Genomic DNA, 576,716 nt, shown 5'->3' with positions numbered 1-576,716 from the left:
TGCAACAGTTCAAGGTGTTTCTGTGTGTGTCACACAGTCTGCAACAGTTCAAGGTGTTTCTGTGTGTGCCACACAGTCTGCAACAGTTCAAGATGTTCCTGTGTGTGCCACACAGTGTGTAAGAGTTCAAGGTGTTTCTGTGTGTGCCACACAGTCTGCAACAGTTCAAGGTGTTTCTGTCAGTGTCACACTATCTGTAACAGTTCAAGGTGTTTCTGCGTGTGTCACACTGTCTGTAGCAGTTCAAAGTGTTTCTGTGTGTGTCACACAGTCTGCGACAGTTCAAGGTGTTTCTGAGTATGCCACACAGTCTGTAACAGTTCAAGGTGTTTCTGTGAGTGCTACAGAGACTAACAGTTCAAGGTGTTTCTGCATGTGCCACACAGTCTGCAATAGTTCAAGGTGTTTCTGTGTGTTCCCCACAGTGTGTAACAGTTCAAGGTGTTTTTATGTGTGGTACACAGTGTATAACAGTCGAAGGTGTTTCTGTGTGTGCCACACAGTCTGTAACAGTTCAAGGTGTTTCTGTGAGTGCGACAGAGACTGTAACAGTTCAAGGTGTTTCTGAGTGTGCCACACAGTCTGTAACAGTTCAAGGTGTTTCTGTGTGTGCCACACAGTGTTTAACAGTTCAAGGTGTTTCTGTGTGTGCTACACAGTGTATAACATTTCAAGGTGTTTCTGTGTGTGACACACAGTCTGTAACAGTTCAAGGTGTTTCTGTGTGTGCCACACAGTGTATAACAGTCGAAGGTGTTTCTGTGTGTGTCACACTGTCTGTAACAGTTCAAGGTGTTTTTTATATGTGCCACACAGTCTGTAACAGTTCAAGGTGTTTCTGTGTGTGCCACACTGTCTGAAACAGTTGAAGGTGTTTCTGTGTGTGCTACAAAGTCTGCAGCATTTCAAGATGTTTCTGTGTGTGTCACACCATCTGAAACAGTTCAAGGGGTTTCTGCGTGTGCCACAAAGTCTGTGACATTTCAAGGTGTTTCTGTGTGTGACACACAATCTGTAACAGTTCAAGAACTTCAAGGTGTTTCTGTGTGTGCCACACAGTTTGTAACAGTTCACTGTGTTTCTGTGTGTGTGTCACACAGTCTGTAACAGTTCAAGGTGTTTATCTGTGCGTCGCACTGTCTGCATCCGTTCAAGGTGTTCCTGTGTATGACACAAAGTCTGTAACAGTTCAAGGTGTTTCCGTGCATGTCACGCAGTCTGTAACAGTTCCAAGGGGTTCTGAGTGTGCCACACAGTCTGCAGCATTTAAAGGTGTTTCTGTGTGTGCCACACATTGTGTAATAGTTCAAAGTGTTTCTGTGTGTATCACACAGTCTGCAACAGTTCAAGGTGTTGATATGTGTGACACACAGTCTGCAACAGTTCAAAGTGTTTGTATGTGTGACACAAAGTCTGTAACAGTTCAAGGTGTTTCTGTGTATGTCACACAGTGTGCAACAGTTCAAGGGTGTTTATATGTGTGTCACACAGTCTGTAACAATTCAAGGTGTTTCTTTGTGTGCCACACCGTGTGTAACAGTTCAAGGTGTTTCTGTGTGTGTCACACAGTTCTGTAACAGTTCAAGGTGTGTCTGTGTGTGAGCCACACAGTGTGTAACAGTTCAAGGTGTTTCTGTGTGTGTCACACAGTCTGTAACAGATCAAGGTGTTTTTATGTATGCCACACAGTGTATAACAGTTGAAGGTGTTTCTGTGTGTGTTACACAGTCTGTAACAGTTCAAGGTGTTTTTTATATGTGTCACACAGTCTGTAACAGATCAAGGTGTTTTTTATATGTGCCACATAGTCTCTAACAGTTCAAGGTGTTTCTGTGTGAGCCACACAGTCTGTAACAGTTCAAGGTGTTTCTGTCTGTGCCACACAGTGTGTAACAGTTCAAGGTGTTTCTATGTGAGCCCACAGTCTGTAACAGTTCAAGGTGTTTCTGTGTGTGTTACACAGTGTGTAACAGATCAAGGTGTTTCTGTGAGTGAGCCACACAGTGTGTAACAGTACAAGGTGTTACTGTGTGTGAGCCACACAGTCTGAAACAGTTCAAGGTGTGTCTGTGTGTGCTACACCATGTGTAACATTTCAAGGTGTTTCTGTGTGTGCCACACTGTCTGTAACAGTTGAAGGTGTTTCTCTGTGTTCCCCACAGTGTGTATCATTTCTAGGCATTTCTGTGTGTGCCACACCATCTGCAGCGGGTCAAGATGTTTCTGTGTGTGCCACACAGTCTGCATCTTTTCAAGATGTTCCTCTGTTTGTCACACAGTCTGCAACAGATCAAGGTGTTTTTATGTTTGCCACACAGTGTGTAACAGTTGAAGGTGTTTCTGTGTGTGTCACACAGTCTGCAACATTTCAAGGTGTTTATATGTGTGTCACATAGTCTGTAACTGTTCAAAGTGTTTCTGTGTGTCACACAGTCTGTAACAGTTCAAGGTGTTTCTGTGAGTGAGCCACACAGTGTGTAATAGTTCAAGTGGTTTCTGTGTGTGCCACAAAGTGTGCAACAGATCAAGGTGTTTCTGTGTGTGTCACACAGTCTGTAACAGTTCAAGGTGTTTTTTATATGTGCCACATAGTCGCTAACAGTTCAAGGTGTTTCTGTGTGAGCCACACAGTCTGTAACAGTTCAAGGTGTTTCTGTCTGTGCCACACAGTGTGTAACAGTTCAAGGTGTTTCTATGTGAGCCCACAGTGTGTAACAGTTGAAGGTGTTTCTGTGTGTGTCACACAGTCTGTAACAGTTCAAGGTGTTTTTTATATGTGCCACATAGTCGCTAACAGTTCAAGGTGTTTCTGTGTGAGCCACACAGTCTGTAACAGTTCAAGGTGTTTCTGTCTGTGCCACACAGTGTGTAACAGTTCAAGGTGTTTCTGTGTGAGCCCTCAGTGTGTAACAGTTGAAGGTGTTTCTGTGTGTGTCACCCAGTCTGTAACAGTTCAAGGTGTTTTTTATATGTGCCACACAGTCGCTAACAGTTCAAGGTGTTTCTGTGTGAGCCACACAGTCTGTAACAGTTCAAGGTGTTTCTGTCTGTGCCACACAGTGTGTAACAGTTCAAGGTGTTTCTATGTGAGCCCACAGTCTGTAACAGTTCAAGGTGTTTCTGTGTGTGTCACACAGTCTGCAACATTTCAAGGTGTTTATATGTGTGTCACACAGTCTGTAACAGTTCAAGGTGTTTCTGTGAGTGAGCCACACAGTGTGTAACAGTTCAAGGTGTTTCTGTGTGTGAGCCACACAGTCTGAAACAGTTCAAGGTGTGTCTGTGTGTGTCACACAGTCTGTAACAGTTCAAGGTGTTTCTGTGTGTGTCACACAGTCTGTAACAGTTCAAGGTGTTTCTGCGTATGAGCCACACAGTGTGTAACAGTTCAAGCTTTTTCTGTGTGTGCCACACAGTCTTCAAGAGTTCAAGATGTTTACATGTGTGCCACACAGTGTGCAACAATTCAACATGTTTCTGTGTGTTCCCCACAGTGTGTAACAGTTCAAGGCGTTCCTGTGTATGACACACAGTTTGCAACAGTTCAAGGTGTTTCTGTGTGTGCCAAACAGTCTGTAAAGGTTCAAAGGGGTTCTGAGTGTGCCACACAGTCTGCAGCAGTTCAAGGTGTTTCTTTGTGTGTCACACAGTCTGTAACAGTTCAAGATGTTTCTGTGTGTGACACACAGTCTGCAACAGTTCAACGTATTTATGTGTGTGCCACTCAGTGTGTAACAGTCTAAGGTCTTTCTGTGTTTGCCACACAGTGTGTATCAGTTCAAAGTATTTCTGTGTGTGTGTCACACAATCTGTAACAGATCAAGGTGTTTCTGTGTGTGTCACACAATCTGTAACAGATCAAGGTGTTTCTGTGTGTGAGCCACACAGTGTGTAACAGTTCAAGGTGTTTCTGTGTGTGTCACACAGTCTGTAATAGATCAAGGTGTTTTTATGTGTGCCACACAGTGTACAACGGTTGAAGGTGTTTCTGTGTGTGAGTCACACAGTGTGTAACAGTTCAAGGTGTTTCTGTGTGTGTCACACAGTCTGTAACAGATCAAGGTGTTTTTACGTGAGCCACACAGTCTGTAACAGTTCAAGGTGTTTCTGTGTGAGCCACACAGTGTGTAACAGTTCAAGGTGTTTCTGTGTGTGTTACACAGTGTGTAACAGTTCAAGGTGTTTCTGTGTGTGTTGGACAGTGTGTAACAGATCAAGGTATTTCTGTGAGTGAGCCACACAGTGTGTAACAGTTCAAGGTGTTACTGTGTGTGAGCCACACAGTCTGAAACAGTTCAAGGTGTGTCTGTGTGTGCTACACCATGTGTAACATTTCAAGGTGTTTCTGTGTGTGCCACACTGTCTGTAACAGTTGAAGGTGTTTCTCTGTGTTCCCCACAGTGTGTATCATTTCTAGGCGTTTCTGTGTGTGCCACACCATCTGCAGCGGGTCAAGATGTTTCTGTGTGTGCCACACAGTCTGCATCTTTTCAAGGTGTTCCTCTGTTTGTCACACAGTCTGCAACAGATCAAGGTGTTTTTATGTGTGCCACACAGTGTGTAACAGTTGAAGGTGTTTCTGTGTGTGTCACACAGTCTGCAACATTTCAAGGTGTTTTTATGTGTGCCACACAGTCTGTAACTGTTCAAAGTGTTTCTGTGTGTGTCACACAGTGTGTAACAGTTGAAGGTGTTTCTGTGAGTGAGCCACACAGTGTGTAACAGTTGAAGGTGTTTCTGTGTGTGAGCCACACAGTCGGTAACAGTTGAAGGTGTTTCTGCGTGTGAGCCACACAGTGTGTAATAGTTCTAGGTGTTTCTGTGTGTGCCACAAAGTATGCAACAGATCAAGGTGTTTCTGTGTGTGAGCCACACAGTGTGTAACAGTTCAAGCTTTTTCTGTGTGTGTCACACAGTCTTCAAGAGTTCAACGTGTTTGCATGTGTGCCACACAGTGTGCAACAATTCAACATGTTTCTGTGTGTTCCCCACAGTGTGTAACAGTTCAAGGCGTTCCTGTGTATGACACACAGTGTGTAACAGTTGAAGTTGTTTCTGTGTGTGCCACACAGTCTGTAACATTTCAAAGTGGTTCTGAGTGTGCCACACAGTTTGTAACAGTTCAAGATGTTTCTGTGTGTGTCACACAGTCTGTAACAGTTCAAGGTGTTTCTGTGTGTGCCAAACAGTCTGTAAAGGTTCAAAGGGGTTCTGAGTGTGCCACACAATCTGCAGCATTTCAAGGTGTTTCTGTGTGTGCCACACAGTCTGAAAGAATTCAACGCGTTCCTATGTGATATACACAGTCTGTAACAGTACAAGGTGTTTCTGTGTATGACACACAGTGTGTAACAGTTGAAGTTGTTTCTGTGTGTGCCACACAGTCTGTAACATTTCAAAGTGGTTCTGAGTGTGCCACACAGTCTGTAACAGTTCAAAATGGTTCTGAGTGTGCCACACAGTCTCTAACAGTTCAAGGTGTTTCTGTGTGTGCCACACAGTGTATAACAGTTCAAGGTGTACCCGTGTGAGCCATACAGTGTGTAACAGTTCAAGATGTTTCTGTTGTGTCACACAGTCTGTATAAGTTCAAGGTGTTTCTGTGCGTGAGCCACACAATGTGTAACAGTTGAAGGTGTTTCTGTGTGTGTCACACAGTGTGTAACAGTTCAAGGTGTTTCTGTGCTTGAGCCACACAGTGTGTAACAGTTGAAGGTGTTTCTGTGTGTGTCACACAGTGTGTAACAGTTCAAGTTGTTTGTGTGTGTGTCACACAGTCTGCAACAGTTCAAGGTGTTCCTGTGTATGACACAAAGTCTGTAACAGTTCAAGGTGTTTCTGTGTGTGTCACACAGTCTGTTCCAGTTCAAGGTGTTCCTGTGTTTGCCACACAGTCTGAAACAGTTCAAGGTGTTTCTGTGTGTGTCACACAGTCTGTAACAGTTGAAGGTGTTTCTATGTGTTCCCCACAGTGTGTATCAGTTCAAGGCGTTCCTGTGTGCGCCACACCATCTGCAGCGGGTCAAGGTGTTTCTGTGTGTGCTACACTGTCTGTAGCATTTCAAGGTGTTTTTGTGTGTGTCACACAGTCCGAAACAGTTCAAGGTATTTATATGTGTGTCACACAGTTTGTAACTGTTCAAGGTTTTTCTGTGTGTGTCACACAGTCTGCAACAGTTCAAGGTGTTTCTGTGGGGGTCACACAGTGTGTAACAGTTCAAGGTGTTTCTGTGTGTGCCACACTGTCTGTAACAGTTCAAGATGTTCAAGATGTTTCTGTGTGTGCCACACCATCTGCAGCTTCACAGGGTGTTTCTGTATGTGCCACACATTCTGTAACATTTCAAGGTGTTTCTGTGTGTGACACACAGTTTGTAACAGTTCAAGGTGTTCAAGGTGTTTCTGTGTGTGTCACACAGTCTGCATCATTTCAAGATGTTTCTGTGCGTACCACACAGTCTGCAACATTTCAAGGTGTTTCTGTGTGTGTCACACAGTCCGAAACAGATCAAGGTGTTTTTATGTGTGCCACAGAGTGTGTAACAGTTGAAGCTGTTTCTGTGTGTGTCACACAGTCTCTAAGAATTCAAGGTGTTTTTGTGTGTGCCACACAATGTGTAACATTTCAAGGTGTTTCTGTGTGTGACACACAGTCTGTAACATTTCAAGGTGTTTCTGTGTGTGAGACACAGTCTGTAACAGTTCAAGGTGTTTCTGTGTGTGCCACACTGTCTGCAGCATTTCAAGGTGTTTCTGTGTGTGCCACACAGTCTGAAACAGGTCAAGTTGTTTCTGTGTGTGCCACACTGTCTGTAACATTTTAAGGTGTTTCTGTGTGTGCCACACAGTGTGTAGCAGGTCAAGTTGTTTCTGTGTGTGCCACACCATGTGGAACAGTTCAAGGTGTTTCTGTGTGTGCCACACTGTCTGTAACATTTCAAGGTGTTTCTGTGTGTGACACACCGTCTGTAACAGTTCAAGGTGTTCAAGGTATTTCTGTGTGTGCCACACTGTCTGTAACATTTCAAGGCGTTTCTGTGTGTGACACACAGTCTGTAACAGTTCAATGTGTTCAAGGTGTTTCTGTGTGTGCCACACCATCTGCAGCTGGTCAAGGTGTTTGTGTATGTGCCACAGAGTCTGTAACATTTCAAGGTGTTTCTGTGTGTGACACACAGTCTGTAACAGTTGAAGGTGTTTCTATGTGTTCCCCACAGTGTGTGTCAGTTCAAGGCATTTCTGTGTGCGCCACACCATCTGCAGCGGGTCAAGATGTTTCTGTGTGTGCCACACAGTCTGCAACATTTCAAGGTGTTTCTGTGTGTGTCACACAGTCTGAAACAGATCAAGGTGTTTTTATGTGGGCCACACAGTGTGTAACATTTGAAGGTGTTTCTGTGTGTGTCACACAGTCTTCAACAGTTCAAGGTTTTTCTGTGTGTGTCACACAGTCTGCAACAGTTCAAGGTGTTTCTGTGTGTGTCACACAGTCTGCAGTAGGTCAAGGTGTTTCTGTATGTGTGTCATACAGTGTGTAACAGTTCAAGGTGTTTCTGTGTGTGTCACACAGTGTGTAACAGTTCAAGGTGTTTCTGTGTGTGCCACACAATCTGCAGCATTTCAAGGTGTTTCTGTGTGTGCCACACAGTCTGAAAGAATTCAACGCGTTCCTATGTGATATACACAGTCTGTAACAGTACAAGGTGTTTCTGTGTATGACACACAGTGTGTAACAGTTGAAGTTGTTTCTGTGTGTGCCACACAGTCTGTAACATTTCAAAGTGGTTCTGAGTGTGCCACACAATCTGTAACAGTTCAAAATGGTTCTGAGTGTGCCACACAGTCTCTAACAGTTCAAGGTGTTTCTGTGTGTGCCACACAGTGTATAACAGTTCAAGGTGTACCCGTGTGAGCCATACAGTGTGTAACAGTTCAAGATGTTTCTGTTGTGTCACACAGTCTGTATAAGTTCAAGGTGTTTCTGTGCGTGAGCCACACAATGTGTAACAGTTGAAGGTGTTTCTGTGTGTGTCACACAGTGTGTAACAGTTCAAGGTGTTTCTGTGCTTGAGCCACACAGTGTGTAACAGTTGAAGGTGTTTCTGTGTGTGTCACACAGTGTGTAACAGTTCAAGTTGTTTGTGTGTGTGTCACACAGTCTGCAACAGTTCAAGGTGTTCCTGTGTATGACACAAAGTCTGTAACAGTTCAAGGTGTTTCTGTGTGTGTCACACAGTCTGTTCCAGTTCAAGGTGTTCCTGTGTTTGCCACACAGTCTGAAACAGTTCAAGGTGTTTCTGTGTGTGTCACACAGCCTGAAACAGTTCAAGGTGTTTCTGTGTGTGCCACACAGTCTGTAACAGTTGAAGGTGTTTCTATGTGTTCCCCACAGTGTGTATCAGTTCAAGGCGTTCCTGTGTGCGCCACACCATCTGCAGCGGGTCAAGGTGTTTCTGTGTGTGCTACACTGTCTGTAGCATTTCAAGGTGTTTTTGTGTGTGTCACACAGTCCGAAACAGTTCAAGGTATTTATATGTGTGTCACACAGTTTGTAACTGTTCAAGGTTTTTCTGTGTGTGTCACACAGTCTGCAACAGTTCAAGGTGTTTCTGTGGGGGTCACACAGTGTGTAACAGTTCAAGGTGTTTCTGTGTGTGCCACACCATCTGCAGCTTCACAGGGTGTTTCTGTATGTGCCACACATTCTGTAACATTTCAAGGTGTTTCTGTGTGTGACACACAGTTTGTAACAGTTCAAGGTGTTCAAGGTGTTTCTGTGTGTGTCACACAGTCTGCAACATTTCAAGGTGTTTCTGTGTGTGTCACACAGTCCGAAACAGATCAAGGTGTTTTTATGTGTGCCACAGAGTGTGTAACAGTTGAAGCTGTTTCTGTGTGTGTCACACAGTCTCTAAGAATTCAAGGTGTTTTTGTGTGTGCCACACAATGTGTAACATTTCAAGGTGTTTCTGTGTGTGACACACAGTCTGTAACATTTCAAGGTGTTTCTGTGTGTGAGACACAGTCTGTAACAGTTTAAGGTGTTTCTGTGTGTGACACACTGTCTGCAGCATTTCAAGGTGTTTCTGTGTGTGCCACACAGTCTGAAACAGGTCAAGTTGTTTCTGTGTGTGCCACACTGTCTGTAACATTTTAAGGTGTTTCTGTGTGTGCCACACAGTGTGTAGCAGGTCAAGTTGTTTCTGTGTGTGCCACACCATGTGGAACAGTTCAAGGTGTTTCTGTGTGTGCCACACTGTCTGTAACATTTCAAGGTGTTTCTGTGTGTGACACACCGTCTGTAACAGTTCAAGGTGTTCAAGGTATTTCTGTGTGTGCCACACTGTCTGTAACATTTCAAGGCGTTTCTGTGTGTGACACACAGTCTGTAACAGTTCAATGTGTTCAAGGTGTTTCTGTGTGTGCCACACCATCTGCAGCTGGTCAAGGTGTTTGTGTATGTGCCACAGAGTCTGTAACATTTCAAGGTGTTTCTGTGTGTGACACACAGTCTGTAACAGTTGAAGGTGTTTCTATGTGTTCCCCACAGTGTGTGTCAGTTCAAGGCATTTCTGTGTGCGCCACACCATCTGCAGCGGGTCAAGATGTTTCTGTGTGTGCCACACAGTCTGCAACATTTCAAGGTGTTTCTGTGTGTGTCACACAGTCTGAAACAGATCAAGGTGTTTTTATGTGGGCCACACAGTGTGTAACATTTGAAGGTGTTTCTGTGTGTGTCACACAGTCTTCAACAGTTCAAGGTTTTTCTGTGTGTGTCACACAGTCTGCAACAGTTCAAGGTGTTTCTGTGTGTGTCACACAGTCTGCAGTAGGTCAAGGTGTTTCTGTATGTGTGTCATACAGTGTGTAACAGTTCAAGGTGTTTCTGTGTGTGTCACACAGTGTGTAACAGTTCAAGGTGTTTCTGTGTGTGCCACACTGTGTGTAACAGTTCAAGGTGTTTCTGTGTCTGTCACACAGTCCGAAACAGTTCAAGATGTTTCTGTGTGTGCCACACTGTCTGTAACATTTCAAGGTGTTTCTGTGTGTGTCACACAGTGTGTAACAGTTCAAGGTGTTTCTGTGTGTGTCACACAGTGTGTAACAGTTCAAGGTGTTTCTGTGTGCGCCACACCATCTGCAGCGGGTCACGGTGTTTCTGAGTGTGCCACACAATCTGCAACATTTCAACGTGTTTCTGTGTGTGTCACACAGTCCGAAACAGTTCAAGGTGTTTTTATGTGTGCCACAGAGTGTGTAACAGTTGAAGGGGTTTGTGTGTGTGTCACACAGTCTGCAACATTTCAAGGTGTTTCTGTGTGTGTCACACAGTGTGTAACAGTTCAAGGTGTTTCTGTGTGTGCCACACTGTCTGCAACAGTTCAAGGTGTTTCTGTGTGTGTCACACAGTGTGTAACAGTTGAAGGTATTTGTGTGTGTCACACAGTCCGAAACAGTTCAAGGTGTTTCTGTGTGTGCCACACTGTGTGTAACAGTTCAAGGTGTTTCTGTGTGTGCCACACTGTCTGCAACAGTTCAAGCTGTTTCTGTGTGTGCCACACAGTCTGCAACAGTTCAAAGTGTTTCTGTGTGTGCCACACAGTGTGTAACAGTTCAAGGTGTTTCTGTGTGTGCCACACTGTCTGCAACAGTTCAAGGTGTTTCTGTGTGTGCCACACTGTCTGCAACAGTTCAAGGTGTTTCTGTGTATGTCACACAGTCTGCAACAGATCAAGGTGTGTCTGTGTGTGTCACACAGTGTGGAACAGTTCAAGGTGTTTCTGTGTGTGACACACAGTGTGTAACAGTTGAAAGTGTTTCTGTCTGTGAGCCACACAGTGTGTAACAGTTCAAGATGTTTCTGTGTGTGACACACAGTCTGTAACAGTTCAAGGTGTTTCTGTGTGTGCCACACAGTCTGTAACAGTTCTAGGTGATTCTGTGAGTGAGCCACACTTTCTGCAGCATTTTAAGGTGTTTCTGTGTGTGCCACAGTCTGCAACAGTTCAAAGTGTTTCTGTGTGTGTCACACAGTGTGTAACAATTCAAGGTGTTTATATGTGTGTCACACAGTCTCTAACAGTTCATGGTGTTTCAGTGTGTGACACACAGTCTGTAAGAGTTCAATGTGTTTCTGTGTGTGCCACACAGTCTGTAACATTTCAAGGTGTTTCTGTGAGTGAGCCACACTTTCTGCAGCATTTCAAGGTGTTTCTGTGTGTGCCACAGTCTGCAAAAGTTCAAAGTGTTTCTGTGTGTGTCACACAGTGTGTAACAATTCAAGGTGTTTATATGTGTGTCACACAGTCTCTAACAGTTCATGGTGTTTCTGTGTGTGCCACACAGTCTGTAACAGTTCAAGGTGTTTCTGTATGTGACACACAGTCTGTAACAGCTGAGGTTGTTTCTGTGTGTGCCACACAGTCCCTAACAGTTCAAGGGGTTTCTGTGTGAGACACACAGTTTCAAGGTGTTTCTTTGTGTGCCACACAGTGCGTAACAGTTCAAGTTATTTCTGTTTGTGCCACACAGTCTGTAATATTTCAAGGTGTTTCTGTGTGTGACACACTGTCTGTAACTGTTCAAGGTGTTCAAGGTGTTTCTGTGTGTGACACACAGTCTGTAACAGTTCAAGGTATTTCTGTGAGTGCCAGACAGTGTGTAACAGTTCAAGGTGTTTCTGTGTGTGCCACACAGTTTTTAACAGTTCAAGGTGTTTTTGTGAGTGCCACACAATGTGTAATAGTTCAATGTGGTTCTGTGTGTGCCACACAGTGTGTAACAGTTCAAGGTATTTCTGTGTGTGTCACACTGTCTGAATCAGTTCAAGGTGTTTCTGTGTGTGCCACACAGTGTGTAACAGGTCAAGGTGTTTCTGTGTGTGCCACACCATGTGGAACATTTCAAGGTGTTTCTGTGCCACACAGTCTGTAACAGATCGAGGTGTTTTTGTGTGTGCCACACTTTCTGCAGCATTTCAAGGTGTTTCTGTGTGTGCTACACTTTCTGCAGCATTTCAAGGTGTTTCTGTGTGTGTCACACAGTGTGTAACAGTTCAAGGTGTTTATATGTGTGTCACACAGTCTCTAAAATTCATGGTGTTTTTGTGTGTGCCACACAGTCTGTAACAGTTCAAGGTGTTTCTGTGTGTGTCACACAGTCTATAACAGTTCAATGTGTTTCTGTGTGTGCAATACAATCTGTAATCATTAAAGGTGTTCCTGTGTGTACCACACAGTCTCTAACTGTTCAAAGTGGTTCTGAGTTTGCCACACAGTCTGCAGCAGTTTATGGTGGTTTCTGTGTGTGCCACACAGTGTGTAACAGTTCAAGGTGTTTCTCTGTGTGTCACACAGTCTGCAACAGTTCAAGGTGTTTCTGTGCGCGCCACACAGTCTGCAACAGTTCAAGGTGTTTCTGTGTGTGTCACACAGTCTATAACAGTTCAATGTGTTTCTGTGTGTGCAATACAATCTGTAATCATTAAAGGTGTTCCTGTGTGTACCACACAGTCTCTAACTGTTCAAAGTGGTTCTGAGTTTGCCACACAGTCTGCAGCAGTTTATGGTGGTTTCTGTGTGTGCCACACAGTGTGTAACAGTTCAAGGTGTTTCTCTGTGTGTCACACAGTCTGCAACAGTTCAAGGTGTTTCTGTGTATGCCACACAGTGTGTAACAGTTCAAGGTGTTTCTCTGTGTGTCACACAGTCTGCAACAGTTCAAGGTGTTTCTGTGTATGCCACACAGTGTGTAACAGTTCAGGTTGTTTCTGTGTGCGTCGCACAGTCTGTAACAGTTCAATGTGTTTCCGTGTGTGTCACACAGTCTGTAAAACTTCAAGGTGTTTCTGTGTGTGTCACACAGTCTGTAACTGTTCAAGGTGTTTCTGTGTGTGAGCCATACTGTGTGTAACAATTCAAAGTGTTTCTCTGTGTGTTACACAGTCTGCAGCGGGTCAAGGTGTTTCTGTGTGTGCCACACAGTCTGTAACAGTTTAAGGTGTTTCTGTGTGAGCCACATAATGTGTAACATTTCAAGGTGTTTCTGTGTGTGCCACACAATGTGTAACATTTCAAGGTATGTGTGTCGCACACTCTGTAACAGATGAAGTTGTTTTTATGTGTGCCGAACAGTGTCGAACAGTTCAAGGCGTTTCTGTGTCTGCCACACTGTATGTAACTGTTCAAGTTGTTTCTGTGTGTGCCACACAGTCTGTTATATTTCAAGGTGTTTCTGTGTGTGACACACTGTCTGTAACAGTTCAAGGTGTTCAAGGTGTTTCTGTATGTGACACACAGTCTGTAACAGTTCAATGTGTTTCTGTGTGAGCCACACACTCTGCAACAGTTCAAGGTGTTTCTGTGTGTGTCTCACTGCCTGTAACAGTTCAAGTGTTTCTGTGTGTGTCACACAGTCTGCAACAGTTCAAGGTGTTTCTGTGTGAGCCACACAGTCTATAACAGTTCAAGGTGTTTCTGCGTGTGCCACACTGTCTGCAGCAGTTCAAGGTGTTTAGATTAGATTAGATTAGATTACTTACAGTTTGGAAACAGGCCCTTCGGCCCAACCAGTCCACACCGCCCCGCCGAATCGCAACCCACCCATACCCCTACATTTACCCCTTACCTAACACTACAGGCAATTTAGCGTGGCCAATTCACCTGACCCTGCACATCTTTGTGACTGTGGGAGGAAACCGGAGCACCCGGAGGAAACCCACGCAGACACGGGGAGAATGTGCAAACTCCACACAGTCAGTCGCCTGAGGCGGGAATTGAACCCGGGTCTCTTGCACTGTGAGGCAGTAGTGCTAACCACTGTGCCACCGTGCCACCGTGTTTATATGTGTGCCACACAGTCTGCAACAGTTCAAGGTGTTTCTGTGTGTGACACACAGTAACAGTTCAATGTGTTTCTGTGTGTGCCACACCGTCTGTAACAGCTAAATGTGTTTCTGTGTGTGCCCTACAGTCTGCAGCAGTTCAAGGTGTCCCTGTGTGTGACACACAGCATGTAACAGTTCAAGGTGTTTCTGTGTGTGTGATACAGTCTGTAACAGATCAAGGTGTTTTTATGTGTGCCACACAGTGTCTAATAATTCAAGGTGTTTCTGTGTCTGCCACAGTTTGTAACAGTTCAAGGTGTTTATGTGTGTGACACACAGTCAGTAACAGTTCAATGTGTTTCTGTGTGTGCCACACAGTCTGCAACAGTTCAAGGTGTTTCGGTGTGTGCCACACTGTCTGCAACAGTTCAAGGTATTTCTGTGTGTGTGATACAGTCTGTAACAGATCAAGGTGTTTTTATGTGTGCCACACAGTGTCTAATAATTCAAGGTGTTTCTGTGTCTGCCACAGTTTGTAACAGTTCAAGGCGTTTCTGTGTGTGTCACACAATCTGAAGCGGTTCAAGATTGTTCTGTGTGAGCCATACAGTGTGTAACAGTTCAAGGTGTTTATATGTGTGCCACAGTGAGCAGCAGTTCAAGGTGTTTATATGTGTGCCACACAGCCTGTAACCATTCAAGGTGTTTCTGTGTGTGTCACACAGTGTGTAACAGTTCGAGGTGTTGCTGTATGTGCCACACAGTATGTAACAGATCATGTTGTTTCTGCGTGTGCCACACAGTCTCTAACAGTTCAAGGTGTTTATGTGTGTGACACACAGTGTGTAACAGTTCAAGGTGTTGCTGTATGTGCCACACAGTATGTAACAGATCATGTTGTTTCTGTGTGTGCCACACAGTGTGTAACAGGTCAAGGTGTTTCTGTGTGTGCCACACCATGTGGAACATTTCAAGGTGTTTCTGTGCCACACAGTCTGTAACAGATCGAGGTGTTTTTGTGTGTGCCACACTTTCTGCAGCATTTCAAGGTGTTTCTGTGTGTGCTACACTTTCTGCAGCATTTCAAGGTGTTTCTGTGTGTGTCACACAGTGTGTAACAGTTCAAGGTGTTTATATGTGTGTCACACAGTCTCTAAAATTCATGGTGTTTTTGTGTGTGCCACACAGTCTGTAACAGTTCAAGGTGTTTCTGTGTGTGTCACACAGTCTATAACAGTTCAATGTGTTTCTGTGTGTGCAATACAATCTGTAATCATTAAAGGTGTTCCTGTGTGTACCACACAGTCTCTAACTGTTCAAAGTGGTTCTGAGTTTGCCACACAGTCTGCAGCAGTTTATGGTGGTTTCTGTGTGTGCCACACAGTGTGTAACAGTTCAAGGTGTTTCTCTGTGTGTCACACAGTCTGCAACAGTTCAAGGTGTTTCTGTGCGCGCCACACAGTCTGCAACAGTTCAAGGTGTTTCTGTGTGTGTCACACAGTCTATAACAGTTCAATGTGTTTCTGTGTGTGCAATACAATCTGTAATCATTAAAGGTGTTCCTGTGTGTACCACACAGTCTCTAACTGTTCAAAGTGGTTCTGAGTTTGCCACACAGTCTGCAGCAGTTTATGGTGGTTTCTGTGTGTGCCACACAGTGTGTAACAGTTCAAGGTGTTTCTCTGTGTGTCACACAGTCTGCAACAGTTCAAGGTGTTTCTGTGCGCGCCACACAGTCTGCAACAGTTCAAGGTGTTTCTGTGTATGCCACACAGTGTGTAACAGTTCAGGTTGTTTCTGTGTGCGTCGCACAGTCTGTAACAGTTCAATGTGTTTCTGTGTGTGTCACACAGTCTGTAAAACTTCAAGGTGTTTCTGTGTGTGTCACACAGTCTGTAACTGTTCAAGGTGTTTCTGTGTGTGAGCCATACTGTGTGTAACAATTCAAAGTGTTTCTCTGTGTGTTACACAGTCTGCAGCGGGTCAAGGTGTTTCTGTGTGTGCCACACAGTCTGTAACAGTTTAAGGTGTTTCTGTGTGAGCCACATAATGTGTAACATTTCAAGGTGTTTCTGTGTGTGCCACACAATGTGTAACATTTCAAGGTATGTGTGTCGCACACTCTGTAACAGATGAAGTTGTTTTTATGTGTGCCGAACAGTGTCGAACAGTTCAAGGCGTTTCTGTGTCTGCCACACTGTATGTAACTGTTCAAGTTGTTTCTGTGTGTGCCACACAGTCTGTTATATTTCAAGGTGTTTCTGTGTGTGACACACTGTCTGTAACAGTTCAAGGTGTTCAAGGTGTTTCTGTATGTGACACACAGTCTGTAACAGTTCAATGTGTTTCTGTGTGAGCCACACACTCTGCAACAGTTCAAGGTGTTTCTGTGTGTGTCTCACTGCCTGTAACAGTTCAAGGTGTTTCTGTGTGTGTCTCACTGCCTGTAACAGTTCAAGTGTTTCTGTGTGTGTCACACAGTCTGCAACAGTTCAAGGTGTTTCTGTGTGAGCCACACAGTCTATAACAGTTCAAGGTGTTTCTGCGTGTGCCACACTGTCTGCAGCAGTTCAAGGTGTTTAGATTAGATTAGATTAGATTACTTACAGTTTGGAAACAGGCCCTTCGGCCCAACCAGTCCACACCGCCCCGCCGAATCGCAACCCACCCATACCCCTACATTTACCCCTTACCTAACACTACAGGCAATTTAGCGTGGCCAATTCACCTGACCCTGCACATCTTTGTGACTGTGGGAGGAAACCGGAGCACCCGGAGGAAACCCACGCAGACACGGGGAGAATGTGCAAACTCCACACAGTCAGTCGCCTGAGGCGGGAATTGAACCCGGGTCTCTTGCACTGTGAGGCAGTAGTGCTAACCACTGTGCCACCGTGCCACCGTGTTTATATGTGTGCCACACAGTCTGCAACAGTTCAAGGTGTTTCTGTGTGTGACACACAGTCAGTAACAGTTCAATGTGTTTCTGTGTGTGCCACACCGTCTGTAACAGCTAAATGTGTTTCTGTGTGTGCCCTACAGTCTGCAGCAGTTCAAGGTGTCCCTGTGTGTGACACACAGCATGTAACAGTTCAAGGTGTTTCTGTGTGTGTGATACAGTCTGTAACAGATCAAGGTGTTTTTATGTGTGCCACACAGTGTCTAATAATTCAAGGTGTTTCTGTGTCTGCCACAGTTTGTAACAGTTCAAGGTGTTTATGTGTGTGACACACAGTCAGTAACAGTTCAATGTGTTTCTGTGTGTGCCACACAGTCTGCAACAGTTCAAGGTGTTTCGGTGTGTGTGATACAGTCTGTAACAGATCAAGGTGTTTTTATGTGTGCCACACAGTGTCTAATAATTCAAGGTGTTTCTGTGTCTGCCACAGTTTGTAACAGTTCAAGGCGTTTCTGTGTGTGTCACACAATCTGAAGCGGTTCAAGATTGTTCTGTGTGAGCCATACAGTGTGTAACAGTTCAAGGTGTTTATATGTGTGCCACAGTGAGCAGCCGTTCAAGGTGTTTATATGTGTGCCACACAGCCTGTAACCATTCAAGGTGTTTCTGTGTGTGACACACAGTGTGTAACAGTTCAAGGTGTTCTAAGTTTTTCTGTGTGTGTCACACAGTGTGTAACAGTTCAAGGTGTTTCTGCATGTGCCACACAGTCTGCAGCGGTTCAAGGTGTTTAGATTAGATTAGATTAGATTACTTACAGTGTGGAAACAGGCCCTTCTGCCCAACAAGTCCACACCGACCCGCCGAAGCGAAACCCACCCATACCCCTACATTTACCCCTTACCTAACACTACGGGCAATTTAGCATGGCCAATTCACCTGAACCTGCACATCTTTGGACTGTGGGAGGAAACCGGAGCACCCGGAGGAAACCCACGCAGACACGGGGAGAATGTGCAAACTCCACACAGTCAGTCGCCTGAGGCGGGAATTGAACCCGGGTCTCTGGCGCTGTGAGGCAGCAGTGCTAACCACTGTGCCACCGTGCCACCATGTTTATGTGTGTGCCACACAGTCTGCAACAGTTCAAGGAGTTTCTGTGTGTGTCACACAGTGTGTAACAGTTCAAGGTGTTTATATGTATGCCACACAGTCTGTAACAGTTCAAGGTGTTTATATGTATGCCACACAGTCTGTAACAGTTCAAGGTGTTTATATGTATGCCACACAGTCTGTAACAGTTCAAGGTGTTTATATGTATGCCACACAGTCTGTAACAGTTCAATGTGTTTCTGTGTGTGCCACACAGTCTGTAACAGTTAAATGTGTTTCTGTGTGTGCCCTACAGTCTGCAGCAGTTCAAGGTGTCCCTGTGTGTGACACACAGCATGTAACAGTTCAAGGTGTTTCTGTGTGTGTGATACAGTCTGAAACAGGTGAAGTTGTTTACATGTGTGCCAGACAGTGTCTAACAGTTCAAGGTGTTTCTGTGTGTGCCACACTGTGTATAACAGTTCAAGGTGTTTCTGTGTGTGCCACACTGTCTGCAACAGTTCAAGGTGTTTCTGTGTGTGTGATACAGTCTGTAACAGATCAAGGTGTTTTTATGTGTGCCACACAGTGTCTAATAATTCAAGGTGTTTCTGTGTCTGCAACAGTTTGTAACAGTTCAAGGCGTTTCTGTGTGTGTCACACAATCTGAAGCGGTTCAAGATGTTTCTGTGTGAGCCATACAGTGTGTGGACCAGTTCAAGGTGTTTCTGTGTGTGACACACAGTGTGTAACAGTTCAAGGTGTTGCTGTATGTGCCACACAGTATGTAACAGATCATGTTGTTTCTGCGTGTGCCACACAGTCTCTAACAGTTCAAGGTGTTTCTGTGTGTGACACACAGTGTGTAACAGTTCAAGGTGTTGCTGTATGTGCCACACAGTATGTAACAGATCATGTTGTTTCTGCGTGTGCCACACAGTCTCTTACAGTTCAAGGTGGTTCTGTGTGTGACACACAGTCTGTAACAGTTCAAGGTGTTCTAGGTTTTTCTGTGTGTGCCACACAGTGTGTAATAGTTCTCGGTGTTTCTGTGTGAGCCACACAGTCTGCAGCAGTTCAAGGTGTTTAGATTAGATTAGATTAGATTACTTACAGTGTGGAAACACGCCCTTCGGCCCAACACGTCCACACCACCCCGCCGAATCGCAACCCACCCATACCCCTACATTTACCCCTTACCTAACTCTACGGGCAATTTAGCATGGCCAATTCACCGGACCTGCACATTTTTGGACTGTGGGAGTAAACCGGAGCACCCGGAGGAAACCCACGCAGACACGGGGAGAATGTGCAAACTCCAAACAGTCAGTCGCCTGAGGCGGGAATTGAACCCGGGTCTCTGGCGCTGTGAGGCAGCAGTGCTAACCACTGTGCCACCGTGCCACCATGTTTATGTGTGTGCCACACAGTCTGCAACAGTTCAAGGTGTTTCTGTGTGTGCCACTCAGTGTGTAACAGTTCAAGGTGTTTATATGTATGCCACACAGTCTGTAACAGTTCAAGGTGTTTATGTGTGTGACACACAGTCAGTAACAGTTCAATGTGTTTCTGTGTGTGCCACACTGTCTGTAACAGTTAAATGTGTTTCTGTGTGTGGCCTACAGTCTGCAGCAGTTCAAGGTGTCCCTGTGTGTGACACACAGCATGTAACAATTCATGGTGTTTCTGTGTGTGTGATACAGTCTGTAACAGATCAAGGTGTTTTTATGTGTGCCACAGAGTGTGTAACAGTTGAATGGGTTTGTGTGTGTGTCACACAGTCTGCAACATTTCAAGGTGTTTCTGTGTGTGTCACACAGTGTGTAACAGTTCAAGGTGTTTCTGTGTGTGCCACACTGTGTGTAACAGTTCAAGGTGTTTCTGTGTGTGTCACACAGTCCGAAACTGTTCAAGGTGTTTATATGTGTTTCACACAGTTTGTAAAAGTTCAAGGTGTTTCTGTGTGTGTCACACAGTCTGCAACAGTTCAAGGTGTTTCTGTGTGTGTCTCACTGTCTGTAACAGTTCAAGTGTTTCTGTGTGTGTCACACAGTCTGCAACAGTTCAACGGTGTTTCTGTCTGTGAGCCACACAGTGTGTAACAGTTCAAGGTGTTTCTGTGTGTGTCACACAGTGTGTAACAGTTGAAGGTGTTTCTGTGTGTGTCACACAGTCTGCAACAGTTCAAGGTGTTTCTGTGAGTGAGCCACACAGTGTGTAACAGTTTAAGGTGTTTCTGTGTGTGTCACACAGTCTCTAACAGTTCATGGTGTTTCTGTGTGTGCCACACAGTCTGTAACAGTTCAATGTGTTTCTGTATGTGACACACAGTCTGTAACAGTTGAGGTTGTTTCTGTGTGTGCCACACAGTCCCTAACAGTTCAAGGGGTTTCTGTGTGAGACACACAGTTTCAAGGTGTTTCTTTGTGTGCCACACAGTGCGTAACAGTTCAAGGTGTTTCTGTGTGTACCACACAGTGTGTAACAGTTCAAGTTATTTCTGTGTGTGCCACACAGTCTGTAATATTTCAAGGTGTTTCTGTGTGTGACACACTGTCTGTAACAGTTCAAGGTGTTTAAGGTGTTCAAGGTGTTTCTGTGTGTGCCACACAGTTTTTAACAGTTCAAGGTATTTCTGTGAGTGCCAGACAGTGTGTAACAGGTCAAGGTGTTTCTGTGTGTGCCACACCATGTGGAACATTTCAAGGTGTTTATGTGCCACACAGTCTGTAACAGATCAAGTTATTTTTGTGTGCGCCACACTTTCTGCAGCATTTCAAGGTGTTTCTGTGTGTGCCACACTTTCTGCAGCATTTCAAGGTGTTTATATGTGTGTCACACAGTCTGCAGCAGGTCAAGGTGTTTCTGTATGTGACACACAGTCTGTAACAGTTCAACGTGTTTCTGTGTGAGCCACACAGTCTATAACAGTTCAATGTGTTTCTGTGTGTGCAATACAGTCTGTAACCATTCAAGGTGATTCTGTGTGAGCCACACAGTCTATAACAGTTCAATGTGTTTCTGTGTGTGCAATACAGTCTGTAATCTTTAAAGGTGTTCCTGTGTGTACCACACAGTCTCTAACTGTTCAAAGTGGTTCTGAGTTTGCCACACAGTCTGCAGCAGTTTATGGTGGTTTCTGTGTGTGCCACACAGTGTGTAACAGTTCAAGGTGTTTCTCTGTGTGTCACACAGTCTGCAACAGTTCAAGGTGTTTCTGTGTGTGCCACACAGTGGGTAACAGTTCAAGGTGTTTCTGTGTGTGCCACACTGTCTGCAACAGTTCAAGGTGTTTCTGTGTGTGCCACATTGTCTGCAACAGTTCAAGGTGTTTCTGTGTGTGTGATACAGTCTGTAACAGTTTAAGGTGTTTCTGTGTGAGCCACATAATGTGTAGCAGTTCAAGGTGTTTCTGTGTGTGCCACACACTCTGCAGCGGTTCAAGGTGTTTAGATTAGATTAGATTAGATTACTTACAGTGTGGAAACAGGCCCTTCGGCCCAACAAGTCCACACTGCCCCGCCGAATCGCAACCCACCCATACCCCTACATTTACCCCTTACCTAACACTACGGGCAATTTAGCATGGCCAATTCACTGGACCTGCACACTTTTGGACTGTGGGAGGACACCGGAGCACCCGGAGGAAACCCACGCAGACACGGGGAGAATGTGCAAACTCCACACAGTCAGTCGCCAGAGGTGGGAATTGAACCCGGGTCTCTGGCACTGTGAGGCAGCAGTGCTAACCACTGTGCCACCGTGTTTATGTGTGTGACACACAGTCTGCAACAGTTCAAGGAGTTTCTGTGTGTGTCACACAGTGTTTAACAGTTCAAGGTGTTTATATGTATGCCACACAGTCTGTAACAGTTCAAGGTGTTTATGTGTGTGACACACAGTCTGTAACAGTTAAATGTGTTTCTGTGTGTGCCCTACAGTCTGCAGCAGTTCAAGGTGTCCCTGTGTGTGACACACAGCATGTAACAGTTCAAGGTGTTTCTGTGTGTGTGATACAGTCTGTAACAGATCAAGGTGTTTTTATGTGTGCCACACAGTGTCTAATAATTCAAGGTGTTTCTGTGTCTGCCACAGTTTGTAACAGTTCAAGGCGTTTCTGTGTGTGTCACACAATCTGAAGCGGTTCAAGATGTTTCTGTGTGAACCATACAGTGTGTGACAGTTCAGGGTGTTTATATGTGTGACACACAGCCTGTAACCATTCAAGGTGTTTCTGTGTGTGACACACAGTGTGAAACAGTTCAAGGTGTTGCTGTATGTGCCACACAGTATGTAACAGATCGTGTTGTTTCTGCGTATGCCACACAGTCTCTAACAGTTCAAGGTGTTTCTGTGTGTGTGATACAGTCTGTAACAGATCAAGGTGTTTTTATGTGTGCCACACAGTGTCTAATAATTCAAGGTGTTTCTGTGTCTGCCACAGTTTGTAACAGTTCAAGGCGTTTCTGTGTGTGTCACACAATCTGAAGCGGTTCAAGATGTTTCTGTGTGAACCATACAGTGTGTGACAGTTCAGGGTGTTTATATGTGTGACACACAGCCTGTAACCATTCAAGGTGTTTCTGTGTGTGACACACAGTGTGTAACAGTTCAAGGTGTTCTAGGTTTTTCTGTGTGTGTCACACAGTGTGTAACAGTTCAAGGTGTTTCTGTGTGTGCCACATAGTCCGTAACAGGTAAAGTTGTTTCTGTGTGTGCCACACAGTGTGTAATAGTTCTCGGTGTTTCTGTGTGAGCCACAGAGTCTGTAGCAGTTCAAGGTGTTTCTGCGTGTGCCACAGTCTGCAGCGGTTCAAGGTGTTTAGATTAGATTAGATTAGATTACTTACAGTTTGGAAACAGGCCCTTCGGACCAACAAGTCCACACCACCCCGCCGAATCGCAACCCACCCATACCCCTACATTTACCCCTTACCTAACACTATGGGCAATTTAGCATGGCCAATTCACCGGACCTGCACATTTTTGGACTGTGGGAGGACACCGGAGCACCCGGAGGAAACCCACGCAGACACGGGGAGAACGTGCAAACTCCACACAGTCAGTCGCCTGAGGCGGGAATTGAACCTGGGTCTCTGGCACTGTGAGGCAGCAGTGCTAACCACTGTGCCACCGTGCCACCGTGTTTATGTGTGTGCCACACAGTCTGCAACAGTTCAAGGTGTTTCTGTGTGTGTCACACAGTGTTTAACAGTTCAAGGTGTTTCTGTGTGTGCGACACAGTGTGTAACAGTTCAAGGTGTTTCTGTGTGTGTCACACAGTGTTTAACAGTTCAAGGTGTTCATATGTATGCCACACAGTCTGTTACAGTTCAAGGTGTTTATGTGTGTGACACACAGTCAGTAACAGTTCAATGTGTTTCTGTGTGTGCCACACAGTCTGTAACAGTTAAATGTGTTTCTGTGTGTGCCCTACAGTCTGCAGCAGTTCAAGGTGTCCCTGTGTGTGACACACAGCATGTAACAGTTCAAGGTGTTTCTGTGTGTGCGATACAGTCTGTAACAGATCAAGGTGTTTTTATGTGTGCCACACAGTGTCTAATAATTCAAGGTGTTTCTGTGTCTGCCACAGTTTGTAACATTTCAAGGCATTTCTGTGTGTGTCACACAATCTGAAGTGGTTGAAGATGTTTCTGTGTGAGCCATACAGTGTGTAACAGTTCAAGGTGTTTGTATGTGTGCCACACAGTGAGCAGAGTTCAAGGTGTTTATATGTGTGCCACACAGTCTGTAACTGTTCAAGGTGTTCTAGGTTTTTCTGTGTGTGTCACACAGTCTGCAGCGGGTCAAGGTGTTTATGTGTGTGCCACACAATGTGTAACATTTCAAGGTGTTTCTGTGTGTGTCGCACAGTCTGTAACAGATGAAGTTGTTTTTATGTGTGCCAGACAGTGTCTAACAGTTCAAGGTGTTTCTGTGTGTGCCTCACAGTGTGTAACAGTTCAAGGTGTTTCTGTGTGTGCCACACTGTGTGTAACAGTTCAAGGTGTTTCTGTGTGTGCCACACTGTCTGCAACAGTTCAAGGTGTTTCTGTGTGTGCCACACAGTCTGCAACAGTTCAAGGTGTTTCTGTGTGTGCCACGCAGTCTCTAACAGTTCAAGGTGTTTCTGTGTGTGCCACACAGTGTGTAACAGTTCAAGGTGTTTCTGTGTTTGCCACACAGTGTGTAACATTTCAAGGTGTTTCTGTGTGTGCCACCCAGTGTGTAACAGTTCAAGGTGTTTCTGTGTGTGACACACAGTGTGTAACAGTACAAGGTGTTTCTGTGTGTGCCACGCAGTCTGTAACAGTTCAAGTTGTTTCTGTGTGTGACACACAGTGTGTAACAGTACAAGGTGTTTCTGTGTGTGCCACACTGTCTGCAACAGTTCAAGGTGTTTCTGTGTGTGCCACACAGTCTCGAACAGTTCAAGGTGTTTCTGTGTGTGACACACAGTGTGTAACAGTTGAAGGTGTTTCTGTGTGTGCCACACAGTGTGCAACAGTTCAAGTTATTTCTGTTTGTGCACACAGTCTGTAATATTTCCAGGTGTTTCTGTGTGTGACACACTGTCTGTAACAGTTCAAGGTGTTCAAGGTGTTTCTGTGTGTGACACACAGTCTGTAACAGTTCAAGGTGTTTCTGTGTGTGACACACAGTCTGCAACAGTTCAAGGTGTTTGTGTTTGTGCCACACAGTGTGTAACAGTTCAAGGTGTTTCTGTGTGTGCCACACTGTTTGCAACAGTTCAAGGTGTTTCTGTGTGTGCCACACTGTCTGCAACAGTTCAAGGTGTTTCTGTGTGTGTCACACAGTCTGCAACAGTTCAAGGTGTTTCTGTGTGTGTCACACAGTGTGTAACAGTTCAAGGTGTTTCTGTGTGTGACACACAGTGTGTAACAGTTGAAGGTGTTTCTGTGAGTGAGCCACACAGTGTGTAACAGTTCAAGGTGTTTATACGTGTGTCACACAGTTTGTAACAGTTCAACGGTGTTTCTGTCTGTGAGCCACACAGTGTATAACAGTTCAAGGTGTTTCTGTGTGTGCCACAGTCTGCAACAGTTCAAGGTGTTTCTGTGTGTGACACACAGTGTGTAACAGTTGAAGGTGTTTCTGTGAGTGAGCCACACAGTGTGTAACAGTTCAAGGTGTTTATACGTGTGTCACACAGTTTGTAACAGTTCAACGGTGTTTCTGTCTGTGAGCCACACAGTGTATAACAGTTCAAGGTGTTTCTGTGTGTGCCACAGTCTGCAACAGTTCAAGGTGTTTCTGTGTGTGACACACAGTGTGTAACAGTTGAAGGTGTTTCTGTGAGTGAGCCACACAGTCTGTAACATTTCAAGGTGTTTCTGTGAGTGAGCCACACTTTCTGCTGCATTTCAAGGTGTTTCTGTGTGTGCCACAGTCTGCAACAGTTCAAAGTGTTTCTGTGTGTGTCACACAGTGTGTAACAATTCAAGGTGTTTATATGTGTGTCACACAGTCTCTAACAGTTCATGGTGTTTCTGTGTGTGCCACACAGTCTGTAACAGTTCAAGGTGTTTCTGTGTGTGACACACAGTCTGTAACAGTTGAGGTTGTTTCTGTGTGTGCCACACACTCCCTAACAGTTCAAGGGGTTTCTGTGTGAGACACACAGTTTCAAGGTGTTTCTTTGTGTGACACACAGTGCGTAACAGTTCAAGGTGTTTCTGTGTGTGCCACACCGTCTGTAACAGTTCAAGGTGTTCAAGGTGTTTCTGTGTGTGACACACAGTCTGTAACAGTTCAAGGTGTTTGTGTGTGTGACACACAGTTTTTAACAGTTCAAGGTATTTCTGTGAGTGCCAGGCAGTGTGTAACAGTTCAAGGTGTTTCTGTGTGTGTCACACTGTCTGCATCAGTTCAAGGTGTTTCGGTGTGTGCCACACAGTCTCTAACAGTTCAAGGTGTTTCTGTGTGTGCCACACAGTGTGTAACAGGTCAAGGTGTTTCTGTGTGTGTCACACTGTCTGCATCAGTTCAAGGTGTTTCGGTGTGTGCCACACAGTCTCTAACAGTTCAAGGTGTTTCTGTGTGTGCCACACAGTGTGTAACAGGTCAAGGTGTTTCTGTGTGTGCCACACTTTCTGCAGCATTTCAAGGTGTTTCTGTGTGTGTCACACAGTGTGTAACAGTTCAAGGTGTTTATATGTGTGTCACACAGTCTCTAACAGTTCATGGTGTTTTTGTGTGTGCCACACAGTCTGTAACAGTTCAAGGTGTTTCTGTGTGTGTCACACAGTCTGCAGCAGGTCAAAGTGTTTCTGTATGTGACACACAGTCTGTAACAGTTCAACGTGTTTCTGTGTGAGCCACACAGTCTATAACAGTTCAATGTGTTTCTGTGTGTGCAATACAATTTATAATCATTAAAGGTGTTCCTGTGTGTACCACAGTTTCTAACTGTTCAAAGTGGTTCTGAGTTTGCCACACAGTCTGCAGCAGTTTATGGTGGTTTCTGTGTGTGCCACACAGTGTGTAACAGTTCAAGGTGTTTCTCTGTGTGTCACACAGTCTGCAACAGTTCAAGGTGTTTCTGTGTCTGCCACACAGTCTGCAACAGTTCAAGGTGTTTCTGTGTGTGCCACACAGTCTGTAACAGTTCAATGTGTTTCTGTGTGTGTCACACAGTCTGTAAAACTTCAAGGTGTTTCTGTGTGTGTCACACAGTCTGTAACAGTTCAATGTGTTTCCGTGTGTGTCACACAGTGTGTAACAGTTCAAGGTGTTTCTGTGTGTGTCACACAGTCTGTAACTGTTCAAGGTGTTTCTGTGTGTGTCACACAGTCTGTAACTGTTCAAGGTGTTTCTGTGTGTGAGCCACACAGTGTGGAACAATTCAAAGTGTTTCTCTGTGTGTTACACAGTCTGCAGCGGGTCAAGGTGTTTCTGTGTGTGCCACACAGTCTGTAACAGTTTAAGGTGTTTCTGTGTGAGCCACATAATGTGTAACATTTCAAGGTGTTTCTGTGTGTGCCACACAATGTGTAACATTTCAAGGTGTGTGTGTCGCACACTCTGTAACAGATGAAGTTGTTTTTATGTGTGCCGACCAGTGTCTAACAGTTCAAGGTGTTTCTGTGTCTGCCACACTGTCTGTAACAGTTCAAGTTGTTTCTGTGTGTGCCACACAGTCTGTTATATTTCAAGGTGTTTCTGTGTGTGACACACTGGAACAGTTCAAGGTGTTCAAGGTGTTTCTGTATGTGCCACACAGTCTGTAACAGTTCAAGGTGTTTCTATGTGTGTCACACAGTCTGCAGCAGGTCAAAGTGTTTCTGTATGTGACACACAGTCTGTAACAGTTCAACGTGTTTCTGTATGAGCCACACAGTCTATAACAGTTCAATGTGTTTCTGTGTGTGCAATACAGTCTGTAACCATTCAAGGTGTTCCTGTGTGTACCACAGTTTCTAACTGTTCAAAGTAGTTCTGAGTTTGCCACACAGTCTGCAGCAGTTTATGGTGGTTTCTGTGTGTGCCACACAGTGTGTAACAGTTCAAGGTGTTTCTGTGTGTGTCACACAGTCTGTAACAGTTCAATGTGTTTCCGTGTGTGTCACACAGTCTGTAAAACTTCAAGGTGTTTCTGTGTGTGTCACACAGTCTGTAACTGTTCAAGGTGTTTCTGTGTGTGTCACACAGTCTGTAACTGTTCAAGGTGTTTCTGTGTATGAGACACACAGTGTGGAACAGTACAAGGTGTTTCTGTGTGTGTCACACAGTCTGTAAAACTTCAAGGTGTTTCTCTGTGTGTTACACAGTCTGCAGCGGGTCAAGGTGTTTCTGTGTGTGCCACACAGTCTGTAACAGTTTAAGGTGTTTCTGTGTGAGCCACATAATGTGTAACATTTCAAGGTGTTTCTGTGTGTGCCACACAATGTGTAACATTTCAAGGTGTGTGTGTCGCACACTCTGTAACAGATGAAGTTGTTTTTATGTGTGCCGACCAGTGTCTAACAGTTCAAGGTGTTTCTGTGTCTGCCACACTGTCTGTAACAGTTCAAGTTGTTTCTGTGTGTGCCACACAGTCTGTTATATTTCAAGGTGTTTCTGTGTGTGACACACTGTCTGTAACAGTTCAAGGTGTTCAAGGTGTTTCTGTATGTGACACACAGTGTGTAACAGTTCAAGGTGTTCTAGGTTTTTCTGTGTGAGCCACACAGTCTATAACAGTTCAATGTGTTTCTGTGTGAGCCACATAGTCTGTAACAGGTAAAGTTGTTTCCGTGTGTGCCACACAGTGTGTAATAGTTCTCGGTGTTTCTGTGTGAGCCACAGAGTCTGTAGCAGTTCAAGGTGTTTCTGCGTGTGCCACACAGTGTGTAATAATTCTCGGTGTTTCTGTGTGAGCCACAGAGTCTGCAGCGGTTCAAGGTGTTTAGATTAGATTAGATTAGATTACTTACAGTTTGGAAACAGGCCCTTCGGCCCAACAAGTCCACACCGCCCCGCCGAATCGCAACCCACCCATACCCCTACATTTACCCCTTACCTAACACTACTGGCAATTTAGTATGGCCAATTCACTGGACCTGCACATTTTTGGACTGTGGGAGGACACCGGAGCACCCGGAGGAAACCCACGCAGACACGGGGAGAATGTGCAAACTCCACACAGTCAGTCGCCTGAGGCGGGAATTGTACCCGGGTCTCTGGCGCTGTGAGGCAGCAGTGCTAACTACTGTGCCACCGTGCCGCCCACCGTGTTTATGTGTGTGCCACACAGTCTGCAACAGTTCAAGGTGTTTCTGTGTGTGTCACACAGGGTTTAACAGTTCAAGGTGTTTATATGTATGCCACACAGTCTGTAACAGTTCAAGGTGTTTATGTGTGTGCCACACAGTCTGTAACAGTTAAATGTGTTTCTGTGTGTGCCCTACAGTCTGCAGCAGTTCAAGGTGTCCCTGTGTGTGACACACAGCATGTAACAGATCAAGGTGTTTTTATGTGTGTGATACAGTCTGTAACAGATCAAGGTGTTTTTATGTGTGCCACACAGTGTCTAATAATTCAAGGTGTTTCTGTGTCTGCCACACAGTTTGGAACATTTCAAGGCGTTTCTGTGTGTGTCACACAATCTGAAGTGGTTGAAGATGTTTCTGTGTGAGCCATACAGTGTGTAACAGTTCAAGGTGTTTGTATGTGTGCCACACAGTGAGCAGAGTTCAAGGTGTTTATATGTGTGCCACACAGTCTGTAACTGTTCAAGGTGTTCTAGGTTTTTCTGTGTGTGTCACACAGTCTGCAGCGGGTCAAGGTGTTTATGTGTGTGCCACACAATGTGTAACATTTCAAGGTGTTTCTGTGTGTGCAACGCAGTATGTAACACATCAAGTTGTTTCTGTGTATGCCACACAGTCTCTAACTGTTCAAGGTGTTGAAGGTGTTTCTGTGTGTGCCACACAATGTGTAACATTTCAAGGTGTTTCTGTGTGTGTCGCACAGTCTGTAACAGATGAAGTTGTTTTTATGTGTGCCAGACAGTGTCTAACAGTTCAAGGTGTTTCTGTGTGTGCCACACAGTGTGTAACAGTTCAAGGTGTTTCGGTGTGTGCCACACAGTGTGTAACAGTTCAAGGTGTTTCTGTGTGTGCCACACTGTCTGCAACAGTTCAAGGTGTTTCTGTGTGTGCCACACAGTCTCTAACAGTTCAAGGTGTTTCTGTGTGTGCCACAAAGTCTGTAACAGTTCAAGGTGTTTCTGTGTTTGCCACACCATGTGTAACATTTCAAGGTGTTTCGGTGTGTGCCACACAGTGTGTAACAGTCCAAGGTGTTTCTGTGTGTGCCACACAGTGTGTAACAGTTCAAGGTGTTTCTGTGTGTGCCACACTGTCTGCAACAGTTCAAGGTGTTTCTGTGTGTGCCACACAGTCTGTAACGGTTCAAGTTGTTTCTGTGTGTGACACACAGTGTGTAACAGTACAAGGTGTTTCTGTGTGTGCCACGCAGTCTGTAACAGTTCAAGGTGTTTCTGTGTGTGCCACACTGTCTGCAACAGTTCAAGGTGTTTCTGTGTGTGCCACACTGTCTGCAACAGTTCAAGGTGTTTCTGTGTGTGCCACACAGTCTCTAACAGTTCAAGGTGTTTCTGTGTTTGCCACACCATGTGTAACATTTCAAGGTGTTTCTGTGTGTGCCATGCAGTCTGTAACAGTTGAATGTGTGTCTGTGTGTGCCACACAGTCTGTAACAGTTCAAGTTGTTTCTGTATGTGCCACACAGTGTGTAACAGTTCAAGGTGTTTTTGTGTGTGCCACACAATGTGTAACATTTCAAGGTGTTGCTGTATGTGCCACACAGTATGTAACAGATCATGTTGTTTCTGCGTGTGCCACACAGTCTCTAACAGTTCAAGGTGTTTCTGTGTGTGCCACACAGTCTGTAACAGTTCAAGGTGTTTCTGTGTGTGACACACAGTCAGTAACAGTTCAATGTGTTTCTGTGTGTGCCACACCGTCTGTAACAGTTAAATGTGTTTCTGTGTGTGCCACACAGTGTGTAACAGTTCAAGGTGTTTCTGTGTGTGCCACACTGTTTGTAACAGTTCAAGGTGTTTCTGTGTGTGCCACACAGTGTGTAACAGATCAAGTTGTTTTTATGTGTGGCACACAGTGTCTAACAGTTCAAGGTGTTTCTGTGTCTGCCACACAGTGTGTAACAGTTCAGGGTGTTTCTGTGTGTGCCACACTGTCTGTAACAGTTCAAGGTGTTTCTGTGTGTGCCACACTGTCTGCAACAGTTCAAGGTGTTTCTGTGTGTGCCACACAGTCTGCAACAGTTCAAGGTGTTTCTGTGTGTGCCACACAGTGTGTAACAGTTCAAGGTGTTTCTGTGTGTGTCACACAGTCTGTAACAGTTCAAGGTGTTTCTGTGTGTGTCACACTATCTGCAACAGTTCAAGGTGTTTCTGTGTGTGCCACACAGCCTCTAACAGTTCAAGGTGTTTCTGTGTGTGCCACAAAGTCTGTAACAGTTCAAGGTGTTTCTGTGTTTGCCACACCATGTGTAACATTTCAAGGTGTTTCGGTGTGTGCCACACAGTGTGTAACAGTTCAAGGTGTTTCTGTGTGTGCCACACTGTCTGCAACAGTTCAAGGTGTTTCTGTGTGTGCCACACAGTCTGTAACAGTTCAAGTTGTTTCTGTGTGTGACACACAGTGTGTAACAGTACAAGGTGTTTCTGTGTGTGCCACGCAGTCTGTAACAGTTCAAGGTGTTTCTGTGTGTGACACACAGTGTGTAACAGTACAAGGTGTTTCTGTGTGTGCCACACTGTCTGCAACAGTTCAAGGTGTTTCTGTGTGTGCCACACAGTCTGCAACAGTTCAAGGTGTTTCTGTGTGTGCCACACAGTCTGCAACAGTTCAAGGTGTTTCTGTGTGTGCCACACTGTCTGCAACAGTTCAAGGTGTTTCTGTGTGTGACACACAGTCTGTAACAGTTCAAGGTGTTTCTGTGTGTGCCACACAGTCTGTAACATTTCAAGGTGTTTCTGTGAGTGAGCCACACTTTCTGCAGCATTTCAAGGTGTTTCTGTGTGTGCCACAGTCTGCAACAGTTCAAAGTGTTTCTGTGTGTGTCACACAGTGTGTAACAATTCAAGGTGTTTATATGTGTGTCACACAGTCTCTAACAGTTCATGGTGTTTCTGTGTGTGACACACAGTGTGTAACAGTTGAAGGTGTTTCTGTGAGTGAGCCACACAGTGTGTAACAGTTCAAGGTGTTTCTGTCTGTGAGCCACACAGTGTATAACAGTTCAAGATGTTTCTGTGTGTGACACACAGTCTGTAACAGTTCAAGGTGTTTCTGTGTGTGCCACACAGTCTGTAACATTTCAAGGTGTTTCTGTGAGTGAGCCACACTTTCTGCAGCATTTCAAGGTGTTTCTGTGTGTGCCACAGTCTGCAACAGTTCAAAGTGTTTCTGTGTGTGTCACACAGTGTGTAACAATTCAAGGTGTTTATATGTGTGTCACACAGTCTCTAACAGTTCATGGTGTTTCTGTGTGTGCCACACAGTCTGTAACAGTTCAAGGTGTTTCTGTATGTGACACACAGTCTGTAACAGTTGAGGTTGTTTCTGTGTGTGCCACACACTCCCTAACAGTTCAAGGGGTTTCTGTGTGAGACACACAGTTTCAAGGTGTTTCTTTGTGTGACACACAGTGCGTAACAGTTCAAGGTGTTTCTGTGTGTGCCACACCGTCTGTAACAGTTCAAGGTGTTCAAGGTGTTTCTGTGTGTGACACACAGTCTGTAACAGTTCAAGGTGTTTGTGTGTGTGACACACAGTTTTTAACAGTTCAAGGTATTTCTGTGAGTGCCAGGCAGTGTGTAACAGTTCAAGGTGTTTCTGTGTGTGTCACACTGTCTGCATCAGTTCAAGGTGTTTCGGTGTGTGCCACACAGTCTCTAACAGTTCAAGGTGTTTCTGTGTGTGCCACACAGTGTGTAACAGGTCAAGGTGTTTCTGTGTGTGCCACACCATGTGGAACATTTCAAGGTGTTTCTGTGCCACACAGTCTATAACAGATCAAGGTGTTTTTGTGTGTGCCACACTTTCTGCAGCATTTCAAGGTGTTTCTGTGTGTGCCACACTTTCTGCAGCATTTCAAGGTGTTTCTGTGTGTGTCACACAGTGTGTAACAGTTCAAGGTGTTTTTGTGTGTGTCACACAGTCTGCAGCAGGTCAAAGTGTTTCTGTATGTGACACACAGTCTGTAACAGTTCAACGTGTTTCTGTGTGAGCCACACAGTCTATAACAGTTCAATGTGTTTCTGTGTGTGCAATACAGTTTATAATCATTAAAGGTGTTCCTGTGTGTACCACAGTTTCTAACTGTTCAAAGTGGTTCTGAGTTTGCCACACAGTCTGCAGCAGTTTATGGTGGTTTCTGTGTGTGCCACACAGTGTGTAACAGTTCAAGGTGTTTCTCTGTGTGTCACACAGTCTGCAACAGTTCAAGGTGTTTCTGTGTGTGCCACACAGTCTGCAACAGTTCAAGGTGTTTCTGTGTGTGCCACACAGTGGGTAACAGTTCAAGATGTTTCTGTGTGTGTCACACAGTCTGTAACAGTTCAATGTGTTTCCGTGTGTGTCACACAGTCTGTAAAACTTCAAGGTGTTTCTGTGTGTGTCACACAGTCTGTAACTGTTCAAGGTGTTTCTGTGTGTGTCACACAGTCTGTAACTGTTCAAGGTGTTTCTGTGTATGAGCCACACAGTGTGGAACAATTCAAAGTGTTTCTCTGTGTGTTACACAGTCTGCAGCGGGTCAAGGTGTTTCTGTGTGTGCCACACAGTCTGTAACAGTTTAAGGTGTTTCTGTGTGAGCCACATAATGTGTAACATTTCAAGGTGTTTCTGTGTGTGCCACACAATGTGTAACATTTCAAGGTGTGTGTGTCGCACACTCTGTAACAGATGAAGTTGTTTTTATGTGTGCCGACCAGTGTCTAACAGTTCAAGGTGTTTCTGTGTCTGCCACACTGTCTGTAACAGTTCAAGTTGTTTCTGTGTGTGCCACACAGTCTGTTATATTTCAAGGTGTTTCTGTGTGTGACACACTGGAACAGTTCAAGGTGTTCAAGGTGTTTCTGTATGTGCCACACAGTCTGTAACAGTTCAAGGTGTTTCTATGTGTGTCACACAGTCTGCAGCAGGTCAAAGTGTTTCTGTATGTGACACACAGTCTGTAACAGTTCAACGTGTTTCTGTATGAGCCACACAGTCTATAACAGTTCAATGTGTTTCTGTGTGTGCAATACAGTCTGTAACCATTCAAGGTGTTCCTGTGTGTACCACAGTTTCTAACTGTTCAAAGTAGTTCTGAGTTTGCCACACAGTCTGCAGCAGTTTATGGTGGTTTCTGTGTGTGCCACACAGTGTGTAACAGTTCAAGGTGTTTCTGTGTGTGTCACACAGTCTGTAACAGTTCAATGTGTTTCCGTGTGTGTCACACAGTCTGTAAAACTTCAAGGTGTTTCTGTGTGTGTCACACAGTCTGTAACTGTTCAAGGTGTTTCTGTGTGTGTCACACAGTCTGTAACTGTTCAAGGTGTTTCTGTGTGTGAGACACACAGTGTGGAACAATTCAAAGTGTTTCTCTGTGTGTTACACAGTCTGCAGCGGGTCAAGGTGTTTCTGTGTGTGCCACACAGTCTGTAACAGTTTAAGGTGTTTCTGTGTGAGCCACATAATGTGTAACATTTCAAGGTGTTTCTGTGTGTGCCACACAATGTGTAACATTTCAAGGTGTGTGTGTCGCACACTCTGTAACAGATGAAGTTGTTTTTATGTGTGCCGAACAGTGTCTAACAGTTCAAGGTGTTTCTGTGTCTGCCACACTGTCTGTAACTGTTCATGTTGTTTCTGTGTGTGCCACACAGTCTGTTATATTTCAAGGTGTTTCTGTGTGTGACACACTGTCTGTAACAGTTCAAGGTGTTCAAGGTGTTTCTGTATGTGACACACAGTGTGTAACAGTTCAAGGTGTTCTAGGTTTTTCTGTGTGAGCCACACAGTCTATAACAGTTCAATGTGTTTCTGAGTGAGCCACATAGTCTGTAACAGGTAAAGTTGTTTCCGTGTGTGCCACACAGTGTGTAATAGTTCTCGGTGTTTCTGTGTGAGCCACAGAGTCTGCAGCGGTTCAAGGTGTTTAGATTAGATTAGATTAGATTACTTACAGTTTGGAAACAGGCCCTTCGGCCCAACAAGTCCACACCGCCCCGCCGAATCGCAACCCACCCATACCCCTACATTTACCCCTTACCTAACACTATGGGCAATTTAGTATGGCCAATTCACTGGACCTGCACATTTTTGGACTGTGGGAGGACACCGGAGCACCCGGAGGAAACCCACGCAGACACGGGGAGAATGTGCAAACTCCACACAGTCAGTCGCCTGAGGCGGGAATTGTACCCGGGTCTCTGGCGCTGTGAGGCAGCACTGTGCCACCGTGCCGCCCACCGTGTTTATGTGTGTGCCACACAGTCTGCAACAGTTCAAGGTGTTTCTGTGTGTGTCACACAGGGTTTAACAGTTCAAGGTGTTTATATGTATGCCACACAGTCTGTAACAGTTCAAGGTGTTTATGTGTGTGACACACAGTCAGTAACAGTTCAATGTGTTTCTGTGTGTGCCACACAGTCTGTAACAGTTAAATGTGTTTCTGTGTGTGCCCTACAGTCTGCAGCAGTTCAAGGTGTCCCTGTGTGTGACACACAGCATGTAACAGATCAAGGTGTTTTTATGTGTGTGATACAGTCTGTAACAGATCAAGGTGTTTTTATGTGTGCCACACAGTGTCTAATAATTCAAGGTGTTTCTGTGTCTGCCACACAGTTTGGAACATTTCAAGGCGTTTCTGTGTGTGTCACACAATCTGAAGTGGTTGAAGATGTTTCTGTGTGAGCCATACAGTGTGTAACAGTTCAAGGTGTTTGTATGTGTGCCACACAGTGAGCAGAGTTCAAGGTGTTTATATGTGTGCCACACAGTCTGTAACTGTTCAAGGTGTTCTAGGTTTTTCTGTGTGTGTCACACAGTCTGCAGCGGGTCAAGGTGTTTATGTGTGTGCCACACAATGTGTAACATTTCAAGGTGTTTCTGTGTGTGCAACGCAGTATGTAACACATCAAGTTGTTTCTGTGTATGCCACACAGTCTCTAACTGTTCAAGGTGTTGAAGGTGTTTCTGTGTGTGCCACACAATGTGTAACATTTCAAGGTGTTTCTGTGTGTGTCGCACAGTCTGTAACAGATGAAGTTGTTTTTATGTGTGCCAGACAGTGTCTAACAGTTCAAGGTGTTTCTGTGTGTGCCACACAGTGTGTAACAGTTCAAGGTGTTTCTGTGTGTGCCACACTGTCTGCAACAGTTCAAGGTGTTTCTGTGTGTGCCACACAGTCTGCAACAGTTCAAGGTGTTTCTGTGTGTGCCACACAGTGTGTAACAGTTCAAGGTGTTTCTGTGTGTGCCCTGCAGTCTGCAACAGTTCAAGGTGTTTCTGTGTGTGCCACACTGTCTGCAACAGTTCAAGGTGTTTCTGTGTGTGCCACACTGTCTGCAACAGTTCAAGGTGTTTCTGTGTGTGCCACACAGTCTCTAACAGTTCAAGGTGTTTCTGTGTTTGCCACACCATGTGTAACATTTCAATGTGTTTCTGTGTGTGCCATGCAGTCTGTAACTGTTGAATGTGTGTCTGTGTGTGCCACACAGTATGTAACAGTTCAAGTTGTTTCTGTATGTGCCACACAGTCTCTAAAAGTTCAAGTTGTTTCTGTGTGTGGCACACAGTGTGTAACAGTTCAAGGTGTTTCTGTGTGTGCCACACAATGTGTAACATTTCAAGGTGTTGCTGTATGTGCCACACAGTATGTAACAGATCATGTTGTTTCTGCGTGTGCCACACAGTCTCTAACAGTTCAAGGTGTTTCTGTGTGTGTCACACAGTGTGTAACAGTTCAAGGTGTTTATATGTATGCCACACAGTGTGTAACAGTTCAAGGTGTTTCTGTGTGTGACACACAGTCAGTAACAGTTCAATGTGTTTCTGTGTGTGCCACACAGTGTGTAACAGTTCAAGGTGTTTCTGTGTGTGTCACACAGTGTGTAACAGTTCAAGGTGTTTATATGTATGCCACACTGTGTGTAACAGTTCAATGTGTTTCTGTGTGTGCCACACAGTCTGTAACAGTTCAAGGTGTTTCTGTGTGTGACACACAGTCAGTAACAGTTCAATGTGTTTCTGTGTGTGCCACACCGTCTGTAACAGTTAAATGTGTTTCTGTGTGTGCCCTACAGTCTGCAGCAGTTCAAGGTGTCCCTGTGTGTGACACACAGCATGTAACAGTTCAAGGTGTTTCTGTGTGTGCGATACAGTCTGTAACAGGTCAAGGTGTTTTTATGTGTGCCACACAGTGTCTAATAATTCAAGGTGTTTCTGTGTCTGCCACAGTTTGTAACAGTTCAAGGCGTTTCTGTGTGAGCCATACAGTGTGTAACAGTTCAAGGTGTTTCTGTGTGTGCCACACATTCTGTAACCATTCAAGGTGTTTCTGTGTGTGAGCCACACAGTGTGTAACAGTTCAAGGTGTTTCTGTATGTGCCACACAGTCTGTAACAGTTCAAGGTGTTTCTGTGTGTGCCACACAGACAGAAACAGATCAAGTTGTTTGTGTGTGTGGCACACAGTCTGAAACAGTTCAAGGTGTTGCTGTGAGTGACTCAGAGACTGTAATAGATCAAGTTGTTTTTATGTGTGCCACACAGTGTCTAACAGTTCAAGGTGTTTCTGTGTGTGACACACAGTCTGTAACTGTTCAAAGTGTTTCTGTGTGTGCCACACAGTGTGTAACAGTTCAAGGTGGTTCTTTGTGTGCCACACATTCTGTAACAGTTCAAGGTGTTTCTGTGTGTGCCACACTGTTTGTAACAGTTCAAGGTGTTTCTGTGTGTGCCACACAGTGTGTAACAGATCAAGTTGTTTTTATGTGTGGCACACAGTGTCTAACAGTTCAAGGTGTTTCTGTGTGTGCCACACAGTGTGTAACAGCTCAAGGTGTTTTTGTGTGTGCCACACTGTCTGCAACAGTTCAAGATGTTTCTGGTGTGACACACAGCATGTAACAGTTCAAGGTGTTTCTCTGTGTGTGATACAGTGTGTAACAGTTCAAGGTGTTTCTGAGTGTGCCCTGCAGTCTGTAACAGTTCAAGGTGTTTCTGTGTGTGCCACACAGTCTCTAACAGTTCAAGGTGTTTCTGTGTGTGCCACACTGTCTGCAACAGTTCAGAGTGTTTCTGGTGTGCCACCCAGTGTGTAACAGTTCAAGGTGTTTCTGTGTGTGCCACACAGTCTGTAACAGTTCAAGGTGTTTCTGTGTGTGCCACACAGTATGTAACATGCAAAGGTGTTTCTGTGTGTGCCACACAGTTTGTAGCGTTTCAAGGTGTTGCTGTGTGTGAGCCACACAGTGTGTAACAGCTCAAGGTGTTTCTGTGTGTGCCACACAGTCTGTAACAGTTCAAGATGTTTCTCTGTGTGCCACACAGTCTGCAGCTGTTCAATATGTTTCTATGTGTGCCATGCATTTTGTAACAGTTCAAGGTGTTTCTTTGGTTCTACCAAGGTCAGTTAGGGATGAGCAACAAATGTTGGAGTAGTCAGTGATGCTCACATTCCCAAAAGAACAAGGAATAAGAGATAGATAGAACATGCATTCCTTTTATTTCAATGGACGCTTTTTCACCAACTGTATCCAGGGACTGTCCTATGGTCCAGATGACCATTTCATTTCTCTGTCTGTCTTTGCCAGGGTGTTAAATGTTGCCTCTGTTTGGAGACTCCTCCGTAGCTGTATCACCCCTGGCAGCATATTCCCTGTCACCACATTGATGGAATCAGCTCTCACACGTATTTCCTTTTCCACATTTAGCCACATCGCTCTGCATGAGAAGAAATAGGTAACGCCAGCCTTATTAGAGGACATGTTTTTCAGATTTTCAGATTTTTCAGATTTTCCTCTTGCAAGATGTACTGTGAGTCTTTTACAAACACATTAATGAGCTCAGCTCACTAACATTTCATATCCAGCAGTGAGTCATTGTGTAAAGTCAGTTTCCTCTGATTCACAAATGGAGTATATCAACATGGTCAATGGATAGCACTTATTTTTATCATCTGTGCATAAAAATATGCCAAATCTTTGCTTTCACTGTAACCAAATTTAGTTATTCTTCTTCCTCGCTGAAATTAAATTTACTGCTTCATTAATGTAAGATAAAGATGTTTTGTGTCATTTTCAAACCACAGTCTTACTGATTTCGAGGCATCTTGCTGCCTGTCATGAAGCCATGCTCTATGAAAATGAATTTATGAACTTATTGGCTGGAAACAACTGATTGTAAAGTCTAAAGCCACATTCCAATGATTGGGATCACAATCAAAGCTGGCCAAACAATTGCAATACTGTATCTTCCACATTCCATTGCAGAGCTCCTCACTAATGAGCTGGTACTCAACTGGATGGAGGCAAAGAACTAGACACAATTATTTGAACCAAGTTACTCAGACTGTGAAAGGGACTTGTCTGGATATCATCGAATTAGATAAATGAAGACTCTTATAGCACAGTAGTAATGTCCCCACTCCTGCCACAGGAGGTCTGTGTTCAAATCCCACTTACTCCTGACATGTAAATTAACATCTCCTTGTGTAAGCAATGTACCTAGACCTTTCTTTGTCACAGACGTACTTGGGATATCTCAGTAGTTTGACAGAAAGGATCAGATAACAGACCAGCTAACCCTTTATCACTGAAAGCTCAGCGAACATTTTGAACTCAGTCTAGCAGATGTTGTCACCAGAAAAACGGATAAATCATCTGCCTAGACCTTTAAACTCAATGCTGACCCAGCTAGGTCACCAAATCCATCCTGATAGCAGGGAAATCATCAACTTTTAAGAGCCAATCACCTTCTAACTTTGGAGAGGAACCAGAGTTAATGTTTTGGGACCCTTCCTCAGAACTGTCACTCAGAAGGGTCACTGGACCCAAAACATTAACTCTGATTTCTCTCCACAGATGCTGCCAAACCTGCTGAGCTTTTCTAGCAAGTTCTGGTTTTGCCTCTGATTTCCAGTATCCGCAGTTATTTTGGTTTTCACCTTCTAACTTTATTGGACTTAAAGCTAGTTGATCCATCCTGCACTGTGTAACCTATTTCCGTCTGTGTGTGAACATTATGTATGTGGATGTATGAAAGTTGGAGCATTTTACTCAGACTGGATAAAGCACAATAAATGCTATTTTATCCTTTTCACACTCAGGAAACCTGTCGGGGTGTGTTTTTTATCAACAAACCATTGTAAACTGTTAGACACTTACTGAATTGGCAAACAAATGTCTTTTTAAAAAAGTCTGTTCTGTTGAAATAGAAATGGGAGAAGAGGGAATGATCCGAGCCCTCCTTGGAACATGGTCACTATTTTTATCTTCCATCAACAAAGGTATTATTTCTCAATCTCTATGATTCTTCTCCAGGGGAATTGTCAATATGGCACCTGCTACTATGGACACACACATGGAATACCGATAGCAAAGAGATTTACTTTTGGCTTTCCAGGCTGCTTCTCCTGTGGAAACACAAATTCCTTCACCCTCTCTTCCTTTCTTTCTAACCAGTGGAGGCTACTTACTGAACAGTTTCTTTAAACTCAGCATTTTGATACACTGCATACAATAATTTATAACCATGCATTATATCTGGACACTATAGCCAGAAGAACTATTGCAGAATGTACTGTAACAACTCAACAACATGGAGAAAGTGAGGACTGCAGATGCTGGAGATCAGAGCTGAAAATGTGTTGCTGGAAAAGCGCATCAGGTCAGGCAGCATCCAGGGAACAGGAGAATCGACGTTTCGGGCATGAGCCCTTCTTCAGGAATCTTGAAGAAGGGCTCATGCCCGAAACGTCCATTCTCCTGCTCCTTGGATGCTGCCTGACCTGATGCGCTTTTCCAGCAACACATTTTCAACTCAACAACATGTCCAATGTTAGCAATAGAAACTTATATTTTTGGATTACACAGAGAATAGGAAGATTTTGAACTGTTTGGATTTTCTCTGGATTGAGAAAAGATTTTCTTTTTCAACCAAGAGTTTGGAAGGAAATAAGGTCACCAGTTTAATGTGGGCTATAATCCACATGATGATTACAGACAGTCAAATAACTTTGGAAAGTAGTCAAACAAAACTTTTAGGGAGATAAGGGATGGGGTTTTATGGCCCTTAGTTTCTGGGAAATCAGGTTTTAGAAGAGACATTGGGCATCCCTATAACGATGGTTGCCTAGCACCACTCTCTGGACTTGGTTTCTGGTCTTAGAAACCAAAGACGCCAAAGAAGAAGGAAGGAAAACTCCAAAATCAGTAGAACTGAGATCAACCGAATCAATAGGATGTTAAGCTGAGATTGCACAGGACATTGGTGAGGCCCTTATTGGAGTATCGTGTCCAGTTCTGGTCGCCCTGTATTAGGAAGGAGAGGGTTAAGCTGGAGAGGGTTCAGAAGAGGCTTACCAGAATATTGCCGGGAATGGAGTTATTAGGAGAAGCTGGATAGGCTGGGACAATTTCCACTATAGGATAGTAGGCTGAGGAGTGACCTTATAGAGGTTTATAAAATTATGAGGATTATAGATATGGTGAATGGCAGGTGTCTTTCCCCTACGGTGAGGGATTTCAAGCCTGGGGGCGGATTTTTAAGGCACAAGGAGAAAGATTTAAAAAAGGACATGAGTGGCAATTTTATACACAAAGAGTGGTTTGTCTGTGAAATGAACCTGCAGAGGAAGTGGTAGCTGTGGATAGAGTTACAATGTTTAAAAGGCATTTAGATAAATATATGAACAAGAAATTTAGGGTGTAGTATTGCTCACTGAGCTGTAGGTTTGATATCCAGACGTTTCATTACCTGGCTAGGTAACATCATCAGTGGCGACCTCCAAGTGAAACAAAGCTATTGTCTCCTGCTTTCTATTTATATGTTTGTCCTGGATGGGGTTCCTGGGGTTTGTGGTGATGTCATTTCCTGTTCATTTTCTGAGGGGTTGATAGATGGTATCTAGATCTATGTGTTTGTTTATGGCATTGTGGTTGGAGTGCCAGGCCTCTAGGAATTCTCTGGCATGTCTTTGCTTAGACTGTCTCGGGATAGATGTGTTGTCCCAGTTGAAATGGTGATTTTATTCCTCCGTGTGTGGGGCTACAAGGGAGAGAGGGTCGTGGCTTTTTGTGGCTAGCTGGTGTTCGTGTATCCTGGTGGCTAACTTTCTTCCTGTTTGTCCTACGTAGTGTTTGTGGCAGTCCTTGCATGGAATTTTGTAGATGACGTTGGTTTTGTCCATGCAAAAAACTCAATCAAGTTTGTGAGACATGATTTACCATGTACAAAGCCATGTTGACTATCCCGAATCAGACCTTGCCTTTCCAAATACATGTACATGTACATAAACCGGCCACTGCAGTGGACAGCTGGAACTGACAACTGGAAGCAGCAAGTACAAACCACTACAAATGCCGGAGGAAACATCACGGAAGCGCTTCACAAGAGGCTCCCAAGCACTGAGGATGTCACCTAGACAGAGGACGAAACGTCTGCAACACAAATTCCCAGCTCGGCGAACAGAACCACAACAACGAGCACCCGAGCTACAAATCTTCTCCCAAACTTTGAACATGTACATCCTGTCCCTCAGGATTCCCTCCAACAACTTGCCCACCACCGAGGTCAGGCTCACCGGTCTATAGTTCCCTGGCTTGTCCTTACCGCCCTTTTTAAACAGTGGCACCACTTTTGCCAACCTCCAGTCTTCCGGCACCTCACCTGTGACTATCGATGATACAAATATCTCAGCAAGAGGCCCAGCAATCACTTCTCCAGCTTCCCACAGAGTTTTCAGATACACCTGATCAGGTCCTGGGGATTGATCCACCCTTAACCATTTCAAGACATCCAGCACTTCCTCCTCTGTAATATGGACATTTTGCAAGATGTCACCATCTATTTCCCTACAGACTATATCTTCCATATCCTTTTCCACAGTAAATACTGATGCAAAATGCTCATTTAGTGTCTCCCCCATTTTCTGTGGCTCCACACAAAGGCCACCTTGCTGATCTTTGAGGGGCTCTATTCTCTCCCTAGTTACCCTTTTGTTCTCAATGTATTTGTAAAAATCCTTTGGATTCTCCTTAATTCTATTTGACAAAGCTATCTCCTGATTTCCCTCCTGATTTCCCTCTTAAGTATACTCCTACTGCCTTTATACTCTTCTAAGATTCACTCAGTCTACCCTGTCTATACCTTACATATGCTTCCTTCTTTTTCTTAACCAAGCCCTCAATTTCTTTCGTCATCCAGCATTCCCTATACTTACCAGCCTTCCCTTTCACCTTGGCAGGAATATATTTTCTCTGGATTCTCTTTATCTCATTTCTGAAGGTTTCCCATTTTCCAGCCATTCCTTTACCTGTGAACATCTGCCCCCAGTCAGCTTTCGAAAGTGCTTGCCTAATACCATCAAAATTGGCCTTTCTCCAATTTAGAACTTCAACTTTTAGATCTGGTTTATCCTCTTCCATGACTATTTTAAAATGAATAGAATTATGGTCGCTGGCCCCAAAGTGCTCCCCCACTGACACCTCAGTCACCTGCCCTGCCTTATTTCCCAAGAGTGGGTCAAGTTTTGCACCTTCTCTAGTAGGTACATCCACATACTGAATCAGAAAATTGTCTTGTACACACTTAACAAATTCCTCTCCATCTAAACCTTTAACACTATGGCAGTCCCAGTCGATGTTTTGAAAGTTAAAATCCCCTACCATAACCACCCTATTATTCTTACAGATATTACCTGTCATCCCTTTCAGCGATTAAATAAGACATTTACACCATTAGTCTGTTTTGCAGTGTGTGGGGGTATTTCCAACATGTACCTTCTGTCAGAGAACTGAAAAATAGTGGCCATGAGATGTCTTACTATTTATTAATCCTTATCTTTATACCGGAGATTGATATATTTTTGTTAAACAAAGGCATTAAGGAATATGGACCAAAGGCAGGTCAAGAGAGTTAAGCCATGAATCAGCCATGATTTCATAAAATGGTGGAACAGAACCTGATGGACCAAATGGCCTACTCCTGTTCTTATGTTCACTTTGATTTCTCTGAATGGAACAGGTAGTACAATGAATCTGATTTTACTAAAGAGAGAGCACCCACATGGACACAGTCTTCTGAGGGTGGTGGCTGTCTCAGCATCCAGCTGCCCAGGATGACTGTTCAAAGGAAGGTTTGCTCTATCACCTGGCCTTCAGACAGTGGAAAGAGCATGGACAGGGCACTGTGTTATGATCCAGATCAAACCCCCTCAAGATATATGGAGAATATCACCTAGACCCTAACTTCCTCTTATTTTTAAAGGCAAGTGCCAGGTCTTGCGTTCTGGATGCAATTTGATTGGTCAAACCATCAGTCTTGCAACAAAACACACTTTATTAATTCACTATGGTAAAGATTTGTATTTACAAATGAGAGGGACCGTCTTGTTGAAGTGGAGAGTATAAAACAGACTGGTAAGCTAGAGGAGATACTTGTTAGGAAGGAAGATGTGTTGGGCATTTTGAAAAACTTGAGGATAGACAAGTCCCCCGGGCCTGACAGGATATATCCTAGGATTATGTGGGAAGTCAGAGAGGAAATTGCAGAGCCGTTAGCAATGATCTTTTCGTCTTCACTGTCAATGGGGGTGGTACCAGGGGACTGGAGAGTGGCGAATGTTGTGCCCCTGTTCAAAAAAGGGAATAGGGATAATCCCGGGAATTACAGGCCAGTTAGTCTTACTTCAGTGGTAGGCAAAGTAATGGAAAGGGTACTGAGGGATAGGATTTATGAGTATCTGGAAAGACACTGCTTGATTAGGGACAGCCAGCATGGATTTGTGAGGGGTAGGTCTTGCCTTACAAGTCTTATTGAATTCTTTGAGGAGGTGACCAAGCATGTGGATGAGGGTAGAGCAGTGGATGTAGTGTACATGGATTTTAGTAAGGCATTTGATAAGGTTCCCCATGGTAGGCTTATTCGGAAAGTCAGGAGGCATGGGATAGTGGGAAATTTGGCCAGTTGGATAGAGAACTGGCTAACCGGTCGAAGTCAGAGAGTGGTGGTAGATGGTAAATATTCAGCCTGGAGCCCAGTTACAAGTGGAGTTCCGCAGGGATCAGTTCTGGGTCCTTTGCTGTTTGTAATGTTTATTAATGACTTGGAAGAGGGAGTCGAAGGGTGGGTCAGTAAATTTGCAGACGATACGAAGATTGGTGAAGTTGTGGATAGTGAGGAGGGCTGTTGTCGGCTGCAAAGGGACTTAGATATGATGCAGAGCTGGGCTGAGGAGTGGCAGATGGAGTTCAACCCTGTCAAGTGTGAGGTTGTCCATTTTGGAAGGACAAATAAGAATGTGGAATACAGGGTTAACGGTAGGGTTCTTAGTAAGGTGGAGGAGCAGAGGGATCTTGCGGTCTATGTTCATAGCTCTTTGAAAGTTGCCACTCAGGTGGATAGAGCTTGTAAGAAGGCCTATGGTGTATTAGCGTTCATTAGCAGAGGGATTGAATTCAAGAGTCGTGAGGTGATGTTGCAGCTGTACAGGACCTTGGTAAGGCCACATTTGGAGTACTGTGTGCAGTTCTGGTCACCTCATTTTAGGAAAGATGTGGAAGCTTTGGAGAGGGTGCAGAAGAGATTTACTAGGATGTTGCCTGGAATGGAGAATAGGTCGAGCATGCTAGGCCTTTTCTCATTGGAACGGCGAAGGATGAGGGGTGACTTGATAGAGGTTTATAAGATGATCAGAGGAATAGATAGAGTAGACAGTCAGAGACTTTTTCCCCGGGTACAACAGAGTGTTACAAGGGGACATAAATTTAAGGTGAAGGGTGGAAGGTATCGGGGGATGTCAGGGGTAGGTTCTTTACCCAGAGAGTGGTGGGGGCATGGAATGCGCTGCCTGTGGGAGTGGCAGAGTCAGAAACATTGGTGACCTTTAAGTGACAATTGGATAGGTACATGGATGGGTGCTTAAGCTAGGACAAATGTTCGGCACAACATCGTGGGCCGAAGGGCCTGTTCTGTGCTGTATTGTTCTATGTTCTGTGTTCTATGTTACATATAACAAAAGAAAGAATTTGAGTAACTTAACAGATTAATCGATTATTTAATGACCAAACAGTAACTGCTCCAATATAGTGACAGCCCATAAACACACCTTTGACAAAGGCAACTTCAGTAAATTAGATTGTCTCACATGTAATTCTGGCAGCAGGAACAGGACTCCCAGCCATTAGTTTTAACAGAGAGAGGAAAAGTTACTTCCACATCCAGCTGCAAGACCTCAGCAACAACTGCTACTGAAAACTCAAACTAAAAATCCTGGCTCTGTGGGACCTCACCTCTTCATGCTGCTTCTATTTAAAAAAAAACCCATGGCCTCACAAGCTGTTTACTTTATTGACTCTGAGTATACTGCTTGGCACCTCTCCTCACAAAAAAATGAACAAGACACACCTCTTAAAGCCGTTCTATCATCACACTGTCCTGAAGCTGGTTCCTGGAGCAAGGTGACGTGTTTGGGAATGGAAATGGATTCCCGGGTGAGGGCAGGGAAATGGCAGGAAACAGGGGCCAGAACCAGGGGCAGGGGTGCACCTCACTGTAGCCATCCTCCTAGTCTATGGACATGGCCACCATCAGACGCTGTCTGCAGTTTATTGAGTCCAATCACCACCCCATGCTCAAACCAGCAAGCAGCTTGTACTCATTACCCCTCCAAGGGGCTACGTATTGACTGGTCCACTTGAAACTAGGATAATTCCAGAGGGCAGTGGGCTACGCTCCTTAAGCAGCAGTTCATTAAAACACAATCGACAATCACTACCATTAGATACGTAATTCCAGATTTTTAACTGAACTCCAATTCTATCAGCAGCCATCATATAGAAGGACAAGGGCAGCAGATACCTGGGAACACTGCTCCCTGCAAGTTCTCCTCCGAGCCACTCACTATCCTGACTTGAAATTATATCCCTGTTTCTTCACTGTCACCAGGTCAAAATCCTGGAATTCCCTCCCTAAGGGCATTGTGGGTTAACTTACTGCACCTGGACTGCAGCGTTTCAAGAAGGCAGCTCATCCCCATCTTCTCAAGAGGCAACTGGGGACGGGCAATAAATAATGGTGTAGTCAGTGACACCTATGTCCCGTGAATGAATAAGAATCAACAGTGAGCTTTGATCATAGAGTCTTGTAGAATCCCTACAGTGCAGAAAGACCATTTAACAAGAGCATCCTTTCCCCAGACCCCCATCCCTGTATTAACCACTGCTAATCTACCTAACCTACACACCTTTCCAATATGAGAGGAAAGCAAAGCACCTGGCAGAAACCCACACAGACATGGGGATAATGTGCCAACTTCACAAAGTCACCCAAAGCTGGATTCAAACGTGGGTCCCTGGCGATGTGAGGTAGCAGGGCTAACCACTGAGCCACTGTGCCACTCACAGTGTAAGGCACAGGAGGGCAGTGCTGTATGAAACTGAAGTAAACCTCCCACAGAAATGCCCAACCTCATGAATTTGAAAACATGTTGCAGGCAGGATGAAAGTAATCTTCAGACCTGGTAAATTTGGAGCGATGTGATTGAAATGCTCAATGTAACGAACACTCACTCGGCATTGTTATGATTGGCCTCACTTTGCCTTAACCAGGCTGTAATTAACGGGGGGTGACTTGATGCCTGAAGTTGTTCCATAATTCAACACTAACATCTCTCTCTTTAATGAGTATAAAATACACATTTTTAATTTAAAGTGAGCAGTTTTATGATGCTGGTCCCAATAATTCCAGCAATAATTAAATGCATATAAATAATGTCATTGCTAAAATGGAAGTAAAGTGAATTCAATTTGCTTTGTGTGTGATTACTTTTGTCACACAGCTGTAATTTTCACAATTACTTTGTAAGTTTCATTGCCATTAAAGTAATATATAAGAGACTGTCAAGTACACATGCTTCCCTTTCAGTGCTTTTCATGCTGGTGTGCATTTGGTTAAGTTGTCTAATGTCTGTGAAAGGGTGGACTTGGAAAATCACATTGGTAGCGCATCCCAAGAAAAGGAATTTGTGGAATGCCGATGACATTTTTTTTGAACAGGTGGCAATATAGCCCAATAGGCAACAGGCAGTTCTGGATTTGATGATGTGTAATGAGGCAGACTTGATTCGGAAGCTGAAGGTGAAGGAACCCCTAGGGGGCAGTGATCACAGTATGATAGCATTCAGCCTGCAGTTTGAGAGGGAGAAGCTGGAATCAGATGTAATGGGATTACAATTGTGTAAAGGGAATTATAGAGACATGAGAGGGAGGAGCTGGCCAGGGTTGATTGGAAGGGGAGAGAAGCAGGGAAGATGGTGGAGCAGCAATGGCAGGAGATTCTGTGGGTAATTCAAGAGGCACAACAGAAATTCATCCCGAGGAAGAAAAAACATACCAAGGGGAGGATGAGGCAAAGGTGGCTGACAAAGGGAGTCAGGGACAGCAGAAAAGCGAAAGGAAAAGCATTTAATGTGGTGAAGATTAGTGGGAAGTGAGAGGATTGGGAAGCCTTTAAAGAGCAATGGAGGAAAACTAAAATAAAAGGGGAGGAGATGGAATTGAGGGAAAACTACAAGAACAAAAAAAGTCAGATTTGATACCCAATAATCAGATATAAAGGTCCAGAGGTTCCATTTGAAACTCTATTGTCTGTCTGCCTTACTACTGCATTGGGTGGTACCTTTACAATCATAGCTGGGAGTAAATATCTCACATTGCTTTAGTCACTTGGCTGACCACTTTTAATTAAGGCAGTGTCTAAAATTACTCATTGTAAACTCATTAGGATTGTTAGGCTCACTGAGTGTTATTTGGAGAGGCTGCGAAAACAGGCAAAGAGTAAATGCTATAATAATATACTCCTCTTTGAAGTTTGGAATTGAGCCTGTAATTTAGGAGATGCTAAATGAGAACCCTATGTATTAATGCTCAATCCCCGTTTGGAAATAATTGATGTTGTAGATTGAGCTGACTGACACAGAATGAAATGTTTCAGGATGGAATGGGGACCAGTAGAGAGGGCACAAAGGTTCTCAGACTGGTAGAGGGAGACCATGGATGGTCCTGTGCTTGGTGGTGGGAGTGGGATGAGTCGGGGGAGTGGGGGAATGGGGGGTGGGGTGAGAAACGGTTTGCTGGGAAGTTGATGCAGTCCATCTCACACTCCTGGTCCTCATTCCTGTAATGAATAATGAGGTAATGCAGAATGTACAATGGTGGTGGTGTCCAACAGTGAAAAGAAGATGTAGTAATGAATATGTAGGAAGATCTGCAAGGAGGCACAAGATATACCAGAGATGAAGAGAATGGGTGTACTGATACTGCTGTAAATAGCAAGTTTTAAGGAAAGCATATTGGATTCAAAAGCTGCAGTTGAAAATCTAAAGGTAGTTCGATCCAAGAAATGTGGTAAAATGGCAAAAAAAAGGCATCAAAGGGCATGGGGAAAACATGGGACTGTGGCATCGAGATAGAGGATCAGCCATGGTCATATTGAATGGTGGCACAGGCTTGAAGGGTTGAATGGCCTATGCCTGCTCCTAGTTTCGGTGTTTCTTTTACAAATGTTGAATGCACCCATTGAACTTGTGGTCAAGAGGGAAAAAAGAAACTTTTCATTGCTAACTAAGATATTGTGGGAGCATAAGAAGGCTGAGAAAAACGCAACCCAGAGACCAGAGAGCAGGGGGAACGCAGGCAGAACTGTAGGGAGCAGCTGGAAATGAAGGACCAGTTCTTGGGGAGAAGTGAGGCATAGAGGCTAGTTCTTGCTTCATTTTTTGGAGAAAAAGATTTGTGAAGTTTGGAACAGTTTCAGGCTTGGACAAGAAAGGGCAAGAGAGCCAGGTCAGTCCATTATCGTATATGGTGGGAATCATTATGAATGATATAGTTGCAGGATGGGGACTCACTGTAAATTATTTATTATATGAAAAGTGTTGAGGGACTTGATATTCAAAACATACTTCAATGTGGTGCAAATAATTAATATTGGCCATGCAACAGTTGAAGAAAGCAGAGACCTGAGCAGCAGAAAATTCAGTTCTGGGAGAAATCAATGGTTCCGGGAATGAATTTCGGAGAGTGAACCAGAGAGTGTATGGGATCACCATGGAGATAGAACTACACACTGGAGCAAATGTCTCAGTGTTTACCAGACCAGAGAATATGGCTTAAAAAGATTCAGTTACAACCATCCTCAATGGAATTGTAGGGACCTGGAGGAAAATCAGTGCAATTTCCATCAAAAGACAGGTACAAGGGATGAGAAGTTGCAAATTCTCCATCCAGAATCAAGAGTTTTCTGGATGAAGAAGGAATGCATGTTTAAATCTGATTTACAAGGCTGATGAGATTGCAGATGCTGACTAAGAAATTAATTTTGAAGTGAGGTTGTTTGCAGATTTTGGAAAATGTGATGCTATTCCTCCAGCACATGTTGAACTTCATCAGAACATTGCAGCAGGACCTAGGGCAGAATGTTAACTTGAGAAATAGCTTAAACATTGCCCAGGATTTCAGTTCAAATTGAGGTGAATGAGGTATGACTCAAAAACAGCATCGATGTAGGGGAATTGCCAGATGACAGCAGACACTCTATCAAAAACGTCAGTGAGTCCAGCAGAGAGAACAGATTTCAACTTCATTGAAGAGATTGAAGCTGAACATGTCAGATGAAGCAAAGTTTTTAATGGTGACAGAGAGAGAACTGCAAAAGGTCCAGTAGGCACAACAGTGGGATGCAGAATATAGTCAGATAAGTAAATAATGGTCAGACTGTACACTAAATAATGCCAAGGTACATCGAAGTGAGAGTAGCATAGACAGCTCTCTGTTATTGATGATTCATGAGTTTTCAGTCAGAGATAAGTACTACCAAGAGCACTTAGACCTAAGGTTCTTCTGAGACTTCATCAAGGTTAATTAGACATGACAAAGTGACTTGTGAGGATGCAACAATCAGTGTGATGGCCAGGGATTACAAACTCCATACAAGAAGTGATCAATAATTGCACTTATGAGTGGTGAACACCTAAAAAAAGAGACCATCATAGAACAAATATTGAACTACAGAAGCAATCACCCCAACACCCACAAACGAAGCTGCGTCAGAACATTATTCCAATAAGCTACCCCACACTGCAGCACAGAGGAACTACGCAGGGCAGAGGAAAATCACCTATACTGTGTATTCAAAAAGAACGGGTTCCCAATGAACACAGTCCACTGATATCTCAGCAACAAACCCAAAAAAGCAGACAAAATGCATTCAGAAACCCGAGCCACTCTCCTCTACATCAAAGACATCTCGGAAATGACTACTCAGACCCCTTGGCATCATGGTAGGCACAAACCCACCAACACACTAAAACAGCAGCTAATGAACTTGAAAGACCCTATACAGACAACAAGCAAACCTAATGTCATTTACAAAATACCGTGCAAGGGCTGTAACAAACACTACATTGGACAAACAGGCAGAAAACTAATCACCAGGATACATGAACACCAACTAGCCACAAAAAGACATGACCCACTCTCACTAGTATCCTCACATATGGATGAGGAAGGACACCACTTCGATTGGACAATACACCCATCCTGGGACAAGCCAAACAGAGATACACATGAGAATTCCTAGAAGCATGGCATTCCAACTAGAACTCTATCAACAAACACATTGACTTGGATCCAATTTACCACTCCCTGAGAAAAAGAACAGGAAATGACATCACCAACCCAAAGAAACCCAAACATATGAATAAAAAGCAGGAATCATCAGCATGGAAACAGACCCTTCGGTCCAACTCACCCATGCCAATCAGATATTCTAAATTTATCTAGTCCCATTTGCCAATATTAGGCCATATTCTTCTGAACTCATCCTATTCATATATCCATTCAGATGCCTTTTAAATGTTGTAATTGTATCAGCCTCCACCACTTCCTCTGGCAGTTCATTCCATACCCGTACCACCCTCTGAGTGAAAATGTTGCACTTAGGCCCCATTTAAATCTTTCTCCTCTCACCTTAAACCTATGCCTCCTAGTTTTGGACTCCCCCACCCCATGGAAAAGACCTTGTCTACTTACCCTATGCATGCCCCTCATAACTTTTTAAACCTCATCCTCTGATGCTCCAGGTAAAATAGCTCCAGCCTATTCAGTCTCTCCCTATAGCTCAAATCCTCCAACCCTGACAACATCCTTGTAAATATTTTCTGAATCCTTTCAAGTTTCACAATATCCTTCCTATAGAAGGGAGACCAGAATTGAACACAGTATTCCAAAAGTGGACTAAACAATAGTACAGCTACAACATGACCTCCCAACTTCTATATCCAATGCATCACTTGAATGGATTTATTCAAGTGCAAATGCAAGATCTTCATTATTATCATTGATTACTCCATTTGTAGATGGAGGTAAACTGTTTATAAAGATATCCAGCAGAAACAGTGCTAGAATCAATGAGCATAGTCTCCTCAGCTCACAGTATTCTGGCTGTTGTAATAATGGTCTGTGGTTGACAGTGAACACTGGAAGGGATTCACAGGTGAACATGATTTTACTCATATCACAGGTTGAGTGCAATATCCCCAAGCCAATGGAAAGCTGAGCAAGGAATTAGCACAGACAAGATCTTATTGAAAAGGGACAAAGTTTGAACTGTTCTGCTATGAAGCTACAATCATCACCATTACATGGTGGATTGTCATTGAGTTATTGATGATGAGATTGAAAACACAACTTCCATCTCTGACTCCGAAACAGTCCTTAATCATCACTGACAGAGACCTTAGCAGAATGAGAAAGTGTGAAGAAATTTGAGTACACAACAAGGTTATAAATGTTAAGGAAATGTATGGAACTGGAGAATTACCAGAGACACAGCCCAGAGAGAGAGTGTGAAGAATTGATCAATAGAGAGGAAAGATGAACATGAAGAAAACACAGTAACTGAGGTCCCCTAGATATTTATATTATTAGAGTACACTTCAACTCCTTCACCAAAATGATACTGTGTTTTAAACTATTGGTTTAGCTTAACACCATTTGTTTGTTATCTTAGGGGGTGTTTAATGTCTAAAATATTTGGAGAAAATTGCCCCGATGAAGTGATTATTTTTAGAGGAATTACTGCTTTGCATGCAGGTGATTTCGGGATAGGGTTGCAGATGTAGGGGATGGGTCAAAAAGCTGTTAAGGGAGGCACTCCAAGATTCAGAAGAGTAGAATTTTCTGCCAAATGTACCATCTGATGTACTTGAATAAGGAATGGCGCAGTGGCATTAGATGTTCTTTGATGGGTGTGAGGTTGGCATGACCATTGACTGTGTGTTGGGTCTGACTGCTGCTCTGAGAGACTGAAACCAGATGCAGTTGCTGCTGTTATCGTCCCCCCAGCTGTGTGGCGGAGTTTTTTAATCTGTCCCCTCCCCGTTTAGCAGCTCAGCTCCAGTGCATGGCTGATAGCCCACGCTTAGTAAACAAGCTGGAAACATTCATTGGGGTGAATGTCGGGTCAGGCCTGGAAGCGGATGTCCCCTTTCTGCCACAATCCAGCTGCAGTAATTATAGAGAATCTCACAACCTCTTCCTGTGTGGTGCTACTTGAAGCTTAACAAAAACAGAACAAAGCAGGTTACAAATACGTTGTAGAAGGTGATTGTAGTTGGATGTTCTATTAAGCTCAATGCCTCATATTTTTCTTTTCCAAGGCCCCTATGAAATTGAATTTGCTCTTCAAGATGCATTCCTGTCATCTGTGAACTGCTGGGACTTGGCCACTCAGATAAAGAATCCTTTGTGTGGCTCTCGAGCAGTCAGCCTGCTAGAGTTCAACGTGATTCTGTCACAGGCACTGACACTGAAATCAATTCCATTGAGAACAAATTCAGTCTGCAAACCTACCACATGCTGAGAAGGCAAAAGATCTAAAATTTCCCATTAGTTCAGGGATGAATGTTCCTGTGAAAGAAGGCAGTCAGAGTCTGTAGGCCAACTCTTTACAAGTCTGAGATCTGACTGATTCCACTATTCTTTACGTCAATGTTTGTTTTCTCCAGACTTCCCCTCATGCAGAGCATCAATCTGTTAATAGCACAGCATCCATCTCGTCCATACAAGGCTTTTAATCCTATTTGCCAAGATTTATTATCTTATAGTAAACCTTGGTTAGATTGAGCATGTCCTTTACCTGTATAGAACTGAAACTGTGCTCCCTATTAAAATACTGAAGGTTTGAATTGGACGTGGCAAAAGAGTTTGTTTTGTTGAGAGCAACCTCAGCATTAACTCCTTTAGAAATGTTTTTAACAACTATTGGAGTTCTGATTCCAACTGAGCACATTACATTTATTGGTCTTCAAAAGACAGACAGTATTTATTGTACAGTTTAAAAATAAATCCCAATTACACAATGGGACACAATAATGTCCCTGTAGTTGTCAATTGATTTCTCTAGTGACGTGGAGAGATATAAATATGGGCCTTTAGTTGCATATCCTGAGGAAGCTTTAGTCTTGTCAATTCATCAGGACCAGATCTATTGCCTTGTGAACTGTCTGCAACTGCTCCAGCATTGTTTAAGAGAGTGAGTGTAAACGTCATTGCTAATTGTTGCCTTTCTTCTTGCACTGCTCTCCAGTTATAGTTTAATTTACATGTTACCCCTCCAAGATGTAGTGTTATGCAGGGGGTTAATGGTATTTGCCACCACTGTGAGTATTTGGTACTGGGCTCGGAGTGATTCAGATATTGATTGACAGTTCTGAGGAAGAGTCTTGACCCAAAATGTTAACTTTGATTTCTCTTCACAGATGTTACCAGACCTGCTGAGCTTTTACAGCAATTTCTGTTTTAGAACATAAAACATAGAACAGTCCAGCACAGTACAGGCCCTTCAGTCCACGATGTTGTGCCGAGCATTCATCTTAATCTAAGATCAACCTAACCTACACGCCACTCAATTTACTGCCATCCATGTGCTGGTCCAGCAGTCGCTTAAATGTCCCTAATGTCTCTGACTCTACTACCACCACTGGCAGTGCATTCCACACACCCATCACTCTCTGTGTAAAGAACCTACCTCTGACATCTCCCCTATATCTTCCTCCAATCATCTTAAAATGATTACCGTTCATGACAGCCATTTCTGCCCTGGGGAAAGGTCTCTGGCTATCTACTCTATCTATACCTCTCATGACCTTGTCCACCTCTATCAAGTCACCTCTCTTCCTTCTCTCCAGTGTGAAAAGCCCTAGTTCACTCAACCTCTCTTCATAAGACAAGCCCTCCAATCCAGGCAGCATCCTGATAAATCTCCTCTTTAAAGCTTCCAGACCCTCCCTATTATGAGGCGACCAGAGCTGGACACAATATTCCAAGGGTGGTCTAACCCAGGTTTTATGGAGCTGCAGCAAAACCTTGTGGCTCTTACACTCAAACCCCCTGCTAATGAAAGCCAACACACGATACGTCTTCTTAACAACCCTATTAACTTGGATGGCAACTTTGAGGAATGTATATATGTGGACCCCAAGATCGCACTGTTCCTCCACACTGCCAAGAATCCTGTCTTTAATCCTGTATTTAGCATTCAAATTCAAACTTTCAAAATGAATCACTTCGCATTTATCCAGGTTAAACTCCATCTGCCACTTCTCAGCCCAGCTCTGCATCCTGTCAATGTCTTGTTGTAGCCTGCAACAGCCCTCGACACTGTCTACAACACCACCAACCTCTGTGTCATCGCCAAATATACTAACCCACCCAAGTCATTTATAAAAACTACAAAGAGCACAGGCCCAAGAGCAGATCCCCACGGGACACCATGGTCACCAACCTCCAGGCAGAATGCTTTCCATCCACTACTATTCACTGTCTTCTTTCAGCCAGCCAATTCTGTAATCAGACAGCCAAATTTCCCAGTATCATCGCCACAGGCACAACAATCTCATTCCTCGCTTCCTATAGTAACCTTGAATATATCTGATATGACCCTGGGGACTTATCTATCTTGATGCTTCCCAGAATTTCCAGCACATCCACTTCCTTAATATCAATCTGTTCAAGCCTATTAACCTGGTCCATGGTGTTCTCACTATCACCAAGGTCCCTCTCTCTCGTGAATACTGAAGCAAAAACTTATCTGGGGCCTCCCCTACATCTTCAGACTCCAGGGACAGGTTCTCTCCACTATGCCTGATCACCCCTACTCTCTCTCTGATCATTCTCTTATCCCTCACATATGTATAGAACTCCTTTGGATTTTCCCAATCTTTCCCGCCAAGGCTTTTTCCTGCCCCCTCCTAGGTCTCCTCAGTCCATTTTTGAGTTATTTCCTAGCTACCCTGTAATCTTTTAAAGCTGTGCCGGATCCTTGTTTCCTCAACCTTAAGTAAGCTTCCTTCTTCCTTTTGATGAGAAGCTCCTCTTCTCTTGTCATCCAAGGCTCCTTCACCTGACCATTCCTTGCCTGTCTCAGTGAGACAAAGTTATCCAACACTCGCAACAAGTGCTCCTTAAACATTCCCACATTTCTGTTTTGCATTTCCCATAGAACAATTGTTCCCAATTTATACTTCCTGTCTAATAGCAGTATAATTTCCCTCCCATAATTAAATACCTCTCATACTGTCTGTTCCTATGGTAAAGGTGAGGCAGCTGTGGTCACTGTCACCGAAATGCTCTCCCACCAAGAGATCTGACACTTGGCCTGTCTCGTTGTCTCTCATCAAATCCAATGTGGCCTCCTCACAGTTGACCTATCTACATATCAAGTCAGGAATCCTTCCTGGACACATCTGACAATATCAACTCCATCCAGACCATCTGCACTAAGGAGGTTCCGATCAATATTGGGGACATTGAAGTTACCCATAACAACAGCTCTGTTACATCTGTACCTTTCTAAGATCTGTTGTCCAATCTGTTCTTCCATCTCTCTGCTGCTACTGGGTAATCTATAGAAAACACCCAATAAAGTGTTCCTGTTACTGACTTCCTCAAATACTGACTCAGTAGACAAATTCTCCTCAACAACTTTCTTTTTTGAAGCTGTGATGCACTCTCTAATTAACAATGCTACTCCCTCTCCTCTTTTACCCCCTCCCTGTTCTTTTTAAATATTCTAAACCCTGGAACATCCAGCCACCATTCCTGCCCCTGTGAAATCCATGTCTCTGTATAGCCAGAACATTGTAGTTCTAAGTACTGATCCATGCTCTAAGTTCATCACTCTTATTCTTGACACTCCTTGCATTGTAACAGAAACACTTTAACTCATCCCTATCAACTGTCTATCTTTCCTGACAGACTCTCTGCATTCTATTTCTGCCCGTTCAACAGCCACCCTCTCCTCTGATCTGTAGCTCTGGTTCCCATCCCCCTGCCAGACTAGTTTAAACCTCCCTAAGTGCTCTAGCATCCTGCCCAGGACATTGGTGCCCCTTCAGTTTAAGATTTTGTTTGTGACTGATTGAGGTAGTTCACTGTGACCAATCCTCCCTTGTCTACACTGTGACTAGTGCCTGTTTATCAGCTGTAGTAGATGGATCACTGGTGAGTCTTATCAGAGATGACATGTATCTGTGATTGCAAGATGGCCAATGACATGATAGCAGGAAGTGCACTTTACATTAGTAGTCAAGCACAATTACTGCGGATTCTTATGAGCTGTACAAAATACATTTCAGTTAGTGGGGCAGAACCACCCAAAGACTGTGTAATAGAACATAGAACATAGAACATAGAAGAATACAGCGCAGTACAGGCCCTTTGGCCCTTGATGTTGCGCCGATCCAAGCCCACCTAACCTACACTAGCCCACTATCCTCCATATGCCTATCCAATGCACGTTTAAATGCCCATAATGAAGGAGAGTCCACCACTGCTATTGGCAGGGCATTCCATGAACTCACGACTCGCTGAGTAAAGAATCTACCCCTAACATCTGTCCTATACCTACCACCCCTTAATTTAAAGCTATGCCCCCTTGTAATAGCTGACTCCATACGTGGAAAAGGATTCTCACTGTCGACCCTATCTAAACCCCTAATCATCTTGTACACCTCTATCAAGTCACCCCTAAACCTTCTTTTCTCCAATGAAAACAGCCCCAAGTGCCTCAGCCTTTCCTCATACGATCTTCCTACCATACCAGGCAACATCCTGGTAAACCTCCTCTGCACCCGTTCCAGTGCCTCCACATCCTTCCTATAGTATGGGGACCAAAACTGCACACAATACTCCAGATGCAGCCGCACCAGAGTCTTATACAACTGCAACATTACCTCAGTACTCCGGAACTCAATTCCTCTACCAATAAAAGCCAGTACGCCATATGCCTTCTTCACCGCACTATTTACCTGGGTGGCAACTTTCAAAGATTTGTGTACATGGACACCAAGATCTTTCTGCTCATCCACACTACCAAGTATCTGACCGTTAGCCCAGTACCCCATCTTTTTATTACTCTTACCAAAATGAATCACCTCACACTTAGCTACATTGAACTCCATTTGCCACCTTTCTGCCCAGTTCTGCAGCTTATCAATATCCCGCTGTAACCTGCCACATCCTTCCTCACTGTCTACCACTCCTCCGACTTTCGTATCATCCGCAAACTTGCTCACCCAACCTTCTAACCCCTCCTCCAGGTCATTTATAAAAATGACAAACAGCAATGGTCCCAAAACAGATCCTTGCGGAACACCGCTAGTGACAGCACTCCAAGATGAACCTTTGCCATCAACTACTACCCTCTGTCTTCTTCCAGCCAGCCAACTCCTAATCCAAACCTCCAACTCACCCTCAATGCCATACCTCTGTATTTTTTGCAGTAGTCTACCATGGGGAACCTTATCAAACGCCTTACTAAAATCCATATACACCACATCTACTGCTTTCCCCTCGTCCACCTCCTTAGTCACCTTCTCAAAGAATTCAATAAGGTTTGTGAGGCACGACCTGCCCTTCACAAAACCATGCTGACTATCCTTGATCACATTATTCCTATCCAGATGTTCATAAATCCTATCCCTTACAATTCTCTCTAAGATTTTACCCACAACAGAAGTGAGACTCACCGGCCTATAGTTACTAGGGTTATCCCTACTCCCCTTCTTAAACAAGGGAACCACATTTGCTAGCCTCCAATCTTCTGGCACTACTCCTGTAGACAACGAGGACATAAAAATCAAGGCCAATGGCTCTGCAATCTCCTCCCTTGCTTCCCAGAGAATCCTAGGATAAATGCCATCAGGCCCAGGGGACTTATCTATTTTCACCCTTTCCAGGATTTCCAACACCTCTTCTCTACATACCTCAAAGCCATCCATTCTACTTAATTGTGACTCGGTACTCACATCGACAACAATGTCCTGTTCCTGAGTGAATACTGACGAAAAGTATTCATTCAGTGTCTCCCCAATCTCTTCAGCCTCCACACGCAACTTCCCACTACTATCCTTGACTGGACCTATTCCTACCCTAGTCATTCTTTTATTCCTGACATACCTATAGAAAGCCTTAGGGTTTTCCCTAATCCTACCAACTAAGGACCTTTCATGTCCCCTCCTTGCTGCTCTTAGCTCTCTCTTCAGGTCCTTCCTGGCTACCTTATAACTCTCAATCGCCCCAATTGAACCTTCACGTCTCATCTTGAGATAGGCCGCCCTCTTCCATTTAACAAGGGATTCCAATTCCTTATTAAACCACGGCTCCCTCACACGACCCTTTCCTCCCTGCCTGACGGGTACATACTTATCAAGGACACTCAATAGTTGCTCCTTGAACAAGCTCCACATATCAATTACACCCTTGCCTTGAAGCTTACTTTTCCAGGCCACACATCCTAAGTCATGCCTCACCGCATCATAATTTTCCTGCCCCCAGCTATAACTCTTGCCCTGTAGTGCACACTTATCCCTCTCCATCGCTAGAGTAAAAGTCACCGAATTGTGGTCACTGTCCCCAAAGTGCTCACCTACCTCTAATTCTAACACCTGGCCTGGTTCATTACCCAGAACCAAATCCAGTATGGCCTCACCTCTTGTTGGCCTATCTACATATTGTGTCAGGAAACCCTCCTGCACACATTGGACAAACACTGACCCATCTAACGAACTTGAGCTATAGCTTTCCCAATCAATATCAGGAAAGTTAAAGTCCCCCATAACAACCACCCTATTACTTTCACTCTTCTCTTGAATCATCCTCGCAATCCTTTCTTCTACATTTCTAGGACTATTAGGGGGCCTGTAAAAAACTCCTAACAGGGTGCCCTCACCTTTCCTATTCCTAACCTCAGCCCAAACTACCTCTGATGGCGAGTCTTCATCCATCGTCCTTTCCACAGCTGTAATACTATCTTTGACAAGCAATGCCACACCTCCCCCTCTTTTGCCCCCACCTCTGACCCTACTAAAACATTTAAACCCTGGAACTTGCAACAGCCAATCCTGTCCCTGTTCTACCCATGTCTCCGTAATAGCCACAACATCGAAGTCCCAGGTACCAACCCACGCTGCAAGTTCACCTACCTTATTTCGTATACTTCTTGCATTGAAGTATACACACTTCAAGCCACTTCCCTGTTTACAGGCACCCTGCTTTGAAAATGATGCCATGTTCCTAACCTTCCTACACTCCTGTAATATTACAGGATTGTGTAACGCTTAATGCAAAATCAATATTAATTCATTCAGGACCATTACCCGGTAGAGTGGGGTGGGGGAGGGGTCAGTAGATATGCTAATGCTACCAATTATGATCTCATTATTATCCCTCTTGAAGTCAAAATGATCCTATTTCCTAAGTTAAAATGCCACTTTTATCAGTCCTTTTATCTTAAGCATTTTTGAGTATTTCTTGCTGAATGCAGATTTTAAACCTTATTCTACAGCAGTATTTCCAGAAAAATGGAACAAATCTTTCTAGAAACTAATAGTGAGTTCACATTAGAATCATAGTAAAAATGAGGAATTAGGAATTAAGAATTCAACATCTGATTGTTAAATGCTAGATCTTTCATGGGCTGAACCATGGTTTTAAAAAGGACCGAAAATAGCTGTTGTGAACTCTGACTGCAAATTGAAGCAAGCTCAGGAATCATATTTGGAAACTGATTACATTGAGATGACATGTTATCTAAAGACTAAACCCTGCCACCTGAGTCAGTGTTAGTAATGTCGTTATCTCTTGTTTAATTTCCATTTGCCTGATAAATTCTTGTATTGGGGAATGAAAGGTTGCCTGTGGAGTATTCAGCTTAGAAAGACAATGGAACAGACTCAGGAATGTATAAATGGACCAATATGTGCAGTTGCTTTGAGCAGGAAAGCAGAAAGAGAAAAGAGAATCTCCTGGTAAAAGCCAAGAGACTGAAGTTTCTCTTCCCCTGCCTCATCCAACTTGAAGTCAGTTCCTGGTGAAAAAGCAACAAAACCACTCTCTGAAGATTTAAAATCTACAAACTTTGCCACTGCTGCAGAATATGTGCCAAGAATGAAATGACAGGCCTTAAGTTTAAAGATTCGAAGAACATTTTGTTTTAAAAACAGGGAGCCTGTTTTTTTCTGCCAATACCAGATGCTTCCTCCTTTTTGAACTTATGAACTATGCTTGTGTCCATGTGTTTGATGTTGCATTTTAGTTTTTTGAGGGGTTCAGTGAATAATTAAATATTTCCTTACCGCATTCAAGAAATCCTTGTAATTTGCCTCCTTCACTTTGATGTAGTTAATTATGTTTTAAAATGAAGTGTGATAGCTGTGTGCTAAAAACAAAATTACACCATTTGTTGTGACTGACCAAGATGGGGTTAACTAAAGAGGGGGAGCAGTTTCCCTCTCCCCATCTAGTTGTAACAATCCTTTATTAATGAACAACTCACCAGTAACACCACTCAAAGGAAACATCCACCTAACCTGCACATCTTTGGGTTGTGGGAGGAAACCGGAGCACCCGGAGGAAACCCACACAGACACGGGGAGAATGTGCAAATTCCACACAGACAGTCGCCTGAGGCTGGAATAGAACCAGGGTCCAGTGCTAACCACTGAGACACTGTGCCACTGAAATTGAACGCAAAGCAGGAAAGTACAGTTTGTATGTAACAGTGTATGTACATGATTCCCTTAAATAAAAACAGAAAGTGCTGGAGGAGCTCAGCAATTTTTCATTTTCTGTGACAGAAGCAACACAGATAATTTTTTGAGTCCAGTAACACTTCTTTGAAACTCTTTTCTGAAAAGTTGGCTGTGGGAATTCACAACTCCTGTGCCTGAAGTTGTTAGTCATTTGTTCACGAATTACTTTGTTCATAGTTGTTACAACAAGGTAAGGAGAGGGGAATCTATCCCCTTTTAAATTAACCCCCTCAGTACCATGGAAGAGTTATTGGATATGAAGCATTAACTGTGTTTCCCTCCCCACAGATCGGCTGGGAAATTCACCTGAGGCATGAACGGATATTACAATATTTACACATCTTACTGGGAAATCGGTTTCAGGTGTACAAGACAAAGTATTGTTCAAGATCGATGCACAATTGCCATGTGAGAGCAAAGCAAAATGACTGGGAAGCATTAAAAAGCAGTAGCAGAGAGTGCCAGAGTTGAGAGAGGTGAAGGAAGATGTAGAGGTTAGAATGGATGGGTATTTTTAGAAAATAAATTGGCAATGTCAAAGAGAAGCCAGTAAATGTTTGGTGAATAATTTTCCTGCTCTTTCTCTAAATTCAAAGATGAAAAATTTAAAAATTCAGGTGGATAACAAAAAGCAGCAAGTATATGAATAAAAGAAGAGGCAAGCAAGTCGAGAGTGACCATTTTACTGGGCAGTAGGTTTATCTGGAAGGGGGAGGATATACATATTGTATTAATTTGATTGTTTAACTAAGGTGCTTAATATAACTGCAAATAATTGTTCAGTGATCATCCAAAACTTGAAAACTAACTAAATAAAACACAATGAAAATGCCAGGGGAGGTGTAACATGTGGAAGCTGCTGACTACCGCTGGGATCGAAACCAACCACATCCACAGTCAGTGCCTGCAATATGAAGGATTTTGGCTCTGAATTGATGAGTCACGTTTCTGAAACTCCAATGTATCACTCAAGAGAGATTTACCTGGGTACTTTGCTCCCAGTGACAGTCACATCTCTAAGTGCAACTAGAAATAAATGAGTACAATTTAACAACCATTTCAAAGACACAGAGTCATCGGAGTCACCGAGTCATCGAGTCATCAAGCCATAGAGTTATTGAGTCATAGTTTCATTGAGTCACAGAGTCAGTCACAGAGTCATCAAGTCATCAAGTCACAGAGTCATAGAGTCATAGAATCATCGAGTCATCAAGTCACAGAGTCATAGAGTCATAGAGTCATCAAGTCACAGAGTCACAGAGTCATAGAGTCATCGAGTCATCAAGTCACACTCATAGAGTCATAGTCATCGAGTCATCGAGTCATCAAGTCACAGAGTCACACAGTCATAGTCATAGAGTCATCAAGTCACAGAGTCATAGAGTCATCGAGTCATCAAGTCACAGAGTCATAGAGTCATCAAGTCATAGAATCATGGAGTCATAGAGTCATAGAGTCACAGAGTCATAGAGTCATACAGAATGGAAACAGATCCTTTGGTCCAACCAGTCCAAGCCGAACATAATCCCAAACTAAACCTGTACCACCTGCCTGCTCCTGGCCTATATCTCTCCAAACTTCTCCTATACATGATTTATCCAAATGTCTTTTAAGCATTGTAACTGTACCCGCATCTGCCACTTCCTCAGCAAGTTCATTTCACATGCGATACACCCTTTGTATAAAAACATTGTCCTTCATGTCTTTTTAAAATCTCTCCCCTCTAGCCTTAAAACTGTGCCTCCTAGTCTTGAAATCCCCCATCCTAGGGAAAAGACAACTACCATTAACTCTATCCATACCCCTCATTATTTTATAAACTTCCTTAAGGTTACCTCTCAATCTCCTCTGCTCCAGTGAAAAAATCCCAGCCTATCCAGCCTTTCTTTATAACTCAATCCTTCTGTACCCGGCAACATCCTGGTAAATCTCTTCTGAACCCTCTTCAGCCTGATAGTATCCTTCCGATAACAGGATGACCAGAACAAGATGCATTATTCCAGAAGAGACCTCACCAATGTCCTGTACAAAACTTGTAAAGTGAGTGAGGTTTGAACTTGGATATTTCAGAACAGGAAGAAAGGAAAAGGAGGTTGAAAAGCTCTGTTAGTAAAGGATGAGATCAACAGAGCAGTGAGTATGTATCTTAGTTCTGCAATTCCAGATGTGGAATCAGTTTGGATGACAATAACAAGTAGTAAAAGAAGGGAGTCACTGGTAGGACTGTTCATCAGCCCTGACAGTAACTGTAATCTAACACTGACTGTCAATCAAGAATTAACTGGGCTTGTAAGAAAGATAATGCAATTATTGTGGGTGATTTTAAACTTTTTATAGTTAGGACAAATAAATTGCCAAAAGTAGTTTTGAAGAGGGTAAGTTCATAGAGTATATTTCAGACTATTTATTTAAACAACACATTCAGGAATCAGATAACAAACAGGCTATATTAAAGGTCATAATTTGTAATGCAAGAAGATTAATTAATTATCTCATGGTAAAGGATCCTCTGCAAAGATTGATCATAGGAGGAAAGAATTTCATATTCAGTTTGAGAGCGAGAAATGGGCATTTGAAACAAATGTCTTAATCTTAAATAAAGACAATTTCACGAATACAAAAATGGATTTGGCTAAAATGGACCAGGAGGATATGTTAAAAACTAAGATGATAGAGAAAGAGTGGTAGACGTTTAAGGAAACAATGCATAACTCTCAACAACAATTTATTCCATTGAAAAGAAAACAATCTTTAAGAGGGCTGCATCATCTGTGACTTTCTAAGGAAGTTAAAGATGTTATCAAATTGTAAGAAAAAATGCACAATGCTACATCGATTATAGTAGGCCAGAAGATAAGAACATTTTTTAGAAATCAGTAAAGGATGATGAGGAAAAAACAAAGAGGACAAAGTTAAGATATTATAGAAAAATAGCAAGAAGTATATAACAGACAATCAAGCCTTCTGCAATGATTGAAAAAGAAAGAGTAATGGAAGTGATTATTGGTCCTTTAGAAGTTGAGACTTGAGAATTAATAAAATGAGAAAAAGGAAAATGAGAGAGATTTGGAATTATTTTGTAACTGTCTTCACAATTGAGGTTAACTCACTAGACTTGTAATCCAGAGGCCACTGGATTCCAAAACACTGGAAACAGATACAAATCCTACCATGGAAGCTGTTAGAATTTAAATTGAATTAATACATTTGGAATTGAAGTTTGTTCCAGTAAAGGTGACCACGAAACTATCAGCAATTGGTGTAAAAATGTATCATGAAGACTAATGTTCTTTAGGGAAGGAAATCTGTTGTCTAGATCTGGTCTGATCTATAGGTGGCTCCAGACTTGCTATAATGTGGATGACCCTTAAGTCTCTGCAGTGGTTTCTGAGAAATTCTGTTCAAGGGCAGCTAGGAATGGACAACAAATCCCCAGCTGTAATGTATTTGAATAATAATTTCTAACATCCTCTCTATGAATACTGGCCTGTATTTACTTGAATTCCATCTCCTTATTTGAATAGAGGAGTTACATTCACTAGTTGAGTAGGTTGAGTAGGTTAGGATTGCTTTCATTAGAAAAAGGAGATTGAGGGGAAACCTGATTGAGGTCCACAAAACCATGAAGGGTATTGACAGGGTCCAGAGACAAGCTTTTTCCCAGGGTGAAGGATTCAATAACGAGAGGTCACATTTTCAAGGTGAGAGATGAAAAGTTTAAGGGGGTAACACGCGGCAAGGACTTCACACAGAGGGTGGTGGGTGTCTGGAACGTGTTGCCAGCAGAGGTGGTAGAGGCAGGCACGGTAGATTCATTTAAGATGCGTCTGGACAGATGTATGAGTAGGTGGGGAGCAGAGGGATACAGATATTTAGGAATTGGGCAACAGGTTTAGACAGTACATTTGGATCGGCTCAGGCTTGGAGGGCCGAAGGGCCTGTTCCTGGGCTGTACATTTTCTTTGTTCTTTGTAGTTTCCATTCTTATGGAAATTTATCTGAATCTAGGGAATTTTGGGAAATTGAAACAGATCCATCAACCGTCTTCATGATCCTGTTGATTTACAGACCAGGTTGAAAGGGCCAGATTTCTTCCTCCTGCTCCTATTTCTTCTGCTTGCGAATCCAGTGCAAACTTATTGTGAAAGCAAAGGGAATCATTTATAGGGGAGGTGATGGTCTCGTGGTATTATCGCTAGACTATTAATCCAGAAGTTGAGAGTGTGGTGCTGGAAAGCACAGCTGGTCAGACAGCATCTGAGGAGCAAGAGAGTCAACATTTTAAGCATAAGCTTTTCATCAGGAATAATGCACTTAATCCACAAACTCATATAATGTTCTGGGTCCTTGGGTTTGAATCCTGCCACAGGAGATGGTGGAATTTGAATTCAATAAAAAAGTACCTGGACTGAAGAACCTACTGATGACCCTGAAACTATTGTCGAAAGTTGGAAAAGCCTATTTGATTCACTAATGCCCTTTAGGGAAGGCAGATGTCTTCCTTACCTGGTCTGGCCTACATGTGACTCCAGACTTATTGGAATTCTATGAAGACATTACGAACATGGTGGACAACGGTGACCCAGTAGATGTGGTATATCTAGATTTCCAAAAGGCATTTGACAAGGTGCTGCACAAAAGGCTGCTGCATCAGATAACGTTGCATGGTGTTATGGGTAAAGTATTAGCAAGGGTACAGGATTGGTTAACCAACAGGAAGCAAACAGTGGGAAAAATGAGTGCTATTCTGGTGGGAATGAGTGACTAGTGGTGTGCCTCAGGGGTCAGTGTTGGGACCGCAGTTATTTACAATTTATATGGATGATTTGGAGTTGGGTACATGTGTAGTGTGTCATAGTTTGCGGATAACACTAAGATGTGTGGCAGAGCAAAGTGTGCAGAGAATTGTGAAATTTTGCAGAGGAACATAGATAATTTAAGTGAGTCGGCAAAGGTCTGGCAAATGGAGTATAATGTGAATAAATGTGAAGTCATCCATTTCGGTAGGAAGAGCAGTAAAAAGGACTATTACTTGAACAGTAAGAAATTGCAGCATGCTGCTGTGCAGAGGGACCTGGGTGTCCTTGTGCATGAATCACAGAGGGTTGGTCTGCAGGTGCAACAGGTAATTAAGTAGGCAAATGGAATTTTGTCCTTCATTGCTAAAGGGAATGAGTTTAAAAGCAGAGAGGTAATGCTGCAGCTTATAGAGTGTGGGAGAAAGTGAGGACTGCAGATGCTGGAGATCAGAGTGGAGTGTGATGCTGGAAAAGCACAGCAGGTCAGGTAGCATCCGAGGAACAGGGGAGTCGATGTTTGAGGCAAAAGCCCTTCATCAGATATAGGGTGCTGCTGAGGCCAACCTGAAGTACTGTGTGCAGTTTTGGTGTCCTTACTTGAGAAAGGATATACTGGCACTGGAGGGGGTGTGGAGGAGGTTCACTCAGTTAATTCTGGAGTTAAGGGAGTTGGCTTATGAGGAGAGACTGAGTAGACTGGGATTATATTCATTGGAATTTAGAAGAATGAAGGGGGATTACGAAGGGAATAGATAGGATAGAAGTAGAGAGGATGTTTCCACTGGTATGTCAAACTAGGACAAGAGGGAATAGCTTCAGAAATAGAGGGACAGATTTAGGACTGAGGGCTGTGAATCTGTGGAATTCCCTGTCCAGAGAAATGGTTGAGGCTTCCTTAGTAAATGTTTTTAAAGCTAAGATAGATAATGTTTTGAACAGGAAAGGAGTTAAGGGTTATGGTGAGAGGGCGGGTAAGTGGAGCTGAGTCCACAAAAAGATCAGCCATGATCATATTGAATGGTGGAGCGTGCTCGAAGGGCCAGACGGCCTACTCCTGCACCTAGTTATTCTTGTGCAGTCAACTCTCAGCTGCCCTCTGAAATGCCCTGGCAAGCCACTCAGTTCATGGGCAGCTAGGGATGGGCAGCTAGGGATGGGCAGTAAATGCTGGCCAGCCAGAGACACCCTCATCCCATGAGTGAAGAAAACAACATTAAAGCAGGTAAAGGAGCACACTGCCTACATTGGTATAAATATGCTTTATTCAATGCATCGGTATGGTTTTGCAGAGTTAGACGGGTTAGTGGATTCAGAACATTAACTCTGTTTTCTGTTCTCAGATGCTGCCAGACTTGCCGAGTTTCTCCAGCAATTTCAGTTTCTATTTCAGATTCCCAGCAGCTGTGTTATTTTTAATAATAGTTTTACAGTATAGTTGTAGCTTAGGTTTCAAGAATATGTTTGCACTACTATTGTACACACATAGTCCCAAACCATTCTGACCTGCTCTATGCTTAAAAATGTGTTGCTGGAAAAGCGCAGCAGGTCAGGCAGCATCAAAGGAGAAGGAGAATTGACGTTTCGGGCATGAGCCCTTCTTCAGGAATGAGGAAGGTGTGCCAGTTGGTGGGGGGTGTGGACCTGACGAGGGAGTGGTCTTTTCGGAACGCTGATAGGGGAGGGGAGGGAAATAGATCCCTGGTGGTGGGGTCCGTTTGGAGGTGGAAGAAATGACGACAGATGATACGATGTATATGGAGTTTGGGGGGGTGGTAGGTGAGGACCAGTGGGGTTCTGTCCTGGTGACGATAGGAGGGGCGCGGTTCAAGGGCGGAGGAGCGGGAAGTGGAGGAGATGCGGTGGAGAGCATCGTCAATCACGTCTGGGGAGAAATTGCGGTCTTTGAAGAAGGAGGCCATCTGGGTTGTACAGTATTGGAATTGGTCCTCCTGGGAGCAGATGCGGCGGAGACGAAGGAATTAGGAATATGGGATGGCGTTTTTACAGGGGGCAGGGTGGGAGGTGGTGTAGTCTAGGGAGCTGTGGGAGTCGGTCGGTTTATAGTAAATGTCCGTGTTGATTCGGTCGCCCGAGATAGAAATGGAGAAGTCTAGGAAGGGGAGGGAGGAGTCTGAGACGGTCCAGGTGAATTTGAGGTCAGGGTGGAAGGTGTTGGTAAAGTGGATGAACTGTTCAACCTCCTCTTGGGAGCACGAGGCAGCACCAATACAGTCATCGATGTAGCGGAGGAAAAGGTGGGGGGTGGTGCCAGTGTAGCTGCGGAAGATGGACTGTTCCACATATCCTATGAAGAGGCAGGCATAGCTGGGGCCCATGCGGGTGCCCATGGCTACTCCTTTGGTTTGGAGGAAGTGGGAGGATTGGAAAGAGGAGTTGTTCAGAGTGAGGACCAGTTCAGTCAGTCGAAGGAGGGTGTCAGTGGAAGGGTACTGGTCGGTACGGCGGGAAACGAAGAAGCGGAGGGCTTTGAGTCCTTCATGATGGGGGATGGAGGTGTACAGGGACTGGATGTCCACGGTGAAGATAAGGTGTTGGGGACCGGGGAAGCGAAAATCATGGAGGAGGTGGAGGGCATGGGTGGTGTCCCGAACATAGGTGAGGAGTTCTTGGACTAAGGGGGACAGGACCGTGTCGAGGTATGCAGAGATGAGTTCGGTGGGGCAGGAGCAGGCTGAGACTCCTTCATCGCCAGACCATACCAACATGACGGCTGGAGGAAGAGCGCCTCATCTTCCGCCTAGGAACCCTCCAACCACAAGGGATGAACTCAGATTTCTCCAGTTTCCTCATTTCCCCTCCCCCCACCTTGTCTCATTCCCAACCCTCGAACTCAGCACCACCTTCCTAACCTGCAATCTTCTTCCTGACCTCTCCGCCCCCACCCCTATTCCGGCCTATCACCTTCACCTTTGCCTCCTTCCACCTATCGCATTTCCAACGCCTCTCCCACAAGTCCCTCCTCCCTACCTTTTATCTTAGCCTGCTGGGCACTCTTTCCTCATTCCTGAAGAAGGGCTCATGCCCGAAATGTCGATTCTCCTGCTCCTTGGATGCTGCCTGACCTGCTGCGCTTTTCCAGCAACACATTTTCAGCTCTGATCTCCAGCATCTGCAGTCCTCTCTTTCTCCTACCATCAGCTCTCACTAGCTGACAGAGGGCACGCCTACCCCTTCCCCCCCCCACTCTGTCCAGTCTGAGCATTCAAGTTTGCCAGAAGAGACTTTGCACTTCCCTTATTGTCAACATCTTTCTTTGAAAAGCGCATTGCCATGGTTACCAATAGGCAGGGTTATTTCCAGGAGCAACTTGATGCTGGAATTGACTTGAGTACACTAGTCTTCCTGCCACTCATCACTGGCTGCAATTCCTTTTAGTTTTGCTTTTAAAACAGTTGGCAATTATGTCACTTGATAGAGTGTAAAATTTAGCAACTGACCTTATGTATATAAGCTGGTCCGGTTTTATATACAGGGTCATACAGACACGCAGCACAGAAACAGGCCCCTTAGTCCAAGCACTCCATGCTGACCATAACCCCAAACTAAACTAGTCCCACCTGCCTGCTCCTAGCCTATATCCCTCCAATAATGTTTTATTCATGAACTTATCCAAGTGTCTTTTAAATGTTGTAACTATACCCTCAACTACTCCTTCCTCTTGAAGTTCATTGCACACGTGAACCACTCTCTGTACAAAATAAATCATGACTTTTAAAATCTTCCTCCTCTCACCTTAAAAATGTGCCCAGTAGCCTTGAAATCTCCTAACCTGGGGAAAAGACACTTACCATTCACCTTATCTATCTCCCTCATGATTTTACAAACCTCTATAAGATCACCCCTCAATCTCCTACGCTGCAGGGAAATAAAAGTCAGCCTATCCAGCCCCTCCACATAACTCAAACCCTCCATTCCTGGCAATATCCTGGTAAATCTCTTCTGAACCCTCTTCTGCTTAATAATATCCTTCCTATAACAGGTCAGGCATCCTCGGAGAGAGAGAGAGGACAGAAAGTGAAAGAGACAAAGGGATTGCTGATGATAAGCTGGGAGAGAATGCTGAATGGATGCTAATCAGAAGGATATCAACAGCAATTCCTCTGTCTGCTTTTGCTTTTTTGTATCTCTCTTTGGCACTCCTTCATTATCCCATCCATAATCCCATGCCCCTTTATTAACATAAAGACCACCCTTTTCCCAACTGCTTTTAGCTCTGAGAAAGAGTCACTGGAATCAAAACATAAACTGTTTCTCTCTCTGTGGATGCTGCCAGAGCTGCTGAGTTTCTCCAGCAATTTCTGTTTTTGCTTCAAATCTCCATTATCTGCAGCTCTTTGTTTTATTTTATATTGAAGGTTTGTACAATTGGAGGGGATTACAGACAGAGGGGAGGAAGAGACCATGGCAAGATTTGAAAAAAATCCATTTTGTGAACTTTGATACTGAGGCATTGCTTACTCAGTGAGCTTAGTGGGGACAGATGAATGGGACTTGCGCTGAGTTAGGATATGGACAGAAACATTTGGATGAACTGCGGTTTAGGAGAGGAGAGTGCAGTGCTGACTGTGAATGTTTTAGAGTAGTCTTGGCTACAGGTAACAAGGAATGGATGTGATGCCAAACCAGAGAATGCTGGAGAAACTCAGGAAGACTTCCAGCATCTGTGGAGAGAGAAACTGAGTTTATGTTTTGAGTCTGAAATGACTCTTCTTGACCAAATGTCAACTCTCTTAAACTCTGCAGACGCTGCCAGAGCTGCTGTGTTTTTCCAGCATTCTGTGTGCTTATTTCAGATTTCCAGCATGCACAATATTTTCATTTGATTTGATTTGACTTATTATTGTCACATGTAACTACATACAGTGAAAAGTTTTGTTTTCTGTTGTGATGAAGTTGAAGGCTTTTATTGTACCTTTAAGAGAGAATGAATGCTGTTCTGAACTGAGAGATTAAAAGTTTCTGTGTGTTATGACTAGATGGCAGTCTCAGAGTGTACTGGAAAATTGAAAATATGTAACATTTGGCTGTGAAATGGATACCTGAGTTGGTTGTTGTTTTGACAACAATTCAAATGTATCCAATCAATTGAAATTATGCCCCAGGATACAAAAACCCAACTGAGTTTGAATTTATTGTTTTGCTAACATTGAACCAATGAGACGATCTGATGTTGGGGATATGAAAAAGGCAGGCATTTTGAAATTCAGAGAGAGTAACTACCATCAAGAGAGATAGAGAGAGAGAGAAAGATAGAGAGAGAGAGCGCAAGAGATAGAGATATATATAGAGAGAGAGATAGAGAGACAGCGATATTATGAGAGAAAGAGAGAGAGATATACAGAGAGAGAGGGAGAGAGGAATCTTTAATAGTAGAATTTGGGAGTTCTCTGTCACTTATATCGTAAGAGTTGGGGCCTCCATTTGCCGAGAGGTGTGAAGGAGGAATTAGGTTGGAAACTGAAGAGCAGGACTAGTAGAGTAGTGATCTCAGGTTTGCTGCCAGTGCCACGAGATAGTGAGGTGAGAAACAGTCAGTGAATGCAGCTTAACACGTGGCTGTGAGGCTGAAGCAGGAGGGAGGGCTTCAGATACCTAGACCATTGGGATACCTTCTGGGGAAGGTGGGACCTGTACATGAAGGACGGGTTGCACCTGAACTGGGGGGGCACAAATGTCCTGGGTGGGAGATTTGCTCATGTGATTCGGGAGGGTTTAAACTAGTTTGGCAGGGGTTGGGAATCAGAGCCACATGTCTGAGAGGGGAATAGTTGCAGACGGGGCAGTGACAGGATGTAGTGAATCTATTGGGAAGGTTTCTCACGCGATGAAACAAAGGGATCAGTTAAAGTGTTTCTGCTTTAACGCAAGAAGTGACAGAAGTAAGAATAATGAACTTACAGCATGGATCAGTACTTGGGACTACGATGTTGTGGCCATAACAGAGACATGAGTTTCACAGGGGCAGGGATGGTTGCTTGATGTTCTAGGGTTTAGAACATTCTAAAAGAACAGGGAGGGTGGAAAAAGAGGAGGGGGTGTAGCATTGCTAATAAGAGAGTGCATCACGGCTACAGAAACAAAGGTTATTGAGGAAGGTTTGTCTATTGAGTCAGTATGGGTGGGAGTTAGGAACAGCAAGGGAACAGCCACCGCATTGGGGGTTTTCTACAGACCCCCTAATAGCAGTAGAGAGATTGAAGAACTCATGCAGCCGTTTTTGTCAGCTGTGTTCAAGAGGGTTTCCTTACTTACTATTGATGAAGTTGTTGTGCTGGAAACTTTGGCAAACATTAAGATTGATAAGTCCCCAGGGCCAGACCAGATTTATTCTAGGCTGCTCTGGGAAGTGAGAAAGGAGGTTGCTAAGCCACTGGCGAGGATCTTTGCCTCCTCACTCTCCACGGGAGTCATACCGGAGGATTGGAAGGAGGCGAATGTTGTTCTCTTTTCAAGAAGGGTAACAGGGACATCCCTGGCAATTACAGACCAGTCAGTCTTATGGCTGTGGTCAGCAAAGTTTTGGAAAGAATTATGAGGGATACGATTTATGACTATTTGGAAAAGCATAGAGTGATTAAAGGCAATCAGCATGGCTTTGTGAGGGGCAGGTCATGCCTCACAAATCTTATTGAGTTCTTTGAGGAGGTGTCAAGACAGGTCGACGACGGTCAAGCAGTGGATGTGGTGTATATGGACTTCAGCAAGTCACTTGATAGGGTTCCCCATGATAGACTCATTCAGGACCTATGGGATACAGGGAGATTTGGCTATCTGGATTCAGAATTGGCTGGCTGACAGAAGGCAGAGAGTGGTTGTAGATGGAAAGTATTCTGCCTGGAGGTCAGTGTTGAGTGGGGTCCCACAGAGCTCTGTTCTTGGGCCTCTGCTCTTTGTAATTTTTATAACTGACTTGGATGAGGAGGTTGAGGGGTGGGTTAGTAAATTCGCAGAGGACACAAAAGTTGGAGGTGCCTTTGATACTATCGAGGGCTTTTGCAGGCTGCAGCGTGACATAGACAGGGTGCAGAGCTGGGCTGAGAAATGGCAGATGGAGTTCAACCTGGATAAATGTGAAGTGATGTGTTTTGGAAGGTCGAACTTGAATGCTGACTATGGGGTTAAAGTCAGGATTCTTGGCATTGTGGAGGAACAGAGGGATCTGGGTGTACAAGTACATAGATCCCTCAAAGTTGCCACTCAAGTGGATAGGGTTGTTAAGAAAACATGTGGTGTTTTGGCTTTCATTAAGGGGGATTGAGTTTAAGAGCTGCGAGGTTTTGCTGCAGCTCTACAAGTCCCTGGTGAGACCACACTTGGAATATTGTGTCCAGTTCTGGTCGCCCTACTATAGGAAAGATACACAGGCTTTGGAGAGGGTACAAAGAAGGTTTACCAGGATGCTGCCTGGACTGGAGGGTTTGCCTCATGAAGAAAGGTTGAATAAGCTCGGACTTTTCTCTCTGGAGAGAAGGAGGAAGAGAGGAGACCTGATCGAGATGTACAAAATAATGAGAGGAATAGATAGAGACAATAACCAGAGACTTTTCCCCAGGGCAGGGTTGACTGGTACGTGATGTCATAGTTTTAAGATATTAGGAGGAAGAATGACTAGGGTAGGAATAGGTCCAGTCAAGGATAGTAGGGGGAAGTTGTGTGTGGAGGCGGAAGAGATTGGGGAGACACTGAATGAATACTTTTCTTCAGTATTTACTCAGGAACAGGGCATTGTTGTCGATGAGAATACTGAGTCTCAAATAAGTAGAATGGATGGCTTTGAGGTATGTAGAGAAGAGGTGTTGGAAATCCTGGAAAAGGTGAAAATAGATAAGTCCCCTGGGCCTGATGGCATTTATCCTAGGATTCTCTGGGAAGCAAGGGAGGAGATTGCAGAGCCATTGGCCTTGATTTTTATGTCCTCTTTGTCTACAGGAGTAGTCCCAGAAGACTGGAGGATAGCAAATGTGGTTCCCTTGTTCAAAAAGGGGAGTAGGGATAGCCCTAGTAACTATAGGCCGGTGAGTCTCACTTCTGTTGTGGGCAAAGTCTTAGAGAGAATTGTAAGGGATAGGATTTATGCACATCTGGATAGGAATAATGTGATCAAGGATAGTCAGCATGGTTTTGTGAAGGGCAAGTCGTGCCTCACAAACCTTATTGAATTCTTTGAAAAGGTGACGAAGGAGGTTGATGAGGGGAAAGCGGTAGATGTGGTATATATGGATTTTAGTAAGGCGTTTGATAAGGTTCCCCATGGTAGGCTACTGCAGAAAATACGGAGATATGGCATTGAGGGTGAGTTGGAGGTTTGGATTAGGAATTGGCTGGATGGAAGAAGACAGAGGGTAGTAGTTGATGGCAAAGTTTCTTCATGGAGTGCCGTCACTAGCGGTGTTCCGCAAGGATCTGTTTTGGGACCATTGCTGTTTGTCATTTTTATAAATGACCTGGAAGAGGGGTTAGAAGGTTGGGTGAGCAAGTTTGCGGATGATACGAAAGTCGGAGGAGTTGTTGACAGTGAGGAAGCATGTGGCAGGTTACAGCAGGATATAGAGAAGCTGCAGAGCTGGGCAGAAAGGTGGCAGATGGAATTCAATGTAGCTAAGTGCGAGGTGATTCACTTTGGGAAGAATAACAAAAAGATGGGGTACTGGGCTAATGGTCGGATACTTGGTAGTGTGGATGAGCAGAGGGATCTTGGTGTCCATGTACACAGATCTCTGAAAGTTGCCACCCAGGTAAATAGTGCGGTGAGGAAGGCATATGGCGTACTGGCTTTTATTGGTAGAGGAATTGAGTTCCGGAGTCCTGAGGTCATGATGCAGTTGTATAAGACTCTGGTACGGCCGCATCTGGAATATTGTGTGCAGTTTTGGTCGCCATACTATAGGAAGGATGTGGAGGCATTGGAACGGGTCCAGAGGAGGTTTACCAGGATGTTGCCTGGTATGGAAGGAAAATCGTATGAGGAAAGACTGAGGCACTTGGGGCTGTTTTCACTAGAGAAAAGAAGGTTTAGGGGTGACTTGATTGAGGTGTACAAGATGATTAGGGGGTTAGATAGGGTCGACAGTATGAACCTTTTCCCGCGTATTGAGTCGGGTATTACAAGGGGGCATAGCTTTAAATTAAGGGGGGGTAGATATAGGACTGATGTTAGGGGTAGGTTCTTCACTCAGCGAGTCGTTAGTTCATGGAATGCCCTGCCAGTAACAGTGGTGGACTCTCCCTCTTTATGGGCATTTAAGAGGGCATTGGATAGGTATATGGAGGATAGTGGGTTAGTGTAGTTTAGGTGGGCTTGGATCGGCGCAACATCGAGGGCCCAAGGGCCTGTACTGCGCTGTATTCTTCTATGTTCTATGTTCTATGTATAACGGAGATGTCAGAGGTAGGTTCTTTACGCAGAGAGTTGTGAATTCATGGAATGTGTTGCCAGCGGTGGTGGTGGAAGCAGAGTCATTGGGGACATTTAAGCGACTGCTGGACAGGCACATGGAGAGCAGTGAGTTGAGGGGTGCGTAGGTTAGGTTACTATATTTTACATTAGGATTAAATCTCGGCACAACATCATGGGCCTAAAGGCCTGTTCTGTGCTGTACTTTTCTATGTTCTATGTTCTAATAGATGACGGGGCGAGGTGAGCTTTTCTGGGTGTTTAGTTTAATTGGCAGGGGGGTTCACTGCCGTGTTGTAACAGCGTGCAGTACAAGCAGATCATAACGTACAAAGATCATGGGCTGATTGAACAGGGCGAGGAATACAGAGTTACAGCAGCAAACAAGGTGCACAAAAAGCAAGATCAACATTAGATTTGAAATTTGAGAGGTCCATTCAGAAGTCTAACAACAGTGGGAAAGACACTGATCCTTGAACCTGTTGGTACATGTGCTTTGTACCTTCTGCTCGATGGAAGAGGGTGGAAGAGAGTATATCTGGGTGGGAGGAGTCATTGATGATGTTGGCTGCCTTCCTGTGGGTGCAAGAAGGGCAGACGGAGTCAGTGGATGGAAGGCTAGCTTCTGTGATGGGCTGGGATGTGTTCACAACTCTCTTTAGGCTCTTACCATCCCTGGGCAGAGCAGTTGCCGTACCAAGCTGATAGAATCCTTTCTATGTATTTGCTTTCACATGACTGAGTACTGCTCTTGGCTACGAGCTTTCCGATTTGCTGAGATCTCTGCAGCACCATATCCGAAACACCTCATAAGACAACTTTCTTATGACATTGCCACTGGAAAATCAGAATACTCATCAATTTAACTGACAGAATTGTCATCAATACTGCCTTTGCCAGATCATCTATACCTTTGTTCACGTGGCTATGATTCAGATTAACATCTAAACTTTAGGCGAAAAAAATCAACATCATAGCTAAAGCTTTTTGAATAATTAGTACTGTGTCATTCAATGTACTGTCGTGGCAAAGTTCAGAAAGTTGGAGTACAAAGAATAGAAATTGAACTAAAATCAAAGTTTTGAATTTTCAGTTGTGGTGAATTGTTGTCAAAGGTGATTAAAAGTACAAAAATTTACTTCAGTCTTGAGGGAAAAAAATGCTTTTTCCAAAGTTAAATGTGAGCCCCAGTATCTAGACCAGCAATTACTGTCCATCCCTAATTGCCCAGGGGGCAGTTAAGAGTCAACCACGTGAGTGTGGGTCTGGAGTCGCATGTCAGTCAGACCAGGTAAGGATGACAGTTTCCTTCCCGAAAGGACATTAATCAATCAGATGGAAGAGGGAGGGGGGAGAGTCCTGACAAATTAAGAGTAGTTTCATAGTCATCATTCAACTCCTAATTGCAGATTTTTATTGAATTCAAATTCAACATCTGATTCAGCAGGATTTGAGACCAGGTCTCTGGAGCATTACCTGGGTCTCTGCACTGACAGTCTGGTGATGATAACGCAAGGCGATTGTCTCCCCTCTCATTGGCTACTTCTTAAAATTAACTTCAGATTTGCTGCCTGAAACCTTACTAATTAATTTTTCACTCAGATTGGGTCCTGTGAAGAGGGAGGAGACATTTGTAACTCAGAACAGGTAGTATTTGTTTCAGCTCGGATTTCAAAGCAGCCTGAGAGCTCATACAGTTCAGTGGCCGAAGTTGTAAAAATAGCGACATTTTTACTTGTTATTCCTGGATACTCAACAGCCAGAGAGTCTTCATTCAAGCTTCAAATAGAAATCGGAATTATTAGCTTCACTACGCATTCCTTATTCTTCGGAAACTTCTGAGATCCTCCTTGATTGACAGCTCTGGCTCTCTGATCTCTGCAATCTGTTCATTATGGTTAGTTACACAAGTTTAAATTATTTCAAGTGCCTGCAGTTTCAGCTATTGAAACTTCAACGGGCCTGAATGATTGACATTTATTGACATGCAGTGAAAAGGAGTTATCTTAATAACAATGACTGAGTGTTTCTTCTAAAATATTTATCGTTTTTCACACACATTTGTCACTTTAGGGTTCATTGCTTTTATGCAATATACATGGGTGAATAAGAACATAGGAACAGGAGCAGGCCATTCAGCCCCTCTAGCTTGTTCCACCATTCAAAGGAATCGTGCTGATCTATGCCTTTGGCCCTTATCCCTTAATGCCTTTGCCTTGCAAAGAAGTTATCTATCTCAGATGTAAAATTAACAATTAAGTCAAAGAGATGTAGAGCATGGAAATAGACCCTTCGGTCCAACCCATCCATGCTGACCAGATATCCCAACCCAATATAGTCCCACCTGCCAGCATCCGGCCCATATCCCTCCAAACCCTTCCTGTTCATGTACCCATCCAAATGCCTCTTAAATGTTGTAATTGTACCAACCTCCACCACTTCCTCTGACAGCTCATTCCATACACGTACCACCCTCTGTGTGAAAAAGTTGCCCCTTAGGTCCCTTTTGTATCTTTCCCCTCTCAACCTAAACCTATGCCCTCTAGTTCTGGACTCCCCGACCCCAGGAAAAAAAATTTGTCTATTTACCCTATCCATGCCCTTCATAATTTTGTAAACCTCTATAAGGTCACCCCTCAGCCTCTGACGCTCCAGGGAAAACAGCCCCAGCCTGTTCAGCCTCTCCCTATAGCTCAATTCCTCCAACCCTGGCAACATCCTTGTAATTTTTTTCTGAACCCTTTCAAGTTTCACAACATCCTCCGGTAAGAAGGAGACCAGAATTGCACGCAATATTCCAACAGTGGCCTAACCAATGTCCTGTACAGCCGCAACATGACCTCCCAACTCCTGTACTCAATACTCTGACCAATAAAAGAAAGCATACCAAATGCCTTCTTCACTATCCTATCTACCTGCGACTCCACTTTCAAGGGGCTATGAACCTGCACTCCAAGGTCTCTTTGTTCAGCAACACTCCCTAGGACCTTATCATTCAGTGTATACGTACGACTAAGATTTGCTTTCCCAAAATGCAGCACCTCGCCTTTATCTGAATTAAACTCCATCTGTCACTTCTCAGACCATTGGCCCATCTGGTCCAGATCCTGTTGTAATCTGAGGTAACCCTCTTCGCTATCCACTACACCTCCAATTTTGGTGTCATCTGCAAACTTACCAACTGTACCTCTTATGCTCGCATCCAAATCATTTATGTAAATGACAAAAAGTAGAGGACCCAGCATCGATCCTTGTGGCACTCCACTGGTCACAGGCCTCCAGTCTGAAAAATAACCCTCCATCACCACCCTCTGTCTTCTACCTTTGAGCCAGTTCTGTATCCAAATGGCTAGTTCTCCCTGTATTCCATGAGATCTAACCTTGCTAATCAGTCTCCCATGGGAAACCTTGTTGAATGCCTTACTGAAGTCCATATAGATCACATCTACTGGTCTGCCCTCATCAATCCTCTTTGTTACTTCCTCAAAAAACTCAATCAAGTTTGTGAGACATGATTTCCCACGCACAAAGCCATGTTGACTATCACTAATCAGTCCTTGCCTTTCCAAATACATGTATATCCTGTCCCTCAGGATTCCCTCCAACAACTTGCCCACCACCGAGGTCAGGCTCACTGGTCCATAGTTCCCTGGCTTGTCCTTACCACCCTTCTTAAACAGTGACACCATGTTAGCCAACCTCCAATCTTCTGGCACCTCACCTGTGACTATCGATGATACAAATATCTAAGCAAGGAGCCCAGCAATCACTTCTCTAGCTTCCCACAGTGTTCCAAGGTACACCTGATCAGGTTCTGGGGATTTATTCACCTTTGTTCATCTCAAGCCATCCAACACTTCCTCCTCTGTAATATGGACATTTTGCAAGATGTCACCATCTATTTCCCTACAGTCTATATCTTCCATATTGCTTTCCACAGTAAATACTGATGCAAAATACTCATTTAGTAGCTCCCCCATTTTCTGCGGCTCCACACAATGGCTGTCTTGCTGATCTTTGAGGGGTTCTGGATTAGTGGTGCTGGAAGAGCACAGCAATTCAGGCAGCATCCGAGGAGCTTCGAAATCGACGTTTCGGGCAAAAGCCCTTCATCAGGAATCATCAGGTTTCCTGATGAAGGGCTTTTGCCCAAAACGTCGATTTCGAAGCTCCTCGGATGCTGCCTGAATTGCTGTGCTCTTCCAGCACCACTAATCCAGAATCTGGTTTCCAGCATCTGCAGTCATTGTTTTTACCTCGTTGATCTTTGAGGGGCCCTATTCTCTTCCGAGTTACCGTATGACGGGTTGGACCGAAGGGCCTGTTTCCATGCTGTACATCTCTAAGACTCTATGACTCTATCTGGTATCCACTTCCGTTTCCCAACCTCTCCCACCATGTGTGTAGAGGTACTTCCTAACACCTCTCCTGGATGCTCTGGCCCTAATTCTCAGACTGTGCCCATGTTCTAGAATCCTCAGCCAGTGGGAATAGTTCATCTATATCTACCCTAATCTTTCCTGTTAATATCTTGAAGATTTTAATCAGATCATTCTTCAACCTTTTAAGTTCTAGAGAGAGCAAGCCAAATTAATATTAACTGTCCTCATAACCCCTGAAGTTGAGTTCTTATACTCACAGAAACCTCATGGCTGGCATTGGGAGTATGACGAGGCCATAGGGGTTGTTATGGGAGGGCGGGCAATTGGATAGCCTGGAATAGGATCCAGAAGATTCTTGCAGGTGTTTGGGGTAGGGTGGGGTTTTGCACATTTTGTACATTGGCATGGGAGCATGAGGGACCATTGGTGATGTGAGAGATTGTGATGAAGTGTTTTGGGGAGTATGTGGGGTGGTTCTGTTGAAGTGGTTTGGGGAGTATGTGGGGTGATTGTGATGAGGTGGTTTGGGGAGTATGTGGGGTGGCTGTGATGAGGTGGTTTGGGGAGTATGTGGGGTAATTGTAATGAGGTGGTTTGGGGAGTATGTGGGGTGATTGTAATGAGATGGTTTGGGGAGTATGTGGGGTGATTGTAATTAAGTGATTTGGGGAGTATGTGGGGTGAGTGTGATGAGGTGGTTTGGGGAGTATGTGGGGTGGTTGTGATGAGATGGTTTGGGGAGTATGTAAGGTGATTGTGATGGAGTGGTTTGGGGAGTACGTGGGGTGGTTGAGATGAGGTAGTTTGGGGAGTATGTGGGGTTGTGATGAGGTGGTTTGGGGAGTATGTGGGGTAGTTGTCATGAGGTGGTTTGAGGAGTATGTGGAGTTGTAACAAAGTGGTTTGGGTAGTATGTGGGGTGGTTGAGATGAGGTGGTTTGTAGAGTATGTGGGGAGTATGTGGGATGGTTGTCATGAGGTGGTTTTAGGAGTATGTGGGCTGGCTGTAATGAGGTGGTTTGAGTAGTATGTGGGGTGGTTGTGATGAGGTGGTTTGGGGAGTATGTGGGGTGGTTTTGATGAGGTGGTTTGGGGAGTATGTGGGGTGATTGTGATGAGGTGGTTTGGCGAGTGTGTGGGGTGGTTGTCATGAGGTGGTTTGGGGAGTATGTGATGTGATTGTAATGAGGTGGTTTGGGGAGTATGTGCGGAGTATGTGGGGTGGTTGTGATGAGCTGGTTTGGGGAGTATGTGGGGTGATTGTAATGAGGTGGTTTGGGGAGTATGTGGGGTGATTGTGATGAGTTGGATTTGGGAGTGTGTGGAGTGATTATGATGAGGTGGTTTGGGGAGAATGTGGGGTGATTGCGATGAGGTGGTTTGGGGAGTATGTGGGGTGACTGTGATGAGGTGATTTGGGGAGTATGTGAGGAGTATTTGGGGTGATTGTGATGAGGTGGTTTGGGGAGTATGTGGGGAGTATGTGGGGTGAATGTAATAGGTGGTTTGGGGAGTATGTGGTGTGATTGTAATGAGGTGGTTTGCGGAATATGTGGGGTGATTGTGATGAAGTGGTTTGGGGAGTATGTGGAGTGATTGTGATGAGGTGGTTTGGGGAGTATGTGGGTTGATTGTGATGAGGTGGTTTGGAGAGTACGTGGGGAGTATGTGGGGTGATTCTGATGAGGTGGTTTGGGGAGTATGTGGGGTAGTTGTCATGAGGTGGTTTGAGGAGTATGTGGGGTTGTAACAAAGTGGTTTGGGTAGTATGTGGGGTGGTTGAGATGAGGTGGTTTGTAGAGTATGTGGGAGTATGTGGGATGGTTGTCATGAGGTGGCTTTAGGAGTATGTGGGGTGGTTTTGATGAGGTGGTTTGGGTAGTATGTGGGGTGGTTGTGATGAGGTGGTTTGGGGAGTATGTGGGGTGGTTTTGATGAGGTGGTTTGGGGAGTGTGTGGGGTGGTTGTCATGAGGTGGTTTGGGGAGTATGTGGGGTGATTGTGATGAGGTGGTTTGGCGAGTGTGTGGGGTGGTTGTCATAAGGTGGTTTGGGGAGTGTGTGGGGTGATTGTAATGACGTGGTTTGGGGAGTATGTGGGGTGATGGTGATTAGGTGGTTTGGAGATTATGTGGGGAGTATGTGGGGTGATTGTAATGAGTTGGTTTGCGGAATATGTGGGGTGATTGTGATGAAGTGGTTTGGGGAGTATGTGGAGTGATTGTGATGAGGTGGTTTGAGGAGTATGTGGGGAGTATGTGGGGTGGTTGTGATGAGCTGGTTTGGGGAGTATGTGATGTGATTGTAATGAGGTGGTTTGGGGAGTATGTGGGGAGTATGTGGGGTGGTTGTGATGAGCTGGTTTGGGGAGTATGTGGGATGATTGTAATGAGGTGGTTTGGGGAGTATGTGGGGTGATTGTGATGAGTTGGTTTTGGGAGTGTGTGGAGTGATTATGATGAGGTGGTTTGGGGAGTATGTGGGGTGATTGTGATGAGGTGGTTTGGGGAGTATGTGGGGTGGTTGTGATGTGGTGGTTTGGGGAGTATGTGGGGTGACTGTGATGAGGTGATTTGGGGAGTATGTGAGGAGTATTTGGGGTGAATGTAATAGGTGGTTTGGGGAGTATGTGGTGTGATTGCAATGAGGTGGTTTGCGGAATATGTGGGGTGATTGTGATGAAGTGGTTTGGGGAGTATGTGGAGTGATTGTGATGAGGTGGTTTGAGGAGTATGTGGGATGATTGTGATGAGGTGGTTTGGGGAGTATGTGGGTTGATTGTGATGAGGTGGTTTGGAGAGTATGTGGGGAGTATGTGGGGTGATTGTGATGAGGTGGTTTGGGGAGTATGTGGGGTGATTGTAATGTGATGGTTTGAGGAGTATGTGGGGTGATTGTGATGAGTTGGTTTTGGGAGTGTATGGAGTGATTATGATGAGGTGGTTTGGGGAGTATGTGGCGAGTATGTAGGGTGATTGTGATGAGGTGGTTTGGGGAGTATGTGAGGTGATTGTGATGGAGTGGTTTGGGGAGGACGTGGGGTGGTAGAGATGAGGTAGTTTGGGGAGTATGTGGGGTTGTGATGAGGTGGTTTGGGGAGTATGTGGGGTAGTTGTCATGAGGTGGTTTGAGGAGTATGTGGGGTTGTAACAAAGTGGTTTGGGTAGTATGTGGGGTGGTTGAGATGAGGTGGTTTGTAGAGTATGTGGGAGTATGTGGGATGGTTGTCATGAGGTGGCTTTAGGAGTATGTGGGGTGGTTTTGATGAGGTGGTTTGGGTAGTATGTGGGGTGGTTGTGATGAGGTGGTTTGGGGAGTATGTGGGGTGGTTTTGATGAGGTGGTTTGGGGAGTGTGTGGGGTGGTTGTCATGAGGTGGTTTGGGGAGTATGTGGGGTGATTGTGATGAGGTGGTTTGGCGAGTGTGTGGGGTGGTTGTCATGAGGTGGTTTGGGGAGTGTGTGGGGTGATTGTAATGAGGTGGTTTGGGGAGTATGTGGGGTGATGGTGATTAGGTGGTTTGGAGATTATGTGGGGAGTATGTGGGGTGATTGTAATGAGTTGGTTTGGGGAGTATGTGGGGTCATTGTGATGAGATGGTTTGGGGAGTATGTGGGGAGTATGTGGGGTGAATGTAATGAGGTGGTTTGGGGAGTATGTGATGTGATTGTAATGAGGTGGTTTGGGGAGTATGTGGGGAGTATGTGGGGTGGTTGTGATGAGCTGGATTGGGGAGTATGTGGGGTGATTGTAATGAGGTGGTTTGGGGAGTATGTGGGGTGATTGTGATGAGTTGGTTTTGGGAGTGTGTGGAGTGATTATGATGAGGTGGTTTGGGGAGTATGTGGGGTGATTGTGATGAGGTGGTTTGGGGAGTATGTGGGGTGGTTGTGATGTGGTGGTTTGGGGAGTATGTGGGGTGACTGTGATGAGGTGATTTGGGGAGTATGTGAGGAGTATTTGGGGTGAATGTAATAGGTGGTTTGGGGAGTATGTGGTGTGATTGTAATGAGGTTGTTTGCGGAATATGTGGGGTGATTGTGATGAAGTGGTTTGGGGAGTATGTGGAGTGATTGTGATGAGGTGGTTTGAGGAGTATGTGGGATGATTGTGATGAGGTGGTTTGGGGAGTTTGTGGGTTGATTGTGATGAGGTGGTTTGGAGAGTATGTGGTGTGATTGTAATGAGGTGGTTTGCGGAATATGTGGGGTGATTGTGATGAAGTGGTTTGGGGAGTATGTGGAGTGATTGTGATGAGGTGGTTTGGAGAGTATGTGGGGAGTATGTGGGGTGATTGTGATGAGGTGGTTTGGGGAGTATGTGGGGTGATTGTAATGTGATGGTTTGAGGAGTATGTGGGGTGATTGTGATGTGTTGGTTTTGGGAGTGTGTGGAGTGATTATGATGAGGTGGTTTGGGGAGTATGTGGCGAGTATGTAGGGTGATTGTGATGAGGTGGTTTGGGGAGTATGTGGGGTGATTGTGATGAGGTGGTTTGGGGAGTATGTGGGGTGGTTTTGATGAGGTGGTTTGTGGAGTATGTGGGGTGATTGTGATGAGGTGGTTTGGTGAGTGTGTGGGGTGGTTGTCATGAGGTGGTTTGGGGAGTGTGTGGGGTGATTGTAATGAGGTGGTTTGGCGAGTGTGTGGGGTGGTTGTCATGAGGTGGTTTGGGGAGTGTGTGGGGTGATTGTAATGATGTGGTTTGGGGAGTATGTGGGGTGATGGTGATTAGGTGGTTTGGGGAGTATGTGGGGAGTATGTGGGGTGATTGTGATGAGGTGGTTTGGTGAGTGTGTGGGGTGGTTGTCATGAGGTGGTTTGGGGAGTGTGTGGCGTGATTGTAATGAGGTGGTTGGGGAGTATGTGGGGAGTATGTGGGGTGATTGTAATGAGTTGGTTTGGGGAGTATGTGGGGTAATTGTAATGTGATGGTTTGAGGAGTATGTGGGGTGATTGTGATGAGTTGGTTTTGGAGTGTGTGGAGTGATTATGATGACGTGGTTTGGGGAGTTATGTGGCGAGTATGTAGGGTGATTGTGATGAGGTGGTTTGGGGAGTATGTGGGGTGATTGTGATGAGGTGGTTTGGGGAGTATGTGGGGTGGTTTTGATGAGGTGGTTTGGGGAGTATGTGGGGTGATTGTGATGAGGTGGTTTGGCGAGTGTGTGGGGTGGTTGTCATGAGGTGGTTTGGGGAGTGTGTGGGGTGATTGTAATGAGGTGGTTTGGGGAGTATGTGGGGTGATGGTGATTAGGTGGTTTGGGGAGTATGTGGGGAGTATGTGGGGTGATTGTGATGAGGTGGTTTGGCGAGTGTGTGGGGTGGTTGTCATGAGGTGGTTTGGGGAGTGTGTGGCGTGATTGTAATGAGGTGGTTGGGGAGTATGTGGGGAGTATGTGGGGTGATTGTAATGAGTTGGTTTGGGGAGTATTTGGGGTAATTGTGATTAGATGGTTTTGGGAGTATGTGGGGAGTATGTGGGGTGAATGTAATGAGGTGGTTTGGGGAGTATGTGATGTGATTGTAATGAGGTGGTTTGCGGAATATGTGGGGTGATTGTGATGAAGTGGTTTGGGGAATATGTGGAGTAATTGTGATGAGGTGGTTTGAGGAGTATGTGGGGTGATTGTGATGAGGTGGTTTGGCGAGTATGTGGGGTGATTGTAATGAGGTGGTTTGGGGAGTATGTGGGGTGATTGTGATGAGTTGGTTTTGGGAGTGTGTGGAGTGATTATGATGAGGTGGTTTGGCGAGTATGTGGGGTGATTGTGATGTGGTGGTTTGGGGAGTATGAGGGGTGACTGTGATGAGGTGATTTGGGGAGTATGTGGCGAGTATGTAGGGTGATTGCGATGAGGTGGTTTGGGGAGTATGTGGGGAGTATGTGGGGTGAATGTAATAGGTGGTTTTGGGAATAAGTGGTGTGATTGTAACGAGGCAGTTTGCGGAATATGTGGGGTGATTGTGATGAAGTGGTTTGGGGAGTATGTGGAGTGATTGTGATGAGGTGGTTTGAGGAGTATGTGGGGTGATTGTGATGAGGTGCTTTGGGGAGTATGTGGGGTGGTTGTAATGAGGTGGTTTGGGGAGTATGAGGGGTGGTTGTAATGAGGTGGTTTGGGGAGTATGTGGGGTGATTGTGATGTGGTGGTTTGGGGAGTATGTGGCGAGTATGTAGGGTGATTGTAATGAGTTGGTTTGGCGAGTATGTGGGGTGATTGTGATGTGGTGGTTTGGGGAGTATGAGGGGTGACTGTGATGAGGTGATTTGGGGAGTATGTGGCGAGTATGTAGGGTGATTGCGATGAGGTGGTTTGGGGAGTATGTGGGGAGTATGTGGGGTGAATGTAATAGGTGGTTTTGGGAATAAGTGGTGTGATTGTAACGAGGCAGTTTGCGGAATATGTGGGGTGATTGTGATGAAGTGGTTTGGGGAGTATGTGGAGTGATTGTGATGAGGTGGTTTGATGAGTATGTGGGGTGATTGTGATGAGGTGCTTTGGGGAGTATGTGGTGTGGTTGTAATGAGGTGGTTTGGGGAGTATGAGGGGTGGTTGTAATGAGGTGGTTTGGGGAGTATGTGGGGTGATTGTGATGTGGTGGTTTGGGGAGTATGTGGCGAGTATGTAGGGTGATTGTAATGAGTTGGTTTTGGGAGTGTGTGGGGTGGTTGTGATGTGGTGGTTTGGGGAGTATGTGGCGATTGTGTAGGGTGATTGTGATGAGGTGGTTTGGGGAGTATGTGGGGTGATTGTGATTAGGTGGTTTGGGGAGTATGTGGGGATTATTTGGGGTGATTGTGATGAGGTGGTTTGGGGAGTATGTGGGGTGATTGTAATGAGGTGGTTTGAGGAGTATGTGGGGTGAATGTTTTGAGGTGATTTGGGGAGTATGTGGGGTGATTCTAATGAGGTGGTTTGGGGAGTATGTGGGGTGGTTGTGATGAGTTGGTTTTGGGAGTGTGTGGATTGATTATGATGAGGTGGTTTGGAGAGTATGTGGGAAGTATGTGGGGTGATTGTGATTAGGTGGTTTGGGGAGTATGTGGGGATTATTTGGGGTGATTGTAATGAGGTGGTTTGGCGAGTGTGTTGGGTGGTTGTCATGAGGTGGTTTGGGGAGTGTGTGGGGTGATTGTAATGATGTGATTTGGGGAGTATGTGGGGTGATGGTGATTAGGTGGTTTGGGGAGTATGTGGGGAGTATGTGGGGTGATTGTGATGAGGTGGTTTGGTGAGTGTGTGGGGTGGTTGTCATGAGGTGGTTTGGGGAGTGTGTGGCGTGATTGTAATGAGGTGGTTGGGGAGTATGTGGGGAGTATGTGGGGTGATTGTAATGAGTTGGTTTGGGGAGTATGTGGGGTAATTGTAATGTGATGGTTTGAGGAGTATGTGGGGTGATTGTGATGAGTTGGTTTTGGGAGTGTGTGGAGTGATTATGATGACGTGGTTTGGGGAGTTATGTGGCGAGTATGTAGGGTGATTGTGATGAGGTGGTTTGGGGAGTATGTGGGGTGATTGTGATGAGGTGGTTTGGGGAGTATGTGGGGTGGTTTTGATGAGGTGGTTTGGGGAGTATGTGGGGTGATTGTGATGAGGTGGTTTGGCGAGTGTGTGGGGTGGTTGTCATGAGGTGGTTTGGGGAGTGTGTGGGGTGATTGTAATGAGGTGGTTTGGGGAGTATGTGGGGTGATGGTGATTAGGTGGTTTGGGGAGTATGTGGGGAGTATGTGGGGTGATTGTGATGAGGTGGTTTGGCGAGTGTGTGGGGTGGTTGTCATGAGGTGGTTTGGGGAGTGTGTGGCGTGATAGTAATGAGGTGGTTGGGGAGTATGTGGGGAGTATGTGGGGTGATTGTAATGAGTTGGTTTGGGGAGTATTTGGGGTAATTGTGATTAGATGGTTTTGGGAGTATGTGGGGTGAATGTAATGAGGTGGTTTGGGGAGTATGTGATGTGATTGTAATGAGGTGGTTTGCGGAATATGTGGGGTGATTGTGATGAAGTGGTTTGGGGAATATGTGGAGTAATTGTGATGAGGTGGTTTGAGGAGTATGTGGGGTGATTGTGATGAGGTGGTTTGGCGAGTATGTGGGGTGATTGTAATGAGGTGGTTTGGGGAGTATGTGGGGTGATTGTGATGAGTTGGTTTTGGGAGTGTGTGGAGTGATTATGATGAGGTGGTTTGGCGAGTATGTGGGGTGATTGTGATGTGGTGGTTTGGGGAGTATGAGGGGTGACTGTGATGAGGTGATTTGGGGAGTATGTGGCGAGTATGTAGGGTGATTGCGATGAGGTGGTTTGGGGAGTATGTGGGGAGTATGTGGGGTGAATGTAATAGGTGGTTTTGGGAATAAGTGGTGTGATTGTAACGAGGCAGTTTGCGGAATATGTGGGGTGATTGTGATGAAGTGGTTTGGGGAGTATGTGGAGTGATTGTGATGAGGTGGTTTGAGGAGTATGTGGGGTGATTGTGATGAGGTGCTTTGGGGAGTATGTGGGGTGGTTGTAATGAGGTGGTTTGGGGAGTATGAGGGGTGGTTGTAATGAGGTGGTTTGGGGAGTATGTGGGGTGATTGTGATGTGGTGGTTTGGGGAGTATGTGGCGAGTATGTAGGGTGATTGTAATGAGTTGGTTTGGCGAGTATGTGGTGGTTTGGGGAGTATGAGGGGTGACTGTGATGAGGTGATTTGGGGAGTATGTGGCGAGTATGTAGGGTGAGTGCGATGAGGTGGTTTGGGGAGTATGTGGGGAGTATGTGGGGTGAATGTAATAGGTGGTTTTGGGAATAAGTGGTGTGATTGTAACGAGACAGTTTGCGGAATATGTGGGGTGATTGTGATGAAGTGGTTTGGGGAGTATGTGGAGTGATTGTGATGAGGTGGTTTGATGAGTATGTGGGGTGATTGTGATGAGGTGCTTTGGGGAGTATGTGGTGTGGTTGTAATGAGGTGGTTTGGGGAGTATGAGGGGTGGTTGTAATGAGGTGGTTTGGGGAGTATGTGGGGTGATTGTGATGTGGTGGTTTGGGGAGTATGTGGCGAGTATGTAGGGTGATTGTAATGAGTTGGTTTTGGGAGTGTGTGGGGTGGTTGTGATGTGGTGGTTTGGGGAGTATGTGGCGATTGTGTAGGGTGATTGTGATGAGGTGGTTTGGGGAGTATGTGGGGTGATTGTGATTAGGTGGTTTGGGGAGTATGTGGGGATTATTTGGGGTGATTGTGATGAGGTGGTTTGGGGAGTATGTGGGGTGATTGTAATGAGGTGGTTTGAGGAGTATGTGGGGTGAATGTGTTGAGGTGATTTGGGGAGTATGTGGGGTGATTCTAATGAGGTGGTTTGGGGAGTATGTGGGGTGGTTGTGATGAGTTGGTTTTGGGAGTGTGTGGAGTGATTATGATGAGGTGGTTTGGAGAGTATGTGGGAAGTATGTGGGGTGATTGTAATGAGGTGGTTTGCGGAGTATGTGGGGTGATTGTAATGTGATGGTTTGAGGAGTATGTGGGGTGATTGTGATGAGTTGGTTTTGGGAGTGTGTGGAGTGATTATGATGAGGTGGTTTGGAGAGTATGTGGCGAGTATGTAGGGTGATTGTGATGAGGTGGTTTGGGGAGTATGTGGGGTGATTGTGATGAGTTGGTTTGGGGAATATGTGGGGTGGTTTTGATGAGGTGGTTTGGGGAGTGTGTGGGGTGGTTGTCATGAGGTGGTTTGGGGAGTGTGTGGGGTGATTGTAATGATGTGGTTTGGGGAGTATGTGGGGTGATGGTGATTAGGTGGTTTGGGGAGTATGTGGGGAGTATGTGGGGTGATTGTGATGAGGTGGTTTGGCGAGTGTGTGGGGTGGTTGTCATGAGGTGGTTTGGGGAGTGTGTGGCGTGATTGTAATGAGGTGGTTGGGGAGTATGTGGGGAGTATGTGGGGTGATTGTAATGAGTTGGTTTGGGGAGTATGTGGGGTAATTGTAATGTGATGGTTTGAGGAGTATGTGGGGTGATTGTGATGAGTTGGTTTTGGGAGTGTGTGGAGTGATTATGATGAGGTGGTTTGGGGAGTATGTAGGGTGATTGTGATGAGGTGGTTTGGGGAGTATGTGGGGTGATTGTGATGAGGTGGTTTGGCGAGTATGTGGGGTGGTTGTGATGAGTTGGTTTTGGGAGTGTGTGGAGTGATTATGATGAGGTGGTTTGGACAGTATGTGGGGAGTATGTGGGGTGATTGTGATTAGGTGGTTTGGGGAGTATGTGGGGAGTATGTGGGGTGATTGTGATGAGGTGGTTTGGTGAGTGTGTGGGGTGGTTGTCATGAGGTGGTTTGGGGAGTGTGTGGCGTGATTGTAATGAGGTGGTTGGGGAGTATGTGGGGAGTATGTGGGGTGATTGTAATGAGTTGGTTTGGGGAGTATGTGGGGTAATTGTAATGTGATGGTTTGAGGAGTATGTGGGGTGATTGTGATGAGTTGGTTTTGGGAGTGTGTGGAGTGATTATGATGAGGTGGTTTGGGGAGTATGTAGGGTGATTGTGATGAGGTGGTTTGGGGAATATGTGGGGTGATTGTGATGAGGTGGTTTGGGGAGTATGTGGGGTGGTTTTGATGAGGTGGTTTGGGGAATATGTGGGGTGATTGTGATGAGGTGGTTTGGCGAGTGTGTGGGGTGGTTGTCATGAGGTGGTTTGGGGAGTGTGTGGCGTGATTGTAATGAGGTGGTTGGGGAGTATGTGGGGAGTATGTGGGGTGATTGTAATGAGTTGGTTTGGGGAGTATGTGGGGTAATTGTAATGTGATGGTTTGAGGAGTATGTGGGGTGATTGTGATGAGTTGGTTTTGGGAATGTGTGGAGTGATTATGATGAGGTGGTTTGGGGAGTATGTAGGGTGATTGTGATGAGGTGGTTTGGGGAGTATGTGGAGTGATTGTGATGAGGTGGTTTGGGGAGTATGTGGGGTGGTTGTGATGAGTTGGTTTTGGGAGTGTGTGGAGTGATTATGATGAGGTGTTTTGGACAGTATGTGGGGAGTATGTGGGGTGATTGTGATGAGGTGGTTTGGGGAGTATGTGGGGTGATTGTAATGTGATGGTTTGAGGAGTATGTGGGATGATTGTGATGAGTTGGTTTTGGGAGTGTGTGGAGTGATTATTGTGAGGTGGTTTGGGGAGTATGTGGCGAGTGTGTAGGGTGATTGTGATGAGGTGGTTTGGGGAGTATGTGGGGTGATTGTGATGAGGTGGTTTGGGGAGTATGTGGGGTGATTGTGATGAGGTGGTTTGGGGAGTATGTGGGGTGATTGTGATGAGGTGGTTTGGCGAGTGTGTGGGGTGGTTGTCATGAGGTGGTTTGGGGAGTGTGTGGGGTGATTGTAATGATGTGGTTTGGGGAGTATGTGGGGTGATGGTGATTAGGTGGTTTGGGGAGTATGTGGGGAGTATGTGGGGTGATTGTGATGAGGTGGTTTGGTGAGTGTGTGGGGTGGTTGTCATGAGGTGGTTTGGGGAGTGTGTGGCGTGATTGTAATGAGGTGGTTGGGGAGTATGTGGGGAGTATGTGGGGTGATTGTAATGAGTTGGTTTGGGGAGTATGTGGGGTAATTGTAATGTGATGGTTTGAGGAGTATGTGGGGTGATTGTGATGAGTTGGTTTTGGGAGTGTGTGGAGTGATTATGATGAGGTGTTTTGGGGAGTATGTAGGGTGATTGTGATGAGGTGGTTTGGGGAGTATGTGGGGTGGTTGTCATGAGGTGGTTTGGGGAGTGTGTGGCGTGATTGTAATGAGGTGGTTGGGGAGTATGTGGGGAGTATGTGGGGTGAATGTAATGAGGTGGTTTGGGGAGTATGTGATGTGATTGTAATGAGGTGGTTTGCGGAATATGTGGGGTGATTGTGATGAAGTGGTTTGCGGAATATGTGGGGTGATTGTGATGAGGTGGTTTGAGGAGTATGTGGGGTGATTGTGATGAGGTGGTTTGGCGAGTATGTGGGGTGATTGTAATGAGGTGGTTTGGGGAGTATGTGGGGTGATTGTGATGAGTTGGTTTTGGGAGTGTGTGGGGTGGTTGTAATGAGGTGGTTTGGGGAGTATGTGGGTTGATTGTGATGTGGTGGTTTGGAGAGTATGTGGGGTGGTTGTAATGAGGTGGTTTGGGGAGAATGAGGGGTGGTTGTAATGAGGTGGTTTGGGGAGTATGTGGGTTGATTGCGATGTGGTGGTTTGGAGAGTATGTGGGGTGGTTGTAATGAGGTGGTTTGGGGAGTATGAGGGGTGGTTGTAATGAGGTGGTTTGGGGAGTATGTGGGGTGATTGTGATGTGGGTGGTTTGGGGAGTATGTGGCGAGTATGTAGGGTGATTGTAATGAGTTGGTTTTGGGAGTGTGTGGGGTGGTTGTGATGTGGTGGTTTGGGGAGTATGTGGCGAGTATGTAGTGTGATTGTGATGAGGTGGTTTGGGGAGTATGTGGGGTGATTGTGATTAGGTGGTTTGGGGAGTATGTGGTGAGTATTTGGGGTGATTGTGATGAGGTTGTTTGGGGAGTATGTGGGGTGATTGTAATGAGGTGGTTTGAGGAGTATGTGGGGTGATTGTGTTGAGGTGATTTGGGAAGTATGTGGGGTGATTCTAATGAGGTGGTTTGGGGAGTATGTGGGGTGGTTGTGATGAGATGGTTTGGGGAGTATGTGGGGTGGTTGTGATGAGGTGGTTTGGGGAGTATGTGGGGTTGTGATGAAGTGGTTTGGGGAGTATGTGGAGTAGTTGTCATGAGGTGGTTTGAGGTGTATGTGGGGTTGATGTAATGAAGTGGTTTGGGTAATATGTGGGGTATTTGAGATGAGGTGGTTTGGTGAGTATGTGGGTTGGTTGCAATGTGGTGGTCTGGGGAGCGTGTGGGGTGATTGTGATGAAGTGGTTTGGGGAGTATGTGGGTGTATGTCGGGTGGTTGTCATGAGGTGGTTTTAGGAGTATGTGGGCTGGTTGTAATGAGGTGGTTTGGGGAGTATGTGGGGTGATTGTGATGTGGTGGTTTGGAGAGTATGTGGGGTGGTTGTAATGAGGTGGTTTGGGGAGTATGAGGGGTGGTTGTAATGAGGTGGTTTGGGGAGTATGTGGGGTGATTGTGATGTGGTGGTTTGGAGAGTATGTGGGGTGGTTGTAATGAGGTGGTTTGGGGAGTATGTGGGGTGATTGTGATGTGGTGGTTTGGGGAGTATGTGGCGAGTATGTAGGGTGATTGTAATGAGTTGGTTTTGGGAGTGTGTGGGGTGGTTGTGATGTGGTGGTTTGGGGAGTATGTGGCGAGTATGTAGGGTGATTGTGATGAGGTGGTTTGGGGAGTATGTGGGGTGATTGTGATTAGGTGGTTTGGGGAGTATGTGGGGAGTATTTGGGGTGATTGTGATGAGGTTGTTTGGGGAGTATGTGGGGTGTATGTAATGAGGTGGTTTGAGGAGTATGTGGGGTGATTGTGTTGAGGTGATTTGGGGAGTATGTGGGGTGATTCTAATGAGGTGGTTTTAGGAGTATGTGGGGTGGTTGTGATGAGATGGTTTGGGGAGTATGTGGGGTGGTTGTGATGAGGTGGTTTGGGGAGTATGTGGCGTTGTGATGAAGTGGTTTGGGGAGTATGTGGAGTAGTTGTCATGAGGTGGTTTGAGGAGTATGTGGGGTTGATGTAATGAAGTGGTTTGGGTAATATGTGGGGTATTTGAGATGAGGTGGTTTGGTGAGTATGTGGGTTGGTTGCAATGTGGTGGTCTGGGGAGCGTGTGGGGTGATTGTGATGAAGTGGTTTGGGGAGTATGTGGGTGTATGTCGGGTGGTTGTCATGAGGTGGTTTTAGGAGTATGTGGGCTGGTTGTAATGAGGTGGTTTGGGTAGTATGTGGGGTGGTTGTGATGAGGTGGTTTGGGGAGTATGTGGGGTTGTTCTAATTAGGTGGTTTGGGGAGTGTGTGAGGTGGTTGTAATGAGGTGGTTTGGGGAGTATGTGAGGTAGTTGTAATGAGGTGGTTTGGGAAGTATGTGGGGTGGTTGTAATGAGGTGGTTTGTGGCATATGTGGGGTGGTTGTAATGAGGTGGTTTGGGGAGTATGTGAGGTAATTGTAATGTGGTGGTTTGGGGAGTATGTGGGGCGGTTGTGATGAGGTGGTTTGGGGAGTGTATGGATGTTTGTAATGAGGTGGTTTGGGGAGTATGTGGGGTGGTTGTAATGAGGTGGTTTGGGGAATATGTGGGGTGGTTGTAATGAGGTGGTTTGGGGAGTATGTGAGGTGGTTCTAATGAGGTGGTTTGGGGAGTGTGTGAGGTAGTTGTAATGAGGTGGTTTGGGGAGTATGTGGGGTGGTTGTGATGAGGTGGTTTGGGGAGTGTGTGGGTGGTTGTGATGTGGTGGTCTAGGGAGCATGTGGGGTGGTTGTAATGAAGTGGGTTGGGGAGTGTGCGGGTGGTTGTTATGAGGTGGTATGGGGAGTATGTGGGGTGGTTGTAATGAGGTGGTTTGGGCAGTATATTGGGTGATTGTGATGAGGTGGTTTGGGGAGTGTGTGGGTGGTTGTAATGGTGGAGGGCTGGAGGATCTGTTTGCATGGGACAAAGTCCCGTAATGCAGGGATGGAAATTTTAGACAGCCCACTGTGGCTGTCTCTGAAACGTACAGGGATTGGCTTTTCTGAAACTTTCTGGTAGCTGCTCCCACCATCCCAACCGTGATAATCCCATCCCATTGGGGGCCTTTGCCAGAGGTCCGGATGCCAGGCCAGGCAATCATAGAATCCCTACAGTGTGGAAGCAGACCATTTGGCCCATCAAGTCTACAAAGATCCTTCGAAGAGCATCCCACCCAGAGCCACCCCCTACCCCTGCATTCCCCATGACTAACCCACCTGTGCTCAATTTAGCATGGCCAATCAACCTAACATACACATCTTTGAAAGCCCCCAACTCCGACTCGCCATATTGAGGACATAAAAATTCAATGCATGTTCCCTCCTCCAAAAACAACATGAACAGAGGAAGGCAGGAAGGAACTACTGTGATCAGTTGTAATTCTAAAGGATCCATAGGTAAAGTCAGATCCAGAGTTTCAATTTTCCAGTTCATTCTGCTGAATTTTAAATAATCTGAAGTTGTTGATGTTTGGCTTTGAGTCTGAATTGTGAGCTCAACTTACACAACAAACAAAAGCTTTCTTTCAGGTTTGAGCTCATACTGGGAAACTCTCAGCTAATTAGCCAGAAGGTTCCGGAACGATATCTGTCTGAACTAAGCTGGCAGTGAGTAAGAATGATTTCTTGCAGCTCTAAATGTGAAAGAAAACTCAGTTTGAGAGTTTTATCACATTGCTTTTGGCAAAAATGATAAAATAAGTGTAAAGTCATCTTAAAAATATGAAGCCCCTGGTTGGAGTGAGAATTTGCGAGCAGGATATTAAAATTGAAAGAAAATAACCCTAGGATCTGTTAAGAGAGGACAAAGCTAACCTGAAAGATTTTCTCACTGTGCCCAGCTAACAGATAGCCCAGAAATCATGTGAGACTCCCAAGTAATCACCTCCCCTATACCATTGATCCTCTGTGCTGAGCTGGTGACACACAGATGTTTAACTTGCCTGTAAATATCATTTAAAGAGGAAAAGAAATTAGTTATTATATTATGAGGTATGAAAATTCACAGAGATTTGTTTCTGCTTTTTAGAAGCTCTATATCTTGTGTACCTGTGATAATGTGATTACACTGCTTGTCCTTTGAATCTTATTTTATCTTATTCATGTTATGAGCACACTCATCACACAATAATATCATATGAAAAAAACTAATGAACTGCCACTTTGGTTACTGCTTTACTTTACAATGTCCTCGAATGTATCAGATTATGGTGATGAAAATAGGATTGAAGTACAAAGATAGTTATATGTAACTTTAGTAGAGACTGTGAAGAATAAAACAATACACTTCACAGTGAGGTGGCTACTGGGAGAGTGAGGGTTTTGGTGAATTCATTGAGGCTTGACCTTCAAAGTGTCTCCTCAGTGAATGGAATGCCATCAACTGTTTTGGAGTCGAGAAGTGTGGTGCTGGAGAAGCACAGCAGGTCAGGCAGCATCCGAGGAGCAGGAGAATCGATATTTCGGGCAAAAGCCCTTCATCAGGAATGTGTGGGGGTTAGGTGGGCATGAGGGGGCTGAGAGATAAATAGGAAGAGGGGCTAGGGCTGGGGGAAAGTAACTGAGAGTGCAATTGGTAGATGGAGGTCGGAGGGTGATAGTGACAGATCAGAGTGGAGGGTGGAGCAGATAGTGGGAAGGAAATGGACAGGTTGGCCAGTTCAAGAGGGCGGTGCCGAGTTGGAGGGTTAGATCTGGGATGAGATGGGGGCAGGGGGGATGAGGAAACTGGCGAAATCGATGTTGATGCCGTGTGGTCGGAGGGTCCAAGATGGAAGATGAGGTGTTCTTCCTCCAGTGGTCAGGTGGCTAGGATTTGGCAGTGGAGGAGGCCCAGAACTTGCATGTACTTGGCGGAGTGGGAGGGGGAGTTGAAGTGACTGGCTACTGGCAGTGAGGTTGTTTGGTGAGGGTGTCCCGGAGACACACTCTGAAATGTTCTGCAAGTTGGCGTCCTGTCTCCCCAGTGTAGAGGAGACCACATCAGGTGCAACAGAAACAGTAGATGAGGTGTTTGAATATGCAGGAAAATCTCTGCTAGATGTAGAAAGATCCTTTGGGGCCTTGGATGGAGGTGAGGAGGGAGGTATGGGCAATGGTTTTGCACCTCTTATGGTGGCTGGGGAAGGTGCCGGGAGTGGAGGTGCGTTGGTGGGAGGCATGTACCTAACAAGGGAGTCGCAGAGGGAATGATCTTTGTGGAATGCTGATAGGGGTGGGGAGGGGAATACATCTCTGATGATGGGGTCTGTTTGTAGGTGGTGGAAATGGTGAAGGATGATGTGTTGTATCTGGAGATTGGTGGGGTGGAAGGTGAGTACCGGGGGGTTCTGTCTTTGTTGAGGTTGGAGGGGTGAGGTGCGGGAAGTGGATCCGATGAGCTGGAGGCATTGTTGACCACGTGGGAGGTGAAATGGTGGTCTTTGACAAAGGAGGCCATCTGGAATGTTTTGGAGTAGAATTGTTCCTCTTGGGAGCAGATGTGGCGGAGGTGGAGGAATTGGGAGTAAAGGAAGGGTACATGAGGGAGGGTGGGAGGAAGTGTAGTCCAGGTAGGGAGGAGATGTCTAACAAGCTGGAACATTGGGGAATATAGACAAAGGGGGCAGAGGTAGTGACAGGAGGGGTGTTGGAGTTGGGGGCGGGAGGGATACAAGAATCTTCATTTTGGGAATGGCAAGCTACCTCTTTTGTGACTGTTCCTGTAAGGCCATTGAGGAAACTGATAGGTGCACACAATCTCAACTTTAATGCAACAAATGGGTCAGATCTTTGTTCAATGGACTTTGTTGGCATGGACTAATTTGGGCCAAACAACCTGTCTCCATGCTGTAGGAGATATAGATCTCAATCTTTGAGTGTCCACTGCGGGGTCTGCTAGTTTCACACTAGGCTCTAGGTTTTCATTTCAATCATGTATTTGCAGACAGGACGAAGATAACTCACCAAATCTTTTCTCATAAGGAGAGTGCCCTTTAAGTTTAGCACTGTTGACTCTCTGCACCGTTCTCTATTCTGCTGCTGTCCTTTCACATCGCCATCGCTGACAGATAACCTTAGCCATGAAACTGACATTTGAGAGAGCTGCCATTTTTCAAAACATGTCCTGGTGGGATGTGAATACTTGTCAAAAATTGCCATTTCTAGAATCTTCTCTTCTGGCAAATCTTAGCTACAATGATTGATAAACAATAGCTCACCTTGGTTACAGCTCGGAATGCTAATTTATAAATTTATATGTCTATAAAGCATGCTTTATTGAGAGGCTTGAGGATGTGTTTACCTCGGTATAAAACTAAATCAAAAACATTTTTACCAGATTATCAAATTCAATGTCAGTGATTTTTTTTAAACCTACGCATAGCAGGAAGTATATGAATGAAGTCTCTTTCACAGATCTAAGCTTGATGAATATTTGCTTTGTTTGTAAAATCCAACAGTGAAACCATTGGTCTGAACAGATAACTGAGATAGCCCTCTCCAAATAAATGTAAGTCATAGAGTCATAGAGATGTACAGCACGGAAACAGACTCTTCGGTCCATCCCGTCCATGCCGACCAGATATCCCAACCCAATCTAGTCCCACCTGCCAGCACCCGGCCCATATCCCTCCAAACCCTTCCTATTCATATACCCATCCAAACCCGGGTTCAATTCCCGCCTCAGGCGACTGACTGTGTGGAGTTTGCACGTTCTCCCCGTGTCTGCGTGGGTTTCCTCCGGGTGCTCCGGTTTCCTCCCACAGTCCAAAGATGTGCAGGTCAGGTGAATTGGCCATGCTAAATTGCCCGTAGTGTTAGGTAGGGGGTAAATGTAGGGGTATGGGTGGGTTGCGCTTCGGCGGGTCGGTGTGGACTTGTTGGGCCGAAGGGCCTGTTTCCACACTGGAAGTAATCTAAGTAAATCTAAATCTAATCTAAGTAAAATGTTGCAATTGTACCAGCCTTTGTCCACCACTTCCTCTGGCAACTGATTCCATACACGTACCACCCTCGGTGTGAAAACGTTGCCCCTTGGGTCTCTTTTATATCTTTCCCCTCTCACCCGAAGCCTATGCCCTCTAGTTCTGGACTCCCCCACCCCAGGGAAAAGACTTTGTCTATTTACCCTATCCATGCCCCTCATAATTTTGTAAACCTCTATAAGGTCACCCCTCAGCCTCCGATGCTCCAGGGAAAACAGCCCCAGCCTGTTCAGCCTCTCCCTATAGCTCAATTCCTCCAACCCTGGCAACATCCTTGTAAATCTTTTCTGAACCCTTTCAAGTTTCACAACATCTTTCTGATAGGAAGGAGACCAGAATTGCACATAATATTCCAAAGTGGCCTAACCAATGTCCTGTACAGCCGCAACATGACCTCCCAACTCCTGTACTCAATACTCTGAAATCATACCAAGCGCCTTCTTCACTATCCTATCTACCTGCGACTCCACTTTCAAGGAGCTATAAACCTGCACTCCAAGGTCTCTTTGTTCAGCAACACTCCCTAGGACCTTACCATTAAATGCATAAGTCCGGCTAAGATTTGCTTTCCCAAAATGCAGCACCTCATATTTATCTGAATAAAACTCCATCTGCCACTTCTCAGCCCATTGGCCCATTTGGTCCAGATCCTGTTGTAATCTGAGGTAACCCTCTTCGCTGTCCACTACACCTCCAATTTTGGTGTCATCTGCAAACTTACTAACTGTCCCTCTTATGCTCGCATCCAAATCATTTATGTAAATTACAAAAGTAGAGGACCCAGCACTGATCCTTGTGGCACTCCACTGGTCACAAGCCTCCAGTCTGAAAAACAACCCTCCATCACCACCCTCTGTCTTCTACCTTTGAGCCAGTTCTGTATCCAAATGGCTAGTTCTCCCTGTATTCCATGAGATCTAACCTTGCTAATCAGTCTCCCATGGGGAACCTTGTCAAATGTCTTACTGAAGTCCATATAGATCACATCTATTGCTCTGCCCTCATCAATCCTCTTTGTTACTTCCTCAAAAAACTCAGTCAAGTTTGTGCCCAAACATAATTCATAAGGTGACAGTGAGGTGGACTGGGAGGAAGCAGCCAGTGCAGGGACCCCCTGTGGCCGTTCCCCTCAAGAACAAGTATACCATTTTGGATACTTGTGGGGGGGATGACTTACCAGGGGTAAGTAACGGGGCTCAGGTCTCTGGCACGGAGCCTGTCCCCGTTACTCAGAAGGGAAGGGTGAAGAAGAGCAGAGCAGTAGTAATTGGGGACTCGATAGTTCGGGGCACAGATAGGCGGTTTTGTGGGAACGAGAGAGACTCACGTTTGGTATGTTGCCTCCCAGGTGCAAGGGTACGTGATGTCTCTGATCGTGTTTTCCGGGTCCTGGAGGGGGAGGGGGAGCAGCCCGAAGTCGTGGTCCATATTGGCACCAACGATATAGGTAGGAGGAGTGCCGAGGATGTTAGACAGGCTTTCAGGGAGCTAGGTTGGAAGCTCAGAGTTAGAACGAACAGAGTTGTTGTCTCTGGTTTGTTACCCGTGCCACGTGATAGAGATTCGAGGAATAGGGAAAGAGAACACTTAAATGCGTGGCTACAGGGATGGTGCAGGAGGGAGGGATTCCGATTTTTGGATAACTGGGGTTCTTTCTGGGGACGGTGGGACCTCTATAAACAGGATGGCCTACACCTGAACCTGAGGGGCACCAGTATCCTTGAGGGGAGGTTTGCTAGTGCTCTTGGGGGGGGTTTAAACTAACTCTGCAGGGGCATGGGAACCCAGATTGTAGCTTCAGGGTGCAGGGCCTGGAGTGTAGGGAGGTTAGGAACATGGCCTCAATTTCAAAGGAGGGTGCCTGTAAACAGGAAAGTGGCTTGAAGTGTGTATACTTCAATGCAAGAAGTATACGAAATAAGGTAGGTGAACTTGCAGCGTGGGTTGGTACCTGGGACTTCGATGTTGTGGCTATTACGGAGACATGGCTAGAACAGGGACAGGATTGGCTGTTGCAGGTTCCAGGATTTAAATGTTTTAGTAGGGTCAGAGGTGGGGGTAAAAGAGTGGGAGGTGTGGCATTGCTTGTCAAAGATAGTATTACAATGGTGGAAAGGACGATGGACGAGGACTTGCCATCTGAGGTAGTTTGGGCTGAGGTTAGGAATAGGAAAGGTGAGGTCACCCTGTTAGGAGTCTTTTACAGGCCTCCTAATAGTCCTAGAATCATTGAAGAAAGGATAGGGAAGGTGATTCAGGAGATGAGTGACAGTAATAGGGTGGTTGTTATGGGGGACTTTAACTTTCCTGATATTGATTGGGAAAGCTATAGCTCAAGTTCGTTAGATGGGTCAGTGTTTGTTCAATGTGTGCAGGAGAGTTTCCTGACACAATATGTAGACAGGCCAACAAGAGGTGAGGCCATACTGGATTTGGTTCTGGGTAACGAACCAGGCCAGGTGTTAGAATTAGAGGTAGGTGAGCACTTTGGGGATAGTGACCATAATTCGGTGATTTTTACTCTCGTGATGGAGAGGGATAAGTGTGTACTACAGGGCAAGAGTTATAGCTGGGGTCAGGGAAATTATGATGCGGTGAGGCATGACCTAGGATGTGTGGCTTGGAAAAGTAGACTCCAAGGCAAGAGTGTAAATGATATGTGGAGCTTGTTCAAGGAGCAACTATTGAGTGTCCTTGATAATTATGTACCTGTCAGGCAGGGAGGAAAGGGTCGTGCGAGGGAGCCGTGGTTTAATAAGGAATTGGAATCCCTTGTTAAATGGAAGAGGGCGGCCTATCTCAAGATGAGACGTGAAGGTTCAATTGGGGCGATTGAGAGTTATAGGGTAGCCAGGAAGGACCTGAAGAGAGAGCTAAGAGCAGCAAGGAGGGGACATGAAAGGTCCTTAGTCGGTAGGATTAGGGAAAACCCTAAGGCTTTCTATAGGTATGTTAGGAATAAAAGAATGACTAGGGTAGGAATAGGTCCAGTCAAGGATAGTAGTGGGAAGTTGCGTGTGGAGGCGGAAGAGATTGGGGAGACACTGAATGAATACTTTTCTTCAGTATTTACTCAGGAACAGGGCATTGTCGTCGATGTGAATACTGAGTCACAAATAAGTAGAATGGATGGCTTTGAGGTATGTAGAGAAGAGGTGTTGGAAATCCTGGAAAAGGTGAAAATAGATAAGTCCCCTGGGCCTGATGGCATTTATCCTAGGATTCTCTGGGAAGCAAGGGAGGAGATTGCAGAGCCATTGGCCTTGATTTTTATGTCCTCTTTGTCTACAGGAGTAGTGCCAGAAGACTGGAGGATAGCAAATGTGGTTCCCTTGTTCAAGAAGGGGAGTAGGGATAACCCTAGTAACTATAGGCCGGTGAGTCTCACTTCTGTTGTGGGCAAAGTCTTAGAGAGAATTGTAAGGGATAGGATTTATGCACATCTGGATAGGAATAATGTGATCAAGGATAGTCAGCATGGTTTTGTGAAGGGCAGGTCGTGCCTCACAAACCTTATTGAATTCTTTGAAAAGGTGACGAAGGAGGTTGATGAGGGGAAAGCGGTAGATGTGGTATATATGGATTTTAGTAAGGCGTTTGATAAGGTTCCCCATGGTAGGCTACTGCAGAAAATACGGAGATATGGCATTGAGGGTGAGTTGGAGGTTTGGATTAGGAATTGGCTGGATGGAAGAAGACAGAGGGTAGTAGTTGATGGCAAAGTTTCTTCATGGAGTGCCGTCACTAGCGGTGTTCCGCAAGGATCTGTTTTGGGACCATTGCTGCTTGTCATTTTTATAAATGACCTGGAAGAGGGGTTAGAAGGTTGGGTGAGCAAGTTTGCGGATGATACGAAAGTCGGAGGAGTTGTTGACAGTGAGGAAGGATGTGGCAGGTTACAGCAGGATATAGAGAAGCTGCAGAGCTGGGCAGAAAGGTGGCAAATGGAATTCAATGTAGCTAAGTGTGAGGTGATTCACTTTGGGAAGAATAACAAAAAGATGGGGTGCTGGGCTAATGGTCAGATACTTGGTAGTGTGGATGAGCAGAGGGATCTTGGTGTCCATGTACACAGATCTCTGAAAGTTGCCACCCAGGTAAATAGTGCGGTGAGGAAGGCATATGGCGTACTGGCTTTTATTGGTAGAGGAATTGAGTTCCGGAGTCCTGAGGTCATGATGCAGTTGTATAAGACTCTGGTGCGGCCGCATCTGGAATATTGTGTGCAGTTTTGGTCGCCATACTATAGGAAGGATGTGGAGGCACTGGAACGGGTGCAGAGGAGGTTTACCAGGATGTTGCCTGGTATGGAAGGAAGATCGTATGAGGAAAGACTGAGACACTTGGGGCTGTTTTCATTGGAGAAAAGAAGGTTTAGGGGTGACTTGATTGAGGTATACAAGATGATTAGGGGGTTAGATAGGGTTGACAGTGTGAACCTTTTCCCGCGTATGGAGTCGGGTATTACAAGGGGGCATAGCTTTAAATTAAGGGGGGGTAGATATAGGACTGAAGTTAGGGGTAGGTTCTTCACTCAGCGAGTCGTAAGTTCATGGAATGCCCTGCCAGTAGCAGTGGTGGACTCTCCCTCTTTATGGGCATTTAAGCGGGCATTGGATAGGTATATGGAGGATAGTGGGTTAGTATAGGTTAGGTGGGCTTGGATCAGCGCAACATCGAGGACCGAAGGGCCTGTACTGCGCTGTATGTTCTATGTTCTATGTTCTATGTTCTATGAACAAAAAGGAGAACATTTCACTACTTCACGCTGGTCACGCCAATTCCATTTCCACTTTTTCGATTTTCACACCTCCCCTCTGGGTGTAGAGAAAGAAATTTGGGGAAAAGGAGAAGGCATCAGACTGGTTGACACTGCTTTAGAGTGAGATTAGCATGGACTCAATAGGCCAAGTAATCACTACTCTGCAAGCATTCCAGGGTGCTCTGAGTTTGCCAGTGTCCTCTGACACCATGTGTGATGTTAGTTGGTGAGTCTGAGCAAGTTATTGATCTGTGCATACATTGCAGCAGAATTTGGAACTATCTTCGACTGAGATCCGTGTATAGGCAAAAGTAAGGACTGCAGATGCTGGAACTCAGAGTCTAGATTAGAGTGGTGCTGGAAAAGCGCAGCAGGTCAGGCAGCATCTGAGGAGCAGGAAAATCGACGTTTTGGGCAAAAACCCTTCAGTCCTGATGAAGGGCTTTTGCCCGAAACACCGATTTTCCTGCTCGTCGGATGCTGCCTGACTGGCTCTGCTTTTACAGCATCATTCTAACTGAGATACATATATGTCCACCTTATGCAACAGGTACTGCTGAATATTGAACAAGTCTGTGAATGCTGACTGATGTCCACCCCTCCTCTCCGTGCAAGAGAGCTGACAGCCTAATGCCACCCTGCCTAAGAACAGCTAACTCAGCTGCAGATAAGAAAGGAAACTTGTATTTATAAATCACCTTATCGCATCTCTGTGAAAGGTCTCAATACATTTCCTACAGAATGAATTACTTGTATATGCAAGAGTAACTGATCTTGAAGTTTTCCTGCCATGTGTGGCTGTTTCTGAGCAAAGACAGACAGGGGACGAAACGTCTGCAACACAAATTCCCAGCTCGGCGAACAGAACCACAATAACGAGCACCCGAGCTACAAATCTTCTCCCAAACTTTGAAAAGATGTTACCAGTTAAAGCATTGGGAAGCGTTCTGATTGTAATTTTGCATCACAGATAGGAAATAACTGAAGAGGCATTGTCTTATAAAGTTAAACTTCAAACCTAATTGTACAACTGGAGGTAAGCAGAGGTGGTGGGCAATGGAGAACTTTGCTACAGTCACCTTAGAATTAAACTCGAACTATGATTTGTTTGTGGTGTTGGGTTTGATTGACAAATACTACATATGCATCATTTGCATTGTAAACCAGGAGCAGAGCTTGTACTCCGCTGCACTGGCTTTCCGTACCCAGTTTATTGAAAATCAACTAAACAGCAGGAAAGAAAGAGACAAGAGATTTCCAGCCCAAATCATGTTTCTGCTTCATTAACAAAGTCACATTGGAAATCAATGTAACGGAAACTATTGGCCACATCCCAGGATCAGGTTGAAAAATTGTGTCAAGTCTCCAGTAATTACATCCTGTAGTCAGGGAGGTTCTTAAAATTACAGGATTGTTTTAGGTGTGTGGAAATAATAGGCAACTGTTAGGACATTATAAATATTTTTAAAAATATTTAATTTACAAAAGGACTGAATTCTGTGAATTGATGAAGTAAGCAGCTCATGTTAACACAATTTTAGCATCATTTGGTCAGTTGACACTGTGATATCAATGCTTTTTTTGTGATGAACTCATTCATAATTGTATCAACAAACTGCAGCAAGTCATCACCTTGAATATTTTGAACAAAGAACATTAAATTACTTCCTGTTACACTGTCCAACTGTGCTGGATCTTGGAAGATTTGATAATCTTCAGTTTACGTTTGGATCTAATTGAAAATGGAGCAAAATCTTCAATTCAGGAAATGTGAGCATGAATTGTTCCTCGATTACAATTTATATCCAAAGTGGCGACCCAACCCCAGAGACTGAACCAGATATTTGGCTCAATGGAATCTCTGTTGATTTAATCTTATTAAATGCTATTCTGCAAACTAAATCCCACCTCTGGGAATCAATTTCACACCATGTTTTCATCTATTATCTGCAACTTGGCACATCCATAACATTCAGCCCATCTGTTCTATTTGCCATAAATTAATGAAGATAATTAATTTTTTTGTGGATTAACATGCTGACATCTGCAGACACTACACACATGCAGATGTCCTGCTAAACCAGTATTGTAAACAGCTATCTATTGCAATTTGATTCTCTTACAATGTCATGAAAGGTGGCTTTTCAGATCCACTCAACTGAGAAAACAAACTGCTGCTGATTCCAGACTTTGGAAGAAAGAAGGCAAGGTCCTGGGAATGTTCAGCAAAACCTGGGCAACACCTGGAGCAAGAGAAAGGCAGGGTCATGTTTTCAGCTCAATTCGGTTCTGCTGAAACTGGGAGATGTTAGCCACAGAGTCACAGAGTCACAGAGTCATACAGCATGGAAACAGATCCTTCAGTCCAACTGTTCATAAAGGTGGTCAGAGCCAGAAAAAGGGAGAGAAAAACAAATTCAAAGACAGACAAGACGATGAAGTAAGATAAGTGGAAGCGTACCTTCCTGTGTCTCCGTGACATCTTTTCCCTGAACTCTATCCAACATCAGGTCAAATCATGTATCTTGGGGAACTATTAGGTGCAAATAGCATCTACCTGCAAATAATATGTTAGCTGGATATAAAATAAATAGGATAATTTTTCTCAATTTGACCATAGCCCAGAAATTTGGGATAATTCCATGGGGAGAAGGCTCAGTTAAGGGACATCTGAGAGAGTTCTGCACTGTCAACATTCCTGTCTTTTGCATGTGATGTTAAAAATGGACCCCTTCTACTCCACCTATGGCTACTGTTACATAGAAGAGCAGGACAGTTATTCCTGGTGTAGTGTCAATTCTCCTGCTCCTCGGATGCTGCCTGACCTGCTGTGCTTTTCCAGCACCACAATTTCGACAGTTTTTCCTGGTGTCCTGGTCAGTGCATGAGACAGTGACTACACATCAAAAATATTTCATGATCAGTCACATGTCTTTGTGCCATTGGTGTTCATGAAAGGTGATACATAAACATAAATCTTTCCTTTTTCCAATACAGGGAGATTCAAGAAGTGTGTGGGTGTTAGATTTTCGCTCCCACTCTGATAACTTGGTACAGTCTTGTTCTTGCAGTAATTGGACTTGCACCATTAGAAGATGAGATCTAGTATTTTCCTGTCATAATGAGGTGACAGTGTTTACCAGCTTTCTGCCTCATTCCTCCTTTCAGTGTCTTTGTTGAGTGTCTAACATAGAACATAGAACGTTACAGTGCAGTACAGGCCATTCAGCCCTCGATGTTGCATCAACCTGTGAAATTAATCTAATGCCCATCTAACCTGCACTATTCCATTATTATCCATAAGTATGTCCAATACCCAATTAAATGCCCTTAACGCCAGTGAGTCTACTACTATTGCAGGCAGGCTGTTCCATGTCCTTACTACTCTCTGAGTGAAGAAACTACCCCTGACATCTGTCCTAAATCTATCATCCCTCAGTTTAAAGCTATGTCCCCTCGTGTTAGCCATCAACATCCTCAGAAAAAGGCTCTCATTGTCCACCCTATCTGACCCTCTGACTATCTTATATGTCTCGATTAAGCCACCTCTCAACCTTCTTCTCTCCAATGAAAAGTTCACTTCCCTCAGCCTTTCCTTGTAAGTCCTTCCCTCCATACCAGGCAACATCCTAGTAAATCTCCTCTGAACCCTTTCCAAAGCTTCCACATCCTTCTTATAATGCGGTGACCGGAACTGTACACAATACTCCAGGTGTGGCCGTACCAGTGTTTTATACAGCTGAAGCATGACCTCGTGGCTCTGAAACTCAATCCCCCTCCCAATAAACACCAACACACCATATGTCTTTTTAACAACCCTATCAACCTGGTGGCAACTTTCATTATTTATGCACTTGGACACCGAGATCTCTCTGTTCATCTACACTGCCAAGAATTTTACCATTAGCCCAGTACTCTGTATTCATGTTACTTCTTCTGAAGTGAACTACCTCACACTTTCCTGCATTAAACTCCATTTGCCACTTCTCAGCGCAATCCTGTATCTTATCTATGCCCCTCTGTAACCCACAACATTCTTCGGCACGTGTCATCTGCAAATTTACTAACCCATCCTTCTACGCACGCCTCCAGATCATTTATAAAACTGACAAACAGCAGTGGCCCCAAAACAGATCCTTGCTGCACACTACTGGTAACTGAGCTCCAAGATGAACATTTCCCATCAACCACCACCCTCTGTTTTCCTTCAGCTAGCCAATTTCTGATCCAAACCGTTAAATCACCTTCAATCCTGAAACTCCGTATTTTGTGCAATAGCCTACCATGGGGAACCTTATCAAATGCCTTACTGAAATCCATACACACCACATCAACTGCTTTACCTTCATCCACCTGTTTGATCACCTTCTCAAAGAACTCAATAAGGTTTGTGAGGCACGACCTACCCTTCACAAAACCGTGATGACTATCCCTAATCAAATTATACCTATCGAGATGATTATAAATCCTATCTCTTATAACCTTTTCCAACACCTGACCCACAACCGAAGTAAGGCTCACTGGCTTATAATTACCAGGGTTGTCCTGACTCCCCTTCGTAAACAAGGGAGCAACATTTGCTATCCTCCAGTCTTCTGGCATTACTCCTGTTGACAATAATGACATAAAGATCAATGCCAAAGTCTCTGCAATCTCCTCCCTGGCTTCCCATGGAATCCGAGGATAAATCCTATCCGGCCAGGGGTCTTATTTGTTTTCAGGTCTTCCAAAATTGCTAAAAACCTCCTCTTTGTCAACCTCAATCCCATCTAATCTTGTAGCTTGTAACTCCATATTCTCTTTAATGTTGCCCTTTTCCAATGTGAATACTGACAAAAAGTATTCATTAGGTGCTTCCCCTATATCCTCAGATTCCACACACAACTTTCCACTACCATCTTTGATTGGCCCTAATCTTACTCGAGTCGTTCTTTTATTCCTGATATGCCTGTAGAAGGCCTTAGGTTTTCCTTGATCTTATCCACCAACAACGTCTCATGTCCCTTCTTGGCTCTTCTTAGCCCTCTCTTTAGATCTTTTCTGGCTAACGTATAGCTCTCAAGCCTCCTAACTGAGCCTTCATGACTCATCCTCACATAAGCCTTCTTCTTCCTCTTGACAAGAGCTTTAACTTATTTTGAAAACCATGGCTCCCTCTCTTGACAACTACGTCCCTGCCTGATAGACATATACTTCTCAAGGGCCCGCAGTAGCTGTTCCTTGAATAAGCTCCACATTTCAAGTGTGTCCATGCCCCCCAGTTTCCTTCCCCATCCTATGCATCCTAAATCTTGCCTAATTTCATCATAATTACCTTTCCCCCAGTTATACCTCTCTCCCTGTGATGTATACCTATCCCTGTGCATTGTTATTGTAAACTTAATTATGGTAATTCTGGTCACTATTACCAAAGTGCTCACCTACCTCCAAATCTAACACCTTTCAAGGATTACCTGCACTTACTTCGTCTGGAGGATAGCAAATGTTGCTCCCTTGTTTACGAAGGGGAGTCAGGACAACCCTGGTAATTATAAGCCAGTGAGCCTTACTTCGGTTGTGGGATCATTCCTGAATACCAAATCCAATATGGCATCGCACTTTGTTGGCCTCTCTACATACTGGGTCTCAGCTCGGGCCAGCTCAAAAAATTATAAACAAGAGCCTAAACCTGAGGTCTTTTGCACAGAACCATAAAATGTACACAGCTAAGTTTTAAATTTAATTTAGGAACCCTACCCTCGGATGTTTTAAAATACTTGGGAACTTCTGGCTATTTGACATTCACCTCATTACCATCTACTTCTTCCACAACATTTCTGGTGTGGATTGAGTATGTCAGCAGTTCAGAAGTTGGAAACTGGTTGATGTCTGCTATATGACAAATTGGTTCACACTTGGATGAGACTCGGTCAAAACATGGCATTGATTTAAACATGAAATGAGGAGGAATTTCTTCTCTCTGAGGGATGTGAGTCTCTGGAACTCCCTGCCCCAGAGAGCTGTGGGGGCAGAGTCCTTGTGTATATTTCAGGTTGAGACTGATAGGTTCTTGATCAGTCGGGGAAACACGGAATACAGGGAAAGGGCAGAAAAGTGGACATGAGGAATGTTAGGTAACCCATGATCGGATTGAATAGCAGATCAGGCTCGAGGGGCTGAGTGGTCTGCCCTTATTCCTACTTATAATCTCGTGGTCACTGGCTGGCAGTGGGTCTGCACCCTCACTGCTGGCTCACTCTTTCCAAAGTCACTACTTCATGCCACTCACATGATGTTTCTATCTCCACAACGCTTTTGATTTCATTTGGGCTCATGCCACTATCACTCCAGTTATTCAATCATCACCGATGGTGCCCTGGAGCACTGTTTCAGTCATTCTCTCATTTGACAACATATGTGTTTTACCTGCTTTTGGTTGGTTTCATTTATTCATTTATAATATGTATTCATTCTGATGAACCTTTCTCTTGTTCTCACTGATCTGCTATATATTACCAGAAGCCTTTTAGTCTCAGGTTACCAGCATTTGCAATTCTGTTTGCTTTGTTTTATTTAAAGTACAGTTTAGTTCTGGTGAGTTGTATTTATATTATGCCCTGAATTATTCACACCACTCTCTGCAGTTAGCACCAAGAGATGAAATTTCTGCTGCATTTATTGCAAAAGAGGCATTGTCATGGATTAAACTCAAAACGAATGCCTTCTCTTCACCTGCATGTCAATGAAAACTTTGTACTAAACAAACATTTCCCTTGAAATCACATTACCATCATTAAACAGAAGACCAATATCAATCAATTAAAATGTTCTCTGTAGTCATAACCATGACAACTAGACAGAATCAATATTTTTGTTGCTGCTTTGAGTACACATCAAAAGATAGATTTTTGTCATGGCTGCTCACTGTATGTTCAATAGACACGGTGTACCTCAGGAAAAGCTGCAGCCCATGTATATCAACCCCTGGCTCCATGGGTTGGTGTAAATCTAACTCTTGACTGGGCCCTGTACCAGAACAAGAATCTGGGAGGACACATGAATTTGGCAGGTCCTTAGCTGACAATGCAACTAAAACAAAGTTAGTAAAATTACTTGCTCCTTTCTTCATGAATGGGAGCATCAGCATTTGTTGCTTATTCCTAACCCCCCTGACCTGAGTGACCCATTTCAGAGGGGCAGTGTTTTGGTCCTCGAGTCACATGCTGGTCAGACGAAGTAAGTGCAGGTAATCCTTGAAAGGAAAGCAGATGAGATTGCAGCAACAGTCAGTGGGATTGATCATGGCTATCATTGAGACTAGTTTAATAACTCCAAACTTTCTTATTTGTGTTTAAGCTCCCTAAGCTACCATAGTAGGATTTGAACTCAAATGATTGATCGAGCATTACCTGAGGCCTCTGGATTATTAATATGGTGATATTACCACCACGTGACCCTATGCTAAGCTGCTGAAGAGACACCTGACAAGAGCACATGGTATAGAGACATAGAGTCATACAGCATGGCAACAGACCCTTCGGTCCAGCCAGTCCAAACTAAACTAGCCCCACCTGCCTGCTCCTGGCCCATATCCCTCCAAACCTTTCCTATTCATGTATCCATCCGAATGTCTTTTAAACATTGTAGCTGTACCCACATCCACCACTCCCTCAGGAAGTTCATTCCACACGTGAACCAGCCTCTGCATAAAAATGTGCCCCTTCATGACTTTTTAAAATCTCTCTCCTCTCACCTTAAGAATGTGCCCCCTAGTCTGGATATCCCCTAACCACAGGAAAAGACACTTCCCAATTCACCCAATTTATACCCGTTGTTATTTTATAAATCTCTATAAGGTTATTTTTCAACCTTTTATGCTCCAGTGAAAAAGTCCCAGCCTTTTCAGCCTTTCTTTATAACTCAAACATTCCATACCTGGCAACATCTTGGTCAGTCTCCTCTGAACCCTCTCCTTCCAATAACTGGGCGACCAGAACTGCACACAGAAGAGGCCACACCAACGTCCCATACAACCTCAACATGATTTCCCAACTCCAATAATTAAAGGACTGAGCAATAAAGGCAAGCATGCTAAACGCCTATTTTACTGCCCTGTGACACAAACTTAAAGAATTATGCTCCTCCACCCCAAGGTCCCTCTGTCCAACAACACTACCCAAGAGGGTGATATATTCGTACAGAAAGGGTTGGTTAGTTTACACAAAACAGAGAGTGGATTTTCTTCAGGTAGATAAGCTGTAACTTCAAAGTTTGTGAGAAGATTTGTAGCTCGGGTGCTCGTTGCTGTGGTTCTGTTCGCTGAGCTGGAAGTTTTTGTTGCAAACGTTTCGTCCCCTGTCTAGGTGACATCCTCAGTGCTTGGGAGCCTCCTGTGAAGCGCTTCTGTGGTGTTTCCTCCGGCATTTATAGTGGCCTGTTCCTGCCGCTTCCGGTTGTCAGTTTCAGCTGTCCGCTGTAGTGGCCGGTATATTGGGTCCAGGTCGATGTGTTTGTTGATGGAGTTTGTGGATGAGTGCCATGCTTCTAGGAATTCCCTGGCTGTTCTTTGTTTGGCTTGCCCTATAATGGTAGTGTTGTCCAGTCGAATTCATGTTGCTTGTTGTCTGCGTGTGTGGCTACTAAGGATAGCTGGTCGTGGCGTTTCGTGGCTAGTTGACGTTCGTGGATGCGGATCGTTAGCTGTCTTCCTGTTTGTCCTATATAGTGTTTTGTGCAGTCCTTGCATGGGATTTTGTACACTACATTAGTTTTGCTCATGCTGGGTATCGGGTCCTTCGTTCTGGTGAGTTGTTGTCTGAGGAAGAGGAACAGCTATACAAGGTATTCGCCAAAAACGGATATCCTCGCAATTTCATCAACAGATGCCTAAGGGAAATACAATGGAACGAGGACATGCCGCAACCCAAAGGACTAGCCACACTACCATACATCAAGAACATCTCTGAACTGACAGCCAGACTACTGCGACCACTAGGACTTATGACAGCACACAAACCAACAGCCACACTCAGAAGCAGCACGGACAGGCCACTATAAATGCCGGAGGAAACACCACAGAAGCGCTTCACAGGAGGCTCCCAAGCACTGAGGATGTCACCTAGACAGGGGACGAAATGTTTGCAACAAAAACTTCCAGCTCGGCGAACAGAACCACAGCAATAAGCTGTAACTGGTGGAGTGTCAAAGAGATCAGATCAATTAATTGCAAACACTACCAATGTCTTGCATAAAGGGAGTAAATGTGTGTTTGCTAAATCTGCTGTTGACGGGTAGGTGAGAATATTAGTTTTCAAGAGAAGATAGAGTGCAAAGGGATGGAGACAGGCTAAGCAATTGAACAAAGCTTTGTCAGGTGGAATATAAAATGGGCAAAAGTGAACTTGTCCACTTTGATGGGAAGAATATAAAAACAACAGATTATTTAAATGGAGAGAACTGCAGCCCTCAGTGACACAGAGGGATCTGCGTATCCTGATCCTTGAATAACAAATAGTATGCGGGCACCAAGTGAATGGAAGGGTGAATGGAATTTTGGTGTTGGTTAGAAGCAGAATCAAATATAAGAGTGTGGAAATGTCACTGCAGCTGTACAGTGCCTTGGTGAGACCACATTTGGTACTTTGTGTACAATTTGGTCTCCTGATTTGGAAGAGGAAATAATTATACACAAAGCAGTTAAGAGAAGTTTCAGTCTTGACTTATTCCTGAAATGAAAGCTTTCTCTTATGAAGCAGACTGGACCTTGTTCACTGGAGCTTGGAAGAATGAATGGGATCTCAGTGAAGAATGAATGGGGATCTGAGTGAAGATGAATGGAGATCTCAGTGAAGAATGAATAGAGATCTCAGTGAAGAATCAATGGGGATCTGAGTGAAGATGAATGGAGATCTCAGTGAAGAATGAATAGAGATCTCAGTGAAGATGAATGGAGATCTCAGTGAAGAATGAATGGGGATCTGAGTGAAGATGAATGGGGATCTCAGTGAAGAATGAATGGGGATCTGAGTGAAGATGAATGGGGATCTCAGTGAAGAATGAATGGGGATCTGAGTGAAGATGAATGGAGATCTCAGTGAAGAATGAATAGAGATCTCAGTGAAGATGAATGGGGATCTCAGTGAAGATGAATGGGGATCTGAGTGAAGATGAATGGGGATCTCAGTGAAGAATGAATGGAGATCTCAGTAAAGAATGAATAGAGATCTCAGTGAAGAATGAATAGAGATCTCAGTGAAGATGAATGGGGATCTGAGTGAAGATGAATGGGGATTTCAGTGAAGAATGAATGGGGATCTGAGTGAAGATGAATGGGGATCTCAGTGAAGAATGAATAGAGATCTCAGTGAAGAATGAATAGAGATCTCAGTGAAGAATGAATGGGGATCTCAGTGAAGATGAATGGGGATCTCAGTGAAGAATGAATGGGGATCTGAGTGAAGATGAATGGGGACCTCAGTGAAGAATGAATAGAGATCTCAGTGAAGAATGAATAGAGATCTCAGTGAAGAATGAATGGAGATCTCAGTGAAGATGAATGGGGATCTCAGTGAAGAATGAATGGAGATCTCAGTGAAGATGAATGGGGATCTCAGTGAAGAATGAATGGAGATCTCAGTGAAGAATGAATGGGGATCTCAGTGAAGAATGAATAGAGATCTCAGTGAAGATGAATGGGGATCTCAGTGAAGAATGAATAGAGATCTCAGTGAAGAATGAATGGAGATCTCAATGAAGAATGAACAGAGATCTCAGTGAAGAATGAATGGGGATCTCAGTGAAGAGTGAATGGAGATCTCAGTGAAGAATGAATAGAGATCTCAGTGAAGAATGAATGGAGATCTCAGTGAAGATGAATGGGGATCTCAGTGAAGAATGAATGGAGATCTCAGTGAAGAATGAATGGAGATCTCAGTGAAGATGAATGGGGATCTCAGTGAAGAATGAATAGAGATCTCATTGAAGAATGAATGGGGATCTGAGTGAAGATGAATGGGGATCTCAGTGAAGAATGAATGGGGATCTCAGTGAAGAATCAATGGGGATCTGAGTGAAGAATAAATGGAGATCCCAATGAAGAATAAATGGGGATCTGAGTGAAGATGAATGGGGATCTCAGTGAAGAATGAATGAGGATCTCAGTGAAGAATCAATGGGGATATGAGTGAAGAATAAATGGAGATCTCAGTGAAGAATAAATGAGGATCTTAGTGAAGAATGAATGGGGATCTCAGTGAAGAATAAATGGGGATCCCATTGAAGAATGAATAGGGATCCGAGTGAAGAATGAATGGAGATCTCAGTGAAGAATAAATAGGGATCTGAGTGAAGATGAATGGGGATCTGAGTGAACAATGAATAGAGATCTCAGTGAAGAATGAATGAGGATCTCAGTGAAGAATGAATGGGGATCTCAGTGAAGAATGAATGGGGATCCGAGTGAAGAATGAATAGGGATCCGAGTGAAACATATCAGATAATGAGAAGACTGGGCATGCTGGATACTGGGAGGATGGGGGGGTGGGGGTGGTCATTCAAACTGGGGTATGCAGTTTAAAAAGATGAGATCACATTTTTCAGACAAGATACAGAGAATCTTTTTCTCTCAAGTGTTCATTCTATGTGGAATTTTCTTACCAGAAAACAGTGATTGCTGGGTCATTGCATTTATTCAAGACTGAGATTGATACGTTTTTGCAAGACAATAAATGAAAGGTTAAAGGGTGCAGACAACCACATGAACCATAATTGTCTTGAAGGGTAGCATTGACTTGATGGGCTGAGTAGTCTCCTCCTGTGCTGAAGTCCAATGTCCCAATGTAAAGTCTTCAACAGATTGAGAGAAATCTTCAGCCTGTTAGACCTGCTCTGTCCAGATTCCATCTGTTATTATGCTGTAACATCTGAGCAAAAGTAAGCCATTCAGCCCATCAAGTCTGCTTCTCCATTCAATGAGATCAAAGTTGACCGGATAATCCTTAATTCTCTTCTTGATCAGAAATCTGTCTCATCCTTGAATATACATAATGACCTAGCCTTGACTGGGTAAGGGAAACCACAGATTCACTGCCCTACTCTATCATCATCTCTCCTTCCATATCATTCATTAATTCCTGACTTTAATGAGCCCTTCGCTATCAACTAATTGAGGATAAACCCTGTGTTGGTATTGAGCCATAGAGTCATAGAGATGTACAGCACGGAAACAGACCCTTCAGCCCAACTTGTCCATGCTGACAAGATATCCGAAACTAATCTAGTCCGATTTGCCAGCACTTGGCCCATATCCCTCCAAATGCTTCCTATTCATATTCCCATCCAGATGCCTTTTAAATGCTGTAATTGTACCAGCCTCCACCACTTCCTCTGGCAGCTCATTCCATACACATGCCACCCTCTGTGTGAAAACGTTGCCCCTTAGGTCTCTTTTATATCTTTCCTCTCTCACCCTAAACCAATGCCCTCTAGTTCTGAACACTCCCACCCCAGGGAAAAGACCTTGTCTATTTATCCTATCCATGCCCCTCATAATTTTGTAAACTTCTATATGGTCACCCTTCAGCCCCTGATGCTTCAGGGAAAACAGCCTCAGCCTGTTCAGCCTCTCCTTATAGCTCAAATTCTCTAACTCTGGCGATATCCTTGTACATCTTATCTGAACCCTTTCAAGTTTCACAACATCCTTCCGATAGGAAGGAGACCAGAATTGTATGCAATATTCTAACAGTGGCTGAACTAACACTCTGTACAGCTGCACCATGACCTCCCAACTCCTGTACTCAGTACTCTGACCAAAAAAGGAAAGCATACCAAACGAGTTCTTCACTATCCTATCTACCTGCAACTCTACTTTTAAGGAGCTATGAACCTGCACTCCAAGGTCTCTTTGTTAGCAACACTCCCTAGGACCTTACCATTAAGTGTCTCAGTCCTGCTAAGATTTGCTTTCCCAAAATGCAGTACCTCACATTTATCTAAATTAAACTCCTTCTGCCACTTCTCAGCCCATTGGTCCATCTGATAAAAATCCCATTGTAATCTGAAGTAATCTTCTTTGCTGTCCACTACACCTCCAATTTTGGTGTCATCTGCAAACTACCAACTCTTCTGCTCACATCCAAATCATTTGTATAAATGACGAAAAGTAGTGAACTCAGCACCGATCCTTGTGGTACTCCACTGATCACAGATCTCCAGTCTGAAAAACAACCCTCCACCACCACCCCCTGTCTTCTACCTTCTAGCCAGTTCTGTATCCAAATGGCTAGTCCTCCCTGTATTCCATGAGATCTAACCTCGTTAACCAGTCTCCCATGGGGAACCTTACTGAAGTCCATATAGATCACATCTACCGCTCTGTCCACATCAATCTTCTTTGTAACTTCTTCAAAAAACTCAATCACATTCATGAGACATGATTTCCCACGCACCAAGCCATGTTGACTATCCCTAATCAATCCTTGTCTTTCCAAATACATGTACATCCCTTCCCTCAGGATTCCCTCCAACAACCTTCCCACCACTGACGTCAGGCTCACTGGTCTATAGTTCCCTGGCTTGTCCTTGCTACCTTTCTTAAAGAGTGGCACCACGTTAGCCAACCTCCAGTCTTCTGGCACCTCACCTGTGACTATCAATGATACAAATATCTCAGCAAGAGGCCCAGCAATCACTTCTCTAGCTTCCCACAGAGTTCTATGGTATACCTGATCAGATCCTGGGCATTTATCCACTTTTATGCATTTCAAGACATCCAACACTTTCTCCACTGTATTATGGGCATTTTTCAAGATGTTGCCATCTATTTCCCCACATTCTATATCTTCCATGTACTTCTCCACATAAACACTGATGCAAAGTATTTATTTAGTATCTCCCCCATCTCCTGCGGCTCCACACAAAGGCTGCCTTGCTGATCTTTGAGGGGTCCTATTTGCTTCCCAGTTACCCTTTTGTCCTTAATGTATTTGTAAAAACCCTTTGGATTCTCCTTAACTCTATTTGCCAAAGCTATCTCATGTCCCCTTTTTGCCCTCCTGATTTCCCTCTTAAGTATACTCCTACTGCCTTTATACTCTTCTGAGAATTCACTCGATCTCTCCTGCCCATACCTGACATATGCTTCCTTCTTTTTCTTCACCAAACACTCAATTTCTCTCATCATCCAGCATTCCCCACACCTACCAGCCTTTCCTTTCACCCTAACTGGACTCAGGTTCTCTCATCTCTGATTGCTTCCCATTTTCCAGCCGTCCCTTTACCTGCAAACATCTGCCCCAATCAGCTTTTGAAAGTTCTTGCCTAATACTGTCAAAATTAGCCTTTCTCCAATTTAGAATTTTAACTTTTAGATCTTGTCTATCCTTTTCCATCACTATTTTGAAACTAATAGAATTACGGTCACTGGCCCCAAAGTGCTCCCCCACTGACATCTCAGTCACCTGCCCTGCCTTATTTCCCAAGGGTAGGTCAGGTTTTGCACCTTCTCTAGTACACCCACATACTGAATCAGAACATTTTCTTGTACACACTTAACAAATTCCCCTCCATCTAAACCCTGAACACAATGGCGGTCCCAGTCTATGTTTGGAAATTTAAAATTCCATACCATAACCACCGTATTATTCTTACAGACAACTGAAATCTCCTTACAAATTTTTTTCTCAATTTCCCTCTGACTATTAGGGGGTCTATAATACAATCCCAATAAGGTGATTATCCCTTTCTTATTTCTCAGTTCCACCCAAAAAACATCCCTGGATGTATTTCCTGGAATATCTTCCCTAAGTACAGCTATAATGCTATCCCTTAGCAAAAATGCATTTCCCCCTCCTCTCTTCCCTCCCTTTCTGTCCTTCCTATCGCATTTGCATCCTGGAGTATAACATTTGAATCCTGGAACATTAAGCTGCTGGTCCTGCCCATCCTTGAGCGATGTTTCCGCAATTGCTATGGTCTCCCAGTTCCATGTTCCTAACCATGCCCTGAGATCATCTGCCTTCCCTGATAGGCCTCTTGCATTGAAGTAAATGTAGTTTAATTTATCAGTCCTACCTTGTTCTCTGCTTTGTTCCTGCCTCCTCTGATTGTTTGACTTGCTTCTTTTCTCAACTATACCAGTCTCAGATTGATCTCTTTCCTCAGTACCTTCCCCTTACTAATTTAAATCCTGCCGAGCAGCTCTCGCAAATCTCTCTGCCAGTATATTAGTCCCTTCCAATTCAGATACACTCCATTCTTCTTGTACAGGTCACCTCTACCCCAGAAGAGATTCCAATGATCCAAAAATGTGAATCCTTCTCCCCCACACCAGCTCCTCAGCCATGCATTCATCTGCTCTGTCCTCCTATCCCTGCCCTCAATTGCTCATAGCACCAGGAGTAATCTAGATATTACTACTCTCGAGGATCTCCTTTTAAATTCCTGCTTAACTCTCTGTAATCTCCCTTCAGAATCTCATCCTTTTCCCTTCCTATGTTGTTGGTTCCAATGTGGACAATGACCTTCTGCTTGTCCTTCTCCCCTTTGAGAACATTCTGCACCCTCTCTGAGACATTCTTGTTCCTGGCATCAGGGAGGCGACACATTCTGATTTTTCGCTGCTGGCCACAGAAACTAGAGAGTCTCCTAACACAATTGATCACTTGGAACCCGACGTACCTGTCATTGCATTAGAGCCACTCTCAATACCAGAAACTTGGCTGTTCGTGCTACATTCCCCTGAGAGTCCATCATCCCCTACATTTTCCAAAACAGCATACTTGTTTGAAATGGGGATAGCAGCAGAAGACACCTGTACCACCCACCTAACTCTCCTACCTTTCCTGGAGTTAACTCATCTGTATCTGTGGCTTTTCTCCCATCCATCACACCCCCTTGCTCTTGTAAATTCCTCATTGCCTTTAACTGTCACTCCAATCGATCCATTTGATCTGATTGGATTTGCAACCAACAACTTTTATTGCAGATATAATCCTCAGTAACCCTTAAACTCTCCCGAAACTCCCACATCCGACAAAAAGAGCATATCACTCTATTAGAGGCCATTTGCTCCTTCCAATCTACAGGCCTAGAAAATAACACCGTCTTATTGCTCTACAAAATACTGCTCCAGACTAACTTAATACTTATGGCTTATATGTTTTTAAAAATATATTTTTATTGAAAAAATAGATTTTTAAATATTACAACAAATACAAAACAATACAATTCAAAACAGTTCCAAAAAAACACAAGTTAAAAAACCCCAACCCAATCCCATGTTCAAATGTATGAACATATATGGAAAAATATAGAGAAAGAAAACAAACTAGCAATTTAACTAAACAAATAATAACCAAAATAATAAATAGTAATAACTCAACTCAGCCAAACAAGACACTCATGCATTCACAGTTCCTCCTTCCTGGATATAGGACCACAAAACATACTCATTACGGCTATATAAAAGCCTTTGTTAGTGTGCAAGATAAATCTGTGTCCAGGTATTCCATAAAGGGCTGCCATGTCTTATAAGAATTCTCAGTTTTGTGGTGTACCATACTTGTGAGAAAATCCAATGGAACATGCTCCATAACAATCCTCCACTAACCCGACAGGCCAGTCGGACACCCAACCTAGCAAAATATTCTTCTTTGCGCAGAAAGTGAAGATATTGAAAAGTTTCTTCTTATACGTGTCTGCAGGGAATACACTGGGCAGACCCAGAAGAAGAGAGACAAGGTCCTTCTCCACCCTTACACCCAAAAACCTCTTCATTGCACCTGCCACAGCACTCCAGTATGTTTGAAGCCTACCACAGACCAGAGACAATGGGTAAGAGTGCCCATACACTTGGGACATGTTGAATATACCCTTGGTTTAAACTTTGACCAACAATCCAAAGCCAAGTGGACTCTGTGGAGAATCTTCAACTGTAAAGCATGGGTCCTATTGCAAATTGATATCTTCCTTACATTTTCCCAAATATCGTCCCATGCCTCTGAAGAAACTTCAACACCCAGCTCTCTCTCTTTCCCACATCTTGCAGAGTTGATCAAACTCATCTGTGGGGGCATCCCCCAATTGATGATATAGAGTACTGTTGTGGTTCTGTTCGCCGAGCTGGAAATTTTTGTTGCAAACGTTTCGTCCCCTGTCTAGGTGACATCCTCAGTGCTTGGGAGCCTCCTGTGAAGCGCTTCTGTGGTGTTTCCTCCGGCATTTATAGTGGCCTGTCCCTGCCGCTTCCGGTTGTCAGTTTCAGCTGTCCGCTGTAGTGGCTGGTATATTGGGTCCAGGTCTATGTGTTTGTTGATGGAGTTTGTGGATGAGTGCCATGCTTCTAGGAATTCCCTGGCTGTTCTTTGTTTGGCTTGCCCTATAATGGTAGTGTTGTCCCAGTCGAATTCATGTTGCTTGTTGTCTGCGTGTGTGGCTACTAAGGATAGCTGGTCGTGGTGTTTCGTGGCTAGTTGATGTTCATGGATACGGATCGTTAGCTGTCTTCCTGTTTGTCCTATATAGTGTTTTGTGCAGTCCTTGCATGGGATTTTGTACACTACATTTGTTTTGCTCATGTTGGGTATCAGGTCCTTCATTCTGGTGAGTTGTTGTCTGAGAGTGGCTGTTGGTTTGTGTGCTGTTATAAGTCCTAGTGGTCGCAGTAGTCTGGCTGTCAGTTCTGAGATGCTCCTGATGTATGGTAGTGTGGCTAGTCCTTTGAGTTGCGGCATGTCCTCGTTCCGTTGTCTTTCTCTTAGGCATCTGTTGATGAAATTGCGCGGGTATCCGTTTTTGGCGAATACCTTGTACAGGTGTTCCTCTTCCTCTTTTTGCAGTTTTGGTGTGCTGCAGTGTGTTGTGGCTCTTTTGAACACCACAGAAGCGCTTCACAGGAGGCTCCCAAGCACTGAGGATGTCACCTAGACAGGGGACGAAACGTTTGCAATAAAAATTTCCAGCTCGGCGAACAGAACCACAACAACGAGCACCCAAGCTACAAATCTTCTCACAAACTTTGATATAGAGTACTGACAGAAAGTGTAGTCTTAACACTGAGCACCCCTCTCTCTATGTCAGATTTGCAGCGATCAGTCAAAAGTGTGGTCTTTTTTAAAATAAAATCCCTAACTTGAAAAAAGCAAAAGAGGCCCTGATAGATAGCTCTTATTTCTGTACTAACTGATCGAAGGTCATCATTACGTCTCCCTCAAATCAATCGCCCATGCAAGACACACCCCTCGCTGCCCAACATTTGAATCCTGAATCCCCAGTTGAAAACCTGGCATACCCACTAAAGGTGTAAACAAAGGTGTTTTGCCAATCTTGCCTTCCTTCTGCCGAATTTCCCTCCATGCTTTAACAGTATTGATGACTATTGGGTTATGGCAATATTCCCTAACTGTCCTCATTTTGTCCAAGAACAACAAGCTCGTAAGGGGGCACCCTGCCTGGGAGGCTTCGGTATCTAACCATATGGAAAGAGGGTCCCCATAAGCCCAATCACTCATGTAGGTCAAAAGCGAGCTTAGTTGGTAGTTTTTAATGTCTGGAAAGTCCACTCCCCCCAGTCTGTGAGGCAATTGCAGTTTAGCTAATTTAATGAGAGGCCGATTACAATGCCAAATAAAAGAGCTGAACCAGCCATTCAGCCTCCTGAGTATTTGCTTATTGAAAATCAGGAGCATCTGTATAGGGTGTAGCAAATGGAGGAGCATATTCATCTTAATAAGTGTTATCCAACCCAACCACGAGACCGGACATGCCTCCCGTCTTTGAAGGTCTTGCTTGATTTTGTCAAATAATTTAATAAAATTGGCTTTGAACAACTGATCCAGAGCTGTAGTAATGAATAAGCCCAAATACACAAAACTCCCCTATGGGAATCTATAGCCTTCAAGACCCAGCACCTTCGTAAGACCACCCATAGGCATAAGCTCTGATTTTGCAAAATTAATCTTGAACCCCAAAAAGGCACCAAACGTACTGATGCATTGTATCAGGCAAGTCACCGGAACTGCTGGATTTGACAAAAAAACGGACATCGTCCGCGTCAATGAAATCTCATGCAATTTTGACTCCTCTTCAGGAGCTAATATGCTAGGATCCCCACGAATAGCCTCTGCCAATGGTTCAATCACCAATGTAAAAAGCAGTGGTGAAAGGGCACAGGCCCTGCCTGTTGCCCCTAAAAATATTAAAATTGTTTGATCATACCCCACTGGTGATGACCACCGCAAGAGAGCCTCTGTAGAGAACCTTTACCCATCTTATGAATGCTTCGCCCAAACCAAATCGCTCTAGAGTAGAGAAAAAGTACGGACACTCAACTTGGTCAAATGCCTTCTCTGCATCTAGAGAAATCCCCAATCCCTGTATTGGCTGTTGTTGACATGCTTAAATTACATTAAGCAGCCTCCTAACATTATTGGAGGATCTGCGACCTATTATAAAGCCCATCTGATTCTCTTTAATAATAATAGGTAACACAGTCTCCAGCTTTAATGCGAGAGTCTTAGAGAGGATTTTAAAGTCCACATTTAAGAGTGAGATGGGCCTGTATGAAGCACAGTCCTCCGGGATCTTTCCTTTTTTAAGAATAAGTGAAATATTGGCCTCTCTCAGAGATGGTGGGAGACAGTCATGGCTGTATGAATCATTAAACATATTGTGCATCAGGCCTGACAGTATACTTATAAATTCCTTATAGAATTCACTAGAAAGTCCATCAAGACCGGGTGCCTTTCCACTCTGAAGCTGTCTCACAGCTTCCTGCACTTCTTGCTCTGATCAGGGGCATTAAGAAAAGACTCTTGTTCGGGGATCATGCCCAGGAGATTCAGATCCTTAAAAAAAGATTCAATTTTGGCCCATCCCTCCTCACAACCCTCAGATTGGTATAACTTAGAGTAAAATCTCTGGAATGCCACATTAATCTTTTTAGAATCACGTGTTAGGTTCCCACACCCTGCCCTAATCGCCGTAATGGCTTGTGGGGCATACCTTTTCCGAGCGAGATAGGTTAAGTATTTGCCTGGCTTGTCACCATGCTCATATAACCTTTGCTTTGCAAAAGCCAGCTCCTTCTTTGCTGTCTGTGTGAGCACGAAAGTCAATGCAGACCGCAGCACCGTAATCCTCTGAGGTTTGACCAATGAGGGACCATCTCGGCTGCCTTTAACTATGCCTCCAGGAGATGTTGCTGCTCACCCTTCTGCTGCTTCCGACTGGCAGAATAGGAAATAACTAACCACATGGCATAGGCTTTGGCAGTTTCCCAAAGGACAGATGGACTACTAACTGAGCCTGTTAACGTCAAGGAATGTCCGAAATTCCCGAGAAAAGTACCCACAAACTTAATATCCTTGAGGATAAAGGGATCCATTTGCCAATGCATTGAACCCACTGTAACATCCTTAACCTCAACCAACAGGGATACTGGAGCATGATTGGAGATGGTAATATTACTAATTGTACAAGATGCCACCAAGTCCAGGGTTGCCGCAGGGGTCAGAAAAAGAATCAATCCTGGTGTGACGATTGGAGAAAAATGTAAAATCCCTGCCTGTAGGGTGGAGACGCCTCCAGATGTCCACCAACCCTAACTCCACACACAGATCCACTAATTGTTTACTTTGTACAGAGGGTATTGGGGGGGCTTTGGGCAACCTGTCTACTGTGGGATCCATGACACAGTTAAAATCTCCCTCTATATGATGTGCCAGGACTTGAGACTAACCAGTTTAGAAAGTGCATCTACCAAAAATTTGAGGGGTTGAGCTGGAGGGTAATAAACATTTAAAACACCATATTTTTCCTCATTTATCAAAGCTTTAAGAATTACAAACCTCCCATGTATGTCTTTAACACAATCTAGTAACTTAAATGGGAGATTCTTCCTAACCAATATAGCCACTCCCCTACTTCTGGTATTAAATGATGAAAAATAAACTCAATCAAAGCCATTCTGCTGTAATTTAAAATGTTCCCTATTATCCAAGTGTGTCTCCTGTAACAAAGCAATATCCACCTTCTCCTTTCTAAGACTCAAAAGTGCCTTCTTTCTCTTAATTGGTGAGTGACTTCCCTTGATATTCCAGGTACACCATTTAATCAAATCATTAGCCACAACCTTCTGCAGTAACATTTAGATTCCAGAAAGGAGTAACTCTAACCACAAATCACTTAGCCTAGTGTCACATGATCCATCAAACATTAAAAGTTACATAAACTAAAACCACTACATTTAACAAACCTACAAAGCTACCAAAAATTAAAAACAACAAAAATCAAGAAACAAACCAGCATATAAAGCGCCAATGGCACTGAATAGGGGTACTCTCCCTGTAACTACCCTCCCAAACTGCCCATAAGTAGGCATTTAGCTGTCCCACCCATTTTCCCTTCTCCCAGCTAGAGCCACATCGCAAACACAAAAAGAAAAGAAAGTAAACACACCATAGAATACCAAGATGAATAAAGAAAGCATTTTAAAAGAAAATAGAAGGGGTGAATACCCCACCCATCCTTTGATATATCTTAACTTAGAAAATGAAAATACACATCTCAACCACTGCCAAAAATAGTTTAAACCCTGTCCTTGGGGATGTTTCTGCTAACGCTGTTGGGGAGGGTTTAATCTAATGTGGCAATGGCATAGGAACCAAATGAGGAGGTTAGTGGCCAGTAAGGAGGGAATAGTTAAAGCCTGTAAGGAACTAAATAACAAAAACAGTGTGATTAGGGGGAAGAGTAAGCAGGGAGCAGATGATGAAGGCACAGGGAATGGTGGACTGAGGTGCATTTGTTTTAATGCAGGAAGTGGGTGGCACAGTGGCACAGTGGTTAGCACTGCTGCCTCGCAGCGCCAGAGACCCGGGTTCAGTTCCCGCCTCAAGCGACTGACTGTGTGGAGTTTGCACGTTCTCCCCGTGTCTGCGTGGGTTTCCTCCGGATGCTCCGGTTTCCTCCCACACTCCAAAAATGTGCAGATTAGGTGAATTGGCCATGCTAAATTGCCTGTAGTGTTAGGTGCAAGGGTAAATGTAGGGGAATGGGTCTGGGTGGGTGCGCTTCGGCAGGTCGGTGTGGATTTGTTGGGCCAAAGGGCCTGTTTCCACACTGTAAACTAATCTAATCTAAAAAAAGTGTAGTAGGTAAGGCAGATGAACTGAGAGCTTGGATTAGTATCTCGGAGTATGCTGTTATTGCTATTACTAAAGCTTGGTTGAGGGAAGAGTAGATTGGCAACTAATTATCCGAGGAATTTGATGCTTCAGGAGGGATAGCGAGGGAGGTAGAAGTGTTGGAGGTGTTGAATTACTGGTCAAAGAAGATATCACACCAGTACTGAAGGAGGCAACTATGGAAGACTCGAGCAATGAGGCAATATGGGCAGAGGTCACAAATAAGAAGGGTACAAAAACAATGTTGGGGCTGTTCTACAGGCCTCCCAACAGTGAGTGTGAAATAGAGTCAGAAATATGTAAAGAGATGTGGAAAGGTGAAGGAGCAACAGGGTTATGGTGATGAGAGAATATAATTTTCCCGATATTGACTGTGGTTCACTTAGTGTTAGAGGTTTAGATGGAGCAGAATTTGTAAGGAGCATTCAGGAGGGCTTTCTAAATCAGTACGTACATAGCTGAACTCAAGAAGACACCATGCTGGATCTTGTGTTGGGGAATGAGCCTGGCCAGTTGGTTGAATTTTAAGTAGGGGATAATGTTAGGAATATTGATCACAATTCTAAAAGTTTTAGAATAATCATGGACAGAGACAAGAGTGGTTCTAATGGAAGAGTGTAAATCTGGGAGAAAGCTAACTAAACCAAAATTCAGAAGGAGAGGGGAATGTAGATTTGAAGCAGCTATTTGAAGGTAAATCCACGTTTGATATGTGCAAGGCTTTTAATGAGAATTTGATTAGAGTTGATGAGAGATGTGTTCATACGAAAATGAGGGACAGAAATGTCAAGATCAGGGAACCATGGATGACAGGTGAAATTGTGAGACCAGCTGAGAGGCAAAAGGATGCGCTTGTAAGGTGTAGGTGACTGAAGGCAGATGGAGCTTTGTAAGATTATTGTGAATGTAGGACCACTTTGAAAAAAAAATGAATTAAGATGTCTAAAGGAGTCATCAGGTATCGTTAGCGAGTAGGATTAACGAAAATCTCAAAGCCTTTTATTCATGTATAAGGAGCAAGAGGATAACAAGAGAAAAGGTTGGTCCACTCAAGGAGAAAGGAGGAAAGTTATGCGTCTAGTCAGAGAAAATGGGTGAGATTCTTAATGAGTACTTTGCATCAGTATTCACCAAAGAGAGGGACATGACTGGTGTTGAGATTAGGGATAGATCTTTGATTACTCTACATCAAGTCGCCATAAGGAGGAAGGAAGTTTTGGGTATTCTAAATGGCATTAAGGCATATAAGTTTCACAGGTGCAGATGGGATCTATCCCAGGTTACTGATGGAAGCAAGAGAGGAAATGGCTGGGTCTTTAATAAATATCTTTACAGAATCTTTGAACACAGGTAGATTAGATTAGATTAGATTACTTACAGTGTGGAAACTGGCCCTTCAGCCCAACAAGTCCACACTGCCCCGCCGAAGCACAACCCACCCATACCCCTACATTTACCCCTTACCTAACACTACGGGCAATTTAGCATGGCCAATTCACCTGACCTGCACATCTTTGGACTGTGGGAGGAAACCGGAGCACCCGGAGGAAACCCACGCAGACACGGGGAGAACGTGCAAACTCCACACAGTCAGTCGCCTGAGGCGGGAACTGAACCCGGGTCTCTGGCGCTGCGAGGCAGCAGTGCTAACCACTGTGCCACCGTGCCGCCCACACGGCACGGCACAGTAGAGTCCCAATGGATTGGTAAATTGCTTGTGTTGTCACCTTGTTTAAGAAGTGTAACAGTGTTAAATCCAGGTAATTATACACAGGTGAGCATGATATCACTTGTAGGGATGCTGCTGGAGAAGGTACGGAGGGATAAGATCTCTTCCCATTTGGAAGAAAAGGGGCTTATAGGCTTATAGGTTTTACCAACTTCATAGAATTCTTTGCGGAAATTACAAAGTTGATTGATGAGTGGGACGCTGTAGATGTCATATACATGGACTTTGGTCAGGTGTTTGATAAGTTTCACCACAGTAGGTGGATAGGGAAATTGAAGTCACATGGGATGCAAAGTGTACTAGCGAGATGGATAGAGAACTGGCTGGGCAACAGGAGACAGAGATTCGTAGTGGACATGAGCTTCTCAAAGTCGAGATGTGTGAACATTGATGTTCCACAGGGATCGGTGCTGGGACAACTGTGGTTTGTGATATACATAAATGATTTGGAGGAAGGTGTAAGTGGTCTGATTACCAAGTTGGCAGAAAACACTAGAATTGGTGGAGGAGCAGAGACTGAAGAGGACTGCCAGAGAAGAGAGCAGAATACAGGTAGATTGGAGAGTTTGGTAGAGAAAAGACAGATGGAGATCAATTGGGGCAAATGCGTGGTGATGCATTTTAAAAGATCCATTTCAAGAGCGAACTATACAGTAAGTGGAAAATTCCTGGAGAATATTGATGCACAGAGAGATTTGTGTGTTCAGGTCCGAGTTGGCAAAGCAGGTCAATAGAGTAGTCAAAAAGGCATATGGCATGCTTTCCTTCATCGGACGGGCATTGAGTATAAACGTTGGCAGGTCATGTTACAGTTGTATAAAATGTTGGTTTGGCCATATTTGAAATGCTGTGTGCAGTTCTGTTCGCCGCATTACTAACAAGCTGTGGATGCATTGGAAAAAGTGCAAAGGAGGTTTACTCAGATGTTGCCTGTTATGGAAGGCTTTAGCTATCAAGACAGTTTAACTACATTAGGATTATTTTCATTAAAAAGGTGGAGGTTGCGGGGATTCCTGAATGAGGTCTGCAGAATCAGGAGAGATATAGACAGGGTGCATAGCAAGAACCTTCTTTTCCCGGAGTGGGGGCTCAATTACAAGCTGTCATGAATTCAAAGTGAGATGGGAGAAGTAAAGAGGAGATATGCATGTATGTTCTTTATGGAGTGGGTGGTGGGTGCCTGGAATGCATTGCCAGTAGAGGTGGTAGAGACAGGCAGGATAGCATCATTTGAGGTGCATCTAGACAGATGTATGAATGGGCAGTTAGCAAATGATACAAACCCTTAGAAAATAAATGGCTCAACACTTCAACTCCCCCTCCCACTCCACCAAGGACATGCAGGTCCTTGGCCTCCTCCATCGCCAGACCATAGCAACATGACGGCTGGAGGAAGAGCGCCTCATCTTCCGTCTAGGAGCCCTCCAACCACAAGGGATGAACTCAGATTTCTTCAGTTTCCTCATTTCCCCTCCCCCCACCTTGTCTCAGTCCCAACCCTCGAACTCAGCACCACCTTCCTAACCTGCAATCTTCTTCCTGACCTCTCCGCCCCCACCCCCTCTCCGGCCTATCACCCTCACCTTAACCTCCTTCCACCTCTCGCATTCCCAATGCCCCTCCCCCAAGTCCCTCCTCCCTACCTTTTATCTTAGCCTGCTTGGCACACTCTCCTCATTCCTGAAGAAGGGCTCATTCCCGAAACGTCGATTCTCCTGCTCCTTGGATGCTGCCTGACCTGCTGCGCTTTTCCAGCAACACATTTTCAGCTTAGAAAATAAGTGACAGGTTTCGATAGAAGATCTGCTTGTACGAGGGGGCATAACTACAAATTGAGGGGTGATAGATTTAAGACAAATGTCAGAGGCAGGTTCGTTACTCAGAGAGTGGTAAGGTCGTGGAATGCCCTGCCTGTCAACATAGTTAACTCAGCCACATTAGGGAGATTTAAACAATCCATGGATGAGCACATGGATGGTGATGGGATAGTGTAAGGCTACACGCTGAGAACAGTTCATTGGTCGGCGCACATTGAAGGCGAAGAGCCTGTTCTGCGCTGTATTGTTCTATGTTCTATCATCAATAGAAAAAAATAGAAAATAAATGCTCCAAACAGACTTCCTCTGTTTCTTTTCCAAAATGACAAAGACATACCCAAACAACACTACTGTTTATGCATACTAAATTGTTCAGATTAGGTTAATTTGTCCACAAATTCTCCTGCCTCCTCTGACCTGTCAAAGAGATGTACGGATCCATCTAAGCTGAATTGGAGCACTGCCGGATACCTCAGAGAATATTAAATCCCAAGCTCCCTCAATCTTCTCTTGACACCGTCATAGGATTTTCTTTTCCGGATCACCAACACTGAGAAGTCCTGGAAGAACATGATCTTAGAGCCCTCATAAATTAGGGCCTTTGGATCCTTCCCCTGGATTCTGAAAGCTTCCATGATTCTCTCCTTATCTCTATAATGATTAAACTGCACTGGGAAAAGACGAGAACTTTGACCAAAGCCTGATCTCTGCGTTAAGACCCAGTGAACCCTCTCGGTCTTAAAGCCTCTCATACCAAGTTAAGGAATTTCGGCAACCAGTCCTCAATAAATTCCGCCGGCTGCTCACCTTCCTTACCGTCCGGCAGACCGATGATCTGAATATTTTTTCTCCTGCCCGTGTTCTCAAGATCATCCACTTGGTCGCGCAAATTATGAACCTGCATCACCAGGGCTTGGATCTCTTCCTTGAATGAACTGGCATCAGCTTCCACCACTGTGACCCTGTGCTCCACCTCATCTGTCCTCTTCTCCAGGTCTCTCAGCTACTGTTCATGCTTCTGCAGCATGAGAGAGATTGGACCCAGCTTCACTTCTATCTGTTTCCCCAACATTGCATGAGATTTTGTGAGCTTGTTCACCAGGGCCTGGAAGGTAATCGAGTCCAAGGACCCTGCACGCTGGGCCGTGGGCCCGGCCTCAAACGCTCCTCCTCCTTTTTTCGGCATCTCTGGACAGCAGGAAACACAGGTAAGTTAACTTTTAGAAGTTCCTTGGGACTTCATGATCTTTCTGGAGTCCCAGGATATCGCGATGGTCCAGGTTGGGCTGGTTGAAGGTTCATCCACTTGTGCTGTGTTGCGGAACTCTGCAATGCGATCCACCTAGATCACCGCCATCTTGGAGCCCCAAGGCTTATATTTTTAAAATTTAATCAAGAGACAGATCCCAATAAGAACACATAAACAAACAAGAATCCAGTCTACTCACTAACACAGATTTACAGCAAAGCTATACTTAACAATATTTACTTATCTGTTTCTGTGCTGTCACCTCTCTCCAAGGTCAGTTGTGAATTTTGCTGCTTGTTAAGTTTTCCTAGACACACTCTGATGTTGAGAGATACATGAATTCAAACAGTAAAGGCAGTAACTGGGCAGGTCCCCTGCTGTGTCCGTTAGCAGTGTGGGTTTCTTTCTTTCTCTCCCTTACAGACCAAGTGCTTGCTGCCTTTGTCAGTCTCCTTTTTTTTTAACTCAGAGCTATCTCTACCCATGTGAAAGAAGGTAAAAGATCTTGAAATATTTAAAAAACATTAACTGAACTGTAGGGTGAATTTGTACAATTACGTGCAAGGAACCGTGTGGTGTAAAGGGTTAATTATTTGACTTATTAATATCACATGTACAAAAATACAGTAGAAAAGTGTTGTTTTATATGCTAAACATTTTAATCATATCTGACATGAGTACATCAGGATAATAGAACAGAATGCAGAACATAGTGTTACAGCAACAGAGAAGGTGCAGAGAAAGATCGACTCGAAGATATGAGAGGTCTATTCATAAATCTGATAACAGCAGGGAAGAAGCTGTTCTTTAGTTGTTTGCTACGTGTCTTCAAAATTTTCTATCTTCTGCCCAATGGAAGAGGGTGGGAGGGATCTTTAATTATGTTGGTTGCTTTCCCAAGACAGCCGGAAGTGTTGGTGGAGGCAATGGCTGGAAGGCTGTTCTTGTGATGGACTGGGCTGTGTTCATGACTCTCTGTAATTTCTTGTGGTCTTTGGCAGAGCAGTTGCTATACCAAACTGTGATGCATCCAGATAGGATGCTTTCTATGGTACATCTATACAAATTGCTAAGAGTTAGTGTGGACATGTCGAATTTCCTTAGCCTTCTGAGGAAGTCGAGGCGTTGGTGTGTTTTCTGGACCATAGCATCGACGTGAGTAAATTAGGACAAATTCTTAGTGATATTTACTCCTCGGAACTGAATGCTCTCGACCAATTCCACCTCAGCACCATTGATACAAACGCAGGCATTCCAACACTCTGCTTCCTGAAGTCGAAGATCAACTCCTTCATTTGGCTGACTTTGAGGGAGAGATTGTTGTCTTCACACCATGTCACAAAGCTGTCCAACACTTTCCTGTATTCTGTCTTGCATTTTTTGAGATCCAATCCACTACGGTGGTGTCATCAGCAAATTTGTAAATGGAATTAGAGCTGACTTTGACTACACAGTGGTGAGTGTAAAAGCAGTACAGTCATGGGCTGAGCACACAGCCTTGCTGGTCACCAGTGTTGAGGAGGAGGGACCAGAGTCCCAGGTCTCAGAGTTTGGAGATGAGTTTTATTGGAATTATGATGTTGAAGGCAGAGCTAAAGTCAATAAATAGGAGTCTGGAATAGATGTTCTTGTTATCCAGATGTTGAAATCATAAGTGTAGGTCCAGCGAGATGGTGTCTGCGTTGGACCTATAGTGATGGTAGGTGAATTGTAGCAGAACAAGGCTATCTGGGAGGCTCGAGGTGATGTGTGCCATTACTAACCTGTTCAATCATTTCATACTAATGGGTGTCAGCGTAACTAGGTAGTAGTCATTAAGGCACATTGCATAATTTTCTTTGGCACTGGGATGACAGGGCCTTTTTCAAGCAGATGGGAACCTCACATTGTAATAAGGAGAGGTTAAAGTAGTCAGTGATTACTCCCACCAGCTGGTCTGTGCAGAATCTGAGTGCACGGCCGGAAACTCCATCAGGGCCAGTCGCTTTCTGTGGGTTCACCCTCAAGAAAGCTGATCTAACCCCTGTGGTGGTGACTGTGGGTACAGGCTGCTGGGGCAGGTGACATAATTTCACTGACCTTCTGTTCAAGATGACAGGGAATGCACTGAACTCATCAGGGAGGGCTGCATTGTTGTCAGTGATTCTATTAGACTTTGCTTTGTAGCCCGTTATGTAGAGTAATAGTCAACGTGTATTCATGAGGTTAGTCTGAGACTCTAGTTCAGTCCAGTATTGTCTCTTGCTGTCCCTGATGGCTTTGTGAAGATCATACCTGGATTTCCGGTATAGGTCAGGATTACCTGACCTGAACACCTCAGACCCAGACTTCAGTGGGGAGTAGATCCCCTGGTTCATCCATGGTTATGGTCTACAAAACATTCAGATTATTTTCTTTGTCACAGTTTAATGTTATCATTAAACTTCCTCTTTAACAAGGGATGTTGGGTACATCTTTTGGAATTTCTCATAAATGAAAATATTTAGTTAAAACATTATCTTATGTATGTCATCACAGTAAATGTTGGTAACTAAGATGTTAAAGTTACAAGTAGGACATGTAGCCTTTCACTGTCAGGAATCCATAAACAATTACACATGTGAAACTATTCCAATGGGTCTTATTATTGCCTAGAACATACAAACGAACAAGATGACACCAGAGATATCTTAGCGCAAAAATTTCTTCCCAAAGTTATACAGCTGTGCACTGCTTCTTTTTATTAATCTGAGTTCTGAAGTTGAAAAGACTGATATAATCTGTAATGTCATTGACTTTCCAAATTAGCATTTCCTGTATGACAGGGTAAGAGCTTGCAAATGTTTTGAGCAATGTTTCTTTCAGTTACAATAAAGTCTGTGTAACCTCTGAACTTGTGGAAGAAAAATAATCATTTATTACATTGAGCATATTCAAATTCTTCATTGTCATGAGGGAAGAAAATTTTGTTATCTCTTAGTTTGAAAAGGTTTATCTAATTTTATAAATATACCTTAGCTCCATGTCCAACTTTATTATAACATTTGACTGTACATTAGCCACGTCTGGTAGTGGACTGTGTAACCAGTCTGGCAGTGTGTGCTGATTGTATTCATATGTTCAAAATGGGATTGGTTCTTGGCCAGGGTAGAGATCACATCATTGAGAAGGGAAGTGGATTAACAATTTACAAATAGTTGATGTGTGTTTAAAAATTCTGAAATAAATCAGGCTAATCTGTGTTCAATCCTGTTTCAACAGCAAAATCCTACAGAAATTGCCATTAATTCACCTTATTTTGCCACTATTTTAATGAAAGTGAATGTCAGAATATAAGGGGAGAAATATTTAAGATGCAATCCTAGGACAAGTGTATCTATTATAAGGACTATGGTGTAGTGACTTTATTACTAGTTAAAGACCACCAAAGCGGTGAATTCAAATCTCGCCACAAGAGCTTGTGAATTAAAATGTAATAAATCTGGTGAATTATTGCCACAAACAAAAACAGAAATTGCTGGAGAAGCTCAGTAGGAAAGGCCACCAGACCTGATACAATAACTCTGATTTCTCTCTGCAGATGCTGCCAGACTTGCTGAGAGAAATCAGAGTTTTTCAGTGATTTCTGTTTTTGTTTCTGATTTCCAACATCCACAGTTCTTTAGTTTTTTTTGTTTAAGATCATAGTGACTGGATTAGAGTCTTATTGCCAACTTGGTCAGGTTAATGTTTCATTGACAACACAATGACTATGTTGGCTTGAGGTAACTAATTGAACCCACCTCATAAGAAAATAGATTTTCTGTCTGGGAGTCTGTATATTTTGGAAATTAGGAATGTGCTATTTATTGACTTTGAGCAATTTGCGATGGTAATGTGCTCGGTCTTGCCACTGAACAGTGGGAAGGGAACAAGAGAGCATCACCGGTAACGTCTGAAGGGGTCATCTTGTGATGGGACAGAGGAAACACTCACCTTAACACCACCCCCCTGACCCCCTAAAGATATTCAGCTGGTTGTGAACTCTCCCAGATACCACAAGTCCAGGAACCCTTTCCATCACACCTCTCTACTTTGGCAGGAATGCAGATACACCTGCGCCTGCCACATTAAAGCATGATGGATGGCCTTGCACCCACTTCTCTGATGCCAACTTGGAGTATCCCAGGTCCCCAGTGAATCTGGGACAAATTCCTGAACTCTGCCTCTTCTTTTCCTATCACTGTGCATGTGAAATGTCAAACATTCAGAAAATGTAACCCTCTCATTAAACATTGTTTTCAGCACGGGCTGAATTCTTCACCAGAAAGACTCAATAATTGCCACTCACATGTAAACAGAAAATCTATATATAGCCCCATTAAGTAGATAGTGCATGGCTTCTTAAAGCACAGGGCCTTGAATATATAAATCTAATGAGCCCATTCATTACAATTCAGTGTTTTGCACGTGGTTTCTGTTGTTAGTGAAATAATTTGGGGGAGACTGATATTGTTCCAGACCGTTAAGTTTATAAACCATTCAGACACTTGGCTTTTCACAACTGCTAATTCTTTTAACTAGCAACTTCTTAGTGTAGTGCAATTTTTTTGCTGATTACAAATCCTAACTTAGTTTGGAACATAGCTTTGTGATGTGTGATGATCTTGTCTTTTAGAAAACAGAAGACAATTTATCCTGAAATAGTAATTCAATAATCACGGCGGCTCGAGGTACAATTTTATAATGTGTTTTTTTTCAGATTTTTAAAGATTTTAGACAGAATTCCTGTGACTTTGTTATGAATTGAATTACATTGTTCGCCACTTTTGAGGTGCAAAAGACAACTACAAATGCTGATGAAATCAGAATGTTGGAACTACACAATGAGAATATCAGCATCTGAAGAGAATGAAGCCAGATTAATTTTGAGTTGTCAACTTTTTTGACAGATCTGGGAACTAAAGAATAAACAAGTACATTTGACATGACTAATAATGAGAAACAATGAGGAGACAGGACAGAGGAGGACATAGATTAAGTAAAGAGGGAAACTCTGAAATTGTGCAAATGTACTTATGATAATCAAGAGGTTCCCAGCTAAGATACGTGAGTGCACAGATTAGCATCCCTAATGCACTAAACTCTTGATTTCCTCCCTGTGAGATTTTATTGCAAGAATTTGGAGTATTATTGATAGGTGCTTATTTCTTGCTCAGTTCACCAGTCAATATTTGAAGAGAATTACGTGATTTTGGTTCAGTGTTTTAATGGCTACTACATAAACTGGTCAATTTCATTAAGAGCCAGTGACTTGGTGAGAAAGTGCCAGGTGATAAGTGGGAGTGGACAGCCATTAACTTACGAGTTCTTCTCTTTGGGATCTCTTGTGGTGCAGTGGTATCATCCCTCCCTCTGAGCTAGGAGAGCAAGGTTTGAAGTTGGACCTGCTCCAGAGGTGTGTAGTAACATCTCTGAACAGGCTGATTAGAAATATATTCATTACTTTCCTGAATTAAGATGCTCACCACTTATTTTTAATTGTTCTGTAAATATTGATGTTATAGTTTACTTGCTTATTATCAATATGGCATTCTCAATTATAATGGACTGCAGTGGTTCAAGAAGACAGCTCACCATCGCCTTCTCAAAGGGCAATTAGGGACGGGCGATAAATGCTGGGCCCAGCCAGTGATACCGTGTCCCACAAATGAATAAAACAAAATTATGCAAGGCTGGTGAAGTAGTTGACAGTTGGCTGAATTAAATGATGCTTTGGTCCCATAGATTCACAGAGTAGGATGTAATGGTAATGCCAAGTAACTAAAAAAGTACTATGGTGACATGGGTTCAGACTGCACTTGGCAGTTGGTGAAATTTACATTTAATTCATAAATCTGGAATATGAAAGTAGTCTTAATAATGGTGATCATGAAACGGTCATCATTTACAGTAAAATCCCATCTAATTCACTCATGCCCTTTAGGGAAGGACATCTGCCATCCTTACCTAGTCTGGGCTCCATGTGATGCCAGGTAGATGCCCTCTCAAGTGATTGAGCAGTCCATTCAGTTCAAAGGCAGTTACACATGTGTTGAAAATATGTTGCTGGAAAAGCACAGCAGGTCAGGCAGCATCCAAGGAACAGGAGAATCGACATTTCGGGCATAAGCCCTTCTTCAGGCTTCTTATGCCCGAAACGTCGATTCTCCTGCTCTTTGGATGCTGCCTGACCTGCTGCGCTTTTCCAGCAACACATTTTCAACTCTGATCTCCAGCATCTGCAGACATCACTTTCTCCTCGAAGAGTTACACATGTGTACCAACTGCTCAGTGACACCCACAGTCCATTCATAGAATTAAAATAACTGGAATTGGAGGACCACCAGAAATTCATCCTCATTCTTTCTCTATTCACTCATGGGATGTGGGCATCACTGGCTGGCTAACATTTATTGCCCAACTCTGGTTGCCCTTGAACTGAGTGCCTTGCTACGCCGAGGGCAGTTGAGAGTCAACCACATTGCTGTGTGTGTCTGGGGTCATGGGAACGCCAGACCAGGTGAGGAAGACAGATTTCCTTCCTTGAAGGATATAGTGAGCCAGATGGGTTTTTCTGATGATTGGTGATGGTTCATGGTCCTCAGTAGGTTCTTATTTCCAGACATTTATTCCGTATTGAATTCCAATGCCACCACCTACCTTGGTAGGGTTCAATCCGAGCTCCCCAGAACATGAGCTGAGATTCTGGCTTAATAACCTGGAGACAATACCATGAGGTCATCACTTCCCCTGTCTATTTTGGCAGTGCACTGCAATGGAGCAGAAATGAAAGTGGCCGAGAGACAGAGATATCAAAAAAGATGCCTGAAAGCTGTTTGGTCATTCACGTAGTAGAAACAAGAGTCAATCTATCATAAATACTATCTGAGCCTGGAGAGAGCTGCTAGAAATACTTTGAATATAAATTTAACATATACATCTCATATACATATAATCAAATTACTTTTTACAAAAGTTGATAATGTTTCAAACTTGTCATAGTGCTGTTTTCGAATTTGACTGCTGTAGTGTTAGTAACAGCGGGGGGTCAGTGAGCTGCAGGACAGTGAGCTCAAAACCCCATAACCTTTCTGCATCCAATCAGCAGCGAGAAGTGCATGGTTCCTGCTTTGGTGTTCAAATGGAATAGATTGAATGCCATGAAATCTAATAAGAAATACCTCTGTGAGTGCGGTGAAGAATGAATTGGCAGATCTAAATATTTAATGAAACAGGAAATCCCAACTGATGCATAGAATTAACACTTGTTTGTGCTGAGGAAATGTTGCCCATTTATAATTGTCAGGTTATGAGACACTAACTACTCTGTGTCAGATTAAACTAATTACAAAGTTTGCAGGGTGGCTGAGTAGATCACACTAAACCTTTCTTTTGTAGATTACTCACATCAATCTCCTATGTTATATGCTGTATGTGACCATCTAATTGCTCTGCACTCTCAGACTCTGCCCAGTTCATCCTGATTCCTCACAAAGTGGCTTCATGATTGGATTGTGAGTGACAACCTTACACATCCTTTTCTAAGAAGTTGCTCATGCACTACCTGTGGTGATGATATGTGTATTTTTATTGCCAATGGCTGCTCATTTAAATCATATTTTTATCATTTAAATCATGGTCAGGTAGAACAGAAATTGCCTGAGTTCCTGCTAAATCTGTTTGCATGACCTGAACAATCCCCAATTCAAGAAGCAACCTTCTTTCAGCTGTACACACAATCATCAATAAATGTTCAGGATTGAGATGGACTTGTTACAGATTTAACTCTGTGCTAATTGCCAAAGGTTCACTTCGCTCCATTGTGACTAGAAGAATGGTGGAGAGCCAGTTACTCACTAAAAGTTGAATTGTGATAGAATCAATGAACAATTACAGTTCAAAAGGAGGCCATTCGATCCAATGAGTTTGTGCCAGCTCTCTGCAAGAACAATTCAACTGATTCTATTTCCCTCACTTTTACTCTGATCTAATTTCCCTTTGAAAGCTACAATTGAATCTGACTCCACCACCTCTCAGGCAGCGTATCTGAGTTCTGACTCACTCAGTGTGTAAAGAGCAGGTTTCTCATTTGGAGTTTGATTCTTTTGGTAATCACTGTAAGTAGTTGTTCTCTGGTTCTTGATGCTTCTGTAAAAGGGACCGACTGTCCAGACCCTTCATCCTCTTTGTTTGAAAATGTCTACTGAAGTCTGTTCTCAAAATTCTCAACAAAGCGAACAATCACAGCTTCACCAATTTATCGTCATAACTGAAGTCCCACTCTGCAACCATTCACTTGTAGCTTTCTTACATACTCTCTAATTCGTTTGTATCCTTACTAAAGTGCAATCATGGAATCCTTACACTGTGGAAGCAGGCCATTCAGTACACATCAACTCTCCAGACTCTATCCATGTAACCCTGTGTTTCCCATGGCTAATCCACCCAACCTGCACATCTTTGGACTGTGGGAGGAATCACACACAGACACGGAGAGAATGTGCAAACTCCACACAGTTGCCCGACGGTGGAATTGAACACAGGTCCCTGCTGTTTGAGGCAGCAGCATTAACCACTGAGCCACAACATGTGACATTGGACACCATACTCTGAGTGAGGTTAAACTAGCGTTTTGCAAAGGTGCCCTATAACTTTCTTTGTATGAGCCTTTATATTTGATTCTTCTATTAAGCCTAGGATCCTGTTTGTTTTTCTGACTACTTTGTTGACTGTGATCAAAATTATTGTTGCTCCGACTGCTATAGTTACTATTTTCTTCTGAGGCATGAAATTAATGCCTTGATTTGTTACAAAGTGACATCTATTTGGAGTATTTACTTCTTAATATAGCATCAAGTCATAGAAAAAGTACACTTCAAACCCGCAGGGAGCTAATTTTACAGTAAAGCAAACAGTTAGCCATCTTACACATAGCTCGCTGGAGAATCAAAACTACTTTCCAGAAGAGGAGACAGCCTATACTGTGGATCGTTCTGAATAAAGGTGTACTTTTGTATAATTTGTAATTACTATTCAGACAAGAACAGTAAATGGTACAATGTATTAAAACCAATATTCTGCTGTTTGCTACAGTTACGTTGACATTCTTAATAGCTCTGGGCAGTTTTCAGATGAAATCCTGAGATTTACTCTGCAATAGCCTTGAGATTTAAGGCTGAAATGTACAAAATCTTAGGTGTCCCTTTTCCAGGAATAAATTTGAAGCAAGATGTCAGTAAGGGAATGGCTTTGCATCTTCCACGTGTGAATATGGGCTAAGTTTGGCTTTTCCCAGGTCGGGTAATGCCACAACAATGTGATTCTCCTCAGTGGGATAGGCAAGACCCGATAAATATTCCTGGTTACCCATGCTGGAAAAATGCATTTTACTCAACTCCCCAAAAATGTTTCTTTGCCCCAATTTTCATTGATTATAATAATAGTCATTTATAGGGTGTGGCCATTGCTGCTTCAGTCGGCATTTATTGCCCATCCCTAACCCCAGTAAAAAGTCAACAAGTTTGTTGTGGTTCTGGAGTCACAAGTCCAGGGCAGATAAGGGTGGCACTTTCCTTCCTGAAAAGGCATTAGTGAACTAGATGGGCTTTTCCCTAAAAGTGAACTCACTTGACTTGAAATTCCAGATTTTTATTGAATAGAAATCCCACCATCTACCACGACAGGATTTGAACTCAGTCCCCAGAGTTTTACCTGGGTCTCTGGATTGATAGTCTAGTGGTAATACCACTAGGCCATTGCCACCAAAACCAGCTACAGACTCAATAAGGGGACATTGCTGTCACACATTATACAGCATGGAAACAGACCTATCAGTTCAGTTCATCCATGCCGACCAGACATCCCAATCTGACCTAGTCCTATTTTCCAGCATTTGGCCCATATCCCTTTAAAATCTTCCTATTCATATGCACATCCAGATTCATTTTGTGATGATACTGTCACTTTAGAAGGTCATTTTTTCCTTTTTTCTCTGGAGAGAGGTTGTAAGGCAAAGATATGGAACTGGCTACTGAAGATGACTTGAGTAAGCTTGAGTGTTTTTTTTAACAGCCTGAATGGTCAGCGCTCACAGATCCAAATTTCTGGGTTTGTTTTTTTCAGGATCATCAGAAGCTCTTGGGGTCTCAACAGAGTTGGAAGTCTCAGTGAATGTCTCCTGACTGTTTCACTCTCTGAATCTTTTCTTGATGTTTTTTCTCCTGGATTGGAGAACTGCATGTGAGAATGTGTGTCTGAATTTGCCTTTTTGCCAAGGGATGTGTTTATGGGATATTATTGTACTAGAGCAGCTAATTAATAATAGGTACTGTATCTATTATTTGGTTAAGTTTTACAGAGATGTTGTTCTAAGTTCCTCTTTTGTTCAAATTTTAACTATAGTGTTTAAACAAATCGTGTGTTGCTTAACACTGAATAGTTTGACAAGTTGCATCACATTTGGAATGTGATGCACTTCATATCTGCCTCTAAAATAAGAAAACTTTAGGGTCTAGGTTACCTTCTTAAGATATTTTGAAGGGTCTGGTCTGCTCCATAACACTTTGAAATAAGACCATAAGACATAGGAGTGGAAGTAAGGCCATTCGGCCCATCGAGTCCACTCCGCCATTCAGTCATGGTTGATGGGCATTTCAACTCTACTTACCCGCACTGTCCCCATATCCCTTAATTCCTTGCGAGATCAAGAATTTATCAATCTATGCCTTGAAGACATTTAATGTCCCGGCCTCCACTGCGATCCATGGCAATGAATTCCGCAGGTCCACCACTCTCTGGCTGAAGAAATGTCTCCTCATTTCCATTCTAAATTGACCCTCTCTAATTATAAGGCTGTGCCTATGAGTCCTAGTCTCCCCACTTAATGGAAACAATTTCCCAGCGTCCACCCTTTCTAAGCTATGCATTATCTTGTAAGTTTCTATTAGATCTCCCCTCAAACTTCTAAACTCTAATGAATACAATCCCAGGATCCTCAGCTGTTCCTCGTATGTTAGGCCTACAATTCCAGGCATCATCCGTGTGAATCTCCGCTGGACACGCTCCAGTGCCAGTATGTCCTTCCTGAGGTGTGGCACCCAAAACTGGACACAGTATTCTAAATGGGACCTAACTAGAGCTTTTTAAAGTCTCAGAAGCACATCGCTGCTTTTATATTCCAACCTTTTTGAGATAAATGACAACATTATTTGTGCTTTCTTAATCACAGACTCAACCTGCAAGTCAACCTTTAGAGAATCCTGCACTAGCACTCCCAGATCCCTTTGTACTTTGGCTTTATGAATTTTCTCACCATTTAGAAAATAGTCCATGCCTGCATTCTTTTTTCTAAAGTGTAATACCTCGCATTCGCTCACGTTGAATTTCTTCAGCCATTTCCTGTACCACTCTCCTAAACTGTCCAAATCTTTCTGCAGCCTCCCCATCTCCTCAGTACTACCTGCCTGTCCATCTAACTTTGTATCATTGGCAAACTTCGCTGGAATGCCTCCAGTCTTTTCATCCAGATCATTTATATATAAAGTGAACAGCTTTGGCCCCTACACTGACCCCTGTGGGACCCCACTTGTCACCAGCTGCCATTCCAAAAAAGAACCATTTATCCCAACTCTCTGCTTTCTGTCAGACAGCCAATCCTCAATCCATGCCAGTAGCTCACCTCGAACACCATGGGCCCTCACTTTACTTAGCAGCCTCCCATGAGGCAACTTATCAAAGCCCTTTGGGAATTTAGAAATCTCATCCTTAACGATGGATTCTAGAATTTTACAAACAACTGAGTTTAGGCTAATCGACCTATAATTTTCCATCTTTTGTTTTGATCCTTGAACAATGGGGTTACAACAGCGATTTTCCAATCATTTGGGACTTTCCCTGACTCCAGTGATTTTTGAAAGATCACACCCAATGCCTTCACTATTTCCTCAGCCACCTCCCTCAGAACTCTAGGATGTGGTCCATTGGGACCAAGAGATTTATCAATTTTTAGACCTTTTAGCTTTTCTCGCACTTTCTCTTTTCTAATGGCTACCATACTCAACTCTGCCCCCTGACTCTCCTTAATTGTTGGGATATTGCTCATGCCTTCCACTATGAAGACTGATGCAAAGTACTAATTAAGTTCTTCAGCTATTTCCTTATCTCCCATCATTAGCCTTCCTGCATCTATACAATATTGTAATTGTACCAGGCTTCACCATTTCTTCTGTAGTCTGTTCCATCCATGCATTACCCTCTGCGTGATCAAGTCACCTTATACCTATGCCCTCTAGTTGTGGACTCCCCCCACACTAGGAAAAAGACCTTGACTATTTACCCTTTCCATGGCCCTCATGATTTTATAAACTTCTATAAGGTCGCCCCTCAGCCTCCGAAGCTCTGGGGAAATAGTCAATTGACCTTTGCATTCTTGGCTCAAAACATTGAAAATTGAAAGTGTTAAAGAAAAAGATTTAATTCAATGTGCTGACATATATTCCTACATGTACCCTTTAAACAAAGATGCATAGTGACTTCCTAAAATGTGTAATTGGCATAGGAACAGGAGCAAGTCATTCCACGTCTTGAACTTATTTGTATATTTAACGAAATTATTGATGATCAGAACTATTAGCTATAAATTCTCATAAATAATTCAATGAAACTGGAAACAGTTTTTGCCAGTTTTCCTGTTATTCTGTTTTTCCTTTCTTCTTTAGTTAGTTATCTCTCAGTGATTTCATTTTTAATGTGTTTGAGAGAACTTACACTTGGCCATCAAATCTACAATTTATTTTCTGGAATGGGCGCTAGTCAAGGTAGTGAAAAATGGCAAAGTTCACAGCAGACTTGGTGAACACCAGTACGAAGATGATGAGATGTTTAAGAATTCCAGTGGAATTGAAGAAAGCACTGATGATGTTGTAAAGGCAAAATACTGTGGATACTGGAAATCTAAAATACACGAGAAAATTTGTGAAAAAGCTGGCAGTACCTGCAGAGAAGGGGAAATGGTTGATGTATCAGGTCATGACCTTTCACCAGAACTGTCTGTTCATTACACAATGCGATGGCGTGCTGTGAATTGAGAAATGGCAACTGTCTCAGTTGTTTGTATTACTCCTGGAGTTTCAAACCTGTGGATTCTGACCATTATGAAGCCTGGGAGTTGGACATCTGACTATCTGGTGTACAATCTTGAAGCTGCTACACTTAGCTAGACTGCTCCTAGAATGAGTCTGCTGATATCTGTCATTACCTTATCTTGGAACAACTGCTGTCTGACCCATCCGAGTTCAATTAAACTCTTTATTTACATTTAAGGGTACAGATACTGATTCCATTTGAGCTCTCCCACCCTTCTTTTCTCAGAGTCTCAATAGTAATTGGCTATCATTGTCAGAGTTACAATCTCATTAGCAAATTCACTTCCATTAGACTTTTGTGGAAAGGCTTTTAGTTCTACACACCAGCTCCTTCTAACAAGTCAGCAGGCGTAACACATGAAAGCTTCTACAATACATTTGATAAAGACACCAAAGTAGAAAAATAATCCCTTTATTGGCTTCAATGGTCTTTGTGAGGACCTGAGCATTCACAGGGAACTGATAATCTGCATCAAACATACAGTAACAATAAAAATTGTGTCTATTGAAGTTAGTGCCTGGGATTCAATTCAAGGTGTGTCTATTTACAGCAATAAGGCATGTATTCTTAAAGGCACACACTAGTTAGAACAGCAGCTCAGCAACAAAATACGATACTTTGTATTATATATAAAAGAGACCAATGAAACAGCAGATCAGTTTGTTAATTTAATCTAACAAGAAGGGGATAACCACAGATAATATGATTCTCCAGAGCTGTAACATATAATCAAGCAAAACGGTAGACTGTTATAATCTACATCATTCAACACTCAGCAGTTGCATGTTTGGTGAAAGAGATAAAGTATATAATATAGTTGTTGGAATTTGGATTGGATGAAAAAGAGATACAGATGGATATGAGTTACTGCTGTGAAGACATGTTATCAAAAGATCAGCAAGTCGTTATAAAACAATGTCATAAATCCAGCATTGTTCAGAAAGCATGTGACAGTGTTGTTATTGAGAGGATGTTGCGTTTATCACAGGTAGAATTAGAATTAGTTTGACTGTCACATGTATTCAGGCACAGGAGTACAGTGAAAAATGTACGAAGTTGTCATTCCCAGTGCCATTGTAGGTACAAAGGTACCGAGGACAAAATCTTAAAATTTCACCATTACAGCTGTTCTGTAGCCATGGGCTGCAGTTACTCCAAGGTAGGCTCAATCCTGCACTGGGCCCACACTCCCCATGACGGCTTGCTCTCCTCCACATTTAAAGCCATTAGCTTTATGTTCAGTTCAGAGGAATTAGAACTGAGTTCAGAAACAAGTTTTTTAGTTCAGTTTAGACAACATCAGCGTTAAGGTGAGAAGGGAATTTTAACTTCCCTCTTAGTAAGAGCTTTTCAGTTCAGTTGAAGGGAAGCTGATCAGCCCCAGCACAAGTATCTAGTTTGTGTAGTTTCCAGACCAGGAGAGGTTATCGAAACTGAGAAAGTATAGGTTGTCAGATGTGTGAAGAGTTTATGGCAGCAGACTTGGAAGGCAATGGTCAACTTGTCCTCACAGTCCATGGAAAAGAATCTGGAAGGAGTCAGTTAAAGAGAACCTAAAGAGTTGAGATAGAGTATAACTTCTGTGGTCTTGAGTCTTTGTAGTGGAAAGAGTTGAGAAACATACTGAACCTTTGATTTGATGATTGTGTAAGATCTTTCCAACTGTTATGTCAGCTGTTTTGTTTTTCCCTTTTGTGTCATGAGATTATGCTTTGTTGTTAAAGAACATCAATAATGTGATATGAAAGTGTTTCAGTGATAAGCCACCATAGTAATTGACAAAGCAAATGAATTTTGTGATCTGTTCAGCCAGCTTTCATTCTGGGGTCTGACTTGTCATGTGGTACCAGCTGCTGTGAGCACAACACATGTTACAGTTACATCTCCATTGAGTATTTCCTGTTACTGAAGCAATGTTAGGATAGAGGAAAGTGGAAGTGATGCAGGAGGTCCAAATCTGCCTTATTAAATGCAGAGTGCTCCAGAGAGATTGTACAGGTTACTGTTGTTCCTATTTTGCATGTTTACAACCAGAACTTTAAGAGGAGTTAAATACTAATCGCAGACACTGAACTATGGCATAGGAGAGTAGAGCAGGAGAATGATTTTTGACAATTATGGAGAAAAATAACCAATCTATTGTCAAATGTCATGCAATTGTCAAAGTACACCTTTGCCTTTCTATGTTCAATGTTCAGTTCTCTGTCTGAAGGCAGGACTGACCACAGCACATGGATTTTCAATATGGATAGGGCAAATTCAACAAGTCAACAAGTCAACAACCTCTACTGGAAATGGGGTCAAAGCGATTGGCACCATTATGATCCACATCAGCTGTCTAAGCAACTGAATCAATCAGCCACCAGGGAGACCAGATTGCCATGGCAACACACACTTTTAAAATTCATGTTATAGCTCAGGCCTGTGGATAATAATGGTAGAGAATCAATTTTCTTCCTATCATTTGGTTGACTGGGATTTCCTCCCACTCTCACAATCTGCTAATAAGATGTTAATCCATGCCAATGATGGCCCAACTAATCAGCACCCTCTTCCCATTCTGTACAAAATGATATCTCTTTTCTCAAGACAGTTTCTTGCTTCTCATTCTGATGAGTGCAAGACAGAAAACATCAACTTCTTGTCTCCTTTTAGCTATATTTAAATAATTGTTTGATGCTTTGGTAGACTTTTTGTTTGTTTAAAAAAAAATCTTTTTTGATGTTTCAGACGAGAACATTTCAAAGCGAAACGTATCTGCTTCTTAAATAATCTCTAATATCAGGTGGGTGAACCAAATCTGCATAACCCTGTAAATATTATATTCTTATGAGTATGAATAGTCATTTCCTACTAGACATGAGGTGGAGAGAGAGTATGCAAGGCCAGAAGAGAAGGTGCATGTGTGAGGAGAGGAGAGATAATGAGTGGGTGTGTGAGATGGAGATCACTGTGTGTGACTAAAGGTGAATGGGTAGATTTTGTGGAAAGACAGATGAGATGAAAAAATTACAATCTTGACAGACTCATGTCAGCTGTTTTTTCGCTCTTTATCAAAATCTCTTTCTTGATGGTACAACCATGGAATTATAAACGTCTTTAAAAGAAGTGGACTATTTTGTTACATTTGCCCCAATATTCCTGGTGAAATGTGTATTAAAGTCTAATTGCTTTTCTGTTAAATTGTTAATATTTGTGCTTCAATGATAGTAACTGAAACATCAGTGATCTAGGTACTTAGTCTCTATTCTGTAGGGACAGTAATGATATAACACATCAAATGATCCTTCACAAATACAGTGAGTGTTATTGTCTTGGCAAGAATTTTACTGCCTATCTCTAACTACCCAGAGGCCAGTTATGTATCAACAACTTGGCTGTGGGTCTAGAGTCACAAGTAAATTAGACCAGGAATTCCCTCCCTAATTGCATTATCTACTGTGTGTGGATTACAGTTGTTCAAGAAGGCAGCTCATCGGCAACTAGGGATGAGCAATAAATGCTGGGCCCAGCCCATGATGTCCACATCCTGCCAGTGAAAACAAGGTAAAGATGGCAGATTTCATTCCCTGAAAGACATTAGTGAACCTGATAGATTTTTAGGACAACTGATGTAGGGTACACAGTTGTTATTTGATTAGCTTTATTTTTCTAAACATTTTAAAATTGAATTCAAATTTCGCCATCTGCTATGGCGGGTTTCAAGCCCATGGATCTAGAATATTAGCCTTGGGCTCGGGATTGCGTCAGCCTGGGGTTTGGGATTGCACGCTCTGTGATGTAGTGGATAAAGTGTGGAGCTGAAAAAATGCAGCAGGTTAGGCAGAGGAGCAGGGGAGTCGACATTTTTGGTCAGAACCTTTCATGAGGACTTGCCCAGTGACATTACAACTATGTCACCACTCTTCATGAATGTTGTGGGACAGTATGTGGCTGACAAATAGGAGGGGCAAAGCTAGATCCTTTAGGGAGCACAGAGAAATGCTGCAGGGACAAGAGGAGATGCCTATTGTTTGTGAGTTTTTGGCTATGTTTATGTAGAGCTGAAAATGTGTTGCTGGAACAGCACAGCAGGTCAGGCAGCATCCAGGGAACAGGAGAATTGACGTTTCGGGCATAAGTCCTTCTTCAGGAATCCTATGTTTATGTAGAGCCAGATGAGTGTAGTCCCATCCAGCTGGATGCAAGTGAAGAAGTGTTGGAGGAGGATGGACTGTGTGGCTGTACAATGACAAAGGCTGCAGAGAGGTTGGAAAGGACAAAGAGGAGATATTTACCTTCAACACAGACATAAGAGCTGTTCTGATACTGTGGTGGAGATGGAACTGTGACTGGCAGGATTCAGACATGAAGTTCCAGAAAGATGGAGACGTGGACTTTCAAAACACTTTCATGTTCAGGGACTTTGAAGAGGAAAGAGAATTTGGGAGTGGATTTTACATTTGCACAAATAAAAGGTGAACATTTTGGGTGGCCAAGTTTGGAGATGACAAGCATGGAAGAGGGTGGGAGAGAAATCTGCTCACAGTCTCAGCTGGTAGGGAAGCTGTAGTACAAAGATGGACAATGGGGCAGGAGCTGCTCATAGTGAGGACGGGGAATGGGAGAAAATAGGTTAGCTCTGAGCTTGGGCAGAGTGGCACTGTGGAAGTGAGGAAAATGGCAGCTGACTGGTTGATCTCAACCCCAATGAGAAAAGCCACTATGATCTCCTCATATTTACACAAAGAAAAGTGGAGGTGGCAGTGGTCAGGACGCAGTTGAGAAGAGAGACCAGGAAGTAATCTTTGCATTTCAGGTTATCTATGAGTATAGAACCATTTCAGTGGAAAAGAACAGGACCTGATGCTTTGTGGTCCAGTCAAGTCGAGCAATTGTCTGCCATAACTATTCAGACCCTTTTCCTCTTGGAATTATGGGGTCAGAGACAAGGGCTGTACCAGGACAATGGTCAGGAAGGGGCTTTCATGGGAACAATAAAATCAAATATGAAGGTGAGAGTGTGTTAGAGCTAATTAACAGCAACAGAATTGTTCGGGTGAATGAAGGGACAAACACTGAATAGTTGGTCAGTTAAAAGTGCAGTTTTATGTGAATTGGGGTAGATTTCTTCAGGGATGGATAGAGAAAGTAGCAAGGGTGGAAGAGGAGGTATGTATAGAGTCATAGAGATGTACAGCACGGAAGTGCTAACCAGATATCCTAACCTTGTCTAGTCCCATTTGCCAACACTTGGCCCATATCCCTCTAAATCTTCCTATTCATTTTCCCATCTAGATGCCTTTTAATTGTTGTAATTGTACCAGCCTCCACCACTTTCTCTGGCAGCTCATTCCATGCACACACCATCTTCTACATGAAAATGTTGCCCTTTAGGTCCCTTTAAATCTTTCCCCTCTGACCCTAAACCTATGCTCTCTAGTTCTGGACTCTCCAACTCCAGGGAAAAGACCTGTCTATTTATCCTATCCATGCCCCTCATGATTTTATAAACCTCTATTAGGTCATCCCTCAGCCTCTGATGCTCCAGGAAAAACAATCCCAGCCTGTTTAGCTTCTCCCTGTAGCTCAAATCCTCCAACCCTGGCAACATCCTTGTACACCTTTTCTGAATCCTTTCAAGTTTCACGATATCCTTCCGATAGAAAGGAGACCAGAATTGCACGCAATATTCCAAAAGTGGCCTAACCAACATCCTGTTCAGCAGCAACATGACCTCCCAACCCCTATACCCAATACTCTGACCAATAAAGGAAAGCATACCAAACACCTTCTTCACTATCCTATCCACCTGTAACTCTACTTTCAAGGAACTATGAACCTGCAGTTCAAGGCCACTTTGTTCAGCAAAACTCCCCAGAACCTTACCATTAAGTGCATAAGTCCTGCTCTGATTTGCCTTTCCAAAATACAGCATCACACATTTATCTAAATTAAACTCCATTTGCCACTCCTCAGCCCATTGGCCCATCGGATCAGGATCCCATTGTAATCTGAGGTAACCTTCTTTGCTGTCCACTACTCCTCTAATTTTGGTGTCATTTGCAAAATTACTAACTATACCTCCTACGTTCACATCCAAATCATTTATATAAATGATGAAAAGTAGTGGACCCAGCACCAATCCTTGTGGCATTCCACTGGTCACAGGCCTCCAGTCTGAAAAGCAACCCTCCATCAACACCCTCTGTCTTCTACCTTTGAGCCAGTTCTATATCCAAATGGTTAGTGTTATCTGTATTTCCTGAAATCTAACCTTGCTAACCAGTCTACCATGAGGAACCTTGTTGAATGCCTTACTGAAGTCCATATAGATCATGTTCACCGCTCTGCCTCATCAATCCTCTTCATTATTTATTCAAAAGACTCGATCAAGTTTGATTTCCCATGCACAAAGCCATGTTGACTATCCCTGAGTATCCCGATAGGTGGGGTATACAATAAGAAGTGATCAAACAATGCCTTATCGGTGATATGTGTAAGAATCTTGTTTCCTTTCCCATGGAGATTACATAGCCATGTCAAAAAATTATCATTATTATAAAGTTGGACATGTTTATTTTGTGTCTAAAGTCAAACATTCTGGTTCCTCCTGGTAGGGTAACCAATATGACTCCAATATTGCATATTATTATTGACTAGTACTGAGCAGATGTTTGCTTTGTACATTGAATAAAAAGGACAATAACAATGTGGATGCAAATTTGGCTGAGTGATAGGAAATGGAGTATATTGGTCAATGGATATAGTTCAGGCTGGAGAAAGGTTTGTCGTAGAGTTCCCCAGGGGTCAGTCTTGGGACCTTTGCTTTTCCCGATGTATATTAATGACCTACATCACAATGTGCAGGTGATAATCTCAAAGTTTGTGGATGACAAAACTTAGAAGCTTTATAAACTGTGTGGAAGACAGTGTGGAACTCCATAAGAACATAGACATGTTGGTTGAGTGTACAGATAGGTGGCTGATGAAGAACAAAACAGATCATGCACAAGAAGTGAATTGCAAACGTAACACATTTGATTTGAGAGAAAATGTTTTCACACAGCAAGTGGCAAGTAACATTCACACCACACAAATGCCAGGCATTAGCCATCTCCAATAAGAGATGACCTAACCATTGCCCCCTTGATATTCAATGGTGTTATCATCACTGAATCTCACACTATCAACATCCTGGGGGTTACCTTTGACCAGAACCTCACCTGGACCTATCATTCAAATACAATGACTACAAGAACTGGTCAGGGGCTTGGAATGAGCAGAGAGTAATCCACCTCCTGACTCCCCAGAGTCTGTCTCCCCAATGTCTACAAGACACAAGTCAGGAATTTGATGGAATACTCCCCACTTGCCTGGATGGGTGCAGCCCCAACAACACTCAAGAAGCTTGATACCATCCAGAATGAAGCAGGCCATTTGATTGGCACCACATCGATTAGCATCCATCCATCCTAATGCTCAGTTACAGCAGTGTGCACCGTCTACAAAGGTACACTGCAGAAATTCATCAAAGATCCTTGGACAGCAACTTCTAAACCTACGACCACTTCCATCTAGAAGGTCAAAGCAAACCACATACGGGAGTAGCATTTCCTGAAATTTCCTCTCCAAGCCTCACACCATCCTGACTTGGAAATGTATCTCTGTTCCTTCAGTGTTGATGGGTCAAAATCCTTGAAATCCCTCCCTAACACTATTGTGGATCTACCTACAGCACAAGGACTGCAGTGTTTCAGAAAAGCTGCTTACCACCATCTCCATCTTAATGGCAGTTAGCGATGGGCAATAAATACTGGCCAGCCAGTGACATGCAGGTCTCATGAATGAATTTTAAAAAAGTGGTTTGGATGTGGAATACACTCCTCTGAAATGTGATGGTGGTACATTCAATTCAGACCTTCAAGAGGGAACTAGATGATTATTTAAATAGAAATAAGTTGCTAGAGTAGGGGGAAGTGCAAGAGAATGTATGAAACGAGGACACTTGTTGGAGATCTGCTGCAGGCATGTTGGGCTGAATGGCCTTCACCTGTGCCATAACACTTCTGTCACTCTGTGAGATGCTCCTATATTGTTTAATAATGACCATGATCCAAGTTTACCTATTCTTTTGTACTATTAATAGTGGACAAGGCCAGAAGTCACATGACACCAGGTATAGTCCAGGTGACAAAGGAGCAGCTCTCCGAAAGCTTGTACTTCCAAATAAACCTGTTGGACTGTAACCTGGTGTTGAGTGACCTCTGACTTTGCCCATCCTGGTCGGCCATCAGCACCTCCACATTAATAGTGTGGGAAAGTGTTTTTTTTACTGCAGTCATTGAACTGCGGACAATATTTGAACAGTGATATATTGTATGATCACAGGGTTTCATAGTTTGACAGAATCCTGATGAAGGGCTTTTTCCTGAAACGTCGATTTTACTGCTCCTCGGATGCTGCCTGAACTACTGTGATCTTCCAGCACCACTAATCCAGAATCCTTTAGATGCTGTTTTATCTGAATTCCTCATCCATCTTTCCAGATCCTAGCAGCTTTTTCATCAGAAGCAGACCAGAGTGACCACACCATTAAAAGACAGCAATTATGGCATCTTAAATTATTGATGAATGCTGTTGTGAAGTGCTGCAGGACATTCAGACAGTCCATCTGTCACAATGACCATGTTGAAAGTAAAATCAGCTTTTATCACAACCCAGCCACAGTTAACCACTGCTTTCAGAAGCCAGCAACAGAGAGATATGAAACATATGCAAAATATTACATCTCCAGATGAAGAGAAAATTTGGATAATCAAAATAATAGTTTTCAAAAGAGATCTCAGGCAATGTTTTTGGGTTGCTGCAAATCAAACAGCTGAGGACTACTTTGAAGCCATGGAAATTTAACAAACAGGCACCGTCCTTTGGGCACCTTATAATAATCCTATTCCATATTTTGGTAGCATTTGACAGATCAAAGTGTGGTTGGGAGAGCATTAGTTTAAGGAGGATTGGTGATGTTCTAAAGGTCAAGGTTTGTGGATCATGAAACTATTGGAAACATTTTAACATTTTTGTACAATGCACGTGAATCCAAAGTACAGGATTCACATCGACACCAACAGTGTTCAAAGTAAAAAGTAAAGAACTTGAAGTGGTGGCAGCATCCCTTGAACTTTTAAATATAAAAGGACTGTATGTGAGGATTAATTGCTTCAGGTTTACCATTTAAGAGTGGAATATTCCAAAAGTAAAATATAGGAGCTCCACAGAAGTTAGATTTAAATTTGAGTCAGTTACACTTGCATTTATTTGACCAAGTCCTCTCATGAATGTTTGGTTTGGAATATAAAGTTTAAGATAGAGGCTGGCTCAATATGAAAAAGCAGCAATCTCTGTCATTTGTTAGGATTGGAGAAAGCACATTTACTGAGAGGTAATTGCTTTGCAATGTGCAGGCCATTGTGAGAAATTGAAAGATGAAGTTTGGAAGCTGCAGCTAGTGGTTCAGCTCTGTTAGCTGCAGTAGGGTGCGAGTCTGTGGTCCAATGGAGATGGAGAAAGGTGCAAAACAGGAGACTGGCAGATTATTTTGAACTCAGTCTGCTGCTTCTGCAGTAGATCATGAAAATTCAGGGAATATGTCTGTAGAATTGTGGGGTGTTGGTCCCATAAAAATCCATAAGCCAGGAGCACCCCTCAGACCCATAGTCTCACTACCCAGAACACCAACTTACAGACTGGCCAAAGAACTACATGCAAGACTGAAATACCTAGTAGAAGTGTCACAGCACTCCATCCACTCCACCCAGGAATTCCTAAAAATCATCAATAACACCAAAATAGAGGAAGACGAAGCAATGATCTCATTCAACATAACAGCACTATTCACCTTCATCAACATCGACCTGGCAAAGGAAACACTTACCACACTTTTAGAAGAGACCATCACACACACACACACCAACCATCATGAATCACATTACCAATGAAAATATCACGAAGCTAGTGGACCTGTGCCTCACCACCCACTTCACATTCAACAACATAATCTACAAACAAACCAACGGCACACCCATGGGATCTCCGCTATCAGGATTCATAGCAGAAGCGGTAATGCAAAGACTAGAACAAACAGCCCTACCAACCATCAAACCAAAAATCTGGGTCCGCTATGTAGATGACACCTTTGTCATCACAAAACGAAACAAGATAGAAGAGACATTTAACATCATCAACAACACCCTCACAGGCATAAAGTTCACCAAGGAGGAAGAAACCGACAACAAACTCGCATTTCTGGACGTCACAGTCGAAAGAAAGGACAACGGTGAACTACAAACCTGCGTATACAGAAAACCGACAAACACTGACCAAATACTTAACTACACCAGCAACCATCCCAACACACACAAACAAAGCTGTATCAGAACACTATTCCAACGAGCCACCACACACTGCAGCACAGACGAACTTCAGAAAACAGAGGAGAACCACCTATACAACGTAATCAAGAAGAACGGATACTCAAAAAATACAGTCCGCAGATTCCTCAAGAACAAACCACGACAAGCAGACCAAACACAGCCAGAAACCCTAACCACCTTACCATACATCAAAGAAGTTTCAGAAATGACAGCCAGACTACTAAGACCCCTCAGAATCCTAGTAGCACACAAACCCACCAACACTCTCAAACAAAAACTAACAAAGTTAAAAGACCCAGTACAACCCGTGGACAAAACCAACGTCATCTACAAAATTCCATGCAAGCACTGCCACAAACACTACGTAGGTCAAACAGGAAGAAAGTTAGCCATCAGGATACACGAACACCAGCTAGCCACAAAAAGACACGACCCTCTCTCCCTTGTAGCCCTACACACGGATGAAAAAAACCACCATTTCGACTGGGACAACACATCTATCCTGGGACAGGCTAAGCAAAGACATGCCAGAGAATTCCTAGAGGCCTGGCACTCCAACCACAACGCCATAAACAAACACATAGATCTAGATGCCACCTATCAACCCCTCAGAAAACGAACAGGAAATGACATCACCACAAACCCCAGGAACCCCATCCAGGAGAAAGATATAAATAGAAAGCAGGAGACAACAGCTTCGCTTCACTTGGAGGTCGCCATTGATGATGTTACCTAGCCAGGTAATGAAACGTCTGGATATCAAACCTACAGCTCAGCGAGCAAACCTACACCCTAAATGACTTGTTATTGCTGGCCTTAGTTAGGGGGTTTCAACATTGGAGGCTCTAAGCATAAAATGATTATTAACCTAATAAAGAATCTTCGAGAAACTTGGGGCTGGTGAGAATGTGAAACTCACTATCATAAGCCCATAATACACAACAGCAGAAATGGGCTATTTCACCCAAAAGGTCTGCTCTCCTATTTAATGAGATCATGGCAGGTCTGGCAATCCTCAACTCTGCCCTTCCTGCCTTAATACCCTTGATTCCCTTACTGATTCGAAATGCATTTTAAAAACTCACCTAAGCTTCTTAGACAGCATTTTCCAAACCCAAGACCACTTCCACTCAGAAGGACAAGGGCAGCGGATACATAGGAACACCACACCCTGCAATCCCTGCCAAGCCCCTCACCATCCTCACTTGGAAATGTTTTGCCATTCCTTCACCGTCGCTGGGTCAAAATCCTGGAACTCCCTCTCTAAGGGTGTTGTTGGTTTACCTACAACACGTGGACTGCAGCAGTTCAAGGAGGCAGCTCACCCCCACCTTCTCAAGGGCAACCAGGAATAGACAATAATTACTGGAACAGCAGGTGACATCCACATCCCCTGAGTGAATCACAAGAAAGTCTCTCTATCTCAGCCCTGAATATACGTAATGACCCAACCCCAGCAGCACTATGCAGTAAAGAACTCTACGTATTCAAAACTCTGAATGTATAAATTCCTCTAATTTCTGTCCTAAATGGGTGATCTCTTATTCTGTGATAGTTCCCTCTTGTTCCTAGACTGTCTCACAAGGGGAAACAACTTCTCATGCATTCTGTCGAGCTCACTAAGAGTTAATGCATTTCAATTAGGTCGCCTCTCATTCTTCTAAACTTCAAAAACTACAGGCCGAATTGACTCAACCTCCCCTCATGGGAAAATCCCTCCATACCCGGGATCAGCCGAGTGAACCTCCTCTGCACTGCCTCTAATGCCAGTCTATCTTTCCTTCGATGAGAGACCCCAAGTGTTTCAGCTCTGAACTGACCAGTGCTTTGTATCATTCTAGTGTGACCAAACTATTTTTATACTCCATTCCCTTTGAAATAAAGGTCAACATTCCATTTGCTTTCCCTATTACTCCTGAAACTTGGATGCTAATCTTTTATGGCTCATGCATAAGGACTCTACATCCCTCTTCTGTAGATTTCTGAAATATTTCTCCATTTCTCCATTTGTGGGCGGCACGGTGGCCCAGTGGTTAGCACTGCTGCCTCACAGCGCCTGTAGACCCGGGTTCAATTCCCGACTCAGGCGACTGACTGTGTGGAGTTTGCACATTCTCCCCGTGTCTGCGTGGGTTTCCTCCGGGTGCTCCGGTTTCCTCCCACAGTCCAAAGATGTGCGGGTCAGGTGAATTGGCCATGCTAAATTGCCCGTAGTGTTAGGTTAAAGGGGTAAAGGTAGGGGTATGGGTGGGTTGCGCTTCGGCGGGTCGGTGTGGACTTGTTGGGCCGAAGGGCCTGTTTCCACACTGTAAGTAATCTTAACTAACATTCAACTCCTCTACTCTTCCTGCCAAATTGCATAATCTCACAATTTCCCACATTACATTCTATTTGCCAAGGTTTTACCCTCTCACTTAATATGTCCACATCCCACTGCAGACTGTCATCCTCAGCCCTTGTCTTCCCGCCTATTTTTGTGTCATCTCCAAACTTGGTGACAGTATACTCACTTTGCTCATCTGAACCATTTATATCTTGGCAATAACTGTGACCCCACTAGGTACAAGTTGCCATTCTGAAAATGCCCCCTACGTCCTCTCTGTCTTCTATTGGTTAGCCAATCCTCTATCATTCTAATATATTACACTAACACCATGGCCTTGTATATTAGTAGATATATTTATTTGCAGTAGTCTGGTTTTGTTTTTATTAACTTGAAGCTTTTGAAAAACCCTGGTACATTTTGCAATGCTGAAGTTGTATATAAATTCAAATTGCTGCTGTTATTCCTGGAGGGATGTATTATTGACTGTCTCTATCACTTGAGTATTCGAGACTGGTGAAATTTTCAAACACCTGCCATTCATTTCATTAGTTGAAGGCAGATTCTGTCTGTACCAGATGCGCTGAAGGGCTTGTTACTGCTGTCTGAGTGAATGAAATGTCTTTGCTCTGCTTAATAAGATTCCATTGTAATCTCGAAAGACACTGCAAACTTTTCATTCCCATAAATCTCAAGGTAATTCATGGACATTATTGAGATTATTAAAAGAGAATATTTTTAACCCACTGCAGTCATAAGGACAGTAATTTGCATGCCATTGAAAGTGGCATAGCCAAGGATCAATACCAATCCAAACTAGAGACCCAGACAGACACCCGGCGACTATGCCAAGGACTGAATGTCATCACAGGTTCTAAAAAGAGACAGTGCAAGATAGCAGATGATGACTTATCATTCCCAGATCGTCTCAATACCTTCTATGCTCATTTTGAGCAGAACTTCAGCAGAGAGGTAACACCTATGGTGACAAGGCCTGACGAACCTATCCCAACCGTCACTGCATCAGAGGTCAGATCAGTTTTTCTTTGTGTGAATCCAAGGAAAGCGATGGGACCAGACGGAGTACCAGACCGTGCACTCAGAGCATGTGCAGATCAACTGCCGGAGGTCTTCTCAGACAACTTCAACCTCTCCCTGCAGCAGGTCACTGTCCCTGCCTGTTTCAAGAGGCCAACATCATCCCTGTACCTAAGAAGGCTCATGCAGCATGTCTCAATGATTACCGCCCAATGGCCCTAACTTCGGTGGGCATGCAGTGCTTTGAAAGGCTGGTCATGGCATTAATCAACTCCAGCCTCCCCGCTACTCTTCACCCACTCCAATTTGCCTATCGGACCAACACATCCACATCAGATGCCATATCACTTGCCCTTCAGTCCTTCCCAGAACATCTTGACACCAAGAACAGCTACATAAGAATCTTACTCATTGACTACAGTTCAGCCTTCAACACTATTAACCCCTCGAGACTGATTACTAAACTTAGTGGTCTCGGATTAAGCCCCACTCTCTGCAACTGGATCCTCAGTTTCCCGATCCATAGGCCACAATCAGTGAAGATTGGGGACAATATTTCATCCTCACTAACACTCAACACTGGAGTCCCCCAGGGGTGCATACTCAGCCCCACACTGTACTCACTGTATACCCATGACTGAGTCACCAAATACCAGACTAATACCATTTACAAGTTCACTGATGACACCACCATAGTTGGTCAAATCTCAGATGGTGAAGAAACAGACTACAGACAGGAGGTGGAAGACCTGGAAAAATGATGCACTGGGAACAACCTAGCTCTCAATGACGGCAAAACCAAGGAGCTCATTATTGACCCTCAGTGGGATGTTACTCAGGCCCCCCCCCTACACATTAACAGCACAGAGGTGGAACAAGTGGAGAGTGTCAAGCTCCTGTGAATGGCCATCCACAACAAGCTTTCTTGGACTCTTCATGTGGACGCACTGGTTACAAAGGCCCAACAACGTCTCTTCTTCCTCAGGCAGCTGAGAAAATTTGGCATGACAGTGAATAAGGGCTTCCTGAAGAAGGGCTTATGCCCAAAACATCAATTCTCCTGTTCCCTGGATGCTGCCTGACCTGCTGCGCTTTTCCAGCAACACATTTCCAGCTCTGATCTCCAGCATCTGCAGACCTCACTTTCTCTTCCATGACTGTGAATATCCTTGCCAACTTTTATAGGTGCACCATCGAGAGCATTCTGTCTGGATGTATCACTACCTGGTATGGCAACTGTACCATTCAAGATCGGAGACGGTTACAGCGAGTGGTGAACTCAGCCCAGATAATCACAAAGGCCAACCTCCCACCTATGGAATCCATCTACCAGGCCCGCTGTCAAGGAAGGCCACCAGCATTCTCAAAGATCCATCCCATCCTGGCAATGTTTTTCTACAACCTCTACCATCGGGGAGAAGGTACAGAAGCCTGAACACACACACCAGCCGGTTTCGTAACAGTTTCTACCCTCCTGTTGTTAGAATACTGAATGGACTTGCAAGCTCTTAACATTCGCCTGTACCTGTGTTTTTGTTTTTGCTGCTGTTTACCTATTATTTACTTATCTACGCTATTTAACTCTGTGATCTGTCTGTATTGCTCGCAAGACAAAGCTTTTCACTGTGCCTCGGTACATGTGACAATAAATTCAATTCAATTCCTTGTGCATTTTGTCCACCTGAACCTACTATATGCATGTGTACAAGCAGAGAATATCTGCTCGACAGAAAAAATGATGGATCCATGTTTAACAACTCATTCAGTTTTAATTCTCACTCTCTTGTTGAATGTATTGCTGCTTCTATCCCACAGGCTTAGATTAAGTGACTATATAGACAGGCTTAAAAAACTAGATGACCAGTCTGGAAGGAGGAATGACTAAAAGTGGGCTCACAGAAGTGGGTTTGAGAAGTTTTCAATGGTGAACATGCAGAAAGAGAGATGGAGTGGCTGAGGAAGTGAATGCCAGTGAGTGGTACTGCATTACACGAAAGGGATGGTAAATAAACAGAGGTTTCTTGGTGCAATCACAAGCACCCCGAGCCAGGAGGAATCCAATTTTCAGGACATCATCACCATAGAAGGTGCATTCACAATGTGGCCAAACTAATTGATTGTTAATCTCCCAGTAAGTGGCAGGCAGCAGGAGCACCATGTCTTCTGGTCAGATGTGTTTGACGTGTACAGCTACATCACACGCTCACAATCTGGTTCAGGATGACGTAGCTATGAGAATAGATATAGGCTTGTGCTTTGTCAGCATTATGTGTCTCTAACAGCGGAGATGAGAATTACAAAAACAAATACATTGAAAATCCAATTCAGAGGATTGATACATTCCTCTGTTTTAGGTTGGAGCAATGTAGGGTTAGAAGAAGCTTCAAGGACTTTGGAACCAAACCGATATGTTGCAAAGTAAAATTAATCTAAAAACATATTGACCTTACTCATAACTGCATCCCCACAGATTAATGTCCAGGGACATGTGAATGAATGAATGAATGAGTGATATCATGTGCATTTTACAGTGGGAATATAATAGAATACAGTGAAAAGTTTTCATTTGATGACCCAATTCAGTGCCATTTTAAATAAATTAAGAATAAAGAAAGAAAAAGTCAGAATTAACTCAGAGAGTCCAACAGTCCTGAGCCAGCGCATCATCATCAACAACGTCTACACTGCCATCGCTCCCTTACCGCTTTCACTGGCATCTACACAGGACTCAAACAACATTGAAGATGCCAATCCTCAGGCACCCTCTTTCCCTGCTGGGCCAATACTCCTCTGCCACCACCTGTGCCAAACTAACCAATGTTGGAATCATGAATCTTGTCGCTTGTCCCAGCTTGGTGCCCCTCTGGCAGCAGCAGACCAACTAACAACAAAGTCATTGATCATCAGGTGCCATCTTTCATCCCTGGGCCTACCTCACCAACTGACAAAGAGTCCCAGCCTGAAACGTCACCTTTCCTGCTCCCCCCGATGCTGCCTGACCCGCTGTGCCTCTCCAGCTCCCCTGATGCTGCCTGACCTGTTGTGCTTTTTCCAGCTCCACATTTGATCAACCCTGACTTTCCAGCATCTGCAGTCCTCAATTTCTCCAAGTTACCTCCGCTGACGCAGCAGCCACTGATTCCAATGCCAGGTCCCACGGTCATCCTAGGAAAGTGAGTAAGACGTGATGGAAGTAGAAGATTTTAATGTAGTTTATTTTAGATTTTGAATTTTGAAGTAGTGGTATTTGGTTTTTTTGAGTGTGTATGAGGGATGTTTAGTGATTAATTTGTCAGATTTTCAGAAAACCATGACATTTTTGCAAAACTGTATGAGAGAGAGTGTTCCTAGAGTAATATTGGGAGTTTGGTGTCATTAGGAGAGTTTATTAGTAGATGCAGTAAATATGGAAGAGTATTTATTTCCTTTCAAGATAGAAGGATCAGGAGAAAGTTTGCTTCAGAGAAAGACCCGTATTTATAAAAGCTCTTGGTTTCAGGTCACAGATAGTGCTGCTTGAAGTTAGAGACAGGAAACCGTTTTTTCATAGAGCATGTAGTCAGTTCAGAAAAGTTTGGAAATAGGTCAGCTCAGTGCAAGGATTTTAGTTTGAAAGCTCCAGACTTGAAGTGTTTGGTTAGATATCTGAAGGAGAAAGTGAGGTCTGCAGATGCTGGAGATCAGAGATGGAAATGTGTTGCTGGAAAAGCGCAGCAGGTCAGGCAGCATCTAGGGAACAGGAGAATCGACGTTTTGGGCATTCTTTCCTGAAGAAGGGCTAATGCCCGAAACGTAGAAAGTTTAAGTTCAATTGTGTGAATGCTCAAGAAAGAGGCTAAAGATTCTCAAGACTAGGAACAGAAAGCAATAGTTAAGTCAAACTGGTATGTGTGGTAGAGAAGGGAATTCTGTCTGGTGTTTGATTTCTGTAAAGGGATGCTTTTGGGAGAGAAAATATTGCATTTTCACTGTTTCAAATCCTTGTACATTGTGTTATATGTGTAAATAGCTGGGTTTATTCTATTTTAATATCTTTCCTTTTGCATAATCAACTTTGGTTGTGGGTAAAGTGTTGGAAAGGGTTGTAAGAGATAGGATTTATAATCATCTAGAAAGGAAGAAGTTGAATAGGGATAGTCAACATTGTTTTGTGAAGGGTAGGTCATGTCTCACAAACCTTATTGAGTTCCTTGAGAAGGTGACCAAACAGGTGGATGAGGGTAAAGCGGTGGATGTGGTGTATATGGATTTCAGTAAGGAGTTTGATAAGGTTCCCCACGGTAGGCTATTGCATAAAATACTGAGGCATTGGATTGAGGGTGATTTAACAGTTTAGATCAGAAATTATCTAGCTGAAAGAAGACAAAGGGTGATGGTTGATGGGAAATATTTACTCTGGAGTTCAGTTATTAGTGGGGTATCACAAGGATCTGTGTTTGGGGCCACTGCTGTTTGCCATTTTTATAATTGACCGAGAACATAGAACATAGAAAAGTACAGCGCAGAACAGACCCTTTGGCCCACGACGTTGTGCTGAGGATTAATCCTAATGTAAAATTAAATAATCTAACCTACGCACCCCTCAACTCACTGCTCTCCATGTGCATGTCCAGCAGTCACTTAAATGTCCCTAATGACTCTGCTTCCACCACCACCGCTGGCAACACATTCTATGCATTCACAACTCTCTGCGTAAAGAACCTACCACTGACGTCTCCTCTATCCCTTCCTCCTAATATCTTAAAACTATGACTTCTCGTGCCAGTCAATCCTGCCCTGGGGAAAGGTCTCTGACCATTGATTCTATCTATTCCTCTCATTATTTTGTACACCTCGATCAGGTCTCCTCTCTTCCTTCACTCCAGAGAGAAAAGTCTGAGCTTAGTTAACCTTTCTTCATAAGGCAAGCCCTCCAATCCAGGCAGCATCCTGGTACACCTGCTTTGCACCCTCTCCAAAGCCTCTGTATCTTTCCTATAGTAGGGTGACCAGAACTGGGCACAATATTCCAAGTGTGGTTTCACCAGGGACTTGTAGAGCTGCAGCAAAACCTCGCGGCTCTTAAACTCGATCCCCCTGTTAATGAAAGCCAAAACGCCATATGCTTTCTTAACAACCCTAGCTACTTGGGTGGCAACTTTGAGGGATCTGTATTCTTGTATACCCAGATCCCTCTGTTCCTCCACACTGCCAAGAATCCTGTCTTTAATCCTATATTCAGCATTCAGCATTTATCCAGGTTGAATTCCATCTGCCATTTCTCAGCCCAGCTCTGCATCCTGTCTATGTCGTGCTGCAGCCTGCAATAGCCTTCGATACTATCAATGGCACCTCCAAATATACTAACCCACCCCTCAACCTTCTCATCCAAGTCATTTATAAAAACTACAAAGAGCAGAGGCCCAAGAACAGAGCTCTGTGGGATGCCACTCACCACTGACCTCCAGGCAGAATACTTTCCATCTATAATCACATCTCTGCCTTCTGTCAGCCAACCAATTCTGAATCCAGATAGCCAAATCTCCCTGTATCCTATACTTCCTGACTTTATGAATGAGCTGAAAATGTGTTGCTGGAAAAGCGAAGCAGGTCAGGCAGCAACCAAGGAGCAGGAGAATCGACGTTTCGGGCACAAGCCCTTCTTCACGGCCTGAAGAAGGGCTTGTGCCAGAAACGTCGATTCTCCTGTGCCTTGGATGCTGCCTGACCTGCTGCGCTTTTCCAGCAACACATTTTCAGCTCTGATCTCCAGCATCTGCAGTCCTCACTTTCTCCTCGACTTTATGAATGAGCCTACCATGTGGAACCCTATCAAATGCCTTGCTGAAGTCGATATACACCACATTCACTGCTCGATCTTTGTCACCTCCTCAAAGATCTCAATAAGATTTGAGGCATGACCTGCCCCTCACAAAGCCATGCTGACTGCCTTTAACCACACTATGCTTTTCCAAATAGTCATAAGTGGGCGGCACGGTGGCACAGTGGTTAGCACTACTGCCTCGCAGCGCCAGAGACCCGGGTTCAATTCCCGACTCAGGCGACTGACTGTGTGGAGTTTGCACGTTCTCCCCGTGTCTGTGTGGGTTTCCTCCGGGTGCTCCGGTTTCCTCCCACAGTCCAAAGATGTGCAGGGCCAGGTGAATTGGCCATACTAAATTGCCCGTAGTGTTAGGTAAGGGGTAAATGTAGGGGTATGGGTGGGTTTTGCTTCGGCGGGTCGGTGTGGACTTGTTGGGCCGAAGGGCCTGTTTCCACACTGTAATCTAATCTAATCTAAAAAATCCTATCCCTCAGAATTCTTTCCAAAACTTTGTTGACCACAGTTGTAAGACTGACTGGTCTGTAATTGCTAGGGATTTCCCTATTAACCTTCTTGAAAAGAGGAACACCTTTTGCTTCCTTCCAATCCTCCGGTACGACTCCCATGGAGAGTGAGGAGGCAAATATCCTCGCCAGTGGCTTAGCAACCTCCTTTCTCGCTTCCCAGAGCAGCCTAGGATAAATCAGGTCTGGCCCTGGGGACTTATCACCTAAATGTTTGCCAAAATTTCTAGCACCTCAACTTCATTAATCTTGATCTGTTCAAGCCTGTATCCCAGCTCCTCAAAGTTCTCATTCACAATGAGGTCCCTTTCCTTGGTGAAAACTGAAGCAAAAAACTCATTTAGGGCTTCCCATCTGCTCAGACTCCACGCACAAGTTCCCTCCGCTATCCCTGATCAGCCCAACCTTCTCCCTGATCATTCTCTTATTCCTCTCATATGAGTAAAATGCCTTGGGGTTCTCTCTAATCCTTCCTGCCAAGCCTTTCTCGTGCCCCCTCCTGGCTCTCCTCAGTCCATTTCTGAGCTCCTTTCTAGCAAGCCTGTAATCCGCTAAAGCTGTGCTAGATCCTCGCTTCCTCCACCTTACGTAAGCTACCTTCTTCTTTTTGATGAAAAGCTCCTCTGTTCTCATCATCCAAGGTTCCTTAATCTTACCCCTTCTTACCTGTCTCAGAGGAACAAATTTGTGCATCACTTGCAACAACTGCTCCTTAAATAGTCTCCACATGTCTGCTGTGTCCTTTCTGTGGAACAATTGCTCCCAGTCTGTACTTCCCAACTCCTGTCTGATAGCGTCATAATTTCCTTTCCCCCAATTAAATATCTTCCCTTGGTAACTGCTCCTTTCCCTCTCCAATGCTGTGGTAAATGTGAGGCAGTTATGATCACTGTCACCAAAGTGCTCTCCCACTGTGAGATCTGACACCTATCCTGGCTCATTGCCAAGCACCAAATCCAAAATGGCCTCTCCCCGAGTCGGCCTGGCTACGTACTGAGTAAGCAAACCCTCCTGAACACACCTGACAAAAACGGCTCCATCCAAACCATCTGCACTGAGGAGGTTCCAGTTGATATTGGGAAAGTTGAAATCACTCATAACAACAACCCTGTTACATCTGCATTTTTCCAAAATCCAGGCCTATGACCTGGATGAGGGCATAGAAGGATGGATTAGTAAATATGCGGATGACACTAAGGTTGGTAGAGCTTTGGATAGTGCCAAAGGATGTTACAGGTGTTGGGGAGATTTCACTGGGGTGTTTAATGTAGGGCTAGGGAGGGTGACATTAGTTCTGCAACAGACACTTCTAGTTCCAGCCCTGAAATGGTTAACAACAGCCAAGCGAGCTGCTGCTGGCGACTGCATGACTACCTGGCTGGAGCTTGTAAGGGATATGCATAATGTTAATTAAATCTTGGAGCCTGTAAATACCAGCCAGTATCAATTGCCCCATCGAAACTCGGGATTAATAAAGAAACCGATCGGAATCTGTAACTGTTAGACAAGTGTGAATTGCTCTATCGGAACCTGTAACTATTGAGTGTGAATGGCTCTATTTAAGTCTAAAGTTGATAAGTGTAATTGTCAATTTAGTTAAACTGAAACTATTGAAAATGGCTAGCCTGTCAGACGCATAGTAATTCCTTGAAACAATGAACTATTGAATACGGGATCGGAACCGCTCCCGGGGATGGCTGAGCCATTGTCAAGCACAGCAGGAGCTGGACAGGCACTTCGATGCGGCCAATTTAGAGGAAGGATCCCCAGCGCGCGCAGATGAATGGACCAATGGGGAAGGCGAACTGACCGGGGACTCCAGGCAGCGCGAAGTATAATTGTGTCAACTTTGAACGGGAAGGCAGAACGCCTTCTCCAACGAATGCATGCCTGTTGATTCGTTGTATCAGTTAGGATTCTGTGAATAAACGGCTGTCTGCGTCTAACCATAGTTGCCAGTGTGAGTCTCTCCTTCCGAAAGAACACGCAAAGACGGGACCCCGCGGGTCCGTCTTAACATTTGGTGACCCCGACATGGGAAGGAAAAGAGACAACGGCAAGTTGGCAATGTTGGCGGATCAGGGAGCAGACAACCTTCGGCCGAAGTTTTCTAAAGGTGAGGAAGCGCCTGTTAAATCTAAGGCTTCCAGTAGTTAGATTTTCTCTCAGTTAGTTTCTTGTCTGCTCTCCGACCCTCACCAACCCAAAAAACCTCATCAATTTGACAGCAGCATCGCAGAGTCCTGACTGGTAAGCTTTTACTAACCTTTTAACTTACCTAGAGTGTTTATTTCACTAATGCCTAACTGTTTTTGCCTGAGTCCCTTGCGCAGCTTTCGGAGCCGGAGCGCATATCTGTTTTTGCCTGAGTCCCTTGCGCAGCTTTCGGAGCCGGAGCGCATATCAGTTTTGCCCGATTTTGCAGATTGTTCTGCCTGACGATTACCTGACGTTACCTACCTGAGCGCTGACCATATTCGACTTCCTGGATCCATGTTACTGAGCACTTAAAACTGACGAATGTTTTGTTTGCATATTCGTTGTGACCACCGAACATACCCGGGGTGACAGAGGTCGGAGCTCTTCTCCTAAAGAGGGTGTAACCGTACAGACGTCTGCCTTAGACAGGTTGTTAAGAGCAGAGATCTGCCACGCGAAGGTCAGGCTTTGAAAGACGTACTGTTCTTGAAGCGGTTCCCTTCAGGGGAGATCCGACATGGGGGACCTGAATTTTGGACCACCTAAAGTTGACTCACCTCAGGACAGCACGTCCCGGAGTGCCCTGGTGGCACTGCAGGGACGGTGGGGACATGCCTATTCACAGTCAGTTACTGCTGGATAGCGTAGCCCTGCATAAGGAAAAGTTGGACCTGGTGATTGCCCAAGCACCAGAACAAAAGGGAATTATCCTGACAAGATTGAGGGAAACATTTAAAAATCCCACATTAATGATCAAGATTCTGGACGGTACACCCACAGGACACTGGCCAACTGGACGGGGCAGTCCACCTGCAGCTGAAACCTTCCGTTGAACGCTGCAACTGGGTGACACAATATCCTCTCACCTTAGAACAGAGGGAAGGGATTCGCCCAACAATCAGGGGACTGCTAGAAATGGGGGTCCTCAGGAAAATGAAGGGGGGACACTGGAATACGCCAATCCTTCCTGTCTCCAAGGGGATGGGCAAGGGGTGGCGCATGGTCCATGACCTCCGAAGGATAAATGAAGCCACGGAGACTTTAAACCTGAAGGTCCCTGACCCCTACGTTGCACTGCAGGCGCTCACGCCTGCCAGCCGCTTTTTCTCTGTCATAGACCTGGCTAACGCTTTCTTCTGCCTTCCACTGCACCCAGAGTGTCAGGAGTGGTTTGCCTTCACCTTCGAGGGAGAGCGTACACATACAATCGCCTCCCACAGGGGTACAAAGACTCCCCAGGCCTGTTTAGTGCGGCTTTGACCCCTATACTTAAACAGATATCGCTTCCCACCAGCACCACAATCGTACAGTATGTTGATGATTTGTTGATTGCCAGTGAAACTGACACCCAAAATTTGGAGGCGGTCCGCACCTTGCTGGACACCCTTGTGGCAGCTGGTTTTAACGTAAAACGGGAAAAGTGCCAGATAGCCCAAAAATCAGTATCCTTTATGGGACGGATAGTAGGAAAAGGGGGCACCACACTTTCAAGAGCACACAGGGAAGTGATCCTCTCCTATGGCACCCCTATAACAGTACAGGACATGATGGCCTTCCTGGGGTTATGTGGGTATTCTCGCACCTACGTCCCTGACTTTGTGACTATGACATCCCCACTCAGGGAAATGATCACGGAGGTTGGGGCAAAGAGGCTCAAGAGTCAGTTGCGATGGAACGCGGAGAGAGAGAAATCATTCAAGGAGGTGAAGCAAGCTTTGGGAGCAGCGGCCACGCTAGCACACCCAGACTATAAGAAAGGTTTCCACCTGGACGTGGCAGAGACTGAGGGGATAGTAAACGCCGTCCTGTACCAAAAGGACCGAGGCTGCAGGAGAGTGCTGGGGTATTACAGCTGCTGTTTAGAGCCCATTGAGAAAGGGCAGCCAGGCTGTGCCAGATTTGTGGCAGCAGTAACGAAAGCGGTCAACAACACTGACCATCTAGTACTCTGACATCCCTTGACTATTCACACAGATCACAGCATAGGAGCCTTTCTGGCCTCCAACTCATTCAGCTTTTCAGCTGGGCGGCAGGTTAGAATTGAGAATGCCCTTCTGTCACCGCACATTACGTTTGCATCCGATAGGGGGAGTACTAGGAATATGATGGTGGGAGTGAATGGGGGATCCTTGAAGCCCCACGACTGTGTGGCCAGAGTGGCTGAGGAGAGGAGGATACGTAAGGGGTTGCACACAGAACCCCTGGCCGAGGTAGACTGGGACCTGTACACCGATGGCAGCAGCCGTCGGGAAGCAGGCGGCGTACGAGCCTCGTATGCCGTGGTCAGAGATTCAAGGGGGGGTATACAACACCATCGAGTCTGGGGAAATCCCACAGCCTGCATCTGCACAGCTAGCAGAGATTACAGCCCTGACAAGGGCATTAGAACTGAGTGAGGGACACCGAGTTAACATCTTCACTGACTCCAATTATGCATGGACCGCAGTCCACGTAGAGGGCACAGCATGGGTTAGACGTGGTTTTAAAACCAGCACGGGGAGGCCGGTAAAACACGACCAGAGTTTGCGACGGTTGCTCCAGGCAGTGCATCGTCCAAGGGAAGTGGCAGTAGTGAAAGTGCAAGGACACTCTGCCTTACGTACCAGGGAAGCGCTGGGAAATGATGCAGCTGACAGGGCAGCCAAGCTCGCAGTGCAGATGGTCACCCTGAGGTCAGGGACAGACACCCAACAGAGTCCGGGGCCGGGGGAGGGTGGCAGTGATTCCCCGGAGGGGGCGGCTGGGGTTGATGCCGTTAGGCATCTGTGTGAGCTGCAGGGACGGGCGAGCAGTGCTGAGGTCAGGGAATGGGAGAATAAAGGCGCAGTCCGACAGTATGTGGAGGTCGAAGGGTCTCAACAGCCCCTTTGGCGATCCCCGGGAGGAGAGGTAGTGGCCCCGAGGGCTCTCCTGCCAACACTTTTCTCTGAAATACATGGGCCAACACACGTGGGAGTTGCCCAAGTTGTAAGAACCGTCCAGAACCACTGGTGGGCACCCCGGCTGCGGGAACATATAGAGAACCTGAGGGCTGAGTGCAGGGTGTGTAATGAGTACAACACCAGGAGAGTTCTCCCACACCCGATGTTAAAGTTCCCAACCCCGACAGGCCCGTGGCAGGAAATCTGCATGGACTTTACGGACATGGGAGTCAAATGGAGGACCCCAGATAAATACAGATACCTGCTAGTCGTAGTGGACAGATTCTCCCGGTGGGTGGAGGCAACTCCTACAAAGACGGAGGATGGGGAAGTTGTTGTGAAGTGGCTCACAAAGGAACTGATTCCCCGCTATGGCGTCCCCCGAAAAATCTGCACAGACAATGGGACACATTTTAAAAATGAACATCTTGCCCGGGTGGAGGCTACTCTCGGGATACTTCACCGCTACGGCAGTGTCTACCACCCTGAGAGTCAGGGGTTAGTAGAGAGGGCCAATCGCACGCTTAAAGACAAGATTGCCAAGGTCATGGCAGGGACTGCATTGACGTGGGTGCAGGCACTCCCCCTAGCCTTGCTGTCAATGAGGCAGGAAAGGAGTGGCGATACCTTCCTGACACCCCATGAAATCCTGACAGGTCGCTCCATGCCTGGCCCCCGAACATCACCCCTGTGGGAAACAGATTGGGATACTATGAATCAGGACATGACACAGTACATGCAAGTACTGGGGGAAATGGTCCGGCTAATATCCAACCAGGTTACGGCTGCACGGCCGGACACCCCCGACAGGTCCCGACCCCTTCGAGAGGGGGACAAGGTCTACCTCCGGCAGATGGGCCGTACGACCTGGGACGAGGGGCGGTGGCATGGCCCCTACCCAGTGACGGGGGTCGCTGCCAACGCCTTGAGGGTGAACCGGGAGGGGGACAATAACTGGCACCATTTCTCTCATTGCTCCAGGTCAGGAAAGCCTAACACTACTCTGACTCCGGTTGTGGAGGTTGCGCCCGACAAGGAGCTGGAAAATGAGGGAAAGTAACAGACTCCTGAACTGGCTGGGTTTCTGCCTAGTGATACAGATGCTGCAGTTTGCGTGTATGTCCGTTCCCGGTAGACGGGGGACTGTCATTAATGTACGGCAATTCACACTGCTCACGGTGACAGGTCTATTTCAGGTTCGTCTATTTCCGGAGGGTACGGGGTTCCAATAGGTGTGTGCTTATGCTTCTTTTTTCCCCTACTGCTACCCAATACTATCCCTTCTCCCTCAGTGTAACATCTGCTGTTCAAAAAAAATAAACCCCTTCCATGTTAGTTTTGCCCACCTACATTGGCAGCACTTTGACTTATACTGTACGCTGCAGTCAGGGGCCGAGAAGTACTGTATGCCCCGGGATTCAACTGCTGATCACACCAGTGACTACTACCCTGCAATCGGAGGTTCTACGTGGGTTTTGATCGGATTGCCACTGCCCGGCTCTGTCCTCAGCGGCAACTAGATGGAGGTTGCTGTCCGTTACTGACTGGAGGTTATCCAGTGGCAGAAGAGTCTCCTCGGGCACGGGTCAGCCTGGCACAGGTGCAATTGCGCTGTGCACTCGGAGGAGATTGCCTCCGACCACGTGGCCTGCAGTACATACATCAGACGCCTGGATGGGCCTGCAGGTCTGTGAACCATTCTGGCCGGCGGGAAGGCCGAGGCACAGTACACTGTTCCAATGGTTTTCCGATCGCTGGTGTGTACCTGACTGCGGGCAGTATGCCCTTACATTTTCTCATTTGTTTTTAAAAAAAACACAAGACAAACCACACACCACCGTAGCGACTGGGCATTTACACTTGGGACTTTTTTTGGACAGCAGACGTGGCACCCGATGTAGTTTACTTTCCCCCCTTCCGGACCTCTTACGTTCATTAATGTTTACATGGGTTGGTGTGGCCTCAGTAGAGGCCAAGGGAGGGAATGTTGGGGAGATTTCACTGGGGTGTTTAATGTAGGGCTAGGGAGGATGACACTAGTTCTGCAACAGACACTTCTAGTTCCAGCCCTGAAATGGTTAACAGCAGCCAGGTGAGCTGCTGCAGGCGACTGCATGACTGCTGGAGCTTGTAAGGGATATGCATAATGTTAATTAAATCTTGGAGCCTGTAAATACCAGCCAGTATCAGTTGCCCCATCGAAACTCGGGATTAATAAAGAAACTGATCGGAATCTGTAACTGTTAGACAAGTGTGAATTGCTCTATCGGAACCTGTAACTATTGAGTGTGAATGGCTCTATTTAAGTCTAAAGTTGATAAGTGTAATTGTCAATTTAGTTAAACTGAAACTATTGAAAATGGCTAGCCTGCCAGACGCATAGTAATTCCTTGAAACAATGAACTATTGAATACGGGATCGGAACCGCTCCCGGGGATGGCTGAGCCATTGTCAAGCACAGCAGGAGCTGGACAGGCACTTCGATGCGGCCAATAGGAGGACGGATCCCCAGCGCGCGCAGATGAATGGACCAATGGGGAAGGCGAACTGACCGGGGACTCCAGGCAGCGCGAAGTATAATTGTGTCAAGTTTGAACGGGAAGGGAGAACGCCTTCTCCAACGAATGCATGCTTGTAGATTTGTTGTACCAGTTAAGATTCTGTGAATAAACGGCTGTCTGTGTCTAACCATAGTTGCCAGTGTGAGTCTCTCCTTCCGAAAGAACACGCAAAGACGGGACCCCGCGGGTCCGTCTTAACACAGGTTACAGAGGGGCAGAACTGCAGAGCTGGGCTGAGAGGTGGCAAATGGAGTTTAATGTGGAAAAGTGTGAGGTGATTCACTTTGCAAGGAGTAACAGGAATGCAGAGTACTGGGGTAATGGTAAGGTTCTTGGTGGTGTAGATAAGCAGAGAGATCTTGGTGTCCAGGTACATTGATCCTTGAAAGTTGCCACCAGGTTGATAGGGTTGTTAAGAAGGCACACAGTGTGTTAGCTTTTAGTGGTAGAGGGATTGAATTTTGGAGCCATGAGGTCATGCTGCAGCTGTACAAAACTCTGGTGTGCCCACATTTGGAGTATTGTGTACAGTTCTGGTCACTGCATTATAGGAAGGATGTGGAAGGTTTGGAAAGGGTTCAGAGGAGATTTACTAGGATGTTGCCTGGTATGGAGGAAAGGTCTTATGAGGAAAGGCTGAAGGACTTGAACCTATTTTCATTAGGTTGAGCAGCGACTTAACAGAGATATAAAAGATCATCAGAGGATTCGATAGGGTGGACAGTGAGAGCCTTTTTCCTCAGATGGAGATGGCTAGCCTGAGGGGACATAGTTTTAAATTGAGGGGTGATAGATTTATGATAGATGTTAGAGGTGGGTTCTTTACTCTGAGAGTAGTAGGGGTGTGGAATGCACTGTCTGCAACAGTAGTAGACTCGCCAGGTTTAGGGGCATTTAAATGATCATTGGGTAGGCATATGGACAAGAATGGAATAGTGTAGGTTAGCTAGGCTTCAGACTGGTTCCACAGCTCGGCACAACATTGAGGGCTGAAGGGCCTGTACTGCACTGTAATGTTTTAGGTTCTATTGTTAAAACCAAACTTGCAGCACTGCAAGCTTGTGTTTCAGTGAAAGACCACCTTGTTATTTTGAAATAAAATCAAAATATGATCTATCAAGCCAGATTCAAGTCTGGAATTTGTCTCATCCAGTAATAACATCAGCTGGGAACATACTACAGGCAAGGCAAGTAGAGAAACCCTTAACGTTCCAATAACATATCCCCGTTTCATTGTCCCCAGCAACTCAGGCCTTGTCTGACGTTCTAACTAAACGCATACAGAGATTTATTGCAGGATTGAGGTGATCATAAATATGGTATTTTTCGAACTTAGTTGCCATATTCTTCGGTGTAATAGTTAACGTTGGATTCTATATCTAACATAACTGCAAAGCATGAGAGATAAGGTCAGTTGAATGCTTGAACATAGAACAATACAGCTCAGAACAGGCCCTTGATGTTGCGCTGATCTGGGAACTAATCTTAGCCCATCACCCTGCACTATCCCATCATCATCCGTATGCTTATCCAAGGACTGTTTAAATGCCCCTTATGTGGCTGAGCTAACTACATTGGCAGGCAGGGCATTCCATGCCTTTACCACTGTCTGAGTAACGAACCTGCCTCTGAGATTTGTCTTAAATCTATCACCCCTCAATTTGCAGCTATGCCCCCTCATACGAGCAGATGTCATCATCCTAGGAAAAATATTCTCACTGTCCACCCTATCTAATCCTCTGATCACCTTGTATGTCTCTGTTAAATCCCCTCTTCGCCTTCTTCTCTCCAATGAGAACAGACCCAAGTCCCTCAGCCTTTCCTGATAAGACCTTCCCTCCAGACCAGGCAACATCCTGGTAAATCTCCTCTGCACCTTTTCCAATGCTTACACATCCTTCCTGTAATGGGGCGACCAGAACTGTACACAATATTCCAAAGGTGGCCGCACTAATGTTTTGTATAGTTGCAGCATGACATTCTCAGTCGGGAACTCAATCCCTCTACCAATAAAACCCAACACACCGTATGCATTCTTAACAGCACTATCAACCTGGGTGGCAATTTACAGGGATCTATGTACATGGACTCCAAGATCCCTCTGCATATCCATATGACCAAGAATCTTTCCATTGACCCAGTACTCTGCCTTCCTGGTATTCTTCCCAAAGTGCATCACCTCACATTTAGCTGCATTGAACTCCATTTGCCACCTCTCAGCCTAATTCTGCAGTTTATCCAAGTCCCTCTGCAACATGTAACGTTCTTCCAAACTGTCCACTACTCCATCTGCCAATTTACTAAGCCATCCACCTATGCCTGCGTCTAAGTCATTTATAAAAATGACAAACAGCAGTGGTCCTGAAACAGATCCTTGTGGCACACCACTAGTAACCGGACTCCAGACTGAATATTTTTCATCAACCATCATTCGCTGCCTTCTTTCAGAAAACCAGTTTCTAATCCAAACTGCTAAATCACCCTCAATCCCATGCATTCGCATTTTCTCCAGTAGCCTACCATGCGGAACCTTATCAAAGTCTTTACTGAAGTCCATGTATACCACATCAACTGCCCTACCCTCATCTACATGCTTCGTCATCTTCTCAAAAAACTCAGAGGTTTGAGAGACATGACCTGCCCTTGACGAAACCAGGTTGACTATTTCCAATCAAATTGTTGCTTGCGAGATGATTATAAATCCAAGTTAAAGTTAGCTAAAGTTCTGTACAAATCGTGCCATGTCAGGGAGTGAAGGAAAGGGATGAAAATCTTAAGATATGAGGAATGTTTGAGGATGCTGGGTTTATAGTCGATAAGGGAGGATCTAATTAAAACTTACAGAATACTGAATGGCCTGGGGATGTTGGGAAGGTGTTTCCATTGGTTGGAGAGACTAGGACCCGAGGGCACAGTCTCAGAGTAAAGGGAAAGCCTTTTTGAATGGAGATAAAGAGAAACTTCTTTAGGCAGAGTGCGGTGAATCTATGGAAGTCATTGCCACAGAAGGCTGTGGAGACCAGGTCAATGAGTACATTTAAGACAGAGATAGATAGGTTCGAGAAAGTAGGAGAATGGGGTTGAGAAACCTATGATTGAATGGCAGAGCAGCTTGGTGGGCTGAATGGCCTAATTTCTGCCCCTATGTCTTAAGGTCTTATAGTCTTATGAAGTCAATGTAAAGAGATTCTGTATTATAGTTGTGAGACTGTGGATATTTCCAGGGAGGCTGCTAGCCTTTTAAACAGTAAAAACTGTAAGCATGCTTTTGTAGTAGCAGTGAAATAAGAACTTTAAATGCCACCAAGTGACCATAACAAATAAGATGAGGAGCAGGCTATACAGCCTCTTGAGCCTGCTCCACCATCGAATAGGATCATGGCTGACATTCATCATGTCCATCTTTCTGCTTTTTCCCCATAATGCTTGATTCTCCTAATAATTAAGAATCTATCTCAGCTTTCAGCATACACAAGGACTCATAGAATGACTACAGTGTGGATGCAGGCCATTTGATCCATTGAGTCAACACTGACCCTTCAAAAAGCATACCTCCCAGACCCAAGATTTATCCTATCCCTGTAACCCTGCATTTCCCATGGTTAACCCACCAAGCCTGCACATCCCTGGATCTGCAGGACAATTTAGCATGGCCAATCCACCCTAATCTGGAAAACAGAGCACCCGGAAAATTGCGCAGACACCGGGAGAATGTACGCACTTCACACGGACAGTTGCCTGAGGGTGGAATCAAACCTGGGTCTCTGGCGCTGTGAGGTGACAGTGCTAACCACTGAGCCACCATACCACGCCAACTCAGCCCAAACTCTCTGAGGAAAGGAGTTCCAAAGGCACTCAACCCTCAAAAAGAGGAAATTCCTCCTCATCTCAGTCTTAAATTGGTTCCCCTTTTTTCTGAGACTATACCTTCTGGTTCTAGACTCTCTCATGAGGGGAAATATCGTCACAGCATTGGCCCTGTCAAGCCCCTTAAATGGTCATTGTTGGCAAACGAATTGATGCATCAATAGCAGGGCAGCACCACATCACCTTCCGTCTTCGGTTTTGTGTGAAGGTTTACAGGGTTAGGAATCCGTGGACCTCCAGCAGAATGACAATGACCTTGGCCAAATTGACCATATCACAATGAAGGAGGAGAAAGTGAGGTCTGCAGATGCTGGAGATCAGAGCTGAAGATGTGTTGCTGGAAAAGCGCAGCAGGTCAGGCAGCATCCAAGGAACAGGAGAATCGACGTTTCGGGCATAAGCCCTTCTTCAGGAATGAAGAAGGGCTTATGCCCGAAACGTCGATTCTCCTGTTCCTTGGATGCTACCTGATCTGCTGCGATTTTCCAGCAACAAATTTTCAGCATATCACAATGAAAACACATTTGGATAATTAAAAACCAATCAACTAATCCAAAATGTGGTTTAACGAAAATTGACACTGAGTCACAGTGGAAAGATGTGTAAAACAAGGATGCAAGACATTAAGTGTATATCTTCATTGAGAAGAAGATGAGACAGAGGATCAAGTCATGAAGTGCGGCAGTTAACCAGATACGGGGCAGCAGTGTTCCACGATGAGGGTGGACAGTTGACCGCTGATGTTTAGTCAGTTTCATGGTTTTGTGTTCGTGATTTTTCAATAAAGTCTGTGAAACTTGTAGCAAGACCGAGCTTAGAACATAGAACGTGGAACATAGATCATAGAACATAGATCATAGAACAGTACAGCACAGTACAGGCCCTTCAGCCCACGATGTTATGCTCAGCATTTACCTTCATCTAAGATCAACCTAACCTACACACCCCTCAATTTACTGCCATCCATATGCTTGTCCAGCAGACACTTAAGTGCCCCCATTGTCTCTTACGGATAAACTCACAACTTAGTCTTACAATTCAGTTAAAATAAATACCAAATCTGAGATGGTGATGTCATGGTCAACAAATTTTAAGCGTGGACATATGTGCTGTCTGTTTTCCAACTGCATCAACAGCTCACAGGGATACATGTCCTCTCTCACGAAAGGTAAGGGTTCTGAAAGGGCTACTGTATTATGCTGCATCCAATCTCAAAATGCTGTAAGATTTGAGATGACCTTAGAACCTTGTGGAGTGCAGACCATGTATCCATTAGCTTTCTGATTTTCTGAGGAGGGGTGGTCACAGGCTGATTGTCATTCTACCCTGGGTTGTGATGTTGTACTGAACTCTGTATTTCCGGTCTGTAACTCTGATCCCGGCTCCTTCAGAAATGCAGGCTGTGGCTGAAATAAACATAGTTACCTCCTGGTGCAGGAGAGTCAGCAGCAGGTTGAAGGGAGGGAGGGTGGGGTGGCTGGAGGGGGGGGCAGGAGAGAAGGGGTGTCAAACCATATCCCCTTTTGCAGGAATTGGGTGTCGTGTTCAGTCGGTTAAATCTCCAGTAACACGCTGGCACTTTGTATGGGATCACAGTGGCAGTATGGTGAAGGTTTATGGTGGCACAATGCCAAGTAGGTGGAGTGCTTTGGGTTAGTGAGGCAGGTGTAGCAGGGTCAATAGTGGCAGGAGGCACAATGTAAAGGCTGAATGTCAAGATTGGCAGGTAGGGGAATGGGGATGTGATGTCAGGTCGCAGGAAGGGGTATAGAATCATGTTGAGTTTGGAGTCTGCTTGTCAGAGGGTGTGCTTTTAAGACAAAGAGTCTCTTCTTGCTAAGATACTAATGATAGTTCATCTACCCCTGTAAACCCAACAGGCTTTTAGCCACTGAAACAGGAATGGGGGTGGCATCCCATACTCACAAAACCCACTCTGATGAGGCACAGTGGGAGTTAGGAAACTGTCTTTGATTTCTTGTGGGTCACAAAGAACAGAAATTCTTCCCCTCCCTCCTGGACCAATTCAAGCCACTTTGTTCCCTGAATCGCTGGGGAGAACATCACAGGAAGTCGCAGCCTGATGGATCCATTACAAAGCCAAAGTTGACTTTCCACCCAGTAACTCCTGGAAACTTCCTTCACCAGTCCCTGCCTGTGGTCTCCTCCAACGCTATAATCCATTGACTTGCAATCCTATCTGAGAAAGCAAATAGCAATCATAATCAGCCCCTGTTCAAGTCTGCACAGGGTTTGCCAACTGCTGCATTCCCGCTCACCCTCACCTCCCATCCTGGTAAGATTGAGCCCATTCGCTGCCCTGGTGTGGTTTCACATAGCAGGAATATACTTCAGGTTCATGCTTTATGGTTTTTTCTGATCATTAAAATTAACAGGCAGAAATTTGTGCATTTCTGCTGACCTCGATGCCTGTGAAGCTCCTCCTGGGACAGCTAATTTGTAAAGTCAACCCTGGACACGGTAGCAGAACAACAATCCATTTGGGTTGTCTGTGCGCATTTCAGAATCCTGCTGCTCCGACAGCAGGAACATTGCAGTTAGTTTCAGCCCACCTGGGGTCAGGGGAAAGTGGAACTGCTGAATGCTCCCAGTGCTAATTACTGGCAACTGAGCCCTGCCAGAAAATGCCAGTGTGTGAAGATTAGGTCGTTTACTTTCAGCTCATCGAACAATTCTTAAAGCATCCATGTAAATTCCTTGGTGCGTTATTATAATGAGGTTGTTAACCTATTTATTTTAAATGGGTTAATGATTCTGGTAAAGGAGCACCCTAAGGAATTTCATGTGATCACACTGAGCAGTGTGGCCATTGAAATAATGGATAGAGGCATCTCTCACATTATGTTTTATATATTAGTTCGCTAATATTCATACAACATTAATCAAGGCCAAAATAATTTTTATTGCCTCACCTTTGATCTCTCGGCTAAATGGTGGGAAATTCTGTCAGCTCTCTAAAATGCAAAGATGATTTTGTAATTGTTGTCTTGGTAATATGAAGGCTGCTGTCCTGGTTAAGGACTCTGAAAGCCGGAGCAAGACGTCCAAGTATATTTTCTAAACTGACATATATCTAAAACCAGAAAGAAAAAAAACTCAATGAATTTCTGCTAAATTTTTAAGTATCGATATTAAGGTTAATATCAAGGGAGTGAGGTCAATTACATTTCGCAAGCAAAATGCTTTAAAAATTGGAATCGGCTCTTAAGTCCTAGAGGGTATTTTATGGAAAAGATTTTCATTACATTTATTCTACAGTGGTTTGGAAATTTACAAATGATTCAGTACATTAATCGTGCTAAAATGAATTTAGAATCTTCTCATATCTATTCTGTTGAGTATCTGTCTTAGTGTGATAGTTAATGCGATTATTTAAAATTCATCCATGCACTATTTTAAGAAATCATTAACCCTAGTTAACCAGGGAGCTAAAAATAGGGTTCAGCAGAATTTCAGTCCATTACTATTTAAATAATACTATATTATTTGAGGCTGCAGTAAGGTTTAGTCCAGTCAGATGTGGCTTCAATGGGGGAGAGGGGTTGTTGTGTGAATGACTGATGGCTGAGCTTTTGGGGCAGGACTCTATTTTGCTGGAACTCTGCCAATTTGTACATGGGTTTTAAATTGCAGTCAGACAGCTATCTGTGAATCTTGCCCTTTATGAAGATGTGGGTGTGGGAGTTGTTGAGACTGTACTTTTTAATTCTTCTATAGGTTTGATTGTGAGCTGAAATGGGAAATTGGACTGTTTTAAAAACCAAGAATTGTGGAAGGAATTGTTGCACTTTTTGAAAGGAAGTTACCACTACTCATTGTAAATGCTGTTTACACAGTTTTTTTTTCAAGCAGTGAGGGAAGTTTAGTTGTAGACAAATTAGATTGTAGACAAATTGAGTCTGAGTTGCTGATTCGTCTGTGAAATGATGACCAGTTGTTGGTGGCAAAGGCCTTCTGCCTGTAAAGAACTATGTGATTGGCTCTTAGTAAGCTCAACAGCTTGTGGATGTGAGTAATATAGTCAGAAGCCTTCAGATATCATGAAAGAAAAGTGTTGTCTGAGCTTCTGCAGTAAAGCAAAACACCTGAGGCCTGAAGAAAGTCCACTCACCTGTTACTGTTAATGATTGCTTTTAACCAATAAGTCAAAGTCTTTATACGTTGTGAACCAATCCCTCTCTCCTTCTGCAAAGAAGTGAAAATAATGGGAGAAAAGACAGAGATTGTTGAGCAGTGAGCCCTGGCAAATCAAAAGAATCATCTTTGTGAACCATGTGGTAAGGAACCATTCAACTGTATTCCCTATTCATCCTCCAGCTATACGTTTTTGTGTCTGTCTGTATGTGCAGGGGCTAGCTGAAAAGTCTGTGAAAGTTTCAGGAATAGCAAGATTTAATTACTAGTGCATTATCTCAGTAATATATAACAGTGATCCAGGATTTTCTTGGGACTTGCTGTCCAATCCATTTTCTACTCCACTGCAACAGCATCTATACTTACTGAGAATTGGCTATTCAGTGGGTAATTGGGAAGGCAGATGGTATATCAGTCTCTGTTTAAATAGGAATAGAATATAAAAAATAAGGAGGTATTGATCAAATTAGACAAGGCACTAGTCATACCACAACTAGAATGCTGCAAACAGCTCTGGGCCTATTACCTAAGCAGAGATGTAGAGACAGTCCAGAGAAGGTTCACCTGATTGATTCCAGGTATGGAGGGACTCTATTATGAGGAAACGTTGAGTAGGTGCAATCTATGCTCCATTGGAGTTTAGAAAAATGAGAGTTGAACCAATATTCTGACGGAATTGGATAGGGTAGATGTGGAAAGGTTGTCTTCCCCTTGTAGAAACTCCAGGATGAAGGGGCGTAATCTCAGACTAAGGGGTTGCAAACTTAAAACCAAGATGAGGAAGAATTTCTTGAGGATTGTGAATATGTGGAATTCTTTACCACAGAAAGCTCTTGTAGCTGGGTGCTTAAGTAGATGCAAGGCTGAGATAGAGATTTTTTTTTATCAGTAAGAGGATCACGGGATAAGGCAGGAAAGTGGAGTTGAGGATGATCAGATCAGTGATCTTATTGAATGGTACAGCAGACTTGATGGGCTGAATGGCCTACTTCTGCTCCTACTTGTAGCTTCTTGTCCTGGGTGTGAGTTATTTTTATGGGTAAGCAATTAATGGTCCTAATGAGTGGTGTAGCAATGAGGTGAACATTGTTGTGGATGGAGAAGTTTCCCATCATTCTGTCTGTCTTTGCTGTGACTGCACCTTTGAAGGTGTTGACACTCTAAGAATGGTCAGCTTGGAGTTTGCCAAACCTTTTACTTCGAGCTTTGTGGTCATGAGTTCAAATGAAGATTGAAACCTGGAAGTATGCTGAGTCAGAATGACTTGGGAGACCTATAAAAATGGCAAGTCCTGATGCAATGATTCCTAACTCCAGTGCTGAGCTTTTTGGTTTCTCCCCCACTGGCACTCCCCATCAGAGCAAATCCATTGTGGAGAGAGACATGTTCCTAAAGTTCTGATCCCAAATGATAGTGATATCTGACAGGTCAGTTTCCACAGTGAACTAAGTTTGACGTATCATTAGTTGTCTCTCTTTCAGTCTGGTTACCATGGTTATCAGTCACTGAATAAGGATATGAGGGCACAAATTTTAAAGCAATTTGCAAAAGAAGCAAATGCATGGTGAGAGTAAGATCTTTCTCACCCAGCGAAGAGTGAGGGTCTAGAATTCACTGCCTGAAAATGTGGTGAAGGCAGATTCAATTAAGACATTCAAGTGGGGACTGGATGGTTGTTTAGATAGAAATAAGTTGCACCAGTAAAGTGATAAAGCCAGATTTGTTTGAGCTAATGCAGACAACATAGGCTGGCTGAATGGCCTCCTGTTTTTATTTATTCACAGGTTGTGGGTATCACTGTATTTATTGCCCATACGATAGTTAAGGGTCAACTGTATTGATGTGCACCTGGACCAGACCAGGTAAGGTTGGCAGATTTCCTTCCCTAAAGGCCACTAGCAAACCCCATCAGCTTTGGTTAGTGATCAGCAGTCATTTCAGTCATCACCAGACTCTTAATTCTAGATTTTTATTGAATTTAATTTCCACCTTCTGCTATGGTGGGATTTGAACCCAAGACATTGAGGGTCTCTGGGTTAATAGGCTAGTGATATTACCACCAGTCTAACACTTCCCCTGCCCTTCTGCTGTGATTCTGAGAACATATTCACATGAGGCTGCTAATGCTTTATTAACAAAAGGACACAAGCCATTACATAAAGGAGAAAGAAAAACTATACAAATGTGTGACAATTTAAAAACATCTTGACAAAAACAGCAAGCAGAACTTTGAACCATTTTTTTGACAGTCACACAATCCCAGTGAAAGATCCCTGCTAACTTCACTTTAATATTTTTAGTCAAGTAGCTCTTTCCACAGCTCTTCACATTAGATTGCTGAAACAGATGAAAATGTCTTTTCAGCTCCGATGGCCTGAAGATTTCTTCCCAGCTCTGTTAGTTTGAATTCCTCTTTCTAATTCTGACAATCTGGAGATTGCTACCAACTTTCACTGCCTGCTGACCTTTTATAAACTATAAAACTAGCCTTCTGCTTGAATGGTTTCTTCTTAACTCAACTATCCCATTTTGAAAAGCATTCAGTAATTATCTTTCTGGTAACTTTGGTCACAAGTTTTTTGAAAAAGGTGTCTTTAGTTGACTATTTAAAAGCACACTCTGACAATAATTTTAAAACATTAAAAGCCATTTTCACAGAACTGGAAAACAAAATCTATCTTTTCTCCCTTTTGTGTATGTTTCCAAATTATAACAAGATACTACAAACTTCTATCACTCTACTCCTCCACAATTCTCATGGAGTTGAACCAGCTTTGTAAAGACTTGTTGCTCAAGCACTTCATGAACCATAGTATGTTTCAGGGGGTTGTGTGAATGTTAAGTTCAAATGGTTCTCTAAATATCAACGCTCCTCGTGTCAGGCTATGCCACTTAATTCAGTCCTGGGGCCTCCTGTGTCAGTGTCAATTTATTGTACTTGCATCAAACTACTACACTATGCAAAAAAAAACAATGAACACCATAATCAACAAAATGTGTAGAAAAAGCTGGAAAATGTTCATAATTTGTTTCTATGTTTTTAAAAAAAGTCCTTGTACTACAGGGAAATTAAACTGTCAATCATCTATACACTTTGAAATAGCAATGGCAGAGACTGCAAACACCTGAAATATTTTGCATGAATAAACATTGCAAAATTGGCAGCAGCATTCATAAATCCAGAGTAAACCTTACCCTCACCCTCCCACCTTTTTGGGACTCGAGTGTTTCAACAGTCGAATAGATTTACAAGCCGTCAGATAAAAATATATAATTAAAGTGTATGGTGCCTTTAAATCTTCTGCATGACTGGGTGTGCATGGTGACTTAAGGGAGTGGAGTTGAGTTGTACAATAGATCCATTAGTGTTACTATGGGATCACGTGGATTCATGGTTTCATAGACCATGGTGCATTATTCTATGCTCAGTGAATTTTGAGTGGTGTCTGCCTTGATAGGAATATTCACATAACAACATGATCTCCATGTTTAATATCAGGTCTTATCGGATTTCTCCTGCAGAGATTCTGCAGGTTTTAGTGATATTCTGAGCTGAGGTAATTAAGATCCTGGTAGAGGTGTTCTAATTAACCTTCGCCAACTGGTTGACTATTGGCCAGATCCCTGTTAGTGCTTGGTTTGTGCAGATTTGACACCCAGAGAGGGGACACAGCTGGACTGCTCATATTTAAGGTCAAGTAGCCTATTGTAACAGGAGCATTTTAATGTTCTGATCAGTTACATCTCTTGGTTCAAGGTCTTGAATGAATGTTCAGGGCTTTACAAGGATTTGAATTAAATCAGTGTCTCACGAGAAGGAATCCTTCATATCTGGGAAACTCTCTGCTTGACCTCCAGATGTTTCCCTGGGTGATTCTTTCACTTCTTCCTGTAACTCACTTTTACTTAAAAAGGAATCTGAACCAAATTAGGCTCCTTGTTGAATTCCGTTCCTCTGGTTTTATCCACTCTTCACCCTTGGCTCTTATCAGAGTTGATGGTAACCTTTTGAATGGCTACCCATATAATGCTGCCTGAGGAGAAACATCACATCTCTCAGAATCTCAGTCTGTTCACATCAATATTGAAGAAAGGCGGAATCATTAAACCCACCAGCTGTATGAGGATACACCCTTGTGATCATCTCTATTTCAGAGAATAGAACAATAACATCTTTATCAATCTGTATTTTGGGCTTTAACTCCAGTTCCAAGATTGCAGTGCAAGAAGGGAGCTGACCCCCACCTTCTTAAGGGCAATTAGGGACGGGCAATAAGTGCTGGACCCAGATGTATCTCATGTTCTGAATTTTAAAAAATGAACTGCTTAGAAATGAGGACTTTAAAAAAGAACACAAGGAGGATCTATTTTGACAACACTGACATCAGATACATGATAGATGGTGCAGACACCAACATTTGGCTGAATCTCTCCTAGGAGAAAGTGAGGACTGCAGATGCTGGAGATCAGAGCTGAAAATATGTGTTGCTGAAAAAGCACAGCAGGTCAGGCAGCATCCAAGGAGCAGGAGAATCGACGTTTCGGGTATGAGCCCTTCTTCAGGAATGAGCTCATTCCTGAAGAAGGGCTCATGCCCAAAACGTCGATTCTCCTGCTCCTTGGATGCTGCCTGACCTGCTGTGCTTTTCCAGCAACACATATTTTCAGCTCTGAATCTCTCCTAACCTACATGAAAGTAAAGGAGTTTGGAAAATTTCCAAACTCCTTTTATCTGTCATGTTCTGCCCCAGAGTAAGTCAAAAATCAAGATTTGATGAGGAAACGCATCAGCTCCCTACAGGAGCAAAGCTATTTCCTTCTGCCTTCATTGTGGTTTTGCGTTTTGGAGCAATAGTGTTAGTTCTGCTGAAGTTAACACAAAGTATCTGAGCAGCTGGATATTTACAGCTAGGTTAATTGTCTTCTACCAGGGTTACATCTGCCTGAGTGAGAGGGTGTAGGCCACTGTCACAGATATGCAAAGACAAGGAGAAAAAAACTATATTAATTTCACAGCTGGCTGATCACATGGAGAGTAAACACATTTATTTCACACTAAATATCATATCAACTATTCACACACCATTATTTTGGGTATGTATTCGATTTAGAAATACCTCTATAGAGCTATTAACCATAAACACTTGAACAGGAAACAAAACTTGGGTTTTAGCGTGATTATAACAAGGGAGTCCTGCTTGACAGATAAGGAGTGTCAGCTATCCTGTTCACTCTGACAGCTGGCTCTGAGGGTGCTGGATCAGTGTCCAGGACTCTCCTCATGTAAATAAAGGATGACTTGATGACAGCTCTGTCGTATATTTCAATGGCGATTATAGAATCCCTACAGTGTGGAAACAGGCTCTTCAGCCCAACAAAGTCCACACCCACCCTCAGAGTATCCCACCCAAACCCATTCCCCTACCTTATTACTCTACATTTACCCCTACCTAATGCACCTAACCTATACAGCCTGAACACTATGGGCAGCTTAGCATAGCCAATTCACCTAACCTGCACATCTTTGGACTGTGGGAGCAAGCCGGAGCACCCAGAGGGATCCCACGCAGACACTGGGAGAATGTGCAAACTCCACGGGGACAGTTCCCCGAGGCTGGAATTGAACATGGGTCCCTGGCACTGAGACAGCTATGCTAACCACTGAGCCTCCGTGCCACCCCAATGACAGCAAAACAGGCCCCTAAAGAAATTTGTTTGCAAACGTTGTCTTTGAATTGGCATTCCTGACATGCTGTTATTTGGGAAGCTTAACTCATTCGATCCTGCCATTGAAGACTGGGCCCAGTATGTAGAGAGAATGTTTTTTTTTTCTGGGCAAATGACATTGGGGCAGAAGAAAAGCAACGAGTAATTCTCCTGATAGCCTGTGAACTCACAGCTTATTTTGGTTACTAACAGCCCCTGAGGCACCAGATACTGAAACCTTTCAAGAGTCGATGGATTTAGTTAAGGAATATTACGACCCCAAGCCACCGCTAATGCTGAGTCACTATTGTTTTTAATAAGCAATTTGAGAACCAGGGAAATTCAAAATGGGGTTTTTGGCTAGGTTAAGGTGACTGGCAGAGGCATGTGCATTTGGTTTAACCCTTACTGAGAAACCCTTTGATAAGTGGGATTGATGCTGTGGCCCAGCAAAAGTGCCCACTAGCTGGTCCACTTTTCCATCTGCTCCTGATAATCCTTGAATCCCTGTCAACCAAAAATCTGTTGATCTGCATTTAAAGCATTCATTGACTCTGTAGTGATTGCAACAAGGTCAGCTAGGTTCACTACCTAGAATGAGCTCCCTGATTGGGGCTGCTCATCTTGGCATTAACAAAACCAGTTGTTAATCGAACTTTTCTGTTTCAAAGCCATTTCATCTGTGAGTGCAGGCAACTGCAGTCTGTGGCCATCCATTGTGATGGCATTGGTCTGTTTGTTGTTGTTATGGATGAGTTTGAAAATGAATCTCTCTCACTCACTCTCACTCTCACTCTCACTCTCACTCTCACTCTCACTCTCACTCTCACTCTCACTCTCACTCTCACTCTCACTCTCACTCTCACTCTCTCTCACTCTCTCTCACCCTCTCTCACCCTCTCTCACCCTCTCTCACCCTCTCTCACCCTCTCTCACCCTCTCTCACTCTCACTCTCTCACTCTCTCTCACCCTCTCTCTCTCTCTCTCTCTCTCACTCCCTCTCTCACTCCCTCTCTCACTCCCTCTCTCACTCCCTCTCTCACTCCCTCTCTCACTCCCTCTCTCACACCCTCTCTCACACCCTCTCTCTCACCCTCTCTCTCACCCTCTCTCTCACCCTCTCTCTCACCCTCTCTCTCTCACCCTCTCTCTCTCACCCTCTCTCTCTCACCCTCTCTCTCTCACCCTCTCTCTCTCACCCTCTCTCTCTCACCCTCTCTCTCTCACCCTCTCTCTCTCACCCTCTCTCTCTCACCCTCTCTCTCTCACCCTCTCTCTCTCACCCTCTCTCTCTCACCCTCTCTCTCTCTCACTCTCTCTCTCTCACTCTCTCTCTCTCACTCTCTCTCTCTCACTCTCTCTCTCTCACTCTCTCTCTCTCACTCTCACCTCTCTCTCACCTGGAATGATTTTATGTACTTTTTCGTCTTCTGTAAATAGTGATGCCATATTTCCCCATGCCCATTATTTGTGAATTCTGACTGTAAGGACCACAATAACACACAACATGGGGAGGTGATGGTCTGGTGGTCTTATCACTGCACTGTTAATTTGGAGATCTCGGTTGTGTCCTGGGGACCCAGGTTAGAATCCTGCTTTGAAGGATGCTAGAATCTGAAGTTAGTTTTTTAAAAACAAGATTGGAATTAACAGTCTGATGTCTATGAACCAATTATCAGGAAAAATCCACGTGGTTCAGTCATGACCTTTTTAGGGGAAGAAACTACCATCCTCAACTGGTCTGTCCTACATGTGACTCCAGACCGATAGCAATGAACAACTGACTCTTAACCACCATCAGGGATGGGCAATAAATGCTGGCCTAGCCAGCGATGCACTCATTGCGTGAATGAATTTAAAAAAAAAAACACCTACTACAAGTTTAGTGAATTTAAACTTATTACAGGGATTATTTTGCACATTGTTAGAATGGGCAGGGGGAGAGAGGGGATTACTTTGTAACATAGGAATGCTTGCAAAGGTAGGAGAGACTGAGTCAAAAGAGGATAAAGAGATTATTCAATTAGCAGCAGCTTGAGTAGAAAACAACCAAGGATACCAGATTATCCTTGCCCTTGCTTCAAATATGGAGTCCAGAAGTTCAAAGCTGAAGGTAGCAGTCAGGAATTCCTTTTGTGAGAGTGGTTAGTTGGCTCGTCAGCAACTAAGAGGTCAAAGTTTCTTTAAAGCTTTTTTCAAAGATCTTCGGAGGAAAATTGCTGAGATATGGTTTCTGCATTGCTATTTTGATGAAAGAAGATTGATTACTTGCAGAGAGTATAAATCCAGGTAGTTGGCTGTTTTTTTTACAGGCCAGAGACGTTTCCTTTGTAATCCAAAGTTACTGGTTTTGATATTGTCAGGAGATGCGATTGTAAAGTAATGTTAATCTCGCTACTGACTGCTAGTTCAAAACCACATGGTCAAGGACAGTTGGACTCAGCACTGTGGGACTTGTGTGACTGAGGTTCCTTTGGTGATTGAACAGTTACCATTGAGACAAAAGCTTGCATTAAAACAAGAACTAAGATCAAAACAGCAAAGAAACAGAACCTTCGGCCCTCCAAGCCTGTGCCAACACATTTTGCCCTTCCATACTGAAACTGTCTTCCCTTACAGGATCCATATTCCTCTATTCCCTTCCTATTCCTGTATTTGTCCAGATGCTTCTTGAATGCTGTTATTGTATCTGCTTCCACCACCTCCTCTGGCAGCATGTTCCAGGCACTCCCCACCCTTTGTGCGAAAAACATGCCTGGACATCTCTTTTAAACTCCCCCCTTGCACCATGAACCTGTCTACCCTAGTAACTGCTGAAAATGTGTTGCTGGAAAAGCGCAGCAGGTCAGGCAGCATCCAAGGAACAGGTGAATCGATGTTTCGGGCATAAGCCCTTCTTTAGGAAGCCCTTCCTGAAGAAGGGCTTATGCCCAAAACGTCGATTCTCCTGTTCCTTGGATGCTGCCTGACCTGCTGCGCTTTTCCAGCAACACATTTTCAGCTCTGATCTCCAGCATCTGCAGTCCTCACTTTCTCCTCGAAGATTTTTACCCTAGTAACTGACCCCTTCACCCTGGGGGAAAAAGCCTCATACTTTCCACTCTATATATCTTACTATCCATGCCATTCACAATCTTTTAAACTTCTAACAGATCGCCCCTCACCCTCCTGCATTCCAGTGAAAAGAAACCTAGTCTATCCAACCTTTCTTCACAGCCAGTATCCCCCACACCAGGGAGTAATCTGGCTTGCATTACAAATAACCCATTGTCCATGGCCTACCTCCGAGGTTAAGTGGGCATTTGTTATGTTAGTTCTTACAGGAGAAGGTGGTAGAACTTGCAGTTCTGTTGTGTAAGGGCTTTTCTAGATGACCAAAGGTGTCTCTGTGGCAGATTATAACATAGTTAGCATTCCAGTCCCATTAGGATGTCTAAGTATTAATCCTCCGGCTGGCTTTGACTTCTGAGAAACTTCTGGAAGTTTACTATGAATCCCTGTTATGTGATTGTCAAAGCCCTCTGTTAGTTATTTTAATCCATGTGCAACACTTGTGATTTTAAACTGTTGTCTGATTGAGGTTATGTCATTATACTTCAGACCATGATCTTTCCCCACATTTTGACCTGACCATATTTGAAACTTGTGGCTTCACCCCCAGAGCAATCCAGGCACCAGAATTATTTCCTGGGAATCACAGTAATGAGCAGCTGCTGAATGGAGTTCTTGGTAGCAGGCACTTTCCGTTGTTCTCTGGGTTGTATGAGAGAGTAATTAATAATCCACAATGATGGATGGCAGCATAAACATTTTGCAATCAGCTCCATACTCTCTTATCATATTTTAAATGCTGCACTGTGGGGTAGTTGACTGAAGGTGAAGGAGATGATATTATCTAATCCCAGAAGTTTAGTATTGACACGCAAATTCCTGCATTGTGCATGATAGGTCACCCTGCATATTGATGGGATAGAAGTCTCTGTGCTTGGTACAAGTCATGGAAAATGTATCAGATACATCTTGAATGCAGGTGAACGTGATTCAGCAACTAATGCTGGAAAAATCTCCATTCGTGAGATTCAAATAATGCAGTGGCAAAAACATTTAGAGGCACAGTGGCCTTCAGAGCTGTTTGATAATGTTTGTGCCATAGATCAGTAATTGCTTCCCTGGAGAGACTCCAACTTGTCTGATCTTGCTCTTTCATCAGCACCAGGTATGACATTCTGACATTCCACATCCTCAGATCTTTTCCCTAGCCTGTTTGCTCTACATCCCTTTCATCCCACTATCCATCTGTCAGGATGGTGGCAGCCAGATTGTGAGAGGGAAAAAAAAATCATCCTGTTCTCCTCTTTTTGTGTAAATGATTATTTCAACTCATTAGCAAACGTTCAGCTGAACCTATTGGCAGTGAGAGTATAGGCTCCATAAACCTATTGAACTTTGTAATTCTGGGTCTGCCCACAAAAGAAGCCTGACCTGGATTTTGCTTAATGCTTTACTTTTTTTAAAAAAAAAAGGATCTATTTTCCTAATCCACCTATTCAGAGTTGTTATGACACAAATCTGGAGCAGGTGGACTTGTACCAGGATGTTGCCTGGAATGGAGAATAGGTCGTACGAGGATAGGTTGAGAGTTCTCGGCCTTTTCTCGTTGGAACGGCGAAGGATGAGGGGTGACTTGATAGAGGTTTATAAGATGATCAGAGGAATAGATAGAGTAGACAGTCAGAGACTTTTTCTCCAGGTACAACAGAGTGTTACAAGGGGACATAAATTTAAGGTGAAGGGTGGAAGGTATAGGGGAGATGTCAGGGGTGGGTTCTTTACCCAGAGAGTGGTGGGGGCATGGAATGCGCTGCCCGTGGGAGTGGTAGAGTCGGAATCATTGGCGACCTTTAAGCGGCATTTGGATAGGTACATGGATGGGTACTTAATCTAGGTTAGAAGTTCGGCACAACATCGTGGGCCGAAGGGCCTGTTCTGTGCTGTATTGTTCTATGTTCTATGTACCTAAATCACCTGGCTTAGAGGTAGGCACGCTACCACTGCATCACAAGAGCCCTTTTTTTCCGAACTCTTCCCTTTTTATATCCAGGGGTGCTCTTATACACAATTAAATTTTTTTTTAACCCCACTACCAAATCACCTGTGGTTTTTTTTTACATTTATTAACCACCTAATGCTTTCCTATTGTGTTTCTTCCATTGCGACCAGCTGCCTAAATCTGCTAACCTCTGCTCCCAACAATCCCATTGATTCAAGTGACACTGACTCTATCCATCTGCTATTTTTTCCGATACCCAGAAATCCAGCCCCATTTTGTGTGTTTGTATTCACATGGAGTGTGGGTTGGAGGCAGGGAAATCAATTGAAAATGATGTTTTCAGACAGAGCCTGCCCATTTAGCCACACAGATAGCAGCTATCTGTTGTTTCCTCTGACAATCTGAGCCTGTAGCTGATGGTAATTTGTTGTTCTCTGGGAATTCTTTCTTTATAAACAGTGGCCAATTTCCTCCAGTTTAAAATGACCAGAGGCCACAGCCATGACAGGCAGGCATGGCTGTGGGAAAGAGCAGCAGTCGTGATTATCCAGAGTCCGTACACTCCTGAACAGTGTGAGCAGTTGTCCAAAGACTGCAGCTGCTGACAGGCTCTCGGGATTCTGGGTTTTGCCAGGAACCTTTTATGTGAGAAGATTGTTTATGACGGGATGTTGACCCTTGAGTTCTATAGGAGTTACTGTTTGTGTTGAAATACAGTTCTTCCAAGGGTCATCAATGTTTCATGGCATAAGGACAGTAACTGAAATATTGTTAAAATGTTTCAGTTTGTTCATCAGACTTGATCACGTTTTGGCTCCTGGCTAAAAGTCTCTTACTAATATCCAGTTTTATGCAATCTGTTGACAAATAGTGTAGGATATGTATAGGCTGTTTACAGACTAAAGCCTGAGAAAGATTTTATCTTTGGTTTTGCTATTTTGTATGTTACATGCCAATTTCCTCTAGGTACAGGATTCAGTGCTAACATAACTTCACAGACCTGAGTGGAATTAACAAAGGACACCAAATCAGTCAGATGTGGAGATAAAGAGTTGATTTAATATCGTGCACTCAAAGATCTGCACCTCATGCGAACAACTTCAGACAAAAAGCTTGCGTTGTGTTCTTCATTTTGCCAAACCAAGCTATTAAAGACAGAGAGGGCAGCAAAGACTGGTCAATGGAAATCATTCACAGATTAAGTATAATCTCCAAAGTGGGGTGCGATGGGCTGAAAGACCAGAAGTGGGCAAAGTGAGGACTGCAGATGCTGGAAACCAGAGTTTAGATCAGAGTGTGCTGGAAAAGCACAGCAGGTCAGGCAGCATCCGAGGAGCAGGAAAACCGACGTTTCGGGCAAAAGCCCTCAATTCCTGATGAAGGGCTTTTGTCTGAAACGTGATTTTCCTGCTCCTCTGATGTTGCCTGACCTGCTGTACTTTTCCTGAAAGACAGAACTGACCTGATCTTATCCCCTTGATTCAAGCAAGTGGCATTGTGGGTAGAAATCTGAAAGTGATGACTTCCCCTTGGGAATGTGGGTGACCATTTGACACATCAGCTCATCTGACACCAGCAAACTCAACTCCAAACAAGCTTATGTGCATTTACCCAGATTATTGAATTGTGATTAATTAAACAAGTCTCGGGGCTCTATGCTGCCAAGTTTGGGTTTACAAGTCAGTAGATTGCAGAGAGAACAAATGTGAACAAGATCTGGAGTTCCAAAGATTTGAGGTCTTGACATTATAAAAGAAATTGATTGAAACATGTTGTAATGAATTGGTTGAGATGCTCCTTGATTATTTTTGGAGCCCACAATTATTAGGAGACTTGGTGCTTTATTGGGTTTTCTTTGACCTGAAAGCTAAGATTCCAGTATGGAGTATCGGGGTCATGGGTGTCTGCACGTCCCTGAGGCAGCTTGCTCCTTTTTGCTTGTTACTGTATTTCAACTCCTCATTAACAGAAACATTTATTTCTATCTGTACACAGCTTCTCACAGACAGCTCTCTCGTGCAGTGTCACAGACCTCCCTCTTCACATACTCATTCTAATTTGGTGTCCAAAGTTAAAAATCACCAGGTTACAGTCCAACAGGTTTAATTGAAAGCACACTAGCTTTAGGAGCGTCGATCCTTCATCAGGTGGTAGTGGAGGGCTCAATCCTAACACACAGAATTTACAGCAAAAATTTACAGTGTGATGTAACTGAAATTATACATTGAAAAATTGATTGTCTGTTAAGCCTTTCATCTGTTAGAATACCATGATAGTTTCACTTCTTTCATGTGTAAAGCACAAAACCTTTTTTAAAAGTTGCATTCTCAGGTTAGTTGTTAATGGTGATAGCTAGACAATATGTCTGAAGTTACCACCAGGATCAGTGCAGTCCCTGCTGTCTGGAGGAATGCCCAGCACTGTAGGAAGGAGGTTAATAACCTCTACTCTGCTAGGATCAGTGCCACCATCTGTTCCCCAACATCTCACCCTTACTCTCTCTCTACAACTGTACCCACCTCCCACCAAGACTCATGGTCCACCTCCCTCATTATTATCTGCAACACCTTCCACTGCGCTCGCTCACTCACTCATCCTAACCCCCATATCACTAACTGTATTTGCCTGCTGCATTGCCCACTCAGTCAGGAGAGCTCACAACTTGTGCCAACAGTAACAGCTGTGCCAGCTACTTCCATCTCACTAAAGACCTGCCTCTCACTCCTCACTCGAGGAGGAAAACAGCCCACCAAGCATTAAAATAGTGGAGAAGGGTACTCCAACTGGGTCAGAGATGTGTTGTGGTGGTCTTAGAGACACATGTTAGATGTCAATGTCCATGGATGTGGATTGCATATAGCCTGTGCTCATTGGGCTAGGTCCTGGCGTCTATCATGGAGATTGTTCAGAGGGAGTGAATTCTCTTTTCTGTCACATTTCCCTGACATTTGATTTGTTTGGTGATTTTGGTAAGATAGGAGGCTGAATATTAATGAGCAAGTTGTGCTGTTCACCAGGTGCTGAACATGCACTAATCCCCATGAGTTGGCATCACCCTGATGTCCAGTGAGAATCTCACCATGCGGCTTGAAAGAAGCGTGGAAAATGGAGTGAGATGGCCCTGACGTTGAGGTGGCCTTGCTGACCTTCTTACCTAATTCTGTCAGAGTCTCATCATCGCCCGCACCACTCAAAACCTTGTATGCTGCTGCCCGTATCATTGCAAAATTGATGGAAAAATAGAAATGGTATGGAATGCCCAGCTGGCCCCTGAGTAGTAGGAAGCAGAAGATTGAAACAATCAGCGTAACCCTTCAGGGGCAGCACGTTGTCTCAGTGGTTAGCACTGCTGCCTCACAGTGCCAGGGACCCACATTCGATTCCACACTTGGGTGACTGTGCAAACTCCACACAGACATTCTCCCCATGTCTGTGTGGGTTCCCTCCGGGTGCTCCGGTTTCCTCCCACAGTCCAAAGGTGTGCAGGTTAGGTGAATTAGCCATGCTAAGTTGCCCTTTTGTTAGGTGCATTAGTCAGGGAAATGAGTCTGGGTGGGTTACTCATCACAGGTTTGGTGTGGACATATTGGGCCAAAGAGGCTGTTTCAACACTGTAGGAAGAGTAGTCTAATCATTGCTGCTAAGGTGAGCAAGGGTCTAATGTAAATGTGTTTTTATTTCTCTTGATCATTGCTGCCCATTGACCTATTATTGCAATACTTAGTCAGAGATATATGGCACAGAAACAGACCCTTCAGCCCAACTTGGCAGTTTTCCTTGTCTCAGCAAAATTGACAACCTATTCAGTAAGAATTTAAGGCATGTCCTGACATTTCAAACTAATCATAAAAACTGCAGAGTAGCTCATTTTAAAATTAGTAAAGACTATATTTCATTGAAAAATTATTTCTAAGACATTATAATTTCTTTGTTGCCTGGGGCTCTATCAATACAGATAGCATTGCGTCATAGGCACATCAAGCTATGTATATCAAGGTGATCCATTATCACTTTCAATATTTTTATTTGCATTATTCTCTGTGTGCTCAGCTCTCCACCACAAACAGAGAAGCCTAGATGGCTGTCAGGTGAATCACACGAGGCAAAGCAGACAAAAGGTTTTCTAACAAAGAGCCTGTAAGATAAAGATTGAACAGACAGATCAAAGGAAGTGTCAATGAATGAGGGGAACAACAATCCAAAGTCTCTCACTGGGCAGTGCACAGATCATTTGCCACTGCCTGCACCCCATCAGTTTCTGCATATCATAAAGCGTAACATGGAAAGTGTTTTAAAATGAAGAATTCTTTAGAAGATTGTCTCAGTGGGTTTATGTGTAACTATGGTAAAGCTGTAGATATTCACTCCTTTCTTAAATACCTCTTTGTTATCATCAGTGAGGAATTGATAGTCTGAAATTTATATCGCATAGACGTATCTAGAGCACGTATTGAGGGTAAAGTGAAGGGCAGCAGGAAGAGGGGTCAGCACGATTGTAGTTGGATGGTGGGTGTTACAGAAAAGTAGAGATGAGCTGCAGTGGAGAGAGACAGACAACTGTGACACTGAGACAACTGATCTCTTGTAGGAGTAGCTACAAGCAGCAGTAGCAACACCACTTTTCACATTGCGTGTTGTGAGCTAGGAGAGTTGCATTGTCTATGGATTAAAAGTATTTATGAAAAAGAAAATTCATCCTTCAATTTGAAATGACTTTTTGTCAGTAGTTGTTACAAATGCAAGTACATGTCCCAATGAGCTGTAATTCCCAGGATCCAAACTCCCACTGGAAGGAAAAATAGAGCAGTTGGATGTTTAAAGTTTGGATTTTGTTGTGATTATTATATGGTAACCTTGCATTATCAGCCAGGTTTTATCTTCCAGTCCTGAGGAAGGGTCACTTGACCTGAAATGTTAACTCTGATTTCTCTCCACAGATACTGCTAGACCTGCTGAGCTTTTCCAGCAACTTATTTTGTTTCTGATTTACAACATCTGCAGTTCTTCGGGTTGTATCTATAATCGATTCTCTATTAAATGAAGACTTGTGTTTGCCGTTGTCTTTTCTTTTGTAGATTTTTTTCATTCATGGTGAGCCTTACGCTGATTTCCTTCTGGATCCTTCTGATTGTTCACATGATGAGTGTCCCTGACGTGGCCCGGCATTTATCATCACTTACAGATGGAAGTGTGTGAGTTGGAGGGGAGCCTGTAATTACTGGCTCTCCAGTGGGTTTTCTGCCCTTGCCCTTTGCTTGATGTTGCATGTTTGGACGGTGCAGTTAATATTGTCATGCACCATTTCTGTCACTGATTCTGAAGTTCTACTGTTGAAGCTACAGTTATTCAGTCCAATAACCTTAGAGGAGAAACCTTCAAAGGCCTTTTTTTTTCTGTAAGGAGACTCCCATAAAATAAAGTTATGGCTGTTGTGTTTGTTTTAAATGGTGTACTTGACAGCTAAGTTTCTAATGGAAACTGGGCTAATAATACAAGTGGTCTGTCTGATGTGACTGTTTTCTTATATCCTGTTCAGTCATGCTGGTGTCAGCACATGTAGCTTTACTCTGACACCAAGCTGTCTTATTACTATTAAAGTTTGGAAAATAGGAACAAGACAAAGCGATTGCCAGATGCACCATTTAATGAGAGTGTGGCAGATCTGTGACTGAGGTCTACGTGACTCTCTTGCCCCAGATCTCTCCAATCATTTGTTATGCAAAGTTATTATCCATCTCCAGATTTAAAATGAATTGTGCTTGGAAAAAAGAAGCACATGATCCAAGCATTTATTTTTCATTCTTTCATGAATTGTTGTTGCCCATCCTTACTTGCCCTTGAACTGTGTCTTGCTGGGTCATTTCAGAGGGCAGTTAAGATTCAATCACATTGTTGTGGTTCTGGAATCAGACGGAGGTCAGTTTAAAGCTGGATGGTAGATTTCTCTCCCGAAAAGACATGAGTGAACAATGTGCTTCTGACAAAAATCAATGATAGTTTTTTTTCACCTCCTTGCCTGTGAGATCTTATTAACTGAATTTAATTTCACCAACTGGGCTTTAAACCTGTGGCCATGGCATTGACCAGAGCCTCTGGGCTTATGGCCCAGGGTCATTATGTGGGATAGATGGTGAAGTGGTAGCAATGGCAGATACATGGCATTTATGCCCCAACTGTTATGGACCAGACCAAACTCCCTCCAAACATACCAGGGAGATTAGCCTAGATTTTATTTTATTTAAAGGTCAGTGTAAGGTGCTGAATTCCAGATGGGATTTAGCTGGTCAAACTACCAGACTTTAAGCAAAACACACTTTATTCTTACACCACAATTATATTACAAACACAAAAAGCCTAATTTTAACTCTATCAAAATAACATTTTATTTAACTATACTCAACAGTTGTTCCAGTATAGCAACATCCCATAAACACACCCTTGGCAAAGGCAAATTCAGCAAACCAGATTTCCCTCGCTTGCTATCTCCAACAGTCCTGGAGAAGGGACACTAACAGAATGAGTATAGCAGTGGAGAGACAACTCCAGCTTTTTGCAGCATGAGAGGGAGAGCTATATCTAACATCTTCAACTCCAAAGCCCTAACTTCAACAACAGAAAGCAAAGCAAAAACCCTGGGTCTGTGTAGGCCTGACTCCACCCACTCATAATACTTTTGTCAACTTTAAAATTTCCTCTGCTTTCCATGGAGCAGATACCTCAGCATCAGGTTGACAACACCTATCATCAAGAGAAACCGAACAGAATAACTCCCTCTTCAAGGCACATCTCATCACACAGCCACTGAAAGACCACATCAAACAGAATATACATTTTTCACATTTACAAGAGGCAGACTACTGACTGTACAGAGCCAGCCCGTGTTTGTAAAATTCCAAGCATAAGATCACATCCAAGTATAGATATTATAATTTCACAGCAATCCCATGTATGCTCAGATTTGCATCAACAAACCAATTCAAAGTTATTATTTAGGATTGCAATGTGTCTCATTCATGTTTAGTAAAAACAGTGTCTGTATATGCAGGGGTCTGTCCTCTGCAGGATCAAACAGCAAACTTGGGCACTGTGCCTTTTTTTGAATTTGACAATCATGGAAAGGCAGTAGTTCCCCAATGCATTCTCCATGGCAATACTTGGACCAATCAGAGTTCACTGCCTTTCTCTCCTGCAGTGTATTGTTGCTCCATTTGAAAATTGGATTCTTGCATTAGTCCTGATGAGGATAAAATCTAAAGATTCAGCAGACTGTGTCTCTCTTATCAACAATAACAACATGGACAATTGTTTTATTATGAATTTCCATTTACAGAATAGAATTTGAAAATGTATTGTACTTTGTGTGGAGTAGTGTTCCCTAGTTTCTCTTTGGAAGAGTCTGACTCCAAAGCCAGGAGCAATGCTTCCTCCCAGCCTACCCTCTGTTTCTTTTTTAATAGTTTGGAAATTTCCAAATCAAATCACTCTGTCAGCCTTTCAATTTAGTGGAAATGCAATCTTAGTTTGTGTAACTCTTATAGGTTAGTTCTTGGAATAAATGGAACATTTGGTAAATCTAATTTACACTTTCTCTAAGGCCAGTGCATCCTTCCTAATGCAAGGCAGAGAACAGCTTGCAGTGCTCCAGTTATGGTCTATACTGATTGTATGGTGATGCATTCCTGTTGTAAGCAACTAAACCAGAAATTCTACTTAATGAATAATTGGATCCATGCTAATGAGCACAGATAACTTTTGAATTCATAAATTTTTCAGCCAATTAATTGTGTAAGTGGTATTAATTGTGTTGAAAAATATTTATCATTGACATTGACATTCAGAATTGAATATCTTATAATAACAGGAACTTGAACTTGTGGTTTTGATATTGATGAGTAATTGTTATGTGCCTATTGCAATTCTGTAATGCCCTCTCATAGTCTATTGAACTTGTCCTAAAACACAAACAAAAACAGAAGTTGTTGGAAAAGCTCAGCAGGTCTAGCAGCATCTGTGAAGAGAAATCAAAGTTAACGTTTTAACCCTTCCTCAGAAAAAGACATGTTCTCTTGTTAAAGGGGCATGTTTAGATTTTATTGGCAAAGCGCATCTGCTTTTATCCCCTTATGACAGATATGTCACCATCCTGACATGGAAATATATTGCCGTTCCTTCAGTGTCACTGGGTCAAAATCCTGGAATTCCCTCCCTAAGGTCATTATGGGTCAACCCTCAGCACATGGACTGCAGCGGTTCAAGAAGGCAGCTCACCCCCACCTTCTCAAGGGGCAACTAGGGACAAACATTAAATGCTGGGCCCAGCCAGCAACACCCATGTCCCATGAATGAATGAAACAAAAATGATCTGGGATACTTAGGGTAGGTTAGTGACCACCAATTTTTCTTGTTACATATTCCTTCATGACTATTTACATGACATCTCTGATACAATGTCTCGTGTGAGGCATCAGGTTCAAATAAAAAAAAGTTTACATTACAGCTGCTAAAACATTATCACTTGGCTGTGGGAAAAAGTACAGAACTAGAACATAGTTGCTTAAGATTCAAATGTGCCCTTAGTTAGTTCCTCCCAGGAACAATTGTTTTTATACTCACGGATGAAACTTATCTTGTAATGTTCAGGTGCTAAGTCTCATACAATATTTTTTAAATAGACTTTTTATAAGAGGAAAAGTGATAACACAAGGTTTGGAGTAACAAATAAGGGATTGTATATTTGCATCTAAAACATTCTGTTAAAATCATCCCCGATGTATAATGAAACTAGAATCATGGAAGGTGATCATCCAATGTGCTGATATGTACGTTTTGTGGGAGCTGCCCATCTTCAAGCTGATGTCATGGTGAAATACATGTTCAAATGTCTGAAGTATTTCTTACTGCTCCTGATGTGATTGCATTACGATTTCACAGCAATGTAAATCCCAGCTGAAAGAAAAATTAGCGAGCAACAGTTCAACGAGTTTGTGTCTGGAGTCAGCAATTTGTTTTCAGAGCAAGCTTGAGTGAAATCTGTTGATTTTCAGTCTCGTCTTTTTGTTTTTGCACAGTACCTTGCTGCTGTTAAGAGTAAAATCTTTCAAAGTGAACAGAACGTGACAGGATGCCCTCTCTGACTGCTCGTCTTGTCTGTAGTGATAGAGACACCGACTGAGGGCCATATGAGTCAACTCAAATCGCTGGGGTATAGGTCCTGGTAAACTGAAGCATAAAATCTAATTACACACTCCTGTTATTTTCTGCTATGTATGCATTCTGACCTCTCCTTTTTTTTTTATTATTATAAAATAACATTTGTACATTCGGTCTGTATAACATGTAGTATAGCTTACTGTGTTACCTGACAATGCTCCAAATAAAACATATACACATACACCTATGTTATCAATTCTTGTTTCCTGTATCAACCTATTTTGACTGTTTGCATCCATGCTGCTAACTGAGAATGCTAGGAAAGCTTTTCAAAGAGTGGGGACATCCCAGGATTCAATTCCTACTCTGAGCTAATGTTACACAGGATCAAACTGGGGGAAGATTGAACAAAAGGCTGTGTTAATTGTGAGTGCCACCACCAGGTGGTGCAAAGAGTGCACATGGGATCTGTCATGACCCACCATTACTGAAGTGAAGGACAGAATTGGTGCTGCTGGATGCTGAAGGGATGGTGAACATTTTGGGGAGAGTAGGGGAGGAAGGGGCTCTGAATAGGCTGTCCCTGGGGAGGGCGGTTTTCAAGGGGATAGATGAATTGAGGTGGGTATCACAGACGTGGCTGTGAGGGGATCAGGGCTGGGAACAAAATATCCAAGCAATCACTTCCTAGCAGAAGGACAGGCAGAGAGGGCGGGATTGTCTTGATTATTGAAATTAAACCAATATCAGGAAGAGATATAACAACATTGGAAGGTGTAGAATCTCTGTGGGTAGAGTTGAGGAATCGTAAAGGAAGCAAGGTCCTGATGGCAGCAGTCAGGATGTAGTAAGTAAATAAGATCTAAAAACTAGAAAAGGCAATGTGAGAAAGGCACTATTACAATAATCATGGCAGACTTCAAAATGCAAGTGGACTGGGCAAGTCAGGTTGGTCATGATCTCAAGAAAAGGAATTCCTAAAATGTTTGGAGCAGCTTGTGGCACAGCTCACCAGGTAACATGCAATTCTAGATTTGGTGATGTGTAAGGAGGCCGATTTGTCTAGGTAGCTGGAAGGTGAAGGAACCTCTCGGACAGTGATCATGATATGATTGGTCTTTAAAAGTGAGCTAGCTGGAGTTAAGGGCCTGTATGTTCCTTTTAAGGTGAAGGGCAAGGATGGCAGGAATAGGGAACCCTGGATGACGAGATATTGAGATTTTGACCAGAAAAAAGGTGTGGTTCAGGTACAGGCAGCTGGGATCAAGGAATCCCTGGAGGTATATGGGGATACAGGAGTTTATTGAAGAAGGAAATCAGGACGGTGAAAAGGGGGCGTAAGATAGCCTTGGCTGAGAAGATTAGGGTGATTCCAAAGAGGTACTTTAAGTATATTAAAGGAAAAAGAATAACTATGGAGAGAATAGTGCCCCTCAAGGACCAAAGTGGACATGGATGTGAAGAACAGCAGGAGATGAGTGAGGTCCTCAATGATAGAGGAGAAACAATGTTTACTGGGAGAAAGACATGAAGACTTGGGGAAGTTTTTGGTGATACTTTGGGGACAGTCCATCACAGGAGAGGAGGTGTTGGATGTATTAAAATGTAGGAAGATTAATAAATCTCCTGGTCCTGACCAAGAACACTACAAGAGACTAGAGAAGAAATTGCGGAGCCCCTGGTTGATATTTTTGCATCATTGGTAACCACAGGCGAGATCCCAGAAGACTGGAGGATAGTGAATGTTTGCCCTTCTTCAAAAAGGATTGCAAAGAAAATCCTGGGAACTATCGACTATCAGCCAATGTGCTGGCTGAGTTACTTCAGAAGTTTCTGAGGGATAGTATATACATGTATTTGGAAAGATAGGGTTTAATTAGGAGTAGTCAGCATGATTTTGAGTGGGAGAGCACTCCTCACAAATTTGTTAGAGTTGTTTGAAGTGACCAGGTAGGTTTATGAAGGCAGGGCAGTAGGTGTAGTTTATATGGATTTCAGTCAGACCTTTGATAAGGATCCACATGGCAGGCTTCTCTGGAAGGTTAGATTATATGAAGTCAGGGGCGAGCTGGCAAATTGTACATAATTTGTGAAGAAGACTTTTGGCACTCTGGCCTTCAGACAGGGCATTGAATATAGAAGTTGGGAAGTTGTGTTGCAGTTGTACAGGACGTTGGTGAGGCCGCACTTGGAGTACTGTGTTCAGTTTTGGTCACCTTGTTAAAGGAAAGATGTTATTAAATTGGAAAGAGTGCAGAAGAAATTTGCAAGGCTGTTGTCAGGAATCAGCAGTCTGTGTTATAGGGAGAGGTTGGACAAGCTAGGACTTTTTTCTTTAGAGTGTAGCAGATTGAAGGGGGGATACCCTATAGAGGTGTATAAGATCATGAGAGGCATGGATAGGGTGAATGCACTCAATCCTTTCCCTAGGGTTGGGGAATTGAAGACTAGAGAGCATCAGTTTATGGTTAGAGGGGAAAGAATGAAAGGGAACTGGAAGGGGCAACCCTTTACACACAAGGTGAGGGGAGGGGAATGCATATGGAATGAGCTGCAGCAGAAGTGGTTGAGGTGGGTACATTAGCAACATTTAAAAGGAATTTGGACAGATACATGGATATGGAAGGATTAGAAGGAAATGGGCCAAGTGCAGGGAAATGGGGTTAGTGTGGATGGACATTTTGGTCGGCATGGACCAGTTTGGGCCAAAGGGCCTATCTCCGTGCTGTAGGACTCTATGACTCTAATTTATCCTGCACTTTTTGTGAGGGAGAAGCTGGAATCAGATATAATGGTATTATAATTGAGATAGCTACAAAGACATGAGGGAGGAACTGTCCAGAGCTGATTGGAAGGGGAGCCTAGCAGGGAAGATAGTGGAGCAGCAATGGCAAGAGTTTCTGGGGGTAATTCGGGAGGCACAGCAGAAATATATCCCAAGGAAGAAACATACTAAGGGAAGGATGAGACAACCATGGCTGGCAATGGAAGTCAGGGTCAGTACAAAGGCAAAAGTGGAAGTATGCAATGTGGTGAAGATTAGTGGGAAGCCTTTAAAAACTAGCAAAGAATAATGAGAAAAGCGATAAGTCTGAAGGTAATCCAACTAGTAATATAAAAGAAGATTGTAGGAGGTTTTTTTTTTTAGATCTATAAAAGTTGAGAGAGACAAGAGTGGACATGGACAGATGGGAAATCAGGCTGGCGAAGTAAAAATGTGGAATAGGGACATCGCAGAGGGGAATAGCAAAGGCTTTTTCCCCACGGTCAGTGAGTTAAGAACTAGAGGGCATATTTTTAAGATGCGAAGAGAAAGTTTTAAAAGGGACCCGAGGGTCAACTTTTTTACATAGAGGATGGCTTGTATGTGGAATGAACTGCCAGAGGAAGTGATGCAGGTACAGTTACATAATTTTAAAGAACCATTTAGAGGGATACAGGCCAAATGCAGGCATGTGGAGCTAGTTTAGTTTGGGAAACTTGGACGGTTTGAATGAGTTGGACCACAGGGTCTGTTTCCGTGCTGAATGACTCTATAATTGAATATGTACTTTGCAAGAGTTTTCACAGTGATAACCATCAGGAGCATTATAGAATGTCAAGACAGTCGAGGATTAGAGGTAAGTGTAGTGGCCATCATTAAAGAGAAGATGCTGGGGAAGTGGAATAGTCTGGTGGATAAATCACCCAGACCAGATGGACTACACCTCAGGGTCTGAAGAAGACAGCTGAGGAGATTGTAGAGGCACTGATGGTGATCTTTCAGAAATCTCTGGAGTCTGGGTGGGTACTAGAGGACTGAAAAATGGATAAAATAACACATCTGTTTAAGAAGGGAGGGAGGGAGGCAGAAGGCAGGACACTATAGTCCAGTTAGTCTGACCTCAGCAGTTGTAAGATTTTAGAGTCTGTTATTAAGGATGAGATTGCAGAATACAGTACTTGGAAGTGCATGGTAACATAGGACGGTGTCAGCACAACTTCGTCAAGGGTAGATCATGCCTGACAAATCTGTTAGAATTCTTGGAGGTAATGAACAGGTTCAACAAAAGAGAGTCAGTGGATGTTATAAAGTCATAGAGTCATAGAGATGTACAGCACAGAAACAATCCCATCAGCCCAACCCGTCCATGCCGACCAGATATTCCTACCTAATCTAGTCCCATTTACCAGCACTTGGCCCATGTCTCTTTAAACCCTTCCTATTCTAATACCCATCCAGATGCATTTGAAATGTTGCAATTGTACCAGCCTCCACCACTTCCTCTGGCAGCTCATTCCATACAAGTACCACACTCTGTGTGAAAACATTGCCCCTTAGATCTTTTTTATATTTTCCCCTCTCACCCTGAACCTATACCCTCTAGTTCTAGACTTACCCACCCCAGGGAATCTACCTTGCCTATTTATCCTATCCATGCCCCTCATGATTTCATAAATCTCTAGAAGGTCACCCCTCAGCCTCCGATGCTCCAGGGAAAACAGCCCCAGCCTATTCAGCCTCTCCCTGTAGCTCAAATCCTCCAACCTTTACAATATCCTTGTAAATCTTTTCTGAACCCTTTCAAGTTTCACAACATGCTTCCGATAGGAAGGAGACCAGAATTGCATGCAATATTCCAACAATGGCCTAACCAATGTCCTGTACAGCCGCAACATGACCTCCCAACTCCTATACTCAATGCTCTGACCAATAAAGGAAAGCATACCAAACACCTTCTTCACTATCCTATCTATCTGCGACTCTACTTTCAAGGAGCTATGAACCTGCACTCCAAGGTCTCTTTGTTCAGCAACTCTCCCTAGGACCTTACTATTAAGTGTATAAGTCCTGCTCTGATTTGCTTTTCCAAAATACAGCACCTCACATTTATCTGAATTAAACTCCATCTGCCACTTCTCAGCCCATTGGCCCATCTGATCAAGATCCTGTTGTAATCTGAGGCAACCCTCTTCGCTGTCCACTACACCTCCAATTTTGGTGTAATCTGCAAACTTACTAAATATACCTCGTATGTTCACATCCAAATTATTTATATAAATGATGAAAAGCAGTGGACTCAGCACCAATCCTTGTGGCACACCACTGGTCACAGGCCTCCAGTCTGAAAAACAACCTTCCACTACCACCCTCTGTCTTCTACCTTTGAGCCAGTTCTGTATCCAAATGGCTAGTTCTCCCTGTATTCCATGAGTTCTAATCTTGCTAATCAGTCTCCCATGGGGAACCTTGTCAAACGCCTTACTGAAGTCCATATAGATCACATCTGCTGCTCTGCCCTCATCAACCCTCTTTGTTACTTCTTTAAAAAGCTCAATCAAGTTTGTGAGACATGATTTCGCACACACAAAGCCCTGCTGACAATCCCTATTCAGTCCTTGACTTTTCAAATACATGTATACCCTGTCCCTCAGGATTCTATCCAACAACTTGCTCACCACCGAGGTCAGGCTCACTGGTCTATAGTTCCCTGGCTTGTCCTTACCACCCTTCTTAAACAGTGGCACCACGTTTGCCAACCTCCAGTCTTCCGGCACCTCACCTGTGACTATTGATGATACAAATATCTCAGCAAGAGGCCCAGCAATCACTTTCATAGCTTCCCATAGAATCCTCAGGTACACTGGATCAGATCCCAGGGATTTATCCAATTTTGTATTTTCAGGACATCCAGCACTTCCTCCTCTGTAACATGGACATTTTTCAAGATGTCACCATCTATTTCACCACATTCTATATCTTCCATGTTCTTCTCCACCATAAACACTGGTGCAAAATGTAGTCCACCTGGATTTCCAGAAAGCCTTTGACAAGATGCCACATAGGAGGCTGATAAATATGATAAGAACCCATGGTGTTATGCACAAGGTACAGGCATGCATAGAGGGTTGGCTGACTGGCAGAAGGCAGAGTGATGTAAAGGGGTCTTTTTCAGGATGGCAGCTGGTGACTAGTGGAGTTGTGGAAATGGGGAGGTTACAGAAGGATTTGCCAATGCTAAGAGAGTGGGCAAAGAAGTGGCAGATGGAATACAATGTAAGAAAGTGTGAGGTCATGTATTTTGGAAAGTAGAATAGAGATTTGGAATGGAAAACTAGAAATTTGTGAAAATTGAAATGTTCAAAACAGAGATTTATAGCTTTTTGTTCTACAAGTGTGGTAATGGAAATGGAAGCAATTTTGTTAAAATGCAATTAAGATACAGATAATGATCAAATCAAGCGGTGGACCAATAGGCTAAAGGTGTCAAGTAAATCATTTTATCCCTCAGTTCCAATCTGCTGGCGTGTTTTAGTGATGTGAATTTAGGAAACATTAGGAAACAAGCTCATAACTAGAACGGAATGGAAGGCATTTCATTCAGGGTACTTTCACATCAGGAAAACTCCTACAAGTAAACTCTTTGCTTGGACACTAACAAACAATACAGTATCACTTTAATAGCATTTCCTTTCAATCATCCACAAGAATGTGGGTATCTCCCTTCAGATTCGTATTTATTATTTATCCCTAACTGCCCTTGATAGGTGATGTTGAAGAAAGTGAGTCAACATCACCAGGGGGCTTGGTTATTCCAGGGGGCAGTTCAGATTCAACCACATTGCTGTGGGTCTGGAGTCACATGTAGACCAGACCAGGTAAGGATGGCAGTTTCCTTCCCTAAAGGTCATCAATGAATCTGATGGATCTTTTGTAGTAATCTAATGGTTACCATGACTAGCTTTTACTCCAGATCTATTTACTTTCAGAATTTAAGTTCTCCAGATGCTGTGGGGATTGAAACTCTTGTCCTCTGGATATTGATCTCGTTGTCTGGATCACGATGTCAGTCCTATAGTCACTAAAACACCCTACCTCCCATTAAGACCATAAGTTGTAGGATCAGAAGTAGATCATACAACCCATCAATTCAATTCTACCATTCAATGAGATCACCGCTGATCCAAAAATCCAAAACTGCACTTTTCTATCCTTTCCCTAGCACCCTTCATTCTTTTCCTGATTAAATATCTATCTCAGCCGTGAATATACTTAATGGCAAAGCCTCAGCATACCTCTGTGTGGTAAACAATTCCACAGATTCAGAATCATCTGAGAAAGGAAATTCCTCCTCATCTCTATCTTAAAATGATGATGCGGTCAATGTGCTGCATATTTGATCTGCTTCATTGCATAAATTTCAGAGAAAGCAGCTTCTTGTGGATGGTGAAGTGATAGGTAAAAGCAATGACTGCAGATGCTGGAAACCAGAGTCTATATTAGTGTGGTGCTGGAAAAGCACAGCAGTTCCGACAGCATCCGAGGAGCAGTAAAATCCTGATGAAGGGCTTTTGCCGGAAACTTCGATTTTACTGCTCCGCCGATGGTGGAGTGATGGTGAACTCACCAAAGATACTCAGATAGCACCTTCCAAACCCACGACCACTTCCATCTAGAAGGACAAGGACAACAGATACAAGTCATGATTTGGAGATGCCTGTGTTGGATTGAGGTGTACAAAGTTAAAAATCACACAACACCAGGTTATGGTCCACCAGGTTTAATTGGAAGCACACTAGTTTTGCACAACCACCTGATGAAGGAGCAGCGCTCCGAAAGCTAGTGCTTCCAATTAAACCTGTTGGACTATAACCTGGTGTTGTGTGATTTTTCAATTTAAACAGATACATGTGAACACCACCTGCTTCAAGATCTCTGTCAAACCACTCACCATCCTGACTTAGAAATATATCGCTGTTCTTCCAGTGTCTCTGTGTCAGAATCCTGGAATTCCCTCCCTCACGGCATTTTGGGTCAACCCACAGCACATGGACAGCAGCGGTTCAAGAAGGCAGCTCACTCCCACCTTCTCAAGGGCAATAAACCCTGCCCCAGCCATCGACATCCACATTCTACAAATGAATAAATTCTTTAAAAAAAGATGAATTTACTCTGAATATATAAGTGGAGGCAGAGAGTCCATTCTTTTTATGATTGTTAAAGGAGCCGGGAAAGCTGCCTGATCCATTGTGGTAGCTCCACATGTACCTTAACAGCTTAAAACATCTGCAGGCTTATTGCTGATGAGGTGATCACAACAATATTTAAAGTTTCAGTGGGGTGAGACAGTGAAAACCGAAACTTTTTTAAATAGCCTGCTGTTCTTTATAGGTTCGATTTATTTTTGACCCTTTTGCTTCATGTTCTGATTATTAATTTACTCATTTGTAATAATGGTTCAAAAAGACAAGTGGGATTTGTGACAAAGTTAAAAATCATACAACACCAGGTTATAGTCCAACAGATTTAATTGGAAGCACTAGCTTTTGCAGCACTGCTCCTTCATCAGGTGGTTGTGGAGTACACGATTGTAAAACATAGAATTCATAGCAAAAGTTTACAGTGTGATGTAACTGAAATTATACATTGAAAAATACCTTAATTGTTTGTTAAGTCTCTCATCTGTTAGAATGACTATGATAGTTTCACTTCTTTCATATGTAAATCGCACAACATTTTTTAAAAGTTACATTCTCAAGTAAACTTTAATGATTTGTGACGTAATTAAGAAGCTCCTTCCTCTTTGTGCAAAGTCACAGAATCCTTCAGCACGGAGATAGGCCCTTTGGCTCTAACTGGCCCATGCTGACCAAAATTCTGGATTAGTGGTGCTGGAAGAGCACAGCAGTTCCGGCAGCATCTGAGGATGTTGCCTGAACTGCTGTGCTCTTCCAGCACCACTAATCCAGAATCTGGTTTCCAGCATCAGCAGTCATTGTTTTTACCATGCTGACCAAAATGTCCATCCATTCTCGCCTCATTTCCCTGCACTTGGCCCATATCCTTCTAAACCTTTCCTATCCATGTATATGAAGTTCTATTCATTAACGGTTCTACCTGGACTTTTCAGTGTGTTCAGGAAAACATGGAGCCAAAGAGATTGCAGCCAAGCAGCACCTGAAAAGTAAAAAGCTAAAAAAATTAAAATCCTGAAAGTGGAGACAAGAGAGATCTGATTGATATGAATCCACTCTCCACCTACACTGGGCTACTATTTGATGGTTCCCTTGGCCACAGAAAAGAACCAAGTGACTGATCTCTAGCATTAGACGATTAAATTATGAAGAAAAAGAGTTTTTCAATCTTAAAGCAAAATCCACATTCAGTGAAGCCTCTGGGTTCCTTTCTGTGCTGTTTTGTCTGTTTGCTGTCTAAGCTAGATGCCAGGCTGGATGCTGAGTCCTGTACACGTCCAGTAAGACATCCTCTGACCCAAACCCTGCTGATTTTGACATTCTGTTTGCTGTATTGATTGGAGCTTCACATTGACTGGACATGTTAAGTGCTAAATCTAATAGCATTGCTGGATTTGTTTTAACATTACATCAAGAGTGACAGAATTCATTGAATGTGAATATTGCTCTTTTTCTTGCGATATTCAGCAGCTAATTTTATTCTCCATCTGCCACTGTTCTGATCGTGTGCTTTTCATTTGCCTCATTAACTGTTTCATTGCAACCAATACACTGTGTTAATAGATGAAATTTTCATTCTTCTTTCATCATCTTGTTTTGAAGCCCAAGTCTCATTGAGGATGATCACAAATGAATCCTTTGCATTTTTGTGAAATATCTGGCAACTGCATTCTGGAGAATCGTTCCTTTCAGATTGGATTATGGATCAAAATACTTCCAGTTAACGCTGACCAATCATTCTCCAGTAGACTTCTGTGTTGTGTGTGTGAGGTTATTGAGAGTTGCAGGATGATAGAGTTACTACACAGATCGACCATGAGCTAATTGAATGGAGCAGCAGGCTCGAGGGATTGCACTGCTTCTTCTGTTGGCTTGTCCCATAGAAGTGGCACATTGAAACTGACCACATTCATCAGCTGGACTTGGCTGATGTTCATTCATCAGTTGATACAGAGCAACAGAATATTGTCCTTTTGTGTAACAGAGTCAAAGAGTGTGGTGCTGGAAAAGCATAGTCAGGTAGCATCTGAGGGGCAAGAGAATCGACATTTCAGGCAATAGCCGTACATTAGAAATCGTTTCCTGCTCCTCGGATGCCGCCTGAACTGCTGTGCTTTTCCAGCATCTCATACTCTACTCTGATCTCCAGCATCTGCAGTCCTCACTTTCGCCTCATTTTGTGGAACAGAGAAGTAGATGTATTGCGATTGAAAACGATTGCGAGAAAAGACCTTGCAAAATATGTCATACGCAGGGTATGAGGGACCAAAGAGAAATAGAAATAGCAATTGCTAGGATGAGTAATAGAGGTGAGGGTGAACTTCTTCACTCAGAGTGTTGTGAGCTGTGGATTTTCTTTTACTTTAGAGGGCTGTTGAGGTTGGGTCATTAAGAATATTCACAGCTGAGACAAAGATTTTTAAACAGGAAGGGAATCAAGGGTCAGAAAGTGGAGTCAAAGATGATCAGATCAGCAATGGTTTTATTGATTGGCAGGGCAGTTTTGATGGGCTGAATGGCCTCCTTCTGCTCCCATGTCTTATGGTAACCAGCCCAAAATTTTTGAAACATGCAGACATTTGAAAAGAATATTGAAGTGAATGAACCAAATTTAAACAACTAAACATAATTTTTCTGTCATGAACTGTGAATTTAAAAAGGGCTTGAAGGTTTGGTAGTGTGCCTAGTCACCAGTCGGGGGGGGGGGCACACTGCTTCATAATCTTTTATGGAAAGTACCACCTGTGGCAAAATTGGACATTTAAATTGAATATCAAGGAAATTGAGAGACACTTGATTGTTGCAAGTCCTGACGAAAGGATTGATTTTATTTTCTATTCACGTCAGCTTGATCCTTCCTCACAGGAGCTTAGTTCAGACTTTTGCAGTTACAGCATCCTCTCATGGGCCATTTTAACCCGTACTGTGTCAAAGGACAGAGTTACTATTGAAACCTATCACAAGAACCACCTTTAACTCCTGATTTGGAGGTGCCGCTGTTGGACTGGGGTGGACAAAGTTAAAAATCACACAGCACCAGGTTATAGTCCAACAAGTTTATTTGGAAGTGCTAGCTTTCGGAGCACTGCTCCTTCATCAGGTGGTTGTCAACTACTTGATGAAGGAGCAGTGCTCCAAAAGCTAGTGCTTCCAAATAAATCTATTGGACTATAACATGGTATTGTGAGATATTTAACTTTATCTTTAACTTACATGTCACACAGAGCAAGTGGTAAAAATGGATAAATCAGATAAATTTATGTCTCACTTATGGATTTTGCAGTACCCTTTTTTCTGCCAAAACATTATAGGTATCAACACAAACAAAAATAGAAATTACTGGAAAAGCTCAGCAGGTCTGGTACCATCTGTCAAGAGAAATCAGAGTTAATATTTCGGGTCACATTACCCTTCCTCAAAATTGATGGTAGCTTGGAAAATGTCAGTTAAATGGCAGAAGGTAGGTGGGGGGAGGGGGGGGGAAGGGGTTAAGGAGGTAATGAGAGGTGGGGATAGAACCCAAAGATAGGGAAGAAGAGTCGGACAGACAGAGGAGTGGGTAATGATCTGGCTAGAGGGTGACTGGCTGTTAATGGGGACTCATGGTGGCTAACAATGGGTTTTGTGTAATTACAGACTGTGATTAAAAAGATGTGGTGTGGGTTGGAATCCATGTGTGATGACTCTGAGTTGGGGGCAGTCACTGAAGAATGTGATGTTTTTTGATGTTTGTATTTAAGCATGTGCGTGTGTCAGTGCACATATCTGTATTTAAGTGAGAGTGTTTGTGTGTGGGTGGAGAGTAGAAAGTGAGGACTGCAGATACTGGAGATCAGAGTCGAGAGTGTGGTGCTGGAAAAGCACAGCTGGTCAGGTAGCATCCGAGGAGCAGGAGAATCCAGGAATATTCCTGATGAAGGGTTTATGCCCAAAATGTCGATTCTTCTGTTCCTCGGATGCTGCCTGACTTGCTGTGCTTTTCCAGCACCACACTCTCCATTGTGGGTGGGTGAGTCTGGCTGTTATTGTGTGTGTCTCTGTGTGTGTATTTGATGAGTCTGGGTGTTATTGTGTGTGTTGCTGTGTGTGTATTTGAGCATGTATGTGTGGCTATTATACGATACCAATCTGGCAGCTGAAAGGCAAAACTTTACTGAATACATATCAAAATAATTGTTAAATGTTTTTAACAATTTTCAGCAATAAATGAACATGAATATATGGATCAGAGGTTCGTACCCACTGCATTACCCATTGAGTGCCATCCAACAATATGTCAGTGCTGCTTCAGACACACTCCAGTAGAAAGCAATCAAAAGCAATGTTGTGAAAGTCATTGACAGAATCAGCTTTTGAAAGGACAAGAGGACTACACAGATCTAAGAGCTGTAGAGAAATTGTTTCCTAAGATGGAGTCCAACTGGTCAAAGGCTTCACCACCAATGGATGAATGGAGGAAAGAAGAGATTAAAGAAATGTTAATTCAGAAGATCCAAGAAGCTAGTGCTTACATGGATGTATTTGAGACATACGTGTATTTGAGAATATATGTGTGTGTCTGTGCATGTGAATGCATGTATGTGTGTGTGTGTGTGTGTATGAGTGAATTTCTGTTTGTATGTGTGTGTGTGTATGTGAATTTCTATTTGTGTGTGTCCGTGTGTGTCCATGTGTGTGTGAGTGAATTTGTATGTGTGTGTGTGCACGCACATATGTGTGTGTATGTGTGTGTGTGCACGCACATATGTGTGTGTATGTGCGTGTGTATATGTGCATGTGTGGGTGTGTCTGCATGTATGTGTGCTTGTGTGCCTGCGTGTGTGTGGGTGTGCGTGTTCATGTATGCATGTTTGTGGGGTGGGTGTGTGAGGGTGCGTGTGTGCATGTGTGTCTCTGTGTATGCGTGTGTGTGTGTATGCGTGTGTGTGTGTGTATGTGTGTGTGATTTTCTCAAGGTTTGTAAATCATTGATTGGTTCTTTCTTTTTACTGGGAAACATTGTAGATTGGCTCCTTAAATATGAATTAACTACATTTTAATTGGAGAAAAATATAGTCTCACATTAAAAAGAGCTTGAACCTTCTTTGTAACAGACTAAGAAGGATGAAAAGCAATTTATCCCATCACACAGGTCGGAATAACACTTGCTGCATCTATTGACCTTGGCACATCATGATTGGATGGGTTATCCAGCTCCTCCTGCATTGAGGACACAAGGAATAAATACGAATCAAATTCTTGGAGGAAGAGGTTTGTAAACTGGTAGATTATATTCCTTTCAGTATGGAAACAGGCCCTTTGGCCCAACAAGTCCACACCGACCCTCTGAAGAGTCACCTAAACCAGACCCATTCCCTTACCCTATGTTTATTGCAGACTAATTCACCTAACACTGCGGGCAGTTTAGCATGGCCAATTCACCTGACTTGTACATCTTTTGGATTGCAGGAGGAAACCGGAGCACCCGGAGGAAACCCACGCAGACCCAGGGAGAATGTGCAAACTCCCCACAGATAGTCATCTGAGGCTGGAATTAAACCTGGGTCCCTGACGCTGTGAGGCAGCAGTGCTAACCACTGAGCCACCGTGATGCCCATGCTATGTCGCACTTGTCAAGGTGCTGTTAGCTTTGTTCCTGGAGGTGAAGGTAAGCAGCTAAAATTCACATCTCCTTTGCAGTAATGAGCATTCTCATGGTCACTATTTCACATTACAGCCTCCAGGCCCAGTAGCTCGCATGTGAAAATATCTTCTGTATGTCTGCCCCATCCAACTTCTCATATTAATGATGAGCTCTGTATTCCTCAGTCTTCTCTTTTCAAGAAAAGAAACAAGGATTTCAGTATCTGAAAGGCTGCTAGGATAAGAACACTCTGGATTTGCCTGTTTGACTCTTTGATCATTCGCTGTATGCTGTTTCCTCAACCTGGTATTGGCAGTGTTCTGATGGAATGTATCGTTGGTATGTTAGCAGGGAGAGAGACTGAGAACAGAAACCAGAGGATGACGCTGGTCTCAGGATTAAGATAGTCTGCTATAATGTAATGCAGTAGGAATCCGAATGGAGCTATTATCTTATTACCATTGTCCATTATTTTGTTAGTGCCAGTGGACGCATCCTGCATTACACAATTTTGACAGGTTGGACGCTTGGTTGACTCGGTATCTGCATTGCAAATCCCTACTGATGAATGTACGCTTCCCCCTTGCAGTAAGACCACTACAACCAATCAGCAAGGCAGCACTGCATAGGGACAAGTCCCTTCAACTCTTCTAGAGGTTGTAGAGGGAGTAGAGACTGGGCCTGAGGACCCTCCACCAGTAGAGCGAGTACCATCGTAGCCTTATCTGCTGCTGACCTTCACCTTCATTTCTCCCCTGGGATAGTCTACTCTGAAGCAACAAAATAATGACTGTGACCTCGAGATTCCACACGGGTCCACGTTACCCTTATTACAGATTGGGAAGCATGCTTTGGGAACTCTGTGCTCCATATTCCTGGAAACTAGGTTGCAGTCACCCTCCTGCACATACATTGGCCACAACAGGGAACTGCCTCTTAGGAGAAATCTCGCCCCTTTTGCTTTCAGAAACGATAAAACACAGGTAGAAGTTCCACCTTTCACAAACAGTACAGAAACCAGCAGAAATGGTGAACATTTCAGGTGGGGAGAAAAGGAGGACTGCAGATGCTGGAGATCAGAGTCGAGAGTGCGGCGCTGGGAAAGCACAGCAGGTCAGGCAGCATCCAAGGAGCAGGGGAATTGCCATTTTGGGCATCAACCCTTCATCAAGAATTTCCCAATGAAGGGTTTATGCCCAAAATGTCGATTCCCCTGCTCCTCGGATGCTGCCTGACCTGCTGTGCTTTTCCAGCGCCACACTCTCGACCCCCAACATTTCAGGTAAGCCTAGTTTCAATCATTTCTTGTGGATCCTGTGAGTGGTGGGAGATTGATTGCTCCCTCATAATGGGAGGGAATCTGGTCTCTTGGATCTTGTGAGAGCAGGTTTCTCAATGATCCTGAGCTGGGATCTCAGTTCCTTTGGTATTGCTTTACCCCAGCCTTTTGTTGATGGCCACCAACTAGCAGGCACAGTGTTCAGGTTAGGATTAGGGTTAGTGAGAGGGTTAGGAATAGGTTTAGGGTCAGAGTTAGAGTTGGCTTTTGGATTAGGGTTAAGGTTAAGGTTAGATTTAGAGTTGGGCTGGGGTTCAGTTTAGGGTCAGGGATAATGTTAGGGTTAGGATTAGCAGTAGGTTTAAGGTTCAAGTTAGAGTTAGGTTTAGGATTAGAGTTTGAGTTAGGGTTAGAGAATTAGGGTTAGTGTCAAGGTTAGGTGTAATGTGTTGGAAGATGTGTATTTTCTTAATATATTCTAAAAATTCTTGCGAGAACAGGCGTTTCTGAATTAAGAAGGCAGAATCATAGACAAGAACTTTGATGAAACATTTGTCAGGTCTTATGTCAGCCATGTGCCTCTAGTGTGTGCCTGTAGATTCACAGTCGTTACTGTGTGGTGGGACTGATGGTTTTAAGGGTTCCCTTCTTAACATGAAACCAATGTTCCTCATGAAGAAAAATATGATCCCAATTGTCACTGGTTTACTTATAGAGTCAAAGCTGTGCATTTCTCTATGTCATTGCAATTTACTCATCATTATTAAATACACTGAAGATATTTGGCTGCGAGGTTTGTCACTAAGATTCTTCAGGTACTGAGATTTAAGATTAGTATAAATTAGGCTCTCACTCAGAAACATGGTGCCAAATTGTAATGAATTAATTCAGTGCTTTTCCTGATCACACACTAATACCTGTAGGAAGGCAGATTAGCATTCATGTTTATGGATGAAGTAATAAAAACGTCCTTAAACAGGAATAAACAGATGGATGCTATTCAGACCCTCCAGTCTGCATTGGCACTTCTGCAAATCCCTATAACCATCCCAGACCCCTGTGCTGTGGTTTCCTCAAATTCTAGAAGCTTCTGATGAAGGTAAGCTCCTTCAATCTCTGTGAAAGTGGAATCATAAGGGATGAGGATGATGTGCGAGAATGCAATTTTAATTCAGGTGCAAAGTGTAAGTCGACCATATTAATCTCCACTTGATAATGAAAGGGCAGCTCTTGTCGAATAGATCATACAAATGCCATTTAAATATTTTCCATGCACTAATTTTTTTAACCTTGGATTTTTTTTGTTTCTTTACAATTCCTGGCAGTGGAGTTTTGTCCATGAATAATTTCAGTTCCCTCCCTGTAAGGAGCAATCCAGGCCAAGATTCCTTCTCAAATACAGGGAAAGGAGCTTACTGTTATCTGTGTCCCTGGTAATAGGTTAAGGATTTTCCTATTCTTAAGTTTTAACCCATTCTGCAAATCGTTGGTAAACTTAATATAAATATATTTAAAAAACTTAAGTAACTAACATAATGAATTAAAATTCATTAAAGATGGTAGGACAGGTGATGTGTCAAGGCTGCAGCATATGGAGGCTTCTGGATCCCATTGTAATCCTGGAAGAACGTGTCTGCTGTAAGTGTTTGAAGTTTTAGCAGCTTTGGTTCAGACTTAATGATGTGATGACTGAACAATAGATATTATGATGCATCAGGGACAGATAATGTTCCTTGGATTCTTTGTACCAGCATGTAGTGACAGGATAGAGTCTTCTGATTTGGTCAGTAGTTACATATGTGACTTTGAATGAGACAGCTAAGGGGACTCACAAGGCAGGAACACAGTCTTTGCAAATGTCTAATAGGGTTGGAGTTCTCTTGGCCTCTTGATGGGAGTGGTGGCTGCAGAGTGGATGAGAAAACTGACCATCATCCTGTGGTACATGAATCCGTTAAAGTGGGGATAGCAACAATCAATATCATTCCAGTTAGGAAGAGTAAGGGGGATTAACACCACTGTCTGCAGCAAAGATTGAGGATCCTGGCACCAGTGGTACCTGCCAGAGCTCAGGACATCTACTCAAGGCTGGAGGGGTACTAACAAGGAGGGAGAGGATCACGTGGTTGTGCTCCAAGTGACAGCAGTAAGATAGGAAAGAGGATCTCCACAGAGAGTTTGAAAAGCTAGGCACTCAATTAGAAAGCAGAAACTCAATGTTTTTAATCTTGAGATTCTTTCCTAAAGCCCTGTGTGTATTGATATAGAACACGTAAAATGAGAAAGAAGTGGATTCCAGTTTGTGGGGCTCTGGCGTCAGTATTGGGGGGGGTGGTGTTGTACTGTTGGGGTGGTCTACTCCTGAACTGAACTGGAACCAGTGCTCATGCGAACCGCATGACAACAGGGAAGTAGAGAGAGTTTTAAACTAAAATGTGGGAGAAGAGATCAAATGTGGAAAGATGTGACAAAGTGAAGATGCAAGGTAAGAGGGAATGTGGGAAATGAGGGTCAGAGTCTGGCAGGAAGAGACCGAGGGATGAACATCCAGGAATGCACCAACAGTCAAAACTAGATCTTACAAAATAAGCAAGAAGGCATGGACTACTGAAGGCTCTGTATCTGAATGCATGTAGCATTCATAACAATATAAACACATTGACATTGCATATTGAAGTAAATCACTCATTCATTCATTGGTGGTCTCTTGCAGATGAGGATGACTATCTTGCACTCTCAGGGTGAGTCCATAGATGGCTGTACAGACTGATACGCTACCACACGCTCTGTTACACTTGGGGCAGAACATGGGCCATGGGAAGGGGGTGAGTGGGGCAGTGGTGTGGCAGCGTACCCCTTCCACTGTTTTCATCTGGATTCTGCTTTACCCGACGGCAAGTCTCGAGGTGCTTGATGCCTTCCCGGATGCTCCTCCTCCACTTTGGACCTTCTTGGGCCAGTGATTCCCAAGTGTCTGTGGGAATGCCGCACTTTGCCAATGAGGCTGTCAGGGTATCCCTGAAGCACTTCCTCTTGTCCACCTGAGAGTAGAACACCTGCTTGGGGAGTCTCGTGTCAGTCATACGGACAACGTGCCCTGGCCATCGCAGCTGGTCACTCATTATTGAGATGTGGCTGCAGGATGACAAAGATTGAGTTGTGAATATTGAGGGGTTTTGATAATCAAGAAAAATAGGAAGCTAGGTAACGGTGGAGGAGTAGCAGTATAACGTCTGTGCAGATCCTAACTTCTACACTATATCAAGTGCTAGTATCAGACTCAGTGATGATAGTGGGTTTTCTGCTGATGTTACAGCCCCTGAACAGCACAGGGAGCTCAGACTACACACAGCTGTCGTGGGAATGAGTAGGCAGCACCAAGTTACTCCTCTGCCAACAGCACAATCAATGCACACGCGTTCGTAACACAATGGGGACACTGAGCTTGATTTTCCAGGCTACCCAACAACTTTTAATAATTTCTTGGTATAGCAAAGTTTGAAATTAGTTTGATGTTCATCTTAAAGAGAAGTGTTTCAAGAAGAAAGGAGTCACCGCTCTCTTAAATTTCTCATTAAAAAATGTGACAAAATGAATTGAAAAAAATCTGCAGCCATTTTATACCAATGTCCTGGGGCTTGTTTCTCGCACCTTTGCAAAAGGCAGCTGCTAGTTGTCAATGTAAAAACAGACACGTTACAGGGAATAATCAATTGACTTCAAATAGACAGTAATGCAATTGTACTTTGGTGTCGCTTATATTAAACCATTGCCTGTGGCGAAAAGGTTTGAAAACACTCACCATGCCGATCAATTCTTGCAGTGTGATTGCAGTTTAACTTGTCACACTTAGATTTCTGGCCCAAGGTGAATGATGTCATAGAACAGGACTTCATTCACTTCAGCTTCCACCCCATAATATTGCTTTAAATGGAGAAAGTAAATTATTGCAGTTTTGTGAAACAACTTGTTTAATAGTACCTTGCCTATGATTAAGAGCTATTTTTGAATTTCTTTTCAATGACACTAGAAGTTTAACAGAAGGAAGATTTAATTAACTTGACGGAAGAGAAGCATGCCCCCTTGGTCAATTAGAAACAGGAACTTTCTAACCAGTCAGCAGTGTTTCCTTTGACTGTGGAATTAATCTATACACAAAGTAACTGCAGCTCCGTCCCAGTAATCAATGATTGACTTTGAAGAGCCTGTTTTAATGACAAACCTCCCGAAGAGAACAAAAAATGTCGTTTTCCTATCTTTTTAATAGCCCAGCTTGTAGAATGTAACTGTTTTTAGGTAATAGGCTTAATTTTATTCCTCAGAGTAATTTTTGACATCATGGCAAAAGCTTCTACAGATATTTAAGAAGTGTAAAGAGTAACTAAAGTTATTGCTGATCCTCGAGAGAGACAATGGAGAGTTAATGGCAGATAATGAGGAAATAACAGAAGAAATGAACAAATTAAAACAGAAAGGATGGAGAAATATAACAGGCAGTTTGGAAGGAAAGTCTAATTGGGCTTGAAACATTAACTGTGCTTTCTCTCTCCACTGGTGCTGCTAGACTGACTGAGTTTCTCCAGCAGTTTCTGTTTTGATGATAGAAGTAAGGACGTTATGCTTCAGTTATACCGGGGATTTGTTGAGGCCACATTTTGAATATTGTGTACAGTTTTTTGTCTCCTTGTTTAAGGAAGGTTGTAAATGTGATGCAGGGGGTTCAGAGGAGGTTTACTGGATTAATACTGGGAGTCTGTAGCCTGTCTGATCAGAATAGGTCACCGTTTTGAGACAAGCATAAGGAAAGTTTAGTTTTTCTGTTAGTCAGTGGAGATGGAGTCGGAAATAACTCTACAGAGACTGGAATCCCATCACTGACTCACCCTTTATCTACACGGGGAGAGTCCTGGACACTGACCCAGCTCCCTCAGAGGCAGCTGTCAGAGTGAACAGAACCTCTGGCAGTCCTGTTTATATCTGTCAACCAGGGCTCCCTGATTAGACCAGATTAACATCCCCTATCAGGGAACTCATATTCTATAAGGTCCACCAGGGTGACCTCATTACAATCACTACAGAGTCAATGAATGTTTTAAGATGGAGATCAACAAGTGTTTGGCTGACAAGGATTCAAGGATTATTGGCTCAGATGTCAAATTGGAATTTGAAACACAGTCGAATCCGAATGGCTGCCTTCAGCTCCAATCTATGTGTTTGCAGCCCTCAATATCAATATAGGGGACCCCTTAACTGGGGTCCCCATGCAGGAAACTAGAATGGTGAACTCCCTCAGAACTGCTTGAAGGAAGAGCTCTCATTTAATATCTGAGTGTGGGAGCTGGTATCATGAAAGAGATACCCACTGACAACTACCGCCATGCTGTTGCTGCCAATCTCCCTTCCTCACTTCCCTTTGACCTTTCTCCACTCCATGATCCTCCTCCCTCAATCATTCACCACGGTCACAATCACCTTGGTGACCCTGAGCTGAAGGTAGGTGCATTATCATCGACATTGGGGTGTCATGGTGGCTCAGTGGTCAGCACTGCTGCCTCACAGCACCAGGGATACAGGTTCAATTCCAGCCTCGGGAGACTGTCTGCGTGGAGTGGCACATTCTCCCTCTGTCTGCGTGGGTTTCCTCCAGGTGCTCCAGTTTCTTCCCATAGTCCAAAGATGTGCAGGTTGATGGAATTGGCCATGGGAAATTGTCCCATAGTGTTCAGGGATGTGTAGGGTGGCCAGATTGGCCACAACAAATGCAGGGTTACAGGGTTAGGGTAGAGAGAATGGTTCTGGGTAATACTCACATCAGAGGGTTGGTGTGGACTCAATGGTCAAATGGCCTGCTTCCACATTGTAGGGATTCTATGATTCTACGACACTGCTGAGTAATAAAAGGCTACCTGTCACTGCTTGGCAGCTGCTATTGGGTAGAACTTGAGTCTCCAGGGTCCCCGGTCCCAGCACAACTCTCAGCTAGTAACTCACATTCCTGAGAGGAGCTTCTCCATGCAGACGAATTCTCCTCCAGCTGATAGGCCTGTCACCTTGATAAGATGCTACCCTCATAGTTTGTAGCTGAGATTACATTGACTGACGAAGGATGAAAGACTTTCTTTTCATGACCAAGGATGTTATGAAGCACTGTAAAACTAACACAGTCCTTTTGAAATGTAGCGACTGTTATAATATACAAAACAGCAGTTTGTGCCCAGTGAACTCCCACAATACTACACTGAGATAATGAGCAGATAATCGATGTTTTGTGATTTAGATTGAGGAATTACTAATGGTACCAGGACATGGGGTTAACACATCTCTGTTCTTTCATGCACCCACCTGAATTCACAAAATGGAATCTTGGTATCACATCACACGTAAAAGGCCGCACTCCCGACAGTGCTGCACTCCCTCGGTACTCCCGCACTCCCTCAGTACGGCACTCCCTCAGTATGGCACTGCCTCAATACAGCACTCCCTCAGTACTCCACAGTCCCTCAGTACTCCGCACTCCCCCAATACTCTGCACTCCCTCAATACTCCACACTGCCTCAGTGCTGCACTCCCTTAGTACTCCGCTCTCCCCCAGTACTCCTGCACGCGCTCAGTGCTCCACACTCTCTCAGTACTCGTACTCCCTAAGTACTCCGTGTCAGTGCAACACTCCCTCAGTACTCCACACTCCCTCAATGTGGCACTCCCTCAGTACTCCGAACTCCCACAATACTCTGCAGTCCCTCAGTACTCCGCACTGCCTCAGTACTCTGCACTGGCTCACTACTTCGCATTGCCTCAGTGCAGCACTCCCTCAGTATTCCGCACTCCCTCTGTACTCCACACTCCCTCAGTATTCCGCACTCCCTCCGTACTCCGCACTCCCTCAGTACTCCGCACTCCCTCTGTACTCCACACTCCCTCAGTATTCCGCACTCCCTCCGTACTCCGCACTCCCTCAGTACTCCGCACTCCCTCTGTACTCCACACTCCCTCAGTATTCCGCACTCCCTCTGTACTCCACACTCCCTCAGTATTCCGCACTCCCTCCGTACTCCGCACTCCCTCAGTACTCCGCACTCCCTCCGTACTCCGCACTCCCTCCGTACTCCGCAGTCCCTCAGTATTCCGCACTCCCTCAGTACTCCGCACTCCCTCAGTATTCTGCACTCCCTCAGTACTCCGCACTCCCTCAGTACTCCGCACTCCCTCTGTACTCCGCACTCCCTCAGTATTCCGCACTCCCTCAGTACTCCGCACTCCCTCAGTACTCCACACTCCCTCAGTACTCCGCACTCCCTCAGTACTCCACACTCCCTCAGCGCGGCACTCCCTCAGTACTCCACACTCCCTCAGCGCGGCACTCCCTCAGTACTCCACACTGCCTCAGTGCTGTGCTGGATTATCAGCCATGGTTATGTATTTTGGATGTGACTCAGAGATGGGCTAGTGCTATCAATTGACCCTCGGCTGATATGACACACTAAAATGTTCAGCACATGACCACTCCATGCTCTGTCCATAATTATGTTGTTCCTTATATATTGACTGGTATTTGCTTCAATCAATATCAATGTGTGGCTCTACTTGAATTAATGTAACAGATTGGGATGTTTCCCTCAGCACGCTTCTGAAGAACATTTCTAATTTATTCCTCTGGGATAACCTTAAAGTAAGATACAACAAATGATAAAAGTCATCATAAATTCCGCACGCAATGATTATTTCTGATCCAAATGGAATTGTATGTCCTTTTAAAAAGCACAAGCTTTTAAAATGTTGGATTAGACTCTATAACAGCGATACGTAGAGGGACAGGTAGTGTTGAGGAAGTGGGAAGATTGCAGAAGGACTTGGACAGGTGAGGGGAGTGGACAATGAAGTGGCAGGCAGAACACAATGTGGGAAAGTGTGAAATTATGTGCTTTGTCCAGAAGAATAGAGGCATAGACTATTTTCTAAATAGAGGAAAGTTTTGGAAATCTGAAGCACAAAGGGACTTGCAATTCCTAATTCAGGATTCTCTTAAGGTTAATATTCAGGTTCAGTTGACAATCCAGAAGATAAATGCAAGGTTAGCATTCATTTCAAGAAAGCTAGAATACAAGAGCTGCGGTGTACCCCTTAGTAAGACTCGGGTCAGACCCGCATTTGGAATATATTGAGCAGTTTTGAGCTCCATTTTCAGAAGGCTTTGTAGGGTATTCCGGGATTGGAGGGGGTCCCGAGGACGTTTACAAGAATAATCCCAGGGATGGAGGGTTTGTCATATAAGGAGAGGTTGAGGACTCTGGGTCTGTACTTGATTGAGTTTAGAAGTATGAAGGGGGGATCTGATTGAAACTTATTGACTACTGAGAGACCTGGGCACAGTGGGTGTGGGAAAGGTGTTTTGACGATAAGAGAGACAAGGATCCGAGGGCAGGGATGAAGGGTGAAGGAAGACCCTAGGGAACAGAGATGGGGAGGAATTTCTTCATTTCTTCAGCCAGAGGGTGGTGAATCTATGGAACTCATTGCTGCAGAGAGCTGTGGAGGCCGAGTCATTGAGTGGATTTAAGACAGAGATAGATTGATTATTCAGGGGATCATGAATTATGGGGAGAAGGAAAGTGGGATTGAGAAACATATCAGCCATGATCAAATGGCAGAGCGGACTCGATAGGCCAAAGGCCTGATTCTGTTCCTGTATCTTATTGACTTATAAGGTTAGAAATATACAGCTTGCCAGACCTGCCGAGTTTCTCCAGCAATTTCTGATTCTCTTTCAGCTTTTATTCAGATGTATTGCAATTTTTGCCTTTTTGTTTAAACTTGCAATGATTTGTAACATAATTCATGATAGCAGCGATTGGTGACCAGTGCTGGCTCTTCCAGTTGAATGGAGACATTTTTAGGGAAAACAAAACCGCAACAAAACATTTCACTGGGTTAGTAAACATTATTAAAAAACATTCACGTTCATCTTTCTTTATTCATTCATGGGATGGATCAGCATTTATTGTCCATCCCTAGTTGCCCGTTGAGAGGGGGGGATCTGCCTTTTTGAACCCACTGCTATCCATTTATATTGGAGAGAGTTCCAGGTTTTGGCTTAGTGACATTGAAGGAACAGAGATATAGTTCAAAGTCAGGATGGAGGGGAACTTGGAGGTGGTAGCGTTTCTAAATATCTGCTGCTCTTGCTCTTCTAGATGGAAGTGGTCATGCATTTGGAAGATGCTGTCGAAGGATCTTTGGTGAATTTCTACAGTGCATCTTGCAAATAGTACACACTGCTGCTACTGATCGTCATTGGTGGAGGCTGTGGGTGTTTGTGGATATGGTGCCAATCAGAGTGGGCTGCTTTGTCCTGGATGGTGTTGAGCTTATTGATTGTTGTTGGAGCTACACCCATTCAGGCAAGTGAGGAGTATTCCACCACACTCCTGACGTGTACCTTGTAGATGGAGGACAGACCTTGGGGAGTCAGGAGGTGAGTTACTCACTGCAGTATTCAATGCTTCTGCTATGCCAAGGGATGGTCTCCACCAAACAGATGGCTCCAGAGAAATCCGTTGTGACAACGGAAAGCTTTGACTGTTATTCATCGTATCGTCATAATTACTATCTGCTTAGAACATCAGTTGGGTTCAAAGCAACTGTTTGTTTTGGAGGTGAAGCTCAGTCACGTTATTGCTCTTTCTCTGGGTGCTGTGCTGAAATTTATTGTAGCTATCACAGTCAGGTCTGTGTCCTCTGGGTCTAACGGTGACCACTATTAGTGCTACTGGCCAGAGATGTCACCGGACAGTCTCTCTTCTGCATCTTGAGCTTTTCCTCCTCTGCTGAGATACATTTTGACTCTGTTCTGGTCTACTGGGAGAAAGTGAGGATTGCAGATGCTGGACATTAGAGTCGAGAGAGTGGTGCTGGAAAAGCACAGTAGGTCAGGCAGCATTCGAGGAGCAGGGGAATCAATGTTTCGGGCTCATTCCTGATGAAGGGCTTATGGCAAAAACATAGACTCTCCTGATCCTCGGATGCTGCCTGACCTGCTGTGCTTTTCCAGCATCACACCCTCAACTCTGTACCGATCTACCTCTGGTTTGCTCTTAGCATTTGTATCGAGTCCCAGATCATTGTTACTGTTTGCATCGATCCCGCAGGATCGTTGTTACTGTTTGTATCATGTCCTGGACCATTGGTACTGTTTGTATTGATCCCTGGATCATTGTCACTGGTTGTACCTCGGGATTATTGTTACTGTTTATGTTGAGCCTCTGATCATAGTTACTGTTTGTATCGATTCCCGCAGGGTTTTTAAAGTCTGTATGGTGCCAGGGATCATTGTTACTGTTTGTATTGATGCCCGAATCCCTGTTACTGTTTGTGTCAATCCCCGGATCATTGTTACTGTTTATATTGAGCCCTGAATCATTGTTACTGTTTGTAACGAACGTGGGATCTTTGTTACTGATTGTATCGAACGTGGGAGCATTATTACTGTTTGTCTCAATCCCGGGATCTTTGTTGCTGTTTTTATCGAGACCCAGATAATTGTTACTGTTTGTATCGATCCTGGGATCATTATGCTCTTTGTATCGATCCCTCAGGATCATTGTTACTGTTTGTATCGAACGTGGGATCTTTGTTACCAATTGTATTGAGCCCCCAATCATTGTTACTATTTTTCTTGATCCCCGGATTGTTGTTACTCTTTGTACTGATCCTGTGGGATCATTGATACTGTTTGAATCGATTCCAGGATCATTGTTACTGTTTGTATTGAACGCAGGAGCATTGTTACTGTTTGTATTGAATGCAGGAGCATTGTTACTGTTTGCCTCAATCCTGGGATCTTTGTTGCTGTTTTTATCGAGCCCGGGGATCATTGTTACTGTTTGTATCAATCTCTGAATTGTTGTTACTCTTTGTATCGATTCTTCGGGATCATTGTTACTGTTTGTATTGATCCTCGGATCATTGTTACTGTTTGCATCAATCCCTGGATCTTTGTTACTGTTTGTGTCGAGCCCTAGGATCATTGGCACAATTTGTATCAATCCCCACATTGTTGTTACTCTTTGTATTGATACCTCGGGATTATTGTTACTGTTTATATTGAGCCTCTGATCATAGTTACTGTTTGTATCGATTCCCGCAGGGTTTTTAAAGTCTGTATGGTGCCAGGGATCATTGTTACTGTTTGTATAAATCCCCGGATCATTGTTACTGTTCGTGTCAATCCCCGGATCATTGTTACTGTTTGTGTCAATCCCCGGATCATTGTTACTGTTCGTGTCAATCCCCGGATCATTGTTACTGTTTGTATTGATGCCCGAATCACTGTTACTGTTCGTGTCAATCCCCGGATCATTGTTACTGTTTGTGTCAATCCCCGGATCATTGTTACTGTTCGTGTCAATCCCCGGATCATTGTTACTGTTTATATTGAGCCCTGAATCATTGTTCCTGTTTGTATCAAGCCCGGGATCATTGTTACTGTTTGTATTGAGCCCCGGATCATTATTACCATGTGTATCGATTCCAGAATAATTGTTACTGAAGTATCGATCCCCAGGTCATTGTTACTGTGTGTATCGATTCAAGGATCATTTGTACTACTTGTATTGAGCCCGGGATCATTGTTACTGTTTGTATTGATCCCCGGGATCATTGTTACTGTTTGTATCAATCCCAGGATCATTGCTCCTGTTTATTTTGAGCCCCGGATGATTGTTACTGTGTGTATCAATTCCAGTGTCATTGTTACTGTTTATATCAAACGCAGGATCTTTGTTACTGTTTATATCGATCCTTCTGGATCATTGTTACAGTTTGCATCGAGCCCTGGATCATTGTTACTGTGTGTATCGATTCCAGGATCATTGTTACTGTTTGTATCGAACGCGGGCGCATTGTTACTATTTGCCACAATCCCGGGATCTTTGCTGTTTTTATCGAGCCCCGGATCATTGTTACTGTTTGTATTGATCCCGGGATCAGTATTAATGTTTGTATCGAACGTGAGATCTTTGTTAGCATTTGTATCGAGCTCCGGATCATTATTACTGCTTTTATCGATCCCTGGATTGTTGTTACTCTTTGTATCGATCCCTGGGGATCATTGTTACTGTTTATATCGATCCCCGGATCATTGTTACTGTTTATATCGATCCCCGGATCATTGTTACTGTTTATATCGATCCCCGGATCATTGTTATTGTTTGAATCGAGCCCCGGATCATTGTTTCTGTTTATATCAATCCCTGGATTATTGTCATTGTTTGTATCGATTCCTGGATCATTGTTACTGTTCGTATCATACCATGGATCCTTGTTACCGTGTGTATCGATTCCAGGATCGTTGTTACTGTTTGTATCGAATGCGGGAGCATTGTTACTGTTTGCCACAATCCCGGGATCTTTGCTGTTTTTATCAAGCCCCGGATCATTGTTACTGTTTGTATCGATCCCGGGATCATTATTAATGTTTGTATTGATCCCCGATCATTGTTACAGTTTGCATCGAGCCCTGGATCATTGTTTCTATTTATATCAGTCCCTGGATTATTGTTACTGTTTGTATCGATCCTGGGATCATTGTTACTGTTTGTATCGAGCCCCAGGATCATTGTTACTTTTGTATTGAATGCGCAATCTTTGTTACTGTTTATTTCAAGCCACGGATTGTTATTACTGTTTGTATCGAAAGCGGGATCATTGTTACTTTTGTATCAGCCCCGGGATCATTGTTACTGTGTGTATTGCTCCCTGGATCATTGTTACTTTGTGTATCGATTCCAGGATTATTGGTACTGCTTGTATCAAGCCCAGGACCATTGTTACCGTTTGTATCGAATGCGGGATCATTGTTACCGTTTGTATCGAACGCGGGATCATTGTTATCATTTGTATCGATACCCGGATTGTTGTTACTCTTTGTATCGAGTGTGGGATCGTTGTTAATGTTTGTATCAATTCCAAGGATCTTTGTTGCTGTTTGTATCATTCCCCGTATCATTGTTACTGTTTGTATCGAGCCCCGGATCATTATTACTGTTTTTATTGATCCCTGGATTGTTGTTAGTCTTTGTATCGATCCCTGGGGATAATTGTTACTGTTTATATCGAGCTCAGGATCATTGTTATTCTTTGTATCATTCCCTTGGGATCATTGTTACTGTTTGTATCAAGCCCAGGCTCATTGTTACTGTTTGTATCATGCCCCTGATCATTGTTACTGTTTGCCTCAATCCCAGGATCTTTGTTGCTGTTTTTATCGAGCCCTGGATCATTATTACTATTAGTATCAATCCCAGGATCATTGTTATTGTTTGTATCGAACTTGGGATCTTTGTTACTGTTTGCATCGATATCCGGGTTATTGTTACTCTTTGTATCAAGCCCAAGGATCATTGTTACTGTTTGTATCAAGCCCAGGATCATTGTTACTGTTTGTATTGAATGCGGGCTCCTAGCTGTTTGTATCGATCCTGGAATTATTGTTACTATTTGTATCGTACCCCGGATCCTCGTTACCATGTGCATCGATTCCAGGATCGTTGTAACTGTTTGTATCGAGTCCCAGTATCATTGTTACTGTTTGTATCGATACCCGGATTGTTGTTACTCTTTGTATCGAGCATGGAATCATTGTTAATGTTTGTATCGATTCTGGGATCGTTGTTACTGTTTGTATTGAATGCAGGATCATTGCTGTTTGTATCGAGCCCAGGGTCATTGTTACTGTTTGTACTGTACCCCGGATCCTTGTTACCATGTGCATCGATTCCAGGATCTTTGTTACTGTTTGTATCAAATGTGGGAGCATTGTTACTGTTTGCCACAATCCCGGGATCTTTGCTGTTTTTATCGAGCCCCGGATCATTGTTACTGTTTGTATTGATCCCGGGATCTTTATTAATGTTTGTATCGAACGCGGGATCTTTGTTGCCATTTGTATCGAGCCCCGGATCATTGTTACTGCTTTTATCAATCCGCGGATTGTTGTTACTTGTTGTATCGATCCCTGGGGATCATTGTTACAGTTTGTATCGAGCCCTGAGATCATTGTTACTGTTTATATCGATCCCTGGATCATTGTTACAGTTTGTATCGAGCCCTGAGATCATTGTTACTGTTTATATCGATCCCTGGATCATTGTTACTGTTTGTATCGAGCTCAGGATCATTGTTACTGTTTATATCGATCCCTGGATCATTGTTATTGTTTGTATCGATCCCTGGATCATTGTTATTGTTTGTATCAATTCCCAGAGGGTTTTTAATGTCTGTATGGTGCCAGGGATCGTTGTTACTATTTGTATTAATCCCCGGATCATTGTTACTGTTTATATTGAGCCCGGGATCATTGTTACTGTTTATATTGAGCCCGGGATCATTGTTACTGTTTGTTTCAATCCCCGGATTATTGTTACTGTTTGAATTGAACCCCAGATCATTGTTACTGTTTGTATCGATACCCGAATTATTGTTACTGTTTGTATCGATCCTGGGATCAGTGTTAGTGTTTGTATTGAGCCCCAGATCACTGTGCATATCAATTCCAGCATCATTATTACTGTTTGTATCGATCCCCGGTTCATTGTTATTGTTTGTGTTGAATGTGAGATCATTGTTACTCTTTGTATCAATCCAGGGATCTTTGTTGCTGTTTGTATCGATCCCCAGATCATTGTTACTCTTTGTATCAATCCAGGGATCTTTGTTGCTGTTTGTATCGATCCCGAGGTCATTGTTCCTATTTGTATCGAGCCCGGGATCATTGTTACTGTGGGTAGCAAGCCACAAATCATTGTCAGTGTTTATATCGATCTCCAGACAGTTGTTAACGTTTGTATCACACCCGGGAGCACTGTTGCCAAATGTATCAATCCCCGGATCATTGTTACTGTTTGTACTGAGCCCCGGGATCATGTTACTGTTTGTGTACAGCCCGGGATCATTGTTACAGTTTGTATTAATCCCCGAATCATTGTTACTGTTTGTATCAAGTCCCAGGATCATTGTTAATGTTTGTACAAATCTCGGGATCGTTGTTATTGTTTGTATCAATTCCTGGATCATTGTTACTGTTTGCATTGATCCCTGGATAATTGTTACTGTTTGTATCGATCCCTCGGGATCATTGTTACTGTTAGTATCAAGCCCGGGATCATTGTTACTGTTTGCATTGATCCCTGGATAATTGTTACTGTTTGTATCGATCCCTCGGGATCATTGTTACTGTTAGTATCAAGCCCGGGATCATTGTTACTGTTAGTATCGACCCCAGGATCATTGTTACATTTTGTATCGAGCCCAGGATCATTGTTACTGTTTGTATCGAGCCCTGGATCATTATTACTGTGTGTATCAAACTCTGGATCATTGTTACTGTTTGTATCGAGGCACAGATCATTGTTACTATTGGTATCACGCCCCAGGATCATTGTTAGTGTTTGTACAAATCCCGGGATCATTGTTAATATTTATATCAATTGCCGGATCATTATTACTGACTGTATTGAACCCTGGGATCATTGTTACTGTTTGTATTGAGCCCAGGATTGTTGTTAATGTTTGCATCGATCCCCGGATCATTGTTACTCTTTGTATAGATCCCTCGGGATCATTGTTACTGTTTGCATCAATTCTCAGATCATTGTTACTGTTTGTATCGAGCCTGCGATCATTGTTAATGTTTGTATCAATCCCCAGGATAATTGTTACTGTTTATCGATCCCCGGATCATTGTTACAGTTTGTATCGATCCCTTGGGATAATTATTACTGTTTGTATCGATGCCTCGGGATCATTATCACTGTTAGTATCAAACACAGGGTCTTTGTTTCCATATGTATCAAGCCCCAGGATCATTGTTACTATTTGTACAAATTCCGGGATCATTGTCACTATTTGCATCGATCCCGCGACCACTGTTGCTGTTTGTATCAATTCAAAGATCATGGTTACTGTTTGTATCAAGCCCTAGGATAATTGTTACTGTTGTGTCGATCCCCAGATCATTCTTACAGTTTGTATCAATTCCAGGCTCTTTGTTACTGTTTGTATTGATCCCTGGATAATTGTTACTGTTTGTATCGAACGCGGAATCTTTGTTTCCATATGTATCAAGCCCCGTATCATTGTTACTGTTTGTATCAAGACCCAGATCATTGTTACTTTTTGTATCAAGCCCCAGGATCATGGTTACTGTTTGTACAAATCCTGGGACCATTGTTACTGTTTGTATCGAGCCCAGGATCATTGTTACTGTTTGTATTAATTCCCGGATCATTGTTACTGTTTGTATCGATTCCTCAGGATCATTGTTACTGTTTGAATCAAGCCCGGGATCATTGTTACTGTTTTTATCAAGCCTGGGATCATTGTTACTGGTTGTATCAATCCCTAGATCATTGCTACTATTTTTATACAGCCCCATGATCATTGTTCCTGTTTGTATTGAGCCCCGGATCATTATTACTGCTTATATTGAACATCAGATCGTTGTTATTGATTGTATTGACTCCTGGATCATTATTACTGTTTGTATTTATCCTTGGATCATTGTTAATATTTGTATCAAACCCGGGATCATTGTTACTGTTTGTTTCAATCCCCGGATCATTGTTAGTGTTTGTATCGATCCCGAATAATTGTTAATGTTGCTACTTATATCGATCTCCAGATCATTGTTATGGTTTGTGTCAATTCCAGGATCTTTGTTACTGTTTGTATCGATCCCTCGGGATCATTGTTACTGTTGGCATCAATTCCTAGATCATTGTTACTGTTTGTATCAAGCCCGCGATCATTGTTAATGTTCTTATCAATTCCAGGATCTATGTTAATGTTTGTATTGATCCCTGGGTAATTGTTACTGTTTGTATCGATCCCTCGGGATCATTGTTACTGTTTGTATTGAGCCCGGGATGGTTGTTACTGTTTATATCAATCCCGGGATCATTGTTATTGTTTGTATTGAATGCGGGATCATAGTTACTGTTAGTATCAATTCTGGGATCGTTGTTACTGTTTATATCAATTCTGGGATCATTGTTCCTGTTTGTATCAAGCCCCGGGATTGTTGTTCCTGTTTGTATCGAGCCTGGGATCGTTGTTACTGTTTGTATCAATCCCCGGATCATTACTACTGTTTGTGTTGAGTCCTGGGATCATTGTTACTGTTTATATAAATCCCCAGACCATTGTTACTGCATATATCGAGCCCCGGATCATTGTTACCGTTTGTGTTGACCCCAGATCATTGTTACTGTTTGTATCAATCCCTGGATAATTATTATGTTTGTATCAAATGCAGGATCTTTGTTACCATATGCATCGATCCCCGGATCATTGTTACTGTTTATATCGATCCTTGGATTGTTGTTAGTCTTTGTATCGATCCCTCAGGATCAACATTACTGTGTGTATCGAGCCTGGGATCATTGTTACTGTTTATATCGAGCCTGGGATCATTGTTACTATGTTTAGCGATTCCAGGATCATTGTTACTGTTCATATTGATCCCCTGATCGTTGTTACTGCTTATATCGAACCCTGAATCTTTGTTACTTTTTATATCGATCCCCCGATCATTATTATTGTTTATATCGAACGAGGGATCTTTGTTACCATATGTATCAGGCCCGGATCATTGTTACTGTTTTCATTGATGCCCGGATTGTTGTTAGTCTTTGTATCGACCCCTCGGGATCATTGTTACTGTTTATTTCGAGCCTGGTATCATTGTTACTGTGTGTAGCGATTCCAGGATCATTGGTACTGTTTGTATTGTGCCCAGGATCATTGTTACTATTTGTATCGAGCCCGGGATCATAGTTACTGTTTGTACAATTCCCGGATCGTTGTTACTGTTTGTATCGATCCCGTGATCATTGTTACTGTTTGTATCAATTCCCGGATCATTACTACTGTTTCTATCAAGCACCAGGATAATTGTTACTGTTTGTATCGATCCCCAGATCATTATTATTATTTGTATCCAGCTCTGGGATGATTGTTACTGTTTGTATCGAGCCCCAGATCATTATTACTGCTTATATCGAACACCGGATCATTGTTACTGTTTGTATTGACTCTTGGATCATTATTACTTTTTGTATCGATCCCCAGATCATTGTTACTGTATATATCGAATGCGGGATCATTGTTACTGTTTGTATCAAGCCCCAGGATAATTGTTATGGTTTGTATCGATCCCTGGATCGTTGTTGCTGCTTATATCGATCCCCGGATCATTGTTACGGTGTGTATCAATTCCAGGATCCTTGTTACTGTTTGTATTGATCCCTGGGTAATTGTTACTGTTTGTATCGGTCCTTCGGGATCATTGTTACTATTTGTATTGATTCTGGGATTGTCGTTACTGTTTATTTCGAGCCTAGGACCATTGTTACTGTGTGTAGTGATTTCAGGATCATTGTTACTGTTTGTATCGAGCCCTGGATTATTGTTACTGCATATATCGAACCCTGGATCGTTGTTACTGTTTGTATTGAGCCCCGGATCATTGATACTATTTGTATCAAGCCCAGGATCATTGTTACTATTTGTATCAAGTCCCAGGATCATTGTTACTGTTTTTATCAATTCCAGGATCTATGTTAATGTTTATATTGATCCCTGGGTAATTGTTACTGTTTGTATCGATCCCTCGGGATCATTGTTACTGTTTGTATCGATCACTCGGGATCATTGTTACTGTTTGTATCGATCCCTCGGGATCATTGTTACTGTTTGTATCGAGCCCTCGGGATCATTGTTACTGTTTGTATCGAGCCCGGGATCATTGTTACTGTTTATATCAATCCCGGGATCATTGTTACTGTTTGTATTGAATGCGGGATCATAGTTACTGTTAGTATGAATTCTGGGATCGTTGTTACTGTTTATATCAATTCCGGGATCATTGTTACTGTTTGCATCGACTTTGGGATCATTGTTCCTGTTTGTATCAAGCCCGGGATCGTTGTTATTGTTTGCAACAATCCCGGGATCGTTGTTGCTGTTTGTGTTGAGCCCCAGATCATTGTTACTGCATATATCGAGCCCCGGATAATTATTACTGTTTGTATCAAATGCAGGATCTTTGTTACCATATGCATCAAGCCCCAGATCATTGTTACTGTTTGTATCGATCCTTGGATTGTTGTTAGTCTTTGTATCGATCCCTCAGGATCAACATTACTGTGTGTATCGAGCCTGGGATCATTGTTACTGTTTATATCAATCCCCAGATCGTTGTTACTTTTTTGTATTGATCCACAGATCATTATTATTGTTTGTATTGAATGAGGGATCTTTGTTACCATATGTATCAGGCCCGGATCATTGTTACTGGTTTATCGATCCCCGGATTGTTGTTAGTCTGTGTATCAATCCCTCGGGATCATTGTTACTGTTTATATCGAGCCTGGTATCATTGTTACTGTGTGTAGCGATTCCAGGATCATTTGTACTATTTGTATCGAGCCCAGGATCATTGTTACTGTTTGTACAATTCCCGGGGTCATTGTTACTGTTTGTATCGATCCTGTGATCATTGTTACTGTTTATTTTGAGCCTGGGATCATTGTTACTGTGTGTAGCGATTCCAAGACCATTGTCACTGTTTGTATCGAGCCCTGGATTATTGTTACTGTGTATGTCAATCCCCGGTTCATTGTTACCATTTGTAGCACTGTGTCCAGTTTTGGGCCCCACACCTCAGGAGGGACATACTGGCACTGGAGCATGTCCAGCGGAGATTCACACGGATGATCCCTGGGATGGTAGGTCTAACATACGAGGAACGGCTGAGGATCCTGGGATTGTACTCATTGGAGTTTAGAAGATTAAGGGGAGATCTAATAGAAACTTACAAGATAATACATGGTTTGGAAAGGATGGACGCTAGGAAATTGTATCCGTTAGGCGAGGAGACTAGGACCCTTGGACACAGCCTTAGAATTAGAGGAGGTCAATTCAGAACAGAAATGCGGAGATCTTTCTTCAGCCAGAGAGTGGTGGGCCTGTGGAATTCATTGCCGCAGAGTGCAGTGGAGGCCAGGATGCTAAATGTTTTCAAGGCAGAGATTGATAAATTGTTTATGCCACAAGGAATTAAGGGCTACGGGGAGGATGCGGGTAAGTGGAGTTGAAATACCCATCAGCCATGACTGAATGGTGGAGTGGACTTGATGGGCCGAATGGCCTTACTTCCACTCCTATGTCTTATGGTCTTATGGTCTTATAGAGCCAGGGATCATCGATACTATTTGTATCAAGCCCAGGGTCATTGTTACTATTTGTATCAAGCCCCAGGATCATTGTTACTGTTTTTATCAATTCCAGGATCTATGCTGTGGTTCTGTTCGCCGAGCTGGAAGTTTTTGTTTCGTCCCCTGTCTAGGTGACATCCTCAGTGCTTGGGAGCCTCCTGTGAAGCGGTTCTGTGGTGTTTCCTCCGGCATTTATAGTGGCCTGTCCCTGCCGCTTCCGGTTGTCAGTTTCAGCTGTCCGCTGTAGTGGCCGGTATATTGGGTCCAGGTCGATGTGTTTGTTGATGGAGTTTGTGGATGAATGCCATGCTTCTAGGAATTCCCTGGCTGTTCTTTGTTTGGCTTGCCCTATAATGGTAGTGTTGTCCCAGTCAAATTCATGTTGCTTGTCCTCTGCGTGTGGACAGGCCACTATGAATGCCGGAGGAAACACCACAGAAGCGCTTCACAGGAGGCTCCCAAGCACTGAGGATGTCACCGAGACAGGGGACGAAACGTTTGCAACAAAAACTTCCAGCTCGGCGAACAGAACCACAGCAACAAGCACCCGAGCTACAAATCTTCTCACAAACTTTGAACATCCAGGATCTATATTAATGTTTGTATTGACCCCTGGGTAATTGTTACTGTTTGTATCTATCCCTCGGGATCATTGTTACTGTTTGTATCTAGCCCAGGATCATTGTTACTGTTTGTATAGAGCCTGGGATCATTGTTACTATTTGTATCGAGCCCAGGATCATTGTTACTGTTTGTACAATTCCTGGGATCGTTGTTACTGTTTGTATCAATTCCCGGATCATTGCTACTGTTTCTATTAAGCACAAGGATAATTGTTACTGTTTGTATCAATCCCTGGATCATTGTTACTATTTGTATCCAGCTCTGGGATCATTGTCACTGTTTGTATCGAGCCCCGGATCATTATTACTGCTTATATCGAACACCAGATCATTGTTTACTGTTTGTATTGACTCCTGGATCATTATTACTGTTTGTATCGATCCCCAGATCATTGTTAATATTTGTAACGTGCCTGGGATCATTGTTACTGTTTGTATCGATCCCCAGATCATTGTTACTGTATGTATCGAATGTGGGATCATTGTTACTGTTTGTATCAAACCCCAGGATAATTGTTACTGTCTGTATCAAACCCCAGGATAATTGTTACTGTCTGTATCAATCCCCAGGATAATTGTTACTGTTTATATCAATCCCCGGATCGTTGTTGCTGCTTATATCAATCCCCGGATCATTGTTACGGTGTGTATCAATTCCAGGATCTTTGTTACTGTTTGTATTGATCGTTGGGTAATTGTAACTGTTTGTACCGATCCTTCGGGATCATTGTTACTGTTTGTATCAAGCCCCGGATCATTGTTCCTGTTAGTATTGATCCTGGGATCATTGTTACTGTTTATTTCGAGTCTGGGATCATTGTTACTGTGTGTAGCAATTCCAGGATCGTTGTTACTGTTTGTACAAATCCCGGGATCGTTGTTACTGTTTGTATCAAGCCCCAGGATCGTTGTTACTGTTTGTATCAATTCCCGGATCATGGCTACTGTTTGTATCAAATGTGGGATCTTTGTTACCATATGTACCATGCCCCAGATCATTGTTACTGTTTTTAAAGGTCCCCAGATTATTGTTACTGTTTGTATCAAGCCCCGGATCATTATTACTGTTTTTATCGATCCCTGGATTGTTGTTAGTCTTTGTATCAATCCTTCTGGATCATTGTTACTGTTTGTATCAAGCCCAGGATCATTGTTACTGTGTGTAGCGATTCCAGATCACTGTTACTGTTTGTATTGAGCCCCAGGATCATTATTACTATTTCTATCAAGCCCCAGTATCATTGTTACTGTTTATACAAATCCCAGGATTGTTGTTACTGTTTGTATCAAGCCCCGGGATAAATGTTACTGTTTGTATCAAGCCTCAGGATAATTTTGACTACTTATATTGATCCCGGGATCATTATTACTATTTGTATCGACCCCGGGATCATTGTTATTGTTTGTTTCAAGCCCCAGGATCATTGTTACTGTTTGTATCGATCCCCAGATCATTGTTACTGATTTTATCGATCCCCAGATTGTTGTTAGTCTTTGTATCATTGTTGTTGTTTGTATCGATCCCCGGATCATTATTACTGTTTGTATCGATCCCCGGATCATTGTTACTGTTTGTATCGAGCCCCAGATTGTTGTTACTGTTTGTATCCAGTTCCGGGATCATTGTTACTGTTTGTATCGAGCCCTGGATCATTGTTAAAGTTGCAATAGTGTACAAGGACTCTAACAAATGTTACATTGGACAAACAGGCAGAAAACTAGCCACCAGGATACATGAACACCAACTAGCCACAAAATGACATGACCCTCTCTCACTGGTATCCTCACATACAGATAAGGAAGGACACCACTTCGACTGGGACAATACAAACATCTTAAGACAAGCCAATCAGCGACACGCATGAGAATTCCTAGAAGCATGGCATTCCAACTGGAACTCTGTCAACAAACACATTGAGTTAGACCCCATCTTCCACCCCCTGACTGAAAGCATGGGAAATGACATCACCACCGGAAAAGATATCATCAACCCAAAGGAACCCAAAGATATAAATAGAAAGCAAGAATCATGTACAGTGCTTCGTCTGAGGCCCACTGAAGATGTTCCCCAGTATGGTGACGAAATGTCTGGAAATGAACCTTCCAGCTCAGTGAGCAAACCTACATCCAGAACCTCAACCTGAGCTACAATTCTTCTCAAAACTTTTAAATTTCTTTTTAAATGGAAGATTCAATGACACAAAGAAAAAGTTGCATTTTTGTGGTGCCTTTCACATTCTCAGAATTTTTCATCGTGCTTTGCAGACATGAACCATTTTTCAAATGCAATCATTGTTTTAATTTCAGAAAAGTGGCAGCCAACTGCACACAGAAAGATCTCAGAAATTGATCATGAGCTGATACTCTGTTTTTGTGATATTGCCTGAAGGATAAACATTCTCCAGGATACTGGACAGATCTTCTCCTTGTTTTTGTTCAATAACATAACGGATCTTTCATGTCTATCTGAGAGGGCAGATGGGGTTTTGGATTACACAGCTGGCTTACCTGATATGCCAGCACTTGCTCAGTACTGCACCCAATACGTCTTTGATCTCATATGTCTGGAGTTGGACTTGAATTCACATCCTCCTAACTTAGAGGAAAGTGCACTGCATTTAATCACGGGTGATGGTCAATTGTTTAGAAGTGAATTGCTTTTGGAAATACAGAATTGCTCTGCCATTCTCTGTACCATTGGCTCAACTATGAGGTGTTTCAATGGTCCTCTTCCATTACAGACGAATGCCCAAAATTGGACATTCCAGATTGACCGACATCAGGAGAAATCAAGCCCGACAGAAAGTTGGCCGAACTAAATTAAACAGCAGCCAGAGCTTTCAGCTTCAGAGAACAGGGAAACCAAGGTCATAGAGGTTACAAACGTTCAAGGCAAACCAGGTACAACCAGCCGGGGGTTGTGAATTGGAGAAGTGTTGTTCAGACACTCTGACACCTTGACTGCCTGAAGAGGCCACTGAATTTTCTGGAATGTCTGGTGCGAGAGGAGATAGAAACATATACCTGGAAGCCAGCCTGTCAGTGAAGACACAGTGGAGACTCCCAGGGAGATTTGTAGCAAGCCTCATGGCAGAAGATCCTCTACATTGGGGAGACTGGGCGCCTCCTAGCAGAGCGCTTTAGGGAACATCTCCGGGACACCCGCACCAATCAACCACACCGTCCCGTGGCCCAGCATTTCAACTCCCCCTCCCACTCTGCCGAGGATATGGAGGTGCTGGGCCTCCTCCACCGCCGCTCCCACACCACCAGACGCATGGAAGAAGAGCGCCTCATCTTCCGCCTCGGAACACTTCAACCCCAGGGCATCAATGTGGATTTCAACAGTTTCCTCATTTCCCCTTCCCCCACCTCATCCTAGTTTCTCCGGACTTGTCCGACCTGCCCAGCTCCTTTTCCACCTATCCACTCCACCCTCTCCTCCCTGACCTATCCCCTTCATCTCCTCCCCCACTGACCTATTGTACTCTATGCTACTCTATCCCTACCCCCACCCTCCTCTAGCTTATCTCTCCACGCTTCAGGCTCTCTGCCTTTATTCCTGATGAAGGGCTTTTGCCCAAAACGTCGATTTTGCTTGTCCTCGGATGCTGCCTGAATTGCTGTGCTCCTCCAGCACCACTGATCCAGAAGATCATATGGCAATTGAAGAAGATCCTTTCTGACCTGCAGGACTCATCTTTGTTTCCCTACATTATAGAGGAGGAATATTCCACTGGCCCAGATCAAAGATATGGAATTGTTGTGCTTAACACCCTTAGACTGATAGAGCTAGGTAGAGGATAAATATTGTGGAATTTTGGAAATGCTCACATGGTGTTTTTAATAAGAAATATTTTGTCAATAAAATTGAATTGAACTACAAACTAAATTTTTATCTCTTTGTCCGCCTCACTGACCATAGTATTTGGGTAAAATATTTTTAATACATAAACTGGTCAAAGTGTCCAACACATGGACAACACATTGCACAATGTATTGGTGAGGCAGCACTTGGAATATTGTGTTCAGTTTTGGTCACCTTGCTGTAAGAAGGATGTTACGAAACTGGAAAGAGTGCAGAAGATATTTACAAGGATGTTGCCAGGACTCAACAGTTTGAGTTATAGGAAGAGGTTGGACAAACTAGGACATTTATCTTTAGAGCGTACGAGACTGGGGTGGGGGGTGGTACCCTATAGAGGTGTACAAGATCCTGAGAGGCATGGATAGGGTGAATGCTCTCAATCTTTTTCCCTGGGTTGGAGAATCGAGGACTAGAGGGCATCAGTTTAAGGTTAGAGGGGAAAGAATAAAAGGGAACCTGAGGGGCAACATTTTTACACAGAGGGTGGTACACATATGGAATGAGCTGCCAGCAGAAGTGATTGAGATGGGTACATTAGCAACATTTAAAAGGCATTTAGACAAAAAAATATGGATAGGAAAATTTTAGAAGGATATGGCAGAGGTGGGTATTGCAGATGCTGAAGATTAGAGTCAAGATTAGAGTGGTGCTGGAAAAGCACAGCAGGTCAGGCAGCATCCGAGGAGCAGGAAAATCAATGTTTTGGGCAAAGTCCCTTCATCAGGAATCAATACAACTCGATACAACCTTTCCTGATGAAGGGCTTTTGCCCGAAACGTCGATTTTCCTGCTCCTCGGATGCTGCCTGACCTGCTGTGCTTTTCCAGCACCACTCTAATCTTAGAAGGATATGGGCTAAGTGCAGGGAAATGGGGTGAGAGTGGATGGACATTTTGGTCGGCATGGATCAGTTTGGGCCAAAGGGCCTGTCTCTGTGCTGTAGGATTCTATGACTCTATGACAAAAATGATAGATGTGAGAATGATCCCAGTTATTGATTTTCTTTGGTTTATAATGATAGTTACAGTTTAGCTATAGCATCCAGCTGAGTTAGGTTATTAACTGGCTTAAATTTAGAAGCACCTCAATTTTTGAAATATTATCAAATGTTTTCAAGAGTATCTCGTAAATCTTTTCAGATTTTCAATTGATCCACCAGGTGTAAAACTGGCAATGGAAATGGCACTGTGCAAATATTAGCGACATGTATTTGCTTACTGTGCCATTGTAATGGCAACGTGAACCCTGGGTCAAACAGATTAATGCATCTATTGAAATATCAGGGGAATTTAACTCTGGCATGTTAAACACTCGTACTGCAATGTGTGCAGATTGTAATTTCAAGGCTGAAATACTCCGACACCCTATTTGCTCTGGTTAGCTGAAGCTGTTTATGTTGAGTTTGATTTTTTTTCCCCCAATGATGCATATTTGAGATAAAGAGAAAAATAAGTTCTACCACACCACTGTCGAATTCTTGATATTTCTGTGACACAAATACCTCCGTCAAATGAGACTGACACAGGGGCAATGTTTAGCCAACTGTGAGAAAGATATTCGCTTCATGACACATTGTCCGTGATTTAATCAGCATTTGCTCCGCTTAAATTCACCCTTCTACGTATTTTACATAATCAGTGAAAGGTAGTTTCCAGTCAGATTTTTTGTTTACTAAATTTGCTACATTTCCAATAGTAGATTGATATAAAATTTTAACATCCACAATGCTTGTTTCATTGCATTGAGCATATGCTTTCCCTGACACTGGAAGGGGTAAGGAAGTGAGGATGACGTCCTCTAGGTGGCAACATTTGCAGCACAGCCTAATGGAAGCAATCTGTGGAAGCTGCAGGAGGCTGGGGGCAAGAAAATGGAAATGTTATTGAGAAAAAAAAGGAATAGTTAATTAACACAATTTCCATCCTTGGGCTTGCAAATCAGTAACTGAAGAATGAGCTTGTACCAGTACAGCTGATTTACTGCCCCAGAACTCCTTCCTGCAGGGTGAACTTTCCAACTTTGTGATGGTAGCTTTGATAAATTGGGAATTCCAACTTGCACTGCACATATCAGGTCCTGAAGCAAAGCATCAGCCTCAGCTGGGTGCTGGAGTTGGCTGAACAGTGAACAGAGCTTCAGGGAGGTGAACTGCTTCTGTGAGCTTTATAAATGGGAGGAAATGTGCCTCTGAATGGCTGTTCAGGCAGTTATTGGAAACGGATGGTCACAGTTACCATAGTCCTACAAGTCATGGGCTGCTCTCTTATTAACGAGAGATGATGGATGGTGTTCTAACCTGAGGGTCAGCACTCTTCGCATGATGAGAGAATTCTTCCTGGTGATCTCAGAGGGTGTGGGAATTGAACCAATACAGTTGGTATCATTCTATATTAGAAACCAGCCGTCCAGCCAGTTAAGTTAATCAATCCCCAAATTTGAGGATGTCAACTACTGAGAATGTGTCTTACTATCAGGATGGAGAAAATCCTGGCTCCCTGACTAACTCACAGCTTTTCATTTAAAATCAAGGTGCCACTAATTAAAGATTGAATTATGAAGACAGGAACTGTGCAATTTGAATTTCCTGAATCTAAAGCCAGTAAAGACATGATATGTTCAGGTCCCTCACTTCAAATTGCAGTTACTTCCCATTTTCGTAGACATTTTGGGGAATAAGTTTAGATTGCTATCCTCAAATACACCTATTCCTATTTTCATTTCATTGAATCCCTACAGTGTGGAAGCAAGCCATGGAGTCCACACCAATCCTCCAAAGAGTGTCCCACCCAGACCCACTGAATCCCTGTAGCCCTGCTTTTCCTGTGGTTAATCCACCTAGCCTGCACATCCTTGGATACTATGGGAGCAATTTAGCATGGCCAATCCACCTAACCTACACATCTTTGGACTGTGGGAGGAAACCTAAGCACCCAGAGTAAACCATGCAGACATGGGGAGAATTTGCAAACGTCACACAGACAGTTGCCTGAGAGTGGTATTGAACACATCTCCCTCACACTGTGAGGTAGCAGTGCTAACCACTGTGCCATGGTGCTACCCAACAGGGAAAAATGGTCCTTTGAATAATTATACATTTTAAGTCTCATCTAACATTGAGCTTATTAATTACAAGCTTTCATATTTATTAATTGACTGTTCTGCACTATAGGTTTATTTATAATTCATATTTCACTTAAAGTCTTGCTTGTGCTTTATGTAATTCCCAGGTAATGCATTGCAGAGAAACCATCTTTGCACTAGACTGTCACGTTATAATTGTCTCAGATCTCTTACATTTGTTTCTCAATGTGCCTCAGGCATTGCTGAACAACATGCAGCTATTTTAAGTGTGGGACACTAGGTCAATTCTATTTTACCTAATTACTTCAGCCTAGAGGCATGTGCTGCATAATTTAATTTGACTGGTCCATTAGGACTATAAGTCATTTTTGAAGAGACTGTCAAAATCTTTAATAAGTGAACTAAGGTCAAAAGTCAACAAAGGTTATTACTAATAATATTATATTATGCATCTGATTGTGATTGTTAACAGATTCACTCTTTCACTGTGAAAATAAATAGATTTAGAGACCATTATTTTATATTCCAGTATGAAGGGATGGACATATTATAAAAAATATATATTTTCCAATCAATATGCACAATATTCTGCTGTATTTCTTAATTTGGACTTGGATAGAGAATACCTTCTGCCAAGTTTAGTTGTCAGACTGAAAGGAATCTCTCCAGGTTACTCTGTGGGTGTTTTTGATAACACATGTCACACAAAACCCCATTGAAACGATCACTAAAATGGTATGTTAATACTCTGGCCTGATGCCACCATAATTTAAAACTCAAGAGGAATTAATCATTCTTGGGTTTTACATTCCATTTATAAGGAACTAGATTGGGAAGGAGTTTGAAAGTATATTTCACAGAAAATCTTTATCCCTTCATTCCGTCGGTTTAGAGTTAGCAATTTCAATTTACACTCTGAATAATGATCAAATAAAATGGACATTTTTAATTTCCAAAGGTGAGAAGAAATGGACTGGAATGAAATTCAACTGTTTGGGCTAACAGCCATTACCGACAGCCCAAGTGCAGTTGGTCTGCTCTCTTCACAAGCTTTTGTTTACAACAAAAACTATTTTGCAATTGTTAATGGATCATGACAACCCACATTCATTCACTGTCTCCTTCTATCCTCGTTCTGTTCACACTTATTGCTCACTTCATTCGCCCAGCTATTTCTATTGATGGACTCTGCATTTGTGAGTCTAACGCCAATACTATTCAATACCTCTGTCTCAATGGTGAAAACAACCTTCTGACCTCAATGTCAGATTTGCTTCTGCTACTTCGGAAGATAGAAACAGGAGGAGGCTATTCAGCCCCTACAACCTGTTCCACCATTCAATGGGATCATGGCTGATCTGTGGCCTAACTCCATACGCCTGCCTTTGGCCCATATCCCTTAATATCTTTGCTTAACAAAAAGTTATCCATCTTAGATTTAAACTTAACAACTGATCCAGCATCCACTGCTGTTTGTGGAAGTGTTACACACCCCTCCTATCCTTTGTGTGTTAAAGTGCTTCCTAACATCTCTCCTGAACGGTCTGGCCCTAATTCTCAGACTGTGATCCTAGTTCTAGAATCCTGAACCAATGAAAATAATTTATCTTTATCGACCCTGTCTTTTCCTGTTACTATCTTGAAGACTTCAATGAAGTCATTCCTTAACCTTCTATGTTCTAGAGAAAAAGATCTGATATGTATAATCTCGCCTAATAATTTAACTTTTGAAGTCCAGATATCATTCTTGTAAACCAATATTGTACTCCCCCCAAGGCTAATCTATCCTTCCTAAGGTTTGGTGCCCAGATCTGCTCATAGTTCTCCAAGTGGGGCCAAACCAGGGTTCTGTATAACTGCAGCATAACTTCTACAACCTTGTAATCCGGTTCTCTGGATACAAAGACCAGTATTCCATTAGTTTTCTTGATTTGTTTTTGCACCTGTTTGTGACATTTTAAAGGTCTATGCACCAGAACTGCCAAGTCTCTTTGGATACTCAGTGTTTTTAACTTCATACCAACCAGAACCTGATCTATCCTTTCTCAGTATTAAATGTGTCCTGTTAACTATGCCCATGTACAGAAGTAGATTTGGCTATGCTGGGCCCTCCCTGGTCTAAATTTTCAGGACTATGGGGAAAAATCTATGGAGTGCAACATTGCTCTTTCAAATAGCTGGACAGACACAGTTCCATTGGGGCATTCAAGAGGGTATTGCCTAATTATTTGGATTGGATTAGTGTGCGAGGATATAGTGAAAAGGCAGGAGGTTGACATTGGGTAATGTTGCTTGAATGAAAAACCAGTACTGCCATGATGGGCTGAACGGCCTCCTGTGCCATTAACAATTTTAAGATTCTGTGAAAACAGGTCAAATGTCTTCTTCCTGTGTTTTCAGATTTTCCAACTTGTGTTGGGGGACAGAATCCTTTTTGCATTGAGAGGGAATGGGAATGAATCCCGGTTGATTGATGACTTTGGAGCAATGATTCCAAAGATACAGTAGCTGTTCATGCTGACAGTCTGATAGTGTAGACATCCGTTTCACAGTATTCTTTATGATGTTCATGTCAAAATTTGTTCTGCTGTTTACAATTGTTGATCCTAACCTAACACGTGTCTCTTTTATAACATTGTTAATGGATCACATTCTGGCAGTTTTTTTAATGCTGGTGGAAATGTTCAATTTATTTTGAAGTGCTGCAGAGAAGTTTACATGGAACAATCTGTGTTGAGGAGCAGAGAACCTAGTGTGTATGACAGCAATGAATTGCAGTATGATAGTGTCCAGGTCTGTCTGTGATGGTCCTGTCTCCAGCACTTAATAAATAGTTCAACTGTCATTACAATGTTCAGTGGGAGGTAATTGTACTCTGGAAATTGGAAGCATTCACCCAATGAAAACACTTGGAGGAAAAATGAGCTGAAACATTTCAAGCGGGTGCAAATTCACTTGCATTTCTTTCTCATGTTTGCAGAGATCTCAATAGATCATGTAGAATTCAAGGTTTTAAACTGTTGAGCATATTAGAATAAATGTCTCAAGTGTGTGACACTAACAAGGCCCATAAACCTTTCCCTTGGGAAGCACTTTTTTCGAAGTTAATGAGCCATTGATCTCACAATAATGGGAAATGCTTGTTCAATTTGAAATGATGCCTTTATAACCTGTCTTACGCATCAGACTCCAAATCACAGCAATGAACCCTCACTGCATAACTTTCTATTAATGATAATCTTCTTGTTACTGATTGTTTGGAGCACGTTTACCATGATGTACTGTGGAAGGTACTTACCTCTAAACTTGAACAATTACTGTTAAAAATTGAAATGCTTGAATATTGTATTTTACAATGCAAGCAATTTGAACGTTAATTGTTTTGAATTCAGTAAAATTTGTGTTCATGTTCAGAGATTGCTTCCCTTTCTAATGTTTAAGGAAGTCCATTTGACTCAGCTCACTGACGCAGGGAATTACTCTGCAGAGCAAGAAAGTACAAGACACAACATAGGTTAGACATTATGGTTTGGTATTTTAAAATGTTAAAATGTTCCTCTTCTTAAAACTTGAAATGAAATAAGTTGATTTAATCTTAGAGGAATTGCAGTTTAGGCTATAAGACATAGGAGCAGAAATTAGGCCATTCAGCCCATCGAGTCTGCTCTCCTATTCAATCGTGGCTGATAAGGTTCTCAACCCCATTCTCCCACTTTCTCCCCATAACCCTTGACCCCCTTGACAATCACGAACCTATTTATCTCCGTCTTAAATATACTCAATGACCTGGCCTCCACAGCCTTCTGTGGCAGTGAATTCCACAGATTCACACCACTCACAGGCTGAAGACATTTCTCCTTCTCTCTGTTTAATTCTTGGTGTTACTGAAAGTATCAGTACATTGGAAAATTTGAATAACAGACATGTTGGTTCTCAGTTGCTGAAGTCAGTGAGAATCAGAGTAGCAATTATCCACTTGTTGGAATTATACCTAGTACAGAAGATGATGGTTATCATTGTTTGATGTCAACCAACTCTGTCCCAAGAAATTACAGCAGCAGTTCCTTAGGCTATTATTTTCTAAACACGTCGATCAGAGATGTTATTGCACACCTCTGTCATAGGTGGGATTTGAACCGTGGTCTCCTGGCCCAGTGGTACGGATGCTACCATTGTGTTGCAAGAGTTCTTAGTTCCTCAGGGGAGTATCTTAGGCCCAACCATCTTCAGCTGCTTCATCAATGTCCTTCCCTCCATCATCAGGTCAGAAGTGGGACAGTTTGCTGATGATTCCACAATGTCTAGCATTACTCACATTTCCTCAGATATTATCTGTGTCCAAATGCTGTAAGACCTGTGCAACATTCAGATTTAGGTGAAAAATGCAATGCAACATTTGGACGGCACAGTGGCTCAGTGTTAGCCCTGCTGCCTCACAGCACCAGGGACCTGGGTTCGATTCCAGCCTCAGCCAATTGTCTGTGTGGAGTTTGCACATTCTCCCTGTGTCTGCGTGGGTTTCCAAAGATGTGCAGGTCAGGTGTATTGACCTTGCTAAATTACCCATTGTGTCAGGGGTGAATATATGGTAGGGGAGTGGGTCTGGGCGGGTTACTCTTCGGAGAGTCGGTGTGGACCTGTTAGGGCAGAGGGAGTCCAATTTAAACACAACTGTCAGGCAATGACATTCTTAACAAGAGAGACAATCTAATTGTCATTCCTTGACATCCAATGGCATCACTATCTTTGCATCTCCTACCATCAACATTGTAGGTGATTCTCATTGGGCAGAAACTGAAATGACTAACCTTAGACAAACTGTGCTACAGCAGCAGGGCAGAGGCTAGGAATTCTGTGGGAATAATTCATCTAATTCCCCAAATCCTGCCCCTCCACCATCAGTACACAGTGACTGCAGCATAGTATCATGCGCAAGATGCAATGCAGCTATTTGCTGAGGTGTGTTTGTCAACATCTTTCAAATTTGCAACTGATCACTCCCAGAAGGACAAGGGCAGCAGATGCATGGGTAAAACATGGCCAGCAAGCTGCCTCCCAAGCTACACACCATCCTGACTTGGAACTATATCACTGTTCATTCATTGTTGCCTGGTCAAAATCCTGGAACACACTGAGGACTACAATGGTTCAAAAAGACAACTCATTACCCACCTCCTCCAGGACAATTAGGGATGAGGAATAAATATTACCCTTGAAAGCAACACTCTTATCCTATGAATGAATAAAAACAATGAATAATAAAACTAAACTGTAAAGTTATGTTTGTGGCATGTACCAGGATATTGATGCCCCTTTAACAGATTGTCTATGAGCATTTATTTTCTGACAAGAGAAAGATTTTACCAACCAATGATGTGCAACTGTGACAGTTCAGAGAAAAGCAACTGTGATGTCTGTATCAAGTGAAATGCAAAACCTCCTTCTCATCAAATATATTTCCCTTGCACCAGGGGGTTTCAGGTCAGGGATCATACAATGGATATTTCTTGAAGAGCACTCCTTATGTTTCTGCTTCCTTTATTCAATCAATATTAAATAGAGGCAATATGTCAGTGGCAGTAACAGAAAGCATTGTATCACTGTCAGATTGCTCTGCTTAAAATGACAAGAAGCAGATGGGACTTGCTGCTTTCTTGCCAAAACTCCCGCTGACTCCAGAACAGCTGGTTTTCCCAACTGTATGAATGTGGACCGTAAAACTGTTTAAAACCCTTCAAGATACTCAAGTGCATAAAATATCTCATGATTTGATTTCACACTTATGGCACTTAAATTTCATCATCAGCGATTTACTTGATTTGTTGTCTTGTGGATAAGACAACCCATTGTTCTCCTGCTTTACCAGACAGCAGTGTGCACGCTGTAAGAATGAACTGAAATGAGTTAAAGAAGCAACCTGACTATCACACGCCTAACCTCTGGACTGGAGTGCTGGTATTTGAATGTCTTTGCTTAAAGAAAAATAGAAAATAGGAGCAGCAGTAGACCATTCAGCCCATCAAACCTGCTCAGCCATTCAATATGACCATGGCTGATCATACAATTCAGTCCCCACTTTATTACTAAAGAACGTTTTTACGTTTTATGCCTTAAGTTAGAACTAATGTTGACCCAATGCCTGTCATTAAAATTGACACTCATTTGCCATATTGTACAGTGTAATGTAAAATCCTATGATAAACATGATGTATGATCTGAAGCTTCTGAACTGGGGTTGACTGTGGTCTGCTGAGGGATGGTTTCTCCATGGCAGTGAGAATGGTGTTACGATTGCACAGATATCCAATAAAATGAGCAAACATCAACAGGTGAGAAATATGCTGACTGCTTATGGGATTAATGTGACAGTCACATTGTGCCCAGGAAAGCCTCCTGAAAAGCGAACGTTCTGGAAGCACTACCTTTACGTGTACCTATTGTGTGTATGATGAGGTGTTTTGAAATTAAGGCACAGTTTTCAGCCTTTTTCAAAAAAAACTTAATCTATTTTTCTAATTAACCTGTTTAGAAATGTTATTACACATGTCTGGAGCAGGTGGGACTTGAATTCAGGCCTCCTGGACTGGGGGTAGGGACACTGCCACTGCACCACTTCAGGGCCCCTTTGAAGGTAACCATTAAAGCCTTAATGAAGTACAGTTGACAAAAATAAATATGCACTTCAGTTTATATTATTACCCATTTCAATGTGTGAACAAAGCCAAGTGACAGAAACGTGGTTGGGTTTTCTGTGCAATTCTCAGTTATTCATGAATCAAAAGTAAAGCATGCGAACCGAATGTAATAGCATATCTCCAGCAGCTCTTAGAAACACAGAAACATGGAGAATAGGAGCAGGAGTAGGCCATTCAGCCCTTTGAGCCTGCATCACCATTCAATCTGATCATGGCTGACCAAGTAATCTCAGTATCGCATTCCCACCCTCTCCCCATACTCCTTGATCTCTTTAGCCACAAAAGCCATGACCAGCCCCGTCTTGAATATATCTAATGAACTGGCTCCAACAGCTTCCTGTGGGAGAGAATTCCACAGGTTCACAACTCTCTGAGGGAAGAAATTCTTCCTCAGCTCAGTCCTGAATGGCTAACCCACATTTTTTCAGACTGCTCCTGTCCAGAAGGTTTAAGTAATAGGGAAACACATGAGTCAGGAGTAGCCTTATTTGTCATTTCTATTGTATACAGCTGATACAGTAAAAAACGAGACAGCGTTCCTCCAGGACCAAGGTGCTACATGGACAGCACAGACTACACGAGAGTACTGTCATACACAGGGCAGCGTAAAGTGCACAAGAAAAGTGCAAAACACGCAAGACAGTACAGTAATTCCTGACCAGACAAGACAATAGGCCCAGTGGTGGACAAATTACAGTCTGACAATGAATGATCATTAATTAAACATTGTTCTAACAGCAATTTTAAAAACTGTACAAAGAATTGCAGATGGGAAAGAGCCCGCTAATACAGTGTTATAGAGCCTGATGGCTTGGGGGAAGAAACTGTTGCACAGTCTGGTCATTAGAGATCGACTGCTCCGGTATCTTCTGCTAGATAGCAGGAGGGAGAAGAGTTTGAGTGAGGGGTGTGTGGGGTCTCCCACAATTCTCTTAAACTTTTGGATGCAGTGTGTGGTGTAAATGTCAGTAATGGAGGGGAAAGAGACCCCGATGATCTTCTCAGCTGTCCTCACTATCCGTTGGAGGGTCTTACAATCCAAGATGGTGCAATTCCTGAACCATGCAGTGATGCAGCAGCTCAGGGTACTCTCACTGAACCCTCTGTAGAATGTGGTGAGGATTGGAGTTGGGAGGTGGGAGGTGTGCTTTCCTCAGTCTACACACAAAGTAGAGATGCTGCTGGGCTTTCTTGGCTATGAAGCTGGTGTTGAGGGTCCAGGTGAGATTCTTTATCAGGTGGAGGCCAAGAAATTTGGTGCTCTTCACGATCTCCACTGGGGAACCATCAATGTCCAGCAGACAGTGATCGCTCCGCGCCCTCCTGAAGTCAACAACCATCTCTTTCGCCATGTTCAGAGACAGATTGTTGGCTATGCACCAGTCCGTTAGCCACTGCACCTCCTCCCTGTATGCTGACTTGTTGTTCATGCTGATGAGACCCATGACAGTTGTATCATCGATGAACTTGGTGATGTGATTCGAGCTGTGCCCCACTGCACAATCGTGTGTCAGCAGGGTGAACAGCAGTGGACTGAGCACACAGCCCTGGGGGGGGGGGGGGCGTGCTCTCGGTGTGAAGGTGCTGGAGATGCTGTTCCCAATCCGTACTGACTGAGGTCTCCCAGTCAGTCTGAGTGGGAATTGTGTGTAAGCTGTTGGATTCTCAATTTTAAAAAAATATATGTTCCAGGGATGTGGCATCTCTGCCCAGGCCCAGCATTTACTGTCCATCCCTAATTGTCCAGGGTGCATTTAAGAGCTGCTCACATTGCTATGGGTCTGGAAGCACATGTAGATCAGGCTGAATAAGGATGACAGTTTCCTTCCCTAAAGAACATTAGTGAATCAAATGAATTTTTACAACAATCAGCAGTGATTACATGGTTGCCATGAGTCTAGTTTTTCAGGCATTGTGCCAATTATTTTTATTTAATCCAAATTTCACTGCCTGCCATGGTAGGATTTGAATATCTGAGGGAGGGATGCTCCCTAGAATATTAGCCCGAGGTTCTGGATTATACTGATGACTCCATTGCCTCTCTATTGAGCAATGTTTCTTAAATGACTTTAACACTTAACATGGCACAGTTTCCACATTTTAAGTTAAAGGGAGCTGTTTTTGTTACATTATTACATTAGTGATGAAGAATGTTTTAGGTACATCTATCTTCTGACAATACCTGAAATACCCGTGGGTTTCACCAGGTTCCTCTCACCCTAATACCATGGACTAACCCACTGACAATCAGAGATTGATACAGAAGAACTAACTGTCCAAATGTTGACATAACTTGTCAATGCATTTCTCTCACAATCTGCAGCACTAAGCACTTTGCATCATTTGATGCACAAGGTGTCATAAAAATGTGAAACACATGAATATGACATGAACATATTCCAGCTATAAATGTAAGAAAGTTCTGACAGAGCAAAACATATTTTTATTTGCTTTGTTCATGGGATGAGGATGTCACTTCAGGTTGGCATTTATTGCCCATTTCTAGTTGCCCTTTGGGAAGGTGTGCGTGTGGGGGGGGGGGGGGTGAGCTGCAGTCCATATGCTGTAAGTAGACATGCAATGTCATTAGAGAGATTTCCAGGATTTTGACCCAGTGACAGTGAAGGAATGGCAATATATTTCCAAGTCAGGATGGTAAGTGGCTCAGAGGGGATCCTGAAGTTTGTGGTGTTCCCATGTATCTGTTGCCCTTGTCCTTGTCGGTGCTGGCGGGTGTAGATTTTGAAGATGCTGTTGAAGAAGTCTCAGTGAATTACTGTAGATGGTTCTGTGATGCAACTGTGCATTGGTCGTGAAGGAAGTGAAGTTTGATTGTGTGGGTGGGGTGCATATTAAACAGGCTGCTTTGGCTTGAATGATAATGAGTTCCTTGAGTTACAGCTGCACCCATCCAAGCATTTCAAGCTTGACTTGGACCTTTGAGATCATGGATGGGCACTGGGGAGACATAAGGTGGGTTGTTTGTCATAAAAATGCTACTGTCTGGCCTTCTGTTGTAGCTGCTGTATTTATGTGACTGGCTCAGTTCAGTTTCCAGTCAATGATAACTCCCAGGATGTTGATAGTGGGAGATTCAGCAATGCTACGTGAACATCAAGAAGCGATGGTTAGAATCTGTCTTAATGGAGGTGGTCCTTGCCTGGCAGTTAAGTGGTGTGAATGTAACTTGTCACTTTTTACCCCCAAACCTGGATATTGTCCAAAGTTTTGCTGCATATGGACATGGACTGCTTCAGAGTCTGTGGATTGTGGATGGTGTTGAACATTATGCAATCAGCATTGAACATCCTTCTTTTCTGATTTGATAATGGACTCAGGGTTACCAAAGAAGCAGCTGAAGACTGGGCCTAGGACACACATTGAGGAATGCGAGCTGAGATGTCCTGAGGCAAGGATAATTTCCCTGAACAGCCAGGTGTCTGGCATGAACCAGTGGAGAATTTTCCTCCTGATCCCCAAAGACTCTGACTTTGCTGGGGCTCTGTGATGCCACACCGGTCAAATTTGACCTTGATGTCAAGGCTGTCACTCTCCCCTCCCCTCTGGAATTCAGCTCTTTTGTCCATGTTTGAACCAAGGCTGTAATGAGGTCAGGAGCTGAGTGACCCTGGCAGAACCCAAACTGGGCGTCACTGAGCAGGTTATTGCTGAACAGGTGCCGAGCACTGTAGCTGACATCTTCCATCATTTTACTGATGGGTAGACTAATGGGGCAGTAATTGGTTGGGAGGGATTTGTCCTGCTTTTTGTGAACTGGATATACCTGTACAATCTTCCACATCGTTGGGTCAATGCCAGCTTTGTAGCTGTACTGGAATACCTTGGCTAAAGGTATGCTTGGTTTTGGAATACAAGTCTTTAGGAATATTGCCAGAATGTTGAAATGATCCATAGTCTTTTCAGCATCCAGTCTTTTCTTGATATCACGAGGAGTGAATTTAGTTGATCTAAAATGGGCATCTGTGATGATGGGTTCCTCTGGAGGACTCGGTACTTTTGACTGGAGATGGTTACAAATGCTTCATATTTGCGTTTTAAATTTCTCCATTTTCTTCCAGAGTCCTCAAACGTTTTTCTGGCAGTATATTGGTTATTTGTTCGATCAATTGATAACAGGTTCTCTGAGTTTAAATTGTCTTTGAGCACTTTCACACACTGAGGTTATACAGGTACAGTGGAAATACCTCTGCATTGCCTGTGATTTGTGTCCATTGGCAATTGTGAACTCCTGTGCTCAGATCTTCCATTATATTCTTTCAACTGATGAGGTTCCTCAGTAATGGAGCAAAGCCACACAATTAACCCTATACAGGTGGTTCAGCTACTATGTTCTTGCGTGCCCTGTGCCATATAAAAATCGTGCAATAAAAATAGCCCTTAGTGTTGGTGATGCAATCGTGTTATAGCCAACACATATTTTCAAAGTTTGTGCTTTAGAAACAGCATGCCCTATTGGTCAGTCACATTTCAACCAATTTGTGTTGGTGAAATGGGTATTATAGCATTGCCTGTGGTTCCTTCATTTCATCAGTGAACAACTATCTTGCTCCTTACGAACTTGTAACTCTTTGCATTTCAGCTTTTAACCTCAATAAATAATTTAGCCTTGTTTTGACAATTCTGTCATGAGCTGAGAAACTTCAATTATATCTCTGCAATGTTGGCTCATTTCAAAAGAAAATGAGGTCAACGTCCTTAATCTATTTTCACAATTTAAATTCCTGATGCCCAGAATCGTCTGTGTTCCTCCTTCTCAAGGACATTTATATCTTCTCATGATCTGCTCACTATACTGTAAACCAGATAGGGTCCTGATCAGTAGCTTATCATTCAGCTACATTATCTTTTTGATTTATGCACAAACTTTCCGATAATGTGAGGAGCTATGAGAAAGAAAACAGATCAAGGAATGGAAAAGAAAATAGTTAAGAGTGAAGGGTAATGGTGAGCTGTTTAGTGTGACATGTCTGAAAGCCACCAGCATTTCTCACTTCAGTTGTTTGAAAGCTTGGCCCAGCAGAGAGTTGGTCCTGCAGACCAGATGCTGCTCAAGTCTGGCCACAGTGATTACGTTGTGGAAATGGGCCTGAAAGAGTCCAAAATGATTCACACTTAGGGTGATCTCAGCCTCACCCACTCTGATGATGCCATATGGACCTGTGGGTTGGTTCTCTGCTGCTGCTGTTTCTGCAAACAAGCCATAGTCATCTGGGCTGGAGCCAATCAGAACATTGTTATCCAGCTATTTTAGAACCCAATGGCTCTGTGATATCTGCTTTTGTTCTCCATCCAGGAAAATGCAATATTTTACAAAACTCAGGATATACTCCAGTAAACATGATTTAAAATAAATAGCACAGCCATTTATTTGAATGATCTCCTTGGATTAAAGCAGCATTTTCTTTTTCCAGTCCACGCCGAAGAATTCTGAAGAAGAGTCATTGAACTTTTCCCACAGATGCTGCCACAGCTGCTGAGTTTTTCCAGCATTTGTTGTCATTTCAGTTTGTAGCATCTGCGGTATTTTGCTTTTACACTTCTTACACTTACTATCTGGGAGTGCCGCACTGTCAGAGGGTCAGTGCTGAGGGAGTGCCGCACTGTCGGAGGATCAGTGCTGAGGGAGTGCCACAATATCGGAGGGTCAGTGCTGAGGGAGTGCCGCATTGTTGGAGGGTCAGTGCTGAGGGAGTGCCGCACTGTCGGAGGGTCAGTGCTGAGGGAGTGCCACACTGTTGGAGGGTCAGTGCTGAGGAAGTCCTGCACTGTTGGAGGATCAGTGTTTAGGGAGTGCCGCACTGTCGGAGGGTCAGTGCTGAGGGAGTGCCACATTTTCACCCCAAGGAGAAGCCCCAGAGGGTTCGGAGCATATCTTTCTACCCTCTGTTCTTTTTCCCATATTTTATATCCAGAGAGATGGATTTGGTTAGTCCTGTATTTGCTGGAGTTTCAAACAATGAGAGAGGATCTGATTGAACCATGTAAAATTCTAATAGTGTTAACATTCTAGATGCCAGGAGAATGGTTCCCCTGAGTGGGGAGTGTAAAACCAGGATTCAGTGGATGATAAAAGAAAAGACTTTTACAGGAACTGACATGAATTCTTAATTGATCCTTTTCCTAGAATTAACATGACCATTGGTCAGGAAGTGAGGTGCACCCAACTGCTCATCAAATGGATTGGGAGACTGCTGATGGTCTTCTTTGCACTTTGATTTCATTTCTCTGTGCCTCACCTGGATGATGAATTCAAACTGAATCCCAATCTTTCTGACTCAAGGCAAAGATGCTACTTTGTGACTCAGGCAAACAAATATGTTAACTTTGTGGTACATTCCAATGTGAAAAAATTAGGGCTTCCATAAAGCTTATAAAGATAAGCCACTTGTGGACAAACTGTGTGGGTAAGAATGATCATGATTTGCATTGAATTCAATGCAAAGTCAGTCTCCACCTGCTGAGTTAAATGGTTTTAGACTTCCCTCTCCCACCGAGCCATCAGCAGCAGCTAAATTGGAATGCAATCAATTGTGTTAGAAAGTAATTTATGACATCACAATGTCATTTATCACAGAACGCTGCTGCAAGAGGCCATTGAGGTTCTTCAATATAGTCTACATGTGTTCTATGAATGGCTAGTTATTATAATCTAATTCCCTGACTGAAGATAAGAAGTCATTTATTTGCAAGTATAAGAAATAACAAGTCTGTTCCAGTGATAAGGCTGATGCTTGAGCAGCAGATGTACGAAGAAACTCTTGAGAATGATGAACAAGTGACATTCAGGTCAGTAATGATGGTACCCCAGGCTCTTAAATAACAGTGAATGCTCAGATTCTGGCTTAACAACAAATTTTATGGGTTGCGAAGCTGCCTGTTTGAGATAGTCTCGCATCTTGTTAGCTCCAACATTGGCTGCAGTAATAATGCTACCAGTGTGAAATCAAGTTATCCATTTATCAGATATCCTATAGTGGAACTGAAAATGTTTTAGATGTTACTTTTCATTTTTTTAAGTTAGCAGAGGCATTAAGTTAACTGCCATTCAAAGGTGCAGAGTTAGCTCTGTATAAATTTAGTTTTGATAAGTTTAAAAAACTTCATTTTTGACCAGGAGCCAGGATTATAATTTGGGTCGACCAAATAGATATGAGTTTATGCAGGTCCATGTTTGTAAGTGTTTAAACACGAGTAGGTGAGTTTTGCAAATTCAGAGTGATTAAGAATATGTTTGCATTCTAATTAAAAAATGAATTGCACCATGAAAGCTTTTATAAACTCCAGTCAATAAACTGTATTAAAATCTAGAAATTCAATTCACTAACAAGCAGTCATAGACTTCAATAATATACTTGAAGCAACTTTATAACTGCAATGTAACTGTCTCTTAATAAAATTAACAAAGTGCTGCATATATTAAAATGCAGCCACTTCTTCACTCATTAATCTCGGCACTCATGACTTCTCCTCCATAGAAGGTACCCTTGTTTTTGGTAAAACTCTATTTTCTGTCTCTGCTCCCTCTTTTCTCTTTCATCTCTTCCTTCTCCTTCTTTTGTATGTCTTCCATTTTCACTATCTCGCGCTAAAACGTGCTGCTGACATCTATCTTGTGATGACTGGTACTGGCATCCACCAACAAATCAGGATGGATCCCAAAGTCTGTCCACCACCTCCTTTTAAACCGGCTCCTCAGTCAGCTTGGCTTTACGTTCTCCACTCTCGACCATATCTTTCAAATGCCCTTCTCTTCCCCATCACCTTCAAGAGCTAAGACAGACCTTTTGTGTTGCTAAGACTGACAGTCTTCAATCTTTGCTGCTTTCCCATTCCCTCACCCAAATAATCCAACCAATCCCTGTGTTGCTCATAAGGAATGCCCTGGTTTGGTTCAAATATTAATTGGAGTTTTTCCAGAAATGACTACACTTCCTGATCCTGCGATTGTTCCTCTGGAATGACCCTGGACTCTTCATTTCTTTCATCGATAAGTCACGTCTTGACAATAGAACAGATAAGGCTAGTTTCCATGGTCTGGTCCACTTGTCCATCAGCACCTGTCATTGACTCAGAGCGGTCAGGGTGGTTTGTTTGACATCCAGTTTTCACTCTGGTAAACTTGTTCCATTCATACATTGGCCAGACAGAAACTATCTCCTGTGGACTCTTCAAAAACATTGCATCTTTCATTCCACAGACCCAAACTCCCATTCCTCAACTAAGTTAAAAATCACACACCAGGTTATAGTCCAATAGGTTTAATTGGAAGCACTAGCTTTCGGAGCGACGCTCCTTCGTAAGGTCATCATCTGCACTCCACAACCACCTGATGAAGGAGCGTCGCTCCGAAAGCTAGTGCTTCCAATTAAACTTGTTGGACTATAACCTGGTGTTGTGTGATTTTTAACTTTGTACACCCCAGTGCAACACTGGCATTTCCAAATCATTCCTCAGCTACTGTTTCAGCCAAATTAGTTCCTGTAATCTCAACATCTCATTTAACATGTAGCTGAGTTTCTATCTGAAATACTCAATGTGAAAGTTGCTTAGTTCCATCTCCATAATCATTGCCCAAACCTTAGCTCATCTGCTGCTGGACTCTCATCAGTGTGTCTGTCAAACCCCGACTCAAATATTCCATTGCTTTTGACACTGTGTCCACTATCCTCTGTAAATTTCAACTTGTCCAAAATCTGATGCCTCTATCCTTTCCTGTATCAAATCCTGCTGACCTTTGACTCCTGACCCTTCACTCCTGACTTTCCACTCTTGACTCTCCACTCCTGACCCTTTGCTCCTGATTTTATGCTTTAAGTCCAATACTGACCAGCAACTTCTCCAAGTAACAATTCCATTTGTGTGAAAGTTGTCTGGTTATTTCTGCTTGAATGGCATAATAATTAAGCTCAATCACGTCTTAAAGAGATGTCCATCCCACGTGAACTTCCTATCCGAAACATCCATGAGAATTGTGGCTGGGGCTCCTGTTGATAACTCTTTCCCTGAGCTTGGAGCTGCTGAGCTGATTGCAGTGTGGTGTGGGTTTGCTGCCTCAGCTTTGACACCCCTAACTCTGCTGCGTCTCTGTGCCATCTACTCCCTCATTTGGGCATCATCTTCCCCTCCCCCCCAGCTGTCACCAGCGCTAACAGCTGAACCAGCCAATTTCACCTCACTCAATCCCTGCCCCCCTCTCTCAAGTAACAGGAGGAAACAGCCCACAATAGGGCAGAAATATCCAAGACCAGTGATGGGCTGTCTGACATTCCTTGTAAGGATAGGATCCTGACACTGATTGCTCCAAGCACCTGGAATGCCAGTGTCCAAGCCTCTGGGCTAGTATTGGAGGTCACCTGTGCTGGCACCCTCTCACTGAAGATTGGTGCACTGAGGGCTGCTGACAAGCTTCCTGGTTTTGTGTCTGCACCAGACATGATGGCAAGACTGAAATTATGGACCCTGGCATCTCTAGCTGAGGGAGCAAGGGAATGCAAGGCAGGGATAGTGTGAGTACTGGGATAGGCTCAGAGTGAGTGACTGCTATGGCAGTAAGTGAGGAGACTGGAAATGCAGCCTGGGGCAGTCCCGGAGCTGGGGTGGGGGGTGTCCCTGAGCACACAGTGTTCTTGCCGCACCATGATAATGAGAGTTACTGGGTAAACCTGAGGGGCAGCAGTGAAGGGCAGTGCATCCTGGAAGTGGATTGGAGATGTGCCATGATGACGCAGAGAGACTGGCAAGTGTCCATTGCCATGGCCCATGGATTGTTAAAATTCATTCACAGGGCAAGGGCATTGCTGGCTGGGCCAGCATTTATTGCCCCAGCGGGCAGTTAAGAGTCAGCCACGTTGCTGTGTGTTTGGAGTCATTTGTAGGCCAGACAAGGTGAGAACAACAGATTTCCAGCCTTAAAGGAAATTTGTGAACCAGATAGGTTTTTTTCTAACAATTGGCAATGGATTCATGGTCATCATTAGGCTCTTAATTCCAGATTTTTTAATGAATTCAAATTCCACCATCTGCTGTGGTAGAATTTGAATTCAGGTCCCCGAAACATTAAGTGGGTCCCTGGGTTAATAATCCAATGATAATATCACGAGGCCATCATCTCTCCAATGTGGGATGCGTGAGGTCACTATCCATGGAGTTTCCTTGGAGAAGTTACTGCAGGTACGCAAGATGGAGGTCATTAGGAGCAACCTTTCATGTTGAGATTTCTTGGAGTCTAGCTTCTGTGTGGTGGATCTGGCACTCTTGTAATGAGGTAAGACTTGCAATTTATGAGACTGACAACAAATATTCACATCCCCTCCATTCGTACCGAGTGACAATCTGACTTTAATGCTTGGAACGCTGTTTGAAAGCGCGATGAGTTGCTCCCATTGTCGCGATAGGCCTCACTGGACCTCTAATGGGAGGTTGTTTCTACTGGCGCATGAAACTAGAACTAGGGGAATAGCCTCTAAATAAGGGAGCAAGCAGGAGGCTGGAAGAACACAGCAAGCCAGGCATCAGCAAGAGGTGGAGAAGTCAACGTTTCAGGTGTAACCCTTCTTCAGGATTGGACAAAATAAGGAGGACCAGGTTTCGGAACGAGTTGGGGAGAAACTTCTTCACCTAAAGGGTTGTGAATCTGTGGAATTCCCTACCCAGTGAAGCAGTTAACACTAATTTGTTTAATTTTTTAAGGCAACAATAAACTTTTAAACTTTTAAACAGTGAAGAAATTAAGGGTTATGGTGAGCAGGCAGGTAAATGGAGCTGAGTCCACAAAATGATCAGCCATGATGGTATTGAATGGGGGAGCAGGCTTGAGGGGCCAAACGGCCTACTTCTGCTCCTGGTTCTTATGGTCTTATTTTTCAAGACTTTTCACTAATGCCCACAATGTTTAGGCACCCATACAATTTCATCCACAATATCTGAAACCCCTTATCTCTGGATTGATTCTGGGGACTCGTTTTTTGCACCCCAATGGGACCCTCACATCCTTCGAAAATATGGTGGACACATTTCTGATGTTATAGTTTAAAAAGAGCTTCATATGACATATTTTGTGTGATTCCAAAATTGGAGTAATAGTCTTTTTCGGGTGAGATTTACAACGTTATGCATTTTGCAATATTAGACCTCCTCAGTGCTCACTTGAGAATCTATTTGTGATTTTTAAAACAGCTATTTATGTCTCTTGAAGCAATGATCCAGGCTTTGCGAGTACATTTATCAGACAATTCTGCTTCACTGGTGAGCCGATGACATTGTGAAAAGGCTGACATTTTTAACAAGCTCTTGTGGATTATTGACTGAATCTTCACCTAACTCAATTTTGCAAACTTTGAACTGAGGTTTTCCATTCCCTCTGGCTAGTCTTAACCTTTCTGTCACTTAAATAGCTTCAGTGTTGTTGCTGTTTGGACGAAGTACAAAATTCTAATTAGACCCATTCATTAAATGAATGTTGAGGTCAAGCCTTTTAAGACACCCGAAAGCATTTTACAGCCGATTAAGTCCTATTGGAGTGTAGCCATGGTTGTAATGTAGAAACATGGCAGCCAATTTGTGCACAGCAGGATCCCACAGACAATAATAGGAAAATTACCAGATACACTCTCTTCATGATGTGGGAAAGATCGGGCAAAAATGCAGTTTCTCCATAGATGCTGAAAGAAATAGACATTTAAAAAAAAGTGCGCTTAAAAAGCTGGATAGTACAATAGGGACCCAGGCTGAACACTGAAGGTTCAGAGAGGATCTTAACTGTGAATATGACTGGCAAAGAGAGCATATGAGAAGAAAATGATAGACAATGATGTTGGAAAGGAATCCAAACATCAAATTATAGGCACAACAATAACCAAAGGTTCCCAAGAGGAAGACCAATTGGAGGCCGAAATATGGGATTTACACATGGAAGCAGAATGGATACCTGAGGACTGAAATGATTACAGGAAGTGTCCAGGTTACAAACAAGTTCCGTTTTTCCTGCTGTTTGTAAGCTGAATGTGTGTGTAAGTCGGAATAGATATCGGAATTTAGGACGAAACATTGTGCGTAACTCAGATTTTAAAATAACTTTTTTAAATGAGAAGTCGAAGGTGGTTTGTACGTCCGGGAAGTTTGTAAGTTGGGGGTTCGTAACCCGGGGACTTCCTGCACTTTACATTAATGTTCACTGAGGAAGACTGGGCTGCAAAGGCCTTCGGTGACAAAAATTGGAGTGCAGACACTTGAGACATTTAAAATTGAAAAGAAGCTGTTAGAGACTGTCTGGATTGAAAGTTGATAAGCTGACCCTCAGGTTAAATTCATCACCAATCCTGTCTCTCTCTCTATCTCCCCCCTTGCAAGGGTTTGTAAGACTATGGTAACTTCACCTTAACATGTATTATGGATTGCATTATTGTCCTAATGTTGGATAGCAAATGTTGCTGGGGTAGCACAAAGGAAATCAGGTCCCATTATTCCTCAATTGTCACTAAAGTTAAAGATTGATTAAAAAATGCAAAATTCTCCCAGTTGACTTGATTTTCAGAGCAGTCTGAAAGACCATGAGAGCTTGGACCTTGAGAGGTTGGGATTGCTTTACCTGGAGAAGGGCAGGTTGACAGGAGATTTCCCAAATCATAAGGAGTCTCGACTGACTAGATGGAGTGATACCGTTACCATTGGTGAAAGGATGGAGAACCAGAGCACACACAGATTAAAGGAAAATGGCAAAATAAACAAAAGTGACATAAGAAAGATTTTCATGCTGCAAGTGGTTAGGATCCAGAATGCAGTGCCTGAGAGTGTGGTGGAGAATTCAGTCATTATCTGAAGGGGATCAGAATGGTAAGGCTCCAGGGAACAGGTAGGGAGTGAGTGACTCTCAGTGAATTGATATTGCACAGGGCCAGCACATGCATGGTAGACTGTAACCGTGGTGATCTGTTGAGAATGGGATCAACCTATCTCTTGTATCAAATTTGTAGAGCTCCTGGGAATTGAGTAAAATAAGTGACAAGAATAAGAGAGGGAAATGAGTGCTGCTGGTTATGTGAGTAGCCTTCTGTTACAGAGATTGACTCTAGTCTTAATTGTGATTGTGTGCATGTATGTGTATCTGAATATATGTGTGTATGTGTGTGCGTGTGAGTGAGGGTGTGTTTGTGTATGTGCATGAATGTGCGCACTTGTGCAAAAATGTGTGTGTGACTATATGCATTAGTCTGTGTGCAAATGTGTGAGCATGAGTGAATGTGTGCATATGTTAGTATATTTTGTGTGCATGGGGGTGATTGTGTGAGTGTGTGTGCATGTATGTGTGTGTGTGTGTATGTATTTGGGGTTGCTAAAACGGTGTAGTTTAAGTCACGTAGTGAGTCACATAATAATTAAGTGATCATTCTTTCTTTTCTTTCCCATTTGTTCAAGTTAAGTGTTACAAAAACTGCTGTGAATTGCTTTTGTTCTGAGTGATAGTCAGCCAGGCAAGCTGGTGATCCTGGGATTCCAGCTGAGATTGTATGCATTGAGGGATGGCTTGGGGAACACTGGAGCATGATGATTGAACCAATCTTCCCAGTTATAAACTGTGACAAACAGCTGGAACATCTGATACACAGCCACCTTGGGGAGGGAGTGGTGGGACTGAGGGAGGGGGGAGGAATGGGAGTATAGAAATGATGAGTTTTTCCTCTGGAAGTCATTTCAATCCCCTGTGTGAGCGGCCTCAATGCTGGTGTTTTTTTGTTTGAAAAATACTTTGGCTGATTTTTGCATGTCCTGACCTCATCCCTGCGACCTATCTGATCCAGGAGACTGGGACATGTCATCATCTGACTGGATTATTATTTAGATAAATGTGAGGTGCTGCATTTTGGAAAGACAAATCAGGGTGGGACTTAATGATAAGGTCCTGGGGAGTGCTACTGAACAAAGAGACCTTGGAGTGCAGGTTCCTAGTTGCTTGAAAGTGGAACTACAGGTAGATGGGATAGTGAAGAAGGCGTTTCGTACACTTTCCTTTCTTGGTCAGCGCATTGAGTATTGGAGTTGGGAGGTCATGTTGTGGCTGTACAGGACAATGGTTAGGCAACTTTTGGAGTACTGCATTTGATTCTGGTCTCCCTGCTATAGGAAGAATGTTGTTGAATGTGAAAGGGTTCAGAGAAGATTTACAGGGTTGGAGGGTTTTAGCTATAGAGAGAGGCTCAATAGGCTGGGGCTTTTCTCCTTGGAGAGTCGGAAAATGAAGGGTGGGGTTGGGGAGAAGGTAGCTGCAGTAGGTGGATGGAGGTGGGGGTAAGGGTGATAGGTCAGACAGGAGAGTGGAACGGAGAGGTGGGAAGGAAGATTGACAGGTGGGACAGGTCATGAGGTTGGTGCTGAGCTGGAAGGTTGGAACTGGGGTACCCCCCCGTTGGGGGTAGGGAAAATGAGGAAACTGGTGAAGTCCACATTGATGCCCTGGGGTTGAAGTGTTCCGAGGCGGAAGGTGAGACGTTCTCCCTCCAGGCGTCAGGTGGTGAGGGAGCGGCGGTGAAGGAGGCCCAGGACCTGCATGTCCTCGGCAGAGTGGGAGGGGGAGTTGAAATATTGAGCCACAGGGCAGTGTGGTTGATTGGTGCGGGTGTCCCAGAGATACTCCCTAAAGCGCTCTGCTAGGAGGCGTCCAGTCTCCCCAATGTAGAGGAGACCGCATCGGGAGCAACGGATACAATAAATGATATTGGTGGATGTGCAGGTAATACTTTGATGGATGTGGAAGGCTCCTTTAGGGCCTTGGATGGAGGTGAGGGAGGAGGTGTGGGCGCAGGTTTTGCAATTCCTGCAGTGACAGGGGAAGGTGCCAGGAGGGGAGGGTGGGTTTTTGGAGGGCGTGCACCTGACCAGGTAGTCACGGAGGGGACGGTCTTTATGGAAAGCAGGAAGGGGTGGGGATGGAAATATATATCTCTCAGCTACCTTCTCCCCAGCCTCACCCCCTCCCATTTATCTCTCCATCCCTGAGGCTCCCAGCCTCATTCCTGATGAAGGGCTTTTGCCTGAAACGTCGATTCCCTTGCTCCTCGGATGCTGCCTGATCTGCTGTGTTTTTCCAGCACCACTCTAAGCTTGACTCTAATTTCCAGCATCTGGAGTATCCACTTACACCTTGAAAATAAAGGAACATTGGTGGCAACAAGTTATATCAAACTACCCTTACCTCAGTATCACATTGGGCATGAGTCACCTCTTATGGCAGGGGCTGAGGCTGTTAGATGGACTGGTATAGACTCATCTAGACATTTTGGTTGGGGACTTAGAGTTTTCCCATTTGCCAATAGTTGCTGGAGGACTCCTGTTGTCCTGTGTCATGGTTACGTGCATGTTGTTAAAATCTGGAATTTTGTTACAGAGTGTAGTATGAGGTGATCTTTTATTGCCTTGGCCTAGTGTTATTATCACTAAACAATTAAAGACTCAGGACTGCCCTGGGGTCCCAGGTTCGAGTCTCACCATGGTAGATGGTGGATTGTAAATTCAATAAAAATGTGGAATTAGGAATTGATTATCATGAATTGGCCATCAGAAAAAAAACCACCTGACTCATAATGTCTTTTCAAGTTTGTCTTTACCTGGTTTGCCCTACACATGAATCATAGAAGCCCTACAGTGTGGAAGCAGGCCATTCGACCCATCGTGTCTACTGTGACCCTTTGAAGAGCATTCCACCAATCCTGCATTTCCCACAACTAACCCACCTAGCCTGCATCTTCTTGGATACTAGGAGCAATTTAGCTTGGCCAGTCCACCCTAACCTGCACATCATTGGATGGTGGGAGGAAACCCACGCAGACACGGGGAGAATGTGTGAACTCCACACAGATAGTACCCCGAGGCTGGGATTGAACCTGGGTTCCTGGTGCTGTGAGGCAGCAGTGCTAACCTCTGAGCCACCCTTCCTCTAGGCTACTGTGACTCTAAACCACAGCAGTTGGTTGACTTTTAACTGCCCTCTGGCAATTTGGGATGGGCAATAAATGCTGGCCTAGCCACTGGCACCCTCATCCTGTGAATGAATAGAAAAACAATTCCTAATTACACCAGGAGCTCAGGTCAGAGTAAGCTGCCAGTTACACTTTGATACAACCAAAACCAATTTTCAGTGACACAATATAACTACGCCTGATGTGACTGGATAATTGTTTACATGACAAATTTCATATAAAATTATGTGCTAAAGTTAACTGCAGTTAGAAATTCTGGATGGGACATTTTTGAATTGAAAATGTTTAATAAGATGTGGCAGTTTCATCATTTAGATACAATTTGTTTTAATTACTCAAAACATGTTACACTAAATAGTTGTGAAATTTATTGCAAAATGCAATCACCACTAATAAAGGAAGCATTAGCATTGTGAGTGCATAGTCTGCAATCACCAAGAAGCTGCATTTTTCATTGTAAGAAGATTGGGAATTAACTGAAATTATACAAGCTGAAAGAACTGTAGATGCTGTAAATCAGAGACAAAAATAGAAATTTGCTGGAAAAGCTCAGCAGGTTTCACACCATCAGTCGAGAGAAATCAGCGTTAATGTTTTATGCTCCATTGTCAGGAAGGATCACTCAACTCAAAGCTAGGAGAAAGTGAGGCCTGCAGATACGGGAGATCATCCTGATGAAGAGCTTATGCTCAAAACGTCGACTCTCCTGCTCCTCGGATGCTGCCTGACTGGCTGTGCTTTTCCAGCATCACATTCTTGACTTGACTGGAAACGTTGACTTTGATTTCTCTCCACAGGTACTGCCTGACCTGCAGAGATGTGATACTGCTGGCTTTGAACCCATTTTCAATCATAAAACAATGAGCAGCTGTGTGTACCTTTAGGTATGATATAGTTTCTGTATAAATACTCAGATAGTGTAAATTTGATCAGTGATGATCAATAGTAAGTGTTTATGGACAATGGCCACTACCAAGGTGCAGAGACAATTCTTTGGTTTTATGCCTGGCTTGTTTGAAGCTGGAGGAAGAAGTGGAAGGATAAATTGTAGGAAACCAAAGACCATTAGACCATAAGACATAGGAACAGAAATCAGGCCATTCAGCCTATCAAGTCTGCTCCACCATTCAATCATGGCTGATAAGTTTCTCAACCCTACTCTTTGACTTCCTCCCCATAACCCTTGATCCCCTTGATACTCAAGAACCTATCTATCTCCGTCTTAAATATTCTCAATGACCCGGCCTCCACAGCCTTCTGTGGGAATGGATTCCATAGATTCCCCATTCTCTGGTCGAATAGGTTTCTCCTTATCTCTGTTCTGAAAGGTCTTCCCTTTACTCTAAGGCTGTGTCCTCAGCTCCTAGTCTCTCCTACCAATGGAAACATCTTCCCAACATCTACTCTGTCCAGACCATTCAGTATTCTGTAAGTTTCAGTTGGATCCCCCCCTCATCCTCTTTGGTGTCATCAAGTAAATTGTACTGGTCAGTAGTGGTTCAAGAAGGGGCTCACCACCTCAAGGATAATTCAAAATGATAATGAGCAATGTATGCCCACATCCCACAACACAATAATAGAACCTGTGGCAAGAAACAGGAACAAGGCCCATACTGTTATCATTGTTGGCATTGTTAGACAATGGAGTTATAAGCAGCAGAGCTACCTTTCAAAAGAACTCATTTGTATCATACCCTTTCCAACCTCAGGAAGTGGGAAGCTGTTTTAGTGAAATAGCCACTATTGTAATGCAGGAAATAAGCTGTTGCAATGTAACCATATGTGCTGAGCAAACTCGCAGAAAGATCCATGTGATAGCAAGCAGATTTTTTAAACCTGATATTGATTGTGGGATAAATTTTGGCTTGCACTTTGGGGATACCTCTGTTATTCTTTCTTTAACTAGAGCCTCGGGACCTTTCTCATCTACGTGAGAGAAGTGCCAGCCCTCAGGTTAACATTTCATTTGGAAGAATGTATCCCTGACAGAATAGCACGCCCTCTGGACTGCACTGAAACTAAAACTTTGTGCAGGTTTATCCAGGAATATCCACAGTCTTTTCCAGGTTGCTGTAGGACACTTGAATGCAGGTCACTTTCTCATTAAAATATTTTCATTCCCTATTAATTATCTTGTACAAACAACAGCATTAAACACAAGGAAGAGAAGGGCAGGTCCACATGCGAAAACTCATTTTGAATTTCATCCACCAAAATAAAACAAAAACTGGATGATGAAGTTCTCAAACAAAACCAGAAATTGCTGGAGAAACCCAGTAGGCCTGGCAACGTCAATGGAGAGAGAAAACAGAGTTAAGGTTTCAGATCTAGCAGTTATCACCTTTTGTAGTTTCCATTTATCATCTTACCTCGTTTAATGGCTTCGGCAAAAGGTGTTTTCTCCTGGCTCAGGCCCAGTGTCAAGGAGGCTTCCTACCCGGGGGGAGGTCTTGGCCCAGAGGACTGGTCTCAGCTCAGCTCAGCATGGTGGTCTCCAGGTTAGGCAGTCTTGTCCTGGCATGGAGCTCTTCTTCAGTGTAGAGGTCTCATCGCATAGTGGAGGTCACTTCCAAAGTATTCCCACAGCTCGACACACGGTCTCATCCCGATCTGGTAGATCTGTCAGCCTGACGTGGTGATCACCTTGTCACAGAGAGTGGTCTCAGTTTGGAGGTCTTGTCCTATCATGGAGGTCTTCTTTGATGGTGGCTCCCAGGTCATTCTGCTATAAAGCGCACCAACGCGAATTCACTGTAATGCAACTGAAGAATTGGGGACATTGTTTCTAAAGTGTGAACTTTTAAAGCATGTGTTCGCTATAATGCGATTACATCACCAACAGTTTAACACATGTTTCTAAAGCGCAATTTTTCAATAATACGGGGTTGCACAAGAACACAACCATCGTGTTATAGAAGAACTGACTGTATTCCAGTGTTCGATGTTTTAATCAGCTTTCCCCAAACTGAAATTGATCTGAGATGAACTTTGACTTAATTTTTACATTTTTTTCTTATCTATGACTTAGGTCATTTATTTAAGCACCTTGGTATGGCAGCTTATAAAACTTTTCACTTTTGTTTTTGTAAAAATACACATGACAATAAATTGCTTTTCTACATTATGTACGTCAAGCCTCACTTAGCGAAAAAGAAAGGTGTCACAATTTCTCTGAGTTACAATGGACTTTGTATCATTTTCGTTGTCCGTGTGTGGAATGATTTAAAGGATTAATTTAACTGTATGAGATTGTTCACTAAAAGTGATGCCAAAAACATCAAAATAATATTAATAACATCATTTTAATATTAATAACATCATTTTCAAATGAAAAGTACACTTGGGATAGATTGTGGTTAATACAACCTCAACAAATGCTATTCCGCACAGGTTTTATATAAAGGTCTTATATGAACAATTTTAACCACAGAATTGAATTGTCTTCTAATTGTAATGATGGAAATAATGAGTTTTTAATTGAGTTTATGAGAGCTGGACGTTTTTGGTGCCAATTTCAGATCTGAATGTCTAAGCGCATTATTTTCTATCTTGAGCATTATCTTAAAAATGTGCTAAACCTCCTGAGCAAATGTGACAAATCAAACCATGTGCAGAATCTTCAAAATAATCTCAACTTTAAAGAAGTTGCAACAATTCCATGGTAAATAGCTCTTGGACCCTCTTAATGATAAGTAGGTAAGGAAATTCAAGTGATTGAGTAAAGAAGAGAATGTCAATGTTTTTATCCTGGGTGGCTAAAGTAAGTCTCAAAAAGTGTGGTGCTGGGAAAGCACAACAGGTCAGGCAGCATCTGAGGAGCAATAGAGTTAATGTTTCAGGCATAAGACCTTCACCTGGCTAAAGTAAGCCTGCCAATCATGGAAGGAAAGAAGAGAGGATTGTGTAAGAGTACAGAATGTGAGGGTCTGTGATTTCTAGGGGATTGCTGTAGGGGGAGGTTGTGTATTGTTTATAGAACAGGAGGATGAGATGCATCAGAACATGTACAATCCTGGATTCTTCTGAAATGAAATCAATGCTAATGAAATGTTTGCCCGACATGTCATAAACTCAACAGTACAAACATCTTTCTTTTAATGTCAAAAGGGTCTGCTTTCTGACTAATGCTGGATTTAGGTCACTGGTTTGGACGGACTTGCTCAGTTTTTTTAAAAAAGGAAACCCTTCCTAGAGATAACCAACATTCATCATTCTGAATTCCAACATCCAAACTTAAAAATAGTATATACTGTGTTACCTCTTCTGTTACACATGCCAATGTGATGAAATTTTACCACTTTACATTCATGTCTCCAATAATATTAAATTTTAAAACTCATGTTCCCACTGTTTACTGTAACAATAATTTCTAATTCTGAGGGAATTAATCTTATTCATTTCATAACTGCTCATGTTTTTATCACCCCAAGTAAAAAGAAAATGGAGCAATAGTAACGTAAGGTGACTCTGTTGTTTTACCTTTGAGCTATTTTTCACATTAGTCAATATACTGACCAATAAATAAATTGTTGAGGATTATGATAATCACTCATTATAGCCAGCAGTAAATCATACACTAAGTCAAACCTCTATGTATTACAACTTCCTTCAACAAGAAAACTCTGTGGGAACATAGTGTGGCAAGAGGAAATTGACACCTTTATGAAATTTGAAGGACATCTATTCACAGTGTATAGACAGGATGATGAAATGCCTCAAGGCATAAACAGTGGGAACATTGCACTGCTCCAGCTCATTGGTGTTTACATGAGGCAGAACTGTAGACAGTGGAAGCAAATGCAGTTATTCTGTTGTCACCAATTCAATCAAGTAGACAGGTTTGTATTGCTGTGGAGTCAGGGTTAATTTACGTTCCATTTAGAATCAAAAATAATAAAAAAAAGTCCATTTTATCAGAAATTGGTAGAAAACTGTACACACAACATTAGTAAGTCCAGTGATATTAAGAAGCTCTGGCTGAAACCTATTTCAAGGATCCATTCTCCTGTTGCACCAACTGAAGGGCTTGCTCTTTTCCCCTGTATTAAAACAATGGCAGGTAGCAGGGATAGTATAGCTGCAGTGAAATATGCGATGGAAATTCTGACCTACCATAACCATATTGCCTTAAATTTCTCTACTTTTATATTGACTTTGTTCATTACACTGCTTGGCACATTCTAAACTGCTGCATTGCACATGACCGTGCAGTACAGAAGGGGCATGGCTGTGGAAACCTTCCCATGGACTGCCAGGTTGAAGAAAGTAGCTTGCCACAACCTTCTTGAGGGCAATGAGGGATGAGTCACATTTCCCAACAAATCATTTAAAAAGGAATGTTTCCACTGGAATTGACATGCCTGAAAACATGTATTTTTATCAAATACCTCTGGAGCAGGTGGAACTTGAACCCAAGTTTCCCAGTCCAGCGTTACAGATACTATCACTGCACCACGCTCAACGTTGGAACATTGGGTTAAGCAATGACTGTGGCAAGTTCTTGAATGTTGTATTTATAAAACGCTGTAATGTCAGTACTGATACAATGCGATAGTTCCATTCCCATGCGATTCCGCGTTATAAGAAAATCGCACATTTAAATAATAGGACTGGAATCACGTTATCGCCAATACAAATAAGGAAAGTTAATGTTCTATAAATAACGGTTTAAATTCTTCAATTGTGTTAAAGCCAGTTCATGTTGAAGAAACATATGTTCTAGCAGAACTGACAGTACCTGGCACCCTTAGATGATCTTTGATGAAAATGATCAGATTATTTGGAGAAATGCAGAACCACTCTTCCATTCCAAGTTGGAAGAATGTATTTTATGAATTGATGTTAACATTTTTCACTTAAATGTTGCTGTGTTCAGGATTTCAGACAGCTCCCAATCACAAATCTTGACAACCAGAAGCAAGTTTGTATGATGCAGTTATATATATTCTGTCTGGATTTGTTACCATCAAGTTGAATCACTGTGATAGACAAGCACAATGGAGATATTTCACCATCTCAGCCACTGACACTGACAAATCCAATAAATGTCACTGTTCAACATTTTGAGACTGGACATTTCCCTTTAGTAACTGTTTCTGAATCACATTAATTCGATATCAGTTGATCTAAATTGACAACATAATCACTAAAATGATAAAATTTCACTGTGTCCTTAATTTTTGATTAAAATGAGGCTATTCTGAATTCTGTCCGGCATGGGAGCTGCTGAGCAAGGTGTGAAGTTCTTGCACAAAGTGCAGGGCAGATGCATTACAGGTCGTTATTCTATAATGTGATTGTTGTGTTCTTGTAGAACCCCATGATATAGGAAAATTGCACTTTATAAATAGTGCTCAAAGTGTTGATGATGTAATCATGTTACAGCCAACTCATGTTTTAAAAGTTCGTGCTGTAGAAAGTGTCACAAATTTGTCAATCGCATTACAGCGAATTTACATTGACAAAACATGTGTTATAGCAGAACCAGCTGTTCATAAACTTACTGGATCCAAATGTTTTGGCAGAAAGTTCAGGACAAGAACTCGAGAACGTTTTGGTGAAGCCTAATTCACCAAACATATAATTTGAAAACTATTCATGTGTGGAAAAGAATATTTTACAGCAGCTGCTTTGTTCAGTGCGTATAAGCAGAACACTGAGTGCATTGATACCCATAGACTTAGACATTATATTGTTACTGAACAATTCATTCTGTGTTCAATATTGATATAGTATTATTGTTAATGTGACACAGAATTGAGTTTAGTTTTCTTATACATAATGAAAATACCTCCTAGAAGTACATTTTCATTCTTGTTTTAGGAGATGATGTCATGTAAGTGAAATAACTCCACAGAAGCCGGTATCCCGTCACTGAGTTACCCTTTGTTGACCCATGGAGAGTCCTTGACACTGATTCAGCTCCCTCAGAGCCAGCTTTCAGAGTGAACAGAACCACTGACACTCCACGCCTCGACTACTCTGAGTAAATAACCTACCTCTGACTTCTGTCCTACATCTATCACCCCTCAATTTAAAGCTATGTCCCCTCGTGCTAGTCATAACCATCCAAAGAAAAAGACTCTCACTGTCCACCCTATCTAATCCTCTGATCATCTTGTATGTTTCTATTAAGTCACCTCTTAACTTTCTTTTCTCCAACGCAAAACAGCCTCAGTTCCCTCAGCCTTTCCTCATAAGACCTTCCTTCCGCACCAGGCAACATCCCAGTAAATCTCCTCTGATCCCTTTCCAATGCTTCCACATCCTTCCTATAATGTGGTGACAAGAACTGCATGGAATACTCCAGCTACGGCCTTACCAGTGTCTTACACAGCTGAAGCATGACCTCGTGGCTCCGAAACTAAATCCCCCGACTAATGAAACCTAACACACTGTATGCCTTTTTAACAACCCTAACAACCTGAGTGGCAACTTTCAGGGGTCTATGCACATGGACACTGAGATCTCTCTGCTCATCTACACTATGAAGAATCTTACCATTCACCCAGTACTCTGCATCCCTGTTGCTCCTTACAAAGTGAATCACCTCACACTTTTCTGCATTAAACTCCATTTGCCACTTCTCAGCCCAGCTCTGCAGTTTATATATGCCCCTCTGTAACATGTAACATCCTTCTGCACTATCCACAACTCCACTGACTTTAGTGTCATCCGCAAATTTACTGACACATCCTTCTACGCCCTCATCCTAGTCATTTATAAAAAATGACAAACAATAGTTGACCAAAAACAGATCCTTGCAGTACACCACTAGTAATTGAACTCCAGGACGAACATTTCCCATCAACCACCACCCTCTGTCTTCACACAGCTAGCCAATTCCTGATCCAAACTGCTGAATCGACCTCAATCCCATGCCTCTGTATTTTCTGCAATAGCCTACTGTGGGGAACCTTATCAAACACTTTACTGAAATCCATACACACCACATCAACCGCTTTACCCTCATCCACCTGTCTGGTCACTAGAGTCATAGTCATAGAGATGTACAGCATGGAAACAGACCCTTCAGTCCAACCCATCCATGCCGACCAGATATCCCAACCCAATCTAGTCCCACCTGCCAGCACCCGGCTCATATCCTTCCAAACCTTTCCTATTCATATACCCATCCAGATGCATTTTAAATGTTGCAATTGTACCAGCCTCCACCACTTCCTTTGGCAGCTCATTCCATACATGTACCACCCTCTATGTGAAAAAGTTGCCCCTTAGGTCTCTTTTATATCTTTCCCCTCTCACCCTAAACCTATGCCTCCTAGTTCTGGACTCCCGACCCCAGAGAAAAGACTTTGTCTATTTATCCTATCCGTATCCGTCATAATTTTGTAAACCTCTATAAGGTCACCCCTCAGCCTTCGATGCTCCAGGGAAAACAGACCCAGCCTGTTCAGCCTCTTCCTATAGCTCAAATCCTCCGACCCTGGCAACATCCTTGTAGATCTTTTCTGAACCATTTAAAGTTTCACAACATTTTTCCGATAGGAAGGAGAACAGAATTGCACGCAATATTCCAACAGTGGCCTAACTAATGTCCTGTACAGCCACAACATGACCTCCCAATTCCTGTACTCAATACTCTGACCAATAAAGGAAAGTATACCAAATGCTTTCTTCACTATCTTATCTACCTATGACTCCACTTTCAAGGAGCTATGAAGCTGCACTCCAAGGTCTCTTTGTTCAGCAATACTCCCTAGGACCTTACCATTAAGTGTATAAGTCCCGCTAAGATTTGCTTTCCCAAAATGCAGCACTTCGCATTAATCTGAATTAAACTCCATCTGCCACTTCTCAGCCTATTGGCCCATCTGGTCCAGATCCTGTTGTAATCTGAGGTAACCCTCTTCGCTGTCCACTATACCTTAAATTTTGGTGTCATCTGCAAACTTACTAACTGTACCTCTTATGTTCGCGTCCAATCATTTATGTAAATGATGAAAAGTAGAGGGCCCAGCACCGATCCTTGTGGCACTCCACTGGTCACAGGCCTCCAGTCTGAAAAACAACCCTCTACCGCCACCCTCTGTCTTCGACCTTTGAGCCAGTTCTGTATCCAAATGGCTAGTTCTCCCTGTATTCCATGAGATCTAACCTTGCTAATTAGTCTCCCATGGGGAACCTTGTCGAACGTCTTACTGAAGTGCATATAGATCACATCTACTGCTCTGCCCTCATCAATCCTCTTTGTTACTTCTTCAAAAAACTCAATCAAGTTTGTGAGACATGATTTCCCACGCATAAAACCATGTTGATTATCCCTAATCAGTCCTTGCCTTTCCAAATACATGTACATCCTGTCCCTCAGGATTCCCTCCAACAACTTGCCCACCACCGAGGTCAGGCTCACTGGTCTATAGTTCCCTGGCTTGTCTTACCACCTTTCCTAAACAGTGGCAGCACGTTTGCCAACCTTCAGTCTTTCTGGCACCTCACCTGTCACTATCGATGATACAAATATCTCAGCAAGAGGCCCAGCAATCACTTCTCTAGCTTCCCATAGAGTTCTAGGGCACACCTGATCAGCTCCTGGGGATTTATCCACCTTTACCTGTTTCAAGACATCCTTAAATTTTGGTGTCATCTGCCTCCTTTGTAATATGGACATTTTTCAAGATGCCACCATCTATTTCCCTACAGTCTATGTCTTCCAAAATCCTTTTCCACAGTAAATACTGAAGCAAAATACTCATTTAGTATCTCCCCCATTTTTTGTGGCTCCACACAAAGGCCGCCTTGCTGATCTTTGAGGGGCCCTATTCTCTCCCTAGTTACCCTTTTGTCCTTAATGTATTTGTAAAAAATCTTTGGATTCTCCTTAATTCTTTTTGCCAAAGCTATCCCATGTCCCCTTTTTGCCCTCCTGATTTCCCTCTTAAGTATAATCCTACTTCCTTTATACTCTTCTAAGGATTCACTTGATCTATCCTGTCTATACCTTATAAATGCTTCCTTCTTTTCTTAACCAAACCCTCCATTTCTTTAGTCATCCAGCATTCCCTATACTTACCAGCCTTTCCTTTCACCCTGACAGGAATATACTTTCTCTGGATTCTTGTTATCTCATTTCTGAAGGCTTCCCATTTTCCAGCTGTCCCTTTACCTGCGAACATCTGCCCCCAATCAGCTTTCGAACGTTTTTGCCTAATACCATCAAAATTAGCCTTTCTCCAATTTGGAACTTCAACTTTTAGATCTGGTCTATCCTTTTCCATCACTATTTTAAATCTAATAGAATTATGTTCGCTCAAAGTGCTCCCCCACTGATACCTCAGTCACTTGCCCTGCCTTATTTCCCAAGAGAAAGTCAGGTTTTGCACCTTCTCTAGTAGGTACATCGACATACTGAATCAGAAAATTGTCTTGTACACACTTAACAAATTCCAATCCATCTTAACCCTTAATACTATGGCAGTCCCAGTCTATGTTTGGAAAGTTAAAATCCCCTACCATAACCACTCTATTATTCTTACAGATAGCTGAGATCTCCTTACAAGTTTGTTTCTCAATCTCTGTCTGACTATTGGGAGGGTCTATAATACAATCCCAATAAGGTGATCATCCCTTTCTTATTTCTCAGTTCCACCCAAATAACTTCCCTGGATGTATTTCCGGGAATATCCTCCCTCAGCACAGCTGTAATGCTATCCCTTATCAAAAATGCCACTCCCCCTCCTCTCTTGCCTCTCTTTCTATCCTCCCTGTAGCATTTGTATCCTGGAACATTAAGCTGCCAGTCCTGCCCATCCCTGATCCATGTTTCTGTAATTGCTATGATATCCCAGTCCCATGTTCCTAACCATGCCCTGAGTTCATCTGCCTTCTCTGTTAGGCCCCTTGCATTGAAGTAAATGTAGTTTAATTTATTAGTCCTACCCTGTCCCTGCCCACCCTGACTGTTTGACTCACTTCTGTTCTGAATTGTACCAGTCTCAGATTGATCTCTTTCCTCACTATCTCCCTGGGTCCCACCCCCCCACCTTACTAGTTTAAATCGTCCCAAGCAGCTTGAGCAAATCTCCCTGCCAGTATATTAGTCCCCTTCCAATTTAGGTGCAATCCATCCTTCTTGTACAGGTCACTTCTACCCCAAAAGAGATTCCAATGATCAAAAATGTGAATCCTTCTCCCATACACCAGCTCCTCAACCATGCATTCATCTGCTCTATCCTCCTATTCCTGCCCTCACTAGCTCGTAGCATCGGGAGTAATCCAGATATTACTACTCTCGAGGACCTTGTTTTAAATTTCTGCCTCACTCTTTGTAATCTCCGTTCAGAATCTCAGCCGTTTCTCTTCCTATATTGTTGACCTCTTGCTGGCCCCTCCCCCCGTGAGAACATTCTGCACCCTCTCTGAGACATCCTTGATCCTGGCACCAGGGAAGCAACACACCATTCTGCTTTTTTGCTGTTGGCCACAGAAACGTCTGTCTGTACCTAAAACTAGAGAATGATTAGATTACTTACAGTGTGGAAACAGGCTCTTCAGTCCAACAAGTCCACACCGACCCTCCGAACAGCAACCCACCCAGACCTTTACATTTACCCCTTCACCTAACACTAGGGGCAATTTAGCGTGGCCAATTCACCTGACCTGCACATCTTTGGACTGTGGGAGGAAACCGGAGCACCCGGAGGAAACCCACACAGACATGGGGAGCATGCGCAAACTCCACACAAACAGTTGCCTGAGGCGGGAATTGAACCCGGGTCTCTGGCGCTGTGAGGCAGCAGTGCTAACCACTGTGCCACCCAAAACAAATGGGTTTTTAACCACAACTAACTGTGTTAACCAGCTTCCATTTTCAGGTTTCCATTGACACCCTGGTGAGATTTGAAATTAGAGTATTAGTCTGGGGTGTCAGAGCACAATTCAGTGACATTGCCACTGTGCTATTAACTCCCTATCACAATTGATCTCTTGGAACCCGACGTTGCCCTCATTGCATTAGAACCAGTCTCAATATGAGAAACTTGGCTGTTCGTGCTATGTTCCCCTGAGAATCCATCACCCACTACATTTTCCAAAACAGCATACCTGTTTGAAATGGGTATATCCACAAAAGACTCCTGCACTAGGTGCCTACCTCTCTTACCTTTCCTGGAGTTAACCCATCTATGTGACTGTCTCTGAGACTTCCCCCCTTCCTTCAACTGCCATCATCACATACTGTTGCTGTTGCAAATTCCTCATTGCTTCTACCTCAAAGAACTCAATAAGGTTTGTGAGGCATGACCTACCCTTCACAAAACCATGTTGACTATCTGTAATCAATTTATTCCTTTCTAGATTATTATAAATCCTATCTCTTATAATCCTTTTCAACACTTTACCCACAACTGATTCATGTTTATGCATGTGATTGAATATCAGAAAATACCCCCTAGGAGGATATAACGGTTAAAGTTGTAGGTGTGCACAACTATGCACTCTATGTTGTTACAATTTAATATAACATCTCTTGTTGTCACCTTAAAGGACTTAAAGACTATTATGGCAGTTGGCGTAATTTGTGCTGAATGTACTAAGACAGAAAATAATTTTAAACTTAACAATAAACTTCTTTATGCATTTAGTAAGTTGAAAAGTGAACTTGTAATGCTGTGTTCTGACCAATCCCCTGGTGAGGTTTATGGTTCCAGATGGGATATCTCAAATTGCTGAAATCCCGGCTGAGGGGAGATGGACTGAATACTTGCTTTCTTCATCTGCCTCTTGCTTGGTTGCAACAAGGTTTATTTATGAAAGAAATCATCCCTTGTGATTCATTTCCTCTCAAATCAAATTAATTAATGTTTTGAAAGGAGCCAATTTAATTAGTCATTCTGAATTAACAAAAGATTGTTTATTAGTTACCAAATATGAAAAGAGGTAATAACAAAGCATATACAATCATAGAATAGGAATGAGAAGTGAATTAAAAAGAAAATAAACATTAAAAAAGGATCAATCTTTGAGTTACTCATAAAGAGTCAATAGAATGTTGAAACTTTTTTTTGGATATTGCATTAACTATGGTTGTTGAGCAGTTCAGTTTTAGATTCTAGCTTTTGTCGGACAATTAAAATTATTTTGTGCTAGTTCCTTTTAACAGTAGCTGAGTGACAGCACTCAGAGTAAGAGACTGTTTTTCCCTTTGCCACCTGTAGTGCAGGGATGTTTAACAGCTGTTTTGAAGCTGTGGCCTGCTCGCATGTGAGCATTTCTTGTCAGGCCAGCATTTATAAACCATTCCTAATTACCCAGAGTGTAGCTAAGGTATGTGTCTGGAGTCACATGTTGGCCAGATCAGGTAAGGATGGCAGATTTCCTTCCGTAAATGATTGAGTAAACCAGAGGGGTTTGTAATGACAATGGTCACCATTAGGGTTGTTTTTTTTTAAAAATGAAATTGAAATTTCACCATCTAACATGGGGATGATGGCCTAGGATTGTCAATTCCTAACTTAGAGACATGATCATTATTCATCACCTTCCTTATTCATCAATAATTAAGGAGGAGCAAGTGCATACGAATACAGCTGTTGGAAAGGAAATTTGGAATGGAGAGAATCACTCAGTGTTTATTCATTTGTCACATTTAGAGTTAACTTGTGGAAAACACTCAGTGAAGTTACTGTCCTTGCTCTCTTGCAGAAGGTTATCAGACTTCAGTTGTTTACTTTCAGCAGAAATTGTGTGAGAAAATGCCAGACTGTTTGTTCACTGGCACTGAGAAGGTTGCTGGGGGGCTCTCTGATTGAGCAACACTGAAATCTAAAGCTGTCTTTAGCCATTCCTGTTCTGGGGTGACAGATTTTCTACATGTTCAGTTGATAGCCGCTAGGGACCATGTTAGCTATGACGGTCTGTATAAACCTCATTCAGGGTGACTGCATCTCTCCATCTGCACGTGCTCTCATTTTAATTCCAATGGGATTGCTCTGGATGCTCTAGGATGTATCGACATTCAGTTAGCCTCCTGTGCCAGACTACAATGCTGTCTATGTGCCATAGATACCTCTCAAAAGGACACAGTATAGTTTGGTTTTGCTAATGGGTAGTTTATGTGATTTTGCATTAAAATAAGGAACGACAGACAAGCTGGTCCTTTATGGAAAATCTTTTTATCACAGAGAACATAATACTATTTATAAGAAAAAAACAGAAAAGTGTTACTGAAGCTTTTCATCATCAGGACAAATGCAGGAATGCCAATTTATAAATAATCTCAGCATTTTATACTATGGAAGTGAAGGAGAGGTGATTGGATGTCAAATTGACTCTTATTGGCTAAAGTGTTTCCAAAACGCCCCTCACTCAAATTCTTCTCCCTCCTGCCATCTGGCGAAAGATACCGGAGCATTCAGTCTCTCACCACCAGACTGTGCAACAGTTTCTTCCCCCAAGCTATCAGGCTCCATAACACGGTATGATCGGACTCTTTCCCATGTGAAATTCTTTGCACGACTTTGAATTGCAACTAGGAAAATGTCTATTAATTATCACTCCCCTATTCCAGTGTAACGTGCGTGTTTTGCACTTCTTATGCACTTTATGCTGTGTATGATTGTGGAGTCTGTGCTGTCCATGTGGCACCCTCGGTCCTGGAGGAGCACTGTCTTGATTTTACTGTATCAGTTGTATGTGGGAGAAATGACAAATAAAAAGCTACTCTGCTCTACATTACTCGCAAGATCTGTAGGCTCTCTAAGGTCCTCAATTCAAAAAATGAGCTTATTTTGTTTGATTGCACAAGGACAGGTCGCTGGGTGTTTGCAGCTTTTTGCAAATGGAAATGCAGTACCTTTGGACGTCCACAGTTAATCTTACATTGGTTTGTTGTTTACTGTCCGGTTTATTCAATCCCATAACAAAATTGTGTTTATATCACATCAGTCACTCGGTGTATTGGTCAGTAAGACTCACGCAGTCAGGAAGGAGAGATCACAACTGGAGTGAGGCACAACCCGAGTGAATATCCAGTTTAGGGACTTTGGAGGCAGTGTGGAAGTTTGGTGCAGAAGGGAAGAGGCGCTTTTACTTGTCTTTTGGCTCATAAGTTGTATAGTGTTTTTCCCCAGGATATGTTGAAACTCAGGATCAGCGGCCCAACATAACAGAAAGAATGACATCACAGGAAAATCACAAGAAAATTGGTTGGAAATAGTTGCTAATCTGACTGTCTATTATAGGTTACTTTCAGACTGTAATGTTGTATCTGCATGACGTTGGAGCTGGTGAGCCCCATCGTGATTCAGAGTGATCACATCTGCAGCAAGTGTTGGTTGCTCGAGGAACTCCAGCCCAGAGTTGATGAGCTGGAGTCTGACCGTCGAACCCTGTGACACATCAGGGAGGGGGAGAGTTACCTGGACATTGTGTTTCAGGAGGCAGTCATACCTCTTAACTGCCTTGATTTCAGTCAGTGATCAGGGACGGGAGGTTGTGACTAAGATGGCTAGAGGGATCCAGGAGGTAGTGCTGAATGGCCCACAGCCCTTGAACGTATCCAATAGTTTGGTGATTCTTGCTCCCAGTGTGCATGAGAGTGGAGGGGCTGTAGGTGAGCAAACTGACCATAGTACCATGATACAGGGAGCCAGTCAGGGGGGAGGAGAAAAGAGAAACATAGTTGTCATCAGGATAGTACAGTCAGGGGAATAGACTCTGTTCTCCATGGCCAGGATTGAGCGTGCCGAAGGCTGTGTCTCTCTCAGAATCTCTCATCTGGCTCAGAGGAACATGAAATGGGATTGGGGAGTGGGGGGAGGGGAGATCCAGTTGTTGTGGTCCATGTAGGGATCAATGATATAGGTAAAAGGAGGATTACAACATGAGCCACAAGCTAATTGGCACAGAGTCAACAAGATTAAAGAGGTGGCTCAAAGATTGGTGTGGGAGATCCAAGTTTGAAATTCATGGGACGTTGGCAGCGGTCCTGGGGAGGGAGGGAGCTGTTCCAATGGGACAGGCTCCACCTGAATCAGGCTGGCACCAGCATCATGGCGAATGAGATAACTAAGGCTGGAGATAGAGCTCTTAACTAAATAGTCAGTGAGTTCAGTTGCAGGGAAAATTATGGAAAGAGTTAAAAGGGGGAGGGCTCAGGAGAGTTTATTTAAGTTTCCAGAACAAGTAATAGGACAGAGAATATGGAAAGGGTCAGGAATCGAACTTCAGGCATAGCAGGTAAGGAGACAACTATGAGAAGAGGGTAGTCAATGCAGGAGGGTGATGTGTGAGTGGAATAAGCTGCCAGAGGAAGTGGGGAGGCTGATACATTGCAACATTTAAAAGGCATCTGGATGGGAATATGAATAGGAAGCATTTAGAGGGATATGGGCCAAGTGCTAACAAATAGGACTAGGTTAGGTTGCGATTTCTGGTCGGCATGGGCGAGTTAGACTGAAGGGTCTGTTTCTGTGCTGTACATCTTTATGACTCTATGACTATGACTGAGGGTGTTGTACTTAAAATACACGCAGGATCAGGTGAATAAGCTTGTGATGCAGATTGAAATTGGCAGGTATGATGCTGTGGGTATCACAGAGATGTGACTGCAAGGGATTAGTGTTGGGAACTAAATATCCAAGAATACCCATCCTATCGAAATGTCAGGCAGATGGACAGAGGGGGCAGGGTTCCCTTACTAGTAAAGAATAAAATTTAACTGATAGCACAAAGCAATATAGGGTCAGAAGGTGGAGAGAGGTGAGGAACCACCAAAGACAAAAGACCCTGATAGGAGTTATGTTCAGGTCTCCGAGCTGTGGTCAGGATGTGAAGCAGAAAATAAATCAGGAGATAGAAAAGGCCAACAGGAAAGACACTGTCATAAGCATGGGGTCTTCAATGTGCAGGTGGCATTGGTAAACCAGTTTGGTAGGGATCCCAAGAAAAGGAATCATATGATCCCTATACTGTGCAAGCAGGTCATTTGGGCCTATCGAATCCTCAGTGACCCTCCAAAGAGCTCCCATCCAGACCCAGCCTCCCTATAACCCTGCATGCCCTGTGGCTAGTCCACATTTCTGGACACTATGGTGCAATTGAGCATGGCTGTCCCACTCTATCCTACATATGTTTGGAGTGTGAGAGGAAACTAGAGCACCTGGAGGAAACCCACACAGACACCGGGGGATTGTGCAAACTCCACACAGGTAGTCACCCAAGGCTAGAATTGAAACCGGGTCCCTGGCACTGTGAGGCAGCAGTGCTAACCACTGAGCCACTGTGCAATCCCATGAATTTATGGAATTTCTATGGGGTGTTTTTTGGAGTGAATTGTAGCATATAGCCCACTAGGACCAGGCAATTTTGGATTTGGTGATGTGTAATGAGGCAAACTTGATTACGGACCTCAAGGTGAAGGAACATCAAAGGAGCAATGACCATAATATGCCGTTTAGCCGGTTAGCCTGACGTCAGTGGCGGGTAAGATTTTTCAGTCCATTATTAAGGATGAGATAGCAGAGTAATTGGAAATGCGTGGTAAAATAACACTGAGTCAGCGTGGCTTTGTCAAGGGAAGATCATACCTGACAAATCTGTTAGACTTCTTTGAGGAGAAAACAAGCAATTTAACCAAACGGAAGCTAATAGATGTGGCCTATTTGGATTTCAGAAGGCCTTTAACAAGGTGGCAGAGAGGAGACTGCTAAATAAGATAAGAGCCCATGGTGTTGGGGCAAGGTAATGGCATAGAAAGAAGATTGATAAAGGACTGGCAGAAGGCAGCGAATGGGTATAAAGACGACTTCTTCAGGATTGCAGCCGGTGACTAGTGAAGTTCTGTAGGGTTTAGTTTTGGGACCACAACTATTCACGTTATGTGTGAACCAAGGGCATTATTGCAAATCTTGCAGACAACACAAAGATAGGTGGAGGGACAGGTCGTATTGAGGAGTGGGGAGCTGTAGAATACTTGGACAGGCTAGGAGAGTAGGCAAAGAGGTGGCAGATGGAGTACAATGTGGGAAACCGTGTGATTAGGCACTTTGGTAGGAAGAATGTTTTTTAAACAGGGAAAAGATTTCAGAAACCTGAAGCACTTTGGAATCCTCATTCAGGATTCTCTTAGGGTTAACATGCAGGTTAGGCAAGCAAAAGGAATATTGGCATTCATTTTGAGAAGGCTACAAAAGCAGAGATGTACTTCTGGAGCTCTAGAAGGCTCTGATCATACTATATTTGGAATATTGTGAGCAGTTTTGGGCCTCGTATCTAAGGAAGGATATGCTGGTGTTGGAGGGGATCCAGAGGAGGTTTATAAGAATGATCCCGGGGATGGAGGACTTGTCTTATGAGGAGCAGTTGAGGACTCTGAGTCTGTATTTGATGAAGGTTAGAAGGATGAGGAGGCATCTGATTAAAACTTACAGGGTACTGAGAGGCCTCGATAATGTGGACGTGGAGAAGATGTTTCCACCAGTAGGAGAGACCAGGACCTGAGCGCAGAGCCTCAGAATGAAGGGATGACCCTTTAGAACTGAGATGGGGAAGAATTTCTTCAGCCAGAAGGTGGGGAATCTGTGGAACTCATTGCCGCAGAGAGCTGTGGATACCAAGGCACTGAACATATTTAAATTAGATAGATAAGTTCTTGATTAGTGAGGGGATGAAGAGTTACAGAGAACAGGTAGGAAAATGGAATTGAGAACAGCCATGATCGAATGGTGGAATGAAGGAGCCAAATGGCCTAATTCTGCTCCTATTTCACATGATCTTATGGTTTACCCTAAAGTGCAATCTTAAATCAGTCACAAACATCATTTTGGAATTGCTGAAGTGCCATATTACAAAACCTGTCTGTAAAAGTGACCCAGCATTTCCAGTTGCCTGCCACTGCAATCCATCAGCGTGTTCCCATACCTGAGGCCTCCTGCAATGTTTGAACCAACGGCATCACACGCTCGAAGAACAGCAGCTCACTTTCTGCACCCTGCAGCCTCTAGACTTAGCTTTGAGTTCAATAACTTTACACCCTGATTCCATCCTTTTACACATGATGTACCACCCACCCCATACCCAGTCCTGTAATGATATGGGCTACTTTTAGCACAGCCAACCCATTTTCTACCTCTCTCAGGCGTATCATCACATTATATGAATAAAAGCAAATTGCTACAGATGCTGGAATCTGAAACCAAAAGAGAAAATGCTGGAAAATCTCAGCAGGTCTGGCAGCATCTGTAAGGAGAGAAAAGAGCTGACGTTTCGAGTCGAACTGACCCTTTGTGAAAGCTTTGACAAAGGGTTAGTTAGACTCGAAAAGTCAGCTCTTTTCTCTCCTTACAAATGCTGCCAGACCTGCTGAGATTTTCCAGCATTTTCTCTTTTGGTATCACATTATATGGGTCGCCTTCAGCACGGATTACCCAATTTCTGCTATCTTCAGCTCTCATCATAATTGATTTAGCTTTCCTTTTGTCATGGCCAGCCATTCATAGTCTCCTCAGATACTGCCCCTTTCATCTCTCTCTCTCTCTCTCTGGATTCCATCTCCACCTATCTGTTCATGTCTGCTTTCCTCTCCATCTCCCCCAATCTCGACTTTAGCATCAATATCACTCTCTTTGGTGGCTCGGTGGTTAGCTCTGCTACCTCACAGCACCAGGGTTGCAGGGTTGATTCCAGCCTTGGTCTGTGTGGAGTTTGCACATTCTCCCAGTGTCTGCATGGGTTTCCTCCCACAGTCCAAAGATGTGCAGGCCAGGTGAATTGGCCATGCTAAATTGTCCACAGTGTTAGGTGCATTAGTCAGAGGGAAATGGGTCTGGGTGGGTTACTCTTCGGAGGGTTGGTGTGGACTGGTTGGGCCTGTTTTCGCACTGTAGGGAATCTAATCTAATCACTTTTTTCTTGCTGCTGTTGGTTCTGATGAAGAGTCACTGGACTCGATTCATTAGCTTTGCCTTCTTTCCACAGATGCTGCCAGACCTGAGTTTCACCAGCAATTTCTGGTTTTGTTTCATAAAATCTGACAGCGAACAGTTCTATGAGCTGCTGAGTGATTAAAGCAATAAACTTTCATAATACTTGGTGCATTCTATAATAGCAGGCAGACAAATACATTGTCTCAGTGAGGATGGTTTTCAAAGGATATAGCGGGATGCAGATAGATTGTAGATTTGGGCAGAGAAATAGCAGACTGAGTTTAATCAGGACAAATGTGAGGTGGTTTATTTTGGAAGATCAAATTCAAGTGCAAATTATACAATAAATAACAGAATCCTTTGGAGGATCGATAAACAGAGGGATCTGAGGTGCAGGTCCACAGATCCCCAAAAGTAGCGACACAGGAGGATAAGGCAGTCAAGATGGCATACAGCATGCTCACCTTCATTGTCTGGGGCATCACATCTCAAAGTTGGTAAGTTATGTTACAGCTGTACAAAACTTTAGTTAGGAGACAGTGAGGACTGCAAGATCCTGGAGAGTCAGAGTTAAAAAGTGTGGCGCTGGAAAAGCACAGCCATTCAGGCAGCATCTGAGGAGCAGGAGAGTCAATATTTCAGGCATAAGCCCTCAAAATACCCAAAACTTTAATGAGGTCACATTTGGAATATTACATGCAGCTATGGCCCCCACACTATCAGAAAGATGTGGATACTTTGGAGAGGGTACAGAGAGGGTTTACCAGGACATTGCCTGATGTAGAGGGTTTTAGTTATGAGGAAAGTTTGGATAAACTAGGATTGTTTTCATTGGAAATACAGGGACTGAAGGGTGATCTGACAGTGATTTACAAAATTATGAGAAGCATAGATGAGGTAGATAGTCCCAGGGTGAAAAAGTCAACTGCAGAGGGCACAGGTTCATGGTAAGAGGGGGAATGTTTAGGGAGAAGTATGGGGAATATATTTCATCCAGAGGGTGGTGGTGCCTGGAACACACTGCCAGTGGAGGTGGTGGAAGCAGACACATTAACAACATTTCAGATGTATCCTGATTGGCACATGAATGGGAAGTGAACAGTGATAGAAACCAAGTATGGGCAATAAATAGTGGGCTTAAATAAGGACTAGGAATTGGGACAGGCTATTTGGGCTGAAGGGCCTGTTCCTGTGCTGTCTTGTATTGTATTGTATAATTTCAGGACATTAATAAGATTGAACCAATTGTCAGTCTGTGAGATTATGAGAGTGCCTAAGTTAACTGCTTGTATCTGAGTGTGATGAACAAAGGCTGTACTATATGACCTGGGCTTGAATGTTGATGGTCTACGCAGGCTTGCTTCCTTTATTTTTACGAAGAAATATAATTGATGCTTAAAGTTTTAATTTCAGGCATTAACCCACCATGAACATCATTGTACTGCATTTTTCTAATAATCCTCTATCAATATAGTCATTCTTAAATTTCTCTCCTGTAAATGAGTAAATTGAATCTGTTAGAAATAAAAAGTGAATGTTTATCACATATTGCATAAAATAGTTACAAAAAATTGTTTTCAATATTTAATGTTACTTTAGTATTTTGGTGTAACTTCTAATTTCAATCATTCACTGTGTTTTTTATCATGTTCTTTTACATGAATTAATAGAATCCAAGTTAAAGTTTAAAACATAGAACATAGAAGAATACAGCGCAGTACAGGCCCTTCGGCCCTCGATGTTGCGCCGATCCAAGCCCACCTAACCTACACTAACCCACTATCCTCCATATGCCTATCCAATGCCCGCTTAAATGCCCATAATGAGGGAGAGTCCACCACTGCTACTGGCAGGGCATTCCATGAACTCACGACTCGCTGAGTAAAGAACCTACCCCTAACATCTGTCCTACACCTACCCCCCCTTAATTTAAAGCTATGCCCCCTTGTAATAGCTGACTCCACACGTGGAAAAAGATTCTCTCTGTCGACCCTATCTAAACCCCTAATCATCTTGTACACCTCTATCAAGTCACCCCTAAACCTTCTTTTCTCCAATGAAAACAGCCTCAAGTGCCTCAGCCTTTCCTCATACGATCTTTCTACCATACCAGGCAACATCCTGGTAAACCTCCTCTGCACCCGTTCCAGTGCCTCCACATCCTTCCTATAGTATGGCGACCAAAACTGCACACAATACTCCAGATGCGGCCGCACCAGAGTCTTATACAACTGCAACATGACCTCAGTACTCCGGAACTCAATTCCTCTACCAATAAAAGCCAGTACGCCATATGCCTTCTTCACCGCACTATTTACCTGGGTGGCAACTTTCAAAGATCTATGTACATGGACACCAAGATCCCTCTGCTCATCCACACTACCAAGTATCTGACCATTAGCCCAGTACCCCATCTTTTTATTACTCATACCAAAGTGAATTACCTCACACTTAGCTACATTGAACTCCATTTGCCACCTTTCTGCCCAGTTCTGCAGCTTATCTATATCCCGCTGTAACCTGCCACATTCTTCCTCACTGTCTACAACTCCTCCGACCTTCGTATCATCCGCAAACTTGCTCAGCCAACCTTCTAACCCCTCCTCCAGGTCATTTATAAAAATGACAAACAGCAATGGTCCCAAAACAGATCCTTGCGGAACACCGCTAGTGTCGGCACTCCAAGATTAAACTTTGCCATCAACTACTACCCTCTGTCTTCTTCCAGCCAGCCAACTCCTAATCCAAACCTCCAACTCACCCTCAATGCTATACCTCCGTATTTTTTGCAGTAGTCTACCATGGGGAACCTTATCAAACGCCTTACTAAAATCCATATACACCACATCTACCGCTTTCCCCTCGTCCACCTCCTTAGTCACCTTCTCAAAGAATTCAATAAGGTTTGTGAGGCACGACCTGCTCTTCACAAAACCATGCTGACTATCCTTGATCACATTATTCCTATCCAGATGTTCATAAATCCTATCCCTTACAATTCTCTCTAAGATTTTGCCCACAACAGAAGTGAGACTCACCGGCCTATAGTTACTAGGGTTATCCCTACTCCCCTTCTTGAACAAGGGAACCACATTTGCTAGCCTCCAATCTTCTGGCACTACTCCTGTAGACAACGAGGACATAAAAATCAAGGCCAATGGCTCTGCAATCTCCTGCCTTGCTTCCCAGAGAATCCTAGGATAAATGCCATCAGGCCCAGGGGACTTATGTATTTTCACCCTTTTCAGAATTTCCAACACTTCTTCTCTACATACCTCAAAGCCATCCATTCTACGTAATTGTGACTCAGTATTCACATTGACAATAATGTCCTGTTCCTGATTGAATACTGACGAAAAGTATTCATTCAGTGTCTCCCCAATCTCTTCAGCCTCCACACGCTCAGACTCACCGTGAAGCTCTAATGTGATACAGTGGATTCCTCTCTGTGTTGGAAGAATATTGACCTTTTGCCATGAATTGTTAAACAGCAAAGCATAAGTCAACTTAAAACACAACTGACTCTTGTTTCAGGCTGGACTCTAAATGGTTAGTTTAGAGTCATAGAGTCAGATGTACAGCATGGAAACAGACCCTTCGGTCCAACCCGTCCATGCCGCCCAGAGACCCCAACCCAATCTAGTCCGACCAGCTAGCACTCGACCCATATCCCTCCAAACCCTTCCTATTCATATACCCATCTAAATGCCTCTTAAATGTTGTAACTGTATCAGCCTCCACCACATCCTCTGGCAGTTCATTCCATACATGTACCACCCTCTGTGTGAATAAGTTGCCCCTTAGGTCTCTTTTATATCTTTCCCCTCTCACCTTAAACCTATGCCCTCTAGTTCTGGTCTCCCCGACCCCAGGGAAAAGACTTTGTCTATTTATCCTATCCATGCCCCTCATAATGTTGTAAACTTCTATAAGGTCACCCCTCAGCCTCCGACGCTCCAGGGAAAACAGCCCCAGCCTGTTCAGCTTCTCCCCATAACTCAAATCCTCCAACCCTGGAAATATCCTTACAAATCTTTTCTGAACCCTTTCAAGTTTCACAACATCTTTCCGATAGGAAGGAGAACAGAATTGTATACAATATTTCTACAGTGGCCTAACCAATATCCTGTACAGCTGCAACATGACCTCCCAACTCCTGTACTCAATACGCTGACCATTAAAGGAAAGCATATCAAATGCCTTCTTCACTATCCTATCTACCTACGACTCCACTTTCAAGGAGCTATGAACCTGCACTCCAAGGTCTCTTTGTTCAGCAACACACCCTAGGACCTTACTATTAAGTGTATAAGCCCTGTTAAGATTTGCTTTCCCAAAATGCAGCACCACACATTTATCTAAGTTAAACTCCATCTGCCACTTCTCAGCCCATTGGCCTATCTGGTCAAGATCCTGTTGTAATCTGAGGTAACCCTCTTCACCTCCAATTTTGCTGTCATCTGCAAACGTACTAACTATACCTCTTATACTCATGTCCAATTCATTTATCGGACCCAGCTCCGATCCTTGTGGCACTCCATTGGTCACAGGCCTCCAGTCTGAAAAACAACCCTCCATCACCACCTTCTGTCTTCTACCTTTGAGCCAGTTCTGTATCCAAATGGCTAGTTCTCCCTGTATTCCATGAGATTTTACCTTGTTAACCAGTCTCCCTTGGGGAGACTTGTCGAATGCCTTATTGAAGTCCATATAGATCACATCTACTGCTCTGCCCTCATCAATCCTCTTTGTTACTTCTTCAAAAAACTCAATCAAGTATGTGAGCCATAATTTCCCACGCAAAAAGCCATGTCGACTACCCCTAATCAGTCCTTGCCTTTCCAAATACATGTACATCCTGTCCCTCAGGATTCTCTCCAACAACCTGCCCACCACCAATGTCAGGCTCACTGGTCTATAGTTCCCTGGCTTGTCCTTACCGCCCTTCTTAAATAGTGGCACCACGTTAGCCAACCTCCAGTCATCCAGCGCCTCACCTGTCACTATCAATGATACAAATATCTCAGCAAGGCGCCCAGTGATCACGTCCCTAGATTCCTACAGAGTTCTAGGGCACACCTGATCAGGTCCTGGGGATTTATCCACTTTTATGAATTTCAAGACATCCAGCACTTCCTCCTCTGTAATATGGACATTTTGCTAGATGTCACCATCTATTTCCCTACATTCTACACTTTCCATATCCTTTTCCACAGTAAATACTCATGCAAATTACTCGTTTAGTATCTCCCCCATTTTCTGCAGCTCCACACAAAGGCCGCCTTGCTGATCTTTGAGGGGGTCTCTCCCTAGTTACCCTTTTGCCCTTACTGTATTTGTAAAACCCCTTTGACGCTCCTTAACTCTATTTGCAAAAGCTATCTCATGTCCCCTTTTTGCCCTCCTGATTTCCCTCTTAAGTATACTCCGACTGTCTTTATACTCTTCTGAGAATTCACTCGATCTCTCCTACCCATACCTGACATATGCTTCCTTCTTTTTCATAAACAAACCCTCAATTTCTTTAGTCATCCAGCATTCCTTATAACTACCAGCCTTCCCTTTCACCCTGACAGGAATATACTTTCTCTGGATTCTTGTTATCTCATTTCTGAAGGCCTTCCATTTTCCAGCTGTCCCTTTACCTGCAAACATCTGCCCCAATCAGCTTTTGTAAGTTCTTGCCTAAAACTGTCAAAATTAGCCTTCCTCTAATTTAGAACTTCAACTTTTAGATCTGGTCTATCCTTTTCCATCACTATTTTAAATCTAATAGAATTATGGTCGCTGGCCCCAAAGTGCTCCCCCACTGACACCTCAGTCACCTGCCCTGCCTTATTTCCCAAGAGTAGGTCAAGTTTTGCACCTTCTCTAGTAGCTACATCCACATACTGAATCAGAAAATTGTCTTGTACACACTTAACAAATTCCTCTCCATCTAAACCTTTAACACTATGGCAGTCCCAGTCTATGTTTGGAAAGTTAAAATCCTTTATCATAACCACCCTACTATTCTTACAGATAACTGAGAGGTCCTTACAAAACTGTTTCTCAATTACCCTCTGATTATTGGGGGGTCTATAATACAATCCCAATAAGGTGATCATCCCTTTCTTACTTCTCAGTTCCACCCAAATAACTTCCCTGGATGTATTTCCGGGAATATCATCCCTCAGCACAGCTGTAAAGCTATCCCTTATCAAAAATGCCACTCTCCCTCATCTCTTTCCTCCATTTCTATCCTTCCTGTAGCTTTTGTATCCTGGAACATTAAGCTGCCAGTCCTGCCCATCCCTGAGCCATGTTTCTGTAATTGCTATGATATCCCAGTCCCATGTTCCTAATCATGCCCTGAGTTCATCTGCCTTCCCTCTTAGGCCCCTTGCATTGAAATAAATGCAGTTTAATTTATCAGTCCTAACTTGTTCTCTGCTTTGTCCCTGCCTGGCCTGACTGTTTGACTCACTTCGTTTCTCAACTGTACCAGATTGATCTCTTTCCTCACTATCTCCCTGGGTCTCTCACTCTCTCCCTGGGTCCGCCCCCCCCTGCCCCCATCTTACTAGTTTAAGTCCTCCTGAGCAGCTCTAGCAAATTTCCCTGCCAGCATATTAGTCCCCTTCCAATTTAGGTGCAATCCATCCTTCTTGTACAGGTCACTTCTACCCCAAAAGAGATTCCAATGATCCAAAAATGTGAATCCTTCTCCCCCACACCAGCTCCTCAGCCTTGCATTCATCTGCTCTATCCTCCTATTCCTGCCCTCACTCGCTTGTAGCACCAGGAGTAATCCAGTACTCTCGAGGACCTCCTTTTTAAATTTCTGCCTATCTCTCTATATTCTCCCCTCAGAATCTCATCCCTTTCCCTTCCATGTCATTTGTTCCAATTTGTACAATGACCTCCTGCTGGTCCCTCTACCCCTTAAGAACATTCTGCATCCTCTCTGAGACATCCTTAATCCTGGCACCAGGGAGACAACACACCATTCTGATTTTTCGGTGCTGGCCACCGAAACAACTGTCTGTGCCTTGGACTAGAGAGTCCCCTAACACAATTGATCTTTTGGAACCCGTTGTACCCCTGATTACATTAGAGCCTGCCTCGACACCAGAAACTTGGTACAGTAATTGAATATGTGGTTATTGCATACTCATTCCAAAGTTTCAGAGAAGCTTAAACATTTAATAAAATTGTGCAAAAACAGTTAATTCAATGGATGCCACAAGGATCGGTGCTGGGCCCTCTACTTTTTGTCATTTACATAAATGATTTGGATGCGAGCATAAGAGGTACAGTTAGTAAGTTTGCAGATGACAGCAAAATTGGAGGTGTAGTGGAAAGCGAAGAGGGTTACCTTAGATTACAACAGGATCTGGACCAGATGGGCCAATGGGCTGAGAAGTGGCAGATGGAGTTTAATTCAGATTAATGCGAAGTGCTGCATTTTGGGAAAGCAAATCTTAGCGGGACCGATACACTTAATGGGAAGGTCCTAGGGAGTGTTGCTGAACAAAGAGACCTTGGAGTGCAGGTTCATAGCTCCTTGAAAGTGGAGTCGTAGGTAGATAAGATAGTGAAGAAGGCATTTGGTATAGAACATAGAACATAGAAGAATACAGCGCAGTACAGGCCCTTCGGCCCTCGATGTTGCGCCGATCCAAGCCCACCTAACCTACACTAGCCCACTATCCTCCATATGCCTATCCAATGCCCGCTTAAATGCCCATAATGAGGGAGAGTCCACCACTGCTACTGGCAGGGCATTCCATGAACTCACGACTCGCTGAGTAAAGAACCTACCCCTAACATCTGTCCTATACCTACCCCCCCTTAATTTAAAGCTATGCCCCCCTTGTAATAGCTGACTCCATACGAGGAAAAAGATTCTCACTGTCGACCCTATCTAAACCCCTAATCATCTTGTACACCTCTATCAAGTCACCCCTAAACCTTCTTTTCTCCAATGAAAACAACCCCAAGTGCCTCAGCCTTTCCTCATACGATCTTTCTACCATACCAGGCAACATCCTGGTAAACCTCCTCTGCACCCGTTCCAGTGCCTCCACATCCTTCCTATAGTATGGCAACCAAAACTGCACACAATACTCCAGATGTGGCCGCACCAGAGTCTTATACAATTGCAACATGACCTCAGGACTCCGGAACTCAATTCCTCTACCAATAAAAGCCAGTACGCCATATGCCTTCTTCACTGCACTATTTACCTGGGTGGCAACTTTCAAAGATTTGTGTACATGGACACCAAGATCCCTCTGCTCATCCACACTACCAAGTATCCGACCGTTAGCCCAGTACCCCATCTTTTTATTACTCATACCAAAGTGAATCACCTCACACTTAGCTACATTGAACTCCATTTGCCACCTTTCTGCCCAGTTCTGCAGCTTATCTATATCCCGCTGTAACCTGCCACATTCTTCCTCACTGTCTACAACTCCTCCGACTTTCGTATCATCCGCAAACTTACTCACCCAACCTTCTAACCCCTCCTCCAGGTCATTTATAAAAATGACAAACAGCAATGGTCCCAAAACAGATCCTTGCGGAACACCGCTAGTGTCGGCACTCCAAGATGAACCTTTGCCATCAACTACTACCCTCTGTCTTCTTCCAGCCAGCCAACTCCTAATCAAAACCTCCAACTCACCCTCAATGCTATACCTCCGTATTTTTTGCAGTAGTTTACCATGGGGAACCTTATCAAACACCTTACTAAAATCCATATACACCACATCTACTGCTTTCCTCTCGTCCACCTCCTTAGTCACCTTCTCAAAGAATTCAATAAGGTTTGTGAGGCACGACCTGCTCTTCACAAAACCATGCTGACTTTCCTTGATCACATTATTCCTATCCAGATGTTCATAAATCCTATCCCTTACAATTCTCTCTAAGACTTTGCCCACAACAGAAGTGAGACTCACCGGCCTATAGTTACTAGGGTTATCCCTACTCCCCTTCTTGAACAAGGGAACCACATTTGCTAGCCTCCAATCTTCTGGCACTACTCCTGTAGACAACGAGGACATAAAAATCAAGGCCAATGGCTCTGCAATCTCCTCCCTTGCTTCCCAGAGAATCCTAGGATAAATGCCATCAGGCCCAGGGGACCTATCTATTTTCACCCTTTCCAGAATTTCCAACACCTCTTCTCTACATACCTCAAAGCCATCCATTCTACTTAATTGTGACTCAGTACTCACATTGACAACAATGTCCTGTTCCTGATTGAATACTGACGAAAAGTATTCATTCAGTGTCTCCCCAATCTCTTCAGCCTCCACACGCAACTTCCCACTACTATCCTTGACTGGACCTATTGCTACCCTAGTCATTCTTTTATTCCTGACATACCTATAGAAAGCCTTAGGGTTTTCCCTAATCCTACCAACTAAGGACCTTTCATGACCCTCCTTGCTGCTCTTAGCTCTCTCTTCAGGTCCTTCCTGGCTACCTTATAACTCTCAATCGCCCCAATTGAACCTTCACGCCTCATCTTTACATAGGCCGCCCTCTTCCATTTAACAAGGGATTCCAATTCCTTATTAAACCACGGCTCCCTCACACGACCCTTTCCTCCCTGCCTGACGGGTACATACTTATCAAGGACACTCAATAGTTGCTCCTTGAACAAGCTCCACATATCAATTACACCCTTGCCTTGAAGCTTACTTTTCCAGGCCACACATCCTAAGTCATGTCTCACAGCATCATAATTTCCCTGCCCCCATCTATAACTCTTGCCCTGTAGTACACACTTATCCCCCTCCATCACTAGAGTAAAGGTCACCGAATTGTGGTCACTGTCCCCAAAGTGCTCACCTACCTCTAATTCTAACACCTGGCCTAGTTCATTACCCAGAACCAAATCCAGTATGGCCTCACCTCTTGTTGGCCTATCTACATATTGTGTCAGGAAACCCTCCTGCACACATTGGACAAACACTGACCCATCTAACGAACTTGAGCTATAGCTTTCCCAATTAATATCAGGAAAGTTAAAGTCCCCCATAACAACCACCCTATTACTTTCACTCTTCTCTTGAATCATCCTCGCAATCCTTTCTTCTACGTTTCTAGGACTATTAGGAGGCGTGTAAAAAACTCCTAACAGGGTGAGCTCACCTTTCCTATTCCTAACCTCAGCCCAAACTACCTCAGATGGCGAGTCTTCATCCATCGTTCTTTCCACAGCTGTAATACTATCTTTGACAAGCAATGCCACACCTCCCCCTCTTTTACCCCCACCTCTGACCCTACTAAAATATTTAAACCCTGGAACCTGCAACAGCCAATCCTGTCCCTGTTCTACCCATGTCTCCGTAATAGCCACAACATCGAAGTCCCAGGTACCAACCCACGCTGCAAGTTCACCTACCTTATTTCGTATACTTCTGGCATTGAAGTATACACACTTCAAACCACTTCCCTGTTTACAGGAACCCTCCTTTGAAATTGATGCCATGTTCCTAACCTCCCTACACTCCAGGTCCTGCACCCTAAAGCTACAGTCTGGGTTCCCATGCCCCTGCAGAGTTAGTTTAAACCCTCCCCCAAGAGCACTAGCAAACCTCCCACCAAGGATACTGGTGCCCCTCAGGTTCAGGTGTAGACCTTTCCTTTCCTGTATGCTTTCCTTTATTGGTCAGAGTATTGAGTACAGGAATTGGGAGGTCATGTTGTGGCTATACAAGACATTGGTTAGGCCACTGTTGGAATATTGTGTGCAATTCTGTTCTCCTTCCTATCGGAAAGATGTTGTGAAACTTTAAATGGTTCAGAAAAGATCTACAAGGATGTTGCCAGGGTTGGAGGATTTGAGCTACAGGGAGAGGCTGAACAGGCTGGGTCTGTTTTCCCTGGAGCATCGGAGGCTGAGGGGTGACCTTATAGAGTTTACAAAATTATGAGGGGCATGGATTGGATAAATAGTCTTTTCCCTGGTGTCAGGGAGACCAGAACTAGAGGACGTAGGTTTTGGGTGAGAGGGGAAAGATATAAAAGAGACCTAAAGGACAACTTTCTCACGCAGAGGGTGGTATGTGTATGGTATGAGCTGCCAGAGGAAGTGGTGGAGACTGGTACAATTGCAACATTTAAGAGGCATTTGGATGGGTATATGAATAGGAAGGGTTTGGAGGGATATGCGCCGGGTGCTGGCAGGTGGGACTAGATTGGGTTGGGATATCTGGTCGGCATGGACGGGTTGGACCGAAGGGTCTGTTTCCATGCTGTACATCTCTATGACTCTATGACTGTATGGATGAAAATATCGAGGAATACATTAGCTTTAGAATTATTGCCAATTTCATAAATGTATTTACTTTGTTGATAAGAAATAGGTCAAACTCCAGCACATGGACTGCAGCGAATCAAGATTCAGTGGGTGGCACGGTGGCACAGTGGTTAGCACTGCTGCCTCACAGCGCCAGAGACCGGGTTCAATTCCTGCCTCAGGCGACTCTCTGTGTGGAGTTTGCACATTCTCCCCGTGTCTGCGTGGGTTTCCTCTGGGTGCTCCAGTTTTCTTTCACAATCAAAAAATGTACAGGTTAGTTGAATTGGTCATGCTAAATTGCCCATAGTGTTCGGTGAAGGGGTAAATGTAGGGGAATGGGTCTGGGTGGGCTCCACTTCGGTGGGTCGGTGTGGACTTGTTGGGCTGAAGGGCCTGTTTCCACACTGTAAGTAATCTAATCTAAGAAGGCAGCTCATTCCCCACCTTCTCAAGGGCAACTACAGGCAGGCAATAAACACTGGGTCCAGCCAGCCATATTTATATCTCATGAGGGAATAAAAATAATGATATGGAACAAAAGTGAAATTATCAATAAAACCAACTTGAGGGGGCTTGGCAGCCAAATGGAAAAGAGATTATTAAGTGAGGAGACTAAAATTACTGGTTAAGTATTTGTCGAATGTACCTATAAATGTAAGCATAGTCCGAGAGGAGCTGCTCTCTTGTCACAGGGGGATGACGGGTGGGGGTTTAACCTGAGGGTCATTATAGCCTCAGGTGACAGGAGAGGCTGAGAAGGTGGGGCCTTCACAGTGATCTCAGCTGGTGCAGGGGATTAGCCCTATAGAGTTGCGATCATTCTGCATCGCAAACCAGCCATCCAGCCAACTGAGCTAACTGACCCTCATTAGTAAACCCTTTTCACATAAAAACTTCAATGTTCAAACTTCTTATTGTTTTAAGGAGAAAATTATATCTGACATTGTACTTCTCTCAGTATGATGAGCTCTAAGTTTTGCCTAATCTTTCCGTTAGTAGTTAGGAAAATTGTGTCAGGAATAACAAACTGCTAAAGATGACATACTTGGTGGAAAACTGCAGGATTTTCTTTCAAATCTCCACTGAACTAACATCTTGGGGTTACCAATGAAAGTTCGGAAACTGAACTGGACCAGCCATATAAATATAAAGATAGTTACAGAGCAGGTCAAAGACCGGGAAAGCTGTGAGGAATAACTCACCTCCTGACTCCCCAAAGCATGTCCATCAGGGCACAAGTCAGGAGTGTGTGATGGAATATTCCCCACTTACCTGGAGGGGTGCAGCTCCAACAACACTCAAGAAGCTCAACACCATACAGACAATGTTGTCTCCTGGAATGGCACCCTATCTCAGAAAATTAAAGTTTAGTTAGGGTCACACAAGGTCTGGCAATACATGGTACTTTCAGGCACAGACTGGACCTTTATGACTTTAGTAAGTGACACTGTGCAGAGAAGCATTTTGTCCCACAGGTGATCATAAAACAATCTCGTGAACAATTTGCATGTATCTAACTGGAGAAGACATTGAAAATTTTAGTTCAAGGAGCTACAATTAACAAGAACCCCACAATCCTCAGAGAATGAAGAGTTTACAATTTCAAATTGCTGTTCCTCATCGATCTCCATTGTGTAGGGAGAGGACAGCACAAGGATCTGAAAGTTAAAAATGTGAAGTGTGAGTGCACATTGTTATCACTTCATGTTTACATCATGAAAAACCATTGCATTTCTGGTACACCTCAAAACTCTTGATAACTGGTCTGGTTTGATTATATTTTCAAACTATTCATGACAATCGTCACTGACAAATAGTACTTTGTAGCATTTGCAGATTGTAAGTATTCTAGTAACAGTTAACAACTTCCAGAGGGACTGCATCATTTGAAATAATCACTATTGGGATCAACTATTAGAAAATAACCAGTCACATCCATTTTGCGATTCTAAAGTGAATGTAAACACATACGAACAGTGAGATTGAATCTCTGTGATATATGAGAGATATTTTTAGAGCTCTCAACCTTGTAGTGACAATAAGGAATACAGTCTTCGCTGGAAGAAACAATATTGAGGATTGGCAGATAATCACTGGAACTGATCTCTAACAAATGGATTAGCTAAAGCTGTTGTATTCCAGGTGCAAGCAGCATCTGAAATGGATCATTCTGAGTTAACAGGCTACCTCCTGCAGACAGAGGGAAGTTCATGGTGAGTGAAATGGGACTGGAAGTAAATGCTGGCATCTGGACTGTCCTTGTGTTAATTAGACCTCACTGTTTGGTACAACAATGCATCTGGGCCTGATTAGAAACAAGTGCAACATTAAAATGCCTTTGTTTATAAAGATAGTCATAGTTATAGAACGACATGCTAAACTGTTTAATCCAGTTCTCCAGATTTCCAAAAGGAAACCAATTTGCATTCAAAACTTTCGCTCTGCTTTTCTCTCCCTACATAAGTTGTCAGACCTGTTGAGTGTCTCCATCACTTTCTGCTTTTATTTCAGATTTCCAGCATTCACAATACAGTGAGCAGCGACTACCATATAAAAACCGAAAGAACTGCAGATGCCATAAATCAGAAACAAAAACAGAAATAATATTCTGAGGAAGGGTCACCTGACTCGAAACGTTAACTCTGGTTTCTCTCCACAGATGCTGCCAGATCTACTGAGCTTTTCCAACATTTCTGTTTTTGTTAGACCATAGACATGGGAGCAGAAATTAGGCTGTTCGGCCCATGGAGTCTGCTCTGCCATTCAATCGTGGCTGATAAGTTTTTCAACCCATTTTCCTGCTTTCTCCCCATAATCTCTGATAAAGAACCTATCTATCTCAATCTTAAATATACTCAATGACCTGGCCTCCACAGCCTTCTGTGGCAATGAATTCCATAGACTCACCATTCTCCGCTAAAGACGTTTCTCCTTAACTCCATTCTAAAATGTCTTCCCTTTACTCTAAGACTGTGTCCCCGGGTCATAGTCTCTCCGACCAATGGAAACATCTTCCCAACGTCCACTCTGTCTCAGCTGTTCAGTATTCTGTGTCTCTTCCATGTCCCTTACCCACCCTGTCACCCCAGATCCTGTCATTATATGGGTTACTTTTAGTACAGCCACCCTTTTCACCCATTCATAGCCCCCATTATCACCCATCTAGCTTCTCTTCTGAAGAAGAGTCACTGAACCGGAAGAGATAACTCTGCTTTCCCTCCATGGATACTGCCAGACCTGTTGAGTTTCTCCAGCTATTTTCATTTTCCTTTTCTTTGTACCTGGCTAACTATCAACAATCCCTTTATCTCCTTTTTTTCAATCTCTCTTTCTCTCTCTCTAGGCTCCCTCTCTACCCAACTGCTCACTCTTACTCCCACCCCTCATCATCAGCAGATCACCTTTTCTCAACTACAGTCAGATCTGAAGAAGGGTCACTGGACTCGAAACAATAACTCTACTTTCTCTCTCCAAGATGCTGGCAGACCTGCTGAGTTTCTCCAGCAATTTCTGTTTGTTCCACAATACTTTGCCTTCCTATCATGGTATACATCCAACCAGTAACATAGTTTTAAATCATGGCAAAATCACAATCAGTCCTTTGCCAACTGTTGTTTGGTGCTGACACATTTTGCTTCAGTAAGTTTCTGCACACTTCATGAAAGTGTAATAATTTCATAAATGTATTTTTAATTACTATATTCAAGTGCTTTCCTGTAAGTAACTAGTTATCAGTTTGCTAATTCTGTTCCTTATTATTTATAAGATTAGTCATGCTTGTGTTGATTGGTGAAGCAGGTTTGAAACACCACATGGACTATTTCTGCCCTGGTTCCATGTTTATATTTTGTATAGTGCATTGCAATTCTGTAAATAAGATCAATTAATATTAGAATTCCTTGTGTTTAGAAATTGCTACATAATGTTTTGAAGAAAGGTCACTGGACTTGAAACATTAACTCTGTTTATCTATCTGTAGATACTGCCAGACTTGGTGAGTTTCTCCAGCTATTTCTGTTTTGTCTCAGAGCTTCTGTATTTGAGATTCTTTGTTTTATTTTACATAATGTTCCTTCTGATGGTCAAATATCTCCTGTTTTGAGATCATAAGTGCCCTGTTGTTCTGAATTACCAAGGTAATTACCTGAAAAGATCATCATCAAGACGATATGTCCTCAGCACAATGCTTACTCAGAAAATTGAGTATAAATGGGGAAGTGTGGGGTGCAGGTTGGAAGTTTGGAGCCAGAGGTTATATTATTACATACATTGCACCCCTTAGTATATCAGACATTCTAATCAGCATCATGGAAGACCATGAGACAAAGAACAAATGTCCTGATCCCAACTCTACACATGCTGAGCTTGGGAAACATGAGGTTGTGCTAATCCCTGCAAATCCATAAAGACATTTACTGCACATTATAGACTCTTTTCAAAAGGATGAGGTGGTGCTATCAATTGGAAACCCTCCTCTAGTGCTTCATGATAAAAAAATACTCCTACATTTACGGACCAAGCATTGAGTTCAGAAATATTTGATAGCCCTCACCGAGGCCACTGACCTCCAGACAGCACATTGCTCCCAACACAAGCAATGGGCTGAAGGTTGCACCTTCTTGGATAATCTAGCACTAATCCAAGTAGTTAGTATCTTTCACAGGACTCGAAAACCATTTCCTATCTTATCATTAAAATAACTCATTGTCACAAAGGACTGTGAAAATTTAGTCATTGAGTGTAATTAAGACAGAGATGAATAGGTTGATTAGTCAGGGTGATCAAGGGTTACGGGGAGAAGCAGGAGAATGGTGTTGAGAAACATATCAGCCATGATCGAATGCTGGAGCAGATTCGATGGGCTGAATGGCTTAGTTTTGTTCCTATATTGTATAGTCTTCTGGACCTATAAAGTACTTAAGTTAGAATATGCTTTTATGTATTTTTAAAGTGTATTAGAACATAAGCATTAAAGACCTAGGGGCAGGAGTAGGCAATTCAGCCTGTCAAATCCACTCCACCTTGTGATTCAATGGCTCAACTATAGCTAAGTGTTGGAAGGAATCTTCACAGTGTCCTTTTGTGGTAAGGTGTATTACATGCTGAAAACGAAGATGAGCTAATCTTGAATCATTGTCACAAAAAAATAGGTGAGGCCAAAATATCGAATATATTCAAGAAGGAGTTATAGTTCTTAGCACTTAAAGGGATCAAAGGATACAGGGAGAAAATGGAAACTGGGCTCTGAGTTGGATGATTGATCATGACTGTACTGAATGGCAGAGCAAGCTCGAAGGGCTGCAATGGCCTAGTCCTGCTTCTCTGTTTCTTTATTTCCTCGGTCCGATAGTTTGACTGGAGGCTTCCGGCTCTGTGAATGTTAATGGCATCAACGTGGTCCTCACGGAAAAGTCAAATTTTCACTTTGATAAAATTTTAGATTATACTTTCTGAGGTTTACCTCATTAGTAGACAAAAATAGTTTAAATTTCTGAAAAACAACATGACTTTCTGTGTCTTGGACATGATGTTATATTTTCATGGCATGCAGTCAGAAGGCTATGGACTCTCCACCCATTCTCAAGACTTGACTGCACACTGTGGGCTAACACTTCAGTGCAGCAGGTTTCAATGAGGTCTTTCAGAGGGTTGCAGAATTCCTTTGTTTTACTTTTATGAAGAGAGGGGGTGTTTCCTCATCAGCGTTAATCCATTTGAGCATCCTTCCATCGATGAGGGATGATGGACTCACAGAAAACATCCATTCCAGACCGGGGAGGGGTCTTCAGACACTGCACTAAATTTGCTGAAGGCTTCAAGTAGCCAATCTTGAGACTGGCCAATCGAATGAGAGGCAGGTTCTGCCATCGGTGCTACATATGGAAGTTGTTGTGAGGTTGCTGTTAATTCCTACTGCCAAGCTGCTGTGTCCCCTGATGATGGTGCACAAGAGTTGTAGCTGTTTTCCTACATCATCAGCCAGTGACTCCCAAGTGTTGTCACGGGCCTTTATGTCGTACTTGCTAGTATCCTTGAAGTTAGCTTTGGACATCCTATTTATCCCTAAACCAACACAATTTTACATAACCATACATTCTGTGGTCATGCATCTTGATGGCACATTTTGCTATGTCACAACCATAGTAACACTACAATGTTCTTAATTGTTTGCAAAGCACTTTAGGATGTCCTGAGTTCTTGAAAGGGGCAATGCAAATGCAAATTACTTTGTTACTGTGTATACCTACATACCTGAATGCATATATATTGTATATATTATGTATAATTTACAATTAGTATAATTAATGATCTAATTTATTTTCTTGCTGGAGAGGATAGGAAGATTATTTCCTATGGCTGAAGTGGGTTGAATTCGATGTTATGAACAAAATTGAGCTTCCTCACTTTCTGCTCATTTAACAGAATTGTGACTAAGGCGGAGGATCTAATTCTTTACTGACAAACGTCATAATTGGATGAAAAGGGAATTGAACCTTACATGAAAATACTCAAAGCCCCTCCAGTAGACGAAAGGATATTTTCATCCCAAAAGCAATTCCTGTCTCTGTTTCTGGATTTAGTCTGGATTAATTCTAGATTTTGATAAAGTACAGTGAAAAATATAGTTTATATCAAAAAAACAGCCAAATTCTAGTTAGATATTACAATGCAATCTTTTTCTCTTATTTCCAGTTACAAATGAAACCAGATAAACTTGTGGATGTTATAATTTTTTCTTTAAAATGTCAGATGTATAAATGTCTCAACTTATAAATACTTTCTCGCCCTCAATAATTTGCAACTAATTTGGTGACAATTCCAAAAAATCCACTGTTTGAAAGGTGTTCTTGTTTTTAAGAGCTGTTGATGAGAATGAGTTAGAATTGTAAACAATAATGGCTGCATTTCTCACAAGAAAACCTTGACAGCAGCCTAAGGATCTTTCAAAAAAATGTATTCATTTTGTGGAGAGTAGGCATCGCTGGCTGGGTCAGTATTTATTGCCCGTCCCTAACTGCCCCTTGAGAAGGTGGGGGTGCACTGCCTTCTTGAACCGCTGCAGCCTATCTAGAACAAAGAACAACAAAGAACAAAGAAATTTATAGCCCAGGAACAGGCCCTTCGGCCCTCCAAGCCTGATCCGATCCAAATGTACTGTCTAAATCTGTCAGTGAATTCCCAAGCATCTGTATCCCTCTGCTCCCCACCTACTCATGCATCTGTCCAGACGCATCTTAAATGAATCTACCGTGACTGTCTCTACCACCTCTGCTGGCAACGCGTTCCAGACACCCACCACCCTCTGTATGAAGTAATTGCCGCATGTATCCCCCTTAAACTTTCCACCTCTCACCTTGAAAGCATGACCTCACATTATTGAATCACTCACCCTGGGAAAAAGCTTGTCTCTATCCACCCTGTCTGTACTCTTCATGATTTTGTAAATCTCAATCAGGTCCTCCCTCAATCTCCTTTTTCATACCATGTCACTCTGGGCTACGCCAGCCCATACCATGTCACTCTGGGCTACACTAGCCCACACCATCTCACTCTGGGCTACACTATCCCATACCATGTCACTCTGCACTACACTAGCCCATACCATGTCACTCTGGGCTACACCAGCCCAAACCATGTCACTCTGGGTTACACCAGCCCATGCCATATCACTCTGGGCTACACCAGCCCATGCCATGTCACTCCGGGTTACACCAGCCCACACCATGTCACTCTGGGCTACACCAGCCCATGCCATGTCACTCTGGGTTACACCAGCCCAAACCATGTCACTCTGGGCTACACCAGCCCATTCCATATCACTCTGGGCTACACCAGCCCATGCCATCTCACTCTGGGTTACACCAGCCCACACCATGTCACTCTGGGCTACACCAGCCCATGCCATGTCACTCTGGGTTACACCAGCCCATATCATGTCACTCTGGGCTACACCAGCCCACACCATGTCACTCTGGGCTACACCAGCCCGTACCATGTCACTCTGGGCTACACCAGCCCGTACCATGTCACTCTGGGCTACACCATGTCACTCTGGGTTACACCAGCCCACACCATCTCACTCTGGGTTACATCAGCCCACACCATGTCACTCTGGGCTACACCAGCCCATGCCATATCACTCTGGGCTACACCAGCCCACACCATCTCACTCTGGGTTACACCAGCCCACACCATCTCACTCTGGGTTACACCAGCCCATGCCAGGTCACCACCAGGGACCGGCTCCATGCGGAAGCGAGAGTCCCACTCCAGGCTTCACAGACTGACTGGCTGACTCTGTAATGATGCTGCTTCTGAAAATACCACAGATCTGGAGCCCATTGGAGCTGCCTTATTGCCAAAGACCTCTGTTTATCAGGCACATTTGAGCAAGAGGAAAGGAAGGGACTGTTTATGGGAGAGTGACTTGTTTACTATCTAATGTCTCGCACCTTTTTTAGATGTTGATGCTTTGTTAACTATCCTCAGCTTTCCGATGTAATCAGTATATTTCGATATTAACGATAAATATTAATCTAAGTCTGAAACACATTTAGATATACTGGTATGAAATTTGTAAATGTAATGAGAAGGTAACTGTTGAACACTTCAGCTGATAGAAGCAGCACAAATTGGAAACTTGGGAATGTTTTACATTTGGTTTTAGGAATTAATTGATGTGGAAATCCTGAGCCACAGTTTGTTAAATGTTCTGCAATCCTTTGGAAATTCAAGCATCTAGCTGAAAGTACCAGATTGGAAAACAGTTTGAATTTTCTCCTCATAGATTGTCAATTATACAGCATGTGCGACTCGAGCTTAGCTGTGGTCATTATTTATGTAAGTTTGATTTAATATAATAGCAACTTTTGACTCATCCAATAATATTTTTGTTCAGCTCAATATTGTCACTTAGCAGACATTCTACTTGCATGCATCTTATATCACCAACAATATTTCCTAAAAGCCCAGAAGATGCACATTTTCGTTATCCCCTGTTGATCATTATCATGTACTCACTATGTGACCACATTTTACCTTGCTGTGAAACACATTATTCTGCTGTCCCCAACAATTATCCACTGTTTCATTTTCCAGTCACTGATGTGCTCGTTTTCTTTAACTGGGCACAATTCTAGATAATTTTTTTAAAAAGTGTTTATAACAAAGAAAGTTTTGAGATTTTACTCCTAGTTCAATCTAAGATGAATCTAAATGTGATCTTCCCTTAAACATTTCTGCTAATTTTGATTGTGTTTTGTTGTATGAGCTGTATTTGTTGCAGAAAACCTGTGAATCCAGGAGAATGTCATTAGTCACAGATGGTCTGAATGGTTTCAGCTGCAGCTTACTTGATTGCCTCTGGGACAGAATCTTATCAAGGTAATTTCAAGCCCAAGACCGGAACACAGAAAGCTGCCATTGCAGTGTCGTACTGGGCAAGAACTGGACCAGGCGCAGAGTCAAACTGTGAGTCCTGTCTGTCCTCTCATGTGGGTAGAATGATCCCACGGCATCATTTAAAAGAAGACCAGGGATGTCATTTCTGGTGCAAAAACAGAAATTGTTGGAAAAGCTCAGCAGGTCTGGCAACATCTGTGGAGAGAAATCAGAGTGAACATTTCGGGTCCAGTGACCCTTCCTCAGAATGGTTCTTTCAGCTGTTATTCCTGATGAAGGGCTTTTGCCCGAAACATCGATTTTTCTGCTCCTCGGATGCTGCCTGACCTGCTGTGCTTTTCCAGCACCACTCTGATGTAAAACCTGTTATTTCTGATGTCTGGCCAATATTCAATCAACAACACAAAACAAAAGTTGTTTGCTCATTAGCAGATGGCTGCTTTTGGGGAGTAAGCTACATTTTCGAGAGAAAAAAGTGACTATATTTCAAAAGTGTTTCATTGCAAAGTCCTATAATTGGACAATATTCTCTCTTTAATAAGTGTCATGGTGTCTTGTAATGAAACAATGAAGGTGCCCTCTTTGTTTTAAGAGACTGCATTGACTCTGGGTAACAGGGACATGGAGCTTTATAAGCATTTCCATTCCGAATATTTAATTTTGCTGTGGTCTTTGTAGACTTGGAATTGGTAATGTAAAACAGGCCCACGTGTTCACACAATTCTCAGTTATTGATGAATTCTTCTCAATCTATCTCCACTAAAAATAGTTTCTGTTCAAGTGGCAGAAATATACGAAACAGCGGACCTCTTCCTGAGTCAGTGTGGTTGCTGCAAACAGCTTCCTCCCAGCTTTCAGAAATCTTCAGCCTGGAGAGGCCTGAAGTGGAGAAGCTGTGATTTTCCCAGCTCACTTAACGTATGTGAATTACAGAAGGATCCACAACCACAAGAAGAAACTTAAGCTTCTGCGGTGAAAAGATGTCAGCGTGACCAACCACGTGATGAATGTTCCTGGACACTATTGTAAGGAGCTGGGTTCATTTCAAACAGTTTGTTTTTATTTGACCCACAGCTCCAAGGTCAGAATCCTCAGTACATGGCTGTGTGGTAATGGAGCCTGGATAGATTACACTTGCCAAGAGATAAAGCTCAATAATCACCATCTCCAGCATCTATGAAATCCTCAGCATCACCAGGGAAACATGGGAATCAGTCCCATCCAGAACAAATACTGACGGTGAAAGCTGAGAGCAGCAGAAGGAGCTGAGCTATGTCGTAGAGATTAAACTGAGGCCCTTTGTTTTCAGGTGTACGTTAAAGATCTGTTTGTGCCAGAATTATCCCTACTGCATGAGATTAGGAATATAAGTCAAGATGGTGGCCGAGTAGGACTCTCCAACTGGAGCGCTTCCACTCCTTCCATTTATTTCTCGTTCCCTTTCCTTTATTCCCCTTCTTCCTCTTTTACTCCTCCCCCTCCATTTTGGTTTATTCTCCTTTTTTGGTGTTCACCTCCCCCCGATAGGTCTCAGCCTGGACTCTTGGTGACTCATGATGGGGTCCTAGTCTGGTCTCTCACGGCTCTCAGTCTGATCTCTGGGTGGCATGTTGGCCGGTCTCTCAGGAGCTCATGGTCGTGTCTCCTGCCTGGCCCTGGGTGTGTTCCTGAGATACTGGGGGGGGTGATCGGAGAGGCAGCAGTTCCAGCAGCAGGGATTGGTATCTGCAACAGCAGTGTCTAGAACAGACAGCTGAGGTCTCCTGGAGAGTGAGATAAATAGATTCCTGATGAAGGGCGCTTGCCCGAAATATCGATTCTCCTGCTCCTCGGATACTGCCTGACCTGTTGTGCTTTTCCAGCACCAGTCTTTCAACTCTAATCTCCTACATCTGCAGTACCCACTTTCACTGAGATGAACAGAGGATTCATTAAAACATGTTGACCTTTTAACTAATTCCTTTATTTTCCTTGTTTAAAGTATGAAAGACTTTAATAATAACTATTAACTTATTTCTTTATTTTACTACTGTTCTGTGAAATAATGCTTAAGTTTGTAACTCTTGTTTCTCTTACTACTTTGTACTAAGTGTTTTTTGTACCCTGGTATTTAAGTTGGCAGTATGTGTGATGACATTGTACACTTTTCATTGTATTCCTGTGTTTCTGTACTTGAATACACGTAACAATAAAAAAAACTTAAGTCTAAAATCAAATAAACAGGAGTAGGCCACTCAGTTCATCGAGCCTGCCCTGCCATTCAGTATGAGCACGGTTGAGTGAACACTTCAGAGCCTTGTACTCTCTCCATTTCCATAACCCTGCATTACACGCTCATTTGCACCCTGCTGGTTTTGGGAGCTTCACTTGTGCAAATTGGCTGCCTGGATTTTGTTTACAATGAACCATTGGTCACCCTTCCATAATGTTTCGCTGGTTGAACAATGCATAAGGAAAATTGTGTCGTTTTTGGGTGGAGCAGTGTGAATGGGTGCAGTACCCAGGAAATTGCCATTTTATCTTTCAAAACTTTGTGAACTAAGAATCAAAATCAGTGTTTTGGTTTTGTTTTTGATGTGTCATATGGATTGTTGAATTTTAAACAGCAGTTTGAGATGATTTCATTAACAATTCCATTTGCCTTTTACTGGGGAATAATTCATTGATAAAGTGAAATTCACTTAGTGGAGACTCTGCCCAGCAGAACTGTGAAATTTTGGCAGAATGAACAAAGACAACAGTTTATCACCAATTATTGGATTGGGATATATTCAGCACATTATTAGAAAGCATCTTTTCTTGCAGGAACTTAAGGTTTATTTCCAATGTCTAGTTTATATATAGTGAATAGCAGAATTCTTAGAAGTATTGATGTGCAGAGGGATCTGAGTGTTCAGGTCCACAGATCACTGAAGGTGGCAGCGCAGGTAGGTGAGGGAGTAAAAAAAAGGCCTATGGCATACTTGCCTTCATTGGAAGGGGCAATGAGTATAAGGATAGACAAGTTATGCTCCAACTTTATAGAATTTTAATTATGCTATGAACTCTATACTGTACCTTTAAGAGAGAATGAATGCTGTTCTGAACTGAGAGATTACAAGTACCTGTGCGATATATCTAGATGGCAGACCCAGAATGCACTGGAAAATTGAAAATATGTAATATTTGATTGTGAAATGGATACCTGAGTTTTGGTTGCTGTTTTGACAACAATTTGAATTTAACCAATCAGTTTAAATTATGCGAGAAAGTGAGGGCTGCAGATGTTGAAGATCAGAGCTGAAAATATGTTGCTGGAAAAGCGCAGCAGGTCAGGCAGCATCCAAGGAACAGGAGAATCTATGTTTCGGGCATAAGCCCTCCTGAAGAAGGGCTCATGCCCGAAACGTCGATTCTCCTGTTCCTTGGATGCTGCCTGACCTGCTGCGCTTTTCCAGCAACACATTTTCAGTTTAAATTATGCCCCAGGATACTAAAACTCAATCGAGTTTTAATTTATTGTTTTGCCAACATCGAACTGAATAGATGATCCGATGTTGGGGTATGAAAAAGGCAGGCATTTTGAAATTGGACAGAGCAACTGCCATCGAAAGAGACCCAATAACTTAGGAAACCCTCTTTATCAAAGGTACCTTTTCATATGAAAATTATTCACAGTAAAAGGAAAGAAGACAATCCAGGCAGATCCTCAGCCAGAAGAAGATAGACACTGAAGATGACAGCTGCTGTGTGTTTTTTTAAATTACGTTGATGTAATTTTAATAAGTGTTTAAGTGGAACAGTGTACTATTATAGAGTTGGATGCAGGTAATAAGCAGTTAAGAGAAAGGGGGCTTAGAGTTGTGAATAATTGTTGTTCAATGTTCACTTTTCGAATTAAGGAATAAATTGATATTATTTTCCTTTAAATAGTTGAATTTGGGAGTTCTCTGTCACTCATATTTTAACAGATTACAAGGTGAGGTGAGTCTTTTCTGGTTGTTTGGTTTAATTAAGAGAGGGGTTCACCGCTGTGTCGTAATAATGAGGCCACACTTGAAATATTGCGCACAGTTCTAGTCACCAGGAGGGTGTGTATGCTTTGGAGAAGGTACAGAAAAGGTTTACCAGGGTGTTGTGTGGTATGGGAGATTTTAGTGATGAAGAAATTTTGGATAGACTGGGTTTGTTTTCACTGGAAAGCAGGAGGTTGAAGGGGCGACCTGATAGAAGGTTATAAGATTGTGAATGGCATGTGTAAAGTGGAAAGTATGAGTTTTTTTTTTCCCAGGGTGGAGGGGTCATTTACCAGGCAACACAGGTTCAAGGTGCAAGGAGGGAAGTTTAAAAGAGATGTGTGAGGCAAGTTTTTCACACAAACGTGCTGGAACGTGCTGCCAGAGGAGGCGGTGGAAGCAGACACGATAGCAGCATTCAAGAAGCACCCGGATGAATACAGGAATAGGAAGGGAATAAAGAGATATGGGTCCTGTCAGGGAAGGCAGTTTTAATATGGAAAGACAGAATGTGTCAGCACAGGCTTGGAGGGCTGAAGGGCCTGTTCCTGTGCTGTATTGTTCTTTGTTGTTTATCCTTTACACTGAAGAAGAATGGGCTTTGGAGTAGCGTTTATCTGCACAAGGTGACTTTAAAGCTTAAATACACAATAGAAGTATTTAAACATAATAACATCCCATGGAATCCTGAAATGAATAATGTTCGTATTGCATCCATGGTGACAAACGTAATAATAGTTTTGAATATTTGTAACCTCCAGGACACAAGAAATTCATGTTAAATGAACAGCATTTAAAAATCCTTTAAATTTAGAAGGAATAGGTTTCTTATCTGCTCAGAGTAGCGAGCATTTTACATGTTAATTTATTGAAAAATAATTTTCTGAAGTACAACCCACTTAACATTTGCGATGTAGATTGTTGAAATAAATTGAAGAGCTCAGTAATCTGGGCAGGATCAGGAGGTGGAGAAGTCTGTGTTTTGGGTGCAACCCTTCTCCAGGGCTGGGGGTGGGTGTGGGAGGAGCTGCAGATGATGGGGGTGGCAGGGGCAGGGTGGTGAGGTGGGGACAGGTGAAAACAGGGAGAGGGTACAATCTGGTTGGTTGATGGGAGGAATGAATCCGGTTGGTGGCTGGAAGGAAGGGTCGACGAGAGTAATGGAAGTGAGGGGGATGGGTTGGGAAGGGAGTCGGGGGATGGGAAGGGAGGTTATTTGAAATTGGAGAATTCAATGCTGAGTCCTCCAGGCTGCAGGCTGCCCAAGCGGAAGATGAGGTGTTGTTCCTCCAATTTGCAGTTTAGTTCAGAGTGGTAATGGAGGAAGCCAAGGATGGTCATGTCGGAAAGGGAGTGGGAGGGAGAATTGAAATGGGCAGTGACTGGGAGGTCCGGTTGGCCCCTGTAGTCCCAGCTGTGATGCTCGGTGAACCATTCCCTAAGTACGTTTGGTCTCACTGATGTAGAGAAGACCACATTGGGAGCACCTGATGCAGTAAACCAGGTTGGAGGACAGTCAGGTGAACCTCTGTGTCATATAGAAGGGATTGTTTGAGGCCATAAATGGAGGTGAGGGAGGTGGTATACTGGCAGGTTTTGTGTCTTTTCCGGTTACAGAGGAAGGTTCCTTGGGGGTCTGTGGGGGTTCGTGGGGATTGGTGAACCAGGGGTTGGAGAAGGAATGGTCCTTGCAGAACGAAGAGAGGGGTAGGGAGGGGAAGATGTTCTTGGTGATGGGGTCTAGTTGGAGTTGGCGGAAGTGTTTAAGGACGATGCGTTGGATGTGGAGACTGGTGGGGTGATAGATGAGGACCAGGGGAGGCCCTGTCTTTATTGTGTTTTATGAGGGGGTGTTTATAGCTGTGGAGCAGGGAATGGAGGTGGTGCAATGGAGGGCTATCTGGATGACAGAGGGAGGAAAAACATGTTGTTCAAAATAGGTGCACATCTGGGTTGCTTGGAAGTGGACTGTCTCCTCGTCCAAGCAGATGCAACTGAGGCGGAGGAATTGGGAGAATGGGATGGAGTTCTTGCAGGATACTGGGTGGGAGGAGCTATAGGTCCAGGTAGTTATGGGAGTCTGTGGGTTTATAGCAAACATCTGTCTAGAGACTGTCGCCATAGATGGAAATGGTGAGGTCAAGAAAAGGGAGGGAGATGTCCGAGATAGACCAAGTGAATTTGAGGGTGGAGTGGAAATTGTGGACAAATTTGATGAACTGTTTTCCACTCCCAAGCAACCCAGCTGTGCACCTATTTTGAACAATGTGTTTTTCCTCCCTCTGTCATCACCTCCTCCAATCCTAGTTCCACTGCTGTAAACTACCCCACCGAAATATAATAAAGGCAGGGTCCCCCTTGTCCTCACCTACCACCCCACCAGTCTCCGCATCCAACGCATCATCCTTAAACACTTCCACCGACTCCAACTAGACCCCCCCCAAAAAGACCAATCTTCCCCTCCCCTCCCGTCTCTCCCTTCCGCAAGGACTGCACTCTTTCACAGTGCTTGGTTTGTACCACTCTCCCCACTTAACCCCCCACCACCCTTCCTCCACTAACCCTCCCCACCCCAACCCCCCACACCCCCAGACTCCCAGGTACCTTTCTCTGCAACTGGAAAAGATACAAAACTTGCTGGCACATCACCTCTCTCACCTCCATCCAGGGACCCAGTCTTTTCAGGTGAGACAGAGGTTCACCTGCCTCTCCTCCAACCTAGTTTACTGTATCCAGTGCTCCCGATGTGGTCTTCTCGATATCAGGGAGATCAAACGTAAACTTAGGGAACGGTTCACTGAGCATCTCAGCCGGACACACAGGAGCTGGCCAACCCCTCAGTCACCACCTATTTCAATTCCCCCAACCACTCCCTTTCTGAAGTGACCATCCTTGGCCTCCTCCATTGCCACAAAGAACCAAACCGCAAATTGGAGGAACAACACCTCATCTTCCTATAGCCCGGAGCATTCAACATTGAGTTCTCCAATTCAAATAACCGCCCTTCCCATCCCCTGACTCCGTTCCCAGCAACACCCTCCCACCACATTCCATTCCTCTGATCAACCCTTCCTTCCAGCTACCAACCGGATTCATTCCTCACATTGACCAAACGGGTTGTACCCTCTACCTGTCTTCACCTATCCCACTTCACTCTGCCCCTGCCATCCACTTTATCTGCAGCTCCCCCCACACCCACTCCTAGCCCTGAAGAAGGGTTAAACCTGAAACGTTGACTTCTCCACCTCCTGATGCTGCCTGGCTTGCTGTGTTCTTCCATGAGAAAGTGAGGACTGCAGATGCTGGAGATCAGAGCTTAAAAATGTGTTGCTGGAAAAGTGCAGCAGGTCAGGCAGCATCAAAGGAACAGGAGAATCAACATTTCGGGCATAAGCCCTTCTTCATGAATGAGGAGGTTGTGCCAAGCAGGCTAAGATAAAAGGTAGGGAGGAGGGACTTGGGGGAGGGGCGTTGGGAATGCGATAAGTGGAAGGAAGTTAGGGTGAGGGTGATAGGCCGGAGAGGGGGTGGGGGCGGAGAGGTCGGGAAGAAGATTGCAAGTCAAGAAGGCGGTGCTGAGTCTGAGGGTTGGGACTGAGAAAAGGTGGGGGGAGGGGAAATGAGAAAGCTGGAGAAATCTGCATTCATCCCTTGTGGTTGCAGGTCCTTGGTGGAGTGGGAGGGGGAGTTAAAGTGTTCAGCCACGGGGCAGTTGGGTTGGTTGGTGCGGGTGTCCCAGAGGTGTTCTCTGAAACGTTCCGCAAGTAGGCGGCCCGTCTCCCCAATGTAGAGGAGGCCACATCGGGTGCAGCGGATTCAATAAATGATGTGTGTGGAGGTGCAGGTGAATTTCTGATGGATATGGAAGGATCCATTGTGGCCTTGGAGGGAAGTGTGAGTGCAAGTTTTGCATTTCTTGCGGTTGCAGGGGAAGGTGCCGAGAGTGGAGGTTGGGTTGGTGGGGGGTGTGGATCTGACGAGGGAGTTGCGGAGGGAGTGGTCTTTCCGGAACGCTGATAGGGGAGGGGAGAGAAATATATTTTTGGTGGTGGGGTCTGTTTGGAGGTGGCGAAAACGACGAAGGATGATACGATGTATCTGGAGGTTGGTGGGGTGGTTGGTGAGGACCTGTGGGGTTCTGTCCTGGTGGCGATTGGAGGGGCGGGGTTCAAGGGCGGAGGAGCGGGAAGTGGAGGAGATGTGGTGGAGAGCATTGTCAATCACGTCTGAGGGGAAATTGCGGTCTTGGAAGAAGGAGGCCATCTGGGTTGTTCGGTATTGGAATTGGTCCTCCTGGGAGCAGATGCGGTGAAGGCAAAAGAATTGGGAATATGGAATGGCATTTTTACAGGGGGCAGGGTGGGAGGAGGTGTAGTCTAGGTAGCTGTGGGAGTCAGTCAGTTTATAGTAAACGTCCGTGTTGAGTCGGTCGCCCGAGATAGAAATGGAGAGGTCTAGGAAGGGGAGGGAGGAGTCTGAGACGGTCCAGGTAAATTTAAGGTTGGGGTGGAAGGTGTTAGTAAAGTGGATGAACTGTTCAACCTCCTCGTGGGAGCACAAGATAGCGCTGATACTGTCATCGATGTAGCGGAGGAAAAGGTGGGGGGTGGTGCCAGTATAGCTGCGGAAGATGCACTGTTCCACATATCCGACAAAGAGGCAGGCATAGCTGGGGCCCATGAGGGTGCCCATGTTCTTCCAGCCTCCTGCTTATCGACCTTGGAATCCAGCATCTAAAGATATTGTGTCTTGAAAATAATTGAATGTCGATGAAAAGGATATTGCAATTGCACAGTTAAAATAGAACATATACCTGAGGGGAAAATACAATTGTTTCAATTTTCTTGTATTGAGAAAGTGAGTTAAAGGATGAAGGCTATGGGTTTGATCCTGCTTTGGCACTTGTTTCTGCCCATTGTAGCTGACACTCCTGCACTCCTGTGCAACACTGAGTGAGTGTTGTCAGACTTGCCAGTTGTTGGGTGAGTTGAAACTTTATTGCTGGAACAGCACAGCAGGTCAGGCTGCATCCAGGGAACAGGAGATTCGACGTTTCGGGCACAGGCCCTTCTTCAGGAATGAGCAGAGAGTGTTCAGCAGGAGAAGATAAAAGGTAGGGAGGAGGGATTTGGAGGAGGGGCGTTGGAAATGTGATAGGTGGAAAGAGGTCAAGGTGAGGGTGATAGGTCGGAGTAGGATGGAGGCGGAGAGGTCAAGAAGAAGACTGCAGGTCAGGAAGGCGGTGCCGGGCTGGAGGGATCCGGCTGAGACAAGGTGGGGGGAGGGGGGATGAAGAAACTGGTGAAGTCCAAGTTCATCCCCTGCGGTTGGAGGGTTCCCAGTCGGAAGATAAGACGCTCCTCCTCCGACCATCGCGTTGTTGTGGTTTGGCGGTGGATGAGTCCAATGACCTGCATATCCTCGGTGGAGTGGGAGGGGGAGTTGAAAATGCTGTGCTACAGGTTGGTTGGGTTGGTTCGTCCGGGTGGCCCAGAGGTGCTCTCTGAATCGCTCCGCAAGTAGGCGGCCTGTCTCCCCAATATAGAGGAGGCCACACCGGCTGCAGCGGATGCAGTAGATGATGTGGGTGGAGGTGCAGGTGAATCTGTGGCGGATATGGAAGTTTCCTTTGGAGCCTTCGAGAGAAGTGAGGGGGGAGGTGTGGGCGCAAGTGTTGCACCTCCTGCGGTTGCAAGGGAAGGTGCCGGGAGTGGAGGTTGGGTCGGTGGGGGGTGTGGATCTGACAAGGGAGTCGTGGAGGGAGTGGTCTCTACGGAAAGCTGATAGGGGAGGGGAGGGAAATATATCCTTGGTGCTGGGGTCTGTTTGGAGGTGGCGGAAGTGACGGCGGATGATGCGCTGTACATGGAGATTGGTGGGGTGGTAGGTGAGGACCAGTGGGGTTCTGTCCTGGTGGCGGTTGGAGGGGCGGGGCTCAAGGGCGGAGGAGCGGGAAGTGGAGGAGATGCGGTGGAGGGCACCGACGACCACGTCGGGGGGGAAATTGCGGTCCTTGACGAAGGAGGCCATCTGTGTTGTACGTATTTTGAACTGGTCCTCCTGGGAGCAGATGCGGCGGAGACGAAGGAATTGGGAGAATGGGATGGCGTTTTTACAGGGGGCAGGATGGGAGGAGGTGTAGTCCAGGTAGCTGTGGGAGTCGGTTGGTTTGTAGTAGATGTCCGTGTTGATTCGGTCGCCTGAGATAGAAACAGAAAGGTCTAGGAAGGGGAGGGAGGAGTCCGAGACTGTCTAGGAAGGGGAGGGAAGGTGAGGTATTAAACTGAGGTTCTGCTTGTTCTTTATGGTCATTATAAAAGATTACAGGTCTCTATTTTAAAATAGAGCATGGGGGTTATCTCTGAAATCCTACCCTATATATATATTAAGAAAAAAAGGGTAGATGGGCTGGTCATCATCACATTGCTGTTTATCAGAGCTTACTGTGCACAAATTGGTTGCCTCATTTCTTATCTTCGACACGATTGGCTGTGAAGGCACTTTGGAATGTTGTGTGGTCATGAAAGGCTTGAAGTAAATGCAAATCTCACTTTTCCTTTTCTGGTTTAGAACAGCATTCAGATTAAACAGAGCAAAAGAAAAGACCAGATAACTTTGGGACGTCTAATCCTGGCAGGTTTTGATTATGGAAGATATTAATCCAGCTTAGGTTTCAGAACAGTAGGTTGTCAGAGGTAGGGAAAATTGGGAAAAGTGAGATGTGTCTGTAATGCAGCAGATAACAGAACATGGCAGATGGCTGAGCTCCTTGGCTAGCCCCAGTACTGGGAATACCTGTGGAATCACATTGAACATCCTTTTCCCATTCTCCTCTGCCTTCGGAACCATCTCCAAACCTTTGAAAAAAATCCCACTCCATGCATTCTATAATGATGGGGAAGTAATGTTGTTGGCCTATTAATCCTGACATCCAGGTAATGTTCTGGGCACCCAGGTTCGAATCTCGCCATGGCAGATACTGGAATTTGAATTCAATAAAAATCTGGAAAGAAGAATCCAATGATAACCATGAGACTGCTGCTGATTGTCATAAAAACTTATCTGGTTCACTAATGCCCTTTAGGGAATGAGATCTGCTGTCCTTCCACATGACTCCAGACCCAAAGCAATGTGGTTGACTCTTAACTGCCCTCTGAGTAATTAGGGATGGGCAATACAGCCAACCTGAAGAAATGAAAAAGAAATGAAACGGGGCTGTGGATTCTACACTTACCGGATACATGTTGGCAAATGTGATAATATTTGGTGATCAACATAAAGATTCATCAGTTTTTAAGAATCAATATGGTTCAAATAAAACATTCATAATTATGATGAGAGTATAGAGTAACTGGTAACTACATTATCCCATTAACTGGACAGCAATAATCAACACAAAGACATTCAGAGGCCCACAATCTTGCTGTTTGCCTCTCACTATGCTTTACTTTCCAACCTCAGTTTTATGAGTCAGATAGTAAAAGAAAACTCTGCTTGATGTAATATGGAAGGTCAGAATGTCAGAGCTGAAACAATTTCTGTTACACTTGCTGTGAACTTACCAAACTCAGAAAAGCTGTAAAAATCCATTTAAAGATAACATGTTCCCTTTGTTGGCCTAAGGCGGAATTTATGAAGCATGAGAAATTAAAGCCATACAATACTTTATAAAACATACTCAGAGATCTCATAAGGTTAATGTACTGAATAATCCTCTGGAGTCGTGTGCTCAACACTACATTTCAAATTAGTTCCAACTGTTGCTTTCAAATACTTAGCGAGTTGCAATTTCATTTACAGCATTAAAAAATACATTGACTGAGTGTTTGTGTAAGTTTGTATAGGTGACCATAATAAAACAGTAATACAAAGACCATTTTGAGGTGTAAATTGCTTTAGACTTATTTTGAAACTGGAAGTGGTGCCATAATGGGAGCTTGTCAGAGCTGCTAAGACCATTGGGCCTCAGGCCTCATTAACTTTATTGACTTGGCCATTCCCTGAGAGGCTGCTCATTTATTTGAAAGGGACTGATTTAGGTTTGTGTACACCGCTCTGTCACAGGGTGCTGAGGATATTTTCATAGAGGACTACAGTGCTGAGGAGGTGATTCAGGACCCAGAATATTAAAGGAGCATGTTCCTCGTCCACCAGGCACCATGAGAAGGGTTTAAAATCATTTTTCACAAAATGAGCAAATGTTTGAGGGGAAATTGTTTAAAAAAAAACTTCAAGTGGAACAGTTCTGACTTCTGCTCAATGCTATGAGCCCAGTTTGCTAGAAAGGGAAAAAAAAAACAGATGTTGAGCCCCCATGGGCAAATGGGCAAATACCCACTTTAACACTACACAACAAGTGGTGATCGCCGAGTGTCCCTACATGGCAATCAGGATGCCCAGGTTCAAGTCCCACCTGCTTTAGGGGTGTGTGTGTGTGAATACATTTCTGAACAGATGGGTTGGGAAATATCTCTAAAACCCAGAGAAGGAAGCATTCCTGAAACCTTGAAATTGTAAGTAACTAGCCATCAGATTTGACCTTTGTTACATTTATTGAACTGTTCACAAAGATGGATAGGGAAGGGAGAAGCAGAAACTAACAGGGGCAAAAGATTTGTTTGTACTTTCGGAACCTGCATACAGAGATTCACAGGGTGAGAGCACACATCAGGGACTGAGCATAGAAATTGAAATCATACAACATTTTCCAGCAGCTATTTTTTCTTTGAAATTTGCTCTTCGCTGACGTATTAATGAAGCCCAGTGTCTTATTAAATTCACTGTCTTGTGTTGAATATTCTGATTAGATCAGAGGCCACTCTGGTCACGTGTTCCAGTGATACCCACAATTAATCCGACATTAACTTTCTTCAGTGTTGGGGTCATCATTAGCATCATCCCCAGTGATGCCCAGGATTCTCCCTGTAGCCTGGCACAGTTATCAGTGATGCTCTTGAGTAAAGAACTATCAGTTGGTGAAGATCTTGAGAAGTCCAGTTCTTGCTAAATACAGCCAAGGTGACCAGAGCTCGGAATTTTTACATATTTGGTTTATTCTAATCAGTGGAATGGAAAATTAAAACATCAACTAATCTGAAGTCAACACATGCTACACAAATGGACTGAATACCTGGAAAAATATTTTAGTCATTCAGTGTTATACTCTGCAGCAGTATAAGATTAAAAGACCATAAGAGATGGAGCAGCCCCTTGAACTTACTCCACTATTCAACAGGATTGTGGCTGATCTGACATTTCTCACATCTACTTACCTGCCCTTTCCCCATAACCTTGATTCCCCGACTGATCCAGAATCAATCCCAGCCTTAAATATACACCAGGATTCTGCCCTCATAGCTGTCTGGGGCAGGGAGCTCCAAAGACTCTCAACCCTCAGTGAGAAGAAATTCCTCCTCCTTTTAGTCTTAAATTGGCCCCCCTTCACTCTGATCCTAGACTCTCCCATGAGGGGAAACATCTTCTCAGCATTGACCTTGTCAAGCCCCTTAGACATCCCTTATGTTTCAATGAAATCACCTCCCGTGACTGTTTAGCCTTTGCTCATAAGATCCTTCGCTACAAGGGACCATTCTTGTGAACTTTCTCTGAGCTGCCTCCAATGAAATGATATCTTTCCCTTAAATAAGGTGACCAAAACTGCTCACAGTACTCCAGACATGGTTTCCCCATTGTACAGCACCTATACAGTTGCAGTAAGACTTCCCTACTCTTACACTCCAATCCCTTTGAAATAAGGGCTAACATTCCATTAGCTCTTCCTGATTACCTGCTATCCCTGGGTGCTAGCTTTCTGAGTTTCATATGCAGCTACCTCCAAGTCCCTTTGTATTGCAGATTCGTGCATTTTCTCTCCATTTAAATATTACTCTGTTCCTTTGTTCTCCCTTTCAAAATGAACAATGCCACACTTTTACACATGATACTTGATTTGCAAACGTTCGCCCTCTTAATTAACCTATCGATATCTCACTGTAAACTAAGACAGGATTTTCTGGGAACAAAGCCTGGTATGTAAGGTGGGGGAAGGACATAGGAAAAGTGCTTAGGCCCTTAAATTATTGAATTGGATATAGAGTCCTGTAGGCTTCCCAAGCAGAAAATGAGGTGCTGTTCTTCCAGCTTGCGCTGAGCTTCCCTGGAGCACTGCAGCGAGCCTGAGACTGAGATATTGGCCAGGGAACAGGGTGGGATATTAAAGTGGCAGGCAACTGGAAGCTCAGGGTCACTTTCACAGTCAGAACGTAGTCAAAGTGACTACTCAGTCTATGTTTCATCCTCCTAATACAGAGGAGACCACATTGTGAGCAGTGAATACAGGCGACTAGATTGATTGAAGTGCAGGTAAGTGACTCCATCCCACCTTAAGAAAAATATACAAACTTTTCCCATCTACAATCAGTTCTCAGGAAGGGTCACTTGATCTGAAACGTTAACTCTGATTTCTCTCCAGCCGGACCCACTGAGCTTTTCCAAGCAATTTCTGTTTTTGTTTTGCTTCTGCAGTTCTTTGGATTTTTTTTCTGTCTATAAACTGTTTGTATCCCCCTGCAACTTACATTTCCATAGATTTGAAGTCATCTGCAAATTTGCTGACAGCACACCATTTCCTTTGCATGATTTTCTCATGTGTAGAATTCCTCTTCGTCTGGGGTCTCAGACATAGAATCCCAGTGAACAATTGCACTCAGTAGGTGTTGGGAAACCCTTTCATTATTTGAATGAAACCCAACAGTTACACCAGATTGAATGAGCTTAAACCTGAAACCAAACACTCTGACAATTAGTGTGCATGTATTTTTCAGAGGTATGTGAATGTGTGCACACCTGCACGTGTGTGTGTGTGCACGCACATGCATGGTGTGTTTGTGTGCATGTGTATGTGTGCGCATGTATGTGTGTGCACGCTTGGTGTGTTTGTGTGTACTTGTGTGTGCGTGCATGGTGCTAGTGTGCATGTGTGTGTGTACGTGCATGAATGCGTGTGTGCACGCATGGTGTGTTTGTGTGCACGTGTGTGTACATGCGTGTGTGCATGTGTGCACATGTGAAGATCAATATTACAATGGAATGTGAAGTATGTCAGCGCTGAGTCAAGGGTGAAGGCGACGACTGGCCTGGGCTGGACTGCACTGGAATAGACTGGGCTGGGCTGGGCTGGGCTGGGCAGGGCTGGGCTGGGCTGAGCTGGACTGGACTCGACTGGGCTGGGCTGGACTAGGTTGGGCTAGGCTGGAAAGGGCTGGGCTGGTCTTTATAGGGCTGGACTGGACTGGACTGGACTGGGCTGGCCTGGGGTGGGCATGGTATACAGTGCCAATTGGCCAGTACTGGAGTAATACCATCTGCTGTCAAAGAGACAGTATTCAGTTTTTGACACTCACAGAATTGAGAATAGAGGAACTGATCAGATAGAGTTGAAACCCAAGGCAATTGGAATGAAATTGTCAATAAATCACTGTTATCACTTCAAGTAGAACCTTCAACATTCTCCTTGCACTGGATTTGAGCTTCATTATTCTGAAGGTCATCCACCTTGTGGGCTTTGTAGCATTTAGTTCACATAAGATACAAAATCATAACAATGTGTTTGTGAATTATCCTTTGACAAATGCATGTGAGAATATTACATTGATCCTTTTATATCCCTTTGGTGCAAAGGGACAGTGACAAGTTAGAAAATAGAGTAAAGCATTTATATTGAATGAAGACAGCAAATTTATATCAAACAAAGACAGAGAATGCTGGCGGATCTCAGCAGGTCTGGCAGTATCTGTGGAATGAGAAACAGCGTTCAGGTTTTGAGTCCAGATTGACTCTTCTTCAGAACAAAGAATCAAGTTCTGCAGTAGAGTCAAACCAGACTTGAAATGTTGTTTCTTTTCTCTCTCCACAGATGCTGCCAGACCTGCTGAACCTCTCCAGCAACTCCTGTTTTCATTTCATGTCTTCAGCAGCAGGATTTGTTTGCTGTTATTGGGACACATTTATAACCTGGGGGGTAAGCAGAGTTTAAGAGTGTACAGAAACTAAGGGGCAGTTAAGGGGGCAGTTTTAAACCCCGCCCCTGCAACAAATAGCACTAAATTCTGTTTGAATTTCTGAAGTTGAAAAAAATTGGTATTCTTCTACATTTTGTGATGATTGATGCAGCTTGCCCAGGAGAGACATTTTAACACAAGTTGCACTTTAGTAATTTGTAAACCAGGAGAGTAGGGTAGCATGGCATTGGACAATCTCTTTGATATCTATCTCAGTGGATCGGTATTTTATTTTCCTGAGTGCCACCTGCACTATGAGGTAGGTCTGGAGTGTCTGGCGATGCAGCATCTTCTATTGAGCCAAAAGTTGTTGAAAGTTCAGTAAGACTGATGGCAAGGATTGAAGCAGCTGATGAGAAAGAGGATGTGTGATAACGGTGAAGCAGCACTCAACGTGCTTACTGCATGCAATCACCTGCAATATTTTTTGAGAAAAAGAGAATTTATTGTTCGAAACCAACAATGTTCCTCCAACAGCTGGAACACCAGTCTTTGAGTTCTTTTTATACACTTGTAAGATGTGGGTGTCACTGACTGGGCAAGCATTTATTGCCTGTTCCTAGGTGCCCCTTGAGAAGGTGGGCATGAGCTGCTTTCTTGAAGTCCATGTGCTGCAGATAGACCCACAATGTCCTTAAGAGGGGGTTCTAGGATTTTGACCCAGTGACAGTGAAGGGACCATGATATATTTCCAAGTCAGGATGGGGAGTGACTCGGAAGGAAACTTGCAGGGGGTGGTGTTCTCATGTATATGCTACCCTTGTCCTTCTAGATGGAAGTGGCTGTCTAAGGAGCTTTGGTAAATATCTGTACTGCATCTTGGTACTCACTGTGGCTACTAAATATCCATAAGACCAAAAGACTATAAGACAGAGGAGCAGAATAAGGCCATTCAGCCCATCAAGTCTGCTCTACCAGTTGATCATGACAGAAATGTTCCTGCCTTCGCCCAATAACATTTGATCCCTTTACTAAAGAAGATCCTATCTATCTCTGTCTTAAATACAATACAGCCCTCTACAGCAACGAGTTTCACAGATTCCCCACCCTCTCACTGAAGAGATTCCCCCTCATCTCAGTGTTGGTGGTGGAGGGATGCTTATACCTATAACATGGCAATGTTTTCCTCGCATGGCACCATTGCCCTATTAATACAGGGTTCATCGAATAAAGGGGTACATTATCTGACTCCAGCGACTCTCAGAAGGTGAGAGCCAGCCCAAGACTGCAATATCATAACCAGAGAGAAGAACTGCAGCAAGCAGATGTACAGGAGTTGCTAGATAGAAGGGTGGCATCTTCTCAAGCCGGAAAGTGCAGTCATTACTTTATGAAAAGCAGCACAAGTAAGAACGAATAAAACAATGAATGTTGTTCCACTTGACCACTTATCTAAGCTTAGGAAAGAAAAACATTGGCTGCAATGATGGAATGTGTTTAGTTTCAGAACTTTATAATGGAGTTTAACAACAGCTGACTGTGAGATTGCTGGATTTCGGATTGGGAATACACAATCTCCTTTGCTTTCCAAATAGATGTTTGAGAACTTGTTTAAGCCTTTTATGTTATCCATGGAATATTGCAAGGAATAAAATAAAATTGAGATGGACAATCTTCAGACCCATAGGGTAGATGTTTACAGACTTATAGAAAACACCTGATGGTTGGAGACATTGTTTTCTTACTCATTGAGATAGATTTCATTTTTTTCTATCTGTGCGATGCGAATGGCCATTTACGGGGGAACTGGGCAAGGCATCAAAATGCATTATTCTGAAGATACTTTTTTATCATTAACATCTTTTTGAGGATTCATGCTTAAAGGATTATAGGCAGCGGTTCATTGAAAATACTGAGAAATACCTGAAATTATTTATTTTGAAGGTCACTAAAAGGATACATTGGTAAAATACATCTTCAAAACTCCATGGATTAAGGAAATTGCTTAGATTTATTTGCTGGAAATCACACGCCTGGGTTCATGGCTGTCAGGAGTGAGTTTTGTTTAGAGATTGTTTGAAGTTTGCTGTGAGAGAAAAGCTACTTAGCTCACTCCAAGAAAATTCTTCAGAGTGTCCAACGTGAAACCCTGATCCAGCTGTCACCCAAGAAGCCCCTGACAAAGCTTTTAGGATGTTCATGAGAAATGGCATTTGCAACTGCCTGTGTTTAATTACCCTGCTGATCTTTTAGTTGGCCAGGACACCAACTAAAAGCCACCTTCAACATTTCATACACTATCCTTCTCTTCCTTTAAAAATTAACAATAACTGTTCAAAGTTTGTGAGAAGATTTGTAGCTCGGGTGCTCGTTGCTGTGGTTCTGTTCGCCGAGCTGGAAGTTTTTGTTGCAAATGTTTCGTCCCCTGTCTAGGTGACATCCTCAGTGCTTGGGAGCCTCCTGTGAAGCACTTCTGTGGTGTTTCCTCCGGCATTTATAGTGGCCTGTCCCTGCTGCTTCTGGTTGTCAGTTTCAGCTGTCCGCTGTAGTGGCCGGTATATTGGGTCCAATAACAATAACTGGCCTGGGTAAATTTTAAGTTAATCTCTGCAGAGGCAGACTTTTATTTTCTTTGATTGGTGTGTATGATTATTCAATAAGGCAAATATTTAAATTCTCATTATTTCAGCCTGTGTGCTAATCTTGTCAAATATTTCTTGTTTTATAATAAGTCAGCAATGTTATTATTCATTTAAAAAAAAACTGGTGGATGGATCTTTACATTCCAAACTGAATGTAGATAAAGTATATATGGTTTTCACGGTTACACATTTCAATGCCCATGGTGATCAGTGGAGTTGTGGGACGAGAGACAGACAGTGTAGTCTCCAACCATAGTCACAACGATATTTCTCTAGTATGGCTAGATCAGCCTGAACTACCTTTTTATTTCCTTAGATCTGTGTCTCTGCTGGAGCTAGGTCATCTTATTCCAGAATCAACAGTTATTAATGGCTGCTGAGTGGGATATCCTCTTTGACCTGATCTAGGGAGACCTCAGAGACAACGCTTCTTGCTAAAACTGAGCTGGCAGCTGGGATCCCAATTTCAGAAGAAATAATGTATTTTGGTTGGTTCTCAGGTCACATGCAGTGCTGGATAAATACAAGTGTTTGCTTCCCCCTTTCTTTTCTTCTTTGTATGTTTTCTAATGCAGCAATATCCTTCTGGTAGTAGATGATTAAAAAACAGAGCTGCAGAGAGATTTGATCAACTAAAAAACCCTTATGGTCCATCTCAATTCTGACCACCTTATTGTTAACAGCTTTGAGTGAATGGCTGCTATAGGGTTTTGAACTAGTGACACCTGGTCAGGATACAGGTGGCCCATGTGTCCTGTCCATGTGAACAGGTCTCACTGCAGCTAATAATGTTCTGAAAATAAATTCTGCTTGATTGTATCAAAGCTTGACTGAGGCCACAAAGGAGAGCTAGACTTAGGCAATACTCTGAAAAAGAATGCAATATGGGGTAACAATCAGATGAGAAACAAACTGAAGATCATTCTGGTTGTTAAGTTAGTCAGATTTGGTCCATGGTGTGATTTTCTAAAAGCTTCTGATCCTGCGTTGTCGCTATGCCCATGATATAAAAGTTGTCACAATGGTTTCAGTTCCCTATGGAAGAGAGGGGCAGTGAAGATTCTTCCAAGGTGATAGTTAAACCCTATCGCACACCCACCTGATGAAGGAGCAGTGCTCAGAAAGCTAGTGCTTCCAATTAAACCTGTTGGACTATAACCTGGTGTTGTGTGATTTTTAACTTTCTTCAAGATTGGCATCCTTGCAAGATGATTCGCAGTAAGGTTAAAATCAACTAGGCTCACAGGCTAAGGTAGACCATCTCAAACTGAGATGAGGAGAAAGTTCTTCACCCAGACAGTGAGTCTGTGGAATTCTCTGCCACAGAAAGCAGTTGAAGCCAAAACGTTGTGTGTTTTTGAAAAGGATTTGATATAGATTTTGGGGCTAAAAGGGATCAAATGGTCTGGGAGAAAGCTGAAATTGGAGACTGAGTTGAATCATCTGCCATGGCCACATTGAATGGTGGTGCAGGCACAGTGGGCTGAATGGCCTACTAATGTTTTCAATGTTTCCTAAGTTTCTTGCCATAGCCCAGGTCGTTCAGAGCTGGGAGATTCTGCTCTATGGTTTTTCTACATATTTGAATTTCCAGAACCACATGCATGTGCTTAATTTATTTCATCATGATTTTACATGAAGAGAAATAACCTTATTATTGTTCCTAAAGATTGGTGATAGCCCGGGTGATTATAGAAATTTCGGTTTACTTATTGCCCCTTATTATTTACAATTATTCAAATGAAAAGGTTCCCAAATAAATTTTCAACCAAAATTTTCAACTTCTCCAGCTCAATGTAGTGACTTAAATATTTTGATAATGATCGTTGTTGTTTAAATAGGTGATAGACTGCTTCAGCTCAATAGAGTAATGTTGACTGGTTTACCCCAGCACTTAAAATTTAAAACTCATTGAACAATGGGACAATACTCAAATCATTCCTTTGTTCGACTGACTTCAAACTGGTTAACCTCATCGATAAAATATTGGACAGCAACATGTTTGATGAATGGATTGAGCATTCCAATAGTCGTTCTCCCTCAGAGATCTTGTCTTGTGGGTTTTGATGAACCCATGACCATAATCGTTTTTGGAAGCAAGCCACAATTGAAATTACCTTGCCAAAGTAAAAGTGAGTTGCTATTCCCAGTGCACGGACTTTTGCAACAGTCCATATGTTTCCTTATGGCAGACTGCAAAGCTGGAAAACAACTTTTTTTTTCCTGTGGAAATATAAAGAATGTTTTGAGCAATTAAAGCAGGAAGCAATATCTGGAAAATCTCCACTTTACTCTCTGAAACGTAACTTTTATATCGTCTCGTGAGACAAGGTTGATGCTTCACTGTGAATATTGCCAGAAATTATAACTGTTTTCAAGAATTTGACAATAAAAACAAAATACGTTTAATGAAGTCTCTCTCTAGAGAAAGTAGAAGCAAGTATTTTTGCAAGACTGTTTTTCTGCAGACGTTTCAGTTTTAACCAGCAGTAAGATTTTGCTCCTTGTGCTCTTGCTTTGGATGATGCACTGTCATTTTTCTTCTTCTTGCAAATATTTTTTACAGTAGATTCACACTCCCTGGTGGAGTGTGTAGATGCACTGTGCCATCTCACGCACTGAAGCTCAGATCAAATTTCATTCTTGGGGGCTCCCAGGTCTTTTTTACAAGTTCGTGGTGTCACTGGCTGGCTCCCAGTATGATTGTCTATTCCTGGTTGATCTTGAGAAGGTGGTGGTGGGGAGCTGCCTGCTTAAACTGCTGCAGGCCATAGAACTTAAGACAGTATCATGCAGTTATTCTAAATTGCTCCCATCTGCCTGCACATGGTCCATATCCCTTCAATCCCTGCCTGCCCACGAGTCTGTCTAAACACCTCTTAAATATTGCTAATGTATCTGCTTCTCGCAGCTCTGCTGGCAGCTCTTACAGGCACCTGCCCCACTCGGTGTAAAAATATTTGCCTTGCCAGTCTCCTTTAAACTTTTCCCTCTCACCTCACCCCTTAGTATGTGACATTTCCACCTGAGGAAATGGACTCTGATTATCTACCCTATCCATGTCTCTCATAGCTTTATATACTTCCATCAGGTCACCTCTCCCACTATCCCCCCGCCCCCCCCCCACCCCCACCACCCCCCCCCTCCACACACACACCTCCCCCCCAACGCCCACCCTGTCCAACCTCTGACATTCCAGCAAAAACATGTGCTGGAGATATATTCACGCTGCCATTATGGAAGGAGTTCCAGGATTTCATCCCAGCGACACTGAAGGAGCAACAATATATTTCCAGACTGGTGAGTGACTTGCAGGCGAAGCTGAATGGAGTGGCATTCTCATGTATCTCCTCTCCCTCTCCAAGGTAGTAGAGGTTGAAAAACTCAGAATAGGACAAACTGGGTAATCCCAAAGTGACTGTCCAGAAAACAAAGGTACACTGTCGTTGGCTTGGCAGTTCTCCTCCAAACTATTCAATTTTCTCCAGTCTTATATCCCAAAGCATCAGATTGTATCATTGGCTTTTAAGTTTGTCAATATATTAAATTAAAACTTAATTGGAATTTAGTATTATTTGGGAAATAATTTAAACTGATTGGCCTAATTTGAATTTGGTTTGTCATTGCCAGACAACCAGCTAATCTAGCTTTCGATCAAGTGTTATTTTGTTACTTTATTCAGAACACTCGGTGCTGTTTCAGGTAGTTTTGCTATCTTTTAAGTCTTTTAAAGGTACAGTACACCCACATCTTCATAACAACTTTCGCTCTCTTTCTGCCCGTCTCTTTCTCCCTCTCACTCTCTCTCTCTCTCTCCCTCTAAACCTCAAACTCAGACACTAGCCACTGAAAAGTAACTCAGAACAATCATTGTTGACTCTCTGGGACATCTGCAGCTTCACTAGTTCCAAAGAAAACAGGACCACAGCTCAGCAACTCGGACTTCAGTTTCTTTCTCAGAAATCAAAGACTCTAGAATATTGTAAATTGGAAACTGCCAATACCTTCCTGTCTGTGTTAGATACTCCCTAGCTTTCTTTGGCAGGTCAGTACCTGTTTTTTGTGTGTGTTTGTTTATTTGTTGTCATGGTTTTTTTTTAAATAATAAAACTTGGAATTGACTCTCTCTCATTTTTGATCTGGTTAAATACGTTTTATTGAAGTTTGATGACTGTGTGCTAAAAAGTAAATAAATGTTTATTGCAACTGACTGAGTAGGGAGTTAATAATAACAGGGGTCATGACCTCTTCTCGTCTGGCAACACATCTCGAAAGAAGCGTGTCATCCCTCTGGGACAAACATCACATGACACCGGGTTATAGTCCAACGGCTTTATTTGAAAACATTAGCTTTTGGAGCGCTAAGATAAATCTGTTGAACTATAACCTGGTGTTGTGTGATTTTTGAACTTGTCCAACTCATTCCAACACCAGCACCTGTACATCATCCCTCTCAGAGCCTATAATATCAGGACTGGCCATTCTCTCACACCCAGAGTGGAATCATTGGGAAGAGGAGAAAGTGAGGTCTGCAGATGCTGGAGATCAGAGCTGAAAATGTGTTGCTGGAGAAGCGCAGCAGGTCAGGCAGCATCCAGGGAACAGGAGAATCAACGTTTCGGGCATAAGCCCTTCTTCAGGAATCATTGGGAAGAGCCATTTCAAATGGTGTTCTTCTGCTGATAAAGTGGGCTCAGCCCAGCCTCGTTGTAGTAATCAGGCCCCGAGCACCAGTTTGACTAATGCAAACAGTGGCTTCTGAATCAAAGCATTGACTCCTCCTGAATTCAGACATTGTTTGAGTTAAAGATTTAAGTGATGTTCATGTGGGAGATTTGGTATCTGCTGGACCGATCATTGGCTTGCCAGGATGAACATACAGAATAAGGGTTGAAGTAGACCATTCAGCCTATCAAACCTTTTCCACTCTTCAATAGGATCTTGGCTGATCTGTACATTATAACCCATCATGATAACCACTGAATCTCTGCCGAGCTAAAATATCAACATCTACCTTACAAATCCTCAATGACCCTGCCTCCATCTCATTTTGAGGCAAGGATTTCCAAAGATACATAACCTTCTGCCCTAAAAGGGCTATTCCTAATTTTTAAAATAAACCTGTTAGACTATAGCCTGGTGTCATGTGACCTCTGACCTTGTCCACCCCAGTCCAACACTGGCTACCATCGACACCACCAACTGGTGGCTCAGAGTGGAGAGGATCTCCAAGAAGATCATGCATATCGACACAGACATGCATGTTTCTGCAGATATCAAAAAAGCAGAGTAGATCCTGAAAGGAATACGGATCATGAACCTACTCAAGTTGACCTACAACATAGACTACACTAAGAAACTCTGACATCACACCTCTCACATACTCCTCAACCATCTCAGACATCAACTCCACAGCAGGTGTCGTAACCTTAAAATCGAGGTAGAGTCCATATTCTCAGCTTACGCCCAGGACACAGCAGACCAGCTAGGAGACACTGCCAAGCAAGCAAGGCAATGTACACCATCTACATGTACACCAAGAACAGGAAACTGGAGAAACTTGGCATCATCACCAGCAGGAACCAATTCTCCCCTGGTACCACCCCACAGTGAAATCTATCATCAATATGTCTGATCACCCCCTTCAACTAGACAAAACCAAAGTCCTCAGCTGAGGGCTCAATGTCTGCACCAGAACCAAAACGGACCCCTTGGTGTTAGCAGCAAGACCAATGAGACAATCAATGAACCGGAACAGTTAACGGAGAGGTCTGCAGTGCAGCGACTAAAGAAGAAATAGCCAGATTGGAGCCTTCTGGAAGGCCGCTGTCCCATGCTCGATCCATCAGGAGATGCATTAACACAAGATTCATCATTTGCGCTCGCAAGATAGCACAGAACATCACCCAAGCACAACGCAACATCATCCAGGCTCTGAAGACCAACCATTGAAACAGGCTGATTTCCAAGATGGCAGCAGAGTAGATGATATTCCCTAGAATATGGAAACAGGCCATTTCACCCAACAAGTCCACACCAACACTCCGAAGAGTAACCCATCCCCTTACCCTACACTTACCCCTGACTAATGCACCTAACACTGTGGGCAACTTAGCATGGCCAATTCACCTGATCTGCGCATCTTTAGGCTGTGGGAGGAAACCGGAGCACCCGGAGAAAACCCACGCAAACACGGGGTGAACGTGCAAACTCCACACAGTCGCCCAAGGCTAGAATTGAACCCGGGTCCCTAGCACTACGAGGCAGTAATGCTAACCACTGAGCTACCGTGCCAGGGGACTTCTGCCCTGCCTATACCTTTTCTTTGTTTCTCTCTTCTTCTAAAACTTTGAAGTTAACCTTACCCAGAGGCAAATGCAGGTTGCTGGTAAGTTGCAGAGGTGAGTCCCTGAGCAGGGGGCAGTGTGGGGTGAGGGGAAGGGGAGTCCCAGAGAAGGGGGCAGTGCAGGGTGACGGGAAGGGGAGTCCCCAAGCAGGGAGCAGTGTGGGGTGAGGGGAAGGGGTGAGTCCCTGAGCAGGGAGCAGTGTGGGGTGAGGGGAAGGGGTGTCCCTGAGCAGGGAGCAGTGTGGGGTGAGGGGAAGGGGGTGTCTCTGAGCAGGAAGCAGTGTGGGGTGAGGGGAAGGGGGTGTCCCTGAGCAGGGAGCAGTGTGGGGTGAGGGGAAGGGGGTGTCCCTGAGCAGGGAGCAGAGTGGGGTGAGGGGAAGGTGAGTCCCAGAGCAGGGGGCAGTGTGGGGTGAGGGGAAGGGGGGAGTCCCAGAGCAGGGGGCAGTGTGGGGTGAGGGGAGGGGGGGAGTCCCAGAGTAGGGGGCAGTGCGGGGTTAGGGGAGGGGAGGAGTCCCAGAGCAGGGAGCAGTGTGGGGTGAGGGGAAGGTGAGTCCCCAAGCAGGGAGCAGTGTGGGGTGAGGGGAAGGGGAGTTCCTGAGCAGGGAGCAGTGTGGGATGAGGGGAAGGGGGGGAGTCCCAGCGCAGGGAGCAGTGCGGGATGAGGGGAAGGGGGGAGTCCCAGAACAGGGGGCAGTGCGGGGTGAGGGGAGGGGGGGAGTCCCAGAGCAGGGAGCAGTGTGGGGTGAAGGGAAGGTAAGTCCCCGAGCAGGGAGCAGTGTGGGGTGAGGGGAAGGGGGGAGTCCCAGAACAGGGGGCAGTGTGGGGTGAGGGGAGGGCGTGAGTCCCAGAGCAGGGGGCAGTGTGGGGTGAGGGGAGGGCGTGAGTCCCAGAGCAGGGGGCAGTGCGAGGTGAGGGGAGGGGGGGGGAGTCCCAGAGCAGGGAGCAGTGCGAGGTGAGGGGAGGGGGGGGGAGTCCCAGAGCAGGGAGCAGTGTGGGGTGAGGGGAGGGGGGGAGTCCCAGAGCAGGGAGCAGTGTAGGGTGAGGGGAGGGGGGGGGAGTCCCAGAGCAGGGGGCAGTGCGGGGTGAGGGGAGGGGGTGAGTCCCAGAACAGGGGGCAGTGCGGGGTGAGGGGAGGGGGGGAGTCCCAGAACAGGGGGCAGTGTGGGGTGAGGGGAGGGGGGGAGTCCCAGAACAGGGAGCAGTGTGGGGTGAGGGGAAGGGGGGAGTCCCAGAGCAGGGGGCAGTGTGGGGTGAGGGGAGGGGGGGGAGTCCCAGAGCAGGGGGCAGTGTGGGGTGAGGGGAGGGGGGGAGTCCCAGAGCAGGGGGCAGTGCGGGGTGAGGGGAGGGGGGGAGTCCCAGAACAGGGGGCAGTGTAGGGTGAGGGGAAGGGGGGAGTTCCAGAGCAGGGAGCAGTGTGGGGTGAGGGGAAGGGGCGAGTCCCAGAACAGGGGGCAATGCGGGGTGAGGGGAGGGGGGGAGTCCCAGAGCAGGGAGCAGTGTGGGGTGAGGGGAAGGGGCGAGTCCCAGAACAGGGGGCAATGCGGGGTGAGGGGAGGGGGGGAGTCCCAGAGCAGGGAGCAGTGTGGGATGAGAGGAAGGGGGGAGTCCCAGAGCAGGGGGCAGTGCGGGGTGAGGAGAGGGGGGGGAGTCCCAGAGCAGGGGGTAGTGCAGGGTGAGGGGGGGATAGAATGTTTCCCAGAGTTGGGGGTGGGAGGCAGAATGGTATGGCAGGGGTGTTCAGAGTCTAGGTGTGTGTGGGGGGGAATGTCCCGGAGCAGGAGGGGCAGTGCAGATTGTGGGGCGTGAGTTCCAGAGTGGGGGGGCAGAGTAGGGTGCGGGGTGTTGGCGGGGGTGGGGGTGGGGTGGTTGAAGGTCAGTGTGGCGTTGAGACGTGGCCCAGACTTTCTGAAGGCTCAGTGCTGCGATGGAGTCATTGAAAAGACTAAAATGTTTGAATACTTTTTAAAAAGAAAATTTCTTTATTCTTTACTGTTGTGTTGAACTTTTATTTATGATGTTTTCCAAGTCCGTAACACATACTTGATTATTCTGTACCTAGGTATCCTATACTTTAAATGGTGCCAAAGCTGTGACATTACAGCATTTTTATTGCACTCATTCAAGTGCATGTGACAATAAAGGCTTATTCTATTCTATGCAATTCAAACTGCAACATTACCATCGAACCAGCAGATAAAGGAGGAGCCATCGTCATACAGAATCAAATGGACAACTGTAAGGAAGCATATCGAAAACTGAATAACCAGAAACAATACAAACAACTACCAGCTGATCCGACCAAAGAACACACCCATCAACTCCACAGACTGATCACGATCTTTGATCAAGACCCTCAAAGTATTCTATGCACTCCCATCCTGTACACATTTCGCAGAGGGGACTTTGACTGCCTTCCAAAGATACACAAACAGCCAATCTCCAAACACCTTCCTACAACTCATCCGCTTTATCCTTAACCAAAATATCTTCACCTTTGACAACCAGTTCTTCATCCAAACACAGGGAACAGCCATTGGGGACCACATTTGCACCCCAATATGCCAAAACTTTCATGCACAAGATCGAGCAAGACTTCTTCACTGTATAGGACCTCCGACCAACACTATAAACCAGATACAGTGATGACACTGTCTTCCTTTGGCCTCAGGGTGAGGAGTCACTAAAATGACTACACAATGAATTGAACAAGTTTCATCTCACCATCAGACTTACCATGGACTTCTCTTCAAAATCAGTCTCAGTCTTGGATACACGCATCTCCAGCAAGGATGGGTATTTCAGCACCTCGCTCTACCACAAACCCATGGATAACCTCATGATGCTGCACTTCTCAAGTTTCTACCCAAAACATATTAAAGAAGCCATCTCCTATGGGCAAGCTCTATGCATACACAGGATCTGTTCAGATGAGGAGGAACACAACAGATACCTAAAGATGCTGATGGATGCCCTCATAAGAATGGGATATGATGCTCAACTTACCGATCGGCAGTTCCAAAGTGCCACAGTGAAAAACTGCAGTGACCGACAGAGAGCCCTTTGTCGTCCATTATTTCCTTTGAATGGAGAAACTACGTCATGTTCTTCGCAGCCTTCAATATGTCATCAATGATGACAAACATCTTGCCAAGATCATCCCTTTGCCTCCACTTCTCACCTAGAAACGACTCCAAATCTTAAAGAGACTATTGCTCACAGCAAACTACCAGCCTTCAGGCACCATTGACCACTACAACACACATCCCTGTCATGGCAATGTCTGCAAGACATGTCACATCATCAACATGGATACTACTATCTCACCTGGAAACACCAGACACCACATACATGGCAGGTACTCATGTGGCCCCCCTACGTTGTCTATCTTGTACACTGCAGGTGAAGATGTCCCAAGGCATGGTATTGACGACATCATGCAGATGCTGTGACAATGGATGAACGGACACCTCGCAACAATTGCCTGAGAAGGGTGCTCCCTCGCAGTCAGCGAACACTTTAGTGGACAGGGACACTCAGCTTTGGATCTTTGGGTAAACCTCCTCAAATGCAGCTTTTGAGACACACAACAACATAGAATCGTCAGGTAGAAATTGGTAGCCAAGTTCCGAAAATGGCCTCAGCCGTGATCTTGGGTTCATGTCATGCTACATATGACCCCATCACACTGTTTGGTATCTGTAAAATCTTTGTTCCTATCCTGTTTTGGCACAATCACTTTGATAACTTATTCTTATCTCTCTACCTTAATTCGTTTTTACAATTTTGGATAATGTGTAACTTTGCTTAGACCCTCAGCATGCGACTCTGATACCTATCATGTTCGTTCAGCATTAGGTTTGTCTCCAGCACTGACTTAGTTTGATTTTTTGTAATTATTTCTCTTGTAATTAACCAGTTCATAGGCCATCCCTTCACTTGTTTTTCAGGTGTTGACTCTTTACTCACACTGTCAGACAGTCTTGATCACCTGCAAAGCCTTGTTATTTACCATGTGGACACTTCACTTACACCATTTGTATTATCTTTTGAAATTCTTAATTACCTTGCATTGACCTCTCTGCCCATAAATTTGCACTTGCCTCCACTTCACCTGATGAAGGAGCAGCGCTCCGAAAGCATGTGATTTCAAATAAACCTGTTGGATTATAATTTGGTGTCATGTGACTTCTGACCGTGCCCATCCAAGTCCTACACTGGTACCTCTGGATTATGCCTAATTTTTTAAACAGTGCTGCTTAGTTCTGGACTGGCCAGCAAGAAGAAATATCCTTTCTATGTTCACCTTGTCAAAACCCCTATTCAGCATCTTATATATTTCAGTCAAATCATTGAAATATATAAGGTCACTCAGTGGAAACAAACCCAACCTGTCCACCTTTCCTCACAAGACAAACTGCTCACTCCATTAGTAATAGGAACAGACTACTCATCACCTCTAACTCAACCTTTCTTCATACAAAAAAATACACTTCTTAAAGTCTTAGTTTCTTCACTCTTATCACAGATTAAGCTGCCTTTTTTCAACTCTACACTCATTCCATGCATCCAACTGTTATTTAAATTTAGAAGGATGGGAGTCAACAAATTTCAATTAACGTTTTGCAAATATATTTCCAAAATAACTAATTTTGTGTCCTCTGACACATTTCCCATTTCAGATTAATACATTCCTCTCCACTGATTGGCCATTTTAAGTGAGCATTCTGGTTTCATTAGGAGAGATGGAACAGAATGGGATTCTTTGATTTTAATGGTAAACTGCCTGTGTAAGATAGTGATCGATTAGGTGAATGGATTTTAACATAAGCAAGTGTGAGATTATCCATTTTATACCAAAAAAGGACCGATCAGGATATGTTTTAGATGGCACAAAGTTAAAGACAATGAATGTCCAATGAGGTTTGGGGGTTTCAGGTACTTAGCTCCTGAACATACCATAACAGAAAATAGCTGAAAATGTGTTGCTGGAAAAGCGCAGCAGGTCAGGCAGCATCTCGGGAACAGGAGAATCGACGTTTCGGGCATTAGCCCTTCTTCAGGAATGAGGAGAAAGAGAGCTTCTTCAAGGAAGGCATCCTTGTAAGAGGATTCGCAGTAGGTTGAAATCTTTGAGGAGAAAGTGAGGTCTGCAGATGCTGGAGATAGCTGAAAATGTGTTGCTGGAAAAGCGCAGCAGGTCAGGCAGCATCTCGGGAACAGGAGAATCGACGTTTCGGGCATTAGCCCTTCTTCAGGAATGAGGAGAAAGAGAGCTTCTTCAAGGAAGGCATCCTTGTAAGAGGATTCGCAGTAGGTTGAAATCTTTGAGGAGAAAGTGAGGTCTGCAGATGCTGGAGATAGCTGAAAATGTGTTGCTGGAAAAGCGCAGCAGGTCAGGCAGCATCTCGGGAACAGGAGAATCGACGTTTCGGGCATTAGCCCTTCTTCAGGAATGAGGAGAAAGAGAGCTTCTTCAAGGAAGGCATCCTTGTAAGAGGATTCGCAGTAGATTGAAATCTTTGAGGAGAAAGTGAGGTCTGCAGATGCATAACAGAAAATAGTCCAGAAGGTTAATAGAATACTAGCCTTCATAGTCAAAGAGTATAAGAGATGGGACATTATGCAGCAGTTGCAGAAGTCCCTAGTTAGACCCCACTTAGAATACTGTGAGCAGAACTGAGCACCACACCTTAGGAAGGATGTTTTGGCCCTGGTGGGAGTTTTGTGTAGGTTTATAATTATGATATCTGGACTTCAGGGGTTAAACTATGAGGAGAGATTAGACAAATTAGGCCTTTAGACTCTAGAAATTAGAAGGTTAGGAGATCTAATCGAAGTTTTCAGGATGTTACAAGGGAAAGACAGGGTAGGAAAGATAAATTATTTCCAAAGGTTGTAAAATGAGGGGCATAGTCTAAGAGTTAGGGCCAGTCCATTCAGGAGAGATGTTAGAAAGCACTTCTACACAAAAAGAGTCGTGCAGTTTTGGAAATGTCTTTCTCAAACAGTGGTCGATGCTAATTCAATTGTTAAATTTAAATCTGAGATAGACAAGTTTTAATTAATCCAGAGTATCAAGGGATACAAGCCAAAGGCAGGTAGATGGAGTTAGGCCACAGATCAGCCATCATCTTATTGAATGAAAGAACAGGCCTAAGGGGCTGAATGGCCTCCTCCTGTTCCTATACTTCTGTGTTCCTGTACGGGCTGAAAAATTCTGCCTAGTACTTCCCATAAAGATGCTTTTATAGCAGCTTACAAATTAGCCTTGTTTGGGAGTTTCCCTGCTTTTTTTATTGTGCACTAAATTGAAACCAGTATCCACCTTTCAGAAGGTGCACTTCTTTAAGTTAAAATGAACAACTTATTTGACCGGGTGTGCCAAATCTATCTTGGTTGTATATTCACTTAGAAATATATCATTACAGATCTTTGTCTTATTTAATTCAGTTTAACTTTGAAGATTGCAAGCTTTAATTTATGTTATTTGAAGCTACAAGATTTTTTAGAATGGATGTAGCCAATGAAATACATTATTCTTAAAAAAGGATGCAATGTTTTCTAAAATGTCTGAGCCTCCAGTCATTCTTGAGCATTTGAAATGACTGCAAGAATTGATTCATTCAAACTACTAACCTTGCCTCATTCTGTCATCCTGACAGTTTTAACAAGAGTAAACCACAAAGAGCCACTAATTTCACAATTGTAAAGGTGGGTAAGTAAATCATCCCCCAATCAAGTTGTATCTTTTCTCTCAGTGCTGAAGTGGCCATCTTCAATGGAGTTTTGTTATGTCGAAAGGACCGAGCCCCATCAGCCAGCATTTCATTTGTCACTGTCCCTCCTCATCTTGATTCACAAGAGTGTGTCTCGATCAAGAAAAGCTAGTGAACACAATTCTAGTCTTGTTGCTATTGCTTCCTTTAGACAAACTGCTCAAATAAATATTAAATACAGAGGAACCTTGATTATCCGAACGAGATGGGCAGGCACTATTTCATTTGGATAATTGATTGTTCAGTTAATTGATTCAATGCCTCTACTCTGGGGCTCGGATTTTTCTGAAGTTTCCTTTTTCCTCGCTCTGCCCGCCTTGCTCCCTCTCTCTGTCTCAGGGTTTGTTTCTGAGCAGAGACACACACTTGTGTAAGGGACCTGCAGCTTTGTAACAACACCCTCCCCACACCCCCCACCCACCCCGCCCCATCAGTTCAGTGGGATTGACACAGCGAGCACTCGCTAAATGCGCTCCCTTTCAGGAGACTAGACAGCAGCACACCCCTTCTCTCCCCCATCTGCCCTCACCCCACCCCCATCCGGCCCCCCAACCCTGCTCCCAGTCCGTTCCCCAACCCTGTCCAAACCCGCCCCCATCTGCCCCCACCCACCGTCCGACCCCTGCCTTTAGAGGGGGTGAGTCTCAAATTAGCACACACACACAGATACACACACACACACGGGCACACACACACGCACACACAGTGATACACACATACAGATGCACACACACAGACATGCGCACACACACACCTAGACACAGACACAGACACACAGAGACACGCACACATACTGCACCGCTCCCCCCCCACACACACAGAAACACACACACATACCTAGACACCGACACACATCCACATACACATGCACCCTCCCACCACCCCACCACACACGCACACACAACTTTTTACTGCATTTTTTTGACAGGTTCCACCTTTGCCTTGTACAGGACAATGTTGGAGAGATTCTCTGGGGAAGTGGGGTTTAGGGTACCTGATTCTTGCCATTGAGTTGCACAGCCGCAGATAGCTACAATGCAAAAATGAACATTGCACAGTCATCACTTTATATTTATCATATATGCAAATATATTGAAGACTGAATTATCCTTTATTCTGAAACTCTTTACAACGTTACTGTGAATAGCCATAAATATTTTTTCTAATGCAGAAGTTTCGATTCCAAAAAGTAAGTTATCTTCCATTCTGAGCAGCTCCAAACATAAGTGGCAGGTGATGGCTGGGTGATATAATCGCTGGATTGGTTGATCTGGCTCATGTTCTGGGGAACGTGGTTTAGAATGTAGCCATGGCAGATGGTGGAATTTGAATTCAATAAAAAAACAAAAGCTGTAATTAAGAGTCTAGTGATAATGATGACAGCATTGTTGATTGTCAGAGAAACCCATCTGGTTCATTAATCTCCTTTTGAGACAGAATCTGCCATCCTTACCTGGCCTGGCCTACACGTGACTCCAGACCCACAGCAATATGGCTAACTCTTACCTGCCCTCAGGGCAATTAGGGATGGATAATTAGTGCTGCCTAGCCAGCGACATCTTTATCTCATAAATGAATTTAAAAAATCAAAGACAAGACAAATTTGGTGACTTGGAGTTTCCATGTTGCTCTGGCTTCCCAGTGCCATATCCCGATTATTGGTGTAAGCAGTTTACATTACATTACAGAGTGGAAACAAGTCCACACCGACCCGCCGAAGCATAACCCACCCATACCCCTACATTTACCCCTTACCTAACACTACAGGCAATTTAGCGTGGCCAATTCACCTGACCCTGCACATCTTTGTGACTGTGGGAGGAAACCGGAGCACCCGGAGGAAACCCACGCAGACACGGGGAGAATGTGCAAACTCCACACAGTCAGTCGCCTGAGGCAGGAATTGAACCCGTGTCTCTGGCGCTGTGAGGCAGCAGTGCTAACCACTGTGCCACCGTGCCGCCCACCATATTGCAGCAGTTTGTGTGATTTACAATCAACACAGCTCAAGTTCCCACAATCCTTTGCATTAGTTTTAAAAACATCATATGAGGATCTGAGCGAGTCAACATGTAGGCTGTCTGCCAGAGTAAATTAGTCTTCACTGCAAGTTTCCAATAATTGCATTAATTTGGAGGAATAAGGAGCTCTTGAATATTATGTTGGACATTAAAGGTGCAAGGACATAATTAGATCCTTTTTAAAATCCTTTTCAAGGTGATTTTGTTTCAATCACTTGCTGAACAATACAATTAGAAAATAGTTTTGTATATCTTTTAAAAGGGACTTTCAGTAACTTAAACTGGGTTCACATTAACTAAAGATTCATTTTCTATGATAAATCACTTTAACTACTTTAATAACATTTCAATAGAACAATTAAAAACAAGATTATCCTCATTTTATACCATTACTTTGAAAATTACAGACTTAAATGGAATTTGCAGAAAATATTAGTTTTGATACACATTTTCATGCAAAACTTTCTCAATGTATAAATTTAATAACAGAATATAGTGGATTATGCAAATTAACTTTGTAGCCATTTTCACTCTCTAAAAATAAAGACAGACATCAACAGTAGTTACAAATCACATTGAATTTTGGGGAAATAAATTAAAGTTACAGCACAATACTCAAAAAGAACTGTCTTTCCAGAACTCAGGTCATTCTTAAAGCCTAGGAGAAAGTGAGGACTGCAGATGCTGGAGATCAGAGCTGAAAAATGTGTTGCTGGAAAAGCGCAGCAGCTCAGGCAGCAACCAAAGAGCAGGAGAATCAACGTTTCGGGCATAAGCCTGAAGAAGGGCTTATGCCCGAGACGTCGACTCTCCTGCTCCTTGGATGCTGCCTGACCTGCTGCGCTTTTCCAGCAGCACATTTTTCAGCTCATTCTTAAAGCCTGTGCAGTGAGTGGAATACCACAATCGATATGTATGTAGAATAATCCTGTGAATAGTAAGGTGATAACAGCAGCCTGGATAATTTGTGGGAAATACTCCTCTTTGTTTTTTTTTGTAATAATAGCAGCATGGGATAATTTGTGAGAGCCATAAGAGAACATCTTCCCTCCGACATGGGAGAGTGAACCTTTCAGTTCAGGAATAGTGATGTCTTACTGAAGTTATACAGGATCTTGGTGAGACCACACCTGGAGTGTTGAGCACAGTTTTGGTCTCCCTGCCTAAAGGAAGCTGTACTTGCCATATAAGGAGTGCAGCAGAAGTTCACCAGGCTGATATCGAGGGATGGCAGGGCTGTCCTGTCTGGAGACATTGGTTTGACTGGGTTTGTATTCACGAGAGGTTAGAAGGATGGGAGAGACTCTGATTGAAACGTATACAATTCTAACAGGGCTAGACTTATTAGATAGAAGAAGGATGTTTCCCCTGGGTTGGGGAGACTAAACTAGGGGACAGTCTCAGTATACAAAATGGATGGATACAGAACAGGCTTACTTGTAGCAGACCTGTAGCAGTGGAAGGCTGTTTTTCGGAAAGGAGACCTGTAACTAGTGTTGTTCTGCAGGGATTTGTGCCAGGACCATTGTTGTTTGTAATATATAGAAATGATCTGGTGGAAAGTATTGCTGATTAGTTAGTCTGTGAATGACACCAAAATTGACAGAGTTGCTGATAGTGAGGAGGATTGTAAAAGGATACGGTGGGATACAGATAGGTTGCAGAATTGGCCGGAGTGATGGCAGGTGGAATTTAATCTGGATAAATACGAGGTGGTGCATTTTGGAAGATCAAATTCAGGTGTGAATAAATGATAAAACCCTGAGGAGCATTGATATACCGAGGGATCGGGTTGTACTGGTCCACAGATCCCTGAAAGTGGCAATGCAGGTGGATGAGGTGATCAGGAAGGAATACAACACACTCACCTTCATCGACTGGGGCATCGAATATAAAAGTTGGCAAGTTATATTACAGTTGTACAAAACTTTAGTCAGGCCACATGTGAAGTGTTATGTGCAGTTCTGGCCTCCACACTCCCAGAAACATGTAGATACTTTGGAGAAGGGACAGAGAAGGTTTTACCAGTTTGTTGTCTGGTCTGGAGGGTTTAGTTATGAGGAGAGGTTGGATAAACTCAGATTGTTTCCACTGGAAAGACAAAGGCTGAGGGGAGACCTGATAGAAGTCTACAAAATTATGAGAGGATAGTCAGGGTTTTTTTTTCCAGTGTGGAAAGGCATGGATTCAAGAGGGTAGGGGGAACGTTTAGAGGAGAAATGCGGGGAAACGTTTTCACCCAGAGGATGGTGGGTGCCTAGAATGCACTGCTAGTGTAGGTGGTGGAATCAGACATGTTAACAACATTGAAGGCGTATGAAGGAGACATGAACAGGAGGCGAACAGAGGGAAATAAATAGCAATTCTTAGTAAGGATTAGGAATCGGTGTAGACTTGGTGGGCCGAAGGGTCCATTCCTGTGCTGCATTGTGTTGTACTTTAATGTATACACTGTATTGATACAGGATAGACCACTTAGGACTGAGATGAGGAAACACTTCTTCACCAGATGATGGTCACCCTGTGAAATTCCCTCAGACAGAAGGTTGTGGAGGCATGGTCACTGAATATACTCAAGAAAGAGATTATTTTTGATATGAAAGGCATCAAGAGACATGGAGAGAAAGCAGGAGTATGGAAGTGAAACAAAGGATCCGCCATGATCATATTGAATGGTGGATCAGGCTGAAAGGGCTGAATGGCCTGCTGTCCTCTCTTGTTCATTCGTTCATTTGTATGTTCATTTGTCATTGTCAAATGTATTGATTATTCAGCTTCTGATGGAGATATCGACATCTTTGAGTTCATCCTATTTTGAGAGTCAGCAGGAGGCCAGATTCCCGATACATTTTATTGAGATTTAACTGAAGATAAGTGCCTGAGATTGAAAACTCTCAGAACAGAAGGAGGTTATTAGACAAAAGTCAACTTCTTCCTTGATTGATTTCACCTTACTGTCCTTTCTTCTCATCACATCTATCTTTTAGCCTTTCCAAGGAACAGCTTAGCTCCCTTGGGAGAATTCTTATCTTTGTTTCCTTCACTGTAGCTCAAGAGATGGTTTTGTACATTACTGATATGGCATGGGTTGGGAGTGAACATTCCTCTCAGATTGATTGTTTAATTTGTTTTAATGCATTCTGTGTTAAAGCTTATTTTGCTACTTGATTTAGTTCCTAACGTATATATCTTTATTTGTGCATTTTAAGGATAAATTGCTACAGCGGTACATTACTATTGGAGAAATGTTGGATTGAAATATTACGGTGGTGATGTTATATAGCAAATGTGTCAACCAGTTTTCACATAGTAAGAGGGGTATATGAATAGGAAGGTTTTGGAGGGAAAAGGGCCAGGTGCTGGCAGTTGGGACTAGATTGGGTTGGGATATCAGGTCGGCATGGACGGGTTGGACCAAAGGGTCTGTTTCTATGCTGTACATCTCTATGACTCTATGATTCATGAGCTGTGAGTATCATTGGCTAGGTCTGAATTGATTCGAGAGTGTGTTGCTGGAAAAGCGCAGCAGGTCAGGCAGCATCCAAGAACAGGAGAACCGATGTTTCAGGCCAGAGCCCTTCATCAGGAAGCCTTTCATCTGATGAAGGGCTCTGGCCTGAAAGGTCGATTCTCCTGCTCCTCAGATGCTGCCTGATCTGCTGTGCTTTTCTAGCAACACACTCTCGACTCTGATCGCCAGCATCTGCAGACCTCACTTTCTCCTAGATTAGAATTGAATGCCCATCCTTACCTGATGAACTAAGAGTCAACTCATATTGTTGTGGGTCTGGAGTCTCATGTAACCCAGACAGGTAAGGATGGCTGGTTTCCTCCACTAAAGGTCATTAGTAAATCAGATGGCTCAGTCCTGAAATGTAGACTCTGCAGATTAATTCAGCACAGCGTGGGAATCATAATACCTTGGGTGAGGACATAGGAATTTACCAGATGTACTGACAGTGAGGACATTTACTTACAGAGTTTTGAGAAGATTTGTAGCTCAGGTTGAGGTTTTGTATGTAGGTTTGCTCGCTGAGCTGGAAGGTTCATTTCCAGACATTCCATTACCCTACTAGGTAAGATCTTCAGTGGGCCTCAGGCAAAGCAATGCTGAAAACTCTTGCTTTCTATTTATATGTTTGGGTTTCTTTGAGTTGGTGATGTCATTTCCTGTGGTGAACTCACTTCCTGTTTCTTTTCTCAGGGGGTGGTAGATGGGGTCTAACTCAATGTATTTGTTGATAGAGTTCTGGTTGGAATGCCATGCTTCTAGGAATTCTCGTTCGTGTCTTTGTTTGGCTTGTCCTAGGATGGATGTGTTGTCCCAGTCAAAGTGGTGTCCTTCCTCACCTGTATGTGAGGATACTAGTGAGAGAGGGTCATGTATTTTTGTGGCTAGTTGGTGTTCATGTATCCTGGTGATTAGTTTTCTGCCTGTTGGTCCAATATAGTGTTTGTTACAGTCCTTGCACGGTATTTTGTAAATGACATTAGTTTTGCTCATTGTCTGTATAGAGCCTTTCAAGTTCATTAGCTTCTGTTTTAGTGTGTTGGTGGGTTTGTGGGCTACCATGATGCCAAGGGGTCTGTGTAGTCTGGAAGTTATTCCCGAGATGTCTTTGATGTAGGGGAGAGTGGCTCAGGTTTCTGGACCTGTTTTGTCTGCTTGCTTGGGTTTCTTGCTGAGAAATCAGCGGACTGTGTTCATTGGGTACCCATTCTTTTTGAATACACTGTATAGATGATATTCCTCTGCTCTGTGTAGTTCCTCTGTGCTACAGTGTGTGTTGGCTCTTTGAAATAAAGTTCTGATGCAGCTTCATTTGTGGGTGAACACACTGCCTACACTATTAGAAGACCCAAAGACACATACACCAGACAGCATTAATTTCATCAACAAGGAGAATATCATCAAGCTAGTGGACCTATGCCTCACCACCCACTTCACCTTCAACAACAAGAGCTACAGACAAATCAACGGAACACCCATGGGATCTCCAATATCAGGGTTCTTAGCAGAGGCAGTAACACAGAGACTTGAGCAAACAACTCTGCCAAACATCCAACCCAAACTTTGGGTCCGCTACGTGGATGATATCACTAAATGAAATAAGTTAGAGGAAAACTTCAAGACCATCAATAATACCCTTACTGGCATAAATTCACTAAAGAGGAGGAAAACACAAAAAACTGCCATTCTTAGATGTCACAGTAGAGCAAACAGCCAATGGGGAACGTCAAACCAGCGTCTACAGAAATACAACACATACAGACCTAATATTGAACTACAGAAGCAACCACCCCAACATCCAAACGAAGCTGCATCAGAACTTTATTTCAATGAGCCAATACACACTGTAGCAAAGAGGAACTACGCAGAGCAGAGGAAAATCACCTATACAGTGTTGTCAAAAAGAATGGGTACCCAATGAATACAGTCCGCCGATTTCTCAGCAACAAACCCAAGCAAACAGACAAAACACATCCAGAAACCCTAGCCACTCTCCCATCAAAGACATCTCAGGAATAACTGCCAGACTACTCAGACCCCTTGGCATCATGGTAGCCCACAAACCCACCAACACACTAAAACAGCAGCTAATGAACTTGAAAGACTCTATACAGAGCAAAACTAATGTCATTTACAAAATACCGTGCAAGGACTGTAACAAACACTATATTGGATCAACAGGCAGAAAACTAGTCACCAGGATACATGAACACCAACTAGCCACAAAATGACATGACCCTCTCTCACTAGTATCCTCACATACAGGTGAGGAAGGACACCACTTTGACTGGGACAACACATCCATCCTAGGACAAGCCAAACAGAGACACGCATGAGAATTCCTAGAAGCATGGCATTCCAACTGGAACTCTATCAACAAATACATTGAGTTAGAACCCATCTACCACCCCCTGAGAAAAGGAACAGGAAGTGAGTTCACCACAGGAAATAACATCACCACAGGAAATGACATCACCAACCCAAAGAAACCCAAACATATAAATAGAAAGCAGTAATTTTCAGCATCGCTTTGCCTGAGGCCCACTGAAGCTAGTAAGGTAATGAAACGTTTGGAAATTAACCTTGCATTTCAGTGAGCAAACCTACATCCAAAACATTTACTTAGAGTTCTTCTGGAATGTTGCATTTATGTTTATGGAGATGCTGGAATTTGGTTCTGGGTATGAAGAAGGTAATATCTAAGATGCACTAGTCTCTGATGATCATTCACTGGGTGAGCTGCTAAGAAGAACATAAGAAAAGATCTTGATCAAATGGATCAATGGGCTGAAAATTGGCATATGGAATTCAATCTGGATAAATGTGAGGTATTGCATTTTGGGTTAACAAACAAGGGTAGGACTTATACAATTAATGGTAGGACCTTCGGTAATATTGTAGAACAAAGGGACCTCAAGGTGCGAGTACATAATTCTTTAAAGTTTGCTTCACATATAGATAGGATGGTTAAAAGTGCATTCGGCATACTTGCCTTCATGACTCGGTCCTTTGCATATAGGATTGCGACCTCATGTTGATGACGTACAGGATGTTGGTGAGACCCCTTCCGGAATACTGTGTCCAGTTCTGGTTGCCCAACTGTAGGAAGGATACTATTAAGTTGGAGATGTTCAGAAGGGACTTACCAAGATGTTGCTGGGTATGGAAGGTTGAGAGGTTACCTGATAGAAGTTTATAAAATAATGAGAGGTATAGATAGAGTTGATGGTAATTGTCTTTTCCCTTGGATAGGAATTTCAAGAATAGGAGGCACACATTTAAGATGAGAGGAAAGAGCTTTAGAAAAGACATCAGAGACTTTTTTTTACATAGTGGGTGGTTCACATATGGAATGAACTTCCTGAGAAAATGATGGATTTGGGTACAAATACGATGTTTAAAAAACATTTGGATAGATACATGAGTAGGAAAGGTTTGCAGGAATATGGGCCAAGGGCAGGCAAGGTGGGATTAGTTTAATTTGGGATTATGTTCAGCATGGACTGGTTGGACTGAAGGATCTGCTTCTGTACTGTTTGACTCTCTGACTTTGTGAGTCTATACTAGGAGCAGGAGTAGGCCATTCAGCCTGTCAATCCTGCTCTGCTATTTGTAAGGATCATGTCTGATCTCATCTCCACTTTCCTGCCTATCCTTATAATCCTCTAACCCCTAGCTAATAAACATTTGTCTAGCTCCTCCTTACATTTATTCAATGCCTTGGCATCTGCTGTACACTGGGGTAATAAATTCCATAGGCTCATGATTCTTTGGAAGTTGTAATTTCTCCTCATCGCTGTGTTCAATCTGTTACCCTGCAGCCTAAAACTATCAACGTTCTTCTCCTCTCCACACCATGGTTGTCCTCCAGCCCAAAGTTAAAATCTGGGAGGGATGGAGCAGAAAGATGGTGAGGGTGGAGATGATGAGGGTATGATTAGGACATTGTGGTGTTGTGACAGCACTCTTAATGTTTCTGCTTTCAGTGCAACGTTTTCTTTAACAGTGTCCACTGATTGGTTCTTCTCTGAGAGACTGAGTGCCTCTTGCTCATAATGAATTTCCCAAGTGGCCCTTAACAGGCGGTAGGTTCCCCCTCCTCCCAAATAAAATTGAAAGAGATGTCTAGTCAATGGCTCCAACGATACTCATATGATCTGACTGCACGCAAAAATTGCACATGGACTAAATTTGCCAGAATTGCACTTAAGTTTTGCCCAGAAAATAGTACAATGCAAACCAATCTTTACTCTCATAACTCAATTGGCAGAATCAAACTCATAATGGAACATGAAACAACACAAATTGACATTAAATAGTTTTTCAAATAATTTCTGAAATCTGCAGGAGTTAAGCTGTTGCTTTTACAGTAAATGGATGCAATTGAATACAAGGCTGCCTTTGTACCTGGCCAGTATTTAAGAGACAATCAATTGCTTTTGAAGTGATGATGATCCTGTCCATTAAATAGTTGGAAACTGATGTTTCAATTTGCTACCCATGCAGTTATAATCACTATTATGTTATCTTGTGTCGAAACGTTACTTTCCCAGTAAGTAATGGGGATAACATTTGTCATCCATTAGACTTTGTTTGAAATTGATTAGCAGCCTGTCTGTCTTGGTGAAAAATAGAGATTTGGAAAAGATGGACTAACAGCCAGGTGCACATAAGTTGAAGACCACAAAACACTTTACGCAAGTTGCTCGATATTTTCAATAAGATTTAAAAACTGCTGTTCCTGGCCAAGTGATGCATTTTGACTCTGAGCATTCAACACAGCTGACAGTTAATTGTGTTCTGAAAAGTGATCTTGCAAAGCATGGAGCTAGCATCCCAATTAATATAGAGAAACATTAGTGCATTTTACATGCCCAGAAGCACTACTTGTTCACGGAGATTAATAGACATTCATCTACTGTATATTCATAATAAGTAACTGAAACTGTTTTAATTGGAATGCCAATTAATTTCTCTTTGTAACACATGCTTCTATCAGCATGACAAGTAATTACATCAGTCGGAATGTTTACCTCCAGCATCCCAATTCCATCTGTTGGTCTGATAGTCTCCTACCAACAAAAAATATTTGACAAAGGGTTTCCATTATAAATGGATCATTCAGCTGGATATTTGTATGTTTGTAGCTAAATGGTGGAGTGACCAATTGTTGGCTTATGTTTGAGATATAGGATCATTAACTGATCAGGACACAAAATGCAATGAAACTTTATAATATCATTCAGTGGGTGGCACAGTGACTCACAGTGCCAGGGATCTGGGTTCCAGTCCCACCCTGGGCAAATGTCTGTATGGAGCTTGCATGTTCTCCCTGTGTCTGTGTGGATTTCCTCCCACAATCCAAAAGATATGCAGGTTGGGTGAATTGGCTGTGCTCAATTCCCCATAGTGTTAGGTGCATTAATCAGAGGTAAATATCAGGTAGGGGAATGGGTCTGGGTGGATTACTCTTCAGATGATTGATGTGGAAGATTGGGCTGAAGGGCCTGCTTCCACACTGTGGGTAATCTAATTTAATCATTCATATGTGAACATTGTTTTGATAGTGATATAATGTGGAATATCAATTTTCGACTTCCATTACCAGGCTGTTTAATACCTGGGACTTACATGAACTTGAGATAATTTTAAAAGGGAAAGACACTGACGACAGGTTGAGATAAGTTCCAGGAAGCCAATGTGGAATAAATGAAGTCTTCTGAACTGAAATGAACTTTTTTTAATCCAAAAAGGCCAATCAGGTGAAGAGAAATTCACCGCCCCTCCTTTTAATTGTCACCAGCATGGTAAGCTTCACATATTGTAAATGAAAGACTCTCCTGTAATTATCCAGTGGAAGCGATGATGCTGGCTACAGGATTACGGAATTGACCAGTATGTGAAGCAATTGCTTTGGTGCACTGTTATAGCTGGATTCCTAATGACAGAATTGGAAAGACCTCTCTCTGTTGTCACTTAGGAAAGATAAAGTAACTGTGGATGATACACATTGGAGAAACACCCAAAGACTGAGACCTCAAACATTTGTACAATGTTCACGGCAGCACGTGATTCAAGCCACCAATAACCAACTGCAGTCTCAGGTTAAACCCCAACACCTCAAGGACTCTCTAAAACCTATAAATTGCAAAGATGTTTACCTTCGCTTTTGTACTGGACACACTAACCCCTTCTTAATTTTGTACTTATCTTGTGTGATGTTTGATGTCAGATCTTGATTATTTTTCTCAGAGTTAGCAAGTTGTAAAATTGCTCAAGTTTTCACCTTGAAGTTGACTCCATATTTTGTATTTGATAAACTGGTTAACTGCATTTTCATTGGACTGAAGAACAGTTGCATTTAAGATTAGAATATGATGTCTTTGTGGCCAGCAAGGAGATTGAAAAGAGGGGAGCTAATCCAGGATTCTTCCCATGGTAACAAGAACATTCAGGAAGATTATTGGATGCTGCATCCATATCAATGTTTTTCAGCACTTTTGACAAATGTGCAGATAAGGAAGATCTTCTAGCTGGAAGCAGTCAAGATTGAGCATGATATTTGGAGAAAACACTTTATTAATTAATTACTTTAATACATCAAAAAGATCTTGCACAAGTGAGTCGGAAAAGTAAAGATCCTAAAATACTGCAGCAAAAGAGGATCTCTATTCAGTGATGATAAGGATTGTGATGTTCTGGAAGAAGGAAATAGACCATTTCAGATATTAAAGATTTTTCTGTTAAACTCCTCATTAAAAGTTTAGGAGAAACTTGGTAATTGTTATATAAATTATGATGTAAAAAATTAATTTTGAATTTGATTATGGTAAAGAAATAACGTTTTCATGCCTAATTCAGACAAAATATTTGTCGAATTGTTAGATCTGCCTTTCCACAAGACCTCAGAGATTCATAAATTGTTCTGGAAGCTATGCTTTATTGTTTCATTGTAAAATACATTTTGTAGGACTAAAAGATGACCATCGCTGATCCCATGATGCAAGTTGCTTGCAATTTCTGGGAGGGTTAAATCAGATGTTACCAGGGCTTAGACATCATCCTGCTGAAATCTCATACTATTGCACTGTGTGGGCCTTACAATCAATTAATTCTGGTCTCCCGCCTATTGGAAGGATGTGAAACTTGAAAGTGTTCAGAGGAGCTTTACAAGGATGTTGTGAGGGTTGGAGGATTTGAGCTATAGAGAGTAGCTCAATAGACTGGGACTTCTTTCCCTGGAGTGTCAGAGGCTGAGGGGTGATCTTATAGTGGTTTATAAAATCATGAGGGGCATGGATAGGATAAATAGACAGTCTTTTCCCTGGGTGAAAGTGAGTACTGCAGATGCCGAAGATTAGAGCCAAGAGTGTGGTGCCAGAAAAGCACAGCAGGTCAGGCAGCATCTGAGGAGTAGGAGAATTCCCTGGGATGGGGGAATCCAGAACTAGAGGGCATAGATTTAGGGTGAGAGGGGAAAGATATAAAAGAGACCTAAGGGGCAACTTTTTCATATAGAGGCTGCATCTTTTAACAAAGTTCCAGGTGTCAAGGTGAGATTGTTACTAGGGAGTGGTGAGTCACCTATTAAAGAGAATTATTGCTTATTAATGAATTTTTTACTGCAGATGTTACCCCATTCATATGCAGCTTCCTCTCTGACTAGCCACCGTGAGCAAACTACAATTCTCAATGGGGAGATCAGATTAGGTACCTGGCCAACGGACCTCACCATTGGCTGCAAAGAGCCATTGTGTTACTCACTACACAACAGTATTTCAGGGCCACCAGCCACACAGAGCTCTCATCTATGGACACTGGCATTCGATAATTCCCAAATCTCAAGATCCCCACAGCATCGCTCTGATCCACTTGGACGACAGTCAGGAAGCACAGTCCCACATTTCAGTAACGTTTAAAGGCTGCAGAGGGACAGGCTCTGAGCTTACAGGTTAGATCTGTCTGCAGGATTGCAGCTGCTTGTTTGTTCTCTCAATGCTGACCCGGATGCTCACAGCATGCCCACCTTCCACCACACTTCGAAAGCTAGTGCTTCCAAATAAGCCTGTTGGACTTTGACCTGGTATTGTGTGATTTTTAACTTTGTACTCCTTCCATTGCCTTGTCTTGTGAAAGGGGAGAAAATAGACAAATGTTCAAATACAAGCAGCTAGAACTACAGCCTTCTCTGTATCTCGTTCCAATTTCCAGTATCTCTGGCATTTCGTTTTCAAATAAGAACAGGTCAATGTGCAACTGGAAGTACTTGAGTGCTTTTGTCAAATGGCAGTTTTCTGTGGGTTAAACGGTGGGAGTAGATTGGTATGGTGACATTTTGTTTGGGTAACCTTGTGTTGAGAAGAAATGTCACTGAATTGTTGTTAAGAAAAGTTAATTTAGTAGCAATGATATGGTACAATGTTCACAGTTTACTGTGAAAGAACATTTCACAATTCAAATGCTATTATCTGGCTCAAAACTTTCTTACACCACTGCGCTTGTTGCCATAATTGCAATTTCCTTTATTAGAAGATGCTACAAGGAAGTTATTTTTAAAAGTTATTATCAAACTATTGGGAGTTATGTTCCTGATGGGGAGCATAACAGAGATGCAATGCTCCAATAGGATTTCCCAACTAGCTTTTCTATTTCAGCAATGTTTCCCAGGCCAGTGGTCCTTTCGGCTCAATATTAGCAAAATATTTAATGAAAATCTGCACTTTTTACAAAGTGTGTTATTTCTGACTCCCTTGTTAGATGAAAGAAGCTTGAAACTTTAATGAGATTTGTCACGAAGCAGGCCGCATGTGCACATTTCCTGACTAATTAGAATCTTAATTTATGACATATGTAGATTGAGTTGAAACTAATCTTTGTAACCTCATTGCATCCAACAATATCAGGAGTCTTGTAACTGTCCACCTAATCTTGGCAGTAATAATATCAATGAAAATAATGATAAAGGAATATAAGCGTGGACAAGGCAATAAATTCTAAACAGAATATAGACTGGCTATGTATACTTAGGTGAATAGATTTACAAAGTTATACTTTAAGCCTCAGATTGGCAGACCAGTCCTGATTGTTCTGTTTTATGAATAAATGAGAATGTAACCTTGTAGTTAATATTCCTATATCGGTAGCAGTAAGGGTGCCTGCATCCATCAACACATTCTGCCTATATTGTACTATTATTCCACCTCTCCTATCTGACAGTGCAGAGCAGTAAAAACATAACTCTTGGCCCCTCTACACTGCTCCACCTCTCAACAGCACCATGGCTGATCAGTTAGTGGCCTCAACTCCATTTTCCAGTCTGTAACCCTTGACACCCGTGTTGATCAGAAACCTATTGTTTCAAAAGCAATTATCGCTTATAAGAATTGCGAGTCAGTGGCCAGGCCAGGATTTATTATCCATTCCTGACTGCCATTTGAAATGTACCAGTGAGTGTCCTTGTTAAACCAAGGCTGGCTTTGTGCTGTGAGGAACCCTAAAGGGTTGGCTGTTGGGAACCTGGCCTTGAATAGATTCTGTGTCATGGGCTCCAGTGAGTTTTGGAGAAAATCATTTCAGAAATTAATCAACACAGAAAAAAAGAAAATCTCATCTCCGTTGTAAATATTGTTGGGGCTAATTTTTAAATTGTGATCTCCAGTAGACACTCCACTGGTCTAGAAGATTGTGATTGAAAGAAAGCCTTAAGCACCAGCCATCATGATGTTATCATCCAGACTTGCTGGGATCATGGCAGTGGAAGACTGCACACCCTGGTCCTCCTCATAGCCTCTGTAACAATATCTATCAGATCGGTATAACTTGCATTCAGTTGTGAACGAGTAATCAATTATATCTTGTTTAAGATAAGAGTGTCTTATCATTAGACTAATTAGTAATTTTTTTCCACCATACTAGACCCAACAGACCCTAGAGACCCTGGCCCTTGAAGAGACAGCAAACTTACCCAATGGAGAGCAATAGTACAGAAAGCCTCATACAACATCCACTGGAAGAGAAACCCTTTCAATATCCAATCTGCCAAGTCCCCTCAGGATCTTATAGGTTTCAATAAAATCACCTCATATTCTTCTAATCACCAATGGGGACAGGCCCAATTTTTTCAACCTTCAAGGGACAAGCCCTTCCCCTCAGGAATCATTTGAATGAACCCACACTAAAATCTTCTACTACAATGACTCCCTGACCTCTCAAAAGGAGATAAGGTCAGTCCATATGCACAGCATTCTACATGAGGTCTCACAAAGGACCTGCACAGTTGTAGAAACACTTTGTTATTTTTATATTCCATTTCCTTTGCGATCACTGTAACATTCCATTTACTGTTGTAATCTTGCTGTCCCCATATATAAACATTTTGTTATGCATGTACCAATACCCCAGATCCCTCTGTTGTACAGCTCCATAATCTCTCTCCAATTTGATAATAAACTGTTTTTCCATTCTTCATAATAAAGTAGACCAGTTCGTACTTTCTCACACTATACTCTACGTGCCACATTTTTGTTCACTCATGGAACCTAAACAAATCACTTTGTTGACTCTTGATGTCCTCATGACAACTCTCTTTTCTAGCTACTTTTGTGTCGTCAACAAATTTAATGGCCATAACTTTTTTAATTTAATCTGGGCCATTCCTTTTGAATATAAACAGTTGAGACCACAATGATGATCCTAATGGTACACTACTAGCTATAACATAGCATTAAAAAACTGACCCTTTCATTGTTACTCTCTGCCTCCTGTTAGCTTGACAATTCTCTAATATACTCTACACAATAAATTCCTGATGAAGGGCTTTTGCCCGAAATGTCGATTTTCCTGCTCCTCAGATGCTGCCTGACCTGCTGTGCTTTTCCAGCACCACTCTAATCTTGACTCTATACTGTAAGTACCTATTGTTTTGATGCACCACATTATTGAATGCCTTTTGGTCATTGAAATATACCACTTTTACATGTTCCCCTTTATCCACCTTTGATTGTTACTTCCTCAAAGAACTCAAATAAATTTGTTAAACATGATTTGTCCATTCTCTACACAATTACAACATGATGCTCTAAATGTCCTGGTATCACCTCCATAATAATGAATTCTAGCATTTCCCCGTGATTATTATTTGGATAATTAACCAATAGTTTCCCTTTTCCCATTTCCCGCCTTTCTTAATGCTGGCTGGTGTTATATTTGCAATTTTTCAAACTTCTGAGACATTTTCTAAGTTTAGAAAGTGTTGAATGATGACAGCAAATGAAATGATGACATCTGTAGCCATTTCCTTTAAAACCCTCAGAAGCAGCATCTGGGGCCAGAAACACAACTGTCAGGAATGGCAGGAACCTTTCAGAGTGTTGCTCTGCAGAGGGATCTGGGTGTGCAGGTCTACAGGTCACTGAGGGTGGCGGCGCAGGCAGATAAGGTAGTAAAAAGGCCTATGGCATGCTCCATTTCATTGGAAGAGTCATTGAGTATAAGGATAGACAAGTAATGCTGCAACATTATAGAACTTTAGTTAGGCCACACTTGGAATATTGCACATAGTTCTGGTCACCACACTACCAGAAGGATGTGGATGCTTTGGAGAAGGTACAGAAAGGTTTACCAGGATGTTCCATGGTATGGGGGATTTTAGGTATAAATAAATATTGGATAGACTGGATTTGTTTTCACTGGAATACAGGAGGTTGAGGGGCAACCTCATAGAAGTTTATAAGATTATGAATTGCATTGACAGAGTGTAAGGTATGAGGCTTTTTCCCAGGGTGGAGGGTCCAATTACTAGGGGACACAGGTTCAAGGTGCAAGGGGGGATGTTTAAAAGCGATGTGCGAGGCAGGTTTTTCACACAGAGTGCCAAGTATTTGGAACATGCTGCCAGAGGAGGTGGTGGAAGCAGACACAATAGCAGCATTCAAGAAGCACCTGGACAAATACAGGAATATGAAGGGAGTAGAGGGATAGGGATCCTGTAAGGGAAGGCAGTTTCAGTATGGAAAGGCAAAATGTGTCAGCACAGGCTTGGAGGGCTGAAGGGCCTGTTCCTGTGCTGTATTGTTTTTGTTCTTTGAATGACTGCAAAATTGTGCTAAAACTACAATGTACTGCTGCTTCCTCCTGTTGTGTTATAAAGTCAGAAGTCATATGACACCAAATTGTAGTCCAACAGGTTGATTTTTGAAATCACAAGCTGTTGGAGCAAATATTTGTTGAGTTCAAATTCCACCATCTGTTGTGGTGGGATTCAAACCCATGTCCTCAAAACATTGTCTGAGTCTCTGGGTTAACAGTCCAAGGAATGACCACTAGGTCATCTCAAACCATGATTTCAAATAAACCTGGTGTCCTGTGACTTCTGACTTTATCTACCCCAATCCAACCCCAGCGCCTCCACATCATGGTTGTCTTATGGTGAAAGTGTCTCATTTATTACATTTGGAATCAAAAATGAGGCGACTGTACAATCGGTGTATACATTCAAAGTATGTGTGGCATTAGGGATGCACTGTGCAGAGCACAGCACAAGTCTGATATGTTGTGTAGGATCTTCAAGACCCAGGAGGATACTCGTGTTAATGTCACAGAACTGCACGTTACTGAACATAGATAGCATGGTCTGGGCAGAGTAGTAACAGACTGGAAGGAATATGTGAGAACATGGACAGGGACACACAGAGAAGTTAGGTTCACCCTCACCTAATGTAATTGTATGATCAAAGCCTGTCTATCCAAGATTACTCTGTACAGCAGTATGTAGTGTTAATGTATAGTAAATAGCACCACTTTGAAGTTTATTCTGAAGACTGTACTCCACATTACCTTCTTCTTGGCCAGTCTGTTTTGAACCCAAATACATTGTGTCACATCAAACAAAGATGATACCCAATGAATTTGTTTATATCACAGCGATCTCATGGAAATGAAACAGGGAGTGTTTTCCAAAATGCATTTGGGGCTTTTCTTTTGGAAGCACGTAATTATTGGCATTACAGCTTATGTTTCAACCAGACACTTCAGGTAGATTTCATATCTATACTCTCATTCTCAGGGCTGGCTTCATAAAAAAATGGTGGGTGCAGCAAAAGGATGGACAATACCGATTCCTTCTGTCCTGAATGGCCATCTGATATCAAAAAAGGACATCACAAGTCAATGGATGTGAGGTTGGAAAAGCACAGTGAGTCAGACAGCATCCGAGGAGCAGGAAAGTCAATGTTTCGGCCTGGCATATTCCGGATACACCTCAACATTAGCTGAAAACAAAATATACAAACCAGGCTTGTATTACATATATCTACATCATTCCTAATGAAGAGCTTTTGCCCAAAACATCAATTTTCCTGTTCCCCAGATGCTGCCTGACCTGCTGTGTCTTTCCAGCATTACTCTAATCTTGACTCTAATCTCCAGTATCTGCAGTACCCACTTCCGCCTACATATACCTATAACGTCCATGTATTTTATGACTGATTGCAAGCACTTATTTGTAAACTGTTGGGGGTCTAGTCAGAAAGAAATTCCTCAGGAAGTCACTTTAGGGTAATTTAAACATTTTTATGAATCTTCTCTCACTGACTGAAAAATCTTTCTGGCCGGTGGCCTGCAATATCCTCATACATTAAACATTTATCATTTGCAGTATTTAGACTGTTGGTGGAAATTACATGGGATGATCCCTGGGATGGAGGGATTGTCTTGTGAACAAAGGTTAAATAGGTTTGGACTCTATACTAAAGTAGAGTTTGGAAGGATGAGAGGTGATCTCATTGAAACATACAGGATTCTAAAGGGACTTGACAGGGTCAATGCTGGGAGGAAGTGCAAACACCAACAAACAGAGTGTGAACAGACTTATAATCTGCTGATAAAAGAAAAGACGATAAAACCATAAGATGCTGACCTCGCTGGTGGGCAAGTTGTTGGAGGGAATCCTGAGGGACAGGATGTACATGTATTTGGAAAGGCAAGGACTGATTCGCGATAGTCAACATGGCTTTGTGTGTGAAAAATCATGTCTCACAAACTTGATTGAGTTTTTTGAAGAAGTAACAAAGAGGATTGATGAGGGCAGAGTGGTAGATGTGATCTATATGGACTTCAGTAAGGCTTTCAACAAGGTTCCCCATGGGAGACTGATTAGCAAGGTTAGATCTCATGTAATACAGGGAGAACTAGCCATTTGGATACAGAACTGGCTCAAAGGTAGAAGACAGAGGGTGGTGGTGGAGGGTTGTTTTTCAGGCTGGAGGCCTGTGACCAGTGGAGTGCCACAAGGATCAGTGTAGTGGACAGCGAAGAGGGTTACCTCAGATTACAACAGGATCTGGACCAGATGGGCCAATGGGCTGAGAAGTGGCAGATGGAGTTTAATTCAGATAAATGCGAGGTGCTGCTGTTTGGGAAAGCAAATCTTAGCAGGACTTATACACTTAATGGTAAGGTCCTAGGGATGTTGCTGAACAAAGAGACCTTGGAGACCTTGGAGTGCAGGTTCATAGCTCTTTGAAAGTGGAGTTGCAGGTAGATAGGATAGTGAAGGCAGCGTTTGGTATGCTTTCCTTTATTAGTCAGAGTATTGAGTACCGGAGTTGGGAGGCCATGTTGCAGCTGTACAGGACATTGGTTAGGCCACTGTTGGAATATTGCGTGCAATTCTGGTCTCGTTCCTATTGGAAAGATGTTGTGAAACTTGAAAGGATTCAGAAAAAATTTACAAGGATGTTGCCAGGGTTGGAGGATTTGAGCTACAGGGAGAGGCTGAACAGGCTGGGGTTGTTTTCCCTGGAGCGTCGGAGGCCGAGGGGTGACCTTATAGAGATTTACAAAATTATGGGGGGCATGGATAGGATAAATAAGTCAAAGTCTTTTCCCTGGGGTCAGGGAGTCCAGAATTAGAGGGCATAGGTTTAGGATGAGAGGGGAAAGATATAAAAGGGACCTGAGGGGCAACTTTTTCACACAGAGGGTAGTACGTGTATGGAATGAACTGCCAGAGGATGTGGTGGAGGCTGGTACAATTGCAACATTTAAGATGCATTTGGATGGGTATATGAATAGGAAGGGTTTGGAGGGATATGGGCCGGGTACTGGCAGGTGGGACTAGATTGGGTTGGGATATCTGATCGGCATGGACAGGTTGGACCAAAGGGTCTATTTCCGTGCTGTACATCTCTATGACACTATAAATAGAAACAGGAGTAGGTCATATGGCCCCTCAAACCTGCTCCGCCATTCCATCGGATCATGGTTGACCTGATATTCCTCATGTCCACTTTCCTGTATTTTCCCAACACCCTTGATTCCCCAGTTGATCAAGAATCTATCCATCTCAGGCTTGAATATACACAAGAATTCTGCCCCCCCCCCCAGCTCTGTGTGTCAAGGAACTCCACAGACTCTCAAGTCTCTGAGAAAAGATGTTCTGCCTCATCTCCGTCTTAAACTGATGCTTCTTTATTCTGAGACTACTAACAATAAACCTTCCGACTCCTGGTAAAGGTATCACAGCCAAAGATTTTTTAAACTAAATTTTTTGCAATTGATTGACTAATATTTTACAATTAAAGTGATGAATTATGACATAACAACCTGAATTTTTATGCTTTTATGTAATCATTTCCAAATCCTTTCTTTTATCAGCAGATTATAAATCTGTTCATGCTCTGTTTGTTGGTACTGTGGATAGTTCTGTGAGTCGACTCTGCAACACTTCACTCCTGTTTTTCTGTCCCTGGCAGGAACAGCTTTGATTCAGATTGGACGCCTGTTTTAACAGCTCAGCTGATTTCACTTCCCAGTGATTTCAATAATGAGCAAACTGCATGGGGTGAAAACAGGCAGCTGACTTGAATTTACCTCACTCACGTTTGGGGTGGATGAGATTAAAATTCAGATTGTTCAGATTATCACTGTCTTTTAGTGATAAATTATTAGTCAATCAGCTGCAGAAATTTAGATTAAAAAAGACTTTGGCTGTAATACCCTTACCAGGACTCTGAATGTTTATCGGTAATTCTAGTTTTAGTTGAAGCAATTAAAAAGTTTCAGATACTTTGGCTAGTGTATTTTGCACTATTCTATGACCATCATACTTGCACAGCATGTGGGTAGTGTTTAGACTGTGTCTGACATGGCCCACATGGTCAAGTGTGATTGAGGAAAACCTTTTGATCGTCTAACAAGAAGAATCTCTCCTCCCAAACAAAGATGTTGTTCATTGCATAATCCGGGCAGGTCTAATTTACAACAATAAGGTCGACATTGTTAGCAAGACTTTGGGGAGATCTTGGAAAGTGGGTCTAAGCCCATCTCAGATGCTAAGATTTTGAGCTTTCCAACCAAATCCTTATAAAGTTATCATAACGGTTGGATCTTAATGTAGTCCTCATTATTCACTATATATATATATATATATATATATATAAATGATTTATATTTATAATATATTTGTATTTATATTCACAATATATATCAATGATTTAGATGAAGGAACTAAATATAACATTTCCAGGTGTACAGATGGCACAAAGCTGCGTGGGATGTTGAGTTTTTGGGGGGAATATTTTGGTGTGATGTGACAAGTTGTATGAGTGGGCAATGTATGGCAGATCCAGTATAATTGGGAAAGATGTGAGATTATACACTTTGGCAGCAAAAATAGCAAGACAGATTATTATCTGAATGGGAATAAATTGGGAATATGGGACATGTCTTTGCTGAAAGTAAATGTGGAAGTGTGGCAGGTGGTGAAGAAGGCAAATAGTATGTTGCCTTTCATATGAAAGGATTCAAATGCAGGAGCAGGCATGTCTTTTTGCAATTGTACAGTGTCTTGGCGAGTCCATCCTTGGAATATTGTGTACAGTTTTGGTCTCCTTATGTGATGAACAATAGTCTAGCTACGGAGGAAGTGAAACAGAGGTTTACCAGACTGTTTCCTGAGATGGCAGGCTGAAGTATGAAGATAGACTGGATCAATTAGAATTACCTTCACTTGGAGTTCCAAAGAATCAGGGGGGTCCCATAGAAGCCAATAAAGTTCTAACTGTACGAGACAGGGTAAATGCGGGAGGGATGTTCCAGATTATGAGGGAAGAAAAAAAGAGAAGTCACAGTCTAAGGATACATGACAGGCCAGACTGAGATTAGGATAAAATGTTTCAATCATAGTGGTGACCCTGTGGAAATCTCTTCCTCAGAAATTGTTGAGATCAGAAGATTCAATGTTTTCAAGAAGGAGTTAGATATAGTTCTTATGGCTAAAGGGTCTGGGGAGAAAGTGGGAACAGGGGACTGAGTTGGATGATCGGCCATGATGATATTGAATGGAGGAGCAGGCTTGAAGGGCTGAATGGCCTACTCCTGTTCTTATGCTATCTTAACTTTTTCAGCATTACCTGCAGCAGAAATTCTCTGTAAATGTTGAAGACTGCCTTTGTTTCATGATTTGGTCTAAGCTGATGGCATGTCATCTCAGTGTGAGAGACAGGAAGTGCATACATCATGAAAGAGATGTAACTTCAACAGTAAAATAGCTAGCTCCTAGCAGGGTGAAGATTATATTGCTGGGATGGTGACAGTTTGGGAATATGGTTTTCAGTGCCTGCTCATACACGTGCTTGCCCACTCAGCAATAGATATTCCAGCCTCTCAGCTCTCCAGGATGAAAACAACATGTTTCTCTCATTCGACTATACTGCAAGATGTTTCTAATCTGCTCCCCTAACATATGCTTAGCAATACTTTCACATCTCAACTTCACTGATGATCTAACCAGTAAATCATTAACTGTTTAAAGTTAGGGAAGATTCAAAGTTTGCTGAGTAAGCTGATCTCATCCAGAGCATCGATCAAGTTGGTTTAGGGATTTCTTTTGAGGAGCAAAACATGACATATTTTTAAAAACCAAAAGAAATGTGGATGCTGTAAGTCTTAAACAAAAATAGAAATTGCTGGAAAAGCTCAGCAGGTCTGGAAGCATCTGTGAAGAGAAATCAGAATTAACGTTTCAGGTCTGGTGACACTTTCTCAGAACTGGGGAATTCAAAACTGTGTATGGCATTTTTTATTTGGCTGAGATAGTTATGAGGCTGTAATGTTAGTTAAACAGTAATCCTGAGGCCCAGACTAATCTGCTGGGAATTGGGAATTCACAGCGGTGAATGGAATTTGAAATCAATAAACTAATCAGAAATCTTGTTGATTCATGCAATTTAGGGAATGGAATCAGTCACCCTGCATTCTGGTCTCCATCTGATTTCAGACATGATGTGGAGGCCTTGGTATTAGACTGGGGTTTACAAAGTTAAAAATTACACAACACCAGGTTATAGTCCAACAGGTTTATTTGGAAGCACTAGCATTTGGAGCGCTGGTCCTTCATCAGGTGGTTGTCAAATGATGAAGGAACAGTGCTCTGAAGGCTAATGGTTCCACATAAACCTGATTCCAGACACACAGCTACATGGGTGACTTTGTACAGTTTTAGTTGTAGAGAGTCTTTTGGCAGGTTTGAGAAAGATCTCTCACTGTATCTTCCCAAACTTGCCTCCTTGATGACTTAGCTCACCCCAATGGTGGTCTCTCATATCTAATTCTGGCCCTATCTTACCACATGGTATTTTCAGAGCAATTTACCACTCTGCTGATATCTACAAAAAGGCCAGTATCCCTGGCTTCCATGACATCTTTGTGACGACATGGCGGTGAGCCACTCTGCTAATTAAACCAAACACCCAGAGAAGCTCACCTCGCTCTGTAATCTGTTAAAGTATGAGTGACAGAACTCCCAACGTCCACTATTTAAAGAAAATAATATCAATTTATTATTTATTCTAAAAGCGAACATTAAACAACAATTATTCACAACTCTAAGCTTCCCCTTTCTCTTAACTGCTTATTACCTGCCTCCAACTCTATAACAATATGCTGTTCCAACAAAGCACTTATTAAAATTACATCAAATTATTTTCAAAACCACACAGTGGCTGCCTTCTTCGGTGTCTGTCTTCCTCTGGCTGAAGATCTCCCTGGGTCATTTTCTTTCTTGTTACTGCGAATAGGTTTTATATGAACAGGTCCCTTTGATAAACAATGTTTCGATGGCAGTGACTCTCTCGATGGCAGTTACTCTGTCTGATTTTCAAAATGTCTGCCTTTTTATATTCCCTACATCAGATTGTCTCATTGGGTCGATGTTGCCAAAACAATAGATTCAAACTCGATTGGGTTTTAATATCCTGGGGTATAATTTAAACTGGAGCGATTCAGGGAGCGATTCAGGGAGCACCTCTGGGCCACCCGGACGAACCAACCCAACCACCCTGTAGCACAGCATTTCAACTCCCCCTCCCACTCCACCGAGGATATGCAGGTCATTGGACTCATCCACCGCCAAACCACAACAACCCGACGGTCGGAGGAGGAGCGTCTTATCTTCCGACTGGGAACCCTCCAACCGCAGGGGATGAACTTGGACTTCACCAGCTTCTTCATCCCCCCTCCCCCCACCTTGTCTCAGCCGGATCCTTCCAGCCCGGCACCGCCTTCCTGACCTGCAGTCTTCTTCTTGACCTCTCCGCCTCCACCCTACTCCGACCTATCACCCTCACCTTGACCTCTTTCCACCTATCACATTTCCAACTCCCCTCCTCCAAGTCCCTCCTCCCTACCTTTTATCTTCTCCTGCTGAACACTCTCTGCTCATTCCTGAAGAAGGGCCTGTGCCCGAAACGTCGAATCTCCTGTTCCCTGGATGCTGCCTGACCTGCTGTGCTGTTCCAGCAATAAAGTTTCAACTTTGATCTCCAGCATCTGCAGACCTCACTTTCTCCTCGTATAATTTAAACTGATTGGTTAAGTTTGAATTGTTTACAAAATAGAAACCAATTTAGGTATCCATTTCACAGCCACAGGTTACATATTTTCAATTTTCCACTACACTCTGATACTGCTAGTTAGTCATATGACAGGTGCTTATAAACTCTCAGTGCAAAACAGCACTCACTCTCTCTTAAAGGATAGTACACATCTTCAACTTCATAACAGTTTTGAAAGACTGCTGTGGTCTTGGATGAGCACTGGCACCCCACAGCTGATGGTGATGGACAATCATTCCAAAGATGTTGAAACAGGGAATGCTGGTGTCATGATTCTCAGACAGCAACCTGATGCAATCCTTTTCCTTGAAAACAGCATGGCACCTGACCCTAGCAGCTCTGGTCTGAGTCACCACCCAGGTCAGTGTACTGTCCATGGTCCAGGGGAAATGTCATGCTCTAACACTCTGATATTTCATGCTTATTCTCTCTCTGCCACTGTACCCACCTCTCACCAAGGCTCATACTATATGCTCTCACATTTACTAGAAACACCTTCCCTCACTTGTCTTGTTTTCCCCAACCTCCAACAGAAACCCTGCATGCCCTCTGCACTGCCTACTCACTTCGCCACCTGGGACAGCTCACCACCTGCAACAAGGTGAAACAACCTCTTCATGTTTACCCTGTCAAGCTCCTGAAGAATCTTGAAAGTTTTGATTTGTTTGTGTATTTCTATTTGTCTTTCCTCTGGTATACAGTGATGACTCCAAGTCAAATTTATATTAACTTCATCTGATTCAGGAATGTTTATGGTGTTTTGGGGTAATATTCTGATGTCAATAGCCCAGATTGGTTTCTAATTTCCATTTCTTTCATCCTGAATCTTGTGTTGTTGGAATTTTAATACTAATGAAGACAAGGTATTTTGCATGAAACCAGTTCTGGCATAAATTCAGTCAGGTTGAGCCAGGTTCAGATGTTAACATTCAGGATGTCACCATGTCTACGTTCGTGTGGTTAATAATCTCATTCTCTTCAATGCAACATGGATCAATTAAGCAAACAGCAGTCTATGGAAATACAAGTCTACTTGAATTATTTGTGACCATTTTGTGACTTTAGTTTTGTTGCATAACTCTGGTAGAAATAATCAAGTTAAGGAGAATCAATAAATTATCTCTTAGCAACAAAAACTGATGTGCTGCAACATTGGTTCAAATGACAGCAGCAGGATGTTAATCTTATAATTTTGTATAAACTCATAGAATAATAGAGATGTACAGCACAAAAACAGACTCTTTGGTCCAACTCGTCCATGTCGACCAGATATCCTAAATTAATCTAGTCCCATTTGAGAGCACTTGGCCCATATCCCTCCAAACCCTTCCTATTCATATACCCATCCAAATGCCTTTAAAATGTTGTAATTGTACCAGGCTCCACCACTTCCTCTGGCAGCTCATCCCATACATGCACCACCCTCTGCATGAAAATGTTGCCCCTTAGGTCCCTTTCATTATCTTTCCTTTCTCACCTAAAACCTATGCCCTCTAGTGTTTGGACATCCCCACGCCAGGGAAAAGACCTTAAATATTTATCCTATCCATAGTTACAAATCACACAACACCAGGTTATAGTCCAACAGGTTTAATTGGAAGCAGTAGTTTTCGGAGCACCACTCCTTCATCAGGTGGTTGTGGAGTGCAGATAATGACCTGACGAAGGAGCGTCGCTCCGAAAGCTAGTGTGCTTCCAATTAAAGCTATTGGACTATAATCTGGTGTTGTGATTTTTAACTTTGTACACCCCAGTCCAACACCGGCATCTCCAAATCATATCCTATCCATGCCCCTCATAATTTTGAAAAACCTCTATAAGGTCACCTCTCAGCCTCCAACACTCCAGGGAAAACAGCCCCAGCCTATTCAGCCTCTCCCTAAACCTCAAACCCTCCAACCCTGGCAACATCCCTGCCAAGTGTGAGGTTGTCCATTTTGGAAAGACAAATAAGAATGCGGAATACAGGGTTAACGGTAGGGTTCTTAGTGAGGTGGAGGAACAGAGGGATCTTGGGGTCTATGTTCATAGATCTTTGAAAGTTGCCACTCAGGTGGATAGAGCTTGTAAGAAGGCCTATGGTGTATTAGCGTTCATTAGCAGAGGGATTGAATTCAAGAGTCGTGAAGTGATGTTGCAACTGTACAGGACTTTGGTTAGGCCACATTTGGAGTACTGTGTGCATTTCTGGTCGCCTCACTTTAGGAAAGATGTGGAAGCTTTGGAGAGGGTGCAGAGAAGATTTACCAGGATGTTGCCTGGAATGGAGAATAGGTCGTACGAGGATAGGTTGAGAGTGCTAGGCCTTTTCTCGTTGGAACGGCGAAGGATGAGGGGTGACTTGATAGAGGTTTATAAGATGATCAGAGGAATAGATAGAGTAGACAGTCAGAAACCTTTTCCCCGGGTACAACAGAGTGTTACAAGGGGACATAAATTTAAGGTGAAGGGTGGAAGGTATAGGGGAGATGTCAGGGGTGGGTTCTTTACCCAGAGAGTGGTGGGGGCATGGAATGCGCTGCCTGTGGGAGTGGTAGAGTCAGAATCTTTGGCGACCTTTAAGCGGCAATTGGATAGGTACATGGATGGGTGCTTAAGCTAGGACAAATGTTCGGCACAACATCGTGGGCCGAAGGGCCTGTTCTGTGCTGTATTGTTCTATGTTCTATGTTCTATGTTCTAAATCTTTTCTGAAATCTTTCAAGTTTCACAACATCATTCCCATAGGAGAGAGACCAGAATTACATGCAATACTCCAGAAGTGGCCTAACCAATATTTTGCATAGTCACAACTCCTACACTGATGTACTGACCAATTGGCAAGCGTACCAAATGCCGCCTTCACCACCCTGTTTACCTGTGACTCCACTTTCAAGGAACTATGAACCTGTAAATATCTGCAGTTACTTATTTTCACTGTTTGAGTTCAGGACTTCATCCTACTCTGTCAATCAACATGACACTTATATTGACTGTAACTGCTATGCGTTAGATAGCTCAGGTGGCTGTAATGCTGGTGTATGATGTAGAGAAACACCAACAGCGTGGGTTCAATTCTTGAACCATCTAAAGTTACTGCGAAATTCCTGCCTTCTCAACATTTCCCTTTGCCTGAGATGTAGTGACCCTCAAGTTAAACTCACAGCCAGCTGTGACTCCCTCCCACTTCCCCCTTCTGGGACTGTGGTTACTTTGCTTTACCTTTAATTAATGGTAGAGCTGACTCAAGTGGCCAAATGGCTTACTTCTGCTCCTAATACAAATATATAGATGTTGCATTAAATTTTCAGATTGCTGGATTAATGACCAGAGCATCAAAGGCTTTTTAAGCAAACATTTTTAATATAAAATCTTCTCCCATGCTAAAGATGTGTGGGCTAGATGGATTAATCATTGGAAAAGCAGGGTGTGATGGTCTTCATAAAGTCACTGTATATTCAATGAGTCAAATGGCCTGCTTCCACGCTGTAGGGATTCATGATTCTGTGATATCCTCCTCCCTATTCTGATTGCAAGCCAGTTAAAGTGTTGGACACACTGGGTCTGATGATAGGCATTTATCCGAAAGGACTGGGAAGGCAATGTTTCCACAGGAGATGCAAAGTTACAAAAAAAAGTGACACTAAAAAGTGGTGGGCGGCACGGTGGCACAGTGGTTAGCACTGCAGCCTCACAGCGCTAGAGACCCGGGTTCAATTCCTGCGTCAGGCGACTCTCTGTGTGGAGTTTGCACATTCTCCCCGTGTCTGCTCCGGTTTCCTCCCACAGTCCAAAAAAAAGGGGAAGGTTAGGTGAATTGGCCATGCTAAATTTCCCGTAGTGTTAGGTGAGGGAGTGGGTTGCGCTCGGCGGGTCGGTGTGGACTTGTTGGGCCGAAGGGCCTGTTTCCACACTGTAATCTAATCTAATAACTATTTAAAGCTGTTTGGCCATAAACGAGCACCCAAACAATAGCAACTTTTACAAAGTGTGTCTCATGGTGAGGCAATGGCCAAGTGGTATTATCGCTGAACTGTTAATCCAGAGACCCAAGTAATGATCTGGAGATCTGGGTTCAAATGCCACCGTGGCAAATTAAGGAGTTTAAATTCAGTAAAATCTAGAAGTAAGAGTCTAATGATGACTGTGAATCCATTGTTGGAAAAACCTGTCTGATTCACTAATGTTCTTTAGGCAAGGAATCTGCCGTCCTTGCCCAGTCTGGTCTACATGTGACTCCAGACCCACAGCAATGTGGTTGACTCTTAACTGCCCTCTGGGTAATTAGGGACGGACAATAGATGCTGGTCTAGTCAGCGACGCCCTCATCCTGTGAATGAATTTTTTAAAAACTGGCAAATTGGTAAAGCTGACACTGTATCATGGTGGGGCCCTTGTGTCACACTGGTAGTGTCCCTGCCTCTGAGATAGAAACTCTTGGTTTGAGTTCTAGCTACCCAGGAGGTGTATCATAGTGTGTCTGAACAGGCTGGTTGAAAATGTTTGACACCAATTGTGGCTCACGATCTGCAGTTGGAGGACATTAATTAGATCATTCACTTGAACAAAAGATTTTTCTTGTATTCGGACTTTTCATTCAGAAAATCAAGGGTTATGGAGAAGAGGCAGGAAAGTGGAGTTGAGGGTGATCAGCTCAGCACTGATCTCATCGAACAGTGGGGCAGACCCATTGGGCCAAATAGTCTCTTTCGGTTCCTCTCCCTTATGGTCTTTTGGAAACAATGGTAGAACAGGAGCCTGTTTGTACTTGAGGCTTTGACACTCGTTCACCTGGATTACTTTCTAAAGGGAATCATAAAACCTGGCATTCTTTAACCACAGATGCTGGCCTGATCTTCTGAAAAGCACTGTGGGCAAATTATCTGTGTTAACAGCACGAGGAGAAACAATTTGATGTGTTAATTGTTTATCTTCATAATTAACTGGTCTTGTTTTAAAAATTGTTTTTACATTCCTGCTAATAAATGATTGATCATTATTATGTCCTTGGGAAAATGACAATGATAAACCAGTCCACCCCAGTGTACACCCCAGTCCAACACCGGCATCTCCAAATAATGATAAACCACTGTTCCGCCTTCTGGTGACCATTGTATTGATGTGAAACAGCCTCTTGGCCAAGTCTCCACATCAGCTGAAGTCATCTATTCTGCCTCCCCTTGTCCCTGTCACATACCTGACCCCTATGTGCCTTCTGTTAATATCAATGCAGAGCTATAAGTGAAATGTAAATTTTATACTCTGAGTTAAGAAACTATTATTATTAGAGTTGTTCTTGCTGTATTGGCATTGAACAGTCTGCTAACCTGTAGGAACAAATTACTGAAGATGCTGGAATCTGTACAGAAAACAACAAATGCAAGGGATGACAGCAAATCAGACAGAATAAGCTCACATCTAGATGACTCTTCATCAGAGCTGAAGTGCAGTGTGGAGGGACAGCATTTATACTATAGTTGGGGGAGGCGGTGGGGAGTTGGTGGGGGATAGTGGATGTCGGGTGCTGGTGGAGAAACAAGGTTAATAGTTTCCATTAAGTGATCTGAATTCTCACATTCTCTGCAGTTTCACTGCACCTTCTCTGTAGCTGCAACACTTGATTCTGCATTCTGTTCTATTACCCTGATGTGTTTACGTAAGGTATGATTTTTCTGGATAGCACACAAAACAATGCTTTTCATTGTATCTCAGTACAGGTGACAATAATAAAGCAAATCAAATTAAAAGATGTAGTGATGGCATGTTACAAGGTAAGAGACTAGTGATGCCACAGGTTGGAGATGAAGAGAGTTTAAAACATTATCCCCGAGTAAAGAAAACAGATGGGACAAAGCTGTGACTAATAATGCATAACATGACAGAAAAGCTGAGCTCGAAAGAATGTCTGAATTAATGTTGAGATCATCAGTGCGATTTCTTCATTATGTCACTGATAAGTATAAGCCTCAGGAATTATGATACTTTCAAAATTCACAGAAAATGGCACAGTAACTTGGGCCCAAATAATCAGCACCTGGAATATACACAGAGTATCTAGGAATAGAATGAATAGCATTAAGTAGCCTTCAGTTTTCATTTCTTTGTGTGATATTAAGGAAATATATTAAACAAAATGAAGGGAAAATAATGGAAGGAGTGTGTGATAATCATTAATAAACAATTGATGCAAATTCTTTTTAATGAAAATACATGACTCCATTTTATCATTTTTATCCGTTGAATTTACAATTATGGAGGGCTTCCTTTGGATTTTCGTCCTTTAAGTATTTACAGCTGTTCAATTGAAATGAAGATGTGTAGTACACATTTAGGATCATTAAAATAAAATAGACTGAGCTGGCTAAGTATCGGAAACCTGAAGGAAATTCCATTGCAGCATGAAGGATGGATTTTTGGATATCATTGAGATGGCTTGAAAATTATAAGTAGCAAATTGAGTTTGGGCTAAAAAGTAATTTTTTTTTCATTAATCTCCAAGCTCATTTTCCAACTATTTTTCTCTCTGCTTCTGTCTTGTTAATGAATATCATCATCTATAGATAGTGACCTGATTTTCTTACCTTCTCATTTCAAATTACAACCATCAGCTTAGTCCCTTGTTCATTCATTTTTGGAAGATTTCCAATTTTGTTAAATGGTTTGGGACTCTGTTGAGCCTCATGAGGTGTGTAGTGAGATTACTGTTCTCCCCAGACAGTGGATGGAAAGGCTCACCTGAGAGAAGACTCCTACCAACAGAGTGGGTGGAAGCTCAGAGTTTTAAACATCTTGTAATTGTAACTGTATCGTGGGCAGTTAGTTAACCCAAAGAACCATGAGCTGTTGAGAACAGAAATCATCAATGCTGCTGAAGTGTGATCTCTTTTAAAAACTGTGTGTGTGCTGTGGATCTGAATTGGATGCAGCAGAAAGCAATGGTAAAACACCAGCTGAGCTTCACTATCTAGGCAAACAACAAGTCAATAATCATTTCACGGAGCTATCAGTGTCCGTGATACTAACTTGGGCCAAGGAAGGGCAGTTTGGAGGGAAATTAGAGTTGTCAGAAAATGACCCATAACTGCACGGATTGCAATTTCAAAGTCAGGGTGGAATGTGATGGAATCCTTGTTAAAGACAAACAGTTTCCGACCTGCTTCATTAGTACATTTCAGACACAGTATCACTTAAGATATTCCATCCCAGGAACTTCAGGGTCCTGGGCTGTACTTTAAAGTCGCTCCTTTACGTTAGAAGTCAAGGTGTAATAGCTCTGGGAATAAAAGTCAGTAATAAATATCTTCCGGGAATAAAGTCATTACGAGATAGAATTTTACACCAAGTTGAATCCAATCTAAATCATTTACTTAGACATAATTACAATTAGGATGTAAGAGCAAAGGCATTTTTACACTTCATTGAGTGGAAGTAAATGACATTAAGAAAAATGAACAGAGTAGTTAATATTAAGAAGTGAATTGCCAGCAATCTTATCAGAATAAGTTTCATCTTAGTAAGGACAAAACTTGAAACTGAGATGAGGAGGAATTCCTTCAGCCAGAGGCTGCTGAGTCTGAGGAACTCATTGTTGCAGAAGGCTGTGGATGCCACATCATTGAGTGTATTCAAGATAGAGATAGATAAGGTCCTGATTATTAGGGGGATTAAGGGTTACTGGGAGAGGACAGGAGAATGATTGAATGACAGATCAGACTCGATGGTCTGAATGGCCTAATTCAGTTTCTATATTTTATGGTCTTATAGTTAGTGAATAAATAGGCCAGATCAGTGATGAGATTTGTACGTTATTCTTGACGTTAACAGAGTGAGATAGAGGGGGAGAAAGAGCATAAAAGAATGAGGTTTAGATTTTAACAATAACAAAAGAAGAACATTTAGAAGCTGTGTTTTCTTCTCATTGTAAGTTAGCAACAGGGCATTAATATAATCCAATCAGAGAAATGCTCTACCAACCTGTTGTATTTTTCTACAGGAGATAGATGGAGTGTTGTAATGTTCATATTGTTCCTGGCAGACTTACGACTAACTGGGAGAAAGGGATTTTGGTGCAGGCCCATTATGAAACTGAGTGACACAAACACATGGGTGTCTGTTTGATTTCCACAGCACTGAGCAAGTTCATCCCAACCATGTCAGTGAGGGCAGTTTTGCACTGAACACAGATCTCATCTTCACAGTTCCTGGAATGAAGACGGTGGCTGGATTGTGCATGGTGACAATTGTATGTGGAGCTGTTTTTTAACATTTTGTTCTAGTGCTATCACAAAATCACAGAATTATTGTGGTGCAGAAGGAGTTCCTTGGCATGTCTGTTGAGTATTGATGGCAAGATTGACAGTTAATGGCCATAGTAGACACTTTGGTGGAAATTTCTCAATATGAGACTGGCATCTTTGGAGATAAAAAGAGTGCCGCTGGAAAAGCACAGCAGGTCAGGCAGCATCTGAGGATCAGGAGAGTCAATGTTTCGGGCACAAGCCCTTCATCAGAAACATCGACTGTCCTGCTCCTCGGATGCTGCCTGACCTGCTGTGCTTTTCCAGTGCCATTTTCTTCGACTCTGCAGTCCTCACTTCCTCCTGGCGTCTTCAGAGACAAGTCAGATAAAAAGCTATGGCACTTGTAGCAACTTTGAAAAAGGAGTTGAACACTGAGCCTCTTGAGGCTCTGCTGCCATTTAATGAGATGATGGCAGATCCATGATTTAACATGCTATACCCACCATTGTTCTGTTTCCTTTAACATCATAGCTTGACAAAATTGTTTCAGTTTCATATTTGAAATGAACAATTGACCTGGCAACATTTGCCAAATTTAGAAAAGGTTCCAAAAGGTTTGAATTCCCTAATTTCATTCTTAAAAGATTTGTTTCTAATTTTTAGATTTTGCCCCCATTCCAAAAGTCCCCAACCAGTGAAAATAGTCTCCTTCATCTACCCTATCTGTTTCTTTTTAATACCTTGAACACTTTCAGCATGAAAAGTCAACTGATATATGGATTTTACAGACAAACACTACTTATGACTTGTTAAAGCAGTCCAGCTATTCATCATATGTCTTAATCAAAATTGTATATTTATTAGGAGCTAACAGGGTAGAATTATCACAGAATTAACTCTTGACGGAAAAATATAAAATCCAGTTATATGATCAGGATTGTTCCAATATGTACATATTCTCTTGGGCAACTCTTTGCTCTTGGGAACACATCTGTTCTGCCACATAATGATTAAAACACAACATCATTGCATTATACTCGATAATCTTAATTAATATCAATGAAAAAAATCACAAGTTTGGCACAACAACAAGAGATTTTCATTAAAAACCAATTTTATATAAGTGAACATAATGAAATGAATCATTTAGCCAAATTCATAATTCATGACTGGAGCACTCTTTAGTGATGTAGCATTCAACAGATCTATAAATCATTAGCAATTTCATAATCAAAAGCACATGCTATTGTTTAAATGTGACGATGCTAGTATTTATTTATGCCAGTAATTGTTTCCAAGACAAGTAAGAGGTAATGAAGAAACCACATGCCATTATGGGAAAATGTGTTCAAGGTGAAAATATTTTAATTGGAAGCATATTTTCACGGTTTTGCTGGCAAGAAATTAATTGAGCTTTGACTAAATGATGCTGTATACTTTTGATTTTTTTAACAACTTGTGAGATAATAATTACCCTTCGTGTGCCAAATAAATTGAGATGAGATAGGACTAGTCTATTGAAAATATGCAAGTGCTGTTTTTCTCTCCGATATAACAGCTACTTCAACATTTTTCAGATTTAAAATAGATTCATAGAATCAAAGAATATTTACAGAACAGGTGGAGACCATTTGGCCTATCATATCTGTACCTTCTCTCAGTAGGAGCAATTCAGCAAGCACCACTCTCCAACCCTTTTCTCATTGTCCTGTAAATCTGGGTGTTCAATTGTGAAAGCTATGGTTGAACCTTCTTCTGTCACACTATTAGATAGAGCATACTGGCTCCTGCCTGCACACTGTGTGACAAAATATTTTGCCAATGCTGTTATCAATTAATTTATTCATCATTCCAAGCCACTATACCTGAGGTCTCAATCCATTTTCCAGTGAGAATCAGATCTTTACGTCTACTCCAACAGGAATTTGAACACTTCAATCAAATCCCCTCTCAACATTCTCTTCTGTAAAGAAATCAACTGAATCTTCCCAGATCTATGCACATAATGGAAGGTCCCCATCCCTGAAGTCACTATAGTCAGTCTGCCTTGAGCCTAATCTAAAGCATAAGAAAGTAAGGGAAGGGACAGAAGGTGATCATTTTGCCCCTTGAGCCTGTTCCACCACTCAGTAAGAGAATAATTGATTGGGTCTTTGCTTCAACTCCAATTTCCTGCCAGTTCCTATTTACACTTGGCTCCCCTATTGTTTAAAAGTCTGTACATCAGAACCTTGAATATATTCAGTGATTCAAAGTCCACAGCTCTCTCAGCTCGTGAGTTCATGACCTTTTTTCTAAAGTGTGCTGCCCAGAATTGAAGTTGAAACTATTGCTGGAACAGCACAGCAGGTCAGGCAGCATCCAGGGAACAGGAGATTCGACGTTTCGGGCACAGGCTCTTCTTCAGGAATGAGCAGAGAGTGTTCAGCAGGAGAAGATAAAACGTAGGGAGGAGGGACTTGGAGGAGGGGCGTTGGAAATGTGATAGGTGGAAAGAGGTCAAGGTGAGGGTGATAGGTCGGAGTAGGATGGAGGCGGAGAGGTCAAGAAGAAGACTGCAGGTCAGGAAGGTGGTGCCGGGCTGGAGGGATTTGGCTGAGACAAGGTGGGGGGATGAGACAAGGTGGGGGGGGGATGAAGAAACTGGTGAAGTCCAAGTTCATCCCCTGTGGTTGGAGGGTTCCCAGTCGGAAGATAAGACGCTCCTCCTCCGACCGTCGCGTTGTTGTGGTTTGGCGGTGGATGAGTCCAATGACCTGCATATCCTCGGTGGAGTGGGAGGGGGAGTTGAAATGCTGTGCTACAGGGTGGTTGGGTTGGTTCGTCCGGGTGGCCCAGAGGTACTCTCTGAATCGCTCCGCAAGTAGGCGGCCTGTCTCCCCAATATAGAGGAGGCCACACCGGCTGCAGCGGATGCAGTAGATGATGTGGGTGGAGGTACAGGTGAATCTGTGGTGGATATGGAAGTTTCCTTTGGGGCCTTGGAGAGAAGTGAGGGGGGAGGTGTGGGCGCAAGTGTTGCACCTCCTGCGGTTGCAAGGGAAGGTGCCGGGAGTGGAGGTTGGGTCGGTGGGGGGTGTGGATCTGACAAGGGAGTCGCGGAGGGAGTGGTCTCTACGGAAAGCTGATAGGGGAGGGGAGGGAAATATATCCTTGGTGCTGGGGTCTGTTTGGAGGTGGCGGAAGTGACGGCGGATGATGCCCTGTACATGGAGATTGGTGGGTGGTAGGTGAGGACCAGTGGGGTTCTGTCCTGGTGGCGGTTGGAGGGGCGGGGCTCAAGGGCGGAGGAGCGGGAAGTGGAGGAGATGCGGTGGAGGGCACCGTCGACCACGTTGGGGGGGAAATTGCGGTCCTTGAAGAAGGAGGCCATCTGTGTTGTACGTATTTTGAACTGGTCCTCCTGGGAGCAGATGCGGCGGAGACGAAGGAATTGGGAGAATGGGATGGCGTTTTTACAGGGGGCAGGATGGGAGGAGGTGTAGTCCAGGTAGCTGTGGGAGTCGGTTGGTTTGTAGTAGATGTCCGTGTTGATTCAGTCGCCTGAGATAGAAACAGAAAGGTCTAGGAAGGGGAGGGAGGAGTCCGAGACTGTCCAGGTGAATTTGAGGTCGGGGTGGAAGGTGTTAGTGTAGTGGATGAACTGTTCAACCTCCTCGTGGGAGCACGAGGTAGCGCCGATACAGTCATCGATGTAGCGAAGGAAAAGATGGGGGGACCCAGCACCAAGGATATATTTCCCTCCCCTCCCCTATCAGCTTTCCGTAGAGACCACTCCCTCCGCGACTCCCTTGTCAGGTCCACACCCCCCACCGACCCAACCTCCACTCCCGGCACCTTCCCTTGCAACCGCAGGAGGTGCAACACTTGCGCCCACACCTCCCCCCTCACCTCCCTCCAAGGCCCCAAAGGAAACTTCCATATCCGCCACAGATTCACCTGCACCTCCACCCACATCATCTACTGCATCCGCTGCAGCCGGTGTGGCCTCCTCTATATTGGGGAGACAGGCCGCCTACTTGTGGAGCGATTCAGAGAGCACCTCTGGGCCACCCGGACGAACCAACCCAACCACCCTGTAGCACAGCATTTCAACTCCCCCTTCCACTCCACCGAGGATATGCAGGTCATTGGACTCATCCACCGCCAAACCACAACAACGCGACGGTCGGAGGAGGAGCGTCTTATCTTCCGACTGGGAACCCTCCAACCACAGGGGATGAACTTGGACTTCACCAGTTTCTTCATCCCCCCTCCCCCCACCTTGTCTCAGCCGAATCCCTCCAGCCCTGCACTGCCTTCCTGACCTGCAGTCTTCTTCTTGACCTCTCCGCCTCCATCCTACTCCGACCTATCACCCTCACCTTGACCTCTTTCCACCTATCACATTTCCAACGCCCCTCCTCCAAGTCCCTCCTCCCTACCTTTTATCTTCTCCTGCTGAACACTCTCTGCTCATTCCTGAAGAAGGGCCTGTGCCCGAAACGTCGAATCTCCTGTTCCCTGGATGCTGCCTGACCTGCTGTGCTGTTCCAGCAATAAAGTTTCAACTTTGATCACCAGCATCTGCAGACCTCACTTTCTCCTGCCCAGAATTGAACCCAATGGGTGGAAGTTTGTAGGACAACTGCATGAGAACAAACCGTCACCACACAAGACCAGACAAAGAAAAGACAGGTGCTACAGGAGGAACTATCAAAACTCACCCGCAACAACGATACAGACAACGCACAGACATGGATAAAGAACCACTGAGACAGACACGCTGCAGCAACCCAGAACTCCAGAGGGCAGGACAGGAACACTTATTAAGAGGATTTAAATACAACGATTACCCCAAGAGCACTATTCACTGGTACTTGCGTAACAAACCTAAAGAAGAAGACACTACATAACCAGACATGATAATGACCATGGCAATGTAACCATCAATGGCAATGTAACCATCCTAGCACAGACAAAACAGAGACACGCAGGAGAATTCCTTGACGCCTGGTACTTTAATTGGAACTCTATTAATAAACATATTGAACTGGAACCTGTATACAAACTACTCAGAGAACCAGAAGTACCAGAAAACAGAGACACATAAATATCAGGCGGGACAGATTACCAACATTTCACCAGCGGCACGCTGACGATGTCACCTAGCGAGTGACTAAATTAATGCAGAAAAACACATCAGCTCAGCAAACGAATCCATGACCTCATTCACAAGCCGAGCTACAAATTTCTTTGAAAACTCTCAGGACCCTCCATGTCGCTCAGCACCAGCATCTCAGGATGCAGTCCCTGGGCACTAGCCACACCCACCCCTTGTCTCCGGACATTGGTATCTGACATTTACCAAACTCTTCAGGATCTTCCTGGCAGATCCTCCATCCACCTGAGTGACACTTAGAAACCACATTGCAGGGCACACTGACTAGGCTACAGCAGGTACAGGCAGGGCAGGCTATACCTTCGGTTTAGAGTTAGGATAAGGGTTAGGGTAAGGGTTAGGTTGTACCTTCGGACTGTTGGAGTTTATTCACTGTGTGACTGCAAGCCTATACCCTCCTTGCCTTGCCTTGCCTTGTCAGGCTGTGCTACACCTGTAAATGTGTGGGCACTATAGCTAGAACCTTAAGGCTACGGGCATTGCCACAGTCATCACGACTGTACGGGAGACCTCTGCAGGACACCCTTCCTCATCAGATCACAGTGCAATGGATACATCACTGAGAGGCATTCTGGGAGATGGCCCTGCAATCACCATGACTGGTTTGAACATTGCAGAGGGTCTGGTGTCAGGGAATGACTAAGCCCAAAACCTGCCTCCCACCCTCTCACCTCCTCTAACCAAAAAACAGGGCACTTCCAGGAGGACAGGAAAGATTTTCATCCAGTCTTTTTTTTCACTTTTCTTTTAGAACAGTGGGGATGGAGACTGAGGCGTGCTCCTCTTGCAGGATGTGGGAGATCAGGGTCACTACCAGTGTCCCTGCTGACCTTATCTGTGAGAATTACACCCATGTTCAGCTCCTCACAGACTGCATTAGGGAACTGGAGCTGGAGCTGGATGAGCTGTTGGTCATTGGAGACATTAAGGGGTTGATACCCAGGAGATACAGGAAGGTAGTCAAACCTAGGTTACACAATGAAGATAGCTGGTTGACATCCGGAGAAGGAAAGGGAAATGGGCAGTCAGTGCAGACACCCCACTGTGACCATTCCCCTCAATAACAAGTATACCGTTTTGGATATAGTTGGTGGGGATGACCCACCAGGGAAAGCCAGAGCGGCCAGGTCTCAAACACTGAACCTGGTCTTATGGCTCAGAAGGGAAGTGGGCCGAGAAGAGGGCAGCGATAGTGATCAGGGATTCATCAGTTAGGGGAACGGACAGAAGATTCTGTGGTCGCAAACAATATTGCCTCCTGTGTGCCAGGGTCAGGGATGTCTCAGATCGAGCCTACAGCATTCTTAAAGGGAAGGGTGAACAGCCAGAAGTCATGGTATACGTCAGTACCAATGACATACCTCAGAAAAGGGATGAGGTCATGAAAAGTGAATTTAGGGAATTAGGAAGGAAGTTAAAAAGAAGGGCCTCAAAGCCAGTAATCTCTGGGTTGCTGCCTTTGCCACACACTGGTGAGGGCAAGAGTAGGAAGATATGGCAGACGAATGTGTGGCTGAAGATTTGGGACAGGGGGCAGACTTTCAGATTTGTGCATCATTGGTTCTCTTCTGGGGAAGGTATAATCTGTACAAAAGGGATGGGTTACACCTGAACTCGAGGGGGAATCAATATCCTTGTGGATAGGTTTGCTAGAGCCATTGTGGAAATTTTAAACTAAGTTGGCATGGAGGTGGGAATCAGAGTGTCAGGTCAGAAGATGCAGCAGTTGGTTTAAAGGTAGATGCAGCGAGCAGGGCGACTGTGAGGAAGGGCAGACTAAAATTTCCTGATGAAGGGTTTTTGCCTGAACAGTCGATTCTCCTGCTCCTTGGATGCTGCCTGACCTGCTGTGCTTTTCCAGCACCACACTGATCTTGACTAAAATGGCAAGAGGATGGGAGTCCAGGCAGAAGGAAGCAATGCAAAGACCAAATGTTAGAAAAGAATAAAGTAAAATTGTGCAACAGAATGATGTACAAGAGACAGGGAGATTGCAAGATTCTAAAGGGACAATGAGCATAAGGGGGACTTTATCTGAATACCTGTAATATTCGAAACAAAGTCAATGAAGTTGTTGTGCAAATCAGTACAAAGGGATGTGATTTAGTTGCCATGACAGAAACATGGTTGCAAGCTGGTGATGACTGGGAATTAAATATCCAAAGGCATCAGGTAATTAGGAAGGATAGTCAGGAAGGTAAGGGAGGTAGGGTCGCATTCTTAATTAAGGATAAGATTAGGACGATAGGGAGAGACAACATATGATCTAAGGAGCAAAATATTGAATCCATCTGGGTGAAGATCAGGAATAGTAAGGGGAAGAAGTCACTGACAGGAGTAGTCTAAGGCTACCCAATAATAATGCTACAGTGGCACAGGCAATCAATCACAAAGTACATGACATATGTAAGAATGGAATGGCAGTAGTCATGGGAGACCTTAACATGCACATTGATTGGCTGTATCAAGTTGGTAGAGGCAGTCTCGAAGAGGAGTTCATAGAACACATCTGTGATAATTTTCTAGAACAGCATGTTACTGAATCTACAAGGGACCGTGCAATCTTAGATCTGGTCCTGTATAATGAGACATGTAAAATTAATGATCTCACAGTTAAAGATCCTCTCAGAAAGAGTGATCAAAATCTGGTCAAATTTCGGATACAAATGGAGGTTGGAATAGTATCATCTAAAATCAGGGTGTTATAAAGTTTGTGCAAAGATTTGTAGCTCGGGTGCTCGTTGTTGTGGTTCTGTTCGCCGAGCTGGAAGTTTTTGTTGCAAACGTTTCGTCCCCTGGCTAGGCGACATCATCAGTGCTTGGGAACCTCCACTATAAACACCGGAGGAAACATCAAAGAAGCGCTTCGCAGGAGGCTCCCAAGCACTGATGATGTCGCCTAGCAGGGGATGAAACGTTTGCAACAAAAACTTCCAGCTCGGCGAACAGAACCACAACATCAGGGTGTTATGCTTAAACAAAGAAGATTCTAATGGGATGAGGAAAGAGTTGGTTATATGGGACTGGGAAGATAAGTTATATGGTGGAACAGTTGAGGAACAATGGAGAACTTTCAAAGAGATTTTTCACAGTGCTCAAGGAAAGCATATTCCACTCAAAAACAGGGATGGGTAGGAAGGGCTAGCCGTGGATAACCAAGGAAATAAAGGAAGGCGTCCAATTAAAAACTCAGGCTAACAAAGTGGCCAAGAATCGTGGGAAACAGGAAGATTGGGAAAACTTTAAAAAGCACCAAAGAACGATGAAGCAAGGTTTAAATAGGTGAAGTGAGTGGGCAAGGGTCTGGCAGATGGAGAACAATATTGGTAAATGGGAGGTTACCCACTTTGGAAGTAAACATTATTTACATGGTGAAAGATCGCAGCATGCTGTTGAGCAGAGGAACTTAGGAGTGCTCATACATGAATTGCTAAAAGTTGATTTGTAGGTGCAACAGGTAATCAGGAAGGCAAACAGAATATTGGCTTCATTGCTAAAGGGATTGAATTTAAGAGTAGGCAGGTTCTGCTGTAATTGTACAAGGTGTTGGTGAGGCCACACCTGGAGTATTGTGCACAGTTCTAGTCCCCTTACTTGAGGAAGGATATACTGGCTTTGGAGGCAGTGCAGAGGAGGGTCACCGATTGATTCCAGAGATGAGGGGGTTACCCTGTGAGGAGAAGTTGAACTGCCTGGGACTGTACTTGCTAGAATTTAAAAGAATGAGAGGGCTCTTATAGAAGCATAAAATTCTGAAAGGGATAGAGAAGATGGAGGCAGGCAAGTTGTTTCCGCCGGTGGGTGAGACTAGGACTAGAAGACATGGCCTCAAGATTAGGATGAGTAAATTTAGGACAGAGATGAGGAGGAACTGCTTTTCCCAGAGAGTAGTGAGTCAATGGAATTCTCTGACAAGGAAGCTGTAGAGGCAGCTTCATTAAATATATTCAAGACACAGTTGGATGAGTTTTTGCATGGTCCGGGAATGAAGGGTTATGGGTGTAAAGCAAATAGGAGGAACTGAGACAATGGATAGATCAGCCATGATTATAATGAATGATGGAGCAGGCTCAGGCTCGATGGGCCAAATGGTCCACTCGTGCTTCTATTACCATGATTGTATGAAACATGGCACTCCATTTTTCTGCAGACACACAGACAATGTCTGGTGAATCGTGATTTACTCTGGGAACAACACAAGGTGGGATGGAGCTACAGCTGGGTGACAGAGAGCCTGAGGGACGTGGCGAAGTGGGGGGGTGGGGGGGCAATGCAGAAGCAGAACACTCTGCTTACAATCTGAACAATGTGCCTTGATCCACAAATAATGTCAGGGTGGGAGCATAGGCAGACCCTCCAATATCTGTTAAGTCAGCAAGTTTATCCTCCAGTCCGTTTCTCTTTAATTTCGGATAACAAGATGAATAATTTGATTTGATTTGATTTATTACTGTCATGTGTATCAAGGTACAGTATACAACAGAAAGTGCTAGCTTACATACTTTACAGGCAGGTTGTACTATACAAGTGCTTCAGGGTAACAGAACGGAGTGCAGCATACAGTGTTACAGCTACTGAGAAGGTGCAGGGAGAGATCAACATTAACATTAAAGATGCCTATTCAAAAGTCTGATCACAACAGGGACAAAGCTGTTCTTGAATCTCTTTGTACGTGTTTTCAAATGTTTGTATCTTCTGTCTGATGGAAGAGGACGGAAGAGAGTGTAACCAGGGTGGGAGGGGTCTTTGATGATGTTAGTTGCTTTCTCGAAGCAGTGGGAAGTGTAGATGGAGTCAATGGATGGAAGAAGGGCTTATGCCCGAAACGTCGATTCTCCTGTTCCCTGGATGCTGCCTGACCTGCTGTGCTGTTCCAGCAACACATTTTCAGCTCTGATCTCCAGCATCTGCAGACCTCACTTTCTCCTCAATGGATGGAAGGATTGGCTTGTGTGATGGAGTGGGCTGTATCCACAACTCTCTATCAGTCTTGGGAAGACAAGTTGCCATAACACACAGTGATGAATAGACTGGGGAATAAATCGAAAGGTCAAAGGAAGTGGAGAAGTATTTTTACATTTCAAATCCCTGGTGGGGCAATAGTATTTTAGCAGCAGTTTCCTTTGTTTTTACATGTAATTTATCAGTTGAATAATTTGAAAATAATGCTGCACTTTGGGGACCATTTGTGGAAGATGAGTAGCTGACACATATGGCAAACACATGCTTTCCTTGAATAATTAAAACTGAATTTATATATTAAAATGGCATAGGTTCTGTGGCAATTTGAGTGAAGAGGCTTTGAAATTAACTCCTCGAGGTATTCACCTTGCTCAGTGATAGTTTCTGGTCTCTGAGATTAAGATTTGGGTTCAAAGAACTTGAATCCTCATGCCATGGTTTTACCTCCTGATGCATGATGGAAAATAGATTTAGGAAGTTAAAACAAGATTAACAACTCACTCCCTTTGATCCTGCTATCTTCCCACTTAGTCTTGATGTTAACTGGCATGTATAAGGAAAAGGTAGGAACATTGAGTTGAGAGTAATCAGATCAGCCATGATCTCATTGAATGGCAGAGCAAACTGCTACTCCTATGTCTTATGGACTCTTATGTAGTTGAGCAGGACACTGATGGTGCTGGCCACTCAGCCATTATCCTATGAGGAAAGGTTGGATAGATTGGGCCGATATCCACTTGAGTTTAGAAGAATGGGAGGTGATACTATTGAATGATTAAAGATTAGGTGGATGTTTCCTCATGTGAGTTTGACTAGGGCTCAGTTTAAGAATAAGAGATTTCCCTTTTTTGAGGACAATGAGGAGACATTTCTCTGAGGGTCATTAATCTGTGGAATTCTCTTCCCCAGAAAACAGTGGAAATTAGGTTATTGGATTTAATCTTGGCAGAGTTAGATATTTGACAGAAAAGAGTGTCAAGACAGAAAAGGTGTGCAAATGGGGAAGTGAAGTTGAGCTAACAGCCTCAGCCACAGTCTCCTGAACGCTGGAGCAGGTTTGAAGGGCCAAATAACCTAATCCTGCTCCTAAACTCTCTGTTCCAATCAAATAACCACAATTGAAATTGGGAGAGTGGGGAGGTTGACTCAGAAATTCTCAGAAAAGCAAGAGATCAATAGTCTATAATTCAGAGTATCAATCATAGATATCCCTGAGTATACTAATGATAGATCTCTGATTTTTAGCAAAAGGGCAGCATATTTTATATCCTTTATGCGCATTACAATTTTGTATGTTGCACTTCCCACAATATAATGTTTCTAGCTTTAATTAAGTTCCCACTAGATAATTAATACATTTAGTGTTGTTCACATAGATTAAAACAAAGCCATTAATGTAATGCTATTTGTCATTGCAGATAACAGCTAAGGAACTATCAGTATTTTAGTCATGACGTTATCGAAACTGTCTGGGGAAAAGACAGGCACTAAGTTATGCCAAGATTTGTGCATTTCTCAATTCATTCTCATGGTCACTGTGCTTAGCTATTTTAAAAGGCAAGTTATTCGTACAAAATGGATGTTTACAAAATTGAGGATTTTAGCTATTATTTCCCCAATACTTTATCAGGTAAGTCTACACAACCTCCTAAAAAAAAAACAAATTCAGCAATAAAATCAGTGCTGTGTAAAATAGATATTGGTCGTCCCCTTGTTGAATTGGTAACTTTTGCTGTCCTTTAGACCCCTTTAAAATTAATACTATTTTTACTTTATGCATTTAATTCAACCAATAGTTTAAAAAGTATTGCTATTGGTTGCTTACTCACAGAATCAGTTCTCATCTAATTATAAGTCAGCTTTAATTATTTACCTGAAGGACACTGCATATGTGAAGATGATGATTAATGTATTTTTCCATATGATTTGTCCCAGCACTAGCTGAATGCTTTCATTTAATAACTGAATCTCTGCTGACTGAGATAAGGTGAATATGCAGCATCCTTATAATCCTGCCATCCTTTCCAAGATTGCTCATTACCTAGACACAAGTTATTTGGATTCAGATTTTACTTTGACATGTAGTCTATATTGAATCTAAAAACAGTAAGGCAGTCACTGACAAATGATGCCCTGCGTAACTATTCCTGATAATTTCATTGGGAAACAAGAACACAAATCCTTTTGTTCACATAAACTGCCAAAGATTCAGGCAATAACAATCCTCTTATTTATTTTGAAAAGCCTTTATGTGTGACTTGACGAGAAAGTAATTTATTGACAAATTCTTATGTGTATCAAAATCAAAATCATGGTTTGCATTTCTATTTCACCTTTCAAAATCAAAGGTTATCCATCCTTAAAATAATTTACATATACAATACTTTACAAGTAAAATATGTTTTGAAACGTAGCCACTGTTGTAATATGAGAATTTTAGCAGCTAATTTTCACTCAGCAACTCCAAAAACAGCAACCATCAATCACCACAGACATGATGGGTCAAAGGGCCTGAGCTATACTGTTCTGTCGAGAGTGTGTTGCTGGAAAAGCACAGCAGGTCAGACAGCATCCAAGGAGCAGGAGTGTTGACATTTGGGACATAAGCTCTTCATCAGGAAGGGCTCCTCGGATGCTGCCTGACCTGCTGTGCGTTTCCAGTGCCACACTCTCGACTCTGATCTCCATCATCTGCAGTCTTCACTTTACCTAAACTGTTCTATGTTCAAGGCTGGAATTCTGTTGGAAAAGTAGGGCTGTGGATGATAGCCTATGTACAGACTCAGTTCTGTTGGCGTAACAATTGCGGTGGTGCACTAGTATAGAATTACAAACAGGTTGGAACATTATTGTGAGAAGGCGAATAATGCAAAGCAGAAACTAAATACACACAAACCAACATTGTTCTTTATAGAAGTTGAGCTTATCTAGCATCCTAACTCAAAAATATGTAAATCAATTCATGCATAACATATAGCTACTATGTTCTATGTGTGTGTGTGTGTGTTGTGTGTGTATGTCAGTGTTGTGTGTATGTCTGTGTGTTTGTTGTATATCTGTGTGTGTGATCTGTGTGTTGTGTGTCTATTGTGTGTCTGTATGTGTGTGTTGTGTGATCTATGTGTTGTGTGTCTGTTATGTTTCTGTGTTTGTGTGTTATGTGTCTGTGTGTCTGTGTCATGTGTGTTATATGTCTGTATGTGTGTGTTGTGCATCTGTGTCTGTGTGTGCATTGTGTGTCTGTGTGTTGTTTAGATTAGATTAGATTAATTACAGTGTGGAAACAGGCCCTTCGGCCCAACAAGTCCACACCGACCCGCCGAAGCGTAACCCACCCAGACCCATTCGCCTACATTTACCCCTTCACCTAACACTACGGGCAATTTAGTATGGCCAATTCACCTGACCTGCACATTTTTGGATTGTGGGAGGAAACTGGAGCACCCGGAGGAAACCCACGCAGACACAGGGAGAACGTGCAAACTCCACACACGCCTGAGGCGGGAATTGAACCTGGGTCTCTGGCGCTGTGAGGCAGCAGTTCTAACCACTGTGCCACTGTGCCGTGTTGTGTGTGTGTCTGTGTGTTGTGTGTTGTGTGTGTGTGTGTTCAGTTGGTGACTCGTTTCTAAGTCAGCAGACTGTCTCACTGAGCAGAACGTTCTAGGCTGACACTCCAGTACAACACTGTACTGAGGGAATGCTGCAGTCAGTGGTGTCATCTATTGGGCAGAACGTCAAACTGAAGTCCTCTTCTACTTTCCTGAGTTCGTGTGAATGATTCCATGGGCACTATTTAACAGGAGAGCAGAGGCAATCTGCCTGATGTCCTGGCATCAATATTTATCCCCTCAGTCAACATCAAAAACACAGATGGTCTGCTCATTATCACATTGCTCTTTTGCAGTTCCTGAGTGCAAATTGGCTGCCAAATGTCTTACATTCCAAAAGTGGCGACATTTCAAAACATACTTTCTTTTGCTGTAAAGCATTTAAGGATGGATGACCTTTAATTTGGAAAGTGATGTTGAAATGCAAATCTTTATTTTCCTTTTCAAGCATAAGAGCACATTCATAGCCCAAATTTTATTTAAGCTATGAAATTGTTTTCACAGTGAGGCTGTTATGGAACAGCTGCAAGTTTCCTTGGTTATAAACAGCAAATTCTGAAAAGGCTGCAAAAAGATGTCAAAATAGCTCATGTATATTAAACTGAGATGTAAAAAGAACGACTGATCTGCAGTCAAGTGGGAGAATCTAACCAACAGCTATTGTAGAATCTTCAAGTTTTACAGTTCAGAATTAAGACATTTCCTACCTCATGTCTGGTCCAATTTTTTAACTGTCATTTTACCAAATATATTTTCATGCTATTATCCTGATTGCCACTACTGGAACCTCATCATTTAGAGTCCTAAAGATGTACAGCATGGAAACAGACCCTTCAGTCCAACTCATCCATGCTGACCAGATATAGAACATAGAACAATACAGCACAGAACAGGCCCTTCGGCCCACGATGTTGTGCCGAACATTTGTCCTCGCTTAAGCACCCATCCATGTACCTATCCAATTGCCGCTTAAAGGTCGCCAATGATTCTGACTCTGCCACTCCCACAGGCAGCGCATTCCATGCCCCCACCACTCTCTGGGTAAAGAACCTACCCCTGACATCCCCCCCATACCTTCCACACTTCACCTTAAATTTATGTCCCCTTGTAACACTCTGTTGTACCCGGGGAAAAAGTTTCTGACTGTCTACTCTATCTATTCCTCTGATCATCTTATAAACCTCTATCAAGTCACCCCTCATCCTTCGCCGTTCCAATGAGAAAAGGCCTAGCACTCTCAACCTATCCTTGTACGACCTATTCTCCATTCCAGGCAACATCCTGGTAAATCTCCTCTGCACCCTCTCCAAAGCCTCCACTTCTTTCCTAAAGTGAGGCGACCAGAACTGCACACAGTACTCCAAATGTGGCCTTACCAAGGTACAGCTGCAACATCACTTCACGACTCTTGAATTCAATCCCTCTGCTAATGAACGCTAATACACCATAGGCCTTCTTACAAGCTCTATCCACCTGAGTGGCAACTTTCAAAGATCTATGAACATAGACCCTACGATCCCTCTGCTCCTCCACCTCACTAAGAACCCTACCGTTAACCCTGTATTCCGCATTCTTATTTGTCCTTCCAAAATGGACAACCTCACACTTGACAGGGTTGAACTCCATCTGCCACTCCTCAGCCCAGGTCTGCATCATATCTAAGTCCCTTTGCAGCCGACAACAGCCCTCCTCACTATCCACAACTCCACCAATCTTCGTATCATCTGCAAATTTACTGACCCACCCTTCGACTCCCTCTTCCAAGTCATTAATAAAAATTACATCCTAACCTAATCTAGTTCAGTTTGCCAGCCAAATCCTAATAAACCCTTCCTATTCATATACCAATCCAGATGCCTTTTAAATGTTGTAATTGTACCAGCCTCCACCAGGTCTCGTGACAACTCATTCCATACATGCACCACCCGCTGTGTGAAAACATTGCCCTTGGGTTCCTTTTATCTACCAAGTCTGGCAGCACTCTTAAAAAATTTATTCATCTGTGGGATGTGGGCATTGCTGACTGGGCCAGTATTTATTGCCCATCCCTGTTGTCTTTGAGAGGCATATGGCTCAGAGCTAGTGTTGGTTATGATGGTTCACTGTCACCAAATCCTCCTTTTGTCTCCACTAGTACTCCACCACTATACAGCCTTGTCAGTGGAAATCTGTTTGTCATTAACAAGGTATTTTACTTCATGCCCATAATATGTACAGCCATATTACATGTCAGGAATAACTGCTCAGATTATCAGGAGCTGGACTGAATACACCTACAGAGGCTATTATCAAGCTCACACTCTCCATCCACAGACTGTGTGACGTCAACAGAACAGGTGGAACTCCCTGTGAGGAATAATAATTTCTTCTGAACCTTACCGTATCTTGGTTTTTATCATGGATTTTCTTTCCACTGCAAGCAGTTCTTTTTTCACTCCTGGGATGTGGGTGTTGGCGGCTGGCACAGCATTTATTGCCCATCCCAAGTTTTCCCTGAGAAGATGGTGGGGAGTTGCCTTCTTGAACCTCTACAGTCCATGTGCTGTTCATCTTCATTCAGAAGAGGTTTATTTTTGTATTGGCTGAGAAGTGTCTTACTATAATTGTATAACGGCTTTGGAGACCACACCTGAAATAGCAGATGCAGTTTTGATCATGTCCTTAGGAACATATGCTTGTCATAGAGAGAATGGAATTGGCTTTCCACCAATATAGTAGGGATTGTCCTATGCGGAAAAACAAAATAGACTGGACCTTCGTTCTCTGTAGTTTTATATAATGAGAGGTGACCTCATTGAAACTTATAAAATTATTACAAAGCTCAACAAGTTAGGTTCAGGAAGGATCTTTTTCAAACATTCTCTGTTCTGGTGAAAATAAACTAGTTGTTTTATATTCACCCAATTAGTAAAATCTCTCTGACTGAGGGAATAAAAATGAGACTTACTAAATTAATAACAATGATTTTGATGCCCCTCTTCAAATAGACCATTCAAAATTGAACAGGAGTCTGATGTTGTCAATAATTTAAAATTAGTGTTACCTGTTGAGTTCTGTATTCAATATGCCTATTTCTAAAATCTTAAGATCAAACATGCTTTTTAAAAAATATATTTCTCCCACTTTGAAAGAATTATTGATCGTGTTTTTCAGTGCCCCTCCACGGACTGACATTAATTCATTTTTCAAAATGAGCTGGAGGCAGTAAGAATGCATTTGAGAATCTTTCCTTCATTGGAGTCACCACCACTGGAGGCAGTCAGGGGAAATGATTGCTGCTGATGGCTCGTTGAATCAGAAAACCGTTTTGTGTCCCACTGGGGCCCGGCACCCCTGGGACGATAGAAATGAAGTTCAATTCTTGGGAAAGGAGGGTAAGCATCAATGTTTTGGGGTTTGGGGTAGAGGGTGTTTGGGCAGGAAGGAGCCTTCCTTGACAGGGTACAGAGTCACCCATGTATCCGTGAGCACAGATTGGAATGACACACTTACTCCTACAATCAATAGCCCCTTCTCCATGTCCTGATTGTGTTTCCCAGTTCCCAGGGATGGTGAATTTTAAATTAGCTTCTCAATTTCACTTTGGAACCTGATGTAAAGTTATCAACAAAGAGTTCACAATCTATCTTAGAAAAGTGCTGTTCCTATGTTTAAATCTTTAATCTGACATTCTTTTGTTAATTTATGGGATGTTGGTATCACTGGCTGGACTAACATTTATTGCCCATCCCTTTAATTGCCCAGAAGGCAGTTAAGAGTCAACCACATTGCTATGGGTCCAGAGTCATATGTCGGCCAGACCAGGTAAGGACAACAGATTTCCATCTCGAAAGGACATTAGTGAACCAAATGGGATTTTCCAACAATGGATTCATGGTCCTTATTAGACTGTTATTTCCAGTTTATTATCAAGAGATTAGAGATTAGATTACTTATAGTGTGGAAACAGGCCCTTCGGCCCAACAAGCCCACACTGACCCTCCGCAGAGCAACCCACCTAGACCCATTCCCCTATATTTATCCCTTCACCTAACACTACGGGCAATTTAGCATGGCCAATTCACCTAACCTGCACATCTTTGGACTGTGGGAGGAAACCAGAGCACCCAGAGGAAACCCACGCAGACACAGGGAGAATGCAAACTCCACACAGTCAGTCACCTGAGACGGGAATTGAACCCGGGTCTCTGGAGCTATGAAGCAACAGTGCTAACCACTGTGCCACCGTGCTGCCCAAAACAAATGGGTTTTTAACTACAACTAACTGTACCACCATGCACATTCCATTTTCTGCGATGGCAGGGTTTGAACCAGGGACCCCAGGATATTACCTGGGTCTCCTGATTTATCATCTACCGATAATACCATGGAAACATCATGACCGCCTACTTAACCCAGGCATTTCTGCTTGTTACTCCGTATGATGGACATAGGGGAATGAGGTGAGCCTTAATACTGAGGCTAATCCTTGTATTTCAGAAGTTACAGACTTGTCAGCTATAAACTCATTCAATCCCATGAGCAGCTGGAGTTGATCTTGCCAACACTGACAGCTGGAGTGGGTCTGTGACTCTGAATTGAGTCGTATTGCAGCTGAGAACTATAGTTTAGCCAAGCCATTCAGCAGGAAGTGGGTCACTCAGGTTTCAAGTGGAAACATTATTTTGAAGCTATTGGATTGACCTCAGTCTGAAAAATGCACTTTCCTTAATGCAGTGCACAATTAATTTTACAAAGAGACAGGAATACTCAAATTCCACAGGACATTTCTTGAAGCTGAACTTGGAGAACATGTTAAAATGCTCATTGACTGACCAATCAGTAAACAGATTGCAATAGCAAGGAATTTGACAATGTCAGGGATATATTTATTAAAATAAATTATAAACGTGAAAAATATCAATAATAGTAGCTGGATATTTTCCACGCAAATCAAACAGTCAACATTTATGTGGTCTGTAGTGATTGGAACCAGGTAGATCTTATTGACTATGAGATCCTTAACTAGGGTTGTTAATCTGGGCCATTCAGGGAGCCCTGGCTGACAGATATAACCAGGGGTTCCCTACCCTCCCCTTCACTGTTTTTGATCACACAGCACTGTCCTCTGATGTGAAGGGCAGTGTTTGTCACTGGCCACCCGGGTGTTTTCCTATCTTCCTGGTGGTGGAAATTGAATAAAGGTTGGTGCACTTTGTGTCTTCCACTGTGTCTCACACCTGCACACACACACCATGGGTGCTGGGGGAAAAAATAAGCACTACCGCACTTAGGTGGTAGTGTGGGGGTTTAAAAAAAAAGAACAGGAGATTTCCCTTTAAAAAAAAAATAACCAGGGGTTCCCTACCCACCCCTTCACTGTTTTGATCACACAGCACTGTCCTTTGATGTGAAGGGCAGTGTTTGTCACTGGCCACCCGGGTGTTTTCCTATCTTCCTGGTGGTGGAAATTGAATAAACATTTGTGCACTTTGTGTCTTCCACTGTGTCTCACACCTGCAAACACACACCATGGATGCTGGGGATAAAATAAGCACTACCGCACTTAGGTGGTAGTGTGGGAAAAAAGAAAAAAAAAATAACCAGGGGTTCCCTACCCTCCCCTTCACTGTTTTGATCACACAGCACTGCCCTTTGATGTGAAGGGCAGTGCTTGTCACTGGCCACCCGGGTGTTTTCCTATCTTCCTGGTGGTGGAAATTGAATAAAGATTGGCGCACTTTGTGTCTTTCACTGTGTCTCACACCTGCACACACACACCATGGGTGCTGGGGATAAAATAAGCACTACCGCACTTAGGTGGTAGTGTGGGGGTTAAATTAAGAAAAAAAAAGAAAAAGAAAAAAAAAAAGAAAAAAAAAAAGAAAAAAAAAAAATAACCAGGGGTTCCCTACCCTCCCCTTCACTGTTTTTGATCACACAGCACTGTCCTCTGATGTGAAGGGCAGTGTTTGTCACTGGCCACCCGGGTGTTTTCCTATCTTCCTGGTGGTGGAAATTGAATAAAGATTGGTGCACTTTGTGTCTTTCACTGTGTCTCACACCTGCACACACACACACCATGGGTGCTGGGGGAAAAAATAAGCACTACCGCAGTTAGGTGGTAGTGTGGGGGTTAAAATAAATAAACAGGAGTGTCCCCCTCCAACTCTATTTTGATTTAGTCCCTACCCTCCCCTTCACTGAAAAAAAAAAGAAAAAAAAAAAAATAACCAGGGGTTCCCTACCCTCCCCTTCACTGTTTTTGATCACACAGCACTGTCCTCTGATGTGAAGGGCAGTGTTTGTCACTGGCCACCCGGGTGTTTTCCTATCTTCCTGGTGGTGGAAATTGAATAAAGATTGGTGCACTTTGTGTCTTTCACTGTGTCTCACACCTGCACACACACACACCATGGGTGCTGGGGATAAAATAAGCACTACCGCACTTAGGCGGTAGTGTGGGGTTAAAAAGAAAAGGAGAAGAAAAAAAGAAAAAAAGAAAAAAAATAAAATAACCAGGGGTTCCCTACCCTCCCCTTCACTGTTTTTGATCACACAGCACTGTCCTCTGATGTGAAGGGCAGTGTTTGTCACTGGCCACCCGGGTGTTTTCCTATCTTCCTGGTGGTGGAAATTGAATAAAGGTTGGTGCACTTTGTGTCTTCCACTGTGTCTCACACCTGCACACACACACCATGGGTGCTGGGGGAAAAAATAAGCACTACCGCACTTAGGTGGTAGTGTGGGGGTTTAAAAAAAAAGAACAGGAGATTTCCCTTTAAAAAAAAAATAACCAGGGGTTCCCTACCCTCCCCTTCACTGTTTTTGATCACACAGCACTGTCCTTTGATGTGAAGGGCAGTGTTTGTCACTGGCCACCCGGGTGTTTTCCTATCTTCCTGGTGGTGGAAATTGAATAAAGGTTGGTGCACTTTGTGTCTTCCACTGTGTCTCACACCTGCACACACACACCATGGGTGCTGGGGGAAAAAATAAGCACTACCGCAGTTAGGTGGTAGTGTGGGGGTTAAATTAAAAAAAAAGAAAAAAAAGAAAAAAATAAATAAACAGAAGCGTTAAGCACTACCGCAGTTAAGCGGTAGTGTGGGGGTTAATAAAAAAAAAATTTAAAAAATAAACAGAAGCATCCCCTTCACTGTTTTGATCACACAGCACTGTCCTTTGATGTGAAGGGCAGTGTTTGTCACTGGCCACCCGGGTGTTTGCCTATTGTGAGTGTATGTGTAAGGACTCTCCTTGAAGGCGACTATCCCTAGACCAGCTGCCCTACAGAGAGAAGGAGAAGGAGAAGGAGAAGGAGAAGGAGAGACCAGCACTCCCACTGCTGGTCTCTGGGACCCTGCCCAGACTTGCCTCAGCTGTTGCTGCTTGGGGCCTACCTCACTGCTGCTGCCTGGGACTTGCCTTGGGGCCCTCCCAGGACCTCCACCACCACTGCTGCTGTTACTAGAGGCCCACCTCCACTGCTGCTGCCTGGGACTCAATTTTGGGGCTGCCTGGAAAAAAGAAATAACCAGGGGTTCCCTACCCTCCCCTTCACTGTTTTTGATCACACAGCACTGTCCTCTGATGTGAAGGGCAGTGTTTGTCACTGGCCACCCGGGTGTTTTCCTATCTTCCTGGTGGTGGAAATTGAATAAAGGTTGGTGCACTTTGTGTCTTCCACTGTGTCTCACACCTGCACACACACACCATGGGTGCTGGGGGAAAAAATAAGCACTACCGCACTTAGGTGGTAGTGTGGGGGTTTAAAAAAAAAGAACAGGAGATTTCCCTTTAAAAAAAAAATAACCAGGGGTTCCCTACCCTCCCCTTCACTGTTTTTGATCACACAGCACTGTCCTTTGATGTGAAGGGCAGTGTTTGTCACTGGCCACCCGGGTGTTTTCCTATCTTCCTGGTGGTGGAAATTGAATAAACATTTGTGCACTTTGTGTCTTCCACTGTGTCTCACACCTGCAAACACACACCATGGATGCTGGGGATAAAATAAGCACTACCGCACTTAGGTGGTAGTGTGGGAAAAAAGAAAAAAAAAATAACCAGGGGTTCCCTACCCTCCCCTTCACTGTTTTGATCACACAGCACTGCCCTTTGATGTGAAGGGCAGTGTTTGTCACTGGCCACTCGGGTGTTTTCCTATCTTCCTGGTGGTGGAATTGAATAAAGATTCGTGCACTTTGTGTCTTTCACTGTGTCTCACACCTGTACGCACACACACACCATGGGTGTTGGGGAAAAAAATAAGTACTACCGCACTTAGGTGGTAGTGTGGGGGTTAAAAGAAAAAAAACAGGAGAAAAAAATAAATAAATAAAACAAAAAAAAACAGGTGTGCAGCACTACCGCAGTTAGGCGGTAGTGTGGGAAAAAAAAATTAACAGAGAAGTCACTGCCCTTTGAAAAAAAAATATAACCAGGGGTTCCTTACTCTCCCCTTCACTGTTTTGAACACACAGCATTGCCCTTTGATGTGAAGGGCAGTGTTTGTCAATGGCCACTCGGGTGTTTTCCTATCTTCCTAGTGGTGGAATTTGAATAAAGATTCGTGCACTTTGTGTCTTTCACTGTGTCTCACACCTGCAAAAAGAAAAAAAAAATAACCAGGGGTTCAGAATCTCCTCAGTTCAGGGACTGACTCTGAGCTGGCTGGCCACAGCCAGTGAACTGCACACATGTCAATAAAGGATGTCTTGGTTATGGGATAGCGGCCTCTGTGCAGTTATTTCATGGGCCATTACTGTAAAGATATTGTAGCTCTCTGGTCCAACAGAGCTGCTCTCTAATTAGAGAGCGAGAGAGAGAGAGAGAGAGATGATTGGTGGTGGTTTAAGCTGAGGGTCATCACATTTCAGGTGAGGGGAGAGTTTGAGAAGGAGAGTCCTCCAAGCTAACTTTAGCCAGTGCAGGAATTAAACCCATTCTATTAGTATCATTCTGCACTGCAAACCCAGCTGTGCAGCCAACTGAGCGAACCAACTCCCTTGTGGCCTATGTATCACGAAGCAAAGGAAAAATCTGAAAACATTGGTATTTCCTTGGAAGTATTATTTTTGTGTATTTTGAATACTGAGGTATATAAGCTGCTTTACAAAACTCATGGCAGAATTGCTGTGATAACAGACCAGGCTGTAATGTCGTAAAAGCTTGGCTGATTTTCATGGCAAGTTTAAAACTGGAATAATTTTGGTTGTTCTGTTTAACACAATTATATTTAGTCCTTCAGTGAATACTTATCTAACTGCTGCAGGCTCTGAGTCTATATCTCACAGTGACACAAGAGATTCTATTTTGAGGAACAAGTGGCCACCAACACAGAATTATCTGCTTTAAATTTAAAACATAATGAGCTCACTACGTCCAACGCACCAAACTTATTTTGGCCTGGGATGATTCTGATTGTGCAACAGATCATGATGTAGTGATGTCCTCATCTACGTGGTTAAAATAATTCCATTCGTTTCTTGTAGATTGTCAATAGTTGGATTTCTGACAGATACATATTTTATGAGTTCACATTTTGGAACCAATTTCTGCAAACTGCATTCATTTACTGTAGATTACAAAAGGAAATGTCAAGTACTGCAATACAGTAATGTTCTTTCCATACAAGGTGATGGAAATGAATAATCGAATAATAAATCTGTCAAAGTGTTTCCTTTTTTCAAAACAATATGCTGTTACAAGCGTCAGTCTTATTCAGTACTTCAATCTTATTCAAGCTATGTAAGCAGAACATGGAAAATGCTGCAAAAACAGTTGTTCATTAATTGTATTTCTCAATGAACTAAATATATCACATTGAATTCTTACGGTAGAGTGACATGCTGCAATTTCAAAACTTGCAGTCAAACTTTCTTTCTTGGCCAACTCCTCTGGGATGCTTGCTCTGCACCAGCCACACACACTCCCACTCAAACTCTCGAGGTGAAGCTCATCACACTCTGAAGTCAAGGCTGGACGCACACTAGAGGTTGGGTGCTGGCATGCACGGGGGTTGGAAGGACTGTTGTTCTGATATTTTTATTTCTTTATTTTTCTAATTATTTTTCCCTTAGAATTCATGCTGAAGAATCTATACCGTGATTTGGAGATGCCGGTGTTGGACTGGGGTGTACAAAGTTAAAAATCACACAGCACCAGGTTATAGTCCAACAGGTTTAATTGGAAGTACACTAGCTTTTGGAGCGACGCTCCTTCATCAGGTGATTGTGGAGTGCTCAATCGTAACACAGAATTTATAGCAATTTATTACGCGTGGGAACACCTCCCACCGTGTACATGGCAGGTACTCATGTGACTCAGCCAACGTTGTCTATCTTATACGTTGCAGGCAGGGATGCCCAGAGGCCTGGTACATTGGGGAAACCGAGCAAAGGCTACGACAACGGATGAATGGGCACCGCACAACAATCAACAGACAGGAGGGTTCCCTCCCAGTTGGGGAACACTTCAGTGGTCCAGGACATTCAGCCTCGGACCTTCGGGTGACCATCCTCCAAAGTGGACTTCGGGACAGGCAGCAGAGGAAAGTGGCCAAGCAGAGGCTGATCGCTAAGTTCGGTACCAATAGGGAGGGCCTCAACCGGGACCTTGGGTTCATGTCACATTACAGGTGATCACCATTGCACTACACACACACGCACAGATATTCCTACACACACACACTCTCACATACACACGGACACAGATACACACAGACGCGCATACAGACACCCACATACACCCTTATAGACATGCACCCCCTCACAGACTTAAGACACTCTGCACTCACTACACACACACACACACACACACTTTCTCACACACACAACCCCCACCCCAGACAGACACACACACAGACAGACAAAGACCCACATGCACACATATATATTGTGTGTGGTGAATCTTTTGGTACTTTCAGAGTTACATTGCACTTTGCTCAAAAACCACATAGATTCATGTCGAACTCTGAGCTCAAAAACTGCATGAATTTATGTAAAACTCTGTTATCTCACTTTTTAGATCAGAATCAATCTAAACATCAGGTCATAGACAGAGAACACAGGGGGCTAACACCTTCAACATATTGTCTAGCTATCACCATTGTTAACAGCTAACCCAAGAATGCAACTTTAAAAAAAAGGGTTTTGTGATTTACACATGAAAGAAGTGAAACTATCACTGTATTCTAACAGATGAAAGGCTTAACACACAATCAATTCTTCAATGTATAATTTCAGTTACATCACACTGCAAATTTTTGCTATAAATTCTGTGTTACAATCGAGCCCTCCACAATCACCTGATGAAGGAGCGTTGCTCCGAAAGCTGGTGCTTCCAATTAAACCTGTTGGACTATAACCTGGTGTTGTGTGATTTTTAACAATTTATACCATGGTATCTTTGTACCTAAGGTGGCACTGTAAGTGGCGACTTGTAAATTTTTCACTGCACTCATGTGAGTACATGTGACAGGAAAGCTAATTCTAATTCTAATTCTACCCTTCTCTTTTGCCTCTTTAATGCATTTGAGTTTTGCCTGGACAGATTTCCTTTGGGAGTGGTTTCTCTCTGAGGTGGTTACTTTCTTATATATCAGTAAGCCCTGTGTAATGGGGCCAATTTTATCCTAACTCACCTGAGAGAAATTTGATGAGATCAAATGCAATAGTGTTTATTCCTCCAACTAGCATTATGTTCTATTGAAGCAAATTAAGAATAAGGTCTGACACTGCATAAACAACATTCGACTGAATCATGTTGGATTCCTGCATGGCCAGTGGAATTAAATCTACCAAAGAATGCTTAATAAGGTAAATAGCCAATTAAAGAGTTAATGCTGGAGACTGCATTCGGCATTCTCCAACCTGATGATGTCACACTGTCCTAGGTAGAGAATCAGGAGTCGAGCGCAAGATCATGATAAAATAAGATCTGTCATCTCTGACTCCTGACAGTCTAAGTAAGCATATCTGAGATAGTGGCGTAGAGTTAACATCACCAGACAAGTAATGCAGCCTCTCTGGATAATATTCTGGGGACATGAATCCTGCCATGGAAGATGGTGAAAATAAAATTCAATCAAAATCTGGGATTGAAAAGAATTGTCTAATGGAGACCATGTAACCATTGTCAGTTGTTGTTAAAAAAAATTGGTTCACTCCTTTTTTTAGTGAGGGAAATCTGCCATCCTTACCTAGTCTGGCCTATATGTGACTCCAGACCCACAGCAATGTGGTTGACTCTTAACTGTCCTCTGGGCAATTAGGGATGGGCAATAATTGCTGCCCTGGCCAGTGATGTTCATACTCCATGTGCAAATTTAAATACAGTTTGACGAGCCACTGTAGCTTGGTTCTATTGTTATCATGCAATGAACTCGATCTTAGGATCATAGAGTCATAGAGATGTACAGGATGGAAACAAACATTTAAGACCAACTCATCCACGCTGATCAGATATCTTAAATTAATCTAGTCCCATTTGCCAGCACTTGACCCACATCTCTCTGAACCCTTCCTATTCATGTACCCATCCAGATACCTTTTAAATGTTGCAATTATACCAGCCTCCACCACTTCCTTTGGCAGCTCATTCCATACTGTTTCAAGTCCAGTGACCCAATCACCTAGCAATGTCTGTTTTTCCTCTCTATTGGTTTAACTGACATTAGTAATAGTGGCCCTGCTACACTAATTGAGATAATCTAACTCGGTAAAGACTGGCAATTGGATACAAAAACAGAAATTGCTGGAAAATCTCAACAGGTCTGGCAACATCTGTGGAGAGAAATCAGAGTTCATGTTTTTGGTCCAGTGACTCTTCTTCAGATCTGATGGTAACTAGGAAAACAACATTTTTTATGCAGAAGATAGGGTGGGTGGAGGGGTAAAGAGTGAACTTAAAGATAGAGCCCAAAGAGAGAGTAGAATTGTTGGACAGACAAAGAGTGAATAACCAGAAGGAAGTGAGGACTGCAGATGCTGGAGGTCAGAGTTGAGAATGTGGTGCTGGAAAAGTACAGCAGGTCAGGCAGCATCCAAGGAGTAGGAGAATCAACATTTCAGGCAAGAGCCTGTCATCAGAAAGAGTGGATAAAACTCACCTAGGAGGTGAATGGCTACTGATGGGGATGATTAGTGTCTAACAATGGGTTCTGTATAACAGCAGACCATGTGATAATGAGGCCTGGTGTGTGGGGGTTGAGGTGAGGACATGGAAGAAGGATCAAGCCCTAAAATTATTGAACTTGATATTGGGTCCTAGAGGCTGCAGGGTCCCTGAGGGGAAAATGAGGAGCTGTTCTTTCAGCTTGCACTGAGCTTCACTGGAGCACTGCAGCAAGCTTGAGATAGAGACCTTGGTCAGGGAAGAGGATGGGGTGTTAAAATAACAGGCAACTGGAAGCTGAGGGCCATTTTTGAGGACCTAGTGTAGATGTTCTGTGAAACAGTCACCCAGCCTGTGTTTCGTTTCCCCAATGTAGAGGAGACCACATTGGGAGCAGTGAGTGCAGCAGACTAGATTGTGGGGAGTGCAGTAAAGTGCTGCTTCACCTGTAAGGTGTGTCTGGGCCCTTGGATACTGAGGAGGGAGGAGGGAAATGAGCAGGTGTTACACCTTTGGCAGTAGCAGGGGAAGGTGCCATGGAGCTGTGGAACGGTGTTGGGAGTGAAAGAAAAGTAGACCAAGGTGTCCAGGAGGGAATGGTCCCTGTGGAAGGCGGACAAAGGAGAGGAGGGGAAGGTGTCTGGTGGCTGCCTCTCACTGGAGTTGGTGGAAATGGTAGCTGATCATCCTCTGGATGTGGATGCTAGTGAGATGGTAGGAAAGGACAAAAGGAACTCTATCACAGTTGCGGGAGGGGAGAGAGGCAGTGAGGGAGAAAGTGCGGGAGATGGTCAAACTCGGCTGAGGGCTCTCTCAACTACGGTGCTGGGGAATCCTCGGTTGACAATGAAGATGGGCATTTTGGATGCCCCCTTTTTTGAATTCGGCATCATCAGAACAAATGTAATGGAGATGGAGGATCTGGGAGAATGGAATCTTTACAGGAAACCGGGTGTGAAGATATGTAGTGTGGAGAGTGTGGTGCTGGAAAAGCACAGCAGGTCAGGCAGCATTCGAGGAGCGGGAGAATCGCCATTTTGGGCAAAAGCCCTTCATCAGTCAAGGTATCTGTGGGAGTTGGTGGGTTTGTAGTGGATGTTGGTATCCAGCCTATCCCCAATAATGGAAACAGATATAGTGAGGAAGGGAAGGGAGGAGTCAGAGATGGACAAGTTGAAGGGGTGAGTGGGATGGAAATTAGAATTGAAATCGCTAAACTTTTCCAATTCCAGACAAGAGAAGGAAGCAGCCTTGATGATATCATTGAGCTGGTGGGTGTAGGCTGGAGGAAGTCTGGATCGAGGAATGTTCCATATACCCCACAAAGGGACAGGCATCACTGGGGCCCATGCAGGTAACCATGGCGTCTCGTCTGACCTGAGGAATGTGAGAGGAGTTAAGAGAGAAGTTGTTCAGGGTGAGGATGGGTTTGGCCAGACGGTGGAGGGTGCAGGTGGATAGAGGTGGTTCAGGCCTTTTTTCCAGGAAGAAGCAGAGAGTCCTGAGGCCATCCTGATTGGGATGGATGTGTAAAAGGATTACCCATTCCAGCCTAACTCCCCAAGAACTGACGCACTCTGTGCTCTCAAATCCAACACTGACTTTGTTATTAAGGCTGCTGACAAAGATGGTGCTGTTGTAGTCTGGCGGACTGACCTCTACATGATAGAGGCTGAGCACCAGCTCTGAGATACCTCCCACTATCTCCTCCTGGACCATGATCCCACCATGGAACATCAGGCCATTGAGTCCACTCCGATCGCTAACCTCATTTCACCTGGTGATCTACCCCTCACACTACCTCCAAGCTGATGGTCTCCCAACCCCACACAGCTTGCTGTGTGTGATTTTAATGTACATTTTGAAAACAAAATAGGGAAGTTTTGAAACACTACTTACTTTTTTCTTACCTTGATCTATAGAGCAACATCTAGTGAAGACGTCATCTCCTTGAAGCCTTATTCTTGCACTGTGGAAAGTCTAAATATTGTATAAATACATTCCAGCCTTAACTTCTGTGAACTTGATTTCTCCAGTAATAATCAAACATCTTTTTTCATCTGCTCTATCTGCTGAATATATAGAAAGATTTTTTTTGTGTTGTACAGAAATTCTGGCACCAATTTCAGCTGATTCTTGCAAAAAAAAATTTCTATCTTTGCAACCCGGTTGATGAGCAGGTACTGAATAACACTGAAACGACTTTGATTTAATCTTCCCCATTCAGTTTGTGGAAGTTTAAAACTAGACTGAACATTAAATTGGAGATGAGGTTTGCTGCAGCAGTGAACAATTTCTTTACCCATTAGGTTCAGAATTTTTGCTTGGATGATGCACAGGGCGAGAAAGTCATCGCACATTCAAGCGAGCTGGGACTAAGGGAAGCATTAAAGAGATTGGTTGGCGTTAAAAGTTTTGTTAATCTGTCTTGCTTTAAGCAGCCAGTACATTCAGCTCTCTTCAAGCCTTCTTAACCCATGAGACAAATGACCTTCATGTTCCCTGCATCTATTTCACTTCTTTTACATTAAGTGCGATAATTACAAGCTGAAAATGTTGAATGTATTCAGCAGGACTGGCAGCATCAATGTCGAGGAGAGCAAAGTTAAGGTTTTGGATTGACCGCCTTTTGTCAAATCTGGAGATGCAACAAGTTTAAAATATTTCAAATATCACACAGCACCAGGTCACAGTCCAACTGGTTTATTTGAAAACACTAGCTTTTGGAGCTCTGCTCCTTCTTTATTGTTTAATGTAGGTAGAGGCAGAGAAAGAAGGGAGGGGGAGGTGTTACATAATTGCACTCATTGGGACCAGGGCCAGGTGGGTGTAACTGACAATGAGATCCTTTATTCGGGTTGTTAACCTAAGCTAATCAGGGAGCCCTGGCTGACAGAAATAAAAAGGAAAATAAAAGCACCCTCCTGAAGAAATTCACTCGGAGCAGTTGTCCTTGAATTGGGGTAAGCATTTCTGGCATCATGCCATTTTTTTGGGAAGCTTCACAAAATAAAGAAAAAAGAAAAAAAAACAGGAAAATAAAAAAAAAAGGAGATTACAAATGTCATTGTTGTTGTCTTGTCATGCTTGAAACTGGGATTTGGGGTTTGTCCTCATCTCCCTGTAAACTGGTTGAATGGTAGGGTTTGGGGCCTGGCTTTGCTGCTCCTCTCCCTTGTAAAATTGCTGTTGTATACAGCTGTAAATGTTAACTGATTTTTTGTAAACTGTTTTGTAATTGTTTAATAAAATTAAAAAAAATAAACAGGAGATCAGACAACATGGGTGCTGGGGGGAAAAAATAAGCACTACTGCAGTTAGGCGGGAGTGTGGGGGGGATTTAAGAAAAAATAAACAGGACAGTCAGAGGGCAGTCCACCAACACCCTGGAGTTGTTCAGGGAGAGGTGGGCGCCGCAGGGAGTGGAGTGCATTATTTCCCCCTCCAACTCTATTTTGATTTAGTCCCTACCCTCCCCTTCACTGTTTGATCACACAGCAGTGTCCTTTGATGTGAAGGGCAATGCTTGTCACTGGCCACTCAGGTATTTCCTTTCTTCCTGGTGGTGGAAAAAGAAAAAGAAAAAAAGTAATAAACAGGAGATATAGAAAGTCTCCTTGAGGGACTAGCTCTGAGCCCATGTACAGTGAATGTGTAAATAAAGATACTTGGTGATGGGAAACCAGTGCAATTATTTCAATGATGTAATGGCTGTGAAAATGTAATGTCCATTTCACATTGAACTTCACTCATTCTGTTGATATGACATAGTTTGTGGAGAGAGATGGATGTTTACACTCACCTATATAAGGGACAAATGTATTTGAAACAGGTCCCAAGAATCCTAGTAATAATGTCTAATTTGTAACATATTTGTACTTCCTTCTATCATGCAGTGGACCATCAAAACTGAGAACAGTGCATCTTCTCTGTGCTACTGATCACTATTCAGTGCCTAGAGCCAGTATACAATAACCCAGGCTTCACGGCAAAACCAACCAGAAACAGCCCTTCATCTGAGTCACCTTCTGAAACAGGTGACAGATATCAGAAGGTGCCAGTAGTGGCAGTCAGGAATTACCAAAGGAAGCTTTATGATTGGGTGATGGGTAGGTGAGATTAAACAGCAAGGAGATGGTAATGTAAGCATTGTCCACATCCTCTGAATGACTGAAACAAATGAAGAAAGGAAACATGGGCTAAAATATCTCTCCCAACTAAAGTCTTTTGCAGTCATTGTATTTGCTTTAAACTTGTTCCATTTCTGGCTCCTCCCAGTTCTGATGGGAGATCACTCACCTAAAACATTAACTCTGTTTCTCTCTTAATAGATGCTGCCAGACCTGCTGAGAATTTCCAGTACTTTCTGTTTCTATTTGTCTTTCACTGTTGCATTTGCCTCTAAAGAGATTATTTTTTGGTGGGCAAGTTATATCAATTATTTTCCTTTTCCAATTTATTAAGTTGCACTACTTTTCTGGGAGGTTTGTCAGTTCATCTGAGGCACAGAAAAAGTTAGTAAACATAATGGCTGACACTATATAACAGTTGTTAGAAAGCTATATTTTTAATTCTCCCATGTGAAATTAGGGAGAATTTCTTTTCACAAGTCATCTTACCCAGTCCATTAACTTTGCAGGGTTACAGTAATTTCTGTTACAATAATGGGAAACATGGATTATTGTCATTCAGCTTCTGTCATCGTCGTGTCACACAGCATGGAAACAGACCCTTTGGTCTAACCAGTCCATGCCGAGCATAATCCCTCCAAACGTTTCCTAATTATGTACTTTTCCAAATGTCTTTTAAATGTTGTAATTGTACCCTACTTCCACAGGAAATCCATTCCACATGCAAACCCCTCTCTGTGTAAAAGGTTTGCCCCAATATATTTTTAAATCTCCCTCCTTTCACCTTCAAAATGTGGCCTCTAGTCTTCAAATTTTCCCCCTCCTAGGGAAAAGACAGCTATCATTTATTCTATCTTTACCCCTCATTATTTTATATACATCTATAAGGTCACTTCTCAACCTTCTATGCTCTGAGAACTTCATAGAATAAAGTGACTTTTTAAAGTGGCTCTCACTATCACATGCTCTTTCCCTCCTGGGCTCTCTCTGTGCCTTCGAGGAGAAAGTGAGGTCTGCAGATGCTGGAGATCAAAGTTGAAACTTTATTGCTGGAACAGCACAGCAGGTCAGGCAGCATCCAGGGAACAGGAGATTCGACGTTTCGGGCACAGGCCCTTCTTCAGGACCTGAAGAAGGGCCTGTGCCCGAAACGTCGAATCTCCTGTTCCCTGGATGCTGCCTGACCTGCTGTGCTGTTCCAGCAATAAAGTTTCAACTCTCTCTGTGCCTTATCAGCTTTCGAAACAAGTGCCCTGTGAAAAAGTAACTTCATAAAACAGCTACTCATTGAGAACACCAGTATTCTACAAATGTCACTACTGCTGAGCTGTTATGGATCAGACCAAAGCACCTTCAAATATATCAGGGAGGTAGCCTAGACCCTAATGTTTTCTTATTTAAAGGCAAGTGTAAATGCTGTGTTTCAGACATCATTCAAGTGGTTATACTACTTCTCTTTAAGTAAAAAAATGTTTTATTCTTACATGCACTTAAAACAAAAACAAAAAAAAACTAGTATAACTTAAACTTTATGGGAAAACTTAACAGAATAATAGGTTATTAAACTATTAAACAGTAACTATTCCAATATAATAACATCCCGTAGACATACCCTTAGCAAAGGCAAATTCAGTCAAATAGAAACCCACAGAAATACGGTTGCTGGAAATCAGAAACAAAACCAGAAATTTCTGGAAAAGCTCAGCAGGTCTGGCAGCATCTGGCAGTGTTCTGAGGAAAGGTCATTGGAGCTGATACATTAACTTGGATTTCTCTCCACAGATCCTGCCAGACCTGTGGACCTTTTTCAGCAGTTTTGTTTTGTTTGAGTGAAATAGATAGTCTCGCATGCAATGTGTCTCCAGTCCAGGAGGAAAGAACATCAAGAGAAAATTCTGCCAGAAAGAGGGAGCTCAGAAGTATTATGCTATAGCAGGAAGAGGTCCGAATCAGCTTCAAAAACCCACCAAAAACTGAGAGCTGAAGCATAACCCTGGTTCAGTGGGAGCTTGACTCCACCCACTAATGCTGCTCCTGGCTTGTTCCAACCTTAAAGAAAATTAAGGTCTCACAAGCTGTTTACTTTATAGGCTTGGAACAGACTGGTGTCTCTATCTAAACCTCTCTTCATAAAGAAAAGGACAGTGTGTACCTCTTAAAGCCTATTGTCAGAGAAGACAACAACTAACCAACTGTGGGCTTCTAATTTCACTCTCACAACTCATAACTTTAAATTGCATCTACTTCTATTTTCCTGTTTATGCTGGACACCTTCTCTTCCCTCTTTTAAATGTATTACCTGTGTTTGTGAATGTGCATAATATCCCATTTTATTATTATTTCCTCAGGGTTAGTGAATAATAACATTTCTCTCTTTCACTCAGGAAGACCCTGGAATTGGCTCCTTCACTTTGATCCTGTGAACTAATCTTTAATGTCAGTGCACTTGTTCCACACTAAAAAACAAGTAGAGAATATATTTGTTGCAAATGAACATGCGTAGGTTAAAATGAGGGGAGCTGATTTCCACTTCCTCACCTGGTTGTAACAATTTTCACTGTGATTTGTTCTCAGATGGTCTTTATGATCATTCTCTCTGACTAAAATACATAAATTATTGATTAATTGTAAAATATGACAGCTTGTTACCCTCAAAAAGCTAAAGTACAATGCCTATAATTTAGGAAATTATCTAAGCAAACTTCTGATCATTGCCCAAGAGTGGTAACATTGAAACAAGCTCACCAAAATCTACATGATCATAATATCATCCATTATATAAAGTGTTATTTTCAATTCATTCTCAAGTGAAAAAAATATTTTTCTATTGTTCCTCTACTCAAATGGACTTCTAGCTGCCCACACCAACTGAATCCCACATCAATTAAGCAACAAATCTTGCTGTAAACAGCTAATATAATACAGTGTAAAAAAATGAAAAAGAGCAATTTTCCTCATGTAAATAGGAAAAAATATTGTTCTGAATTATTGATATTTGTCAACCCTGATATCTGCAAATGTTATGGAAATAGTTTGATTGTATTGCAGTAAATAAAATTCATCTTCAATAAACAGCCAATCTTCAAAATAGTTTTGCCACAAATTTCAACTATTTGTTTACATACACATGTACAGCATTCAGACCCTCATATCTGCTCTGCCATTCAATATAGTCATGGTTGATGAGCTGAGATGTGCCTTTCAGGGGGATTTGTTCTGTTTGGATTCTCTTGATGAGGGATGTTGTAAACCTGGAGCTGAGGTATCTGCTCCATGGAATGCTGAGGAAATGGCTTTGGGCTTTTTTTAAAGTAAACAAAAGAAACATGAACTGGTGGAGTCAACTCCCACAGACCCAGAATTTTAACTTTCCTTTCAGTTGTTGACGTTGGGGTTTTGGAGTTGAAGCTGATAGATACAGCTCTCTCTCTGTTACCGCAAAAGCTTGAGTTTGCTCTCTGCCATTAGATTCATTCTGTCGATTTTTTCTTTTCTCCTGGGTTGGAGGAGATAAGAAGAGAGGGAAATCTGCTTTGCTGATTTTGCCTTTGTCAAGGGTATGTTCATGGGATGTAGCTATGTTGGAACAGTTGATGAGCAGCAGTTAAAAATTACATTATTTTGTTATGTATTTTGAGAGTTAAAAGTTGTATCCTTTTTAATATGTTTTAATTGTAGTGTAAGAATAAAGTGTGATTTGCTTAAAGGCTACAGATTTGGCCAATTGAAACATATCAGTGGGCGGAACGATGGCACAGTGGTTAGCACTGCTGCCTCACAGCGTCAGAGACCCGGGTTCAATTCCCGCCTCAGGTGACTCACTGTGTGGAGTTTGCACATTCTCCCCGTGTCTCCGTGGGTTTCCTCCGGGTGCTCCGGTTTCCTCCCACAGTCCAAAAGTGTGCAGGTCAGGTGAATTGGCCATGCTAAATTGCCTGTAGTGTTCGGTGAAGGGGTAAATGTAGGGGAATGGGTCTGGGTGGGTTGCGCTTCAGCGGGTCGGTGTGGACTTGTTGGGCCGAAGGGCCTGTTTCCACACTGTAAGTAATCTAATCTAATATCTGAATGCAACATCTAACACTTGCCTCTAAATAAGATAAACATTGGGGTGCAGACTATCTCCTTGATGTACTTTGAGGGGGTTTTGACTAGTCTATAGCATCGCTGATTATAATCTCAAATCCACATTCTCTCCGATCCTGACAAACTTTCACCTCCTTGCTTACCAAGAATCTATCTACCTCTGCCTCAGTATTTAAAAACCAGGATGCATTTCATAGTTTTATTGTCTGGAAACTGGAAAGACAGTTTTACTTCTCCACGATCAGCAGACTGCTCTCTGAGCAACTCCTCTGCACTAAGCTCAAACACATTTGTATACTGTCTCCATAAACTTTTAAAAATCTCTAGTGTTATTGAATATTTCAAATCTTCTACAATTTTAAAATAATTGTTAGCATTCGCTTGTTTAATTTGTCTATAAACACTATCCTTAATTTCCATGCCAATGTTTTATGGGCTACAGTATACTCTCAGCATTGACACTAAATTCTCTCGGTGTTACATTCTGCTAATTCAAAGGATGTGGATGTTGTTGACCAGGCCAAGATGTATTGCTTCTCCCTCGTTGCCAAGATGACATCTACAATTCAACTGCATTGTTGTGGGCTTGGAGTCACATGTAGACCATACCAGGCAGGGCGGCAATTTACTTCCCTGGGGATTAATGAATCAGGTAGGTTTCTCCTCCGACAATCATTTCCTGTTTATCATAAAACTCTTCATTCAAAATTTCCTTCTTTCCCTGCCATGCATGTAGATTCTACCACAGTGGGATTTGAACTCTGGTCTTCAGAACATGACCTTAGGTCACTAGATTACTACTGCAATAATACCACTCAGCCATCAACTCCCCTCCAGAGCAACCAAGAAAAGGGATCATTCTTCTATCTAAATCCATTTGCACATTGCTAATTAACAGATAATCCACTCTCTGATTTTCAGTATTTGTCTATAACATAATGACGGTATTCTTAGAGATTGTTTCTTTGGAATGAAGTTACTCTGCAATATGCTGCTCATAGAAGTGTGGAAGTAGTTGAGTGTTAGTGCAGTGCTTTGCTATGACTAAAACAGTAGACATGATCAAGTGATTGGCAAACCATTTTTCAATTATTGTTCAAGTAGGTCCACAGGCATCATGACACTGATGTGCAGTAATTACACATTACAAAGTCTTATTGTTACATATGCAGATTACATTCATTAAAATTAAATCATCAAAATAGATTCTTTTGATCATAAAGAAAATGGAAACAAAACCCGGAACAAGAGTTTTTGTTATGTATGATTTGATATTTAGCAGATGTGGCAGATTCAGATGTTGAATAGGTAAAATTAACAATTGTGGATTTTTATTGCAGAAAGTCTCCTGGATTCTTCCTTATGTAAGCTCACTATTACCATAAAATATTCACATTTGTCACAAAAATAATAGTGGGATAGTTATTAAATTGGAAAGCTCACTGTCCAACTGTCGAGCATCACTAACCCAACAAACAGTTTGCGATTCTAATGAAGTAAAAACCCTTTTCAGAGGGACAGCCTTTCCGAAAGACCTTACAGAGGACTTTAACTAGAAAGAGGATAGGGCAAGCCATGTCTTTGGAATCATTAAGTGCTGCTGCAAAGCAATGATTGAAGTTATTGTGTGCAGAGTTAAAAGCGATCTATGCTATAGTGAGCAATGATTGAACCCATTGTAGTGTGAAGCATGAAAAGAGAAAAAAGCAGCAGAAAAGATGTTAATAATGATAATGGCAGATAATGAATGTTTCAGCGATTGGGACCATCTGGAGCAGCTCATTGGCAACAACAGCAGCCAACTTCAGTTTGTGTTCGATTTTCAATTCAATCAAAGAAAGGATAGCAAAGACAAAGTACCTTCAGTCCTCAGTTTCCATTCGTGTTCAGCTGGATGGCCTTCCTATTGCTGTGCCAGGCACATTATTTTAATTGAATTTAAATTTGCTGAAGGGGCAAGAGTTCATAGAATTCTTTCTGGAGATTTTCTGAGGCATTGGATGGGTCAAATAGGTCAGATGTTAGTTAAGAATATCCAAGGGTCAGTAATCATAATATGCACCTTAAGAATTCTGTTATAAGTTTCACATTGACAATGGAAAGGATGAAAAGCAGTCCACAGTCAAAATGATTAATTGGGGACGGTTCACTTTGATTGGGTGGAAATGGATCTGGGCCAAGCAAATTGGAATAAAACGTTGAAGACAAGATGGTACTTGGACATTGGGCTGCCTTCAGAGAATGTCACAGACATTGCAGAGGGAAAGGTGTGACTAAGCCAGAGTTTCCTAGATAACAGCAAGGCTAGGGGGTAAGATGAAGTTAAAAAATGTATGACATGTTAGATGGTTAACACCAGTGACAACAGGACCCAATGGGGCACACTGGCTCAGTGATTAGCACTGCTACCTCACAGTGCCAGAGGCCCAGCCTCGATTCCAGTCTTAGGTGACTGTGTGGAGTTTGCACATTCTCCCCGTGTCTGCATGGGTTTTCTCCAAGTACTGCCCTTTTCTCCCACAGTTCAAAGATGTGCAGGTTAGGGTGGATTGGCCACGCTGAATTACCCATAGTGTTCAGGAGGGTGCAGGCTAGGTGGATTAGCCATGGGGAAGTAGGGGGGATGGTTCTGGGTGGGATGCTCTACAGAGGGCTGATGTAAGCTCAATGGGCTAAATGGCCAGCTTCCACACTGTAGGAATTCTATGAATGCGGCAAGTTTAGTGGGAAGAGAAATAAAAGCAACAATACCTGCCCATGTACAAATCAGCATGGCAAGTTCAAGAACCATCTCTTTTATCTTTATTTCTTTAAAACAGTAGACTGCAAGGAGAAAGAACGGATTTTTAAAAAAGACATTTACCAGGATAGCTGCATAATTTCACAGCAAGGAGTTACATACCTATCGTGAACTCTGTGAATGTGAGCTCAATGTGATCAGGAGCTGAGGAGTTGTTTACTAGTGAAGCTGATTTGTTCTCAGCTAACTGAGCAGGTTATACTGGGACAGTTATAGAGATATAGACATGCAGAGAGAAGAGTGGGGTTCTGGAAGTTCCTTGAAAATCTTTAACGTTCATGAAGACTTGGGGAATAACCGGACTCAGTTTATTGCATGCCACACAAACGGGTCATTACAGCAGCATCACTCCCAATGAAAAGTGTCAACGTGTCAGTGAGCTCCAGAGCTCAATAACAGACTGGTGAACCATCCTGTCACTGAGTTGCAAGTGTCCCTTGATGTTGTGGCCTTTTGGCTTGGAATACTGGACTCTCAGCCGCAATGCACGCTGCCCTCGAAGCGGCTGCGGGGGGAACGAGACTGTCACACAGCTCCTTCTGGAATGTGCCTACGCAGAAGAAGTCTGGAGAGGAATGCAATGGTGTTTTTCGAGGTTCGTCCCGAGCAGCACCGTGACGCGGGACTCCGTGCTCTACGGTCTGTTCCCCGGGACGCACACCGAGACGAACATCAACTGTGTCTGGAGGATCATCAACTCAGTGAAGGACGCTGTCTGGGTGGTCCGAAACCTGCTGATCTTCCAGCTGAAGGAGTTGACCCCGACTGAGTGCTGCAGACTGGCACATTCCACGGTCCAGGACTACGTGTTGAGGGACGCGCTGAAGCTTGGGGCAGCTGCCGCCAAGGCACGGTGGGGAAAGACCACCGTGTAACATCTGCCTGCCTAAAGAGGAACAGGGGGCCCGCGCAGTCATTTGGGCTCTGCTGACGCCTCAGCAGAAGAGCTGGATAGTAAATGTACAGACTTGTATATAGAAAAAATAAATTTTGATGTCTGTACATAAAGAAATGTAATGTGTGCACAAGAATGGCATGATTAATTGTATAGAGATCCAAATAATTTTATGAATAACGTATATTTTTGAAATAAAAAAAAGTTGTGGTGAAGTTGGTGTGTGTCTGATGTCAACATCCATAGTCAAGGAGTGTAGGCACTCACTGCCCATGGACTGTGCCCTCTGATGTTAGTAGTAGGTGACCCAGACCCAGAGGACCATGTGGTGAACTTGAATCATCAGGCACCTGCTCTAATGTTCATGGTGCAAACTGTCACAAGGTCATTTCTCTCCACTGCTTGGAAAAAAACAGGAAATTGCATATGCATAAAGTGAAAAATCAGTTAATTGATGTTGAAGCATGCAAATAGGCCTTTCGCCTCCCCTTGCACCGCACAAATAGTGAGATTCTTAACTCACTCTTAAAACCTTCGGGAGCAAAGTCAAGGGCATAGGTTTAGGGTGAGAGGGGAAAGACATAAAAGACACCTATGGGCAACTTTTTCACGCAGAGGGTGGTACGTGTATGGAATGAGCTGCCAGAGGAAGTGGTGGAGGCTGGTACAATTACAACATTTAAGAGGCATTTGGATGGGTATATGAATAGGAAGGGTTTGGTGGGACATGGGCCAGGTGCTGGCAGGTGGGACTAGATTGGGTTGAGATATCTGGTCAGCATAGACGGGTTGGACCGAAGGGTCTGTTTCCATGCTGTACATCACTATGACTCTATAATCTTGTTATTCCAATCTCACCAAATTCACCCAAACTGACTGGTCATTGTTCATGTTCGGGGAGATTCATCTTTCACACAAATTAAGTCATGGAAGCGAAACTTTGAAATAACCTTTTTCATGAGAATGGGAGCCCAACCAGACGTTTGTTGGAGTGGTCAGCTCAAGAGCTAACAAAGACAAAACGAGAGTTCCAGCGCCAAATGAAATGAACTGGAAATGAGTCAAGAGATGTTCTGGAGATAGAGATTGGGGTCTTAGTGCGAGCGCACAGATATGTGCTCACAATCTCACCTCACTGTCATAAACAACTTAAAATAAAACAACGAACTGCAGATGTTGGAGATCTGAAACAAGAACAGAAATTTCTCCAGAAACTCTGCTCTGGCAGCATCAGGAGAGAAAGCAAAGTTAACCTTTGGATCCAGTGACCCTTCTTCAGAACTGGACTTGACACATTCATTCTGTTTCTTTCTCCATAGATGCTGCCAGACCTGCTCAGTTTCTCCAGAAATTTCCATTTTTGTTCTACAAACAATCTAAGTTGAGAAAACCAAACTTGATAAGATAGAAACTAAAGGCAATGGCTTTAGTCTCCCCGGTATGTAGTTGGGGGAATTGCTGCCATTGCAGAATGTCCGATAATTCATAGACGGTGTGGACGGTGAAGGAGATGGAGACGGCAAGGACAGTGAAGCAGATGGAGACGGTGCGGACGGTGAAGGAGGGGGAGACGGTGCGGACGGTGAAGGAGATGGAGACGGTGCGGACGGTGAAGGAGGGGGAGACGATGCGGATGGTGTAGGAGGGGGAGACTGTGAGGACGGTGAAGTAGATGGAGACGGCGCGGACGGTGAAGGAGGGGGAGATGATGCGGATGGTGAAGGAGATGGAGATGGTGCAGATGGTGAAGGAGGGGGAGACAGTGCGGACGGTGAAGGAGATGGAGACGGTGTGGACAGTGAAGGAGATGGAGACGGTGCGGATGGTGAAGGAAGGGGAGACGGTGTGAACGGTAAAGGAGGGGGAGACGGTGCAGACGGTGAAGGAGGGGTAGACGGTGCGGATGGTGTAGGAGGGGGAGACGGTGCGGACGGTGAAGGAGTTGGAGACGGTGCAGACAGTGAAGGAGGGGGAGACGGTGAGGACGGTGAAGGAGATGGAGATGGTGCGGACGGTGAAGGAGGGGGAAAAGGTGCGGATGGTGAAGGAGGGGGCGACGTTGCGGACGGTGAAGGGGGGAAGATAGTGCGGACGGTGAAGGAGATGGAGATGGTATGGACGGTGAAGGAGGGGGAGATGGTGCAGACGGTGAACGAGGGGGAGATGGTGCGGATGGTGAAGGAGATGGAAATGGTGTGGATGGTGAAGGAGATGGAGACGGTGTGGACGGTGTAGGAAGGGGAGATGGTGCAGATGGTGAAGGAGGGGGCGACGTTGCGGACGGTGAAGGAGGGGGATACGGTGCGGACGGTGAAGGAGGGGGATACGGTGCGGACGGTGAAGGAGGGGAAAATGGTGCGGATGGTGAAGGAGGGGAAAAAGGTGAGGACGGTGAAGGAGGGGGAGATGGTATTGAGGGTGAAGGAGGGGGAGACAGTGCGGACGGTGAAGGAGGTGGAGACGGTGCAGACGGTGAAGGATGGGGAGACGGTGAGGATGGTGAAGAAGATGGAGATGGTGCGGACAGTGAAGGAGATGGAGATGGTGCAGACGGTGAAGGAGGGGGAAACGGTGCGGACGGTGAAGGAGGGGGCGACGTTGCGGACGGTGAAGGGGGGAAGATAGTGTGGACGGTGAAGGAGATGGAGATGGAGATGGTGCAGATGGTGTGGGAAGTGGAGAGGTGAGGACGGTGAAGCAGATGGAGATGGTATGCACGGTGAAGGAGGGGGAGACGGTGCGGACGGTGAAGGAGATGGAAATGGTGCGGATGGTGAAGGAGATGGAGATGGTGTGGACGGTGAAGGAGAGGGAGATGGTGTGGACAGTGAAGGAGATGGAGATGGTGCAGACGGTGAAGGAGATGGAAATGGTGCGGATGGTGAAGGAGATGGAGATGGTGTGGACGGTGATGGAGATGGAAATGGTGCGGATGGTGAAGGAGATGGAGATGGTGTGGACGGTGATGGAGGGGGAGATGGTGTGGTCGGTGAAGGAGATGGAGATGGTGCAGATGGTGTAGGAGGTGGAGAGGTGAGGACGGTGAAGCAGATGGAGATGGTATGGACGGTGAAGGAGGGGGAGATGGTGCAGACGGTGAAGGAGGGGTAGATGGTGTGGACGGTGAAGGAGATGGAAATGGTGCGGATGGTGAAGTAGATGGAGATGGTGTTGACGGTGAAGGAGGTGGAGACAGTGTGGACGGTGAAGGAAGGGGACACGTTGCGGACGGTGAAGGAGGGGAAAACGGTGCGGACAGTGAAGGAGATGGAGATGGTGCGGACGGTGAAGGAGGGGAAGACGGTGTGGACGGTGAAGGAGGTGGAGACGGTGCAGACGGTGAAGGAGGGGAAGAAGGTGTGGACGGTGAAGGAGGGGGATACGGTGCGGATGGTGAAGGAGGGGGAGATGGTGCGGACGGTGAAGGAGGGGGAGACGGTGCGGACGGTGAAGGAGGGGGAGACGGTGAGAGAGATGGAGATGGTGTGGACGGTGAAGGAGGGGGAGACGGTGCGGACGGTGAAGGAGGTGGAGACGGTGTGGACGGTGAAGGAGGTGGAGACGGTGCGGACGGTGAATGAGGGGGAGTTGGTGCAGATGGTGTAGGAGTGGGAGACGGTGTGGATGATGAAGGAGGTGGAGATGGTGTGGACGGTGAAGGAGATGGACACGGTGCGGACGATAAAGGAGGGGGAGATGGTGAGGACAGTGAAGGAGGGGGAGACGGTGCGGACGGTGAAGGAGGTGGAGATGGTGCGGACGGTGAACGAGGGGGAGACGGTGAGGACGGTGAACGAGGGGGAGACGGTGCAGACGGTGAACGAGGGGGAGACGGTGCAGACGGTGAAGGAGGGGGAGATGATGCGGACGGTGAACGAGGGGGCGATGGTGCAGACGGTGAAGGAGGGGGAGGTGGAGCAGACGGTGAAGGAGGGGAAGATAGTGCGGACGGTGAAGGAGGTTGAGACGGTGTGGACGGTGAAGGAGGTGGAGACGGTGAAGGAGGTGGAGATGGTGCGGATGGTGAAGGAGGGGGAGACGGTGTGGACGGTGAAGGAGGTGGAGACGGTGAAGGAGGTGGAGATGGTGCGGATGGTGAAGGAGGGGGAGACGGTGCGGACGGTGAACGAGATGGAGACGGTGCAGACGGTGAAGGAGGGGGAGACGGTGAAGGAGGTGGAGTTGGTGCGGACGGTGAAGGAGGGGAAGACGGTGTGGATGGTGAAGGAGGGGGAGACGGTGCGGACGGTGAAGGAGGGGAGACGGTGAAGGAGATGGAGATGGTGCGGACGGTGAAGGAGGGGGAGACGGTGCGGACGGTGAAGGAGGGGGAGACGGTGCGGACGGTGAAGGAGTGGGAGACGGTGAGGATGGTGAAGGAGGTGGAGACGGTGTGGATGGTGAAGGAGGTGGAGACGGTGCAGACGGTGAAGGAGATGGAGATGGTATGGACGGTGAAGGAGGGGGAGACGGTGCAGATGGTGAACGAGGGGGAGATGGTGCGGATGGTGAAGGAGATGGAAATGGTGTGGATGGTGAAGGAGACGGAGACGGTGTGGACGGTGAAGGAAGGGGAGATGGTGCAGATGGTGAAGGAGGTGTAGACGGTGCAGATGGTGAAGGAGGGGGAGACGGTGCGGACGGTGAAGGAGGTGGAGACGGTGTGGATGGTGAAGGAGGGGGCGACGTTGCGGACGGTGAAGGAGGGGGTTACGGTGCGGACGGTGAAGGAAGGGGATACGGTGCGGACGGTGAAGGAGGGGAAAATGTTGCGGATGGTGAAGGAGGGGAAAAAGGTGAGGACGGTGAAGGAGGGGGAGATGGTATTGACGGTGAAGGAGGGGGAGACATTGCGGACGGTGAAGGAGGTGGAGACGGTGCAGACGGTGAAGGATGGGGAGACGGTGAGGACGGTGAAGAAGATGGAGATGGTGCGGACGGTGAAGGAGATGGAGATGGTGCGGACGGTGAAGGAGGGGGAGACGGTGCGGACGGTGAAGGAGGGGGCGACGTTGCGGACAGTGAAGGGGGGAAGATAGTGTGGACGGTGAAGGAGATGGAGATGGAGATGGTGCAGATGGTGTAGGAGGTGGAGAGGTGAGGACGGTGAAGCAGATGGAGATGGTATGCACGGTGAAGGAGGGGGAGACGGTGCGGACGGTGAAGGAGATGGAAATGGTGCGGATGGTGAAGGAGATGGAGATGGTGTGGACGGTGAAGGAGGGGGAGACGGTGAGGGAGATGGTGAAGGAGGTGGAGACGGTGTGGACGGTGAAGGAGGTGGAGACGGTGTGGACGGTGAAGGAGATGGACACGGTGTGGACGGTGAAGGAGGGGGAGATGGTGAGGACAGTGAAGGAGGTGGAGATGTTGCGGATGGTGAAGGAGGGGGAGACGGTGCGGACGGTGAACGAGGGTGAGACGGTGTGGACGGTGAAGGAGGTGGAGATGGTGCGGACGGTGAACGAGGGGGAGATGGTGCAGACGGTGAAGGAGAGGGAGACGGTGAAGGAGGTGGAGATGGTGCGGACGGTGAAGGAAGGTGGCGACGGTGCAGACGGTGAACGAGGGGGAGACGGTGCAGACGGTGAAGGAGGGGGAGAGGATGCGGACGGTGAACGAGGGGGAGATGGTGCAGACGGTGAAGGAGGGGGAGACAGTGTGGACGGTGAAGGAAGGGGACACGTTGCGGACGGTGAAGGAGGGGAAAACGGTGCGGACAGTGAAGGAGATGGAGATGGTGCGGACGGTGAAGGAGGGGAAGAAGGTGTGGACGGTGAAGGAGGGGGATACGGTGCGGATGGTGAAGGAGGGGGAGATGGTGCGGACGGTGAAGGAGGGGGAGACGGTGCGGACGGTGAAGGAGGGGGAGACGGTGAGGGAGATGGAGATGGTGTGGACGGTGAAGGAGGGGGAGACGGTGCGGACGGTGAAGGAGGTGGAGACGGTGTGGACGGTGAAGGAGGTGGAGACGGTGCGGACGGTGAATGAGGGGGAGTTGGTGCAGATGGTGTAGGAGTGGGAGACGGTGTGGATGGTGAAGGAGGTGGAGATGGTGTGGACGGTGAAGGAGATGGACACGGTGCGGACGATAAAGGAGGGGGAGATGGTGAGGACAGTGAAGGAGGTGGAGATGTTGCGGATGGTGAAGGAGGGGGAGACGGTGCGGACGGTGAAGGAGGTGGAGATGGTGCTGACGGTGAACGAGGGGGAGACGGTGAGGACGGTGAACGAGGGGGAGACGGTGCAGACGGTGAACGAGGGGGAGACGGTGCAGACGGTGAAGGAGGGGGAGATGATGCGGACGGTGAACGAGGGGGCGATGGTGCAGACGGTGAAGGAGGGGGAGGTGGAGCAGACGGTGAAGGAGGGGAAGATAGTGCGGACGGTGAAGGAGGTGGAGACGGTGTGGACGGTGAAGGAGGTGGCGACGGTGAAGGAGGTGGAGATGGTGCGGATGGTGAAGGAGGGGGAGACGGTGTGGACGGTGAAGCAGATGGAGATGGTATGGACGGTGAAGGAGTGGGAGACGGTGCGGACGGTGAACGAGATGGAGACGGTGCAGACGGTGAAGGAGGGGGAGACGGTGAAGGAGGGGGAGGTGGTGCAGACGGTGAAGGAGGGGGAGATTGTGCAGACGGTGAAGGAGGTGGAGACGGTGTGGATGGTGAAGGAGGGGGCGACGTTGCGGACGGTGAAGGAGGGGGATACGGTGTGGACGGTGAAGGAAGGGGATACGGTGCGGACGGTGAAGGAGAGGAAAATGTTGCGGATGGTGAAGGAGGGGAAAAAGGTGAGGACGGTGAAGGAGGGGGAGATGGTATTGACGGTGAAGGAGGGGGAGACATTGTGGACGGTGAAGGAGGTAGAGACGGTGCAGACGGTGAAGGATGGGGAGACGGTGAGGACGGTGAAGAAGATGGAGATGGTGCGGACGGTGAAGGAGATGGAGATGGTGCGGACGGTGAAGGAGGGGGAAACGGTGCGGACGGTGAAGGAGGGGGCGACGTTGCGGACGGTGAAGGGGGGAAGATAGTGTGGACGGTGAAGGAGATGGAGATGGAGATGGTGCAGATGGTGTAGGAGGTGGAGAGGTGAGGACGGTGAAGCAGATGGAGATGGTATGCACGGTGAAGGAGGGGGAGACGGTGCGGACGGTGAAGGAGATGGAAATGGTGCGGATAGTGAAGGAGATGGAGATGGTTTGGACGGTGAAGGAGAGGGAGATGGTGTGGACGGTGAAGGAGGGGGAGACGGTGTGGACGGTGAAGGAGATGGAAATGGTGCGGATGGTGAAGGAGATGGAGATGGTGTGGACGGTGAAGGAGGGGGAGACGGTGAGGGAGATGGAGATGGTGCAGACGGTGAAGGAGGGGCCGACGGTGTGGAAGGTGAAGGAGGGGGAGACGGTGTGGACGGTGAAGGAGGTGGAGACGGTGCGGACGGTGAAGGAGATGGACACGATGCGGACGGTGAAGGAGGGGGAGATGGTGAGGACAGTGAAGGAGGTAGAGATGTTGCGGATGGTGAAGGAGGGGGAGACGGTGCGGACGGTGAACGAGGGTGAGACGGTGCGGACGGTGAAGGAGGTGGAGATGGTGCGGACGGTGAACGAGGGGGAGATGGTGCAGACGGTGAAGGAGGGGGAGGTGGTGCAGACGGTGAAGGAGGGGGAGATTGTGCAGACGGTGAAGGAGGGGGAGATGGTGCAGACGGTGAAGGAGAGGCAGACGGTGAAGGAGGTGGAGATGGTGCGGACGGTGAAGGAAGGGGAGACGGTGCAGACGGTGAAGGAGAGGGAGACGGTGAAGGAGGTGGAGATGGTGCGGACGGTGAAGGAAGGGGAGACGGTGCAGACGATGAAGGAGGGGGAGATTGTGCAGACGGTGAAGGAGGGGGAGATGGTGCAGACGGTGAACGAGGGGGAGATGGTGCAGACGGTGAAGGAGGGGGAGATTGTGCAGACGGTGAAGGAGGGGGAAATGGTGCGGACGGTGAAGGAGGGGGAGATGGTGCGGACGGTGAAGGAGGGGGAGATGGTGTGGACGGTAAAGGAGGGGGAGACGGTGTGGACGGTGAAGGAGGGTGAGACGGTGCGGACGGTGAACGAGGGGGAGACGGTGCAGACGATGAAGGAGGGGGAGATGATGCGGACGGTGACGGAGGGGGAGATGGTGCGGACGGTGAAGGAGGGGGAGATGGTGTGGACGGTGAAGGAGGGGGAGATGATGCGGACGGTGAAGGAGGGGGAGATGGTGCGGACGGTGAAGGAGGGGGAGACGGTGCGGACGGTGAACGAGATGGAGACGGTGCAGACGGTGAAGGAGTGGGAGACGGTGAGGATGGTGAAGGAGGTGGAGATGGTGCGGACGGTGAAGGAGGGGGAGACGGTGCGGATGGTGAAGGAGGGGGAGACGGTGAAGGAGGTGGAGATGGTGCGGACGGTGAAGGAGGGGAAGACGGTGTGGACGGTGAAGGAGGGGGAGACGGTGCGGACGGTGAAGGAGGGGAGACGGTGAAGGAGATGGAGATGGTGCGGACGGTGAAGGAGGGGGCGACGGTGTGGACGGTGAAGGAGGGGGAGACGGTGTGGACGGTGAAGGAGGTGGAGAAGGAGCGGACGGTGAAGGAGATGGAGATGGTATGGACGGTGAAGCAGATGGAGATGGTATGGACGGTGAAGGAGTGGGAGACGGTGCGGACGGTGAAGGAGGGGGAGATTGTGAGGACGGTGAAGGAGGTGGAGATGGTGCGGACGGTGAACGAGGGGGAGACGGTGATGACAGTGAATGAGGGGGAGACGGTGCGGACGGTGAAGGAGGTGGAGACGGTGTGGACGGTGAAGGAGGTGGAGACGGTGCAGACGGTGAAGGAGTGGGAGACAGTGAGGACGGTGAAGCAGATGGAGATGGTATGGACGGTGAAGGAGGGGGAGATGGTGCGGACGGTGAAGGAGGGGGAGACGGTGCGGAGGGTGAAGGGGGGGAGACGGTGAAGGAGGTGGAGATGGTGCGGACGGTGAAGGAGGGGAAGACGGTGTGGACAGTGCAGGAGGGGGAGACGGTGCGGACGGTGAAGGAGGTGGAGACGGTGTGGACGGTGAAGGAGATGGAGACGGTGCAGACGGTGAACGAGGGGGATTTGGTGCGGATGGTGAAGGAGTGGGAGACGGTGCGGATGGTGAAGGAGGTGCAGATTTTGTGGATGGTGAAGGAGATGGACACGGTGCGGACGGTGAAGGAGGGGGAGATGGTGAGGGCGGTGAAGGAGGTGGAGATGTTGCGGATGGTGAAGGAGGGGGAGACGGTGCGGACGGTGAAGGAGATGGAGATGTTGCGGACGGTGAACAAGGGGGAGACGGTGCGTACGGTGAAGGAGGTGGAGATGGTGCAGACGGTGAACGAGGGGGAGACGGTGAGGACGGTGAACGAGGGGGAGATGGTGCAGACGATGAACGAGGGGGAGATGGTGTGGACGGTGAAGGAAGGGGAGATGGTGCAGACGGTGAAGGAGGCGGAGACGGTGTGGACGGTGAACGAGGGGGAGACGGTGCGGAAGGTGAAGGAGGGGGAGATGGTGCAGACGGTGAAGGAGGGGGAGACGGTGCGGACGGTGAAGGGGGGGAGACGGTGTGGACGGTGAAGGAGGGGGAGATGGTGCGGACGGTGAAGGAGGTGGAGATGGTGCGGACGGTGAAGGAGGTGGAGATGGTGCAGATGGTGAAGGAGATGGAGATGGTGCAGATGGTGTAGGAGGTGGAGAGGTGAGGACGGTGAAGCAGATGGAGATGGTATGGACGGTGAAGGAGGGGGAGACGGTGCGGACGGTGAAGGAGGGGTAGATGGTGCGGACGGTGAAGGAGGTGGAGATGGTGCGGACGGTGAAGGAGGGGGAGACGGTGTGGATGGTGAAGGAGGGGAAGATAGTGCGGACGGTGAAGGAGGTGGAGACGGTGCGGACGGTGAAGGAGGGGGAGACGGTGTGGACGGTGAAGGAGGTGGAGATGGTGCGGACGGTTAAGGAGGGGGAGATGGTGCGGACGGTGGAGGAGGTGGAGATGGTGCGGACGGTGAAGGAGGGGGAGATGGTGCAGACGGTGAAGGAGGGGGAGACGGTGCGGACGGTGAAGGGGGGGGAGAGGTGAGGACGGTGAAGGAGGTGGAGACGGTGTGGACGGTGAAGGAGGGGGAGATAGTGTGCAGATGGTGGAGGAGGGGGATACGGTGCGGTCGGTGAAGGAGGGGAAAACGGTGTGGATGGTGAAGGAGGGGGAAAAGGTGTGGACGGTGAAGGAGATGGAGACAGTGTGGACGGTGAAGGAGGGGGAGACGGTGTGGACGGTGAAGGAGATGGAGATGGTGCGGACAGTGAAGGAGGGGGAAACGGTGCGGACGGTGAAGGAGGGGGCGACGTTGCGGACGGTGAAGGGGGGAAGATAGTGTGGACGGTGAAGGAGATAGAGATGGAGATGGTGCAGATGGTGTAGGAGGTGGAGAGGTGAGGACGGTGAAGCAGATGGAGATGGTATGCTCGGTGAAGGAGGGGGAGACGGTGCGGACGGTGAAGGAGATGGAAATGGTGCGGATAGTGAAGGAGATGGAGATGGTTTGGACGGTGAAGGAGGGGGAGATGGTGTGGACGGTGAAGGAGATGGAAATGGTGCGGATGGTGAAGGAGATGGAGATGGTGTGGACGGTGAAGGAGGGGGAGACGGTGAGGGAGATGGTGAAGGAGGTGGAGACAGTGTGGACGGTGAAGGAGGTGGAGACGGTGTGGACGGTGAAGGAGATGGACACGGTGCGGACGGTGAAGGAGGGGGAGATGGTGAGGACAGTGAAGGAGGTGGAGATGTTGCGGATGGTGAAGGAGGGGGAGACGGTGCGGACGGTGAACGAGGGTGAGACGGTGCGGACGGTGAAGGAGGTGGAGATGGTGCGGACGGTGAACGAGGGGGAGATGGTGCAGACGGTGAAGGAGAGGGAGAAGGTGAAGGAGGTGGAGATGGTGCGGACGGTGAAGGAAGGGGAGACGGTGCAGACGGTGAACGAGGGGGAGACGGTGCAGACGGTGAACGAGGGGGAGATGGTGCAGACGGTGAAGGAGGGGGAGGTGGTGCAGACGGTGAAGGAGGGGGAGATTGTGCAGACGGTGAAGGAGGTGGAGACGGTGTGGATGGTGAAGGAGGCGGCGACGTTGCGGACGGTGAAGGAGGGGGAGACGGTGCGGACGGTGAAGGAAGGGGATACGGTGCGGACGGTGAAGGAGAGGAAAATGTTGCGGATGGTGAAGGAGGGGAAAAAGGTGAGGACGGTGAAGGAGGGGGAGATGGTATTGACGGTGAAGGAGGGGGAGACATTGTGGACGGTGAAGGAGGTGGAGACGGTGAGGACGGTGAAGAAGATGGAGATGGTGCGGACGGTGAAGGAGATGGAGATGGTGCGGACGGTGAAGGAGGGGGAAACGGTGCGGACGGTGAAGGAGGGGGCGACGTTGCGGACGGTGAAGGGGGGAAGATAGTGTGGACGGTGAAGGAGATGGAGATGGAGATGGTGCAGATGGTGTAGGAGGTGGAGAGGTGAGGACGGTGAAGCAGATGGAGATGGTATGCACGGTGAAGGAGGGGGAGACGGTGCGGACGGTGAAGGAGATGGAAATGGTGCGGATGGTGAAGGAGATGGAGATGGTGTGGACGGTGAAGGAGAGGGAGATGGTGTGGACAGTGAAGGAGATGGAGATGGTGCAGACGGTGAAGGAGATGGAAATGGTGCGGATGGTGAAGGAGATGGAGATGGTGTGGACGGTGATGGAGATGGAAATGGTGCGGATAGTGAAGGAGATGGAGATGGTTTGGACGGTGAAGGAGAGGGAGATGGTGTGGACGGTGAAGGAGGGGGAGACGGTGTGGACGGTGAAGGAGATGGAAATGGTGCGGATGGTGAAGGAGATGGAGATGGTGTGGATGGTGAAGGAGGGGGAGACGGTGTGGGAGATGGAGATGGTGCGGACGGTGAAGGAGGGGCCGACGGTGTGGACGGTGAAGGAGGGGGAGACGGTGTGGACGGTGAAGGAGGTGGAGACGGTGCGGACGGTGAAGGAGATGGACACGATGCGGACGGTGAAGGAGGGGGAGATGGTGAGGACAGTGAAGGAGGTAGAGATGTTGCGGATGGTGAAGGAGGGGGAGACGGTGCGGACGGTGAACGAGGGTGAGACGGTGCGGACGGTGAAGGAGGTGGAGATGGTGCGGACGGTGAACGAGGGGGAGATGGTGCAGACGGTGAAGGAGGGGGAGGTGGTGCAGACGGTGAAGGAGGGGGAGATTGTGCAGACGGTGAAGGAGGGGGAGACGGTGCAGATGGTGAAGGAGGGGGAAATTGTGCAGACGGTGAAGGAGGGGGAGACGGTGCAGACGGTGAAGGAGGGGGAGACGGTGCAGACGGTGAAGGAGGGGGAGATGGTGTGGATGGTGAAGGAGAGGGAGACGGTGAAGGAGGTGGAGATGGTGCGGACGGTGAAGGAAGGGGAGACGGTGCAGACGGTGAATGAGGGGGAGACGGTGCAGACGGTGAAGGAGGGGGAGAGGATGCGGACGGTGAACGAGGGGGAGATGGTGCAGACGGTGAAGGAGGGGGAGGTGGTGCAGGCGGTGAAGGAGGGGGAGATGGTGCGGACGATGAAGGAGGGGGATACGGTGCGGACGGTGAAGGAGGGGGAGATTGTGCAGACGGTGAAGGAGGGGGAGATGGTGCGGACGGTGAAGGAGGGGGAGATGGTGCAGACGGTGAAGGAGGGGGAGATGGTGCGGACGGTGAAGGAGGGGGAGATTGTGCAGACGGTGAAGGAGGGGGAGATGGTGCGGACGGTGAAGGAGGGGGAGATGGTGCGGACGGTGAAGGAGGGGGAGATTGTGCAGACGGTGAAGGAGGGGGAGATGGTGCGGTCGGTGAAGGAGGGGGAGATGGTGCGGACGGTGAAGGAGGGGGAGATGGTGTGGACGGTAAAGGAGGGGGAGACTGTGTGGACGGTGAAGGAGGGGGAGATGGTGCGGACGGTGAACGAGGGGGAGACGGTGCAGACGATGAAGGAGGGGGAGATGATGCGGACGGTGAAGGAGGGGGAGATGGTGCGGACGGTGAAGGAGGGGGAGATGGTGTGGACGGTGAAGGAGGGGGAGACGGTGAGGACGGTGAAGGAGATGGAGATGGTGCGGTCGGTGAAGGATGTGAAGACAGTGCGGACGGTGAAGGAGGGGGAGACGGTGCGGACGGTGAAGTAGGTGGAGACGGTGCAGACGGTGAAGGAGATGGAAATGGTGTGGACGGTGAAGGAGGGGGAGACGGTGTGGACGGTGAAGGAGATGGAGTTGGTATGGACGGTGAAGGAGGGGGAGACGGTGCGGACGGTGAAGGAGGGGGAGACGGTGTGGACAGTGAAGGAGGGGGAGATGGTGCGGACGGTGAAGGAGGTGGAGATGGTGCGGACGGTGAAGGAGGAGTAGTTGGTGCGGACGGTGAAGGAGGTGGAGATGGTGCAGACGGTGAAGGAGATGGAGATGGTGCAGATGGTGTAGGAGGTGGAGAGGTGAGGACGGTGAAGCAGATGGAGATGGTATGGACGGTGAAGGAGGGGGAGACGGTGCGGACGGTGAAGGAGGGGTAGATGGTGCGGACGGTGAAGGAGGTGGAGATGGTGTGGACGGTGAAGGAGGGGGAGACGGTGTGGACGGTGAAGGAGGGGGAGATGATGCGGACGGTGAACGAGGGGGAGATGGTGCAGACGGTGAAGGAGGGGGAGACGGTGCAGATGGTGAACGAGGGGGAGATGGTGCGGATGGTGAAGGAGATGGAAATGGTGTGGACGGTGAAGGAAGGGGAGATGGTGCAGATGGTGAAGGAGGAGGAGATTGTGCAGACGGTGAAGGAGCGGGAGATTGTGCAGACGGTGAAGGAGGGGGAGACGGTGCAGATGGTGAACGAGGGGGAGATGGTGCGGATGGTGAAGGAGATGGAAATGGTGTGGACGGTGAAGGAAGGGGAGATGGTGCAGATGGTGAAGGAGGTGTAGACGTTGCAGATGGTGAAGGAGGGGGAGACGGTGCGGACGGTGAAGTAGGTGGAGACGGTGTGGATGGTGAAGGAGGGGGCGACGTTGCGGACGGTGAAGGAGGGGGATACGGTGCGGACGGTGAAGGAAGGGGATACGGTGCGGACGGTGAAGGAGGGGAAAATGTTGCGGATGGTGAAGGAGGGGAAAAAGGTGAGGACGGTGAAGGAGGGGGAGATGGTATTGACGGTGAAGCAGGGGGAGACATTGCGGATGGTGAAGGAGGTGGAGACGGTGCAGACGGTGAAGGATGGGGAGACGGTGAGGACGGTGAAGAAGATGGAGATGGTGCGGACGGTGAAGGAGATGGAGATGGTGCGGACGGTGAAGGAGGGGGAAACGGTGCGGACGGTGAAGGAGGGGGCGACGTTGCGGACGGTGAAGGGGGGAAGATAGTGTGGACGGTGAAGGAGATGGAGATGGAGATGGTGCAGATGGTGTAGGAGGTGGAGAGGTGAGGACGGTGAAGCAGATGGAGATGGTATGCACAGTGAAGGAGGGGGTGACGGTGCGGACGGTGAAGGAAATGGAAATGGTGCGGATAGTGAAGGAGATGGAGATGGTTTGGACGGTGAAGGAGGGGGAGACGGTGTGGACGGTGAAGGAGATGGAAATGGTGCGGATGGTGAAGGAGATGGAGATGGTGTGGACGGTGAAGGAGGGGGAGACGGTGAGGGAGATGGAGATGGTGCGGACGGTGAAGGAGGGGGCGACGGTGTGGACGGTGAAGGAGGGGGAGATGGTGTGGACGGTGAAGGAGGTGGAGACGGTGTGGACGGTGAAGGAGGGGGAGACGGTGCGGACGGTGAAGGAGATGGACACGGTGCGGACGGTGAAGGAGGGGGAGATGGTGAGGACAGTGAAGGAGGTGGAGATGTTGCGGATGGTGAAGGAGGGGGAGACGGTGCGGACGGTGAACGAGGGTGAGACGGTGCGGACGGTGAAGGAGGTGGAGATGGTGCGGACGGTGAACGAGGGGGAGATGGTGCAGACGGTGAAGGTGGGGGAGATTGTGCAGACAGTGAAGGAGGGGGAGATGGTGCAGACGGTGAAGGAGAGGGAGATGGTGCGGACGGTGAACGAGGGGGAGATGGTGCAGACGGTGAAGGAGGGGGAGACGGTGCAGACGATGAAGGAGGGGGAGATGGTGCGGACGGTGATGGAGGGGGAGATGGTGCGGACGGTGAACGAGGGGGAGATGGTATGGACGGTGAAGGAAGGGGAGACGGTGCAGATGGTGAACAAGGGGGAGACGGTGCAGACGATGAAGGAGTGGGAGATGGTGCGGACGGTGATGGAGGGGGAGATGGTGTGGACGGTCTAGGAAGGGGAGATGGTGCGGACGGTGAACGAGATGGAGACGGTGCAGACGGTGAAGGAGTGGGAGACGGTGAAGGAGGTGGAGATGGTGCCGACGGTGAAGGAGGGGGAGACGGTGCGGATGGTGAAGGAGATGGAGACGGTGCAGACGGTGAAGGAGTGGGAGACGGTGAAGGAGGTGGAGATGGTGCGGACGGTGAAGGAGGGGGAGACAGTGCGGATGGTGAAGGAGGGGGAGACGGTGAAAGAGGTGGAGATGGTGCGGACGGTGAAGGAGGGGAAGACGGTGTGGACGGTGAAGGAGGGGGAGACGGTGCGGACGGTGAAGGAGGGGAGACGGTGAAGGAGATGGAGATGGTGCGGACGGTGAAGGAGGGGGCGACGGTGTGGACGGTGAAGGAGGGGGAGACGGTGTGGACGGTGAAGCAGATGGAGATGGTATGGACGGTGAAGGAGGGGGAGACAGTGAGGATGGTGAAGGAGGTGGAGACGGAGTGGACGGTGAAGGAGGTGGAGACGGTGCAGACGGTGAAGGAGTGGGAGACGGTGAGGACGGTGAAGGAGGTGGAGACGGTGTGGACGGTGAAGCAGATGGAGATGGTATGGACGGTGAAGCAGATGGAGATGGTATGGACGGTGATGGAGGGGGAGACGGTGCGGAGGGTGAAGGAGGGGGAGACGGTGAAGGAGGTGGAGATGGTGCGGACGGTGAAGGAGGGGAAGACGGTGTGGACAGTGCAGGAGGGGGAGACGGTGCGGACGGTGAAGGAGGTGGAGACGGTGTGGACGGTGAAGGAGATGGAGACGGTGCAGACAGTGAACGAGGGGGATTTGGTGCGGATGGTGAAGGAGTGGGAGACAGTGCAGATGGTGAAGGAGGTGCAGATTTTGTGGATGGTGAAGGAGATGGACACGGTGCGGACGGTGAAGGAGGGGGAGACGGTGCGGACGGTGAAGGAGATGGAGATGTTGCGGACGGTGAACAAGGGGGAGACGGTGCGTACGGTGAAGGAGGTGGAGATGGTGCAGACGGTGAATGAGGGGGAGACGGTGAGGACGGTGAACGAGGGGGAGATGGTGCAGACGATGAACGAGGGGGAGATGGTGTGGACGGTGAAGGAAGGGGAGATGGTGCAGACGGTGAAGGAGGCGGAGACGGTGTGGACGGTGAACGAGGGGGAGATGGTGCGGACGGTGAAGGAGGGGAGACGGTGTGGACGGTGAAGGAGGGGGAGATGGTGCGGAAGGTGAAGGAGGGGTAGATGGTGCGGATGGTGAAGTAGGTGGAGATGGTGCAGACGGTGAAGGAGATGGAAATGGTGTGGACGGTGAAGGAGGGGGAGACGGTGTGGACGGTGAAGGAGATGGAGATGGTATGGACGGTGAAGGAGGGGGAGACGGTGCGGAAGGTGAAGGAGGGGGAGACGGTGTGGACGGTGAAGGAGGGGGAGATGGTGCGGACGGTGAAGGAGGTGGAGATGGTGCAGATGGTGAAGGAGATGGAGATGGTGCAGATGGTGTAGGAGGTGGAGAGGTGAGGACGGTGAAGCAGATGGAGATGGTATGGACGGTGAAGGAGGGGGAGACGGTGCGGACGGTGAAGGAGGGGTAGATGGTGCAGACGGTGAAGGAGGGGGAAACGGTGTGGAAGGTGAAGGAGGGGTAGATAGTGCGGACGGTGAAGGAGGTGGAGACGGTGCGGACGGTGAAGGAGGGGGAGACGGTGCGGACGGTGAAGGAGATGGAGATGTTGCGGACGGTGAACAAGGGGGAGACGGTGCGTACGGTGAAGGAGGTGGAGATGGTGCAGACGGTGAATGAGGGGGAGACGGTGAGGACGGTGAACGAGGGGGAGATGGTGCAGACGATGAACGAGGGGGAGATGGTGTGGACGGTGAAGGAAGGGGAGATGGTGCAGACGGTGAAGGAGGCGGAGACGGTGCAGTCGGTGAAGGAGGGGAAAACGGTGTGGATGGTGAAGGAGGGGGAGACGGTGTGGACGGTGAAGGAGGGGGATACGGTGCGGACGGTGAAGGAGGGGGATATGGTGCGGACGGTGAAGGAGGGGGATACGGTGTGGACGGTGAAGGAGGGGGAGACAGTGTGCAGATGGTGAAGGAGGGGGATACGGTGCAGTCGGTGAAGGAGGGGAAAACGGTGTGGATGGTGAAGGAGGGGGAGACGGTGTGGACGGTGAAGGAGGGGGATACGGTGCGGACGGTGAAGGAGGGGGATACGGTGCGGACGGTGAAGGAGGGGGATACGGTGCGAATGGTGAAGGAGGTGGAGATGGAGCGGACGGTGAAGGAGGGGGAGACGGTGAGGACGGTGAAGGAGATGGAGATGGTGCGGTCGGTGAAGGATGTGGAGACAGTGCGGACGGTGAAGGAGGGGGAGACGGTGCGGAAGGTGAAGGAGGGGGAGACGGTGCGGAAGGAGAAGGAGGGGGAGATGGTGCGGACAATGAAGCAGATGGAGACGGTGCGGACGGTGAAGGAGGGGGAGGCGGTGCGGACGGTGAAGGAGGGGGAGATGGTGCGGACAATGAAGCAGATGGAGATGGTATGGACGGTGAAGGAGTGGGAGACGTTGCGGACGGTGAAGGAGGGGTAGATGGTGCGGACGGTGAAGTAGGTGGAGACGGTGCAGACGGTGAAGGAGATGGAGATGGTATGGACGGTGAAGGAGGGGGAGACGGTGCGGACGGTGAAGGAGGGGGAGACGGTGTGGACGGTGAAGGAGGTGGACGTGGTGTGGATGGTGAAGGAGATGGACACGGTGCGGACGGTGAAGGAGGGGGAGATTGTGAGGACGGTGAAGGAGGTGGAGATGGTGCGGACGGTGAACGAGGGGGAGATGGTGCAGATGGTGTAGGAGGTGGAGAGGTGAGGACGGTGAAGCAGATGGAGATGGTATGGACGGTGAAGGAGGGGGAGACGGTGCGGACGGTGAAGGAGGGGTAGATGGTGCGGACGGTGAAGGAGGTGGAGATGGTGTGGACGGTGAAGGAGGGGGAGACGGTGCGGACGGTGAAGGAGGGGTAGATGGTGCGGACGGTGAAGGAGGTGGAGATGGTGTGGATGGTGAAGGAGGGGGAGACGGTGTGGACGGTGAAGGAGGGGTAGATAGTGCGGATGGTGAAGGAGGTGGAGACGGTGTGGACAGTGAAGGAGTGGGAGACGGCGTGGACGGTGAAGGAGGGGTAGATGGTGCGGATGGTGAAGTAGGTGGAGACGGTGCAGACGGTGAAGGAGATGGAAATGGTGTGGACGGTGAAGGAGGGGGAGACAGTGTGGACGGTGAAGGAGATGGAGATGGTATGGACGGTGAAGGAGCGGGAGACGGTGCGGACGGTGAAGGAGGGGGGGACGGTGAAGGAGGGGGAGATGGTGCGGACGGTGAAGGAGGTGGAGATGGTGCAGACGGTGAAGGAGATGGAGATGGTGCAGATGGTGTAGGAGGTGGAGAGGTGAGGACGGTGAAGCAGATGGAGATGGTATGGACGGTGAAGGAGGGGGAGACGGTGCGGACGGTGAAGGAGGGGTAGATGGTGCGGACGGTGAAGGAGGTGGAGATGGTGTGGACGGTGAAGGAGGGGGAGACGGTGTGGACGGTGAAGGAGGGGTAGATAGTGCGGATGGTGAAGGAGGTGGAGACGGTGCGGAAGGTGAAGGAGGGGGAGATGGTGCGGACGGTGAAGGAGGTGGAGATGGTGTGGACGGTGAAGGAGGGGGAGACGGTGAAGGACGGTGAAGGAGGGGGAGACGGTGTGGATGGTGAAGGAGGGGGAGACGGTGCGGACGGTGGAGGCGGGGGAGATGGTGCGGACGGTGAAGGAGGGGGAGACGGTGAAGGACGGTGAAGGAGGGGGAGATTGTGTGGACGGTGAAGGAGGGGGAGATGGTGCGGACGGTGAAGGAGGTGGAGATGGTGCGGACGGTGAAGGAGGGGGAGATGGTGCAGACGGTGAAGGAGGGGGAGACGGTGCGGTCGGTGAAGGAGGGGGAGACGGTGCAGATGGTGAAGGAGGGGGAGACAGTGCGAACGGCGAAGGAGGGGGATACGGTGCGGTCGGTGAAGGAGGGGAAAACGGTGTGGATGGTGAAGGAGGGGGAAAAGGTGTGGACGGTGAAGGAGATGGAGACAGTGTGGACGGTGAAGGAGGTGGAGATGGTGCGGTCGGTGAAGGAGGTGGAGACAGTGCGGACGGTGAAGGAGGGGGAGACGGTGCGGACGGTGAAGGAGGGGGAGACGGTGCGGACGGTGAAGGAGGGGGAGACGGTGCGGACAGTGAAGGAGGGGGAGATGGTGCGGACGGTGAAGGAGGGGGAGATGGTGCGGATGGTGAAGGAGGGGGTGACGGTGCGGACAGTGAAGGAGGGGGAGATGGTGCGGACGGTGAAGGAGGGGGAGATGGTGCGGACAGTGAAGCAGATGGAGATGGTATGGACGGTGAAGGAGTGGGAGACGGTGAGGACGGTGAAGGAGATGGAGATGGTGTGGTCGGTGAAGGAGGAGGAGACGGTGCGGACGGTGAAGGAGGGGGAGATGGTGCGGACGGTGAAGGAGGTGGAGATGGTGCGGACGGTGAAGGAGGGGGAGATGGTGCGGAAGGTGAAGGAGGGGGAGATGGTGCAGTCAGTGAAGGAGGTGGAGACGGTGCGGATGGTGAAGGAGGGGGAGACGGTGCGGACGGTGAAGGCGGGGGAGATTGTGTGGATGGTGAAGGAGGTGGTGACGGTGCGGACGGTGAACGAGGGGGAGTTGGTGCGGATGGTGAAGGAGTGGGAGACGGTGAGGATGGTGAAAGAGGTGGAGATGGTGTGGACGGTGAAGGAGATGGACACGGTGCGGACGGTGAAGGAGGGGGAGACGGTGAAGGAGGTGGAGATGTTGTGGACGGTGAAGGTGTTGGAGATGGTGCGGACAGTGAATGAGAGGGAGACGGTGAGGACGGTGAATGAGGGGGAGGCGGTGCAGACGGTGAACGAGGGGGAGATGGTGCGGACGGTGAAGGGGGGGAGATGGTGCGGACGTTGAAGGAGGGGGAGACAGTGAAGGAGGGGGAGACAGTGAAGGAGGGGGAGACGGTGTAGACGGTGAAGGAGGGGGAGATGGTGCGGACGGTGAAGGGGGGGAGATGGTGCAGACGGTGATGGAGGGGGAGATGGTGCAGACGGTGAAGGAGGGGGAGACAGTGAAGGAGGGGGAGACGGTGAAGTGGTGGAGATGGTGCGGACGGTGAAGGAGGTGGGAAGGGGGAGATGGTGCGGACGGTGAAGGAGGGGGAGACGGTGCAGATAGTGAAGGAGGGGGAGATGGTGCAGACGGTGAAGGAGGTGGAGACTGTGAAGGAGGGGGAGACGGTGAAGGAGGTGCAGACGGTGAAGTAGGGGGAGATGGTGAAGAAGGGGGAGATGGTGCGGACAGTGATGCAGATGGTGGTGAAGTGGAGCTTGTTGTCGTCAAGGTACACATGGAAACCGCTTTTGGATGATCTTGCCAAGGACCACATGTGGATAGGAGGTAAGTGGGGGTTAAAGGAGATAGTAGGAGAAACAGGCCACTCAGCCCATTGAGTCGGTTCTATCATTCAATGAGATCATGGTTAGTCTGATCATTCCCAATTCCACTTTCCTGGCTTTTCAACATGACCTTTGAGTCTTTACTGTTTGAAACCTGTCTATCTCAGCCTTGAATATTCTTCATGTCCCATCTCAATGGAGTGGTAGCTCAATGGTGAACAGTAGTGAAAATGTACTTGAGAAACAATTTGAAAATTAACAAGAGTTCGACAAGAATAGAGGTGAATCTGACAGTCCCTTTCAGAAAGGTCATTAAGGTGAACATGCTAATTTCATTCAAATTAATCAATTCTATGATGATTATGTGCAAGATAGGGGACTCTGCGACCCCCCCATCAGGCACTCTGCTTCCCTTCCCAAGAACAAAGACACGGAGGAGCTCGTCCAAAACTATTTATTCAATTCTGCAGAACCGGGTGTTACCTCAATGGCTTCCCACGAGGCACACACACAGATTGTAATCCCCGCACGTTATATACATGTAGGAGTGGGCTGGGCCTTCTACTGTCTCAGCCAATGAGTGTTAAAGTTCCCCACTGTCCTCCTGATGTATGAGATTATTTGGTTATTCACCCAGCCAATCAGTGTTCGAGTTCCCCGCTTCTCCCTTATATGGATGATGACGTACAGCCGTGGTTGTGGGCGGTCCCTCAGCCACGAGGAAAGCTGTTTCCATTGTTCCATTCATGAAAATCTGGGGGAGTGTCTGCTCGTGCTTACTACAAGGTAGAGAAGACTAAAATGGTGGCTTTGTACTTACTATGTGCTTACTACAGCAGTTAATGATTTAAAAATTACACCACCCCCTACAAATCCCCCGTGTCTTTTCTTACGGTTTGTAATTTTTAAACTGGGAGTTTCTTCTCCAGGGCGTCCAATAGCTCCCGAGCTTGTTTATCAAGCTGCCCGTCTCTAATGCTACCCCCGCCCAAGAGGGATTCAGACTGTTCTATCTCGAGGTTCATCCTTTCGACCTGCCCATAAGGAACATCCCTCTTAGTAAGGGCGGTTTCAATCAGTCGCTGAGTTAACCCCCTGGCGCAGGGAATGATGCAACACCCGAGGGCAGTTAGTACCCCTGCCACCACTATACATGAGACGAGAAAGGAAACGACCACCCCCTTCCATTTACCGAACGAAGCTTCCAACCAACCCGTGAGGCCAGAATCGATGCCCGAGTTTTCGGCGAGTTCATCCGCCAATGTGGTGAGCCCATCCAGGGCGCGGGTGATGGACCCATCAGGGGCTGTGTTGTTGGGGATGAAAGTGCAGCACTGAGTGCCTATCATGACACAAACACCCCCCTTCTCTGCTAACATCATGTCCAGGGCCAACCTATTTTCCCACGCCATTCTGCTAGTGGCGTCTAGTTGTTCTGCTATTCCCTTCACTGCATCCCGAGTATAATTAATGAACCTCTGCTGATTGTAGTAAATATAATTAATCCAATCCACGTTCTTATTGATGGTAACCCACCAGAACAGTGACGACTCAAAACCCGCCGCTATCTGGTTCCTAGCCTTGTATTCATCAGGAACACCCCTGGGGACCCCTATGACATCTAAATATATGTTATCATCGAAAGAGGTCTCCAAAGCCCTTAGTTCTTCTACTGGAACGGGGTTGCTCTTGTTTTTCGAATGCCACGGTGAATGGGATGGCCAATTGAACGATTGCACAAGTGCCCGCCCATTTTTGGGGCAGGGTCGGTCGCAGAATCCTCCCACCACAGTACCACCAGAGGTCTGCCCTAGGCACATGAATGTGGGAGTAATTCCTGCCCCCGGTAGTTTCGTTGACCCGCCGAATTGACCCGCTGCACTTGTCAAATGTCCCCACATCATTGTCCCATTGCGGTCCCGTCCGAGAGACGCAGGCTTGGTGCGTACCCGTTACCCCTGTGAATGACGGAGGGCGGGGCGCCCCTTTAGACCTGACGGGAGGAAACTTCAAACTTAAGGGTCGACAAGTGGCCTCTTGGTCCTGGTACAGCCTTATCATGCAGTCCAAGGCTTGTGGATGTTTCTCCCATCCCAGCGGGAATGGGACCACCTGAGGGTTAGGACGGGCACCCGTGCACGCGTAGCAATCACTCTTTTTCATGCTCCTTACCGTATATTTGACCCATTCCATCCAGGCATTCGCCTCCCCGTATCCCGTTTCTATTTCAAAGGTCCTTTCCAAGTCTATCACCTCAATTATCCTAACCTTTTCCTGCTCATCGGGGGTGGATGAGGCCCCAGACTCAGCTTCAATGACCGTGATGGTTGTGCAGCACAGCTGCAACCCCTTCTGTCCTGCCTGGCCCCCAACCCTAATACCCAGGATCGTTCCATTAAGGCTCGTCCCGTTGTTCCCCAAGGTCTTTATGGTCAGATAGAGTGGATTGCACTGATTCTGCTCACAATTCCGCCCAGGGGTGATGGGGTCACGGACAATTGACACCATAGCCTGGACCCCGGGGGCCGGAGGCCTATTGATGCCTTCTTTGCCATGCAACTGTAATACTAACGTCTGACCCTGGAATCCCCTTTCTCTCTCTAGGTTACGCTTAGTCTGATTCAGTTCACTTTTAGTCGCACAGGGCACCAACCCACATAGGTCTAAACTAAGTGTCTGTGTTGGCTTGTTGGCGGGAACGGAGATGGGGAGCCACCGACGGTCCTCTGCCTGTTTTTTTCCCAGAGGCCGAATTGGGTAACACGCACACTATGACCCAGCCGAAGGATAATGGCAAAGCAAGTTAACAATACGATTGACTGCATTTTGTTGCAACACTCGTGTCCGGCCGGAGGACACAGTCCTTTAAACTCGCCAAAGTCCAATTAGTCTGTTCTCAGGGTCTCTGTTCCTTAGATGCCTCTGTCAGAGAGGTTTGTTCGTCCTCCGTCAGTTGTGGCACCGGTCCCTTGATCCGAGTATAATGTGTCCAGCCCTTTTCGGCCGTGCGGACAGCCGTTTCGGTAGTCAAAAGTACTAGGAAGGGACCGTCCCAAGTTGGTTCGAGGGTGCGTTGCTTCCAGCTTTTAATCAGGACCCACTGACCCGGCTTGATGGTGTGCACCGCAAACCCTGTTGGCGTAAACGAGATAGAGCAGACCCCAGAGCCACCACATATTTTTGCACAAACATGTCCCGAGACTCGAATAAGGGAGGTTCTCCCTTCGGCCCATGGAACGGGAGGCCAAACAGCATTTCGTAAGGGGAGACGCCCAAATCCCGTCTTGGCTGGGTGCGAATTTGCAACAGGGCGAGGGGTAGGCATTTGGTAACTGTCTTCAGGCCCTGCCTCCCTTCCCAAGAGATGGGGTATTGGCGCACTCCGACGTCGGGGCTCTGGGGCTTTAATTTTACCTCCACAGGTCGAATTGCGAGCCCCCCCCCGGTTCCCTTTGGCGACCCAAACCCTAGGGTCTATCTCTGTCAATCGGGACTCACTAAGGTATGACATGGTAATGGCTAATTCTTCCTCTTCTCCCACTTCTATTCGTAGTCCGAAACGGACTATTAAATCCCGTCCCAACAACCCATAGGGAAGGTGCGGGAGGTGAAGGAGTTCCACTTGGAGCTCCTCCTCCTCCAGCCGCAAGGGTTGTGGTTCAAATATTCTTGCACTGAAAACCCCACCCTTTACTCCTGAAATGTTTAATGTTTTAGCCTGGAAGCCAACCCCCCTAGGATGGAGGGGGATTGAGGACCTGCCGGCGCCTGTGTCAACTAAGAAAGTAACATCTTGTCTAAATGGGCCCACCCGTAAATTTACCAGGGGTTCTTGGTAGGCCCGTGTTCCGATCCTCCCCTGACTTCCCTAATCCATTTGTTCGCGCTCCATTTCATACATCCCTTCTCGCTCCCTTTTAAAATCGGGACAATCCCTCTTCAAGTGTCCCAGTTTCCCGCAATGGTAACATCCGGCCGCCTGAGGCCGTTCGATTCCATAAGATCCTCCTCTCCCACTTCTACCCCGTCTCGCTCCTCTCCCTCTCCAACTTTCCCTCGACCTTCCTCTTTCCATCCCATAACCTTCTTCCCCCATTCCGGTGGATTTACAAGCTTCCCGTACGGCTGCCACCATCATTTTTGTCTTCTGTTTCTCCCTTATTACATCCCTCTGAACGTACACCTTCTGTGCTTCCCGTAATAATTCTGCAACATCTTTTTCAGCCCAATCCTCCACTTTCTGTAATTTCTTCTGAATGTCAGGCCATGACTTAGTCACAAAGTGCACCTTAAGCATGCCCTTGCCTATTTCCCCATCGGGGTCTAAACCTGAATAATTTCGTATGGACTCCCGCAAACGGTCTAAAAACTCACTCGGGGATTCATCCTTTTTCTGTCCAACTTCGAATGCTTTCGCTAAATTCCGCTGTTTAGGCACGCAGGTTTTGATTCCCCTGATTATAAGGTTTCTGAGGTCTGTCATATTAGCCCATCCCCCCTCGTCATTATGATCCCACCGGGGGTCCTCTAAGGGGTACTTCTGCTCTCCACGCTGAGGGCCGTCCTGATGCTCCCTATCCCAAATGGCCATTGCACTATTCCGGATCATGACAATTTCATCGTAATTAAATAGTATTCTCATCATGGCCTGCAATTCGGCCCATGTGTATATACTGGGCCCCAGAAATTGATCTAATTGTGTTCCCACACTGACGGGGTCGTCCAGTAGACGGGGTAGTTCATTACGGAGTTGTCGGATATCCCCAGAATTTAAAGGTTGTACTACGAATCCGGTCCGTTCGTTCCCAAACGGCACCTCTCGTAAAGGGTTCATCTGTTCAACATTGTTAACCCTCTCAGCACCCAATCTCTCTTCTTGATCTCTCCGCATCTCAATTCGGGCTGATCTCCTAATGCCTGGGTTGGGCTCTTCTTCCCTTCCTGTGTCCCCCCCAGCAGGCTCTCCCTCACTGAGCATGACCTGCCGGGAACCGGGATTATCCGACGCAGGAGGGAGGTCCGCGCTGGACGCCTGGCCGTGCGCGGGTTGTACATACGGGGGCGGGGCAGAAGGGGGCAAACCGTCGGTGAGGACGTCGCAAGACTTCTGGGGCTTTCTCGGGTCTGTTTGGGGAATCAGAGGATAGAGACTCGTGGGGTCCCCGCAGTCACTCGCCAACCAGGCGGCGGCGTATTTGCTCTCTTCTGGGTCAAACGGTTGTTTTCTGTTAACATATATATTTAGGAGTTGACACACCCAGTCTTCATCAGACCCATACTCGGGCCAAACTACCGAGGGGGCGCGGATAGGTTCTTTGGTCCATATAAAACAACAATATTTTATCATAGTCTCTTTCTTTAAGTCCTTTGTCCTACTGCTTTCCGTCCATAAACTCAATTTCCGACCTAGTGGACTATCGGGGGGTATTTCTTTTCCATTTACAGTCCTCCCTGACTTGTCCTTAGTGGACCTAAAAGTCTGATTTCCCATGGTCTATCTTCGGTCCTGGTCTTAAACGCCTAAAGCATTTTCACAGATAACCGTCAAAACCACAATTTCCCATGGTCTATCTTCGGTCCTGGTCTTAAACGCCTAAAGCATTTTCACAGATAACCGTCAAAACCACAATTTCCCGTGGTCTATCTTCGGTCCTGGTCTTAAACGCCTAAAGCATTTTCACAGATAACCGTCAAAACCACAATTTCCCATGGTCTATCTTCGGTCCTGGTCTTAAACGCTTAAAGCGTTCTCACAGATGACCGTCAAAACCACGCGGCCAACAAGGAAGAACAAAAAGAAACTCTCTCACCTTGATTCGTGCACGAAGTTGTCTGGCCTTTTTAAATGTGTGTACCCCCGCGTATAGTCACTAACCGGTCGTCCCAGCACTCGTCCGTGTGTTCCTTTTCTCGGGATCCAAAATTATTTTAATGAGCCGGGTCACTCTCTTGGCCGACGGCTGACGGACCAAGCCGATCCAGTGAGCAGTATAAATATATACCAGACGCGTCTTTTTGTATCAGACTTGATCCACGAGCCGAAGAGAGCCCCGGCAATAATTATTGCATCCCGGACGAGCCCCCAATTGTGCAAGATAGGGGACTCTGCGACCCCCCATCAGGCACTCTGCTTCCCTTCCCAAGAACAAAGACACGGAGGAGCTCGTCCAAAACTATTTATTCAATTCTGCAGAACCGGGTGTTACCTCAATGGCTTCCCACGAGGCACACACACAGATTGTAATCCCCGCATGTTATATACATGTAGGAGTGGGCTGGGCCTTCTACTGTCTCAGCCAATGAGTGTTAAAGTTCCCCACTGTCCTCCTGATGTATGAGATTATTTGGTTATTCACCCAGCCAATCAGTGTTCGAGTTCCCCGCTTCTCCCTTATATGGATGATGACGTACAGCCGTGGTTGTGGGCGGTCCCTCAGCCACTAGGAAAGCTGTTTCCATTGTTCCATTCATGAAAATCTGGGGGAGTGTCTGCTCGTGCTTACTACAAGGTAGAGAAGACTAAAATGGTGGCTTTGTACTTACTATGTGCTTACTACAGCAGTTAATGATTTAAAAATTACACCACCCCCTACAATTAGATCTTTGCAAAGAGCTGGATAATTATGAAAAATGTAGGTTAGATGATGAGGAGAGATTCAGATGATTACATTTTTATCTTCCTGCGTGAGAGTGAGAGTCACCTGTGGAATATAATTTGTTGGACCGTCCAAGGCAGATTGTCACTTTTGAAAACTATCCTGGAATTTCCCTAAAATCAAGGGAGAAGTGCACAAATCTTTATGATCCTGAAAACATTACTTGTCTTTATTTCCTATCCCAGGGTAAAACATTGGGTGATATTGATGGCATGTCAGTTATTTAGAATATTTGGAAGCTATGTCCTCATTAATAACCTTGCTCTTGCTTGGTGCTTGTTCACGTCTCATGTAGGAATTGAATACCTCTGTTTGGACAGTCATAGTCTGAGTGCTATCTCCCTCTTATGATGGGAAGCTCCTATTATACTCCAACCTGCTTTACAATTGGATCAATTCTATTGCATCCTTTAGATGGTAAAGAAAACTTAACACATCTCCTCACTGCACATAATACTCTTGCTGTTTAAGAACAGAATGGAATCAAATGCTTTAATTTGATCTGATTTGATTCGATTTGATTTTTTTGTTGTCACGTACCAAAGTATAGTGAAAGTTTTATTTTGCATGGAGTATAGGCAGATCATACCATATGAGGATTTATAGATCACAGGGTGTTTAGACAAAGTGAGGCACACAAGTTGCAACTGCACAGGAGGTGCACAAAAGCAAGACCAACATTAGATTTGAAATTTGAGAGGTCCATTCATCACTCCAATAACAGCAGGGAAGAAACTGTTTTTGAACCTGTTAGTGCGGGTGTTCAAGCTTCTGTATTTTCTTATAATAATAGACTTGTGCTTAGTTTTTTTGGGAACCTGAAAGCCTCCATGAACAGGTTTACTGTAAAGACAAGTGAAAAACAAAGAAAAAAATCCAAATCCTTCAATAAATGACTATGATTAGTCAGAGAAAAAAATAATCTGTTGTCCATTGATATGTGCTTTACCTTAAAGATTCTGCAAGTGGAGAAAGCAAACTTTATTTCGTAATTTACTTTTGATTGTAACTGAACTAAACACTGAGATCAAATGAATATGAGTTCAACAGTCTGTGTCACAGGCTTTCAAAGAGATAAGAAAAACTGCAGAATATTGCTGTTCACCACAGAACTAATAAAGACCTGCTGTAAGATTACCAGCTACATCCTAGATTAGTGAAGCATCACAAATGAAGAAAGTCACTCGAATGTGGCACTGAAATTAGTTCTTCAACTTGGGTTTGTCAAGGAGCTAATTATTGTTCTGCACCCTACAATTTTCCCTTTCATATGAATGCCTCTGAAGGCAATGCTGAGTGTTTTATAATTAACTCAGCATCTTTTTCCTTTTACTTGGTAATTTCAAAACAGACACAGAAACATCTATATTGCTGGAGACAATGAGCACTTAGGGAAAGCAAGCATCGCACAATAATCAGTAAATTATTCATTTACTTTATTGCTCTGTTACAATAACAAAACTCGTTGAGACATGGAGTGTGCAATGAAGCTAACCAGATGAAAAGGCTAATACTTTGGAAGGTGCTACCTTTGCAACACCTTTCCAGGATGAAGGAATTTGAATGCATTTTTATTTATCCATACTATCAGAATAATGTTACTTTTCCTTGAATTTATCACTTGAAGTAACATTTAATGCAAAATACCTCAATCATGAAGTTAAATGCACAGCCCTCACCATCTCTTCAAGTCCTTGGAATGACCTCAGCCCTCATTGCAAAAGCAGATATATCATTCTCAATAATTGAGTTGAGGTCTCATTCCATTTTAAAAATTAATTTTTTATTGGATTCATTTACAGAATGGTGCAGAATAATTTCTCACAAGAAGTGTCTGTATTTCAGATGGCTTGCATTTCATTTTCATTTCTTAAAAAGAGATATTTAACATTTAGAATCATAGACTCCTGACAGTGTGGAACAGGCCATTCAGTCCATCGAGTCCACACTGACCCTCTGAAGAGCATCCCATCCAGACCCATCTCTTACCAATCCCTGTAACGCTACGTTTCCCATGGCCAATCCATCTAACCTGCATATCTTTGGATTTTCCTTTGTAATTACTTTATGATGAGTAAAAACATTTCACTTTTCCCTGTTATTACAGTGACGTCCATGTCTTTGAAGACTTTGAACATCCTAAGATGTAGGGGCAGAGGTAGGCCATTCAGCCCATTGAGTCCTGCTTGGCCATTCAATATGGTCATGGCTGATTTGATCATCCTCAACTCCACAAAATTCTCAAGATAACTCTCAGGGCCACTTTCTAAACCTTTGATGCTTTTTATTTAATTTCAGAATTAATTATCTGTTTTGGCATTGCCTCTAGGATCGCGACTAGAACCTGTGTGTGGGTTAAATTTTCCTGCCTCCAGAATGATATGGGCAGTGGTGAGTCAGTTAGGAAGATATGGTGAGATCAGAAAAATGAGAATTGAGATTAAAAAAAGTCTAATTTTCTCCCCAAGATTTCAGGGTGGGACGAGAATCTCACCAGTGATTGGTGAGCTGACTATTTGCATACATTAACATCTCATGAATTCCTCACTCCCCCATGATGTGGAAAGGAGTGAGACAGAGACAGTTCCTATGATGAGAGTCAGGATGGGTATCTGTTGGCTCTAACTCACCCCTCCATACTTCCATCTTGGCCAACAGTCCCTGACATCTCAAACTATGCTCAATGGGAAACCTCTGCCAATGGAATTTGACATTGGATATATACTATCCTCACCACAGCATCCTGACACAGCTCTGATTCACTGAGTTCACCACCTCAGTACTACACTTCTGAGCACCCCAACATCGTACATTGGAATGTTGCTGCTTTGTGATCAGAGACACACCCTCATGAATCAGAGCAGGGTGTATGTCACAGTGCTTACCTTGCTCCCTTATTACTCATTCGTTTGTCATTCTGCTGCCTCATTCAGAACTTACAGGTTTGCACTACATCTGCCTTGCCCTTCAGTGCAGACACAAAGCCAGGCGCCTTGTCAGTGGTTGTCAGCAGTAATCAGTCAAGGGTTTGGACAGCAGTGTGCTCCATCAATCTTACATTGGCACCATGTGTCAGTCCTTATGAGGCAAACACTGCAAATGCTTCAAACAAACCGACATGTCTCAAAGTCTAAGGGGAACATTCCTGTGTCAACTCAAGGGACTGTTAACAGTCAGCCATGTAGGAACACTAGGGCATTATCTGCTATCAATCCAGGAGCCTGGGTCTGGTCAGTTGGGTGCTTAAGCCAGATTCAGGGGATGTGCATCAATACAGTCATGCTCAGTTGTTCCAGTCCAGTGCCCATTGTCTCTTTGTATTTCAAGGAGACAGCTGAACCTCAAGAATTGCCACATGATGTTATGTACAGTTAAGTATGTAACTCTTATATTAAAACTCGAAACATTGTTGAAACATGGATGGAGGTCAAAGGCACGGTTCTAGAAGTGGTATTACCCTTACTTTTACAGAACAACAACATGCTCAATGACAAATCAATGCTAAAACATTCTGAAGAAAGAAACAACACTCCTGTCCCACACATTATTGCATACCTTGCTCCTGTAGCCCGAACCTTCCTGGAAAGGGGATGTGGAGTGACTGTGAATTGGATAGTGTCCTCCGTAATGATTGGATTCCATAGTGTGACAACTGTTTTATAAATGAAAAGAACCAGATGGTGATCTAAGTTTGTTCTTATGCTTTTTGTATGATCATGTCCTTTTACTTCAGGTGGGAGACACCTGCATTGATTTTCTTTTGTCCACATGTTTTTGGACAAACTCAGTCAAACCTATTAGATTCACCGAGTTATAGAGATGTACAGCACGGAAACAGACCCTTCAGTCCAATTCATCCACGCTCACCAGATATCCTAAATTAATCTCTGCCCATTTGCCAGCATTTCTCCCACATCCCTCCAAACCCTTCCTATTTAAATGCTCATCCAGGTGCCTTTTAAATGTTGTAATTGTACCAGCCCCCACCACTTCCTCTGGCAGCTCATTCCATACACACACCACCCTCTGCGTGAAAAAGTTGCCCATTAGGTCCCTTCTAAATGTTTTCCCTCTCACCCTAAACCTATGCCCTCTATTTTTGAACCACCCCACCACCCCAGGGAAAAGACCTTATCTCGTTACCCTATCCGTACCCCTCATGAACCTCTATAAGGTCACCCCACCAACGCTCCAGGGAAAACAGCCCCAGCCTATTCAGCCTCTCCCTACAGCTCAAACCCTCCAACCCTGGCAACATCCTTGTCAATCTTTTCTGAACCCTTTCAAGTTTCACAACATTCTTCCGATAGGAGGAAGACCAGAATTGCACACAATATTCCAACAGTGGCCTAATCAACATGGATTTGGTTCAAAATGAAAGGAGTTAATGATTCATCTTTTTGTTTATGATTCTTTAATAGTTCATCTCTTTATCTTTTGGAGCTGTTAGCTATTTTTCCCATCTTTGACCCCTCTCTGTACAATTGACTACATTTATTGCATTGCTTTAACATGTATAACAGAGCCCTATACAAATTGACAAGGGTAAAAGTTTATTGATTGCCAGATATTCACCAGGTGTCCCTGCAGCTTCTCTGGAGTGTGTTTTCTGAGTGTGAACCTGGTTTTGTTTCATGAATCACTCCAGATTTTTCTAAAGAACAAAACTTATTGAAAACAGATAAATGGTTCAGAAAATTTGAGACATGAGGATTAGTGGAGAGGTACATCAGCCAGCCATCAGCACGCTTTGACCTTTATTCCATTAGCCCAAACTTAGACAGTTAAAATTAATACTTACCAAATTGAAAAGAAACTTGCATGTGTTGAAATTGAGGCTTGGTCATTGAATTAAACCACTTGACTGACATCTTTCTGGTTAAATAGAGGAATTTCAACAAGCAACCTCTAAAATATCAAGTTGCAGTTGGAATAGAACCAGCAAATAGAGATATTGACATCTTTGGAATGTTCCCCACAGATCTTTGAAGATAAAGAATCATTTACTGATGTTACACACATTCCGATTCCAGTTGATTTTATTACTGGACAAGTTAGAGCCCACACTGAAATCTTGCTTAATAGATCATGTTTTGCTTTATTTTTATTTCAGGTGGCGATCTGTCACTGAAACATAAGCATTGTAGATTTGGTTTTAAGAATGAAACAATGGTTTATTGGTCAAATGAAATGAAGAGAAAATAGAACAAACTAAGGCATTTACAGATAATACAATGTGAAAGACTTCAAAACACATGACAAAATAAAATTACATCTATCCCCACACCATCACTATACAGCACATGTCCCTAAGATGGAACCACAAGTGGTGACTGTACTCCTGCGAATACATGTGACAAAAAATTGAATTCAATTCTAATTTAAAACTAAAAATGAAAGCTTTCCAAACTCTTGGTTTTGTTGCAGCAAAAATTACGTCTTGTTTCTATGAAGCCAAAAGCAAGTTAATGTGTTTTATTGTTTGATCGTTCTGATTCTAAACTCTCACAGTATAAATAATTTCCCTTTACTGTTCTAGGGAGGGCCATCAGTCAGCTAATCTTTGATACGCAGCAGTTTAAAAAATCATGGCTCAAGAAAGAGTGACAAATTAATCATTAGAACCTGTACACATACAAATCAAAATCCCCATGCCACTGGATCAAAATCTAATCTCTGAAATAAATGATATTGATACATGTAAATCATATGCTGAAAAATGTGTTGCTGACGATGTGGATCTGACGAGGGAGTCGCGGAGGGAGTGGTCTTTCTGGAAAGCTGATAGGGGAGGGGAGGGAAATATATACTGCATCCTGTATTACTACATCCGCTGCAAAAGACTACTCCCTCCACGATTCCCTCGTCAGGTCCATACCCCCCACCAACCCAACCTCCACTCCCGGCACCTTCCCCTGCAACCACAAGAAATGCAAAACTTGCGCCTATACCTCCCCCCTTACTTCCCTCCAAAGCCCCAAGGGATCCTTCCATATCTGCCAGAAATTCACCTGCACCTCCACACACATCATTTACTGCGTCCGCTGCACCCGATGTGGCCTCCTATACATTGGGGAGACAGGCCGCCTACTTGCGGAATGTTTCAGAGAACACCTCTGGGACACCCGCACCAACCAACCCAACTGCCCCGTGGCTCAACACTTCAACTCCCCCTCCCACTCCACCAAGGACATGCAGGTCCTTGGCCTCCTCCATCGCCAGACCATGGCAACACGACGCCTGGAACCCTCCAACCACAAGGGATGAATGCAGATTTCTCAAGCTTCCTCATTTCCCCTCCCCCCACCTTATCTCAGTTCCTACCCTCAGACTCAGCACCACCTTCTTGACCTGCAATCTTCTTCCTGACCTCTCCACCCCACCCCCTCTCCGGCCTATCACCCTCACCTTAACCTCTTTCCACCTATCACATTCCCAATGCCCCTCCCCCAAGTCCCTCCTCCCTACCTTTTATCTTAGCCTGCTTGGCACACTCTCCTCATTCCTGAAGAAGGGCTTATGCCCGAAACGTCGATTCTCCCGCTCCTTGGATGCTGCCTGACCTGCTGCGCTTTTCCAGCAACACATTTTTCAGCTCTGATCTCCAACATCTGCAGTCCTCACTTTCTCCTATATGTAAATCATACACCTCATACCATGCACAGCATGTAATGCTGCTGATTGGACAAGCAGATAAACTGCATGCATTTTCTAGCATGCACTTTGATTAATATTTTACCTTAAATTTCAATCAATGTAAATGAAATATCCTTGAAAGCAGAAGAAACACAAATTCTGTGAGATCCTGCTGCTGAACTCTCATTCATGCAGCTGTTGCCTTTTCTCCCCCCCTTTGTTCTTTCATTGGGATGTAGGCACTGCTGAAAAGCCAGCATTTATTGGTCATCACTATTTGCCTTTGAACTGAACAATTTGCTCAGGTATTTCAAAGGTCAATTGATAGTCAAACATATTTCTCTGTGTCTGGAGTCACATGTTGGTCAGACGGGGTAAGGGTAAAAGATTTCCCTCCCTAAAGGGAATGAATGAACCAAAAGAGTCATTCTGACAGTCAGTTAGCATTGGTATGGCCATTATTACAGTCATGTAATAATGTTATTACAGATACAAAGTTTATGAATTGATGTGCAGTTGTGGGATTTGACAGCATTATCCTGAGCCTCTGAATGACTAATCCAGTGACATTACAATGCAACAATCTCCCTATTGGCTATAACAAGTGACTATAAAGTAACTTTGCAGACTGGACTCCATAACATCAAGGTCATCTGAAATCTTGCTCTCCATGTTCTTATTTGTGTCTAGTCCTATTCCTGTATCCCATCATATGACTGCTTTAAACCTTTTGCTTTTGTTTTCAAATTCTTCTGTGACTTTGCCACTTCCAGGCAACTGTAACATCATCAAGTCCTACAATCTGCCAGGAAAGCTTTGCTCCTATAATTCTGGCCTCTAGCCTTCGAGATTTCAATCATTTCAACAGTGGGGAGGCTATGACTTCAAATATCTAGCCCCAAAGCTCAGAATCTTTCTTTCTCAACCTCTCTCTGTCTGCCTCTGTCTTTCTGTCTCTCTATCTCTCTTCTTCTTTTGAGATGCTCCTTAAAACTTACTTCGTTCCAAAACCGTTTTGGCCATCTGTTTGAATATGACCTTAGATCAGTCAGTGCCAAATTTTATTTCATAACACTCTTGTAAAATGTATTGAAACATTTATTCGATTGAAAATGCTATAAAAATGCAAATTGTTATTACATTTCTCTTCTTCTAACATCACATTTGAAGTTTCTCTGGAGCTCGTAACTAATTGTTAGGATTTTGACCCAGGAAAACACAAAAGGAAAGCTGTTATTGTGTTCCGTTTGCTGGTCGTTTGATATTTCTGCTACCAATTTAAATGCAGCATTTCCTTTGTGTTACACAGGAGTGTTGAGCATAATCATGAGCTGCAAATGTAATGTGAAGCTGGAGCTGCTTGACCTGTGGAGGCAAGATTATAATTAACTGAGGCAGTACACATGGTCAAATTAAAGCATCTTCTGTCTTTAACATTATAATAGCTATAAACCCAAAGCTGCACAAACAGCTGATTAATGAATTACATTATTAATGAAGATAAGAGAAAGGAATGCTTATTTTGGTATGAACATTGCCGACTCATTCCTCCCCCTCTGTTTTCTCTCATTGTTACACTGGAAACACTTTCAATTGTTTACTGATACTGAACATTTCTAATGGGGAAAAGGAAAAGGAATAAAAACAAATTGTCAGTAGTTCAGACAACAGCAGAAGTGCGATAAAATAATATTCTATTTCAATGATATTTCATGAAGTTGGGAATGTAATGGGGCAAGAAAGACCAGGATGAAGAGGGACAAAAAGTTAAACTCTATAACTGGTTGGAAGGCCGGAGAGATTAAATCAGAAAACGATGACGGTGTTGTGACATGGTAATGGGGCAAGAAAAGAAACCGATCACAAGAAGATGTAAAAGGCAACAGCAGGATCATTTCCAACAGCAGAAAATGATGAACTGTTCTAATGGATTAAAATTGGTGAGGTACCTAATCATCAATTAAACATTAACCAAATAAAAGCCGAACTGCTTGTTATCAGTTAAATATTATTCTTCAAGCTCTACTCTTGTTTGTGATATATGTTAATAATTTGGAGGAAGGTGTAGGTCGCCTTATTAGCAAGTTTGCAGATGACACTAAGATTGGTGGAATAGCAGATAATAAAGGGGACTGTCAGAGAATACAGCAGAATGTAGATAGATTGGAGAGTTAGGCAGAGAAATGGCAGATGGAGCTCAATCCGGACAAATGCGAGGTGCTGCATTTTGGAAGATCCAATTCAAGAGTGAACAATACAATAAATGGAAAAGTCCTGGGGAAAATTGATGGTCAGAGAGATCTGGGTGTTCAGGTCCATTTTTTTCTGAAGGTGGCAACGCAGGTCAGTAGAGTGGTCAAGAAGGCATACGGCATGCTTTCCTTCATCAGATGGGATATTGAATACAAGAGTTGGCTGATCATGTTACAATTGTATAAGACTTTGCTTCTGCCACATTTGGAATACTGGTCATCACATTACCAAAAGGATGTGGATGTTTTGGAGAGGGTGCAGAGGTGGTTCACCAGGATGTTGCCTGGTATGGAGGGTGTTGGCTATGAGGAGAGGTTGAGTAAATTAGGATTATTTTCATTAGAAAGATGGAGATTGAGGGGGGACCTGATTGAGGTCTACAAAACCATGAGAGGTATAGACAGGGTGGATAGCATGGAGCTTTTTCCCAGAGTGGGGGACCCAATTACTAGGGGTCATGAGTTCAAAGTGAGAGGGAAATGGTTAAGAGAAGATATGTGTGGAAAGTTCTTCATGCAGAGGGTGGTGGGGGCCTGGAACATGTTGCCAGTGGAGGTGGTAGGGGCGGGGAATAATAGCGTCATTTAAGATGTATCTAGATAAATACATGAATGGGCAGGGAGCAGAGGAATACAGATTCTTAGAAAATAGGTGACAGGTTTAGATAGAGGATCTGGATCAGCGCAGGCTTGGAGGGTCAAAGGGCCTGTTCCTGTGCTTTAATGTTCTTTGTTCTCTGTTCTTTGTTCAGATAGGGCCTTGATTTAAGCGATCAGTTGGTAAAATGTGCCTCTGACAGTGCTGCACTCTCTCAGGATTGCACTGACTGATCAGTGTACAGTGGGTCTCCAGAAACATTGTCCATTCTTCCACTCCCACTTTGACAAAAACCATGAGTTACTGGACATCAATATCTGTTAACACCATTTGTCCATTTTCTAATAAGGTTAAAGAATGAGAGTGGAAAGATCTATATCTGTTATATTTTATATGAAAATTAATATTGCTAAATGTGTTTCTTTAATGCAAATTCATTGCAGATTTCTTTGTAGCTTTATGAATAATCTCCTAATCACAGTGAAAAATATCAACATCGAGAGGCAACCTTTCAGGTCTGTGTCCTTTTGTCAGAACTGGGAAATGTTACAATTTTAGTAGACATTGAGTAAAGGGATGGTGGGACTGGGGTGTGGGTATCTAGGTCAGGGGAATGTTTGGGATTGGGTGGCGACTGAGTGGCTGAAGAGTTGGTTTCTCAGACCAAAGGAAATGGTGTTGCAGCAAGAAAAAGGAACAAAATAGAAAATACTTGCTGAGGAACATCAAAATGTAGGCAATGTACCACTTTTTTTAGATTAGATTAGATTAGATTACTTTACAGTGTGGAAACAGGCCCTTCGGCCCAACAAGTCCACACCGACCCGCCGAAGCGTAACCCACCCATACCCCTACATTTACCCCTTACCTAACACTACGGGCAATTTAGCATGGCCAATTCACCTGACCTGCACATCTTTGGACTGTGGGAGGAAACCAGAGCACCCGGAGGAAACCCACGCAGACACGGGGAGAACGTGCAAACTCCACACAGTCAGTCGCCTGAGGCGGGAATTGAACCCGGATCTCTGGCGCTGCGAGGCAGCAGTGCTAACCACTGTGCCACCGTGCCGCCCAGTTCTGAGATGTGATGATGCTGCTCCTTTAATTTGGTTTGTTATCCTTAGTTTTTCTCAAAAGGGATCGTAAAGGCAGAGGTTCTGATATGTCTGAAAATATCTACTTTTAAGTCTTTCTTTTAAAACACATGTACAATGAAAGGGGAGTGGCCAGTTCTCCCACATCAGGGTTTCGGTTTGGTTAGGTTTGGTTTTGGTTTGGTTTGGGTTTGGTTTGGTTTGGTTTGGTTTTGGTTTGGTTTGGTTTGGTTTTCACAAGCAATCTGTTTGTGGCTGCTGATTGAAGAAACAGCTCCATGCTGATTCTCTCTCTCTCTGTCTCTGTCTCTCTCTCTCTCTCTCTCTGACATCCCTCCTGTAAGAATCTGTATTTGACTTTACCTTTTTGCCAAGGGGGTGTTATGGGATGTTGCTGGTATTTGGAACAGCATCATTAAGTTGATTGGGTTTTCAGCTAGGTTAAGTAATTCTAAATTTGGTTCTCTCCTGTTCATGTTGCATTCAATACTGTGTAAATGAATGCTGTTTTGTTTAGAACTGAGTGGTTGGGCCAGCTGAATCCCTCTGGGAATATCCACTCACACCTGCTTAAAACAACAAGAAAAGTCAGGGTCTGGGCTACCCTCCTGAAATGTTTTTTGAGGGGGGTCTGGCCTGGTGCATAACAGAGAAAAGACCATGCACCTGAAACATTCACCTTGTTCCTCTCTCCACAGCTGCTGCCTGACTTGCTGAGTTTTATTTTCCAGCAGTTTCCATTCTCATTTCAGATTTCTAACATCTGCAGTATTCTGCTTTCCAATTAGACAAACCAAATGATTGGTCAAAGGTAGCTACTCTTTTCAGAAAGTGCAAAATGTATTTCAGGTCTGTTACCATCTAACTTTCACACAAGGAATAATGATCTTATTGAATATATCAGAGCCAAATATCTGCCAACAATTTAAGCATTGAATCCATCCCTATATTTGAAATTGACAGATAATTGACAGTTTAAATTGATTCGCAAATTAATATTTTTACCATTTCTAGATATACAATTAAAATTAAAATGCCAGGAAAAATCAAGTTGCTTACAAATATCTTTTCTGTCTGAGGTGTCATTAAGCTGAATGGCACTAATATACTGTCAAATATCCTCTGAAACCAATTCTACATGAGTGAACATCTATTTACAAATTTAAATGTAATTAATCTTGTATTTATGTTTAGATTAGATTACTTACCGTGTGGAAACAGGCCCTTCGGCCCAACAAGTCCACACCGCCCCGCCGAAGTGCAACCCACCCATACCCCTACATTTACCCCTTACCTAACACTACGGGCAATTTAGCATGGCCAATTCACCTGACCTGCACATCTTTTGGACTGTGGGAGGAAACCGGAGTACCCAGAGGAAACCCACGCAGACACGGGGAGAATGTGCAAACTCCACACAGTCAGTTGCCTGGGGCGGGAATTGAACCCGGGTCTCTGGCGCTGTGAGGCAGCAGTGCTAACCACTGTGCCACCGTACCACCCCTTTTAGGATATATAAACAATTTGTATACTTGGACTTCAGGGGTTAAGTTATGAGGAGAGATTATACAAATTAGACATGTTTTCTCGAGAATTTAGGAGGTTATGGAGTGATCTGATTGCAGTCGTCAAGATATTAATAGGAAAACACAGGGTAGATAAAGAGAAACTATTTTTGCTGGTTAGGGATTCTAGAATTTGAACATAGTCTGAGAATTAGGACCAGACCATTGAGGAGAGATGTTAGGAAGCACTTCTACACGCACAGGGTGAGTGAGCTTTGGAACACTATCAGAAATGGCAACGGACACTGGATCCGTTTTAAATTTTAAATCTGAAATAGATAATTTTTTTTTCCAAATCAAAGGTATAAGGGATATGAGCCAAAGACAGGTGTATGGAGTTATGCAACACATCTGCCATTATCTCACTGCATGGTAGAACAGGTTTGAGGGGCTAAATAGCCTACCTTGTCGTGATGTTCCTCTGCAACCTGGATCCTGTTTAAACTCCCATAGCCTGGTGGAGACCAGGTAGTAGGAGCAATGATCTTGAAAGATTCAAGACTGGTTCTGACTGACTATTTTATATTGTGCAAAAAGCAGGCAAATCCATGGCTTCTTTGGCAGGCCAAATATTCAGAGAACAGTCAGAGGAGGCTGAGGATAGTAAGGTGTAAGATTTGCTTTAGTTTCTGTCCAGGAAATACAGATCACACCGGGAAATCTTTTCTATTCCCATGGCTAGCATTCATCTCCCGGAGGACGATCCTCAAGGCAGGATTGATCCATACATTCCTCAGCGGCAGTATCCCAGCAACCCCCTGGCCAACTGTCCCAAGAATTTGGTCATTGGTGTGATACTGACTGTGAGGCAGCTGTAGGACAATACTAGGATGGGATTAATGTGAGGCCTATTATGTCCGGTTGAATTCCGAAATGGGTTGAGATTTAGAGACTTTTGGGAATGGGTGGCTGGTCAGGGAAACTTTAGAATAATTGAGTACGGAGGTGTTGAAAGCAAGACTATTTGCTCTTGATTAACTCTCATGCTGACAGAAAAGCATAAGAGGGCAGAGTCTCATAATAAAGTGGCACCAATTTAAGACTGAGTGGAAGAGGAATTTCTTCTGTGAAAGGGTGAAGAGTCTTTGGAACACCTTTCTGCAGAGAGCTTTGGGAGCAGAGTCCTTGTATACATTTAATGCTGAGACAGATTCTTGATCAGTTGGAGAATTGAGGGTTACAGGGAAAGGACAGGAAAGTGGATGTGAAGAAGATCAGTTCAGCCTGGATTCTATTTAAGGGTGGAGCAGACTCATGGGGCTGAATGGCCTATTTCTATTCCTATTTCTTACAGTCATTTCAACAGGGAAGAGGACTGCCCTCCTCTCAGCCTCCCCATCCACCAGCACGTCCAGGTCCCAACCCTTGAAGTGAACGGTGAGTTTGCCTTTACTCTATGACATATTGACAGTTAATTTCCTGAGTTTCAGTAGCTGATATGGAGGGTGCAGCTGGATTTAAAATATGGGTTTCTCCAGTGGTCACAGATACCAGTCTTCAGCCAGTTCCATTCACTCCTCACATATAGTGCTATAGAACAAAGAGCCCAGGGGTTCAGATACATAATTCTTCGAAATTTGCATCACAGGTGGACAGGTAGTGAAGAAGGCATTTAGTGTGCTTGCCTTCATTGCTCAGATGTTTGAGAATAGGCATTAGGACATCATTTTAAGGTTTACAGGACGTTGGAGAGGCCTCTTCTGGAATATTGTGTGCAGTTGTCATTGCCTGTTATTGGAAGGATGATATAAAACCGGAAAGGGTTCAGATAAGATTTACCAGGATGCTGCCAGTAATGGAGGGCTTGAGTTATTTCACTGGAATGGAGGAGATTGAGGTGACCTTGTAGAGGATTATAAAACCATGAGGGGCATGGATAAGGTTAATGACAAAGGTCTTTTCCTCAGGGTAGGGGAGTTCTGAACGTGAGGGCATATTGTTAAGGTGAGAGGTGAAAGATTTAAAAAGGATATGTGGGGAAACGTTTATACACAGAGAGTGGCTTATGTGGAATGAACTGTCAGAGGAAGTGGAGGATGTGGGTAGATTTACAACATGTAAAAGGCTTCTGGATAAGTACGTGAATAGGAAAAGTTTGGAGGGATATGGGCCAGGAGTAAGCAGGTGGGACTAGTTTAGTTCGGGAATATGGTAGGCATGGATTAGTTAGACCAAAGGCTCTGTTGCCATGCTGTATGACCGAAGGCTCTGTTTCTGTGTTGTATGACCGAAGGCTCTGTTGCCGTGCTGTATGACTCTATGACTCTACTGGACACTGCCAAGACAATGGGCCCTGACAACATTCCGACAATAGCACTGAAGATGTGTGCTCCAGAATTTGCCACTCCCCCAGCGAAGCCGTTCTAGTACAGTTACAACACTGGCATCGACCAAACAATGTGGAAAATTGCCCAGATATGTCCTGGAAAGAAAAAGCAGGACAAATCCAACCTGGCCAATTACTGCCCCATCAGTCTACTTTCGATCATCGGTAAAGTGATGGAAGATGTTAGTAACTGTGCTATCAAGCAGTACCTGCTCAGCAATAACCTGCTCAGTGATGCCAAGTTTGGGTTACCCCAGGGTCACTCAGCTCCTGATCTCATTACAACTTTTGTTCAAACATGGACAAAAGAGCTGAATTCCAGAGGGGAGGTGAGAACAACAGCCCAAGGCTGCATTCGACCGAGTGTGACATCAACGAGTCCTGGCAAAACTGGAATCAATAGGAATCAGTGACAAACTCTCCTCTGGTTGGAGTCATACCTGACACCTGAGGTCATACCTACACCTCAGATTAATGTGCAAGGCCCGACCATCTTCAGCTGTTTCAGCAATGACCTTCCCTCCATCAGAAGATCAGAAATGGGGTATGTTCACTGATGACTACCTAGCAGATGCAGTGAAAGCATAAGACTTGAGGACACAAGATAAAATTAAAAATTGTCCACAGGCATTAGAGATAAATGTGATTTTTAAAAAGTAGTGAATATTTGGAACCTTCTCCCAGAAAAATGAATTACTAAATTGACTCTCTATGACTCTATGACTCTCTGGATGGGTATATGAAAAAGAAGGGTTTAGAGAGCTATGGGCCAAGTGCTGGCAAATGGGACTAGAATAGGATGGGATATCAGGTCAGCATGGAAGAGTTGGACCAAAGGGTCTGTTTTGGTGCTGTACATCTCTATGATTGCACTATATTCAGCACCTTTTGTGACTCCTCAGATACTCAAGTAGTCCATGTTCAAATGCAGGAAGATCTGGACAGTACCTGCGCTTGGACTGACAAGTGGCAAATAACATTCACGTCGCACAAATGCCAGGCAATGGCCAAATCCAATAAGAGAAAATCTAATCACCACCTCTTGACATTCAGTGGTGTCGCCATCACTGAATTCCCCAATATCAACTTAGGTGGGGTTACTATTCACCAGAAACTCTGATGGCCTTATCACATAAATGTAGTGACTACAAGAACAGGTGAGAGACTAGAAATACTGCACTGAGTACCTGACCTCATGATTCCCCATCGACCAAGTACAGATCAGGAATGTGATAGAATACCCCACACTCACCTGGATAGGTGCAGCTCCAAAACATTCCAGAAGCCTAACACAATCCAGGACAAAGCAGCTCACTAGCTTGGCACAAGTATAAACTTCCATAAGTAAACACTTCCTTCACCATCGACGCTCAGTAGTGGCACTGCATACCATCTACAAGATGTACTGCAGAATTTCACCAAAGATCCTCAGACAGCAACTTCCAAACCCACGGCCACTTCCATCTAGAAGAATGAGGGCAGCAGGTACATGGGAACATCACCCCTTGCAAGTTCCCCTCCAAATCACTCACCATCCTGACTTGATAATATATTGGCCATTCCTTCAGTGTCACTGGGTCAGAATCCTGGAGTACCCTCCCTAAGGGCATTGTGGGTCTAACTGCAGCACATGGACTGCAATGGTTCAAGAAGGCACTCACCCTCACCTTCTCAAGGGGCAACGAGGGATGGGCAATAAATGCTGGCCAGCCAGCAACACCCCCATCCCATGAGTGAATAAAAAAGGCTGTAGAAGGTTCTGGCTCAGTGAGCACTTTCACCTCACCCGCCATACAATTCACACCATGGCACCTGTGCCCAACATCTCAGGGGCATCATTACTGAGAGAAAAGTAGAAGATTGCATGAGAAAATGAAGATTAGATGTCAGATAAATTATCGGTCATCACACATTAATCACAACTGGGAAAATGCAGGCCAGTGGACGAGAGAGAGCTTAGTCTTGGATGGGCACTGCTTTAATTAAGTATAACGTTCAGGCCATTTACCAATTCTGAGGGTCATGAGTGGATCCTGTACACACCCATCATGAGGCTGGGCTGGGGGGAGCCTCACTGTGCTTCTCCTGTACACCATGCAGAACCAGGCAGCAAAACCCCTGGATGGGGGGGGGGGGGGGGGGGGGGGAGGGGTTTCTCTTCCACCTATTATTATCTTGGAGGAAGGACACAGAAATTCCAAGCTTTGTGAGGGAATTAGGAGCTCTCCAGGCTCATACTGAGATTCCATTAGGGTCTCCTGTGAAATGTTCAGCCCAGTTTTGTTGAGGTGGAATCTTGTATGTATAGATCCTCATTAGAGTAAGTGGAAATGAGTTTCCTATTTGACTCTCATACAATTACATTCAATTAATGCTTTTTTGTCTTATTTGTCACATTTCTCTCCTTGATCTCTCTAGACTAATGTCATAAAATTTCAGAAGCATGCAAACTCTAGTGCCGAATGAGTATGTTTTCTTAGCAAGGTATGTAAATAAGAAATAGGATCCGGAAGAGATGATTCAGCCCTTCAAACCTGTTCTGCCATTCAATGAGTATCTCTTGATGTTTTCATGTGTATAAACCGAGCAATCCCAGTCCTGGCCACAAGGAATATCTTAATCTGCACATCTGGTGGGGCAGAGAATCCCAAAGATTCATTGTTTTCTCTGTGGTGAAATTCTCAATCCGAAATGGGCTGTTCCCTTTATTCTGACATTGCATCCCTTGGTTCATCCAGAGGGACCCTCCTTTGTACATCTTTGTAAGCCATGATATGGAGGAGCTGGTGTTGGACTGGGGTGGACAAAGTTAAAAATCACCCAATACCAGGGTTTGGAAGCACTAGCTTTTGGAGCCCTGCTCCTTCACCAGGTGGTTGTGGAGCAGGACCATAAGACACAGAATTTATAGCAAATATAGCAGAATTTATAACACTCTAATACTTTGCTATAAATTCTGTGTCTTATGGTCCTGCTCCACAACCACCTGATGAAGGAGCAGCGCTCCGAAAGCTAGTGCTTCCTAATAAACCTGTTAAAAAATAACCTGATGTTGTGTGATTTTGATCTTTGTAAGAAAATTTATTTTGGAATGCAATCATCCTCAATCTGCTACATCTAGAGAATAATCTCCTCAATCGCTTTTCACAGGACATTCCCACCATCCCAGGAATTAGTTTGGAAAACGTTCATTGCACTGTCTCCAGAACAAATTTGCTTTCTTACTTTTCTTTGAGTTCTTACTGTTGCTAAAGTGCAAGGCATCAGTAATTTTTCTGCCAAAGATAAATTGAATCTACTTTTCCCTTTTGTGAGTAGCTTCCCTCCCACACCAGCTGAGGTTACCACGAAGGACTCTCCTTCTCAACCTCTCCCCTAACCTGAGGTGTGGTGACCCTTGGATTAAACCACTCCCAGTTGTCTGTGTACCAATGTACAAATAAAATAAATCTTGCTAAAGACAAAATTCCCTTGTCATTAAAGCACCAACTGCTTTTATTTTTCTCTATCACACTGGACAAATAGGGTCTATCATTCTAGACCAGGAAAAAACAGTGGTGATTCATAACACAATAAACGTTTTTACTAACTGGCGCTTTATGGGACCAGGAACGTTCCAGTTGATCAAATATTCAAGTTGATCAAGAGGTCCACATGATCAATGCGAAAACACACACTAGATAATAGAAATGTAATGCAGGGGTATACACATTAATGTTGTACTTGATTTACATCATAAATCACTGAAATAATAATGCTACATTGTCATAAATAAAATTCACCATCAGAGAGCCTTATCACTGACCCTCAACTGACCACTCACAATAATACAGTAAACTTCTAATATTTCAGGTAGATATTTTGCCGGTTCATAAGATGCCGGTTAAAACAAAGTTTGCTGATTTCAGCTTTAAATTTAAAAAGAAATAGCAAACAACATTAGTGTGGTTCGGAATAACTTGATGTTTGGGTAACATTCAGTAATTCATCCTACACTTCCACTTCATCTTCTGCAGTCTGCATTTAATCAATTGTGTTCCCTTTTGCGGTAGTGTCTGTAAATGGTCACAGGCAAATTGAAAGTAACACTGGTGCATCATAAGGAAACTCCACAGGTTCTCATCCTCCCAAGAGCAGCAATAATAGTCTTACTACAGATCAAATGTGTTGTTATTTTCAACATAATTATGCAGAAATGAATCAGAACACTTTACCTGATGGCTGAAGATAGGAGCATCTGATTAGCAAATAACAGTGATGAATCATGGGACTTTTACTCTGAAGAGCCCCTGGAAGGATTAAGAACAAGTAAGTTGCATTAAAATGCAGCATGTTTACTTTTGACACTGGACTTTCCAGTATTCATTTCGTAAATTTAAATTTACTCCATAACAAATGATGAAACCACAATTCTAAATGACAGATTACTCCCACAACATTACCTAATGTTTATCAAATAATGACTAACATACTTTGATTAAAATCCAAATTTTTTGAAAGCAATTATCTGTGCAAAATTTGAATATCATATTTAAAGTTGTTGGCAGTATTTAAATATCTGGTAAATTGGTAGACAACATAGAAACAAAGAGAACAGATGCAAGAGTAGGCCATTCGGCCCTTCGAGCCTGCCCTGCCATTCAGTATGATCATGGCTGATCATGCAATCTCAGTATCCCATTCCCGCTTTCTCTCCATATTCCTTGATCCCTTTAGCTGTAAGGGTCATGTCCAGCTCCCTTTTGAATCTATCTAAAGAACTGGCCACAAAAGCTTCCTGTGGGAGAGAATTCCACAGGTTCACAACTCTCTGGGTGAAGAAACTCTTTCTCATCTCAGTCCTGAATGGCTTACCCCTTATTCTTTGACTGTGACCCCGAGTTCTGGACCTCCCCAACATCAAGAACATTCATCCCGCATCTGGCCTGTCCACTCCCATCAGGATTTTATTTATTTCTATGAGATTCCCCTTAATTCTTCTAAATTCTAGCGAATAGAATCTCAGTCGATCCACTCTTTCCTCATATGTCAGTCCTGCCATCCTGGGGATCAGCCTGGTGATCCTTCACTGGACTCCCTCAATAACAAGAATGTCCTTCCTCAGACTAGGAGACCAAAATGGCACACAACACTCAAGGTGTGGCCTCACCAACGTCCTGTATAATTTCAGCCAGTCATCCTTACTCTGATACTCAAATCCTCCACAAATTCAAAAGGAGTTCCCCTTGATGAGGAAGAATGTTAATTCATTTTCAAGCATCTTGTTGCACAAATCTGACATGAAGTGAATAGTAAGTTTGGTATTTGAGGTAGTGGGAACTTTCACCATTGTTTCTCACAAAGTAACCTGTTTGTTGTCTGCAATGTTCCAGTGATAACTTCAGAAGTTTCCTTTAATTAACCTAATGAACAGAGAAATGACCTGTGGATGGAGTTATTCTATTTATTTCCACAGTCAAGAGGAACATTAGTAAGCAATAGTAAAACTCGCTTATTCAGCCCCATTGCTGTGTCTCTTTCTGTTAGCCATTGCTTTCCCCAGCAGCCCCTATAGTGTTAATGGAGTACAGTGCCTATAGTCCTGGTTCCATCAGAACCATCCCCATTTCTTTCATGAAAATGTCAGGCCACAGTTTTGTAATGGTCATTTTATTTTAAATTTATAATGAATGCGATCAAATATTCTTCCTCACACAGAAGCCAAGACATTTCCTCACAGTGTCTCCTGCTCAGTCACTCAAAATCCACTTGAGTTGCAGCTGAAATCTCAGGAATACACCTAAAAGAGGTGGTATTTGCCCAGATGACCTTTTTCTTCTTTATTCATTCATGGAACGTTGGTGTCACTGGCCAGGGCAGCACTTATTGTCCATCCCTAATTGCCCAGAGGGCAGTTAAGAGTCAACCACATTGCTGTGAGTCTGGAGTCACATGTAGGTCAGACCAGGTAAGGATGGCAGTTTCCTTCCCTAAAGGACATTAATGACACAGATGGGTTTTTCCCCAACAATTGACTTATGATCATCATTCAACCCCAAATTCCAGAATTATGTTTTGTTGAATGCCAATTCTACTATCTGCCAAGGCAGGGTTTGGATCCAGGTCCGCAGAATATTATCTGGGTCTCTAAATTTACAGTTCAGCGATAATACCACTAGGCCATTTCTTCCCCCAGGAGGCTACTGGCATCTTGTGATATTTGCCACCTCTAGCAGGGGAAGGGGCATTTGAGATCATTTGCTGCCTCCAATCCTCCTTCATCTTAGCTTTGGGCCTATCCAATGATTCAAGACAGAGGATACGGCTTTGTAAAGTATCTACAGAATCACTCCTTTTTTTAAGTAACAGGATAGTCTTTACATGTAGCAATAACTGCATGTGGTCAGACATAATGCCTTAGGGAGCTTAGGGAGCTTAGGGAGCTGCTACAGATATTTCTAATCTAATCTAATCTAATCTAATCTAATCTAATCATATCTACTCCCTCTTAAAGCTCGAATAGGATTCATGGTGTCCAAGCCACAGACTGTGTGTGAAATCAGTAGAAAGGGTTGAGCCTATATAATATGAACACTAGGAGAAAGTGAAGACTGCGGATGCTGGTGATCAGAATCGAGAGTATGGCACTGGAAAAGCACAGCAGGTCAGGCAGCATCCGAGGAGCAGGGGAATCAATGTTTCGGGCATAAACCTTTCACTGGCTGAAGCGTTGAGTCTCCTAATATGAACATTAATCCTTTCAGCACCATTACCTCAGACAGCGCGTTCTCTTAAGCCTTCTGAGCAGCTCCAATGCAATTCCTGGAAGTGTCATTGAATCATACAGTACAGAAGAGGCCCTTCAATCCATTGAGTCTGTACTAGCAAAGCTACACAATGTACTATTACAATGGTCAACATAAACAATCTCCTTGCATGTGCTAATCCACATTCTTGGCCAGTTTTGTGCCCTTGGAACTTTCTAAATATTTGCCCCGTCAACAAAAGCAATTATTTTTATGATGTGCCTTTCGCTGTGTGATACAGGCATGCTTATTTTAACTGGCCTAAAGCCTTTGTTAAAATCATGAAGAAAGAAATTTAAAACAGGAGCAGGTATATATAAAACCCAATCTCGATTTTAAAGCTAAAAATTGTGTTTTCAATTCTTGTTAATTTTAAATTATGCCTCTACTCTTACTGCAAGTTCCAAAGCTGCTTTCTGGAAAGTAGTCTGCTGTATTTTACCAAACACAGATCTCATAATAACTGCCTTAGAATTCCCAAGACTATATTTTGAATTTTCTTATAAAGGTTGGAATCATATTAAACATTTCCCCGTCTTCTGACATCATGTTGTGTCAAAGGAGCCTTCCAAAAATTGCAATGCAGCGTTTTTGCACACGTCTTCATTCAGTTTAGTGTTCTCCAACGTATTCAATATCAGGCCAGCACTTCAAGCATTCAACATTCTTATTGACAGCTTCATTGTTGACTGTTATTTTTCGCCATAATCTCTGATATATTCTCACTTATTTGACTGAGTGGGAATACTGCTAACATTAACAGTGGATGGTGTTCTGTGAAAATGGTCTTGAGTTCAGTTTGCAATTAATCCTCCCTTCTATCTCATGCCTTTTCTAATTAACAAGCACCCACACCCACACCTTATCTGAGAAACCTTTTAATTTGCTCTAATGTTCCATTTAGCTTGTTGTTTCTATTTTTCTGTTTTATTCTATTTTGTTTTTTTCTCAAATTAATTGATAAATGTGTGAGTTATTTTCTCTCCTCATGTGTAAGGACAATTGCCAGATGTAATTATTTTGATGCAGGATTTATAATGAAAACAAGTGCTAGCAAAGCATGAATTGGAAAAAAAATCAAAAATCCCCGTGGTAATGTCAACAAGAGGAAGGAAGGGCTTTTAACTGATATGTGAAAGTTAGCACATTCCACCTGAACATGGAATTTATTGATGAGTTAGATTGAGTTTTTTAATTTAAGGAATAGCATGGCAATTTTTGGGGTAAGAATTTGTCCTCAGACACTGATCTTTAGACAAATGTAAGCCAGCATCCCCTCTTTCAATAAGCTCTAACCAGATGAAGAGGGGTGAATCAGCATCTCCCTTGCGCTCATTTGTATCCCCATGCCTGGTTACAACAAAAGGTTAGATTTCTTTTAGAACAGCTACGCCTCTTCCTGATTAACATGTAGTTCACTAATTCTTACTGGAGAATGAAGGAGGTAATCATAAGATTTTCTTGGCTTAAAAGAACATGTTTATTAACCAACTAACCCTAAGACACAAATCTAAAAACACATGATCAATCGCACTGTTTTTGTATAGTTATGTTGCCCCCCCACACTCACTCTGTCACTCTCATTCTCACACACTCTCCCATTCACAAACTCACTTTCTCTCTCATACACTCTTCCTCACACACTCATTCTCACACAAACATCTCACTCACAGACACACATTCCATCACTCACACACCCCCCCTCACACATTCACTCACACACACTCTTACACATATTCTCATGGTCACATTCCACAATCATGCACTCACTCAAACTCTTTCACACACTTGCACTTTCTCATGCACTCCCTCTCACACACTCGCACTCACGGACTCTCAGATGCACATTTGCACTCTCTCATGTGTATGCACTTGCACTCTTTCTCATACACTCACTCGCACTTTCTCATATGTACACTGACACTCTTGCTTGTGCACCCACTCACATTCACATTCTCTCACGTACACATCCCTGCACTCTCACATGCACATATTTGCATTCACTCATGCACATACATAGAAAAAAGGGATAATGTTCATTACAAAGGAAGATAAAATAATATACAAGTTATAGTTCTTTACGTGTTGCTCAGCTGTAATGTTTTAAACTGAGATCGCAGTCAGTTAGTTGTGTTCTTGGAGAGTCAGGTGTAGTGAATATGACAGTCATCTTTTTAAATACTCAGTTCCTTCCTTCCAGTCAAGCTGTAATATTGGGAGTTGTCCATCCTGTGGGAGTTAGGAAAGAGAGAGAGAGACGGATTCAGTTCTGTAGTAGTCCATAATCCATCTTGTCTGCTTTACCAGTTTATTGAAATGGTGCAACAAACAGAAATTTATTTCACATCTCAAGCATCTGCAGTTTTTGTTTTATTCTTGAAATGACAATTTAACGTGAATTCGCTGTAACATGATTGACGAATAGGGGATATGGTTTCTAAAGCATGAACTTCTAAAATGTGTACTGGCTGTAGCACAATTGCATCGCCAAACACTTTAAGTGCTATTTATTATGCATGATTCTTATTTAGTGCGTGATCACACAAGAATGTGACTCTCACGCTATAGACTATATTTGTATATTCCATACAGACCAATTCTGAGGAAGGGTCACTGGGCCTGAAACATTAACTGTGATTTCTCTCCACAGATGCTGTCAGACTGCTGAGCTTTCCAGCAACTTCTGTTTTAGTTTTTGGTTTCATAAAACATGGTCAACCCGTGTGAAGGTGATACCTGTAGCCTTTTCAAGTCGGTATTTTTGGTCCCTCTTTAAAACCATTTCAGATGGATGTTGCAGCGATTAAGTAGGGCATTGGAATTCCAAAATCAATAGACCCCATTTTATGTCATCACAACAAGTGCCAAAACATGCTGACTTAGCACCTTGATGCAAATCCACTGCCTGCACTATTTGATGTTCTTCTGGAGTTAAAAAAAAGAACAAATTAGAAATGGGGAGATGAGGTTGAAGAAATGTTCAGAAGCTTCATGTTATTGGGGTGCAGATCAAATCGAAGTGAATGAATTCACATTGCTCATGATGACATTAACCTCCTGACTCTTTGTTTAAAATCAAACTGTGATGAGCTTTCTAAAAGGTGCCTTTACAAAGCACTGATCTCTAATATTGAATGTCACCTTGGAGTCTGTGATGCATAGAATCCTTACAATGCTCAAAGAGGCCATTCACCCCATCAAGTCTGCATCAACTCTCCAAAGAGCATCCCACCTATCCCCTTGACCCCACATCTACCATCTCTATCCCACATAACCAACACATTACTGGACATTCTGGGCAATTTAGCATGGCCAATCCACCCTAACCTGCATATCTTCGGGTTGTGGGAAGATACCAGAGCACCCGGAGGAAACTCACACAGAAATGAGAAGAACATGTAAACTCCACACAGACAGTTGCCAGAGGTTGGAAACAAACCCAGGACTCTGGCGCTCTGAGGCAGCAGTGCGAACCACTGAGCCACCATGTCATCATTTGGAAATATATCTGCAGTAGATTCACACACTTCAGATTCAAAGTAGATAATTTGTGGAGTGTTTTAACACAGTCAGAAAGGGGTTAACGTACTTCCTCCCAGAAGTGATTTTCACTGGGTCCCTTTGTCTGTTTAACTGAGGGTGTGTACAAGGATTTCTGTGGGGATTTGAGAGACAAAACCAGTTGTGGAGGTGTCTGGAACAGGAACAGATGCTCATAATTACATTTGTGGAGATGATGTTTCTCAGCAAGTTGCAGACTCTTGTGACAGCCCTGTTATTTTCACCATTGACAAAATAACGTTTCTGTCCACATTGCTGCTGAACGACTTTATCATCCAAAAGCACTTCAGTTAGTCTAATGACTGCAAAACACAGAATGGATTTTTTTTCTGTATAGTGATTTAACTCCGATTTATGTGACAATCCAGATTCAGTGCAATAACTTGTCTCATTTGCGATCAGAATTCTTCCTAATGTGTTCAATGAAGGGTTTTAAATCCTTTTTCTACATTGTTTCATGAGATGTGGGCTGAACCAGCATTTATTGCCCGTCCTTAGTTGCCCAGAGGGCAGTTAAGAGTCAACCCCATTGCTGTGGGTCCAGAGCCACATGTAGACCAGACCAGGTAAGGATGGCAGATTTCCTTCCCTAAAGGGGATTAGTAAACCTGATGGGTTTTCTTTGATATGACAAATGATAATAGTTAGTTGCAGTGATTTAATTGAAGTCTTCAAGATATTAAGAGGAAATGAGAGGGTAGATAAAGATAAACCATTTCTACTAGTTGGGGATTCTAGAACCAGGGAACATGCTCTGAGAATTAGGGCCAGACTGTTCAGGAGAGATGTCAGGAAGCACTTCTACACACGCAGGGTTGGAGAAGTTTGGAACTCTCTGTCACAAACAGCACTGGTTGCTGGACTTGTTGTTCATTTTAAATCTGAGAGAGATTTTTTTTTCCCCAAGCAATGGCATTAAGGAATGTGGGCCAAAGGCAGGGGAATGGAGTTAGGCCACAGATCAGTCATTATCTCATTGAATGGCAGAGCAGGTTGAAGGGAATAGATAACTTACCCCTGCTCTTGTGGTTGCTATTAGACTAGCATTTGGTTTTAAATTCCAGAATTGTTTTAAAAATTCAAAATTTAGAAATTAAAACTTCACCATCTGTTATTGTGAGAGTTGAGCTGATGTCCCCAGAACATCAGCTGGAGATCTCACTTGTCACTCTACCAATATGCACTCCCTTTCTCTAATCAGCAGTCACATTTTCTTATTGACTAAACATGTGTCATTTTTGCAGTTGGCAGTTTTGTAAAGTTTAAGTTCAATCTGTAATAATTTCAACTTGCTCACATGCAGTTTTTCTCCTTGTCTTTGATTGTGTTTAATCATTCTCTGAGGCTCAGTCAGAGCTCAGCAACCATCCCCTGCAACTCCTTCAGCCCTGCTCCTAATTTGATCAATAATGAAGCCAACAGCAATGACCTAAATATCATCAAACTCCAGTTTCCTGTCATTATTTTTAATTGTCTTCAACATCCGTATAATTTAGTGGTGCACATTCTGATGGCTTCAAGTCTGTCCTCCAATATGTTCTTAAGATGCTGAATAAACAGTTGGGTTATTCTTCTGTTTTAAAATTTTTAAGTCCTTTTACTCTGTCTTACTTTGTGAAGCTGTCACAATCTGTGTATATTATTGGGTTGTGCTGATGGTCAGACTGTCACTGGGTCGTGCTGATGGTCAGACTGTCACCTTAAACAGGGAATGACTGGGAAGCTTGGCTCAAATCAAACTCCACAACAGACCTGATGCCATGGTTTTTAGCTGCAAGGCAGTTTGATGAAGTGGACAGTGTTGATCTGAGGTGAATATTGACCAGAGACTCAATCCAAATAAACACAACTAACTGCCATTTTATTCAGTCATGCTTTGCATCTCATTTATTTGTATTTCACTTATACAAAATAAATTTGTGTTTTGACGGAATGTGAAATTATAAATTTCCTCAGAATCTGAGGGAAGGCATGGTTGAGATGTATAAGATGATGAGGGGCACAGATGGGATGGACAGGAAGGAATGTTTAACATGATGAAGGGTTTACTGATCAGGGGCATAGATTTGAGGAAAGGGGCAGGAAGCTCAGAGGGGATGTGAGGATAAAGCTTTATCTCCCTGAGGCTGGTGGAAATCTGGAACTCATTCCCTGTAAGGGGAGAAGAGGCAGAAACTGCCATCACATTGAAGAGGTTTTGAGATGTGCACTTGCAGTGCCAAGACACACAGGGTGTCAGGCCAAGTGCTGCACAATGGGATTAGAATAGTTGGTGATTTTATTTTACTGGTGCAGACTCGATGGGTTGAGGACCTCTTTCTGTACAGTAGACCTCAATGACAGTGTGACAAATTACTTTTTACATTGGTAGCTCTTACAGCATGTTGAGTCTGTTTTCAATCATTCAGTCTGATCATGACTGGTCTTTGACCTCAGCTCCACTTACCCCAGCTCACCCTGTCCCCCTATCACTTGACTTTGAGTCATAGAGTAACATAGCACAGAAATAGGCCCAGGTCAACCAACAAACACCAATATACACTAATCCCAGTTACCTGCCCTTGGTCCATAACCTCTTATGTCTTGGCTTGATAAGTGCTCAACATGATGCTTCTTAAAAGCCCCATTGGAACAATGAAGAGTAACCCACAGTTCTGTGGGACTGGCATGTAGGCCCCATTAGGTAGATCTTTTTCTCTGAAGTGCACTGGTGAACCAACTGGATATTTATGACAATCTACAGCTGTTCCATGGTCACAGTGAGATTATTTTTTTCTTATTGCAGACTTTTATTGATTTTTTAAATTTCACCATCAGTCCTGGTGGGATTTAAAACACACCCCAGTGAGAGTGTGCGTCTGGAGGGCAGGCCATTTCCATTAGCCACTCCCTCCCCTGGTCAAGTGGAAAGAGAAGAGGAAAATTTCTCCTGAAGGTCGATGGACATTGCTATTGCTCTTCATCAGGAATTTAGACCTTTGTCAGGCTCTGAAGTTTTCTCCTGTGATTACAGAGTAGAACAGAAATTTATTGTCACCTGTACTTTTACATGAAAAATACAGTGAAGAGTTTTATAAGTTGTCCCACCGTGGCCCCGACATCAATGACAGAACTCATACATAATAATAAGCAAAAGGTAAAATTAAGACAAAGGGATGATTAATTTTGGCATTGGAACATTTCAGGAAGACTGTGATTTGGTATATATTCCCTGTTCAGGTAAAGTGTGTTCAAATGCAAATCAAAACTACATTTGTTTTGTCTAAAATGTCCGTAGTTTCTCGGGACCTGCCATGTTTAGCTTATTGGGATTGTAACTTCAGCATGAAAGTGCATGGAGATACAACTATAAACAATACAGTGTGACCGAGCTCTGAAATCAGTCTGTTCACCTTGACCATGTAGCTCCATGTGACACTTGGGAGATGTAGCAGCCGTGTGAACTGCTGGATCTGCTGGACTTCTCAACAGGTCTCAGTGACGGTTTGGGTTTGGGAGGTTTGGTCCCTCACCACCAACACCACCCCCCTCACCCCAACTCCCCAACAACATTTTGAGAAAAGGGAAACGAAGGCAGAAATCTCAATGTACAGGGCCCCACTAAAACACTGTGATCCAAAGGAGAGTCACAGCAATTCCATGCCATTGGTCAGACTACGTTGTTTGTTGGAGGCAGGAAAATTGTTGGGAGATGGTATAAATGATGGCATTGGTTTGTTTTGGGGATGGTGGACTGTGACAATAGTGTTTGTCATGTCTGGATTGAGCATTATCTGTTGTAGGTTGACATACAGCTCACTGTCTTTCCAGCAGCTGGCACAAATGGATAGCAGTGGCCGAAGGACAACTGATGTTGACTCTTTCTGCTGGATTCTTTTCACGACCATCTGCTTTTTCCAATCCCTCCTGACCGTTTGTCACCAGGCACTCTGGCCATCAGTGAGATCTTCCTGTGCATTGCTTCTTATCCCAGTCAATGTGAAGTCTTGCTTGAGGACCATGTTAATAGCAGCAGGAGTAGGCCATTTGGCCCATCAATAACATCATGGCTGATCTTTTCATGGACTCAGGTCCACGTAGCCACCCCTCACATAGCCCTTTATTCCATTACTGTGCAAAAATTGATCTATCTTTGCCTTAAAATCATTCAATGAGGCTTTCTCTGGGCAAGGAAGTCCACAGATTCACATCCTTTTTTGGGGAGACATTAGAGTCATTGAGTCATAGCGATTTACAGCACGGAAAAAGACACTCTACGCTGACAAGATATACCAACCTAATCTAGTCCCACCTGCCAGCACCTGGCCCATATGCCTCCAAACCCTTCCTATTCATATACCCATCCAGATGCCTTTTAAACTTAGTGATGTTGGACTAAGCCCCACTCTCTGCAACTGGATCCTCAGTTTCCTGACCCACAGGCCACAATCAGTGAAGATTGGGGACAATATTTCATCCTTACTAACACTCAACACTGGAGCCTCCCCAGGGGTGCATACTCAGCCCCCTACTGTACTCACTGTATACCCATGACTGTGTCACCAAATACCAGACTAATGCCATTTACAAGGTCACTGATGACACCACAATAATCGGTCGAATCTCAAATGGCGATGAAACAAGCTACAGACGGGAGGTGGAAGACCTGGAAAAATGGTGCACTGAGAACAACCTCGCTCTCAATGCCGGCAAAACCTAGGAATTCAGCGGAATGTTACTCATGCCTCCCCTATACATTAACATCACAGAAGTGGAACGAGTGGAGAATGTCAAGCTCCTGGAAGTGGTCATCCATAACAAGCTTTCTTGGACTCTTCATGTGGACGCACTGGTTACAAAAGCCCAACAATGTCTCTTCTCACTCAGGCAGCTGAGGAAATTTGGCATGACAGTGAATACCCTTGCCAACTTTTATAGGTGCGCCATCGAGAGCATTCTGTCTGGATGTATCATTACCTGGTATGGCAACTGTACCATTCAAGATCAGAGATGGTTACAAAAAGTAGTGAACTCAGTCCAGATAATCACAAAGGCCAACCTCCCATCTCTAGAATCCATCTACCAGGTCCACTGTCAAGGAAAGACCACCAGCATTCTCAAAGATCCATCCCACCCTGGCAATGTTTTTCTACAACCTCTACCATCGGGGAGAAGGTACAGAAGCCTGAACACATGCACCAGCCGGTTTCACAACAGTTTCTACCCTACTGTTGTTAGAATACTGAATGGATTCACAAACCCTTAACATCCGCTTGTACCTGTGTTTTGGTTTTTGCTGCTGTTTACCTATTATTAACTTATCAATGTTATTTAACTCTGTGATCTGTCTGTATTGCTCACAAGACAAAGCTTTTCACTGTGCCTAGGCACACATAACAATAAATTCAATTCAATTCAACTCAATCACACTAACCTCCACCACTTCCTCTGGCAGCTCATTCCACGCACGCACTACTCTCTATGTGAAAGCTTTGCTCCTTAGGTCTCTTTTATATCTTTCCCCTCTCACCCTAAACCTATGCCCTCTAGTTCTGGACTCCCCAACACCAGAGAAAAGACTTTGTCTATTTATCCTATCCATGACCCTCATGATTTTGTAAACCTCTATAAGGTCACCCCTCAGTCTCCGATGCTCCAGGGAAAACAGCCCCAGTCTGTTCAGCCTCTCCCAATAGCTCAAACCCTCCAACCCGGGCAACATCCTTGTAAATCTTTTCTGAACCCTTTCAAGTTTCTGATAGGAAGGAGACCAGAATTGCATGCAATATTGCCTAACCAATGTCCTGTACAGTTGCAACATGACCTTCCAACTCCTGTACTCAATACTCTGACCATTAAAGGAAAGCATACCAAACACCTTCTTCACTATCCTATCGACCTGTGACTCAACTTTCAAGGAGCTATGAACCTGCACTCCGAGGTCTCTTTGTTCAGCAACACTCCCTAGGACCTTACCATTAAGTGTATGAGTCCTGCTAAGATTTACTTTTCCAAAATGCAGCACCTCACATTTGTTTAAATTAAACTCCATCTGCCCACTTCTCAGCCCATTGGCCCATCTGATCAAGATCCCATTATAATCTGAGGTAACCTTCGTCGCTGTCCAATTTTGGTGTCTTCTGCAAACTTACTAACTATACCTCTGATGCTCACATCCAAATCATTTATGTAAATGACAAAAAGTAGAGGACCCAGCACCGATCCTTGTGCCACCCACTGGGCACAGGCCTCCAGTCTGAAAAACAACCCTCCACCACTACCCTCTGTCTTCTACCTTTGAGCCAGTTCTGTATCCAAATGGCTAGTTCTCCCATATTCCATAACATTTAACCATGCCAACCAATCTCCTATGGGGAACCTTGTCAAATGCCTTACTGAACTCCATATAGATTACATCTACCACTCTGCCCTAATCAATCCTCTTTATTACCTCTTCAAAAACTCATTTAAGTTTGTGAGACATGATTTCTCACACACAGAGCCACATTGACTATCCCTAATCAGTCCTTGCCTTTCCAAATACATGTACATCTTATCCTTCAGGATTCCCTCCAACAACTTGCCTTGCACCTATGTTAGGCTTACCGGTCTATAGATCCCTGGCTTGTCTTTACCGCCCTTCTTAAACAGTGGCACCCACGTTTGCCAACCTCCAGTCTTCCGGCACCTCACCTGTGACTATCGATGATATAAATATCTCAGCAAGAGGCCCAGCAATCACTTCCCTAGCTTCCTACAGAGTTCTAGGGTACACCTGATCAGGTCCTGAGGATTTATCCACCTTTACCTGTTTCAAGACATCCAGCACTTCCTCCTTTGTAATATGGACATTTTTCAAGATGTCACCATCTATTTCCCTACATTCTATATCTTCCATATCCTTTTCCACAGTAAATACTGAAGCAAAATACTCGTTTAGTATCTCTCCCATCTCCTGTGGCTCCACACAAAGGACACCTTGCTGATCTTTGAGGGGCCCTATTCTCTCCCTAGTTACCCTTTTGTCCTTAATGTATTTGTAAGAACCCTTTGGATACTCCTTTATTCTATTTGCCAAAGCTATCCCATGTCCCCTTTTTGCCCTCCTCATTTCCCTCTTAAGTATACTCCTACTTCCTTATAAAGGATTCATTTGACCTGTCTTGTCCATACCTGAATCATGCTTCCTTCTTGTTCTTAACCAGCCCTCAATTTCTTTAGTCATCCAGCATTCCCTACATCTACCAGCCTTTTCTTTCACCCTGACAGGAATATATTGTCTCTGGACTCACATTATCTCATTTCTGAAGGCTTTCCATTTTCCAGCCGTCCCTTTACCTACGCACATCTGCCCCCAGTCAGCTTTTCAAAGTTCTTGCCTAATACCATCAAAATTAGCCTTCCCTCCAATTTAGAACTTCAACTTTTAGATCTGGTCTATCCTTTTCACCATTTTAAAACCAATAGAATTATGGTCGCTGGCCCCAAAGTGCTCCCCCACTGAAACCTCAGTCACCTGCCCTGCCTTATTTCCAAAGAGTAGGTCAAGTTTTGCACCTTCTCTAGTAGGTGCATCTACATACTCAATCAGAAAATTTTCTTGTACACACTTAACAAATTCCTCTCCATCTAAACCCTTAGCTCTATGGCAGTCCCAGTCTATGCTTGGAAAGGTAAAATCCCCTACCATAACCACCCTATAATTCTTACCGATACTGAAATCTCTTTACAAATCTGTTTCTCAATTTCCCTCTGACTATTAGAGAGTCTATAATACAATCCCAATAAGGTGATCATCCCTTTCTTATTTCTCAGTTCAACCATTCCCCCCCCCGCCCCCACTTTAATAGTTTAAATCCTCCCGGGCAGCTCTAAGAAATCTCCCTGCCAGTGTATTAATCCCCTTCCAATTCAGGTGCGATCCATCCTTCTTGTACAGGTCACTTCTACCCCAGAAGAGGTTCCAATGATCCAAAAATGTGAATCCTTCTCCCATACACTAGCTCCTCAGCCATGCATTTTCATCTGCTCTATCCTCCTATTCCTGCCCTCACTAGCTCGTAGCACTGGGAGTAATCCAGGTGTTCCTACTCTTGAGGATTTCCTTTTTAATTTCCTGCCTAACTCTCTATATTCTCCCCTCAGAATTCCTCCTCAACTCAGTCCTAAATGCTTCTCCTTATTTTGAGGCTATGCCCCTAGCTCTAGTTTAATCTGCCTCTGGAAATAACCTCCCTGCCTCTTTCTTAGCTATTCCCTTCATAATTTCATATGTTTCTCTAACATCCAGCCGCCCCCCCACCCCACATTCTTCTAAATTACAATGTGTAGAGTCCAGTTGACTCTATTTCTCCTCATAAGCCAACCCTCTCAACCTGGTGAACCTCCTCTGCACCCCCTCCACTGCTAGTGCATCCTTTCTCAAGTAAGGAGACCTAAACTGTACACAGTGCTACAAGTGTGGCCTCACCAACATCCTATACATCTGCAGCATAACCTCTCTGTTTTAAAACTCCATCCCATGAGCAATGAAGGACAATATTCCTTCTTAATTACCTGCTACATCTGCAAATCAACTTGTGATTTCTGCACGACACCCAGGTCCCTCTGCACAGCTGCATGCTGCAATTTTTCCCTATTTAAATAATAGTCCACTTTGCTGTTATTCTTACTGAAATGGATGACCTCGCATTTCCCAACATTGTCCTCCATCTGCTCGACCTTTGCCCACTCACGTTCCTATCTATATCCCTCTGCAGCCTTTCAGTATCCTCTGCACACTTCACTCTGCCACTTGTCTCAGTGTCATCTGTGAACTTTGACAAATTACACTTGGTCCCTAGCTCCAAATCATTTATGTGAATTTTAAACAATTGTAGCACACTAATTAATTCCATATTCTGAGAAATGAAAGCATACTTCCTGTATTGTGTGAAAATAGGTTTTGGATTGGGGGAGACTGACATTTTTACACTATTATCACAGAGTACACCAGAATGCATAAACTATTAACCTTTTGATTGCTTGAATTACTTTACACCTAAAATTTCCCTCCATAAAATGCTGGATCCTTCTCCTACTCTTTTTGAAACCTGCCTCTTCACCAAATCTTCTTGTCACCTCATCTAAAATGTTCTTCATTAATTCAGTTAACTTATGTTTGATAATATCTCCATGAAGCACATTGGGGAGTTTTCTTTTATTAAAGACGCTTTAAGCAAAATTTAAAAATGACACTTTCAACCTGCTCTTTCATTCAGTTAGATCATGGGTGAACTTTGACCTGAGCTCCACTAGCCTGATTCACACCCTGTCTCCCTTATCCCCACAACATCCCTATATCCATTTATTTCCTCATTGTACAAACTCCCATCAATCTCTGACTTGAACACACTCAGTGTCTGAGCCTGCACAGCCCTCTGTTGCAGAGAATTCCAAAGATTTACAACTCACTAAGTGAAGAAATTTCCCAATTCAATCTGAAATGATTGACCCCTTATCCAGAATTATTACCCAATGTGCACCGGTGCTTTCAACAAAGAAATGAAATAAATTTAAACAAGAACATCAATTAAAATTGTAAACAAAGAAAATCAATGAGTTTTCTGATATTTGGGCAAGAATATTTTGCCCGTACTCCTGATGGAAGGAATACCAAACCTCCATTATTACAAGAAGGAGAAAGTGAGGACTGCAGATGCTGGAGATCAGAGTCGAAGAGTGTGTTGCTGGAAAAGCACAGCAGGTCAGGCAGCATCCGAGGAGCAGGAGAATTGACGTTTTGAGCAAACGTTTCCCAATGAAGGGCTTATGCCTGCAACGTCGATTCTCCTGCTCCTCGGATGCTGCCTGACCTGCTGTGCTTTTCCAGCACCACACACGCTTGACTCCATTATTACAAGTTGTTTTGTTTGTTTGAATTAAATTTCAGCTCTTCAACTAACTACAGTGGAATTTCAAGTTCAATTTTAACATGTTGTGTAAATTCCTTATTCACTAACAGCTATTGCCAAAGCAAATATGCACTCCATTTAAAATAAATGATAAGTAGGTTTGTGATATCAAGTTGGATTCCCCTTTGTAGAATGTTTAAATGCCTAATTGTGAAATATAAACTGAAGGTGGATTATAAAATAACTTTAAAAATATAACTTATACTTAAAAGTTACCTCCCATCTAAAGGTGTAGTTGAGCAGGCATGCTGTTTTCCTTGATACTGAGTTGAATGTTCTCCTCATTAACATCTGGGGAGTGTGACACGGTAGGGAGATTTGTGTCACAGACAAGTCAAACAACAGCCTGACATAGTCATACTCACGGAATCATACCTTATCGACAATATCCCAGACGCCACCAACACCATCCCTGGAAATGTTCTGTCCCACCGGCAGAGGTGGTGGCACACTGGGATACAGTCAGGAGGGAGTTGCCCTGGGAACCCTTATCATTGGCTCTAAACTCGATGAAGCCTCATTTGCTTCAGGTTAAACATGGGCAAGCAAACCTCCTGCTGATTACCACGTACCATCCTCCTTCAGCTAATGAATCAGTATCTTCATGTTAGACTTCACTTGGAGGAACTGCTGAGGGGGGCAAGGGTGCAAAATGTACTCTGTGTGGGGGATTTCAAAGTCTGTCACCATGAATGATTTGGCAACAGTACTACAGATCAAGCTGGTCGGCTCCTAAAGGACATAGCTGTGAGATTGGGTCTGTGGCAGGTGGTGAGGGAACCAACAAGACCTCATCTTTACCAATCAGCTGGCTTCAGATTACAGTATCAGTAATAGTGACCATTGCAAAGTCCTTGTGGAGATAAAGACTCACCTTCACATTGAGAATACCCTCTATTGTGTGAAAGAACAAAGAACAAAGGAATTTACAGCCCAGGAACAGGCCCTTCAGCTCTCCAAGCCCGAGCTGATCCAAATGTACTGTCTAAACCTGTCACCCAATTCCTAAGCATCTGTATCCCTCTGCTCCCCACCTACTCATGCATCTGTCCAGATGCATCTTAAATGAATCTACCGGGCCTGCCTCTACCACCTCTGCTGGCAACGCGTTCCAAACGCCCACCACCCTCTGTGTGAAGTACTTACCGCATGTATCCCCCTTAAACTTTTCACCCCTCACCTTGAAAGTGTGACCTCTCGTTATTGAATCCTTCACCCTGGGAAAAAGCTTGTCTCTATCCACCCTGTCTATACCCTTCATGATTTATAAACCTCAGTCAGGTCCCCCCTCAATCTCCTTTTTTCTAGTGACAATAAACCTAACCTGCTCAACCACTCTTCATAGCTAGCACCTTCCATACCAGGTAACATCCTCATAAACCTTCTCTGCACCCTCTCCAAAGCATCCACATCCTTTTGGTAATGTGGTGACCAGAACTGTACACAGTATTCTAAATGTGGCCGAATCAATGTCTTGTACAATTTTAACATGACCTGCCAGCTCTGATACTCAATACCCCGTCCAATGAAGACAAACATACTATATGCCTTCTTGACCACTCTATCCACCTGTGCAGCCACCTTCAGGGTTCAATGGACCTGCGCTCCCAGATCTCTCTGCTCATCAACTTTTCCCAAGGCTCTTCAGTTCATTGTATAATTCTGGCTAGAATTAGTCTTGCCTAAATGCATCACCTCACATTTGTCTGGATTGAAATCCATCTGCCACTTCTCCACCCAACTCTCTAGTCTGTCTATATCCTCCTGTATTCTCTGACAGTCCCTTATGCTTTCTGCTACTCCACCAATTTTCATGTCATCTGCAAACTTGCTGATCATACAACAGTGCCCTCTTCCAGATCATTTATGTATATTACAAACAACAGTGCCCCCAACACTGACCCCTGTGGAACACCACTGGTCACTTTTCTCCATTTCGAGAAACTCCCTTCAACTACTACTCTCTGTCTTCTGTTGCTCAACCAGTTCTTTATCCACCTAGCTAGAACACCCTGCACACCATGTGACTTCACTTTCTCCATTAGTCTACCATAGGGATCCTTATCAAACGCCTTACTAAAGTCCATGTATATGACATCAACAGCCCTTCCTTCATCTATCAACTTGGTCACTTCCTCAAAGAACTCTATTAAGCTATTAAGGCACAATCTCTCCCTCACAAAATCATGTTGCCTATCACTGATAAGCCCATTCTTTTCTACATATAAATAGATCCTATCCCTCAGTACCTTCTCCAGCAACTTTCCCACCACCGACGTCAGGCTCACTAGTCTGTAGTTACCTGGAATATCCCTCCTGCCTTCTTGTACAGGGGGGACAACATGAGCAACCCTCCAGTCCTCCGGCACCTCACCTGTATTTAAGGATGCCACAAAGATATCTGTCAGGGCCCCAGCTATTTCCTCTCTCACCTCCCTCAGCAACCTGGGATAGATCCCATCCGGTCCTGGGGATTTGTCCACCTTAATAACCTCTAGCCAACCCAACACATCTTCCCTACTTATGCCAACGTGATCCAGACTAATCAAACTTCTCTCTCTAATTTCAACATTCATCATGTTCCTCTCCTCAGTGAACACTGATGCAAATTAATCATTGAGAATCTCACCCATTCTCTCAGGTTCGACACACAGCTTTCCTTCATTATCCTTTAGTGGACCAATCCTTTCTCTATTCTGGATCAGTGGTGCTGGAAGAGCACAGCAGTTCAGGCAGCATCCGAGGACAGGCAAAGTCCGAGGACGATCCTTTCTTGAGTTATGCACTTGCTTCTTATATAAGAATAAAATGCTTTGGGATTCCCCTTAATTCTGCTCGTTAAAGCTATTTCATGACCCCTTTTAGCCGGCTTGATTCCTCGTTTAAGACTTGTCCTACTCTTCCGATATTCCTCCAGGGCCCATTCTGTTCTTAGCTGCCTAGACATTATGTACGCTTCCCGTTTCCTCTTGGCTAGTCGTATAATTTCTCCTGTCATCCACAGTTCATGAATCTTGCCCTTCCTATCCTTTGCCTTCAATGGGACATGCCTATCCTGCACTATCTTTAATCTATCTTTGAAAGCCTTCTACATCTCAAATGTGGACTTCCCTTCAAATAGCTGTGTCCAATCCACATTTCCCAGCTCCTGCCTAATTTTGATATAATTGGCCTTGGCCCAGTTTAGTACTCTTTCCTTAGGACCACTCTCTTCTTTATCTACGAGTATTTTAAAGCTTACAGAATTGTGGTCACTGTTCCCAAAGAAATCCCCCACCACAACTTCTACCACCTGGCCTGGCTCATTCCCCAATATCAGGTTCAATATGGCCCCTTCCCCCGTCGGACTATTGATAAAGTGGTCTGGAAAACTCTCCTGGACACTTCTTACAGATCCTGCCCCATCCAGACCTCTGACGTTAAGTCACTGTTGGGAAAATTAAAATCTCCCATTACCACTATCCTATTGCCTCTACATCTTTCCATAATCTGTTTACCTATTTGTTCTTCTACCTCATGCTCACTGTTGGGAGGCCTGTAATACAGCCCCAACAATGTAACTGCACCCTTCTTATTTCTCAGCTCCACCCATAATGCCTCACTACCCAAGACTGCCATAGTGTGCTCCTTTAGCACAGCCGTGATATCGTCCCTGACCAGCAATGCAACTCCACCCCCTTTTTACTTCCCTCCCTGTTGTATGGCGCTGTCACTGTGCTAAATAGGACAGACTTTAAATAGATCTAGCAACTCAAGACTTGGCATCCAAGGTGCTGTGGTCCATCAACAGCAGCAGAATTGTACTCCAGCACAATTCTGCTGCTTTTGATGGCTGTTGTTCAATGGAGAGTGCAGGAGGGCATGCCAGGAGCAGCACCAGGCATAACTGAAAATGAGGTCTTCTTTATTATTCATGGGATGACAGTGCTGCTGCTAGGCCAGCATGTATTGCTTATTCCAGAGAGTAGTTGAGTCTGGAGTCATACAAGACCAGACCAGGTAAGGATTGCAATTTCCTGACAGTTGGCAATGGTTACATGGTCATCATCAGACTCTTAATTCTAGACTTCTATTGAATACAAATTCCACCATCTGTCATGGCAGGATTCAAACCTCCGTCCCCAGAACATTACCTGGGTCTCTCTATTGACAGTCCAGTGATAATACCAGTAAGCCATCACCTCTGCATAGGGTCAACCCGGTGATCCTATGCCATGTGAAGCTCACTTCTCTAGGTGAAGCTACCAAACACGATTCCTTGCATGCCAGGCAGCATAAGTAGCAAGTAATAGACAGAGCTAAGTGATCCCTGGGTCAGATCTAAATTCTGCAGAATTGCCACATCCAGTCGTGAATGGTGGTGGACAATTAAATACTCACTAGAGGAGCAGGTTTCACAAATATCCCCATCCTCAATGATGGAAGAGCCCAACACTTCTGGGGAAAAGATAAGGCTGAAGCTTTCCCAGCAATCTTCAGCCAGTAGTGCTGAGTGGATGATCCATCTCGGCACCCTCCAGTGGTCCCCAGCATCACAGATACCAGGCTTCGGCCAATTCAATTCACTGCACATGATATCAGGAAATGGTTGGCATCATCAGATACTGCAAAGGCTCTGGGCTCCAACAACATTTCAGCAATAGTCCTGGACACTTGCGCTCCAGAACGAGCTGCTCCCCTAGTCAAGCTGTTCCACTACAGTTACAACACTGGCATCTACCCGACAATGTCCAGGTATGTCCTGTACATAAAAAGCAGGACAAATCCAACCTGGCCAATTACCACCCCATCAGTCTATTTTCAATCATCAATAAAGTGATGGAAGGTGTCATCAATAGAGCTATCAAGCAGCACCTGCTCAGCAATAACCTGCTCAGTGACCCCCAGTTTGGGTTCCCCCAGGGCCACTCAGCTCCTGACCTCATTACAGCCTTGGTTCAAACATGGACAAAAGAGCTGGATTCCAGAGGGGAGGGGAGAGGGACAGCCCTTGACATCAAGGCAACTGAGTGTGGCATCAAGGAGCCCTGGCAAAACTGGAATCAGGCAAATTCTCCTGTAGTTAGAGTCATACCTGGCACATAGGAAGATGGTTGTGTTTGTTGAAGGTCAGTCATCCCAGCTCCAGGACATCTCTACAGAAGTTCCTCAGGGTAGTGTCCTGGGCCCAACCATTTTCAGCTGCTTCATCAATGACCTTCCCTCCATCATAAGGTCAGAAGTGGGATGTTCATCAATGTTTGCATTATGTTCAGCACCCGTCACAACTCCTTAGATACTGACGCAGTGGATGTTTGATTGCAACAAGATCTGGACAGTATCCAGACCTGGGCTGTCAGATGGCAAGTAATATTCAAGACACACAAATGCCTTGGAAATACCATCTCCAACAATAGACAATTTAATCAATGTCCTTTGACATTCAATTTCATTGCCATCACTGAATCCCCCACAATAGGGTTATCATTAACAAGAAATGCAATATATACTCAGTCAGGCAAAAGTGAGGACTGCAGATGCTGGAGATCAGAGTCTAGATCAGAGTGGTGCTGGAAAAGCACAGCAGGCCAGGCAGCATCCGAGGAGCAGGAAAATCAACATTTTGGGCAAAAGCCTTTCATCAGGTCCTGCATCACTCTAATCTTGACCCACATATAAACTCAGTGACTACAGATTGGGTAGGAGGCTAGGAATACAGCATTGAGTAACTTACCTCCTCACTTCAGCAAGGTTATTACACCGAGCATACCAGAAGAGAGTAGAAGGGAGAAGATGATGAGGAAGGCAGAGACGAGACAAGTGCAAGAGACCCCGGGGGAAAGTTCCTGTCAGGAACAGGTTGAATCTCTTGGAAACCGCAGAGACAGACGTCACTGCCAGTCTGAGAGACGGTCAGGTCTGCCAATCAGAAAATGGCGTGGAGGCAGAGCCGAGCAGCCAGACATCACACAGAGCCGTGGTAATAGGGGACTCCATGGTGAGAGGTACTGAAAGGGGTTTCTGCGGCAACAGGCGGGATTTGAGGATGGTGTGTTGCCTTCCTGGTGCCAGGATTAAGGACATCGCAGACAGAGTGCAGGAAATCCTCAAGGGCGAAAGTGAAGAGCCAGAGGTGGTGGTGCAAGTCCAGAAGAAAAGGAGGGACATTCTACAGCGGGACTTCGGAGAACTCGGAAGAAGGCTGAAAAGCAGGACATAAGCAGGAGGGTAGTTTTCTCCGATTGCTTCCAGTTCCTCGGGCTGGAGAAGGCAGGAACAGGGAGATAATGGACTTGAATGTGTGGCTGGGAAACTAGTGCAGGAAGCAAGGATTTAAATTCTTGGATCACTGGGGTATGTTTAGCGGTCAGGATAAATTATACAAGAGGGAGGGGTTGTACCTTAATAGGTGGGGGACAAGCATTCTGGCAGGTAGGTTTGCCACTGCAACACAGCTGCGTTTAAACTAAATAGCCGGGGAGGGGGGGGAGGGGACAAACTGGAAGTTTAAGAAGGAAGTTAAAGGAAAGTTAGAACAAGAGAAGTCAAGAAAGACAACGGAATCAATGGAACATAAAACTCAAAAAAGGATCATGCCGTAAGGTCAAGTGAAATAGGGATTGATAGGAAGGGTGGGGGGGGTAACAAATTAAAAAATTATATATGAATGCACGAAGCATTAGAAATAAGGTGGATGAGCTTGAGGCTCTTTTGGAAATTGGTAGATACGATGTTGTGGGGATAACTGAGATGTGGCTTCAAGTGGACAGGGCCTGGGAAATGAATATTGAAGGCTATACGTGCTATCGTAAGGACAGACTGACGGGCAGAGGGGTGGGGTGGCCTTGTTGGTAAGGAATGGTATTCAGTCCCTTGCGCGGGGGGACCGAGAGTCAGGGGATGTAGAGTCAGTATGGATAGAGCTGAGAAATTCTAAGGGTCGAAAGATCCTAATGGAAGTTATCTACAGGCACCCAATCAGTAGCCTGGATGTAGTGTGTATGTTGAATAAGGAGCTGAAATTGGCCTGTCGCAAAGATATTACTACAGTTGTTATGGGGGATTTCAACATGCAGGTAGACTGGGAGAATCAGGATGGTACTGGACCTCAAGAAAGGGAGTTTGTGGAGTGCCTCTGAGATGGATTCTTAGAACAGCTTGTGCTGGAGCCTACCAGGGAGAAGGCAATTCTGGATCTGGTGTTTACAAGGATGTTACTAGGGTTGGAGGATTTGAGCTACAGGGAGAGGCTGAACAGGCTGAGGCTGTTTTCCCTGGAGCGTCGGAGGCTGAGGGGGTGACCTTATAGAGGTTTACAAAATTATGAGGGGCATGGATAGGATGAATAGACAATGTCTTTTCCCTGGTGTCGGTGAGTCCAGAACTGGAGGGCATAGGTTTAGGGTAAGAGGGGAAAGATATAAAAGAGAAATAAGGGGCAACGTTTTCACACAGAGGGTGGTACGTGTATGGAATGAGCTGCCAGAGGATGTGGTGGAGGCTGGTACAATTGCAATATTTAAGAGGTATTTGGATGGGTGTATGAATAGGAAGGGTTTGGAGGGATATGGGCCGGGTGCTGGCAGGTGGGACTAGATTGGGTTGGGATATCTGGTCGGCATGGACGGGTTGGACCGAAGGGTCTGTTTCCATGCTGTACATCTCTATGACTCTATGGTGTTGTGCAATGAACCGGATTTGATCAGGGACCTCAAAGTAAAGGAGCCATTAGGAGGTAGTGACCACAATACAATAATCATTAATTTGCAGTTTGAAAGGGAGAGGGTAGAATCTGAAGTGACAATATTTCAGTTGAATAAGGGGAACTATGGAGTTATGGGGGAGGAGCTGGCCAAAGTTCAATGATGCAATACCCTAGCAGGGATGGCAGTGGAACCACAATAGCAGGTGTTTCTGGGTATAATACAGAAGGTGCAGGATCAGTTCATTCCAAAAAGGAAGAAAGATCCTAAGGGGAGGCAGGGGTGGCTGTGGCTGATGAGGGAAGTTAAGGACAATATAAAGACAAAAGGAAAAAAGTATAGCATAGCAAAGATGAGTGGGAAATCAGAGGACTGGGAAGCTTTTAAGAACAACAGAGGATTACTAAAAAGGAATTACGCAGAGAAAAAATAAGGTACGAAGGTAAACTGGCCAAAAATATAAAAGAGGATAGGAAAGGCTTTTTAGGTATGTGAAAAGAAAAATTGGGCCCTTGAAGACAGAAATGGGTGAATTTATAATGGGGAACAAAGAAATGGCAGAAGAGTTGAATTGATACTTTAGATCTGTTTTCACTGGGGAAGACGCGAGCAATCTCCCAGATGTAATAGTGGCTGAAGGACCTGAACTGAAGGGAATTTATATTAGGCAGGAAATGGTGTTGGAGAGACTGTTAGGTCTGAAGGATGGTAAGTCCCTGGGGCCTGATGGTCTACATCCCAGGGTACTGAAGGAGGTGGCTCGAGAAATCGTGGATGCATTGGTGATTATTTTCCAATGTTCTATAGATTCAGGATCAGTTCCTGCGGATTGGAGGGTGGCTAATGTTGTCCCACTTTTTAAGAAAGGAGGGAGAGAGAAAGCAGGGAATTATAGACCAGTTAGTCTGACCTCAGTGGTGGGAAAAATGCTGGAGTCAATTATAAAGGACGAAATTACGACACATCAGGATAGCAGTAACAGGATAGGTCAGAGTCAGCATGGATTTATGAAGGGGAAATCATGCTTGACTAATCTTCTGGAATTTTTTGAAGATGGACAAGGGAGATCTAGTGGATATAGTGTACCTGGACTTTCAGAAAGGCTTTGATAAAGTCCCACATGGGAGGTTAGTGAGCAAAATTAGGGCACATGATATTAGGGGCAAAATACTGACATGGATTGAAAATTGGTTGGCTGACAGGAAACAAAGAGTAGTGATAAATCCCTTTCGGAATGGCAGGCGGTGACCAGTGGGGTACCGCAGGGATCAGTGCTGGGACCGCAGCTTTTTACAATATACATTAATGATATAGATGAAGGTATTAAAAGTAATATTAACAAATTTGCCGATGACACAAAGCTGGGTGGCAGGGTGAAATGTGAGGAGGATGTTAGGAGATTACAGGGTGACCCGGACAGGCTAGGTGAGTGGACAGATGCATGGCAGATGCAGTTTAATGAAGATAAATGTGTGGTTATCCACTTTAGTGGCAAGAACAGGAAGGCAGATTACTACCTAAATGGAATCAATTTAGGTAAAGAGGCAGTACAGAGAGATCTGGGTGTTCTTGTACACCAGTCAATGAAGGTAAGCATGCAGGTACAGCAGGTAGTGAAGAAGGCTAATAGCATGCTGGCCTTCATAACAAGAGGAATTGAGTATAGAAGCAAAGAGGTTCTTCTGCAGCTGTACAGGGCCCTGGTGAGACCGCACCTGGAATATTGTGTGCAGTTTTGGTCTCCAAATTTGAGGAAAGACAGTCTGGCTATTGAGGGAGTGCAACGTATGTTCACGAGGTCAATTCCCGGAATGGCGGGACTATCTTACGTTGAAAGATTGGAGTGATTGGGCTTGTATACGCTTGAGTTAGAAGACTGAGATGGGATCTGATTGAGAGGTATAAGATTATTAAAGGATTGGATACTGTGGAGGCAAGAAACAGGTTTCTGCTGATGGGTGAGTGCCGAACCAGAGCACACAGTTTAAAAATAAGGAGTAGGCCATTTAGAACAAAGTTGAGGAGTAACCTCTTCACCCAGAGAGTGGTGGGTGTATGGAATGCTCTGCCCCAGAAGGCTGTGGTGACCAAGTCTCTGGATACTTTCAAGAAAGAGTTGGATAGAGCTCTTAAGGATAGTGGAATCAAGGGTTATGGGGATTAGGCAGGAACAGGATACTGATTGAGGATGATCAGCCATGATCATAATGTATAGTGGTGCTGGTTCGAAGGGCAGAATAACCTACTCCTGCACCTGTTGTCTATTGTCACTCCCCAAAGGCTGTCCACTTACAAGGCACAAGTCAGGATTGTGATGGAATACTCCCCATTTGCCGAATAGGTGTAGTGTAGCTCTAACAACACTCAAGAAGCTTGACACTGTCCAGGAACAAGCAATTCTCTTAATTGGCATCACAACCATAAGCATCCACTCTCTCCCCCACCAACACTCAGTGGTTGCAGTGTGTACTATCTGCTTCCAAACCGAGGAGCACTTCCATCTAGAAGGACAAGGGCTGCAGATACATGCGAACATCACTCCTTAAAAATCCGCTCCAAGCCACTCACCATCCTGACTGGAAATATATCGCCGTTCCTTCACTGTCAATGAGTCAAAATCCTGGAATTCTCTCCCTAAGGGCATTGTGAGTCAACCTACAGCACATGGACTACAGTGATTCAAAAAGCAGCTCAGCCTCACCTTCTCAAGGGCAACTAAGGATGGGCAGTGATATTCTTTTCCCATGAGCAAATTCAAAAATGTGTGGATATTATAGTAATTTATAAGAAGAATATGATGTGTTTAAACAGCACAGTTCCAAAAAATCGATCAAAATGATGGGACGAGCTGAGAGTGTTGTGTGGACAAATCCTGATATTTGAAGTTTGTGTATATATAAAGAACGTGAGGACTGCAGATGCTCGAGATCAGAGCCGAGAGTGTGGTGCTGGAAAAGCACAGCAGGTCAGGCAGCATCCGAGGAGCAGGAGAATCGACGTTTTGGACATGAACCCTTCATCAGGAATGTATATGTTCAAGCTCATTTTGATTAAATGCACACTTTATCCATGCCTTGCCCTGACAGATCACTCGTGGAAATTTAAGGTGGGCATAAATACATAAAACAACAGTCCTGAAGTCAGGCAGAAATGAATTCAGTTTATAATATTGTTGTAAGCATAAAATGTCCTTCCATTTTGTTTTGTATTAACAGTTATTGTGTAAAGTACAATCACTCAACTGTGAAATCTAATTTGGAGCTGGTACTGCAGTTTTCGGTCTTATGTACACTCTCTTTAAGTGGCCTCTATTATTTTTGTTTAGACTGAATTGCTGAGTTAATAATTAAATGGGTTGTTTAATAATTTGCAAATTGAATTTTATGGTACTTCTAATTCAAGCATAACATTTCTTGGCAAGCTACTTCAGTACTTATTCAACACTCTAATGTACAATAATACAAAATGAACTTGCAGTTAATCTAAAGTTAATACACAACATGAACTCCTTTAAGGGACAAACTGTAGGAATTGTTTTCCTCTGATTCTTGATGTACGATGCTATCAAGGATTTTACAATGTATTATTGTTTACACAACATGTTAACATGCATGTTTGAATCAAATAATAAAATTCCAGACTGGTTGTGCATTTGGATCTTATTCTTGATCAGATGGGCTGAGGAGTGGCAGATGGAGTTTAATTTAGATAAATGCGAGGTGTTGCATTTTGGGAAAGCAAATCTTAGCAGGATATATACACTTAATGGTAAGGTCCTAGGGAGTGTTGCTGAACAAAGAGACCTTGGAATGCAGTTTCATAGCTCCTTGAAGGTTGAGTCACAGGTAGATAGGATAGTGAGAAAGGAGAAAGTGAGGACTGCAGATGCTGGAGGTTAGAGTCAAGATCAGAATGGTGCTGGAAAAACACAGCAGGTCAGGCAGCATCTGAGGAGCAAGAAAATCGACGTTTCGGGTAGGTGCCCTTCATCAGAAATGAGGCTGGAAATCTCGGGGGTGGAGAGATAAATGGGAGGGGGTGAAGGTATTTGAGAGCGCAATAGGTGGATGGAGGAAGGGGTGAAAGATCAGAAAGGAGGGTGGAGTGGATAGATGGGAGGGAAGATTGAAAGGTAGGGCAGGTCATGAGGACGGTGCTGAGCTGGAAGTTTGGAACTGGGGTAAGGTGGGGTGAGGAGAAATGAGGAAACTGGTGTAGTCCACATTGATGCCCTGGGGTTGGAGGATTCCGAGGCGGAAGATGAGGCGTTCTTCCTCTAGGTGTCGGGTGGTGAGGGGGCGGCGTTGGAGGAGGCCCAGGACCTGCATGTCCTCGGCAGAATGGGAGGGGGAGTTGAAATGTTGGGCCACGGGGCGGTGTGGCTGATTGGTGCGGGAGTCTCAGAGATGTTCCCTAAAGTGCTCTGCGAGGAGGCGCCCAGTCTCCCCAATGTAGAGGAGGCCGCATCGGGAGCAACGGATACAATAAATGATATTGATGGATGTGCAGGTGAAACCTTGATGGATGTTGAAGGCTCCTTTGGGGTCTTGGATGAAGGTGAGGGAGGAGGTGTGGGCACTGGTTTTACAATTCCTGCGGTGGCAGGGGAGGGTGCCAGGAGAGGAGGGTGGGTTGTTGGGGGACATGGACTGACCAGGTAGTCACAGAGTGAACGGTCTTTCTGGAAAGCTGAAGGGGTGGGGAGGGAAATATATCCCTGGTGATGGGGTCTGCTTTTGGTGGTGGAAATGTTGGTGGATGATGCGGTTTACGCGAAGGTTGGCAGGGTGGAAGGTGAGGACTGGGGGTGGTCCTGTTCCTGTTACGGTTGGAGGGGTGGCATTTGAGGGTGGAGGTGCGGGATGTGGATATGATGCGTTGGAGGGCATCTTCAACCAGGTAGGAAGGGAAATTGCAGTCTCTAAAGAAGGAGGCCATCTGGTGTGTTCTGTGGTGGAACTGGTCCTCCTGGGAGGAGATATGGCGGAGGTGGAGGAATTGGGAATACGGGATGGCATTTTTGCAAGAGATAGGGTGGGAAGAGGTGTAATCCAGGTAGCTGTGGGAGTCGGTGGGTTTGTAAAAAATGTCAGTGTCAAGTCGGTTGTCATTAATGGAGATGGAGAGGTTCAGGAAGGGGAGGGAGGTGTCAGAGATGGTCCAGGTAATTTAAGGTCAGGGTGGAATGTGTTGGTGAAGTTGATGAATTGCTCAACCTCCTCGCGGGAGCACGAGGTGGCGCCAATGCAGTCATCAATGTAGCGGAGGAAGACGTGGGGAGTGGTGCCGGTGTAACTATGGAAGATGGACTGTTCTACGTAGCCGACAAAGAGACAGGCATAGCTGGGGCCCATACGTGTGCCCATGGCTACCTCTTTGGTCTGGAGGAAGTAGGAGGATTCAAAGGAGAAATTGTTAAGGGTGAGGACCAGTTCGGCCAAATGAAGAGAGTGTCAGTGGAAGCGTACTGGTGGGGACGTTGGGAGAGGAAGAAAAGGAGGGCTTGGAGGCCCTGGTCATGGTGGATGGAGGTGTAGAGAGATTGGATATCCATGGTGAAGATGAGGCGTTGGTGACCAGGGAAACAGAAGTCTTGGAGGAGGTGGAGGGTGTGATTGGTGTCCCAAATGTATGTGGGGTGTTCCTGGACTAGGGCGATAGGACAGTGTCGTGGTAGTTGGAGATGAGTTGGGGGGGGCAGGAGCAGGCTGAGATGATGGGTTGGCTGGGGTGGTCAGGCTTGTGGATCTTGGGAAGGAGGTAGAATCGGGCGGTGAGGTGTTCCTGAACTACGAGGTTGGAAGCTGTGGGTGGGAGATCTCCTGAGGTGATGAGGTTGTGTATAGCCTGTGAAGTCGTTTGCTATGTTTTCCTTTATTGGTCAGAGTATTGAGTACAGGAGTTGGGAGGTCATGTTGTGGCTGTACAGGATATTGGTTAGGCTATTGTTGGAATATTGCGTGCAATTCTGATGTCCTTCCTCGCGGAAAAATGTTGTGAAACTTGAAAAGGTTCAGAAAAGATTTACAAGGATGTTGCCAGGGTTGGAGGGTTTGAGTTATAGGGAAAGGTTGATTCAGGTGGGGCTGTCTTCCCTGGAGCGTCAGAGGCTGAGGGGTGACCTTATAGAGGTTTACAAAATTATGAGGGGCATGGATAGGATAAATAGGCAAATAGAGGGTATAGGTTTAGGGTGAGAGGGGAAAGATATAAAAAAGACTTAAGGGAAACGTTTTCACACAGAGGATGGTGTGTGTATGGAATGAGCTGCCAGAGGAAGCAGTGGAGACTGATACAATTACAACATTTAAAAGGCATCTGGATGGGTACATGAATAGGAAGGGTTTGGATGGATATGGGCCGGGCACTAATTGGGACTAGATTGGGTTGGGATATCCGGTTGGCATGAACGAGTTGGACCGAAGGGTCTGTTTCGGTGCTGTACGTCTCTATGACTCTATGACTTTAAGATCATCAAGGTGTACAAATATAGTTTCTCCACATTATTATTTAATAACTATGTTTGTGTATGTGTTGGTGTGCATGTTTTGTGTTAGTGTGCACATGTATGTTGTGTGTAAGAATTTGTGTCAGTTTGTGCTCTTCTGTGTCATGTGTATGTGTGATTGAGTGTTGTGCTTAAAAATGTGTTGCTGGAAAAGCGCAACAGGTCAGACAGCATCAAAGGAGAAGGAGAATCGACGTTTCGGGCATAAGCCCTTCTTCAGGATTGGGTGTTGTGTTTGTGTTTATATGAGTGTGTGTGCATGTCTATGTGTGTGTGCATGCGTGCGTGCATGTGCATACATACTTATCTCTTTTAAAAGAAGTCATTGAGCACTTTCATTATTTAAAGGAGCTTGCTTTATTAGCTACAATTTAACTGCATTGAAATACTTGGATATTTGTTCTGTGAAACAGAAAATGTTTGCAGGGAGAAAGTGAGGACTGCAGATGCTGGAGATCAGAGTCAAAGAGTGTGGTGCTGGAAAAGCACAGCAGGTCAGGCAGCATCTGAGAAGCAGGAGAGTCGATGTTTCGAGCATAAGCCCTTCATCAAGAATTTCTGTCTATTCTCCTGCTCCTCAGATGCTGCCTGACCTGCTGTGCTTTTCCAGAACCACTCTCTTCTACATTATGTTTGCACACTATCGAAGATTAAATAGAATGTGAGCTATTACATTATTCTGAAATTTATTAAGTTTTCTTCCAACAATAGGAACTCAATCAATTGATACATATTAAATGCAAATATAGTGGAAACAATGAATGGTACTACATTTGGATATGTTGGTTTCTCCTTGCCTATTTACCCTTCCATGGACATGGTACCTCACTGATGTGATATGATGTGCACACAATTTTCAGGATGCATATCCTGAAATATTGCCAATCTGTATCTGCCTTTGCAGGATATAATATTGGTCCCATGACCCGCCAGCAGTTAGAAACAGCAAGATAGAGCTTAGTTGCACTTTACTTGCCCACCCAGTAGATCTATCGTTTTACAACCTTATCTTCAAAGAAAGAAGGCCCTTTCCTCTTTCACCAATCATTGTGTGTTATGGATATACTTGTTGGCATGATCCCACCTGATGTTATTACTTGACATTTGGGGTCCCAGTCTGAAATCTGGCTTGATAGATCATAGATTTTCCTTTTTTGTTTTAACAAAGGTGGTTTTTCACTGAAGTACATGATGCTGTATATTTGATTTTAACAAAAAATGTTTATTACACAAATTAAATAAAGAAAAATAAATAGATTATTTGCTTACAATACAAGATTTCAAACATATGGTGAAATACAGTCCCATTAATCCCAATAGCACTCCCTCACAGTACTCACACCAGAGGGAGCTCCCTCCTATTTCACATCTACTAAGACTGTGTATAACTTGAGGCTTCAATTCCAGTCTTGAGAATCTTACTTGAGATTAGGCTGGGGCTGTTTCCCCAGAGGCTGAGGGGTGACCTTATTGAGGTTTATAAACCATGAGGGGCATGGATAGGCTAAATAGACAAAGTCTTTTACTTGAGGTGAATGAATTCAGAACTACAGGGCAGAGATTTAGGGTGAGGGGGGAAAACTTTGAAAGATACTAAGGGGATACTTTTCATGCCAAGTGTGGTGCATGTATGGAATAAGCTGATAGAGGAAGTGGTGGAGGCTGGTACAATTACAACATTTAAAAGACATCTGGGTGAGTATATGAATAGGAAGGGTTTAGAGGGATATGGGCCAAATGCTGGCAAATGGAATTAGATTAATTTGGGATATGTGGTTGGCATGGACAAGTTGGACTGAAGGGTCTGTTTACGTGCTGCACATCTCTATGACTGTATGGCCTCTTACAATAGTGTTTAAACTTTCTCAGCTTCAAATACCTCCTTCAGGGTTTTAACCAACTATTTCTGGCCTGGAAGGTTTAAGTAAAATCTCTTACATTAGGGTAACCAAAGCAACCTCCTTTCTTTAAAAACAAATGTCTTATACATCAAATGTCAGCAAACACTTCTGCAAAACAGAAACCAAAAGGTCTTTCTTCAAGTTACGGGACTCTTCCTTACACCAAAAAAAAACAGATCCGACTAATACACAATGACTGGTGCCACCGGTTAGTGAGGCCAGGAACAGAGAGCAAGTGCAGCTGAACATATGGCTGCAGAGCTGGTGTAGGAGGGGGAGGCTGCAGAAATGTGGATCATTGGGATACCTTCTGGGGAAGGTGGGACCTGTACAAGGAGGATGAATTGCACCTGAAATGGAGGGCTATCAATATTCTGGGCGGGAGGTTTACTAGAGCGCTTTAGGAGGGTCTAAACTAGTTTGGCAGGGGGATGGGAACCGGAGCTACAGATCAGAGGACGGGGTAGCTGGTAAACAGGCAGAAACAGCATACAGAGAGTCTGTGAGGAAGGATAGACAATTGATAGGGCAAAGTTGCATTCAGTGTGATGGTTTGAAGTATGTCTAGGTGATGAATGTAGAACATGGATCAGTACTTGGAGCTATGATGCTGTGGCCATTACGGAGATTTGGATATCACATGGATAGGAATATTTGTTGGATGTTCCAGAATTTAGATGTTTCAAAATGAATGGTAGGAGGTAAGAGAGGTGGGGGAGTAGCATTGCTAATCAGGGATAGTATTACAGCGAATTATGATCATATTCCTGATGAAGGGCTTTTGCCCAAAATGTCGATCTTTCTGCTCCTCGGATGTGCTTTCCAGCACCATACTCTCGACATAGCATCATAGCTGCAGAGAGGGAGATCGTCGAGGAGAGTTTAGAATAGAATCACAACACTGTGGAAACAGGTCCTTCTGCCCAACAAGTCCATACCGATTCTCCCAGAGCCATTCCCCTACCCCACTATCCTATTTTCCCCAGACAAATGCACCTAACCTAGACATCCCTGAACACTACGGGCAATTTAGCATGGCCAATTCACCTAACCTGCGCATCTTTGGACTGTGGGAGGAAACCTGAGCACCAGGAGGAAATCCACACAGACATGGGGAGAACGTGTAAATTCCACACAGAGAGTTGCCTGAGGTTGAAATCAAACCTGGGTCCCTGGCGCTGAGGCAGCAGTGCTGACCACTGAGCCACCGTGCCACCATGCTATCTACTGAGTCATGATGGATGTAAGCCAGAAACAGGAAAGGAACAGTCACTTTATTGCGAGATTTCTATAGACGCTCACAAAGCAACAGAGACACTGAGGAGCAGATTGTGAGGCAGATTTTGGAAAAATGCAGACATAACAGGGTTGTTGTCATGGGTGATTTCAACTTCCCTAATATTGATTGGAACCTCCCTAGTGCAAATAGTTTGGATAGAGCTGATTTTGTCAGGTGTGTCCAGGAAGGATTCCTGACTCAATATGTATGTAGGCTGGCTGGAGGGGAGGCCATATTGGATTTGGTGCTTGACAATGAACCAGGCTGGGTGTCAGATCTCTCGGTGGGAGACCATTTTAGCGATAGTGATCACAACTCCCAGACCTTTACGATAGTCATGGAGAGGTATAGGAATAGAGGGTATGGAAAAGTATTTATTTAGGGGAGGGGGAATTACGATGCTATTAGGCAGGAACTGTGGAGCATAAATTGAAAACAGATGTTGTCAGGGAAATGCATGACAGAAATGTGGGGATTATTTAGGGAGCACTTTGTCTGAGGTTCGTCCCACTGAGGTAAGGAAGGGGTGGTAGGGTGAAGGAACTTTGTATGACAAGAGATGTGGAACATCTAGTCCAGAGGAAGAAGGAAGCTTACTTAAGGTGGAGGGAGTAAGGATCAGACAGGGCTCTAGAGGGTCACAAGGTAGCCAGCAAGGAACTGAAGAATAGATTTAGGAGAGCTAGGAGTGGGCATGAGAATACCTTGGTGGGTAGGATTAAAGAAAACCCTAAGGCATTCTACACTTATGTGAGGAACAAAAAGGTGGCCAGAATAAATATAGAGCTGATCAAGGATAATGGAGGGAACATGTGCCTGGAGTTGGAGGAGGTAGGGGAAGTCCTTAATGAATACTTTGCTTCAGTTTTCACTACTGAGGGGGACCTTATAGTTTGTGAGGACAGCAAGAAATAGGCTGATATCGTTGAGGAGGTTGATGTTAAGAAGGAGGATGTGCCGGAAAGTTTGAAAAATATGAGGATAGATAAGACCCCTGGGCCAGATGGGATATGACCAAGAGATTGCTGCGCCTTTGGTGATGAGCTTTGCTTCACCACTATCCACTGGATTAGTACCAGATGATTTGAGGATGGCAAATGTTATTCCTTTGTTCAAAAAGAATAAGAATTACAGACCTGTCAGTCTTACATTGGTAGTGGACAAATTATTGAAGAGGATTCTGAGAGACAGGATTTATAATTATTTGGAAAAGCATTGCTTGACTAGAAATAGTCAGCATGGCTTTGTGAGGGGCAGATCATGCCTCACAAACCTTATTGAATTCTTTGAAGATGTGACAAAACACATTGATGAAGGTAGAGCAGTGGATGTGGTGTATATGGATTTTAGCAAGGCATCTGATCAGGTTCCCCATGGTAGGCTCATCCAGAAAGTAAAGAGACATGGAATTCAGGGAAATTTGGCTATCTGGATATAGAATTAGCTGGCCAATTGAAGATAGAGGGTGGTAGTAGATGGAAAATATTCAGCCTGCAGCTTGGTGACCAGTGGTGTCCCACAGGGATCAGTTCTGGGACCTCTGCTCTTTGTGATTTTTATAAATGTGGATGTGGAACTGGAAGGGTGGTTTAGTAAGTTTTCCAATGACGCAAAGGTTATTGGAGTGGTGGATAGTGTGGAGGGCAGTTGTAGTTTGCAATGGGACAACAACAGGATGCAGAGCTGGGCTGATAACTGGCAGATGGAGTTCAACCTTGAGTAATGTGAAGTGATTCAGTTTGGAAGGTCAAATTTGCATGAGAGTTAAAGTCAGGATTCTTGACAGTATAGAGGAACAGAGAGGGCTTGGGGTCCATGTCCATAGATCCTTTAAAGTTGCCACCCAAGTTGATAGGATTGTTAAGAAGGCATATGGTGTGTTGGCTTTCATTCACATGGGGATTGAGTTTAAGAACTGCAAGATTAGCCTGGAGCTCTATAAAGCCCTGGTTAAACTACACTCGGAATATTGTCTTCAGTTCTGGCTGCCTCATTAGAGGAAAGATGTGGAAGCTTTAGAGAGAGTGCAGAGAAGATTTATCAGGATGCTGCCTGGACTGGAGGGCATGTCTTATGAAGAGAGGTTGAGGGAGCTGGAGTTTTTCTCATTGGAGCGAAGAAGGGTGAGAGGTGACTTGATAGTGGTGTACAGAATGATGCGAAGTGTAGGTAGATTAAATAGCCAGTGGCATTTTCCCAGGGTGGAAATGGCTAATGTGAGGGGATGTAATTTTAAGGTGATTGGAGGAAGGTTTAGGGGAGATGTCAGAGGTCGGTTCTTTACACAGAGAGTGGTGGGTGTGTGGAATATACTGCTAGCATTGGTAGTAGAGTCAGATACATTGGGGACATTTAAATGACTCTTGGATAGGCACATGGATAGTAAAATGTAGCGTATGTAGGTTAGTCTGATCTTAGAGTAGGATACAAGGTCAGCACAACATCACGGACCGAAAGGCCTTCACTGTGCTATACTGTTCGATGTCATTAACTGTTTACTCTGTTCACTTGTAAAACTCACCAAACGACAACAAAACCCCATTACCCTCCAGGAAATTTCACTCAAACTGTGTTTTAAAGAAATCACCATGGCTATGGAAATACTTAGAAATTAATTATTAAACCCTTCATAGATAGAGACTGGACCCACATGCTACTTGTTCAAACTCTGATCTCTAAAATAATATAGATAGAAATCACACATCTTCCATTATATTATATCTAAAACCATGGTAGCATGGTGGCAGTTTGCAGTTTCTGAAGAGTTTTGATTTTTAAATATGTCATCTGTAATGTGATGGAAAGATTTAAAGACAGACAGAGAAGGGGAGAAAGATAGAAAGACATCAGGCTTTGGATAAGGTGCAAGAGAGGTTTACAGGGATGTTGGCTTGATTTGAATGTATTAGATCAAAGAACAGTTTGGACAAACTTGAGCTGCTTTTGCTAGAGGCTAAGGGCTGACCAAATAGAAAACTATGTGAGGAATGGATAGAGTGGATAGTTGGAGTCTTTTTCCCAGAATGGACATGTGAAATACCTGGGTCTTGAGTGGGGGCAGTTTAAAGGAGGCAAGCATGATGTGTTTAGCAGCACAATAGAGTCATAGAGTCATAGGGATGTACTGCATGGAAACAGACCTTTCAGTCCAACCAGTCCATGCCGACCAGATATCCCAACCCAATCTCGTCCCACCTGCCAGCACCTGCCCCATATCTCTCCAAACCCTTCCCATTCGCATACTCATCCAGATGTCTTTTAAATGTTGCAATTATACCAGCCTCCACCACTTCCTCTGGAAGCTCATTCCATGCATGTACCACCCTCTGAGTGAAAAAGTTGCCCCTTAGGTCTCTTTTACATATTTCCCCTTTCACCCCACACCCATGCCCTCTAGTTCTGGACTCTCCCAACCCAGTGAAAATACTTTGTCTATTTATCCCATCCATGCTCCTCATGATTTTATAAACTAAAGTACTTCAATGCAATTAAGTTGTAGCTAATAAAGTAAGCTCCTGTTAATGATGAAATTGCTCGATGCCTTGTTTTAATGGAGATGAGTATATGCACACCCACACAAGTACCCTGACCAACTGACTGGTTAGTGTTAGTGTTAGAGTTTGGGTTAGGCTCTGGGAGAAAGTTAGGGTTAGGTTTAGAGTTATGGTTAGGATTAGGGTTAGGGTTAGTGTGAATGTTAGGGTTAGGGTTTGGCAGAAAATTAGGCTTAGGGTTAGGGTGTGGGTTAAGGTTTGGGTTTAGGATAGGGTTACGGTTAGTGTTTGGGTAAGGGTTAGCCTTAGTTGTGAGTGTTAGGGTTAGGGTTAGGTAGAAAGTTAGGCTTAGGGTTAAGGTGAGGGTTAGGATTAGGGTTAGGGTTTCGGTTTGGGATAGAGTTAGGGCTCATGTGTAGATTAGAGTTCGGGTTTGGGTTAGAGTTAGTATTTGGGTTAGAGTTTGGGTTTGGGTTAGGGTTAGGATTAGGGTTTGGGTTAGAGTTTGGGTTTGGGTTAGGGATGTGGTTTTGGTTAGTGTTTGGATTAGAGTTTGGGTTAGGGTTAGGGTTAGGATTAGTGTTTGAGATGGGAGTACTAGCAATATTCCCAATGACGATAATCACTGTGTGTCGGGTGAAGGAGTCAGTGAAGAGAGTTGAATGCTGTTCAAGTGACTGAGATGAGATAGAACCACAAATTAAATCACTGACCAATTCTGTATGAAGAGTAATGACCAAGTCACTTTGTGCCAATCTCAGATCCTAATAACTGTAGTGGGGTAATTGTTGGAGTCTATTATCAAAGAAAGTTGTTACTGAACACCTTGAATGTTTTCAGGTAACAAGGGAAAGCCATTATGGATTCATGAGAGTTAGGATATCCCTGACAAACCACATTGAGTTGTTTGAAAAGATGTGTAAGATAATGGATAGGGACTCTCGATGAATGTTGCTTATATGGACTTCCTGAAGGCATTTGATAAAGTCCTACATCAAAGCCTGTTAACTAAAGTAGAAGCAATAGAGTCCATAAGACCATAAGACCATAAGACATAGGAATGGAAGTAAGGCCATTCGGCCCATCGAGTCCACTCCGCCATTCAATCATGGCTGATGCGCATTTCAGCTCCACTTACCAGCGTTCTCCCCGTAGCCCTTAATTCCTCTAGACAACAAGAATCTATCAATCTCGGCCTTGAAGACATTTAGCGTCCCGGCTTCCACTGCACTCCGTGGCAATGAATTCCACAAGCCCACCACTCTCTGGCTGAAGAAATGTCTCCGCATTTCTGTTCTGAAATGACCCCCTCTAATTCTAAGGCTGTGTCCACGGGTCCTAGTCTCCTCGTCTAACGGAAACAATTTCCTAGCATCCACCTTTTCCAAGCCATGTATTATTTTGTACGTCTCTATTAAGTCTCCCCTTAATCTTCTAAACTCCAACGAATACAATCCCAGTATCCTCAGCCGTTCCTCATATGTTAGACCTGTCATTCCAGGGATCATCCGTGTGAATCTCCGCTGGACACGTTCCAGTGCCAGTATGTCCTTCCTGAGGTGTGGGGACCAAAACTGGACACAGTACTCCAAATGGGGCCTAACCAGAGCTTTATAAAGTCTTAGTAGTACATCTCTGCTTTTATATTCCAACCCTCTTGAGATAAGAGACAACATTGCATTCGCTTTCTTAATCACGGACTCAACCTGCATGTTTACCTTTAGAGAATCCTCGACTAGCACTCCCAGATCCCTTTGTGCTTTGGCTTTATTAATTTTCTCACCATTTAAAAAGTAGTCTATGCTTTTATTCTTTTTGCCAAAGTGCAAGACCTCACACTTGCTCACGTTAAATTCCATCAGCCATTTCCTGGACCACTCTCCCAACCTGTCTAGATCCTTCTGTAGCCTCCCCACTTCCTCAGTACTACCTGCCTGTCCACCTAACTTCGTATCATTGGCAAACTTCGCTAGAATGCCCCCGGTTCCCTCATCCAAATCATTAATATATAATGCGAACAGCTGTGGCCCCAGCACCGAACCCTGCGGGACACCGTTCGTCACCGGCTGCCATTCTGAAAAAGAACCTTTTATCCCAACTCTCTGCCTTCTGTTAGACAGCCAATCCTCAATCCATCCCAGCAGCTCACCTCGAACACCACGGGCCCTCATCTTGCTCAGCAGCCTCCCGTGTGGCACCTTATCAAAGGCCTTTTGAAAGTCTAGATAGACCACATCCACTGGGTTGCCCTGGTCTAACCTACTTGTTACCTCTTCAAAAAATTCCAACAGGTTTGTCAGGCATGACCTCCCTTTACTAAATCCATGTTGACTTGTTCTAATCAGACTCTGCTCTTCCAAGAATTTAGAAAGCTCATCCTTAATGATGGATTCTAGAATTTTACCAACAACCGAGGTTAAGCTGATTGGCCTATAATTTTCCATCTTTTGCCTTGATCCTTTCTTGAACAAGGGGGTTACAACAGCCATCTTCCAATCATCCGGGACCTTTCCTGACTCCAGTGACTCTTGAAAGATCTCAACCAATGCCTCTGCTATTTCCTCAGCCACCTCTCTCAGAACTCTAGGGTGTATTCCATCGGGGCCAGGAGATTTATCAATTTTGAGACTTTTTAACTTTTCTAGCACTATCTCTTTTGTAATGGCAACCATACTCAACTCAGCCCCGTGACACCCTTTAATTTTTGGGATATTACTCATGTCTTCCACTGTGAAAACTGACGCAAAGTACTTGTTAAGTTCTCCTGCTATTTCCTTATCATAGAAGTGTACAGCACGGAAACAGACCCTTCGGCCCAACTCGTCCATGCCGACCAGATATCCCAACCCAATCTAGTCCCACCTGCCAGCCCATATCCCTCCAAATCTTTCCTATACATGCTATGGTTCTGTTCACCGAGCTGTTCAGCTCGGCGAACAGAACCACAGCAACGAGCACCCGAGCTACAAATCTTCGCACAAACATTCCTATACATATACCCATCCAGATGCCTTTTAAATGTTGCAATTGTACCAGCCTCTACCACTTCCTCTGGCAGCTCATTCCATACACATACCATGCTCTGCGTGAAAATGTTGCCCCTTAGGTCTCTTTTAAATCTTTCCCTTCTCACCCTAAACCTATGCCCTCTAGTTCTGGACTCCTCCACCACAGGGAAATGACTTTGTCTATTTACCCTATCCATGTCCCTCATGATTTTATAAACCTCTATGAGGTCACCCTTCAGCCTCTGATGCTCCTGGGAAAACAGACCCAACCTATTCAACCTCTCCCTGTAGCTCAAATCCTCCAATCCTGGCAACATCCTTGTAAATCTTTTCTGAACCCTTTCAAGTTTCACAATATCCTTCCGAAAGGAAGGAGACCAGAATTGCAAGCAATATTCCAAAAGTCCTGAACAGCTGTAACATGACCTCCCAACTCCTGTATTCAGACTCAGAGCATTAAAAGAAAGCATACCAAATGCCTTCCTCACTACGCTATCGACCTGCGACTCAAGTTTCAAGGAGCTATGAACCTGCACTCCAAGGTCTCTTTGTTCAGCAACACTCCCTAGGACCTTACCATTAAGTGTATAAGCCCTGCTAAGATTTGTTTTCTCAAAATGCAGCACCTCACATTTATCTAAATTAAACTCCATCTGCCACTTCTCAGCCCATTGGTCCATCTGATCAAGATCCTGTTGTAATCTGAGGTAACCTTCTTCGCTGTCCACTACACCTCCAGTTTAGGTGTCATCTGCAAACTTACTAACCATACCTCCTATGTTCACATCCAAATCATTTATATAAATGATGAAAAGTAGAGGACCCAGCACCGATCCTTGTGACATGCCACTGGTCACAGGCCTCCAATCTGAAAATCAACCCTCCACCACCACCCTCTTGTCTTCTACATTTGAGCCAGTTCTGTACCCAAATGGCTAGTTCTCCCTGTATTCCACGAGATCTAACTTCGGTAACCAGTCTCCCATGGGGAACCTTGTCGAACATCTTACTGAAGTCCATAAAGATCAGTCCGTGGAACTGATGGCAAGTTACTGACATGGCTAGGAAATTGGTTGAGTGGTAGACAACAGAAAGTAGGGATAATGAGTATATCTCCAATTGGCAGGAAGTGACCAGAGGTACCCCACAAGGTGACTCAGTGGTTAGCACCGCTGCTTCACATCTCCAGGGACCCGGGTTCAATTCCAGCCTCGGGTGACGGCCTTTGTGGAGATTGTACATTCTCCCCGTGTCTGTAGGGTTCCCTCTGGGTGCTCAGGTTTCCTCCCACAATCCAAAGGTGTGCAGGTTAGTTGAATTGCCCATTGTGTTCAGGAATGTGTAGGCTAGGTGCATTAGTCAGGGGTAAGTATAGGGTAGGGAAATGGGTCTGGGTGGGATACTCTTCAGAGGGTAGGTGTGGACTTGTTGGGCCGAAGGGCCTGTTTCCACACTGTGGAGATTCTAGTTCTTAATCATAATTGGGTATAAAAACACATAGAAAGTCAGATATCCAAAGTTGCTGATGACACAAAGTTAGGTGGCATTGAAGACAGTGTAGATGATAGCATAAAATTACAAAGAGATATTGATAGACTAAGTGAATGGGCAAAACTCAGGCAGATGAAGTTCAATCCAATCAAGCATGACGTTATCCAATTTCGACTGCAAGAGGATAGGGTCAAGGTACCTTCTGGATGGTATGAAGTCAAATATAGTGGTTGCCTCTTTCAACTTCTTTTGGGGATTCAGGTGCATAGATTTTTAAAATGCCACAAATAGGTACAGAAATAACCAATTTTTGTGTTGTCTGCAAACTTACCAATCAGACGACTTATATTTTCTTTGAAATCCTTTATGTTTATTACAAACAACAGAGTTTCCAGCACTGATCCACCACTTGTCGCAGCCTACCGTCAGCAAAAGACCCCTCCACAGCTATTCTCTGTCTTCTTTGGCCATGCCAATTTTGTATCCAATTGACCAACTCATAGTGGATCCCATACGACTTAATCTTCTGGACCAGGCGACATCAGGAACCTTGTCAAACACTTTAGAAAAGACCATGTAGACAACATCTACTGCTGTAATCTCATCAATCATATTTGTCACTTCCTCAAAAAACTCAATCAAATTTGTGAGACAAGATCTTTCCTCACACAAAGCCATGCTGACTCTTCCTAATAAGTTCGCTCTTTTCCAAAGATAAGCTATTTTTGCAAGGTTTGTAGCTCAGGTTGAGGTTTAGGGTGTAGGTTTGCTCGCTGAGCTGTAGGTTTGATATCCAGACGTTTCATTACCTGGCTAGGTAACATCATCAGTGGCGACCTCCAAGTGAAGCGAAGCTGTTGTCTCCTGTTTTCTATTTATATGTTTGTCCGGGATGGGGTTCCTGGGGTTTGTGGTGATGTCATTTCCTGTTCGTTTTCTGAGGGGTTGATAGATGGTATCTAGATCTATGTGTTTGTTTATGGCGTTGTGGTTGGAGTGCCAGGCCTCTAGGAATTCTCTGGCATGTCTTTGCTTAGCCTGTCCCAGGATAGATGTGTTGTCCCAGTCAAAATGGTTGTTTTATTCCTCTGTGTGTAGGGCTACGTGGGAGAGAGGGTCGTGTCTTTTTGTGGCTAGCTGGTGTTCGTGTATCCTGGTGGCTAACTTTCTTCCTGTTTGACCTACGTAGTGTTTGTGGCAGTCCTTGCATGAAATTTTGTAGACGACGTTGGTTTTGTCCATGGGTTGTACTGGGTCTTTTAAGTTTGTTAGTTTTTGTTTGAGAGTGTTGGTGGGTTTGTGTGCTACTAGGATTCCGAGGGGTCTTAGTAGTCTGGCTGTCATTTCTGAAACTTCTTTGATGTATGGTAAGGTGGTTAGGGTTTCTGTTTGTCGTGGTTTGTTCTTGAGGAATCTGCGCACTGTATTTTTTGAGTATCCGTTCTTCTTGAATACGTTGTACAGGTGGTTCTCCTCTGTTTTTCGAAGTTCATCTGTGCTGCAGTGTGTGGTGGCTCATTGGAATAGTGTTCTGATACAGCTTCGTTTGGGATGGTTGCTGGCTATTTTCTCTGTTTGGGGATTCTAAAACTGGGGGACATAGTTAGGGCCAGACTGTTCAGGAGAGATGTTAGGAAGCACTTCTATAGACAAAGGGTGGGAGAGATCTGGAACTCTATTCCACAAAAGGCAATGGATGCTGGATCAGTTACTAATTTTAAATCTGAGATAGATAATGTTTTTTGTTAGGCTAAGGTATTAAGGGATATGGGCCAAAGGCTGGCGTGTGGAGTTAGGCTCAGGTCAACTATGATCTCATTGAATGGTAGAATAGGTCTGAGGGGCCTCCTCCTGTTCCTATGTTCCTTGCTTCCTATAAGCTTGATTTAGAATTTGAGAAGCAGCAGACTCAGACTGTAGATAAACACTTGAAGCAATTCCTCTAAAAACTGTGAGTTACAATGGCAGCATGGTATCATAAAGTGTGATAGATGGACAGTTTAACAGAACAGATCAGAGCATTGGTTACAGAAACTGTATTTGAAATTGGAGAAGTGTGAGTTAGAGATTATGTGCTGAATCTTAGTTTTATTGGATGTCAGTTTTGTCAAGTTTCACAGAGGGGTTTTTTTTCCATGATGATGAGTGAGCTTGCTCTCCAAACTTCCTCATTAATGAACAGGCCCCCTTCAGTGGCATCTTCTTATCCAGCTCTTATCCAGTTCTACTGCCACCCCTCCTGGAAGAACTCACCATTTACTGGTTATCTGCTGCAAGACCAACACCCCTGATACCACAGCCATCTTTACAAGGCTACAGTGTTAGCAATCTGGCCTTGCCCTTTGCCAGAAACATATTGGCAAAGCAATCATGAGGCCACGTTGTCTGTGGTAAAACTCAGCATATTATCAGGTATGCAAGCCCATTCTCTCACCCTCACCACTGTTTAACACCAGGCCTACAATTTAACTGTCCTTAACAATGTCCCTTCTGAGAGCTTGTTCATTCATTGCTGAATCCCTGCTAATGTCCACCTGGTGACCTGCATTACATCATTGTCCAGTCGGGCAATATCACACACAGGTACACGGGTGAATAAATCCAAACATCAGCTTTTATGTGCAGTCAGCAACAAAATGAGTAGAGTCTATAATCCACCCTCACAATGTAAATTAATGTTGACATAGGAAAGCAGCCACAGTGACCAATATCCTACAGGAGCCTGATATACCCCACACCTCCACCCTAATACCCCACACCTCCACCTGGATATACCCCACACCTCCACCCTAATACCTCACACCTCCACCTGGATATATCCCACACCTCCACCTGGATATACCCCACACCTCCACCCTAATACCTCACACCTCCACCTGGATATATCCCACACCTCCACCTGGATATACCCCACACCTCCACCCTAATACCTCACACCTCCACCTGGATATATCCCACACCTCCACCCGGATATACCCACACCTCCACACGGATATACCCCACACCTCCACCTTAATACCCCAAAGCTCACCCCTAATACCCCACACCTCCACACGGATATACCCCACACCTCCACCTTAATACCCCAAAGCTCACCCCTAATACCCCACACCTCCACACGGATATACCCCACACCTCCACCTTAATACCCCAAAGCTCACCCCTAATACCCCACACCTTCACCCGGATATACCTCACACCTCCATCTTAATACCTCACAGCTCCACCCTAATCCCCCACAGCTCCACCCTAATACCCCACATCTCACCCCTAATACCCCACACCTCAACCCTGATATACCCCACACCTCCACCCTGATATACCCCACAGCTCCACCCTAATATCCCACACCTCCACCCTAATATCCCACACCTCAACCCTGATATACCCCACACCTCCACCCTGATATACCCCACACCTCCACCCTGATATACCCCACACCTCCACCCTGATATACCCCACACCTCCACCCTGATATACCCCACACCTCCACCCTGATATCCCACACCTCCACCCTAATACCCCACACCTGCACCCTGATATACCCCACACCTCCACCCTAATATCCCACACTTTCACCCAAATACTACACACCTCCACCATAATACCCTACACCTCCATCCTGATATACCCCACACCCCCACCCTAATATCCCACACCTCCACCCTAATATGCTACACGTCCACCATAATACCCCACACCTCCACCCTGATTTACCCCACACCTCCACCCTAATACGCTACACCTCCACCCAAACACCCCACACCTGCACCCAAATACTACACACCTCCACCATAATACCCCACACCTCCACCCTGATATACCCCACACGTCCACCATAATACCCCACACCTCCACCATAATACCCCACAGCTCCACCCTAATACCCCACACCTCCACCCTGATATACCCTGTACCTCCACCCTAATATCCCACACCTCCACCCTAATACCCCACACCTCCACCCTGATATACCCTGTACCTCCACCCTAATATCCCACACCTCCACCCTAATATCCCACACCTCCACCCTAATACCCCACACCTCCACCCTGATATACCCCACACCTCCACCCTGATATACCTCACACCTCCACCCTAATACCCCACACCTCCACCCTAATACCCCACACCTCCACCCTGATATACCCCACACCTCCACCCTAATACCCCACACCTCCACCCTAATACCCCACACCTCCACCCTAATACCCCACACCTCCACCCTAATACCCCACACCTCCACCCTGATATACCCCACACCTCCACCCTGATATACCTCACACCTCCACCCTAATACCCCACACCTCCACCCTGATTTACCCCACACCTCCACCCTGATATACTCCACACCTCCACCCTGATATCCCACACCTCCACCCTAATACCCCACACTTTCACCCAAATACTACACACCTCCACCCTAATATCCCACACCTCCACCATAATACCCCACACCTCCACCCTGATATACCCCACACCTCCACCCTAATATCCCACACCTCCACCATAATACCCCACACCTCCACCCTGATATACCCCACACCCCCAGCTGTGGGGAAGAATCAAAGGCCACACCCCTCACTGCTTCACCCAACACAGGCCTTTTGACTTTTGCAGCTCCCATGGCTTCTTCTGAATCCAGGCTCCAACACTGAGCTACCCACCAAATCCTGCAACTATTCACTGAGTTCTAATTGCACAGAGACATCAGCTGCACTTCACTCCTCACTGAGGTCAGCTATGTTCACTTGGTTAACGATAGCATGTCTTACACAGAGTCTACATCTTTCTCTCCTTCTTGCACTCACAGTGTACTTTAAACTCAACTTCGGTTCACCCAGACTGACCAACTCCAAACTTCGCAATGAGCCCCTCATTTATTACTTGTCAGAATGGCATGTTGATAACATTTTAAAACAGTCAATTATCACATTCTTCGAACTGAATGGACCCTAAAGGTCACATTTTTATGGAATGATGGAAACGGATTTCATCACACCTCACCTCCAGAAGAAAGAAATCTTCCTCATAGTAAAGGATTTTTTACAATAGCCTTGCAAATAAAAGTTCCTATATTTCTATATTTCTCATAAACATGACCTGTTGTAAGATAACCCTTTTGTTTACACACTTGCATATTGTTATGGATGAGGCCAAACAACTCAAAACATTCTGGAGCAGGCAGCCCCAGACCTAACTTTGCAATTTGTTTCGGTAAGTGTACAGTGAAAGTTACCCGGTGTAAGATAGCGAGGTAGACTACTAGATTTTAAAACAGACAAAACATTTATTCACAAAATTATACAATGAAACACAAAGAACAGAATAAAGAATCTCTACAGAATTCAGCCTATCCAACGAGACTTAATTATGCTGTTCCAAAAATACACACCAGTCCCAATAAGCAGACTCCCTTGAAAACCCAGTATAAATGGAACACACGCTTATAGGTTGAGGTTGAAGGGCAGAAAGAGAGCGAGAGTTTCCACACAGCTCCCTGTTGAACTTCCCAGTTCAAGACTGAATTAAAACAGCCCAGCTCAGCTGGAGAGTTGACCACTCCCCTTTCATCATATGGGTCACTTCTAAAACATGACCACTTTGGCCTGAAATCTCATCTGTTTACATATTAACAAAAGGCCTCTCAATCCTTTACATCTCTGTACCAAACCAGACTGATCGGAGCCCGGCTCGGTTTATTGCCCCTCTAAAAATAATCAAGGACACACTGTCCTTGAGCCAAGGGACAGCTTTTAGAAAAAAAGGGACTAGCTTAGTGGCACTTCCTCCCTTTAAAAAATGAACCATCAATACTAAAAGATGGCTTCACTTTTAACCTTGTAAAACCCAGTTAGTAGTCTAAACACACATATGCACTATACTAACTATAAACATGCAAACATGCACAACCCTGTGCAAATTCAGGCCGCGGTACACCCACCACCGAATGCCTCCGTATCTCGTTTGAAACTCGATAACACATCGCCAATCACGTTTCCCTGACCTGCCACCTGCACAATTGTCACATTGAACGGCTGCAACAACAAGCTCCATCCAAACAGGCTGGTGTTTTTGTCCTTAAATGTTTCCACAAATGTCAATGGTTGTGATCAGTGTATATGTTTGTCTCAGATGCATTGCTGGTAACATAAACACTGAAATGTTGTAATGTCACCATCAAGCTTAAAGTCTCTTTCTCCACCATTAAATATTTCTGTTGACGAATGTTCAATTTCCTGGAAAAATATCCAATGGGTCTTTCTATTCCTTCGTCATCCTCCTGCAGGAGCACCACACCAACACCCACATCACTGGCATCGATAGCCACCTTGAAAGGCTTTGTGTAATCCAGTGTGGCTAATACTGGGGCAGTGGTTAACACACATTTTAGGCTGTCAAGTGCCTTTTGACAGCCTGCTGTCCACTGAAACATCTTGCCCTTTTTTAACAATTCAGTGAGTGCTAAAGTTCGGCAAAAACTTTCAGTAAAATCCACTCAACCCCAGGAACCGTAGTACTGCTTTTTTCATCAACAGTGTGGGAAATTCCTCAATTACGTTTGTTTTCACATCTCATGGGGCCATTTGTCTGTGTTCAATAACATGGCACAGGAAGGGCCACCAAGCCTGCCTTCCGAAGTCGAGCGAACAAGTCCGATAAATGCTGTAATTGTTCCTTCCATGAGTCATTGATATACACCACACAGTTGGGTAATCCAGCAATGACCTTATTAGTCAGTCTCCGAAATGTGGCTGGAGCATTTTTCATACCAAATGGCATGACTTTGAACTGATACAGTCCATTCAGAGTTACCAAAACCGAAATTGCCTTTGCTCTCCCTGACAGAGGTACTTGCCAGTAGCCTCATTCCTGATGAAAAGCTTTTGCCCAAAGCATCAATTTTCCTGCTCCTCAGATGCTGTCTGACCTGCTGTGCATTTCCAGCACCACTCTAATCTTGACTCTGATCTCCAGCATCTGCAGTCCTCACTTTCGCCTAGTAGCCTCTGAGCAAGTACAACTTAGAAATATAAGTTGCTTGTCCCACTTTTTCAACACAGTTCTCCAACTGTGGAATTGGATATGCATCAGTCTTTGTAACAGTATTGACTTTGTGATAGTCCACACATAACAGTTGGGTAACATCTGGCTTTCGCACCATGACTATGGGTGAGCTTCAGTCACTGTAACTCACTTCGATTATGCCATCTTGGAGCATGCGCTCTATCTCCTCCTGAACCTGTGCCAATTTTAGAGGGTTATGCCTATACGGATGTTGCTTAATTGGAACAGCATCTCCTATATCTATATCATGCACAATTAGGTTTGTACTTTCCAGTTTATTTCTGGACATCTCCCCTTGTGATAGTAATAACTCTTTCAGGTCATTTCCACTTTCTTGTGGAAGGCAGCTCAATAATTTATACCAATTTTTGACAACTTCTTCATTGTCCGATTTGATTTGAGGAATGTCCAATTCAGAATCCTCTGAACATGGTCCTTCCTTCTGTGCTGTAATCATTAACACCTTCTCCTCTTGCTTTCCTTCCCTATCAAATTACCTTTTCAGCGTATTCACACGACACTCTGTGAGATTTCTTCCTGTCTGGAGTCCTTATCAAGCAGTTCACCTCACTCAATTTCCTCTGAATTTGACAAGGTCCACTAAACCTTGCTTTTAAAGGCTCACTTATTACTGGAAGTAACACCAATATCTTATTCCCCAATTACAAAATTGCGAATGTGATTTTTTATTGGCTTCCTGTTTTGTTGTGTGCTGTGATACCTTTAAATGTTGCCCAGCCAGTTCTCCAGCTCCATTTAATTGTTCTCTAAAATTTGACACATAGTCCAAATGGGTGGTCTCTGAATGCTGACTAATTAATTTCTCCTTAATCAATTTTAACGGTCCTCTTACTTCATGCCCCAAAATTAATTCAAATGGACTGAACTTGGTTGATTCTTTCGGTGAATCTCTGATCACAAAAAGTACAAACAGAACTCCCTTTCCCAATCGCCTGGATAATCCTGACCATAAGCCCTCAACATGGTCTTCAGTGTTTGATGTCACCTCTCTAGCACTCCCGGTGATTCCGGATGGTACGCAGAAGATTTGAATCGCTTTATTCCCAAGTTATTCATAACCTCCTTGAATAGTTTGGATGTGAAGTTTGATCCTTGATCTGACAGGATCACTATTGGTAGTCTGTATCTAATATAAAAAAATTAAGTATTTCTTCTACATCCCTTTTAGCTGTGATGTTGCGTAATGGGATAGCCTATGGAAATATAGTCGACACATCCATTATTGTTAATAAATACTTATTCCCACTTTTTGTTTGAGGTTGGGGACCTATGCAATCAATCAAGACTCTTGTGAAAGGTTCCTCAAATGCTGGAGTAGGTATTAAAGGTGCAGGTGTTATTACTGCCTGTGATTTTCCGATTAGCTGACATGTATGACACATCTGGCAAAACTCAATTACATCCTTGTATAATCCAGGCCGGTAAAAATGTCTTTGTATTTTAGCCTGTGTTTTCCTCACTCCTAAATGACCTCCAAGTGGTAGCTCATGCACCGCTCACAGCACCTCCTTTCTTTACCCTACTGGCAAAACAATTTGATGAATTTCTGCCCATTTCTCATCTGCTTGAGTATGTGATGGTCTCCATTTCCTTATTAAGACATCATTTGTTAAGTAATAACACACAGGAATGCATTCACTTTCTTTCTTTGTAAATGCCTTTTGATATAACTGTTTTTATTCCTCATCTTTTTACTGTAGTTCAATCAGCTTAGCAGAGCTAAAAATATTGGCATGTTTACCTATTTGCCCCTTCTCTGCTCCACTTATCTGATCAAAGAAAGTTTCAGATAACACTACATCAGCTTCCTTGTCTGTGTCTTTTGATCTCTCCTGCTTCAGGTTGTGCCTCTGTGATCTTGTGATCACACAATCAGGGAACATTCCTGGATAAACGTTCTCCAAGTCTTCAGCTGTCTGCATCTCCACTGGCATTTCCTACATCTGGCTTTTTCCTTACCCACCAACACTGTGACTTTGTGGGTCCCACTGTATAACAATGAAAACACCAGAGATTTTTAACTTCTTTGTCCCCCTCAAGGGTTTTTTTTCACCCTGTGGTAAGTTATTCTTATGATCTTTACTGAGGTCTACCTTTCTCTTTCCACGTGACGATTTCCCTTTGCCCCAGTTTCTATCCCTCATGGACTGAGATTGATTCTGGAAGCTAAACCGTATTTTATGGACCAGCTCAGAATCATCAGCCCCTTCAGCTGCTAACCTTGCTGTTTTAACTCTCTGCTCTTCCCCATGAGTTTGCACTACTTCAGGCAGTGAATTTTTGAATTCCTCCAAAGTAATTATCGCTCTAAGGGCATCATAGGTTTGCTCTTATCAATCTATCAAAATTGCTCTGTTTGATCCTTTCAAACTCCAAGTAGGTTTGACCAGGGCCCCTCCTTCGATTCCTGAAACATTGTCTGTAGGCTTCTGGTACAAGCTTATTTGCAGTTAAAATGGCTTTTTTCACCTCCTCAAACACCCCAGATACCTCCTCTGATAGGGATGTGAATACCTCACTAGCCCTACCTACAAGTTCTAGGTAAAAACAATGACTGTAGATGCTGGAAACCAGATTCTGGATCAGTGGTGCTGGAAGAGCACAGCAATTCAGGCAGCATCCGAGGACAGGCAAAATCGCCGTTTCGGGCAAAAGCCCTCCCTTTATTCCTGATGAAGGGCTTTTGCCCGAAACGTCAATTTTGCTGCTTGTCGGATGCTGCCTGAATTGCTGTGCTCTTCCAGCACTACTGATCCAGAACTACCTACAAGTTCTGTTTGGATCAACAAAACCCACATTGCCACTGGCCACTGCATTCGTTTAGCCACCTTCTCAAATGAGATGAAAAAGGCTTCCACATCCTTCTCATCAAATGTAAGCAATGCTTGAACATACTTAAATAGTTTTTGACTCGGCTCCTGACTACCAGGGGCTTGCTCCTCCTCACTCTCTTCCTCACTAGGCCGACCCTCAGCCTTTATCTCCAGCCTTTTAAGCTGCCTTTCCTTTTTAAGTGTCAGCTTTTGAAGTTCAAAAGCTTTCTGTTTTTCTGTCTCTTCTGCTTTTAATCATCACTCAAACTGTTTCATTTCTGCTGCCCTTTCCTTAGCTCTTGCCTCTAACTCAAGCTGCTTCATTTACAATTGAATCCTTGCCATCGTTATAGATTCTGATGGTTTCTCCAGCAAGTTTAAATGCTGAGCTACTGCTGTAATTATCTCTCCTTTCCTCACAGAAGCAGGCAGTTCCAAATGAAGCTTCTCTGCTAATTCTTGCAACTTGGTCTTATTCACTTTTTACAAACCTTCCAAAGTCACAGCATCCACACCCAGAGAACCTCGGCGACTGAAAGAGCCTTTACGATTCCAAGCTTTGTCTACCCAACCAAACCAACACCTGAAATAAAGACACGAGCACCTACCACTCGCTGTTAAAATCCCGCAAAGAGCTCCCAATCTGTTATGGACTAGGCCAGACCACTCAAAGCAACAGCCCTAGACCTAACTTTGCAATTTGTTTCGGTAAGTGTACAACGGAAATTACCCAGAGTAAGATAGCTAGGTAGACTACTAGATTTTAAAACAGACAAAACATTTAATCACAAAATTACACAACGAAACACAAAGAACAGAATAAAGAACACCCACAGAACACAACCCATCCAACTAGACTTAATTATGCTGTACATATAAACAGAAGGCCTCTCAAAATCCTTTTCATTTCTGTATCAAACCAGACTGATTGGAGCCCGGCAAAAGTGAGGACTGCAGATGCTGGAAATCAGAGACTAGATCAGAGTGGTGCTGGAAAAACACAGCAGGTCAGGCAGCATCCGAGGAGCAGGAAAACCGACATTTTGGGAAAAAGCCCTTCATCAAGAGTGAAGGCAGGATCCTCCAGGGTGGAGAGATAAATGGGAGAGGGGTGGGGTGTGGAGAAGGTAGCATAGAGTACAATAGGTGAATGGGGGTGGGGATGAAGGCGATAGGTCAGAGGGGAGGGTGGGGAAAGGTAGCAAAGAGTACAATGGGTGGATGGGGGTGGGGATGGAGGTAATAGGTCAGTGAGGAGGGTGGAGTGGATAGGTGGGAAGGAAGATTGACAGGTAGGACAGGTCATGGGGATGGAATCCCGGCCCGGTTTATTGCCCCTCTGGAAAAAAAATCAAGGACAGAGTCTCCTTGAGCCAAGGAACTAGCTTTGTCACAGTATATTTTATTTACAACCCCATAACAGCTCACACAAACAACAACAAGTACATGAAACAAAGAGGATTAGCAGCATTTCCACAGATAACTCAACACCAAGTCTTTTCTTACAAGGTTCCTTTAAACTCTGGATAGTGCCCCAATAATTACATTGTCTTTATCAGCAGCGGGCTTGAAGGGCTGCAACATCAAACTGGAGCAGAATTGCCAAAGGGTTTCCAAATACACCAATAGATTACAGTTGGTATAAATCACAAACTCTCCTGGTTTCAATATTTCAAACACATGCTTCAAAATGGTAAAAAGCTGAAGCAAGATTTACTGGTTCCTTCTTAATGGTGTAGTATATTCTCTGACATACATTTAGTTTCCTGGAGCAGTAATTGAAGAGGCAGTCTGAGAGTTATTGTCATCATCCTATCTCAGCACTTGTAACACTGCATCAATGGCCATGTTAAAGGATCTATTGAAATCTGAGGTAGGTAAAATCGTTATGTTCATCAACATAGTCTTTAGTTTCTCAAATGGAAATTGACAGGATTCTTATACTTTTTTTCAACATATTCATTAAAGAATCAACTGTCTTATTGAAATTCAGGTCAAGCTTCTGATAAAATCCACATTTCCAGGAACTGTGCGATCTCCCATTTTATTTTGGAGAAAAGGATGTCCCTAATTGCTTCTTGGAGCAGGACTTGACCTTGTTTTATGTTCAGGACATATTGTGTGACCTTAACTTGAGCAAATTCGTTCTTTACCAAAGTTACTGCCAAATTTATCTTCTAGAGCATATTGTTTAGTGCACTGGGGCACTCTGTATGTTTCTCCATCAAAGAAATCATCAATAGACACAACATCAATTGTGTAATCACTTGGTCGGTTAACCTTTGAAAGATAGCTACAGCATTCTACATCTCAAGGAGGACGGCCTTACATTAGCACAGGCCACGCAGAAACACAGATAGTTCTTGCACCTGATCAGTTAATGTAACCTGCCGGTAAATTTGAAGTAAATAATTCAAAAAACATTTCAAACTAACAGATGTTGGATTCCCCAATCTAGGGATGCAAACCTCTTGGGATTTTAAACAGTATTTTGGAATTGCCAACCAGCCTGGATTCTTGCTGTTGTCCTGGGTCTGAACAATGTTTCTTCTTGGCTTAGTGTCTGGCATTCTCAGGTCATTTTCAAGGTCACATGAAATACCTTATTTATCTGACCTTCTTGAAGTCTGGATTTGAGGTGGACATGACTGTTTTAATCAGCCTTTGCTCAACTGAATGGAGAATAGGCGAATAGTTTATACTCATCAAAACAACTTTGTACTATGAGCATTCCTTCCCACATGGTGGATAAACCATACTTCCCCACCACACCGTTTCCCAATCGGAAATCTATACTGAGGAATTATTCCAGTTGTGTAATGCCACATAAAATGTTCAAGTACTGTTTGAACTTTATGCAATGGGAAATGCACACACTTCCCATCAATACCCTGCATTAATATATATCGATTCATTAAACCTTCTCAAGAAAGGTTCAAATCCTTTGCCAACTTTAAACTCTGAGCCGAACCAATAACTCTCAGAACTATCTTTTTAGACTCTTGCTTGGACAAAAATAAAATGACAGCCCCTTCAAATATAAACCCCTTGTAATCCTTGGTGAGCCTGTCCACTGTACAAACATATGATTCAATGAGTTTCTTCAAAGTTTGGTTTTCTAATGCAACTATCCCTGTGGAATTTCCTGTCACTGAAACCAGTAAATTGCTGGAGAAACTCAAAATGTCTGGAAGCATCTGTGGAAAGAAAACAGAGTTAATGTTTTTAGTCAATAGTCTACTCCACAACTCTCTTTCAGCAACTCTGTTAATTTTAACATGATGACTTAACAGGACTTTGCTGTTAGCATGAAACAGCACATGTGTCTTCCAAAGATATTACCTCTTTCACTTTAAAGACCTGAAGTTCATCCAGAAAGGACTTAATTGTTATTGATTACTATTTCTGAATGTTTAATATCTGTTCCACTTACTGCTATTGTCTTTTCTAAAGATGCCTTAAGGGTTGCAGTTACACTAACAGCTTTACAGTTCTCCCACTGACAGCTTGTTTTCACATGCCCAGTTTAGTGGTAATGAGAATGGACTGATTACTTTAATCACAGCGGGTCAGGCAGAATCCATGGAGACAGAGCGAGCTAATGTTTCGAGCCTTGATGATTCCCCTGATGAAGAATCATCTTGACTTGAAATGTTAGCTTGTTCTGTTCCATGGATGCTACCTGACCTGTTGTGTGTTGTTTTCAGTACAGATTCCAGCACCAGCAATAGTTTGCTCAGAGATTATGTTTATATCTTCTGCTCTCCATATTATCCTTTTCACTAACTGGATTAGTTTTTTTCTTTTTTGCCTGAAGTCAGATCCTTTTCTATCCCTTTCCCCAAAAGATAAAGATAAATTGCTGGAGAAGCTCAATATGTCTGGCAGCATCTGAGGAAAATGTTTTGAATCAACAGCCTACTCCACAACCCTCTTTCAGCGATCCTGTTAATTTCAACATGATAACTTAACAGGACTTTGCTGTTAGTGTGAAACAGCATATGTGCCTTCAAAAGATATTATCTCTTTCACTTTAAAGACCTGAAGCTCATCCAGAAAGTACTTAATTGTTATTAGATTACTATTTCTGAATTCTTCGACAGTTCTTCTTGGCAGTGGAAGTGATGTAGTATAATCACGGACCTGTTCATCTAGAGACCCAGATAATGCTCTGGGGGACCTGTGTTCAAATCCCTCCATAGCAGATGGAGGAATTTGAACTTAGTCAATATCTGGAACTAGGAGTCTTATAATGACCACAAGACCATTGTCAATTGTTGTTGGGAAAAACTCACCTGGTTCATTAAGTTCTTTAGGGAAGGAAACAGCCATCCTTACGTGGTCTGGCCTCCATGTGACTCCAGACCCACAGCAATGTGGTTGATTCTTAACTGCCTTCTAGGCAATTAGGGATGGGCAATAAATATTGGCCTGTTCAGTGACACTCTCATCTCCTGAATAAATTAAAAAAATCTTGATTCCCCTCACACTTTCAAGTGTTTGCTCAAACGTCAGTGAACACAATCTTCATCAATCCAGTAACATTTCTTTCTCACCAATGAGTGTCTGTCTGGCTTTCCTCCTTCATTCCTGGGCTAAACCTTAATCAGTTACCTTCAGAAACAAGTTACTACGTCTTAAGCATCACAATTTTAGCAGTTTCATAATCTGAGGATTGATTTGCTTCACAATTTTGTAGCACACAAATCCTTTGGTCATTTCAAGTTGTTAGCAATCTTATCCCCCTTTTTATAATTTTTTTATCCCTCTGCCTCTTTGTCCATAAAGTTAGCAACAAAAGGAAATTTTTGATCAAATCAAACTTTCCATTGGGATTTCCCTCCTTATCCAAACTATCAGACCTTTCTTTCAGCCTGTAACCTCGACTTCTCTTTATCCAATTTATGCTTTCTGATTCCTTGCTCTGTTTGAAGTTCTTTTCTCATTGCTTCCTTCCTCTTCCAACCTTGTTTTCTCTCTCTCTCTATGTGAAATTCAAGTTCAAACATTTCTCTTTTGCTTCCAAGTTTACGTTTTCTCATTTACTTTTCCTTTTTTATTTCTAGATGTTGGATCTGCAATTAAATTCGAGCTAACCCAAGCTGTTTCCCACCTGCGTTAGACACATCTTCTTCCAATCCCAGATGCTGCATTATTATTTCAATTATCTCTGTTTTCTCAGCCATCAATTTTAATTTTAACACAATGTTTAGGAATAATTGTTCACTCTCTGGAAGTGTTATAGAAACTGACAATGTTATTTTTCTTTTTGATATTTGAGTTGTTTGTTGTCACATACATTTGGAAAGATGCAGTGAAAAGTGTTTTGTCACCACAATCTGGCGTCATTTTGAGTTACAAAAAGAATAAAAAGAAATTCCATAAATAGAGTTCATTTTCTGTACAAGGTGTCTTCAAAAGCAGCTCCATGACTTTTGCAAGGTCTCTGCAAGATGGTCTGGGTCTAGATTAGAGTGGTGTAAGAAATGCAAGACAGTTCAGCAGCTGAGGATCAGGGAAATCGACATTTTGGGCAAAAGTCCTGCATCAGGAATTCCTGAAGGGCTCCTGCCCGAAACATCGGTTTTCCTGCTCCTCAGATGCTGCCTGACCTGCTGTGCTCTAATCTAGGCTCTGATCTCCAGCATCTGCAGTCCTCACTTTCACCAAGGTGGTCTGGCTCTCAAGGAGTCTCTGCTCTGGGTGCAGCAATGACTCCCCCACCGAGCGTGCACTCTTCAGACCTATCACAGCCAGGAGTCTCTGCTCTGAGCACTGACTCCACCACAGTTACCCGCTTCTGCTGTCAAGAGTCTGCGCTCCAGGCACTACAATTGCCGCAGTCAATGACCCACCGAGCACCGCCATGGATGATGACCTACCCAGTCCCATGGGTCCATGCTCCATGCTTACTGCAGCCAGAAATTGTAGCTTTGGGCACCACCACCGCAGCCGATGACCCACTGAGTCGAATGGTGAGGAGCCCGAACACTACCATCATAAGGCCTGGCTTCCAGCACAGCGCAACCTGAATCTCCCTAAACTGGCAACATAGCCAGGAAGAAACAATTTTATATTTGATGTGTATAGTCAAATTTACTGCAAAATTCTTTACCAGCCTTAACCTCAGCAAATTCCAGTACTTGTAATTCTCTCTGGATTTCAAATCTCCCAAGGATCTCCAAATGATGGCCTAATCCCAGCCCAGACTGCCAAACTGATTTTACAACCTGACTTGTGTGACTTTGATGTTTGAGCAGAATCAGTGTGCGATTCAGGTGGGTTCCCAGAAGTATAACACTTTCAAACAAATCCTCTGCTCCAACTAACTGTGTCCTCTAAACATCTTCCCATTGACCTCCAGAAAAATGGGAATGCGTTGGAGAGAGTGCAGAAGTGATGCTAAGAACGGTTCCAGAAATGAGAGATTTCAGTGATGAGGATGGATTGAAGCAGATGGGACAGTTCCCCTTGGAGAGAAGAAAGCTGAGATGAGATTTATTAGAAATTTTCAATAGAGATTGCACTAGGCAGAGTAGATAGGGAGAAGCTGTTCTGGCTTGTAAGAGGAGCAAGAATGAGAGGGCACAGATTTAAAGAGATGTGCAAAAGAAGTAATGTGTTATGAAATAAATCTTTCTCACCCAGCAAGTAGTGAGGGTCTGGAATACACTGCCTGAAATGTGGTGGGGACAGGTTTAATTGGTGCTTTCAAGAGGGACATTGGATGGTTATTCGGATCAAAATGGTGTGCAGGGAATAGGGGAAAAGGCAGAAGTTCGACTCAAAGTAATGATATTCATTTAAAAAGCCAGTACAGGCATGATGGCTGAGTGGCCCTTTTCTATACTATAACAGTTTGGTGATTCAGTGACTAAAACATGATCTAAGACACAACACAAAACAATCATATCCATCATTCTGTAAACACAGAGTAAACGTCTCCTAGACTAAAGCTGACTGACTAAAAAATCCCACCAATGTGTGTTCTCTCACTCCTCATCTTTTCACAGATGGGAACAATTTCACCCTGTCCATTCCATTCAGACCACTCTTCCATTTCATTTGTGGGAGAGCTTTCAGCAATAGTTGTTAAACAATCCTCAGAATGATTTTCTCTTAGTTCACAACTCAGTGCTTTCTGTGGTTGACACAGGGTAAAATGATGACATTCAAAATATCGAGAGAGGAATTTCAACTAAACTTATACATCGTACCTCCAGGCTGTTGCTAACCCTAAAAGGAACGGGGGATATGAGGCAGCTTAACAACTGACTTTATATTTGAAAATATTTGCTGTCAATCTGCAGAGAAACCCAGAAGTTCTGGAGGGGAGCAATTCTTGCCGAACTTAATGGCCAAACCTCACCTTCAAAATTGAATTCAGCTTTCTACACAGCAGCTCATCAGATTGACAGGCTCCCAGGCTGCTCAGATTTCTTTGTTTAGTAGAAACCATGGCGCACTGTTAATATCATTAGAGGAGTAATCTGGAGGTCTGAATGTTCTGGGGACATTGGTTTGAATTCCTAACGTTGGTGAAATTTGAATTTGATAATGATTTAAAATGAACAATCTGGAATGTAAAGTTGGTCTAATAGCACTCATACCACTGTTGTTGTCAACATCTGTCTCATTCACTAAAAATCCACCATCCTTACCCAGTCTGGCCTACACGTGACTTGAGACCCTCAACTGCCCTTTGAAATTGCCCAGCAGTCACTTAGTTCAAGGGTAGTTAGGAATAGGTAATAAATGCTGAACACCCATGTCCCATGATTGAATATTTTTTAAAAAGGTTCCTTGACTATTCTTTTGAAACAGGAAACCTTGCACCATTCCTTATTTCTGTTCTTAACTTCTCTCACTTTCTTTCCAGCATCATTCCCATAATGATGGCTTTCTGTCACCCAGACCTTCCTGTGAGACCAAAAGCTGAAGTGAGGAAAGATTCTGTTGCACCCTGGGTATTAACTGTTGACCTCTGACCTGCCACCATCGCTGCTTCCTCTGGCTGTACATGATGCCTCCACGTAATGGTATACACATTGCTCCTGTCCCTTAACCACTTACTCCAATCTTTGGCTGTTCCATTGGTTCACCTTTCTTATGGAGGGAAGTTACATAATTTGCACGGAAAGGGGATTGAGTCACTGAGCAAATGTTCTGTAGTCTCCCACCGTGATTGGACAATGCTCGGCAACTGCTTAGATAATTACAGAGATATACAGCACGGAAGCAGACTCTTCTGTCCAAGCCATCTGCAGTGACCAGACATCCCAATCTGACCCTGTCCAGTTTGTCAGCACTTGGCCCATATCCCTCTAAACCCTTACGAGTCATATACCCATCCAGATGCTTTTTAAATGTTGTATTTGTACCAGCCTCTACCAATTCCTCTGCAGCTCATTCCATACACTCAGCAACATCTGCGTGAAAAAGTTGCCCCTTAGGTCTTTTTAAATCTTTCTGTTCTCACCTTAAACCTATACTCTCTAGTTCTGGACTCCTTCTCCCTCTGCCCCCCCCCAGTTTCAAGGAAAAACACCTTGTCTATTTACACTATCCATGCCCCTCATGATTTTATAAACCCCCATAAGGTCACCCCTCAGCCTCTGACGCTCCGGGGAAAACAGCCTCAGCCTATTCAACCTCTCCCTATAGCTCAAACCCTCCAGTCCCTGCAACATCCTTGTAAATCTTTTCTGCACTCCCTCAGTTTAACAACATTTTTCCTATAGCAGGGAGACCAGCATTGAACACAGTATTCTAAAAGTGCCTCACCAATGTTGTATACAGCCGCAATATGACATCCTAACTCCTCTACTCAATGTTCTCACCAATGAAGACAAGTGTGTTAAGCACGTTTATCACCACCCTGTCTACCTCCAACTCCATTTTCAAGGAACTATGAACCTGCACTCCTAGATCTCTTTGTTCAGCAACACTCCCTAGGGCCCGACCATTAACTGTTTAAGTCCTGCCCTGGTTTGCCTTATCCAAATGCAACACCTCACATAAATTAAAGTCCATCTGCCACTCCTTGACCCATTGGCCCATCTGATCAAGGTCTTGTTGTACTCTGAGATAATCTTCTTCAGACACCACTTCTTTTGCTGCCATCGACAAACTTATGAACTAAACCTCATTTATTTTCATGCTGCAATTATACAAAACGCTGGTGCAGCCACACTTGGAATATTGTGTACAGTTCTGGTTGCCCCATTACCCAGGAAGGATGTGGAAGCATTGGAAAAGATGCAGAGGAGATTTACCAGGAAGTTGCCTGGTCTGGAGGGAAGGTCTTATGAGGAAAGGCTGAGAGACTTGGGTCTGTTCTCATTGGCAGGTAAAAGACTAAGAGGGGATTTGATAGAGGCATATAAGATGATTAGAGGATTAGATAGGGTAGACAGTGAAAGACTTTTTCCTAGGATAATGACGTCAGCCTGTATGAGAGGGCATAACTACAAATAGAGGGGTGATAGATTTAAGACAGATGTCAGAGGCATGGTAAGGGCGTGGAATGCCCTACCTGCTAATGTAGTCAACTCAGCCACATTAGGGAGATTTAAACAATCCTTAGATAAGCATATGGATGATTTTGGGATAGTATAGGGGGATGAGCTGAGAATAGTTCACAGGTCGGTGCAACATCGAGGGCCCAAGGGCCTGTTCTGCGCTGGATTGTTCTATGTTCTATTTATCCATGTCCAAATCATGTTTATCAATGATGAAAAGCCGTGGACCCAGCACTGATTTTCACAGGCCTCCCATCTAAAAAGGAACCCTCTTCCCCCCATCCTCTGTCTCCTTCAAGCCAGTTTTGTATCCAATTGGCTAGCTCCCTCTGGACTTCACCTTATTAACCAGTCTACCATGTGGAACCATGTTGACTGCCTTGCTGAAGTTCGTGTAGGCAATGTCTATAGCTCTGCCTTCATTAATCTTCTTTGTCATCTCTTCAAAAAACTCAATCCAGTTACTGAGCTATCATTTCCCATACACAAAGCCTTGTTGACTATCCCTAATCATTTCCTTGCCTTTGCAAACACATGTAATCCTATCCCTCAGAATACCCACCGCTGAAGTCACTGGTCTATAGTTCCCTGGCTTTTCCTTACCACCTTTCTTAAATAATGGCACCATGTCAGCCAATCTCCAGTCTTCTGGCATCTCACCCATGGCTGTCAATGATGCAAATATCTCAGCAAGAGAACCAACAATCACTTTCCTAACTTCCTACAGAATTCTGGGAAACACTTGATCAGGTTCTGGGGATTTATCTACTTTTATGTGTTTTACGACCTCCAGCACCTCCTGTTCTGTAATATGAACTCTTTCCTCAAGACATCACTATCTATTTCCTCAAGTTCTCTAGCTTCCATATCCTTCTCCACAGGAAATGCTGACATGAAATATTTGTTTAGTATCGCATTCCATCTTCGACGGTTCCACAGTTAGACGGTTACATTGGTCTGCAAGGGACCCTATTCCCTCTCTACTTACTCATTTGCCTTAATGTACTTTCAGAATCGCTTTGGATTCTCCTTGACTTTATTTATCAAGGCCATCTCATGTCTGCTTTTTGCCCTCCTGATTTCCCTCTTGAGTATCCTCCAACTGCCCTTTTACTTCTCTTGGGATTCACTTGAACCCAGCTGCCAAACCTGATCAATCCCTCTTTCTTTTTCTTAATTGGAGCCTCAATTTCCTGAGTCATTCAGCATTCCCTCCACCTCCCAGCCTAGCCCTTCACCCTAACAGGAACACACTGTCTCTGAACATTCGTTATTCCATTTTTGAAGGTCGCCCACTTTTCAACCAATCCTTTACCTGCAAATAGCTGCCCCCAATCAATGTTTAAAAGTTCCTGCCTAATACCATCAAAATTGGCCTTACTGCAATTTAGAACTTTCACTTTTTCACCTGTTCTATCCTTTTCCATAACTATTCAAAAACCAGTAGAATTATGATCACTTGCCCCAAAGTGCTCTCTCCCTGACACTTCCAAAACATGCCTCCCCTATCTCCTAAATAGAAGATCAACTATTGCTCCTTCAAAGCAGTCCACACTCAAATACAGTGAGAACTAGACAAAATCTAGAAATGGACTGATAACAGGAACCTAACATTCATACCACATCTACCAGGCAATGACCATCTTCAACAAGAGACAATTTAACCATAGCTCTGTGACACTCAATGACATTTCCACAGCTGAATGTGGTTACAAGAGCAAGTGGCTAGGAATCATGTCACAAATAACTCACCTCCTGACTCCTCAAAGCTTGTCCATCATTTACAAGGCACAAGTCAGGAATGTAATGGAATAATCCCCACTTGCCTGGATGGGGCAGCTCTAACAACATTCAAAGAAGCTTGACACCATCCAGAACAAAGCAGCCCACTTGATTGGCATCACATCCACAAACATTCACTTCCTCCATCACCAAATTGCAGCAATGTGTACTATCTATGAGATGGACTGTAATAGTTCATAAAGACTTCTTAGACAGCACTCTCCAAACCCACAACCACTTCCATCGAGGACAAGGGCAGCAGATACATGGGAATTCTATCCCCTGCAAGTTCTCCTCCAAGTCACTCACCATCCTGACTTGAAAATATATTGCTGGGTCAAAATCCTGGAATTCCCTCCCTTAAGGGCATTGTGGGTCTACCTACAGTACATGGACTGCAGCAGTTCAAAAGGCAGCTCACCCCCACCTTCTCAAGGGGCAACTAGGGATGCGCAATAAATGCTATCCCAGCCAGTGAAACCCAATTCCATGTTTAAATAAAGTGCTCCAAAGCATTAGTAAAGCTGAATAAAAGTAAGTAGAGTATTTTCCAAACTTACAATATAGAGTTCATCATTTTGCATAAATTAAATAAAAGAACAGAAATACTATTTGTAAATAAACTGTGTGGTTTTGTAAAAATACCAATAATTGGGCTCTGGGTTTTTTTTAGCACATATTGCTTAACTCCCTCTCTCAGCTTGATGCATCAATTGACATTTGTTAAATAATGCTTGACTTATTAGCAATTTTGGAAATTTCCAAACAAAGGTTTGTTTACAGTTTCAAACTGTGTTTTTGTTCTAATCTTACTGACAATTTGCAATTTCCAGGTACTTCTGCATCTCCTTTAATGTGAAGGGATCCAGACTGTGTTTGACAAAGCACCACAGCTTTGACATTGATTTGCTTTCTGATTGATTGTTACGAGAAGGAACTGTGGCATTATGTTAAATTGCATATCTTTCATGTTCAGGTGTTCAGCTGATATTCATGTTCAAGTTACCTTAGCACCTGCTCCAACACAACCTGTCAGATGGTTTCCCATTCAAACACAATTATTATAGAGGCTGTTGCTTAAAGGATGAAGTGTAATATTCACGAGGGCAACATTTAATAAATGAGTTGATTGAAACATAAAGCCCCAAATTTCTTCTATGGTGTCCAATATTATTTGTCTAAGTGCTCATTGTGTGTGATTAATCATCTGTCTGGTACTACTGCATATTTCAATACTGTGCTGTTTGGGATATGTATCATCTGCCGTACAACTGGAAAACGGTAATTTGAAAAAGCTTTGTATTACTCAGCCACTTTCACTGACAATTTCAGAAAAGTCATCTTGAACATTGAAGACTTGAAACTATAATAACAAACTAAATTAATATTGTCAAGTATTTTGCTTTTCAACACCATTTTCAATTAAATAAATGACCACTGCTGTGCGTGAATTTTACTTCCTCTGATTAACTTTCAATTAACCTTTAAGTTGTAAGCAGGTCTTGAGAATAACATTTGTCTGGGCCAACTGGCTTTCCAGCTCATGCAGTAAGACTAAAAATAACAGACTGATCAGGAGAAAGCAGCATAAACATCACTATTTTCTCCATTTTTTAAACCACGTCACTGTCTAATGTACAATATCTTACATCCCAGAAGTATTGCTGTTGATGAATAGCTTGGGCAGCAACCCACAATAAACATTAATCTGTATCAAAGGTTAAATGCTTCTGCATCACTTAAAACGTGAAAGAGGATTTGAAGGAGATTGGAAAAGGGTTTTGAACATGAATCCTGACTGAAGTCAACTCACCCTTCAACCGAAAAGCAAAGGAAAGATCTATTGCTGTTTAAAGAAAGACAAGAGGAAGGTTGGGAAACAAGAGAGTTTAGAGATCATAGGATTTGCAGATCTAAGGACAAAGACAGTGTTTGTGATAATGGTTGTAGAGATGACCAGGATGGGTGTCAATAGGATGTGTAAATGGCAGAATATAGGTCAGCTGAACTGAGAGCAAAACCAAACAAATCAAGACACACTCGATCAGGTTTGGTAGGGAAGTGAGTTGGTAAGAGAAGGCAACAAAACAAAATGGAGGGCAGTGGTAATTCTCTGAAGCTATTGAACTAACTTGTGAGTTCTGAGGCTACAAAAAGCCCAAACAAATAAATGAGATGTTATTGCCCCAGTTTGGGTTTGGTTTCGCTGGAATGCCGCAGTGGAAATGTGAACATAAAAATGAAAGCAAGATGGTGTAGTAATTGGATAGTCAAAATCATGCCTGTGGTCTGAGTGGAGGTATTCCACAAACCAGGCTCCGTTTGGTCTGCCCAATTATGCTGTGAGCACCGATGGCATGGTGGCTCAGTGGTTAGCACTGCTGCCTCACAGCACCAGGGTCTCAGGTTTGATTCCAGCTTCAGGCAACTGACTGTGTGGAGTTTGCACATTCTCCCCGTGTTTGTGTGGGTTTCCTCCGGGTGATCTGGTTTCCTCCCACAGTCCAAAGATGTGCAGGTCAGGTGAATTGGTCATGCTAAATTGCCCGTAGTGTTAGGTGCATTAGTCAGAGGGAAATGGGTCTGGGTGGGTTACTCTTCGGAGGGTCGGTGTGGACTGGTTGGATTGAAGGGCCTGTTTCCACACTGTAGGGAATCTAATCTCTAAAAATAACAGTAGACCCATGTGTAAGAAATACAATCAAATTGCTGTTTCACCTGAAAGCAGCGTAATGCCTTTGACAGTGAGGAGAGAGGAGGTAGAGGGGCAAGTGCTACCCATACTGTGATTCCATGGGAAGGTGGCATGGGAGGAGAATGAGGAGTTGGGGAAGGAAATCTGCAATCCTTACCTGGTCTGGCCTACATATGAGTTCAGACCCAGAGCAATGTGGTTGGCTCTCAACTGTCCTCTGGGCATTTGGGATGGGCAATAAATACTATCTTAGCCAGCGAAGTACACATCCCATGAACACATTTTAAAAACTCTACTTTGGACCTGTTTCTCTTCTCTACAAATATTATCACTTTGTCTGACTTTGTTCTGGGACATTGGTGTCTCTCACTTTGCTTGCCCTCTAACCTTCACCTGACCTTTCCCTGTTCCATTTGATCCACTTGATTAAAGTAGAAAATCCATCTCTATTCAATTCTGAAAAAGAGTTATACTGAGCATGAAAATGTTGACTCTGTTTCTCTCTCCAAAGATGCTGTCAGACTTACTGAGTTTCTCCAGCAATTTCTGTTTTATTATACCTTTTTCACCAACTATTGTTATCGTTCTTTTCTGGAATTGATCTTTCACATTTGTTTACAAAAAAAAGACTCATTTTGTACCACATGGATTGAAAGTAATATCTTTATCCTGCTGTATCTAATGGAAATTGTTTGCTCATTTCCCGTAAAATAGGAGCAATGCAACCTTGAATGAAAATCAACTTGAGATTTCAGTTTACAGTCATAGAGTCATAGAGATGTACAGCATGGAAAGAGGTGCTTCGGTCCAACTTGTCCATGCCGACCAGATATCCCAACCTAATCTAGTCCCACTTGCCAGCATCCAGCCCATATCCCCTAAACCCTTCTTAATCATATGCCCATCCAGATGCCTTTTAAATGGTGTAATTGTACCAGCCTCCGCCACTTCCCCTGGCAGCTCATTCCATACACGCACCACCCTCTGTATGAAAAAGTTGCTCCTTAGCTCTCTTTTATATCTTTCTCCTCTCACCCTAAACCTGTTCCCTTTAGTTCTGGACTCCTCCACCCCCTGGAAAAGACCTTGTCTATTTATCCTATCCATGCCCCTCATGATTTATAAACCTCTATAAGGTCACCCCTCAGCCTCCGACACTCCAGGGAAAACAGCCCCAGCCTGTTCAGCCTCTCCCTATAGCTCAAATCCTCCAACCCTGGCAACATCCTTGTAAATCTTTTCTGAACCCTTTCAAGTTTCACAATGTCTTTCCGATAGGAAGGAGACCAGAATTGCACGCAATATTCCAAAAGTGGGCTAACCAGAACTGATTCTGCAAGTAATAACTGATTGAAACTGACATTTTTGTAATCTTTGGACACATCTACAAGAGGGGAGCAAAAAACAAAAATTGCAATCCAATCATATCCAGACATGTGGAAATGTCATTGTCAAATGATTTATTGCAGAAACTGGGAAATTGTCTGATCAGCAACACAGACTAGTTCACTGAGATCATGGCAATCTGTGTTGGTGATGGACGAGTGTTGGTCTCTGTAACCTCACTTGCAGATGCAGTCAAGTGAACAACAATTCTCATATAGCACTCTCTCTCATTTGTTGATACCAGACATCGCTCATGTTAAATAATGTCAGTCCAAGCAATTCTCCAAGACCTTATCATGGTATTAGATGAGTGTGGAAGCTGATTGGCTGCTAGTTTTTCCAGTGGAAGTTAAAATATGTCAAGGTGTAGATTTAGAGTTCATTCTGGGGCTCAGATTTGAGTAGATGGTAAATAGATGATTTCAAAGATGCTGACCTTGCGTATATTGGAAAAGTGGAGTGTATGGGAAATATAACAAGTAATCCTTACAGATGCTTATTCGGATGCAAACTGCAATATTTTTGAAATTTGTGATGAGTTTGCGAAGACTTCCTGTGTTGACAGTAGTCTCAGCTCATGCATTCAGGTTAGTCAATTACATTAATGGCAATTCAAGATTCTATTCTGGACATAATGCAATAATCAGGGCTTTGAATTAGTGAACTGAAAATAACAATTGTGCTGAAACATGTTGGACGATTCCAATTAATTGAACTCAAAGTTTTATAAATTTTGCAGTGTTCCTGGTATATTTAGACCAGACTTTGCTTCCTGATGTCAGTCTCTGGGTTGCTGGGATTAATACATTATTTGGAATCAATGCAATTGATCCTGAACTATGTATATATACATGAATAATTACATGAATAATTACGTGAACAAAATGATCTTTTTGCTGAAATGAATTCACAGGAAATCGCCCACACCACTAAACATTAGGAGTCACAATTAACATTTTAAAAGATTTTATTTGACAGAACAGCACAGAACTTAACATTTCCAGGAATAAGCAGGGAATAGGATTGAAAACAAAAAATACTGGAGATCACAGCGGGTCAGGCAGCTTCCATGGAGAGAGAGCAAGCCAACGTTTTGAGTCCAGATGACTCTTCATCAGAGCTAATGTGAGGCAATGGGATAGAATAGGATTTGAAAAATTACGACCATAAAGATTCTTTTTTAAATAGCTAGAATAACTTTTAGGTAAGTTTCACATGGAATTTGAACAGGTGATGTTTGCATCGAATGGACAGAGCACAGGAAGAGATCATTTCACCTTCTGTTACCCTACTGGCTTTCTGATAACTGATCAAGATCCTCATCCTTTTTAGCACAGTCTCATCTGAATAGTTTCCCTTCAGGTGTTTGTCTGGTTGCTCTTTATGAGTTAGTTGAGTTCCCACCACACTCCTGGCTAGTGCATTCTCAGCACCCACTGTTTTTGCTTTGCCCTCAGATTCTGTTTGTCAAACCAAGGACCAGACCAGGCCCCTCCAAGATATATTAAGGAGATAGCCTATACTTAAACTGTTATATTTATTTAAAAGCAATTGTAATGTGCTGTGTTCCAGATGTGATTCAATTGGTTCACCACCAGGCTTTAGTTAAAACACACGTTATACTTCCAACACAGTTAAAATACAAAAAAAAGGCATAACTTTAGCTCTATTAAAATACTTAACAAACTAATGCTACTTAACCACAAATCATCCACTGTTCCAATATAGTCTGCATCCCATAAACATAGAACATAGAACATAGAAAAATACAGCGCAGTACAGGCCCTTCGGCCCTCGATGTTGCGCCGATCCAAGCCCACCTAACCTAAACTAGCCCACTATCCTCCATATGCCTATCCAATGCCCATTTAAGTGCCCATAAAGAGGGAGAGTCCACCACTGCTACTGGCAGGGCATTCCATGAACTCATGACTCACTGAGTAAAGACCCTTTGGCAAAAATGTAATTCAACAATTCTGATTGTCACATGCAGTCTCTCTCCAATCCAGAAGAAAGAAACAATCTGTGCATTTTTGATTTTTAGGAAGAAATCTCATTGTCTGAGACTCTAACAGCAGAGAACTCAAGCGTTTAGCTTCAACAGCCTGTAGACCTGAAAGCAAAACCAAAAACCTTCGTGGGTCCATGTGGGCCTCAACCCCATCCACTCATGATTCGTTTGTCTTGCTTTAAAAAAAACATACCCAGGGAAAATTCAAAAGCTGTTTACCAACTGCCTGTCTGAGGGAGACATTCACGTACCATTGTGGCAACTCCCTCTACAAGAGAAATGGGACTGAACATATCACCTAAAGGCACAATACCATCACAATATTAAAAACAGAGAGTGCTGGAGAAGCTCAGCAGGTCTGGCAGCATCTGTGGTGCAAGAAGCAGAGTGAATGCTTTCAGTCCAATATGATTCCTCAAGATTCTATAAGGTCTTATTCCTGGGAGCAGATGTAGGCCATTCAGTCCATCAAGTCTGCTCAACCATTCAATGAGTTCTGGCTGATCTAATCATCCTCAACTCTACTTTCCTACCTTTTCCTCTGAGAGACAAAATTGCTCCTCATCTCTGACATAACTTGGGAGCCACTCACACAGAGATTATATCATCTGGTCCTGGACTGTCCCACAAGGTGAACACCTTCTCTGCAAATACTCTGTCAAATCCTTCAAGAATCATGTGTGTATCAATAAGATCATCTCTCATTCTTTGAAATACCTGAGTACAGGTCCAACTGACTCAACCACTCCTCATAAGATAATCCTTCCATACCTGGGATCAACCTAGTTAACATTGTCTCACTGCCATCAATGCCAATATATTGTTACTTAGACAAGGGGATCTAAACTGTTCACAGTATTTGAGCTGTAGCCTGACTGTGCCTTGTATAGTTTTAGTGAGACTTCTTTGTTTTTATATTCCATTCCCTTTGAAATAAAAACATTCTATTTGCCTTCCTTATTCCCTGCTGAACTAGGATGCTAGCATGTTGTCAGTAATGCACAAGGACTTCCAAATCCTTCCATGCTGTGGTTTTCTCCATTATTTGCATAATGTTTATCTTATTCCTGCCAAAGTGCATAACTTCATATTTTCCCACCTTATATTCCACCTTCGAACCATACAAACATAGAATGTTTGTAAATGCTTTGTTTCCTACAGTGTGGTAACAGGACATTTGGCCCAACAAGTCCACACTGACCCTCCAAAGAGTATCCCACCCAGACTCTTTCCTCTAATCTATTACTTTACATTTCCCCCTGACTAATGCACCTAACCTACACATCCACTATGGGTAATTTAGCATGACCAATCCACCCTAATCTGCACATCTTTGGACCATGGGAGGAAATTGGAGCATCCAGAAGAAACCCACACAGACACGGGGAGAATGTGCAAACTCCACACAGACGGTCGCCTGAGGCTGGAATCAAACCCGGTCCCTAGCGCTGTGAGGCAGCAGTGCTAATCTCTGCCAAGTTTTTTCCTGATTTGTTTAGCCTGTCTATAATCTTGTGTTGATGCTGTGTCATTGTCATCACTTGCCTTCCCATCTTCTTGTCTGTCACCCACAAACATGGCTCTGGTAACATTCACTTTCATTATCCAGGTGAGGTCTTTAAAGTATAATGTAAATAATTGTGACCTCAGCATTGATCCTGTGACCCTCAACTCATGTATTTTCTTCATGAAAAGGCCCTCCATATCCCAATTCTCTTCTCTATCGGTTAGCCAATCAGCTATCCATTGCATGTACCACCTCCCATGCCAGGGGCTCTTAACTTAATAAGTAGTCTAACATGTGATACAGTATCAAATGTCTTTTGGAAATCCAATTAGATTAAATGAACAAGTTCTCCTTTATCAAACTTGTTTGTTACCTCCTCAAAGAATTCTAGTAAATTGATCAGGCATGATTTCCTTTTCATGAAGCCACGCTGACTTGGCCTGACTATATTATGCATTTCTAAATGCTCTGCTATTACAGCCTTTATAATACATTCTGACATTTTTCCAATTACAGACCATAAGCTAGCTGGCCTGTAGTTACCCCTTTTATTGTCTCCTTCCCTTTCTAAATAAGGGTGTAACATTCACAGTTTTCCAATTCTCCAGGACTTTTCCAAACTCTAATCTTGGAAGAGTACTACCTGTGCCTCTCCTGTTTTTGCGTTACTTCATTTCATACTTTAGGATACAGTCCATCATGTCTCGAGAGCATATTAGCTTTTAGTCCCATTGGTTTCCCTAGTACTTTTTCCTTTAGTGATAATTATTGATTTACTTATTCTTCCCAATTTGACCGTTGATTGTTTAGCTTTTTTCTTTGAAACACCATTAGTGTCTTCTATTGTAAAGATGAAACAAAGTATTCAGCTCCACTGTTATTTCCTGGTTTCACCAGTATTTCCCCAACCTCATTCTCAATGGACCAACGTTTACTTTGACTTCTCTCTTCCTATTTATATATTGAAAGAAGCTCATCCTGTCCATACTGATATTACTTATAAGTTCATCCTCTTCCATTGCATGAGACAGCTCATGGTGAATTTAACTTGAGTGTCCTGGTGCCTCAGGCAAGGGGTGAGGTTCAGAGGAAAGGATCCCCATAGCAACCTCAGCCTGTGTGAGAATTGAACCTATGCTGTTGGTGCCACTCGGCATCATAAATCAGCCATCCAGCCAACTGAACTGACTGACACCCTCCCCAGATCTCAGGATTACTGATCCCATGACAACATCAATATGCCACCACCTCTCTTTGTCAGTGATGCTCCTATTCTGTGAACAAAACAAAACACAAAATATATTTTAAAAATGTTTAACTGATGTGTAATATTTTAACATAATCCATGTTCTGAAAATATAAAATCCTTATTCATCCAGCAACATGCTGGCCTGTTTAAGCAAATTGATCTGTCAATACATTCTCCACATATTGGCAATGGGAGCTATCTCAACTACAGGGGAAGCAGATGCTGACCACAGAATCCCTGCAGACTACTCCTTCATTCCCATTGCTGGCAAAGATTACATTTGTAAGTGAGTATTAACTATCTGATTCCTGCTCACTGAAGCAGTAAATTGTAATAATTGCAACCAAAAGCTGATTGCTTGTTTTGACTTCCTGGTATGGGATCATTTAAAATGTTGTCTGTAAGTGTGGCAGACAACACATTAACAGGTGGTGAGAACTGAACCAGCTATAGTGTATTGACAGCTACGTGTTTGAAAATTGACCTACACTTATCAGAGAGAGAGAGAGAGAAGAAATGAAATGATGATATTACATGTCGTGTATGACCTTGCAAGGCTGAGAGTTTGAGATCACTGATACTTTGTGCTTATCTTTACACTCATGTGAACACAAATCTTTCATCAATCATGTTGGATGGTCAGCTATTATCCAGTTTTCATTATTGTGAGCAATGAAATTGGTCTCTTGCCATTATGAAAGATGAAAACTTGATGATTATGGATCATAATATTGTTCTCTCTAATTTCTGAAAATTGCTTTGACACCAGTTTGTTCATAGCAGAAGAATATTGTAGTCTGTTCCTGTTATTGTCATCAAATTATACCTAGAGCAAAGCATTTATTAAGAATCCTAGAAAATCAGCGTATGATATTTATTTATTTTTTGATTAAGAATGTATTTATTGGAATGTACAAGAACAATGTACTTATCTTTCCTTTATTCAGTTCTGATCAGAATGGTCAATTAGGCTACTGTTGTTGTTATCTATGAAATGGCAGTTCCAATTTGTAATTATGAAATTCTCTTGCCATTTTATAATGTAATTTTGTTTTTGCTAACTTGCATAAAACTTATTACGGCACACTGCTAAAAGAAAGGTACTTTAAAAAGAAAGGAATCAGCAATTGTGTTTCTTGTTTAACAGTTCAGAATGTTCATTCATTATGCAGAACTTGAATACTGCTGAAAAAAAGATACGTTTTGATGAAACATTTTGCCTTGCACTTATCAAGATAATTCACAAGAAAGTCCAGTTTGAGGGGAAAACCAACATTTATATTGCATGAGAGAATAGTGTTGAATGGCTGGCAAGTGAACTCTGATTAGTTGAGGCAATCCATTTGAGAATACACCCACCACTGATGATTGCCAGTTAACTTCCTGGCTTTGTTTAAATTTTGAAACAGGCAGGTTGACTATTGCTCATTGGGACATGGGGATATTATTAATGTTTTGAGTCCAGTGACCTTTTGTCAGAACTGAACGCATCTCTGAACAGAACTCGAAATGTTAACTCTGTTTCTTTTTCCACAGATGTTACCCGAGCTGCTGAGTTTTTCCATCAATTTCTGTGTTTGTATAAAAAAAGACTGACTGTCAACATAAAAAAGCATATTCATGACTCACGTGCACATAATTTATAAATTAATCGCAAGCCAGTTATGAAAATTTGGAGACAAAATAAGTTATCTTATATGTGAGAAGAAGAAAATTATTCCATTACTTAATAAATGTTTAGGCTGAATTTTTACAGAGAAATATAAAAGTGGAATTGACGGAGTGTCTGAAGAAGTTGTGAAGCAGTTACGACTGCAGATAAGTAATGAAAGGCACTGTATTAAATGAGAAGAATGAAACTAAAGATAGAAATGTCACCAGTTCCAGATTGCACATGTTCTGAAATATTAAGGAAGGTTGATGAGTGAGCAAGAACATTAATCATAACTTTGCAAAACCTTTGAAAACTACATTTGGAGAGAGAACAGTTGTTACACACATGCACTGTTCAAGAAAGGGAAAAGTGATAAGCTTGGAAATTATAAGCCAGTCATTTTTATCTTGGTTAAGGTAAATTTGTAAAGTTCAGAATAATGAAATGTATTTGTGAACAGAGAGAGCCATGACTTATCAGTAACAATCAGCAAGAATTTATAAAGCCCAGCCACTCTTGACTAATTGCATTTTTTGAAGATATCCGAGTGTATAGATCAAGGAAGCCTGACTGGTTTTACGTCTGGATTTTCAAACGAGATTTGATAAACTATTTTGTCGGATACATGCTCTGAAAATTAGGACAGTTGGTGTTGTATAAACCAAAGCCACATTGATAGGAAACATCTAAAGGAACAGAAAGCAAAAAAATGAGGGAAATAGTTTCTGTTTAAATTGATGAGATCCCAGTAGCAGTACACCCAGGAATCTATGCGGATGAAATCTGTTTTGATTTCCATCCATGTCGATAATTTACTAATAAGCATGAGAGGAAAAATATTGATGTTTACCAAAATCAGATGCAGAGCCACGTCAAATAAAGGAAGCAGAAGATGACAGGATTTGTATCATCAATAGCTACAGATGAGGTGCCGGAAGACTGGAGCTTGGCTAACGAGCTGCCACTATTTAAGAAATGTGGTAAAGAAAAGGCAGGGAACTATGGACCAGTGAGCCTGACATCAGTTGTGGGCAAGTTGTTGGGAGACATCCTGAGGGACAGGATTTACACGTATTTGGAAAGGGAAGGACTGATGAGGGATAGTCAAAATGGCTTTGTGCATGGGAAATCATGTTTCACTAATGTGATTGAGTTTTTTGAGGAAGTAATGAAGAGAATTAATGAGGGCAGAGCAGTGGATTCCTGAAGAAGGGCCTGTGCCCGAAACGTCGAATCTCCTGTTCCCTGGATGCTGCCTGACCTGCTGTGCTGTTCCAGCAATAAAGTTTCAACTTTGATCTCCAGCATCTGCAGACCTCACTTTCTCCCAGTGGATGTGATCTACATGGACTTCAGTAAGACGTTCAACAGGATTCTTCATGGTAGACTAGTTAGTAAGTATAGATCACATGGAATACAGGGAGAACTAGCCATTGGATACAGAACTGGCTCAAAAGTAGAAGTCAACTAGGCAGAAGTGGGTATTGCAGATGCTGGAGATCAGAGTCAAGAGTAGAGTGTTGCTGGAAAAGCACAGCCGGTCAGGCAGCATCCAAGGAAAAGGAGAATCAACATTTCGGGAATTCCTGATGAAGGGCTTTTGCCTGAAATGTAATTTCTCCTTCTCCTCAGAATCTGCCTGACCTGCTGTGCTTATCCAGCACCACTCTAATCTTGACACAAAGGTATAAGACAGAGGGTGATGGTAGAAGGTTGCTTCTCAGATCGGAGGCTCGTGATCAGTGGTGTGCCACAAGGATCAGTGCTGGGTCTACTGTTTTTTGTCATTTATATAAATGATTTGGACATGAACATAGGGGATATAGTTAGTAAGTTCGTAGATGACACCAAAATTGTGGGTTTAGTGGACAGCGAAGAAGATTACCTCAGAGTACAACGAGATCTTGATCAGATGGGCCAATGGATCAAAGAGTGGCAGATGGAGTGTAATTTAGATAAATGTGAGGTGCTGTATTTTGGGAAGACAAATCAGAGCAGGACTTATACACTTAATGGTAAGGTCCTAGGGAGAGTTGCTGAACAAAGAGACCTTGGAGTGCAGGTTCATAGCTCCTTGAAAGTGGAGTCACAGGTAGACAGGATAGTAAAGAAGGTGTTTGGTATGCTTTCCTTTATTGGTCGGAGTATTGAGTACAGGAGTTGGGAGGTCATGTTGTAGCTGTACAAGACATTGGTTAGGCCACTTTTGGAGTACTGCTTGCAGAGAACTGCAGTCAATGTTAACAATGTGGTAAAGTTAAATCTGCTTTATAGCCCTTAACTCCTCAATATTTCAAAACTCCATCAACCCATCTCTTTAAATACTGTCAGTGGTCTAGTTTCCACAACTCTCCATGGTACAGAATTCCAGATATGCATTCCTCTGGGAGAAGAAATGTCTTCTCTCAGCTTTAATGTCTACTTAAACCTGGAATGATGCTTCTGAGTTTGAGATTCTCCCATAAGTGGACACATTTTCACAACTGCAACCCTGTAAAGACCTCTCAGAATTTTGTCTGTTTGAATAAGATTACCCCTCATTCTTCTACATAAGAATGAATAAAGGCCTATCCTGTTTAGCCATTCTTGATAAGTTGGGACATTATATTGAGGTTGTACAGGATGTTAGTGAGGCCTCTTGTGGTGTGCCATTCTGGTTGCTCTTCCAAAGGAAGGATATTGTTAAATTGAAGAGGGTTCAGAAAAGATTTACCAGGGTGTTGTCAGGAATGGAAGGTTTGAGTTATACCCTTAGGTTGGAGAGGCTCAGATTTTTTTCACTGGAGTGTAAGAGGTTGAGGGTGACCTTATTGAGGTTTATAAAATCATGAGGGACATAGATAAGGTGAACAGCAAGGGTCTTTTCCCCAGGGTGAGGGAATTCAAAATTAGGGGGCATACTTTTAAGGTGTGAGGAGAAAGATTTAAAAAGTACATGAGGGGAAACCTTTTTGCACAAAAAGTGGTTCATATGTGGAATAAACTGCCAGAGGAAGTGGTGGCTGCAGGTACAGATACAACATTTAAAAGACATGTGAATCAGTATATGAATAGGAAAGGTTTGAAGGATATGAATCATATGCAGAAGGGTGAGACTAGTTTAGTTTGGGCACATAGATAAGTTGGATAGAAGGGTCTGTTACCATGCTGTATGTCTCTAAGTTGGGTCTGCACCTTTTGGAATTTAGAAAAATGAGAAGAGACTTTAATTAAACAGAGAAGATTCTTAAGGGGTTTGACAGGGTAGATGTGGAGCGATTGTTACTCCTTGTGGGAAAGTTTGGGACCGTAGGGAATAATTTCAGAGTTAGGGGTCACCCATTGAACTCAATAAAAAGTTGATCCTTCTTTCTCTAAGGGAGCAATGAATCTGTGGAATTCTTAACTGCAGAGCCCTGTCAATGTTGGGGCTTTCAGAATATTCAAAGCTGAGATAGACAGACTTTTAATCAGCAAAGGAACCAAGGAATCAAGGAAAAAGGCACAAAAGTGGAGTTGAATATTATCAGATCAACCATGATGGTATTGAATGGCAGAGTAGGTAAAAATTGTTGACTGACCTCTTTCTGCTCCTACATCTTCTTGTCTTCTGGCCTTATCCATGACCATCTGAGACAGGAAATGCCTTCCCATCTCAGTCTTAAGTGGGTGAGTCTTGATGTATGGTAGTGTGGCTAGTCCTTTGGGTTGTGGCATGTCCTTGTTCCGTTGTCTTTCCCTTAGGCATCTGTTGATGAAATTGCGGGGGTATCAGAAGTGTGTTCAAAAGGGCCACAACACACTGCAGCACACCAGAGCTGCAAAAAGAGGAAGAAGAACACCTATACAATGTATTCGCCAAAAACGGATATCCTCGCAATTTCATCAACAGATGCCTAAGGGAAAGACAACGGAACAAGGACATGCCACAACCCCAAAGGACTAGCCACACTACCATACATCAAGAGCATTTCCGAACTGACAGCCAGACTACTGCGACCACTAGGACTCATAATAGCACACAAGCCAACAGCCACCCTCAGACAACAACTCACCAGAACGAAGGATCTGATACCCAGTATGAGCAAAACCAATGTCGTGTACAAAATCCCATGCAAGGACTGTACAAAACACTACATAGGACAAACAGGAAGACAGCTAACGATCCGCATCCATGAACACCAACTAGCCACGAAATGACACGACCAGCTATCCTTAGTAGCCACACACGCAGATGACAAGCAACATGAATTTGACTGGGACAACACTACTATTATAGGACAAGCCAAACAGAGAACAGCCAGGGAATTCCTAGAGGCATGGCACTCATCCACAGATTCAATCAATAAGAACATCGACCTGAACCCAATATACCGACCACTGCAACGGACAGCTGGAACTGACAACTGGAAGCGGTAGGTTCAAACCACTACAAATGCCGGAGGAAGGATCACAGAAGCGCTTCACAGGAGGCTCCCAAGCACTGAGGATGTCACCTAGACAGGGGATGAAACGTCTGCAACACAAATTCCCAGCTCGGAGAACAGAACCACAACAACGAGCACCCGAGCTACAAATCTTCTCACAAACTTAGAAAACATCCTCTCTATGTCTACTTTGCCAACCCCCTTTAGCATCCTTCAGATCTTAATTAGATCTCCTCACATTCTTTTAAGCTCTAGAGAATGTTGGCCTAAACTGCTCAATCTCTCTTCAGGAAACAAATCCCTCATCTCTGGAATCAATCTGGTGAACCTCCTCTGAACTGCCTCCAAACTAACTTTGTCCCTCTTCAAAATAAGGGGACCAAAATTGTACATAATACTCCAGGTATAGTCTCATTAATGCCTTGTACAGTTGCAACAATACTTTGCTATATTTATACTCTTTAGCAATAAATGCCCAAATTCCACTCACCTTCCTTATTAACTGCTGTGTCTACATACTAGATTTCTGCAATTCTTGGGTTAAGACACCTAGATCTCTCTGCTTTAATGATTTGGAGATGCCGGTGTTGGACTGAACTGTACAAAGCTAAAAATCATACAACACCAGGTTATAGTCCAACAGGTTTATTTAGAAGCATCAGCTCTCAGAACGCCACTCCTTCATCAGGCCTGATGAAGGAGGCTCCGAATGCTAATGCTTCCAATTAAACCTGTTGGACTATAACCTGGTGTTGTGTAATCTCTGCACTAAAGCATTCAGACATTTCTCTCCATTTAGGTAAGTGTAAAACAGCAGAGAGTTTATAAGTTTGAGGTTATATAATGATAAGATGTTCCTTTTGTAATTTATGCTGATTATTCTTCATTATATTTCTCATTTTTGCAGGTTCTATTCTCTTCCTTTAGTAAGAATCTATTAAACTGGGCATTTTTACTTTTCCGTATTTTTGTTTGTGGACTGAAATAGGAAAAGGATTGTTATTAAAATCAAGAACCGTGAAAGGAATTGCTGCACTTTTCAAAGGCATATTGCTGAATCTCATTGTATGTCATGTTGACATTGCTGCTCTATTCAAACAGTGAGGGGAAGATGTTTGTAGATGGCCCCATTCAGTGTCTGTATACAAAGTGAGATTCAGCCAGTGACAGGTTGCTAATTGGTTGGTGGAAGTGCGATCAGTTGAACATGCCAAAGATCATCACCCTTACACTAACTATCGGATTGGCTCCTGGGTAGCTGAACAGCTTGTGGATGTGAATGATACTGGCAGAAGGGCAGAAAGTGTATTTCACTCTGCTAAAGGAAAATCCCTGAAGCCTGAAGGAAGCCAAATTATTTTAACCCACCATTTACTGCAACCTGTTGCCCCTCTGGGACACCCGCACCAATCAACCTCACCACCCCATGGCCCAACATTTCAACTCCCACTTTGCCAAGGGCATGCAGGTCCTGGGCCTCCTCCACCACTGCTCCCTCAACACCCGATGCCTGGAGGAAGAATGCCCCATCTTCTGCCTCGGAACACTTCAACCCCAAGGCATCAATATGGACTTCACCAGTTTCCTCATTTCCCCTCCCCCCACCTTACCCCAGTTCCAACCTTCCAGCTCAGCACCATCCTCATGACCTGTCCTACCTGTCAATCTCCCTTCCCACCTATCCGCTCCACCTTCCTCTCTGACCTATCACCTCCATCCCCACTCTCATTCACTCATTGTACTCTTTGCTACCTTCTCCCCAACCCCACCCTCCACCACCCCCCACCCAACTTATCTCTCCACCCTGGAGGCTCCCTGCCTCTATTCCTGATTAAGGGCTTTTGCCTGAAACGTCAATTTTCCTGGTCCTCAGTTGCTACCTGACCTGCTGTGCTTTTCCAGCACCACTCTAATCTAAACTCTGGTTTCTAGTATCCGCAGTCCTCACTTCTGCCTAGTTGATTTTAACTGAATTGTCAGAGTCTTTATAATTCATGAGCCACTGGCTCTGGACCTCCTGTGAAGAAGTGAGGGAACATAAAGGAAAAAAAAGTTTAAAAGCTGAAGGACTTGGGAAGCAAAAGGACTCCCCATTGAATCCTGAGGACTGGTGCTATTGATCTGTCGCACCATGCTTTCCTTTCCCTTCACCAGTAACAGCGATGTTTTTTGACTCTCTGTGTCTGTCTGAATGGGAGGTTTCCAAAGGAAATTAGTGTTTTATGTAGTTGATATACCAACAGCTCATAGCCCCATCTACCTGTGGTTATAAACTATTTATTTGGAATAAATGGGAGTTTTTGGGGCCCTTTTGTGGCATGGTGGTTGTGTCCCTACCCTTAGACCAGGCGGCCCAGGTTCAAGTATAATAACATTGCTGTGTAATAACATCTCTGAACCTGTTGATTAGAAAAATAGATTAAATTTTGAAGACAATAAATAATAAATCTTGTTAAGTCCAGAAATGTGGTCCTTACTCTGTTAGTTGGGACAGTCTTTAACCTTTGTCTTGATGCTTAGTCCAGCAGGGCTTGATTTTCAGTGCATTACTCCAATAAGGTGAAACAATTCCAGTACATTTTCCACCATTGATGGTTATTATCATCAACGTGTTTTACTGTCCTCTGTTACAGTCGAAAAGTGTGGCACTGGAAACGCACAGCAGGTCATCCGAGGAGTAGGAGACTCGATGTTTCAGGAATAAGCCCTTCATCAGGAATGAGTCCTTTGTTACAGACTAATGCATTAAACCAAAGAATTTCCAAATTTACATATTTCAGTCATTTAATTTTAGTAATTAACACAACTGTACTAAATAGAGAGAGATCGGCATTCTGAGGGGACTATTCTCCATTAGATACAGACAAGTAACAGAGTTATTCCCCTGTCGTCAGAAATTGTGGTAATACTGTCAGAAATGACTCAGTGGTGGCACTTTTGCCTCAGAAAAGTCTGGGTTGATCCAAGTGTGCAGAACTGAAGGAATGCTGCACTGCCAGAGGTACCAGATTTCTTGATGTTTAATCAAGATCCAATCTATCAGCTTGGGTAGATTGAAAAGGTCCAAGAGAATTTTTCAAAGAAGAATAGGGAGTTACGTTAGCCAACATTTATCCTAATACTGCCTGACAGATTATTTGACTATTTCTTGATTTGTTTCAATTGAATTGACTTCTGTACTTATCCTTACTGTGACAGTAACTACACTTCAGAAATACTTTGAGGACTGTGAAGTGCTTTGAGCTAAAGGTGCGAAACCTGTAACAGTTTTTTTATCTAACAGTCTGCTGAATGTGGCCCAGTTTCTGTTGTCTCTTCACATCCTGTCACGTGGACTCATTTTATTCACCAGAGGCTGTGTGGGCACAATTACAGTTTAAAGCCAGTACTTCCCAAACCAGATTCCAGCACTGGCAGCTATCACATTCCCCAGTGTCCGGCAGTATGAAGGAAAAAAATAAACTATATTTGTGATTGGTTGAAAAGTACTTTAAGATTACATGATTATGCATATTAAGAAACATATAAACAAGTAAAGCTGATGACAATATATTCTCATTTGATGGGAGTTAATGGAGAGCATTACACTGAAGATTTGTGATGGTTCACTCCACATTCGGTTAGGTTGTGTATTGAGCTAAAGTAAATTCCTGAGTAATAATTCAAGGTTTGGAAGTTGTGCTTACACCATGTTACTAACAGTTGATTTTCGTGCAAAGTAACAAAGAATTACGTCAACTAAATATCAGAATTTCAATTTATAACTGACAGGAAAGTACTTTGGAAAGTTAAAGCACAACATTAGTCAAATCTAACTATGTGGTTGATGGGGGGGGGTTTCCCCTCGATGGATGGGGTGATTAGTGGATATTTATATTTGAATCACAGCTGATCACATCAGAGCAAAACACTTTTCTTCAATTATGAATTTATTACAGTCTGCAGATATCATCTTACTTCAAGTTAATCATCAAAAGTGACAGAGCAGGCACTGTTGGTCATCGCTGTCTCCGTTACATGGTTTGCAAACTCCTCCAATCTCCAAATTCATTGAGGAGTACCAACCATTATCCGCTAAAACAACACATTCAGATAGTGTGATGTGATGACACACCCAATTTACAGCTTTAAAATGTTTTTTTTCTTTGCAAAAAGGGTTTTTCTTCCTCTCTGATTTAATTTCATAACCCAGTTGTGCTTACAGGAAAGACTAAATATGCCAGGATTCCAGTCTCCATCTGTGCTGGCCGTGGGACACCTTTATGTGTTTTGTGAGTTCCAGTGGCGATTTTTTGAAGGGCTACTTTTGGATTTTTGGGGTTACCATTTCCTTTGCCTTCTGACAGGTCAGCGAAGAATGGGGTCAGTGTGATCACAGATCTTGACCAATGTACTCAGGGCTAAACTTTTCTCTGATTGGCTGCCCCATGATTAAATTTTTCCAGGTGTTTTGGAGACATTTCGAAGTGAATTCCCTTAGCACCTCCCACAGTCATGCCAGCAGATCTCCTCACGTTTTCAGCTTTGCTGCCTTTGTCCTGTATTTTGTTTCAGACAGTCCACACTCATTTTAAAACAAATGACTGGGGCCAATTTCCACCCTGCCTGAAATCTCGTCCTGATGGCCGGAATGGGACTCACTGTCCAGCTGCTCTGTAGTTCCCACTGTGATATTCAGACTGGCCCTAAATGTTGTTGAGGACTCTGGCAGTGGACAGAGATGGAAAGCACCAGAATAGCTAGCCTCCAGGCCACTGCACTAACAGCTAACCTGACCAGTGTCTGGGCCAAAAGAGGAGGTTGGGGTGGGGGAGTGCCAGAGCAGTGGTGACCCATACTCAATGCGTGAAACCTCAAGTGGCAGATCTGCTGGTCTACACACCACACACTCCCCCTGAAAGGGAGACGAGAGAGTCTTCCCTTTAGAATCCTCTTACACTGGGCTACCAACACACAGTGATTGAGCACCATGCCCAGTACTTCCGGTACAAACCCAAAATGGAAAGTCAAATTCTGACTGAGTTTTGAGGACCTCAATTTCATTTTTAGATGCTGCTCGCCCCTGATTCTAATATCTTCTCCAGCAAAAGGTCTCACTCAGTCTTGCTGCAGGAATGTGAACCATTCCAGGTTCTCAGCCCAGGTCCTACATATGAATAAATCAAAAGAAAAGTAGTCTCAGTTTATGTCTTAGAGAGCATAATGTAATTTATTACAATAATTACATATAGGTTACAGTAACTCAGGTGGATTAACTATTATTGACAAAAAGTAAGTAGAATATTGTACCTCCTACAACATGGATCAGGTTGAAAATTCATCTCACTGACTCTCAATGAAGAATCTGTACAGTATATCATGGAAGTTAATTTCAAGCTCAAAATTTTTCTTTGGAGTTTTCAGTTTGTGTAAACTTCCCATAATGTCATCCTCAAACACTGGGATACTGAGCAGTAAACTACATTGGCAACAAATTTCAGTGCCCATAATTCCATCTTTGTTATTTCAGGATTAGCCTTTGGCCAGTTTTCAAAACGGGCAGAGAATTGTAACCAAGCAAGAATTTGATTAATGATGGTATAATGTCAAGGTGTAGGATGTCACATATGCATTTGATGTTTATACACTTTCACTGATGTTCAATAAAGACAGAATTTTACAACTGCACATGGCAGGTGAGTTCAGATCAGGGCACCTTTATGTTAAAATAAACAAGATATTCATGTTTTTTTGTGGTGGTTTCAATTGCTGCTCTCCTTCTATAGTCAGCACTGTAATAGTCACAAACCATTTGTCACCTTCAGATCTAATGACAGCAGTCTGTTCTATGGTGCATGGTGATTCATCAACATTAACATCTGATAAATCTGCAGCAGCTCTGTCTATTACCTTCATTGACCAATTCTGGAGAAGGGTCACTGGACTTGAAACATTAACTCTGCTTTCTCTCCACTGGTGCTGCAAGACCTGCTGAGTTTTTCCTGCAATTCCTGTTTTTGTTTCAGATTTACAGTATCTCCAGATCTTTGTTTTCGATCCTTTGGCTTGCTTTGTTTCTTTATGGCTAAACAGTTAGGCTCAAAAGATTTTGCTTCTTGCAGCAAGAGCATGGCTTTCCCCTTGATGGATATGCTTAGTTTTCTTTTGTATGGTGTTCTCTGCAATATTTACCTTGTGTAGTCTGGCTTTGATCTTTCTGCTGGCCTTTATGCAAATATTTCTATTTTCTTCTTAGTTAGATCTTGTTAGGCCTGAAAAATCTCTCAGCATAATGTAAAGCATCATGTAATCTCCCTCAATATTCTTTAGCTGATTATCAACAACCTCAGAACTTTGCAATATCTTGGTAGTTTTCTTGAGTGTATGTTTCTGCTTGCTCAAAAGATATACTGTCATGGCAGGATCTATTATTCTTTTTAAATGTTGTTCAGATAGATCATCTTTCTGTTGTTCAAAATCATAGGATTCAGCTAGCCATCTCTGTACTGTCACATACTGATCGATATTCGTCTTCTGTCCCTGAGCTACGATGTTGAGCACATACCACACACGAATAGCATTTGTCTTGCGTCAAAATATATCTACAAAGCCTTCAAAATTTCCCCAATCTGGCCTTTCTGCTCTTCAGTGAAATTGACAATACAGCACTAACGACAGAATTGCTACTCTTGTCTGTTTAGAGTTTTTTGTTTAATTCAGTGGCTATCTTATAATGTTGCCATTGAGAACAGAAGAAATTCTAAATCTATCTCATAACCTCTTTCATATCCATGGCACTAGGGCCTGGAACATTCACAGCCATTCTGACTCATCCAATAGCTCAAGGTTGCAGGCTGCTATTCTAATTCCTTCTTTCTGTTTCTTAAAGCTCTAAAACATGCATACATTTTCAGCTACATCCTCCTGACACCATGTGCCATGTGGCCAGATTACGGCTAATGTTTACATAAAAGTGACTACATCAGAAGTCATGTGACTGTGACATGGCAGATCATACACAGTAATTATAAATGCATCGCTTCAAACGTTCCAGAAAAAGTGCCTAAATCTTTTTGATTGTCAAACTCAGTCTACAGTAAGATCATCTGTGGCAGTTTGGAGTCTGCATCCTCCATAAGACACAGAATACCATTTTCATAACTTTACCAAGGCTGCAAACTTGCAGATTTTGGCACAATTTACACAGATGAAGCATGATTGTTTCAGTTTACTGTCAAACCATCATCAATATTGAAAATACACCTGCAATATATTTTTACTGAAATTAAATATTAACTTTATGGATCAATGAGGTTTTGTTTTGTCCATGAATCACTTGTTTCATACTTCTGTGAGAAGTCAGACACTAGTGAGTGATGTGCATTTCATTGTCGATGTAATTATACATCTTAATTGCTATGTTCTTACGCTGTGAGCCCTGTCTTTATTCCTAAAAGTCTACATTCAAAATGTGACAATTTAAATTTGTTCTGTTGACTGAATTCAATACATCCCATGATCGTGAGATGACTTTTTTACATTTTCATTACAGAACTACAAAAATTCAGGCACCCAAACTGAGCAAATTAGTTCAAAGATTGGCATTATTGTATACTGAGTTCAGTTTTATGCAATCAGAAGTTTTATTAAGACTAGTGAAGAATTAATCATCCTCACTTCATCACTTAATCCACACCATGAAGAGAAATACAATGGAAATCTTATGGTAACAGTTGATTAATGCAATGTAACAAGAACAGTTAAAGCCATAGTTTGATGAGTCTTGCAGAAAAATGAAAGTGATTATTTTGGGAAATAATAGGGTGTTCCTTAAGTTTTGTTCATTAAAGTGCTGACTGCTTTGTGTTTGCTTCTCATTTGAGAATCAGTTTGGGCCAATACTCTCTGGTGTTTGGAATAATGAGATGGGACGCATTGAGGGATTGTTTCATTTGTCTGGAAAATGTAGAGCACAGGGACAACCGCGATGAGTATGTTCAAGGCTGAGATAGATCAATCGATTTTTCATCAGTAGGGAATGAATGGTTGTGGGGGAAAAGCAGGAAATTAGAGTTGAGGATTATCAGATCAACAGTGACTTCATCGGATAGCAGAGCAGACTCAAAGGGCTGAATGGCCGACTTCAGCTCTTATAAGGGGCTGGATCTTTAGAACTGAGATGAGCAGGGATTTATTCACACTGGGAGTTAGGAATCTTTGCAATTTTTGACCACAAATGGTTGTGGCTGTTTCATTGTTCAGTGTTGCTAGCTCATAAGAACAATGGTGCATTAAGCGATGGACCTATTGCTGATGACCAATCCAGAATCTAGAATTTCCCAGTTAAAGTGGGAGAATTTTCAATTGAGAAAAGCCTGGCTAAATGAGTTAGAGAAACCTGCCGGATCTACCAGCATTCAGGCAGCTGATTGGCTGACGGCAAGCTTTTCATCAGGATGATATCCCTCCTGAAGCATGATATCCAGCCATTGGGAGCTGCCATCCAATCAGAGGCCAGCAGCTCCAGCTCAGCCATATTGAGAGTGCGGGTCTGCCTTGGGACATCTGTGACCCCAGATTCCCAGGATGTGTGATCCATGCTGGGAAAGGGAAGTGCTGTTTGGGAGAGGGAAGGGTTTCTGTTTCTGGGATTCAGGGTCTCAGAGAGAGGGGTGGAGAGAAGAACAGAACACGAGTTGGTCTTAGGTTGCAACCTCCTGCCCTTGGTCCAGGCCCTCAATCGTGCACAGGTCAGTGTGGAGAGAGCCATCCTGGTGATACACCGTGACTCTTTCCTGCTGATGCCCAGGCTAGATGGAGCCCTGAGCCAGTGGGACTCAACAATTTAAGGGCCTCAGTTTGGGGTAGGGTTAGAGAATTGAGCTTAGACCTGTCCCCTCAGCCCTAGAATGGAATCAGGGCCAATGGTCCTAATCTGCCTCATTGTGTTCACCTCCCACCACCTGGCCCCAACACCTCAGGCCTGGAAGATGGTAACCAATGAAAGGACTGGTTATCTCAATCGATCATCTCACCATGGGGCTGTGCTCTCTCACAGGGACAGAAGTGAAATGGCTTTGTAATCTCTGTTATATATTTTACAATGAGGTCTCTTTACTCCACTCCCTGAGTCACAATGTGGTGGGTGGGGGATGGTGTGCTGTGAGCTCCTGATGTCTCCCCAAGTACAGATTAGATTATTCTTGATGCCAAGCAGAGTTTCTGGTATGCAGGTGGTCGTGCCCTTTGGCTCCATAATCACAATTGTACTTCCAGCTTGGAGCCAGGATACTCAGATTCAGTGCCACCTCCAACCATGGCACCAAGCTGATCTCAGCTCATGCCAGATCACTGACTGGATTAGACCCCTCTCCTACAAGTGGGGCTACCTGTGATCCACCTGAAGATCTGAGGAGACTCATTAGCTATTGGTACAGCCCACTTTGGAGAAGGAACTCTCGAGATAAAGCTGTGAGGAAGGAAAGGGGTCATGAACATACTCTAGAAGAACACCTGAAGTTTTCTTATTCATTTGCAGGATGTGGGCCTCATTGGCTGGGTCAGCATTTATTACCCATCCCTAATTGCCCCTTGAAAAGGTGGGGGTGAGCTGTCTTTTTGAATCGCTGCAGTCCATGCGCTGTAGGTAGACCCACAATGCCCTTAGGCAGGGAATTCCAGGATTTAATCCAGTGACACTGACAGAACGGCTGATTTATTTCCAGGTCAAGATGGTGAGTGACTTAGGTGGGAACTTGAAGCTGGTGGTGTTCCCATGTACCTGTTGCCCTTGTCCTTCTAGATGGAAGTGGTCATGTGTTTGGAAGGTGTTGTCTGACGATCTTTGGTGAAATTCTGCAGTGCATCTTGTAGATACTCAGTACTTGACAGCAATGAGAACAGTAACTAAAACCAACCTTGGCCAGCCCTGCTTTCTCTACAACACAGAACATCATCAGCTCCGTAACAACTCAAACAACTTCGGTATCCAAGTCAGAAAACAGACATTTCTCTGATTCCTGACTCCAGGAATAGTTTGTGGAATGGTACATTGTGGAGATTGCAGAGTGTAGATATTCTGATGATTACTTGGCTGCCTTTTCTTCTTCCACTAAATAAATCATTGTGGGAAATTCACAAAGGGAAAAAAACATTCCCGTGCTTCCTTTGATTTGAGATAAATTCCAAGAGAATTCTCGGGGGAGTCTTCTATATAAAGCCCAGAGCCTCCAGTAAAATGCAACAAAAATAATTATCAAAAGAGCAAAGGTATGAGTCTCGATATAACAGCACTAGAGGTAATTGGCAGCAATCCTGCACTGCCACAGTTAGTTAACCTTGTTCCATTGGACTTGTGGATTGTACAGCATAAATGATGGAAATTAGAATTAATGATACATTGATTACTTGACTCTGTCGTACCTTTGAAAGACTTTGCTTCACAGCCACATCTTACATCCTCTCCTATTTCCAAATTGACCGAGAACTAGAAGTAACTGGGTGGAAAACTGGAGTATTCATTGGAAACATGGAAAGTAGAAGCAGGAGCCTGCCCTGTCATTCAATATGAACAAAGAACAAAGAACAAAGAAAATTTACAGCCCAGGAACAGGCCCTTCGGCCCTCCAGGCCTGAGCCGATCCAAATCCACTGTCTAAACCTGTCGCCCAATTCCTAAGCATCTGTATCCCTCTGCTCCCCACCTACTCATGCATCTGTCCAGATGCATCTTAAATGAATCTACCGTGCCTGCCTCTACCACCTCTGCTGGCAACACGTTCCAGGCACCTACTACCCTCTGTGTGAAGTAGTTGCTGCATGTATCCCCTTAAACTTTTCACCACTCACCTTGAAAGCATGACCTCTCATTATTGAATCCCTCACCCTGGGAAAAAGCTTATCTCTATCCACCCTATCTATACTCTTCATGATTTTGTAGACCTCAATCAAATCCCCCCTCAATCTCCTTTTGTCTAATGAAACCAATCCTAACCTGCTCAACCTTTCTTCATAGCTAGCACCTTCCATACCAGGCAACATCCTCATAAACCTTCTCTGCACCCTCTCCAAAGCGTCCACATCTTTTGCTCATGGCTGATCATGCAACTCAGCCCCCTTTTTCCCTCTTTCTCCCTGTACCCTTTGGTTCCCTTACCCTAAGAATTATATCTCTATCCTTTTTGAAAACATTCAATGTTTTGGCCTTAATCACGTTCTGTGGCAGAGTATTCCCCAGGCTCCCCACTCTCTGGGTGAAGACATTTCTCCTCATCTCAGTCTGAAATGGCCTATCCCAAACCCTTACACTGTGACCTCTGGTTCGGACTCACTGGTCATTGGGAACATCTTTCTTGTGTGTTTACCTTGTCCAGTTCTGTTAGAATTTTATGTTGTTGCAAAGTCTCCAATGTAGCTCCATTGTGTATATGTCTCATCAATCACTTGGAAATTCAGGGTCCAGTCACTATCCCAACAGGCAGAGCAATTAAATACCAGTTCTAAACAGAAATGATAAACTTCAAAAGATCTTAATATGCAGTATTTACCTAAGAAAGTTCTGCTGCTGAGAAATCCTCACTGACATTCTCTGGGCTTGATTGATGAGAATTTTTTTTTGTTGTTAAGAATAACGGTACTTCATATGTTACTAATATCTTGAAATAATTTATATTATTCAAGCAACTTTAGAATTACTGCACAGAGCAAAATTGAATTTTTTTTTAGTATCAATCAGATCATCGAAATGTTACAAAAACTGACGAAATCAACATGTATCTGTGTAATGAAGGTTTATAGGACCTCAACCTTCCTTTCATTGACTCAGAGAACCAGTGACAAAGTTCTCTTAATTAAACTCTTCATCTTAATCAGCCACTAGCAGATCAGTTAGTTTTATTAGAGATTCTGAAGAGGAGTTCTTCTTTGTATAACGTGTGCCTTGTTCCAATCTCCCAAACCCTTAAAAGCAATAGCATAGAGGATCCACCAATGATATCAAGGCTCTGTGTCCAATATCATGCTACACTATTGGTCAATGCGTTGTTAAATTGTCACCAATCATCTTCAAAAAAACATGTGTCTTCACCAGCTTGGGATTCTGGAGAGCTGTGACCTCCACCTGCTGCCTTACATCTGTCTCATCCAAAACCATTTCTGTTCACTGGGGCTTGTTCAGTTTGCACGGTGCAACCCGTCATCCCATTGTGGAGTCTTCACCAGTGCAAAACAAGAGACTCTTGGTGATGTGAGGATTCTGCTACAACAAAGTAAGTTGGGTAGGGAACCTCAAAGGAAGGAGAAATGACAGGAAGATTTGAATAAATGTCCCCCTCAGGGTCTTATCTGAGACAGATAGATCTTGGGACAACTGAGGGAAAGCTGGAGATGCTAAATGGTTGCTACGATTCATTCTCATTCCATAAAGGCTATGCAGTAGTAACTTTACTTGAAGCATAGCTACTGAACATGTGCGAAAGGACTATTTCAAAGAGACATCAGACCATGTGGAGCTGAAGCCTGACTCTGTAGGGTTCCAGAAGATATCTTCCTCAGCAAGCCTGGCAAATAGTTATGGTTCATTAGTGCTTTCAATGGATGAGTGTAGTGCTCAGCTTACCATCACTCTGAAGGCCCTTCTACTTCAGGGAGCAAACTGAGCATGTGAAGAAACAAAGAAGATCTCACGCAGACTGTCTTCCATCTCATTATCCCACTGAAGTTGTCTGTGGTGCTGGTAAGGAGCAGAAAGCTTTGGTTCCAATGTATCAGATTACTGGGCAAAGTCCCTCTTTGCCAGGCAGGAACAAATAGTTTTTATTCACTTGTGGGGTGTGGACATGGGACATAGACATCACTGGCTGACCAACGTTTATTGCCTATCTCTGGTTGTCTTTGAGAAGGTGGTGGTAAGCTGCCTTCTTGTATCTCTGCCAATAGGGAGGGAATTCCAGAATTTTGACCCAGCGACATTGAAGAAATAGAGATATACTTCCAAGTCAGGATGAGGAGTGGCTTTGAGGGGAACATGCAGGTGATCATGTTCCCATGTATCTGCTGCTCTTGTCCTTCCAGATGGAAGTGGCTGTCAGTTTGGAAGATGCTGTCTAAACAGCCTTGGTGAATTATTGCACTGAGTGACAGTGGTGGAGGGTGTGGAGGTTTCTGGATGTGATGCCAATCAAGCAGAGGCTGCTTTCTCGTGGATGGTGTCAAGCTTCTTGAATGTTACTGGAGCTGCACCCACCCAGGCAAATGGAGAGTATTCCATCACAAACTCCTGACTTGTGGCTTGTAGGTGGTGGCAGGTGCTGGGGAGTCACGAGGTTAGTTACTCCCTACAGGATTCCTAACCTCTGACCTGCTTTTTCTTAACAACAAAACCACTGTGCATACACAGCAAATCCAATACTGTTTATGGCCAATGGTAAACCCCAGGGTGTTGATAGTGTGGTGTTCAGTGTTGGTAATGACATTCAATGTGAAGAGGTGGTGGTTAGATTGTCTCTTATTGGTAATGGTCATAGCCTGGCATTTGTGTGGCGCAAAAGTTATTTGCCATTTGTCAGCCCAAGCCTAGATATTGTCCATATCTTGTTGGCTATTAGTAGGGAATGTTTTAGTATCTGAGGAGTCACAAATGGTACTGAATATTGTGTAATCATCGGTGAACATCCTCACTTCTGACCTTATGATGGACGGAAGGTCATTGATGAAGTAACTGAAGATGATTGGGCCTGAGGAACTATCCTGAGGAACTATCCTGAGGAACTCCTGCAGAGATGTCCGGGAGCTGTGTTGACTGACCTCCAGCAACCACAACCATCTTCCTCTGTGCCAGATTTGCAAATATTTAGGCATCAGAAAGTTTTATTTTCTCTATTTGTGGATCTGAACTGTAATGGGACATTTTTCTGGAAGGAAAGGACAGCTGATTAATTTAAATTATATTCATTTAGTTCTGTCAAATTATTGAAACTTCAAATGGATTTACATTTAAATTCTAACAAGTTTATTCATGGATTCACAAAGCTATGGGAATGCTGGCTCTGTTTGGAGGATTATGCTATCATGTTGCTCTAGTGACATGAAAAGCCAATCACACACAAGGGTTAAGAGAGTGAACGTTTGATATTATTACACAATGAGAAGCTACATATTCTATATTGAGGGTATAGTCATGTGGAGATGTTAATGCTAATGCATGCAGAAATCCAAGGGAGATTTGTTTCGTTTTTTTTAAGTGCTAAAAAAGCTATCTGCTAATTCAGTGATTACTTTCACTATATAAATAATTATCTGGGGAAAAGGCAATTTGCCAGTTGACACCTAAAATGAAAATAAGAAAGAAGAATTATGCCTGCCCAAATATAATAATCAGTTTTCTGCCAGAGCTAATACCAGACAAACATTCATTCTTCAGTTCAGAGCTCACTGGAACTGAAGCAATCTTGTTCCAATGTTCTTTGTCCTCATGATTTCAAGGTGGAATCGTCCATATTTAATTTTTTTCCTGATGAGGTACCAGCGAAGGCAATCCACCTGCAAAATATTACCTTAAAGATGTTTGCTTTGTGACAGAGTGGGTCAGAACAAAAACAGTGTAATATTACCCTGTCTGATGTGGGCTGTGGCAGTATCACGTAGAACGTCTGTGAGGCTTATCCCGATGTCAAGAATAGCTCACTGCACCTTTCAAGCAAGCTCCTGGCATCAGGGTGAGATTCTCACTGGGCAGAGGCATGGTGCCTGTTGAGGGAATTATTGGATGATAGCGACCACATTGTTAACATGCACCCTCCTGTCCTACAATATTCTGTGAGGAGAAAGTGAGGTCTGCAGATGCTGGAGATCAGAGCTGAAAATGTGTTGCTGGAAAAGCGCAGCAGGTCAGGCAGCATCCAGGGAACAGGAGAATCGACGTTTCGGGCGTAAGCCCCTAAGACTGTACACCCCATGTGTTTGTCACGTAAAAGCTGCTGCTATATGATCCAGATTTGAGATTGACATAACAGAATACTGTACAGACTGAGGACTGCGGCCTAGCAAAATAGGCTGAAGAAGGGCTTATGCCTGAAATGTCGATTCTCCTGTTCCCTGGATGCTGCCTGACCTGCTGCGCTTTTCCAGCAGCACATTTTCAGCTAAAATGTTCTGTGAGCAAACGAGATGTTGCGAATTCTTAACATGGCTGTCTGAGCAGATTACAGCTGCCCGCTTTCTGTGAGGAATCTCTGTATCACTCAGCACCAAACAACAGCTCAGGGCACACTCCAAGTCCACCCTTGGCATCAGATATTATCGGAATCTGATAATTGCCAACTCTTTGGGATCCCCATGACACCCTGTCCTATCCACTTGTGGGATGTTTGGGAATTATAGACCTGTACTGCAGGGTACACTGACCATCAGCATTGGAAGGCTGCTGCAAGGACACTGCACACAGGGACAGGGACTCGGCTCACTGATTTGATGCAGCACTATCTCGGGACTGCTCCCTTGGTCTCTTGAATATTAACTCGTTTTAAAACCAGACAGATGCTTAGAACTTCCTTACCCCACCTTCCACACCTTATTAGTGCCACCATACAAACCAGGCAGCCTATTTTGCTAGGCCACAGTCCTCAGTCTGTACAGTATTCTGTTATGTCAATCTCAAATCTGGATCATATAGCAGCAGCATTTACGTAACAAACACATGGTGTGTACAGTCTTTGGGGAATAGCTCTCACCCATATCCATGCAGGCATCTGACAGTCAGTGGGTCCTGGCACAGTAAGGCAAGGACAGCCTCTGACACCACTCCAGGGGATTGGTCATGTTGAAGTGTCCAGACAGGGAATGTGGTCAATGGGGTCTGTGCCTCTCCGGTCTGGGCAGTCTGTCCTGTGTGTCGATAGTGACCAGTCTGGAGTGGGAAAGCTCATGCAGTCAGGGAGAGGCACCGGCTTCAGTCAGTGGTCTGGTCACTTTTAATCCAGGGCTTCCCAGTTATGTCTCTCAAAGAGTTGGGTCTTAGTCAGTTGGCCATGTCTATCCACAAAAACTAGGGGAAGGGCAAATGGGGGAAATAAAGGGGCAGGACACTGCCGTGAGAAGGAGATTGGGAATGTATATTCATAGGAATCGGGGCTGCAAGCTATTGAAGGAGGGAAGGGGAATTATAATGCTGAAGGGCAACTATATTTGTAAGGAGAGAACAATAAAGCATGATGGGAAAGGGGTAATTATGGGGGTGGGGGTTTGTTCGTGGTCAGGAGTACCCAAGCTTTCAGGGAGAACAGTATGGCCAGGCCTTGCACAGTTACCTCACACACCAGGGCCCTCTGGGAAGGTTCCTGTAGATGGTTTGGGTGGGGAGCTGGGACAATGTGAAGCCTGTGGGTTCATAGGAAGTGGGATCTATCAGGAGGGAGATCTCTGGTGTTTGGGGCTGAATGTCATGTTGAGGTGGAGGCTGGAAACCACTGGCCTACCATCTGTCACCTACCATCAATCGAAAGGACAAAATGGGGAAGAAAATAGCTGTGACTACATCTGAAGGAGGTGAGTTGGTGTCTTGGCCTGCCATGGGGTCAGTGTCTCGGCTGATGGGAGAATGCAGGACGGACTCTTGCTGGATCTTCATCAGAAAGGTCAGGAGGCTCTTCCTCAGAAGATGTGGAAGCAGTTTCTGGTGCAATGGGCGTTGTCTCCGCTGACACTGTGGACATCCTGTTAGTACATCTGAGACACGAGAGAGAGAGAGTATGTCATGGTCAAGGGTTAGAAATGGTGTACACTGACTGTCACTGAGAGTGCAGCTACTTTGAGAGTGACAGTGGAGTGAAGAGTGAGAGTTACTCAGTTAAAGGGACAGGAATGCCACAGTATCCCATAGGAGCAGTCCGGGTCTCCTGTCAGAGACAGAATCCTTTCCTTATTTCTCCTGCATTTTTTGTTTTTATTTCAGATTTCCAGCATTCTCAGGACTTTGCTTGTATTCCACACATACCCAGTTTTACAGTCATACAGGACAGACAGAGACTCTTCGGGCCACCATCAAAGACCAGACTAGACCAATCTCTTTACCTGCACTTGGTCCATAGCTTTCTACACTCTGACTTTTTAAGTACTTGTCCAGATGTTCCTTTTCCTTTTTATTCTTATATCCAGGACGGCTCTTATACACATCTGAAAACGTTTATTTCCTATCATCCAATCATCATGACTCTGGTTTTAGCTGTTAATCGCCACCAGTAAATCCACTACATCGCCAATCAGATATTTACTGTCCTGTTAAAGGCAATGGTAACCATCAGAGGGTGAAGTGGTGGTAGGGAGAGGGGGAGGCTAAATCAGAATGGAGTTGGAGGGGGAGATAAAACACTGTATCTCCAGCAGTGTCCCCTGCTCACTGAAGACAGCAAGAGCATCGATAAATACCGTGTGCTCCGTCTCCAAGGACAGACACAGCTGGGAAGGAGAGGCAGGCAGTCAGCAGAAACAGCTCCCTGCATGGTCTCTGCTTGGAGTTGTGAATAGCCCACTTGCCTTTTCCTTTTGTACTTTGTCTTTGCGATGTTATACCTGTGAGCTTCAGGTGTAAAATTATTTCTTGTTATCATGGAATTGACATGGAGAAGCAAAGGTTGGGCTTTTGCTAATGCTATTGGGGAGGATTTAAACTTTAATAATGCATTTGATAAGGTTGTCCATGGTAGGCTGATGGAGAAAGTGAAGTTGCACGGGGTCCAGGGTGTTCCAGCTAGATGGATAGAGAACTGGCTAGGCAACAGGAGACAGAGAGTAGGAGTGGAAAGGAGTTTCTCAAAATGGAGAACTGTGACCAATGGTGTCCCAGTGCTGGGATCCCAGGGATCGGTGCTGGGACCACTGTTGTTTGTGATATACATAAATGATTTGGAGGAAGGTGTAGGTTGCACCATTAGCAAGTTTGCAGATGACACTAAGATTGGCAGAGTAGCACTTAATGAAGGGGACTGTCAGAGAATACAACAGAACAAAAATAGATTGGAGAGTTGGGCAGAGAAATGGCAGATGGAGTTCAATCCGGACAAATGCGAGGTGATGCATTTTGGAAGGTCCAATTATAGAGTGAACCATATGGTAAATGGAAAAGTCCTGGAGAAAATTGACGTACAGAGAGATCTGGGTGTTCAGGTCCATTGTTCCCTGAAGGTGGCAACGCAGATTGATAGAGTGATCAAGAAGGCCCACGGTATGCTTTCCTTCATCAGACAGGGTATTGAGTACAAGAGTTGGCAAGTCATGTTTCAGTTGTATAAGATTTCAGTTCTGCCACATTTGGAATACAACATATAGTTCTGGTCGCCATATTACCAAAAGGATGTGGATGCTTTGGAGAGGGTGCAAAGGAGGTTCACCAGGATGTTGCCTGGTATGGAGGGAGCTAACTATGAGGAGAGGTTGTGTTGATTAGGATTATTTTCATTAAAAAGACAGCAATTGAGAGGGGACCTGATTGAGATCTACAAAATCATGAGAGGTATAGACAGGGTGGATAGCAAGGAGCTTTTTCCCAGAGTGGGGGACTCAGTTACTAGGGGTCGCGAGTTCAAAGTGAGAGGGGAAAGGTTTAGGGAAGATATGTGTGGAAAGTTCTCCACACAGAGGGTGGTGGGGGCCTGGAATGCGTTGCCAGCGGAGGTGGTAGGGGTGAGAACAATAGTGTCATTGAAGATGTATCTGACAGATACATGAATGGGCAGGGAGCAAAGGAATACAGATCCTTAGAAAACAGGTGGCAGGTTTATACAGGGTCTGGATCGGCGCAGGTTTGGAGGGCTGAAGGGCCTATTTCTGAGCTGTAATTTTCTTTGTTCTTTATTATTACTTGCTATTTCTCCACACAATTTGGGAAAGGAGGGTGAATATTAAAACATTCACCACGTAGCTCCCTCTATTTGTTGTGGCGATGAAGTTTAAAGGCATCATGGTTAAAACATCAAACTGTTTTTGACAATTCTTTTATTCTTTGTGTCATGCATTTTTAATGTGAGTGATTTTGCCCAGGCAATTACAGGTTGATATTTCGGAGATCTTGTTATTAAAATTGATCAAAAACAATTTGCCTAAATTGATGATGAGCTTGGCCAATCAATGCTTACTGTCTATTCATCAAATTTTGATAATTTCTCACTCAGCAGTCTGCATAAATGAGTGAGAGAAGAAAGAGAGAGAGAGAGCAACACTGTCAGCAACATCTTGCTGAAAATCAAACCTGATTTAATTGACTGGGACTTGTCTGAACTCCCCTCAATTTCAGAATAAGCACATATGATTCTGTTGTTCATGCAATTTGTCTCGTTCACTTGGTAGAAAGTTTAAACCTTAATTATCATGTGTTATGTTCTGAGCGTGAACCAAATGGAAGCTACTGCTAGTTCTACAATAATGAAGACGATGATCCTGAATTTCAAACATGTCTGTGCTGAAAAATGTATTGTGAAATCCCCTTCAGGAATCGCTTAAAATATGCAGCAAACTAGCGTGTCAATGTCCTGTGCATTGCAGGAAGATTTATATGTGAAATGTAGTGGTCGAATTTACTGAAACATCGTCCACTGATTGTTTGCTTCCTAAAGTGCTTTCTTTTCTCTTTCATTGATGCTATAATTTTTTTTTGGTTATTGTGCATGCTCGAAGAAGAAGTTACTTTAGAACACAAACATTCTCCAGCAGTTAATTGTTAAAAATCTTTCCAGCTTCCAGTTATGGTATGGAAAAGCATTTTGTGCCTCTTGCATTTTTGTCCACCCCCACATTATCAGCAGCCCCTGCTGATCCACTCTTTTCAGATGCAGTTAAGATGTATAACTGCCTCAATTAGACCGATGAAAAGAAAATGAATCTTCTACCCAAAGCTCCTAACAATGCTTTTTGTGTTTGCCTGTGGCTGTGGCATCTGAATGAATGCTCCTGAGATATCAGAAATGATTGCAAACAAACTCAGGGGTGCTTTAGGTCTGAAATCTGTATGTCTTATACATGCTCAGTTGTCAAATAATCCAGGTACCTAAAAAACTGTGGTCAGTTTTAAATATGTCAAGATAGAGTTTTAACCTTGGCTAACTGTGTGACTATGTCCATGTGACTATCAGTTCAAGGAGTCACTGAATAGTTATATTCCAGGTGGAGACCAATTGGTCCAACGGGTCTATGCCAGATGCCATTCTCCTGTCTTTCCCCCTTCAGCCTGCACCTTGTTCCTTGCCTGATAACTATCCAACTTCCTTTCGTGAGACTTGATTGAATTGGCCACCACCACACTCTCAGACTCTGACCATGCTCCATGTGAAAATGTTTGTCATTGTTGCTTACTTTGTCAGCAAAACAGCACAAACTAACACAGCAGAATCGTAACCAGTCCTAGGTGGCACAAACAGAGGGGAAGAGGGAGGTTTTTAATGTTGGGGGAGTATATGGATTGACAGCTACCCCCCAGAGGTGGAAAGGTGTCCTGTGCATTAGGAATGCTCCAATTCGGGGGCATTAATTAGGGCCAGCAGCATTGGAGCTTTGGTGTGCTTAGCTCAGAGAGAGGGCTGAGGGGATTTATGCATCTCCTCTGAGTCCAGTGATTGTCTCAGAGGTTTCCCTCTCACTTGGGATAGGGATGGGGTACATCAGGTCCCACTCACTGGAGCCAACTGCACTTGAGTTGGGGATTGAGGAGGGGGGGGGGGAGTGGTGTGGGGTAAGGTCAGGAATCCACGTTTTCTGTCTTTGTCCACCCATCTCCCTGATGATTGATTCACGTGACTGGAGGTGCCTGGGGTCTCAGGGCCTTTCTACCTCAGTTGCCAGTGTGAGAGCCCACCCTCAATCCTGGTTTGGGCAGTGGGTCAACACTGACTAACTTGGGGGCTGCCTATGTAGTCAGCCCCACTGCCAACAAGTTAGAATCTCTTAGTTCATCCTTCTCCAGAAATAAATCCATTTCACATGCATATACACAAAACGGAAAGCATCTAACAGTCTCATTGTTATACATTCTTCAGGGTTTTAAGTGACCCGGGATCATAATTTCAGCAAGAGAGCTAGGCATGGAATAAGGTGAAACTTCTTTACTCAGAGAATTATTAGGATTTGGAATGCATTGCCTGGGAGAGTGGTGGGGGCAGATTCTATATAAGGTCTCAAAATAAGGCTGGATATATATTTGCAGAAATTGCTGGAAAATCTCAGCAGGTTTGGCAGTATCTGTGGAGAGAAATCTGAGTTAATGTTTCAGGCTCAGTGACCCTTGTTCAGAACTCAGGTCTGGACCTGAAATGTTTCTCTGATTTCTCTCCACAGATGCAGGCAGATCTTTTGAGATTTTCCAGCAATTGTTGTTATTAATTCTTATTTCTCACCTCTGCAGTTCTTTCAGTTTTGTATTTGGATATATATTTGATTTACTTTGGTTTATTATTGTCACATGTACCAAGATACAGTGAAAAGTATTGTTTTACATGCTACCCAATACATCACACCTACATCAAGGTAGTAGAATGCAGAATACAAAGGAACCTCAATTATCCGGCATTCGATTACCCGAATTTCGGATTATTCAGAAAGATCACAAGGTCCTGATGCGTGGCTAAACTGTTTTATCTGGCATTCAATTATCTGAACATTTGATTATCTGAACAACATGGTCCCAACCTGTGTCATTCGGATCAATGAGGTTCCTCTGTGTAGTGTTCCAGCTACAGAGAAGGTGCAGAGAAAGATCAACTCTAATATATGAGAGGTCCATTCATAAATCTGATAACAATGAGGAAGAAATTGTTGGTACATGTTTTCAAACTTTTATATCTTCTGCCCGATGGAAGAGGGTGGAAGAGAGTATAACTGAGGCGGAAAGGGTCTTTGATGATGTTGGCTGCCTTCCCGAGACAGTACGAAGTGTAGATGGAGTCAGTGTGTGGAAGGCTGTTTTCGTGATGGACTGAGCTGTGTTCATGACTCTCTGTAATTTCTTACAGTCTTGGGCAAAGCAGTTGCCATACCAAGCTGCGATGCAACAGATAGAATGCTTTCTATGGTACATCTATACAAATAGGTAAGAGTCATTGTGGACATGCTGAATTTCCTTAGCCTCCTGAGGAAGTAGAGGCATTGGTGTGCTTTCTTGACTGTAGCATCAACATGAGTGGACCAGGACAGATTTTTGGTGATGATCACTCCCAGGAACCTGACCCTATTGACCATCTCCCCCTCAGCCCCACTGATACAGACAGGGGCATGGCCTTCACTCCACTTCCTGAAGTTAATGACCAGCTCCTTTCTTTTGCTGAGAGATTGTTGTCTTTATTATCTTCTCAAAGCACTTCATAATGATGGATGCCATTAAGGCACATTGCCTAATGTTTCTTTGGCACTGGGATGATTGTGGTTTTCTTGAAGCAGGTGGGAACCTCATATTGTGGTAAGAAGAGGTTAAAGATGTCAGTGACTACTCCCACCAGTTGGTCCACGCAGGATCTGAGTGCACAGCCAGGGACACCAGCCAGGCCGGTCACTTTCCATGGGTTCACCCTCAAGAAGCCAGTCTAACGTCTGTGGCAGTGACGGTGGGGAGAAGGGAAGCCGGGGATGTCAGGGCAGGTAACATCACACCATCATGTATTTGAAAGGGATGAAGCTAGAGGGTTACAGGAATAGGAGTCGAGATTAGAGTGTGCTGGAAAAGCACAGCAGGTTAGGCAGCATCCAAGGAGCAAGAAAATCGACATTTCGGCATTCCTGATGAAGTACTTTTGCCTGAAACGTCGATTTTCCTGCTCCTCGGATGCTGCCTGACCTGCTGTGTTTTTCCAGCACACTCTAATCTAGACTCTGATTTCCAGCATCTGCAGTCCTCACTTTTGCCTGGTTACAGGAATAGAGCTGGAGAGTGGGACCAGCCGGGTCACTCTTTCAGGAGCCAGTAGAGTCACAATGAGTGGAATGGCCTCTTTCTAGACTGTCAACATTCTATGCCTGTAAGAATAGGACACTTTTGGTTCTCCTGATGAAGTAAGTTTATGTTTGCCCTGGAGGGAGTGCAATAAACGTTCACCAGACAGATCCCACAGAGAATAGGATAATCTTGAGAGAGGAGATTGAGGAGTCTGGGCCTGTAATCTCGAGTCATACAGCACAGAAAAAAAGTTCTTTTGCCCTTGAGAGCTGTGGAGGTTCAGTCACTGGATGAGTTCAGGATTGAGGTTGAAAGATTTCTCGTTATTCTTACAGCTCTGATGGGAGGACTATGCTAGAGATTGCATCCCCTATGAACTGGAACCAAAGCATAAATGTTTCCTTCAATCACCAAAAAGCCAATTCCTTTCTCTTTATTACTGCTGGAACACAGGGGACCAACAACAAGTTGCTTCAATAAACTCAAAAATAACTTGTATATTAAAAATTCAACATAATTCTTGAGACAAGTGGCAAAGCTGATTAACTCTGAAGCTACTATTCAAATTAAACTGTATCCTCTTAATCCCAAACACATTCATGCACAACAAGACTAAACCACACAGTTCTGCAGGGTTATTAAGGTTTTGAAAACATAAGGTGAAAAGGATAAACAAACGTGTGGGTCAAGAGCCTGACGTCAGAAACAGAAATCTGGAGCAAGAGTGGACCATTCGGCCCTTCAAGCTTGCTTCTTCATTTGATATGGTCACAGCTGATCCTTTATCTCAGGGTCATGTCCCTGCTTTCTCCCCATTCCCTCTGAAGCCTTTAATACCTGAACATTTATCAATTCCTCTCCTGGACACACTCAGTGTCTCAGCTTCCTGCTCAAGTGGAATGTGCTGGAGAAACTCAGGCGATCTGGGAGTGCCTGTAGAGGGAGAGAAATACGCAACTAATGTTTTGAGTTCAGTATGACTCTTCTTCCTGAGTCTCTTACTAACTGAGAGTGAAAGCAGCTTTTGTCTGTCAGCATGTGTAACTACTGCAGTGTAGAGGACCATGAAAACACACGGCAATTTTAATCCAAAATCTGTTGCTAGGCAACAAACTACAAAGGTTCTAGGATTTTTATAAGTCTGTTTGTCCAGCCATTAAGGGTCATAAATCCACTTCTCATCTCATTTAAGAAACCTTTTTTCTGAGTCTTTCTCCCACTCTTTCTCCTATTTTCTTTTTCAGTGAACAGTAAAAAAAGGGCATGACTCTATTTGGCCTTTAGGCTTTTTGTTTCCAGGAAAAAACATGGTAAAGCCTCTTCAACCCAGAAAGTCCCATGTTCCAGTTTCTCATCGTCCTCATATATGTATGTATTCCAAACAATATTCAAAAGATTAAGGGATATAGGGATAGTGTGAGAAATGGTATGGAGGCAGAAAATAAGCCATGATCTGGTTGAATGGTGGAATAGGCTTGAAGGGCTGAATGGCCTCTTCCTATTGCAAATTCATGTTTCCTCTGTACAATCTCCAGGACATCCAGAAGTTAAAAACTAAGTAGAGAGCTTAGTTACCCAGAAAAAGCCATATTCTGCTCACGACTAGTAGCTCTTTCATTTTTATTACTCTTGTTGTAATTCTTTAGTGACTGTTAATCTTTATATCAAATATCAACTTGACCATGTTGGTGACAGTACTATTACTGAATTGGAGAAGTGTGGATTTAAGATCCACTTTGCTGTCAAGGACTTAAGAAAAGTTGATGAATCAAATCAGTATTTCAGAAATGTCACATTGTTGAAGCTGGCTGTGATAACCGAAAGCTATATCTATCCATTTGGATGAACCATCATGGTGTTCCATGGGGAAAAACAGAGGTATCCCAGGTGTTATGTCCATTATCATCCCCTCAAATAACTCCAGAGAAAATCACTACTGAGTGTTCACTCATCTCATTGCAGAGTGCAAAGTTGCACCCATGTGCATAACATAAAGACTACTTTGGGATGGTTGTGACAGCTCTGATAAAATGTTCTTGAACTACTGGACTTTCTTTTATTGTGATAATTGGTTTTAATTGTAACTTGACCTGCATACCTGCATTATTTGAGAAGGAATCTTATTACAGCAGTATCTGAGCTTTCATTGTAGAATTCTCTGAGAACTTTGAGGAATATTGAACAATGTTATTGATTTTAGTTGAAATTGCAAAGAATTTCATTTTCCTGCAATTGCAGCCAACTCTCTGGAGCTGATTCTCCTCTTTCTTGGCAAAATGACGTTCAATTCTTCATTGGCTGGTGCCTCATTTTCTCCCAGCTACAATCATACAAATCATCGACCTTTGTAAAATTCACAATGTGCTCCATGGTTTCTGTAGAAATATTGTTTTAACTGTTGTCAGACCACAGCAGCCTTCTGCACAGTGTGCTGCTGATCCTGATCATAGTTCCTGTACCATCCCCATTAAGTGCAGAAAAGGATAAGGCCCTATTCTGTCTGGTGTGGGAGAGGACAACTACGTCCTGGTCCAATTTGAAGTGCCCCTTCAAGTTAACAATGTAGTTCATTGTACGTTATCAACAAGTTACATTGCTGTGATAAACATTAGAATCATTGAATAGAATCCCTAGAGGGTGGAAAGAAGCTATTCAGCCCATCAAGTTTCCATTGACCCTCCAAAGACCATCCCATCCCATCCCACATTTACCATGACTAATCCACCTCATCTGCCTTTTGATTTGATTTGATTTGATTTGTGGAATCACAGGACAACTTCCCATGGCCAATCCACCCTAACCTGCTCATCTTTGGACTGTGGGAGGAAACTGGAGCACCCGGAGGAAACCCACGCAAACATGGCCTGAGGCTGGAGTTGCACCAGGTCCTTGGCACTGTGCGTTACCATGCGCCCCCTTATTACAGACACATTTGAGGAGAATCAAATGTTAGGTCCCAGTCCTTCAAGGTGCTAAGCTATCCTGCCCACCAATCCTTATTATATCACTGTATTGGGTGGTGTTTGTGACACTCCACTGTATTAACCCTTTCAGAACTATTTACAACATTAATGTGCAACAACCCACAGGCACAGGTGGTAATATTGAGGATGGATATGTTAATGAGATGGTGATGGATACCATGATGTAAGAGTACTGTCAGTAGTCACGTGCAAGAGATGATGAAGGAAAGATGCAGTAGTCTGCAGTCGTGAGAGATGCATTCACAGAGAAAATTATTATGTGTAATAGTATAAAGTAGAATTTACAAATACCTACCATAGTCAGACACCAATTACTCATCAGTAAAGGAAACCACTACAGGACATAGACTGAAAAAAAATGCTGGAGATCCCAGCAGGTCAGGCAGCATCCATGGAGAGAGAGCAAGCTAACATTTCAAGTCTAGATGACTCTTCATCAGAGCTGAAGTGAAGTGTGGAGGGAGCAGCATTTATGCAATAGTAGGGTGGGGGATGGGAGGGAGATTGGAGTGCTGGGGGCAAAGAGTGTTGATAGTGCAGATTAAGTGATTGGAATATCCTAACTATCAGAAGAGACAAGGATCATCATCTCTGCACTGTGAGGAATAGAACTCTGAATCACAGCCTTGTGGAAAGGCATACAACAGAGAGGACACTGAGAAAAGGACTTTCTCCTTCTTTCCCAGTGAAGGACACACCCTGAAGTAAAACATTGTCAATAAATCACTAACAGCATTGCAAGAGCTGCCAATACCGGACCATGTGAGCAGTACAATTAAAGATTCACATCTTCAATAATATCCTGACAGCCACAGCTGCTTTTAATCCTTGCCCGGTCGCATAAACCCCACTGTTAAAGGAATAGATATTAAAAATCAAGGAACAAATACTCACCAACATGTATCTTCACATTGACATTAGGTGAAAGATTTCAAATTTAACCAAATCTTCACATTCCCCCTCCTCCGAACCAGGATGACTGCAAACTTTTCATAAACATTAGCAGCAAGAGAAAGCCATTGGAGGGACAGGTGTCTGCTCCATTTATAAATGTGAAACATTATGGAGAGCTTACTCTGTGTGCTTCTCAACCCTACCCTCAGGGACAAAAGGGGGTCTGGCTTCAACACTTTGTGTGAGGCAGTCACTTAACTGTGATTTCTGTCAAACGGGCAACACTCTTTCCCACTTGGTCACATAAACAATAGATTAGATTAGATTACTTTCAGTGTGGAAACAGGCCCTTCGGCCCAACAAGTCCACACCGACCCGCCAAAGTGCAACCCACCCATTCCCCTACATTTACCCCTTTACCTAACACTACAGGCAATTTAGCATGGCCAATTCACCTGACATGCACATCTTTGGACTATGGGAGGAAACCGGAGCACCCAAAGGAAACCCACGCAGACACGGGGAGAATGTGCAAACTCCACAAAGTCAGTCACCTGAGTCAGGGATTGAACCCAGGTCTCTGGTGCTGTGAGGCAGCAGTGCTAACCACTGTGCCACCGTGCTGCCTTGACATGTCAAGTCAAAAACAGCCTTCACATCCAGCTCTCCACTGTAAAGAACCTCTCCTCGACATTGCCCACTGTCACTGGACCCATGCACATGGGAGCAGGGAGGCAGGAGGGTGGGGACTCCTCTGCCTGAATACCATCAAGCCAGCGGATAAAGGAGGCACAGTGGTAGTCTGGCGCACTGACCTCTACACCGCTGAAGCCAAAAGCCAACTCGAGGACACCTCTTCCTACTGCCCCCTCGACCATGACCCCACCCACCATCACCAAACCATCATCTCCCAGACCATACAGAACCTCATCACCTCAGGAGATCTCCCACCCACAGCTTCCAACCTCATAGTCCGGGAACCCTGCACTGCCCGGTTCTACCTCCTTCCCAAGATCCACAAACCTGACCACCCAGGCCGACCCATTGCCTCAGCCTGCTCCTGCCCCACTGAACTCATCTCTACCTACCTCGACACTGTCCTATTCCCCCTAGTCCAAGAACTCCCCACATACGTTCGAGACACCACCCACGCTCTCCACCTCCTCCAAGACGTCCGTTTCCCCGGCCCCCAACGCTTCATCTTCACCATGGATATCCAATCTCTCTACACCTCCATCCGCCATGACCAGGGCCTCCAAGCCCTCCGTTTCTTTCCTCTCCAGACATTCCCAACAGTACCCCTCCACCGACATTCTCATTCGTTTGGCCAAACTGGTCCTAAGCCTTAACAATTTCTCCTTTGAATCCTCCCACTTTCTCCAGACCAAAGGGGTAGCCATGGGCACACGTATGGGCCCCAGCTATGCCTGTCTCTTTGTTGGCTACGTAGAGCAGTTGATCTTCCGTAATTACACTGGCACCTCTCCCCACCTCTTCCTCCGCTACATTGATGACTGCATTGGCGCCACCTCGTGCTCCCGCGAGGAGGTTGAGCAATTCATCAACTTCACCAACACATTCCACCCTGACCTTAAATTTACCTGGACCATCTCTGACACCTCCCTCCCCTTCCTGGACCTCTCCATCTCCATCAGTGACGACCGACTTGACACTGACATTTTTTACAAACCCACCAACTCCCACAGCTACCTGAATTACACCTCTTCCCACCCTACCTCTTGCAAAAATGCCATCCCATATTCCCAATTCCTCCGCCTCTGCCGTATCTGCTCCCAGGAGGACTAGTTCCACCATAGAACACACCAGATGGCCTCCTTCTTTAGAGACCACAATTCGCTTCCCATGTGGTTAAAGATGCCCTCCAATGCATCTCGTCCACATCCAGCACCTCTGCCCTCAGACCCCACCCCTCCAACCGTAACAAGGACAGAACGCCCCTGGAGCTCACCTTCCACCCTACCAACCTTCGCATAAACCAAATCATCCGCCAACATTTCCGCCATCTCCAAAAAGACCCCACCACCAGGGATATATTTCCCTCCCCACCCCTTTCCGCCTTCTGTAAAGACCGCTCCCTCCGTGACTACCTGGTCAGGTCCATGCCCCCCTACAACCCACCCTCCCATCCTGGCACTTTCCCCTGCCACCGCAGGAACTGTAAAACCTGCGCCCACACCTCCTCCCTCACCTCCATCCAAGGCCCTAAAGGAGCCTTCCACATCCATCAAAGTTTTACTTGCACATCCACTAATATCATTTATTGTATCCATTGCTCCCGATGCGGTCTCCTCTACATTGGGGAGACTGGGCACCTCCTAGCAGAGCGCTTTAGGGAACATCTCTGGGACACCTGCACCAATCAACCACACTGCCCCGTGGCCCAACATTTCAACTCCCCCTCCCACTCTGCCGAGGACATGGAGGTCCTGGCCCTCCTTCACCGCCACTCCCTCACCACCAGACACCTGGAGGAAGAACGCCTCATCTTCCGCCTTGGAACACTTCAACCCCAGGGCATCAATGTGGACTTCAACAGCTTCCTCATTTCCCCTTCCCCCACCTCACTCTAGTTCCAAACTTCCAGCTCAGCACTGTCCCCATGACTTGTCCTACCTGCCTATCTCCTTTTCCATCTATCCACTCCACCCTCTCCTCCCTGACCTATCACCTTCATCCCCTCCCCCACTGACCTATTGTACTCTATGCTACTTTTTCCCCACCCCCACCCTCCTCTAGCTTATCTCTCCACGCTTCAGGCTCTCTGCCTTTATTCCTGATGAACCACTTTTGCCCGAAACGTCGATTTCGCTGCTCCTTGGATGCTGCCTGAACTGCTGTGCTCTTCCAGCACCACTAATCCAGAATATTGTATTGACACCCTCCCCCCAGGGTGCGGCTGGCGTATTACCTTTGGGTCGATGTACTTAGCCCCACCATCTGCAGGCACTCGAAATATTTTTGAATCACCCTGTTTAGAGATGTTATTACACACATCTGGAAGGAATAGGACTTGATACAGCCCTCCTCGCTCAGGTGTAGGGACACTACCATTACACCAAAAGAGGTCCTCTACAGGCACTTGGAGACTGACTGGAAAATCCAGTCCAATAATAGGCCTTTAAATGGATCAATTTTCTATTTGCTGCATGTGGGATGTTCTGAGGAACAGGCAGACTGGTCAATAGTGTGAAATTAATGCTTCCCTTTCACTGTTTCCTCCCTCCAGTGGGATTGGTAATGCAGTCCATTGTCATCTTCTATTAATTACCATGAACTGTGGTTATTATTCAACCAGAAAATCAACTTGTAGGTCTTTCTGCCAATACTTAAAATCAAACAATTTTGTTAACATTATTATTAAACTTATTATATCTGTCGATAACTATATCTGGTCATTTAGTTGTTGCTAATTTCAGTTTCTAGACCAGGCTGTTTATACTCTCTCAGTATCCCAGTACATTCCAGTCGACATAATTCCTTCAATTTTGAGCATCTCTCTCCTCGGGACAGGAAAGTTTATGGCAGTTTATGCACTTGTTTTTAGGCTCTGATTTTCAATGAATTTTCATCTACTGTAAGTATTAAACATTTATACCTCAACCCAGTCAATATTTCATTCAGTGACCTGCCGACATGTGTAATCAGTGTGGTGAGTCTGTCAGGGCTGGGTTAGCTCAGTGTCAACAGGCACAGTAACGTAAATGATTTCCATATCCCTGCTGGAAACTGCTCCTCTGAGCATGGGGACAGTCAGTAGGTGTGATGGCCAAGTATATCTCTGTGGGTCTGGAGTCACATGTGGGTCAGACCATGTAAGGACAGCAGATTTCCTCCTCTGAAAGACGTGTGTGAACCAATTAGACTCTTGTTAAAGTTCATGGCAGCTTCATGGCCCCACGACTGAGATTAGCTTTCAATTTCACTTTTACCAATTGAATTATAACATAACATTTAAGACATATTGAGATATACACTTGTAATGCCAAGGCATGCAAAGCTATGGGCCATGGGCTGAGAAATGGGATGAGAGTAGTTAGGTGTTTATTTTTGACCAATATAGGCTTGATGGGCCAAAGGGCCTTTCTCTGTGCTGTTGACATCTGACTCTCTGAATTCAACTTCCACCAGCTGCTGTGGTGCTGCTGGAACATTAGCAAAAACAGAAATTACTGAAAAAACTCAGCAAATCTGGCAGCATTTGTGGAGAGAAAGCAACGTTAATGCTTTGGGTCCAGTGACTCTTCTTCAGTTTTTCAGTTCTTGAGTTTTTCCAGCAATTTCCAGCATTTCTGCAGTTCTTTGAATTTCCTGAAACAACCCATGCCTCTGGATTACCTGTCCAATATTATCACCACCACACCATTGTCTTCTCTAAATGTTAGATGATAAGTTGTAATATGATACATGGATATGATTCCAACACATAATACAAAATACTTGCCTGATTTTCTGGCATAATTCTAGTGTTAGGTTTAATTTGCAACCGACTTCACCCTAAGGTGCAGGTGACCCTACTGACCTGAGCAAGTGTTATGAATCTAGGATACCTGTATGGATCTGGTTCTCTATGCTGCAGATACACAGTTTCAGCACTAGTTTGCAGTCACTTGAATGGGAACTTGAGATATGATTGTCATGATATGGAGGTGTTGGACTGGGATGGACAAAAGAGCAGTGCTCTGAAAGCTTGTGCTATTAAAATCTGTTGGACTGTAACCTGGTGTCATGTGACTTTGAATTTGAGTTATGATTGGCCAGAACTTACATTCAACATTACTTCCCCTGTCCACATTGAACTTCCATTGTCATGTTTTGATTAGAGTGTTGCTGGAAAAGCACAGCAGGTCAGGCAGCATCCAATGAGCAGGAAAATCGACGTTTCAGGCAAAAGCCCTTCATCAGGAACCATTTCATTCTCATCAGGAACTTCCATTCTCATGTTCAAGAGAAGACTGTTTGCATCAAGCACCAAGAATGTTGGAGAAAGTCAGTGAGTCTGGCAGCGTCGAGGAGGAGAAAAATATAGTTAATACTTCAAGCCTGATATGACTCTTCTTCAGAACTAAAAGTTGTTGAAAAATATGTTTTTTAAAATCTTTTTGACAGAGGAGGAGGCCCAGTGTAAAAGACAAAGGTTCTGTTAATGGTGGAGAAATGAAAGGAGGTGTACAATGGGTATAAACAAAAGTGTGAAAGGGAGAGAATTGGCCTTTTCTATGAAGTACAAATTAAACAAGATACAAATAGGAGACAAAAACAGAAACTGCTGGGAAAGCTCAGCAGCGTCTGTGGAAAGAAATCAGAGTTAACATTTTGGCTTGCGTGACCCTTCCTCAGAAACTCAGACCCTTTGGTCACTTGATGTGAAACATTAACTTTGATTTCTCTCCACAGATGCTGCCAGACCTGCTGAACTTTTCTGACAATTTCGGGTTTCTGTCTCTGACTTACAACACCTGTGGTCCTTTTGGCTTTTATTCAGATACAAATATGACATGGGTGTGGTCGGGCGGAGGGAGAGAAAGCAAGATAAATGGAGAACAGACATAATGGAGTTACTGTATTCAATGTTGAGACCTCAAGGCTGTCAAGTGGAAAATAAGGTGTTGTTCCTCAAGTCTACGACACACAAATAAAGAACAAAGAAAATGTACAGCCCTTCGGCCCTCCAAGCCTGAGCCGATCCAAATCCACTGCCTAAACCTGTCGGTCAATTCCTAAGCATCTGTATCCCTCTGCTCCCCACCTACTCATGCATCTGTCCAGCTGCATCTTAAATGAATCTACCGTGCCTGCCTCTACCACCTCTGCTGGCAACGCGTTCCAAACGACCACCACCCTCAGTGTGAAGTACTTACCGCGTGCATCCCCCTTAAACTTTTCACCTCTCACCTTGAAAATGTAATCTCTCGTTACTGAATCCTTCACCCTGGGACAAAGCTTGTCTCTATCCACCCTGTCTATACCCTTCATGATTTTGTAAACTTCAATCAGGTCCCCCCTCAATCTCCTTTTTTTCTAATGAAAACAATCCTAACCTACTCAACCTCTCTTTACAGCTAGCACCTTCCATACCAGGCAACATCCTCATAAACCTTCTCTGCACCCTCTCCAAAGTGTCCACATCCTTTTGGTAATGTGGAGACCAGAACTGTACACAGTATTCCAGATGTAACCGAACCAATGTCTTGTACAATTTTAACATGACCTGCCAGCTCTTATACTCAATACCCTGACCAATGAAGACAAGCATACCATATGCCTTCTTGACCACTCTATCCACCTGTGCAGCAACCTTCAGGGTACAATGGACCTGCGCTCCCAGATCTCTCTGCTCATCAACTTTTCCAAAGGCCCTTCCGTTCATTGTATAATTCGTTCTAGAATTAGTCTTGCCTAAATTCATCACCTCACATTTGTCTGGATTGAAATCCATCTGCCACTTCTCCACCCAACTCTCCAGTCTATCTATATCCTCCTGTATTCTCTGACAGTCCCTTATGCTTTCTGCTACTCCACCAATCTTCGTGCCATCTGCAAACTTGCTGATCATACCAACAGTGCCCTCTTCCAGATCATTTATGTATATTACAAACAACAGTGGCCTCAATACTGACCCCTGTGGAACACCACTGGGCACCTTTCTCCATTTCGAGAAATTCCCTTCAACTACTACTCTCTGTGTCCTGTTGCTCAACCAGTTCTTTATCCACGTAGCTAGAACACCCTGCACACCATGTGACTTCACTTTCTCCATTAGTCTATAATGGGGATCATTATCAAACATGAGTTGAAACTTTATTGCTGGAACAGCACAGCAGGTCAGGCAGCATCCAGGGAACAGGAGATTCGACGTTTCGGGCACAGGCCCTTCTTCCTGAAGAAGGGCCTGTGCCCGAAACGTCGAATCTCCTGTTCCCTGGATGCTGCCTGACCTGCTGTGCTGTTCCAGCAATAAAGTTTCAACTTTGATCTCCAGCATCTGCAGACCTCACTTTCTCCTCCATCATTATCAAACACCTTACTAAAGTCCATGTATATGACATCAACAGCCCTTCCTTCATCTATCAACTTGGTCACTTCCTCGAAGAACTCTATTAAGTTGGTAAGACATGATCTCCCCTGCACAAAACCATGTTGTCTATCACTGATAAGCCCATTCTTTTCTAAATATAAATAGATCCTATCCCTCAGTACCTTCTTCGGCAACTTTCCCACCACTGACGTCAGGCTCACTGGTCTGTCGTTACCTGGAATATCCCTACTACCCTTCTTGTACAGGGGGACAACATGAGCAACCTTCCAGTCCTCCGGCACCTCACCTGTGTTTAAGGATGCTACAAAGATAGCTGTCAGGGCCCCAGCTATTTCCTCTCTCACCTCCCTCAGCAACGTGGGATAGATCTCAACCAGTCCTGGGGATTTGTCCACCTTAATAACCTCTTGCCTACCCAACACATCTTCCCTACTTATGTCTACATGATCCAGACTAATCAAACTTCTATCTCTAATCTCAACATTCATCATGTTCCTCTCCTCAGTGAACACTGATGCAAAGTAATCATTCAGAATCTCACCCATTCTCTCAGGTTCAGTACACAGCCTTCCTTCATAATCCTTGGGTGGACCAATCCTTTCTCTAGTTACCCGCTTGCTTCTTATATAATAGTAAAATGCTTTGGGATTCCCCTTAATTCTGCTCGCTAAAGCTATTTCGTGACCCCTTTTAGCCAGCTTGATTCCTCGTTTAAGACTTGTCCTACTCTTCCGATATTCTTCCTGGGCCCATTCTGTTCTGAGCTGCCTAGACCTTATGTATGCTTCCCTTTTCCTCTTGGCTAGTCATACAATTTCTCCTGTCATCTATGGTTCATGAATCTTGCTCTTCCTATCCTTTGTCTTCAACGGGCCATGCCCATCCTGCACTGCCTTTAACCTACCTTTGAAAGCCTCCCACATCTCAAATGTGGACTTCCCTTCAAATAGCTGTGTCCAATCCACGTTTCCCAGCTCCTGCCTAATTTTCATATAATTGGCCTTGGCCCAGTTTAGTATTCTTCCCTTAGGACCACTCTCATCTTAAGTGTTCTAAAACGTACAGAATTATGGTCACTGTTCCCAAAGAAATCACCCACTGCAATGTCTATCACCTGTCCTGGCTCATTCCCCAGTACCAGGTCCAATATGGCCCTTTCCCTGATCAGACTATTGGCATACTGCTCTAGAAAACTTTCCTGGATGCTTCTTACAAATTCTACACCATCCAGACCTCATACAGCAGAATCAGGCCTATGTGAGGCTTATTCTGCTGCTCTGTAAATGCCTGACTCCATGCAAGCCTAAAGCTCCTGTTCCAACGATTTAAACAGTTTCTGAAGAAGTGTCACCGAACTCAAAATATTTCTCTCCACAGCAGCAGCCACCTGCTGAGTTTCTCCAGCAATTTCTGTTCATGTATTTTCTCGAATATGATGTAGTCGCATTGATGTTTACAAAATACTGAGAGTGAAGGGACACAATTTAAAAATAAGTGACATGTCACTTATGTCTGAGATGAGGCTTGATGGGCTGAATGGCCTTATCCTGTTTTAATGGAGAGAAATTGGGAACCATGGCAGAAAAGTTTAGGATTTCAGTGCAGAAGCCTGGTTGATAGACTCAAAGACTCATTAAAAAGGTGAGGTACCTCAGTGCCTCAGTGGTCAGCACAGGGACCCGGGTTCAATACCATCCTCAGGTAACTGTCTGGGTGAGTTTCCTTGGGGTGCTCTGGTTTCTTCCCACAGTTGAAAGATGTGCAGGTTAGGGTGGTGCTGAAGATGGGGTTCTGAGTGAGATCCTCTTTGTACGCTCAGGGCAGACTTAGTGAGCTGAATGGCTGCTTTTTGCACTGTAGGGATTGTTTGTTTCTAGTGTAATGTTAGCCTCAGCCCAAGGGGTTGGATTTCAAAAGAGCAAAAGCTTAGTTACATAAAATACTGACTTAGATCCTATTTAGAATGACAACATTCAGTTCTGGGCAATCACAAGTCAGACAGCAGTATTGATTAGGGAGGAAAAGCAGCACAGATTGATCACAATGAAAGGAGGTCTCAGTGGGTTGAATAATAAGGAGAGGTTATACAAATAAGGTTTGTATCCTTTGCAGTACAGAAGATTAAGTAGGGACATTGATTCTTGTTCTGATGTAAACATGCATTATATGGATGTATTGCTACTGAAACAATACAGAGAACAGAGTGAAATGTGACCCCATTCATCATTTTCATATAACTGAGTCACATCATTCAACAGTGCTGGGAAACTGCAGAGATGAAACCACTTATATTCTCTTTGCATTCCACAGGTCTGACCTCACCTGAAGAAATGTGCTCATTTCTGCAAATCCTGTAAATAAAAATTGCTTTTACGGAGCATTTCAGGGTTAATACATCAGAAAAATTAAAACACTGTGGTACGACCAAGATGCTTTTTCTTCTCAGTAGTTTTGTGGCTATTGATGCATTTGGAGCCTACAGTCAATGAAAATTGTGACTAACTCTCTCATCCAATCGATTTTATGGAATTGCTTTTGTACAGGTTTCAGTTTTCACCTTTCAATATGTGATTACCATCTACCTGTAAACACATGCCTGGATATTGTTTGAAAACCTATGGTTTGCCATTTGCTTCTGCACCCTGGAGAGCAAAAGCAACTAAAACTGTTCCTTTGATCATAGAATGATGTGCAGGAGCCGGCGTTGGACTGGCTCAGACCAAGTCAGAAGTCACATGACACCAGGTTATAATCCAACAGGTTTATTTGAAATCACAAGCTTTCGGAGAGCTGCTGGTGTCATGTTAATTCTGACTTGGTAATAGGATGTAAGGACCCGTCAGGGACAGTGGTAGTGTCCAATATTTCTGAGCCAGAAGGCCTGGGTTGGATTCCCACCTGCTCCAGAGATGTTCATAACATTATTACAGATTACAGATTACAGATTTTTACAGATTACATTACAGTGTGGAAACAGGCCCTTCGGCCCAACAAGTCCATACCGACCCGCCGAAGCGAACCCACCCATACCCCTACATTTACCCCTTACCTAACACTACGGGCAATTTAGTATGGCCAATTCACCTGACCCTGCACATCTTTGGACTGTGGGAGGAAACCGGAGCACCCGGAGGAAACCCACGCAGACACAGGGAGAACGTGCAAACTCCACACAGTCAGTCGCCTGAGGTGGGAATTGAACCCGGGTCTCTGGCGCTGTGAGGCAACAGTGCTAACCACTGTGCCACCGTGCCGCCCACACATCTCCAATTGTGTACAGTTCTGGTCACCACATTATAGAAGGATGTGGAAGGTCTGGAAAGGGTTCAGAGGAGATTTACTAGGATGTTGCCTGATATGGAGGGAAGGTCTTATGAGGAAAGGCTGAGGGACTTGAGGCTGATTTTCTAACCAATGATAGGAACAGAATGATGTCATTCCCCTTCTTGAACCTGCTCTGCAGTTCAATTAGCTCATGACTGAACAGACAACTCGACTGAGCAGAATGCTCAATCTACCATGCTACATTCTTCCTGCTGCTATGTTCATCATGCTAAAAGGTGACCAAACAGGTGGATGAGGGTAAAGCGATTGATGTGGTATATATGGATTTCAGTAAGGTATTTGGTAAGGTTCTCCATGGTAGGCTATTGCACAAAATACTGAGGCATGGGATTGAGGGTGGTTGAGTGGTTTGGATCACAAATTGACTAGCTGGAAGAAGACAGAGGGTTGTGGTTGATGGGAAATATTCATGCTGGAGTTCAGTTGCTAGTGGTGTACCGCAAGGATCTGTTCTGGGTCACTATTGTTTGTCATTTTTATAAATGACCTGAAGGAGGGCATAGAAGGATGTGTTAGTAAATTTGCAGATGACACTAAATTTGGTGGAGTTGTGGATAGTGCCGAAGGATGTTGTAGGTTACAGAGGGACATAGATAAGCTACAGAGCTGGGCAGAGAGGTGGCAAATGGCATTTAATGCAGAAAAGTGTGAGGTGATTCACTTTGGAAAGAGTAACAGGAATGCAGAGTACTGGGCTAATGGTAAGATTCTTGGCAGTGTAGATGAGCAGAGAGATCTTGGTGTTCATGTGCACAGATCCTTGAAAGTTGCCAACCGAATTGATAAGGTTAAGAAGGCATACGGTGTGTTAGCTTTTATTGGTAGAGGATTGAGTTTCGGAACCATGAGGTCATGCTACCAGGAGGTCTGGTGCAATCGGACTTGGAGTATTGTGTACAGTTCTGGTCACCACATTATAGAAGGATGTGGAAGATCTGGAAAGGGTTCAAAGGAGATTTACTAGGATGTTGCCTGATATGGAGGGAAGGTCTTATGAGGAAAGGCTGAGGGACTTGAGGCTGATTTTATTATAAGGAAGAAGGTTGCAAGGTGACTTAACTAAGACATATAAGGTAATCAGAGGGTTAGATAGGATGGACAGGGAGAGCCTTACTTAAAATTGAGGGGTGATAGATATAGGACAGAGGTCAGAGGTAGTTTCATTACTCAGAGTAGTAGGGGCGTAGAATGCCCTGTGTGCAACAGTAGTCAACTCGCCAATGTTAAGAGCATTTAAATGGTCATTGGATAGGCATATGGATGAGAATGGAATAGTGTAGATTAGATGGGCTTCAGATTGGTTCCACAGGTCGTTGCAACATCAAGGGCCAAAGGGCCTGTACTGCAGTCTAGCGTTCCATGTTCTATGTTCTGAAATAGCTTTGAGGGGGATTTTGACCAAGTCATAGAATTCCTACAGTTGGGAAAGAGGCCAATGGGCCCATTGACAAAAATTGAAATTGCTGGAAAAGCTCAGTGAGTCTGGCAATATCTGTGGAGAGAAATCAGAGTTAATGTTTTGGGTCCAGTGACCCTTCCTCACCTGACCCAAAACACTAATTCTGATTTCTCTCCATGGATGATACCAAACCTGCTGAACTTTTCCAGCAATTTCTATTTCTGTCTCTGATTTATAGCATCCACAGTTTTTGCAGTATTTATTTAGCAATGGACCCATTGAATATGCACTGACCTTCCAAGGATGGTCCTACCCAGACCCACCACATTCCCATAACCCCACATTGCCCATGGCTAATCCACCCAGTCTGCATATTCCTGGACACTAGGGGCAATTTAGCATAGTCAATCCACCTAACCTGTATAGCTTTGAACTGTGGAAGGAAACCGGAGCACCCAGTGGAAACCTATGCAAACATAGGGAGAACGTGCAAGCTCCACACAGACAGTTGCTTGAGGCTGGAATCGAACCCATGTCCCTGGTGATATGAGGCAGCAGTGCCTACCACTGAGCGACTGTGCCTCCGCATTAAGTGATCATGTGATATCCTAGCTGTTCACTAAACTCATTTGATACAACAAGTAAAGAGATTCAACAGACTCAGACACACTGCTGGGAGAGCAAGGTAAATATAACTTTGCCAGTGGATGACTTTTGTCAGAACCCTAATTGATGCATCATCCTGATCTGACAACAGCAATCAAAGACATTATAAACATAATTAGAGCTCAATTATATCTGTGAAAGTGCCATAATAAACTACAATTTGAAAATTAAGACACTTAGATATTTTCTACACAACTCTGGAAGCAGGTGGCACTTGAACCCATGATTCCAGACTCAGAGATAGCAACACGACCACTGTACCTCGTGTGCTCACGAGGACACTTGTAAACAAAATATAACGTAGTTGGCATTAATGACCACCTTCACAATAAAGTACTGAAAATGTCACAGAGCTCCTCAGTCATGATTGGCACAAGTACATTATATTGAACAGTTTAGTAGCAAACTGTGTGACACCAAATTGTACTCGAACTAAAAATACATGCAACGTATTGCAGGTGAATCATCTTTTATGTTTATGGAATAGGTGAGGAAAAGGAATTATAAAATGCAAAATTATAAATGATTGATGCATTATGAATGTGATATATCATATGCATGAATGAAAATTTCACCATGTGTTACAGCTATTGCACATGTTAAATCATGTACCTTCTAAAACTTTGCCTTAGGATATCTATAACACATGGTGCATGGTCCACTCAGTGCTTTTTGTGAAGGGAATGAGGTGAAGGAAAATTTACATTTTAGCTTTTCATGCAGATTCTGCCCTGAGCTATATTTTAGCAATTTATATATTTAAATGCGGTAAGTTGGTGCAGTCTGATTAATACACACGAAAACAAAGTTATTTCAAAATATAAGCATTTTCAAATAGAGTTCCCGGTCTATTATGTGTGAGTAACTAATTTTAAAACAACTGAAAATGATTTACAAAAATCATGTACAGCCATTTGCTAGTTACATTTACTAACAGTCTTAATAAGTTAAGCTGTTATTCAAAATCTTTTAAGAGACATGTTTTGGATGCAAAGGAGCTCAATATTTTGAGTCTCCTCAAGGGACTACAAACATGTGAATTTAGTAAAACCTCCCTATGTGGGTGAATTTGATCTGAATCCTTCATTAGTGTTTTAGTATGGCTAACTTCTGGTACAACTCCTGATGTAAAGCATTGTAGAATCTCAATTTGAGCCTGAAATTCTTTAAACTTTGGTATTCTTAATGTTGGAAAATGTGCATTTAAAAAAATATTGTGCAATTTGGTGTCAATATAAGAGAACATTCTTCTCAGGAATAATTGACCTTCTACACAGAATGTTCACTTGTCCTCTTTTTGACTGAGTTAAGTGTTGAATAGGTTACGATGTCATCTGCTAGCAGCTTGTGGTTAGAGTAGTTTGCTGTCAGGTTATACTGGGGTTACAGGGAAAACCACGACTCGGGCTTAATGAGAAGAAGTCAGATGTGGTTTATTGCATGATAGCAAGCAGGTACAACTTTGTATGAGTAAGATAGGTACTGTTACTCAGTCCATGAGGAACACAGAGTATAGATCTTTATCCAACAGCATCAGAAGTCATGTGACACCAGGTTGTATTCGAACAGGTTCATTTGAAATCACAAGCTTTCAGAATACTGCTCCTTCACCGGGTGATTTATAAACTGGTGTTGTGTGACTTCTGACTTTGTCCATCCCTGTCCAACATAGAGTCATAGAGATGTATAGCACGGAAACAGACCCTTCAACCCAACCTGTCCATGCTGACCAGATATCCCAACCTAATCTAGTCCCATTTGCCAGCACTTAGCCCATATCCATCTGAATTCTTCTATTCCCATACCTATCCAGACACCTTTCAATTGTTGTAATTGTACCAACCTCCACCACTTCCCCTGGCAACTCATTGCATACACACACCACCCTCTGTGTGCACATGTTGCCCCTTAAGTCCCTTTTATATCTTTCCCCTCTCAGCATAAAACTATGGCCTCTAGTTCTGGTCTCCCCCACCCCAGGAAAAGACTTTTACCCTCTCCATGCCCCTTCTAATTTTATAAATCTCTATATGGTCATCCCTCAGCCTCCGACGCTTCAGGGAAAACAGGCCCCAGCCTGTTCAGCCTCTCCCTATAGCTCAAATCCTCCAACCCTGGTAACATCCTTATAAATCTTTTCTGAACCCTTTCAAGTTTCATAACATCCTTCCAATAGGAAGGAGACCAGAATTGCACACAATAATTCAAAAGTGGCCTAACCAATGTCCTGTACAGCCACAACATGACCTCCCAACTCCTGTACTCAATGCTCTGACCAATAAAGGAAAGCATACCAAACGCCTTCGTCACTATCCTATCTACCTGTGACTCAACTTTCAGGGAGCTGTGAACCTGCACTCCAAGGTCTCTTTGTTCAGCAACACTCCCTAGGACCTTACCATTAAGTGTATAAGTCTTGCTAAGATTTACTTTCCCAAATTGCAGCACCTCATATTTATCTAAATTAAACTCCATCTGCCACTCCTCAGCCCATTGGCCCATCTGATCAAGATCTCATTGTAATTTGAGGTAACCTTCTTCGCTGTCCACTCCACCTCCAATTTTGGTGTCATCTGCAAACTTACAAGCTATACCTCCTACGTTCATATCCAAATCACTTATATAAATGACAAAAGGTAGTGGACCCAGCACCGATCCTTGTGGCACACCGCTGGTCACAGGCTTCCGGTCTGAAAAACAACCCTCCATCACCACCCTCTGTCTTCTACGTTTCAACCAGTTCTGTATCCAAATGGCTAGTTCTCCTTGTATTCCATGAGATCTAACCTTGCTAACTAGTCTCCCATGGGGAACCTTGTCAAATCAGCTTACTGAAGTCCATATACAGTACAGAGAAACCTCAATTATCTGAAGATAGGTGGGCACTATTTCATCCAGATAATTGATTATTTGGATAATTGATTTTAGCTTGAACAGAGGAAGCCATATTGATCTAATGTTGTGCTCTACCGGAGAATTTGTTTAAATCTATAATTTTAATGAGTCTGTCATTTAAACAAACTAATCTTTGCTGTTGGCAAGTTCCAGGTTAACATGAGAAGAACTAAACCCTGCCCATGAAATCCCAGCGTTAAACAATGTCCCAAACCACTTCTATGATCGCAAGACCATTTACAGTATCAGTTTCCGGGAACTCAGTCTCGTGATAGAAAGATGGAAGGCCCGCCTCATGCATGCGTTTACATTCTCGGCGTTTTTTTTTTAAATGAAGATCTTGGTAACGTGTCGGGAATACTGTAAAATACTTACTTTCACAAAGGGCTGTGTAAAACCCTTAACTAAAAATATCCAGTCGCTAATGCTTGAGCTGCTTGTGTTTCTTTGTTTTTGCCAGTGTTTTAAAATCTTCTTCAGTACAGGTAAATGAAATATAGTACACTTACCTCTGATGCGGGACCTTGAAATCTTCATCGGATAATCCAATATTCAGATAATTGATATTCAGATAATCGAGGTTCCTCTGTAGATCACATCCACAGCTCTGCCCTAATCAATCCTCTTTGTTACTTTTTCAAAAAACTCAAATCAAGTTTGTGAGACATGATTTCTCACACGCAAAGCCTAGTTGACTATCCCTAATCAGTCCTTGCCTTTCCAAATACATGTTCATCCGGTCCCTCAGGATTCCCTCCAACAACTTGCCCACCACCGATGTCAGGCTCACTGGTCTATAGTTCCCTGGCTTGGCCTTACCACCCTTCTTAAACAGTGGCACCACGTTTGCCAACCTCCAGTCTTCTGGCACCTCACCTGTGACTATCAATGATTCAAATATCTCAGCAAGGGGCCCAGCAATCACTTCTCTAGCTTCCCACAGAGTTCTAGCGTACAGCTGATCAGGTCCTGGGGCCTTATCAACTTTTATGTGTTTCAAGACATCCAGCAATTCCTCCTCTTTCAAGCTGTCACCATCTATTTCCAACATGGTATATCTTCCATGTCCTTCTCCACAGTAAATACTGATGCAAAATACTCGGTTGGTATTTTCCCCATTTCCTG

This window comes from Chiloscyllium plagiosum, unplaced genomic scaffold, assembly GCF_037043375.1.
Source record: "Chiloscyllium plagiosum isolate Xiang-an unplaced genomic scaffold, Cpla_swu_hap1 HiC_scaffold_23, whole genome shotgun sequence".
Classification (NCBI taxonomy): domain Eukaryota; kingdom Metazoa; phylum Chordata; class Chondrichthyes; order Orectolobiformes; family Hemiscylliidae; genus Chiloscyllium; species Chiloscyllium plagiosum.
Note: the sequence above shows the minus strand (reverse complement) of the source record.